Source organism: Castor canadensis, chromosome 16, assembly GCF_047511655.1.
Source record: "Castor canadensis chromosome 16, mCasCan1.hap1v2, whole genome shotgun sequence".
Taxonomy (NCBI): Eukaryota; Metazoa; Chordata; class Mammalia; order Rodentia; family Castoridae; genus Castor; species Castor canadensis.
In genome coordinates this window covers 16,362,177-16,917,636 of record NC_133401.1, presented here as the reverse complement: position 1 = coordinate 16,917,636, position 555,460 = coordinate 16,362,177, and the positions used below count along the sequence as shown (strand labels likewise).

General features: G+C 51.2%; 29 protein-coding genes, 1 long non-coding RNA gene, 2 other non-coding genes and 1 pseudogene across 71 annotated transcripts; 21 read left to right on the top strand and 12 right to left on the bottom strand.

Annotated features, from left to right (window-relative positions):
- The first annotated feature begins 31,586 nt into the window (after window positions 1–31,586).
- On the top strand, window positions 31,587–35,903 carry Pglyrp1 (peptidoglycan recognition protein 1). The gene is made up of 3 exons (XM_020160905.2): window positions 31,587–32,124; window positions 35,010–35,131; window positions 35,622–35,903. The coding sequence occupies exons 1-3, from the start codon at window positions 31,859–31,861 to the stop codon at window positions 35,798–35,800; spliced, it is 567 nt and encodes a 188-aa protein (XP_020016494.1). The 5' UTR covers window positions 31,587–31,858; the 3' UTR covers window positions 35,801–35,903.
- Window positions 35,904–36,398: 495 nt separating this feature from the next.
- Window positions 36,399–60,191, bottom strand: Ccdc61 (coiled-coil domain containing 61). Of its 7 annotated transcripts, none has more exons than XM_074057690.1 (15): window positions 55,482–59,763; window positions 53,375–53,481; window positions 52,450–52,608; window positions 52,117–52,199; window positions 49,082–49,239; window positions 47,767–47,940; window positions 39,274–39,484; window positions 39,099–39,181; window positions 38,396–38,565; window positions 38,224–38,299; window positions 37,804–37,943; window positions 37,642–37,720; window positions 37,343–37,403; window positions 36,843–36,915; window positions 36,399–36,706 (listed from the first exon to the last, which is right to left on the bottom strand). In XM_074057690.1, exons 3-15 carry the CDS (start codon window positions 52,595–52,597, stop codon window positions 36,609–36,611), a joined length of 1,554 nt encoding a protein of 517 aa, XP_073913791.1. In that variant the 5' UTR covers window positions 52,598–52,608; window positions 53,375–53,481; window positions 55,482–59,763; the 3' UTR covers window positions 36,399–36,608. The 7 variants fall into 7 exon arrangements, with proteins under 7 accessions (XP_073913791.1, XP_073913792.1, XP_073913789.1 ...); XM_074057691.1 differs by lacking the exon at window positions 53,375–53,481 and adding an exon at window positions 52,729–52,757; XM_074057688.1 differs by lacking the exons at window positions 53,375–53,481; window positions 55,482–59,763 and adding an exon at window positions 60,058–60,191.
- Window positions 60,192–78,036: 17,845 nt separating this feature from the next.
- Nova2 (NOVA alternative splicing regulator 2) lies at window positions 78,037–104,608 on the top strand. Its single transcript, XM_020169505.2, has 4 exons — window positions 78,037–78,219; window positions 88,484–88,627; window positions 93,748–93,914; window positions 103,174–104,608. Exons 1-4 carry the CDS (start codon window positions 78,135–78,137, stop codon window positions 104,254–104,256), a joined length of 1,479 nt encoding a protein of 492 aa, XP_020025094.2. The 5' UTR covers window positions 78,037–78,134; the 3' UTR covers window positions 104,257–104,608.
- A 25,399-nt stretch (window positions 104,609–130,007) lies between these two features.
- Nanos2 (nanos C2HC-type zinc finger 2) lies at window positions 130,008–130,415 on the top strand. Its single transcript, XM_020169503.1, has one exon. It carries the CDS (start codon window positions 130,008–130,010, stop codon window positions 130,413–130,415), a length of 408 nt encoding a protein of 135 aa, XP_020025092.1.
- A 4,660-nt stretch (window positions 130,416–135,075) lies between these two features.
- Mypop (Myb related transcription factor, partner of profilin) lies at window positions 135,076–143,753 on the top strand. The gene is made up of 3 exons (XM_020169507.2): window positions 135,076–135,178; window positions 135,679–136,437; window positions 142,513–143,753. Exons 2-3 carry the CDS (start codon window positions 135,954–135,956, stop codon window positions 143,172–143,174), a joined length of 1,146 nt encoding a protein of 381 aa, XP_020025096.1. The 5' UTR covers window positions 135,076–135,178; window positions 135,679–135,953; the 3' UTR covers window positions 143,175–143,753.
- Window positions 143,754–147,892: 4,139 nt separating this feature from the next.
- On the top strand, window positions 147,893–150,415 carry Irf2bp1 (interferon regulatory factor 2 binding protein 1). The gene has a single exon (XM_020169508.2). It carries the CDS (start codon window positions 148,266–148,268, stop codon window positions 150,018–150,020), a length of 1,755 nt encoding a protein of 584 aa, XP_020025097.1. The 5' UTR covers window positions 147,893–148,265; the 3' UTR covers window positions 150,021–150,415.
- A 7,987-nt stretch (window positions 150,416–158,402) lies between these two features.
- On the bottom strand, window positions 158,403–167,598 carry Foxa3 (forkhead box A3). Of its 2 annotated transcripts, none has more exons than XM_074057656.1 (2): window positions 167,462–167,598; window positions 158,403–160,055 (listed from the first exon to the last, which is right to left on the bottom strand). In XM_074057656.1, exon 2 carries the CDS (start codon window positions 160,023–160,025, stop codon window positions 159,075–159,077), a length of 951 nt encoding a protein of 316 aa, XP_073913757.1. In that variant the 5' UTR covers window positions 160,026–160,055; window positions 167,462–167,598; the 3' UTR covers window positions 158,403–159,074. The 2 variants fall into 2 exon arrangements, with proteins under 2 accessions (XP_073913757.1, XP_020025098.1); XM_020169509.2 differs by lacking the exon at window positions 167,462–167,598 and adding an exon at window positions 166,750–166,975.
- A 37-nt stretch (window positions 167,599–167,635) lies between these two features.
- Sympk (symplekin scaffold protein) lies at window positions 167,636–199,024 on the top strand. Its single transcript, XM_020169504.2, has 27 exons — window positions 167,636–167,848; window positions 170,880–171,003; window positions 171,118–171,183; window positions 172,540–172,593; window positions 172,686–172,759; window positions 174,818–174,944; window positions 175,952–176,201; window positions 177,636–177,806; window positions 178,908–179,147; window positions 183,566–183,720; window positions 184,152–184,302; window positions 185,652–185,856; window positions 186,203–186,353; window positions 187,215–187,450; window positions 188,457–188,538; window positions 188,717–188,830; window positions 189,692–189,839; window positions 190,535–190,695; window positions 192,120–192,228; window positions 192,459–192,559; window positions 193,039–193,129; window positions 193,763–193,864; window positions 196,836–197,023; window positions 197,732–197,908; window positions 198,084–198,179; window positions 198,381–198,701; window positions 198,814–199,024. Exons 1-27 carry the CDS (start codon window positions 167,637–167,639, stop codon window positions 198,946–198,948), a joined length of 4,041 nt encoding a protein of 1,346 aa, XP_020025093.2. The 5' UTR covers window position 167,636; the 3' UTR covers window positions 198,949–199,024.
- On the top strand, window positions 198,993–213,718 carry Rsph6a (radial spoke head 6 homolog A). The gene is made up of 6 exons (XM_074057657.1): window positions 198,993–199,750; window positions 202,281–202,518; window positions 207,903–208,667; window positions 210,007–210,151; window positions 210,844–210,961; window positions 213,354–213,718. Exons 1-6 carry the CDS (start codon window positions 199,194–199,196, stop codon window positions 213,589–213,591), a joined length of 2,061 nt encoding a protein of 686 aa, XP_073913758.1. The 5' UTR covers window positions 198,993–199,193; the 3' UTR covers window positions 213,592–213,718.
- Window positions 213,719–215,257: 1,539 nt separating this feature from the next.
- Dmwd (DM1 locus, WD repeat containing) lies at window positions 215,258–221,784 on the top strand. Of its 3 annotated transcripts, none has more exons than XM_074057650.1 (5): window positions 215,258–215,735; window positions 216,886–217,068; window positions 218,869–220,114; window positions 220,938–221,012; window positions 221,271–221,784. In XM_074057650.1, exons 1-5 carry the CDS (start codon window positions 215,301–215,303, stop codon window positions 221,378–221,380), a joined length of 2,049 nt encoding a protein of 682 aa, XP_073913751.1. In that variant the 5' UTR covers window positions 215,258–215,300; the 3' UTR covers window positions 221,381–221,784. The 3 variants fall into 3 exon arrangements, with proteins under 3 accessions (XP_073913751.1, XP_020028532.1, XP_020028533.1); XM_020172943.2 differs by having other exon boundaries at window positions 215,259–215,735; window positions 218,869–220,122; XM_020172944.2 differs by lacking the exon at window positions 220,938–221,012 and having other exon boundaries at window positions 215,259–215,735; window positions 218,869–220,122.
- A 151-nt stretch (window positions 221,785–221,935) lies between these two features.
- On the top strand, window positions 221,936–232,047 carry Dmpk (DM1 protein kinase). 8 transcript variants are annotated; one of them, XM_074057652.1, is made up of 15 exons: window positions 221,936–223,198; window positions 225,241–225,332; window positions 225,534–225,617; window positions 225,718–225,813; window positions 226,277–226,425; window positions 226,640–226,733; window positions 226,891–227,097; window positions 227,207–227,455; window positions 227,966–228,051; window positions 229,266–229,380; window positions 229,981–230,156; window positions 230,233–230,330; window positions 230,461–230,507; window positions 230,737–230,826; window positions 231,811–232,047. In XM_074057652.1, the coding sequence occupies exons 1-15, from the start codon at window positions 223,039–223,041 to the stop codon at window positions 232,030–232,032; spliced, it is 1,965 nt and encodes a 654-aa protein (XP_073913753.1). In that variant the 5' UTR covers window positions 221,936–223,038; the 3' UTR covers window positions 232,033–232,047. The 8 variants fall into 8 exon arrangements, with proteins under 8 accessions (XP_073913753.1, XP_073913752.1, XP_020028536.1 ...); XM_074057651.1 differs by having other exon boundaries at window positions 227,207–227,470; XM_020172947.2 differs by having other exon boundaries at window positions 230,741–230,826; window positions 231,100–231,939.
- A 118-nt stretch (window positions 232,048–232,165) lies between these two features.
- On the top strand, window positions 232,166–236,711 carry Six5 (SIX homeobox 5). The gene is made up of 3 exons (XM_020172942.2): window positions 232,166–233,606; window positions 234,422–235,224; window positions 235,447–236,711. The coding sequence occupies exons 1-3, from the start codon at window positions 232,804–232,806 to the stop codon at window positions 236,049–236,051; spliced, it is 2,211 nt and encodes a 736-aa protein (XP_020028531.1). The 5' UTR covers window positions 232,166–232,803; the 3' UTR covers window positions 236,052–236,711.
- Window positions 236,712–237,340: 629 nt separating this feature from the next.
- Meiosin (meiosis initiator) lies at window positions 237,341–260,107 on the bottom strand. The gene is made up of 15 exons (XM_020172912.1): window positions 260,063–260,107; window positions 258,659–258,808; window positions 251,412–251,519; window positions 246,170–246,281; window positions 244,307–244,441; window positions 243,272–243,512; window positions 242,951–242,960; window positions 242,100–242,194; window positions 241,293–241,390; window positions 240,659–240,814; window positions 240,231–240,304; window positions 239,322–239,486; window positions 239,000–239,244; window positions 238,090–238,179; window positions 237,341–237,506 (listed from the first exon to the last, which is right to left on the bottom strand). The coding sequence occupies exons 1-15, from the start codon at window positions 260,105–260,107 to the stop codon at window positions 237,341–237,343; spliced, it is 1,890 nt and encodes a 629-aa protein (XP_020028501.1).
- On the bottom strand, window positions 252,056–252,219 carry LOC141418412 (U1 spliceosomal RNA). The gene has a single exon (XR_012443046.1). It is a non-coding gene; the product is annotated as a U1 spliceosomal RNA (small nuclear RNA).
- Window positions 260,108–260,134: 27 nt separating the features above from the next.
- On the top strand, window positions 260,135–280,221 carry Fbxo46 (F-box protein 46). 2 transcript variants are annotated; one of them, XM_020172950.2, is made up of 2 exons: window positions 260,135–260,223; window positions 274,748–280,221. In XM_020172950.2, the coding sequence occupies exon 2, from the start codon at window positions 274,836–274,838 to the stop codon at window positions 276,645–276,647; it is 1,812 nt and encodes a 603-aa protein (XP_020028539.1). In that variant the 5' UTR covers window positions 260,135–260,223; window positions 274,748–274,835; the 3' UTR covers window positions 276,648–280,221. The 2 variants fall into 2 exon arrangements, with proteins under 2 accessions (XP_020028539.1, XP_073913750.1); XM_074057649.1 differs by lacking the exon at window positions 260,135–260,223 and adding an exon at window positions 271,458–271,522.
- A 348-nt stretch (window positions 280,222–280,569) lies between these two features.
- On the bottom strand, window positions 280,570–290,411 carry Qpctl (glutaminyl-peptide cyclotransferase like). The gene is made up of 7 exons (XM_020172951.2): window positions 290,054–290,411; window positions 289,478–289,621; window positions 288,486–288,767; window positions 285,983–286,135; window positions 285,785–285,884; window positions 284,743–284,859; window positions 280,570–283,361 (listed from the first exon to the last, which is right to left on the bottom strand). Exons 1-7 carry the CDS (start codon window positions 290,261–290,263, stop codon window positions 283,216–283,218), a joined length of 1,152 nt encoding a protein of 383 aa, XP_020028540.1. The 5' UTR covers window positions 290,264–290,411; the 3' UTR covers window positions 280,570–283,215.
- A 509-nt stretch (window positions 290,412–290,920) lies between these two features.
- Window positions 290,921–296,544, top strand: Snrpd2 (small nuclear ribonucleoprotein D2 polypeptide). The gene is made up of 3 exons (XM_020172952.2): window positions 290,921–291,028; window positions 292,743–292,922; window positions 296,275–296,544. Coding segments are annotated over exons 1-3 (357 nt in total). The 5' UTR covers window positions 290,921–291,026; the 3' UTR covers window positions 296,450–296,544.
- Window positions 296,545–299,439: 2,895 nt separating this feature from the next.
- On the bottom strand, window positions 299,440–308,446 carry Gipr (gastric inhibitory polypeptide receptor). Its single transcript, XM_020172924.2, has 13 exons — window positions 308,264–308,446; window positions 307,736–307,835; window positions 307,207–307,314; window positions 306,326–306,429; window positions 305,493–305,596; window positions 304,992–305,136; window positions 304,173–304,332; window positions 303,904–303,964; window positions 303,577–303,646; window positions 303,364–303,452; window positions 303,145–303,283; window positions 300,893–300,934; window positions 299,440–300,818 (listed from the first exon to the last, which is right to left on the bottom strand). Exons 1-13 carry the CDS (start codon window positions 308,336–308,338, stop codon window positions 300,612–300,614), a joined length of 1,404 nt encoding a protein of 467 aa, XP_020028513.1. The 5' UTR covers window positions 308,339–308,446; the 3' UTR covers window positions 299,440–300,611.
- An 8,185-nt stretch (window positions 308,447–316,631) lies between these two features.
- Window positions 316,632–343,545, top strand: Eml2 (EMAP like 2). The gene is given in 23 exon segments (XM_020172926.2): window positions 316,632–316,843; window positions 316,846–316,968; window positions 319,486–319,704; window positions 319,792–319,915; window positions 320,115–320,219; window positions 322,019–322,047; window positions 322,531–322,660; window positions 324,117–324,266; window positions 324,928–324,997; window positions 325,077–325,187; window positions 326,994–327,089; window positions 327,783–327,917; window positions 328,975–329,074; window positions 331,945–332,099; window positions 332,234–332,359; window positions 334,939–335,070; window positions 338,645–338,712; window positions 338,953–339,041; window positions 339,302–339,399; window positions 339,936–340,023; window positions 340,437–340,532; window positions 341,413–341,543; window positions 343,137–343,545. Coding segments are annotated over 23 exon segments (2,547 nt in total). The 5' UTR covers window positions 316,632–316,797; the 3' UTR covers window positions 343,263–343,545.
- A 7,429-nt stretch (window positions 343,546–350,974) lies between these two features.
- Window positions 350,975–362,286, top strand: Gpr4 (G protein-coupled receptor 4). The gene is made up of 2 exons (XM_074057647.1): window positions 350,975–351,096; window positions 358,444–362,286. Exon 2 carries the CDS (start codon window positions 359,186–359,188, stop codon window positions 360,272–360,274), a length of 1,089 nt encoding a protein of 362 aa, XP_073913748.1. The 5' UTR covers window positions 350,975–351,096; window positions 358,444–359,185; the 3' UTR covers window positions 360,275–362,286.
- A 1,934-nt stretch (window positions 362,287–364,220) lies between these two features.
- Window positions 364,221–409,132, top strand: Opa3 (outer mitochondrial membrane lipid metabolism regulator OPA3). 2 transcript variants are annotated; one of them, XM_074057648.1, is made up of 2 exons: window positions 364,221–365,787; window positions 407,154–409,132. In XM_074057648.1, the coding sequence occupies exons 1-2, from the start codon at window positions 365,646–365,648 to the stop codon at window positions 407,576–407,578; spliced, it is 567 nt and encodes a 188-aa protein (XP_073913749.1). In that variant the 5' UTR covers window positions 364,221–365,645; the 3' UTR covers window positions 407,579–409,132. The 2 variants fall into 2 exon arrangements, with proteins under 2 accessions (XP_073913749.1, XP_020028542.2); XM_020172953.2 differs by lacking the exon at window positions 407,154–409,132 and adding an exon at window positions 390,488–393,347 and having other exon boundaries at window positions 364,272–365,787.
- Window positions 409,034–421,971, bottom strand: Vasp (vasodilator stimulated phosphoprotein). 2 transcript variants are annotated; one of them, XM_020172959.2, is made up of 13 exons: window positions 421,632–421,971; window positions 414,470–414,641; window positions 414,222–414,387; window positions 413,492–413,582; window positions 412,794–412,843; window positions 412,434–412,675; window positions 412,204–412,307; window positions 411,476–411,527; window positions 411,274–411,307; window positions 411,015–411,060; window positions 410,770–410,860; window positions 409,974–410,031; window positions 409,034–409,860 (listed from the first exon to the last, which is right to left on the bottom strand). In XM_020172959.2, the coding sequence occupies exons 1-13, from the start codon at window positions 421,634–421,636 to the stop codon at window positions 409,823–409,825; spliced, it is 1,149 nt and encodes a 382-aa protein (XP_020028548.2). In that variant the 5' UTR covers window positions 421,637–421,971; the 3' UTR covers window positions 409,034–409,822. The 2 variants fall into 2 exon arrangements, with proteins under 2 accessions (XP_020028548.2, XP_020028547.2); XM_020172958.2 differs by having other exon boundaries at window positions 412,204–412,310; window positions 421,632–421,970.
- A 2,462-nt stretch (window positions 421,972–424,433) lies between these two features.
- On the bottom strand, window positions 424,434–428,729 carry Ppm1n (protein phosphatase, Mg2+/Mn2+ dependent 1N (putative)). Its single transcript, XM_020172957.2, has 5 exons — window positions 427,803–428,729; window positions 426,929–427,046; window positions 426,748–426,853; window positions 426,602–426,662; window positions 424,434–425,049 (listed from the first exon to the last, which is right to left on the bottom strand). Exons 1-5 carry the CDS (start codon window positions 428,727–428,729, stop codon window positions 424,981–424,983), a joined length of 1,281 nt encoding a protein of 426 aa, XP_020028546.2. The 3' UTR covers window positions 424,434–424,980.
- Window positions 428,730–429,955: 1,226 nt separating this feature from the next.
- Window positions 429,956–439,681, top strand: Rtn2 (reticulon 2). Of its 2 annotated transcripts, XM_020172954.2 has the most exons (10): window positions 429,956–430,125; window positions 432,253–432,297; window positions 432,400–432,864; window positions 432,962–433,216; window positions 436,179–436,386; window positions 436,809–436,947; window positions 437,065–437,134; window positions 437,260–437,306; window positions 438,865–438,923; window positions 439,173–439,681. In XM_020172954.2, exons 1-10 carry the CDS (start codon window positions 430,092–430,094, stop codon window positions 439,252–439,254), a joined length of 1,404 nt encoding a protein of 467 aa, XP_020028543.1. In that variant the 5' UTR covers window positions 429,956–430,091; the 3' UTR covers window positions 439,255–439,681. The 2 variants fall into 2 exon arrangements, with proteins under 2 accessions (XP_020028543.1, XP_020028544.1); XM_020172955.2 differs by lacking the exons at window positions 429,956–430,125; window positions 432,253–432,297; window positions 432,400–432,864; window positions 432,962–433,216 and adding an exon at window positions 433,875–434,022.
- A 3,313-nt stretch (window positions 439,682–442,994) lies between these two features.
- Trnastop-uca (transfer RNA opal suppressor (anticodon UCA)) lies at window positions 442,995–443,081 on the top strand. The gene has a single exon. It is a non-coding gene; the product is annotated as a tRNA-Sec (tRNA).
- A 1,773-nt stretch (window positions 443,082–444,854) lies between these two features.
- Window positions 444,855–452,174, bottom strand: Fosb (FosB proto-oncogene, AP-1 transcription factor subunit). 2 transcript variants are annotated; one of them, XM_020172937.2, is made up of 5 exons: window positions 451,506–452,174; window positions 449,307–449,627; window positions 448,978–449,085; window positions 447,876–448,037; window positions 447,600–447,735 (listed from the first exon to the last, which is right to left on the bottom strand). In XM_020172937.2, exons 1-5 carry the CDS (start codon window positions 451,629–451,631, stop codon window positions 447,733–447,735), a joined length of 720 nt encoding a protein of 239 aa, XP_020028526.1. In that variant the 5' UTR covers window positions 451,632–452,174; the 3' UTR covers window positions 447,600–447,732. The 2 variants fall into 2 exon arrangements, with proteins under 2 accessions (XP_020028523.1, XP_020028526.1); XM_020172934.2 differs by having other exon boundaries at window positions 444,855–448,037.
- Window positions 452,175–460,448: 8,274 nt separating this feature from the next.
- On the top strand, window positions 460,449–462,826 carry LOC141417991 (uncharacterized). Its single transcript, XR_012442607.1, has 3 exons — window positions 460,449–460,498; window positions 461,627–461,708; window positions 461,871–462,826. It is a non-coding gene; the product is annotated as an uncharacterized lncRNA (long non-coding RNA).
- Window positions 462,827–482,661: 19,835 nt separating this feature from the next.
- Window positions 482,662–496,167, top strand: Ercc1 (ERCC excision repair 1, endonuclease non-catalytic subunit). Of its 2 annotated transcripts, none has more exons than XM_020172930.2 (10): window positions 482,662–482,803; window positions 483,253–483,364; window positions 484,341–484,556; window positions 489,180–489,283; window positions 490,072–490,171; window positions 491,287–491,363; window positions 494,123–494,222; window positions 495,235–495,306; window positions 495,473–495,541; window positions 496,064–496,167. In XM_020172930.2, the coding sequence occupies exons 2-10, from the start codon at window positions 483,260–483,262 to the stop codon at window positions 496,115–496,117; spliced, it is 897 nt and encodes a 298-aa protein (XP_020028519.1). In that variant the 5' UTR covers window positions 482,662–482,803; window positions 483,253–483,259; the 3' UTR covers window positions 496,118–496,167. The 2 variants fall into 2 exon arrangements, with proteins under 2 accessions (XP_020028519.1, XP_073913736.1); XM_074057635.1 differs by lacking the exon at window positions 482,662–482,803 and adding an exon at window positions 482,814–482,947.
- Window positions 496,008–498,266, bottom strand: Polr1g (RNA polymerase I subunit G). The gene is made up of 3 exons (XM_020172929.2): window positions 498,174–498,266; window positions 497,723–497,864; window positions 496,008–497,571 (listed from the first exon to the last, which is right to left on the bottom strand). Exons 1-3 carry the CDS (start codon window positions 498,193–498,195, stop codon window positions 496,548–496,550), a joined length of 1,188 nt encoding a protein of 395 aa, XP_020028518.1. The 5' UTR covers window positions 498,196–498,266; the 3' UTR covers window positions 496,008–496,547.
- Window positions 498,267–498,520: 254 nt separating this feature from the next.
- On the top strand, window positions 498,521–516,230 carry Ppp1r13l (protein phosphatase 1 regulatory subunit 13 like). 9 transcript variants are annotated; one of them, XM_074057624.1, is made up of 14 exons: window positions 500,133–504,296; window positions 505,114–505,200; window positions 505,399–505,475; window positions 505,556–505,698; window positions 506,521–507,031; window positions 507,129–507,227; window positions 507,309–507,415; window positions 507,745–508,195; window positions 509,109–509,569; window positions 514,030–514,161; window positions 514,256–514,389; window positions 514,469–514,635; window positions 515,160–515,359; window positions 515,790–516,230. In XM_074057624.1, the coding sequence occupies exons 3-14, from the start codon at window positions 505,421–505,423 to the stop codon at window positions 515,826–515,828; spliced, it is 2,499 nt and encodes an 832-aa protein (XP_073913725.1). In that variant the 5' UTR covers window positions 500,133–504,296; window positions 505,114–505,200; window positions 505,399–505,420; the 3' UTR covers window positions 515,829–516,230. The 9 variants fall into 9 exon arrangements, with proteins under 9 accessions (XP_073913726.1, XP_073913727.1, XP_020028520.2 ...); XM_074057623.1 differs by having other exon boundaries at window positions 505,059–505,200; XM_074057625.1 differs by lacking the exons at window positions 500,133–504,296; window positions 505,114–505,200 and adding an exon at window positions 498,521–498,599.
- Window positions 516,231–522,802: 6,572 nt separating this feature from the next.
- On the bottom strand, window positions 522,803–524,981 carry LOC109692394 (UPF0669 protein C6orf120 homolog; annotated as a pseudogene).
- Window positions 524,982–525,385: 404 nt separating this feature from the next.
- Ercc2 (ERCC excision repair 2, TFIIH core complex helicase subunit) lies at window positions 525,386–540,985 on the top strand. 4 transcript variants are annotated; one of them, XM_020172960.2, is made up of 23 exons: window positions 525,386–525,523; window positions 525,779–525,878; window positions 527,902–527,979; window positions 528,056–528,118; window positions 528,247–528,360; window positions 530,489–530,605; window positions 530,688–530,804; window positions 531,070–531,193; window positions 531,286–531,382; window positions 531,468–531,601; window positions 531,675–531,843; window positions 533,124–533,242; window positions 535,303–535,372; window positions 535,461–535,530; window positions 535,612–535,713; window positions 536,642–536,705; window positions 537,121–537,242; window positions 538,325–538,417; window positions 538,518–538,590; window positions 538,762–538,832; window positions 538,952–539,095; window positions 539,192–539,335; window positions 539,655–540,985. In XM_020172960.2, exons 1-23 carry the CDS (start codon window positions 525,519–525,521, stop codon window positions 539,745–539,747), a joined length of 2,283 nt encoding a protein of 760 aa, XP_020028549.1. In that variant the 5' UTR covers window positions 525,386–525,518; the 3' UTR covers window positions 539,748–540,985. The 4 variants fall into 4 exon arrangements, with proteins under 4 accessions (XP_020028549.1, XP_073913709.1, XP_073913711.1 ...); XM_074057608.1 differs by lacking the exon at window positions 538,952–539,095 and having other exon boundaries at window positions 539,123–539,335; XM_074057610.1 differs by lacking the exons at window positions 536,642–536,705; window positions 537,121–537,242; window positions 538,325–538,417; ... (3 more) ...; window positions 539,192–539,335; window positions 539,655–540,985 and adding an exon at window positions 536,485–536,627.
- Klc3 (kinesin light chain 3) lies at window positions 539,899–548,468 on the bottom strand. Of its 7 annotated transcripts, XM_074057612.1 has the most exons (13): window positions 548,165–548,272; window positions 544,249–544,514; window positions 543,624–543,854; window positions 542,736–542,805; window positions 542,235–542,454; window positions 541,801–541,888; window positions 541,622–541,723; window positions 541,095–541,268; window positions 540,637–540,727; window positions 540,523–540,563; window positions 540,333–540,439; window positions 540,142–540,208; window positions 539,899–540,034 (listed from the first exon to the last, which is right to left on the bottom strand). In XM_074057612.1, the coding sequence occupies exons 1-13, from the start codon at window positions 548,211–548,213 to the stop codon at window positions 539,963–539,965; spliced, it is 1,578 nt and encodes a 525-aa protein (XP_073913713.1). In that variant the 5' UTR covers window positions 548,214–548,272; the 3' UTR covers window positions 539,899–539,962. The 7 variants fall into 7 exon arrangements, with proteins under 7 accessions (XP_073913713.1, XP_073913714.1, XP_073913715.1 ...); XM_074057613.1 differs by lacking the exon at window positions 548,165–548,272 and adding an exon at window positions 548,371–548,468 and having other exon boundaries at window positions 540,016–540,208; XM_074057614.1 differs by lacking the exon at window positions 548,165–548,272 and adding an exon at window positions 548,360–548,467 and having other exon boundaries at window positions 540,016–540,208.
- Window positions 548,469–555,460: the final 6,992 nt, after the last annotated feature.

Genomic DNA, 555,460 nt, shown 5'->3' with positions numbered 1-555,460 from the left:
TTAGGGGAGGGGTTGTAAACTGTGCTGTTTTTTGAAGAGAAACGCTTCAGCTTTAGGTATTGATCTTACACCTTCCTGCCTTCCTAATTTCTCTGATCAGTTGCAGGAACTGGTCAGAAGCTTTAGGAAGATGGCTCCCCTCTTGTTCCCTGGTGACCTCACACATCTCCCCATGAGCCACATAGGCAAGGATTAATGGGGGCTGACCCACATCTGCTCTTCCTCCCAGAATAGCAGAGCCTGGAAGGTTCCTGAGGAGCTGTCACAAGGTCATTGTCATTGGCTTCCCTACCTTGCAGAGAGGCTGTCACAGAGTCTCCCCTTGACGTTCTGCATTGCATAGTGGTGAAGTCTGAGGCTTTCTATAGGGCTCCTTAGGTGAGAGCTGCAGGTTGTAATCCTACTTAGCTACCAGGTGGCATTCTTTACTCAGCAACAGTGTCCTGTCACTCTTGTTGTGTCACTGGACCTCTTTTGGGTCAGTATTACCCTGTGCAAGGGTCATGGGAGCTGGCACCTGTGGCTCACCTTGCTTTTGCTGTCTATGGGGAGTTATAATCTGTCTGAATTTATAAAAGGTTTGCTGGGTTTTTACTGGCAGAATCTATCAGCCTTGCCTGTGTTGACAGTGAGTGCCATGAGATTTTCCGCAGACGTTTTAATTACACAGGGCTGAATTCTTCTTGTGTTCACCCCGATGACTGCTTGTCATGGTTAGTTCTGTTCACCTGGGGATTTCTCTCTGAAGTGGCATGACCATCTGGGGTGCCAGCTCAGAGTAATGACTGAGGCATGAACCAATTAACTTAGGACACACCAAAGTAGTTCTCACAGGTCTGTTTCCCAGCAGCTGTTCTGTGTGCGTGAGGCTCCAAGTAGGACTCCTGCTAGGGTGCAGGGGCAGGAGAAGACGTAATGAGAACCCAACACCAAGATTGACACCCCCACACAGACACATATGCAGAATGAAGAAAGGGTGGCACCTACATCCATCCATCACACCACTCTTACCAAAGGATGGCACAATCAACTGAAGGAAAAAGGGTGGAGGAGAGGTCTCTCCTCCCAACCGTACACTTCTGCATTACCAAAATGCTTCTTTCTACCTTATTCTTCCACCCACCACCAACCAAAGTTTTCCCGGTGACCCAGAGAATAATCCAAGAGAAACCACAGGACACTCTCTAATAATACCCATTTGTCATCTTGTCACACTAATAATAGTGGTGGTGACAAAACAACAGTGGTAAAGGGTATAGATGGAGCATTCTTTGGACAAGAAATCCTGAAAACCATCAAAAGTGCTGGCTTTCCCTCTGTCCTGAGTTCCAAAGGACTAAACCTTTGTGTGGCTAATCCTTTTCATTCTCCCTAGCAGTTTCTGAAGCCACTGCTGTTCTCCTAGATCGTGCTGTAACTTCATATTTTCCCTCAAATAACTCTAAAGATGAGAGTACAGAGAACTCTTGAACCTTCCATGGTCCGGAGCTTGGAGAGCCTGGAAACAGCTGGTTTGGTGAGGGATTTCCATGCAGTTGAGGGAGATCCAAGGAATCTCTGCCAGCTGGGGTTCCCCAATGACAGGGTTCAAAGGAAGGCGCTGACCAGTCACAACTTTGGAAGGTCCCTGGGAAAGTTTTGGGGTGTCTGACAGATCTAGAGGCATGCTGTTAAAATTAATTGACATGTGGCTTTTTTTCCTCCTTCCCTTAGCTACGACTTCATGCTCCACCCTTCTGCTCACACTGCTGCCTCTGTCATAACACAAAATGACAAGGACACTCCCCGGTCCCCCGCCACCAGGGTGGTACAATAACCCCTGTAAAAGCCACAGCCCAAGGTCCCAGACACAGCTCTGCTGCTGCTCTGCCCCCCACTTTTCTGCAGCCTGATCAGAACCATGGTGCCCGGAGTCACAGGTAAGGAGAGCCCAGCCCCAAGGTGACCCCAAGTGTTACTGCATCCCTGCTGTCCATCTGAATCTTGAACTTGACTCTCTCCTCTACAGTTCAAGCTTCCCTCCTCAAAACCACCTCCCCCTCACCTCTGCCTGCATTGTCATCCCGCCCCACCTGCAAATTCCAGAAGCTTCCCTCTTCCCAGAGCCCTCCTGCTTTTCCTCACCTGCCAGCCCAGACCCCAGGTCTTGTCCCCAGACTTAGTCTCAAAATCCACTCTGGGCCATTAGCAGCAATAAAAGCTCAGTGACACCATCCTGTCTCCCATGACTGTGATCAGACTGTGCTTCCTCTGTGTCCTTCTCACCCCTCTGCCTCTCAGCTGCCATCTCCATTTTTGCCCTTCTAGGCTCAGACTCAGAAGGAACCACAGGTGAGAACAGGTTCAGTGAGGAAAGAGGAGGTAGCTCTGTGGGGCGGGGGAGTCTTTGGAGCCCACCCAGCTCTGATTCTTCCCAAATACTGGCCACTGCTGTGCCATTCAGTGCCTAGGTGTGGAGACCAGATCTACAACCCCTTGGAGCAGTGCTGTGACAATGACACCATCCTGCCCCTCTGTGGGACTTGGCCCTGAGGCCCCCACAGTGTCTTCTGGCCCTGCTTCCAGCACTGCTGCCTGGAATTGGGGATTTCCCAGAATCAGACAGTGGTGAGGTTAAAGGTCCCAGGCATGAAGCCCAACTGTGTGTACTCCCCCATCTCCAGGTAAGAGTCCAATTCCAGTCCAGGTGGGGGAGGGGGGTCCCCTTCCCAGATGTGCAGTCTCTGCTGAGTCCTCACCTTCTCATCTCTGGGTAACCAGGAGACTCCTTTTCTCATGTCTCTGTTTGTTCTCTCTCTCTCTCTCTCTCTCTCTCTCTCTCTCTCTCTGCAGGAACACCACCCAACCAGCCCTGAGTCAGAGCCCTGAGTCAGATTCAGCTAGACCATCCTGGAGAGCAGAGTCAAAAATCAGCCCAGAATATATGATGTTTTATAATTAGTCATACTGAGGTGGGTTAGGTTTTTATTTGGGATGTGTGGGGGTGTTGGTTAGTTTTTTGAGATGGAGTCTGACTATGTTACCCAAGGTAGCCTTGAACTTGCAATCCTCCTCCTCCTCCTGCTTCCTCAATAGCTGGGATTACAGGTATGTGCCTGTAATTTGATAGAGTGGTTTGGTCAGAAAATCACATCCTTGCTTTAGGGATGCCTAAAAACTGGACCCCATACTATTTACTTCATTTCTGTATCTTTAGTTACAAAAACGTCACTGTAAAATTACATTGTGCTCCAATAGCTCAGAAAATAAAAGCAAAAAATCAACAAATGGGATTGTATCAAAAAAGCTTCTGCATAGCAAAACAAATAATACTGAAGAGCCAACCTACAGAATGTAAGAAAATCTTTGCCAAATATTCACCCAACAAGGGATTCAGATGCAGAATATATAAAGAACTGTAGGGGCCGGGAGCAGTGGTATATGCTGTAACCCCCAGGAGGCTGCCTCCTGAAGATAGTGGTTTGAATCTAGCCTGGGCAAAAGTTAGTGAGGCCCTACCTCAAAAGAATACAAGCCAGGGGTAAAGAATACAAGCCAGGGGTACGTAGCTCAGTGTTAGAGTACTTGCCTCACATGCACAAGGCCCTGCGTTTAATTCCCTGCACCATAATAAATAAATAAGTATATTTACAAATAAATGGGAGCATGGCGTAAATGGTAGAGCACTTAGAAGACCATGGCCCTGGGCTAAACAAAACAACAAGCCAAGTATAGTAGTACATGACTATAATCCCAGCTACTTGGGAGGCAGAGGAGGTATGAAGATCAAAGTTTGAGGCCAACCAGAGCAAAAGATATAACAAGATCCTATCTCAAAAAAATATCACAAGCCAGAGGTACAGAGCTCAGTGGTAGAGGGCTTGTCTGGCATGCACAAGACCCTGAATTCAATCCTTCCACCACAATTAATTATTAATTAAATTTATTTATTTATAAAGCTTATAAATAAATAAATTTTTGGACTGGAGGCATCCCTGAACTCAATCTCCAGTACTGCAAATAATAATAATAATAAATAAACAAATAAAATTACCTTCCTTGTTAGTAACTGGTTCACCCAAACACTTCATAGGAAACCTGACAAGAGTTGCGGTTGCAGAGGGAGCTGGAGCTGTCCGCCGGCACATGGTCCTGTTTCTCCAGTATTACCTCCACGCTGGGGGAGATCGGGTCCACGAGCTGCAGAAGTTCGACCCCACAGGACAGCAGACCTGCTCAGCCCACCCCACCCCATTCTTTGCAGAGGACAAGGACTCAGGGCACTGCAGCACCGTCAAGAAGCCATGCAGGGTGTTCATGACCACATGCTCTGAGGCCCCCCTCCCCTCTGATTTCATGTCAGCTCCCCACCCCCAAGTGAGGAGGAACACCACCAGTGCCCCCAGGGGACCCCATCACCACCTTCCACCTCCTTTACAGCATCCCCTTTCAGGGAGAAAGTTTGACTGTTTTTTTTTGTTTGGGGTTTTTTTTTTTTTTTTTTTTGAGTGTGTGTTTGCAGTACTGGAGTTTGAACTCAGAGCCTACACCTTGAGCCACTCCACCAACCCTTTTTTGTAAAGGGTTTTTTCAAGATAGGGTCTCACGAACTATTTACCCAGGCTGGCTTCAAGCCCTGATCCTTCTGATCTCTGCCTCCTGAGTAGCTAGGGTTACAAGTGTGAGCCCCCAGCACCACTTATGTTTTTTATGTTTTGAATTAATGTCGGGTTATTAAGTATAAAATAATTTGAAGAGCTTAAGAAAAAGATAACAGTGTCAAACCAGATGCCAGGGGCTCAAACCTGTAATCCTAGCTGCTTGGGAGTCTGAGATCAGGAAGATCATAGTTTGAGGCCAGCCCAAGCAAATACTTTGTCACACCCCATGTCCAAAATAACCAGAGCAAAATGAACTAAGGTGTGGCTCAAGTGGTAGAGCACCTGTGTTGCAAGCACAAAGCTCTGAATTCAAATCCCAGTCCCACTAAAAAAAAAATCCAACTCTGGTTATCTTTAATTTTAATTTCCATTGCTAACCTGGAACATCTGGTTTGCAGTTTTACAGCAGCTCCAACCAAAGAGTCTAAGCTCACTAAAGACTGTTAATAATTTTCTGATATGCTTTATTGCAGGGTCCATGTGTGTTTTAAATCAACCTTACTGAAGCATGGTTTAAGTATAAAAATACACCCTTTTGAGAGAGCAATGGGGGTTAAATCAGATCAAGTACATTTTATGCACGTATAAAAGCAGCACGATGAAGCCCCTTTGTAAAATTAATATATTTTAATAAAAAGAAAATAGATGAGACAAATAAAAAGCTGAGTTGCTAAGTTAAAAAAAAAAATATATATATATATATAATAAGACATAGCCCTGTGTGTTTGAACGGGTGCCAATAAACTTTATCTATCACCATAATGAAGATAAAGAATTTTGGGGGGCAGTACAGGGTTTGAACTCAAGGTCTCACACTTGCTAGACAGGTGCTCTACCACTTGAGCCACTCCGCTAGTCCTTTTTGTGTTGGTTATCTTGAGATAGGGTCTCACTTTATGCCCCAGTCAGCCTGGACCTCAATCCTCTTATTTACGTATTCCACATAGTTGGGATGACAGGTGTGCACCACCGCACCCAGCAACTGGTTAAAATGGAATCACATGAACTTTTTGCCCAGGCTGACCTGGAGCTGTGATCCTCCAGATCTTCACCTCCCAAGTAGCTAGGATTACACAAGTGAGCCACTGTGCCCTTACTCCTGGGAACTCTGAAAAGTTCCCTTATATTTCATCATAGTCAATCACCTCTCTCACTCCAGACTCCAGACAAACACACGTTTTCTTTTTTTTTTTTTTCCAGTACAGAGGTTTGAATTCAGGACCTCATGCTTGCTAGGCAGGTGCTTAACCACTTGAGCCACTCGGCCAGCACCAAACAAGTTTTTTCTATTTCTCACTATAGATTAGCAGAGTATTGACATAACAACAGACACACTAACCAACAGAACAAGGTAAACCCCAGAAACAAACCTAAGTATTTATAGTTCATTGATTTTTGACAAAGGTGCCAAGAACCCACAGGTGAAAGGAAAGTCTTTTTCAACAAATGGTACTGACAAAACTAGATATCCACATGCAGAAGAATGAAATTGCATCCTTAGCTCACACCATCTAATCAAAATCAACTCACAGTGGATAAAAGATTACATAACAGACCAGAAACTGTACAGCAACCAGGAGAATACTCAGAGGACAACTTCACAGAAGTAGTCTGGACAATGATTTGTCAGCTAGTCCTCCAGAAGTACAGGTCCGAAAGCAAAACAGACAAGTGGGATTGCATTGTGTTAAAGAGATTCTGCAGAGCAAAGTAAACAGAACAAAGAGACGCCCAGATTTGAAGAAAATATTTCAAAACCATTAGAATAGATAGATAGACAGACAGACAGACAGATAGATGTAAATATTTGTCAGATTGGCTTACAGAATCAGAGGTTGGATAGTCCCACGCTGCAGAGCAAGAGAACTTGCTACCTGCTCAGTACAAGATGCTGGAGGCCTCAAGGCACAGTGGCTCACACCTGTAATCCTAGCTACTCTGGAGGCAGTGATGAAAGGATTGAGATTAGAAGCTAACCCCAGCAAAAAGTTCACAAGACCCTATCTCAACCAATAAAAGCTGGGCACAGTGGCACATGTCTGTCATCCCAGCTGTGCAGAAGTGTAAATAGGATTGCAGCTCAGGCTGGCCAATAGGAGGACTGCAGCTCAGCTGGCCTGGGCTTAAACACAGGCCCTGTTTGAAAAATAAGCAAAGCAAAACGGGCTGGGGGCGTGGCTCACAAGGTACAGTGCCTGCCTAGCAACACAGGCCCAGACCAGACAAGAAGGAGAAGCTGGGAGCCTCAGAAGACAAAGAGGGCTAATGGTGCAGCCCTGGTCCAACCCCAGTCCGAGGCTGAAGGTCTGAAGTCCCCTGCAGCGTCACTGGCATGAGTTCACTCTGGCTGAAGAAGCCAGAGTCTGGTGTCCACAGACCCATCTGCTCAAGAAGAATCAAGCATGCACACACTGGGAGGCTCCCTTCGTTTTCCACCTACTGGATGGTGCCACCTACATTCAGGGTCTTTCCTCCTCAGTTGCTGTCTTATGTGCCAATCGTCTCTGGGAATGGCCTCACAGACGCACCTAGAAGTATGCTTTACTAATCTCCTGTTTCTCAATTCAATCAAGTTGGTAAATTGGGTTGTTTATTTTATTGTTGCATTTTAAAGTTCCATGTATATACATATTATAACCACAGTTGGTTTCTCTTCTCTAATTTTCTTCGTTCTACCTTAATTCTTTGTATATTTTTGAATAGTCTTTTTTTTTTTTTGGTGGGACTGTGGTTTGAACTCGGGGCTTCACACTTGCAAAGCAGGTGCTCTACTACTTGAGGCACACCTCCAGTCCATTTTGCTCTGGTTATCTTGGAGATGGGGTCTTGAGAACTATTTGCCCTGGCTTGATCTCTGCCTCCTGAGCAGCTAGGATAATAGGAGTGAGCCACCACACACAGATGTTATCATGTTTTTGATACAGTCTTGCTGCCTGAGCAGGAGGACACAAATTCCTAGGTGTGTGCATGAGGGGAGGGTATGAAAGGTATCCAGGTCTCTCTTCTGGAAAGACTCTGCCCTGGAAAATCTTTGTTTTTAAAACAAATTTGCATTTCTACATCCTTGGGGCTGTGATGAGTGGAGTGACCTTGAAGATTCCTAAAAGCATCTTCAGAACATTGATGCTAGAGTCTGCGCCCTCGCCCTCCTTGGCGCATTAAAGCACCTTTAAATGCACTTTCAGGCTAAATGCAAGTTTTCCAAATATTTCTGCTCTGTTCCTTTGTGCTCCCAATTTTCACTGCAAAATTGATTAAAAGCAGCCAGTTAATACCCATGCTTTGCTAACTTGAAAATTCCTAGTCCATCACCTTTAAGCTCAGTCTCCTACAAAGTCTCAAGGCACGGACAAAATCCAGTCCATGCCTTTTCCATGGTGTAGCAAGAGTAGCCTCTAGGCCACCTGACAACAGAGCCTTCGTTTCCATTTGAAATCTCAGCATAGTATTTACTGCCTACTTTCAATAAACTTTCTGGTCTTCTGAACCCTCATCAGAATTGCCTATTTACAACATTCTAAAATTTTTTTCTACATCATTCCTCCCAACTTCCAAATTCCTCCTACAAACCGATACCAAAGGCTCTTCCACATCACTAGGTGTATAACAATGGCAAAGCCTGCCCACTTCTCAGCACCAGTTATCACTGGTGGGTAAAGGCTAGAGAGGGTTCATGGAGAGAGAGAGAGCAGATAGAGAGCTCTACCCAGTGCTTCAGGTTCTTGTCGCTATCAGAGAAAGAACTCAGAGGTGAGACAAAGGAATTGAGGTGAAGTTTTAATACAAAGCAGAAGTACACACTCGAGAGAGTGTGGACTTCTCAAGAGAGAATTGCCCTTTGCAGCCTCTTCTGGGTGGGCTTCATACTAAATCTGAGAATGTGGAACAAAGTTACATAGATTACTTTTAACATGAAACACGTTATTTCATTGCCATGTCAGGATGCAGTTTATACAGGTTAGACAAGATGTCTGTAGTTCAGCTGGTCTTCTTACAACACAAAGTCCAGTTTGACGGTTATTGATTCCATGTCTAGAACTGCATGGTTACTAGGTTGTAAGTTCATGTTTTTTACATTCCTTCTTGTTTTTCCTTCAGTTATTCCCTTTGACCCCTTCCTGCTACCTAGTCAGCCCCTATCCCATCATCACAGCACTGCTCCAACAAGTTGTAGTACAAATTGAGGATCCCTTATTCAAATTCTTGGAACCAGAAGTGTTTTAGACTTCAGAGGTTTTTTTGTAGGGGGTGGATTTTGAAATATTTGCATATAAATATTGAGATTTGTGGGGAAAAGCTACTAGAAGTGTTATAGCAGGAGAGTGACATTATCTTACTTACATTTTTAAAGAATCACTGTGACTGATGATACTGAATTCTGTTTGGCATCCCCACTGGTGTGAAATAGGACATCTGGGGGTGATATTGATGCACAGACAACATGAAGGAATTTTCAGCTGTTAAGCATTCTTGGGTCCACTCTGAGAATAAAAGTACAGGTGGACACCAGCAGCACAGGTTAGAAATATTTTATTTGTAGAGAAGAGAAGAGAAAGGCTACATGGAGGCAGGCAGTGGGACCAGGAAACCGGTGGTCCCTTGGGTCAGATTAGAAATTAGGTTTTATAGCCTTTTTGTATGTCCAAGGGAGGAGATGTCTCTCAAGTGCAAACAGAAGTTTTCTGGGAAGAAGAACTGTCTCCTTGGCCAATTATCACCTTTTGGGACCTCCTACAGTCCCTCCTTCAATTTCCCCCTCTCAAAGGTCACCCTAACTGCTGTTAGGGATAAGGACAGCGGCAGTCTATTCACTAACTGATTCCTGCTGACAGGGGGTAATGAAGAGCCTGCAGCATCAGGGCTGATCACAAGAGAGGAGGGAACCGCATTTTCATCTCCATCAGGAGCATCTGTAGTTTGATGGATTCTAGGCGAGAGAAACAAACTTGACAAGAAGGTTTAAAATGCAAGGCCCAAACACAAGCAAGAGAATAATGGCAACTGTAGGCCCCAAAAAGGGTAGGAACCAAGCCCTGGAGGGAAGCCAGGATTTTATTTGTTCCCATACCTGAGTAGAAACCTGAGTTTCAAGAGATTGCTCCCAGAGCCACTTAGCCTGTTGGAAAATGTAATCTGCACGTCCTCTACAATGCCCGAAGTGTTTATGTATGTGCAACAGGAAGTATTGGCGATGGCACGTACCCCCCTTGTTTGGCCAAAAGAAAATCTAGGGCCAGGCAGTGGTCCATGACCATAGAGGCAAGGGACGACAAAGACCTTTGCATGTCCTTAATGGCAAGGCCTACCTGGTCTGAAGTGTCCTCTGCTACTTTGGTTAGGTTTTTTTGCAGTTACATGATTGTAACTGCAAAGATCCAGCAAGGGCTGCAATCAATGCTATTATCCCTAAAACTATTAGAGTAACCTCCCTTTTAAGTTTAAATTTACCTGTAGGTCATGTGGGGTGTAAAATGTCAAGGCTGGTTTAGGATAAGTTTTTTGCTTCAGGCACTAGGAGACTAACTGCAGTGACTGCCATGCTGTCCATCCCTTGGCTATCTAACCTCATTTTTTACTTAAGTGGCCCACTGGCTGGGGAGTGAGGCCCCGGGGCTGAATCACCCCCCCAAGGCCAGGCATATAATTGAAACTTTTCATAGACATATAATTGAAACTTGTCTTGTACTGGGAGACCCAGGGCGGGAGCTGTCATAAGAGCCTTCTTTAACCTGTGGAATGCATTTTCTGACTTGTCATCCCATTCAATAAAGGGCTGGGGATCCTTCTGTGCTTCCTTAAGGATTTGATATAAGGTCCTGGCTGGGTCTGCATATCCCAGTATCCAAATTCTACAATATCCTGTCACCTCCAGAAAGGCCCTCAATTGTTTTAGAGTCTCACATAGAGGAAACATCAGGATCAGACAGATTCTATCTTATCCTAGAGCCCTCATTTCTTTCTGCAAGACAAGACCTAAATATGTAACACTAGACTGACATAATTGGGCTTTTTCTTTAGAGATTTTATAACCTCTATCTGCTAAGAAGTTTAGTAAGGACTCAGTGGCTCATGAAATGACAGGCTCATTTGGTCCACAGAGCAGGAGGTCATCTACATATTGTAGCAGAGTAGCTTGTGGATATTGCCACTCTGCCAGGTCTTGGGTTAGAGCTAACCCAAACAGATGTGGGCTGTCTCTGAATCCCTGGGGGAGGACAGTCCAGGTGACCTGTCCAGACTTTCATGTGGGATCCTCAAAGGCAAAGATAGGTTGACTTTTAGGATGTAAGGAAATGAAAAAGAAGGTGTCCTTTAAATCCAGGACAGAGTAGTAAGCGGTACCTGGAGGTATTTGGGCTAAAAGCGTACAGAGATTTGGAACTTCAGGGTGGAGAGCCACTACTGCTTCATTGATCAGGCAGAGATCCTCATCTAGCCTCCATTTGTTAGGTCCCTTCTTGACACTGAGAATAGGAGTGTTATATGGGCTGGAGCATTCTGTTAGCAGTTCCTGTCTCTTTAAGTCTTTGATTATGGGAATTAGCTCCTCCTTAACTTCTGGTCTTCAAGGATATTTGTTTTTGATGGGGAAACCAAGAGGGGTCCTTGAGGTAAATTAGGACTGGGACCACTGTCCATGCCTGTCCCATGGTATGTCCATCCGTCCACACTTAGAGTCTACTTGTTCCTCTATTAAGGGCAAGCAAAAGTACTCTCCTGAGTGTAAAAGGAGCTGTACCCCCAACTTAGATAGAAGGTCTCGCCCTAGCAGAGGAGCAGGGGTTTCTGGGACAATTAAAAAGGAGTGACAGAAGTGGAAATCTCCCCAGGAGCAGGCTAAAGTTTGAGTGAAATAACGCTCTAGAGGCTGGCCTGATATGCCCCAAACAGTAATTTTCTTGGAGGACCTGGGTCCAGGAGAGAAAGGAATAGCTGAGATGCTGGCTCCAGTATCAATAAAGGAGGCTGACCTGTGCTTTTCAATAGTAAGTATCTCCCAGGGCTCCTCCCATTTTATGGTGGTCATAGGAGCCTAGATGGGAGGCCCCAGGACCCATCATTGAGCGGAGGCTCTGGCCTTGGTTCCCCTGGGAACCCGGGACAGTGTGCCTTCCAATGATTTCCCCAACAAATGGGGCAGGGTCCCAGAGATGGCTTCCTCTAGGGGCACTCACTCCTAAAATGGCCAGTTTGTCCACATTGAAAACATGTCCTCGAGTTTGGATTCTGCCCCAGAGGAACCTCTCTGAGTGCTGCGATCAGAGCCTCCTGCCACTTGCCTATTCTCTTTTCCCTCTCCAGGTCCTTCTTTTCTTTTTCTAAGTCCCTATTATAGTATATGCTGTCTTCAGCCACCAGTTTTTGAAGGTTCCTATGGATATCTGGGGATGACTGTGTTAGAAATTTATCTTTTAGGATGATCTCCTCCTCCTGTGACTCCAATACAATGTTGATATGCTTTTATAAAGCATCCTTAAGTCTCTGTAGGAAAGCTACTGGGGTTTCTAAGAGTCCTTGCTCTACAGCCATGACTTGGGAGTATTTAAGGGGCTTTATCTTGGCTCTCCTTAGACCTTCAAGGATGCAGTGGATGAAGTGGTTACGGGTCCATTCATCCTTGTTATTTTCAGGGTCCCACTTAGGATCATATCTAGGTATTGCCTGATCTCCTGTGGGAATTGGAAATCAGGATTCCCTTTCAAGTATCCAGTGTCTCCTCCTCCCGTAAGGGCCTAGTCTGAGGCAGGCCTGTAGGGCCACATTGTCTAAATGATAATCATCCCTGGCTGCAGCTGCCTGATCTAATACTCGCTGTTTCTCCAGGGAAGTGAGGGTCTGAGGTAACAATAGCATTACATCTTTCCACCTCAGTTCAAAGTTTCGGCTGACTTCTCTGAATGTCTGGATGTACTGATCTGGGTTTTCTGTGTAATTTCCTAAATCTTTTTTTATTTCTTTAAGTTCACTTAATCTAAAAGGAATGTGAGCCCTATCCCTTCCAGGAATTAATGGAGGGGGTAGAACCCTGTGGGATGATGTCAGGGGTGCGAGGTAGCTGGGTAAGGGGGCTAGAGGGGGAGCTGATGGGCATCACCCACTCTCCTCAGGGTGGGATATATCCTCTGTGGCTCCTTGGAGATTTGATTTTTGTCACAGGGAGGCCCCCTTTGATGTTGTTGGGGGCCCTGGGGTATTAGATGGTTTTTTGGTTCTGGCTCCTCAAGGGGGGTTGGGAGCTTTTTGTAAAGGATCACCATGGTTTGGGTGTCTAGCCTGCATTTGCTCAGCCATTTTTGGTGGTCTCTTAGGGAAAAGAAAAGTTGAATATACAGGATTTCAGTCCACTTTCCCTCCTTTTTACAGAACATATCTAATTGAAGAATGGTAATATAATTAATGCTCCCTCCTTCTGGCCATTTTTCCCCATCTCCCGGAGGATACTGTGGCCAGGCCTGGGTGCAGTAAAACTTGAGTCACTTTCATTGAAGACTTTCTGGATCAAGGTCTTTCCAATGTTTCAGTAAGCAGGCAAGGGGGGGATCCTCCCGGGACACTGGAAGCTTGCTTCCCCATTTAAAATGGGGAGAAAGGGAAAATTGATCATCTTAAGAGGGGTTTTATCCTTTTATCTAGGCATCCCAAGGTGAGGACATCCTCTGTGTGAGAGAGGACATCCCTCTCTCCCTTGCTCTCTTGCCACTAAGGTCACAGGGAAGACACATAGGTACATTCGGCTGTACCCACCCCTCCAGAGTGACCCTGATCAATTTTTTTATCTGTTTGTTTTGATTTGTCTCTTTACCTTATGACCCAGTTACCTGGCTCTCCTCTACCAGCTGAAGGCATATAATTTAAAAATAACTCTACCAAAGTAACCAAGAGGTCTTGCATGGCCAGAGGGAGGACCCCTGTGGAGGTGTGGATGGGGACTCCTGATGAGGTAGACTTTTGTCCCCCTACATATCCTGTGAGGCATATATATTTTCTATGGAAAGAGAGGGAACATCCGAAGGCATTGTTTTTGTTGCAGTAAGGGATAAAAACGGAGAAGACCATTGAGGTCTCTATCCCTTTAACTCTCCCCCTCACCCAGGGCAAATTATGGAACCTGCTTAACCAGATGAGCCCAAGCTAGACACTAGCAGTTTCTGACTGTCATTGGGGATGTAGGGATCTCTCCCAGACTCGGCTGAAGAAGGAAGCCCACTGCTGTCTAGGATGAAGGGGGAGGCCACTCATACTGATCTAAAAGGAAAGAGGAAGAAGAAGCTGCAGATTGGGGGAAAGAGAGTTTCCAGGCTTGATGCATGAGGGATTATTGGTCACCACTGCTGTCTAGGTCCATCCTGCCAGAGGCAAGACTGGAGCACTAGAAGCGAGGGGTGACCTCCACTCTCAGACCACAAGAACTGTGAAGGAAGTGTAGAGATCTGACTGTCTTTGTGCTGCAGACAGGGCTGTAGGGGTCTGATATTTAGCCACCTTTGGAGCCTCAGAGCAGATCAGGGAGTTGCATCTCCAGCCTTCAGGTGACACTGGGGAGTGCCCTGGCCAGAAACACTTATAGCTTGAAGAGGAACCTTCCTTTCCACTGAATGTTTTCAGACCTCCTCCTAAGCGGGTCAGATCTTGAAAGGGAGAGTCTAAGGATGGAGGGAGCTGAGAGTTGAGAGGAAAACCATTTAGCTCCACCCACATAGCATTGTCAGTCTGGTATAAGCCCCCAGCTGGCCCCAATTTCTCAGGTTGCCTGCCTTACAGCTAGCTGTAGAGGGCTCGGAGCTTTTTCCCAGGTTCCTGAGGGAGAAACACTCCTTAATCACAGAGAGAGAGAGAGAGAAAGAGAAAGTCAGCCCAGGAGATTCACTGTAGCTAAGCCATGGGGCTGGGGGGGGGGGGTTCTCCTGGAGGACAGACTCCATCGGAGTGCTGGACAATCATTGCCACTTCCTAGGCAGTCTCCTCCAGTTTGGCATAACCTGTACTGACCTCAGATGAAGAAGTAGCCCATCACAGGTCACTAAATATGATACACAAATGACATGCAGAAATTTCCAGCTGTTGAGCGTTCTTGGGTCCACTCTGAGAATGAAAGCAGAGGCAGATTCTAGCAGCAGAGGTCAGAAAGATTTTATTTGTAGAGAAGAGAAGAGAAAGGCTGCATGGGGGCATGCAGAGGGACCGGGAAACTGGTGGTCCCTTGGGTCAAATTGAAAATAGGGTTTTATAGCTTTTTTGTATGCCCAAGGGAGGAGATGTCTCTCAGGTGCAAACAGAAGTTTCCTGGGAAGGAGAAGTGTTTCCTTGGCCAATTCTCACCTTTTGGGACATCATGCAGTCCCTCCTTCGGTATGGTCTTTGCTCAGGTTTGTTTGTAATATAAACCAGAAAGAGAAACACAGTTGTCCTTTTAAATTACTTGAGCAACAAACTACTATCAATAACTTTTTTTTGTCTTTTGTCAAATCAAATTGTTTTATTTTTATTTAAAAAGAAAAATTACCGTGGTGGGACTCCTTGTGTTTGGGTGAAGAAGGTGAAGGGTTCCTAAGAGATGTGTTAACTCCCACCATTATGGATGCCCTGTCAGAGTCCTATTCACTTCCACTTTTGCTTTTCCCTGACCATTCATCCCTCCATCTAGATAACTTCTCCCGAGTCAGCTTCCACCTCTGCACAGAAGTCTCATCAGAATCCTGGCCCAATGTCCCCAAGTGAAGTCCACCAAACCTGTGCTCAAGGGAAAAAAAGTAAAAGAGCAAAAACAAGAGAAAAGGGTAAAGGAACCCAACACAATGTTGTTTACCTCCTTATCTTCCCATTCTAAGGTATTTTGCTTACTCAAAAGTCATGAAGATGACTTTTAAACATTCTTTTAGAGGCATCACAGTTTTAGCTTTTGTATCAGATCTGTCCACTTGCTGGGCACTGGTGGCTCATGCCTGTAATCCCAGCTACTCATGAGGCAGAGATCAGGAGGATTGTGGTTCGAAGCCAGCCCAGGCAAATAGTTCCTGAGATCCTATCTCAAATATACTTAACACAAAAAGGGCTGGTGGAGTGACTCAAAGTGTAGGCCCTGAGTTCAAGCCCCAGTACAGAAAAAAAAAAAAAGATCTGTCCACTTCAAATTAATTTTTGATCTAGTGTGAGATTATGTTCTATGCTAAAAGAAAAATCAAGACAAATATGACATCACAAAAAAACAAAGGAAATGGAAAACTGTGAAACCAACCATGTGTATGTATTCTCTTAGACTCACAGATGTGACAGAGAAGCACTTCCCAAGGTACTTTGACAAGAAAATACCTGAAGAACAACAGGGGAAACAGACTGCAGACTCTGGGACAGAGGACTCAGCTGAAAGTCCTGATTTTCCTCAAGACTTAGTCTTCCTGCCAGGGCTCAAAGCCAAAGTCACTCGGGTTGGTCAGTTCTTCCTGGTCCTTACTAGACCCACCACACTCCCACACAGGCACTGTCCATGTTTAGGACCCAGGGGACTCCAGCCAACATTCCCTGGTATGAGGGGACATTGCAGAGCTACCCAAACAACAACCTTCTCAGTGGGTAAAAAAAACATTACCTTTGCAGCTGCAAAGCTGCTATTTTTAAGATCTATTCACGGGGGTTTTGTAGAGCTGGGGATTGGACCAAGGCCCCGTGCATGCTAAGCATGCACGCTAACCCTTGGCTATACCTCCAGCCACTAATAACTGAAAAAAATCTTGCATGTATTTGTAAATTCATCAGTAAACATACATAATTAAATTTTGAGATTTTTGTTCAACAAAGACAAAAACCTGGCAGTACTGGGGGTTGAACTCAGGGCCTGGTGATTGGTAGGCAGGAACTTTACCACTTGCACCAGGCCTCCAGCCCTTTTGCTTTAGGTTATTTTCAGATAGGCTCTCACTTTTTTTCTGAGACTGCAATTGTGATCCTTCTACTCATGACTTCTGTGTAGCTATTACAGGCACAAACCACCATGCCCAGCTTAATGGCTGATATGGGGTCTCACTAACTTTTTGCCCAGGCTGGCCTTAAACCATGATCCTCCTGATCTCCACTCCCAAGTAGCTGGAATTACAGGAGTGAACCACTGTGCCCACCCCAAAGATATATTCTTTACAGAAAAAAAAATTCAAAGCTCCCAAGACCAAAAACTTAAAATATATAAAGAAAACAGAATTCTTTAAAAGGCTCGAAAGATAGATTTTTGGATGGTACACTTCTGGGCAAATATATATATAATTTCCTTGTTTCTACTTATTTCTCGTAGCCAATTTAAAACCAGTGATTTTCTTTAATTACCACAGTTTTCAAATATTTGCCTTTATTTCTAATTCATGCATGTAGGAAGAACATTGGACATCTTTTGTTTTGTGAGGAGAGTTTTCTGGCAGTACTGGGGGTTGAACTCAGGGCTTTACACTTGCTAGTCAGGCACTCTATCACTTGAGCCACTCCCCCAGTCATTTTTGTATGGGTGTTTTTGAGATAGTGTTTCACTTTACGCCCAGGCTAGCCTGGACCATGATCTTCCTATTTGTGCTTCCCCAAGTAGCTGAGATCACAGGCACCCACCACTGTGCCCAGACATTGATTGAGATGGGGTCTCCTGAACTGTTTGCCCGGGTTGGTCTTGAACATTGATCCTCCCAATCTTTTCCTTCCAAGGATTACAGATTTGAGCCATTGCACCCATCTGGAAGGGGGGAGAAAGGATTGCCAAGAAAGACTATCTACAACTTGTTGCCTGATTCTATGTGATTAATACTTGATTGAAACCACCTTATAAATTTATTTATCATAGCTTTCTTTGTAACTATTAGAACCAGTTAGAAAGATGTACTTTGAATGATGTCAAACCATGCATGGACAGAAAAACAGAAGCAATTGTGTTCCTCATTGAGTGGCTGGAAGACTCAACCTTGGCTCAGAGAACAGAATCCAGGGAGGCAGAGGAGGAGGAGAGGCAACCTCTGGACACTCAAATGAGACAAAGGAGACTGGAGGAGATGGAAGAAAAGGGCAAGTAAACAAACAAGCATATTCCTCAGGTAGATGTAGGGGAAGACACCAAGACTTGCATGGAAATTCTTATGGAGCCACTGGTCCAGGACAGGAAATAGCACAAGCTTCAGAAATTGGCTTGTCTCGTTGGCTCCCGGTGGCTTGGAGGACACGAGTGGACTGATGAGGTCCACTCATGTACAACGGGCTATGTGCAGTCCTCTCAGTCAGCCTTCCCCTCCATGATGCATGCAAACCTGTTACAGCTAAAAACCTTCCTTCAGTTCCTGCTCTCCACTCTTGCAGGGCTTTGCAAAGAGAACTATCTCCAGCCTCCCCAATGCTATTCATTCAAATGTAGCTGCCAAAAATTAACACATAAAGAGACTGGAGCCCAGCACCAGTGGCTCCTACCTGTAATCTAGCTACTTGGGAGGCTGAGATGGGGAGGATCACAGTTCAAGGCCAGCCCAGGCAAATACTGAGCCCCCCAGCTCCATCTGCAAAATAACCAAAGCAAAATGGACTGGAGGTATGGCTCATGCAGCAAAGTGCCTGCTTTGCAAGTGAAAAGCCCTGAGTTCAGAAGTTCAAATCCCAGTCTCACAAAAAAAAAAAAAAAAAAGAATCCAGGGTAGGGCATGTTAGCCTCACACACTGAGTACTTCAAGATGAGGGTGGAGTAAAACTGATGAAGAGAGGCAGTGTGAGGCCTGGAAAGTAGTGCTCAGCACACTGGTTTTCTTGCCACAGACGCACTCAACCACTGTCCTGTTTTGGTTTCATTTGTTCATCAAATATTTACTGAGTCTCTGTGTTGTTCCAATCACTGGGCTAGTCTATAATCACACGCTGGGGATCATCTGTCCCAGAATTCACAATCACATGAGCTACAGATATTATGAAAATGAAAAACAGTATAAATCATTTAATCTAAAACACAGAAGTTACACTCAGAATTGAACAATGTGCAACAAGAGGTTATTACAGCAGGCCTCTGATGAAACCATCCTCCTCCTCCTCCTTCCTCTTCCTTCAGCACAGCAGAATTGATTTCGTAAACCAGAAACACAGGCTCTCTCTTACAGGAAGAAAATTTCCTTCTATTTCGTTGTCTGTAAGACTTTTTTCTTTGTCCTGCATGGAGGCTGAATTTTGTGCAATGTCTTGTTTTTGCCATTAGGACAATTGCATGGCTGACTTCACACTTGGGTGTTAACACAGATGGATTTTTTTAATCTATTTTTGTACCTGAAATAAGCTCCAATTGTTCATGATGATTTATATCTTTTATAAATCAAGGAAGAGGAACTGTTCATATTAAGGATTCTTAAATTGATTGAATGTTTTGCTTATGACTATTTTCCTTGGAATGTCCACTTTAACTGTTGGAATCAAGGTTATGCTGGTCTCATACAACAAAAAAAAAAAGAAGTATTTTCTCTTTATTTACACTTCTTTATTAAAGATTATTGCAATTTTTTCCTTCCTTAAATATTTATTCAGATCATTTACGAAGCCAACCAGGGCTGGAGCTTTGTGGGAATGTCTTCAATAATGAACTTGAACCAGGCACCAGTGGCTCATGCCTGTCGTCCTATTTGGGAGGCAGAGTTCAGAAGGACCCAGGTTCAAGGCCCACCCAGGCAAATAGTTCCCAAGACCCCATCTCTAAAATAACCAGAGTAAAATGAACTGGAGGTGTGGCTCAAGTGGTAGAGCTCCTGCTTTGCAAGTGAGAAGCCCTGAGCTCAAACCCCAGTCCCACCAAAAAAGTAATGAACTTAAATTCTTTAATGTGTATCAGATTATTCAGTTTTTATTTTGTTGTCAACTCTGCTAATTTTTATTTATTAAGGAGTTTGGCCATTTTTCCCATACTGCCAAATTTGCTGTTATTTGTTATTAATGATATTTTAATGTCTATATTATCAAAATATCATCCCCATTTTCATCCTAATATCATATTTCATATTTTTCTCTTTTTCTCTCATTATTCTTGCTGTGGATTTAGTCATTTTTTTCAAAGATGCAACTTTAAGCTTTGCTCGTTTTTCTATTTTATTTTTTATTTCACTGACTTTTTGTGCTTTTCTTCATTTTCGTTCCTGCTACTTCTGTTAGTGTGGTGGGCAGGCTGCTAAAATTATTTCCAGTGATCTTCTCCCTCTGGATCCATGTCCTTATGACACTGTATGTCTTTGATTATGGCCTGGATCCAGTGACTTGCTCCTAATCTGTAGAATATGGCAAAGTTGAGGCTACATTACAAAACACTGTGGCTCCCATCTTCTTGGGATTTCTCTCTGGATCTTCCTACATCCCTGCTCTTATAGAATGGCTGCTTATGAGGACCTAAGACTGGCACTGGCCATAATCAGTGAGAAACTGAGGCCCCATACCTTTGAAGAGCTGAATTCTGCCCCCAACCACAAGAGTGCACTTGAACGTGGATCTTCCCCAGTTGAGCCTTTGGATTGAAACACCACCCTGGTCGACACCTTGACCGCTGGCCTTGAATCTCTGCTGAAATGCAAGTGATGGCGGCTAACTCTTTTGCCATAGCAAACTCACAATAATGGCCTCTGCTTTTCCTATGTGATTCATCTTCATTTGTTTCCACAAAGATGATTGATGGAAGCAGGCATGGTGGCTCACACCTATAATTCTAGCTACATAGGAGGCAGAGATCAGGAGGATCAAGGATCAAGGCAAAAAAAAGTTAGCAAGACCCCATCTCAATGAACAAACCAGGCAGTGATCTCAGCTATGCATGGGGCATTGGGTAAGTGGACCACAGTCTGAAGATGGCCCAGACAAAAAGCATGAGACCCTATCTGAAAAATGACCTAAAGCCAAAAGGGCACCTGCCTAGCAACTAGCTAAAGGCCCTGAGCAATGCCAAAAAAAAAGATATCAGTGGCTCCCTTTATTAGAGTGGTCTGGGTGCTTTTTGAAAATACAGATTCCTGGGTGTCTGACAGACCTACAGTCAGAATTTCTGGGGTTGGAACCTAGGAATCTGCATTTTCTCCATGGTCCTCGAGGTTCTGATGCTCACTGATGCTGAGGATTAATGGCCTGGAGTGTTTGCTGATATTTTTCTGTGGTTTTTGTATCACAGTTGTGTTCTGTGTATGAAACTCTGAACTACAACTGCTGGTATGCTTCAGAGGTCCTCGTGCTACACAGGAGCAAATGAAACCTCATGACCTTCCCCACCTCAGTCCTCACCCAGACCTCCTGAGCTGGGAAAGACCCTGACCTCCAACCTGGTGTGTGAGCCAAAAATCACAGGCTCTCTCTCTCTTGCTCGCTCTCTCGCTCTCTCTTTTATTTTTTTTGCAGTACCAAGGCTTTAAGTTGGCCTACACCTTGAGCCACTCCACCAGCCCTTTTTGTGTTAGGTATTTTCGAGGTAGAGTCTCCTGAACTCTTTGGCTGGGCTGGCTTTAAACCGTGATTCTCCTGATCTCTGTCTCCTGAGTAGCTAGGATTGCAGGTGTGAGCCACCAGCACCCTGTTTACAGTCTCTCTCTTACAGGTAGGAAAATATTAAAATATTGGATAAAGTCCACAATGTCAGGAAAGGTAGATAAAAGCTGTAACAAAACAACCAAAACATATAAATGGCAAAAAATAAAATGTGACAAACCACTGCAATGCTGAGGCAGCAATTCTAGGTCAAGGCCAGGAATGTGATCAGTGTGTCCCCTCACACTTGGCTACACAGTCACACAGGGACACAGCCAACCCTGGAATCCCCTGGTAATGTTGGATCTGGGGACCCAGTTTAAGGATAGTTGGGCTGTCCTGACTTGGTGTGACCCTGTCCTGTGTTTGCAGCCCACTCTGCGGGAAGAAAGAACACAAACACAGCTGCTCTCTGTGGCCCCTGAGCAGGTTCAGGTGATTCAAGAAGGAACCAGGCAAAGGGATACAGGAGCAAAGCCAGTCACCAAGGAAAAGGCCTTGGGTTTTTCCTATAGAGCCCCAATCCCCAGTCCTAAGGTGTGGCTCCATAGAAAGCTTGCAATGTCCCCACCTCCGCCCTGCTCAGATGTGCAGAAGCTACCTTGACAAACAGCTTCCGTGCTCGGCCTACCTGGCAGGGGCTGCAACTCCCTGTCCTCAGAAATGAGGGTTCTCCATGGATCCCAACCATCGGCACACATTCCACCAAATATTTAATGTGGAAAGGCATACTGGGAAGGGGACATCAGCAAAAACCTTGCAGTATAAGGACCAGGCATGTAGCTCAGCGTATTGCCCTGGATTCAATCCCCAGCACTGCAAAAACAAGATTTAAAAACTTGGAGTATAATTTGCCTTCAAATTATCAAACACAGATTTTGAGATTAGAAGCATTTGGAAAGTAAATGAATGCTAAATGCCTTATCAATGTCGATGGGTCTGGGGGCCAGAGTAAGAAAGAAACATTGCCCCCCGTTCTGGATAGGAAAATATCAGAGTGGTCGCCAAATTTTTCAACATTTTATTTTTGAAAGGCAAAGAGAAATAGAAACTGACATATATACAGCTCCCAAACTACCCAAATTTAGTGAAACAAAGAATTAAAAGAGTAAACTGGGCTGGTGGAGTGGCTCAAGCAGTAAGACTGCCTGCCTAGCAAGCTTGAGGCCCTTAGTTCAAATCCCAGTGAATTCCACAGAAATAGGAAAATTAATGATTTAACAATAAATATAAGTGGACATTTATTAAGTTATGTGTTTCTATTACATAATATTTAGTTATATGGTTTTTTATTTACTTGACATCTCAAGTACGAATCAGGCCAGCACCATCAATTATGGTAAATTTCAATTAAAACAGGCCTTCTAAGAAAGACTTCTTAGTAGTACTGAGTAATACTCCAGCATAAACTGTTTAAAACAAAAACACCTAAAATATTCATTTTCAACAGAATTGAAAGTGAAATAATGGGTAGAGTAAAATTCAGACAGTACAAATAAATATAACAAACAAAATCCAAAGATTGCTGATGTGTGGCAACACAGAATTAAAAACCATAGTTCTAAGAGCTGGGCATGATGAGTCATGCCTGTAATCTCAGCTACTCAGAAGGAGTTGACTATAGGACCTTGGTTTGAGGACAGCCTGGGCAAAAACGTGAGATCCTACCTGAAAAATAACTAAATCCAAAAACAAGAAAAAGGGACTGGGTGTGGCTCAAGTGGCAGAGCACGTGACTAGCAAGGACAAGGTCCAATACTGCCAAAAAAATAGTCATACAAATATGCAAATAGTCAGAGTAGAAAATATTTCTACCTTAGTTGCCTACTGCATTATTGATTAAAATATGAATATTTTTAAATAGTTCTGCAGAGCTAGTCTATGTGGGTAGTTTGTAATTACACCCATTCTCAACCGTCTACACTCAGGAGCAGGACGCTAGCAGGCGCTCTACCACTTAGCCACCTCGCCAGCCTTCCAAGCGCATTTCTTTAACTCCAGAAGAGCAATGACCTGATGACAATTTGCATTTGGTTAGCACAAAATCCACAGTTCTCAGCAAAACTGCTCTTACGAATAACAAAATAAATAGATAAAACCATAGTCGTCATAGAGAACTAAAAAGCAGGTACATATTGACAAAATTAGTGACCACAGACACCAAGAACTCAGTACCGAAGATGGGACAGACATATCTCTTAACCTTTAATAATCACGTAATTATCATGTGTAGGGAAAGTTGGCCCTGGGAGACACACATCATCCCCACTTAGAGACAAGAAAACTGAGTCGTGGAGAGGCCAGAAGGTGTTTACTAAACCTCATCCTCAAAAGTGGAAACTGTGAACTTGAGCCTTTTGTCTCCATGTTGCTGTTGACCACCATGTCCTCTGCACACTGTGACAATTTACCACAAACCCAGTGGATGAAAACAACAGAAATGGGTTCACACTTCTAAAGGCCAGCGGTACAAGATCAAGGCAGGGCCACGCTCCCTCTGGAGGGTCTCTGGGAGGAAAGGTTCCCTTGCCCCTTCCACCTGCTGGTGGCTGCTAGCATTCCTTGGCTGTGGCTGCATCGCACCAGCCCAACTCCCTCTTCACCTGGCTTTCTCCTCTCACCTGTGGTCAAATATTCTTCTGCCTCCCTCTTATGTGAACATGTGGGCTTACCTAGGTAATCTAGGGTCACTTCCTCATCTCAGAACCCTTCACACAACCATACCTGAAAACCCTTTTAGGGATTTGTTTTATTGTTCTTGCTTTGGCACTCACAGGTTCAAAGGATTGGGGTGTGGTTGTCTTCTGGAGCACCATTTTTCAGCCCATCACAATCATTATATTATATTGCCTTTCAAAGATACAAATAAACGCAATAGTTCTAGTCAATTGGGATGTAAAAACAAAAAATAGGAAAATTCAAGCAGGAGTGGTAGTACACTCCTGTAATCCCAGCACTTGGGAGACTGAGACAGGAGGATTGCAAGATTGAGGGCAGTTTGGGCTCTCTTTTCAAGAGAGAAAGAGAAAGAAAGGGAAAGAAGGGATAAGGGTGGTACATAGGGAGGGAATAAGGAAAGAGAAGGAAAAAAGAGAGAAGAATTTGGTAAGATGGTTGGTGTAAGGCTAGTCCCAGTGATCCAGCATGACTCTCACAGACTTGATCTCTTTCTGCGTCTTCTAGAAAGAGCATTGACCACATTAATTTTGGCTTCCTTATGGTGAAAACTGACTTTCAGAGCTCCCATGGTTCTGGGTTTCTTCTTCCTCACACCCCCTCCTCTCTGCTCCAAACGACAGCCGTCAGGATCATTCCCTGGGAAAGGCAGGCCCTCAGATGCTGGACAGAAAGCCCAAGAATGAGAACAGAGGTAGTGCCCTCTGGCTGCCAACTGTAGAACTGCAGGGGGATGCGGCATCTTCCCCAGAGCCAAAACCAAGCCCAAGGTCAAAGCTGATGGATGCTGATGGGATCAGGTGGCTGGCAGGGCACCACCAAGTTCATTGCGTAAAATAGAGCATATTTGTTTTTTAAAAATAGTTATTATGTTCACACCTGTAATCCCAGCATTCAGGAGGTTGAGGCATGAGGATTGAGAGTTTGAGGTCAGACTGGGCTAGTAGGACCTTGTCTCAAAATACCAAAATTAATTCATTAATTAAAATACCTGGGCCAGTGGCTCACACCTGTAACCCTAGCTACTTGAGAGGCTGAGGAATTTTAAAGAATACTGCTTGCAGGGGAGGCTGGGATTATCTGTGAACAGAGATTGCCTGAGGTGCCCAAGTAAGGGGAAAAGACAGCCAGAGCAAGTGCCTGGATAGGGGTAGGGGGAGAGGTAAGAAGGCAGTCCCCTCCCTCAATAAAGAGACAAACTTGCTATTTATCATGGAGGAAAAAGACCTGACGGATGGTGCCCAGGTGATTCAACAAAGGGTACCCCCTGCCCAAACTCCCCCAGAGTGGGAAGTAACCCATTCTGAGTGGGTGCTCCCCAGGGGTCTGTATGCATGTGGTCTGCTGTTTTGCCCATATCTTTCTCTTTTGTCTTTTTGAAGGCATTCAGATGTGGAGGGTAGGTCATATTTTGTTCAGAAGTGCTAGCTTGATGTATGATTGTTAATTCTTTAGCCATCCATCTATAGTCTTATCCAGGAACCCACAAATGAGGGGCAGGCTGATGCTCGCAACAGCCCTGTGAAGGAGGAGCGGTCAGGTCCATTTTGCAGATGGAGTAGCTGAGAGTGGATGGATGGATCGATGTGTATGAGTCATGTGTGCGTCCTCACAGCTCCGTGCTAGAGTGGGGATATGACAGTGAGCGAGAGGGGGAGACAGCAGCCCATTCTTATCTTTGAACAGGGTAATTTTATGTCTGGGACCATTTAGGGCAGTCCTCTGTGTGCCTACTAGACTAGCACAGTCATTAATGGCACCCTCCTTCACTTGTTGCTTGAACGATGAATTACACAGTAACCTTACTTACAGACTTCATTGTATCTAGGAAAGACAGAGCTTAACTAAGGAATTACACGGGTAAATGTAAAACCACAGTTGTAAAACAAAGGTTATTGGACTTGGGTCACATGCTAAGGGGAGAGCACATACAGGAGGAATAGGGATAGGAAACCCAAAACTTGAAAGTGTTTGATGTCCCCGTCCCCACTGTAGAGAAGCTAACACAATAACCTTAAAGCAACAGAGGTCACTATGGGAAGGTGACTGGGAAGTAGTGAAGAGGTCAGGCAGAGATGAATCAATTCGGGTTGTAATACACTTGTGCATGGAAGCAATGCTAGGAATCTCTGTATAGCTGTCCTTAGCTCAACTAGCAAAAATGCTATGTCTCTCTTATTATTGCTTATGTCTACTCTTCAACGAAATTAGACAAGAGGGCAGAACAGGTTCTTCCTGGAAGCGAAGGGGGTGGAGGGGAGGGGGCGGGGGACAGAGGAGAGAAATGACCCAAACAATGTATGCACATATGAATAAATGAATAAATAAACCTAAATAAATAAGTAAATAAAATAAAACCACAATTGTGAGCAATATGAAGGACAGGAAATGGTAGAGGGGAACAAGAGGGACTTTTCCTGGTCTGAGCTATCAGAAAGAAATGTCACCCAAGGAGGTAACATGGAAGGAACCACAGTGACAATTAGGGTGACGGTCAAAGGAAATGAATCAAGATAACACCTTGCATTTTCAGCTTGTTGTTGTTCCACCACCATTTAATTTCACTTCTGTCTTTATTTTGTTGTTTTGTTTGTTTATTTTGGAAACAGGGTCTCACTATGTATACCCCAGGCTGGCCTTGAACTCATCATCCTCCTGCCTCTGTCTCCTGAGTGCTGGGATTACAGATATGCACAACCATGCCCACCCATGCCAACCAGGTCCTTTAAAACCAGTGTTCTCCTAGGAATGTCACATGAAATCATTTCAGTGACCAAGTGTCTGTACTATATTTTATGGAGCAATTTCACCTAAGTCCCCTCATGAGACTGTTCCCTTATTTGCAGTTGGAAGGTTATTGTCATTATATTAACATTTGATGCTTCTGATTAAAACACATACTGGTCAGGTGCCAGTGGCTCACACCTATAATCCTCGCTACTCAGGAAGCAGAGATCAGGAAGATCATTCAAAACCAGCCCAGGCAAATAGTTCAGGAGATCCTATACCAAAAAAAACCATCACAAAAAAGGGTTGGCAGAGTGACTCAAGTGGTAGAGCGCCTGCCTAGCAAGTGTGAGGCCCTGAGTTCAAACCCCAGTGCCACCAAAAAAAAAAGTACTGCTGTTCTTTTTTCACCTGTTTGTATTTGTTTTGTTTTTTTGTTTGTTTTGGGTTTTGTTGAGACAGGGTCTCACTATGTTGGTCAGATTGGCCTTGAACTTGCTGTGTAGCCCAGGCTGGCCTCAAAGTCATGATCCTCCCGTATCAGCTTCCCAAGTGCTGATAGTGGTGTGCACCACCACACGCAGCGCTACTTATATCACTGTGGGCACAACAAAAAACAAATGGGTTTGCTAACTGCCAGAGAATCCGAGTTTTCACAATCACTGAATTAATTATAATACATTAAAAAAAGGCAGCTGATGAGTTAAGTATTTTACTCCGCTTTTTGGGTTGTTTTTTGGTTTTGCAGTACTGGAGTTTAAACTCAAGGCTTTACACTTGCTAGGCAGACACTCTATCACTTAAGCCACTCTGTCAATCCCAAGTTCAACATTTTAAAATTCGATTTTCTAAAACATATATGGAGAAAGTTTAATTTTCCTCCTACCAAAAAAAATATATATATATACCCAAGTAGAGCCAGGTATGGTGGTACATGCCTGTAATCCCAGTACTTGGGAAGGCTACATAGAGAGAACTTCTCAAGAACAAAAAAATATATATACAAGTAATATAGTCTCAGAATTAAAGCAATACAACAATTATCCACTGATGCTGAAATAAATGCCCACAAGGCAGTTCTCCTTTTAGGCTGAAAAGACATGAAGGAAATAAAACTCTAGCAAGAGAAATCTTCATCTCACCTAGCTCACATGTGTATTAGCTCATACTTGTGAGGAATCTGATGTGCAAATATTCCTGTGTTTCTACAAAACGCTAGCTCGGTGTTTTGTAATCTTAAGGGTAAGGCACAAAAAGTTCTGGCCTCGCAAGCTTCCTCTGTGTGCAACTTGTACAGAGTTCAAGGGCAAGAAGGTTAGCGTGACTGGGCAGCTCAGACATGGCTGGGAGAAGCGTGGTCCATGCTGTCACCTGGGGTGAGGAGCTTGCAGTTCAATCTAAGGGTTATGAGATTCCTTGAGCGAATGTGACTCAGCTGGGTACAGTGGCTCACATCTATAAACCTAGCTACTCGGGAGGCTGAGATCAGGAGGATCACAGTTCAAGGCCAGCCCAGCGACATGTTTGGGAGACCCCAGGTCAACCCTCAGCTAGCTGGGTGTGGTGGTACACACCTGTCATCATCCCAAGCTATGACAGGAAGTATAAAACAGAAGGATGGTAGACCAGGCAAAAAGCAAGATGCTATCTCAACAATAACCAGAGCAAGCTGGGCACCAAGTGGCTCACGCCTATAATCCTAGCTACTTGGGAAGCTGAGATTGGGAGGATCACAGTTGAGGCCAGCCGGGGCAAACAGTTCTTAGGACCCCATCTCCAAAACAAGCAGAGCAAAATGGACTGGAGGTGTAGCTCAAGCAGTAGAGTGCTTACCTAGCTAGCACAAAGGCCTCAGATCAAACCTAAGTACTGGGGAGACAGAGAGAGAGAGGAGGGGGAGAGGGAAGGAGGGAGGGAATATGTGACTTTGGCCCAACAGGGCCAGAGTGCATGCTGGGAGATCACTAAGGAGCAGGGAGCAAAATCCAGGTGGGAATCCTGGAGACTGGGCCGGGGTGGAGCAGTGGCAACAGCAGCATAACAAGTGGGGTGGGTTGCACACTCATTCAGTTGTCCAGTAGTACGGGCATGGGTGCTGGACATTGCTCCCGGCATTGAGCCTAAGGAGAGAGGGAGAACAGGTTTGTCAAGGAAGGTGCTCCAATTTACGGCCTTTGTAACAGGTAGATGCAGGTACCATCGCCTTGGACAGGGACTCCTGAAAGACGGCTGACTTGAAGGAGAAAACCAGGAGGTGCTTACAGGACGACCAAGTGGGGTGTTAAGTAGGCAGGTGGAGATACAGACTCAAAACTCAGCAGAGAGCTCCGGGCTAGACATAGAAATCTGGGAATCAGCTGTATTTTGGTGGGAGCTGCATTTTGATGTGAATAAGCTCAGCTGGCAGAAGTATAGTATGACAGTCCAGGAGGACAAAAGGAGTCTGAAAGAAAGGGAACAAAAAGACCAGCCAGAGAAGCAGAAGGAAAACCAAGTTAGTGTCAGGTTAGGGAAATTAAGAGTGATCATTTCAAGAAAAAAGAAGCAGTCAAGTGTGTCAAAGCCTGCCCAGTTACCCGAGGTCATCCTGCCATGGGGTGGAAGGACTGAAATGTAAAACCAGGTCTCACTATGTAATAAATGGCACTGGAGCTAATGGCTAGTCAACTGGAAACAAAGGGAAACCCCTACCTTACACCATATGCAATTGTGAATTCAAGGTGAGGTAACTGTCTAAAAGTAAAACACAAAATGTTATCTTTTTAAATAGAAAAAGGGTTATAAACTTGACATTTAAAAAAACAAAGAAAGCAAATCTCTAAAGTTACATGGAGACAGCACTTGTTTTGTTTTGAGATCTGGAGGGTTTGGGAGGTCATTTTGAAAGTACTGGGGTTTGAACTCAGAACCCTGCACTTGCTAGGCAAGGTGCTCTACCACTTGAGCCCCACCTCCAGCCTTCTTTATTTTATGTTATTTTTCAGATAGTTCCTTGATTTTTGCTCAGGCCAGGCTCTAACAGCCATCCTCCCCACCCATGCCTCTCAGGTAGCTGGGATTACAGCCACCACACCTGACTTGTCTATTAAGATGGGAGCCTCACTAGTTTTTTGTCTAGTCTGATCTTGAACCTCGGTCCTCCTGAGTATCTGGGATTACAGGAGACATCACTTTATACCCACAAATTTAAGAAGTGACAACAGCCACATCTGGGAATGAGGCGGCTTCAACACATTGTTAACGGAAATATAAATTGTTAACAGCCTTTAGGGAAAAACAGCATAGAAATATTTATTAAATATGTATACTTTTTAACACAATGTACTTTTAAATGCTCCAGTGACCAGTTGTGGTGGTGTACACCTGTATTCCCTGTAATCCCAGCAGGACGGAGAGTTCAAGGTCAGCATAGGCATTAAAAAAAAAAAGAGCCAGGCCTATAATCCTAGCTACTCACTATGCAGAGGTTGGGAGGATTGAGTTTCAATGCCAACCCACACAAAAAGTTCTTGAGACCGCCATCTCAACCAAAATCCAGGTATGGTGGTGCACACCTTTCACCCCAGGTGTGTGAGAGGCATAAATAGGAGGATCAGAGTCCAGACCGGCCAGGGCATAAACTGGAAAAATAGCTACAGCAAAAGGGGTGTGGGCATGGCTCAAGCGTTAGAGCACCTGCCTAGAAAGCACAAGGCTCTGAGTTCAAATCCCAGTACTGCCCCCCCTAAAAAAAGGAAAAAGAAAGAATAAATGCTCCGATCTTCCAGTGTGCAGGGATGTATGTCTGGGAACATTTTATGCTGCATGGAGGAAAAAAACTGGAAAGTCTTCAAGGAAAAAAAAAAAAACAGCATGTCCACAATGCTAAACCTGTACCTTGAAATACTGTGCAACTATTAAGAAGAATTTGGGCCAGGCACCAGTGGCTCACACCTGTAATCCCAGCTACTCAGGAGGCAGAGATCAGGAGGATTTGGGTTCGAAGCCAGCCAGGGAAAATAGTTCACAAGATCCTATCTCGAAAAAACCCATCACAAAAAAAGGGCTGGTGGAGTGGCTCAAGCTGTAGGCCCAGAATTCAACCCCACTACTGCAATAATAATAATAATAATAATAATAATAACTTGTAACTGGAGCTCATTGTGAACTCTGGGCAATTTCTCTAAAGTGCCTAGAGTTTCCTGGTGTGTCCTCTCGTGATTGCAGAAGTGTGAGCATAATTTACATGGCTATGGCAGGAGGAAAGCTAGAACACCTGTCACCCAGTTCTCACTGGTGACTTTGGATGGACAAAGACAGGAGAGAGGATTAACATTCTGTAGCAATTCCACTGGGGACAGCTAGCATGTGTTACTTTTGAAACTTTTTAAAGACACACTAGAGGGGAAGAAGAAAAGGAAGCCCACCGTCTGCCCTAAAATCCCCATGTGGTCTAGGAAGGTGTGGGAAAGATAGACTGGGGAGGACAGAAGCCCCAGGAAAGTCCCCTGTCCCAGGACTCCGAGGAGCTGCAAGGGACTGTTGCCAGGACACAATTTCCTGTCTCCAGAATGGAACTGTGAGTGGCTCCAAGACAAAGCAGCTGCAGACCACCAAGGGCTGACCTGAGTGCAAGTCCCACAGACTGGAACCTGCTGCTATGTGCCAGTCACCTAAGCACCCTACACTGGCCCACCCTATGAGCTGGGAACCTTCTGCTATCATCCCCACATTGCAGGTGGGAAAACTGAGGCACAGAAAGACTGTCACCAGCGGGGGTTCACACACTAGAAAGGCCAGAAACAGGCTCGTTCTGAACCCGGGCTCTGGACACCAGGCTCTACCACTTGTCATTTCTCTCGGGCTTTCCAACACTGGCCTCTTTGGTTTGCTGCAAGGGTTAAATGCCGTCAGTCTTAGACCTGGGAAAGGGGAAAGCTTTGTTACCTTAGCCCCTGCAGGAAGGAGGAAATGTGTCAATCTCCAACACCACCCCCTGCAAGTTCCTGGTAGGTTACCCAATGTCCCTCTGACAGGTGACACAAAGCGGGGCAGTGATCCAGGCCCTGGGCCTTCCAGAAAATGCAGGGCGACGCGCCCCAGCGCTGGGGCGCCCTCTTGCTGAGCCGGCTTCACCTCCCCAGCTGACCCAGACCCTAGCGGTGACCACACCGCCCTCGGTTGCGGCCCCGCCGAGGAGGAAGCTGGATCTGGGGTCCCGTGTGACCGGCCCAGGAAGTCCGAGCGGGAGGTGAAGCAAGCCCTTCCCTGCCACCTGGCCCCAGCAGATAAAGGCGGCCCAGCCCGGAGCGGGATCGTAGCCAACTCTGCGCGCCCTGCCTACCATGACCGGCCCCCGCGCTGCGTTGATCGCCTGCACCCTGCTCGCCCTCCTTGGGCTCGGAGCCTGCTGCAGCTTCATCGTGCCCCGCAATGAGTGGGGGGCCCTGGCGTCCAAGTGCGCCGAGCGCCTGCAACACCCCCTGCAGTATGTGGTGATATCGCACACCGCGGGCAGCACCTGCGACAGCCCCTCCTCGTGCCAGCAGCAGGCCCGGAACGTGCAGCACTATCACGTGCGCACAAAGGACTGGTGCGACGTGGCTTACAAGTGAGTGCCAAGGGGGACGCAAGCCCGGACTGGGGGTGGGGGGAGTGGAGTTCAAGGGGCCCCGGAGCAAGATAGGGTTCCTGTCTCCCCCCTCCCACCCACCCTGCACCTCCCACCTCCCGCCCCCTACCCTCACCCCACACCCCCAGCCCCGCCAGCGCTACAGATGGAACCCAGGCAAGCGCTCCACCACTGGTCTACATCCCCAGCCCTGCGTTCCCGTTCTAGTCCCAGGCTGACCCCATGGGCAGCTGAAGGTGGGACGGGGTCTGCCCAGGGTCATTACCCTCTGCTTCACACACACACAGACACACACCAAGGTGTCCCCTACACCTCTGTAAAGGCACTCTTCATAAAGGCTGGTGCCTTTGTTGAAAGCAGGAAACCAGGACAATTAAGCTGGGGGCCAGGTCTAGTGTCAGCCTGGGACTTTGGGGTCTGAGACCCAGGGCAGGTCAGGGTGCACCCCAGGGGAGGCAGGTCCTCTCTGCTCAGCTTCCTCCTCTCAAAAGCAATGAGACTGTGGCCACCTGGTGCACGCAAAGCACTAGGATACTGCCTAGTAGGTCACAGGGGCCCAAATCCATGGGCTGTCACCATTAGGCACAGACCGTGTGCCCCCAGCATGCAGGATACTAGAACGGGGACACAATGGGGACAGTGTGACTTGAACCCTGTGTGGTTTAAAGCCCAGCAGGGAGAACCAGGCAAGAAACCAGGGGGGTTCAGATGGTACCAGATGCCGTGGATAAAGGAATGAGTGGTTAAGGGTGGCCTCCAGTGAGGGAAGGCCTCCCTGAGGCAGTGGCTTTGAGGTGGCTCTGGGAGAGGGCTGAGGGAAGCTAAAGTGAAGGGTGGCAGCAAATGCCATGAGGCCAAGTGAGCAGGCAGACCAGTGGCTGGACGTAACAGGCAAGGGTGGGTTACAGGCTGGGCCCACACAGCTCCGGGGAGACGGAACAGTTGAGCCCTACAGGTCGCCAGGCATCCAGAGCGTACCGGAAATGCAGGTTCCCAGGCCCCGCCCCTAGACTGCCCAAGCAACGCCCAGCAGTCTAGAAGCCTCCAGGGTCTCCCCAGCCCTTCCTGCTCAAGAACTTATCAAAGGCTCCAACCTCAGGGCTGGAGGTGCGGCTCAAGCTGTGTGTGCCTGCCTACCAAGCACAAAGCCCCGAGTTCAAATGTCAGTATAGCCAAACGAAGAAAAAAGGCTCCGACTTCAAGATTCTGCTTCCAAGGCTCCAGTGCGCCCATCCTAACCATTCCCATGGAGTCAGGAAGACCCAGCCTGGCATGCAGCCTCTGCTCTGAGTGGCCTTATAAAGCTGGGCATGGTGGTACACACCTATAATCCCAGCACTCAGGAGGCTGAGGCAGGAGGATCTTGAGTTCAAGACCAGCCTGCAGACCTTGTCTCAAAAAAAAGATAAAAAGGGCTGGCAGTGTGGCTCAAGTACTAGCAAGAGCAAAGCCTTAACTTCATCCCCCATTACTGCAAAAAAAAAGAAAAACTAATTAAAAGCCAAGCACACTCCTGTAATACCAGCTAAACAGGAGGTACAGATTGAGAGGACAGAGGTTTGAAGCCAGCCTGGGCAAAAATTTAATGAGATCCCCATCTCAACCAATAAAAAGCTGGGCACAGTGGAGAGTGCCTGTCAGAAAGCATGAACAGGAGAATCATGATCCAGCAGGCTCAGGCATAAATACAAAATCCTATCTCAAAAATAACCAAGACAAAAAAGGGATGGGGTGTGGCTGAAGTGGTAGAGTGCCTACCTAGCAAGCACAAGGCCCTGAGTTCAAATTCTAGTGCTACAAAAAAAGTAAAAAGAAAAAAAGTGGCCTTGTGGAAAAAAGTAGACTGATACCTGCATCTCAAGATTTTAGGATCCAGCGTCTAATGCTTTGAATGCCCCTTTGTCATATCACTGAGCCTGTCTCCTCACCTGTAAATGGGGCTACCTGGGGATGGTGCTTGAGGCTTAAATTAGACACATCCAGAGAGCCCAGCTGTGGGCCAAGTGCCGAGTGCGGCAAGAACATCACCACCCAGTCCTGGTGGCCAGCATTGCTAGGTTATTGCCAGTCTCCTTGGGGGCAGATCCTGTGAGCTAGCCTCCCAAGTGGCAGACCCAGGCCTGGGATTTGGGAAGTCCAGCATTCTGGGTGTCATGAGTGACCCTGGGAGCCCAGGGCTGAGCCTGAGGCAACTGCAGCTCCAAGGAGCTGACTTTCTAGTTAATTCCAGGGTGTCCATTCAGGCACACTCAGCCAAGACGTGCTGAATGAGTGAATTTGATGGATTTGCAGCCAGGATGGGAAACCCCCAAGAGAGACAGATGTAACCCCAACCCTTGACCCCAATCCTATCACTAGCATGGACCCTGAGGGACAGGGGTCTCTGGGGTCATGATCTTGTGTGAATCACGTGGCTTTCTAAGTCTGTTCCTCGGCTTAGCATGGGGAAGACAGCAATACGTACCTAGAGGGTTGTTGCAGCCAAGCAAATTCAATCAACATTCCAAGGAGGCAAGAGAAAGCAAGGAGTAAGACCACAGAGGTGGGAGTCCTGGAGATGGGTGAAAACCCAAGCTCTGCCCAACTGCTGTGTGACCTTGGACAGGTGACTCCACCTCTCTGATTCTATGTAACATGGAGGTGATAGTGGCTCACCCAGATGCTATGAAGATGAAAAAAGCTACACACAGAGCTGTGTGGGGGAAAATTTATACATGACCAGTCACTGTTACTAAGGAAAATGAGGTGATGACAAGGAAGGTGCTGAGGACATTACAAGTGCTATGGGGGTGGAGAGAGGGGGAGGAAGCCTCCTCTTCCAGGAAGCCCTCCTTCACTCATTGAGCCCCTATCCTCCCACACAGCTTCCTGATTGGAGAAGATGGGCTGGTGTACGAGGGCCGGGGCTGGAACATCAAGGGAGCCCACACAGGTCCCACCTGGAACCCCATATCTATTGGTGTCACCTTCATGGGCAACTACATGGGTGAGTGACTACAGGAGGCTGGCATGGGCTGGGGTGTGTGGCAGGGTGGTGGTGGTTGAGAAGTTCTGTCTCCTACAAGCTGGTGTAAAGGAAGGCATGTCCTGTGCCCCACTTCCTCTTTGGAAGTGATTTATACAAAACTCCTTAGGCCGGACCATGGCACCCCGAAAGGGCTTAACAGAGGCTGGCTGTCGGCATAGGCAGGACACCAAGGTCAGGGCACAGAGGAGACACAAGCTATAATCGTCACAACAGGTGACACTCGCTGAGGGCTTCCTCTGTGCCAGGCACCACTCTGTGGGCTTTATATAAGTAACCATTTTACCCTTGCACAGCCCTGTGGGTAGGTGCCATTACTGTCCCCTTTCATGGATGAGGAAACTGAGGCACCAAGCAGCTAAGACCAACTTGGAAGGCCCAGTTTACCCACCACCTCCCTTTGCCTCTGCCTAAGGAGGCCCCAACCTAACTCCTGCCCCTGCCCCTGCAGAGCGGGTGCCCCCACAAAGGGCCATTCGAGCACTCCAGAATCTGCTGGAGTGTGGGGTGACTAACAGATTCCTGAGACCTGACTACGAGATCAAAGGACATCGGGACGTGCAGCAGACACTGTCTCCTGGTGACCAGCTCTACAGACTCATCCAGCTTCTACCACACTACAGAGCATAAGGCATTGTTTGTCCTCCTGTGCTGTCCCCACCATGGCCAGAAACCTCACTGCCCCCTCCAACCTGCTGTCACCTCCTCCAATAAAGATGCAATTCCAACTGTGTTCCTGAGAATGTCTGGCCACATGCCCCCTCCTTCTCCCTCCCACAAGACCCCAGCCAGCCCCCATCCTCCCAAAGCTCTGTCCTCACTGCTGCTCAGAACCCAGAGGCCCCGACCCTGAACCAAGACCCCGGAGATCCCAGCTCGGCAGCAACATCACAGCTCAGAACCCAGAGGTCTCAGGTCAGAGCCCAGGAATCAGCACACAGCAGGCTCAGATGTCACCAACAGCAGCTCAGGGCTCCTCCCAGGCAGGGACCATGCTGCAAGAATCCCTTCCCCACCACACAGCCAAAGCCATCCTGCAGAATCTCTGCTTGGACTCCTTGGGAAACGGGCTGTCACTGCCACCCCAAGGGCTCCCCTTGTAACGCAGGGTTTTCCTGAGCCTAAACCCCCATCACAGATGCCAAAACACCCCCAGGCCCCAATTATATGCCCCATCCTCCTCATTTCTCTCCACTGTACCCCCACCCTGCAGTCATAAGCTAAGGGGTCCCAAGGACAAACATGTTTATTTACAAATGCACATACCCTCCCTCCCAGCATGCACTGCGTGGAAGAGGGCAGGGTCAGGGCCTCACAGGCCTGAGACCCCAGGAGCACCTGGAGAGGCAGGGCTTGGGGAGGTTGGAAGGACCCCGGCCCTGTCCCACACCATAACCCACTGGAGGGTGGGGTGAGGGGCAGAACCACCTCTCCATGGTCATGACCGCGTGTCCAGTCGGTTCATGTATTCCTGCAAGGCCTTCAGGCGGGCGTCTATTTCGGCCATGTCAGCCGCTTGGTGGTCGGAGCTGTACTCTGTGAGAGCAGGCATGGGTGTAGGCGGCTATGAAGGGCCTGAAGCCACAGGGAGCCCCAGGCGGATGTGCTACCCTCATCATCCCAGAGGGTTTGGGGTGACTGGGAAGGGGTAGATGTGGGGTCCCAGGCTCACCTTTGATGGGGACCCAGCCGCCTGAGTTGGCCAGGCGTCTTTGATGATTGCTGCGTTCCCGAGGGGTGGACTTCTGGTGATGGAAGAGGCAGAAAAAGGGGGTCAGGTGCCTGTTCTCTGTCCCTGCCCCCAAATCTCAATGGAACTTCTGAACCCAGGGACCTCAGGGAAAATAAGGGCTGACACCTACTGATACACATTTTATCAAAATAACATCCTTGTGTCACCACAAGAACCCTCTAAGGGAACACTGCTATCAACCCCTCAACTGGTACAGAATAAGTACTTCCAGTCACACAGGGGTGGAAGGACTAGGTTTGAAGTCCTGGCAATCTGAGGCCAAACCTTAAAGAGCATCCTGTATCTCCCACTGTTCCCCTTCAATCCCACTGTCCCAAAACAGCCTGTTTCCAGAGAAACCTCTGCAACCGGGTTTCCAGAAGGTGGCTTCCATTGGCTTAATGCTACCCCTTCCTCCAAAGTCTAGGAAACACACTCACCATATTGGACCCACTCCAGGGTGTGGGACTGAGTGCCTTCCCACGGCCGCGGCAGCGAAGGCTAAGAAAAGAGCATAATCAAGGGCCAGTGGGGGAGCTGAAGATGTGGCTCAAGTGTTAGAGCGCCTGCCTAGCAAGCTTGAGGCCCTGAAGTCAAACCCCAATAACTCTTTAAAAAAAAAAAAACAGGCCAATGGAGAAGTGGGGACCCCACCATCATGGCTTCTATTCCCCATTATCCAGTTTTCCGTCTCCCCAGAACTGTTTGGAGGTGGTCCTTCCCCCATTCCAAGTTTTACCCTCTGGAGAGCGACTCAGAGAAATCCTCAAACTCGCTGCAGGAGCTGGCAGACGAGCAGCGGCTGCGGAAACTGTCCACTAGAGGGAGACCGAGGGTGTGGGCCTCTGGCTCGCCAGGCCCGCTCCGCCCGCCGCCCGCCGCCCGGCTCCAGGCCAGTTACCCGAGGAGCTGCGGTTCCGAGAGCGGTTAGCTGCGTCCCCTCGGCCAGTCACGGCGGCGGGAGGCCGGGCCTGGCGAGACCATGCGGTGGACGGCCCATCACCGCTTCCCCCACTGCCCAGTCGGTTCCGCTGCTGCTGCCTGGAAAACGGGAAAGGAAATGCCCCCTGAGCGCCCTACTAAGGGCAGGGCGTCGCCACGCCCCAGGAGTCACAGCCAGGGGACCCACCTGAGGTCTCGAGGCCTAGGAGGGAAAAGCACACGGGAACACAGACCAGGTGGGGTTGGCACAAAGCAAGCAGCGCAAGTGAGGGGTCTGGGAGCAGTGCAGTCAGGTGAGAAATGGACCAGGTAGCAAGAGATGGCGACATGGGAGGCACCCGCCAAGTACCCGGCAGGGACCAAAAAAAATGGCACTAACTTCATCCTGATCTCTCTCTGCTTCTTCTCCTTGGCCTTCACAAAGGCCGTGGGGTCGAATCGCGGCGCGCGACCACCTGAGACAGTGGGAGGCGGGGGGGGGGGTCAACCCCGAGCCTGCACAGCGCGAGTTCGTCCCACCCCCAAGGCCGGGAAGGACCGGGCCGGCACACCTGTGGGTGAGGGCGAGGGGCGGGCGGGCCGGCCGCGACCCCGGGCCCCGCGACCGCTCTCCCGGGATGAGGAACGGGCGGCACCCCGGCCACGAGACGTGGAGCGCTCCCGGGACAACGAAGTCCGGTCTTCCCGGGCCGGGGGCGGCACCACGGGCGGAGTCCGTCTCCTGAGAGCACAGGACCTGTGGTCAGCTTCCCGCCGCCCAGGATCCCAATCTTTGTCCCGGACGCACCTTCTCTGAACCCTCAGGCCCATCCCCCATCAACTCCTAAAACTTCCCGCCCACGAATACCCTCCCCATGCTCTGCTCCTTCCAAGAACACAGACACCCCCACCAAAGCCCCGTCTACCACTTCCCTATATCCTAACACCCCTTCTCCCACAACGCCCTGGAAGCCTCTCCCAAGTTTTCGCCACCCACCCCAATAAACTCCCGCAGACATAGCCTTTATCCTGCAGGCCCCGCCCCTTTCCCAGTCCCGGCCTAATTCTCCACAGGCCCCGCCCACCACCTCCCACTGGTATTCGGAACCCCTCCCTGTACCACGTGCGCTCACTAGGCCCCTCCTTCCCGTCCGGACCCGCCCACCCCCCAGGCTCCGCCCACCCTTATCCTACCAGGACCTAGAGCCCCCCAGGCCCCGCCCACCGGCTCCTAGACCCTCCAAGGCCCCGCCCAGCCCTGGCCACACCCCTTACCCCCTTCTGTACGCGGCCAACTCGCTGTTGAGCGTCTTCAGCCGGGCTCGCAGGCTGCGCTCCGACGCCTTCACCTCCTCTAGCTGCGCGGCGGGAAAGGGCAAAAGCGTTCAGACAGGCCGAGGTCCGCGCCCCGCGGGCGGCTCCCACCGGCCGCCCCGCTCCGCCCCCTCACCTCCTTGGTCAGGCGGCGACAGTCTTGGCCGCGGCGGCCCAGCGTCCTGTGTCCGAGGCCGCGCTCCTGCCGCAGCTCCAGCTCCAGGCCCCGCACCAGCCCGCGCAGCGCCTCGGCCTCCTGGCGCGCCGCCCGCCCGGCCAGTGCCTCTTCTCGGGATCGGTCCAGCTGGGCCTCTAACTCGCGCTTCTCGGACACCAGGCGCGACACCCTACGGCGGGGGAGGGTACAGGAGGAGGCTGGAGGAGGGCAGAGGGGGGGAGAGGGGTGCCACCATCCCCACTCCCCCAAGGGGAACGGGCGTGCCCTATACCTCCCCCCACGTGGGGGAACGGCCCCATCACTCCCATACTCCACGGAGGAGTCAAGTCCTACCATATGCCCATTCTCCGTGATCCATCCCACCTGGGGGACAAGCCCCGCCCACTACACACACCCCACACACCCCCTCCCCCCCCCCCCCCCCCCCCGCCAACGCTCTAACTGAAAGATTTCATCAGTGTGCAAAGCCTGACCCTAAGGTCCTGGCTTCCTTAAGTGTCCCAGCCAGGTCTGTCTTCCACTCACCAGGGGACTCAACAGGGTACTATTGGATGCAAATCCCATCAGGTCCCTACCTAAACACTTATTTGAGAAAATGCCAGATACACAAGGCTCTTCATTGCAGCTCTGTCTTTTGGTTTTGTTTGGTTTATTTGGGACAGGGTCACACCTATGTAGCCCAGGGTGGCTCTGAACTCATGATCCTCCTGCCTGTTTCCTAAGTACTGGGATTACAAGTGTATACCACCATGCCCAGGTACAGCTCTGTTTACATACCAGAAGAGTAAAAATAACCAGTGTCCACCAACAGAACTAGCTGAATTCTGTGGCACTTCCACTCCTCTCACTTAGTGGAGTACCACACAAAAGTGAAAATGAATGAGGAATGACCATGATACAATTTAAAACAGTACAGAGCAATATGTTTACCAAGCCAAATGTCATAAAAGAGAAGGGAATTAAAAATGATATATGTTCCTATTTTCAAAAAATATGCAATGGATAAATCAAAATCCTAAACATGGGAGAGGAAGGAGCACAGGAGGGAGTAAAAATAGAAATTGAACCTCTCTCCATGTACCCTGCTTTTCAGCTGACTCTGCAAAATATTTTATACAGAGATGATGCGAATTGCCCAGGCTGGCCTCCGACTCCTGGGCTCAAGTGATCCTCCTGCCTCAGCTTCCCAAGCAGATCAGATGCCGCCAAAGCCACCCAAAGCTTTAAAAGAAAGCAGGTGCAAAGAGACCTAACTGTATCAAAGCTGGCGTACTGAAGAATTATGTGAGGTGACTAACACACATTACTTTAGCAAGCAGGATCTAGTCTAAGGTCCAAAAGAGCCACAAAGAAATCTTAAACTTTATTCAGACTCTCATTAATAATTAATATCCCTTTTGTTTAGGACAAAGCAAATATATAATTACATTATCATCTCTGGAAACGAAGAGTTTCAGTATGAGAAAAGATAGAATTGTAAAATCAAGGAGGTTAGACAAGCTCAGACACTATTTTCCTTTTTCGAAAAATGTGCTTAATTCCTGGTTCTTTCCATAAAAATGTCCTAAACAAAATGTCAACATAATGACAATGAGCACCCTTAATGACCAGAACACGGTCCCTAAATACTATCTCCTAACAGAAGGTGGAAGAGGCAAGAAACAGGTTCTCCCAAGAGTCTCTACTGGTGTGTTCATCTCAGCCCAGGGCAAGTGATTTCAGACATCTGGCCTCCAAAACTGGGAGACAATACATTTCTGGATCTGGGGGGAGAGGTTGTTTGTTTGTTTGGGGGTCTTTTGCTTGTTTTTTTGTGGTGTAATTGGGGTTTGAACTGTGGTCTTCAAGCTTGCAAAGCAAGCACTCTACGGCTTGAGCCATAGAGCTCCAGTCCATTTTGCTCTGGTTATTTTGGTGATGAGTCCAGGCTGGCCTCGAATCTTGATCCTTCTGATCTCAGTTTCCCAAACAGCTAGGATTACAGATAGGAGACACTGCACCAGGCTCACTTGCATGGTGCTTTGTTACAGCAGCCATACAAAACCAATCCAAGATCAATTACATTAAAATTCACAAGCTCATAATGATATTAAAAATAAAACTCACTCATCTCCATAAACGGTGAAAGGGAACCAGCTCATTACTCTGACAAAAGTTAAATAAATGAAAGAATTCAGCATTAATCATCATGCCTTTCCCATAGAGAATAAAGTACCCCAAGGAGACCACATTCTCAATGACAGAATATTGTTCTTCACTGAAAAGTTCCAGCTAACAAAAGCAGAAAGAGTCATAAAATTGGATCACTATTTACCAACCCCTAGTGAAACATCAGTCCAGCCAAAGATCATGAACAGCTGTTAAAACTGTATGTTAGGGCTGGAGGTGTGGCTCAAGTGGCAGAGCACCTGCCTAGCAAGCGTGAGGCTCTGAGTTCAAACCCCAGTACTGCACAAAGAAAAACAAACAGAAACTAGGCATTAATTCACTTATTTGAACTCTGCCTAAAATTCAAATCAATTCAAAAGGTGAAAAACATTCACATGATCATGTTTTTCTCAAAACATTGAATTTACCCTTTGGAATTAAGAAAATGAGAAGTCCGGTAGTGGTGGCTCACACCTGTAATTCTAGCTACTCAGGAGGCAGACATCAGTAGGACCTCTTAGAAACCAGCTCCAGACAAATAGTTTGAGAGACCCTATCTTGAAAATACCCAACACAAAAAAGGGCTGGCAGAGTGACTCAAGTGCTAGAGGCCTGCCTAGCAAGCATGAGGCCCTGAGTTCAAACCCCAGAACCACCAAAGAAAAAACCAAACAAAAAAGAAACAGGCCAGGTGTAGTGGCTCATTCCTATAATCCCAGCTACTCAAGACATGAAGATCAGGAGAATCATGACTGGAAGCCATGATCCTGAGCAAAATGTCTGTGAGACTCCATCTCAACCTATAGCTGGGCACTGTGGTGGGCACCTGTCATCCCAGCTACGCAGGAAGCATAAATAGGAGGATCACAGTGCAGGCCAGCCTGGGCAAAAAGTTGAGACCCTATCCCAAAAATAACTAAGGCAAAAGGGCTGGGGGCTTGGCTCATTTGCTAGGCTTAGCCTGCCTAGCAAATGTGAAAAGAGATGAAGGCAGGAGAATCAACAAGTTTGAGGACAGCCTAAGGTACATCAGTTCTCAAATAAATAAAAGAACAAGAAAAGGAGACCACCTATCACTACTTTCTCTCAACCTTGTACTGGAGGTCCCAGCCAGTGCAATACAGCAAGAAAAATAAAGAAAAGGTAAGGATTAAAAAAAAATGAAACAGTCATTTGCAAATTATAAACATTAAAAATCAAAGAGGAGGGCTGGGGGCATGGCTCCAGTGGTAAAGCACCTGCCTCGCAAGCATGAGGCCCTGAGTTCAAACCCCCAGGACTGCAGAAACATCAAAGAGGATCTACTAAACAGAAAATCAATACATAAATATTGGTTATACAAATAACATATCTATTTGAAGAAACCATGAGCAAAAGCCTACAAAGACAGGGGGGAATATCTAACAAAAAGCATGACAGAAATTATTGAGTCATTAAATAAAACCCAAATAAGCGGAGAAATATTCTGCTTTATATGCAGGAATACTGTTTAAGAAAATGCCAGCTGTCCCAAAATTGTTCTATTAAAAAATTATTATAAATTACATAAAAAGAACCTCTGTTCATCAAAAGACGCAATGAAATGGCCAGCTACAGTGTGGAAGTTGGTTTCTGAAACATGTGAAATCAACAGCAGGTTCATACCCAGACCATAGAAAGAAGCCCTGGAAGTCAGTAAAAAGAACCAGCAGAAAAATGGACAAGATAGGTGAACAGGAAACTTACAAAAGAGGAAATCCAAATGACTACTGAATATATGAAAAGTACTAACCCCATACACGAAAGTAAAACCACAAGGAGATGTCACAAAATGTCACAACTGTGGGGTGTTGGTGGCTCATGCATGCCATCCTAGCTACTTGGGAGGCAGAGATCAGGGGGATTGTGGTTTGAGGCCAGCCTGGACAAATAGTTTGCAAGACCCTACCTTGGATAAAAACCAACACAAAAAAGGCCTGGTGGAGTGGCTCAAGTGGTAGAGCACCTGCTTAGCAAGCAAGAGGCCCTGAGTTCAAACCCCAGTGCCACCCAAAAAATAAATAAAACAACACGACTCTTGGGTAGGGGTCAGGAATCCTTGTGCCCGGAGATTCTAACATAAAACTGTCTGGGGCAACAACCTGGACATCAGGATTTCTCAAAGCTCACTGGGTGATTCAAAAGTGTGGCCAGCTAGATATGGTGGCTCATGGCTGTAATCCCAGCTACTAGGCTTTTCTTTTTTTCCTTCAGCACTAGGGATGGAGCACACAGCCTTGCACATGCTAAGCAAGTACTTTATCACTGAGCCCCACCCCCAGTCCTAACCCCAGTTACTAGGGAGGCAGAGACCAGTTTGAGGCCAACACCGGTAAAAAGTTATCAAGACCCCATCTCAATTAATAAGCCAAGCATGGTGGTAGTCTCCTGTTATCCCAGCTATGCAGGAGGCTATAGGTAGGAGAATCTCAGTCTGAGACCAGCCTGGGCAAAAACACAAGACCCTATCTGAAAAATATATAAAGCAAAAAAGGCTAGGGCATGGCTCAGGTGTACAGTGCCGGCCTAGCAAGTACCAGGCTCCTAAGTTCAAATCCCAGTGCGCTAAAAAAAGAAAGAAATGCAGACAATGCAACCCAGCACATTCGGGACAGGCTAATGGCAACTTTATCAGAGAAGGGATCCTGATCCTGATGGTTCTGGGCATGATGGTGGTCACCACTAATCCCAGCACTTGGGAGGCAAAGGCAGGAGGGTGGAGAGTTCAAGGCCAGCCTGGGCTACATAACAAGATTCTATCGCAGAAAAAGCTGAAGGAAGCACTGCCCACCCAACAATCACTGCAGCACCAAGGCAGGTGTCTGGCCACAACTTGAATTCAGATCTGATTAGGCCGTGCTGCTTACTTCACCAGAAGTGCAGGGAACAGAGGAAGGTATGAACCACTGCCATGATAAAAATCAGCAAAGTTCCAAGTAGGGGACACTGGACAAAGAACGTGCTTTGTTCCACAAAAAAGTAAATTGCATGAAAGGGGCGGGGCTGTAAATCAAGAGCTGTTAAAAGACACACGACCAGACTGCAGGACGCAGCTGTGCCTGGACACTAGCTCAAAGGCATCTGTGAGACAAGTTGAACATCGCACACACTGGGAATCACATGAAATTCTGGGATGGCGGTTAACTGTACGGAATGAGGTAACAGCATGTGGGGGGAGTGGGTTGTTTGTTTTTTCACTGGGGAAGGATGACCCTAGCCTTCACAAGCTAGGTAGAGCTACATACAGGGTCTCACTATGTAGCCCACATTGGCCTAGAACTCAAGACCTCCTACCTCAGCATTCCGAGTACTGGGATTACAGGCATGCAGTATCCCACCTGGCACCTATTTGGGTTTTTTTTTTTGGTTTTTGGTTTTGTTGTTTGTTTTTTGCAGTACTGGGGGTTGAATTCAGGGCCTCAAGCTTGCTACCACTTAAGCCACTCCTCCAAACCTTTTTTGTGTTAGTTATTTTTGAGACAGGATCTTGCTTTATGCCTGCTGGGCCTGGACTGCAGCTCTCCTATGGGGACTTCTCCAGCTACCTCTGTGCCATCTCTGGTTGAGAGGAGATCCAAACTATCTGCACAGGCTAGCCTCAATCTGTGCTCCTCCCGATCTCCACCTCTCAACTGAGATTACAGGCTTGAGCCATTGTGCCCGCTCTTTTTTTTTTTTTTAATGTCCTTATATGTTAAGGATATACAGTGGAGGATTTATGGAGGAGATATGACATCTGGGGTTTACTTCCCAGGGAAAAATGGAGGGAGTGATTAAACAAGAGGGACTGGAGGAGTGACTCTAATGGAAGACTGCCTACCTAGCAAGTGTCAGGCTCTGAGTTCAAACATCTGTACCAAAAAAAAAAAAAAATCAAGCTGGGCAAAATACAGGTAACTAAAGCTGGGGACAGACACATACCCATTCATTAAACTACTGTCTACCCTGTGTGCGCTTGGGGGCCTCTCCTCATAAAACCTTCTAAGACTGCACCCCAGCTCCCCAAGGAGCTTCCCATAGGCCTATGCCCCTGCCTTATTCCTTCTCCTCACCTCCCAACCCCACAGGCTGTCCTTTACCAATGCAGTTCTTTCTTCCGTAATGTTCTCCCCTCCTGCTCCCAGCTGGAAGGACTACACTCCTGGAAGGGAGCCTAAGCCGGCCTGCTGTGCATGCTCAACTCCCCCTGTACATTCCTTCCCAGCTTATCCTCTGTGGAGCTGGCTTCTATCTGCCACCATCGGCTTTCTGTCTGGACTACCACCCTCTGGGGAAGTGTGCTGTGTAGAAATGGCTCTGTGGCCAGGCTGTGTGCAGTTTGACCCTATCCCACCAATTACAAGCTGGGTGACCCCCCAGCAGCTCCATGGCATGTCTGGACCTCCCTCTTCTCATCTGTGAACAGGACAATAATAACTCCTATAGGAGTGTAGAGTGGTAGGAATCCATGAAGAAAATCTGGCATAGATAAGTGCTCCATAAACATCGACTAATGCCAGGAAGTATGTGGACTGAGTGCCAGACAGACAGACAGATGGATAGATAGATGGGTGGATGGATGCATAATGGATGGGTGGATGGATGGATAATGGATGGGTGGATGGATGGATGGGTGGATGATGGATGGATAGATAGGTGGATGGACAGATGGATGGATGGATGGATGAATCTCAGAGTCTTCCCAAATTCCATAGTCCAGGATGGGAGGAAGATAGTAAGAGAAGATAACAAGACAACAAGTCAGGTGAGGATGGGTGAGAAGAGCAGATCACGCCACCTTGTGGCCATTCTGGGAAGGGCGTGTGCACACATGCACACCCTAACCCACCAGGCAGAGGGCAGATCCAGGGGATCAACTAAGGTGAAGCTTGTCCTGCTTCCCACCCTGGCCTCCCATTGTGGCTTTCCCCCACCTCTGCCCAGCACAGCACAGCTGCCCCGCAAGCATCCATTCCTGGGAGGAAAAGGCTGAGGAGACCCAGAGGGCCCAGCACTGGCTGCCCGGATCTAAGGTCTAGCCTGGCAGTATTATTCAGTGTGTGACTTGAGGAAAGACCCCTAGCTTCTCTGGGCATCTCAAACGGGGATAACAGCAGTGCCTACCTCATAGGACAGCAGTGAGGACAACATGAACTCACCCGAAAAGCACTGAGTAGGGTCCTGGCACACAGTTAAATATTCAATAAACATTAGCTGTGGTGGTTACTGTGGTGGTTATTATTATCGTTATTAAAAATACCACTAGCCCGGCCAGGTACAGTGGCTCACACCTGTAATCCTAGCTACTTGGGAGCCAGAGATTGGGAGGATCGTAGTTCCAAGCCAGCTCAGGCAAAAAGTTCACAAGAACCATCTCAACCAATAAAAGCTGGACTTGGCAGCACCTGTCTGTCATCCCAGCGTGGGAAGCATAAATGCAGGATCACGATCCAGGACAGCGCAAGCATAAACATGAGACCCTATGTGAAAAATAACTAAAGCAATAAGACTGGTCATCGCTCAAGGGGTAGAGCGCTTGCTTGGCAAGTGCAAGTTGGTACTGAGAGTGCTCCCCAGGTGGAGACAGAGTTCTGATTCAGCTCACCCTCTGCTGGTGTCAGTAAGTGCAATAAATGTGCCAGAAGCCTTTTCTTCCTTTACTTGGTCAGCCTCCCACCTAACACGTGGATTTTGCACATGCTGTTCCTCTGCCCAACTCCTTCTCCTGATCCACCTGGAGATCGATCAGTCCCTGCTACACCCTTCTCCACCTGTTCCAATGACATGCTCAGCCAACTATGTGATGACCATCCATCTGCGCCAGACCAGGCACTACATGGGGGCAGGGAGGACACAGCACAAAGGAGGTACATGGTGAAGGCGGGTCCAACCCAATACAGCTCAACCTGCCATCTTGTACCTAGGCTCTGCCCTTGGCCAACAGCACCAGGCAGGGTGACTTGAGACCCGCTCTGGTTTGCCCAGCCTCCTCCACTCTGAGTCTTCACTGTCCATACACAGAGATGTCTCCCTCACTGGCCTGGGAATCTGTCGGGCAGGGCCAGGGCTGTCACCACTGTCAGTCACCTGTGTCCCCAGGCAACCCAAGGGCTCAGAACCACACTGCAAATGAGGGACAGCCCACAGTCGTCCCTATGGTAGAGATGATCCCTGAAGTGCACGATAGGCTGTGCTTCCACACCGCCCAGATGCCGCCCTTCCCATTCACTTCCTCCCCACACTCCAACCCCGCCCCTCCCAGACAACTGCCCCTCCCCCAACTCCTGCTCCTCCCCCCAGACTCACTGCTCCCGCAGGTGCCAGATCTCAGTCTCCCGCGTGTTCCGAGCATCCCGAGCGTCCTGGCCGCCACTGAGCCCTCGAAGGCGGCCCAGCTCCTCCTTCAGTGAGCGGATGATGCCCTGCAGGACCACAGGGTCCGGCTTACCCTGGTACGGGAGGGGCAGCGGGTAGTGAATCCTGAGGAGGGGGATCAGAACCACGGCATCTCAGAGTCCAAGAATCTCCCCAAGGGTAATACCACATTCTGAGCCGAAGACAAGGAAAATTCCCAGCCCCCAAACCTCTCTTCAACCACAGCTCCAGCCCACCCTTGCCCTCACACACTCTACACCGGCCATTCGCTCCACAAGCCTCATGTGCAGATTCTGAGGTCACAGGGATAGCCGTCCTGGCGCAGTGTGGAGTAACATCCTTGTCACACAGGCTGCTCTGGTACGGCCTGCATGAAGCAAGGTCTAAGGGCTGGTGGAGCGGCCCTGGCAGTAGAGCACTGCCTAGCAAGTGTGAGGCCCTGAGTTCAAACCCCAGTGCCGCCAAAAAAAAAATCCAGACTCCACAGTGGGAGATTCTGGTTGGCCTGATCCAGGTCACCCCTTGGCTAGACAAAGAGGGGGTGCCTTATGCAATGTCCCACCAATATCAGATTTCTGCTCATAGCACTTACATCGTTCACCTTTGAAATGCCTCACCAGATGCAATTCACAAAAGATTGGTAACTTCCCAGGAGTACAAAAGGGGCAGACACTGTCCCCAGCTACTCAAGAGCCATTTCCAACTCCCTCTCCCTTGCTGCCTCCCACTAGGCAGGTCAGAAAGCCAGATGCTCATTTTCCCAGAATCTTCTTCAAGTAACCACTTTTGGCCAGATACTTTGGGCAATCTATTCAGTCTTCTGAGAACATTTTTGTTTTCCTGAGAAAAACTAGCAGACGCAGATTCAATTAGCAAACACAGCCCTGTGTGGGCTTGTTCCTGCTTTGAAATAGGTGCAATACCTGGATATCCAGCAGCTATTTTGTGACCATGAGGAGATAAACATGAAGTTGAACAGCAAACATGTAATTCACAACAAAGGAAAGAAAAATAAAACAAAACCAGAAAGAGCCTGAGTGCCTCATGGGAATGCTGAATAGCAGCCACCTACTTAAGACGTCTAGTTAGTTGATAAACTATTATTTGTTTAGCACTGGTGATAGTTGTTCTGCTACTGTGGCCAAACACTAAATGATATAAACCCAACACCACAGATCGCAAAGGCAAGGCTTCTGCAATCCCTTGGCACCCTGAGTCTCAGAGGCTCCGCCCCCACCCCGCCCACCTGTCAAACTCCACGGAGTAGATGAGGATCAGGTAGCGCTTGGAGTTGAGCTGGGATGACCTGGGGGCCACAGTGCCTGGGCGACCCCCTAATTTGCGATTCCGCAGGGACTCTAGGTCTGTGTAGGTCAGCAGGTCCAGGGTGACTGACTCACTGCTCTGTTGGGAGAGGAGGGAAGGAGCTGCCAAGGACTCACATGGCCACACCCGGAGCACACAGTCCACACACGAGCCCCACCCTGCCTGGGCTCAGAGCTGCTGGGCTTTTTTGCAGTAAGGTTGGTGATGGCCCTGTCCCAGTGATGAGTACACTGGGAAGAACCTAAATGCTCAGCCCTTGGGACAGCTTAAGCCTGTGACTCTCCAAATACTGTCTGCAGACCCTTGCAAGTCCCCAAGACCCTCCTGGGGATCTGTGAGGTCAAAATGATTTTCTTAACAACAAGGAAACATCATGTAACCTTTCCATGTGTTGGCAGCAACCCTAAGGTGCAAAAGTAGGGTTTGTAAAACTGCTGCCCCTAGGGGAGGATAAAGGAGAGGGTAGAGAAGGCGAATATGGTCCCTGTACTTTGTATATGGGCACGAAAACAGAACAATGGAACCTGCCAGAACTGTCCTAAGGAGGGAGGAAAGGGGATGAAGATGAATGACGGAGAGGAGAATCTAATTAAGATACATTGTAAGCACATATGCAAATGTCAGAATGAAACCTCCCATACTAAAACTAACATTTGCTAATGTAAGTGTTATGTTTTGAGTTTTTTTTTTTTGGGGGGGGGGGAGGGTTGCAGTACTGGGGTTTGAACTCAGGGCCTAAGCCCTGACCCACTCTTTTTTTGTGATGGGTTTTTTCAGATAGGGTTTCAAAAACTATTTGCCCGGGCTGGCTTTGAACTTTGATCCTCCTGATATCTGCCTCCTGAGTAGCTCAGATTACAGGTGTGAGCCACCAGCGCCCAACAATAAAAGTATTTAGAAAAAAAAAAGTACCTTCTGCCCATCAAGCTAGTGGGTACCACATGGTACCAGCAGTCACTGCACTCTGACGGACTGCCATGGGTTTCAGGGGGGACTCAGAGGAGGAAATAAATCAATGAACAAATAAACAGGAAAGTGAAATTTAGGAAGGTTGCGGGGCAGAAGGGTTGTTTTGGTTTTGGTTTTACACAGCTGAGGACAGACTCCAGGACACAAGCACTCTACCACTGAGCCACACCTCCAGTCCTTTTGCTTTCATTTTGTTTGTTTGGTTTTTTTGAGACAGGGTCTCCTTATGTAGGCCAGGCTGGCCTCAAACTCTTGGTCCTCCTGCCCCAGCCTCCACAGTACTGGGATTACAAGTGTGAGCCACCACACCTGGCTCTTAGGAATTTTCTTGATGACGGAATGAAAACTACCCTTGAGAACACATTACTACTCTGCACGAGAAAATGGGAAACACCCACAAAGTACTTGGACTATACAGCAACGTGGACAGTGAGCTCAGTAAAAGCACTTGTGCATTTTTGCTATGAGCTAAATTAGCCACTTTTTCCTGGAGTGCTATCTCTACTTGAAAGAAGGACTGACAAGACAAAACTATGCTTCTTCAGCCCTGGGTATTTGAGGGGCATTTTCTCCAAAATGAACAAATTGAAGCCAGGTATGGTGGCACATGCCTGTAATCCCAGCGCCTGGGAGGCTGAGACATGAGGATCTCAAGTTCCAGGCCAGCCTGGGCCACATAGAGACCCTGTCTCAAAAAAATAGAAGACAGTGAGCCTTTTTCTTCAAGAAAAACAGTCATAGGATTTGTTGTCAGTGATAAAACTCAAGCTCTCCACTTGATTTAGAACTTTGTGCTTGATGGCTTCTCCATGTTCAAAGACTATCATGGTGACATCAGCAGGGCTGCTAGAACATGTCATTTCCTGCAGGCATAGGTGGTGATCAGGTGGATCTCATTTTTAGGCCAGCCCAAACAAAAAGTTCAAGAGACCCCCATCTCAATCAATAAAAAGGTGGATATAGTAGTGCATGCCTGTCATCCCAGCTACATAGGAAGCCTAAAAAGTAGGATTGCAGTCCATGTGGGCCCAGGCATAAGAGGAACACCATATTCAAAAAACAACTAAAGCAAAAAGGACTGGAGGTGTGGCTCAAATGGTAGCATGCCTACCTAGCAAGTATTAGACCCTGAGTTTAAACCTCACTGCCACTAAAAAGGAAAAAAAAAAAAGTCACTCCCTGATATAATGAAGTGGACCAACATTTGGAAGGTCTGTACAACTCAGTGAAGCAGTATTTTCCAAATGACCAATGCTGGGATTACAGGAATGAACCACCATACCCAGCTTTGTTGTTGTTGTCACTGTTGCTTTTGAGACATGGTCTTACTATGAAGTCCAGGCTGGACTCAAACTCACGATCCTCCTGCTTTGGCCTCCTGAGTGCTGGGATCACAGGCAAGGACAGAGATTTTGTCTCTTTGGTTGACTGCTATATCCCCAGTGCCTACAACAGTGCCTGGCACACTGCAGATGCTCAGCAAATGAAACGATGGCTATCCTCACTGAGGCAACCAAAGTCTTACAAAATATTGTGGATACTTTAACATCAAGTTGCAGAAGACCTTGTAATTATATGTAATTACAGATCTGTGGGAAGAGAAGGGGAAGGAAAGAGAAGGGAGAAGGGAGGAGAAAAGGATGTGGGGGGGTGGGAAAAAGAACGAGGGAGGGGGGAGAGGGGAAGAGGGAGAGAGAGAGAGAAATGAAGAAATGGTTGGAGCAATTTACACCAAAATGTTAACAAGAGTATTAGAAGTGGAATTATTTGGACTTTCTTCCTTACATTTCTCTGTGATCTGAGTTTTCTACCTGAGAATTAACTATCATTAGCCTCAGGATAAACCATTCACATTTGAAAAGGAGGAGAAAGCCTTGGCCCTTTAGTGGAAGAGAAGGCAGAGAGGGCCCTGCATACACCACGCCGGTACCTACCCCCAGGATCTGGAGGACAGAACCTCCCCTGGCCCTCAACCCTGGTCCCTACCTGGGTGAGAGCGGACTCCAGCATGTTACAGAAGATGTTGAACTGTTTGAAGTTCCCTGTCTTGTGAGTCAAGTCTTCAATGACTGGGTAGGAAGAAAAGTCCCCCTGAAGTCTGACCATTTGCACAGCCCACAGACAAGGCATCCAAGGTCTCCAGTTCTCCCCAGCTCCGGGGCCTCTGGCCTGAGGACTAAGGCCTATACCCCCTCCCCACCTTGCAGAGCTTCTGGTCAGACAGAAGAAGCAAAGGACAGGACTATGGTTGGCCTGATCTCCCAGAGGAAGCGGATCCAGGGGGAGGAGAGGTGATCCCACCCCAAGCGGCCCACTCACAGGTGGCATCAAACTCGCCCCGCCACTGGTCAGCCGTCATCCGGTCCTCCACCTCCAGCTCCAGCACCTGCCCAGAAACCACCACTCGTACAGCATGCTCCACACCCCGGAAGATGTAGTCCACCTGCAGGCCGGCTGGCTGGTCCATGGCCAGGGTCGCTGGAGAGGGGGATGAGACAGAGACCCAGAGGGGCTGAGAGCCCAGGTTCTTGAGTGAAGAGACCAGGATGCATACCCCGGATCCATCAGTTGCCAGCTGGGGCACCCTGGGAAAATTACTTCAGTGCTCTGTGCCTCGGTTTCCTCATCTAGAAAATGAGTATAATAATGGCACCAACTCACAAGAGCTGTCATAAAGATTAAATTGGACAATATACATAAAAACTCTAAGAACTGCTGGGCATGGCACTGCATGTCTGTAATCCCAGAACTCAGGAGGCTAAGAAAGGAGAATCATGAGTTTGAAGACAGCCTGGTCTACATGGCAAGACCCTGTCTCAAAAAAACAAAAAGCAAACAAACAAAAACTCTAAGAACTGTGTCCTATACATTAATACATGCAATGCATTCTGGCTAATAGAAATACAGTTATCCACAAGAAAATCATGATTAATACTATTGATATATTGTTCATTCATTCATTCAGCAAACATTTGTGAAGTAAAATCAAGCTGGAAAGGGGGGACAGGAAGTACTGGGGTCGGGCAGGTCAGCAGGCCTGTCCAAGTGATATGTGAGCAGCAAAGTGAATTTGGTGAAGGAGCAAGACCGGCTCTCTGAAGGAAGAACCCTAAATCCAGGAACAGCCAGTGCTATATATTACCTATGATACACTAAACTCTTTTACACTGAATTAATAATTGACCTCACTAATTAGTCCCTGTAAGAAGAAACACATTCTCTCAGGCAACAGACCACTACTCACATTATTTCTATGAAGAGCTAGGGGGAGGGACAAGCCTCTGCCCTCCATCCAGGACTCCAGAGGGTGGATCCAGGCCCCCGGGCTGCCTGAGTTCCTACCCAGTTCTTCTGCAGGCACATGGGCAAGTTATTTAACCTCTCCATGAACTAGAACCCCTAGCTACAAATCAGGTGTCATCCCAGGTGCTAGAGAGGTGATAAGAAACCAGATTACATCCCCAGCATACAGTTATCTCCTAGCATACCAATGGAGAAACTAAGGCTCAGCAATAAAAGAACTATACCCTGAGTCCCACAGCTGCTCCAATGACAGAGCCACCAACCCGGACCATGGGGACCCCTCCAATGCTTGGTCTTCTCCTCTTCCCACCACCTGTAGTCCTCATCCAGGAAGTTCTTCCTGGAGTCTAACACCAGAAAACACCTTATGAGTCAGGAAAAATGAGCCCTGAAACTCTAGGTCAGTGATTTCCACACTGGGGTTTGAACTCAGGGCCTCACACTTGCTAGGCAGATGCTTTACCACTTGAGTCACTTCACCAGCCCTTTTTTATGACAGGTTTTTTCGAGATAGGGTATCTCAAATTATTTGTATGGGCTGGCTTTGAACCGTCGTGGTCCTCCTGATCTCTGCCTCCTAAGTAGCTGGGATTACAGGCGTGAGCCCCTGGCGTCAGGCCAGGTGGGTGATTTTTACCCTTTGTTAGTCCCTGAGCCTTTGAATAGCTAATGTGAAGTTTTTGGACCCTTCCCTCAAAGGCATACGCCCACAAGTTTTTGCAAATAATTTCAGGGGCTGGCAGATTACCACCTACCAGGGCGGTCCACAGATCCTTCCTCAGAGACCCAAGGACAGAGTCTGAGCCCACATGTCCTGAGAGGCACCTCTTTGTCTCTGGACCCGAGTTCTTAACTTTATTTGGCAGAAGGGTCTCTGATGATTTTTAGAGGGCTTTATGAAATCCAGGACACCTTCCCCAACAAAACTCACTCTAGAAATGGCGCTTTCATTTTCTGGGAGTTCTGAGGTCTGGGTTTTTATCTCAGATCTCACTACAAACAAATCACGTTTCAACGGGCACCCCTGGCTCCCTGGCCCCCAGCATGGAGCTTGGCAGCGCTGGCCCCACCCCACGGGTCCTAGACCCCACCCACAGACCCCGCCCCTCAGGCTTGGCAAGCCAATCAGCAGCCGTGCCGTCCCGGTTGCCAAGGCACTGGAGGTTGCTAAGGCGTCGGAGGTACCTCGAAGTCCTAAGAAATGGTGCAGAATCACCACCCCCATCCAGGAGGAAGGGGGCACCTCACTCCATCCCTACTGACACCCTGGCCCTCCTCTTCCCCACCCCACCACGTAAAGCCCCCCCATCTCGCTCTGCCACAACAGAGCACCGTTCCGCAGGTCCTTAGCTGCCATGGGCCACCTCAATCCCAAATATTCAGAATCCAAATAATCTGCCTGAACTCAACTCTCCCCTTATACACATCTCCCTTCTCTCTGCCCAACCCCTCTTGGAGGCTTGTCCTTAAGTGTCCCTTAGCTACTGATGGGATAAATGCCACCGTCCTGCAACCTCCAACCTCCCAGACCCCTGACTCCTACGTGAAAACTCGATTCTGGCTCCCCTTTCCCTCCCCTCTGCAGAGCCCCCTCATTCCCTCCCTATTCTCTGCCCCTTGTGCAGCTCCTCAGAAACCAGCCCCTTCCCACAAAGTCCACTACCTCCCTCCTGCTCTCTCATAGTGGAGGGTGGGGAACAGCGCACTTCTCCCTACACCAGCCTCCCATGTTCTCCTAGGGCTCCTGCATTTTATTCCTGAATTCTGGGCCCCATTATTCAGCCAGGATTCTGCCCTTATATCTGCCCCAGGTTCTCTTCCACACATCCCACTTTCAGCCTGTATTTCATCACCCCCTATTTCACCTGGATTCCTCCCAAGTTGTATATAAAGCCCCGTCCTCATCCACACACATTTTCCACCTCTCTTCCCTTCAGAGAACCCTCCTGGACTAGACACACCTCGCCGCAATTTCTGGGATTCCCGCCCCCCCCGCCCCGGCCCTGAGTCTCCTCTTCCCCCACCCCATTCCGACCCAGTCCCTCTACCTGTACAGTCCATCCTCGCTCAGTGACCAGTGGTCCATTCTGGTAAATGACTTCATTCCAGATCGTCTTCTCCCCCTCAGCCTTGTGACCCCGCATCCCAGCTGCGCCTTCAAGGCCCCACCTTGCCAGCCTGTGACATCACTACCCCAACCCTGGCGGGGGCACCTCAGCACACTCTTCTGCCCCATAAGCCTGACCCCAGTCTGGGACCTTATGACATCAAGACTGCTCTCATGCACACTCAACTTCTGCCCAGCCTCCTCCCTGTCATCCTTCATGCAGGGGACTCCAGCTCTTTGCCAGTGTTACATCACCGCCACTGGCTCCTCCTCCCACACTGCACTCGGGATACCAAGCGGATTTCACAGCCTTCACTGAAGAACCCTCCACACTAGGCTCTCCAGAGACAAACCCACACCACCACCACCCACACCCAACAAGGGCAAATCACCACCCCAGAGTGGTGGTGGACCACCCCACAGTCTCCCCCCTCCCTGCCCACCCTCTGCAACCCCTACCTCCACCTCATATTCTAGCCCAGGGGTGGCCTAGCTGGGCACTCCAGGTGCAAGGCTCTCCACCCTGCATCCACACAAATGGCCTGGCCTGGTTGTCCCCTTTCATCCCCACTCTGGGCTCACATTCCCACCACCTGGGCAGACCTGGTTCTCACCTTCTCCTCTGCACTCCCCCAGAATAATCACCCCAGCTTCCACTGACACCACAGGAATATATACACGTTTTGTTTTGTTTTGAGGATCCAGGGCCTCCTGAATGCTAAGCAAGGGCTCTACCACTTGAGCCACACCCCAGCAGTTTTGTTTTGCTTTGTTTTGTTGGGGGAGAAGGGGGGGACATTGTGTTGGGTTTTGGTTAGTTTTGGTTTGGCTTGGTTTGGGCTTTTTTAGCCAGGGTCTCATTACATAGCCCTGGCTGGCCTCAAACTATGTAGACCAGGTTGGCCTTGAACTCTGGATCCTCCTCCTGAGTAGCTAGCATTAGAGGACTGCAACCAGCTGAAACAAAAGTTCTTAGCAAACATGAGGAGGCCAGTTCAGTAAAAAGTTAGGGAGACCCCATCTTGATCAGTAAGCTGAGGGCTGAGATGTACGGGAGGCACAGGAGGAGCCAAGTCTGGGCAATAACGCCCAAGACCATTCCTGAAAAATAACTAAAGCAAAAGGGGCTGGGGGCGTGTTTTAGGAGGGAGAGCACCTGCCTGGCAAGCATGAGGCCCTGCGTTCTAACCCCAGTACTGCCAAAAAAAAAAGGTCTTTAGGATACCCCACAATCCAGACTTTCATAGTGCACACCCAGGGTATCCAGCTCCCTTTCCCTCTGTCCTTCATACACTTTCTGCCTCCGACAGGGACCAAGCTGACTTACCCACCCAGTGACTCACAATTCTGCTCTGAAGGTGTCATGACTGTCCCCAAGTTTACAGAGGATGAAACTGAGACCTACCTCAGACTCCTGGGTTCAGCTCTCAGTTCCCCCACCCATCCCCAGTGCAACTTTGGGTAAGGTACTTGCCATCCCTGGGCCTTTCCCCAACAGCAAAGTGGAGATAGTAAGAGTCCCTATCTCATGAGGCTGTGGTGAAGAATGAGTCAGTTAACAAATACAAGGTGCCTCCAACAGTGCCGGGCACTTCCTGTCACCACCCCTGTAGTTTGTTGATTAGGTAATAGACCAGAGGCCCAAGGAAGCAGAGCCATTTTGATCATTGTTGAGATTTTGGGGGGAAAGGGAGGTTTTGTTTGTTAGGGCGAGGGGGCAATGCTAGGGACTGAAAACCACAGCCTCGAGCTTACTAGACAAGGGCTCTACCACTTACACCATGCCCAGTCCTTTTGGTTTGGGCTTTGGTTTCGGTTTTTGAGGCAGGGTCTTACTATATTAGTCCAGGACAGCCTGGAACTAGTGATCCTCCTACATTAGCCTTCCAAGTGCTGGGATTACAAGCATATACCACCATACACAGCCCCTATTTTGATCATTCTTGAATCCTCACTACCCTGGCCTGGTACAGATCAGGGACTACTTGTCAACTTAATGGGAGACACCAAGGAACAGGGTCATAGGCAATGAGGAAACAGCCAAGGTCTTCCCTCAGCATTAAGTCTCAGCTCCAAGGCCCTCTCCTGCAGGAAGTCCTCCCTGGCTCCCAGGGGTTATCCTGGTCCAGTCTCCCAGGACTGCCCAGCAGAGGATCTGGCAGCATAGCCAAGTTCCTCTCCTACAGGGTGAGCTCTGAGCCAGCCTAACAGTGCTTCTCAGAGTGAGGCTCACAAAACATCAGCAGCATTACATGTGTTTATGAAAATACAGGTTCCTGCTGGGCATGGTGGTAAATATCTTTAATCCCAGCTACTTGGGAGACTGAGGCAAAAGGATCAAGAGGTGAAGGCCAGCCAGGCACCAGTGGCTCACGCCTATAATCCTAGCTACTCAGGAGGCATAGATGAGGAGGTCCGTGGTTTGAAGCCAGTCCAGGGTAAGAGTTCTTGAGACCCTATCTCCAAAATACCCAACACAAAAAAGGGCTGGCGGAGTGGCTCATATGGTATAGCACCTCTCTAGCAAGCGTGAGACCCTGAGTTCAAACCCCAGTTCCACAAAAAAACAACAAAAAAGTAAATAAATAGAGGCCAGCCTCGGTAAAGGTAGTGAGAACCTATCTCTATCTCAGAAACAAAATACAAACAAAAGGGCTGAAGGCATGGCTCAAGTGTTGTGCACAAGCTGAAACCCAGCTTCAATCCTCAGTACTGCAAAAAGAAAAAGGAAACACAAGTTTCTGCCCTTGAGCACCAAAATCGTCCTAGTTTATTACCCCACCAAACCCCAGCACTGCATGGGCTACCCTCCAAGCTCACCATCCCTGCGCCTACCACAGGGAGAACAAGGCAGGGTCATAATGAGGGCATAGTAGAAGTTGTTTCCACACCTATATGCCATTCCACATCTGCATGGAGTCAGACACCCTAGTGGGCAGGGCTGAGGCAGCAGAAGATATGAACAAATAATCTTTGTCAGGTAGTGGTAAGTGGTTCAAAGAAAAATAAAGTCAGGTGAGGGGCCAGGTAGTGACAGCAGCTGTTCTCCGTGACATCACCATCTGAACAGACCTGAAGAAGCAGTCATGAAGATGTCTAGGGGAATGTGACGCAGACAGAGGAGACAGCGGAGTCAAAGGCCCTGAGGTAGCAATGTACTTGCTATGTCCAAAGGATATGGCCGAGGTCAGTGTGAGCAAGGGACTGGGGAGGGTTGAGGTGGGGTCAAGCAGAGGGAGGAGGAAGCTGGATTGCAAGTACTGTCCGGACTTTTGCTGAGTGAGATGGGAGCCAGGACAAGGTCTTACAGAGGAACATGATCAAACTTTTGTTTCAGTGGGTGTCAAGGGCAGAGGCAGAGCAACAGCCAGGTAAGAGCAGACACAAGGGGGTGGAGAGATCTAGTAACAAAGACCCTCATTCATATATGTGGGTGAGAAAGGAAAAGCAATGGATAACTCTAAGGTGTATGACCTGAGTACTGAAAGGAAGGGCCTGCCATCGGTTGGGTTTGAAAGCTGAAAACACAAGATTGTTTTAGGACAAGTTTAAGTCTAAATGCCAGTTGGACTTCCAAGTAAAGAGTGGGTCACTGAATATGAGTCTGGAGTTCAGGACAGAGATCTGACTATACAAAGGCAATTGGGAGTTACCACTGGGTAAAAAAGGTGAGGCTACCAGGTGAATGGTACAGGGATGAAATCATTCCACTGGTGATGAAACTAAGGTACAGAAAGGTTAACAATTTGCTCAAAACCTGCGTGGCAGGGTCTCACTATATAACCGAGGCTGGTCTAGAACTCACAATGCTCCTGCCTCAGACTTCCAACTGCTGGGATTATATGCTTGCACCAAATGCCCAACCAGAGCCCACACTCTTAACCAACAGCAGGGTTTGTTAGAAAGTTTAAGAGTTAATTCTGGGGCTGGAGGTGTAGTCAGCAGTACAGTCTGGTGAGAGTAAGGCTCTGGGTTCCACCCCCAGAAAGGCAAAAAGGGGATTCGTTTAAAACACGTGCTAGGTGCCTGCACACAGAAAACGCTGCATATATGGCACATGCCTTCACATCTCATCCTAGCACATCGTCATCCCTGGAGAGCTCCACCCCACACACACACCCCGCTTCAATATTGCTTCTTCACACGCCTCCCCACCCAAATCCAAGTTCAGAACCCATAGCAGGGACCTCCGCCCTTCCATTCTACGCTATAATAATGCTCTGCCTTATAACCTACCATTAAGTCGCAAATCAGCACCTCGGTAGTCTGCCACGTGCTATCTCCTACATTACAATTTCCCCATTAAAGAACCTCCTAGAAACAGACACCCCCGACTCACATGCTAACCTCTGCCCCACACCCCCTCATTCAAGCGCCTATCCGTGTAAAACGGCACCTCCTTCCCATTTCCACACTGCGGGAACAGCTGCCCGCCATAGCCCACTCTCCCCCAAAAGCCCCCTCCCCCGAGGACCGCGGCCCCGGCCCGCGCACCCGCCGCTCCCGCCGCCTCTCACCTTCTCCGCAAACACCCCTCCTCGCGAGCGGTTCAACTGCCGAAGCGCCAGCCCCGCCCCAGGATCCGGCCTTCTCACTCCTGATTGGCCTTGGCTTACCCGCAACCAAGTTTCTATTAGTCAAAGAACACGCCCGTCTCTCTATCCCGCCCCATAAAAGACCCCGCCCCCCAAAGCTTGCAATTGGCCAATTTGGAAGAGGCGTTCCTGGATGGCTTTTGGGAGCCCCTCCATCGTCTGTCTCCCTTCCAATCACTATTAGCTAGTACTGCTGCCAGTCATTTAAAAAGGTTGCTGCCCTAAATAGGGCGGTGGAGCATCACGGAAGTACCTCTTGGCTCCGCCCATCACCCACTGTTATTGGATAGGCCACGCCCACTTTGAGGGGCGGGGCTGGAGGACAGATCTTGGCCGCTGGTCCGGAAGCTGCGGGGATGTTCCCAGCTATAAAGACCCGTAGAGATTTTTTTTTTTGGCTCTCAGTGCCTTCCAAGCCTGAACTAAGCACTTTGCAGGCCTTTGTTTATTTAAAGTAATCATTATTATGGCTTCTATTTAACCACTAAAGAAAGAGGCCCTGAGAGGCATAGCCACTACGCCGGATCACACAGCTGGTGGAGGATCCTCATTTGGAGCCAATGAGTCATCTATCAATAGGGTGGGGTCCAGTTTATGGAATGGAGGGGACGGGCCCTCTTTAAAAACAATACACAATCACAAACACAAAATTCACTTAGAATCTGAAATAACAAATTACATACTTGAAAGAGCTGACAAATACCACAAACGTTGCAAAATCCCAAATGATAACGTAATGTTTTTATTAATCTGCTGCCTGACACACCTCTTGAGATATGTTTCCTACTTTGGGGGCTGCGTACTCACTTTGTAATATCCTTATCTACAGAGAAGAGAGAAAATTATCTTGCCTCTATCTGGGTCGATGGAACTTTATATTTTGGGGGGTTCATTATAATTTAGAAAAAGTCTCAGCTTCTCAAGTCATATTGATGACATCATCTGAGTTTTTTGGAAAACTTTCATAACGTTTTATTCATATGTTATCTCTACATTGTGGAAAATCTCGATCATTTCAATTCTCGACTCAATTACCTTATACGCGTGCTTCTAGAGTGGGCCTCTAAAGGACACATTCATGCCACACTAGACTATGGCTTGCACCTAGCAAGTTACTGGAATGTTCCTGGAAGCCATTCCTACACCAGCAGTTAGGTAGTTTCCGTATATCTAGAAGTGTCTGTGAACCACATAAAAAATATCCCTCCAGCCCCAATCTAAATCCCATAAATGTCTACTCCAACATTACCAGTGGCAACGGGATATGCAACAAAGGGGAAGTATTACTGGGAAAAGACTGTGGCCTTAACCAATTGCTTTTTTGAGACAGAGCTTCTAACTCTCAATCTTCCTGTCAGCTTCCTGAGTGCTGCGATTACGGGCATGCATCACCACACCTAGCTCCAATTACATTTTAGATATCTTCCTTTGCAGATTTTACAAGCACATCACACTGGGGCATAGTGGCTCATGCCTGTAATTCCAGCTATTCAGGAGATTGGGAGGATTGTAGTTTGAGGCCACTTTAGGCAAGAAAAATTATCAAGGCCCCATTTCAACAAAGCAGTTAGGCATAGTGACCCACGTCTGTAATCCAAGCTATGCAGGAGCTATACATAGAGGACAGAGGTCCAAGGCCCAAGGCAAAAGACCCTATGTGAAAAATAGCTAAAGCCAAACAGTCTGGGGCATGGCTCAAGTGGTGGAGCATCTGCCTAGCAAGTGCAAGTTGCTGAGTTCAAAGCACCAGTAGTGTCAAGAGAAGGAGGAGAAGAGAGAGAGAAAGAAAGAGGGAGAGAGAGAGAACATTAAACTATAAGAATAGAACATATTGGCAGGGTATCTCTTAGGGCTTTGGGATGGGCAGGAAAAATGAGGGGTCCTGAACTTTACTATAAGTCAATCTTGAACACCAGTCCTCATGTATTTACTGTCTGCTGTATACCAGAAGCCAGTGCAGTACTGAAGCACAACAGCCAGCCCCAACATTGCTCCCAGCTGTGAGACCTTTTTCTCTAGGTATGAGTTTTCCCATCTCTAAACTGAGTATTGCTAAAAAGCTATCATTTAGGTTTGGTTTTTTTTGTGTGTGTGTGGGACTGGGGTTTGAACTTGGGGTCCTACACCTTGAGTCACTCCACCAGCCCTTTTTTGTGATGGGTTTTTTTTGAGATAGGGTCTCCCAAACTATTTGCCCAGGCTGGCTTTGAACTGGGATCCTCCTGATCTCTGCCTCCTGATTAGCTAGGATTACAGGTGTGTGCCACCCATACCTGGGTCATTATGGTTGTTAAGAGTCCAAGATAGAAAGTTCACAAGGTAGCCTAGTTTATAACATGGGCTTTGCTCTCAGAGAAATGAAAATTAGGATGTTGAGTCTTCCTCTCACCAGCCATGGGACTTCCCACAAGTCTTGCCTCCTCTGTGAACTTCACTTTCTTCATCTGTAAATACAGTCAGGCCAGGCATGGTGGTTCACACGGTAGACAAAGGTAGGAAGATCATAGTCTGAGGCAAGCCCAGTTAAAAGCTTGAGATCCTATCTGAAAAATAAAATAAAACAGAAAGGGCTGGAGCATGGTAGAGCACCTGCTTAGTGAGTGCAAGGCTTTGAGTTCAAACCCCAGTACTGTCAAACAAACAAAATAATAGAGTTCAATTTATTTGTTCAGCAAGTATTTATCAAACACCTGCTATTTTCTTTTTTTTTTTTTTTGCACTATGGGACTTGAACTCAGGACTTATACCTTGAGCCATTCCACCAGCCTTTTTTGTGATAGGTTTTTTTTTTCAAGATAGGGTCTCGCAAACTATTTGCTCAGGCTGGCTTCTGAGTAACTAGGATTACTGGCATGAGCCACAGGCATCTGGCTGTACCTGCTATTGTCCAGGCACTTTTTCTGGGTGCCAGAGGTAGGTGCTCTGTGAACAGCAAAAATTCCATACCCTACTGGAAGGGAAACAAATAATAACTTATCAATGAACAAATAGAAGGTGGTAAGTAATACAAAGAAAATAAAGCAGGATGGTCACAGAAGATGTCTCTAAGAAGTCAGCTTAGAGCAGAGACCTGAAGGAAGGGAATGATCCAAGCTGGTGGAGACAGTAAGAGCTCTGCAAGAAAAGGAAAGAATACATGCAAAGGTCCCATGGTGGAGCATGCCTGATGCAGTTGAAGAACAGCAAGGTCAATATTGAGTGAGAAGGACTTGGTGGAAGACGATGTCTGGTAGAGAGCCGTAGCCCACATCGTGGAGGGCCATCGTGAGGTCTTTTGCTTTTACTCTCAGTGAAGTGGGAGCCATTGAATATAATTTTACACACGTCTTCAGCAACCTTGAATGGTGACCTTATTAAGAATAGACTGTGGAAAACAGTCTGCCACTTCCTCAAAAAGTTAAACATAAGCCAGGCACAGCATCACACCTGTAATCCTAGCTATTCCTGAGGTAGAGATCAGGAGTTTCCAGGTTCTAGACCAGCCTGGGCAAAAAGTTCTAGAGACTCTATTTTAACCACTAAAAAGCTGGGTGTGGTGACGCTTACCTGTCATCCTAGCTACTCAGGAAGCCTGAGTAGGAGGATCTCAGGCCAGGCTGGCCTGAGCAAAAAGTGAGACCCTATCCATAAAATAAATAACTAAAGCAAAAGGGGCTGATAGAGTGACTTGAATGGTGGATCATCTGCCTAGCAAGCATGAGGCCCTGAGTTCAAACCCCAGTACTACCACCAAAAAAAAAAAGTTAAACCTAGAATGACCACATAACCTACAATTCCAAATCTGTCTACACCCAAGAAAATTGAAAACAGGTGTGCAAATACTTATACATGAATATTCATAACAGCGTTATTTATAGTAGCCAAAATATGTAAACAAGCCAAATGCCTATCAACCAATGAACATATAAACAAATGTGGTATATCCATACAGTGGAATATTATTCGGACACAAAAAGGACTGAAGTACTAATACATGTCATAGCATGAACCTTGAAACTAGCACCACCTAGTCTATGATTTAATTTATATGAAATGTGCAGCGTAGGCAAGTCCACAGGGGTCAGTGGTGTCAAGTGCTAGGAGGGAGAGGCAGACAGGGACTTACTGTTTAATGAGTATGGGGTCTCCTGTGGGAGTGATAAAATGCCTTAGAATGAGATCAAGGTGATGACTGAACAACACTGTGGCTTTTGTGGGGTGGCAGCAGTGGAAGTGGTGGATGAGAAATGGTAGAATCTGTGTATGTTCTGACAGAGTTCACTGGTGGATTGGGTGTTGGCAGGGAGAAAAGGAGGGGAATCAAAACCGATTCAGAGTTTTATCTGAGAAGCAACTGCCAAGATGAGCACAGTGATGGGACGGGGGGAGGACAGGGACCTGCAGTTTGCCTTTGGACTTGTGGAGGAAACTAATACACTTCCAAGTGGAGACATGGAAGGAAAAGAGAATAGGTGAAGGGAGGGAGGGAGGAAGGGAAAGACAGAGAGAGAGAAAAATGGTGATTAGATGAATGAATGGATAGATGGATAAGATAGATAAATAGACAGATTGATAGATGATAGACAGGCAATAGATAGATAAATAGATTGATAGACAGGTAGACAGGTAGGGTAGAATATGCACAGATTGTATTGATGGTAGATATAGATGAATATTGATGTCCAGATTAGATGAATGCACAGATGGTTGAATTAGATAGACAGATGATAGAAAGATTAGATGGATAGATAGACAGATATGGACAGACGGACAAGTGCACAGATGGATGAATGGATAGAAAGATTGATTGGTTGACTGATTGATTTGAGAATCCATCACTGTGGAGCAAACAAAGACAGAAAGAAGGACACAGGCCAAGGCCTGAGCCCCGAACCTTCCAATGTCAAAAGACCCCAGAGATGCAGAAGAATAGCGGAGAAAATGGCACAACCACTGTGCTCAGAGGAACAGCCACTGAGCTCGGAGGGGAATCACAAGGGTGAGGTGTCCCAGAAGTCAAGGGAGAAAAGAAACCAAGGAGGAGGGCATGACATCAGGAGATGGGAGAGCTTGAGCAACCTGGGTCAGATCACTGTCTATAGCTGATTTGGCCGAGGGACAGAATCAAAGCCTGGTTGGAATGGCTATCATTATGGAAGAGAAATGATTCATGGACACCTTTTTGGAGGATTTTAGTGTAAGCGTAAGGAGGCAGGTTGTATTTGAACTTGTTTTTATGCTAATGAAAATGATGGGGGAGGGTGATGGTACAGGAGAGACCTGGAGACTTGCTTGACTGATGTCCCTGGGCTGGCGACAGAAAATGGGATCTAGTGTACAAGTTGAGAAGCATGACTAAGACTGTCCCCAGTCAGCAAGGCAAGGAGACAGGAGGTCACAGGTGCAGGTGGGAAGGCAGATGTGTTGGGAACCTGGAAAGTTCTTTGCTCTGGGACCTGGAAGCAGGGTCAAGGGTGACAGGGAATGGGGAGAGGGTGGAGAGGGAGTCAAATGACTAGGGCTGAGGTGAGTGATGGATGGTAAAACCACTGTAATGTGGGTTTCTCTCCAACCATGGGAGTGGATAGAAAGTTTGGCAAGAATTTTGCACCATACAGAGACCTGCTGTTTGGGACCCACACAAATCCTGAGGACAGGACATAGTACCTACAAGTGCTGGAAGGAGGCAATTCTGATCATGAGAAGCTCTTAGAACCTTGTACAGTGGCACACACTTGTATCCCCAGCACTTAGGAGGCTCAGGCAGAAGGAGCATGAGTTCAAGATCAGCCTGTTCTACATAGAGAGACCCTATTTCTAAAAACCAAGGGGTAGGTTATGGCTTAGTGGTAGAGGGCTTGCTCAGCATGCACAAGGCCTTGAGTTCCACCTCCAGTACTGAAAAAAAACAAAATGAGAGAGTGACAAACTTAGTATAAGAACACCAGGTTTTGGAAGAGTATATGGAAGAGTGGGTCAGTCATTCAACATTGATGGTAGGAAACAGGACAGGTGCATCCTTTTTGGACAACAATTTAGCAATTCTTTTAGCAATTAAATAAAAGTTCAATCCCAGGACAGGGAAGGGAGGGAGGGAAGGAAGGAGGAAGAAAGGAAGGAAGGAAGGAAGGAAGGAAGGAAGGAAGGAAGGAAGGAAGGAAGGAAGGGAAGGAAGGGAGAAAGAAAGAGAGAGAGGGAGGGAGGGAGGAAGAGACACCATCTCTTTTTGTCTTTTCTTTTTTGGTGCTGGGATCGAACCCAGGACCTCTTGCATGCTAGGCAATCGCTGTACCACTGAACTACATCCCAGCCCGAGAGAGAGAAATCAAATACATAGATACCCAATTATCCTACTCAGCAACAAGCCCATAACTGAGGCATACACAAGGCTATGCACTAAGATGCAGTTTAGGTAGTGAGGAGTTGAAAGGACTCCATTATTAGAGCTGAAGAACTGGAATGTGGAATGCATAATGAAATACTACACAGCAGTGCAAAAGAGGGGAAAGCTAGCTGTGTATGGTGGTGCACACCTGTAATCCCAGCACTTGGAAGGCTGAAGCAGGAGGATCTCCTGTTCAAGGCCAGCCTGGGCTACATAGCAAGACCCTGTCTCAAAAAAAAAGCGGAGAAGGTTAACATCAACGCAGAGCTCAGCTAATACCTGATAGTACATACTTTAAGATTCCAGGTTACAAGCAACCCATTGGGGACCCCCTCCCTACTCCCTATTTCACTTGGGAGCTTTGTCCTTTCTCTTAACAAACTTCTTTCTATACCCACCCCCCAAAAAAGATTCCAGCTTGCAGTTGGGAGTGGTGGCACACATCTGTAACTCCAGCACTCAGAAGGCAGGAGAATAGAGAATCGGGTGCCAGCCTTAGGTACATAGCAAGACCCTATTTCAATAAACTAAAGAATAAATAAATGAATGAATAATAGATTTCAGCTTGCAATGAAGTTATGAAAGGGACTAGTATAGAAAACTTCTATTTTACAAATGGAAAGACTGAAGCCCAGAGAAGTTAAGTAACTTGTCTAAAGTCACTGAGCTGCTAAACAGTAAAGCTAGGAGTTGAATCTAGGTAACCTAGAAGAAAGACTCTGGCTCGCATCTTGAGCTAGAAAAAAGCATAACCACATAGAGAGCTCTCCACCAGCTTAAAAAGGAAGTTAAATGAAGTTTGGAGCTCAGCAACTTTTTTTTTTTTTTGGGTGGGGAGGGTTTTTTACAAATTTAACACACATACAACAAAACCAAGATAACACGAGGAACTTAATAAAAGAATAGAAGAAAGATTGGAAGGGCAAAGCTCAGCACACTAGAGTGGGTGCCTACCTGGAATGGGGGTAGCAGATGAAAGGGAGGAATTGCTAAAATTAAATTCAACTGAAGATGATGGAATAGATTTCGCACTGAAATGCTTGCATAGATTTGCCACTGGCGGTTCCTAGCCAGGGAAGCATTGAGATTCCAAAGGAGAAAGATAGAAGGGTGAGGGAGGAGCCTGGATAGAGGGGGAGGAGCTTGGGCTGAGAAGGTGGAGCCTGGGCTGAGAGAGTGGAGCCTGCTGAAAGGGGTTGGAGACTGGGATGGGGAGGAGCCTGACCGAGGGGGTGGGGCCTGAACTGAGGGGCAGGGCGCAAAAGAAAGGAAAGCAGCCTGCCAGCCAGGATCAAAACCCAACTCTGCTACAGTTCCACTTGTGATTGAGCCTGTGTGCCTTAGTTTCCCCATTTGTATTTTTTTTTAAGTCATACTGTGGAAAGATGCGCGAAAATGTCCTTCTAGGGCTGACGGAGTGGCTCAAGTGGTAGAGAGCCTGCCTAACACGTCTGAGGCCCTGGGTTCAAACTCCAGTACCGCCAAAAAAAAAAAAAAAAAAAGACATGTAAGATGAGAAGTCATGATCCAGTCATAAATGTGTGAAAGAGTATTTAAAGCTAGTGAGTGGCTCAAGCTGTAAGAGCACCTATCTAGCAAGCGTGAAACCCTGAGCTCAAATACCAGTGACAAAAAATTAAAATATTAAAAGAAGTATGCTGGCTCGTGGAAATGTCCTTCTGACACAACCCCAAGGCAAAATATAGAGACTATATAGACCATGAAAGATTCCTGAGGATTGGGGGCGTGGCCCACGTGGCAGACTGCTTGCCTAGCATGGGAGGCCCTGGGCTCCATCCCAGCACCTCGGTGGGGGGGGGCGGGGGGGAGGTAGTTTTTCTCCTACCTCTTAGAAAAAATATATGCAAGATACACAACTTCTTGCAAAGAAATACCTGTTCTCCCATGTTCATGAAGCACTGTTCACCATGGTCAAGATACGGAATCAGCAAATGAATGGATACCGAAAATATGATACTCATGCGCAATGGAATACTATTTAGTCATTCCCCCACTCCGCCCCAGTACTGGGATTTGAACTCAGGACTTTACACTTGCAAGGTAAGAGCTCTACCAATTGAGCTACACCCCCAGCCCTCTATTCAGTAATTTTAAAAAGAATGAAGTTCTGTCTTTTGAGGCAACATGGATGGAATGGCAAAACGTTATAACTGAAATGAATGAGACAAATACCACATGTTGTCACTCTGAAAGGAAGCTAAAAAATGATCTTGAAAAGGGAAGAGTGAAACAGTGACTAGTAGAGGCTGACAGAGCGGGAGTTGGAAGATAATGAGAGGTCAGATGACAGGTACCAAAATACAGTTACATAGAAGGAATAAGTTTTGGTGTTCCCCAGCACAGTGAGGTGACTCCAGTTTGCAACAAACTATTGCATATTTTATGAAAAACTAGAAGATAAGAGTTCAAGGGCTCCAAACACAAGGAAATCACCACCCAGGCATGGCGGTGCAAGCCAATAATTACAGCTTCTCAGGAGACCAAGGCAGGACGATCATGAGTTTGAGCCAGCCTGGGCTCACGAAATAAAAAATAAAAAGGGCTGGGGATGTAGCTTAGTGGTACAGCACTTGCAAAGCATACTCAAGGCCTTGGGTTTGATCCTCTAGTACCACAAAAAATAATTTTTACCAAACACGCTAAAAGCCGCACCCCTGGGTGAGGTGGCTCATGTCTGTAATCCTAGCTACTGGGGATGCAGAGATCAGGAGGATCAAGGGTGGAAGCCAGCCCAGGGAAATAGTAAGGAAGACCCCATCTCTGAAATAGCCAGTGCAAGATGGACCAGCGGTGTGGCTCAAGTGATACAGCATCTGCTTTGCAAGTGTGAAGCTCTGAGTTCAAGGAAGAAAAGGAGGAAGGGAGGGAGGGAGGGAAGGAAGGGAGAGAAAGAGAGAGAAAAGAAAAAAAGAGAGAGAAGGAAGGAAGGAAGGAAAGAGGGAAGGAAAGAAAGAAGGATCTGGCTCCGTGGTAGAGCGCTTGCCTGGCACATGAGAGGCCCTGGTCTTACAGAAACTCCAGAACTTTTGAATACAACACAGCATATGGCCTGACTGCCCTTTGAGAGGTGACTTTGGTGTTTGGAAAAGGTGGGTGAGGGCGGGAGCGGGGAGCAGAGGAGGAAGGCCATGAGGTCCAGTGCTGATGCGCACAGTGAGAACTTGGAACTGTAGGTCCAGCCGGAAGCACTTGCTGATGGATTGGCTCTGGGTGTGAGGAGAAAAGTGATGTCAAGGGCAACGCTAAGATTTCTGGCCTGAGCAACTGTTTGGAACTTATCCCAGAGGCAATAGGGAGTCATGGGAAGACGAGGCTGGGGTGGGGGTGGGGACTCCATCAGATGCCAAAATCACTAAGGTGGCAGCCAGCGCCTGAGTAACACAGGCCTGATGGGGATGGATTCTAGGCCTGGCTAGGCCCCATTTCCCTGTGGGCTTCTGGGCAAGACAAAACCGTCTTCCGACCTCAATTTTCCTACCCTACAAAGAGGCCATTAGGAGCGAAAGAGCCCTGAAGGTCCTCTGTGCTCTGAGACATTTTTATTCCATGTTTCTGTGACTCCACTATCCCCAGGACTACTTGGGAAGATTGGTGTTCAAGACCAGCCTGCACAAAAAAGTTTGTGAGACCCTATCTCAACCAGTGGCTGGCCATTATGAAGTACAACTGTCACCCCTGCGACTCAGGGAAGCAAAATAAGGAGGATCACTGTCCAGACCGATCCTGACATAAAGTGAGACCTTCTCTCAAAAATAACCAATGCAAGCCAGGCATCGGGGGCTCACACCTGTAATCCTAACTACTCAAGACGCAGAGATCAAGAAGATCAAGGTTCAAAGCCAGCCCAAATAGTTCACGAGACCGTATCTTGAAAAACGTGTCACAAAAAAATTAAAGTTAAAAAAGTGGGGAGCTGGTAGAGTAGCTCCAAGTGTAGGCACTGAGTTCAAACCCCAGTACTGCCAAAAAAAAAAAAAATTGCAGCACAAAGCACTGAGTTTAAACCCCAGTTCCACTAAAAATAGATAGACAGACAGATAGATAGATAAACATAACCAATGCAAAAAAAGACCAAGAGTGGCTCTAGTGGTGGAAAGCTTGCCTGGCAACTGCAAGGCCCTGAGTTCAACCCCCAGTACAGCCAAGATGGACCCTCCTCTCCTCACCTCCTCCCAAAAGTCCATATTTGCACCCCTGGATAGGACACAGAAGTGCTAGTGGCAAGTGGGGCTTTTGTTTGCTTGTTTTTTTGTTTGTTTTGAAGTACTTGGGATTAAACCCCGGGCCTCCTGCTTGCTAGGCAAGCACTCTACCACTTAAGCTGCACAGCCAGTCCTTTTGTTTTTCATTTGTCCTCTCACTTTTTCCTGGGTGAACCTTGGACCATGCTCCTCCAACCTCTGCCTCCCAATTAGCTGGGATTACAGGAGCTCACCACCAAGCCTGGCACAACAGGTAGTATTTATGGAGCACACTCTCTGTGCCAATGGTCATCCCCACTCAGTCACACTAAGACCAACCAGAAGACTTGAGAGGTGGGTGCTCTCTGACCACCTTCGCTTTGCAAATGGGAAAACTAAGGCTCTGAAGAGGTGAGATGCCCAAAGTCACCAGGGAAAACCGAGCCTCCCAAATATCTCCTCCTCTGCAGGGCTACCTGTGACATTCACCCAGCCTCCAGCATCTCTCACTTGGGTGGTCCAAGTCACCTCCTCACTGCGCTCTTTACTTCTGTCACTGTCCTCTGACACTGTTCTTTAACCAAGTCAGTGTGCATCCTTCCTCTGTTAAGACTGTCCCATTGTTCCCACTTAACTCAGAGTTCAACCTAAGTCCTTATATTGGCTCTCAAGGGCCTGACATTCTGTCCGCTGCCTAACAGTCTGACCTCACTCCACACATTCTCCCCCTCCCCCACTCTTCTCCAACTCTCCTGGGCTCCTTGCTTTTCTTCCAACACAAGTCAGGCATGCTCCTGCCTCAGGGCCTTTGCACCTGCTCTTCCCTCTACCTGGTACACAATTCCCTCCAGAGATCCATGTGGCTCACTCCCTCACTTTCTTCAGATTTCTGGTCAGACCTCAACCCCTCAGTGAGACCTTTCCTATCATCCTACTTACATTACAGCCACCCCTAACTTCCATTCCCTCCCTTCCTCATCCTCCCCTGATGTGCCTTTCTCCATAGCATCATCTAACATACTACATATATGGCTGGGTTTTTTTTTTCTTTTTCTTTCTTTCTTTTTCCGGTACTGGAGTTTGAACTCAGGGCCTCTGGTTTGCTAGAAAGGCACATTACCACTTGAACCACACCCCCAGACCTTTTTACTTTAGTTTATGTTTCAGATAGGGTCTTGAACTAACTTTGCCAAGGGCTGTCCTCTGACTAAAATCATCTTGCCACAACCTCTGGAGTAGCTGTGATTATAGCTATGAACTACCACATCGAGCTTGTTATTTGAGATAAGATCTCACTAACTTTTTTTGCCCCAGGCTGGCCTTGAACCATGATCCTACTCTGTTGAGTAGCTGGGATTATAGACATGTACCACAATGCCTGGCTCTCTATGTCTTACTCCCTGGAATGGGAGCTCAGGAGGTGAGGTCAGGAATTCGTGTGGTTTGTTCACTGCTGTATTCCTGGTGCCTAGAACAGTGCCTGACACATACTAAGTACTTAGTAAATATTTGCCAAGTGGTCGAATATCCGTGCTTAGTGTTAATGCTTGGTACTTCTATGTTTGGTTTTGTTATACAATACACTGAGCTAACTGCTTTGTGTGTTGGCTTCTTTTGTTGTGGTGGTGGTTTTGAGACAGGGTCATGCATATATGTAGCCCAAACTGGCATCGAAATTGTGATCCTCCTGGCTCTGCCTTCAGAGTGTTGGGATTAAAGTTGTGTACCACTACACCTGGCTTTGTGTGTTGGCTTCTGGTCATATCTGTTCATCTTCCATACCCTTTATGGGATCTAGGCAAAAATGCCCTCCTGCCTGGAGTATTCTCTGCTGCATCCCAGCCCCCAGTCTGACTCTTTCTCCTCCACTGCCCCTCTGACGCCCAGGTCATTCCCTACCTAAAATCCTCCAGTGACCCTTCGACTGCACACCAGGAGTTTTCATGTACTGGTCACAACTGGTTAGTGAACTGTGACAGCCACCAGCATTTTCCCATAAGAAGAGAAAAGATGGGCGTTTGGGCACATAGTGTAGTCATAGACTAAGGTGGTTTTGTGAAATTCTTATCTCAGTTTTCTCTTTTTTTACTCTTATTTTTTATTTATTTATTTTAAGTGGTACTGGAGTTTTGAACTCAGGGCTTCATGCTTGCCAGGCAGGCACTGACACATGCCTGAGCTGTGTCTCCAGTCCCTGTTACTCTGGTTATCTTTGAGATAGGATCTCACTTTTGTCCCAGGCAAACCTGGACTGTGATCCTTCTATTTAGGCTTCCCACAGTTGCTGGGATAACAGGCATGAACTACTGCACCCAGTAACTGATTGAGATAGGGTCTCTCTGACTTTTTGCCCAGGCTGGCCTAAAACTGCAATCCCCCTGATCTGACTCCTGAGTAGCTAGGATTATAGGTGTGAGCCACTGTGCCTGGCTTTGTCTTCATTTTATATACATTGCATCATGATAGAACTGCAATTCCTACTGTGAGTCCAAAAAGTTTGCAAAACCATGCACCACACAGTGCTGCCTTTCCCCAGTCCCATGGACTGAGTGGATGGATGATATTAATATCAGCAGACTTAGCTGTTTGCTCAGACCTGAGCCAAGTGCTTTGACTTGCTTGGGCTGGTGGAAATCCTCACCATAACCAGAGCATGGCTATGATTCCCATTTGACAGATGGTAACACTGAGGCTCAGACAGCCCACATCTGACGTCACCGAATAAGGAAGGAGAGGAACAGGGCTTGAGCTTCTGCCAGCCTTTCTTCTGAGCCTGCTTAAGTCAAACCTTCCTGTTCCCAGTAGATCCTGCCCCCCCATCCTCTCTCCTCTTCCCTCCCTCCGTCTCTCTCTTTCCCTTTCTCTCTCTCTCTCTCAGCAGCCCCTTTTCACAGCTCCCCCCAGAGCTGCCTCAAAGATCCTCCCAACACTCTAGCCAGCAGTAACATCTGAACTTTCATTTTGTAGATGAGAAAACTAAGAACTTTCATCCCAAAAAACAAAAGCTAGAAAGCATTTCCAAGGAAACACCTACCACCTTTTGCCACACTCCCCTCTCTAAAAAGCAGGACAGAGAAATGGCAAAGGCTGTGTCTCTGACTGCCTGTGTTCAAATCCCATCCTTTAAAAGTTTGTGGTAGCATGACCCCAGGCAACCTCTCTGGGCCTCAGTTTCCTTTTTCTGCAAAATGAAGATAGTAATAGCAACTGACCCAAGGCCAGGCTTAAGGCTAAAATAAATTTAAAAGAGTGCCAGTGGCTCATGCCTGTAATCGTAGCTACTCAGGAAGCAGAGATCAGGAAGATCAAGGTTCAAAGGCATCCTGGGCTAATAGTTCCGTGAGACCCTATCCCAAAAAAAAAAAAAAATTCACAAAAAAGGGCTGGAGAAGTGGCTCAAGGTGCAGACCCTGAATTCGAGTCCCAGTACCACCAAAAAGGAAATAAATAATTAAAATAAAATAAAATAAGTTAGAAAATAAGTTAGAGTACATGCAACATTCTTTTTTCTTTCCTCTCTCCCTCTCTCTCTCCCCCTCCCTCTCTTGGCGGTATTGGGGTTTGAAGTCTGGACCTCACTTGCTAGATAGTCTTTTACCAATTGAGCCCCGTCCCCTGCCCTATTTTGCTTTAGTTATTTTTTTGAATACAGTCTTGCATTTTGCCTGTGGCTAGCCTCAGACCTCCATCCTCCTACCTATGCCTCCCTGGCAGCTGAGATCACGGAAGCAGACCACCACCTCCAGCTTATTGGTGAGATGGGGGAAGGGTCTCCCTAACTTTTTGCTTAGGCTGGCTTCAAGCCATGATCCTCCCTATCTCTGCCTCCTGAGTGGCTGGGATTACATATAATGTTTTTAGAGCAGAGGCCACACCCCTCGGTGGGGAAATCTTCCCAGCAGCCCTACACAATTGGACTATTTGACAACTTTGTCACAAAGAAGTCTTTTGCCTTAGTTCACACAGCTAGAAAGTGGGAAGGTTTGCCAAGCACCAGTGGCTCACGCCTGCAATCCTAGCTACTTGGGAGGCTGAGATCGAGTGGATCTCATTTAGAGGCCAGTCCAAGGAAATAAAGTTCAAAAGACTCTATCTCCAATATAATCAGAGGACAATGGACTGGAGGTGTGGCTCAAGAGGTAGGGTGCCTGCTATGCAAGTGCAACACCCAGAGTTAAAACCCAGGTTCTATTGAGGAAAAAAAAGGAGAAGGGAGGGGGAGGAGAGGGGAGGAGAGGAGAGGAAGTGGGAAGGTCAGAATCTGGCTTAGATCTGCACACTAATACCTCTTAAAAGGCCACATTCAGTGGCCTTTTAAGAGGTATTAGTGTGAACAGCAACACCTTCCAAATTAAGGAGTGTGAGGCTCAGAGAGGGTAAGAAATGCCCAGATCACACAGCATGCAAGTGGCAGAGATAAAATTCAAACCCAGACTTGTGTGTCCAGGTTCAGTTCAGGCTGACCTCCGTTCCCATGAGCCCCTCCACACAGAACTGACAAGAGAGGAGGAAAAGATGGGGGGGGGTGCTGCCCTGCTTTAGCTTGGTCCAGGTCTCTTGGTGGCCCTGGCCCAGGCCCCTGCCCAGCCTAGGTTGACCACTCCCGTGAAAGTTCTGGGGGTGGGGACACTGGGATGGCACGAGTGATGGGAGAGGGTGCAGCCCCCTCTGCCTGCCTAAGATTGGGGCCCTGAAATCCCCCAGGATTTGGTGCTTGGAAAGCTGACGTTGGGTTGCTATGGTGATGGGTTTGGGGCGGTTGCCATGGCAGCAGAACTAGCCTTGGTTTAAAAATATCTAAGAGGAGGTTTGTGTTTGTGTGTGAGTGTGAGTGCGTGACCGACCGTGCTGTTGTGTGCGTCCAAACCAGAGCATTTGGGAGGGAGGGCTGGGTAGATCTGGGGCTTTGGGCAAATGCTTGGGGGTGGGGGTCTGAGCAGCACACAGAACTCCATGTGTGCTGTATGTGACACTAAGTGGCCCGTGAGTTCCTATCATTGTGTGGGCTAGACTATGCATGCCCTGTTGTCTCAATGTGTGTGATACCCAATTTATGTGCGAGGTGTAATCAAGGCTGGTTGTCGATTATACAACTCACGGCACTAACATGTATGTCTTATGTAATGTGGGCTTTGAGCACGTATGTCTAATTTCTCTGGGCATGTGGAGCCACGAGTGGAATTGTTTGTTCTAATATGGGCACCTGAGGTATATGTGGATATTATATGTGGCTATCTTGATGTGTTTGTGGGAGGCTGTGTTGTGGGTTTGGCCATCAAGACTGAAATTGCTTTATAAGTATACACACACTTATGCAAATGCACACACGAGTGCACAGTGGCTAGCCACTGTAAGTCTTCATGTGACAACACACCTGTGTGAAACAGTGTTGAGTCCTTGCATCTGTGTATCCTCAGCAGGCCTGGGTGACTCTCTGGATGGGTGGGGAGCTTCATGTCCAACTCACAGATGTCAGATCCACAGATGTCAGAACATGTACCTGTGTGGTTGTGAGTCTATGTGACTCAAGGAACCTAAGGTATAGATCTCAGCCTGACCTCAGTATCTCCCTGCATCCCTCTCGCCTCTTCTCTGTCTCCATGACGACCAGCTCCTCAGCTCCCTCCAGGAAGATGGAGGGGGAGGATCCAGACTGCAGTGGACCACAACCCCCTCCCTTCCCCCTTGGCTCCAGGGACAATGAGGGGGGAGGGGACAGATGGGCGGCAACCCCATCCACCCCAGGCCATCTGCTTCCCCCCTTATCCTTGGGACCTGAGAGCATAGCAAAGGAGGGGCAGATGGGGTGGGGTACATACCAAAGCACAGAACCCCCCCCAACTGCCACAGTTACCCCTACCGAGTTCCCCTCTGGCCAAGCTAGAAAGGAAGGAATCCCAGAGATGAGGAACCCAGGGAGAAGGATGTGCATAAACCAGAGAACACAAAACGTTACCAGTGATCAATTTCAAGGAAGAGCTCCCCACTTTCCAATGACTTCCGGCGCTGAAATTAGTCTTGTCCTCTGTTCAAATCCCAGCTGTTCCTCTGTCTAGCTGTGTGCCCTTGGACAAGCCACACTCGACATTCCCCCAACTCCCACTTTGTCGCCTGAAAAATCAGAACTTCTTAATGAATGGTAGTAATTACTCTACAAAGGGCCTGGGCCGTTTTGCTCCCTATTGTATCCTAGCGTCCAGGATAGTACCTGGCACTGAGCAGTACTGCTGATGGAACCGAGAGTCACTGGTGTGACAGCCCGGTGCTCCTGTTTTAACTCAGATGCTCACTGAATTCAGTCCCCTGAGAGCCTGGGGGCAACCCTGTGTTCCCTCTTCGTAGGGTAGAGATGGAAGAGCTGAAGGGAGACTTCCCTGCAGTCAGTTAGAAGTCACCGAGGACACGCAGGTCGCTGAGCCTCAGTTTCCTCATCTGTGAAATGGAGCACTTCACGGACTTATTTTCTCTAGGATTAAACGCGGTAAGGACTGTGAAGCGCTTACTGGCACACAGTCAGCGCTCAAGAAACGCTCATTAAAGATGGGGAAGACGTGGAGGAGCCCAGGTCCTTATGATGCTACCCGGCCGGGAGTCAAGTCGCTCTTGCCAACTCCGGGAGGGGCGTGGCCAATCCAAAGGGACGTGGTCCAGCCTTCAAAGGCGGACCAATGGGGGCGCCGAAGGGCGTGGCCATGGCCAGCATGGGCGTGACCTTGCGCGGGTGGGAGGGGCCAGGCCGCTGTGGGAGCCTCCGGGAAGAAGATGCTCGGGCCAGCAGCCACCGCCAGCCCTATCGCCGCTGCCGCCCGCGCCCGCTGCCCCCCGGGCCCACACTAGCGGCCGCCTCCGCCCCCCCCACCTCCGGCCCCCCAACCCGTCCCGAGCAGGGCCTGGGGGGGGCTCGGCCCTCCGCCCTAGGGAGTGAAGAAGGGTGGGGGGGAGTCCCGTTCCCCCCCCACCCCCCCCCCCGCCAACCCACCCAAGTGGCGCGGCCAGTCCCCGGCCTCCCTGGTCTTGAGAGAGACCCCACCCCTTAGTTCTGTCCGGGCTCTGTCCGAGACCCTCCTCTGCCCTCCCATCCTGCTCACATCCGTTCTCCAGACTCTGTCAGCCCCCCAGCACCAGCTCCCTCCCTCCCTCCCTCTCCGGGGTTCCCCCTCCCCCATCCCTCCGCCGCCCCCTCCCCCTCCCACATCCCCTTCCCTCCCCCTCCCTCGTCCCCCGTCCCCCGCCCCCCCCCCACCATGAGGATGATGGCCGCCGGCGCGGTGCACGGCCTCTTCACGGCCTCCGCGGCCCCGCAGCCGCCGCCGCCCCCGCCGCCGCCGCCGCAACCCCAGCCTCCCCAGCAGCCATCGCCGCCGCCACAGCAGCCGCCGCCGCCGCCGCCGCAGCCGCCGCAGCAGCAGCAGCCGCCGCCCCAGGCCCCCCCCATGGAGCCCGAGGCCCCGGATTCCCGCAAGAGGCCCCTCGAGACGCCCCCCGAGGTGGTCTGCACCAAGCGCAGCAACACGGGAGGTGAGAAGGGGCCGCGGCCCCGCGAGGGCAGCGGGCGGGGGGGGGCCTCGCTTCTCTCCATCCTTCCCCCCACACTGCCACCCGTGGCAGGTGCAAGGGCCCTGGGGAGGGGAGGGGCGTCCCTCCCCAAAGCGGAGGACAGAGCGGGGAGTTGGGGAGGGGGCCGGACCCCTTCCTCCTCTCGCCGCGGCCCGGGGCTGGGAGCTTTGTCTGCGATCAGAGGGGCTGGGGGGGAGGGGGTGGTAAGTGTCCTTGGTGGGGGGGCTGTGCGCAGGATGGAGGGGCGTGGGTACCTCCGGGCGGGTGTCTGTGTGTCCTTGAGGGGTGTGTGATGTGACCCTTTCGGGGCAGGGGTGTTCCCTGGCTTGCGTGTCCTCGCGGCGGGGGGAGGGGAAGGAGTACAGGCGGCCTGTGGACCTGGAGCTTCCCCACCCTGCCTCCCTGGGGATGTCCTGAGCAAGGGTTATCCCGGAGGGAGGCATGTGTGGACCATGGGCGGGATTGTGCGGGAGGACTGGCTGGGTGGGTGTGTTGGGTGACATGGAGGAAAGGGTGGGTGTGTAAAGCTGTGTGGGAGGGTGGGAGGCTAAGACAGGTGTGTGTGTGTGTGTGTGTGTGTGTGTGTGTGTGTGTCCATGTGGGCCCTGTAAGGCCTGAATATGTGACATTAGGGACTGTGAATATGCCAGGATAGAGTGTATGTGTGTGCGTGTGTGTGTGTGTGTGTGTGTGTGTGTGAAAGGACTTCATGTTGAGACCCTCAAGGGGGGATGTGTGACAAGGAGCAGTGTATTTGTCAAGGGGGCTGTGGCAGTGACAGTGTGACACATGACTGAGAGGGTGTGTGTGACAGGCAAAGGGGTGTGTGGGGGATACCGAATGGGCTGGCTCTGTGGATAGGGGATAAGGGTCCCAAGTGTGTGACACAGGCGTGTGCAGGGCAGGGTGGGACCAGGAGAAGCTGGTGAGGGGATGTGACAAGAAAAGGGTGTGGGTGTGACTCCAGAGAGACTGTGACTGGGTGTGACACATGGAGGTGTGCAACAGTGACATCATAGCAGGGGTGTGTAACAGTCAGGATGTGGGTGTACAAGGGAGAGCCTGGGGCTTGGAGGCAAAAAGCACAAGGGTGTGTAACAAGGGAAGGATGGGTCCTCAAGTGACCGGGGACGTGTGCGTATGACTCCTTGGGGAGGAAGATGTGTGACACCCAAATTGTGAATATGTGTAACAAGGGGAGGTGTGCGTGAAAATGTCTGGGTGTGGGAGACCAACAATTTGAGAATGCATCTGTATGTGCACCACAAGGGAGAGTGTGTGTGTGTGTGTGTGTGGTGGGTGGGTGAGGTGACTGAATGATACCACAGAGGTGTGTGCATGTGTGACTCGAGGAGCTCTCACTGTGTGTGTGTGACCCGGGAAGGTGTGAGTATCAGAGAATCTAAGCCAAGCTGGGACTCTAGGTGTATGCCTCACTGTTAGAGGAAAAGGAAGGGCTCATAAGGGTCCTCAGAAGTCAGCCCTCTCCCTCCTTGGAAAGAGGGAGACCCCAGAACAGACAAGCCACTCCCCACGGTCACCTTGGCACAAATATCTGCTTCCTCTGGCCTTTTCCTCCGGATGGGAGAGGGATGGCCTCTAACAGAATGCACCCTTTCCTCTCTGGCAAGGTAGTGGTTGGGTGGGGGTTTGCCATGCACTCCCAGGGGATGAACACAAGCCCTGTGCCGGGCCCCCTCACCTTCAGCCAGGTGGGACAGGAATCACAGTCCCCCTGGAAGCCTGTGAGAGTGTCCAGCAGAAATGGGAGGAAAGGGGAGTAGAGGGAGGGGTGGGAGGGAGTTTCCTGTCCTTCTTCCTGCTCCCCCACCCCCAGCACACACATGAAATGTCCCCGCCGACTTCCTTCCCTCCTTCCTGTCCCACTGCCATTCCTTGTGCTGGAGAGGACCAGGGATCCAGGAGCCCAGCCTGGCTGTACACCACTCCTCCAGGGGATGTTAGGAGAGTCCTCCCCTTATCTTAAAGGGGCTGAGATGCCCCAAATCTGGTCTGCTCAGCAACACAACATAACAATGAGCTGTTATTGGTGCTAATGACTGTCACCTCCACTTACTTGTCACCTACTAAGCCTCAGGCTCTGAGACACTCAATAGAACTCTCCAGGGAGTTGGTTTGAGCTGCTGCTTTTACAGATGAGCAAAACTGAGGCTCAGTGAAATGAAATCATTTGCCCAAGGTCACATAGGTCCTAAGTGATGGGGTCAGGGTTTACCTGCCCCTGTGCTGCCTGGTTCCACAGCACATGGAGGTCACCACTGTGCTGTCCTGCCTCCCTCCACAGTGGCAAAACTAGGACGAGCCTTTAGGGACCATCTCCGCCAGACTTTGCTCTACCCCCTCTCCAAGGTACCCTTGGGGAAACTGAGGCCAGAAGATGAAAAGGAACAGTCCTCCATTGATAGGCTTTATTCAGAAGCAGGGCAGGGCGAGAGTCCTGGACTTTGATCTCAAAGTTAATGGCATCTTTTCATAATGGATCTTTGTGGTTCTGACTATGGGGTGCTGGGTCGACTTCTTCCCTTTTCTGAACTTCAGTGTCCCCATCTGCAAAATGGGGACATAACAACTGCAATGACAGTGTAATGATAGCAACAGATATCAATGCCTTACATGCAGTTTTATAACAAAAATAAATACAATAATGACTAACATTTATGGTGCCACAATTTGCTAGGGAGTATTATGAAAACTGTTCACCATGGATCATTTAATTCTTATAACAATTCTATTACGTTAGCCATCTTACAAATGAAAAACTGAGGCACAGAGAGGTTAAGTAACTTGCCCAAGTTCAGCCAGCTAAGAGGCATAGCATGGGTCTGCACTATGGTGAACCCTGTGTTCAGGGAAGGAAACTGAGGCTCAAAGGGGTGAGGGGCTCCTCTAGGGTATAACTAGTAGTGGCAGACTGGACAGAGGTGGCTGTCCCTCTTGCTTGCTCCAGGGGACAGATGGGATGAATAGAGGAGGTGGTGGCTGTAGATCCCATTGGGAGGAAGAAGGAACACTTATGACAGAGGACTTGAGTGAAGAGGTTGGCAGGAAACCCCAATCAGAGAATTATCAGAGAAATAAAAGTCCCCTATCTGGTGGGACAGTACTACATAGTGTCCCCTGCAATTCAGATCATACTGTGTTTTTGGGGGGGTTTTGTTTTTTTGTTTTTGTTTTTTTTAATGTTTTAGTTGTCTTTCAAGATAGGGTCTCACGCTTTTTGCCCAGGGCTGACCTCAGACTTCAGTCTTCCCACTTACGCTTCCTGTGTAGCTGGGATTACAGGCATCACCTCAACACCCAGCAAGATCATAACTCCTAAACCACAACTAAAATGGTCCCCATAATCCTAACTATATTCCTACTTCTTTTGTCCACCCCCCCAAATGCAGAAAAAAGTAAAGTTAAAACTCACCCTATATAGACCTACACATATCTCCCACCTCAAGCAGTTTACAGCAGCCAGGTCTTACTCCTAATGTACCTTACTCCTTAACACAAAGACAGTGTCACCAGGGCAAGAGACCTGGAATGAAAACCTTTCCAGGTTCACAACTCATCATGGTCTCAGGCTGTTGGTCTGAGATCCTCAGACAAGTTATTTCACTGCTCTGAGCCTCAGTCTCCCTGTCTGGAAAATGGGACAGTTAAGATTTACTTCTCTGGGTGGTGAATGCATTCATCATTGATGGTAAATGCTCCATAAACAGTAGCTATTGTCATTATTCTTACCTATGACATCCAGTGAAGAATCATCCCAAGAACACTATACCCCCCATCCATGTTCCCCACACTCTCACAGTGACGATACCAGACTCATGTTCCAGCCTCCTCATCCCTCCATGGAACACAATGATTCTGTCACTCCCACCCCCAAGTAAGAACAGGTATGTTGAAGACAACACCCCACCTTTGGTTCCTTCCAGACATACTACCACCAAAAATAACCCTTTGGGATTGGACTTTGATCACATGATAAAGCGAGAGCACACAAGGGAGGGGTGAGGATAGGTAAGACACCTAAAAAACTAGCTAGCATTTGTTGCCCTCAACGCAGAGAAACTAAAGCAGATACCTTAAAAGCAACTGAGGCCAATAGGAGAAGGGGACCAGGAACTAGAGAAAAGGTTAGATCAAAAAGAATTAACCTAGAAGGTAACACCCACGCACAGGAAATTAATGTGAGTCAACTCCCTATATAGCTATCCTTATCTCAACTAGCAAAAACCTGGGTCCTTCCTATTATTGCTTATACTCTCTCTACAACAAAATTAGAGATAAGGGCAAAATAGTTTCTGCCGGATAGCGAGGGGTAAGGGGGGAGAAATGACCCAGGCATTGTATGAATAAATGAAATATGAATTAAAAAAACATTAAAAAAATAATAATAACCCCTTGGGGGTGGGCATGGTGGTTCATATCCTTCTTTACCCTACTCGGAAGAGTAAAGTAGGATAATCACAGTGGGAGGCAAACCAGGGCAAAAGCAAGAGAGTCTATCTGAAAAACAAACTAAAAGTAAAAAGGGCTGGGGGGCGTGGCTTAAGTGGTAGAGCACCTGCTTAGCAAGTCTAAGACCCTGAGTTCAAACCCCAGTACCACCCCCGAAAAAAGGCATTCTATGACTTGCGCTTCTTCAGCTCTACTTTTGTCATTAGTGATCCCCACAGATCCAAGCCACCTTACAGGATCAACACTGATAAAATAAAATTAGCCACTCCTTACTACACCCACAATCTCTTAGCTAACCAAACATTGTTTATGGACAGGGAAGAATACTGGTTGATTTTTTTTTTAAAGCATCCTGAGGGAGGTGGGTGGAGGCCGGGGACTCAGTGACTTCCCAAAGTGGAAATGTTTGAAGTTGCATCCCTGAAGAGACAGGTTCATTTCACCTTCCATTTGTCAGTCACTGTCATTGGGTGGCAAGAGCTGCCCAGACCCCTTGGAAAAAGCTGGGAGTGGGTGGTGTGAGCTCTGGCATCTAGATCCAGCCTTGGTAGAAAAAACTTTCTACTGGATGAAAAAGTTCAAAGTTGGTTGTTCAAGCCCTGTGAGAGCAGGTCATGCCTTGGGGTTCTGAGTTCAGCTGAGGTCAAGTCTCTGCCCTTGGAGGAAGGCTAAGAAATAGAGCCCTGGCTTCTCTCTGGGGGAGGTGGGAAACGCCTCAAACAGGAAGGATGTGAGGAAGATTCTGGAAAGGACCAGAAGCAGTCCACAATGGACACTCCACTGATGTCCACACATGGAGATTCCTGGGACCTAATAGTTCTGAGTTTCTTTTTTAATCTTTCTTCTGTTTTTTTTTTTAATTTATTTTTATTTATTTTTGGCAGTACTGGGGTTTGAACTCAGGACCTCACACTTGCTAGCAGGCATTCTACCACTTGAGCCACACTCCCAGCCCTTTTTGCTTTAGTTATTTTCAGATAGGATGTCAAGTGTTTGTTGGATTTGTACCTCAGTTCTCCTACTATACCTCTTTTGTAGCTGGGTTGACAGGTGACCACCAACAACAAAGAATAAGGTGCCTGCCTTGTTCTTTGAGATGGGGGTCTTGCTAACTTTTTGCCTGACTGGTCTCAAATTGTGACCCTCCTGGTCTCTGCCTCCCAAGTAGCTGGAATTAACAGTTGCAAGCCACTGAGCTGTCCTAAGAGTTCTGGGTTTCTACAGGCAGAAGGTCTCAGCCTATCACTCTCCACAGTAGCCTCCGGTGAGGAGGAAACTCCAAAAGACATACTGCCACTAGTCAGGTGTGTTGAGGTAGTCCATGAACAAAACATTTATTTCTTCTTGGCCATTGTAAGTTTATGTTCATGTATTTTAGGGAGAGAAAACATAACCAGCATTTCAAACTCCAGTTATTAGCAATGTTTTTTAAAACTTCCTTTCTAAATAGATAAATTTAGAGCTGGCAGAGTGGCTTAAGTGGTCAAGCACCTGCCTGGAAAGCGTGAGGTCCTGAGTTCAAATCCCAGTACTGCCTAAAAATAAATAGATGTATTTATAGCTTAAAAGGAATTGAAAGGAAGGACTGGCAGGAGGACTCACAGTGAGGAAAGGAAGAGGGAGAGGAGAAAGAAAGAGGACAGAAGAGCAAAGTCCAAGAAGGCAGCAGGGGAAAGAAGGATGATAAAGAGATACCTGGGCAGGAGACAGGATTTCCCCTGTATCAGTGAGAGGACGTTCCTCCTTCAAGTAGCAAGGAACAGCTTGGGACAACACCTTAGGGGGTGAGTGGTGATGAAGTGGTGTCTCCCTCTTTTTCTCCTACCTCTCAACAAAAGCCCCAAGCCCACCAGGTATGGTGGTACAGTCCTGTAATGCCAGCACTTGGAGGCTGAGGCAGGAGGATCTCAAGTTCAAGACCAGCCTGGGGTACATAGTGAGACCCTGTCTCAAAATTGTAATAATGTAATTAATGATGATGATGATGATAGCTGCCGTTTTTCAAGTATTCTGTGTGCCCTGGAGCATCCTACATTTCATAACAACGCTAAAAGGTTTGTGTTACTGTGTCTCCCATTTTACTGAGGCCCAAAGAGGTGAGACCACTTTCCCCATGCCATATAACCCATTGGTAACAAAATTCACACTTCATCAGGGTTGGTTGGGGCATTCCTAGAGAAACTTTCAGCTAAAGCTTGAGGGAATACAGGAGAGGAGGCAGAGGATGGGGCAAGGGTGTCCCCAGTTTTCAGAGAAGATAAATATCTTCTCCCCTCAATAGGAAAGCTGGGGCCAGTTGAGGTACCTCACATCTATAATCCCAGCTACTCAGGAGACAGAGATCAGGATCATTTTGGCCTACCTGGGCAAAATTATCAAGACACTATCTGAAAACAAAAGAGCTGGCAGAGTGGCTCAAGTGGCAGAAGCACCTGCCTCGCAAGCGCAAGGTGCTGAGTGCAATACTGCCAAAAAATAGAAAATGAAAAAAAAGAGGGGAAGCTGGAGAGTGAAGTTGAAGGAGAATGAGGTAGAGTCTTAAGGATTAGTGAGAATTCCCTCCCCACCTTTCTGAGCCTTCCAGAGAAAAGGAGCTCATCTCTCGAACAAGTTTAGGGGTGAAGGCAAAAGGGACCCCCCCTCTGTGAGCCCAGCAAAGAAAGTGAATGCAGGGGTTTGGGATGACGGATGACAGATGATGGATGGGAAGGTAACCTGGGGGTTAATTACCTAATAGGCTTAATGATCTGATTAGGCGTTGTTAAGAGGATTGCTTTAGGCTCAGGGAAACCCCTTTATTCTAGACCCCTCCCCATTCCTGCAAGGCCACACCAGCCTGTTCCCAAACTCCCAACCTAAACATAATCAAGGAACCTAAAACCTTCAATCTTTTTTTGAGGGGGGATATTGGGGATGAAACCCAGGACCTTGCGTTATGCTAGGCAAGTGCTCCACCTTTGAACCACATCTGCGGTCTTTTTCTAATTTTCATTTTGAGACAGCATCTCACTATGTAGCCCAGGCTGACCTTGAACTTGCAGTCTCATCCTTGTGTGCTGGGATTATAGGTGTGCACCACCACACCTGGGTGAACTTCATTCTGAAGAACCATGGTTTGAGGTGGGCAGGACTCCCAGTGCCCACCCCACCCTGGAGTGATTCTGCTTTTTGCAGTGCTGGGGGTAAAACCTAGGGTCTGGAGCATGCTAGCAAGTGCTGTGCCACTTAACCATGCCCAGTCCCTAAAGGACTCTTATTTACTCTGGATGTGGGGTTTCATATGAGACAGGGAAAATGGATTTCCTTTGCTTAAAAAGTTGAAAAACCATTGAGAGGTTTAAAACCTGCAGTACTAAAAGCAGAATGCCCAGTGTTTACGGCAGAATTACTCTGAGCTTATATGCTTCCTAAGCCCCTGTGATGTAAGGGTGAGTTCTGTTGACTTGGCCCACAGAGAACCTCTGTGACAGTTTACTGTGAAGACGTGAAACGAGGGGTGGGGTCTGTCCCATCCTCAGGGTTTCAGGTCAGCCTCCAAAAAGAAGAAACATTTGAGTAGGATCCTAAATGACAAGGGGTGACAGGCAGAGAGAATGTGCAAAGGTCCTGAGGTGACAGGGAAAGAGGAACAAAATAAATAGTGAGTCTAGTGCCCACAGAGGAAGACAACGTGCTGACTGACATTGAAAAATTAAACAAGGCCAAGTCACAGAGAGTCTTCTACTGAGAAGGATCCGGAATTTCACCCTGGGAGCACTCAGGGGTCACAGTTTGGTGAGAGGGTAGGAGAGGTTAGGAACTTGCCTTAAGGCTACGTCAAAAAGTGCTTGGCACATGACTGAGAACATTGGTCTATAAGAAAGGATTGCCAAAGTGGACATAGTGGTGCATGTCTGTAATCCCAGCTACTTGGGAGTTGAAGCCAAGAGGACTGAGTTTAAGACCAGCCCAGGAAAAAAGCTAGTGAGACCCTATCTCAAAAATAAAATCAAGCCAAAAAGGGCTGGTAGCATAGCTCAAGTGGTAGAGTACTTGCAAGCATGAGGCCCTGGGTTCAGTCCCCAGACGGAGGGAAGGAGGAAAGGAAGGAAAAGAATTACCAAGAACCTACAAACCACCATTGGCACCATATCTAGATCTTTGAGGCTGACCTTGAACTGTTGGTCCTCAGCTACTGGCAGAAGGTGTTACAAAAGGGCGAGCCAACCCAGAATCGAATTGAATTTGAATCTCAGCCCAACACCGATCATGATGCCCTCATTCTCCAGGCTCCTCTGTGCCTCAGTTTCCTCTTGTATAAAAATGGAGTTCATTTAGCACTGCTCGTCATTTGGCTTATGGCATCAGACCAGTATCAGTTGCGTCCTGCCTGGACCATGGCAGTTACCTCTGTCTCGGGACACACAGCTCTTTCACCCTTGCTTCTCACAGCCTGCACCCCTCACAGGCATGATGTGAATACTCTTTTGGGCAGTACTGGGATTCAAACTCAGGGCTTTGTACTTGCTAGTCATGAACCCTCTCACTTGAGCCACACCTCCAGCCCTTTTTACCCTGATTATTTTTGCTTTCTGCTGTCACTGGAATGAGAGGCTTGTTCCACCCCACCCAGCTTTTTTTTCCCTTTGAGATGAGGTCTTGCAAACTTTTTTTGCCCAGGCTGGCCTGGAACCGTTATCCTTCTGATCTTCGGCCTCCTGCATAACTTGGGATGACAGGTGCACCGTACCATGCACAGCTGTTGGTTGAGATGGGTTTCCTGAACTTTTTGCCCAGGCTGGCCTGGAACCTTGATCCTCCCAAGTAGCTAGGATTACAGATGTGAGCCAATGGTGCCTGGTTTACAGGAATATTCTTAAGTTAGAGCCTATCTCACTTGGAATAAGAGCCAAAGGTGGTCCCCCACAAGCCTCCGCACACACATACACACACACCAGACCCTCTGCTCTCTCTCTCCTCCCACTAAGCCATCCCTCAATCAGTCTCAGACACGCTGGCCTCCTTGCTCTACCTTGAGCAACCCCTACCTCGAGCAACCCCTACCTCAGGGCCTTTGCACTAGTTCTATCCCTCCTCTATACTGTGGTTATATGGTTCAGAACATGAACTCTGGAGCCAGGGATTTCTTCACCTTTTTTACCTCCTCTGTAGAGTGTGTTTTTAAATAGTATCTCACTCAAAGGACCAGTGTGAAAATAAAAAGGACTGATGTTTGTGAAGTACTTGGAACAGAGATGAACGCATATTAGATGCTGTAGACAAATGATGAATAACGATGTGTGCTTTGATGGTTATGAATTAAGGTTGTCACATTGTTTAGAAAGGTTTTCCTGGCTTCTGGGTCTGACATAGCAGCCCTCTGCACAGACCTGTCCTCTTTTCCTGCCTCTTGTTGTTCTGTTAGTATGTACTCCCATCTGACAAGAAATATACCCTGTCTCCCCCCCTCTAGAAGAATGTGGCTGTACAGGCTGAATCACCAGAATTCTTCCAGTCTTATTTATCTCACTTGCCCACAAGATCCGGGGGGGTTTTATTGTTTTGACGGGTGCCAAGAGCATAGCAGGTGTTCAGTTGCTGTTTGTTGAGTGAATGAATGAGTGAATTTGTATTTTCTTTGTACTGTCTTGCTCACTGCTATTTTTGTGGTCATTGCTCTGGCGGGTCATTATGTTTTTCTCTGCCCGCACCATGCTGGAGCCTCCCTGGAGGTCCTCCCCCTTCACTGACATCCCTTCGTCCTGTGTGCCTGCAGAGGAAGGCGAATACTTTCTGAAGGTGCTCATACCCAGCTACGCGGCGGGCTCCATCATCGGAAAAGGTGGCCAGACCATAGTGCAACTGCAGAAAGAGACGGGAGCCACGATCAAGCTGTCCAAGTCCAAAGACTTCTACCCTGGTGAGCTTCCCTCCTCCTTCCCTCCTTCCTTTCCTTGCATCCGGGTCTCGGATGAGGAGGAAGGGGCTGCCCTTAGAGGCACTGAGAGTAGTGGGGGGCCTCCCCTCCCCCTAAGGAGACAGAGTTGCCCCAGCCCAAGGGGCCTGGCCTGAGCAGATGGGGGTGGGGGCAGGGCCAGACAATGGGCCTGCTGCATATTCATGGATCATTTGCATGGTGCTGGCAGATGTGTCCCTTCCCACACACCTGCCCTCTCTGGTCAGTTGGAGAAGCCACAGTGGGGAGGCAGGTGTCAGGGTGTCCCTCGGGGCTTGGGAGCCAGCCAGCCATGTTACACATATCCCCCCCAACTCTTTCCATTTGGATTCTGTCACCTCATCTTGCCCTGTCTCATGATGGTTTGCTCTGTCTCTGGGTCATTCTTTTTTGTTGGTTTTTTGGGTTTTTGCAGTACTGGGGATGGAATCCAGAGCCTCTTGTTTAACTGCTGTGCCACTTGAGCCACTTCCCCAGCCCTTTTGTTTGTGTTTCGTTTTGAGATAGGGTCTCACTAACCTTGCCTGGACTGACCTCAAACTCTAGATACTCTTACCTCTGCCTCCTGAGTAGCTGGGATTACAGGGATGTACCAGCATGCCTGGCTTTTGGGTCATTCTTAATGTATCTCTTCCCCCTTCTGTTTCTGTAGTCTCTATTCCCCTCCACTTCTCTCTGCTTCTTCCTGCCCTCTTTCTGCTGCTACCTCTCAGGTTCTGCCTGGATATCCTCATCCTGTCTGTGCTTCTGTGTGCCCTCCCTTCCTCTGTCCCTCCTTTCCCTATTCTCCTATCGCCTGCTCTTTTCATTTTTTCCCACCCGTCAGAATCTCACCTTTTTCTTTCTCTCCCTCTATAAACTCTGTTCAGTCATCCACTCAGACTGAGCAGCAGCTCTCAGTGTGGTCATGTTCTGCCAGCCTTGCCCCTCATTTGCATGAAGGCCCTCCCTTCATGCTCCTCTCTTTCTCCTAAGTCTCCACTCTATCCTGGCCTTTTTTTTTTTTTTAACACCCTCCAAACCCAGCCCCTTCTCTGCTTCTCCCCAGGCTCCTTCTCTCCCCCCAACCATTCATTTTTAAAGCTCCTCTACTCTCTCTAAGCCCCCTGGATCTCTCTCACCCCTCCATAACTCCTTCCCAAGACCAATGGCTGAGGCTCAACATCTAGGAATCCAGGGATGACCCTGTGATAGTGTCTTTAGTCCCAAGCTGCTTCTGGTTCATTCTTAATCCTCTTGAAATTTTTTAGGTCAAACACCACAGATAGAGTGCAGGGGCAGTACTCTCTCTCTCTCTCTCTCCCCCTCCCTCTCTCTCTCTCTTTTTCTCTCTCTCCCTCTCTCTCTCTCCCCTGCCCTCCCTCCTTCCTTTCTTCCCTCCCTCTCTCTTTCCCTCCCTCCCGCCTTCCCTCCTTCCATCCCTCCTTCTCCCCCTCCCTCTCTCCCTCATTCCCTTCTCTCCCCACCTCCCATCTCACTAAGCAGCTTTGGCAAAGAGTTTAGAGAAAAATCCAGTGACCCACGCACACCGCCTCCTTTTCTCTCCCGCCCTGGCCCTGTTTTCCCTGCACCCCTCCAGCCCAGAAAATGTGGATGAGACCTCTGCTTGGGACATTCATCTGAGGACACTTGGTTTCTTGCCTCTGGATCACATTCTGTGCCATGAGATATGTCATCCCTCTCAGCCCAATGACACACCCCACAGGCCAGGCTGTTTGCAAATCCAGAAGATAGGACAGTTTTGGGTTCTCCTAGACCAGACAGTGTTCAGACAGGCACGTGAGCCAGTGTCTCTTCCCAGCCCCAGTTCCTGAATGGAACTTCCAGATCATACAGCAGGTGTCGACTCCTGGCTCAAAGACACAGATCACAGCTCCTTACTTCCTGCAGGTTTGTGGGACTCACGGGAACCCTGGACACAGGTGCCCATGCATGAGACAAGAGCATGTTCCTCCTACTTTCATTCATTCAATCAATACTCTCTGAATGCCTCCTCTGTGCCAGCCCTGGGCTGGACAGAGATGAGGACACAGCAGTAACTAGAGTGTCTCAGGCTTGTTTTCTTGAATCTCACAGCCTGGTCAGGGAGATAGAACCCACATCAATGGCCAGGGCTGGATCAGGGAAGTCAAAGGATGGTGGGAACCCAGACAGGACATGTGGTCCCAGCCCAGGGTGGTCAGGAATGGCTGCCTCCAGAAACCTGACCTATAAGTGAGAAGAGTCTAGGAAAGGGGCAAGGGAGTGCTCTCCAGAAAGAAGCAGTTTGTTAGTCAGTGTGACTGAGGCATAAAAAAACAGTGAGTAGCCAGGCATGGTGGTGCTTGCCTGTAATCCCAGCTAATTGGGAGGCGGAGGAAGGATGATCTGAGGTCCAGACAAAAGTTTAAGACCTGTCTGAAAAGCAAACTATGGGCTGGAGGTGTGGCTCGCGTGGTAGAGCACCTGCTTTGCAAGCACAAGGCCGAGTTCAAACCCCAGTACTGAAAAAGACAGTAAAAACAAACTAAAAGGGAAGGACTGGGGTCTTGGCTCAAGTGGTAGAGCACCTGCCTAGCTAGCTTGAAGCCCTGAGTTCAGATCCTCCAGCACAAAATAACCCCTGTAGTCGTATATGCCCCCCAACACACACATAGAGATAATCACTCCATGGACCCCAAATTTAGCCCAGAGCAGTATAAGAACTAAAAGCACAGACTCTTCTAGCTAGGTGTAGTGGCTCAGGCCTGTAATCTTAGCTACCCAGGAAGCAGGGAAATCAGGAGGATCAAGGTCCAAGAACTGCTCCCACAAAAAGTTATCAAGACCCTGAGGTCTGAGACCAACCTGAAGTAGAAGCAAAACTCTACCCAGAAAATGAACGAAAGCAAAAAAGGGTTGGGGGCCTGCCTTGCACGTGCAAGGCCCTGAGTTCAAACCCTAGTACTGCAAAAAAAAAAAAAAAGTGTACAGACTAAAATCAGAGAACTGGGCTCAAAACCCTGATTATCCTCTACTGACTGAGTGAACTAGAACAAAGCCAGAACCTTCTGTGCCTCTGTGAGCAGAAAATCAGCGAGACCAAGAGTACCCGCCTCACATGTTAAGTGAACAGATACTTACCAAGGGCTCAGAATGGTGCATGGTGCTGAGTCTTACATAATCACCAGCTGTTATTATGGGATACTTTTCAGGGTTTAACTGGGTCCCCTTGCAGAGCTCCTGTGAGCCCCAGGTTAGGAACTACAAGGAGGTGAACAATCAAAGATTTCCTGGGTCCCTGCAGAGATGGGGAACCCAGTCACTTCAGCCAGGCTCTCCCTGGGGCTTCCCCCTCCCCCCAAACTCCTCCCCGACCCACACCCTTTCCTATTTACACCCAGACAGAGGCAGCCTGCGCAGCTGACTCACCCTTGGCTCAGACCAAGCCATTGTTCAGAGGTGGGGGGGTGGTAAAAGTGAGGATAGTGCCCCAAAGGGGGTGGGGGCTGTCAGCTACTCAAGTGAGCCACAGACAGTGACACCCAGACAAATGAAGGCTGACATGAGAGAGGGGTCAGCATGGTAGCACCAGCACAGTGCCCTTAAATGCTTGCAGGACAATGACACTTACCACCAAGTGACCCAGACACACAGGCATGGAGCCTGGCACACATTCAAGTCCTTTTGCAGATTCAGGTAGCTGACTGGGTCCTGCAGACAAAGTCCCTTCCAAGGAGAGAGACACACGTCCCACACTGAACACACTCAAGTCATTCACAGTAGAGTTGTCTTTGTCTCAAAGTCACACATGCACCTCCATCCAAACATTCTTGCACACTGACCCCTGAGTCTGTCTCTTTCCTGTGTCACACACGCCAATTGTGTCTGTCTCCTATACATACATACTTCATACCATTCACCCAAATGGCCTGTGACTACTCAGAGATGTGTGACATCTCTTTCATTTGCTTACACATACACAGACACACACCACTAGTGAATAGTACAGAGTCATCCTTCAGCCTCTTTGCTGCTTCGTGAGACTCTTTTGTTTCTTTCAAACTCACACACACTCAGCTCAGGCTGACAAATAGCCTTCATAAGCCCAATCATCACAGTGACACTAGCATCTTCCCCACACACAGGGTGCCCCAAAATCTCATTACCGGAAACCACTGTGTCACTTAGATGTTTCTTTTGCAATCTATCCTGCTCTTTTATACACAAACACAGATTAAAGTAATCTAGCCAGTCCTGGCCAAGTACACACACACATACCAGGCAGCCTCACAAGCACACACGTGGGTTACAGTGTCACACAGGGCTTCTGTCCCACACACATATATCCCAACCCCACTGGGCTTCATTCTCCCCTGTGCCCCAATTCCAAGGCACACATGCAGAAGTGAGGAGGATGCTCCCAGCCTCCAAGAGTTGCCTTTGACCCTTCCTGATCTCCCCTGTCCACACCCTGCCCTCCCCCACCTCTCAGCCCTCCATCTGGTGGGTCCAGGCAGGCACTTGGACTCCCTTCTGCCTTCCCCATCCCCCAACCCTTCCCCATCCTCTCCAAAAGCCCAGAGGCCAGCGCTGCAGGCTTTCAGGGGTTGCCATGGTAACCAAGCCTCGTCCCTCATCCCCCTGGGGGTGGGCTAAGGACCAGGCCAGCCAGACCGATAAGGGGACTCCAGTTACTGTGGCAACCATTTCAGGCCTGAGCAGCTCAGCCTCTAGAAGAAGGAGGGTGGTGAGTGAATGGTTGCCAAGACAACCGGGGGGGAACCCATAAGAACTGAGAAGAGGCAGCTGAGCCCTGTCTCCCTTACCCAGGGCTGCTGTGGGCATCGCAGAACACTTAAGCATCATTCTTCTGTTCCCGGGTTGTTTTAGGGGAGGGAGATTAGTGCAGATTATAAAACAGAGATTCCATTCATTCATTCCCCCAGTTACCCATCATGGCCTGGGAACCCATAGCAATTTACCTAGACTCGCTGTGTGGCCAAGAATCAGCCAGGTCCCCTCCCTGGACCTCAGTTGTCCCCTTCCATTAAATGGGGCCTATCTCTCAGGACTGCCCCCATTCCTGTCTGATGAGTGTGCCCTCTCTCTCCCTTGCTCAACAGGAACCACAGAGCGGGTATGCCTAGTACAGGGCACAGCAGAGGCCTTGAATGCTGTGCACAGCTTTATTGCCGAGAAGGTCCGAGAAATCCCTCAAGCGATGACCAAGCCTGAGGTGGTCAACATCCTTCAACCCCAAACCACGATGAACCCCGACAGAGCCAAGCAGGTCAGCTGGGCCAGAGAGTGTGTTGCTGTTGGTGAGGTCTCCCAGATGCCTGCATGGGGATTCAAGGAGGCAAAAAGTTCATCTAATACCTGCTGGTGGTTAATTTTATTATTAGGAAGTCAGCCCTAATAGTCTAGAAAGGACTCCAGAACCCCTGGAGTGGGCTTGAATCAGAGGGACTGTCTGGGCCCAGACTCTCCCACTCATCCACCCTTCCTGAGATTCTCCATATCCTCCTCTCCCTTCCACCTCATCCCATTGTCTTTCTGAACAACTTGCCTCCCACTTCCTGTCCTCACCGGAAGTGACCTCAAAATGTTTCGAAGTGCTCTCTTGTCCTCCTTCCCCCTAATTACCGTTATGGGGGTAGAGATGACGTTTCATCAGTGAGAGAGGGGGCAGGTCCCAATCCTACTCAACCCTCTCTAGGAAGGGATGGAAGAGGGAAGGTAGCGCCTCTCGGTTGCCTTAGTTACCCGGAAGCGGTGGAGTAGGGGCGTGGCGGGGGAGGACCAATCGTTTCCCCAGGCCTCTCCGATTGCCATGACGACGGCGCGCGGGACAGGTGGGCTCTAGGCAACATCCCTGGTTTCGCGGTCCTGACTGTAGGAGTGAGGGGGAAAGGGAGCGCGGAAACGACGGCGCTCGAACCCCGTCTTCTCGGAACTCCGCACTCCGGGGTATGTGCGCCTCGGATGCCAAGGTGGACAGAAGCCCGGCGCTGGCAAGGGAGGTCGCTGGGTGCGGGTTCGTGAATGTCTACCTGGAAGCAAGTGCAGAGAGAGGGCCTCGGTACAAAGAATCTGAGATTCTTAGGTGCTGGCGTTGCCTTGAGGTGGGGCAGACCTTGAACTTGAGTTCCTCCAAGCCTGTGGGAACAAGGTGCGCGGAGAGCCGGGTGGATCTCCCTCCCCAAAAAAGGCTGCGGGCTCTAGGCGAGGAGTGAGGCCGCTGTCCTTGGTGCTGAAGCGGCTCGGCTCCCTCAGCCCGCCAAGGCCCCTCCTGAATCCCGGCTCAGGAGCAGGGCACAGTTTACTAACTAGGTCATTGCCTCCGCCTTGGTTGTGGCCACAAGGGATTCAGGGTTCATCCAGAGTTTGTGGATGTTGCAGGGAAAGTGGAGTCAGAACCATCTGTGCCTGAGCCTTCCACCTGCCTTCCCCTAATCCACTGGAACTGTGCCACAGCGGAGTCGAAAGGTTACAGAACCAGGATTGATCCTCTGCCTTATTATTTGAGGGCTTCAAAGAATGGTGGAGGTCACTGCTAAAGGCTCAGGCTCTGGACACAGGTGTTGAATTGAATCCTACTCTATTCTCACTTCCCACCCATGTCTTTGAAGAAGAGACTTGATCTATGGTGCCTACTTAAGGACAGTATTTGACGTTCATTGATGTTTGAAAAATATTTATCATAACCAGGCGCAGTGGTGAATGCCTGTAATCCCAGCCACTCAGGAGGCAGAGATTCGAGGCCAGCTCTGACAAAAAGTTAATGAGACTCCATCTCAACACATAATCCAGGAGTGGTGGTGTATGCCTGCCATTCCAGCTACAGAGGAGGTGAAAAATAGGAAGATTGAGGTCTGAGGCTGGAGTGTTAGCTGTTGTTATTATGGGATTTGTAAATCAGGAAACAGGGCTATTCCTTTTCTGACTTGCACTTGCTGTGGTATGCAGGGTCCCCTTCCTTTCTCAGGCTTCAGTTTCTTTTTCCTTACAGTGTAGCAGCAGGGTCAAAACAGGGATTATAAATTGGAATGCTCCCCAAGCTTCAGAAAGGGGACATAGTTAGCCTGTGGCCCTCTGAAGTGGGCCGCAACAACTCAGACCCACCCACTTCTTACCCTTTGGGAACATGGCAAACTGTTTCCATATCTTCCAGGCTTTTCCAAAGAAATCAGAAATCTTTTTATAAATCAACTGATTTAAAAGACTGGTTTGAGCTGGGTGCCAGTGGCTCACACCTGTAATCCTAACCACTCAGGAGGCAGAGATCAGGAGGATCACGGTTTGAAGCCAGCTTAGGCAAATAGTTCAAGAGACCCTATCTCGAAAACCTCACCACAAAAAAGGGCTGGTGGAGTTGTTCAAGTGTAGAGTGCCTGTGTGGCAAGTGTGAGGACCTGAGCTCAAATCCCAGTGTCACCAAAAGAACCACTATGAAAATTAAAGAAAAGATGGCTGTAGGCTGGCTATGGCCTGAGGGCCATCAATTTACTACCTCTGGGCTGAACCAGTAGTTCTCAGCTCTGGCTGGAATCTGAGTCACCTGGGTACCTTAACATTCATATTCCTGGGCCCCAGCCCAGAGCAACTAAATCAGAATTTCTAGGGATAAGGCTTGGGCATCTGAGCATAGAGTCTGGCCTGGAATCAATCCTGACTCTTCTTTCCGTTGCCTGTATCACTTTGCACAATTACTTCACCTCTCTGTGTCTCCATTTCCCAGTTTAGAAAATGTGGTGAGAATAATAGTGCCTAGCTTAGAGGTTTGTTGTGATGACTAAGTGAATCACCATAATAAACTTTTTGGAAAAGTTCCTGGCAAGCAATAAGCCCTGTTAGCTGCTGATGCTGGAGTAGTTGTGATGTTGCAAGTCACTGGGCAGGTAGTCTGTGAGTTCCTCCTGCCTCTTTGTTGTCGTTGTTTTGTTTTGTTTGGTAGTACTGGGGTTTGAACTGAGGGCTTAGGCAGGTACCCAACCACTTGAGCCACAAGTGGTTTTCGCTTTAATTATTTTTCAGATAAGGTACTTTTCTGCCTCCTATGTAGCTGGGATGACAAGTGTGTGCCACCATACTCAGCTTTTTTGTTGAGGTGGAGTCTCAACGACTTTTTGCCCAAGCTACTCTCAAACCATGATCTTCCTGATCTCTGCTTCCCAAGTAGCTAGAATTACAAGCGTGAATACCACACCCAGCTAAAATGCCTATAACTCTGTGGCCCTGTAGTTCCAAGATTCCAAGAATATTGTCATTGTTATTCTGAGATTTTTATTGTTCTTAAAATTCTGGGATTCCAGGATTCTGTGAGTCTGCACCTGCAGGTCTAAGATGCTATGGTGCTACAATTCAGGGTCTATCGTGAAGACACCTGTCATTTTCTTAGGGCTTCCCTTGTGCCAGCCACTAGGCAGTCACTTCATAGCCACTGAAATCTTCCAAATAATTACAAAGGCAAGGCTGAGGGTGTGGCTCAAGCAGTAAAGCACCTGCTTAGTAAACATGAGGCCCTGAGTTCAAATCCCAGTACTGGCCCCAAAAAAGAAATTTATACAGGGCAAGTGTGGTTGGTTGTGTTATTAATGGACATGAGGAAATTGAGGCACATAGTTGGAAGCATTTGTCAAATAAATAGCAAAGTAGGATTTGGAGCTTGCTCTGCTGAGACAGCAGGAGCCCTGCTGCCACAGTGAACTGAGTGGCTGCCTTGTAGCAGGACGCCCGGGTCTCACTGAAAGCTTGCAAAACAGAATGGATCATAAATGATATGCCCATTTTACAGGTGTGGAAAAAGTATCTCTGAAAAGTAAAGGGACTTCCTAAGCCATACACATAAAACAGGTCTAAACTCACAAGATTTTTTTTTAAATTAAATTGACTTTTAACTTGTCTTAAAAACAAAAATTGTGTCAGATGCTGGTGACTCACACTTGTAATCGTAGCTATGCAGGAGTCAGAGATCAGGAGAATCAAGGTTCAAAGCCAGCCTGGGCAAATAGTTCGAGAGACCCTATCTTGAAAATACCCATCAGGAAAAAAGGGCTGGTGGAGTGTCTGAAAGTGTAGGCCCTGAGTTCAAACCCCAGTACTGAAAAAAAATTGTGCCTGTCATTGGGGTGCCATGTCATGTCTTGTATATGACATATGTAACTGTGTTGTATTTGAATCGGGTGAAAAATGTTCAAAACATTCAAAGTCCTTTCTTCTAGCTTTTTGAAATATACAGAACAGAATGGTTACACACCCGTAAAATATTTTCAGTTTCATTGAGGTATCAATTCATCAATTTAAAATGTACAGCTCAGTGGCTTTTGTTATAGTTGCAGAATTGCTCAGTCATTACCACAGTTAATTTTAGGACATTTCCATCACTTCCAAAAGATGTTTTTTGAGCCAGGATCTCAGTATGTAGCCTCAGTCCCCCTGCCTCAGTCCCCCTGCCTCAGTCCCCCTGCCTCAGTCCCCCTGCCTCAGCCTCCCAAGTGCTGGGACCATGCCTGGCTTCCAAAAGAAGTTGTTTTGTTTTGTGTTTGTGTTTGTGTTTGGTTTTGGTACCTACGGATTAAACTCAGGGCCTTTCACTCTACAGCTTGAGCCATACTCCCAGTCCTTTTGCTTTTAATTTATTTCTCAGGGATGGTCTGGAATTAGCTTTGCCCAGGCTGGGCCCAAACTGTGATCCTCCTACCTCCACCTCCTTAGTAGCTGGAATTATAGGAGAGCACTACCATGGCTGACCTCCAAAAGAAATCTTGATCCTCTTAACTCCCACCCCTCAAAACCTCTCCCCTGCCCCAGCTAACTCCCTCTTCATCACTAAGTCACCACTAATCACTTTCTGTGTCTATAGATTTGCCTATTCTGGACATTCATATTAATGGAATCACAATAGATATGGTCAACCATCACCACCATCTAATTCCAGAACATTCCCCAAAAGTAACCCCATTCCAGTTGGCAGTCACCCCCAAACCCTTTCTCTCCTCCCCTGGCAACCATTAATCTATGGTTTTTCTCTGTGGATTTGCATACTGTAGATATTCATGTAAAGGGAATCATACGTGGTTTCCTTCACTTAGCATGATGTTTCCTAGGTTCATCCATGTTGTAGCATGTTGTAGCATGAGCTGCATCACTACTTTGTTTATTTAAACTTAACCTCAACTAATACTTCATTGAATGGATACACTGCACATTTGATTTATCCCATGAGACTTTTTTAGGTTTTGTTTGTTTTGTTTTAATTTTGTTTTTGGCGGTAGTGGGGATTAAACCCAGAACTTCAACACTTGCTGGGTAGGCGCTCTACCACTTGAGTCACTCCACCAACCCTTTTTGCTTTTGTTTTTATTTTTTGTTTTTGTTTTTGTTTTTTGAGATAGTGTCTCACTGCCTGCCTGGCCTGGATCTTGATACTCCTATTTGTGCTGCCTTACTAGCTAGGATGACAGGTGGGTGCCACCACTCCCAACCATTGGTTCAGATGGGGTCTCTCAAACTTTTTGTCTTGGGCTGACAGAGTAGCTCAAGTGGTAGGAGTGCCTTCCTAGCAAGCGTAAGGCTCTGAATTCAAACCCTAGTGCCACAAAAAAAAAAATTTGCCTGAGCTGGCCTCAAACCACATTGCCTTGGGAGGGATTTTTGCCTCCATAAAATGTTTAAAAATGCAGGAGAAATAAAATGATTAGTTACAAAATAAGATTAATTTTAATATGTAAATACTCAGCTGGGACCACAGTAGAAGAACTAATGAAATAAGTCAGGCATGGTGAAGCACAACTGTAATCCCAGCAACATGGGAGATGGAGATGGGAGGATCTCACTCTGAGACTGGCCCCAGGCAAAAGCCCAAAACCCTATCTGAAAAATAAACTAAAAAACAAACAAACAAAAAAAAAAAAACAGGGGTTGGGGGGAAGGCTGAGAGTGTGACTCAAGTAGTAGAATACTCACCTGGCAAGCAGGAGGCCCTGAGTTCAACTCCCCCCTCAAAAAAGAATAACAACATAGTCATTGGTCCCACCTAAACACAGCTGAGTGACACAGCTGCAAATGCCAAGCAAGCCGAATGTGGTATTGGAGATCTGAATGATACAAGTGGCATTCCTGTTTGTGTCAAGGTTTTTTTGTTTAGTTTGCAATGCTGGGGTTTGAACTCAGAGCCTACACCTTGAGTCACTTCACCAGCCCTTTTTTTAGTGATGTGTTTTTCCGAGATAAGGTCTCATGAACTGTTTGCCCAGGTTGACTTCAAACCACGATCCTCCTGATCTCTGCCTCCTGAGTCACTCCACCTCCTGAGTGGCACTGACCCACCACTGCCCGGCTCGTGTCAAGGTTTTTAAAATGATGAGCCACTGCTGGCAAAGTTCAGAACAAAACAAAGTTCAGTCTTCCCATGTGCCAGACATCAGCAGTCACTTTATAGTCACTGCAATCTTCCCAATAATTTTACAGGCCAAGTGTGACTTTGCTAATGATGGACCAGAGGAAACTGAGGCACAGAAAGGTGAAAGCATTTTCTTAAGGTCACACAGGTACTGAATAGTCTGGGGTGTGGCTCAAGTGGTCAAGCACCTGCCTAGCAAGTGCAAGGCCCTCAGTTCAAAACCCTAGTACCACCCCCAAAAAAATAGCAAACTAGGATTTGGACATTTTCTGGAAGGTAGTTGAATTCCTGGAAATTCTGTAACTCTTTAAATAGTGAGAAAAAAAAAAACTTGAGCCAGGCATGGTGGCCCACACCTGTAATCCCAGCACTCAGAGGCTGGTACAGGAGGACCATGAGTTCAAGCCAGCCTGGGCAAAAAAGTTTGTGAGACCCCATCTCAACAACAACAAGAAAGTTGGATGTGGTAGCACATGTCTGCCATCACAGCTAACAGTGGGAAACATAAATAGGAGGATTGCTGTCCAGGCAGAGCTGGACAAAAAGCAAGACCCTATCTCTAAAATAACCAGAGCAAAAAGGGCTGGTGGAGTGGCTCGAGTGGTATAGCACCGCCTTAGCAAGTGCACGGTCCTGAGTTCAAACCCCAATTCTGTCAAAGAAAAAAGCAGTCATACATACTGAGCATGGCTGTGCTACTCAGGAGGCTGAGGCAGGAGGATCTTAAGTTCAAGGCCAGCCTGGGCCACATAGCAAGACGTAGTCTCAAAAAAAAAAAGTAGTGATACAAAACCTGGGATAGTTCCTCCTTGTGAGGAAATGACTTTCCATTGTGGGGCAAAGACACCATAGGCTTTCCTACTGAATGTCTGCATCTGCCCTCTCCCCCACCCCAGTCCCCCTACAAACTCACAAATCCCTGCCACCCTCTGGCTTATAAGTGGAGAATCCACAGGTCTAAGAAGATGTAGGAAGGATTTTTAGAAGGTGGAATTTATATGTATATATTTATATGTATACAGTTATACGTGTTGGAGAGAGCTGGGGATGTAGCTCAGTGGTAGAGCACTTGGCTAGCATATGTGAGGCCCAAGAAATGCCCTTGGAGATGTGAAAAGGGATTTTGGTCTTAAAATAGTCCCCCAAAATTAAGATCCCCCAGATATGCAGCTGTTTGGACAGACAGTTGGCTGAAGGATGGGCTGCTCTTCAGCTGAAAAGGGAACAACTATCTTTTGTTTGTTCTTGTGGTCAAGCTTTGCACTTGCAAAGCAGGCACTCTACACTTGAGCCATACCTCCAGTCCATTTTCCTCTGCTTATTTTGGAGATGGGTCTTGTGAACTATTTCCCCAAGCTGGCCCCTCTAGGCGCCAGACTAGGAAACCACTATCTTTAAATGAGAGGTTTTCCTCTTCTAACTCATGGCCTTTTTATTGGGGGCAGGGGAAAGGAGCAATACTAGAGTTTGAATTCAGGGCTTTGAGCTTGCTAAGCAAGCACCTCAGCTGGGTGCTGGTGGCTCACACCTATAATCCTAGCTACTCACGAAGGAGAGGTCTCAGTTCTAAGCCAGCCTAGGAAAATAGTTCATGAGTCCCTATCTCAATAACACTCAGTACCAACAAAGGTCTGGTAGAGTGATTCTTAAGTGGTAAGGTGCCTAGCAAGTATGAGGCTCTGAGTTCAAACCCCAGGGCTGCCAAAAAAAAAAAAGTAAGAAATCAGATAAGACAACTGAGTAGTGTTCTAGTTAGTACCACAGCCTGGATGGTTTAAATAACAAAAATTTACTTTCTTGCCAAGGTCATGGTGTGAACAGGGTTGGCTTCTTGAGGCTTCTCTGGTGTGTGGATGCTCTTCTTTTCCCCTGTGTCTTCACACAGTCTCTCCTCTGTGTGTATATGTGCTAGTCTTCTTAGGACACCGATCACAGTGGATAAGGGTCCACCCTTACAGTCTCATTTTTAACTTAATCACCTCTTTAAAAACTCTGTTTCCAAACACAGTCATATTCTGAGGTACCAGGGGCAAGAATTTTGACATAAGAATTTGAGGGGGAGCTGTTCAGGAGGCTGAGACAGAAAGATCAGGAGTTGGAGGCCAGGCTGAGGTACATACATGGTAAGACCCTATCAAAAAAAAAAAAGAGAGAGAAGAAGGAGGAGGAGGAAGAGCAGGAGAGCTAGGCATGATGGTTCCCAGCTGTAATCCCAGCTACTCAAGAGACAGGGATAGTGGGATCTTGGTCCAACGCCAGCCTGGGCAAAAGAGAGAGATCCAGTTGGGCTCTGGGGCTCATGCGTGTAATTCTAGCCACTCAGGAGGCAGAGATCAGGAGGATCAAGGTTCCAAGCCAGCCCAGGCAAGTAGTTTGAGAGCCCCTATCTTGGAAATACCCAACACAAAAGCAGAGCTGATGAAGTAGGACAAATGGTAGAGCACCTGCCTAGAGAGTGTGAGGCCCTGAGTTCAATCCCCCGTATTGCCAAGAGATAGACAAGGAGGCATGGCTTATTTGGGAGGCCCTGAGTTCAAACACCAGTACTGCCAAAAAAGAGAGAGAAAGGGAGAAAGAAAAGAAAGAAGGGGATACAATTCAACCCATGAGAACAACAGTGATATTGATCTTAGAGACCGTGTCATACAATGGAGAGCACAGTGAATCCAGGAGCCAAGAGGCTGGACATCAGCTCCTTCACTATCTGGGTGACCTTGGGACAAGTCCCTTCACCTCTTAGGCCTCAAGTGGTTCCTCTGCTAAGTGACACTTGAAGCCTTGGGGACTGGGGGTAGAAAGAGTACTTAACAGCAGAAGTATCAGCTAGGAGCAGGAGCTGTGCAAACCCCCACTGAGCCAACCCTTGAGCCAACCCTTAAACCTTTTAAGTGCCAGGTACAGAGGAGGTATTGGGGTCCCAGAGATGTAGAACAGGGTGGCTGAGGGACTGCCCAGGGAGCCTGAAGACCAACTCACCAACCATTGTGGAAATATTAGCAACCAGTGAGAGCACCCTGGTGCATATCAAGAGGACCTGCTGGGCCTAACCTTGACCGTTGGTGGGGGAGGGTGGTTGGAAAGAACCGGGAATGGCTTGAGACATGCAAACCCTGCCTCTCTCTCTGTCTCTCTCCTTGCCATGCAGGCCAAGTTGATCGTCCCCAACAGCACGGCAGGCCTGATCATCGGCAAGGGTGGCGCGACGGTGAAAGCCGTGATGGAGCAATCGGGCGCGTGGGTGCAGCTGTCGCAGAAGCCGGAGGGCATCAACCTGCAGGAGCGCGTGGTGACGGTCAGCGGCGAGCCCGAGCAGGTGCACAAGGCCGTGAGTGCCATCGTGCAGAAGGTACAGGAAGACCCCCAGAGCAGCAGCTGTCTCAACATCAGCTACGCCAACGTGGCTGGTCCCGTGGCCAACTCCAACCCCACCGGCTCGCCGTATGCCAGCCCAGCTGACGTGCTGCCCGCCGCCGCCGCCGCCTCGGCAGCCGCCGCCTCGGGCCTGCTGGGCCCCGCCGGGCTGGCGGGCGTGGGCGCCTTTCCCGCAGCCCTGCCTGCCTTCTCGGGCACCGATCTGCTGGCCATCAGCACGGCGCTCAACACGCTGGCCAGTTACGGCTACAACACCAACTCCCTGGGCCTGGGCCTCAACTCGGCCGCAGCCTCTGGCGTCCTGGCCGCGGTGGCCGCAGGTGCCAACCCCGCCGCCGCCGCCGCCGCCAACCTCCTGGCATCCTACGCGGGCGAGGCAGGGGCCGGGCCAGCCGGAGGGGCCGCCCCGCCGCCCCCGCCGCCCCCTGGAGCCCTGGGGTCCTTTGCATTGGCCGCCGCCGCCAATGGCTACCTCGGGGCCGGGGCAGGTGGCGGGGCCGGGGGAGGGGGCGGCCCGCTGGTGGCTGCTGCTGCAGCAGCCGGGGCGGCCGGGGGCTTCCTGACGGCGGAGAAGCTGGCGGCCGAGAGTGCCAAGGAGCTGGTGGAGATTGCGGTGCCTGAGAACCTGGTGGGAGCCATCCTGGGCAAAGGGGGCAAGACGTTGGTGGAGTACCAGGAGCTGACAGGCGCCCGCATCCAAATCTCCAAGAAGGGCGAGTTCCTGCCAGGCACGCGGAACCGGCGGGTCACCATCACGGGCAGCCCCGCGGCCACGCAAGCCGCTCAATACCTCATCAGCCAGCGGGTCACCTACGAGCAGGGGGTGAGGGCCTCGAATCCCCAGAAAGTGGGATGAGGCCTGCGTGTGTGTTCCCCACCCCTCTCCCTTCTCCCTCCCCTCCTCCTCCTCCTCCCCTCTCCCTCTGGCCTCCCCCAGCTCCTGACCTCAGCTTGGTGAAATCCTGCTCTAATCAGGATCGCGCTGGGGTAGGCCTGACTGCACCTTCCCCTAGTAGTCGTAGGCAGGATTGAGCGATGGTTGGGGAAGGGGCTCAGAAGCCCCCTCCCCCGCCCTGAACTGACCCCCTCTTCCCTCCCTGTGCTTGACTGGGCCTGACCCTCCTCTACCAGGGCCCAGGTCTGTGTGATATCTGTATATATTGCATTTTGTTGATTTTAATAGAAAACAAAGCGTTATTTTCTCTTTCTTTCCCTCCTTTTTTTTTAATTTTTTTTCTCTTTTTTTGTTTTCCCTCCCGGGTAAGGATTTTTCTCCCTTTATAAGTTTTTGTTCTCACATGGGAGGAGGGGAGGGAGCCTCTGGGTTACCTGGAATGAGGGGCCACCCCTAAACACAAAGCCCTGCCTCTCTGCTTTGACATCCCAGGGAAAGTGATGGGAGCAGAGCTAGCCCAGGAGTCTGAGCCCACATGGGGCGTTTGGAACAGGGACCCAGAATTCCTCAGCTCTTCTACCCCAACTGAGAGGCCCCTCCTGAGTGGAATTTTCACTCTTTTGTTGTCAGGTCAAATGAGGAAAGAGAGTCCTGCTGGGAATGAGGCCAGCTCTGGGATTGGGATGGTTCTGTGAACAGGACTCTTGAGAGAGGCTGGAGCACTCTGTGGCACCTCTGTGGCTTTTCCTAGAATAGTGGGAATGAGGGTCTCTGTTGTGATACATTACTGAATCAAGTACTTTCTAGGGTGCTTCTGGGCATTCCTTATGCGATCACAGGAAGCACTTCCCCAGAGGTCACTTCCTGTAATAATGAGAGACAAGCACTTCCTATGAATGCTTCCTTGAAGATCACTTAGTGAGATCAGGGGGGCATGTACTTCCTGTGGAGTCTGAGGTCACTTCCTGTGATGTTATTGGGATGAAGCATGCACTTCCTGTATTGGACAGTGGCCAGTCTGGACCCTCCTTCTCTACCCACATTCCTCTTTAGGGGTGTTGGCCTGGGGTTTTCCTAGGAAAAGAATAAGGGGTGGAACTTGGATCCAATTTGAAGGATTCTAAGGAAAACTTCCCAAGACTGTGAAGGTCATCTCCATTCAAACACACCAATTATGTGAACTCACTCTAGCAGGCAGGGGTGGGAGATGGAGCTGGTGAAAACCATTGTTAAAAAACCCCATTCCCACCCCCGCCTTTTGTGTGCATGCCTGTGTCTACGTGGCTTTGTTTCGTTGGTTTTGACGAGCCTAATGTTGGTTGGCTCTGTCAGGCCAGGGTGACCTGGTATAGAGTTCCGTGTGCCACAGTTGGATCTCTTGGGCTGGAATGCTTCTGTGATCCCATGGATTAGATTGACTTGGTGGCTTCCGGCAAGCTGGCATACTTTGGTGGTTTCTGATAGATCAGAATGTTGTAATGTGCTCACCTTGGACTCTGAAAATCTATTCTTATGGAGTCTGACAAGCCAGGCAGCCTTGAGAGTTGTTTTGAGAGTGGCTTGCTCAGTACTGTGGCTGTGGTCAGCTCGAAGGGCTGTTAGTGAACCAAGATGTCATGGCCTGATGACCTTATAGACTAGGATAGCTGAGACCCACCTCCATCCCCTTCATCTTCCCCTTTCCCTTGGAAACCACCTCCACATTCTCCAGCCCAAAGCAGGGCCCTTAGTGCCCTGGTTCATCATCAGCATCTCTGGGGGAGGGACACCCCGTGCCTACCCTCTCCCCCAACTGTCCCACTCCTAGGTCTTCCGGACCCTTCTCCATGGCTTTAGGGAAATCTGGCCTCCTTGTCTCTCTCCCATAAAGAAAAGGAGAGAAGAAAAGCCGCAGAGACAATTCGTACCCCTAAAGCCTAGGAGGCCCCTTCCCCTCGCTAGAGAGCCACCCCAAAATCAAAATGTGAAACTCCCTAGAAAGCAATATCCGCCCAGGTACCTTGCACTGAACTTTCCACTTGGCCCTTCCACCCAGCGGGAGCTGTAGCTTGGGCACCGGGGTGACTTTTTCCATGTCCTTGTCACCCCTATCTCCCACCTCCTGTCGCTGCTGCCCCCCACCTATAATCTCCAGACTGAGCCCAGATGGAGATCTGAGTGCCAAAACAATTCTTGATTTAACTTTGTACATATCTTCTACAGTAGGGGCTGTTGGGGTTGGAGGTGGAGGTGGAGGTGGCTTGGTGGGCCATTGCTCCTCCCCCCCCACACACCTCTTTTAAGACCTTACAGTATTTCATAATATCTCCTTCTGCATGTGGGTATTCCAGTCTCTAGCTGGAGTATCTCCTTACCGCTCCCCTCAGACCTGGAGAGGAAGGAGCTAGGGAAAGGAGAAGAAAGGCCTGGGAGCTGGGAGGTGGGACATAAAAAGCTCATTTGCATATCATTTGCATTCTTCTCTTGGCAGCCCAGCTTTCTGTAAGGTCATTTATCAGAGTCTGGGTCCCTATCAGTTGGGTCCAGTCCTCCTCTCACACAGACATGGCTCTGGAGGCTGGGCCTCCTAGATAGTGTTCCCTCGGGTGTCTGTGTGACAAACCCCTCCCTATTCACCCGCTACCCCCACAAGGTAGTGGCTAGCTCAGTGTGCTAGTTCACTCACTGTGTTGATGAGTGGGGAGCCACACACCTTTCCTCTTTTACCCTAGGAAACTCACTCTACCATTGTGTCCCTACCCCCCATCTCTCGAAAGTCCCTTCTGCAATCTGACCTCAATCTTTTGTGCTGCAGTTTGTCCAGAGGGGACACAGATGTGGGGGCAGGGATGGGGATGACTGAAAATACCTATCACCTCTCTTTTTTCTCCTCTCTTTCCCTTGTTAGCCAATCAGATCTCAGAGACTGAGAGGCTTCCTTGCACCCTGCTCTTCAGCACCCAGTAGGTGCTTAATAAGTGTTTGCTGCATTGAATTGTCTCCCTCTTCCTTCTCATCTGCCTCCTCCATGCTTCCTCTCTTTCTTTCTCTGGCTCCCTATGGCTTTCTGGGTTTTTATCTCCCTGTGGCTCCCATTGTTCTCTGTCCTGTCTCTTTGTCTGTGTCTGTCTTCTTCCTCTCAACTCTCTCTCCCCCATTTCCCCATTAAAAAAAAAAATGCCAAACTTCCTTGGAACTGAGCCGCTCTAGGGGGAGAGGACCTTGGATAGAGGGGGAGGAAAGGGGAGAACCTCTCTTTGAGGGCACCCTCCTAAGAGACATTGAAAAAGTCTGTGGACATTGAGCTAAACTGGGTCCCCTTTCCTCATCCCTCTCACCCTTTTTCTTAGAATCTTTTTAAGAAAAGAAAAAAAAAGACAGAAAAAAAAACTCCTTTTCGGCTAACGCCTACCTTTTTGGATCCCTCTGCCCAAAATTCCACCAGCCGGGAAGAACCCCATTTGCCTCTTTCTGGGCAAATCTGTACAAACTGTGGGCGGGGGGAGACAATCTTGGCCCTTCTCCTGGTGGCCCAAGGGAGAGGTACCAACTGGATGTGGGAAAAGGAACTCAAAGCACTTATGAGAACAAGGGGTTCAATGTGCCAAATTCACCTCCTTCACCCCCTGTCTCAGGGGGCTCTGAGCCAACCTGCCCAGCCATCTTCTGCCCTGTCCCAGCCATCTCTACCTGGGCAAGGGGGCTTCATTGCAATAATTAGTGGGGCAGGTATCAGAAAGCAACTGGTTTTGCCATCTTTATCTGCCCTGACACCTGCCCTGAACTTGAAGGTGGGACTTAGGTGTATCCCAGTGGAACTTAGCAAGTGTTGACTTATAGATGGTGGGGGGGGACTATACTTGGAACATTAAGGTACCACTTTTCTCTGAGTGGTATTCTTCTACACTCTTGACCACCAAATCCTTCAGAATCCTTTTGTTCTGTGTTTCCCGCCTATTCCTGCATCCCCCACCATCCTTCTTACTTTGTTTCTGATTGGTTGCCAACTATTTGGAAAATGGAAGTCCCCTGCAAAGATCACTGCTGTTTAAAAAGCAGAATTAGAGGTCGCGATAGACCGAGGGTTAGCAAAAGTATTAACAAGAGTGGCGATGGATGGCAATCTAGGCGTCCAGGCTGCTTGCTGATCGGTGCGCACCTACCTGTCGCGACAGCCTTGCAGGCCTTCACGGTGCTTTGCGCACCTGCCCCGCACAGTCGGTCCTGAAGCGCGGCCGGCTGTTGCGAAAGCCCGAACTGGATGTCACGATTGGGAGAGTGGGATCGCGATACCCAAATTGGGGCACGGAGGGCGGAGGACCCCGGTTTACGCTCTGGTGGAGTCTGGACACCCTGCCCTACTATCGTGATCCCTCCCCGCCGCATTCGGCGGTCTCGATGCCTTGGGTGGAGGGGGCTTCTCTCCACCGCGCCGCTGCCAGTGCGTTCGGTCCGTTGGTCCCATGCCCTCGGCCAGAGGCAGGGTGGCAGGGAGGAACATGGGGAAAGTGTCTGTCGAGGGTGGTGGTGGTGGCTTTTTACCATTTCTCAGCCAGTCCAGGACACTCTTGTCTCCCAGAAATAATGTGGGGAGACTGCCTAACCTCCCTTCTCACCCTCTTTCCCAACCCTCCCCACCCCCAAAACCACCAACCTCTCATCTTCTAAGTGACTCCATCACCACCGGCCACCGGAACCTGCGGCCTCATTGCTCCAGCCCGCCCCACTCGACCGTCAGACTCGCTCATCGAACTCTTTTTTGATTAACCCTTTCTGTGTTCATCCCACGGAAAACTGTGTGTCCGGCAGGCGGGGAGGGGGGAGGCTAGAGGCAGTTGCTACTTTTCCTCCATCTCCTCCCACCGCCCATGCCTCCCACCCGCACCCCATCCCATGCCCCACTCCCACCCCTTACCCCTAGGGTCCACCCTGCCCTAGGGGTGGAAATCTCGAAATACCTTTGCGGTTGGCTTTGTCCCTTTAAAAGGCGGGTCCAGGGACGTGACCTCTCTCCAGTGGAGCGGTCACTCTGGCCCCACTCCTCCCTGTGTCCCACCGCCACCACACTCCCCACGCCTTCATTGTAAATAGTCACTTTTGTACTGGGTTTGAGCCAGGGGACGTGGGGAGTCATTTTTTTTTCTTTGTGTTGGCATCTCAGGCCACTGGAGGCATGGCCCGCATCCGGTTCAATTTGGGAGAATCCCAAGGTGTGTTCCCCTAACCTGCCCCCCCAGTGCTAAGGATTTCAAAGTATCAGTATTACTTGTAGAAGGATGGGTGCACATATCCCCGGACCGGGAGCTAGGAGAGGTAGGTGTGGAAGGGAGCCGTCTCACAAGGACGGCTCTGTGTTCCCATCTATGAAACGCGTTCATCCGCCCAGCTCCCGGAGGGGCCTCGGGGTTGCAATGCTGGAGGCAGAGTTTGATTCTCTTCACACTTCCTCTGTCAGAGACAGAACAGGGTAGAAAAAGAATAGGCGGGGGGAGCTGTCTTTGGAAAACTGCTAAATCCTCCTTAAGATCTGAAGCGAGTCTCTCCCCGGGCGGTTCTCACTCCTGGAAAATGGGGGCCTAGGGGACCTCTTAGGTCCCTTGGTTCTTCCCAGTCCTTAGTATAAAGGCCCAAGCTCGGCTGACCCCTGCCCGCATTCCCTTTCTTGGAATGTGGCCGTGCCTCCAGTGCCTCCATTCGACCTCCCTTCTAACTGATCCCTTCCATCTTCTGCGACCAGCGCCGCCGCCCACTTTCCTCCCCGCCACCTCCAGAAGCTCTTGGCTGGGGCCACCGCCCTCTCCTCCCCTTCCCCCCATTGCCATGCCTGGGCCACGCCCACCCCACCCACCTACCCACCCACCCACCCCCAGTGTCCGTTGTGTGACCTAGTGCACCATGTATTAGCCTCCATGGACCCCGCCCCCACCACACCCCCTTCCCCCACCCCTTCTCCCTCGGCGACTTCACCTTTTTTTGCCGCGATAAACGCCATCTCAGCATCTGTGTCTAATGTTGTCTTTTTTGCTTGACATCACACACTCCTCCTTAACCCATCCCCTTCCCTCTCCCTCCCTGCACCTCCACCCTCATCCTCCAATTCTTTCCCCCCTTTCCCTCAGGGCTCTGGGTACTTAGGGGAGGAGGGAGGGGGGACCTCTGAGGATGGGGAGGAGGGGAAGGGTTGGATTGTTCTCGGTGGACTAGGTAAGCATCCAGAGCAAATGTGGCTGAAGGGAGCAAGGTTTAGCTTCCGGGTCTCGATGTCCAACCGGGGTGCCCACCCGCACACATTTAGAACCCTAATCGCACAGCTCCACAGCGCATGCCCACACAGGGCCCTTCAAACCCACAGGTGCAAACAGATGAGGATAGCCCCAAGTCCAGGTGCTGGATTCAGTGCTGCCATGTTACCCAGAGACTTTGTGCCTCTGAGTCTCCATCTATTTTAGAATTTTTGAAAAAAAAAAAGTTATTTCTGCATCCCATGGTTTATGCTTGGATTGGATACATCATCACTTAAAAAAAAAAAAACATTTTGGAACACTAATACGCGTAAGGCACTGTTCTAGGTGCCGCAGGGAGAAAGCAATGGACAAAACAGACCCAAAGATCTGCCCACCCCAAGCACACATTCTGCAAAAATCTGTAAATTTCCATAGCACAGACCCCTGGCACGTGGAACAACCAGATTCAATGGTTGCAAACCATCGACGAGCGACTATCAGCCAATGGACAGGTCTGGCAAACACATACCCTGTCATAATCTCTGAATAGTGTTTTGTGTGTGTGTGTCACCAGCATTTAAACATCAGGAAACTTCTGAGAATGTAGTTTGGAGATACTCTGGAGAAATCTGATGTGATGTCCTTGTTTGTGATCGCCAGGGTGTCCATGGGCAGCTCATATCATCAGGAAGCCTTAGCCCCTTCCCGACATGCACTGCTCCCTGAGTGTTATAGGCCTGGCTCATGGATGGATAGGAGTTTGCAGTCCCTGAGTAATGCTTATACTAATAGCCTTACATTTTGGAGCTGTCCAAGGTGAGGACATGTGAAGAAGGAGAAAGTTTGAGATGGAGACGAGAGAGATTGGTGAAGGCTGAATGAGGTGTGCCAGATGCTCTGATTCTAATGTGACCCAGGGCATCTCGCATCTCCTCTCTTGAACTCAAACTCCACATCTGGAAAACACCCTACAAAGTTGTACTTTCCTTCTGGAATAGTCCATAGAGTCCACATGTAAATCACCCCCATTGGCTCCTGACACAGGATGTGCTGAACACATAGGGGTCAACCAGACACCTCTCCAGTTGAAGAATACCAGTAAGATGACTGTGGCGTAGGACAGAAGACAAGGAAGGGGGAGGACTGAAGCTTGGATAAAGTAAGAGAGAAAGCAATGGGGTGGAGAAAAGAGAAAGTGTGGGAATGAGTACCCACCTGCTTGGGGAGTGTTCGTTTATTCATTCAGCAGACATATCTTGAGTGCTCAATGTGTTCTAGGGCCTAGGGATATGAACATGAGAAATCGCAGTTCTGATGCTTAATAGCCCACGAGGCATTTACCCTCAATATAGTAAGTCCTCTAATGTCTGCCATCCTGCCAGCCACAGGCACCTGTGACCCTGGCTTGTGACTTTCAAGTATTGCCTGGTCGAGGTTGGGGGCATGGTTCAAGTGGTAGGAGCACTTGCCTAGCAAGTGAAAGGCCCTGGGTTCAAATTCCAGTAATGCCAAAAAAAAAAAGGTTCAAGTATTGCTTGACATTCAGAAATATTGCCAAGCCAGACTATTTCAATAAAGTAGAGAGGTTTTCCACCAGGAAGCTGGGAACTTGGAAGGGATGTGGGAGGAGGACTTTGATTAGTTTCTGTTGTGCTGTGTGACTTTGGGAAACTGTCTTGACCTTTCTGGCCCAGGAGATAGAAAGGAAAAGTGAGGTCAGGATGAAAGGGAGTAATGGGGGGATCCCTTTCTCCCTCAAAGCCTTCAAACCTCCTCTGGGTAGAAGCAGGAGTGATGGAGACAGATACAGGGGTGAGGGAGAAGTGAGATGAAGAAAGAAGATAGAGAAGTTGCCTGCAGGCAAGATGGGGAGCTGGGATGGGGGAAGAAGGAGCCCAAGTGAGGGCAGGAGGTGGGGGAGTGTCAGGTGGCTCTGGCACATCTAAGGTCATAAAGAGACTGGAGAATAGAGGAGGTGGAGACAGACTAAAGAGAGGAACAAGCACAGAGGGGAAGTGGCAAAGAAGAACAAACAGGAAAGTGATAGAGACAAGGTTGCCAGATTAGCAAATAACAAGAAGGTATGATGGGGCAGGCTCTGTAGCTCAGTCCTGTAATCCTAGCTTCTAGGGAAGCAAAGATTAGGATGATCAAGGTTTCATACCAGCTTGGGTGTGGAGGAAGTTCAAGAGACCACCCCCCCACCCCCGTTTCAACCAATAAAAGCTAGGCACGATGTTGTGCACCCATCATCCCAGCTAAGTGAGAAGAATAAATAGGATCCTGGTCCAGGAAGGCCTGGGCATAAATTTGAGACCCTATTTGAAAAAAAATCACTAAAGCTAAAAGGGCTGGGGGTATGGCTCAAGTGCTAGAGCACTTGCCTGGCAAGTGTAAGGCCCTGAGTTCAAACCTCAGTACAGCCAAAAGAAAAAGATGCTGAGTCTTCTCATCCCTCCCAAGGTGTCATGGTCCTTAGGGGTAAATGATAGTGTCCCAACCCATTCAGGAAGGATGAAGCTTGGGGCTGCGACTCAGGTGTTGGGGAAAAGACATTCTGCTAGAACGCTCCATCAGCAGGTGACCTTGGTGACTCTGGCAAGTCAGGAAACCTCTCCACAGTCCCCTCTACTTCCCCTCTACTCTCTTCCAATGGGTCTTCCAACACCCACACTCCACTCCAGTATTGTGGGGAGCTGTGTCATTCCTTCTGGCCCCCTGCCCTTGACTCTGCATCTCACCATCTCTGCCTCAGTTTACCTTCTGTATTTCTCTGGTGTCTCATCATTGCTTTTAACCCTTGCATCTCTGTCCCATTGTATCTCTACAGGGTTCTCTCTCCCTGTCCCTTCCGGGGCTAGGGTCCCTTGTGTGTCTCTCTCAAACAGCTTCCCGGTCTCTGCCTGTGTCTGCATTTCCTTCTCCCTGTCTGTGTACCTATCATGGCTCAGTGGCTGCAAACAGCATCCACTCCGGACACTGTAAGCAGAATGGGACACAGAGATTCTAAGAAGAAGCAGATTCTAGGCTAAGCCTCCAAGGCGCTCCCAACCCAACGCCCAGAAATGGCCACCCAGGACAACTGCTGCTCCCCCTGCACCCCCAGGAAGCTTGCCGCTGGCTCTGCACTGCACAGCGGCTGCCTCCCTCCGTGAGCACCCTGGTTAGAAATTCAAGCTTCGCGCGGAGTCATCTGATTGGTGGAACCGCCCAGTACAAGGAACTCTGGGAAATGTAGTTTTAGCCTTCTAACCGCCCCAGTCACAGGAAGAGTCCCCTAGGAGAATGGAAGGGATAATGAGGGGACCACACTTTCTCCCCATTATTCCTCGCGCCCTCTTTATCTGTCCGTCTCTGTTTCTATGTGCGTAAGAACACGTCTTTTTCCCTTCGTTTTGAGTTTTTCCATCTCTGTGGTCACTGGATGTATGACCAATGTTCATCTTCATAGTCCCCTGCCTCACCCTCCTTCTCACCCCCAGTTCCAGCTCCACTACTGAAGTTTCAGCTCCCTCTTGATCTGCACCCAATTGTCAGCTCTAAGGGGGAAGTGAAAGATTGGAGCCCCAGCTTCACCAGAGAAAAGGTCAGAAAGAGGACTGTCCTCTGGTTCTTGCAGGGGATGGGTGAACCAGAAGAGTCCAGTGAGCTCCTGGCCAGAGCTGGAGTGGCCACATGGGTAAATTAGGATTTGGGTTTGGGACAGAGTACGGCTCTCAGTAGGCCGAATGGAAGTGACCACTCAGTCTGGCCACCTGGACTTCCTTCCCTTTTCACTGTTCATTCTTTTACTCAGTGACCTTAGACCTGCAGGAAGTACACAGGCATCCAAAAATATTTATTAAGCACCTGCTCTCTTCTAGACCCTAGGGGTGCATCAGAGACAGAAAAAAGAAAAACAGATTTCCCTGTCCTGGGGAGCTTAAACTCTACTGGGGAGAATAAACAATGAAATAAATGAGTAAATTACGTAGTACAGTAGATTAATACATATTATGAAGAAAAATGAGGCAGAGGGGAGAACAGAATTCTCAAAGAGAGGACATTGAAATTTGCAATAAAGTGGACAGGAAAGATGTCAATGAAAATGTAACATGTGAGTAAGGACTTCAGGAAGGGTGGGAATGAGATGTGGTTATCTGGGAGAAAGAGCATTCCAAGTAGCAAAAACAGCATGTGCAAAGGTCCAGGGGTGGGTGCAATACAGAGGGGGCAAGGGTGACTGACGGAGGGGAATACAGGAAGAAATGAAGCCAGAGAGGGGACGAAGGGGGCCAGGTTATTTAAAGCCTTGGGGTCCAATATAGAACTTTGAATTTTATTCTGAAAAGAGCCATAGGAAGGTTCTGAGAAGAGGGATGTGAGCTGACTCAAATTTAAAGAGACCCCTCTGGCCATTGTGTGCGGAAATAGAGGGGAATACACCAGGAACCAGTGAGAAGGTGACTGTGGTATTCCAGGTACAAGACAACAGTGGCTAGACCAGAGGAGGGCTGTGGAGGTAGAGAGGAAAGCTCAGATTCTGACAGTGCGCATAGCACTGACAGTATTTGCTCACAGGCTGGAAATAAGGAGTGAAAGAGAAGAGGCATGACTCAAGTCCATTAGAACCCTTAGGACTGGATTTTGGTTCTGATTGAATTAGAAATTAAGGATCAGTAGCAATCATTATGGGAATTTGGCATGGGGTTGAAGATTGAGTTAAGATTTACGTTTAAAAAGATTCAGGCAGGCACAATGGTACACACTTGTAATGCCAGCTACTCGGGAGGCAGAGGGAGGGGAATCAAGGTTCAACATCACCTAAGCTAAAAGGCAAGAGGCTATCTGAAAAATACACTAAAGCAAAAGGACTGAGGGAGTGACTCAGCACTTGCAATTATGAGGCCCTGAATTCAATCCCAGTACCACCAAAAAAAGGAAAAAGATAAAAGGACCATGGTAAAGTTAACAATTAGCCTTGATGTTTGGGTTATGGCTATGGTTAAGGTTAAGTATGGGATCAGGTACATAAAGATAGGCACTGAGGTTGGGGATGTAGCTCAGTGGTAGAACACTTGTCTAGCATGTACAAGGCCCCAGGCTCCAACCCCAGCACCACAAAAGGAAAGATTAGGCATCAGGTGAAGACCATGGTTATAGCTACAAGCAAATGAAAACCAGGATTGTAGCTAAGACCAGGGCTGGATTTGGATCTAAGACTGGATGGAGATTACAATGGAAGGTCAGGGTGAATCTCTGCCTCTCGGCCAGGTGAGGCTTAGACTTGGGATATAACTGTGTCATAGTCACCAGACTGAGAGTTAATAGTGAAGGGCAGGATCAGTCTGTAATCCCAGCTACTCGGGAGGCAGAGATCAGGAGGATCACGGTTAGAAGCCAGCCCAGCCAAGACCCTATCTTGAAAAAAAACACTTCACAAAAAAGGGCTGGTGGAGTGGCTCAAGGTGAAGGTCCTGAGTTCAAACCCTAATATTGCAAAAAAAAAAAAAATTAAAATGTTGACCTTGTCTTTCAGCTGAGCGTGGGGTGGGTTAAGGCTGAGGTTTAGTTAGGACTAACGTAGGCTGGAGATGGATGTGAGTGGAAGGTTTGGGTACTTTAGTGTTGACATTTTTGTCAACCTTCTGAATGGGAATGAAGCTTGGGGTAGCCTTAGGTAAGAGGAGTTACTGTAACAAATGAGCCCTGACTCATGCCTGTAATCCTAGCTACTTGGGAGGCTGAGACTGGGAGGATTGAGGCTTGAGGCCAACCCATCTCCAAAATAACTAGAGCAAAATGGACTGGAGGGGTGGTTCAAGCAGGAGAGCACTTGCTTTGCAAGTGTGAAGCCCTGAGTTCAAACTTCATTCCCACCAAAAATCAGTAAATAAATAAGCCCTGACATCTCCATGGCAGCAATAGACAAGTGCCTGCCAAACAATGGTACTGCATGAGTCTACGGCAGTTGACCATGGGTTCACTGCACCATGTAGTACCTTTCCTAACACCCTCCTGTCAGCCCAAAAGTGACACATGCCACCTTCCATGAGCAATCACTAGTCACATAGTCACATGGGCTTTACTAGCAATGCAAAAAGTGGCTTTGGGATGGGAAGAGTGGCTGTAAGCCCTGGAGTCAATGGGCAGAGATAAGGGTTGACATTCTTTAGCCCTGGGGCTAGGGGACTGAGAAGGGACCATGGCCCAAAATCCAGACACATGGAAGGGAGAAACTGAGAAGCAGAGGAACTCAGAGATGGAGAGAAATGGACACAGACCAGAGAGAATGAGGGTAGAACTCAGAAAAAGAGACAGGAGAAAAGACCTCAAGAGAGATGGAGACAAAAACTCAGACAGAAAGGGGACGAGGACCAAGAGAAATAGAGAGAGGGGAATATGGAGACCAAGAAAGGAAATCAAAGACCAAGAAGAGGACTGGGGGCATGGCTCAAGTGACAGAGCACTTGCCTAGCAAGTACAAGGCTCTGAGTTCAAAACTCCAGTACCACCAAAAAATACCAATAAATAAACAAGACTAAGGGGTGTAAGTAGATGTCCCGAGAGAGACAGAGACAGAAAGAGAGAGAGACCAGGGGGAAAACTACAAGGGGAGGGGGGAATCGCGTGGGGTGAGAAAGAGATAGATACCAAGGGGTGGGGAGACAAACACTCATACTCAGAAGAATGGAGGACAGAGACCCAGAGAGAACAAGAAAAAAAATCTAAAAATAGAGGTATCTGGGGAAGAGCTGCTGAGGGTCCCTCTTCCCTCGCACCTGGGCCACCCTTGCCCCCTCTATGGTCTCTTGGGAAGCTTCACTCCCTCCCTGAGAGGTAACTCTTTTTTTTAAATATTTCAATAGATGAAGAGTCACTTTTTCTCTCTTTACTTTTTTTTTATGTTTTGTATACTAAACACAAGAGAGGGACCTATCCAATTCCAACAACCTACCCTATTTTTCCCCCCACAGTATTGGGGTTTCAACTCAGGGCCTCATGCTTGCTAGGCAGGTGCTCTACTACTTGAGCCACTCTGCCAGCCCATCCTACTCTTCTTAAACACACAGGCACACAAACCCTCACCCTCTCCTCTCGTTACAGATCCCAAGAGCTGGGTAGGACTTTGAAGGTGAAAATAGCAAGGTAGCCTGTGGCAGGGGAATCCCCACATCACCCCAAAGCCATTTCTCTCCTGAGCCCTGGAGAAACTTTGGAAAGAGATCACTGCTGGGTGTGTTGGTGTCCAGCTACTCAGGAGGCAGAGGCAGGAGTCTGGGCGAGCCAGGGCAAAATTAGCGAACCCCTGTCTCATAAACAAAATACATACAAAAAGGATTGGAGGCACGGCTTATGGGGTAGATCACTTGCCTAGCAAGTGAGGGGGACCTGGGCTCCAACTCCAATATCACAAAAATTAATCAATAATTCAATCACTCAATCACTAATAAAGGGGATGGGGTGAGCAGAATTTCTGGGTCATGTGACCCTTGTAGCTTCTGCCTAGCCGCCCCAACCCCCAAACCTGCAGATTTATGTGACCTTAGGGCAAGATGTACCCCAACCATCACTCACCCATGACAAGCTCTTTAGGCTGTCTACAGTATAGTGAGTGCTCAAGATCCAGGTGGGCAGGGGCGGGGCCAGACCTTGGCTGGGGGCGGACGGGCGTGCCACGCCCAAGGAGGGGGCGTGGCGCTCCCTGGAGCAGAACCCAGCCCACCTGGAATTGACAGGGAGACGTGGCTCAATGTCCTGGGATTGGAGGGCTGAGGAGGGGCGTGGCCACATGGCTGTGGGCGTGGCTAAGGAACCCAGGCCTTCAGGAGAGGAAGACCCTCTTTAGATCTGGGATTGGAGGAGAGCCGGGCTGGGGGCGTGGCTGAGCAGGTCCCAGAGAGGATACAAAGGGGTCCTGGATAAGAAAGATGCAGAAAATACCCTGGTGACTCTTCCAGGCACTCAGGATGGCGCACACAGCATCAAGCTGGTGGAATCTCACACAGCTCACACTGCGGAATGACACCGCAAATCAAGCAGATGGCCCTTAAAGAGTCCCCAACCATATGCTGGACTTTATGCCTGGGACCATCTCCTCAAATCCTCACAGCTCCCTACGAGATAGGAACTGTGATCATCTCCATTTTACAGACAAGGAGAGGAAGCACAGAGACGCTAAATAACTTCCCCAAGGTCACACAGCTTGTGAGACACAGCTATGGGTTGAAGCATGCAAACTCCATCCCGAACATTTGCTCTGAGTTTTTCAAGATTCAAACACTCCCGGGGACTCCCAAGAGCAGACAAAAACTAATAGTAACAAACACCGCGCACAGGAAGACACACAACCTGGCTGAACGATCCTTTCCCAAACCTGCCTTGTGACCCAGTCCACCACTGGCTCCAAAGTCTGGGTCCCCACCTGAGCCAACACTGAGAGTCGCTGCTTGCCTACCTCTCCTAACAGAAATAGGGGTCAAAGAACTGACCAGAAATTCTGACCAGTGGGAAAACAGAATGGTTTTTAGGGAGTCCTTGACCAGTGACACTGAATTAACTTGGTCAAAGTCCTGGCCTTGTGGCTAGGAACAGGTTTGTCACCCTGCCTTTGTCACTATCCCTGTGTGAGCATGAAAAAAGCAATTTTCTCTGGTGCTGTTTTCCCATCTGTTCAATGGGGATCTTTTCTGGGTTATGAAGAGTGGGTTATGAATTTATAAAGCACTCAGAACCAAGCCTGGCCGGGCTCAGTAGCTTCCACCTGTAATCCTCGCTACCTAGGAGGCTGAGGTCAAAAGGATACCAGTTTGAAGCCAGCTCAGGCAAGTAGTTTGTGAGACCCCTCCCTATCTCCAAAAATAACCAGAGTGAAATGGACTGGGTGTGGCTCAAGCCATAGAGCACCTGCTTTGTAAGCATGAAGCACTGAGTTCAAACCTCAGTACTCCAAAAAAAGAACAAAGCCTGGCACAGAGGCACCCTGTAAGTGCTAATTATTATTTCTAGGTATACGTCCATTCACCTGCCTAAGGAGCATGGACCAAACCCAACAGTCTGAAGTTGAACATCAGAATTGTGTGTTAGCCGGGCGCTAGTGCTCACACCTGTAACCCTAGCTTCTCAGGAAGCAGAAATCAGGAGGTTCAAGGTTTGAAGCCAGCCCAGGCAAATAGTTTGCAAGACTATCCCCAAAAAAAAATCACAAAAAGGGCTAGCGGAGTGGCTCAAGGTGTAGGCCCTGAATTCAAATCCCAGTACCACCAAAAAAATATATTGCATGTGTTCACATACAGCTTTTAACAAATTTCCTCTATGGGTCCCCAAGTAATGAAAAAAAAAAAACCAGACAAAGACATAAATATACAGCAAGGGTAAGGGATTTCCATCATGTCATCCTCTCTTACAACCTCCCTCCACCCATTCTTCCCACCCCACCAGCGACTCCCTGTGTAAAATCCACTCTAGCCTGGGTCGTGGCTCAAGCCTGTAATCCGAACTACCCTGGAGGCAGAGAGCAGGGAGTCCTGTTTCGAGGACAGTCCCCGGAGAACGTTATGAAGAAACCCATCTCAACCAATAAAAGCTGAACACAGGGGTGCGCGTCTGTCATCCCAGCCAGACAAGTGCAGATAGGAGAACCATGGTCCAAGCCAGCCTGGCAGGAAACACAGGACCCTATTTGGAAAATGACTAAGGCAGAAGGGGATGTGGCCGGGGGGGGGGGGGGGCTGGCTCAAGAGGTAGAGTGCCTGCCTAGTAAGCACAAGGCCCTGAGTTCAAATCTTTTGGTCTGCAAAGTCCCATGACCCTCACCACAAGCAAAGCCTGGTTTGGCCTCACCAGCCCTCTCTCTGCTTATCAACCACAAGTTCTGTTTTGCTTCAGGGACCTTTTATGTTTGTTTTCTCCTCCTTTCCCTCTGGACACCCCATATCACACAGGGGTTCCCTCAACATCTGTCCTCCATTAGTCATTCGCCACACTTTATCCTGCCCACAGACTTTCACATGTGCCCTATTCGAGTCTTGCACTTCCACTTAAATTTACTGAGCGTGTGTGCCAGGTGCTGTTCTAAGCCCAGGGCATTCCCTGCCCTCAGGGAGCATTACAGTTTGGACTTTGCAACCATTCCCTTATTTTCTGATTTCCTTTTCCTTAGTCTCCAGACCCTCACTGAAATGTTTGTAATGGGAGAGCATTCTGCTCCTTCCTTCTAAATGCAGGCACTTTTAAAATTGTAAAACTGTACCTTAAACACAGGGCTGGCAGAAGACACTTGTTGAGATTGAGATGCTGACCACACATGTCCCCCCGCTTGCACAAAATGCACAAAATCTAACCATGAGGAAATAAATACCAGAGGGGTCAGTCTAAACGAAACTAGATCACATTCAGGTGCTGGTGGCCCACGAGATCTGTTCAAGACCAGGCAAATAGTTCTCAAGACCCCATCTCCAAAATAACCAGAGCAAAATGGCTAGCGGTAGTGCCTGCTTTGCAAGTGTGAAACCCTGAGTTCAAACCCCAGTCCCATCTAAAAACAAAAAAGACAAGGGAATGATTGAGAAAATTTGAATTTGAGCTGTACGTCATTAACAGTTAAATAGTTAATAGTTAATAGTTAAATACATTGACTGAATTGAGTCAGGCATGGTGGTGCATGCCTGTAACCCCAGCACTAGGGAAGCTCAGGCAAGAAGAACAAAAGTTCTAAGCCAGCCTGAGACTCTGCTTCCACATATATGCACATATTTGTGGTTTAAATATATATAAATAGTTCAGTGAATCCTCATGTACCTATCAGTCAACTTCCATTATAAAAATATATGTATATTATATATAAATAAGTGATAACTAACAGTATATATACTGAAGGATAAGGGACCACTGAACTATGTTTCAGAGTACTTGGACTGAAGTAACAAAGCATGGACTGGTTTGCTTAAGTACAAAGATTTACTACTTTTTCATACTTCTGGAGGCTAGGAGTCCAAGGTCAAGGCACTGAACATGGTCTGGGTGAGGGCGCTCTTCTTGGTTAGCCAGGGATCCCTTCTCTGCAAATCTTCCTGTGGCCTTTCTTTTTGTTCTTGGGGCAGGGGGTAGGCAGGGAGAGAGCTCTGTGGTGTCTCTATTACAAGGACACCCATCCCATGGGATTAGGATCTACCCTAATGATGCCATTTGACTCTAATTACCTCACCAAAGTCCCCATCTCCCAAAACCATCACCTCTGTCAGTCCATAGCAGTGAATGTTTAGCCAGGCACAGTGGCACACAATTGTAATCCCATCACTCAGGAGGCTGAGGCAGCAGGACCATGGCTTTGAGTCCAGCCTGGGCTACATAATGAGACCCTGTCTTAAAAAAAGTGTGGCTAGGTGCTAGTGCTCACGCCTGTAATCCTAGCTACTCAGGAGGCAGAGATCAGGAGGACCACGGTTCAAATCCAACCTGAGCAAATGGTTTGTGAGACCCTATCTTGAAAAAACCATCACAAAAAATTGGGCTGGTGGAGTGGTTCAAGGTGAAGGCCCCAGCACTGCCAAAAAAAAAAAGGCCTTGTTGAGAGCTGGACAGGTGCAGTAAAATAGACACTGATGCCATGACCTCTCCCACTTGCATGTCTTGGGAACAGGCACTGTCAGAGCTTCCTGCCAGTCAGCTCCCTGCTGGGTTGCTTGGGTTTCTGACTTGTAGGCTACCCACACATAGGACCTGGCTTCAGGTCACATCTGTGACAGCAAGGGGAAGGAGAAGGGCTAGATCCTCACAGAGATGGGTTCCCCAGGGGAACCACTCCTTTTAATTTTCTAGTCTCCCTCTGCCTGTCCTGGGATTTTCTCCTCATCACCCTGCATTCCACCTACTAAAATGCTTCCCTCAGCCAGGTGTTAATGGCTCACACCTGTAATCCTACCTACATGCGAGACTGAGATCAGGTGGATCAAGGTTCAAGGCCAGCTTGGGCAAGTGGTTCTCAAAAATAACCAAAGCAAAATGAACTGGAGGTGTAGCTCAAGTAGTAGATTGTCTGTTTTGCAAGTTCAGAGCCCTGAGTTCAAATCCTAGTCCTGCTCAGGCACCAGTGGCTCAAGCCTGGAATTCTAGCTATTCAGGAGACAGAGCTCAGAAGAATTGCAGTTCGAGGCCAGCCAGGGGAAACAGTTTGAGACAACCTATCTTAACAATACCCCACACAAAGCAGGGCTGGCAGAATGGCTCAAGTAATAGAGCATCTGCCTAGCATGAGGCTCTGAGTTCAAATCCCCAGTATCACCAAAAACAAAACAAGACCAAAAAAAACTCCTGAGAAAGAAGAAGACGACGAGGAGGGGGAGGAGGAGGAGGAGGAGGAGAAGGAAGAGGAGGAGGAGGAGAAAAAAAGAAGAAGAAGAAAGGGAGGGAGGAAGGAAGGAAGAGAAAATGTGGTATACATACACCACAGTGTTATTCAGACATAAAGAATGAAATTCTAACATTTGAAGAAAATGGATGGACCTGGAAATCATGTTAAGTGAAATAAGCCAGAATGAGAGAGACAAATATTCCAGGTTTTCTCATTTGTGGAAGCTGGACCTAAAAAAGAAAAAAGTGAATGACACAAGTATAAAACAGGGGGACATCGGGGAAGGAAGCCAGCAGTTGAGGGAGAAGGCAAAAGGAAAGGGTGAAGGGAAGGTGAGTATCATGGAAGTATTTTGTATGCATGTGTGAAAAAAGAAAAATAAAACCTGTTCGAGTTGTTTTTAAAAGGGTCGAGAGAGATAAGAAAGAGTAACAGGGGATGAACTTGATCAAAGTACATTTTATGGCTGGTGGGGTGGCTCAAGTGGTAGAGCCTAGCAAGGGTAAGGCCCTGAGTTCAAATCCCATACCACCAAAAAACAAAAACAAAAAAGCCTAGTACCAAGGCTCACGCCTATAATCTTAACAACTCAGGAGGCAGACATCAGGAGGTTCTTGGTTCAAAGCCAGCCTGGGCAATTATTTTGGGAGACCATATTTCAAAATAAAACCATCACAAGAAAGGACTGGTGGAGTGGCTCAACGTGTAGGTCCTAAATTCAAATTCCAGTACTACAAAAAAAAAAACAGTACATTTTATGCATGTACAGAAATACCACAATGAAACCCCTTTGTACAATTAACATATTCTAACAAAAACTGCACAGAACTAAATACACAAACACACACTTGAGTAAAAATAAGTATAAAATATGAACAAGGTCACTGAGTTGTGCTGATGTATATATTTTGGCCACTGTATGGAACTACAAACTTTTTTACCCAGGCTGGTTTCAACCCTGCATCCTCACAGGATCCAGGTTTACAGGCATGAGCCACTGTGCCCTAGCAGGATCTATGGTATTTCTTATGACTGCCAGTGACTGCTGAATTCTTTTTAAATCACAAGCTTACTTAAAAGAAAGCACTGTTGAGGATAAGAGGCATAGTTCAAGTGGTAAGGCAAGTGTCTAGCAAACTTGAGGCCCTGAGTTCAAACCAGATCCACCCCCGAAAACAAAGAAAGCACTGAGGAAAGCTGGGTGTGGCGGTGTATATGCCTGTAATCCCAGCTACTCTGGATGTGGAGGCAGGAGGATTGCAAGTATGAGACCCAAAAACAAACCAAAAAACAAACAAACAAAATCAAAGGGACTGGGGCCGTGCCTGCCCGCCCTGGCTCTGTGTGTGTGCGTGTGTGCGTGTGTGTGTGTGTGTGTGTGAATGGTAAGACAAATGATAAATGCCTGAAAAGTTTGCAGTGCAAACAGTATACAAAAGGTGCTTGTGCCCTCAGGTGTGTGCTTGGAAGTAAGTGACTCAATTTCAGTACTGTGGCCTCCAGGAAGTGGAAAGACAAACCCACACTAAGCCAGGACCCCCAGGCACTTTCCCCTGAGTGAGCAAACCATATCTAAACCTGCCCTTGCCTCAACTCCAGGTCCACAGCCTCAACACTGAGCCCAAGGAAGGGAAAAATGTCCCTGAGACGCTGTGGCCTCAGAATGACCCAGGAACACGTGGTACCCTGGGAGAGACAACTGGGTGAGTCAAGGAGCAGCAGGCCAGAACCAAGCTGGAGGATGCTGTAACTGAAGTGTGGCTGGGGAAGCTGGCCAAAGCCAACAGAGACTCAGCACCAATTCGGGCTTAGGGAAAATTCCACAGCTAAATGCAAAGGTCAACCATCATCTGGCCAAGATAATCAGGTCACAAGGAAACAGGACACCACCAAGAACCAGAAAAACAGAACAGGTGTTCTGGAATGATAGGACACGGGTTTTAACACAGTTCTGCCTCCTGTGTTGAAATACAGACGCTACCTGAACAGGTCCACTGAGAAAAGGAAACTAGGAAGAATGGCATTACTTTTGTTTTTTGGTTTTGGTGGGACTGGGGTTTGAATTCAGGGCTTCATGCTTGCCAAGTAGGAACTCTACGGCTTAAGCCACACCTCCAGTCCATTTTGCTCTGGATATTTGAAGATGGAGGTCTCTCAAACTATTTGCCTGGGCTGACTTTGAACCTTGAGCCTCCCAATCCCAACCTCCCAAGTAGCTAGGATTACAGGCATGAGCCATCAGCACCCAGCTGACACTGGGAGTTACGTTGGGTTTTGTGGTGATAGGTCTCAAACCCAGGTCATCCACAAACTATGCCAGTGCCCTACCACTGGGCTGAACCTGCAGCCTGACATTATTTTGTGTGTGTGTGTGTGTGTGTGTGTGTGTGTGTGTGTGTGTGTGTGTGGTACTGGGGCTTGAATTTAGGGCCTTCACCTTGAGCCACTCCACCAACCCTTTTTTTGTGTGTGTTAGGTATTTTCGAGATAGGGTCTCATAAGCTATTTGCCCAGGATGGCTTCGAACCTCGATCCCCCTGATCTCTGCCTCCTGAGTAGTGGGGTCAATAACTTTGCCTGAGCTGGTGTGGAACTCTAGATCCTCCTACCTCTGCCTCCTGAGTAGCTGGAATTAGAGAAGTGCACCACCACACCTGGCCTTACCTCAACACTTTTAAAGTGCACACTGTTACAGAATATATTTTGTAGGATGCCCCCGATTTGAGTTTGTCCAAGGCTTTCTTGTGATTAGACTGGAGCTATGGATTTGGAAGAAAATACCAAGACAAGGTGCCATTTTCATATCAAGGGTAGATGGTGTTGACGTTTCATCACTGAACATATAACCCTCTTTTTTTTTTTCCAGTTCTGGGTTTTGAACTCAGGGCCTTAGCCTTTTTAAGCAGACGTTTTACCACTTGAGCCACTCTGCCAGTCCTTTTTCGTGTTGGATATATTTTTGAGATAGGGTCTCCCTTTTTTGGGGGAGGGGCACCTTTGGATGGCCTCAAACCTCAATCCTCCTAATGTCTGCCTCCTGAGTAGCTAGGATTACAGATATGAAGCACTGGTGCCAGGTTTGAACATGTAAAACTGGATTGCTTGGTTGAGATAGACTCTGCCAGGTCTGTTCCCTCGAAAGTTACCTTTTTTTCCTTTCCACACACAAATAGTTAGTCCTTGAGAGAGAGAGAGAGAATTAAAAATGTTAGAGAAAATGAAAGAAAGAAAGAAAAACTCTAGGCCCGGAGATGTGGCTCAGTAACAGAGAACTTGCCTAGAATGTGGGAAGCCCTGAGTTCTATCATGGCACCAAAATTATATACCAGACTCATGAAAAGCTGCATTGTAATCACAGCCCAAATTCCCATACACCTCCTCCTCTCCAGGTTCTCCATCTCCACCTTGGTCCATTTCATTTTGCTCTGTCTAGGAGATATGGATGGCTGCAGTAAAACAGATGAGACTACAGTAAAAAAGATGAGACTGGAGTGCTGGAGGAGTGGTTCAAGTGGTAGAGCACCTGCCTAGCAAGTGTGAGGCCCTGAGTTCAAACTCCAGTACTGCCAAAAAAAAATAGATGAGGCTGGAGAAGTTGAAACACTCTTTACCCTGGCCTCATGGAGCTCTTAGTCTTGTGGAGGAAGCCAGAGACAACCCAGAGTGTGCAGACTGACCTAGTCTGGAAGCCACAGAGGGCTTCCTGGAGGAGGGGACATCTGAGCTGAAGTATGAAGTGGGAGCTAGTAGGCTGGAATGTGCTTCATGAAAGGGCAGTGCATGGGAAAACCCAGAAAAAAAGGAAGCTCAGATATGACCATTGTCCTCTCTTGCTTACAAACCTTCCTTGGCTCCCAAGGAAGTGCCTGTACTCAGCACCTACTCCAGTCTTTGTTTTGTTTTTGTTTTTTTTTTTTGTGGTGGTGGTGTCGGGGGCCTGGGGTTTGAACTCAGGGCCTCTTGCTAGGCAAGCCCTCTGCCACTTGTGTCATATCCACAGTCTTTTTTGGTTTTGGCTATTTTTCCGATGGGATCTCACATTTTTGCCAGGTCAGGTCTGGACTGTGATCCTCCTACTTACAACTCCCACATAGCTGGGATGACAGGCAGTGCCATACACCTGGTCTATTGACAGAGATGGGGTCTCAATAACTTTTTGTCCCCACTTGCCTCAAACCTCAATCCTCTCTGCCTCCTGAGCAGCTGAAATTACAGGTATGAGCCACCTCACTAAGCCATAGTCCAAAGTCTTTAGCTTAACATTTGTTCATTCACTTGCACATTTGTCCAACGTTGACCTTCTGTAAGTCCTCTGAGGGGGGAGGCGGGACGGACACAGGTAGACAACAGGCTAGAGAGGGACGTCATTTGCTCAAAGCCACATGGCAAGAAGGGGCAGAACCAAGATTGGACCAGGCCTGACATGAGGCCTGCAGTGGCCACATTCCCAACCAGGAGGTCACATATCACCTGTTTTTTCTCTTCTCTCCTGCCGCCTGCCTCATTCTCTGTTCCCTCCATGTCCCTCCTCTGGCTGAAGACATGGCTTTGACACGGATGAGATATGTCACATCTCTGAGACTGAATATTTTTGCTCTGTAAAAAGGGACTATAACCAGATTACTTGGCAAGCACGCAAACACAGACAGTGACAAGGACCAACTCCTCATTGGCCCTGGGGGGGTCTCTTTCCCCTGTCTTGGTCTGGGCATCATGAATGTCCCTGTCTCTGTGAGATCTCCCTACCAAGTGTCTCTCCCTGTTCTTAGGATTTCTCACCCTTGCCCCTCTGCCCCTCTCTGAAGCCCCCCACCCCATGCCTGTTTTCTAGGATCAGGTGGAGAAGGAAACTCACCAGTAAACAGCGGGTCAGCAGAGTGGGCGTGGCCGGGCGGGGGCGGGGGCGGGGGCTCTGACCAGTAAACACCCAGGCTGGTGAGTTTCTGGTCAGTATCACCTGGGGCTTTGGCTCTATGGCGACCACCCCAAGGAACAGCGCTTATCTGAAGAGGTGGGTCCTTCAACAACTCATCCCAAAAACAGCGGAGGAGGAGGAAGGGTAGCTAGGGCCAAATAACAAGACACTTAAAAGAATTAGGAGAAATAAATAAATAAATAATCAAGAGGAAAAAGAAAAAAATAGAATCTGGGATTCTTCAATCAACAGGTGCAATTTTTAAAGGCAAAAAATTCTAGGAATCTGGAAACACCATGCCACTGTCCCCCATGTCCCACCCCTCTCCACTCTCCGTAAGTCATTGTTACAGCAGCAGTGATCGTGACTCAAGCCAGGCTGTTCCCCCACACACCCCTTTTCGGTGAGTGGCACTGCCTTGACTGTATACTAAGCACTTGACACAGAGACCTCATGCCCACCGTAGTTCCCCCACTTCCAGGAGCAGCCTAGGGTCCGGTTGTCCTTTGAGAATGTCCATGGATAGACATCTGGTACCCCATTCAAGCCTGTGCCTGCACCTGGCAAGTGTCCCAGGCTCAGTTCTTTCCTTAAACCACTTACACTTGGCCCACAGCAGGCTCACATGGGACAGGAGGATGTCTGGGTTTGGACAGCAGCCCTGTTTGCACTCCAGCCCACCACCGACTATCCATGTGGCTTTGACAAGCCCTTCAGCCCCTCCCTCCTTTTGCTTACCTGTACAATGGGACTTTTCAGGTTGCTTGATTTTTGTCAGTGTTGGAACTCGAACCCAGGACCTTGCTCATACCACAACTGCAGTCTCTGCTCTGGGGCAGGTGCTTACATCATCCTCAAATGACAGATGGGGAAACTAAGGCTGGGAGAAGCTAAGTTAGCAGTCCATGGCTAACGTTAGCAGCCACGTTTGAACCTGGAGCTGTTCGCTGAGCACTTCCCCACAATACTGTCCCCTCCACAAGCTGTCGGTGGGTTTGTGCTCAACTCACTGCCAAGGTCCCCTGCCACTACTAACATTGATTTCCAGTCTCTGGAGTCAAACCACTTTGCCATTTCCCTGCTGTGTGACCTTGAGTACATTCTTTGGCCTCTCTGAGCCTCTTATCCTCCTCTGTAAAATAGAAACGATTGTACCCACCTCCTAGAGTGATTACAAGGTTCAGAGAGCTCATGTTGATAAAGGACTGGAAACCAGGGCCGGCAGAGTGACTCAAGTGGTAGAGCACCTGCCAAGTAAGTGTGAGGCCCCAAGTTCAAACCTCAGTACCACCAAAAAAATAAAAATAAATAAAGGACTGGAAACTGTAGTATGTACACAATAAATATTTATCCAATAGGTGACTCTTCCTGGTGCTAAGAATATGACTAAGTGATGGAATGCACACTTAGCAGTGGCTTAGTCCCCAGCACACGTGTGAATGTGCACACACAGATACACACAAATGCAGCTCTTTTTTAGGACATGAAACACTACTTGAGAGACTGAGATTGGGAGGATCAAGGTTGGAGACCAGCATGGGCAAATAGTTCGAGAGACCCCATTTGCAAAATAACCAGAGCAAAATGGACTGGCGGTGTGTCTCAAGCAGTAGTGAGTGGGCCTGCTTTGCAAGTGTGAAGCCCTAAGTTCAAGCCCAAGTTCCACTGGGGGGAAAATAAATATATATATATAGCTCAAGGAGGACTTGCTTTGGCATCCCACAGAGACAGTTCTGCCACAAGCATGCTGTGTGGCATCTGTTACTCGTGTACAATAATGGGACCGTAACTGTTCCCTCTTGCCATTGTTGCAAGGATTAAGTCAGATCGTGCAGGTAGCTGGCACAGCATCTGCTTTACATCTTAACATGAGCTTTTCTGAAGTTTAGGCATGACTCCAAAGTACACAGACAGAGCAACCCCTCTCACCTTGGGGAAAGGGAGGATTTGGGGTGGGGGTGGGGCATTTACAGCCATGAACCTAAACTGAACAGAAGGGAAACTGAGGCTCAGGGAGTAAAGGGTCTTTCCAGAGGGCACAGAGCACCTTGGAGGCAGGGTGACCATGGAAATGACCACCTTCTCCATCTCTGTGGGAGATAGGGGTCATGGGCTGGGGGTGGGCCCTTTAAATCCTAAGCTCCACCTTTGCTTAGAAAGGTGTATGGGGAGTATAAAAAGGGGGTGCAGCTCCTCTATGCTCCACAAAACACCTGCTACTCCTGCCCACTGATCCCCCACCCCCAGTCTCTCTCCCGTGCCCATGGAGCTGCCACCCTTTGACATGTGGAAGGACTACTTCAACCTGAGTCAGGTGGTGCTGGCGCTGATCCAGAGTCGAAGCCAAAGGCTGGAGGTCATGGAGATGGAGGAGCCCAGACCCTTGCCCCAGCTGAGGCAGGATCAAGGGCCGGGGGCCACGGGGGGCCTGACCACCCTTTGCAACTTCTGCAAACACAATGGGGAGTCCCGCCATGTCTACTCCTCACACCAGCTGAAGACCCCAGAGGGTGTGGTGTTGTGTCCCATCCTGAGACACTATGTGTGTCCCCTGTGTGGGGCCACGGGGGACCAGGCCCACACCCTCAAGTACTGTCCATTGAATGGCAGCCAGCAGTCTTTGTACCGTCGAAGTGGACGCAATTCGGCTGGCCGCAAGGTCAAACGCTGAGGACCAAGAGGTGTCCACCACCCACCCTCACCTTTACCCTTCCCCTTCATTCACCCAGTTCTTTGGGATCTGTGGTCCCCAGCACTCCATCCTGGTTGGATCCTGAAACACTATAATGACTGCGGGCAGCCAGGCCAGCCTGTCCTCGGGGATTCTCAGAGCAGCGAGAGTCCTGCGGAGTGGACCACACACCCCTGTGGCTCCCTCTGGGCCACCGTTCATAGAACTTCAGCCCTTCTGGGAATTGCTGGTGACACGAGCCATGCTACTTCCACTTTCTCAGCTGCTGGACTACATCTTTGGGGATGCGTGCTGTGCCAGGCCAGCCCTCAGAATTTAGAGACTGTGAACAAGACTGTCCTGCACGCCCCCACACCCAAGAACTTGAACGTGGGACATTGACCTGTGACCATCCTTCTCCACATTCTTCAATACCTGCAGATCCCTGCTTTCAGCATGGGCCACATGGGTTCATTCCTCCCTGTCCAGTCCATCAGAAGCTGGGGGACAAGCGGGGACCACATTGGAGGGGTGCCATGGCTTCAGGGAGAGCCTCCGGGTGAGCTGACCCCGTTCACTACTCCTAGTGTTTTTCATGTTGTTCATTCCATTTTGCTCTTCCCACCCCCAAATCACTGATGGGTCTTCCCCCAGTGAGGGCTGTGTCCTTGTGCCACCACCACCTCCCCAATCATGATAGCCTGCTGTTTTTTTGACCCTGACAGTTAAATCAAGGAAGTTCTCCCAAAAAGAGGGTCTCAAGTGCCAGACTGGAATGGCAACTGCTTAGATTTTATTTTAGGGACAAAAGCCCTGGTTGGATTTTAAGTTGTTTGGTTTTGAGGCTCGGGACTGAGCCCAGGTTTTGATCTGACAAATAAAGAGCCTTGAGTTGTCTTTGAAATCGTGTCTGTTTTGGTCTTTTCGCCTGGCCCACCTCTTACCACCTCTTTCTGGGGGAGGGTGCCCAGAAGCTGTTTTTGCCCCCAAATTCTGGGAAGTGGGAAGCTGTGTAGGATAGGGACCAGGGTTCCTCTCTACATGAACCCCTATACTCCTCCAACACAAGTCAACTGGCTTCCAAGTTCCTCCTTAGCCTCTACTGTGACCCCAGATTTGATTTTCATGTCCTGTCTGGATTCACTTCTGCCCTAAGAGACTGTGAGATTCTAAGATTGATCTTTTGTTTGATTGGTTTTTTTTGTTTATATTTTTTCGTGGTGCAGGGATTTAGACTCAGGGCCTCGTGTTTGCTAGACAGGCACTCTACCACTTGAGACATGTCACGAGATAAGAGTCTCCAGAACTACATGCCCAGGCTGGCTTCAAACCTCGATCCACCTGATCTCTAACTCTTGAGTAGCTAGGATTACAGGTGCGAGCCACTGATGCCCAGCTCTTTTGGTAGTTCTTAAACTTTGGGCTCCCAGACCCCATTGGAGAGGTGTTGAAAAATATGGTTCATCCCTGGAAAGTCCACACATACACAATATGGTGCATGTATAAGGCTTTCTTTTATCTGATGGTGCCACAAATACTTATTGGTGCACCAGAGAAACAGGGATGAACAAAATAGATCTCTTCCCTCCTGGAGTGACATTCTAGTGGCGGGGGCACTGATATCAGCCAATCAGTATGTAATTAGCTGGCGTAGTTATGCGTGTGTGTAATCTTAGCACTTAGAGGGCAGTGACAGGAGAATCATAAGGTCAAGGCCAGCCTAAAACAATCTAGAGCCTTTCTCAAAAGACTAAGGGCTGGCCAGGTGTCAGTGGCTCACGCCTGTAACCCTAGCTACTCAGGAGGCATAGATCAGAAGATCTCAGTTTGAAGCCAGCCTGGGCAAATAGTTAGAGAGACCCTATCTTTTTTTTTTTTTCTGAGATGACATTCATGTACCACCATGCTCAGCTTTTTTATTTGTTGAGATGGGGGTCTCAGTCATCTTTTTGCCCTGGCTGGCCTCCAACCTGGATCCTCCCCATTTCCACCTCTTGAATAGGTAGGATTACAGGAGTGAGCCACTGTGCCAAAGTGCCAGAGTCAGTGGATATTTTGAATCTGCCTTTTTTTTTTCTCCTCTTTGGTGCTAGTTTGAATCCATGGCCTTGCCATATTAGACAAGGGCTCTACCACTGAGCTACAATCCCCAGCATTTTTAATCTGTTTTACTCAAGAGACCCTATCTTGAAAAAACCCATCACAAAAAAAAAGGACTGGTGGAGTGGCTCAAGGTGTAGGCCCTGAGTTCAAACCCCAATACAAAAAAAGGAAGGCAGGCAGGAAGGAAGGAAAAGTGAGAGGAGATACTGAGGACATAAAGTGGCTGGGGACATCCAAGGTGAAGCCTCCAGGAGGCTGCTGGACCCTTGGATCAGATGCTCAGAGGCAAGGGCTGGACACAGACAAATCAGGTCAACAAGTTTCTTTTTTTTTTTTTTTTCAGTACTGGGGATTAAACTCAGGGTCTTAAGCATGCTAGGCAAGTGCTCTAACACTTTAGCTACACTCCCAGCCATTCTGTTTGTATTTTAATTTTGAGACAGCCTCCAGCCCAGGCTGGTCTTGAACTTTTTTTTTTTGTATTAGTGGGATTTGAACTCACAGTTTCAAACCATAGGAGATAGTTCCCAGGCAGACTGTACTTGGGCAGGTACAGGAGATAACAACCAATTTTCCTGATGCCCCTTTGCTCCACCCATGCACTTGCAAAGCAGGTGATTGAAACACTTCCAGTTCAATTTGCTCTGGTTATTTTGGAGATGGGGTCTCCAGAAGTATTTGTCCAGACTGGCTTGGAACTTCCATCCTCCTGATCTCTGCCTCCTGAATAGCTAGGATTACAGACATAAACCACCGGCACCCAGTGAAAACAGGTTTTCTTTGCTGGGCTGGATTTCAAACATTTATACTTGCTTAACTAATGGGCGAACATGAACTCTTGATCCTCTTTGTGCCCTGTCCATCTTTATTTCCAGAAGCTCATTCCTTCAGGTTCTTCAGGCCAAAAACATTGCAGTCATCAACACCTTCCTTTCTCTTACGTCCCACATCCAATTCCTCATCCCAGCCCACCACCAACTTTCCCCTGAACCATTACAGGCCCTCATCAGTGCGCACCCTGGCTTCCACCTTTGCTCCTTCAAGTCTGTCCCTCACCCCGAATCACTAAAGCCAAAGTTAAAGCCAAAGCTAGATCACACTTTTCTGTACTCAGGCTCTCACAGGGCTGTCACCTCACCCAGAATAATCAGGTACAATCAAGCTCCCTTCACTTGGGGCCCATTGTCCCCATCAGTGTCCCCAGAATACAGCAGGCACAAACAATGTCATCTCTGGCTGCACATGCTTCCTCACCTCCTTCAGTTTGAATGTCACCTTTTCAGGGAGGCCTCTGCTAGTGATCTGATTTTAAAATTACAGGAGTTGGGGGTGTAGCTCAGTGGTGGAGTGCCTGCCTAGCCCTGGTTTTGATCTTGGGTACAGTGAAAAAAACAAAAAGAAGACAACGCCCCGCCCCCAATGACGTACACCCCCAAACACCTCCATTTTCAACCCCTCTTTTAGGGGAGGCTACTGGGATTTGAACGCAGGGTCTTACTCCTGTTCTGCCACTTGAGCCCCCAGTCCTCTCAACCCTCTTTTCCTACTTCCATTTTCTTTGTAACACCATCTTCACACCTATACTTCTTATCTTATTTTAAAAGTAAGTTCACTGCAGGTGGGGAGTTTTGTCTTTTATGTTCATTACACCTGGAACTGTATGGACGTTCATAAGTATTTGTTGACTAGATGAATGAAGCCCTACTTGACAATGACCTTGAGCCCTCCTGCAGGTTGCTAAGAAACAAATTTCTCAGCAGACTTAACTCCATTATCCTGCCATTCAGTTCATCTAACCTGCGTTCTAGATTCCTTCCTGCTCCAGGCTTTTGCTTAAAATGAGAAGAGGCCAGGATCACATTCCATACTCGCTAAGAAACTCCTCCCTCTAAACTCCCTCTCCGAGCCATGACGTAAAGATGTGGACGGAGGACCTCCAGGAAGTGATGGGGACGTTCATGCGTTGCTATGGTTACTGCATCTGTCCGGGGTGGAATATCCCTAGGGTGCCCCGCCTCAGCCCTTAGGAGGTAGTTCCCAGGCGGACCCGTACTTGGGCGGGTACAGGAGCTGGAAACCTTGTTTCCTAATGCCCCTTCGCTCCGCCCACGCAGTCGTCATGGAGACGAAGCGCTTTCCAACTCCAGCGCTGCCTCCTTCCCCCTTCTCCAACAAGAAAGACTTTTGCGTGGAGGGCAGAGTAGACTGGAAGGCTTCCCGGAAGGCGGAGACGCCGCTCGGTCCTAGCGCTGCCTCCAGCATCTCTTCCTCTTTGGCTGGGACCTAGTCTTAGGTACCACAGCCGGCAGAAAGCGAGAAGTGCGCACGCTCACGGCAGAGTCTTGCGCATGCGCAGTTGTGACGCCCGCTGGCTCGGGAAATGAGCGCAGCGCTAACTTTGCGGCTGCGCAGCTGCGGCCTGCTGGTAAAACCCGGCGGGGGTGCAATTCTGCGCTTGCGCCTTGGTGGAAAGGTGGGAATGCAACCCAGGCTGTCTGGGCGTCGGGAGCCCACAGGAGCCAGGTGCGCATGCGTCTTGGCTCTTGGGCGGCCGGAGGCGGGGCCCAGAGAGGGGAGGGAGCAGGCGGGGCTGGGGGAGGGAAGAGGCCGCAGAAGCCCGAGCCCTGACCCACCGACAGGCGGGGGCTGCGGCGGCGCCGGTGAGTGACCTGCGGCCCAACTCGGTCCCCCTCCTCCTCGACCCTCACTCTTACTGCAGTCCCAAATACCCTCCGCTGTCCCCTTCCTGTCTCGGGTGCCCGTTATCTCCAGGGCAATCCCTAATTCCTGGCAGTCTCAGCGCCCCCACGATCGCTGCAGACCCTAATCCCCAATATTTTATAGTACCAGCCTATGTCACTTACCCTGGAGCCCCCATCTCATTGCTATTCCTGGACATCCCCCTTTCTCAGGGCCCTTTCTCATATTCATTTTAAGAGACGCCCCTTTGCCCTCCGAACCCCCAGAGCCCCGCTCTGCTCTGGATGCCCCCTTCTTGCTGCATCGCCCCTTCAACAGCTCCTTTCCCCCATGTTTCTTCGACCCCCGAGACACCCCCATTCTCCTTCCCTTCCCGATTCCCCTGTGCCCCCATTCTCCTCTAACTCCTGCAGACACCTCCTCTCTTGCCACTTTTCCTTATTTCCCTCCATTCCTCCAGACCCTCCCCCAATTTCCATCAACTCGGAGAGGCACTTTGCGCCGCAAGAAGCACAAGATGAGTACGCAGCCGGTGTCAGCAATTAGTAGGCACCTCTGAATACCTCCCCAGCAGCCCGGCGCCCCCGCCCCCAGCCCTGCCCGAGGGGACGGAGGAACAGCCCGTGCCGGGGCGACACGGGGACACCGAGCCCCCGCCAGCGCTATACACCCTCTGCCCGCAGCGCCGGCGCCCCCCATGCGGCAGGAGGCCGGTCGGCGGCGTCGGGGGGCGCCATGGCCTCGGCGGCCGGGGCGGCGGGCGAAGCGGAGGAGACCACCCGGCTGCGCAAACCGCGCTTCTCCTTCGAAGAGAATCAGATCCTGATCCGCGAGGTGCGCGCCCACTACCCGCAGCTCTATGGCGCGCAGAGCCGTCGGGTGAGCGTGGCCGAGCGGCGGCGCGTGTGGGATGGCATCGCCGCCAAGATCAACGGCATCACCAGCTGGAAGCGCACCGGCCAGGAGGTGCAGAAGCGCTGGAACGACTTCAAGCGCCGCACCAAGGAGAAGCTGGCCCGCGTGCCGCACTCCACGCAGGGCGCAGGGCCCGCCGCCGAGGACGCCTTCTCCGCAGAAGAAGAGACCATCTTCGCCATCCTGGGGCCAGGTGTGACAGGGCCAGGGGCAGGTGCCGGGGCTGAGGAGCCCCCTTCCTCACAGCCGCCTGCCCCAACCGCCTGTGCCCAACGCTATGTGTTGTCCGAGGACCGACGGACAGGTGAGTTCCTTCATCCTGCCCTCAAGGAATACTGTGCATGGTTCAAATCCTTTAGTAGCTCATCAGATCCTCAATACAACGCCGGGAGGTGGGCGCTTATATTCCCATTTCACAGCTGTGGAAGTTAAGATCGGAAAAATGAAATGACTTGTTTCAGGTCTCACAGCTTAGCGAGTGTCAGAGTCAGTTCTTTGCACAGGCAAGATTTCATTCAGTGCAGTGTAGGTAGTAGCCTGGCGCCTACTGTAATCCTAGCTGTTTGGGAAACTGAGATCGGGAGGGTCTAGGTTCGAGGCCAGCCTGGGTAAATAGTTCAAGCGACATCGCCACCCCAGAGCTACAAAATAACCAGAGCAAAATGGACTGGAGGTGTGGCTCAGACTGTGGAGTGCCTGCTTTGCAAGTGTGAAGCCCTAAGTTCAAACCCCAGTCCCACAAAAAAAAAAAAAAAAAATGCAGTGTAGGGTAGAGCTGCAGGGAGGCTGCCTGGGCGCCAATCACAACTTTGCCCCTTAACTGTCCCTGTAAGTTACTGCATGTCACTCTCTGCATCTGTAAAACGGAGATAAAAATAGTCTCCACCTACAAGGATTGCTGTGAAGTCTAAGTGAGTTGATACAGCATCTCCTGCGCTCATGGTTCTTGAAAACATCAGCAATGCTGGGAGCTATTTTACTATTTTATAGATCAGAGTCTTGGAGAGATGGGGTAAATTTCTCATCTCAAGGTCACACCTCAAGTAGAGGAAGTATGGAGAGCTGGCTGCAGAGACTTCCTTCCTGCTTAGCTTAACTCTTGATTATCATCATTTCCTTTAAGGCTGTTCCCTAAATACCTGCCCTGTACTGGGACAATCTAGTCGGGGAGACAAGGAGGACTCAGCGAAAGACCTAGAATGGGGGGGAGCCCAAAGAAGGACCCTAACCCAGCCAGGCAGATGGAGGAGGACTTCCTGGGGAAGAGAGTATCCGAGCTGACATACAAAGAGTAAGAATGAAGTAGAGGTGGGAAAGGCATCCTGGCAGAAGGAACAGCATGTCGAATAGCATGGAGGCAGGGGTTGGAGCAGAAAGGTTGGACAAGTGTTCTGAGAAGAGTCCAGAGGCACTGGCAGAAGCCAGCCCATGCTGAGGCCTGGGCCGAGGGGAAGACTTTGTAAGTGCTATGGGGGCCACCAAAGGGTTTTTTAGAAAGGGAGGTATGTGGATATGCCCCAAGGTAAGTTCAAAATCATATGATTCAGAGAGGCTCATCCCCTACCCAAGGTCACACAGCAAGTAAATGAAAGAGTGAGGGGCAACTGGAGGAGTGGCTCAAGTGGTAAGAGCACCCTGAGTATAAACCCCAGTGCCGCAAAAAAAAAAAAAGGGGACTTGACCACAAGGGGAAGTCCGTGTAACAACAAGTAGTATTGACTATTGACTGAGAGTTTGTGGGTAGGCCAGAATTAGATTACATGTGACTTGTAAGTGAAGGTCAAGTTGTTGGACTGCATCTTGAGGTTATTCAGAAGTCATGAAGGTGTCAAGCAGGAGAAAGACACAATCACTTTGGATACTTTTTTGGCAGGACTCAAATTTGAACTCAGAGCTTTGCACTTGCAAAGCAGGTACTTTATCATTTGAGTCACACTTCCAGTGCAATCTTTGCTTTATTATTATTTGCAGCACTAGGGTTTGAACTCAGGGCTTCATGTTTGCAAGGCAGGCACTCCTACTGCTTGAGCCCCTCTGCCAGCCCACAATACTTGTTCTTATCTTGAATTAAACCTCAGTGTTTCTGTCTGTGAAATGGCCACACTGAACCAGAGTAATGATGACAAGCTTATATTTTCTGAAATGTGCAACCATATTTAACCATATTGTTAAATATTCAATTAATACTTGTCAAGAACCTCTTTCAAGGCAAGTTGCTGTCGTAGGTGCTGGGAATACTGTAGAGAAATAGATAAATCCCCTTGTCCTGTAGAACTGATATTGTACTTGGGGATAACAGACCACAAAAAAGTAGTCTCCAGTGTAGATCATACATAAAAAAAGCACATTAAGAGGGTCATGAGTGATGTGAAGGTGGCTTAATGGTCAGAGTAGTCAAGGAGAGGGCTTTTCTGAGAAGGTGAAATCAAGCAGAGACCTGAATGGAGAGATTGAGCCTAGTGGAGTTCTGGGAAGTGGCATGTGCAAAGGCCCTGAGGCAGGACCTGTTTAGAGTATCCTTAACTAGACTCTCATACAACTTACAAAAGGGGAACTGGACTGATTAAAGAGGAAAAGTGGCCCGGGCCACCCTAACACACCTTTGTTGACACTGGAAAAAGAGCTAAGGACCCTTTATCTCTGATACAGGATTTGGAAGAAAATAATGACCTTTAGAGTTCACTATGTGCCCAGCAACGTCCTAACTGCTCTACCTGTTGTAACTCAGTGAATTCTCATGGTGGACCTCAGGGAGACGTTCTGTTATTGGGTCATTTGGTTCCATGCTCTCATTTCCTTATTTACAGGTGGAGAAACTGAGGCCTCAAATAAATAGTAGTGGCTTTTCCCTGACTCCTGTGAGGCCCATGGGTGCAAAGGCTGGGCCACTTTCCCTTGCTTTTTATCAAGAGTCAAATTTCTCAATAGCTGTAATTATCAGACTCTGAGATTCCACACATCCACCCCTACCCAGGCTCATACCCCCTGCCCAAAGAGTGGTTAAAACCAAGGCTCACCTGGGCGCTAGTGGCCCACACCTGTAATCCTAGCTACTTGGGAGGCTGAGATTGGGAGGATCCTGGTTTGTGGCCAGCCAGAGCAAATAGTTCCTGCTTTGCCAGCATGAAGCCCTGAGTTCAAACTTCAATCCCACAAAAAAGAAAAAAAAAAGTGGCTCAGTACTGCGAGTGTAGTTCAGTGGCAGAGCGCTTGCCTAGCATGTGCAAGGATGAGTTCTATCCCTAGCATTGCCAAAAAAAAAAAAAAAAGTAAATAAATAAAAGTAAAAACTGCTCTGAAGCCACACTGGCTTCAAATCTCGCCTTCTAGGAAGGGGACCTGGGGTGGGGTGTGGCCCAAACAATGTATAAACATGTGAGTAAATGTAAAAATGATTAAAAAATAAACAAAACTCCCTTCTACTGTCTTATCAGTTCAGAGCCTCAATGCTCCTCATCTATAGAATGGGGTGACAATAATGGCTGGGAGGACTCAGGAGGGTTCAGTAGCTGTCTGCTCCACTATCTGCTTCCCCTGGCAGGCTGGTCTGGGAGGCTGGACCCACCAGCATGGCAGACAGGAGGTGAGTGGCTGTTTGAGGGGAAGTACAGGACAATCTGATTGACCAAGGAGGAGAGGCAGGGAGGAACACTGGAGCTGGCCTAGGGGCAGTGTGAGGGGGTGTGACCTAGTAGAAAGGACACCATGTGTGCTGGACCCTAGTTGGGGAAGAAGGACAGAAAGTGGAGACAGAGGCCAGAACTGAGGCGTTGTAGCTGTGGGAAGGGGCTGGACTCTCCCTGTGCTGCCAGGGAGCTATGGGATGGCCACTATAAGGGCCTGGCAATGCTGACTCTCTGAAGGCCTGTTCTCAATGAAGAAAAAGGTTTTAGCTGGGCATAGTGGTGCACCCTTGTAATCTCAGCTACTCTGGAGGTGGAGTCAGAGTCTAGCCGAGGTACAGTTAGTGAGACCCTATCTCAAAAACAAAATACAAACAAAAGGGTTCAAGTAGTAGAGCATTTGTGGACCTTGGATGAGGCCTAAGGTATCATCCTCAGTATCCCTTCCCCTCCCACCCCCAAAAAAGAGAAAGTTTTGTGCTAGGTGCTAGGTAAACGGCCATGAAGCCTGATCTGATGGAGCTGACCTAGGAGGAGGAGACAGAAAACAATGCTAGTGGGCCGTGAGAAATTACTTAGAGAAAAGGAAAGAGCTTCCAGCTACTTTACACCACAGCCAAGAAAGGTCCTCCCCAGGAGGCAAGAAGAGGCAGCATTTGAGCCTGAAGACCAGGGAGAGGTGTGAGGGAGGAAGCCAGGCAAGGTGTCTGGGGAAAGTTCTTCTCAGGCTAAGGAATCAGCAAGTACAAAGGCCCAGAGGCTGGAGCATTTGAGGGCCAGCAAGATGGCAGAAGCTGGTGAGCCAGGAGAGGGGGTGGGAAGGGTGTAAGATCAAGGAAGCAATGGGAGCAGGTTTTACAGAGCCCTGCCTGGGGGCCTCAAGCACTTTTCTTTTGCCCTGAGGGAGATGGGACCCCTTTTTCTTTGAGCAGAGGACAATGTGTGGTTTTCTTTTCTTTTTTTTGGGGTGAGGGGGTTTGAACTCAGGGCCTACACCTTGAGCCACACCATCAACCCTTCCTTGTGATGGGTTTTTTGGACATAGGGTCTCTGGAACTATTTGTCTGGGGCTGGCTTCGAACCAAAATCCTCCCTGATCTCTGCCTCCTGAGTAGCTAGCATTACAGGCGTGAGCCACTGGCACCAGGCTGTGATTTGCATTTTTGAAAACTGCTGTACTGAGATACAGTTCCACTGCGCCCATTAAAAGTACACAGTTCTGTGGCTTTTAGTGCACCCTCAGGGGCCTGAGAGTACTGTCTATTTCAGAACACCCTCATCGTTCCAAAAGAAAGCCAGCACTTCTAAGCCACCTTGTTCATCTCCTCCCAGACCTAAGGCAACCACCAATCTACTTTCTGTCTCTGTAGACTGACCTAGACCGGACACTTCATGTACATTGAATCACGCAAGGCAAGGTCCTTAGTGACTACCTGTTCCCCTGGAGCCTGGCTGTATTTTAGGTGGATCTCAGGCCAGGGGAAGAGACTGGGGACAGGAGAGCAGGGAGCCGAGGGAGAAGGTGACTGCAGGTGTCCAGGTGGAAGATAAGGGGACATGGAGGCAGAGAGAAGAGGCTATGTGTTGGATTTAATTGGAAAGCAGAGCCACCTGGATGATGTCTTCAGAAAGAAAAAGATGAGTGAAGGTATAGCTCCCACATCTGGATGGATGGCTGGACCTGCCGTCCACTGAGGCCAGGTGACTGAGAAAGGAGAGGTGGGGTGGATCAAGCTCTAGCTGGGCAAGGTGGCTCATACTTGTAATCCTAGCTACCCAGGAGGCAGAGATCAGGAGGGCCCAGGTTTGAGGCCAGGCCAGGCAAGGGAAAAAGTTAGCAAGACCTCATCTCAACCAACAAAAGAACTGGCATGCTGGCACATTCCTAACATCCCAGCTCCATGGGAAGCATAGATGGAAAGATCATGGTGTACCTGGGTATACAAGTGAAACCCTATCCTCTTAGAAAAAAAAGGAAACAAAAAAGGGATGGGGGCGTGGCTCAAGCCATGAGCGAGCCTGCCTCACAAGTTGAAGGCCCTGTGGTCAACTTCTACTACTGCCAAAAAACCAAAGCTCTGAGCACATAAGTTTAAAGCCCAGGCTGGAACTCAGGGCAGGGAGAGGTTCAGGCGGCCTTGGAGCCTGGGTGCCTCCTAGTAGACTGCTCAAGTCCATGAGTTTGAATGATGAGGTCCCAGGTAAAAGAGACCAAGTGAACTGGGACATTTCTGCTGTCCTGGTTGGAGAGAGCCTTCATAAGTGCTCCCAACACTCCAACCACCCTCCTCTCTCCAGGGACCCTAGGCCTCCCCCAGGGGCCCAGCAGTACTGCCTTAGAGGTGAGGGCAAGTGTCCATAGCTTTGTGAAACCTTGGCTCTCACTCTGAGTGAGATCTGCTTCCTAGCTCAGCAGGGAACTTCCGAGGATCCTCTTTCCATTAAAGCTGGCAGTAAGCCACCAGGTTAAATGTATCTGCTCTCTCCTCTGCGTACAGAGACTGACCTGATGGGAGCTTCTGTTCCAAGACGTAATGTGACATAAGTTTTAAAAGGATGACCTTGGGGCTAGAGAAGGGGGAGGTGAAGAAGAGAAGTGCAAAGGAGAAAGAAAGAGTTGTTGGAAGCCCAGTGTGGCGGCACAGGTCTATAATCCCATCTACTCTAGAGAATCGGGAATTGTAGGGAGATGCTGTCTCAAATTTTAAAAAAGGCACTGTGAGGTCATTCATACCTTACCTCATCTCTCTCTACAGATAAACCAGCCCTCAGCAAGAGAGACTCCAGCAGCCCAGAGCCCTGGGCCCGGCACTCCTGCAATGCCCAGGAAGGGGGCTACCTGCGGTCCAAGGAGCGTGAGTCCCCGCCCCCTCCAGCCCTGCAGACGGTCCAGCTGCCCCGCCTGGCCTTGTCTCCACCACCCTCTGCCCCGCCACCCCCATCGCTGGCCCAGGTGGCACCCTCATCCCCCAGCCCCCCGCCCCTGCCTCCTCGGCCTCCGCCCATACGCTTGGCCCCAGAGCCCTCCCTGGACTTCCTGCGGGCCCAGCAGGAGACTGCCAATGCCATCCGGGAGCTGGCTGGCACCCTTCGGCAGGGACTGGCCAAGCTGAGTGAGGCCCTCAGCGCCCTGCTACCCCTTCTGCCACCGCCCCCTCCCCCGCCCCCACCTCCCCCGGGGCCCATCCTGCCCCCAACTGCCCCCAAGGTGGAGGTCATCCCAGAGCCTGTGTCCGTGGTGGCTACTGTCGTGGATGGGGCCGTGGTGGCAGCCAGGGGGGTGATCATCAGCCCTAGGAGTGAGGAAGGGGCGCCTCAGCCACCCCCAACCCCACTCCCTCCCCATGACTCCCCCCCACACAAGAGGAGAAAAGGTTTCCCCACGCGGAAGAGGCGGGGCCGGTGGAAATCTCCGTGAAATGCACTAGTGTCCGCGCTCCTGCCTGCACCCCTCTCCCAGCTTGGCGCAGTCGAGGGGGGCATGCTCCTTGCCCATCCCAGCTGCACCCCACCCCTGCTCCAGGGGAGTGAGCACGCTCCCTGTGCTAGTTAGTGCCTGATTCTCTGCGGAAGCAACCTGATGGGTCTCCCCAGCCCCTTTCTCTGGTACAGTGCTGTCTGCCTGGCTGCCTCCCTGAACCCTGAATTCTAAGCCATGGATTTTATGTTGTTAATGTCGCCCTTTGCGGGGTGGGGAGGGGACCTCTCGGGTCTGCACATCCCCCTTCCCCTAACAATTCCTGTTCGTGACTTGAAGAGAATTGACCCATGGGGGTCACCCCACCTCCCCAACGTAGACTTTGGAGGGGGTGGAGGCCACTAGACAAATCAGATATGGATGACAGAGGATATAGCCCAGGAAGAGAGGGGGGGAGTTCTGACTGGGGAGGTAGGGGGTGGTTCCTCGCCTCCCCTTGATGTCTCTGACCTCTGAAGCTCAACTCCCTCCGTTCTCAGTGGTGACAAGATATCAATAAACTTATTTTTCATACAATTACTTGAGGATTTGTCTGAGACAGGCCTGGGAGTCGGGCATCTACCGCTGCCCCACCCGGTCCATGGGCAGGCCACACCCTCCTGAGGATGGAGGCTGCTGGATGGTTGTCCAGCCTTTTTTTTTGCTTTTCCTCAAAGCTATCTATTTAGCCTTTAGCTCAGGTGTGGTGTGGACTTCTGTAATGCCAGCACTTGGGAGGCTGAGACAGGAGGATCTCAAGGCCAGCCTGGGCTATGTAAGGAAACCCAGATCCTATCTCAAAAAAAGAAAAAACCTTTAATTCCTGTCTTCAGATGAAGCCTTTCTCCTCATCATTGTTTGGATACCAGTCTAAATGTCAGCCCCCTCCAGGAGAATGCCTGGATCCCCTCCTCAGGGCTGGGATGGCTCTGCCTCTTAGATTCTCTTTTCCGGTGTCCTGTGGTGTCTTTTATCTGTTGAAGGCATGTGTCCCCCGGAATTTCAGGAAGGCAGGAACTGATTCTCTTGCACTCCCACACTTCCTGCAAGGCCTGGTAGGAAAGTATGAAATAACTAGACCTGGTGCTGCTCTAGCCAACTGTGTGTGTGCACGCCTCTGGGCCTCCATTATCCTCATCTGTAAAATGGACATAAAGGTTTGGGGATCTTTACTTTCTATAATTGGATTTAGTCATCCTTCAAATATTCATTCATTTTGCAAATACCATCTCAGGAAAGATTTTCCTGACACAGTCCGCCCCTCCCCCCAAACACACACACACACACACACACACACACACACACACACACACACAGCAGTTAAATATGTCTGCCTCCACCACCAGACTGAGCTTTGTGACAGCAAGGCCCGAGCCCTTCTCAGTCACCACTGTGTTCCAGCACTACTCAGCACAGAAGAGGGTTGAATTTTCTTTTTTGGTGGGACTGGGTTTGAACTCAAGAGTTTCCAGCTTGCAAAGCAGGTTTCTACCACTGAGCCAAACTTCCAGTCCACTTTGCTCAGCTTATATTAGAGGTAGGCTCTTGCAAACTGTTTGCCCAAGCTGGCCTTTAAACTTCCATCCTCACTGATCTCAGCCTCTCCAGTAGCTAGCACTGCAGGCCGGAGTCAGCACCCAGCAGCGAATGGTGAATGTTTTAAGTAATGCAGTTTCAAAACACAAACAAGGGCTGAAGGTGTGGCTCAAATAGAAGAGTGCCTGCCTAGCCAAGCTTAAGGCCCTGATTTCAAAACCCCAGTACTGAAGAAAAAGAAGAAGAGAAAACACACTTTAGGGGTCTTCAGAGTATAGGAACTTGCCTGAGGCCACAGTCTGATCATAGGTCACACAGTTCTACACAAAGCTTCAATCTGGCCAGAACTCAGCTTTAGGTGATGTAGACATTTTTTTTTTTTTGGTGGGGAGGCAGTACTGGGGTTTGAACTCAGGGCTTCATGCTTGCTAGACAGGATCTCTCACTTGAGCCACTCCGCCAATCCAACATAAGCCTTTTTATAGTTCTATAGTTGTAACTTTTTTGTTCTGGTGGTAAGTACTAGAATTGAACTCCTTATGAGGCTGTCTGCACCACTTGAGCCATACCTCCAGCCCTTTTTTCCTTCAGTTATTTTTTTGGATATGCTCTAATGTTTTTGCCAGGGTGGACTGGACTGAAATCCTCCTATTTACGCTTCTGGAGTACTGGGATGACTGGCGTCCACCAGTATGCCCAGCTGTTGGTTGAGGTGGAGTCTTGCTAACTTTTTGCTGGGGCTGGCTCAATCCTCCATCTTCCCAATCTCTGCCTCCAGAGTAGTTATTTCAGCTACTCTGAGAGTGCACCCCCACTCCTGGTTGAACTGATTCTTTTTTTGAAATGTAGAACATGATTCTGTCCACTTCATCAGAGCTGAGCCAATGCTGGCAACATGCCCTTGAGCCTCCACAAGGAAGGTTTTGTTTTTTTTGGCAGCACTGGGGTTTGAACTCAGGGCCTCACACTTGCTAGGCAGGCGCTCGCTCTTATTGCTTGAGCCACTCCACCAACCCCAGAAGGAAGATTTCTAAATGAGCAAAATGACTGGATTTTTTTTTTTCTCACTAGATTCAATCACATTTCCAAAACTTCAGATTTAATCAGTATTCATGTAAAAGGTCTTGTGTTGTAAAGATAGAGCCATAGATAAAAGCAGCCAACGTCTATACCTGTAATCCCAGCTCTTTGAGAGACTACAATCAGAAGAATCATGGTTCAAAGCCAGCCCAGGAAATAGCTCCTGAGAGCCCATCTTCAAAATAACCAGAGCAAGATGGACTGGAGGTGTGACTTGAGCAGTAGAGCACCTGCTTTGCAAGCTCTAAGCCCTGAGTTCAAATTCATGTTTGACAAAAAAAAAAGTTTTACCTGCAGTAAAAAAAAAAATTTTTACTGCAGCTTGGATGGCTGACCCAAATACAAGGATAGCTGCCGAAAGGTCATCAGGACTCCCAAGAAGTTTTCAGGAACAAGAATAATAAACTTTCACTGTAGTTTTTAAAAAAAGACAGGAGTTGTGTTTCACACCTGTAATCCCAGCATTCTGGAGGCTGAGGCAGGAGGATCTCGAGTTTGAGGCCAGCCTGAGCTACATAACAAAACTTTGTCTTAATAAACAACAAAAATTAAGGGGTGGGAGTGTGGCTCAGTGGTAGAGACAAATCTGGGCATGAGGTCCTGGATTTGATCCCCAACACCAAAAGAAAAAAAAAAAAAAGGTAGCTGTACACGAATACCGTAATTACGAACATAATATTCCCAAGGATCAGGCAAAATTTTTTTTTCTTTTTTAACAAGAAAGAAAACTGACCCAATGTGGTGTACATCTTTATAATCCCAGCATCCGGAGGCTATGGCAGGAGAATAAAAAGTTCCAGGCCAGCCTGGACTACATAGAGAAACCCTGTCTCAAAAAAAATAAAAGTAGAAAAGTGTTGTTAATACAGGTGGCAGGAAAATTCTGAAACTGACACAACTTTAGACAGTAGAAAATCAGCGCTGTTGTGGCTGCAACGGATGGGAGGAGGCAGGCGGCCTCCTTATGTTGAAAACCACAAAGGAATGCAAACTGGCCAAATATTTTTGACAGCATAACACAGAGCCCGGCCCAGAGAGCAGAGAGGGGCTGATGGGGGTTTGAACCCAAAGCCTGACTGGGCCCACCAGGTAGTAAGCACCCAAGGTTGGGGAAAATGGTCTGGTGTTTGCCTTCCCGGAGCAACCGCCTCTCGCCATCTTTTAGTTCCCCTTCTCGGCCCAAACTGAGCAATAGATACTAAGGGTCCCCAAAACCCAGCGTTCGCAACGCAGAAAGTTGGCGGGGGGAGGGTCAGAGGGAAAGGGGAAACCCCCCCCAATCCCCCGCCGACCAACCTTCCAGACGGCGGAAGTGCGTCAGCTCGTCCGTCCCCCAGAGCATTTTGGGAATTGTAGTTCAACGGGGGGAGGTGCGGAGACGCCGACGGTGTAACCCTTTGGAGACCAAAGCGCGCGAACAGAGTTGGATCAGAGTTTGGAGACAGCCCGGTTACTCCACTCCTTTAGCAGATGAAGAAACTGAGGTAGGGGCTTGGCTGTCTTCCTCCAGCTGTGACAATCCCAGAAGCTAGTATCTAGGGGGTTGAGGGAGGAGGGCTGAGGGGAGGATAGAGTGCCAAGTAGACACCCACACCCACATACACACCCCTCAGTTGCCTTCTGCCTACTGCCATCCAATCAGGACGCCGCAGGAGCTGCTGTTGCCTTCCTTATGCATCATGGGCCCTCCTTTGATGGGCGGGGAAACTGAGGCTCAGAGAGGGCCAGACTTTTACCTAAAGCTACACAGCCAAGAAGAGCAAAAATCGCAAACTCCCTAACCCTGTCTGTTCCTGAATCCGCAGTTAGTTGATCATTCGTATCACATCCCGACTCCCAACTCTGTGCCGGAGCTGCTAGGAGCGCACGGAACTATCCTCCGGGTGGTTAGACCTAGTGAAGCTTGTGCTGGTTTTGGAAAGGCGGCGAGCACCCTCTGCTGCCCGCCGTCCCCTTTAAGGGCCGGCCCCGGCGGGACTACATTTCCCAGAAGGCTTTGCCAGCGCGTTATGTAACTTTCCCTGCGAAGCGGCCTCTGGGGCAGAAGGAGGTGGAGGCGGCGACGGCCGTTGCAGCGGCGGCGGCGGCGGCGGCGGGAGCGGCGGGAGCCCGGGGCGGCGACGGCGCTCGCGGCCCATCTCAGGGCCGGAGCGGTGCTCCTCGGCTTGTACCTGGAATCCGGCGGGGACGTCGACGTGCCTCTGTTTTCCTTTCCTGGGAGGCGGGAGTGAGCAAAAAAAAAAAAAAAAAAAAAAGGCTTTAGGGCCCAGGGGGCGGGGAAGGGGGGCCGGGCCTGGATCCGGCTGGGAGGCCGATCCCGAGGCCGGAGACTGTGGCTCGCGCCGTCCCGGGGACGCGGATCGAACGTCGGCGGCCCCGACCGAACGTCGGCGGCGGGTGTGAGGCAGGGGCCTGGCGGGGCGCGCGCGGGGGGTCATGGCGTCTGTGCAGGCGTCCCGCCGCCAGTGGTGCTACCTGTGCGACCTGCCCAAGATGCCGTGGGCTATGGTGTGGGATTTCAGCGAGGCCGTGTGCCGAGGCTGCGTGAATTTCGAGGGCGCGGACCGTATCGAGTTGCTCATCGACGCTGCCCGCCAGCTCAAACGCAGCCACGTGCTTCCCGAGGGTCGCTCGCCCGGGCCCCCGGCCCTCAAGCACCCGACCACCAAGGACCTGGCCGCGGCGGGCGCACAGGGGTCGCAACTGCCTCCTCCGCAGGCCCAGCCCCAGCCGTCGGGGACCAGTGGTGGCGTCTCGGGCCCGGACCGCTATGACAGAGCCACATCGTCGGGCCGCCTCCCTCTGCCCTCTCCCGCCCTGGAGTACACGCTGGGGTCCCGCCTGGCCAATGGGCTGGGCCGCGAGGAGGCCGTGGCGGAAGGGGCGCGCAGGGCCTTGCTTGGCTCCATGCCCAGCTTGATGCCCCCCGGGCTGCTGGCAGCTGCGGTGTCTGGCCTGGGAGGCCGAGCCCTGACGCTGGCACCCGGCTTGAGTCCTGCCCGTCCACTTTTCGGCTCCGATTTCGAGAAAGAGAAGCAGCAGAGGAATGCAGACTGTCTGGCAGAACTGAACGAGGCCATGCGGGGCCGGGCAGAGGAGTGGCATGGGCGTCCCAAGGCTGTGCGGGAACAGCTATTGGCATTGTCTGCCTGTGCCCCCTTCAATGTCCGCTTCAAGAAAGATCACGGGCTGGTGGGGCGGGTGTTCGCTTTCGATGCTACTGCGCGTCCTCCAGGCTACGAGTTCGAGTTGAAGCTTTTCACCGAATACCCCTGTGGTTCTGGCAATGTGTACGCGGGGGTCCTGGCTGTAGCTCGCCAGATGTTTCATGATGCGCTGCGGGAACCCGGCAAAGCCCTGGCCTCGTCCGGCTTCAAGTACCTCGAATACGAAAGGCGCCACGGTTCGGGCGAATGGCGTCAGTTGGGCGAGTTACTCACCGATGGAGTCCGCAGCTTCCGCGAGCCTGCACCTGCAGAAGCTCTGCCCCAGCAGTACCCAGAGCCGACCCCTGCCGCCCTGTGCGGCCCACCGCCTCGAGCCCCGTCCCGGAACCTGGCGCCCACACCGCGCCGTCGCAAGGCTTCCCCTGAGCCCGAAGGCGAGGCGGCTGGGAAGATGACCACAGAGGAGCAGCAGCAGCGGCACTGGGTGGCACCCGGCGGCCCGTACTCCACTGAGACCCCCGGAGTGCCCTCACCCATTGCCGCCCTGAAGAATGTGGCCGAGGCCCTGGGCCACTCACCCAAAGACCCTGGTGGGGGTGGAGGCTCTGTGCGTGCTGGAGGTGCCAGCCCCGCAGCTTCCTCCACCACACAGCCTCCAACCCAGCATCGCCTGGTGGCCCGCAATGGTGAGGCAGAAGTCAGCCCCACCGCGGGGGCAGAGGCTGTCAGCGGGGGTGGTAGCGGCACAGGGGCCACCCCCGGGGCCCCCCTGTGCTGTACCCTGTGCCGGGAGCGGCTGGAAGACACCCACTTCGTCCAGTGCCCCTCGGTGCCCGGACACAAGTTCTGCTTCCCCTGCTCCCGGGAGTTCATCAAGGCGCAGGGCCCGGCGGGAGAGGTGTACTGCCCCAGCGGAGACAAGTGTCCGCTGGTGGGCTCCTCCGTCCCCTGGGCCTTCATGCAGGGCGAGATTGCCACCATCCTTGCTGGAGACATCAAGGTCAAGAAAGAACGGGACCCCTAAGGCCACCATTGCCACCAGGCTACTGCCTTTTGTCCTTTTGCCCCCCCTCCAACAGTTGCAGATAAATTATTCCCTCCCCAACCCACCCCAGTGCCACCCCCACCTGTGTACATACCCCTTCCTCCACCCAGATGGGTTCCCTGGGGTAGATGCATTGTGGGTGGGGGGAGAAAGCTTGTGGCTCCTGTCAGAGGGGGTGCTTGGGGTTCCCAGGCCCCTCCAATTTCCCTCTCCCCTCCTTGGCTTGGCTTTGCTGCTGCTTGTAGTTGGGGGAGAGGTGCCCCCCTCCTCCTTGAGAGAACCTCCTGAGAACTCGCTCTTTATAAACGAAGCAAAAGCATTTTATTGCCCTCTTCCACCCTTTTCCTTCAATAAATCGAAAGATGGGTTTTTTCCTTCTTGGTCCCTTACTTGTGTGAGATGTTGCGCCCCCTGTGGGACTGAAACGATCCTGCAAGCGAGAGGACTTTGCGTTGTAACCTGCAGGTGGCGCCCTTCACCCACGCGGGGCCGCTAGCGGGTCTTCACAGCTGCTGCCCTCTCCGTGGTAACCACCGACCCGTTTTCCAGATGGCAGAGCTGAGGCTGAGCGAGGGGAAGGCTCTCGCATGGGAACCCCCAGACAAGTTCGGGAATAGGTTACCCTCTGTAGCTGGCCTGTCTTCTAGGTCATCTCCCCAAAATGTGGAGGACTCGGTGCCCACCACGGGAAGGGCAAGAGGCAGAGGGAGGCTTCCTAGAAGGACCGGGTAGTTAGAGAATTAAGAGCTATACCGCCACAGGGACTGCCTGTGGACTAATAGGATGTACCCCTGGCTCTTTAAGCTTCAGGTGATTGGTACGGAACTGGGCTCCTGACGCTCATCTCGGGGACAAGCCCCAGCGGCGGCCACCCTAGAACACGGAGACGAGCGGGATAAAAGGCACCCACCCCCCGCGGCTGCCTCTGATGTGCGCGGCCTTGTCCAGCACCTGTCCCGATGACTGATCATTAACCAGGACTTCCTGCTCGCTGGCGTCACGGGGCGGGGCCTGCGCCGGCCGCGGCAAAGCAGGGGTTAAAGGGAGGGGGCGGCCCCAGGATCTCAGCCCCGACCTCCCCGCGACCCTGAAGTGCAGATTACGGGAAGGGGGAATGCTGAGCCAACAGGGCCAGAGGATGGGTGACCAGAAAGGTGGAGAATGATTGTGTCCTATCCCAGGACAGCTCGTGGATAGTTGAGACCCAAGGGTGGCCCAGATCTCCGGAGCCCAGGTGTTTCACCACCTACATCTGCAGAACCTTAATATTCTGGTCCAGGCTCTTGGATACCCAGGTGTCCCACCCGCACCTGCAGACCCGCATGTCCTAACTTCCAAGTGTTAGGAGTTCTCAGGTTTTGGACTGAGGGGTCCCATCCCCCCACCTGTCGGCTCTCAGGTGCTCTGCCACCCCTGGCACTGCCAGCCTGGGTTCTGGGCAGAGCTGGGAAAAACACCCCTGATTAAATATCCCAAGCGATAAGACTAGGCAGGGGAAATGCTAGATGGCCCTCCTCACCTCCCTGGCAAGTCTGTGGCCTTCCTGACCCAGCTCTGCAGACCCAAATGTCCTGTATCTCCCCCTCCCCCAAATCCTCAGGGCTGGAGGCCTCACACCTGGTCCCTATGCTGCAGTGGGGGCTCAAGAGCTGTGGAGGACACCTGGTCCTTTAAGAGCAGCTGGTAGGTGGGTGGGGGGCAGGGGAGTCACCCCCAGCCTGGCCAGTGTGTATTCTAGATAGAAGCCAGGTTAACCATTAACAGAGCATAAGGCCTAACCTGTGTGGGTGTGGGGGGCTGGATCAGTCCCCCTTCCCCCAGTGCTGGGGTGGGGACAGGGTGGAGGGATTCTGGGTGACTTGGGAATCAGTGAGTAGGGAAAGGGGAGATGCAGGGACCTGGGGGTATGGGGAAAGCAACAGAGGTGGGGAGGGGAGAGATGCAATTCCTTGAAAGAGACAGGGAGGCCCCAGGAGAGACTGGTTGAGTGGACAGCCTGTAAGCTGAGGGAGCCAAGATAGAGGGAAGGACAGATGCTCAGAAAAGTGGACCCCATGGAGAAATGTCCAGAGAGGTAGAGAGAGACAGATACATGGATGCGATGCCTGGAATCCCAGCTACTTGGGAGGCTGAGGTTGGGAGGATTGAAGTTCGAGGCCAGCCTGAGCAAATAGTTCTCAAGACCCCATCTCCAAAATAACCAGAGCAAAATGGTCTGGCGGCGTGGCTCAAGCGGGAGAGCGCCTGTTTGCCTGGCGTGTGTGCTCTCTGTGTTCCATCTCTACCATCAAAAATAATAAAATACAAGAGCACACAGGAGAGATAAATGAGGCAAAGGCTCAGGTTGGAACTAAGACTGAAGGCGTCCTTGAACTTGAAAGTTTCCTGAGGGAGGGAAAGTACGGGAGCTCCAGGTAGAAGGGCAAGACTAGGTCTGTTCTGGTCACTTGATCCTCAATGATCAGAACAGGGCCTGGCTCACTTTTCCTCCTCCTGTAGGTTTCAGCTCAGCTAATACCTTTAGGAAGCTTTCCTCCAGGAAGCCCTCCCTGACTGCCAAGCCTCTATAAGATGCCATTGATGGACTCCCATATTCCTCCTGGATTCCCCCCACACACACACACACACTAGCCCATCTCAATCCGGATCACTCTCTGGCAACTGTGAGCCTCCTAAGGGCCAGGGCTGTCTTGGTCATCACTGTGTCTCCGGTATCATCACCCAGTACAGGACTGGTTTAAGAGATGCATTGATTAATGGGCCCCTTTTCTCCCTCAACAAACGTTTATTCAACATCTTCTTTGTGACAAGCCCAGGGGTAGGTGCTATGGGTGGAATACAAGCCCCTACTCTCATAGAAAACACCCTAAAAATATGACAACTGTGACACAGTGAGTCTTAAGATAATTAAAAACAGGCAAGAGGAATGGAGACTGATAGAGGTGGTTATTTTAGAGAGGAACCTAGCAAAGGGCTAGGGGGGCGGTGACTTTAAAAACTGAAGGAGGTAAGAAGCTGAGTGGATAGCACACGCAAAGGCCCTGAGGTAGGAACCAACTCCCAGGAGCAGCCAGGTGGTTGGAGCAGCTGCTGCACAGGGGAGAATTATAGAAAATGAGGTCAGAGTTACAGGAAGTATGTATTCAAGACCATTAAACTGAAGCCACATGCTTTGGCTCACTCCTGTAATCCTAGCCACCCAGGAGGCAGAGATCAGGACGATCGAGGTTTGAAGCCAGCCAGGGCAAATAGTTCTCAAGCCCCTTCCTTGAAAAAAACCATCACAAAAAAGGGCTGGAGTGGCTCAAGTGTAGAGCGCCTGCCTAGCAAGTGTGATGCCCTGAGTTCAAACCCCAGTACTGCCAAACAAACAAAAAAAACCCAAAGGCATGAGGGAGCTTCAGGGGGCTGTGGGCTATGATAAGGACTTGGACTTTGTTTTAATGGGAACAGGTGGAAGTTTTCAAATAGTGACTGAAGGAGCAAATGAGAAAAATGGCCAAAAAAAAAAAAGAAACTAGCCAGGGGTCCAGAGAGGAACAACAGTGTATGCATGAGTGAATGAGACCCAGAGTGATAAAGATTCATCTAGATGGATGGACGAACTCACAGAACCCCAGGGAGAGGCCAGCTAAGGACCTGGGTACACTCAGGGACAGCAGATGTAGACAGACAGACAGACAGGAGCCCAGTGGAGAAGTCCCATTTCTTCCAGAACCCTTGCCACCCGGAAGGCTTCCCGGGAGCTGGACCCCCTCCCTCTGCCCCCCTGCCCGCCTCACCATGGCGTGCCCACTCACACCTCGGGCAGAGGAAGCTGGCAGGCCTCACAGGAACCTTTGTGTGCGGGGGGAGTGGAGGCGGGCAGGCGGCAGGGACGAAGGGAGAGGAGTGGCGGGCAGGCGGGCAGCAGCTATACAAAGGCTCCAGTGTCTGTTCCTCCTGCCCCCGTATGGGTATAAATAATATGTACATATACCTTTATATATATCCCAGCGGGCTGGGCAGGAGGCTGGGGGCGCACACTCCCCTGAGGGCCTGGCACGGCCGATTCTGCCCCTGCGGGGGTCAGGGGACTCAGCCACTCACAGAGATGGATGGACAGAGAGACACTTACAAGGTATGAAAGGGACAGAGCCTGGCCCAAAGAGCCCAGAATTGGAAAGTGGCACACGGAGTAGCTGATTCCAGTGACACATCAGAGAATGGAACTTCACTGAAGAAAGAAAAAGGAAGGGACAGTGACAAAATAGTCATTTCAGGGAAAGACAGAAGCACAGACAAACCCAGGTGACAGGAAGTAGGACAGAAAGGAACAGAGAGAGGTCAAGAGCCACCCAAAAAGAGAGAAGATGACAGACACCAGGGTGCAGGGTGGTCAGGTCTCCAGCTAGGGGCACTGTCTGTGGGCTGCGGTCCAGCCCCACAGAGACAGGCTGAGGGGCAGGGAGCAGAGGTGAGGGAGGTGCCCTCTTGTTCCGGATTTTGTTTTCCTGGGGCAGGCATTGCTAACAGGCGCCAGGCCTGGCCCATGGCAGTGAGGGTGCGATGGGCTGGGCCCAGTCCTGGCACCAGTGGGCCCGACACGCCCACCCGTGGCCTGGGTGGTGAGTAGCACACACCGTGACACCTAGTACATGGTGACACATACTGAAACAGACACAGAGTGACAGATATGGGCAGACCCACAGTGACAGGTCCAGTGACAGAGTCACACTGTAACACACAGTGACAGAAACACATGACACCACTAGTGATACCCACAGAAAGTATGTGGACAGGTAAATGTGACATCAGAGACATGGTGACAAAATGTACAGTGACAGACAGGCAGAAGACAGTGACAGAAGAGACACACATACACTTGTACACATTAACACTAACAGAGACACAAGCACACACACATTGTGGTCCTGAATAGTGAAGACACACCAGGGAGTGACGCAGAAGCCCACACCACAGTGACACCCTGTGACAAACACGACCCAGACCCACACCTATGCCCTGCAAACTGCCCAGAGGTGCTGGCTTCTGTGAGTGTCTCCCATTCCTCCCACACACAGCAGGTTGTGGCAGGAAGTTGGGGAGCCCTCCAGAACAGCAGGGGGTGAGGGGCTCTGACTGTGTCTGACTTAGCACCCAGTCACCAGCTGTGTGACCTTGGGCAAGTCATTCCACCTCTGTGTGCCTCAGTTTCACCAACTGAAGTGAAGAGGTTGAATCAATCAGTCCTGAAGGATGTTCACACACCAGTGAGCTCAAGTGGTTTTTGATTATATATCGATCTTAAAAATCAAATAAATATATTTCTATTATTACAAAATTTATTTTTTGGTGGTACTGGGGAATTGAACTTGGGGCCTTGTATGTGGCTGTACCACTTGAGTCACGCCCTCATTTTAATTATATATACGTGTATATATGTGTATATCCACTTATATAATGATATATATTATTTTATTATATTATTGTAGAATATAAACGTATACACACACATATAGAGAGAGAGGGGCATTTTCTTGTTATGTAGCCCAGGCTGTCTTTTTTTTGCAGTACTGGGGTTTGAACTCAGGACCTACACCTTGAGTCACTCCACCATCACTTTCACTTTTTTGTGATGGGTTTTTTTCAAGATAAGGTCCCAAGAACTATTTGCCCGGTCTGGCTTCAAACTGTGATCCTCCTGATCTCTGCCTCCCGAGTGGCTAGGATTAAAGCCAGGAGCCTCCTGCACCCAGCTTCAGGCTGTCCTTGAACTCTATCCTCCTGCCTCAGCGTCCCCAGTGCTGAGACTACAGGCATGTACCACCACACCTGGTAGTTATTATTATATACGGCCTTCCAGGGCCAGCAGCCCTGTACCCACAGCAGGGACACACCCTGGTCTCAGTTTCCCATTCAAAGGGTATGGCTATGTCACCCCAGGCCTCCCTGTGTCCCCACAGCTACCCCTCCCATCCCTGATCCCTGGCAACCTCACATCTGTCCATGTGTCCCACGTCTGTCCAACCCTGGTACTTTTCCACGCTGGACACTAGCCGGCTGTCCCTGGGGTGGGGGGTCACACCTGCCCACGCCGGGCCGAGCTGGTGGCCACCAGACACCCTGAAGGATGGCCCCACCCTCCCCTAAGGACCCTACAACAACACCCCGCCCCTCCGGCCACCTGAGGTCCCCACTGGGGCGGCCTGAGGCCCGAGCCTGGGGACAGGAAGCCCCAGGCCTGGCGGCCCTGAAAGCCTCTTTCAGCCTGGGCCTCCTCCTGCCGCCACCGACTCCTGCAGAATAATATTTGGGCTGTTGGCCGGGGGGCGGGGGCCAGATCCGGAGGCCGCCAGGGAGAAGCCAGAAACCGCAGGGCTTCCTGCCTCGGGCCGCCGACTCCACTCCGAGACCCCCAGGCCCGAGGGAGGGGGCGGGTGCTGGGGGAGACTGAGGGCCTTTCTCTCGGCCCAGTTGTTTTTTCCAGGAACCGGGAGGAATTCCCCGGCCTGCCCAGGACAGCCAGGCTGGTGGGACGGCCAGCAAGGCAGGGGGCGGGGGTGACACGCAGCAGCCCGCAAGGCGGGCACAAGGACAGAAATAGAGGGCCTGGCCAGTGAGGTGGCAGGTAGAGGCAGAAACTCAGGGAGCTGGGAGAGGCTGGGAGAGGCTGAGAGAGGCAGGGAGGCCAGAGAAGAGGGACCAGAGATCTAGGTAAAGAGTGCAGGGGACAGACCCCAAGCAAGGAAGAGTCAGAGACCAGAGAGATGGAGACAAAGCTTAGAAAGAAGGAGAGACAGAGAGAGACCATACAAGAGACTGTGAAGAAATTACACAAACATTTCAGAGAAACCAAGAAACAGAAAAAAGGCACAGAGGGTGACAGACAGAATGACACAGAAAGAGGTAACATTAAGAAAAAAGGAGAGAGCAGGGCATGGTAGTACAATCCTGTAATCTCAGCACTTGGGAGGTAGAGACAGGATTGAGAGTTCCAGGCCAGCAGCTTGGCCTACATAGTGGGACCCTGTCTCAAGAAAAAAAAAAAAGGGAGCTGGGAGCTGGTGGCTCACACCTGTAATCTTAGCTACTTGGGAGGCTGAAATAGGGAGGATCCAGGTTCAAGAGACCCCCATCTCCAAAATAACCACAGCAAAATAGACTGGAGGTGTGGCTCAATCGGTAGAGTGCCTGCTTTTCAAGTGTGAAGCCCCAAATTCAAACCCCAGTTTTACCCTTCCCTCCCAAAAAATTACAAGTTTGAGACCGATTCAGGATACATAGGGAGACTATCTCAAACAAGAAGCCTCCCAAGCAGCTTGGATTGCAGGCTCGAAGCCCTGGGACCCAGTTCCTACTTTTGTCATGAACCTTCAACATGACACTATGGATTAGTCATTTGGCCCATTTGATTAAAGGTAAAACAGGCTTGGAGAGGTGAAAAGAGGTTACACACACACAGTGTTTTCCTTTTTTTCTTTTTTTGCGGTACTGGGGTTTGAATTTAGGGCCTCATGCTTGCTAGGTAGGTGCTCTAGCACTTGAGACACAACACTATCCCTTCCACCACCACCATTTAGATGAAAACAGGGTCTTACTGTGTAGCCCAGGCTGACCTTGAACTCACTATACTCTTAACTCAGCCTCCTGAGTGCTGGGATTACAGGTGTGCAAAACCACACCTGCCTCCATGCTTTCTCTTAAAGACATAAGATGACTCCCAGAGATGCACATAAAATGCACAATGACAGGCAGACTTCCAACACGGTTGTCATCACACACACACAGACAGACACACCCTTGGAGGCAGTGGGCAGTACATGATAGGCAGGTGCTCTACCACTTGAGCCACTCTACCAGCCCTTTTTTTTTTTTTTTTGTGAAGGGTTTTTTGAGATAGGGTCTCAAGAACTTTTTGCTGGAGCCGGTTTTGAACCACGATCCTCCTGATCTTGGCCTCCTGAGTAGCTAAGATGACAGGAGTGAGCCACCGGCACCTGGCTTTGATAAACTCTTAACACACACACACACACACACACACACACCATCTCTACTCCTCCAATTAACTCATTTATTCTTTTTCTGCCTCTCCACCTTAGCCCCTAAAACTCTAGCCTCAAAGCTAGAGGTGTATGTCTGCAAAGTGGGGGTTGGGAGATGGCCTTGGTCACCACAGAGCCACCTCCCCCTGCTGCCCTGGCTGCACCACTGCGGGGGCTGCTATCTATGAACAAACTGTCCTTGGGGTCAGGGACAGCAAAGAGCCAAAGGTCAGGTCGATGCCTCCCCCAGCCCTTCCCCCAGAGGCAGCCAACTCTTGGGGGCAGGAGGGAGAGGGGACAGCTCACAGAGGGCCCGGCAAGGAAAAGACACATCCAGTAAGAGGTGGAAACGGTGCTTTTAATGTTCAAACACAGCCAGGATTCCGCACCCCAGGTAAGTTAACGTCAGTAGAAATCCCCACACCCTGAACTGCAATTCCTCGTTTCTCCTGGAGCTGGGTGGGGGATGGACTGCAGAGAAAACCAGAGGGTCTTCTCACCTCGACCCCTCACCCACCCCCCACCAAAGACATGGCCACAACATGGCCAACACAGAGCTATGGTGCACAGTGGCACACCAATCATGTCACACCACCATACAATGGCCAAAAAAGATGTCAGGTAGGATGGTGGACAACTTGGCACCTATTGTGCCAAGAAGTCCACCAAGAAAAGAAGTGATCATAGCACTCCGTGGGTCAAAGATGTCATTCAAGGGTCAATCAAGAAGACGCCCAGAACAGGACCCAAAGAGCCAATCAAGATGTCAGCCCAGATGGCAATTAACAAAGCCCCCAGTGAATCAAACAACAGCATCAATCAATGGTACCCCTTGGGCCCACCAAGATGCCCATGGTGGATCTCACAGCACCCAATGGGTCCTCACAGTAAGAGAGCACCCAAGATGTTGCCCGATGGCTGTCAGTGTCATTGAAAGGATCAGGTCCCAAGAGTCTGACGGTGTGAGCCACAGCCAAAACCCACCACCACGTTCCCACTCACTCCCCTGCTAGGATGCATTGAGCACCGAGCGGGAATAGAGGCCCTGGTAGTACACCCCAGCCTCCCCACTGTCAGCCCCATAGCCCCCAAACCCCACGTCCAGTTTGGGAGGTGCTGGTGTCTGTTCTGACATCAGATTGTTGATGGAGAAAGGGTGGTTGAAGTTGTAGGGCGCATCCAGCTTCAATTCCCCAGGAATCTCCAGGCCCGTGAAATAGGGTGTAGAGGAAGTGGGGGAGCCACAGTCCAGCGCCCCAACCTCTTCTCCACCCTGGGCCTCTGGCTCAGGGGGTGGAGGCTGGGGCTGGAGCGGTGATGTGACCGTGGCAACAGAGGTGGTGGTTGAGGTGACCAATCCTGTGCTGTTCCTAGCAGCAGAGGCCTCACTGTTCCCCTTCTTCACTTTGTCCTCCAGCTTGAAGCGCTTCTGGCGACGAAGGTAGCAGCCATTCTCAAACATGTTCCCAGAGCTGGGGTGCAGAGCCCAGTAGGAACCCTTGCCTGGCTTGTCTGGGGAACGTGCCACCTTGACAAAACAGTCATTGAAGGACAGCGAGTGGCGGATGGAGTTTTGCCAGCGCTGCTGGTTCTCCCGGTAATAAGGGAAGAGGTCCATGATCCACTGGTAAATCTCACTCAAGGTCAGCATCTTGCCTGGTGCCTGCTGGATGGCCATGGTGATGAGAGAGATATAAGAATACGGTGGCTTGGCATGGGCCAGGGGCCGCCTGTACCCCTTGGCCATCTCCTTCCCATGCAGTCCCGGCCCTGGACCCCCAAACCCTGAGCTGCTGCCTCCACCGCTGCTGGGACCCAGGCCTGGGAAGGTAGGCCCCAGGGGTGCAGCTGGGGCTGGGGGCGCCAGGGGTCCTGAGGGCAGTGGTGACGCAGGGAGCCCCCCAGGAGAGTAGGGAGAGCCCAGAGGGTTCAAGGTCATGTAGGAGTTGAGAGGGGCCATGGTTGGCACTGGGGTTACTGGAGAGTAGACCTGAAAAGAGAGCAAGGGAGAGAGAAGGATTAGTGGGTGACCACTGTGTGGGTCAACCAGGGATCACAGGCCCATACAGTATGTCTGTCTTGCCTCCTCTCCGAATCCCTTCCATCATTACAAATCTCCTTTCTCGTTTTTGTTTTGCTGTACTAGGGTTTCAACTCAGGGCCTCATGCTTGCTAGACAGGCGCTCTACCATCTGAGCAACTCTGCCAGCTCTTTTTTGTGGTGGGTTTTTTGAGATAGGGTCTCCCAAACTATTTGCCTGCTCTGGCTTCAAACCGCAATCCTCCTGATCTCACCCTCCTGAGTAGCTAGGATTACAGGTATGAGCCACCAGCACCTGGCCTTGTTTTGTTTTTCAGACAGGGCCTCATTATGTAAGCCAGGCTGGTCTGGAACTTGTGATTCTCCTGCCTCAGCCTCCTGAGTTCTGGGATTACAGGCATGCCCCATCACACTAGGCAGTATGAGCTATGTATACCTCGCCCTGCTCACCGTTACCTCTCTCTCAGAAGACAGCTGTCTCTCAAAATCTATTGCACCTCCCTGCAAGACCCACTCTGTGCTGCACCCTCCCACTTCCCCATGCTCCCATACACTCAAGGGCGTTCTTGAAAGTATTTCTTAAAGTGATCTGGAACACCCTGGAGACTCCTTGAAGCCTTTTTGGATTAAAACCTTTTTCAGGTGGGCATGGTGGGGCATGCCTATGATCCCATGAGTTCAAGACCAGCTTAGGCTACTCAGTGAGACTCTGTCGAAAAAAAATTTTTTTTCAAAATCATACTAAGATAACATTAGCCTTGTTTGCTCTCATAAATGGAGTGGAGTTTTCCAGAAGCTTCCTGGCATGTTATATTGCAACAGACCAAAGGTGGAAGCAGCTATGAGACTCTAGCTGTCTGGTGTCCAGTCAGACTCGACTTGCAAAAATGGAAACATGGCCACTCTTCTCACTAAATTCTGGGTTTTTTTTTGTTTTTGTTTTTGAGATAGGGTCTCACTATGTAGCCCAGGCTGACCTCAAATTCATTCATGATCTTCCTGCCTCAGCCTCCAAAACTAAATTTTTGAAATATAATTATTTTAATAAAAACACACTAGTTGCCAGGCACTGGTGGCTCATGTCTGTAATCCCAGCTACTTGGGATCCAGAGATTGGGAGGATCTTGGTTTGAGGCAGCCTGGGTTAACAGTTCATGAGATCCCATCTCCAAAATAACCAGAGCAAAAATGGACTGGAGGTGTGGCTCAAGTAGCAGAGTGCCTGTGAAGCCCTGAGTTCAAACCCCAGTCCCACCAAAAACAGACAACAAACAAAAACGATGCTAGTTATACTACAAATAATTTTTTACATTCAAGTATTTTTTAAATTCTACTTTTTTTTTGTGGTACTGGGACTTGAATTCAGGACCTTCACCTTGAGCCACTCCACCAGCCTTTTTTTGTGAAGGGTTTTTCAAGATGGGGGGTCTCTCGGAACTATTTGTCTGGGCTGGCTTTGAACTGTGATCCTCCAGATCTCTGCCTCCTGAGAAGCTAGGATGACAGGTATGAGCCACCAGTGCCTCACAAGTTTTACTTCTGAATGCAATAAATGTCAGTAGACATCAAGCCACACCCATAGAAACTGGGATCTTCAATAATTTTTAATAACGTAAAAGAGGTCCTGAGACCAAAAAATAACTGAGAAGTCGATTTTTTTTTTTTTCAGACAGGGTGTTACTATGATCAGTTGAGAAACTGACTTACCTAATAAACTCACTTTGTAAGTAGTTAATACAGATCTCTAATAATCTCTAATCACCATGTGCAGCTGTCTAGCAATCTTTTAGGTTATAAAATCATTGTTTTGTGGTTTGGGTTGTTTTTGTGGATTTGGGATTTTTTTTTTTTTTTTGGTAGTATGGGGTTTGAACTCAGGGCCTCTGACTTGTTAGGCAGGCGCTTTATCACCTGAGCCACACCCCCGGCCCTTGTTTTTCTTTTTTTATTGAGACTGGGTCTTGCTATGTTTCCCAGGCTGGCCTTGAACTCGTGCGATCAGGCAATCCTCCTGCCTCAGCCCCATGAGTAGCTGGGACTGTAGCACATATTAGGGTGCCCAGTTTAAAAATTGCTGTTTTTACACTTGCTCTTAGCCAAAAGGCCAGGAAGCAACAACAACAACAAAAAAATCTGTTTTTGCCAGGTGCCAGTGGCTCACACCTGTAATCCTAGCTTCTCAGAAGGCAGAGATCAGGAGGCAGAGATCAGAAGGATTGTGGTTGGAGGCCAGCCCCTGCAAATAGTTCATGAGACCTTATCTCAAAAAATACCCAACACACACACACACACACACACACACACACACACACACACACACTCAAAGCTGGCAGAGTGGCTCAAGTGGTAGAGCACCTGCCTAGCAAGTATGAGGCCCTGAGTCAAAACTCCAGTACTGCCCCTCCCAAAAACATGAAAAAGAAAAACATCAGCTTTTATAAATCAAAAAATGTGATCAGAAATCACACCTCTAATCCCAGCTACTCAGGAGGCAGAGACTGGGAGGACAGCAATTTGAGGTCAGCCCCAGGGAAGTTAGAGAGACCCCATCTCAACAAAAAAGAGCTGGCATGGATGCATGCATCTGTGATCCTAGCTACACAGGAGGTGTAAGTATGAAGATTAGGTCCAGGCCAGCCTGGGCAAAAAACTTGAGATCCTACCTAAAAAATAACTACGGCAAAAAGGGCTGGGGGTGTGGCTCATGTGTAGAGAACCTGACTAGCGAGTGTGAGGCCCTGGGTTCAAACCACAGTTCGGCCAAAAAAAAAAAAGTTCATATGGGAAAAAAGTGGACTCGATAAAGCATGAAGACATTGTTGTGCTCTCAAAATCACTTTCTTGTACATTCTCCATCCATTCTCCACCTATTTATAAGCCACGTACTCTGCGTCAGGTTTATTACCATTATTACTGATTTTTTTCTTTTCTGTGGTACTGGGGTTTGAACTCAGGGCCTTCACTTTGAGCCACTCCACCAGCCCTGTTTTTGTGAAGGGTTTTTTCGAGATAGGGTCTCAGGAACTATTTGCCTAGGCTGGCTTTGAACCACGATCCTCCTGACCTCTGCTTCTTAAGTAGCTAGGATTACAGGCGTGAGCCCCCAGTGCCTGGCACTACTGCTTATTATTCTTTGTAAGACCCCGGGGATGGAACCCAGGCCCTCGTGCATGCTAGGCAAGTGCTCTACTGCCGAGTCACACCCAAGCCTGGGAGGTGCTCTTATGAGCCCATTTTACAGTCGAGCAAACTGAAGACCCAGAGAGGTTTTCCGGGATTCTAAATCCTGGAAATGGAGCTCTAGATCCCTGTCCCGGATCATGCTATAAAAGCGGTGCCCAAGACAAGCTCTCCTCATGGCGCTCACAGTCTAGGGGGGAAGAATATGGAGGAGAACATACAGCACCGTCTTCCCGCCTCTCTTGCTCAGTCCTCCATCCGGCTCTGCCTGCCCTCCCCCCTCCCCCAGCTGGGGTCTCAGCACTGGGGATGCCTTGGCTGTGGGTCAGGGAATGCCCTCTTGGTCTCTGCCCCTCTAAGTGTCTGCTGGTCCCAAGGCCCAGAAAGAAAAGCAACCTGCCAGGGACGCTTAGGGAACCGGGGACAGGTGGCAACTAACCCCAGATCTGACTTGTACCACACAGGAAAACACTTGAGTTCCTTCACCGGCCTCTACACGTTGTCTTTCTGTCTTTCCTCCTAGAATCTATGTTGGCCGTTTGTCTCTGTCCATCTGTCCCTGTCACAGTGCCTCTGTACTCCTCCCCTTCCAGGTCTTACCTCCCCACCTTTCTACCCCCTTCTCCCTCATGGTCTTTCTCTCGTTCTCCTCACCCAGCTCCTTCCTTTTTCCTTCCCCCAGTCTCGGTAGCACCCCACCCCCCTTCTCCCCCTCCCCTCCTCCACCCCCTCCCCTGCAGCGCATCTATTTAGCTCCCTTCCCTCAGCATCTCCATCTCTGCATAGTTTCACATTGAACTTGGAGCCACATTTGTACCCAGTCTTCTCCCTGGTTGGCTGTTTCTGCCTCTCCCCAGAATAAAGAGAAGACAGGGAAAGTGACAGACTCAGGGGGAGCCACAGAGTTTCTAAATCCCTCTGCACCCACCCCACTCCTGCAACACAAGCAGCTCTCTGGGACCCCAGGGCTCTCCTTTTCTGTCTCCCCACCCACCCGGAAGTCCTCCTTGAGGTCTGACCTCAAACACTCCAGCTGTTCTAATCCACCCTAGGTTTTCCCACGCCCCATGGCTGGGATGAACCCCTGGTATCCGGGTCTGAACCGGATCTCCCCCCATAGGGCGGGGCTGAGATTGGGGGGGAAGCCCTCAGGGGACCTGCACCCCCACCCAGGAGGCTGGAATTTCTCAGCTTTTATTTCCTTATTGTCTCTGGAGAAGGGTGTGACAGGGAGCAGAGGGAGGCTGTGAGAAGCCAGAGCCAACTTTCTGGTCTCAGATCCAACCTGAGGACCCCAGCACTCTTCAGGGCTTCAGCGTTCCCAGCTCTAAAATAGGGGAGCAGCCAGGTGCCAGTGGCTCACGCCTGTAATCCCAGCTACTCAGGAGGCAGAAATCAGGAGGATTGGAGTTCGAAGCCAGCCCAGGTAGATGGGTCACAGAGACCCTATCTCAAAAAAAAAAAAAAAACCAAAACCCACAAAAAGGCCTGGCAGAGTGGCTCAAGCACTAGAGTGCCTGTCTAGCAAGTGTGAGGCCCTGAGTTCAAACTCCAGTGCCACCAAAAAAACAATAAAATAGGGGAGCAAGTGGACCAGTTGATTTGGAGGAACCTGGGTCAGTGGGAGCAGCTCCGATTGATCACAACCCAAGTTCCCTCCAGGGAGGCAGTCACAGGGTGTCAACACACCCTAGCAGAAGCATTTGGTGCACAAGAAGTGGTTTGGTTCTCAGGTGCTGGTGCAGTACAAGTGTTTATCTCACCATTGTTCTGACACAAGAAGGAGAGGCGGGCTCACCTGATTGGAAGGCTAGGGAGAGGGAAACCCTCAGACAGTAACTGCAAACCACTTCCAACCCTCTCTCCAAAACATACCCTTTCAGAGTGGATCATCATAGGTGATCTGACAGTTTCCACACAAATTGTCCCTAAACTCTGTTCACACTGTACCCAAAACATTGACTCTTCCCATCTAGACCCCCACAATTTTCTTAAGATGTGTCTCAGAAACAATGATTTGTAGTTGGTCCCCTTAAATCCTGTGCTCAGTCTCTGAGCTCTCCAGGGGTCCAGTTGGTATCCCCCACTAGCTGGGAGTCTCCACTTCCCACCCTGGTCTTTGCATTCCCCCCTTCCCTCCAACACTTCACCTCCTCCTCTCCAACACTCTTAATTCCTTCCCCAGTTGGGCTGTGCCCCTACCCCAGACTCTCCAGGGCACCTTGCCACCCCTGCCCTCAGCACACGCCTGTAATCCCAGTAGGCAGAGGCAGGAAGATAGCAAGTTCCAGGTCAGCCTGCGCTACATAGTGAGATCCTGTCTCAAAAAAACAAAAAAGAACAAAACAAAAACCCAGGACCCCTGCTCCACTCTGACACCCAATCATCAGATCATGATTCTTTGCAGTGCCCTGGCATTCCAGCCTCACACCCCCATCTCAAAACCACAGTCCCCTTCCAGGTTAGGAATCCAAGAATCTAAACCCCCTCCCAAGCCCACCTCCCCAACATCACACTGATTACAGAGTGAATGAGCAAAGGGGTTCTAGAAGCAAGAAGAGAGGGAGTTAGATCTGGGGAAGGACTTTCTGTCCCGGAGGTGAAGGAATTAGGATTTGTCCTGTGCCTGGCCCCTCACTGGGAGAAGCCTTGTCTGAGGTGAGGCTGGATCAGGATTTTAGCAATGGCTGTCGGTTGCTGGATGGGGGAGTGAGGAGGTACACAAGCGGAAACCCTCCAGCCTATGACTTGGGGAGTCTCTCCCTGCTGAGGGTCCCAGTAGGGATGAGGGTAAAAGATCAACTCCATCCATAAAAACTGATGCTCACATCTCTTGCTTCCAGGTCCCCAAGGCTGACACCATCTGGGTGGCCATATATCTAAGCCACCTGTTATCTCAGCCTCCCCAAAGAAAATCCATCTCTTACCCCTTCACCGCCACTTCCGAACTTATCTTAAGTCTTCAGTTGATCCTTAATCCTGAACCCCAATTTTGATTTCCACCCCAGGCAAACCCCCATCTTTACCATTGTGCTCTGGCCCTAACTCAGACCTCCCTTAATGACGACCCCCTCCCCCTTCTCTCAGTCCCTATCTTCCCTCTCCACTCTGAACCCTATTTCCTGAAATCTTCACGTTCTGTCCCCTGCCTGCCCTGTTGCTCTGATTGTTACCTTCCCGCTTGTTCATTTTAATCCCTCAGATTTTAGGGTTCCAACACTCTGGTCCTTACCTTTAAGGTATGACCTGACCCTTGCTTAAATTTTCCTTCCCTGTAAGCCATCGCTTCCCAAGCCTTGTCCCTGGTCCCTGACTCCCACACCTGGTCGCCCTGTCCCCAGTTCCCCAGCTAGATGCCTTGGCTCCTATTTGAACCCATAGCTCGATCCCTCCCCCCATATAAACTCACAGCCCAATACCTGCCCCCCACTTCCCGCTCCCCCATCCCCGAGGCCACACACACCTCGCCCGCCTCCGGGTAGTAGCTCCATTCGGCCAGGTCATGGGCCTCCATCTTCACCGAGCCCAGCATCCCCCGGGCCTGCGCCCCCACCCGCCCCGGCTCCGGCCCTCGCCCCGGGGGAACCGAGGGCTTGCTTGAATCTCTTGGCGGGCACGGCGCGAGTTCCGACCCGCGCCCGCCCGTCCGTCCGTCCGTCCCGCCGCCCGGGGTCCCGCTGTCCCAGGCACCTCGGGAGGCGGCCACGCTTTATAGCCGGGACACCCCCGCCCTCGCCCGCCCCGGGCTCCCCGCCCGCCTCCCCGAGGGCGGCGCGCTCGGACTGGGGCGCCCCCTGCGGGATCGCGAGGGACCTGGATAAAAAGTGACGGGCTGTAGGGGACAGACATTAGGGAAACGAAGACCCCCACCGAGGGCAGAACTCGAGGGTCCTTCTGCCACAGAGATTTCATCGTCTCCACCTGGGAGGGCAAAAAGCCAAAGCCCAACATGTCTGCCGCGAAGAAGATTGGTTCAGAATGGTATGGACACAGAGGGGTGCCTAGAGGTCACTATAAGGACCGATCAGAGACGCTTAAAACCACATTCTCTTTAGACGGACACGAAGACCAGAGGCTTACGACGGCTGAAAATGCTTCAGACTGTGTTTAGGGTCAGGAGCAGAGGTGGGAAGGCTCAAGGCCTCTGCTTAGATCATTCTAGGACAACAGATCACCTGCAAGATCCAGGAGCTTCACCCACGGCACTTTCCGCGCTGACGCTAGCGAGCCGTCCAGGGACTCCGGACCTAGGTGAACTACATTTCCCAGGAGTCTCTCTTCCCACTTCCGCTCGGTGCCTCTAACGAGGACTACATTTCACAGAAGACGTGGCGCTAGAAAAATCCGGAAATGGAGGCAACCTCGGCGGCGGCCTGGGGAAGGCGGAAGGCCGCCAGCGAGGCACGCGATAGGGGAGGGCAGCGGTGGGGACTCCATTTCCCGGCTGTCCTAGGATCACAGCGCGTGCGCAGTGTCACGGCGGCAGGCGAAAGATGGCGGTGGCGGCGTCTGCGAAGAGGCGCTGCTGAGGGGGCGCGAGGGGGACGGAGGCCAGAGTCGCGGTGAGCGGGAGATGGCGTGAGGACGCGGGGCTAAGGGAGGAGGGGCCTAAACAGGCCGAGGCACGAGCTGGGGGAGTGCCGGAGTGAGGAGGGGGAGCCGCGGTTTCGGGGTTCCGGTTTGTTCCCCTGCTCAGGTCCCTTCCTTGGCTCCCTAGTTCCCTCGGGGTAAAGTTCCAACGTGGCCCCGCTGGCGCGTCGGCCCCGAAGGCCTCGCCTGTCCTCATCCTGCGTCTTTGCTAGAACTCTACTTAGCACAGCTGCACAGGCCTTTCGGTTCCCAAAACTCGCCATGCGCCTTCCCGCTTCAGGGGTTTTGCACAGGCTGGCCCCAGCCCGCAATGCCCTGTTACCCATTCGGCCTGGCTAACTCCCCATTCATCCTTCGGGTCTCGGCATCGACGTCACTTCCTCTGCAAATCCTTCTTTCCCGCCCTCCATCCCGAAATCCGCCTGCTAAATGCTCTCATAGGTCCCGGTGCCTTTCCTTCTTATCACGTGTGATCTGATTTGTTATTAGAGCTTTATTGGTGTGCTATGATTATATCTGTGACATGAGCTCCATGTCGCACTGGGTATGTGTCTTCACTATTACTGTGTTCCCAGCTTGGCACTCATCACACTGGAAATGCCCAGTTAGAAGTTCGTTGAATGAATGAAAAACACTCCTAGGGCCACACTTTGGGGGTAACAAGGGAGTGATCATTCTCCCAGGTGGGAATGAGGCAGTCCACTCCTCCACTACGCTGGGAAGGAGGGGAAACTGATATTTTTCCTAATAGCAAAAGACTTCCTGGGCTGGGGGCGTGGCTCAAGTCATGGAGCACAAGACCCTGAGTTTAAATCCCGGTACTGCCAAAAAAAAAAAAAAAAAGGTAATACATAAACATATGTCAGTAAAAGCATCATTAAAAAAAAAAAAGACTTCAAATATCTCCAGTATTCTTTGCAGGAAGACTGGCTGAAAACCTAGAATACACTCACATAAAAAGAAAGGAGCACAGCACTGGTGGCTCACGCCTGTAATCCTAGCTACCAGAGAGGCAGAAATTAGGAGGATCGTGGTTTGAAGCCAGCCCTGGCAAACAATTGGAGAGACCCTATCTGGAAAATACCCATCACAAAAAGGTGGCACACACACACACACACACACACACACCCTGTTGTTTTTCCAAGTATCCTAGAGCCAAAGGGCAGAAATACTGAGCCCAGTGATTAGGGAGTCCCAGAGAAATCGCTTGCTGCCCTCTGGTCATTCTGTGTGTTCATCACAGATGTTGCATGTGTCGGCTGACAAGGACATCCCTGAGATCTGCCGAACTGTTTCTACTGTTTGCTTCCTTTTCTGCTTTTCAGTTTACCCTTTCAGGTTTTTTCTTTTTCAACATATACATGTGATGTCTTTTTTTTTTTTGGTGGTACTGGAGATTGAGCCCAGGCCGTGCCCATGCTAGGCAAGTGCTCTGCCATTTGTATTTTTGTTTTCGAGACAGAGTCTTGCTCAAGATCCTCTTGCCTCCACCCTCCTGAGATTACAGGTGTGAACCCCCGGGCTGGCAGAGTGCTCAAGTGGTAGAGTGCCTGCCTAGCAAGTGTAAGGCCCAGAGTTCAAACCCCGGGCCCACCCAAAACAAAAACAAACAGATAAAAGGGATGCTCCACCATGCCTGGCTCATACTTCTTTCTTTTCTTAAAAGGGAGTATACATGGGGCTGGTGGAGTGCCTCAAATGGTACAGAGCCTGCCTAGCAAATGTGGAGCCCTGAGTTCAAACCCCCGTGCTGCAAAAAAAAAAAAAAAGAATTTGATATAGATGTACATAGTAGACATTGTCTTCCACTCTGCTGGTTTTTATGTAATATATTCATTTTCTGTTATGTGTACAGATCTTCCTCATTCCTTTTTGCTGTTGTTTTTTGAGATGGTCTTGCTATGGATCCCATGCTGGTCTGTAACTTGAGGTCTTCCTGCCTCAGTCTCCCAAGTTCTGGTATTACAGGCATGCACAGCCATGCCTGGCTCCTCTCATTCCTTTAACAGCTGCATACGTTTTGTTGTAGTTTTTGTTTGTTTGTATTTGGCGGCACTTGGTTTGAACTAAGGCCTCACACTTGCTAAGCAGGCAGTCTTACCACTTGAACCACTCCGACAGCCCTGTTTTGAGACGGCGTTTTTTGAGATAATGTCTTGAGAACTATTTGCCCAGGCTGGCTTCAAACCTCGATCCTCCTGATCTCTGCCTTCTGAGTAGCTAGGATTACAGGAATGAGCTACAGGGTGCCTGGGGCTCTTGTTGCATTTTTGTGAGATAAGGTCTCACTATGTAGCCTAGACTGGCCTTGAACTCAGGATCCTTCTGCCTCAGCCTCTTGAGTACTGTATCTGCAGTTGTGCACCACTATGCCCTGCTACGTAGTCTTTTATTATATGGATGTGTCATAGTTTTTCCACCATTCTCCCTGGTTTGCTTCTGATGTTTGCTAATTAAGAATAATGCTGCAATTAAAGGCCTTCTGCACAAATCCCTTCTTAATTTTGCTGGTGTGACTTTATGATAGATGCATAGAAGTCTGCCTCCCTCCCTTTTCAAAAGTTCCATGATATTCCAGAGAACGTCTGAGATGTGATGTATTGCAACAGGCTTTTTCTGACAGAGTAAGCATCTGCTCTGTGCAGGGCCTGGTGACTGTAGTTCCTCTGCTCTTTTAGAACATTTGCTCTGGTGTCTTGTTCAGGGTCCAACCCAGCTGGATAGACAGGAAGCCCAGAGGCCAGTGAGGTGGCCTCTGTATGTCCTTTTGATCATTGCTCAGCAGGCGTTTGTGGTCAGCCTGCTGTATATGAAGGACTGGAGGTGAGGCTGAGGGTTCTGCCTTTGCCCTGGGACTGTCTTCTGCATCAGATGTGGACATAAGCCAGGGAGAGGGGCAGAGACACCCCGGCTGGGAAGGACGGCTGAGTTCTTTGTGGGTATTGAGGTGGCAGTCCACCCTACCCACCCATAAGTGGGATACTGATCCCCCTTCTTTTTCAGGGGGATCCTTATGGCAGCCATGGCAAGCAGCAGTGGGGACAGTGTCACCCGCCGGAGCGTGGCATCACAGTTTTTCACACAAGAGGAAGGGCCAGGCATCGATGGCATGACCACCTCAGAGAGGGTGAGCGTGGTGAGGAGGGCTGGGAGTGGGGAAGTAGCAGAAACCTGAGAGAGCTGTGGGGGACAATCATGGCTGGCGAGGCTCACTCCATCACTTGGTCTCCTCTCTTTCCAGGTGGTGGATCTCCTGAACCAGGCAGCACTGATCACCAATGACTCAAAGATCACAGTGCTCAAACAGGTGAGGGCAGGGGCATCCTGGGCTAAGAGTACAGGCACCCACACTTTGCACAAGTGTGTACTTCCAAGGGAGCTCAGTGCCATATAGCTGTGCTTGTTCAGTCCTCCCCAGAACTCCATGAGGGGGAACCCCCAACTCTCTGCACCAGGAAGTAAGCCTTAGGATTTAGAGTGAGCCCAAGGCCACTTTGCGAGCAGCCGGCTGAATTCTGGATTCTGACTCTCCAGCCTCTGCCCTCATCTTTGCACGTCCTCTGCCAGGGTCCAGTCGGGTGAGGAAGACATGCCTGCCACCAGACAGTGATGACCCAGAGTGGCATGACTGGCAGGGAGAAATCCAGAGGGCTGTAGGAGCCCAGAGGGGCTCCTGATCTTGTTTCAGGATGGGTCGGGGAGATCAAGGAGGCTTTCTGGAGGAGGGGACATCTGAGCCAAGCCATAGGGAGTGAGGGAAAAGGAGGCATACCAAGCAAAAGGCAGAAGATCTCAAGTAGAGGGCACAGAAGCGCACAAAGGCAGAGAGAGGGTGAGGAGTTGGGAGCTGGGGGTTCACAACAAGAGGCAGTCGGAGTTCAGAGTTCAAAGACTGGGGATCAGGCTGCCTAGGTGAGAGTCCAGTTCTTTTTGTGTGTGTGTTTGTGTGTGTGTGTGTGTGTGTGTGTGTGTGTGTGTGTGTGTGTGAGAGAGAGAGAGAGAGAGAGAGAGAGAGAGAGAGAGAGATACAAACTCTCTACTGCTTGAACCTTGCTCTTGGTGAAAACTCCAGTTCTGCTACTTGCTCATTGTGTGGCACTGGGGAGCTAACTCCACTTCTGCAGTAGGGTGTGTGCTGACAGCACGGTTGTGAAGACTATCTACAACCTACATCTGGAGGTGTAGCCATGACAGCTTACAGGAGGATGTCTGTGGGGAGGTCTCACTCCACAGAGCCTGCAGGTACAAGGGCCTCAGGTACAGATGGGTCTCACTATTGTGAGGCACTTTCTGAATGGGGCAGTGTGAAGTAGGAGAATCAGTGGACAGGTGAAAGGAGGCCAAAGCTCAGGAAGGTAGGAGCTGCGAGCATTCCCTCCTCTTCCTGTGTACCACTGCCTCGCAGGACCGCACCTTGTGGGTCTCACTGAAGCCCCACATCAGCCTGCAAATTGATGTTTCCGTTCTCATTTAACAGAATAGCCAATTGAGGCTCAGAGAGGAATCTAGTACCCAGGACCAAGGTAGGGAATGGCAGAGCCAGGAAGTGAGCGGAGTCTCTGCTGTCCAGCCCCATGCTCTTTTCCACTGAGCTCCGGTCTGCATTAGTTGGCTCCTGATTTGGTATGTTTTTTCCCCCTCCTCACCCCAATTCTCCTTCCAGGTCCAGGAGCTGATCATCAACAAAGACCCCACACTCCTGGACAATTTCCTAGATGTGAGTGTCCAGCAGAGCAGAGAAGGGCCTGGGTGTAGGGATAAAGGCATGATCCTGGTGTGGCCTGACTGCTTTCTCTCTGACACTGGCAGGAGATCATCGCTTTCCAAGCAGACAAGTCCATCGAAGTGCGAAAGTTTGTCATCGGCTTCATCGAGGAGGCATGGTATGGGTTGGTACTGGGAGCCCCTGGGAGCCACCCCCATGGCATTAGCCTCTTTCATGCACACCTGCTCCCCAGGAAGTACCTAACAAGATCGAAACCCTGGGGTATCTGGGATTCCTTGACTTCTCCACACTTCACCTCTACTTCATCAGGAGGGACTGTCAGCCCTATTTCAGGATATGTACAGCGGCTGACCAGCCACTTCCACACCACCATTCCCTTTTGCCCGAATGGCCTTACTGGCTTCCTCTCTGGCTCCCGCTCAGCTCTTTTTTTTTTTTTTTGTGGGACTGGGGTTTGAACTCAACTTTGCACTTGCAGAGCATTTTCCCTTACATGAAATTCTTATAATATTAGTTGTCTTTTCAGTTTTATTTATTTTTGGCAGCACTGCAGTTTGAACTTGGCTTTGTGCTTGCAAAGTGGGCACTCCCCACCACTTGAACCACTCTTCTAGTCCATTTTGCATTGGTTATTTTGGAGATGGGGTCTCTTGACCTGTTTGCCTCAAATTGTGATCCTCCTGATCTCCACACCATGTAGCTAGGATTTAAGCTGTGAGTCTCTGGTGCCTGGCTCCTACTTTGTTATTGACCTTCACCGTGACCCTATGGATTAATCATTTGACCCTCTTTTTTTTTTTTTTTTTTCCTTCAGTACTGGAGTTTGAATTCGCGGCCTGTACCTTGAGGAGCTGCTCCATTAGCCATTTTTGTGATGGGTTTTTTCAAGATAAGGTTTTGCAAACTGTTTGTCCAGCTGGCTCGAACTGTGATCCTTTTGTAACAAGGATTACAGGCACGAGCCACTGGTGCCCAGATCATTTGAGCCTTTGAGTTGAAGATAAAACTAAGGCCTGGAGATGTGAAAAGAGGTTACACGAGCTAGGATTTTATCCTATGACTATGATGCCAGGGCTCCAATCGCCATCCTCCCCACTTTACTAGGAAAATTTGTGATAAATTTTCTGAGTTCACAAAATATCCATTTGTTTAGTAAATCTGTACTATGAGCTGCTATGTTTTAGGCATTTGTGTCCAGCTGAAGGGATATAGCAGTAAATAAAAATAGATACTGACCAGGTATGGTGGCATGGTGGCAGGAGGATCAAAGCCAGCCTGGGCTAAGTTAGTGACATCCTGTCTCAAAAACAAACAAAAAATATAAATGAAAGTGCTGGGACTGTGGGTCAAGTGGTGGCACTTGCCTAGCAATATGTGGCTGATGTGATTCAATTTAATTCCAGATTGTAATACATGCTGTGAAAATCCTATTTTCATGCTAAACTTTAGTGGTTGGCCTTAAATTTCTTTATTCATTGACCAAACATTTCTTGGAGACCGTTTCATTCTTTTTTTTTGGTAATACTGGGGTTTTAACTCAGAGCTTCACACTTGCTAGTCAGGTGCTCTTACTATTTGAGCCACTCCACCAACCTTTTTTTGTGATGGGTTTTTTTCGAGATAGGGTCGTGAACTATTTGCCTGAAGCTGCCTTTGAACCTCAATCCTCCTGAGTAGCTAGGATTACAGAGTGAGCCGCCTGCACCCGGCTGGAAACCATTTCACCCTTCCTTGCTGGTATTCAGCATTAGGAAAGGGTCCCCACTTTCAGAGCCCTCAGACCTAAGTAAACAAAACTGGTGGCTACTTGTGACAAAGTGGTTTCAAGTGGCATTTATGGTCACAGTCATGTCTGTTGACTGCTTCCTACATGTCAGTTCTAAGAACTCATGCAGTTTGTACAACCCAGGTACTGTTACTATTATTCTAAATAAGGTGAAGTCAGTGGCCCAAATTCATTGGCACTATTGCTGCTTAGGTGAATAGCGCAGCCCTGACAGGGCAAAGGAATGGGGGTCCCCATACCGGACCAGAGCTATCCATGTTTCCCAGCTTCCAGATATGCTGGCAAACAAGACAGTTGCATTTCCTGCTGCCACTTCCATTCCGGTTCTCTGAGACATGGGTCCTGAGATCCCCTTTCCACCTGGACCCCAGGTTCCCACCACTAGCCCTAAAGGCACCTTGACCTTGCCTTTTCTCCTCTATCTCCCAGCAAGCGAGACATTGAGTTGCTGCTGAAACTGATTGCCAACCTCAACATGCTCCTGAGGGATGAGAATGTGAACGTGGTGAAGAAGGCCATCCTCACCATGACCCAGCTCTACAAGGTGGCCCTGCAGGTGAGGGCTCCTTTCACCCAGGCTTTCCATAAGCGCAGGGCTCCCTGCAGACTCGTCTGTGCAGGGAGGATCAGGGCATGCTGTTTGTGGCAAGATGTGCTGTTGATCATGGGAACAGACAACAAGGGGGTTTACTGCCTCCACTCATTGACTCAACAAATATTCCCCAAGTATCTCCTCTGTGCCCAGCCTGATGCTGTGATGCCAGGAATACAGCCCTGGCCAGGATGCACTGGATCCTGCCTTCATGGTGCTCAGGTGCTGGCAGTGCAGTGAACCACAAGAAGGTGGCACAGTGGCTCACACCTGTAATCCTAGCTACTGGAGAAGCAGAGATCAGGAGGGTCACTGTTTGAGGTCAGCCTGGGCAAAAAGTTCATGAGACCCCCATCTCAATCAATAAAAGCTGGGTATGGCGGTAAGCACCTGTTATCCCAGCTACAGAGAGGCTTAGTAAATAGGAGGGAGAATCACCACCCAGGCCAGCCTTGGCATAAATACAAGACCCTATCTGAAAAATAACCAAAGCAAAAAAGGACTTGTTATGGCTCAAGTGGTAGAGTGCCTGACTAGCAAGCACAAGGCTGTGGGTTCAACCCCAGTACTACCAAAAAAAAAAAAAAAGAAAGAAAGAAAAGGATTGATTATGGCCTGTGGTATAACAAGGACGCACGATAGTGTAGTGTTCGCTGGTAGTGAAATGAACAAAGCCATTTCATCACCAGCATCTTGTGAGGTCAGCGTCGTGAGCTTTGTCTTAAGATTTGGAACTTTATCACTGGGTTTTCAATGTTTGTGAGCCCCATCGATGGAGGGCCAGACCTGTCAGCTTGGGTCCTGTTCTAGCATTACTCAGCGCTGAGCTGGGGGCATAACTGGAACTCAGCTAACTGTTAACCACATGACTGTCCTCATCGTCATTGTGGGTCTCCATGGTGGTAGAGGTGCTAGTGATTGATGTGCTGGTCTCTACCTCTTTGTCTCTTTCATCCCCGGTCCTCTGGCAGTGGATGGTGAAGTCACGGGTCATCAATGATCTCCAGGAGGCCTGCTGGGACATGGTATCAGCCATGGCTGGGGACATCATCCTGCTGTTGGACTCTGACAATGATGGGATCCGCACACATGCCATCAAGTTTGTAGAGGGTCTCATTGTCACCCTGTCACCCCGCATGGCTGACTCAGAGATACCCCGGCGGCAGGAGCACGACATCAGCCTGGACCGCATCCCTCGTGACCACCCCTATATCCAGTATAGTGAGTGCTGCTCATCACCTGCCAGGATCTGTTGGGTGGTTTTGTGTGCACTGTGCCACATCCCTCATCCCTCCCTTTTGCATTTCCTGGTAAGGTATAGAGCAGAGGTTAAAAGCCTTGGTACTTTATTATTATTATCGTTACTAATTTGGTAGTACTAGGGTTTGAACTCAGGGCCTCACGCTTGCTAATCAGGTGCTCTACCACTTGAGCCATTCCTCCAGCCTTTTTTTGTTAAGGGTTTTTCAAAATAGGGTCTCATGAACTATTTGCCCAGGACTGGCTTCAAAACTGATCCTCCTGATCTCTGCCTCCCAAGTAGCATTTGTGTGCTTTTTTTGCTTACAAAAACAAGACTTTGCTTTGTATTTTCAGCTGAAAATCATTAGAATGTAGTGGCTTGTGTCTGAATCTCAGTTCTCACCATTGGGCAAGTGATACTTCTTTCTCTGAGCCTGTTTCCTCATTGCAAAATCAGGGATCGTTCTTATGTTGCCTACTTTAGGGTGTAGGTATGAACATTTGTTGAAATAATATGGCTGGCATTGTATAGCTTTTTTTTTGTTTGTTTATTTGTTTGAGACAGGGTCTCACTATGTAGCCCATGCTAGCCTTGAACTCAAGACCCTCCTACCTCAGCCTCCTGAGTGCTGCTGAGATTATAAGAATGAACTGCCACACCTGACAGTTTTACCTGTTGTTATGTATCATTTAACAACCTCTTTTAAGCAATGTTAGTGACATCTTTTATTATTGAAGTCATGTTCAGTTGCTACACAGTATTCTGTAGCAGAGTAATACCACTTTCTTTTTGGTTGCTGTTAGTGTGAAGTTTTGGGGGGATTATTTTGTTTATTTTGTTTTGTTTTAAGACAGGGTTTAGTTATATAGGCTAGCCTTACCTCAAACTTGCTATGTTACCCAGGATGGCCTTAAACTTGTAACCCTCCTGCTTCAGTCTCCCTAGTGCTAGGATTACAGATGTGTACCACCATGCCAGCTAGATCATGTTCTGTTAAACATTCTGTGTTGATAATCAGAATAATTAAGTTGTATTTTATTTACTGTTTCAAATATTTACAGAATATTTGACCATGAGGTCTGGATCAAGGACAATGGTGTTACAAGTGGCACTGAGTTCTCTGTTGATATGTGTGTATGTGTGTTTTTGTATTCAAAGTTTGGCATCAGCATAGTTTATAATGTCAGTAACTTTTGCTATTAGAAGCCTATGCTTTGAATGTCCTCAGAATTTAATTTTAATGCTCATTAATGGTTTCATAGGACTCATCAAATACTAAATTTTCTGTTTTCCAGTCATTCACAAATGCCTGATTGCCAGGGCCCCGCCTTCCTTTAAGCCAGAAAAGCTGCTCTCTGCATAGGCCTGAGAGAAAGGACCCCACTGATTGGTTCCCTCTCCTCCCTCTTTAGATGTGCTGTGGGAAGAAGGCAAGGCGGCCTTGGAGCAGCTGCTCAAGTTCATGGTGCACCCTGCCATCTCCTCCATCAACCTGACCACGGCGCTGGGCTCCCTTGCCAATATTGCCCGCCAGAGACCTATGTTCATGTCTGAGGTGATCCAGGCCTACGAAACACTGCACGGTAGGTTGAGCCCTTCCCTGCCCTTCTCCACTGGCTGGGCGGCCCTCCCTTGAGGAAGTGTGAGCTTGGTATTGCTTCCCTGGTCATCAGTCCAGTAGCTGTGGGTACAGGGAAGGTTTCTCTTTATCAGATGAGAGTCTTTGGTGTGTAACAGAAACCTGCTTCGAAGCTAGATTTAGTATTGAAGTGTATGTGATACCTAGGAAGTACTTTCAAATATTCCAGAGGCTGGTAATAACTTTTGTGCTTGGACGAAAACCGGAAAGTCTAGGCTGAGGCAGATTGTGTGCCAGTCATAGATCAGTCACTCTCCATCTCTTGGCTCTTAGTTTGCTATGTTGGCTTCATTCATTCTCTGACTCTTTTGTTGAGGCAGCAAAGATGGCCCCCCACAGCTCGCTTCCATTCCATCTACTTAGCAACTCCAGGAGAAAAGAGAGTGTCCCCTTCCCCATCATTCCAGCAAAAGTCCAAGGGCTGATGCTCATTGTTTCTGATTGGCTGAGCAGTGATTGTAGGCCTATCTCTGAACCAATCACAGTGGCCAGGGGAATGCAGTGTTCTCACTGACCCCCCATCTCAATGCACATTTGGACAGAGGATGGAGACAGAGTGGTTCCCTCAAAGGGGAATGGAAGTGGTGTTGACAGAGGAATAGGTGGTAGACACTGGGCAGACAAAATTACAGGCATCTTCCTTTGCTCTGGAGCAGGGGCAGCTGGCTCATCAAGGTGACCACCAGGCACTGGAGAGTTTTCTGGTGGCAGGGAGACAGCATGAGCTGTGGCAGCACTTCTATAGGCAGTTTGTGGAGAAGGTAGCAGTTACAGGTCATCCCCAGGGAAACATTTGGAATCCAGACCAGAGAAGGAGGGGCCTGAGACTGTGCTTAGTAAGGTGGAGGTTGAGGTTTTCTCTGTTTAAGAGACTAACACTGTGGAGGCCTCTCCAGGGTTTTAAACCTCAGCTTGAAAAAGGGTCCAGGAAATTCCCTAGGACATGACTGCAAGACTGCTGCCCAAGTTTGGTGCTGGGAATGGAGACTAGCAGGACCCCCAGAGATCTGTCCACAGTACAGAGCTCCTGCCTCTTTCCTCACAGCCAACCTACCCCCAACACTGGCCAAATCTCAGGTGAGCAGCGTGCGCAAGAACCTCAAGCTGCACCTGTTGAGTGTACTCAAGCACCCCGCCTCCTTGGAGTTCCAGGCTCAGATCACCACCCTGCTGGTGGACCTGGGCACGCCTCAAGCTGAAATTGCCCGCAACATGCCCAGTGGCAAGGATGCCCGCAAGCGGCCCCGAGATGACTCGGATTCCACACTTAAGAAGATGAAGCTAGGTGAGCTGAGTCTGGGCCTGGCAGATGGAGACATGGGGACTGACCCTGTTTAAAATATCAAACTGCTTATGTTAAACTGTATGCTTAGTGTGCATTAAGTCTATATTATAAATTATGTAACGTGACCTAATAAGTAATGCAAAATAGAATTACTAAGATATACAACACATTTAAGAAATAATTAGGCTGGCAGAGTGGCTCAAGCGGTAGAGTGCATGCCTAGCAAGTGAGAGACCCTGAGTTCAAACCCCAGTACTGCCAAAAAAAAAAAAAAAGATGAAAATAAGAAATAGGAATTTATTTAAATTTAACAGAGAAGAATGACAGGAACATAGTCTCTGTCTTGCCTCTCTCTCCAGAAGTGACCATTCCCCAAGTGTGAACACTCCTGTGTTTTCTTCCAGAAGAGCTTTACATGTAGAGAGCTCTCTTTTCCTTTTTTTTATGTATAAATGGATTTTCTTCATGAAGTAATTTTTTTAACCTTTAACCTTTTCTTTCTTTTTTTGGTAGCACTGGGGTTTGAACTCAGGCCTCACACTTGCTAGGCAGGTGCTCTACCAGTTGTGCCACTCCAGCCCATGAAGTAATTTTTTAACAGTTGAATTATTTATCAGTAGTGTCAACTATTGCAACCTACTTTAACACCAAAATAATTTAAGATATCAACCATGTTTGCTTATCAAAGACTTTCATATTGAAAAGTAAGAAATTTTGGTGTCAGGAGTGAGGAGAGAATCGAGCTACTGATAGTCCGTAATTAAGCACACCTAGCAGATTGTTCTGTGCTCCATTCATTTTCATTTTCGAGCTCTTCCTGTATCTGCATGTGCAAACCTTCAACCTTTTCAGTGGTGACCAAGTAGTCTTTAGCGTACCAGGACACGTTCACAGTCCCTTCTGCTGGATTACCCACTGCTGTAATGCAAGAGTGTGTGCAGCTATTACCCCAACTCCTAGTGGTGGGATTGCTGAGATGAAGTGCATTCAAAGTTACTCTTGGCCCGCCAGTTCTATTTTTCTGTTCCTTTAAAGTTTTTGTTTTAAAGTAATTTTAAACTTTTTTTTTTTTTTTTTTTTTTTGCTGTTATTTTGAGACAGTTTTTTTGTTTAGGTGGGACTGGGGTTTGAACTCAGGGCTTCATGATTGTAAATCAGGCACTCTGCTGCTTGAGCCACACCTCCAGTGCATTTTGCTCTGGTTATTTTGGAGATGAGGTCTTGAAAACTATTTGCCCAGGCTGGTCTCAAACTATAAGCTTCCTGATCTTAGCCTCCTTAGTAGGTAGGATTATGGGTGTGAACCACTGGCACCTGCCTCCTTGAGACAGACTTTTGTTATATAGACCACGCTGGCCTTGAACCTGTAGTCTTCCTACCTCAGCCTTCTGAGCTCTGGGAGATAACTTTGAGCTTTCAGAAACTTACAGAAGTAGGACTGGAAGCTCCTGTGTACTCTTCACAGGGCATGGATCACACAGTGCGCTTGCTTGGCATGGCCCTTCTCATCTTCTGCTCCAGTGTTCAGTCTGCCTCTGTGTCTCATAATGTAGGCACTGTGGCGATCCAGACACTAGTTTGGTGGCGTGTCCCTCAGTTTGGGTTTGTGTGCTCTTACCCTTGATTGGATTCAGGCTGTGCACTCCTGGCAGGAATGCCAAAGAAGTGAGGCCCAGCCTCCTCAGAACATGGGGTCCAGAGGCTGGTTGCAGTTTGTCCTGTTAGTCAAGATGTTAACTTTGCTCACTTGTTTAAGGTGGTATTCACCAGGTTTCTCTAGGCAAAGTGCCAGTTTTTTTTGAGCCAGGTGTGGAGGTACACACTGGCCATCCAAGCACCTGGGAGGCTGAGGCAGGAGGATCTTGAGTTTGAGGCCAGTCTGGGCTACCTGGTGAGCCCCGGTCTCAAAGAGAGGGGATGGGAGGAGGAAGGGAGAGAAGCTGGCATTTTCCTTCTGTAGATGATACTTTTTTTTTTTTTTTGGTGGGGGGGGGTGGGGATACTTGAAACTATGTTAGATGCCTGTTCCTTTTCAGACCTTCACCCAGTAGTTTGAACATCAAAGTGATTACTGCCTGAATCTATGATGACTGTACTCTATATAAAAAGACTTTCTTTCTACTTTTATTCTTTGTCATTCTGCTGTTAAGAAAAAACTTTACAGTCAGGCACTGGGGGCTCACGCCTGTAATCCTAGCTGCTCAGGAGGCAGAAATCAGGAGGATTGCAGTTTGAAGCCAACCCAGGCAAAAAGTTCTCAAGACCGTATCTCGAAAAAACCCATCACAAAAAAGGACTGGTGGAGGGGCTCAAGGTGAAGACCCTGAGTTCAAGCCCAGTACCACATGCTGCTCTGTATGCATGTCATTTATGTCCTTGCTCAGATTGCCTCATCCTCAGCCATCTGGCTTCTGTCTCCTTTTAGTGTGTCCCATAAGATTTTGTTTTGCTTTTGGTTTTTTTTGAGCATTTTTACTTTCTAGTATAATAAGATGTTCTAGATGTATATCTCATATTCCTTTCCTTAGCCCTGGAAGCAGTCATTCCTTTTTAGAGTCCTGGCTTCTTTTCTTTTTTTATTTTTCTGTACTGAGGGTTACACCCAAGGCCTTGTGCATGCTAGGCAAGTACTCTGCTACTTAGTTGCCTCCCTCACTTTTATTTTTTTAATTAGGATATATTCATTGTACAGTGCAGATTCATTGTGACAGTTCTGAGTAGGCCCCCAGGTCTGCTCCCTGCCCTCACCCTTGGTATTTGTTGATACTGGGGTTTAAACTCAGGACCTTGTGCTTGCTAGGTAGGCACTCTAACACTTGAGCCACTCCCCTAGTACCCTTGGTTTTTTTTTGAGATAGGATTTTTCTATGTAATTTAGCTGGCTTTGAACTCACTTTATAACCCAAGCTGTTTGTGAACTTGCCTGGACAATCTGTAAACCCACAGGCTATAAACCATGTTCTCAATTTGGATTTGCATCCTCGCCTGTGCCGAAGTCAGGCTAAGTATCTTTTTTATGTTTACTGGCCTTTGATGTTTCTGCAATGTGCCATTCGTAGTTCGTGCTCATTTTTGTTGTTGTTTTTTGTTTTTGAGACAGGGTTTCTCTGTGTAGTCAGGCTGCCCTGGAACTCTCAATCCTCCTGCCTTAACCTCCGTAGTGCTGGGATTCATAGGTGTGTACCACCAGACCTGGCTTGGTTGTGCTCATTTTTCTACTGGGTTGTTCAGTGTTTTATAGTTAAATTGTAAATTCCCCTTGCTAGTGCAGGGTAACAGCTCTTTGTTGTACATGTGAGAAACTTTTTTAAGTGGACTATACAGTACTTCATCACATTTTGACATCATTTGCATCATCACCCCATTGACTAGTCCAGCTTTTTCACTTTTGCAAATCTAACTTCAAGGAACATTTTTGTATGTACAGCCTTTTCTCTTTGATTCAGCTTATTAATTTTTTTCCTTTGGGCTAGAACCATTGTACTGTGTTCAGCCAGCCTGTACTGGCGGGGATTCTATGTTACTTCTCTGTAGAATGAGTGTCGCAGGGAACTCCCTGTGTATTTCACCTCCAAGGTGAGCAAGCTTTGGGGTACCACTTTCTGGGTACCCAGGGTGGAATTGCTGGGTCACAGATTTTTGACCTGTGGGCTGGAGGCATAACTCAAGGAGTGGAGTTCCTGCCTGGCAAGCTGAAGCCTGGGGTTCAAATCCCAGTATCATAAATAAATAGATAGATAGATAGATAAATTTGACCTGTTATCAAATTGCCATTTTAGAAGTCTGTGCATTTACATTTCCGCATAGTATATTCCTACTAAGAACTGCTACTACTAACTTTTTGCTTTCTGTCGATCAATCATATAGACAAAAAGTATAATCTAATTAGGTTCTGAGGGGTTTTGTTTTCTGTATTTCCTTGGTCCCTAGCAAAGTTGAGCATTATTTCAAAGACAGGTTTATAAACCTAAGGCTCTGTGACTTTGTCAGTTAACCTTTTCATTAATAATATTGTATTCAGGTAGAGCTCTTACTTAGCATGTACAAGGCCCTGAGTTCCATCTCCAGTACTACAAAAAAAAAAGGCGGGTGGGGGTCGGAAGTACAGTTCAAGTTGTAGGGCAAGGGCAAGGCCCTGAGTTCAAATTCCAGTATCACAAAAAAGAAATTGTATTCTTGGGACTTAATGCAATCAGTTAGTGGGATTTGGCTTATTCCTATGAAGAAAACTAACCCAGAAAGATGCAAGTGAGTGCCTTATGGTGTTTTGACAGCAGAGGTGGCACTGCAGCCTTGATCCTCATCCACTGTGGAGTTCCTTTAACTGAGCCTGGTTGGAGACGGGCCACCTGGGCTTCCTGGGAAGGGGATCTGCGGCTGTCTCTAGAACCAGCAGCTCATTTTCTTCCCTATCCCAGAGCCCAACCTGGGGGAAGATGATGAAGACAAGGACTTGGAGCCTGGTCCATCCGGGACCTCAAAGGCTTCAGCCCAGATCTCAGGCCAGTCGGACACAGACATCACAGCTGAGTTCCTGCAGCCTCTGCTGACGCCCGACAATGTGGCCAATCTGGTGAGGATGGTGGGCTGTCCCCCAGGTGGGAGGAAGAATCTCCTTGTCCTTTGCCCTCCCTCCACTCCAACCTGGCCCACCGCCTCCCCACATGGTGTCAGCGTAGAAGGTCCTCTTACCTTCCTGGACCTCTCTTCATCCTTACTCCTTCAGGAGGTCACTTTCACCTCCCAGTGGCTAGTGGCCCCTCTTTAAGGCATCCAAACACGTCCCTCCCCCCTCAGGGTCCTCATCTTGGAGTTGAAGCAGGTAATTGAATGTTTGTAGAGTGGTGCAGGATCAGGTTTCTTATTCCTCAGGAGGCTAAGTGCCATGAGAGCACATCCAGGTTGGCTTCAGTCAATGCAGCTTCCCCAGGGCTGGTCTGGGTATGGGCCAGCACCTGCTGAGCTAAGGTTAAGGAGAGGCTCCTGTCCCTGACCCACTGGCAGGTCCTCATCAGCATGGTGTACCTACCTGAGGCCATGCCTGCCTCCTTTCAAGCCATCTACACCCCAGTGGAGTCAGCAGGTACTGAAGCCCAGATTAAGCACCTGGCTCGGCTCATGGCCACACAGATGACAGCTGCAGGACTTGGCCCAGGTGAGTGTCACGTGGGGCTGATGTAGGCTGGGTGTGGCATTGGGTTCTGCTTCCTGGAAAGGGTACCTCCTCAAGGTCTGGAGATGAAGAGCACATGCTCTAGCTCTTCATCTAATCTGTAAATTAAACTGGGAACCAGTGGCTCATGCCTGTAATCCTAGCTACTCATGAGGCAGATATCAGAAGGATCATGGTTCAGTGCCAGCCCAGGCAAATAGTTCTCTAGACCCTATCTCAAAAATACCCAACATAAAAAAATAGGACTGGCCAAGTGACTCAATCAGTAGAGTGCCTGCCTAGCAAGCATGAGGTCCTGAGTTCAAACCCCAATGCCACCAAAAAAAATAATAAACACAGGCCTCACAGTTAGGATGAGTGCTCAGTATCTTAGGCCCTGGGCTTTAAAATCAGGCTTGGGTTTAAGTTCTATTGAATCAGACAGTGTCATCTACTTAATAGCTGTGTGGCTTTCATCAGATCACTTAACCCCTCTGAGCCTCAGAATTTTTCTCTATTTCAACAGTACTTTTGAAGTATAAGTTACGTACAGTGAAGTGCATAACTCTAATGTATACACCTGAATGAATTTCACAGAGGTGAAGTTCCAGTGTAGCCACCACCCAGATGAAGAAAGAGTCCGTTTCCACCACTCCATGAGGCTCCATGAGTCACCATTCAGGGCAGCTCACCTCCAGAGATACCCAATTCTCTGATTTCTGCCTCTCTAGATGTCTGCCTCTTTTTTTTTTTTTTTGAGACATGGTCTCCCTATGTAGCCCAGGCTGGCCTTGAACTTGAGATCCTCCTGCCTCAGCCTCCTAAATGCTGGGACCACAGACTAGCCACCATGGCCGGCTTGCTTCTTGAACTTGACACAGGTGGAATTACCAAGAGTCTGGCTTCTTTTGCACACCATAGTTTTTGTGATTGATCCCTCCTGTCACGTGAGCTGGTTTTTTTTTTTTTTATTGCTTATTAGTGTCCCCTTAAAGAAATACACCACCATGTTTCCCGTTTTGCTATCGTGAGTAAAATTGCCATGAGCAGTGTTGTGCACACATGGCAGGAGTGGAGTTGTTAGGTCCGGGGTTAGGGTGTGATTCCTGCTGTCATGTTATTGAAGTGTCTTTGCCACTGCTGCCTCTCAGTGATGAAAAGCATCTCTGTTTGCACCTCGGTCATTATGTTGCAAAGTGAGGATGAAGAGCAGCCAGTGGTGGAAGGGACTGTGCAGGTTCAGACAGGAGTCTGTGCACATGAGTCTTGGAGTGCAGCCAGGCTGCAGTAGGGCCTGGGATGGGGCAGTGAGCTAACGCACTGGTGCCCACCCATGGCTGCCTCCCTTTCAGGTGTGGAGCAGACCAAGCAATGCAAGGAGGAGCCCAAGGAGGAGAAGGTGGTGAAGCCAGAGAGTGTCCTGATCAAGCGGCGCCTGTCAGCCCAGGGCCAGGCCATCTCTGTGGTAGGCTCTCTGAGCTCCATGTCCCCGCTGGAGGAGGAGGTACCCCAGGCGAAGAGGAGACCAGAGCCCATCATCCCTGTCACGCAGCCCCGGTGAGTCCCCTTCTGGGTGCAGGGATAGGGTAGGAGCCCTGCCTTGAGTCTGATTCTCAGGCATATGCATGTGTTTGAGGTAAACTGGCAGAAAGTCTGAACCAGGTTCTCTCAGGCTCAAGTCAGTGCCATAACCACTAAGCGTTTGTGGCCAAACATGGTGGCCTCACCTCTCTATTCCTGACCCCTCACCCTGCTGGGCCTCGGAGTCATGGGGAATTTGGAGACAGCATTAGGGGCAGAGTTCTCTGTGTGGCCTGCCTAGTCTGAGGTGGAAGGGCACCAGACAGGCTGGGCTGCAGAAGGGTTGCTGAGTCACTTGCCCTGTCTCTGCTCTCCCATCTAGGCTGGCAGGTGCTGGTGGGCGCAAGAAGATCTTCCGTCTGAGTGACGTGCTGAAGCCCCTGACAGATGCCCAGGTGGAAGCTATGAAGCTGGGCGCTGTGAAGCGGATCCTGCGGGCTGAGAAGGCTGTGGCCTGCAGCGGGGCGGCCCAGGTGCGCCCTGTTCCTGCCTTCCTGCCCGCCCCTCTCCTTGAGTGCTTGCCACCTCTTACTCCAGCAAGAGTCCCCAGCAAGACATGCCCTTGACTGCAGCCTGCAGCTCTGCCACTCACTGCCACCTTCTAGCCTCACATCTGTCCTCCATCAAATGGAGAAAGGAGCAGGCGGCTCTTGTCTGGGGACAAGGAGGGTAAAGCTGCACATGTGGTCTTCATCACCGTGGGCTGGGGCACATGAGGGCTGCTCCCACATCCTGGTTTTTTGGTTTTTTTTTTTTTTTTTTTTTTTTTTTTTTTTTTTTTGTAGTACTGGGGTTTGAACTCAGAGACTACACCTTGAAGCCAGCCCTTTTTTGTGAAGGGTTTTTTCAAGATAAGTTCTCACGAACTGCCTGGGCTGGCTTCAAACCATTGTCCTCCCAAGTAGCTAGGATTACAGGCATGAACCACTGGTGACCAACCCACATCCTGGTTCTGAATGAGCCAGTAGTGTATGAACATGCACTCTGTTAAAACTACTTCCAGGCAGCACAGATATAGCAGTCTTCCTTGACTATCTCCTGCACACCCTGTCCCTTCCCCAGAGGTGGCTGTGCACAAATTATGGGGATTGCCAAGGTCCTTGCCTGGGCTCTTCTGGAAACTCAGTGTTTGTTAGGTGACGATTGATGTTTTATTTCTTCTCTTTTCCTCCACCACCCTGCTGCTGACAGAAAACTCTTTGGCCTGCCTTCCTCACTTTTATACCCTGTCTACACTTGGGGTCCTTAGGCCAGTGGAAGGAGCAGCAGAGGGTGATTGTGGAGTGCCATGTTTGCACACCCCACAGTGATATGCTTGCTGGCCCTCCCACCAGGTGCGTATCAAGATCCTGGCCAGCCTGGTGACACAGTTTGACTCAGGCCTCAAGGCTGAAGTCTTGTCCTTTATCCTGGAGGATGTGCGGGCCCGCCTGGACCTGGCCTTCGCCTGGCTCTACCAGGAGTACAACGCCTATCTGGCAGCTGGTGCTGCGGGCACCCTGGACAAATATGAAGCCTGCCTCATCCGCCTGCTCTCTGGCCTTCAGGAGAGACCAGACCAGAAGGATGGGTAAGAGGTTCCCCTGGGCCTTCCTTTCCCTACTGTGTCCTGCTTCCCTTGCCCTCCCTACCACCACCTGAGTGAGTTCTCCTTGTACCTGTCTCTTTCCCCTCCAGAAGCATGCAGAGGCCGGTTTTGAGATCAGGCACTGGGCTAGTCTCCCTGGGCTGTTCTCAGCCCTGCTACTTGCTCTGAGTAGCCTCTCACTTCCACCCTCTGGGCCTCTGTGTTCCATCTGTAACACCAGTTCTTCTCCCTGAGTTTATGTTGTAGTTTCCTCCCTGTTCTTGACATTCTTGGCCTCTAGCTTATCCATTTGTCTTCTACATGGCAGCTCTGGTGACACTTTTTAATGTGAATCCTGTCTGATAACTGCTCCTGGGATAAAATACAGCCTCCTTCCTATGACCTATGAAGTCTTCTGAGACCCAACCGCTCCCAACCTCTTTACCCACATTTTCTGTCCCTCATCCCCTAAATTTTAGCCACATTAGTCTTCTGCCTCTTCCTTGAACATGCCAAATTCAGGGCCTTGACACCTACTATTCTGTCTGCCTCTGCTTTGCATGGCCAGCTGGCTCCTTCTCGTCTTACCATCAGCATTGACTCGAACTTTACCTCAGAGTTGGCCTTTTGTGGCTCCCTCATCAAAGTACCAACCCCTTTCTCCACCCCCATTGTTCCTTCCCTTTGCTGTGTAAAATGAGTGGCTCAGGCAGATAGCACCTGCCTAGAAAAAGTGAGGCCCTAAGTTCAAAACCCAGTACTGCCGGAAAAAAAAAGACTTGGTGTGTTAACACTTAGATGCATGAAGTGAGGAATCCCTGCCAGACAAAAGGGAAAGACTGAGCTTCCTAGAGGGGAAGTGGAAAGTCTCTGCCCACAGCAACCAGCCAGCAGCTTTGAGCCCGGGCCTGTTCACATCCAAAGCTCAGAAACCAGGGTAAACAAGCTGTCTCTGTGCTTGGGCCACTGGGGCCTCTCTGTAGCCATGTCCTGTGCCTCCCTCTGCCAGGATCTTCACCAAGGTGGTGCTGGAAGCCCCACTCATCACTGAGAGTGCCCTGGAGGTGATTCGCAAGTACTGCGAGGATGAGGTGAGCCCACTGGCTGTGGGGCAGGGGACAGGGCCCTGCCTTTGTGCAGCTTGAGGGCATTCTGCCTAGACCTGGTAGCAGCAGTGGCATGAGTAGCCCAGCCCCTGGGATCTGATCTGAGGGAGGGAAGAGAGGCACAGCAGTAGGCTGAGTTCTGGCTCCCTCCCTCTTGTCGCAGAGCCGCACCTACCTGGGCATGTCCACTCTTAGAGACTTGATCTTCAAGCGCCCGTCCCGCCAGTTCCAGTACCTGCACGTCCTCCTAGACCTCAGCTCCCATGAGAAGGACAAGGTGATTCTGCGCCTCACACCAGGCTCCACTCAGTCAGCAGTTTGCACAGGCCTCATCTGTCCTAGCCAGCCTCTTTCCTGCCCCTGAGCCGTTCCTGTCTTAGAAGCCAGAGGTGCCATGCCTGGCTCTTACTGTTGTGTACACACTTGACCTCATTCAAAGGCAGGCCCTTTCTCACTCTTCTTCCACCTGTGTTGGTGAACTTGAGCTCCTCTCAAGGTTGGAGCCTGGGCACCAAGCAGCAGAGAACCTGGTGTGACCACCAGACAGTGAAGACATAGTACAATCAGAGCAGTGGGCAGCAGTGGGAGCCTGCACCATTGGGTCAGGGTGGGTAGGGAAGGTAGGTCAAGGAAGCATCCTGGAGGAGGGGACACGTGGACTGAGCCCTGAACTGTGAGTAGGTTGGTGTGCTCTAGATGGCACAGATGTGCACATGCTGTGGTTGGCAGGAGCTCTTGACCCACCCCCAGTAAAGCCTTTTCCAGATTCTTGTCCTGGTGGCACATTTGTTCCTTCATCAGACCTTCATTGTGCACCTCTGGCCTTGGCCCTAAGGCCAAGACCAGACCTTGTTCTCATGGCTCCTAGCAGGTGGTATCTTAATAGGATTTAGCCAGTGACAGACACCTAACATGCTAGGTTTCAAAGCCAGGGTGACTTGGCAAAGAGCATCACTGTTGAGAAACCAGGAAATGCTTCTTCTGCTTGAGGGGAGTGAGCCAGACAAGGAGCTGCCAGAGGACACAGGTCACCACTGGGCTGGGCCATCTGCAAGCTGGGCTCATTTCACATTAGTGCTGCTCAGAGTACTGGTGGCCCCACACCAGCCACACCTCTGCATCCTGCCCACTCCCTCAGGTGCGCTCCCAGGCCCTACTGTTCATTAAGCGTATGTACGAGAAGGAGCAGCTGCGAGAATATGTGGAGAAATTTGCCCTCAACTACCTGCAGCTCTTGGTCCATCCCAACCCACCATCCGTGCTGTTTGGAGCCGACAAGGACACAGGTTTGCTGCAGGTTCATCAGATGCATGTCGAGCCCTGCCCAGCCTGCTAGGAGGACACTGGACAGCAGTGATGGGTCACTGCAGCCAGGGGGCTGCAGGGCGGGGAGAATGGAGGACAAGGCAAGCAGCCGATGGCAGGCTTCAGGAAGGACCACCTCAGGCCAGGTCCCTCAGCAAAGCCCCAGGTCCTGCAAAGTTACAGGTGGGGAAACCTGGGCCCCAAGTACATGGACCCTTAAATGAACAAGGCCCAGCCTGGGTGCTGGGCAGCATGCCCAGGTGAGCATGAGGCCCAGGGATGAGACGATGTGAGAATTGGCGGTGATCCCAGCAAAAGAGACACCAGTGAAGACCTAGCAGTGAGGGCCCTCAGGGACTGTAGGTTGTGGCTAGCATAGGGTGGCAGAGGCAGTGGCCAGATGAAGCAGGTGGATGAGCTGCCCCATATGGCACCTAGCAGATGCAAGATGAGGAGCTGGGCACTTATCCTGAGGCCACAGGGAAGTCATGGCAGGACATGGAGAGGGACAGGATCAGAACCGCACTTTAGTCTTGAGGCTGGAGGTGGTCCTGGCTTCTTCTCTGCTGGTCCCCCTCTCCCCACTGACCTGCTCCCTGAGAAGGGACAGCCACTGGAGAAGGGGGTGTTGGGAAGGGAATGTGAGCCAATCTGATGTGCAGCCCTGTCCTGTCAGAGGTGGCGGCCCCCTGGACCGAGGAGACGGTGAAACAGTGTCTGTACCTCTACCTGGCTCTCCTGCCTCAGAACCACAAGTTAATCCACGAGCTGGCGGCCGTGTACACCGAGGCTATCGCTGACATCAAGCGGACGGTTTTGAGGGTCATTGAACAGCCGGTGAGGGCCCTGAGCCCACCAGACTCTGCTGACCCCTGTGCAGGCTGAATCCTTAACTCCAGCTCTTCCCTGAGTGTTTCATTAGTGGGTGCTAAGCACACAGGGCTGTCGCCCATGGCACAGCTCTAGTTTGTGGGTGGTGCTCATGTTGTCCATCAGCTCATGAGAAGAAACAGGGTGGCCCCGCAGCCAAGAGCCTGGAGCCAAACAGACCTGGGATCACATTCTGCCTCTTCCTTCCTCACAGTGACCCTGAGCCCTTCAGTAAAAGTGGGAGGTGCAATTCAGTCCCCCCAGGCAATTACAAGAAGTCTGTGAACACATGCATATCAACATCTGAGCCATTGTCACTGATGAGCTGGCTTCCCCTGTGCTGTTAATGGCAACCTTTGCCTGTCTACATAAAAACAAATCTTGGGCTGGTGGAGTGGCTCAAGTGGTAGAGTGCCTACCTAACAATCACGAGGCCCAGAGTTCAAACCTCAGTACCACCAAAAAAATATATATATATCTTGTGGGCCAGAGGCATGGCTCAAGCAGTAGAGTGCAAAGCCCTGAGTTCAGACTGCAACACACACACACACACACACACACACACTCTCTCTCTCTCTCTCTCTCTCTCTCTCTCTCTCTCTCTTTCCACAGCCACAAGGCAACTCGTGAGAGGCAACCTGCTGGCCAGCCAGCACCTGCAGCTCAGAGTGGCTGCCCTCAGTTCGCAGCTGAGTTTGAAATAGTTTAAATCTCATCTGTGCCTTGACTTCTTTTTTTAATGGAAAATTTCCCATAGAAACGGAGAAGGGTTGGGGGTATGGCTTGGTGGTACAGTGCTAGCCTAGAATGTCCCAGGCCCTTTGTTCAATACCCAGCACCATCAAAAAAAATAATAAGTTTGCTTGTAATCCCAGCACTTGGGAAGCTGAGACAGGAGGACTGAGTTCCCGGTCAGCCTGGGCTATGTAACAAAACTTTGTCTCAAAACACTCGAAAGGAGGGAGAATGGTATGTTTAGCCCCACATACCTGCCTCCCAGATGCCTGTAAAGTGGGGATAATGGAAGTATTTGTCTCCCAAAGCCATAGCTAACTGAACCTGCCTGGGACAATGGTATTTATAGGGGAGGTGACCAGGAGCTGGGAAAGCTCTCGCAAGTAGTGGAAACACAAGTTGGATATTAAAAGTCAGCTAGATTTGAGACCTGGGGGTTGGGGTGGGGTGGGATGGGGTGGGGCTGGCCTGTTAGGGAGGAGGACACATAGAAAGGCCAAGATGGGTGTTGGAGCACAGCCCATCTGAGACTGGGGGAAAGAGACCTGTACCCTCCTACCTTCCCTAGCTGCCCTGCCTTCCCCCTTAGTCCCAGCATCCACTCAGCCACTCCAACTCTCAATCCTGGCTTGGGTCCTCCCCATGTTTGTCTCTAGATCCGAGGTATGGGCATGAATTCGCCTGAGCTGCTCCTGCTGGTGGAAAACTGCCCCAAGGGGGCAGAGACCCTGGTCACCCGCTGTCTGCACAGCCTCACAGATAAAGGTGCCCTGGACCTCGCTTTTCCCCTTGCCTCCCTCCAGGCCTTCCCCACCCCTTGCTCCTGGCCCTGGAGGTCAGAACTACCATCCTTGGCTCAGTTTCTGTCTACAGCAGGGTGGTGCCTGCTGCATATCAGAATCCAGGGGCCCATCTTCCCCGCTTCTCCCTCTGGGTGCTCCCATTCATCATCCCCCTGCCACCCCAACTCTGACTTACTGCTTATCCTCCCTCAGTGCCACCCTCCCCAGAGTTGGTGAAGCGGGTCCGTGACCTGTACCACAAGCGTCTGCCTGATGTCCGCTTCCTCATCCCCGTGCTCAATGGGCTGGAGAAGGTACAGAGCTGGCCACTGGGTGCAAGGACGGGAAGGGGGGGGAAGGGGCAGGGCACCCGGGAGCCAGAGAGGAGGTAGAGCAGAACTTGCCTGTGGTCAGAAGTCTCAGAACTCTTGGATGCGAGGCACCCTTGAACAGCACTTAGGAGCATCCCGGGCCTGCTTCACTACGCTCCTTAGAGGCCTCACTTTGCTTACCCATCAGATGGGGATCCTGCCCCATGCATGTGGACAATTGTCCTGAAGCATGCATGGAGTGGAGGGTACACCACTGTCACCAACACGTGGGAAGCACCCCCTCAGGTGCTCCATCCAGGGTGGGTCGTACGCCTAATGATCTGTGGGACCTTGAGCCAAGCTCACTTCTTCCTGAAGGGGGATTTGGGTGGTGAGGGAGGGAGTGTCTGAGCGACAGGTGGGAGCTTGGTGCAAAGGGTAGTGGTGTGCATCCAATCCCCCACCCCAACTTCTCCTGGTAGAAAGAGGTGATCCAGGCCCTGCCCAAACTCATCAAACTCAACCCCATCGTGGTGAAGGAGGTCTTCAACCGGCTGCTGGGCACCCAGCATGGTAGGTCAATTCCCTTCATACTGGGCAGGAGAGGTGGGGGACCAGAAAGGCTGTGGTGTCCCCTTAGACACACAGAATATGTCTCCTGTGTGCTGGAACATCTAGGCCAGGGACTCCGGTTCTGCCACAAACTCTAACCTGAAACCCTCAAGGTGTGGGCTAGGAGCATTTTGTCTGACATGGTCAAAAAGAAACAAAAATAAAACATTCAAGAAAGAAAAATTAGCAAGTAACATAGAATGGATTCCTTGCCCCCCTTCCCTGTGGCCATAGCTAAGGAGAGAGAGTGGTGCAGGGTGTGTGTTCACAGCACCTGATAGTCTGCTTCTTCCCATCCTCTACACACACTCTCTCTGTCTCTCTTTTGGTTAAGTCCACTGCCATGCCCCAGGAGTGCGTTCAGGGTGCGCAGCCCAAGGCGGGGAGAGAGCCACCTTATAACCAGGGAGGACAGAGCAGGCGACAAGCTCAGGCAGCTTCATGCAGTCTTCCTCTGCTCCAGCCTTCTGTCCCCCAGTCCCTGTAAAGCAAGGACACCCTGGCTCCATCCACTGCCTCCCCAATCTAGATAGCTCGGACACATCTTTTAGGCCTCCTTACTGCCCACCCCTCCCCCTTTGCCACCCACTGCAGGTGAAGGCAACTCGGCCTTGTCCCCCCTGAACCCTGGAGAGCTCCTGATTGCGCTACACAACATTGACTCAGTGAAGTGCGACATGAAATCCATCATCAAAGGTGAGGCCCCCTCCCCTACCCCCCCAGAGGTTGGCCCCTCTCAACTGGGGTCAGAGCCTCAGTCTTTCCCATGGCTCCATTGTAATCTGCAACATGGAAGACTGCCACCTGCAGCCCTGCCTTCTTCCCAGGTCCTACCCCAGCTCCATGTAAGGCACTCGTGCATTGGCACCCGCTGGTCCTGGGGAATGAGGGCACCCCCTCCTACCCTAACCCCCGTGAGCAGGTCAGAGGCCTGGGGCACCTGCTGTCATGAGTAGGTGCCAGCCTGAGTTGAGGCAGAAGAGTGCACCTCTGTTTGAGTGTTTGGTGGGTCTCTGGCCAGCTCTCCACGAGCCCCCAGGCATTCACTCTGAGCCAGGCTCTCACTGTGTGCCCATGGGCTGCTGCTGATCCAGTCACGATACCTGGTGAGCTTGTTGCGGACAGGAGCCGGAGTTCCAGATGGGCTAAGTAAGTTGCTCAGGGCCACACAGGAGCCGAGCGGTGTAACGGCGCGCAGAACCTGAGATAAAGAGGACCTGAGTTGAGAAAGGTGCCTGCTGCGCACAGATCTCCAACACCTCCCCTGACAAGGCCACAGCCCTTAGCCCTCCCCAGAGGTTTCTGGGCTAGGAGGTGGAGGCCCTGCCTGTTATCCTCTGCTCCAAAGACCACTGTCCTTTGATTCCTCTTCTTATCTGGGTGAGGGCTTCCTCTCTGCCACCTTGGGATTCCTTGGTCCGTGTTGTCACTTACGTTGCTTCAGTAGCTTCCTTCCTAGCTTTGTCAGCAAGTTCTCAGATCAGAAGAGGAGTTGTGAAGCTGTGACTGAGGAAGCCCAAGTCCTCTAAGGGAAGAGCAGGGGGAGAAGAGGGTCTCCAAGGTCACGGTCCAGGACTGTGGTCTTTAGACTCCCTGACCCCTCCCCTTTTCTTGGTGGTGGTTCTGGGGATTGAACCCAGGGTCTCCAGCATGCTAGACAAGCGCTCCACCCCTGAGCCACACCCCCAGGGCTTTTGTTTGTATTTTGTTTTTGAGACAGGGTCTTGCTAACTTTGTCTGGGCTGGCTTTTTCTAATTATTTGAGGGAGGGAAGTTGCTGATAACAGTATCCCCTTAACAGCCATTCCTGGACCTAGAATAGAAACCCTGGCTTGCCCAGTTCTGTGGTGTAATGCAGAAAAACAGGAGAGGGAAGACACCTTGCTGGCAATCACACAGGTGGCCAGTGCTTAGGGCTCTGAGCCAACCTGACTTTTTCCATTGCACTGAGGCCTGCACACATCCCCCATTCTTGCTGGACCCCAACACTGCCGTGGCTGTCCATCTGCAGCTCCTATTGGGCTTATCCAGAGCAGGTTCCCTTGCTAGGCACCCATGTGTCCTGGATGCACTGTACACCTCAGGGGGAGAAGTCCCACCCTTCCCCGGGTACCCCTGGAAACCCAGCATCCCCTGCCATTCATTCCCACAAACCACCCTCTTCTGTAATGCCCTGCCCCAAGTGATCTGTTGGAGCAGTTAAGAAAACTCCTTGAAGCTAAGCATGGTAGGACACATCTGTAATCCTAGCACTTGGGAGGCTGAGGCAGGAGGATCATGAACTTGACACCAGGTTGGACAACATAGTGAGACTGTCAAAAAAAGATACAAAACCTCACCACTAGCCTCACAGAGGGAGACAGTCATTCCTGGGCAGTAGGGACTCAAGGGCAGAGCAGGGCTATGACAGCCAGAGGGGCCACCTGACCCAGCCTGGCTGTAGAATAAGAGGCCTGGACAAGGGACCACCTGCTGAGAGAAGGGTGAGTAGGGGGAGGTGACAGCTGACAGGAGTCCATCTAGAGCCCCAGGGCTGTACCAGCCATCCTCAAAGTGCTGAACCAGCCTGGTGGACCCTACGGGTATTTGGCCTTGACCTCTTGCCATTCTCTAGGAAGAAGAAGGTGAGATTTGAGCTTTTATAATCGCCCTTGGTTGCTGTATGGAGAGGAGATTAAAGACTGAGAAGAGGCCTAGAGGAAATTAGCTGGGGTGGGGGCACACTAGGGGGAGGAAAGGGCTGGAGCCTATAGGCAGCTGGACAACAGGACTTCGGCCAGGAAGCGTCAGTGCTTAGGTTCTAGCAGGTTCTCACTCTATCCTTCAGCCTCCTCCGTCTGTCTTCCTGCAGTGCCACCCTCCTCCCTCTTTGGGCCCCCCTGTTCCTTATAGGACCACCCCCATTCTCTGCTAGCCTCTCAAGAATTGGGGTTTTCTCTTCTGGCTCAATAAAGACTTCCTGCTTGACAGACTCAATGGCCAGTGGTGTTTGGGGATGAAGGGTTTCAGAGGTAGCTCCTGGGCTCTCCCTGTTAGCACAGTTGACCAGGCACTGCCACCTGCTCCTGGGGACACAGACCCCAAGGTTTGCCCTTAGGGGCACTTGTGTTTTGCCAGCCCTGTGCACTCTGCTGGCGCTGGGTACTGAGCTGGGGGAGGGGGTTTATCATATGCCCAGGCCTGCCTCCTCTTGTCTCTCTTCCCTGTTACTTTACTGAGTATCCCTGTGTCACCACACACACACATGGTGTCCCTTGGCACCAGTACAGACCTGCCTGTCCTCAACTAGCCTTCTGGTGGAGTACTACCTGTGTCCCTTCTGGGGGAGCCTCCCCTTCCCAGCAGGCTTCCTGCCACCCTGTCAAGCCAGAGTGGGCCCTAGCGCATCTTTCCTGCCTTAGCCTCCCCAGGACTGTCCTCAGAGAAGGGGCCAACATCCGCCGTGGGCCCAGCATGGGGCATCCAGGAATTGGACATGCCTTCTTCCCTGAACATGCCGCAGGCCTCCCAAGGCTGGACCACAGTGTGCCCTCATAAGAGGCCTTTGACTAGGGACGGGAAGCCTTCTCACTGGCCTGCACAGGGCTGAGGGTTTCAGAATGGTGGTGGGGCTCCTCCCGTGGGCAACCGGGCAAAGAGGACAGGCCAACTCTCCGCCTCCTCACAGCCACCAACCTGTGCTTTGCGGAGCGGAACGTGTACACGTCGGAGGTGCTGGCCGTGGTGATGCAGCAGCTCATGGAGCAGAGCCCCCTGCCCATGCTGCTCATGAGGACCGTCATCCAGTCCCTGACCATGTACCCCCGCCTGGGGGGCTTCGTCATGAACATCCTGGCCCGCCTCATCATGAAGCAGGTAACCCGTCCCTGGCCATCCGGCCTCTGCGCCTCCTCCCCAAGGGAGCCTAGCATGGTGCCAGCTCCTCTGGGCCCCTGCCCTTCCTCCAGCCAAGAAAGCAGAGTGCAGGGGCCTCTGAGCCGGATGACTACAGGGTGGTGAGTGAGGGTAGCTGGGTAGCAGGAGGGGTGTCGGGGCGGCACGCCAGCAAAGGTATGGCTGCCCCTTCCCCTCGCTACTATGCACCAAAGGAGTTCTACCATGCTTTTTGTTTCAAGAGCATAGAAATTAGGGCTTTTAGAAATACATGACTCAACAAAAAGCAAGTCCTACCTGCAGGCAGCAGACTGGATTCGGCACACAGGCTTGCCTGGAGTCAGATCTGGGTTCAAATGCTGCTTCTGCTCCTGTGACCCTGCTCAGGTCCTTACCCTGTGGCCTGTTTAGCAGGCTAATGTTGCCCTCTTGAGGCCGCGTGTGGACCACGAGATGCTGCTCACCTACCATTGGGCCTGGCCTGCCCCAAGGAGAGCTGCAGGGAAAGGGGGTGCTGTTCCCCAAGTCCTCGGGTTCCAGCTGCTTAGACAGGGAAGGGTGGACTGTATTGTAGGTCCGTGGGTTCCTCCAGTCCCAGGGTGGGATGTGGGTCCCAGTCTTGGCCAGATCTTTCTTCCAGTGCCCACTGCCCCCTGCGAAAGCTCTCTTGTGCCCCTACCCCCGGTGCAGGTGTGGAAGTATCCCAAGGTGTGGGAGGGCTTCATCAAGTGCTGCCAGCGCACCAAGCCCCAGAGCTTCCAGGTCATCCTGCAGCTGCCGCCCCAGCAGCTGGGCGCCGTCTTTGACAAGTGCCCGGAACTCCGGGAGCCCCTGCTGGCCCACGTGCGCTCCTTCACCCCCCACCAGGTACCCAGGGTGTGGGGCTGCCAGCGCCAAGGGCAGGATGGGGAGTGGGCAGAGGGGAGCCCGAACTGCCACAGAAGGCCTGGAACTCCGGAGGGTCAAAGTCCCGGCGTCTGGGATGACCCAGAGAGGTCTCCAGGCCGGAGCTTTCCACAGCGCCCCCTCCTCTCTTCACCAGCAAGCACATATCCCCAACTCCATCATGACCATCTTGGAGGCCAGCGGCAAGCAGGAGCCAGAGGCCAAGGAGGCGCCTGCAGGGCCCCTGGAAGAGGTGAGGGCCATGCAGCCGCCCACCTCCATTCCCGCCCTGCCCACCCTGGGAGGCGCGGCTACCTGAGCCGCCTGGCCCCAAGCCTGGGGCAGGAAGCAGGGCGGGGGGCAGCCGCCTTTCCCACTGTGTCCACAGTGAAAAGGGGCTGAGCTGGGCGCCCTCCTTCTCCCCTTCCTGAGCTGCGCGCCCCTCCCGTCCCAGGACGACCTGGAGCCCCTGGCTCTGGCCCCTGCTCCGGCCCCCCGGCCCCCGCAGGACCTCATGGGCATGAGGCTGGCCCAGGAGAAGGCCTTGAAGCGGCAGCTGGAGGAGGAGCAGAAGCTGAAGCCGGCGGGCGTGGGTGCGGCCGCCGCCTCCTCGTGCCCCGCGCGGCCCGGGCCTCCCCCGGCCGAGGAGGCCATGGATTTCCGGGAGGAGGGGCCGGAGTGCGAGACCCCGGCCATCTTCATCAGCATGGACGACGACTCGGGGCTCACCGAGGCCGCGCTCCTGGACTCTAGTCTTGAGGGGCCCCTCCCTAAGGTAGGGGTGACAGCCCGAGCTGTGAAGAGAGGGAGGATGGGGTGGGGGAGGGGCGCGAGGTGGCCGGAGGCCCCCTCCTGACCTGCCGCCCCCTGCCACTTCCCGCCACCAGGAGGCAGCAGTGGGCGCGCCCGCCGCGAAGGAGGAGCGGAGCCCGCAGACCCTCGGCCCCGCGGGGGACGACGCCAAGACACCCAGCCCCGCGGCCGAGGAGGCGGGGGAGCCCGAGGCCAGGGGCAACAGCTGACGGGGCTGGGGGGCGGGGGGACGGGCCGGAGCAGCAGGGCTTTGCCTTGAAACTAATAAAGGAGGTGGGCTCCGGACACGGGTGCCAAGTCGTCTCTGCCGCGTGCTGGGCGGGCATGCGCCCCGCCTCTGCCGACGTCGCCCCCGCGTCCCGCGCCCCCGGTAACCGCCGGCCAGCGGCTGCCAGGTGTGTGGCCTACCTGCCTGCAAGCCTTTCTCCTACAAGTCCGCGCCCCCTTCCAAAGCATGGGGGAGCGGCCCCCCAACCCCGAGCACTCCGACCGGAGGACTTCGCAGACCTCCCGGCAGCCCCCGGCGGTGGTCCCCCGGGAGGCGCAGCAGGTCCCGTACCAGCAGCAGGACTGGTACCTGGCCGGCCCGCCCCAGGCCCTGCCCACGTACTACCCGGCTGAGGTGGGTGGCGTGGCCTACCCGGCCATGAACATGGGCTTTCCCGCCGAGTTCCAGAGCCAGTCCTACCCAGATGAGAGAAGGTTCCATGGTGGCGAGGTCCACGCCGACCTAATGCCACAGGACCACAGCAACCTCTTCCAGACACTGGAGTCCACCTACCAAGACCCTGGGGCCAACGTCCTGGGCCAGGTCAGCATGTACCAGGGAGAAGACCAGCAGCTCAACCCAAATACTCGGCACGGGCCCCACCTGAGGGACGCCCTGACCCTCCAGTACTCGCACTCAGAGCCCTTCAGCAGGGAGGCGCCCGAGCCCGAGGCGCGGGAGCTGGCGGTGCAGAACGCCAAGGCCTACCTGCTGCAGACCAGCGTCAATTGCGACCTCAGCCTGTGAGAGGGGCCGGGAGGGGGGGGGGGGCTTGTGTCACCAGAGTGGCTCCTCACAGGGACGTGTTAGTTGCTCTGGGAGTTAGAGAAGTAACACCTTTAGCTAGTATTGGCTCACCAGACATTGCACTGGCACTGCGTACCAAGGTCTACTCACAGCTGGGATTAGCATGGCTTCCTGGCGCTACTTTACACAGAAGGAGACTGAACCAGAGAGGTCAGAGCACTTATCCAAGGTTGCACAGCTAGGATGCAGCAGGACCAGAACAAAACTTCATTCCAGAGCGAATGGTTTGGCTCCTGAAGTCACGTTCAGTTTTTGTCGGTTTGGGTTGGTTGGTTGTTCAAGACAGCATATCCCAGGCTGACCTTAACTCAGAATCCTCCTATTAGCCTCCCAAGCACTGAGATTACAGGTGTGCACCACCACACTTGGGTAGACCCTATTCTTGCTCACTAAATCCTGTCTGAGGAAGGCACTTGCCGAAGTAGCTGCAGCCCCAATCTACATCTTAGACTCTAAAGCTCACATTGCAGAGAAGGGACAATAAACATTCAAAATAACAAGGTGGGAGATAATAACTAAAGCAAGCTGCTGGAGTGGCTCAAGTGGTAGAGCACCTGCCTAGCAAGCATGGGGCCCTGAGTTCAATCCCCAGTACCAACAAAAAACAAACTCTTAAGCACTTAGTACAGGAGGAAGTCGATCAATACTCCATTCCTGGGGATCACCGGTTTCCGGGTCCCCCTGCATTCTCCAATATGCAGTCTTTCTCTTCTCTTTTCTCCAACTAAATTCTCTGCAAATAAAATCTTTCCAACCTCTGCAAAAAAAAAAAAAAAAAAAAAAAACTCCATTCCTTCTTCCTCCGTCCATTGTGAGAGGAGGGTAATTCTTGTCTTTACTTGCCTGTTTCACTCACTCATTCACTCACTGATCTACTTGGGCACGGGGCACAGGGAAGACCAAAATCCCCTGTTCTTGGAGCTCACGGGGCGGGGGAAATGGCCAGGTGATAGTAAGGCCTAAAAAGTTAGATGTGTGTTGATCAGGGACCTGAAGGAGGTGGGGGAGGGCACTTTCCAGATAACTGGCAGAAAAGTCCAGGGACAAGGCACAGCAAATAACTCGGAGGCTTGCTGTGTTCAGAAGGTATGAGGAAATGTGGTCTGCAGACTCTACCCCTCCCACACTCAGAACCTGCTATGGCTCCCTACTCCCCTCAGGAGGAAGCTCGGGAAGAGATACTGCTCACCTGGGCCTTGAAGGCCCCTTGCACGCTCCAAAAGTTTATTTCTAATTACTATCTGCTCCTACCTCAGAACCTACAACCCAGGCAAAGTTAACCTGTTGGTGTTCCACCAACAAATCTTGGGTCTTTGGAGCTTCAAGGTGTCTTCCTAAAAAGCCCTGACTAGTCACCTTTTCTTTTTGACGACACTGGGACTTGAGCTCATGCTTCCTAGGCAGGTGTTCTACTGCATGAACTGCTCCACCAGCAAATTTTTAGTTTTGAAGTTTGCTTTTTTTGGCAGTACTGGGGCTTGAACTCAGGGCTTCACACTTGCTAGTTAGGCACTCTACTGCTTGAGCCACACTTCCAGCCCACTCTCACTTTTTCTTCCCAATTCAGTGAGGGTCCTCCACCACACTCAAGACTGCTCACAAGCCAGGTGCTGAAGGCTCACACCTGCAATCCTAGCTACTTGGGAGGCTGAGCTTGGGAGGATCACGGTTTGAGGCCAACCTAGGCAAATAGTTCCTCAGATTCCCCCCTCCCCAAATCTCCAAAATAGCCAGAGCAAAATGGACTGGAGGAGTGGCTCAAGCGGTAGAGCACCTGCTTTGCAAGTGTGAAGCCCTGAATTCAAAACCCAGTCCCATCAAAAGCAGTTTCTACACAGCAGAAGTTTACACATACTTGGAAATCAGACCCACCTGGTGTCAAATGCTGACTGTGCCACTATAGTGTGGCCTGTTGATTCCTCACGTGTAGAGAAAGGAAGGTAATGTGAAGATTCAACATTTCTCTCAAGCGCCCAGCTTGGTGTCTGACTTAGGTGGATGGAAGCCATTATGATGCCTGTTATCACCCTGGCCTCTGCTTCTCAAACTCCTCTCTCTCGGTCCACTCCAGTCACACGGAGCCTTCTCTGTACTCCTCCAACTTGCTAGGCACACCCCCATTCCCATGCAAACCACAACAGTTTTGCTTCTTTCTAATCTTTTTCTTCCTCATGTCTTATTGCATTGGCCGTGACCTCAAGAATAGCTAAGTACAAGTGGTTAAAGCAGGGGTTCTTGTTTGAGGCCAGCCTGGACTACATAGCAAGACCCTGTCTCAGAAAAAAAACAAAAATTGCCACCCCATACCTGACATAATATATATACTCTGCCTATTGGATTGGACAGGGATATTGTCTGTTCCCTCCTGTGTCCCCAGCACCAGGCACAGGGCCAGGCACACAGCAACAGGCTCATTGAACTGAATAAGTGATGTCCCCCACCTCCTTGCTCCTCTGTGGGAGGCAGGTATGAGCACCTGGTGAACCTACTGACCAAGATCCTGAACCAACGGCCTGACGACCCTCTGGCCATCCTGGAGTTTCTGAACCGCACCACGCAGTGGGAGTGGTTCCACCCCAAGCTGGACACGCTGCGGGACGACCCTGAGATGCAGGCCACATACGAGATGGCGGAGAAGCAGAAGGTGCTGTTCCTCCGTGGTGGCGGCAGCGGAGAGGGCGAACAGGAGATGGAGGAGGAGGTGGTGAGTGGGAACTTGGGGAGAGGCGCACCCCGGGATCGGTGGGGTCCCGGGCTTACCCCGTGGCCGGTGCTGAGGCCAGGAACAGAAACCACCTCCACAGAGGGGGCCCCGAACACCAAAGCTTGGTCTTTCTCCAGCCGCACTGGGTCGCAGGGGGCAGAGGAAAGACGGCCACCTGGAGATGGAGGCTGGTCCCTTCCATAGTCCCTTACCGCACACCCTTCCCTGCAGAAAATCGCTGCCCTGCAGGTGTTCTCCTGTCCCTCAGTCAACTCTCAATCAACCGCTCCTTCTCCCCCGGCCTCAGTTTCCCTGTTTACAAATTGAAGTCTGCTAAGAACTCTTATCCCCCACCCACACACGGACATTCTGCCATCCTCACAGTGCTTACGTCCACGTTTCAGAACTGGATGATGCTTACAATTTGAGTGAAATGTTCTTTGATTTTTTTTTTTTTGAGGACTCTGATTATAATAATCTGATACCTCCAAGCTCCCCTGCCAAGAGCTTTTATATTTTTTGTTCATATTTTATTAATTTATTTCTGCAGTACTTGGGTTTGAATTTAGGGCCTACAGCTTGAGCCATTTCACCAACCCCTTTATTTACTTATTTTTTAACTTTTGTTTTTTTCGTGGCACTGGGGTTTGGACTCAGGGCCTCACACTTGTTAAACAGGTGCCCTTACCGCTTGAGCCACTCTGCCAATATAAGCAGCACATTTTTGTCAAGGGTCTTTTCGAGCTAGGGTCTCACGGACTATTAGCCCGGGCCGGCCTTCAAACCGCAGTCTCCTGTCCTCCGCCTCCTGAAGAGCCTCGCTCGCTCGCTAGGCCGGCGCTCCACGTGGGCCACTCCACCAGCCCTGGCTTTAAAGCCAATTCCCTGACGGCTCCACTTTAGAACGCTTGACCCTTAGGGCCCCGCCCCTTAGAGCTCCACAGAGCCGGAGGCTCCGCCTCCTTAGGCTGCCACTGGGGGAGAGGCTCCGCCCCCTTACGCGTCAGTCAGGGGAAGCTCCGCCCCCTCATAACGTCATTCCCCTCGAGGCCCCCATTGATATTTAATGCCTGGGAGGCTCCGCCCCTTAAGAACGTAGCCAGGGGAGACCCGCCCTCCTGGAACTCGAAGATGGAGTTCTTGGTTTGGCGTCTGTAGAGGGCAAGATTGTAGAAGAGATAAATCCATGATTTACCCGGACGCGGGTGGCACACGCCTGTAATCCCAACTACTCAGGAGGCAGAGATCAGGAAGATCGCGATTCAAAGCCAGCCCAGGCAAATAGTTCATGAGACCCCATCTCGAAAAAACCCATCACAAAAAAGGGCTGGTGGAGTGGCTCAAGGTATAGTTCAAACCCCAGGGGAAAAAAAAAAATTCTGCTTTTTCCTTATGCCTCTTCTGCCTTCATCAGGCCAAGAACTCTTGACACTTCATGTCAGAAAAATGGCTGCAGCTGTGCCAGACATCATATCCCCACACCAGTGCTTCAAAACAGGAGAGATATTTACATCATGTCTCCCCTCTTTTTTTTTTGTTTTGGATGTACTGGGGTTTGAGTTCAAGGCCTAGTGAGTGTTAGACAGGCACTCTGCCATTTGAGCCATGCCCCTAACCCTTTTTTGCTTTAGCTGTTTTTTTCAGATAAGGTCTCCAGTTTTTCCTTGCCCTGGCCTCAGATTACCATCTTCCTGCATAGCTGGGATCACAGGTGTTTACCACCATGCCCGACTTTTTTGTTGAGTTGGGGATCTTGGTAACTTTTTGCCCAGTCTGCCCTCAAATAGCAATCCTCCCCATCTCTTGAGTCACTGGGTTTATAGGAGCGAACCACTGTGCCCAGCCAGTCTCCAACTTTTGAAAAAGTAAGGGGAGGAGTGGGGGTGGAACTCAGTGGTAGAGCACTTAACCTGGCATGCACAAGGTGCTGGGTTCCATCCCCAGCCCTGCAAATAATAAAAATTAAAAATCAGGAGAGCAAAAGTTTCTAGAAGTCCTTCATAAAACTTCCACTTGCATTTCATTGTCTAATTGGGCCACGTGGTCACCACTAGCTGCAAAGGAGACCAGAAAAGTGACAAGGCAGAAGATGGAGTAGAGGGCTGGGGGTTGAGCTGACTCAGCAGGACCCCAGCTAGTCCAAGGGTGGGGATGTGACTGGCCTCCAGCACAGCTTCAAATCAGGAGGCCCAGTGCCCATCTGAGCCTCTCCTCTGCTGCCTCCTGTGTGGAACCTCCTGAATTAACTTCTTAGAAAGTTCATCCACTTGCCACTAGGAACTCCTTTCTCCTTGATCACAGGTAGGGGTTTCCTTCTGCAGAAACCCAGCGGGAGAAAGAGGAAGAATGACTCTGGTCACAGAAGTCAAGAGGTGTTGCAGAGGAGGAGCTGTGAATGTGGCCTCTGGGGTCAAATTCAGCCATACCAGGCAATTTCTGGGCAGGGGGAGGCCAGCTGTGCTTTCATACCATCTGGCCATAGAAAGTAGAGTCTGATCACTGCACCAGTGGTTCACACCTCTAATCCTAGCTCCCTGGGAGGCTGAAGCCAGGAGGATTGAGGTTCAAAGTCAGCTGGGCAAGTAGTTTCAGAGACTCATCTCCAAAATAACCAGAGCAAAAAGAACTGGAGGTGTGGCTCAAACAATAGAGCCCCTGCTTTCCAAGTACAAAGCCCTGAGTTCAAACCCCAGTCCCACCAAAAAAAAGAAGTCTAGTCTGTCATTTTGCATAGCTGTCTACTCTTGCTCTAATCAGTGGTGGCCAGAAGGACAGGGTGACATTGCCATCCTTCAAACGTGGCATGATGATATGCCATTGCCATGTGGATGGGAAATTTCCAGAAAGAAGGTGATGGCCATGGGCCAGACACACGCCCTCAAGGCTCCCATCTTCAGTCCCTCGTTTTCCCTCCCGGCTGCAGGAGGGCAAGTCTTAGACTTTTGACTCTGCTGCTGAGTCGCTGATGTCAATACCAGTTAGACAAACAGGCTTTTGCATCATGCTCAAAACGCTTAAGGAGGCACACACCTGTAATCCTGACACTTGGGAGGCTGAGGCAGGAGGATTGAGAGTTCCTGCTCAGCCTATGCGACATAACTATTTTTAGGTTAACTTGGGCTACCTAGCAAGACTGTCTCAAAAAATAAGTAAATAAACCGGGCGCCAGTGGCTCATACCTGTAATCCTAGTTACCCAAGAGAGATCAGGAGGATCGTGGTTCGAATCCAGCCTGGGCAAATAATTCACGAGACCCCACTTCTAAAGAGCCCACCGCAATAAAGTGCTGGCGGTGTGGTTCAAGGTGTAGGCCCTGAGTTCAAACCCCAGAACCACACACACACACAAAAAAAGAAAAAAGGTAAGACCAGGTACAGTGGTGCACACCTGTCATCCTAGCTAGGCAAGAGGAGAGGGCAGGAGGATCAAGGTCTGAGGCCGACCCTGGGCAACATCACAGACCCTATCTGAAAAATAAAACTAAAGCAAAAAGAGCTGGGAGTGTGGCTCAAGTCTAGTAGGGCACCTGCCTAGCAAACACGAGGTTCTGAGCTCAAACCCCAATACTGGAAAAAAAAAAAGAAATAAATTTTTTAAAAGAGGAAGGGAAAGATGGGTCCAGACATGCACACAGGATGATGCCATGTGAGATGCAGGTGGAAGTAAGAGTGATCCTTGGACAAGCCAAGGAACATCAGAGATGGCCAGCCACCCACTAGAAGCTGGGAGGTCAGGGACGGAGTCTCTCACAGCCCTCAGAAAGAACTAACCGTGTAAACACCTTGACCTTGGAATTTTGGAGTTTTTTTTTTTTTTTGGCTGTATTGGGGCTTGAACTCAGAGTCTTCACTTTGAGCCACTCCACCAGCCCTATTTTCTAGGATCGAAGCTAGCCCAGGCAAATAGTTCCGTGAGACCCTATCTCAAAAAAAACCCATCACGAAAAAGGGCTGGTGGAGTGGATCAAGGTGCAGGCCCTGAATTCAAACCCCAGTACTACAATAAATAAATAATAAATAAATGCCCAACACAAAACAGGGCTGACAGAGTAGTTCAAGTGGTAGAGCATCTGCCTAACAGGCATGAAGCCCTGAGTTCAAACCCCCCTGCCCCCCAAAAAAACAAAAATTGCCGGATTGGAGGTATGGCTCAGCAGTAGAGTGCCTGCTTTGCAAGTATCAAGCCCTGAGTTAAAATTCCAATCCCACAAAAAAAAAAGAAAGAAAAGAAAAATTGCCAGTGACTCAAATGATCAGATAAAGGACCTAAAAAAAAAAACCTACTGTGTTCACCTTGAAGCTGTCTGGTTTTTCTTTTAGCCCAGGCTGGCCTTCCTGAGGATCACTGTATTTTCCAAACATTCATGCCCACATCCCTTAAATAAAAGACCTTCCCCCCCCACACCCCCGCCCAATGTGCAAGGCCTGCGGGGGTTGGGGGGGGAGTGAGTACAGTTCTCCTGGTTTAGGTCATGGTGTCCCTAGCCTGGCCAGGTTGCCAAGGACAGCTCATACTTATCTCCTGAGAAGGACCTTGTCTACTTTGTCCTACGTCAGTGCTTAGCCTGGGGCTGGCACCCATTGTGTCTTTTTAGGGGAAGGTCTCAAATGATGTAGCCAGGCTGGCCTTCAAGTCACGATTCTCCTGCTTCAGCCTCCCGAGTAGCTGAACTTACACGTACTCCACCATGCCCAGCTTCCACTAGGTTTAATATAGGTTCTGGGATGACTGAAAAGTGTTGGGGACAGCTTTTGTGGCCATATGGATGTACAGGCGACATGATTTCCCATAGACAAGTACATTGCCTGGTGACCTGCACAGGCCCTGTCCCATCCCCTCAGATATTCACATTTCATGTCTGGGGCCCAAACCTCACTGGATTCCAGTCTTAGGCCTCAATTTGTTCTCACACCACCCTTCAATATCACTGATTCTTCTGTTCAAGACTTGTGTCTTCCCTTAATTTTCTGTGTGACTTGGAGAATGTTAGGAGTGCATTTGGCTACAAGTAACAGACACCGATGACTAAAAATGTCTTCTTTGTTCCACAGAACAAGGCCAGAGTAGGTAAGGCAACTCAGCAATGCCACATGGGGGTACTAAACAGTTTCTACCTTTATGCCCCATCACCTTTAGGGTGTAGGCTTTTGTCTTCCATGCATCGTTGCCTCATGTGCCTCATGGTTCCAAGACAGCTGCTGTAGGTACAGGCTTCAAATCCTCATTTCCAGCAGGAATCTCTCTCTTCTCTTCTCTCTCTTCTCTCTCTCTCTCTCTCTCTCTCTCTCTCTCTCTCTCTCTCTCTCTCTCTCTCTCTCTCTCTCATGAGCAGCTGAGGTCTCTTGAGTCTAGAAGGCATCATGCAGCGTTCTTTCCTTCCGCAGACTGACAGCCCGGTGCCCAACATCATGGAGACGGCCTTCTACTTCGAGCAGGCAGGCGTGGGGCTGAGCACGGACGAGAGTTTTCGCATCTTCCTGGCCCTGAAGCAGCTGGTGGAGCAGCAGCCCATCCACTCGTGCCGCTTCTGGGGCAAAATCTTGGGACTGAGCCGCAGCTACCTGGTGGCCGAGGTGGAGTTCCGGGAGGGCGAGGAGGAGGGGGAGGAGGAGGAGGTGGAGGAGCTGCTGGAGGGTGGCGAGGTCCTGGAGACTCATGGCGAGGAGGAGGGCGAGGAGGACGAGGAGAAGGAGGTGGACACGGTGCCCAAGCCGCAGTGGAAGCCGCCACCCGTCATCCCCAAGGAGGAGAGCCGCACGGGCACCAACAAGTACCTGTACTTCGTGTGCAACGAGCCAGGCCGCCCGTGGACGCGCCTGCCGCACGTGACGCCCGCGCAGATCGTGCAGGCGCGCAAGATCAAGAAGTTCTTCACCGGCTTCCTGGACTCGCCGGTCGTCAGCTACCCGCCCTTCCCCGGCAACGAGGGCAACTACCTGCGCGCGCAGATCGCGCGCATCTCGGCCGCCACGCACATCAGCCCGCTCGGGTTCTACCAGTTCGGAGAGGAGGAGGGCGACGAGGAGGAGGAGGGCGGCGCCGGGCGCGACTCCTTCGAGGAGAACCCCGACTTTGAGGGCATCCCCGTGCTCGAGCTGGTCGACTCCATGGCCAACTGGGTGCACCACACGCAGCATATCCTGCCGCAGGTGAGGAGGACCAGGGGCTCGCTCAGGGTGACCCCCGAGAGAAGATCAGGCTGGTACACTTTGCTAGGTGGTGTGCTCTTTTATATGTATCTATCCATCCGTCCACCAATCCGCTGGTCCATTCATCCACCCACCCACCCACCCATTCATCCACTCATCCGTCCACCAACTCATTCATCCATCCATCCATCCATCCACCCATCCACCCACTCATCCATCCACCCATCCACTCATCCATCCACCCACTCATTCATCCATCCATCCATCCATTCACTCACCCACCCATCCATCCATTCACTCATCCACCCATCCATTTATCCATCCATCCATCCATTCCCCCATCTATCCACCCACTCACTCATCCATTCATCATCCATCCATCCATCCACCCATCCATCCATCCACCCATCCATCCACTCATTCATCCATCCATCCATCCACCCACCCATCCACTCATCCATCCATCCACCCATCCACTCATCCATCCACCCACCCATCTATCCATCCATCTATCCACCCATCCACCCATCCATCCATCTATCCATTCACTCATCCACCAAGCCACTCATCCATCCATCCATCCACCCATCCACCAACCCACTCATCCATCCATCCATCCATCCACTCAGCCCCCACCCCTTCACACTTGTAGGCAGGGGCTCTATCACTTGAATCACTCCGCCAGCCCTTTTTTTGTGGGTTTTTTGTTTTGTTTTGTTTTGTTTTGTTTTTGTACTGGAACTTGAACTTACGGTTTACACCTTAAGCCACTAAACCTGCAGCTCTTTTTGTGAAGGGTTCCCCCCTCTTCAGTACCAGGCCTTGAACTCAGGACCTTTAGCCACTACACCAGCCCCTTTTTTCTGTTAGGTATTTTTGAGATAGGGTCTCCCGAACTATTTGCCCTGACTTTGAACCATGATCCTCCTAATCTCTGCCTTCTGAGTAGCTGGGATTACAGTTGCAACACACTGGCGCCCCACTGATTCACGTTTCATAGCTGCTTGCCAAGCAGGCGCTCTACTACTTGAGCCGTGCCTCCAGTCTAGGCCTAAACTGTCAAAGTCTCTCTTCCCAAAGATGTGTCCCCAGAACCCAGGGCAGGACCTGCACCTAGGAGGTGTTCATATGACGTATGAGATGGATAGGGCCACAGTCGGTGAGAGCCAGGCACTCCCCCCCACAGGCTCTGGGCTCATTCCCCTCCACCCACTGACTTGTGTACCCTACCTAAGGAGAGGGCCTCAGCATGCTCCAGCATCCTGCCTGGCCCTTTACCTCCTTCCATGCAGGCGTGGCTCTGTACCCAGGATGTTACCTGGCACTGTCTCACCTCTAGGGCCGCTGCACGTGGGTGAACCCTTTGCAGAAGTCGGAGGAGGAGGAGGAGCTGGGGGAGGAGGAAGAGAAGGGAGATGAGGGGCTGGAGGAGGTGGAGCAAGAGGTTGGGCCCCCCCTACTGACACCACTCTCGGAAGACGCAGGTAGGGGTCCTCTGCATGTGTGCATCGCTAGCCTGGGAAGGGGTGAGCGGAAAGGGACCAGAGGCAGACCCCAGGGGCCATTTCTGCATTCCATTCTCCAAGCCTCAGTGACTCTGTCATCTATAAAGTCATGATACTGGCTCCCTCTGGAGGGCTCTGGGATCTCATCCACATTTGGAAAGGAATCCAGTACCTGGCAGTGACTCTGATCTTGGGGACTCGGTCCTTGGAGTCCCATGTGGGCTTGGGGAGCCCCTCCAGGGCAGGCAGGACTTGAGCTGGAATCTGGGTAAATGGATCAGAATTCCCCAAGGTCGAGGCACCTGGAAGGAAGGGGAAGAGGTGGGAGGAGCAAGGGAGTGGATGAACCCCCTATGTGAACCCAGATTCTCGGAGCCCAGGGCCTGAGCCCTGCCCTCAGCATCCTGGGCCAAACCAGTGGCCGACTCGGGAGGGGAATCCTGACAGTCACCTGGCCATGCCTCACCACCGCCACTGTTGCAGGCTGGAGGCTCAGACAGGTGAAGTGGCATCCTGAGGCCACACCGGGGGAGAGAGGCCTGGAGCTAGATTTCAAACACTGAAGCACATGCTATCAGTTGTCACAGTTCCCTTCATGCCCACTGGTCCTTTGGCTTGGTTCCCTCCAGAGGACCTCTGACCTCACTGCCCCCTCCGCCTTCCCATTGCAGAAATCATGCACATGTCACCCTGGACCACCCGCCTGTCCTGCAGCCTGTGCCCGCAGTACTCCGTGGCTGTGCTGCGCTCCAACCTCTGGCCAGGAGCCTATGCTTTTGCCACTGGCAAGTAGGTCTTGTCCCTGTCCCTCTGCGCAGGAAACCCCTTTAGGACAGATGTCTTAAGAGCCCCACTGGGTGGGGGGGAGTAGAGTACAGATTGGGAGGAGCCCATCAGGAGACCTCCCAGGACTGACCCTCTTATTCAGCACCCAGGGGTTCCACTGGGGCTAAAATAAAATAAGAAATCTCAGTCCAGAGCAGGGCTCAGGGTGCAGTGATACACCTCTGTAATTCCAGCATTCTGGACCTGGAGTCAGGAGGATTGAGAGTTCAAAGCCAGCCTAGGCTACAGCTAGAGACCCTTGCCAGATCGAGGGGCTGAGCCCCTTGGATGAAAGAATGGAGGATCAAGAGGGGAAGGGATTGGACCAGGGTCACACAGCACTTGTGACATGCAAACCTGGGTCTCCCTCCTGCTGATCACAGAGGTGGGAGTCTCATCTCTGGGGTCCTCCCCTCCTCCCCTAGGCCCCTGGACAGTTCTTCCCATTGGAAGGGTTTTCTCCCCATAGGGCAGAAATCTTCCCCACCAGAATACCCTACTAGTTGTTCCCAAAAGATTGACAAGGGCTGGAGGTGTGGCTCAAGCAGTAAAGACCCTGCCTTGCAAGTGGGAAGCCCTGAGTTCAAACCCCAGTACCACCCTCCAAAAAACACATCAACAAAAACAAAAAATTGATAAGCTGAAGTCACCTATGCATCCCCTGCCCCAGCTGTCCTTGGGCTCAGCCCCTCAGTGCCCTGTGTAGTACGTGGGGGTACGCTACCATTTCTGTCCAGCAGGTGGTGCACAGCTTTCCCTTTTCCTCTCCATGCCAAGCTTGTGGCTTTGGGTGCTGGGTTCACAGTTCTCCTGGAATATCTTGGAATCCTAGTGCTTTAATCACATTCCCCACAATTATTATTTTCTTCTCTAGAAGCTGGGGAGAGGCACACTTGCTTTTGTCAACCCCAACTTACCAATACCCTCCTGAAGGCCAAAGATCCAAACTTGGAACTCCACCAGCCTATCCATCCTTCTGCCCAACTATCTGCCCCGCCCACCCCCAGCCTTCTATTCACCCAGCCTGTCATTCTTTTTTTGGCCCCTTTATAAAATCTTCTCCTCCTCCTCCTCCTCCTCCTCCTCCTCCTCCTTCTTCCTTTCTTCTTCTTCTTCTTCTTCTTTTTACTGGGGATAGAACCCAGGACCTTGCACATGCTAGGCAATCACTCTACCACTGAGCCACACTCAGCGCTTTTCTTTTTCTTGTTCTTTCATTTTTTCTAGACAGGGTCTTGCTAAATTACCCAGGCTGGCCTGGAACTCACTAACATGTACACTATTTCATTTCATTTCATTTCATTTGGTGGTACTGGCATTTAAACTCAGGGCTGTGCACTTGGTAAGCAAGCACTCTACCACTTGAGCCACGCCTTCAACCCCAAACCCTTTCCATGTCCAATATAAATAACATATGAGCCACACATGTCGTTTAAAATAGTCTAGCAAGCCCATTCAATAAGTAAAAATAGGCAGGCAAAATTAACTTTAATCTTTATCCCAAATATCTAAAATGTTAGAATTACAGCACAAAGTCAATAATGTAAAACTTGTTAACAAGCTATTTTCCGTTCTTTATTCCATAGCAAGTCTTTGGAATCTGGGGTGTATTTTCCATGTGCAGCACATCTCAATTTAGCATCAATTCTGATGCTAAAATTTCATCAGAAATACTTGACCTTAACAGGGTATAGTGGTTTGCGCCCATAATCCCAGCACGGTAGGCTGAGGCATGAGGATCAAGAGTTAGAGGCCAGGACTGGGGATGTAGCTCAGTGGTTGAGTGTTGCTCACCAGGCATGAAGCCCTGGGTTTGATCCCCAGAACCATGGAAGGAAGGAATGAAGGAAGGAAGGAGAGAGAGAGGCCAGCCTGGACTACATAGTGAGTCTGGCTACATAGCCTGTATCAAAAACAACTTTGAAAAAGGGCTGGTGGAGTAGCTGAACTGGTAGAACGCCTACCTACCTAGCAATTGTGAGGCCCTGAGTTCAAACTTCATAACTGCCAAAAAAAAAAAAATCAATTACCTGGGTGCCAGTGGCTCTTGCCTGTAATCCCAGATACTCAGGTGCACAAAATAGATGTATCTTTTTCTCTTTTTTTGGTGGCACTGGGGTTTGAACTCAAGGCCTCAAGCTTGGTAGGCAGGTGCTCTACCTAAAGGATTTGGGCCACTCTGCCAAATCCTTTTTTGTGATGGGTTTTTTTGGAGACAGGGTCTCTTGAATTATTTGCCTGAACTGTGACCCTCCTGATGTCTACCTCCCAAGTAGCTAGGATTATAGGCATGAGCCATGGCACCTGGCAGTCTCACCCTTAAAGAGAGTATCCTGGTGTCTCTCTGCCCCTGCAGGAAGTTTGAGAACCTCTACATTGGCTGGGGCCACAAGTACAGCCCTGAGAACTTCAACCCGGCTCTGCCAGCCCCCGTTCAGCACGAGTACCCCAGTGGGCCTGAAATCATGGAATCCAGTGATCCCACAGTGGAGGAGGAGCAGGCCCTGAAGGCTGCCCAGGAGCAGGCCCTGGCAGCTGCGGAGGAAGAGGAGGAGGATGAGGAAGAAGAGGAGGATGAGGACCTGGATGACTGAGGCTCTCTGGCCCTCTTTCCCTAGCAGGCCAGCAGGCATTTCCCCTTATGCATTGTTAGTTACATATCACATTTTCCCTGTTGGTTGGCTTCCCGATCCTGGAAGGCTGCTCCAAGTAAAATTTGTCCATGGCATTGCAGTATTGCAAATGAACGATTCTTTCTTTTTTTGGTACTGGGACTTGAACTCAGAGCCTACACCTTGAGCCACTCCACCAGCCCTTTTTTGTGAAGGATGTTTTCAAGATAGGGTCTCTTGAGTTATTTGCCTTGGGCTGGCTTCAAACTTCCATCCTCTGATATCTGCCTCCTGAGTAGCTAGGATTATAGACGTGAGCCACAGACACTCAGCAGATCAAATTATTTTTTGAGATAAGAGTCTCACTATTAAACCAGGCTCCCCTCTACCTTGACCTCTGATTGCTGGGATTACAGTTGTGTGCCAACTGGTACAGGTCAAGAAAGGAATGGGGAAGGGAACGCCAGTATAAGAAACGTGCAAAGAGCTAAGGGCAGAGAGTATGACCTGATGTGGTGCGTAGTTTCTCAAACCTCACTTTAGGTGGCATGTAGTGTGAGGGGTTAGTGGTGAGAGATGGGATGACAGGGGTGACGGGCAAGATCATACAGGATGTAACATTACCCTGAGAGCACCAAAGTGGTCTTGAACAGGAGAAGACCCTGGTCATATTCATGCTTTAGATGGGCCCCTGTAGGGCTAGGGTCCTGGCTCAAGTGGTAGAGCACCTGCCTAGCAAGCTTGAGGCCCAGAGTTCAAACCCCAGTGCCAGCCAGGCACCGGTGTCTCACACCAGTAATCCTAACAACTAAGGCGGCTGAGATTGGGAGGATCACAAATAGTTCTCCAGATCCCATCTCCAAAGTAACCAGCGCAAAATGGAGTGGAGGTGTGGCTCAAGCGGTAGAGTGCCTGAAGCATGATGCCCTGAGTTCAAACCCCTCCCCCATCAAAAAAAAGGGTGGTTGGATGAGAGGCCTGAATTCAAACCCAAACTGTGCAAGACAGAGAGAGAGAGAGAGAAAACTAAACCTCAGTTTACATATATTTTAGAGCAAGGCGTCATGACACATTCTGCTAGCCCAGGCAAAGGGAGACCCTCTCTCAAAAACAAAATACAAACAAAAGTGTTCAATGGTAGAAAGCTTGAGTGAAGCCCTGGGTTTAACCCTCGTACCTGAAAAACAAAAAAACAGGGTTCGAAATGCTGTGTTCGGTGGGGACTTCACGCTGTCATTGGGAAACACTGAGGTCAGGGAGGTGTACTGTTGAGCACTGTTGAGAAGACACACTGATCATTTCGGGTCACCTGTGACGTCAGGGGAAGGCTCTGACAAGGCCTTCTTTTGAGGGTCTCTCCGTTGCTAGGCAAACCGTTCCCAGGGTACGGTTGTTAGGGACCAGAGCTTTCCAGTTGGCCACACCCCTTTCCTTGCGGGCACCGCCCCCGTAGCCAACCACAGTTGGTGCTGGGGCGGAGGCCGCGCCCACTTTTTCGCCCCACCCACAACCCCAGGCCCGTTACCCAAGCAACGGTCAGGGGTTCGTCCCGCCTCCGGATCCGGCTGCCAGTCGAAGAGGCGTCGTCAGGGCGACGACCCTACCTCTTCCGGCGCGGGCCTGCGGCTTCCGGCTGGGGGCCCGGCTGCGGGCGGCGGTCCGGCAGCGGCGGGGCCCGGGGGGCGCCCAAGATGGCAGCGGGCGGCGCGGAGGGCGGCTCGGGCCCCGGCGCTGCCATGGGGGACTGCGCGGAGATCAAATCTCAGTTCCGCACCCGTGAGGGCTTCTACAAGCTGCTCCCCGGCGACGGCGCCGCTCGCAGATCGGGTCCGGTTTCCGCCCAGACCCCGGCGCCGCCCCAGCCTCCGCAGCCCCCGCCCGGCCCGGCCTCCGCCTCCGGCGCCGCGGGCCCCGCATCGTCCCCGCCGCCTGCAGGCCCTGGGCCCGGGCCCGCGCTGCCCGCCGTGCGCCTCAGCCTCGTGCGCCTCGGGGAACCCGACGGCGCTGGGTCCGGGGAACCGCCTGCCACGCCCGCGGGGCTGGGCGCGGGTGGAGACCGCGTCTGCTTCAACTTGGGCCGCGAGCTTTATTTCTATCCGGGCTGCTGTCGCCGCGGGAGCCAGCGGGTGAGTGGCCCGCATCGTGGGGCCTGGGTGCTGAGAGTTTTGGGTGAGGGGTCCCTAAGAAGTGATGAGTCCCCAAATTAACATGGGGCCGCGAGAAAGGCGTCGGAGATGTGATGGACAACCGAGGGGAACGAGATTCTCGGAGATAGTGCAGGATTCTGAAAGGTGATAGGGCCGTCCCTCCCCGCGTGGGGGTTCTGGGGTGGTGCGTATTGTGATATGATGGGGTATCTGAGATGATGTGGGGTTCCCTGGCTTTAGGGTGGCAGGTGTTCTGCAGGTGATGGGGAATCGTGAAGTGACACAGGCCTAGAGGAGATGGATCAACTTAGAAGTATTGCAGCTTGGAGATGTTGGGGGTGAGGGATGTCTTGAGATTTAGAGGCCCTGAAGTGAGGGGGACTCTGGAAGTGATGAGGGTCTTAGATGTAACAGATGAATGAGATCTTAGAGAAAATTGAGGTCTGGAGGTAATGAGGGGCCTGCAAGAAGTGAGGGTGATAGAAGTTCCAGGTGATGGGAGCCTCCTGGGAGGGGAAATCCTAGGGCAAATTTGATGGGCAGCTCTAAAGTGATGTAGGTGTCAGAGGGGTGAAACCCTGAGTGACAGGGATGCCGAGAGCTCAGAGGTGAAGCATGTACCTAAACTGTTGAGTACATTCAGTTGTCCCAATGACATTGCTGAGGTTAATGGGTATCTGAACTGTGATGGAGGTCTTGAGGTTTAAGGACCTCAAATTGAAGGGATATTGGTCACCCTCTGGGGTGGGTGACCCTGAAGACTGGGACCTTGGAATATTGTGGTGAGTCCCAGTGAAGTTGCCTAGGTTATGAGGGCTAGAGGGACTGGGAAAGAATCCAAGCTCAGGGACAATGGGGACCCTGAACCCTGATGATGTGGACAAGGGTGGGAGGGTCCAGTGTTGGAAAGACACAGTGGGGGTGGGGGGTGCCTGCAGTATGCTTCTTCCCCATGTGTGTCTGATTTGAGTCCTCTTCCTGTCTATGGTCACCTCTCCTTCCCCACCCGTTACCCACTTCCCCTGGGGATTTAACCCTGCTTCCTCTTAGCGGTCTTCCCCAACCTCAACTCCCTTTTCCTTCCGCTCTGTGGTCTAAACCCTTAACATCTTTTCTCCCACTGCTCAAGTCCATTGACCTCAACAAGCCCATCGACAAACGCATCTACAAGGGCACCCAGCCCACCTGCCATGACTTCAACCAGTTCACTGCCGCCACAGAGACCATCTCCCTGCTAGTAGGCTTCTCAGCCGGCCAAGTGCAATACTTGGACCTCATCAAGAAGGACACCAGCAAGCTGTTCAATGAGGAGGTGATTGCAGCCCCAACTCCTTCCTTCCCTGCTCACCCACATGCTGTCTGACACCAGGCCACAGCTGCCTGGGAGCAGCAGGGGCCTGAGAGGGGCAGGGTGAGGAAGAGAGGTGACAGCAGCAGCTAGTTATGCCAGATGCTCTCCCTGTGCCCAAGCTCTGTGCTAAATGAACACTTTGTTTCCCTAAGTTTTTACCAACCAATGGGTAAGAAACTGTGGTGCCCATTTTGCAGAGTAGAGGACTGAGGCTGGTTACCGGTTGGGATTTTTTTGCTGCCCATGTTCTTCAAATACTGGGCTGGTTTGGATTCCAGTCCCCGCTGCATCCTTTACTTACTGTGTGACTTTGGGGCAGTGATTATTCTCAGAGCCTCAGTTTTCCTCCTCTATGAAATGGGATTCTATTTCTTTCTTTTTTTTTTGTGGCGGTACTGGGGTTTGAACTCAGAGCCTCATGCTTGCTAGGCAGGTGCTCCACCGCTTGAGCCACTCCTCCAGCCCCGAAATGGGATTCTTATTTCTCCCTCACTGGACTGTTGTAAAAATCTTGGAGACTGCTCAGTGTAGGCCAACTTGGCTCACAAGGCAAGGCCAGCAAATGACCTTATCCTTGGGCAGGGACTGCTCTATCTCCTTGTCTCTAGTCCAGAGGAGGCATTCTATGAATGTCCTCAGAATGAGCGAATGGCTGAAGGGAGCAAGTGGAGCAGTGAATGGATTGAAGGCATGAGCTCATCCGTTCACGACACAGCGGCTGAGCATCCGTCCTGTGCCAGGCATTGTTCTGGGTCCATCTCAGTGAGCAGAAGGATGCCGCACGGCCAGTAGGCTGGGGAGACAGACATATGGACGTTAAGTATCCTATATGTGGCAGTGATTGAGGGGAGGGTGATAGGTGAGTTCCTACAGATAACAGGAGGGCCTAGCTCATGTCATCCTCACGGCCATGGAAGCCCGGGGAGCATCCTCTTGCAGCTGGGTTCGACTGAGCGGTAGAACAGAACTGATTGGATCGCTGATGGTTTTCTTAGTCCTGCGACTACAGGAGGCTGCTTGGACCCTGGGGAAGAAGTTTGTTCATGGAATATAGTGGCTGCCTGGGGACTGGAGGGCTTTGTTCTCTGGTTGAGAAGGGCTTAGATTGTCCTGGGCAGGACAGTGCCAGGGACTGGCTTGTATTTAACCTCATCTCTGATGACTACAGAGGAGGTGGTCCTGGCCCTGGGCCAGGTCGGAGGCACTGTGGACTGACCAGGTGGGCAAGAGGGTTCTGAATAAGTTTGCACGTGGAAGGTCAAGTCCACAGGAGTTGTTGGGTTAACTTGAGCTGTGAGGAAAGAGGAGCAAAGATACCTGAAGGTTTTGACCTAAGCAGATGGCAAGACAGGGCTGTCGTTCATTTGTCCAGGGAATGTCTTTAAGGATGTGCATTGCTCCGTGCACTGGGATAGAACAGCGAGCCAGGTGGACCAGCATCCTTCCTTGGGGGACCCACATTCTGTGAATAAATTTCTTACCATACGCCTGACATAGTGAAGATGGGAAAGTGGTAGATAGAGGACAGCTATCTGGCAGTCCTTTGCCAAAGATGGGACATTGAGACTTCATGGAGTCCCTGTGGCCACCTCCTAGGTGGCTTTTCTTCCCTTGTGTTCCTGTGACCTGCTATCACCTGTCTCCCTTGCTCTGGGAGCTGCTCTTGGGCAGGACTTGTGTTGGAAGGTGCTGGGGGTCCAGATGGAGTGAGGTCTGCCCAGGGGCAGTCACCTTCTCCCAACCCCTTTCTTCCTTTTACAGCGGCTGATCGACAAGACCAAGGTGACGTATCTGAAGTGGCTGCCTGAGTCAGAGAGCCTGTTCCTGGCTTCTCATGCCAGTGGCCACCTGTACCTTTACAACGTCAGCCACCCCTGCGCCTCGGCCCCGCCCCAGTACAGCCTCCTGAAGCAGGGCGAGGGCTTCGCCGTCTACACTGCCAAGAGCAAGGCACCCCGCAACCCACTGGCCAAGTGGGCTGTGGGCGAGGGCCCCCTCAACGAGTTTGCCTTTTCACCCGATGGCCGGCACCTGGCTTGTGTCAGCCAGGACGGCTGCCTGCGTGTCTTCCACTTCGATTCCATGCTTCTGCGGGGGCTCATGAAGAGCTACTTTGGGGGTCTGCTGTGTGTATGCTGGAGCCCCGATGGGCGCTACGTGGTGACAGGAGGCGAGGACGACCTGGTCACCGTGTGGTCCTTCACTGAGGGCCGTGTGGTGGCTCGAGGCCATGGCCACAAGTCATGGGTCAATGCTGTGGCCTTTGACCCCTACACCACACGGGCAGAGGAGGCCACATCGGCCACTGGTGGTGGGGATCGGAGTGGCGAGGAGGAGCTCCCTGAGGCCCCTGGCACAAGCTCAGGTGGAGGAGCCCCGCTCTCCCCACTGCCCAAGGCTGGCTCCATCACCTACCGCTTTGGCTCAGCCGGCCAGGACACACAGTTCTGCCTGTGGGACCTCACTGAAGACGTGCTTAGCCCGCACCCGCCCCTGGCCCGCACCCGCACCCTCCCAGGCACACCGGGAGCCACACCGCCAGCCACCGGCAGTTCCCGGGCTGGTGAGCCAGGCCTGGGCCCTCTGCCCCGTTCCCTGTCTCGCTCCAACAGCCTGCCGCACCCAGCTGGCGGTGGCAAGGCTGGTGGCCCAGGCACAGCCACAGAGCCAGGCACGCCGTTTAGTATTGGCCGCTTTGCCACGCTCACACTGCAGGAGCGGCGGGACCGGGGGACGGAGAAGGAGCACAAGCGCTACCACAGCCTGGGCAACATCAGCCGCGGTGGCAGTGGTGGCGACAAGCCCAGCGGCCCGGCGCCTCGCAGCCGCCTGGACCCCGCCAAAGTACTGGGCACTGCGCTGTGCCCGCGCATCCACGAGGTGCCGCTGCTGGAGCCCCTGGTGTGCAAGAAGATCGCACAGGAGCGGCTGACGGTCCTGCTGTTCCTGGAGGACTGTATCATCACTGCCTGCCAGGAGGGCCTCATCTGCACCTGGGCCCGGCCCGGTAGGGCGGTGAGTCCCCACCTGGAGCAGGGAAGGGCCACCGCGCAGACAAAGCTGTCTGAACGCCTGCCTCCTAGCACTCTGGGAGCAGTTGGCAGAGGGAAGTGCATGCAGGAGACAGCTGGGGGTGGCGGGGCCCTCTGCCAGGCATTTGAATGGTGTCTGATAGGCCCGTGAGCCTGATTTTGGTGTTTGTCTCGGCTTTTCTGTTTGGGCTGTACTGGGGTTTAAATTCAGGGCCACCTGCAGCGGTGCTTGTCACTGGAAGCAGAACTTATTTCTGTGGAAAATCTGGGCTTTTACATGGTGAAACTTTTTAGTATACTTTGGGCCAACACTCTAGAGGCAAGATTTTGCCAGGGGGCCTGGCTTCCTGCCTGGCTCTTGTACTCTTGGGATCTGAGCCTGCTGCAGAAGGCTTGGGTGGAAATCAGAGCCAGGTCCCAGGCCTGTGTTTCTGTTCCCTGTCAGGCCGGCTCTGACCTACTCACACCTCTTAGGACAGAGTGCCTTTCGGGTGGGCTGGAGTGGGTGCGTTCTCCTCCCAGTTGGCTGTGGGGTTCAGGAGGTGACAGGTGAAACAGAGGCCTGCCACCTCGTTTGGAGCTGGCATGGGGAGTCTCAGCTAACCCACGGAGCCTTAGCATTTGGGTTCAGCGTCCGGGATAGCAGATCTAAGGGCCACAGCTCCGTTCTTGGATCCTTGGTTTGGTGGTTAGAGTCCTGGACCCCTAGAACTCAGAGCAGTTTCAGAGCCTCAGATGCAAGGATGCTGGGGTTTGGGGAGGGTGACTGAGTCCTGAAAAACCCCTCTATCTCCCTAGTTCACAGACCAGGAGGCCGAGGCCCAGGCAGGGGAAGGAAGTTGGCCCAGGTCACCCAGCAAGTCAGTGGTAGAGGTAGGACTGTCCCCAAGTTCTTTCCCTTCCAGCATCTCAGGACTACCCCCAAGTAGAAGGGGACCCCAGTCCCCTCCTCTCTGCCTTCTCCTCTATTGTCAGCTCTGCCCAGGACCACCTGAGGACTTGAAGCTGGCTGTTTGGAGCCAGGGCAGCAGCCTCAGGGCTGGGGTGGGCTGAGATGCCAGGGTCTGTGGGTGTTTGGCAGAAGCCCCTGGTGGTGTCTAACCCACCTGTCTTCCCTCTCATCTTCCCTAGGGCATCTCCTCCCAACCAGGCAACTCCCCAAGTGGCACAGTGGTGTGAAGCTGTGGATGTCGGGGTCCCCACCCCATGCCCCCAGCCTCTTCCATGACCCTCCCCGCTGACCTCATGGATCAACATATTAACAAGACTAACCATGCCGGAAGGACTACTCCAAGCCCCCGCCCTGCACAAATGTGGGGGTCCCCAAGACTGACCCAGATAATGGGGGATGTAGCGGCCTGTGTGGCCTCTTTGTTGTCCCCACCCACTGCCAAGTAAAATGACCCCTTCCTCTGAAATACCAGTGTTAACCCACAGTCCCATCCCCAGCATGTGACTGGTCACTCCTGGGAGGATCCCTGCCTCCAAGAGCCCCAGCTCTGCAGTGGAGGGGCCACCCCCCTTCCCGGCTGCACCTTCCTCCCCTTGCTATTGTCTGTGCTTGAAGAGTGTTAAGTTATGGAAGCCTCCAGGGCCTTCCTTGTCCCCCTGGACCTTTTATTTATACTAAAGTTCCCTGTTTGCACAGTGGCTCTGTTCCCTTGGAGGGGGGAGTGTTGGAAGTGTTGGTGCTTGGCTGCACGCCTAGGATCTGCGCTTTAACCCAGTGGCCAGGCCACATCCCCCATCAGCCGGGTAGGGAGGGAAGGGGAGGACCCAAGGGCACAAGGCACCAGGCCACCAGCCCTGAGCAGGGCCTCTCTTCAGCATCCTGGGCTGACTGGCAGGAGTTATGAAAGTTGTTCCAAAGAATCCCACCTACCCTACCCTGCCCTGCTTCTGGCCCAGTGGCCCAGGAGTCCATGTGAGCTGCCTTTGGGACAGGTCATTGCCATTAGTTCCTCAGCCTGGTCCAGGGTCTGGTGCCAGCTAGGAGAACTGTCCCCCTGGAAAGAAGCTAAGATCCCTCCTGGCTGCTCTCCGGAGCCTCAGGGAGTGGTGTCTTCCCGCTCCCCCTTCACCCCCCGAAATGTTTCTGTTTCTAATCCCAGCCTGGGCAGGAATGTGGCTGCCCGGCCTGTGGCCAAGGAGCTATTTTGGGGTCTCCTTTGCTTGGGAGGGCCTGGCTCTACCACTTGCCTATCCCAGGCTTTGGCCAACAGGTCACCCCTGGTCTTGGCTTCTGAGAGTGTCCTCTTCCAGTCCTCTTACCACCCCTTCCTCACCTCCTGCCAGAGAAGAAGTCGGTGTAACCCAGAGGTCCTGGGGCTAAATTTAACCATCCCAAAGTTGGAATCCATTGCTGAGTCACCGGAGAAGCTGCCCTGGCCTCCCACCCCGCCCAGGAGGGTGTCAGCCCCTTTTTCCGCCCTCACCCCAGCTCTGGGGCTTGGTGGGGAGCAAGGGGGATAGTCACTGGGTCATTCTGTGCCTCCATTGGCCCCCTCTGGGCAATGGGAGGGCTTGTCTTGACGCCTCACATCTGTGACTCCATGCTTCACCTTTTTATGGGGGGCAGTGCTGGAGTTGAGGTTTTTTGCCCAGCTCCTGCTGTTTAGTGCTGAAAGTTTCTAGGGAGCCCTGAGAAGAGGGAGTTGGGGTGTTGGTTCATGAGGGGTTAAAGCTGGGAGGCGGGAGTGGGGCTGGACCAAGGGGTGGGGAGAAGAGGAGGAGGCCTCAGCTAGGCCAGGGAGAAGTGGCCAGGGAGGCACAGGGGACAGCCAGGGACAGGCAGACATGGGGCCAGGGCTTCGGGGCCTGGGCAGGGTTGGCCAGGCCCCGTGACAGGAGGACCCCCAAGCCCCGGCCCGGGGAGGGGCCATGGTGCTGCCTGGCCGACATGTCAGCCGAGGTGCGGCTGAGGCAGCTCCAGCAGCTGGTACTGGACCCCGGCTTCCTGGGACTGGAGCCCCTGCTCGACCTTCTCCTGGGCGTCCACCAGGAGCTGGGCGCCTCCGACCTGGCCCAGGACAAGTATGTGACCGGCTTCCTGCAGTGGGGTGAGTTCCACCTGCATGGGCCCTGGCAGGGGTAGTTGGGAGTCAGGATGTACAGCAAAGATTTCCCGTAAGGGGCCCGGAGCCTGGACCTGGGTCCCTGGGCAACATGCCTTACCCTGTCCCCCCTAGGGGGGCAGAATAAGGTCAGCAGAGGCCATGGTGGCCATGACTCAGTTGTAGCAGGCTGGGCTGGGCACAGCTGCCTGTAGTCTCTCTGCATCCCCTGCCCAAGACCTAGGGGCAGACATATTAGCAGCTCCCTCTTCTAGGACCCTCCTCCCAAAATGGGTCCTGTGGCCCTCCACCCTGGCTTCCCAGATCGCAGGGCAGGCAGGGAGGGACAGCATGGGCAGCTGCCAGGGGTGCAGCTGACTGGCAGGTGTTTGGCGCCAGCCTCTCCAGCTGACCTGACAGGTGTCCAGGCTTTGGGAGGGTGTGGTGACTCATGTGGGCCTGGGGAGAACCAGCTCAACAGACAGGCACCATCTGGAACCCTCTCTGTCCCCCAGATTGAGGAGGAACAACAGGTTCTGGGTGTGCCCACTCTACGGTCTGTGCCACCACCCCACGCCCTAATGTCTTGGTCCCCCAAGCCTGCTCTGGCCAGCCTGTGGTTCCCTGGCAGCCCTCTACCTACTTTGTTGGTCCCAATTCAGGGCCCCCAACCCTTCAGGTGTTCCTCAAAACCCTTGTCCTAAGGTCTTTCCAGGCCCTGACAAACACTTGAATGTCAGCTTCCTGCCCTGTATGCCCCCACCCAGCACCTGGCTTGACTCAGGCTCACTCGTTACTTCAGTCCCTCCACATGCCTGGCCCTCAGGGTCTTGCTCTTTATCCTTGTCCTGTGTGTATCCCTGCCTCAGTAACTATTTCTGGTCTCCACCTTCCCCAGCTTCCTCCTGTCCTGTGTCCTTTTTCTGACCCAGACCCTTCCTCTCCTATTTCACTGATGGGACTATGGAGGCCAAAGGCCAGGCCATGGCATCTTGACCTTTCTCCCTGCCCCCCCAGTCCTCACTGACGCTCCCACCCCCCTTTTGTGGAGGATGGACCGACCGGGGCTGACAGGGTAAACTGAGACCTGAGGTGGGGGCAGGGGTCTGGCTCTCCTGGAAAGAGCAGTCCTTTTGTGGCCTGGGTTGCATCCCAGGGCCCCTCCCCTGCCAGGCCTTGGGGCGGGGGAGGGGGCCTGGGTTCCTGTTGCCTTAAAAGGGCTCAATGTCTTGGCTCTCTCCTCCCTCCCCCATCCTTGGCTCAGGCTGGTTCTTCCTTGTCGGCCCACTCTCCCAGAGCCCCTCTCCCCCCTTCATAACTCACTCCATCTCCTTCTCCCCTGCCCATACCTATCTCTCCTCCATCCTGCCTCCAAAGTCCCAGCTTCTTGTCCCAAGAGGCCTAGCCTCCTTCTCCCCACTGTCCCTGAGTCTCCAGCGTCCACCCCCCTACTACTCTGTTGAGTGATGCTAGCTGTGGGACCTTGGCCTCTGGAGCTCTGATTGCCACCTGCAAGAAAGCCCTCCTCCTGCCTCCCTGGGGGGTCCAAGACCCTACTTTAAAGATGCTCAGGCTGTGTCCACACTGGTCATGACACCCTCCTGTTCCTTCTCCCAGTCCCACATTGAACCACCTGCATCTCAGGACAGAGGTGCTGGGCACAGCTACAGTTCTGAACACAGCCCAAGACACCAAATGAGAACTTGGAGGGTGGGGACTTGCCGACACCTTAACCAGATACCTTAACCATTGTCTGTCGTGGGGGTGGAGGCCTGGGGCTTGGATGGGGGTCTTCCCCTGTTCCTCAGGGTCTCAGGCTGTACAGGCATTTCTTAGCCTATCCTGACCCAGTGCTGTCCCCAAAACTTCTTCCATGGGAGAGCAGTTTGGGGTTCCCCCAAAAGGTAACGACGATTATGTGGGAGAGTCCTCGGGAGGAGAGGGCCCTAAAGCCTGGTTGAAGGAGAGAGGACTGAGGGACCAACCGTCACCCCTAATATCCGTCCCTGTGACCCTCCTTGGTTTTTTCTCTCTCCCATCACCTCCAGCGGATCCCATTGCAGCAAGGCTTAAGGAGGTCCGGCTGCAGAGGGATGACTTTGAGATTCTGAAGGTGATCGGGCGTGGGGCTTTTAGCGAGGTGAGTACTGAGTGGCGGAACTCCGCTTTATTTGGAGTGGGCGGGGTATCGGGGCTTGGGGCGGGGCCTTAGAAATTGATGAATGAGCGGGAACCTAAGATTGGGCTGGAATGGGGGCGGGGCCGAGGCTGGGTGGAGTCCTGCCCGGGCACCGTTTGTTTTTCCCCGACACCTCGCTACTGTCGCTGCTCCGGCCTTTAGGTAGCAGTGGTGAAGATGAAGCAGACGGGCCAGGTGTATGCCATGAAGATTATGAATAAGTGGGACATGTTGAAGAGAGGCGAGGTGAGGGCCGAGGCTGTGGGGCGGGGTTGAGGATCTACCCACCCTCCCCGCCTTCAGCTCCTTTGCTCCTCCCGCGGGGGTGCCGCCCGCCTGCCCGCAGGTGTCGTGCTTCCGGGAAGAGAGGGATGTGTTGGTGAATGGGGACCGGCGCTGGATCACGCAGCTGCACTTCGCCTTCCAGGACGAGAACTACCTGGTGAGCTTCGGGAGGACAGGGCCCCTCCCGCTCCTCAGTTAAGGAGGCTGAAGTACGAAGGGAGAGGAAGTGGAAGCGTCTCGGTAGCGGGGCTTTCCTTACCTGGGAAGGGAGCCAAGCCCTTACTGCTCTTTTCTGGCCTGCACCTGGGGTCTGTTGTGTGGCAGTGCCTCTGTTGGAGAGGCTCTCCGTGGGGGACCCTGGCCGGACAGTATCCGGGATCTGTCCCCTGGGCCTTGGAAGTCTCTCAGTTCTCCTTTTCCCTGAACGACCAGTGACATCTTGCAAGAGATTTCTTTCTTTTTTGGGGGGCGAAAGGGGTTGGCGTCTCTCATTTGGCCTCGAAGATCTTTGGGACTCTGGCGGGTATGGGACTGTGGCGTCTCTGGGAGTTTTTGCCCCTGATGATAGGGAATCAGCGCTTAGGGGGGCTACTGACCTCCCATGACACGCCCCCTCCCAGTACCTGGTCATGGAGTACTACGTGGGCGGGGACCTGCTGACGCTGCTAAGCAAGTTCGGGGAGCGGATCCCGGCGGAGATGGCGCGTTTCTACCTGGCCGAAATTGTCATGGCCATCGACTCAGTGCACCGGCTGGGCTATGTGCACAGGTGGGCATGGCAGGGCCGAGGAGTGCCGGAGAGGGACAGCAGAGCTTGTATGGGAAGGGCACCAGAGGGTCGGGGGTGGAGAGGAGCCTTGTTGGCTGGGGCTCACTGAGGGCGGGCCTGGGGGTGGAGCCGTCCAGAGGGCGGAGCCTGGCAGCGGAGGCCGGGAGGTTTCTTCATTTCTTCCCTTTCCTCCTTTCCCCTCCCCTCCGTACAGGGACATAAAGCCAGACAACATCTTGCTGGACCGCTGCGGCCACATCCGCCTGGCTGACTTTGGCTCCTGCCTCAAGCTGCGGGCTGATGGAACCGTGAGGAAGAGGGGACAGAGGGGGGCAACTCTGCCTGCCAGTGAGGGGTGGGGGCGGGGCTGGATTCTGCCAAGGAGGCCACCCGGCCTAAGGAGGTACTGTGGTTCAGGGTGAGGCAGATAGGGATGGACTAAGCATTCAGGTCCTGTGGACGCAGGTGCGATCGCTGGTGGCCGTGGGCACCCCAGACTACTTGTCTCCTGAGATCCTGCAGGCTGTGGGCGGTGGACCTGGGACTGGCAGCTATGGGCCCGAGTGCGACTGGTGGGCGCTGGGCGTGTTCGCCTACGAAATGTTCTATGGGCAGACGCCCTTCTACGCCGACTCCACGGCCGAGACCTACGGCAAGATCGTCCACTACAAGGTGAGCGAGGGCCGGGCACACCCCCCCTCCACTCCCCCGCCACCACCCCTCTCCCCCTGTCCTCCGCGCATGCGCCCAGGCCGGCATCTCTTCCCCTCCCTGCGAGCAGGAGCACCTGTCTCTGCCACTGGCCGACACAGGGGTCCCTGAGGAGGCTCGAGACCTCATCCAGCGGCTGCTGTGTCCTGCGGAGGTTCGGCTAGGCCGGGATGGAGCGAACGACTTCCGGAAGCATCCTTTCTTCTTTGGCCTTGACTGGGAGGGTCTCCGTGACAGCCTACCGCCCTTTACGCCAGACTTCGAGGGTGCCACTGACACTTGCAACTTCGACGTGGTGGAGGATGGGCTCACTGCCATGGTGAGCGGGGGCGGGGTACGTACCTGCTGCCTCTGCTCGGCTCAGGCAACGTCCTCCTGCCCCTCCTTAAAATCAGGGCGATGATCTCCTGGAGTCCTGAATCCCCCACCGCCCTCCAGAACCTGCCATGGGCCCACTCGGTGGTGATAAAACACTGGTAACCTGGGCTTACAGTCTAGTCCCCAACAAGGCCCCAGAGTGACAGGGTTGAGATGGCAGAATGCAGGGGTACTGGCTCTTGACTGGGCATATAAGGTGCTGGAGGGCTTCCTGGAGGAGTGATGAGAGGACAGTTGTCTCTTGCTCAGCGGTAAACAAGCCATCCTGGGGTGTGTGTGCAGCCCTGCCCTGATCCACCCAGAGTCTAGGAGGGCTGTGATTATAGCGTGGCAAGCACCCTGAGCAGAAGCACAGGACACAGGAAAGATGGAGAGGTCATTTTAGATCATCCCCAAACTGGGGTGAGGGGTTAGCCTTGGCAACTGCTGCTCACTCCTGCATCTCTTGTAGGAGACACTGTCAGACATGCAGGAAGGCATGCCACTGGGGGTCCACCTGCCTTTTGTGGGTTACTCCTACTCCTGCACGGCCCTCAGGTAAGTGCGTGCCTGCGCCGCTGTAAGACTCCAGCAGCTACCGTGCCTGGCTCGTTGTTTTTCAGGATCAGTCTTGGGACCAAAAGCTCTTAGGAACCTATAGGTACTTTAATTTAGATTTAGGTTCAGTTGTACTTCAGAGCCCTTGGCCCAGCTTTCCAGAATCTTACTTGAGACTTTCCCACTTCTACTCACAATTCTGGGACTTCAGAATGTTAGAAAGCAGCTTAGAGTTTTACAAGGAATTGGAACAGAAAGTAGACTCATCAAACCACTTACGTAACAATAGAGCCTTTTAAAAACTAATTGTAGGGATGGCCGAGTGCCTCAAGTGGGGGAGTCCCTGCCTGGCAAACCTGAGGCCCTTTCAAACCCCAGTATGTTCAAGCAAACAAGCAAAAATCAGTTATTCAAATAAGACAGTGCTTCTCCCAAAGAAACTGGAAAACACCAGTCAGGGAAAGGACGCTGGTACCTGGGCCTACCATCCAGCCATCTGTGGCTCACACAGGTTCCTCCTAGTGTGCAAACACCTCATCGGTAGTGAGGGGGGGGTGCTTGGCCTCTTCACTGTTCCCAGCAGGTCAGCAGCCTACCCTGTCCTCGGTTGTAGCTGTGCTAGTGGGAAGCTAGCAGGGTGGTCTCGGAGCATGTCCATGATAAACAGCTGCTTGAGGCATAGTTCCCTGGAGGGACTGGTTGGAAGGGACCCCAGTTACTGCAATTTTACATCCTTGGATGTGGGCGCTATGAGGGTTATCTGGAGTCAGTCTCGTGATCCCACACCCAGTGGATCACACCTCTAGACGAGCCCAAAGCTGGGCAGCATGGATCTCTCTCTCTCTCTGTCTCTCTCTCTTTCTCTCATCCGGTCCTTGTTCTCTGGCCCTATGGAGAGGGGCATGAAGGGCTGGGGACATAGCTCAAGTGGTAGAGCGCCTGCCTAGCAAGCTTGAGGCCCTGAGTTCAAACCCCAGTATCAAAAAAGAAAAAAGAGGAGTGTTCAAAGGTGACATGTTGAAGGAGAAAAGGGATAGACCCTAGAATTTGGTGTCTGGACCCCAAGTTCCCACAGGTTTAGAAAGGTAAAAAGGACAGTTCCCCTGCCCTTCCCTGAAGCATGGGGTCTTCCAGGTGCTGCCCCTATCCATAGGCTAGGGAGACCCCCAATTGGCAGCCTCTCCAATGGTTCTGGCTCTCTCCCCCTTTCTCAGGGACAGTGAGGTCCCAGACCCCACACCCATGGAACTGGAGGCCCAACACTTACCTGAACCACATGTGCAAGTGGCCAGCATGGAGGAGCCCACAGTGTCCCCACTGGAGGAAACAGTGAGTAGATGGAGGAGGCAGGTGGGGGGGAACAGAGGGGACAGTCTAGGCTTCACTAAACCCTCTGGGAGCTTACAGCACTGGGGGCAGACAAGCCCCAGGGACCAGGCTGCCACTTCAGTCAAGAGATGGTCCCTGTGAGGAAATTAGAGCAAGGCACTAACTGTGTGTGTGACCAGGGGGCTGTGAGGAGTCTGGGGCCAGTTCCAGGTAGGAGGAAGAGTCACCAAAGAGAGAAGAGTGCCCTGTGGTCAGCAGGGAGAGCCTGCTCAAGGGCACAGCAGAACCCTGAGGTGGGGTTCTGGTTTCTTAAAGGTAGCAGAAGGGTGCAATGGGTGCCTTGTTACAAGGGGGCACAGTGACCAGCCAGAAGCAAACCAGGGGAGGCCTTCTAGTAAAGCAGTCCTTGTCCTGAGCACTGACCAGGGAGCTGGAGAGGCTTGAAGGTGGGGAAAGACACGGTCAGGTTGAGTTATTTTACAAATAGCTCTGAGGTTCCTGTGCGCCCCTAAGGGACCTGACTTTAAAGCCAGGAGACTCAAAGCCCTGCGGTTCCCAGAGTCACAGGCAGCCTGAGTCCCCTCCACCCCCCTCCCCAAGGCTGAAGTGGGCGATCCAGATCCAGCGGATCCGAATCCGGGGGCAGTCCGAGTGGCGGAGGTGACAGAGGTGACACTGCGGGAGCTCCAGGAGGCCCTGGAGGAGGAGGTGCTCACGCGGCAGAGCCTGAGCCAGGAGCTGGAGGCCATCCGCACGGCCAACCAGAACTTCACCAGGTCGGGGTTGCTCCGGGCCACCTCCTGCGGTCCTGTCGCCAGGTCCGGTGGGCTCACCCTCCCCATCTCTTCACAGCCAACTGCAGGAGGCGGAGGCCCGGAACCGAGACCTGGAGGCACGTGTCCGGCAGCTGCAGGAGCGGATGGAGTCGCTGCAGGCTCAGGGAGCGGCAGGCGAGTCCCTCACTGCCCCCTTCCCGGAGGAGGTGGCCGCTGGGGCGTGCGGACACCTGGGGGAGGGCCCAGCTGGGGCACGCCGCGCCACCGCCCTCCACGCGCCATAGCCTCTCTCTTCTCCTTCCAGCTGTCACGGGGGTCCCCAGTCCCCGGGCCGCGGATCCACCTTCCCATGTAAGACCCCTCTCTTTCCCCTGCCTCGGGCCTGCTACTCCCGCTTTAGGGCTCACCCAACTTCTTTGGGATTCTAGAAGGCAGAGCCCTCCGTTCAGTTCAGCCCCACATCTGCAAGCTCTGTCACCAGATCCTTTAGGGGGGATTCCCAGATTCCCTCCCTGCTGCCTCTCGCCCCCACCGCGGGCGGCCGGGCTCCGGTCGGGTCACCTCTCCCTTCTCTCTCCAGCTAGATGGCCCCCCGGCCGTGGCTCTGGGCCAGTGCCCGCTGGTGGGGCCAGGCCCCATGCACCGCCGCCACCTGCTGCTCCCTGCCAGGGTACGTCCCCCGCCCGCCGCCGCGCCCCCGCCTCGCTCCGCCCACGCGCCACCACTGCTTAGCTGCGCCTCTGCGGGCTCCGCCCACCGCGGGAGGGGGTGCTCGGGCAACCAATCAGCACAGGCTAGGCAGCAGCCAATGACGAGTTCCGTCGGGATTTCAGGCTTGCGAGCTGGCCAGCCGCAGCTGCCCGTCATGGGGGGGCACGGTCCGGCTGCGGACCCTCTGTCCGCATAGGCTGGGCGGGTGCTGATCCCGCCTTCTCGCCCGCAGGTCCCTAGGCCTGGCCTATCCGAGGCGCGTTGCCTGCTCCTGTTCGCCGCTGCTCTGGCTGGTGCCGCCGCCCTGGGCTACGCTGGGTTGGTGGCCGGCGCCGGGCATCTCGCTCCAATCTGGCATGCCCCGGGAGCCGCCTTCGCCCCCTGAACCCTAGTCCCAAGCTGTCCTCCACTTGGAACCCTTGGAGGGTTGGGCGACCCAGGCCCGGCCCCGAGCGCTTCCACCGCTCCCACCGCCCCCTGTGATCCGGGCCCGCCCCCTGGCGGCCGGGGAGGGAGAGGCCGGGTCCGCGGCAGTCGGCCGGGGCTCGAGGGGGCGGTGGCCAGGGTACGCTGTTGCGGCTGCGGCTGCGGCTGCTGCGGGGGAGTCGCCCGCTTCTTTCCTCTGTCCGACGAGGATGGGCACACTGCCGTCCTGACAAGGCGGCAGGCCAGGCGCGGCCATCCGATTTGCACCCTCCATGGCACCCCTCTCGCCACCGGCGCGCGCACCACGAGTGCTCCTCGTGCACGAGCCCCTGCTGTACGGGGACGTTCCGCGCCGCCTCCGCCAGCTCTGTCGGGAGCCTTTTGCTTTGCCGGGCCCCGCTTTTTCGGGGATTCCTGCCCCTCCCCCCTCGCGTGCGCTGCTGCCGGAGCCACAGTTGGCTTCGTCCGCCTCGGCGGTTTGGATATTTATTGACCTTGTCCCCCGACCCGCTGACAGGTTCCTGGACCCCAGCACCCTAATCCACGTTTTGGATGCACTGAGACTCGACATTCCTCGGTATTTATTGTCTGTCCCCACCTAGGACCCCACCCCCTGCCCTGGCAAATAAAAGACCCTCTCCTCCTCGCGCTGCCGTTCTGTACGCGTCGTGAGGGAGAAAGCTGCCCGGTGGGCCAATCGGGGCGAGTGAAGGTGGCCAATGGTGTGGCGGGGAGCTAGCGGGACGCAAAGTGGACAAATCAGAGCGAGGGTAGAAGGAGGACGAGGTGGGGGCGGGACTCAGACATCTGGCCAATAAGGGAAGGCAGGCGTGTCACCCGGAGGCACCGCCCTCTGCCCAGCTGTGGCCCAGCTGTGCTGCCCAAGCATCTAGCAGAAGGGGGCTGAGCTAATAGCCCGCGCGGCCATCCTCCTTGCACTGCGCCTGCGCAAGCCACGCGCATCCGCTCAAGAAAAGTTGCTGCAAACTTTCTATCCCGTTTCCCCCGCCCCTCCTCCCTGCCAGACCCGCCCCCCTGCGGAGCCGGGAATTCCGAGGGGTGGAGCGCGCGTCGAGATGGGGCGTGGGGGGCCTTCAGAGGACCCTGGAGACAGAGGCGCGCAGAAGCTCAGTCTTGGGGCGGAGGTGGTTTCGCGCCCTTAGCTCTCCTGGACGGCCCGTTACCTTCTCCGTTGTCCCGATGGGGAAACTGAGGCCCTGAGCCAGAGGCACACGCGGGAGGGTGGGGGGGGAAGCCAGAAAGCGCGGCCAGAGGCGGAGGGAAAACAAAGGGAGAATCACGGACAGACGGGGAGGGGAACGGACACACACGCAGGGACAGAGACCCGAGTGGAGAGCTGGGTCTGGCATTCCGGGTGGGGGGGTGGAGAAGAAGATCGGGAAGGGCGGAAGGTGGGGGGAGTCGGAGAAGGGGGACAGGCGGGGGAGGGGGCTGGGGGAAGCCCGAGGGAGGCGGAGAAGGAGGGAGGAACTTCCCAAAGTTGCAAAACATGGCTACCTTGCCTGCCGAGCCGAGCGCGGGGCTGGCGGCCGGGGGGGAGGCGGCGGCGGCTGCAGCCGAAGAGGAGGAGGAGGAAGCGCGCCAGCTCCTGCAGACTTTGCAGGCGGCCGAGGGTGAGGCAGCGGCGGCGGCGGCGGCCGGGGCCGGGGCGGGCGAAGCGGCGGCGGGAGCGGAGGACTCGGGGTCCCCAGGTGCCCCCGGATCGCCCCCCGAGGCCGCTGCCGAGCCGCCCACGGGCCTCCGCTTCTCGCCCGAGCAGGTGGCGTGTGTCTGCGAGGCGCTGCTCCAGGCGGGCCACGCCGGCCGCTTGAGCCGCTTCCTGGGCGCACTGCCCCCGGCCGAGCGCCTACGTGGCAGCGACCCGGTGCTGCGCGCGCGGGCCCTGGTGGCCTTCCAGCGGGGCGAGTACGCCGAGCTCTACCGGCTCCTCGAGAGCCGCCCCTTCCCCGCCGCCCACCACGCCTTCCTGCAGGACCTCTACCTGCGCGCGCGCTACCACGAGGCCGAGCGGGCCCGCGGCCGGGCGCTGGGCGCAGTGGACAAATACCGGCTACGCAAGAAGTTCCCGCTGCCCAAGACCATCTGGGACGGCGAGGAGACCGTGTACTGCTTCAAGGAGCGCTCCCGCGCCGCGCTCAAGGCCTGCTACCGCGGCAACCGCTACCCAACGCCGGACGAAAAGCGCCGCCTGGCCACGCTCACCGGCCTCTCGCTCACGCAGGTCAGCAACTGGTTCAAGAACCGGCGACAGCGTGACCGGACCGGGATCGGCGGCGGCGCGCCCTGCAAAAGGTGAGGGGAGCCGGGCTGCGCAAGTCCCGCTTTCCCGTCCTATTAGCCGCCCTCCTCCCTCCCCGGGCCATAGCTGGGGCCGACGCGCGGGGCAGCCGTGGAGCGGTGACCGAGCGCCGTTGATCGGGCACTCGTCGCCCCTCCCGCCCCCGGCATCGCTGTCCCGCAGGCGGAGGCTCCTTCATCCCGAACCCATCTGTGTTTGGGATACAGGAAGGGCGGGGGGTAGCCAGCGGGAAATGGGGGACCCTCGAGGGGCTGTAGAAAGGGCGAAGGGCCTTTGTCCACCCCACCCGGGCAGGGGCCGCTTTCAGGGGCCTTTTCCTGGCCGTTACTCTTCCCCACCCCCACGCCCCCTCCGGGCGCAAACAGCGTGGTCGGTCGCCTGTCTTTGTTGTGAAACGTGAACCCTCCCCGGCTCTGGTTTCCCTGTAACCCAAGCCCTTCCCCTCCCACCCCGTGCGGCCGCCCGGCCTCTCCAGCTTCCTTCTCTGACGCCCCTGGGGAAGGACACGGCGGCTGCCTCCTCTCTCCAGGCCACGCGCCTGCCGGCCCAGGGGACTTGGGGCAGTTTGGGTGCTCAGCTAGGGGTCAAGGCGGTGTGAAGGCAGAGCCTCTTTGGACCTTTGCTCCAGCTTCAGCCTCCCCGGAGTGGTGTCAGTCAACAACTGGGCTTCCAGAGAGAGGTCCTGGGGTGGTCTTACAACCACTCTCCACCAAAACTTGGGCTCCGAGGTGGGGAGGCAGAAGTCAGCCTCTGCTCCTGGGGGGACCCAGCCTTCAGATCCACACTTAACAACCCTTTCTCCCACCAGCGAGTCTGATGGGAACCCCACTACAGAGGACGAGTCCAGCCGGAGTCCAGAGAACCTGGAGAGGGGGGTGGCCCCTGTGGCAGCAGAGGCCCCCGCCCAGAGCTCCATATTCCTAGCGGGGGCCACCCCTCCTGCACCCGGAGCTACCTCCTCCTCCATCCTGGTGAATGGCAGCTTCTTGGCTGCCAGCAGTTCCCCAGCAGTGCTCCTCAATGGCAGCCCTGTCATCATCAATAGCCTGGCCCTGGGAGAGGCTTCCAGCCTGGGCCCCCTGCTGCTCACAGGGGGAGGGGGTGCCCCTCCACCACAGCCCAGTCCCCAGGGAGCCAGTGAGGCCAAGGCCTCCTTGGTCTTGGACCCTCAGACTGGGGAGGTTAGGCTGGAGGAGGCCCAACCTGAGGCCCCTGAGATGAAAGGGGCCCAGATGGCTGCTTCCGGACCGGCTGGTGAGGAGGTCCCAGGGCCCCTGCCCCAAGTGGTACCTGGCCCCCCACCAGCTGGCACCTTCCCTCTGCCCTCAGGATCGGTACCTGCTGTGGCTGCCCCCCAGGTAGTGCCACTCTCCCCGTCCCCTGGGTACCCCACGAGCCTGGGCCCCACCTCCCAGCTGTTGAACCTGCCCCAGGTGGTGCCCACCTCCCAGGTGGTGACTCTGCCTCAGGCTGTGGGGCCCCTACAGCTGTTGGCAGCTGGGCCAGGCAACCCCATGAAGGTGGCTGCTGCAGCCGGCCCTGCCAACGTTCACCTGATAAACTCCGGGGTGGGCGTGACTGCCCTACAGCTTCCCTCTGCCACCACCCCAGGTACCCCTTTCTGCCTCCTTAAGGCCTGGGTGGTGCTGGGGGAGGGGGCAGCTCATCCCCACTTATTCTGTGCTCTCTGGGCCAGGCCTCAGGCCCCAAGGCTCCAGCCACAGACTTGCTGCACCCTGTGGGGCTGAGCTCTGTCGTGTGCCCTCCACAGCTTTGCTCTCACTGCTCTTTTTTGCTGTCTGCTTCTGCTCTAACCCTCTCCTCTCCCCACAGGCAACTTCCTCCTGGCCAACCCTGTGTCTGGCAGCCCCATTGTCACAGGGGTGGCTGTGCAGCAGGGCAAGATCATCCTCACTGCCACTTTCCCCACCAGCATGCTGGTCTCCCAGGTCCTGCCTGCGGCCCCCAGCCTGGCCCTGCCTCTGAAACCAGAAACCACCGTCTCAGTGCCCGAAGGAGCCCTCCCAGTGGCCCCCAGCCCAGCCCTTCCGGAGCCCCATGCCCTAGGCACACTCCCTGTGCAGCCACCACCGCCTGCCCCTGTCACCACCTCCACAGCCAGCCTGCCCTTCTCCCCAGACTCTACTGGACTCCTGCCAAGTTTCCCAGCGCCCCCGCCCGAGGGTCTTATGCTGTCACCTGCAGCTGTGCCTATCTGGCCAGCAGGGCTGGAACTGAGCACAGGAGCAGAGGGGCTGCTAGACACGGAAAAGGGGTTGGGGGCACAGGCCCCCCACACCGTGCTGAGGCTGCCCGATCCTGAGGGGCTGCTCCTGGGGGCCACAGCTGGGGCTGAGGTTGATGAGGGGCTGGAAGCTGAGGCCAAGGTCCTGACCCAGCTGCAGTCGGTGCCTGTGGAAGAACCCTTGGAACTGTGACTGGCCCACCAGCCTCATCACCTTTCTGGACAATGGTGCTCAATGTACAGGGACAGGACCCAGAAGAGACACTTTCAGGAACAGTTGCTGCAGTCCCACACACTACACCCCTACAGCCCAGAGCCTCCCAAGTCCTGGGGGAGCTGGGAGGAACCTGGCTGTCCAGGGCACTGACCCTTCTCTAGATAGGAGGTCTCCTGTTACAGCCCTTTCCCTGTTCTACCTTGTCATATGCGGACTTGGGGGTCCTGACTCAGAGGTTTTACCCTCCTCTACCTGGTACTAGCTGCGAGTTGAAGACCCTGCCAAATGGCTGGATTTCCGAGCCCCAAGCCCTTGTTCTCCCTAACACTTAATAGTTCCACTGATACTCAGTATTCTCAGAGCTGCCTGGAACCAGAGGGTGGAGGACATAACCTTGGGCCCAGAGGCTGCCAGAGACTGGCAGGCCCTCTCTACCTTGGCCCTTCTTGCCAGAAGGCCTGCGGGGGGCGGGGTGGGGGGGGCTCCCCTTGTTCCCCTGGACTCCAGCCCCAGACCAAAGACTGCCTCATTCCTGGGGCAACCCTGACCCGTGTCTAGTTTGTACCCTAAATTTTTATTTTTCTAGGACATGTTACGCTTCCATTTCAATGAAAATAAAGTTAACAGATGACAGAACCAGTGGGTGTGGGTTACCTTATCAAACGACTGGCCCGAAGTAGAACTAGAGGACAGAAAGGCCAGCTTCCCGAGGGGAGAGGTCTGGAGTCAGGCCTCTGGGGCTGGAGAACGTGGGGACAAGGAGGTCTTTTAAACTACAGGTGCTGGGACTTCAGGGCCTCCTGATTTGGGCAGAAGGACCAGCCAGGGCGGAGGAAGCAGGAGAGCCTGCCCTGGACGCCTTTGCTGGTAACAAGGATTCTACTTGCTTTGTTTTGATTAAAACAATAAATAGTCTATAAATAGAATGGGGAGGAGGCTGAGGTGAGAATGAACAGGCATGAAACCATTTGATTCTGTGGCTGTGGGAAGAGGGGAGCCCGGCTCTAGAACTTCACCTACATTTCATCTGGGGCATTACCCACGCCTACCCCTCATTCATCTGGCTGTGAGAAGGGAAGACACACAGCCTCAGGAGTCAATAAATACACCTCTTCCCCAGTCCCCTGGGAGCTGGGCAGGGGACCAACAGCAGCAGTGGCTGAGGCCCAGGAGGGACAAGCTGCCATCCCTGAGTCCTGGCTTCAAACAGGCACTGCAGGAGTAGTGTGAGGGAGGACTGAGCGCCTGGGAGGAGCTGTCCCCCACTAGTGACGAGGGGTTCTCTGTAAGGCCGAGTCTGGGAAAGCACGGGTCTTCTCGGCCAGCAGCTGGTAGAAGGGCTTAGGGGTCTCCCAGTCCTCATCCTCACTGCTGGAGTTGTCCTGCTTCACCACACGGTTGTGCTGCCGGCTGAACCTGCGTGCCTTGATGCTGGGGGCAGACGGAGCCGGACCGCAGTTCCTCACTCTCCTCCCGCCACCTTTGTCCCCCCCATTCTCTGGCCCCAGCAATGACCAGGCCTGGGCTGTGGGAAGGTCAGAGATTTAGCCTTACTGGGCCAACCTTGGGCCTCCAAATCCTGATCTCTAGACAGGACTTGGCCACTGGCCCTTTGCACATACACATACGAGGGCTTCAGGGACCAGTCTGGAAATGGGCATGTGGGAGCTCCTTAGGTTGGTGGAGAAGGTAGGGTTTTGGGGGATGGAGGTGAAGAGGAGGGACAGAAGAGGCCAAGTGACAGGAAAATAAGACCATGCTCTGAGAAACTCCCATTTGGCAGAAAAGGCAAAAGAAACCTAGGGCCACAGGATCCAATTCCCTAGTGAAGCTATTTTCCCTTCAAAGTGGTACTTCTCTGCCTTTGTCACCCCCAAGTCTTTCATAAAAATTTGTCACAAATCCCTCAGCCCAGGAAACTCCCAACTCGTTTGCTACACCATGGAGTTCTGAGCATGCAGGAGGGTTGATTAGGGTCAGGACCCACTCCCCCATTCCATACAGGGCTTCTCACCAGTATGGTCTCCGCTCCTGAGGGGTCATCACCCGCCACAGTTGGGCCAGCTCTTTGGTGGCAGCAGTGGACGCAGTTCCAGGACAGGCTCTGGGACAGGGAGGAGAAAGGAAAGGTCAGGAGAGGCCCACAGGGTACCCTGGCTTGAGCAGAGGCCAATGGGATGGCCACATGAGGATCCCTGGCCCTCTTGGAGCTCTGCTGTGCCATGTGAGGTCTTGGGTTTCCTATCCTGCTGGTGGCAAGTGTCTGTTACACTCCATGGATCAAAAGTCAAAGGATGCATCAACTGGTCATTCCCAAAGGAGCACATGATGCTCCAAGAGAATATAAGGGACCTGAGGCCACCACACCTCAGATCCTTCACCTGGATCTTCTTGGGAGGAAACACTTCTCCATGGTGGCATGGGGACCTCCCTGGACCATAGCTTCAGACTGACAGTGACTGGTTCTGGCTGGCACCTGATCTACCAAAGTGAACCCCAAGAATGTTTACTTGAAAGCTCAGAGAGGAGGCTGCTAGAGTGACAGGTGGGACTGAGCATGGACCTCCTGGGGATGACCAGTCCCCAACACCACCCAGCGTGCTGGAGAATGAAGCCAGCCCAGAAGAGAACACCTGAGAAGGAGACAAAGATTCCAGGCAGATGGTTTCCAGCCCAGCACCAACTGTACCTGAAGGCAAGCAACACCAGCCCCTTTCTTTAAGGCTGTCTAAGCTGGTCAGTGTCCTTTTTTCTCAAGCCTGAAGTCTGAGTGGGTTCTGCTGCACACAGAGAACTGCAGCTGGGTGGGGCAGTGGGTTCCAGGAAGGGGCAAATGAGTCTCACAACAGTGAGAGGCCACATGGTCTGGGGGTGCAGAGAGTAACAGCAGAGCCCTACCCAGGGCACCAAGGCCCCCCACCCACCGAATATACTGCTTCCGGTTCATCCTGCAGAACATGATGAAGCCATTGACACACTTCTTCTTCACCTGGGCAGGGCAGGGGACTTTCTTGCTCTCCTTGGGCTTCGGGGGAACCCTGGTAGCCCGGATATTCTTGGCCTTCCTCCCTGCTGTGGACAGGGTTGAGGCCTGCCTGGTGGGGGTCCAGGTATAGTCATTGTCGCCATCACTGGAAGACTGCAAGCCTTTGGGGTTGGCCTGTGTGTCCTTAGCAGGAGAGAAAGAGATGAGCTACAGCAGGAGACACCTTTCCCTATATCCCCTGCCAGGGCTGACACTCTTACCTCTTCCTGAGTCCAAAGGGACTCTGTATCAGTGTCCTCAGAGCTGGGGCTGGATAGTGCCTTGCTGTTCTCACTCAGAGAGAGGTAGCAGTGGTCCAGTGAGACAGAGGACTGGCCTAGGGTGTAGGAGTCAGGGGGCTCTTCAGGGGCCTGGGAGGGTGCATCCTGGACCATGGTGAGGAAGAAAGGTAGTTGGGGTATGGAGTCATCCCCCCACACTCACTGATCTTTTAAAACATACATGAGCATTCAGAATAGCTCAGATTAAAGATACCCTCCCTCATCTCTACACCAGCTGGGACATTTGAGACAATGTGGTACAATTTGGATTCATGTCAATTTGAAGTCCCCGCAGGGGTAAAGTCTCTTCAGCCCCTCAGTTTACCAGCCACTAGGTGCTGTGATGATGTGGCAATCATCTACGTGGTCATTCCCAGGCCTTGCAGGCTGGACAGGCACCTCATGGAGTGCCTGATGCTCGTGAAAGCTCCACTAATGGCCTCTTTTTCTGCCGCCAATTCAGAGGCTCACAAAGGCAACACTGGGGGAAGAATCAGTCAGTTGGGCCTGGAGCTGGAGCTGTCTCTGTCACAAAGTGGCCTCTGCAAGTGAGGTCAGCCCAGGATTGGGAAGGAGGGCAGCCCTGGTTTTGGTCTCTAGTCTAGCTGAGGATTCTTGGGGTCCCTCTTCTGGTTTCAGGTTCCTGTCTACAAAATGAGGCCACAAGACCTCCTCCTTCATAGAGTAATTGTTAACTTAGGCAGGTCTTTCATAGGCCTCTGGTGGCCCACAGTGAGTTCAAAGGGTGACCATGAATCTGGGAAGGATGAGGAGGAGCAGGAATGGATGGACAGACAGGTGGAGGGGGCTGCTGAGGAAGTCAGGCAGTGAAGGGTAGGCAGAGCCTACCTTCTCTTGGGGAGCCTCAGGCGTGCAAGCAGAAGGTGGAGACTCGGGCTGTAAGAATGCTTCTTCAAAGAGACCTGGGAAGGGACAGAGTGCCAACTAGAGAAAAATGTTTCTCTCGCAGCCATGCCTCAGCCCACTGTCCCCAAAAGCTGGAGTCCCCTTCTCTGGCTTCTTTGGGGTCTTCTATGTCATGTCCAAGTTCTGCTCACAGGTCAGCTTCCTGAGATAGAGCACATGGCTCCTTGCTTGAGCCTTCCCCTTGTCACACGGCCTGTGACTGCCACTGCACTGGGCAGGTTCTCGAGGCAGGGTCTGGGCAGGTTCACCTCTGGGAATCCAGCAGGCCCTGCACAGGCCTGAGTACATGGCAGTTGGGCACCCCATGTTTTGTGAACAAATTAAGCACCCCTCGTGCCCTGGCAGCTCACCTTTGGTCAGATAGTAGCGGTCATCCTTCAAGGTCTGCTCAGGCAGTATTTTGCTTGGGGAGCTGAAAAGGGAAGGGCTGAGTCCTAAGACATCGCTCAGGTGGCCTGTCTCATGCCAGGTATTGATCTGGGGAGGCCCCAAGGCCAGTGGGCTCCCTGAGAAGGAAACACAGGGCTTAGAGATGTGTTCAGAGACTGCCTCCCTCCCACAAGGTAGCAGCTGGCTTTGAGGTGATGGTGCCAGACATAGGGGAAAGGTAACGTCCATTTCTTGTTCGGAGTTCTTGGTAGAGGAAATTAAGAAGCACAGTTGCCTGGCATTACATCAGGGATGGCAAAAAATAAAAAATCATAATATGCCAGATGGAACAGACGGATTGTAGCTACCTGTTACAGAGCTCTGTGTTAAGAAAGATCCTGAGGTAGTGCCTGGGCTCAAGGGAAAAAGTGATGGTTGATTAGCAGTGTCTGCTAGGGCAACAAGTGGCAGAGTAACAGCAAGCACAGTGTGTTTGCCATCCCTGTGGTTAGCAGATCCCCAAGCTCATTCCTGCTTTCCTCCTGCCATAGAAATCCTCAGAAGGAGGGTATGAGAAGGCACCCAGCCTACAAGAGGAGACACAGTTTCAGTCACCAGGGGGGCTGTCCTCTGAGGTCCAGGCAGGAAGCCAAGGATCGGCATCTGAAGCTTCCTTGTTCTCCTCGCTGGAATCGTAGGAGACCAGCTTCTGCCTGCAAGAGGTGGAATCGAGAGGCAGACACAGAGCCCCAGGCTGGGCACGGCTGTGTCACCCCTTTGGGTGTCTCATGTAGTCCCAGTGAACTTCATCAGCTGAGGTTCTGACCCCCAAGGAGCTTTGAGTGTTGTGGAGAGGTAGGAGGCAGATGCTGGCAGCAGAGAGGTGCTGCTCTAGAGGGGTTGGGGAGAACATGGCTGCAGGCTGGGCGGCTTCCCCTTTGGACCAGGGGAGTGATTCTCCAAAAAGAGGGACCAGAGTGATAAGCTCAGAGGGGACTAGGGAATGGCTTGTGTGGAGCTTGGGGGATATTTCATGTAAAGGTAAGATTTGTGGGTGAGGCTAGAGAAAGGCCTGACACCGTAAGGCGGGGCCACAGACTAACTCCAAGGCCAAGTAAGATATTTTGAGCACCAGGCAGGGTGTCAAGCTACAACTGATTTGGTCAAGGTCTGTGTGCTAGAAAAGCCACTCAGCCAAATGAGACTGGGTAGAAGGGGGAGATGGAAGGCCAGGGAGACCAGTGAGGAGGCTGCAGCTAGGTTCATAAGCTCACAACAATTAGCAGAAAGCCAGGCCCTGCGCGTGACTTGGGGGGCAGGAGGGCACCATCAAGGATGTAAACCCACTTCATTTGTCACAATCCCTCAACTGCAGACCAAACACGTCAGTCCTAACCACTAGCACCCCTGGGGTTCTCTTACCTTGGATAGAGACGGATCTTATTGAGGAAATAAATCCTTTCAATTGCTCTCTGGGCCTCCAAGTCAGGCTCAGGCTCATCGTCCTGGGCACCATCCTCAACACGGAATCCTGGGGGGCAAACCAGGATGAGTACCCCTGTGGATCTGGCCAGTGTCCAGGGCTCCCAGACACCAGGGACAGAGAGAAGTCAACTTCAGTCACCAAGCTTCCTACTCTCCCATTCTAGCCAAAACCATAGGCTGCAGGGCCTCTATGTGAGGCTGGGGTGCTCAAATCACACCCAGGTTTCTTAACATCTACGTCCCCTCAGAAACTGTAATGAAAATCAAATCCTTAAGCTGGAGACTAACAATGACAATGACTTATAATAACAAGTACAGAGTGCTTACTGTGATTTTTAGCCCTTATTCTCCTACTCAGTCACCCTTTACTGAGGGGCACCACTGTTATACCTGTAGGTAAACTGAATCATTGCCATATGGACTAACTTGTCCAAAGTCACATCGTTAGCAGGAATCTCTGTGCTATGTGAAGCCCCTCCCAAGCCCCAGACTAGTCAGGGGCCTCTTTAGGGGCTCACAGCGTCCTAGACAAACCCAGGAAGTCTGGGTCACTCTGGGACTGTCACCATCTGGGAATGTGGGTGACTCCTTCACTGGACTGTAAACTTGACCACTGATGCGTCACGAGCACCTGCATGGGGACTGGCCTGGCCTGGAGGAGGTCCTCAAGGAATGGAGGTAAATGAAAAAACAGCAGCCAGCTGCCTTGAGGTCTCGAATCCAGTGTGAGCCAGCCTTGAATTCAGGGCCTCCCTTCCCTTCCAGCTCTCTGCCACGCATCACCACACCTGCTCCCAGCTGGTGCCATGACAGAGGCATCACAAGAGACAGTCCAGCTGATTTGCTGAGGCCTGGTGAGGTGGCCCTTATCCTATCCCCTCAGTTCAGTGGGGTTAATGAGGGTGACCCCAATCTTGTCCTCTCTTATACCCACAACAGAGCTTGACACAAAAAAGAAAGCTGGCAGAAGACTACAAGTCCTGTAAAGTGAGAGGCACTGTTAATCCCGCTCGCTGTTGTGTCCCCAATGGCAAGGATTATATGGGACACAGAAGTTGCTAAAAAATAGCAGCCATGTGAAAAAGTAAATTCAAGATGAGGAAAGACACCAACTTTCAATGTCATAGGGGATGATGTCCTCCGCCATATCCAGCAGTGTCAGCTGGGATCTTCCTTCTTCTCCATCACCTTGAGATGAGGATGATGCAGGCTTGGAGGGGTTGAGGCATCTTGGAGGGGTGATGGATCTCCCCATGATTCCTTCTTTCTGGTCTGGGAATGTGGTCACCAATTTCTCAGACTTATCCAAGGCCAGAGAGCGACGAGGCTTCTGGGCCCGGGCCTGGTGTTCTGATAGAGCAGAGAGATAGGTGTCAGAAGGTACTGGGGTAGAGGGGAGCTCACCTGACTGTCTCCAGAACGTGGCTCAGGTAGGGGCCTCCTTTGCTCTGGGCTGGCCTGACCTGGTCACTCACCAGCCCTCCGAGTTATGCCCAGATCCTCAAGCAAAGGTCACTTATCCCCACCCCCATCCATACACCTCCAAACTCAAAAACAAAAATACTATGCAAGGTTGGTGTGGTGTCTGATGTTCCACCCAAACCAACAACACAGACTTTTTTGGGTGTGAGGCACAAACACAGGAATTTTTTTTAAAGCATCCCAGGTGCAACCAGGGCTGGAAACCACTAACTAGGTCCAACTCCCATTTCACAGGCATGGAAACATTCCATGTGTTTCCATGCCTCAAAGGAGAATGGAAGTGAGGTAGTGAGACTAGGGCTGGACCCAGGACTCCTGCCACCACCCACAGGTGGATCTTCCCACTACCCTGCATTCCCCACAGCCATGGTCCAGAGTTGAGGGCTGAGCACAGGATGATAAATAGTAAGAGCATCGTCCATCCCTTGGGCCTGGTCAGTGCCTCTCACATAAGCACTGCCTGACTTATGTCTGCATAGGCTTTTCTGTAACCTGGAGACACCCTTGCCGGGTACCTTCCCTGAGGAGGAAGTAGAGGCACAGAGGACAGTGGCCCACCCCAGTCCTCAGAGCCCTCCCAGAAGGAGCTGACAGTTGTAAAGCCCAGAATCCTGCTCCCATTTGACCCTGCTTCCCATGTGGCCACTGCTGACAGCCTATACCTGATGCTCGGGTAGACTTCTTCTTCCGAGGTTTCTGGCAGGCACCCCAAAGATAAGAATTCTGAGAACATGGGGAGCCAGAGGGGGTGGAGTGTTTCTGCCTTGTTGGATTGGCAGATGGGTCCTGACCCAGCCCTGGTGGGATGAAGGAGACAGGTCAGAGTCCCTGCCCTGGTTGTGATCCAACATATTTTCCTGCCTTCCACACAATGCTTCCTAGCCCCAGGGTGCAGTGGGTCCCTAGGTGGACTCAATAGTGAAACTGAGGTCTTAAGAGGAGATGGGCAGGTGTACAGCCAGGAGGTAGAAGTATCAGGCATTAACTCAGGTTTCCCCAAGGCTACTGTGGGCCTCAACCAAAAAGATGAACACAGTGGGTGAGGGGAGAGGGGCCCCAAATAATGTGTACTCATGTAAGTAAATGTAAAAAGAAAAAAAAAGAAGATGAACAGTCTCAGCCAGGTGCTGGTGGCTCACACCTGTAATCCTGGTTACTTGGGAGGCTGACATCAGGAGGATCATGGTTCAAGGCCAGATGGTTGAGACCCCAAAATAATCAGAGTAAAATGGACTGGAGGTGTGGCTCAGGTGGTAGAGCTCCTGCTTTGCAAGTATGAAACCCTGAGTTCAAACCCCCAGTTTCATCAAAAAAATTAAAAAATGAGGAGCTGGGTGCAGGTGGCTCACACCTGTAATCCTAGCTACTCAGGAGGCAGAGATCAGGAGGATCATGGTTTGAAGCCAGCCCAGACAAATATCTCAAAATATCCTATCTCAAAAAGCCCTTCACAATAAAGGGCTGGTGGAGTGGCTCAAGGTGTAGGCCTTGAGATCAAACCCCAGCACTGAAAAAAAAAAAAAAAAAGATGAACAGACACCACCTTCCAGATCTGTTCCTCCCGAAACCTTCCTCAAGGGTGATGCCACCCGCCTCATGGGGGTGCCCTGAGCCTCTACCCCTGACCTCTCAAGCCTTCATATTAACATCTCCCAAATTTGCCCACTTCTGGCCACAACCAGCTATGGTGTTAGATTGGGCCTCATTGAGATCATAACTAGAAGTATTTTCTCCCTGATTACAGTTTCTCCCTTTATAACTTGTCCTGGACACTAGGTGTCAGGGACCTAATTCTAAAACAAAACCACCAAGTCTGATCTTGACTTTCCCTGACTTAAGTTCTTCAGTAATTTTTAATCTTTTTCATCTCCTTCCATAGCCATGTGTGGGAAACCCTTCAGGACCTCATCCCAGCCCATGCCGAACTCCCTAGCCTCTTCTTCTGTCAACCTGTCTGTGTATTTTACACCCGGGTAACAACTGCAGCACAGGGCACATCTAGTACAGCTCTGGGTGGCCACAGTCTCCAAGTAGAGCTGCATTTCTTCCTGTGCATCAACCCATTTAATCTCAAGACAAACAGAAGTGATCCTATCAGTCCTGTTTTGCAGATGACAGAACAGAGCCCAGAAAGCGGAAGGTCACAACGATGAGCCCAAGTTAGGAACTGGCTCAGGACATCGTACATATCATCTTGGTGTTACACAGTCCCTCCCATCTCGCTCCCTGCTTGCCTGTCCCCAAATGTTCCACACGTGTCTTCTCATGCCTGTGTGCTGGTGCTCATAATGTTCAAATAATGTTCCTCAGGCTGGCAGGGTTCCCCTTCTCACACTGATCTCGAAGCCTCAGCTCCAAAGTCCCCTTCTCAAAGCTTCCACAGTATCTTCGACACCTCTCTGACATTGTCCCCTCCCCCTAGGCTGTGATGTGGGCACCAAGAAGGGGGAGATGGTTACTCCGTGTCCCCTACAGCCAGGAAAACACTTGGCCACCAGGAAATATCATCTGAACTGCTTGCTTACCTCCAAGTCCACCTTCCCCATCGCAAATGTGGCACTTGAGCAAGGCCCTGGCGACATCGATGTTTCTCTGGAGGTAGTGAATGTAGTGCAGGACGTACAGCAGAATCTCCTTCTAAAGAAAGGCAAGGCACAAGAGCCAGGGCTCAGGTCAGCTCGAGGCTGCAGGGGAACCCAGGACCCCACCACCTCAGTTGGCAGAGCTGTTCCTGTCCTGTGGTTGAGCCCTCGCCTTGGCCCAGTGAGACAGGGGTTACAGCTGAGGAAACTGAGGCTTACAGTGCAGACAGGGAGGTGGGAATCTGAATCCAGGTTTTCCCGGTCTTGTATACCAGCATGAATGCTCAGTTTTGTTCATACTGTATTCCCCATCTGCAAGGCCCTCCTCTTCTCCCTGCAAACTCCCTCATCGGTCTCCTCTTCCTCCTCCTCTGAGCCTTCATTCAGCCGCTCAGCCTTCTCATCTATCAGTGTGTCGGCTTTTTTTTTTTTTTTTTTTTTTTTTTTGTGGTACTGTGGTTTGAACTCAGGGCCTTGCAGTAACCTTACCATGTGAGACATGCCACAGCCCCCTCCTCAGCACTCTTGTAACACTGGGCCTGTTTCCACTGAGGCACTTGCCACACTGTTTTATAATTATCTGTTGACGTGTTGTTCTCTCCCATTGACCCTGAACTATTTGACTGTGAGAATGTAGCTAGTTGACTTCTGTACCCAAGCACACAGAATGGAGAAATGGCTCCAGCCAGGGACTGGCGTGGGAATGGGTTTCCCCATAGCACCCAGCCACCACATGCCTCCTGAGCTGCAGTTGGATACGCAAAGCTAAAAAAGGTCCACTTCGGGGTAAATACACATGCTTTGTTTGCCTTCACACAGCTTATAGTTTGGTGAGGGCAACAGACAAACCATTCAAAATTATTGACTGTGTAATAAGCATTATGAATAAAAGAATATAACAAGGAATTCCAAAATTAGTGTGTGTGTGTGGAAAGGCTTCTCTGAGGAAGCAGGTAGAAGGAGTTAATATGGCAAAAAGGTGGGGGAAGGCTGGGTGTGGTGGAACACCTCTGTAATCCCAGGACTCGGGAGGTAGAGGCAGGAGGGTAGAGAGTTTCAGGCTGGTCTGCATAGCAAGAGCTTGCTTCAAAAACAAACACCACCACCACCACCAACAACAACAACAAAAAAAGGTGAGGGAAGAACATCAGTGTGCTTTTAATCAGACTGGATCCACAGAATGAAAATAAAACAGCAATAATCTTCCAAATCCCAAGTCAGGAAACAGTGTCTCATGAAGACATTTATGTGAAACAGCTCCATAAAATACAGCACAAACAGACAGACGGTCACTGAAATGTGTATGACCCACAGAAGGAAGCTATAACCTAATTATTTAAGAAATACTTGTGACATACTCAAGAGAACAATAATTTTAAAGGACCTAGCTGGCATGCCTGCCTATAACACCAATTCAGGAGGCAGACACAGAAGGGACAAAAGGATCTCCAGGGTTTTTTGGGGCTTTTTTTTCTGAACTGGGGTTTGAACTCAGGGCCTTACATCTTCAGCCACTCCACCAGCCATTTTTTGTGATTTTTTTTTTTTTTTTGAGATAGGGTCTCTCAAACTATTAGCCTGAGCCAGCTTCAAACTTTGATCCTCCTGATCTCTGCCTCCTGAGTAGCTAGGATTACAGGTGTGTAAACCACCAGCGCTGGCTAGGATCTCCAGTTTGAGGCCAGACTGGGCTATATATCGAGACCTTGTCTAAAAAAAAAAAACAAAAAAACCCCATAAAAACACAGATCCAATCTGCCACTTACTTGCTGTGTATAAAATGCAGGTTTTTTTGGTTTTTTTTTTTTAACCTCTTCAAATGTTGATTTTGTTATCTGAGCAATGGGAACAAGTATATATCATTTAGGCTCAGAGGATTATTATTAGGACTAAATAAATTTGTGTGTGCGAATTCGCCCAGCAGAATCTGATAGGTCAGTTGCCTAATGAATATTCACTCAGTCAATAACTGAATTAGGCTGGGCACAGTAAGTCACTCTTGTAATCCCAGCTACTTGGGAGACAGAGATCATGAGATTCAAGATTCAAAGCCAGCCTGACAAAAAGTTAGAGAAACCCCATCTCAATCATCTTGTGTGATTCCAGCTACACAGGCGGCCATTTATAGAAGGACCAAGGTCTGAGGCCAGCTCCAGGACAAAATGCAAGACCCTATCCAAAAAATAAATAAACAAGGGCTAGATGTGTGTCTCAAGTAACTGAGTGCCTGCCTAGCATGTTTGAAGCCCTGGGTTCCATCCCTACGACCGCAAGTTAAAAAAAAAAACAAAAACACTGATTGAATGAGATCACCTTCACAGGGTCTCGAGGGATTACATGAGGAAGTGATCCCTGATCGTGGGTTTTTCAAGAACAGATACCATTTGTTTTTTCAGCTTAAAATCTCTAATGTCAGGCTTGGCACATGATTAGCAATCACTAAGATGAAGTTTTTGTAACTGTGAAATGTAAAGGTTTTGTGCAGAAGGCAACTGGGCACTGTCCCTGATTGCTGGACACTGTAGTAGCTGACACTGCAGGAACATGAACTTGATGGCTACACCTGAGGTTCAAGTTTCAGAGACTTTTTTTCTTTTTTGGTGGAACTGGGGTTTGAACTCAGGGCTTCCTACTTGCAAAGCAGGCGCTCTACTGCTTGAGCCACACCTCCAGTCCTTTTTGCTCTAGTTATTTTGGACATGGAGTTTTGAGAACTATTTTCCTAAGCTGGTCTCAAACCTTGACCCTCCAGATCTCAGCCTCCCAAGTAGCTAGGATTACAGGCATGAGCCACAGAGGCCTGGTTCCCAGAGACCTTCTGAAAGTAAGATGGACAGGGATTTCATTTAGTCATTCAACAAACACCTAGTGAGCACTGAGTGACAGAGTGGTTGAAAGCACAGGCCTTTGGATTGAGATACACCTCTTTCTTCCTGTATCTCCTCTCTCCCTCCCCCTCTCCTTATCTCTCTCTCTGCCATGGCCCAACTGGGCACTTTAATCTCCTTAAACCAAACAGTGAGCCTACCCTACATCTCTCACAACTCTCACTAAATAAGAGTGTATCAGACGCTGGGTACGGGTGGCTCACGCCTGTAATCCTAGCTACTCAGGAAGCAGAGATCAGGAGGATCACGGTTCAAAGTCAGCCCCGGCAAATAGTTCAGGAGACCCTACATCAAAAAACACATCACAAAAAAGGGCTGGTGGAGTGGCTCAAGTGGTAAGAGTGCCTGTCTACCAAGCATGAGGCCCTAAATTCAAACTCCAGTATCACACACACACAAAAAAGAGTATCAAGATGGAGATGGGGCTCAAATGGTAGAGTGCCTGCCTAGCAAGCACAAGGATCTGAATTCAAACACTAGGACTTAGGACTGCCAGAAAACAAACAAACAAAAAAAGTAGGCTAAGACCCAGAGAGAATTCCAAGGGATGTGGTCATCTAATCACTTACGACATGTTGCCTGTCCCTTGGACAGACTGTCATTCCTTCAGGGCTGGGACCATGTCCTTATCATCTCTGGTTCCCCAAGAGCCTATTACAGCACCGATGCATACCAAATGTGCAAATGTCTGAGGACATAGGAAAAGAATTTCTCCAAGAGCCCATATCTAAACATGATAATATCATATCTTTGCAGATGGAATGATTACTCTGGGGTATCCAATGATCCCAAAAGAAACATCAGAATCTTTTTGGTTTTTTTTTGTTTTTTTTTGGTGGGACTGGGATTTGAAAGCAGAGCTTCACACTTGAAAAGCAGATGCTCTATGGCTTGAGTCATTCTTCCAGTCCATTTTGCTCTGGTTATTTTGGAGATGGGGGTATCCTAAACTATTTGCCCTGGCTGGCCTCAAACCTTGATCTTCTGATCTTAGCCTCATCTCAGCCTCCCAAGTACCTAGGATTACAGGAGTGAGTCACTGGGATCTGGATTGTAAGGATCTTTATAAGAGGGAGACAGGAGGGTCAAAGGCAGAGAATGCAAGATGGCAACAAGTGGTAGAAGAGGAGATCTGAAGATGTCATAGGCTGGTTTCCAATGTGCCACTGTGAGCCAACGGGCGTAGGCAGCCTCTAAAAGTTGGCAAAGGGAAAGGCCACGCATGCTCCCCAGGATCCTCTAACAGGAAGCAGCCCTGCCGATGCCTTAACTGTGGCTAGGGGGCCTGACTTGGAAAAAATATATATATATATATACTTTGGCAGCACAGGGGTTTGAACTCAGGACCTCAGGCTTGCTAGGCAGGCACTTTACCATGTGAACCACTCACCAGCCCTCTTTTGTGTGTGCATTGGGTATTTTTGAGACGGGTTCTCTCAAACTATTTGCCTAAGCTGGCTTTGAACCAAGATCCTCCTGATCTCTGCCTCCTAAGTAGCTAGGATTACAGGCGTGAGCCACCAGCACCCGGCTAGATCCCAAATTTCTTTGCCTCCCTTGTTGCAACCAAAACAGCTCTGGCATCCAACAACCTTTCTATAAAAGGCTGATGACTGAATGAGTAACTAAACAAACGAAAGGAAACAGGGCAAGAGTACATTCCTCCATGCCTCCATGCAAGATCTCTGAGTCGCACATGAAATTATTCCCACATGAGGGACCAAGGTGCTAGCTTGGCACTGGATCCGTTTATTGCGTAGCTAAACTAGAGAAACCTTACCTAGAATCTACCTCACTGATGTTCCCAAATGAGAGACCAGAAGAGGGAATTGACACTTATTCAGGGCATACTAAGTGTGGTGTATGTCATTGCCATTAAGTCATTTTGGTATCACAAAGCCTCTGGGTAGCAGGAGTTCTCTTTTGTTATTGTGTAGCAGAGGCTTGGACATGTTGAGAAGTCTAAGGAACTGCCTAGAATTCTGCAGCTGTGAAGCCAGAGGGCTCAAATCCAGGGTTTGACTCTATCTTTTGTGATACAGTTCACTGGTACAGCACTTGCCTAGCATGGGTAAGGCCCTGGGTTCCATCCCCAGCACCACAAAAAAGGAAGAAGAAAAGAATCCCTGGGCTTCTTGTCATGGGATCACACACCCATAAATACCCATTCAGAGAAGGCCACTCCCATTCCAATGCTGTCCCTGAGAGGGCTTGTCTAGATTTCCCAGGCTAGGTCCCCACTTACTACTCTGTGGAGCCCTGCCACCCCAGCCCACCCCCTCCTTCAGTCCCTGAACCTTAGTAAGCTTCTTCATTCCACTCTTCAGGGACACAGGGAGCAGCAATGCCAGGTCATGTAGTTTGCTCGTGTGGTTTTTCTTCTCATTCCTGTTTGGGGACAACAGCTGATTTGGGTTAAGACATCCAAAATTGAATTTGGCATCTGACCCCCAAACCTCCTGTCTCAGTGTCCCCAAGTCAGGGCTATCCTCACAGATCTCCCAGCTTCCCATTTATGCTCTCTACTAAAGGCATAGTGAGCGTTTTGAAACACAAATCTGGCCACATCACTTCCTTGCTTCAAATCCCTCATCATCACTGTAATTCCAGCTACTCAGGAGGCAGAGACCAGGAGAACTGATGTTCGAGGCCATGCTGGGCAAAAAGTTAGCAAGATGCAGTCTCAGCAAAATAAGCAGGGCACAGTGACACATGCCTGTCATCCCAGCTAGGCTGGAGGTGTAGATAAGAAGATTGTGGTCTGGGGACATGTGAGACTATCTGAAAAATAACTAAAGCAAGAGCTGGCAGAGTGGTTCAAGTGGAGAGTATCTGCCTAGCAAGCCCTGAGTTCAAATCCCAATACTGCCAAACCAAAGAAAAAAACAAAACAGAGAAACCTCCTTGTCATTTTTTTATTTCTTATTTCTTTTTTTTTCCCCAGGGGAAAGCATGAACGCAGTCCCCCACTACCACAAATTATGCAGTTGAGTTTGCCATATTTGGGGAAATCGCAGGGGTCAGCACTTTCGGAGTGCAATGGATAAGCCTCGCCTTGGGAAAACCACCTTCGTGATCATGGTATCTCCCCTGCCAGGTAAGTATTCCTTGTCACTTAAAAAAAAAAAAATTTGACGGGACTGGGGTTTGAACTCAGGGCTTTGAGCCATACCTCCAGTCCATTTTGCTCTGGTTATTTTGGAGATATGTCCTCACAAACTATTTGCCCAGGCTGGCCTTGAACCATGACCTTCCTGATCTCTGCTTCCCAAGTAGCTAGGATTACAAGCATGGGCCACTGGCACCTGGCAGTCACCACATTTTATGGATCAAATTTATTCCTGGTCTGGCCTGGCCTAGCTGACCACTCTGATCCTGCCCTTTGGCTCCCTCACATCAGATGGCCCTCATTCCACAAGGTAGGTGAGGCACTGTTGCTAAGCTCCCAGTTCCTGTGCTCACACACATCTGTGACCCATGCGCCAGTTGGGTGGGGGGCACCAATGTATTTCTAGCACCTAGCACAGGGTCTGCACATTGCAGGAACTCACTGTGTATTTTCTAGATGAATGAATAAATAAGGGCATGAAAAGAGATGACTGAGAAGCAGCTGCAGAACTTCCAGAGCCTAATTCCTGAATTTATGATTCATCTTCTACTCACATACACATACAACCTCTACCCCTCTCTCTTAACAGATGGAGACACAAAGATACTGGAGTCCCTCTCCCAATGACTGCTGCTGCTTGAGGGTTCCTTTGGGGCTTCCCGAACACCTCCATCAACACCTGTCCTTGTCATACCTTCCTCATAGCCCATTTCAGTTGCTACCTCCTTTCCTTCCTCCTCCACTTTGTGTCACCTGTGCTAAGGCCATGCCAAAAACACTCCCTCAAATACAGATCTATGTTTAGCTCCAATTCACTCACATCCTGCAGTGACATCTCCTCTGCCAGGACCTGTGCTGGACACCATGGAGAGGAAGAGGGCTTATGCAGCAACCTCCTTCAAGGGGATGGGAGGCACTGTGGAAGACACGCCCATCTTCCTAACCAAGGTCCAATTTCCTAAAAGAATCTTTCTGGGCTGGGGGATGTGGCTCAGTGGTAGAGCATTACCAAACATGCAGAAGGCCCTGGGTTCCATCCCCAACACTGCAAAAAACAAACAAAAAAAAAGAATCTTTCCCACTCAGCAATGTATTGAGCACCTGCTATGTGCCAGGAACTCTGATAGACGAAAAAGATAAAAGTATAAAGAACAAATACAGCCCCTTCATCTGGAGCTGACAGTAGAGTCATGGATAAAGTCATTAATCAAACTCTCACACAAACCTGTGGCATCACACAGGCTGGAGAAAAATACAGTCTGGTTGAGGCTGAGACTTGGCAAGTGCTCTACTATTTGAGCCACACCCCGTTTTTTGTGTGTTTTTTTTTTTTTTTCAGATAGGATCTTCAGCTAACTTTGCCTGGGGCAGACCTCAAACCCTGATCCTCCTACTTCCATCTCCTGAGTCCTTGGGATTACAGAGTTTCACTACCTGGCTAGGGACTCTGTTCTCGGAAAATTGGTGCTTCCCTGTATGAAGCCCTGGGTTCAATCTCCAGCACCACCAAAAAATTTAATTAGATCTCTAAAGTCCTATATGGCCTTGATATTTATTTTTTGCCTACTGCCTTCCTTCTGTCCTAGAGGGGCCCTTGGAAGCCCTGGGGAGAAATAACACAGGAAGCAAGAAAGAAAAGGCTTCCATGTCTATTCAAGTTTAAGGTGTTATTTGGCTATGTCAAAGAGGGTTTCACATCAACTATAAAATCCCAGTAGAACTTTCTGGGCAAACAGAAGCTCTATATGAAAGAGTCAGGAAAAAAATCAACAGAGTGACTAAGAATCTCAAAATCTTGACACCCCCTCCCACAGGTGGTAGTTTCTGAAAAGATACAACAAGACTCTGCTCTCAGAGGCCTCTGGACCGAGGTGCTCCCTTCCAAGGTGCCTATTTTTCCTGGATGCTTCTGGCTTTTGCTAATTTCTTTCCTCACAGTCTCTATAATTTCACCCACTAAATTCCAGCTCTGCCTTCTGAATTTACAGGAAGCAAGTCAACTTTAGTCACATGGGTCCCTGTTCTGTCCATCTAAACTGCCAAGTTTATTTCCTTCTTAGGGCTTTTACTAGTCCTTCTGCCTGGAATGTTCTTTTGCCCTGATTTTTGCATGGCTGTTTTTTTTCTTTACCTTTCATTTAGCTTGAATGTAAACTCCTCAGAGAGGGCCTTTTGTGACCACACAATCTAAATAAGCATATTATTTGACTTATCTATTAATTGTAGTAAGCAAATGCATTAATTGCAGTAAGAAGTCTAGGGCCTGTGATATTTTTAGGGGTTCATGAAAATGCTTTAATTTCTTTTAGTAGAAGTAACTGGAAGAAAAAAATGAATACAACCAAACCTATCATTTATAATGTTTGTCATTTATTTATATTAATGCTATCATCTTTTTAATAGAGGAAGGGGACCAAGAAAGGAAAATTACCTAGAGTTTATGAGAGTTATAAATGCAACCCTGGCTGTATCCCTCACTCCTAGAGTAATGCCTGACATTTAGTATGTACTCAACAAAAAAATTGTTAAGTAGCTGTGCATGGTGATACATGCCTAAAATATCACTTACTCAAGAACATGGGTTTAGGAAGCTTGCAGTCTATGGCTAGACTAGACAAAAGTGTGAGACTGTGAAAAATAAACTAAAAGCAAAAGGACTTCGGGTGTGGCTCAAATGATACAAACTCAAGGCCCTGGCCTTAATCCCCAGTACAACAGCCCCCCACCACCGAAAAAAAAAGTTAAGCAGTAACTATTACTTTTATCTTATAGTGGCTTCTCAGATTTTTGAAGTAGTAAATGACTCTAACCTCTGAATTTCTTCTTCTCTGAGCTTATTAGTCTAAACACACTCTAGTTACTGTATTACTGTATTTTATAGGAGCTAGGAGCCTTAGAAAAGCCAGTCCAACTTCTCGTATTAGGTATGGAAAAACCAAATCCAAGTGCCTAATTTGCTTTAATATGTGCAGGAATTTAACAGTTAAGAAAGCTGAATGTATTGGTACATGCCTATAATCCCAGTACTTAGGAGGTTGAGGCAGGAGAATCAAAAGTTCAAGCACAACCTAAGCTACATAGTAAGACCCTGTTTCAAACAAACCAACAGCTGGGAATGTTGCTCGTGGTAAAGCACTTGCTTAGCATGTGCAAGGCCACAGGTTCTGTCCCAGCACTACACACACACACACACACAAAAGTTTAATACTGTTTGAATAGGGTGTGGTAATGCATATCCATAATCCCAGCCCTCAAGAGGCTAAAACGGGAGGATCTCCAGTTCAAGGTCAATCTGGGCTGCATAGTAAGATCCTGTTTTAAAACAAACAGACACAAAAGTAAGAGCTGTCTCAAAGTGGGACAAAGCAGGACACAATCCCAGAAGGTAGCATAATGGTTGGTTATAAAATCCAGCTTTTAAAGCAAACCAGGGTTCAAATCCTAGCTCTGCCACTTGCTCTGTGTCCTTGGGAAAGTGCTTTCTTTCATCTTTCTGAGCCCATTTTCCTCTCATTCATAAAATGGAAGTGGTTAGGAAAGAACTGATCTTGTCTGGAAAATGTTTAGCACAGTATGTGGCATATAGAGTGTTATGAAATGTTAGTTTAAGAGAGGGTACACAGTCATTTGTCAGAACGATTTAAGGGTAAGGGATTGTTAGAGAATGGGGTAGGGTATTAAACTAGAGTCATCTAGTTGATAATTACTGTTTTTGTTTAACCAGTATCCAATCCACCCCTCATAACAGTATCCTTATTGTCCTTTGGGCAAGTACTCCTCCACTCTCTCTCTCTTTCATTTTTTGGTGAGGGGACTGTACTGGGACTTGAACTCAGGGCCTTGCACTTGAGCCACACCTGCAGCCTTTTTCCACCACTTAGTGGATGTGGTTCAAAGAGCTTTGACCCCATCTTTCTCCTTTCAGGAGGGAGCACAGAAGAGTCAACAAGATTGGCTCACGGTTGGGGTTATTATCAAAGGTTTAGCCCATCAGAGTGAATCAATCTGGAAAAGAGGCTCTCTCTTGTTGTGGTTGTCAAACTGGCAGGATATGGACTTGAGCTGCTGGGAGCCATCTTGCCCTCTGAAAGGGATAGCCTGACACAGACCATAGTAGAGCTAAAAGAGGCAGATTCTTGATAACATCATTTAACTCCCCTCCCTGGAAGCAACCAAGCCTGACATCCCAGAATTTTTTGTTTAAATGATCCAACAAATCCCCTTTTATGCATAAACCGGTTTTAGAAAGGTTTCTGTTAATTATAACTAAGAGTCTTTATTAATATAAAGACCCTACGCCTAGAAAGGGGAAAACGATTGATTTGGGGGTCTCTGGGATTCCAGGAGGAATGAGCCACAGGATAGATGTTCTTCATTTTCTTCATGGTGCTCGTTCTGAGCTCATTACCTAAGTAGAGAACCTGAACAAAGTAGATGCTTAATTTTGGAGTTAATAAATGAGTGGAATTTGATCAAAGCACATGTGTGAAAATATCACAATGAAACTCCTTTGTACAATTAATATACACTACTAAAATTCTTTTAAAAAATAAATGAATGAAGATGGCTAGAAAGTCATTAGAGGAAGACAGTAGGGGACAATATGAACCCTGGCTGTTTTTTCTTTATGTAGACTTTGGATAGAGGGATAAATCTCATTCAATCCTCAATCTACTGTATAAATTTCCCTCTGTGATATTCCTAGGGTGATAGAGCACTTGCCTAGCATGCATGAGGCCTAGGGTTCTATCCCCAGCACCCAAAACAAGAACATTTCTAGCATCTGGTTAAGTGCTTCATGAGTAAATGAATACATGCATGAATAAAAGAAAGGAAGAGTATTTAAGAAATTCAGAATAGGGTCTGGAGCCATAACTCAGTGGTAAAGTCTTGGTTAGCATACAAAAGGCCCTGTGTTCAATCCTCAACACTATTAAAAAAATAAAATAAAATCCCTAACAAAAAAACCACCCTCAGATCGTTAAGACCTGTAAGCACCTTTGAGGAGGTGATAGTGCCAATCACCTCAGAGTTCTCTGAGGTAGGACATGACAAGAATGTTTTCACCTACTGCCTTGTGGGGTTGTTGTAAGGGTTATCAGATACTATACAATCAAAGGGATAGGCAAATTATCCCTTTCCGTAGCAAATGGAAAATGCTCAGTAAACATTATTATTATTATTATTGGTAGTGGAGATTGAACCAGGGTTTCGCACTTGTTAGGCAGTGTTCTACCACTTGAGTCACTCTCTAGTCCAGAGTGGCTGGAGCTGTAAGGGAGCTGGAGGAAGCTATTACCTGTCACTGTGACCCAAGGAACTGTCTCTGGGCTGTTCAGGAGAAAGCAAGTGTCTGCTGTAAGCCAACATCTGCAAAGAGGAAAGAGAATTATCAGTGAGCGCTCATGGGCTACACGATGGGCACCCTTCGTTCTCTATATGATGCTTCTCTTTCACCGAGATCCTATATAGTTCCCACTCCCTACAATCTCTGGCTCAGAGACCTAAATTAAAACCCTAAAACTCTCAACAGAAGTCCATGAATCCCAAGTTGTAAATTTAGACGAAATCAAGGTCTGAACCTTAAAATTAAAGCCAGTAAATTCCCCAACTTTGACTTCAGAACTTAGACCTTAATAGTGAGATGTCAGACCCTGAAATGGAGACTCAGGCCTGAAAACTGCTTTATGACCTTTAGACTGACATGAACATGCTTAAAACTGGCTTTATTTTTAATTTTTGGCTGTAGTGAGGCTTGAACCCACGGCATGCTAAGCAAGAGCTCTACCACTTGAGCAATGCTCCCAGCCCTAAAACTGAGTTTAAATCTCAAAATGAGGACCTAGAGCTTCAAAAGGAGTCACTTGCCCAAGCCTACAAACCCTAATCTCTAATACTGATACCCTAGAACTCCCAAATGCCAACTTCTGATCCTCACGTAGGAACTCAATCCTAACATCAAGCCACAAACCTTAACACTGAAAACCCAAATCCTAAAGTATGAAATCCAGGCTCCTCCAAAGCACACCTCACTCCCCCAAATTTATCTCAGATCCTCCAATAGGATCTCTAGACTCTAAAATTGTCACCTCAGCTCCTCAAATTGGGACCTCAACCCTACAACTGAGATCCCAGACCCTAAAATCAAAGCCCTCTACTTGATGGGGGAACTCCAGGCCCTACAGCTTAATTCTCTGTGACTCCAGAACCCAACCTTAAACCCCTTATTCTCCATTGAGAGTTGAAGCTCGAGACCTATCCTGAGGCTCTAATTCTCCCAAATCAGAACCCAGGCCCCCCCCCAACAAAACTCCAAACCCTCAAACTAAGACTTCCAGATCCCCCCAGAGCTCCCAGAGGGAGGCCAGCAGCCATAAAGTGCCACTCTGGGGACCTCAGGTTCCCCTCAGGCCAGCCCCCCTTGGCCTCCAGCACCCGCCTCGAGCCGTGCAAAATGGTGTGAGGCCCAACTTCTGGTTTCGCGCCAGCTCCACACTTGGGAGTCCGATGGGACAGCTTCTCGCGCGGGTCCCCACCCCCCGCCCCGGGTGGGCAGTGTGCGCGCGCGGGCGACACCTTGGCAGCCTAGCACCAGAGCGCCAAGTGGCTGTGGCTGAGCATCAGAGCTTCACAGGCTAGGCCACGCCCCCTGCCAGTTCCCGCCAACACGTGCGGGGAGCGACCCCGGGAAGCGTCAAAAGGGCAGGCAGGTGGCCATGCGCACGCGCACCGGGCGGACGGGCCCTGTCCTGCAGCAGCACGACCTCAGCCTTGCACCTGCTGACCAGACCTTCGTCCGCCGCGGCGCGCGCCAAGGTGCCGGCCAATCAGCACTCACTAAGCTACCCGCCTTTTTGAAGGCCACGCCCCTAGCCTTTGCCTTGCCTCCTGACTATTCCCACTGTCTAGGGACCTTGGGTCCTAACCAGGAGGCGGGGGTCTCCCCAAATGCCAACTCGCGGGAGGAGAGAGATCTCGAGACTCCCCCTTCTGGCTCTGCTCTGCCCCGTTTCCACTTTTCCCTATCTAATCAGTGCTTACTGTGTGCCAAGCATTAGGTTAGATGATGGAAACCTTGCAAAGCTTCCTTGAATTGAACCTTAGGAGTAGTTCCTTCCTAGAAGATGCAAGTTCCTTGACATGTAGGCAAAATGTACAGTTTAGAAAACTCATTCGTCATGGTCCAGGGGGAGGACAGACTTGAAAAATGTATTTTAAAAGGGGAGGTGATCTAGCTATTTAGTTTAGAGTAGAGTCCTTGGGGTCCAATATCTTTCGGTTTAAATCACTTTCCTTGTGTTCGTATGGACAAGGAGCTTAACTGTTTTTCTGCCTTCACTTTCATAAATTTTGAGGCGATAATTCTTGCTAAGGTTGTCTGCAGAGTGTCTGATCAAAAAGTTAGCGTGCAATCCGTATGTATACTGTTCTGGGTGATTGAACAAGGTACACATGGATTCCTACTCTTATGGAGCTCCTATTCTAACTATGATGCGGACTAGCTCCTGGTGCATGCACTTTTGATGTTATTTTCTCATTTGTAAATTTGAAAATGTTGTTAGGTAAAAGTATGGAGGGCAGAAATGGATCGGAAAATGTTTGGGAAAGCACAAAGGCACTGTCAATTATTGTGCCAATCAGCAAAAATAAATGAATAAACTTGCTCTTCCTCAACTCTCCACACCTCACCAACGCCCCTTTGCAATTTCCTTTCTAAGAGTACGGGAATATGGGGGAGACTGTACTACATCTCCCAATCGGCCTTGCGAGGGCGAACTTTCTGCGCCTGCGCCAAGAAGTTCCCCAGAGGAGTTTTAGCTCCATTGCTTTGCTTCCTACCCCGCCTCCAAGCTGCCGTGTTGCATACTGGGAGGTGTAGTCCATAGTCGCCTGGACTCAAATTCCCAGCGGGCTTCGGGGCGAGAACCCGGAAGGGGAGGTTGGAGAGGTGCGAGTGGGGGAAACCCGCGTAGCTGAGGGAGCTGCAGCGCCAGGAGACGGTGAGAGCCCAGCGGGGTCCGGGGACGCTTGAGAGTATTGGGCATGGGTTCAGGACGGGAAGAGAGGGAGTAGGATGGATCTAAAGAAGGGGCTGGGCGCAGGGAGATGGTTTGGGGGAGGGGAATGGGAGTCCGAGGGAGTAGAAGAATGGGGGCTGGGGAGGGGTCTTGGAGGTGGGGAGGGAGTCGAGCTTTGGGATTGATTGTAAAGGGGCTCAGAGACAGGGAAAGGGGCTCTGAGTTGGAGACGGGGCTGGTCGACCACGCAGAGACCCTGAAGCGGGGAATTTGGAGGGAGGTTAGCCTGGGGAGGACGTGCGAAGGCATGGGGGTCAGGGCTAGATGAGTGAAGGGGTCAAGTGCCTCCAAGGGTTAGGCCATCCGTGGATGCGATGGGTTGGGTTCTCTGGATCCAAGTCGGGGCAGGAAGGCAAGTTGAGGAGGTGGGAGGCAGAAATCAATGAGTGTAGGTCAGGCTTTAGGACTGGGTGGAGGGGAACGGGAGGTTAGGGACTTGATCCTTTGCCTAATCCAGCCAGGGACTTCCGATAATCTGGACAGTCACAGAACTCTAGGGTAAAAAGGGGCCATGAATTCAACCCTTTGCACCCTCACAACCCCAGTGGCATTTGAAAGAGTGTAGTGGTTTTTCTCTGTGGGAGTCCAGCGTTCACATCCCTTTTTCTATCCCTCCTTTGTGACCTGGTCAAGGCTCCTCTCCGTAAGCCTCAATGCCTTTATCTGTATCGGGAGTAACGAGCATGCCACAGAGAGATTTTAGGGAGGCTCCCTAAAATCGTTACTGTTGGTGGGATAGTAACTCACAGACTCAGAGATGTTGGTGGGAAGTTCCCCATGCCAGGAATGTAACTGGGTTACTTTGAGCTGCTGATGTGTTCCCTCTTTTTCAGTCCAAAGCCAGGCACTGATCCGGGCATACCCCAGCCCAGAAGGGTGAAGGGCTTCCCCATAGTCTGTGACAGCTAACACTTAACTGCTTTGCAGAATGCCTGGCCCTCTACTTAGCTGTTTGTTCGTATTAACTCACTGGATTCAGACAACATGTCTGAAGTGTAGGCACTCCATTTTACAGAAAGGACTCGGAGGCACAGAGAAGTTCAGCCACTTTCCTGAAGTCAGCCAGCATTCATTCAGTGATAGACTTGGGATTCCACAACCCAGGCAGCCTGGTTCAGATCTGCCTCTGCCATGGTAATCCAGTTGCCTCTCTTTATACTGAGTAGGGTCAGAGACCAAAGCAGCCTTCAGGTAGAATTTCAGTTCTGCCATATACTTGCTGTGGACCGTGGGCAAGTCTTTTGGACTCTCTTTACTTACCAAGTGGAATCAGTAACCATACATAGGGAGGTTAGAGGATCCAGGGAAATAATTCCTGGAAAATGCTTAAAATAAGTACTCCATCCACGTGTGCGGTTTTCTGAACATGAATAGGAACACAGACCCAATAGGAAAGGGACCTGGAGTCCCTTTCCTGAACTATTTGCCTGGAATGGCCTTGAACTAAATCCTCCCGATCTCAGCCTCCCAAGTAGCTAGGATTATAGGCATGAGCCACCAGGCTGATTCTTTTTATTTATTTTTTTATTAAAAAAAATTTTTTTTGGTGGGACTGGGGTTTGAACTCAGGGCTTCACACTTGCAAAGCAGGCCTTCTACCACTTGAACCACTCCTCCAGTCCATTTGCTCTGGTTAATTTGGAGATGGGGGTCTTGAAAACTGTTTGCCAGGGCTGGCCTCAAACTGTGATCTCCCTGTCTCAGCCACCCAACAAGCTAGGATTATAGGTGTGAGCCATGGCCATGGCTGCAAGTTGCCCCTATATTTTGGTCTTTCTGCTTCTTATTCCCTATTTCTGAGTCCTAGGGAGGGTGCTCAGAAACTCAATCCCTGTCCCAATTCCCATTCCTCTCCCTAGCCAGATATAAATAATTTACTTGCCTCACTTGGCCTAATTCCAGGTATTCTGGTGAATGAGAGATATTTCTAACAACTGAGTAAGAAATATTGTTGTTTTTCCCCCTTTAACTTTTTGGTCATTGGGGCAGCACTGGGCAGTTTAGCAACTTTGTAATTTACCTTAGAACAGTTTGGTTCATTTGCTCCAAGCCTTCTAGAGTTTATATATTCAGTGACTGATAATAAAGCTGGTTGAAAGTCCTGGCATCAGGCCCAGGCTGTGTGTCCTTGCCCTTGCGTTCCCACTCTGGGCCTCAGTTTTCTCATATATAAAATGGGAGCACACCCAACCCGTGAGATTATCCTAAGAAACTGATAAGGTGGTGTATATTAGGCTGTGTATATTAAGCTCTGCAGAAGAGTGAGGTCCCTCTGTGATCTTGTTCTTTCAAGAAAAATGTTTTGCTTGGTGTGGTATAATCCCAGCTTCTCAGGAGGCAGAAGCTGGAGGATTTCTGTCAAGGCCAGCCTGGGCAAAAATCTTGAGACCCTATGCAAAAACACCAGACTAAAAGCAAAAAAAAAAAAAAAAAACTGAGGGCGTGGCTCAAACCTTGCAGGTTTGCCTAGCAAGCTTGGGGCCTTGAGTTCAATTCCAAGTATCGCCAAAAAAGAAAAGACAAGACAAATGTTTTGATTACCAGCTTTGGAACCAGGATGCCTGCACTTGAATCCTTCGACCATATTTCACCAGCTGCATGACCTTAACCTTTATGGACCTCAGTTTCCTGTTCTGGAAAATGGACATTCACTCCTTAATTTGTCCACAGTGTTGCTGGAGCTCCACAGTGTGCTAGGGCCAGGACATGCCCCTGCCCTGGGAGTGTTTGGCATAACAGTGGTGCAGTTTTTTGGTATTGCTGGTGGCCTTGTGCATATTTTTCAGGTTTGCATTTTGCTGTTCCCAACTCATTTTCAGCCTCTTTTGCCAGCTTTGCCTGCTCAGGTGTTTTTGTAGGTCTTTAACAATCTGTCTGCAGCTGTCATTGAATTATCTGAAAACCTGTTGGTTTGGGAGATGGTTGCCATTGTCTCACTTGTTTCTGTTGCCGTTTCACATCTGGGTGAACTGACAGTTTTTTCTTTGCCTTCATTTATTTATCTTAGAAAAATTCATCTGCTTTCCAAGTTACTTTGCCTTTCTTTTTCTTTTTCTTTCTGTACTGGGGTTTGAACTCGGAGCCTCAAGCTTGCTAGGCAGGCACTCTACCACTTGAGCCCTGTTTCATATTGGGTATTTTCAAGATAGGGTCTGTTTGCCTGGGGCAGGCTTCGAACCAGATCCTCCTGGTCTCTGCATGGAACAGGTGTGATTTCTGCTAGGATTACAGGTATGAGCCTGTAATCTAGGATTACAGGTGTGAACCATTGGCGTCCAGCTTTTTTTGTTTGTTTGTTTGAGCTCAGATTTTCGCACTTGCAAAGCAGGCACTCTACCACTTGAGCCATACCTCCAGTCCATTTTGCTCTGGTTATTTTGTTTGTTTGTTTGCTTGTTTGTTTTTTTCTTGCTGTGGTTATTTTGGAGATGGAGTCTCATGAACTATTTGCCTGGGCTGGCCTTGATCTGCGATCCTCCTGATCTCTCCCTACTGAGTAGCTAGGATTACAGGTGAGCCACCAGTGCCCAGCTGCTATTTTTGCCATTTTTAATAGCATATTTCTAGCTGCTGTGGTAAGCCTTCTTACTCATAAACACACAGGTTTTCTAAAAGCCTTGCCTCATGGCACTTGCTTGGCGTTTCTGTCACTGACTCCTTGATGGCTTAGAGTCATAAGCCACCCCCCACCCCTCCTCACCTGCTGTGTTTGTTTCCCATAGCACCTGCCACCTGGAAGCTTGCTATGTATGCATTCATTTTCCTTTTCTCCAATTACTATGTCAGCCCCGTGAGAACAGGGATTTCTGACTCCTGTTCCCTGTGCATCCCTGATACCTGGAACCATGCCTAGCCAAAGTAGGAACTGGTGAAGATCTGTTCAGTTAGGCCAGGGCCCAACAGTGACAAAGCAGTGCCAAAGTTGTGAGCCACTCCTTTGAAATGAAAGGAGCACTTTCATTTCAGAATATGAAATGAAGATGGAAGAAGTCATTGGTCCCATCAGTGATTAAAAACCCTTCAACAGCCAGGGTCCTGTAATTGTAGCTGCTCAGGAGTCAGAGATTAGGAGGATCAAGGTTCAAAGACAGCCCAGGCAAATAGTTCAGGAGACCCTATCTCAAAATAACCCATCACAAAAATAGGGCTGGTGGAGTGGCTCAAGATGTAGGCTCTGAGTTCAAACCCAAGTATGGCCTTGATTTTTATTCATTATCCCAGCACCTGAATAGAAAGCCAGGTTGATTTCAGTAAATCCTGTCAACCCATCTCAAGGGAGAGGGGTACTATATTGTTTCTATTATATTTTATTTATTTGTGTGTGTGGTACTGGCATTTGAACTCCGGCCCTCACACATACTAAGCAAATGCTCTACCTCTTGAGCTACACTTTTGTCCTTTTGCTTTTAATTTGTTTTTCAAGTAGTATCTTGTACTCGCCTTACCTGTGTGGGCCTTGAATTCTTGATCCTCCTGCCTCTTACCTCATGAGTAGCTGAGATTATAGGCATATGCTACCACACCCGGCCTTATTTTATTTTATTTTTACCAGTGCTGGGATGGAACCCTGGGTCTCACTCAGGCTGGGCAGGTGCTCTGCCCCTGAGCCATATCCCCAGTCCCATTATCTCTATTTTACAATGGAGGAAACTGAGGCATGGAGGGTTACACTGTTTGCCTGGGAACATACACCCTGAAGCAGGGAAAGCTGGGACCCAGCAGGCCTAGCCCATGGTTCTGCCTGCTTCCCTGCTCTCTAGATCCTGGGTTTGGAAGATTCCTACCCTTGGGAGCCGTTAGTCAGCAAAGACAAGTTCAGAGGGAGAAAGGCCAGCAGACCTTGAGGCCAAAGAGCCAGGGGAGAGGGATGGATGAGTAGGATTGTAGGCCAGGGGGCGGGGGAATGTGTGGGACAGAGAGAACTGGACCAGGATCCAGCCCTGGAGTCTGGCCACCAGATCCCATGACTGGCAAGAGAGCCTACTCTGTGCTCTGCCCTGCACTAGGTGTGACACAGGATGGGGGCAAGGGTCACCTGATGCATGCACGGTAGGGTCATTCTGTTTCATTTCTTTCATTCTTTGTTTGGCTTATTGTGTTGAGTCTTTCCCATCACCACCACTGTTTTGTGTGTGTGTATGTGTGTGAGTACTGGTGTTTGAACCCCGGGCCTTGAGCGTGCTAGGCAGGTGCTGTATTGCTTGAGCCATGCCCCTAGGCTCCCAACCCAACTTCTTGGGTTGGATGCTTGGCTTGGTGGTTTTCAGCTTTCTTCCATTCTTTGTACATGTGTGGAAACCCCTCTTCCCAGAGCTGAGGCACCTCTGGCCTGCTGCGATCTCCCCCTTGCCTCTCTTTTGAACAATGTTATTTTCTCAACCTGTTATCTTATTTTTTTCTTGGTTTAGTGAAGCAAGGCCCCAGCTACTTCCTGAGAAAGTAAATATATATAGTTTGTGACACAGGGTCTGGTTTTATAACCTAGGCTGCCCTGGAGCTCGTGATCATTCTGCCTCAGGCTACTGGGATTACAGGCCTGCACTGCCATGCCTGGCTAAATGTATGTGTGTATGGTTTTTGTTTTTTTTTTTTTAAAGAACTTACACCTCTTTTTTGCTGTTGTTGTTTCCAGGACTGGAGTTTGAACTCAGGGTCTACACCTTGAGCCAGCCCGTTTTTGTGATGGGGTTGTTTTCGAGATAGGGTCTCATGAACTATTTGCCTGGGCTGGCTTCAAACTTCAATCCTCCTGGTCTCTGCCTCCTGAGTTTGTAGCTAGGGTTACAGACGTGAGCTCAGCTTTTGTTTGTCCATTTGTTTTTTGGCGATGGTGTTTGAACACACTCCCAGCTCTTTGTTGCTTTCTGTTATTTTTACAGTAGAGTCTTGCAGTTTCGCCTGGGGCCAGCCTCAGACCACGATCCTCCTACCTATGCCTCTGGCACAAATGAGATGACAGGACAACCCCACCACACCCAGCTTGTTTGTTGAGATGGGATCTGGCTAAGTTTCTGCTTGGGTTGGCCTTGAATTGATATCTTACTGATCTTGGCCTCCCCAGTAACTGGGATTATAGGCATGAGCCACCATTCCCTGCCATGGAAGGGTTTTAAACATGGTCAGGTTTGTGTTTGGAAAGATCCCTCTGGCTACCATGGAAAGGACAAAGCAGCAGAGCTAAACCAGCTCCTCAAGCAGAGTTCAAAGGCTGGAACAGCTGTGCCTCTGAAGAGGTCCCAACCCTCCCCAAACTTACTGGCTGGAGGGGAGAGATACCCTCACCCCACCTAGCTCATGGCCATTCAGCAGTGACAGCTGACAGGTGTTGCAAGAGGAAGACTCACGGGGAAGAGATCAATGTAGCCTCAAAGGTACTATGGCAGCTCCCATGGGGAGTGGTATCTAGCCTCGGTCCTGGGGACAGGATTTCTGCAGAAAGTGGACAGCAAGCTGCTAGTTCATTTATTCATTCAAACAAGTGGGTGTTGCACAACTACGATGTATTGGTGCATTGCTTCTTGAATGCTCATTTCACGTGAGTGCCCTGGAGACTTTGTTGAAGTGCATATTTGATTTAGTAGCCCTGTAATAGTGCCCGAGAGCCTGCATTTTTTTTTTTTTCCTGCAGTACTGGGGCTGGAACTGAGTGCCTTGCACCTGCTAGGCAAGCGCTCAACCACTCATGTCATGCTCTCAGTCCTTTCTGCTTTAATTGTTTTTCAAATTGGGTTTCTTTTTTTACCTTGGACCAAGACCCTCCTCCTACCTGTACCTCCCTTGTATCTGGAATTATTATGTTTGCCACCACACCTGGCTTCTTATTTGAGATGGGGTCTTGCTGACTTTTTTGCCCAGACTCACCTCAAACCAAGATTCCCCCGTCTCCACCTCCCAAGTAGCTAGGATTACAGGCACCGGCCTCTGTGCCTGTCCCTGAGAGCCTGCATTTCTTACAGATTCCCAGTGGATGGCACATGGCAAACCAAGCACTGGGCACTGTGCCAGGCTGGGGAAAGAACAGACAAAAATGTCAGAGCTGGAAGAGTGCTCATTTTAGTGAGGGGAGACAGTGTCAATTCCATAAACAAAGTTTATCCTACCGTACCTAGTAGTAAGTACCATGGAGAGAAATTAGTCTGGGGAGGGAAGTGAGCAGGTGTGGGTCTGTTGGGTGGAGGTCCTACAGTTTTAGGTCAAAGTTGGTCTCACAGGTGATTGATGAGAAAAGCTGAAGGAGGTAAGGGGTGCCCAGGGGATGGCTGGGGAAGAGCGTTTTAGGCAGGCGACAGTGAGTGCAGAGGCCAGAGGAAGAGTCCATGTCCAGGGCTCAAGGTTTAATGAATGTGGCAGCCCTATCTTTATCAGGATGGTGATTGTACCGGAGTTTATGCCTGACACTCTGGATTCATTTGAACTTTTCCACAAAGCTGTAAACAAGGGCTATTCCTTAGCCATTCTTTTTGTTGGTGTTTGTGGAACTGGGATTTGAACTCAAGGCCTCTCGCTTTTTAGGCAAGAGCTCTACTACTTGAGCCATTGCCCCCAGATAGCATTTCATTGTGTAACCCTGGCTGGCCACAAGTTCTTGGTCCCCCTGCCCAGCCTCTTGAGTGCTGAGGTTGCAGGTGTTTACCACCACACTCAGCTTCCTTAGCTCTACTATATCTCAGTTTCCTAGTCTTTGATATGACATTAAAAATAGTGAGAAGAGCAGGCTCCAGAGGCCATGCCTGTAACCCAGCTACTCAGAAGGCAGAGATCAGGATCACATTTTGAAGCTAGCCCGGGCAAATAGTTCATGAGACCCTATCTCGGAAAAACCCGTAACAAAAAAGGACTGGTAGAGTGGCTCAAGGTGAAGCCTTGAGTTCAAGCCCCAGTACCACAAAAAAAGAAAAAAAAAAATAGAAGGACCAAGCACCAGTGGCTCACTCCTGTAATCCTAGTTACTTGGGAAACTGGGATTAGGAGGACCGAGGTTAGAGGCCACCCCAGGCAAATAGTTCCTGAGGCTCCCATCTCCAAAATGACCAGAGCCAAATGGACTAGAGTTATGGCTCAAGCGGTGATGTGCCTGCTTTGTAAGTGTAAAACCCTGACTTCAAATCCTAGTCCCACCAAAAAAATAAAATAAATAGAAGATGTGAGGATTAAGTTAGCTAATATTTGTTAAGTGCTGAGAGCAAAGCTTGGCACTTGGTAAGTGCTCTGATATTAATTGCTGTTGTGGTTTACATATTCATGTTGCTTCTGATTGTTTCTTTGGATGTCTTTCCCTTTTCCCATGAGCTATTTCTGGTGAGCTCAGTGTCACCTGTGTGTCCCCGGTGTCCAAGCCAGGGCCAGCACAGAAGAGAACCTCAGGGAATGTCAGAAGTTTTTGCAAATGGGCTGAGTACACTAGGTGGATTCTTTGATTGTCAAGGGCATCCAATCAGGATGCAGATTGTGTGGCTCAGATCCTATTTATTCTCAAACACTCTTGTAAGAGATCTGTTAAAGCTTCCCACTAAAACAATGCATTTGCCTAACTTTGTGTGTATGTGTGTGTGTGTGTGTGTGTGTGTGTGTGTGTGTGTGTGTGTGTGTGGCACTGGGGTTTGAATTTAGGGCTTTGCACTTGCTAGGCAGGTGTTCTACCACCTGAGCCACTCCATCAGCCCTTTTTTGTGTTGGTTATTTTCAAGATAGGGACTTATGAACTATCTGCCCAGGCTGGCTTCAAACCACTATGCTCCTGATCTTTGCCTTCTGAGTAGCTAGAATTATAGGTGTGAGCCACTGGCACCTGGCTTGCCTAACTTTTTTAGGGAGGTTGGGCTGGGGTAGGAATGTGGTTTGGACTCAGGGTTTCCTCCTTATAAAACAGGTGCTCTACCACTTGAACCATACCTCCAGTCCATTTTCCTCTGGTTATTTTGGAGATGGGGGTCTTTTGAACTATTTGCCCATGCTAGCCTTGAGCTGCGATCCTCCTGATCTCAGCTTCCCAAGTAGCTAGTATTATAGACATAAGCCACCAGAGCCACGCTTTGCCTAACTCCTTTCTTGTTATTTTATAGGCTTGTGGGTGTTTTCTACTTTGTATATTTTAAGGCCACAGTATTAGGATCGTGTATACTAAAAACTTTTATGTAAAGAGGATCAAAGTGTTTTGTCACTGTTTTTGCCCCTAATACTACCTTTGACTTTGTCCAGGTTTGTTGTTATTTTGTTTTGTTTTGTCTTTTCGATACTGGGAGTTGAACTCAGGGCCTTCACCTTGAGCCACTCCACCAGCCCTTTTTTTATGAAGGGTTTTTTGAGATAGGATTTCATGGAACTATTTGCCCAGGCTGGCTTCGACCTCGATCCTCCTGATCTCTGTCTCCTGAGTGGCTAGAATTACATGTGTGAGCCACCAGCACCTGGCCATACTTTGTTGTTAATGGTTTTTTTTGTTTGTTTTGAAGATAGTCTTGCCTTGTAGTCCAGGCTGGAATCAAACTCTTGATCCTCCTGCCTCAGTCTCCCGAGTGCTAGGAATCCAGGTGTGTGCCACCACACCTGGCTCTATTATTATTTTTTAATGGTCATATCAGTCCTCTCTTGGTTCTTATTTGTTTGGTCAGTCTTTTTCCATCTTATTTTCCTCTTTCTGGCTCATGATGTTTTCTAATGAATGGGTCTGTGATACCTGACCTAGAGTTTTCCTCACTGGGCTTAGTGTGTGAGGAGTTAGAAAGTCCTGTCCCGGACCCTACCTCCTGCCATGCCTTATCCAGCAGGAGAGACAGGTCCGTGGCACACAGTGCTCCAGAGTGGCAGAGCTGGGAGGAAAGGACACAGAAGTCATCCCTCTAGGCATGTACCTGGTTTTTAGGAAGGAAGCCCAGGGAGTGCCTCTCTCTATATGTACATTTGCACAAAGCCTGAATGAAACACAAAATGGAGCCATGTGGGGGTCAAGGGAGATGATACAGAGGGAGAGGCAAGTGCAGGTCGGTAAGGGAAGGGCTGATGACTTCTAGAAACACCAAGGAGGGTTGTGTGGGCTCCAGGGGTGGAGCTCCAACCAGCCTGGGGTACCTGCTTCCTGGAGGCAGGGATGCTGACCAGAGACCCCTGTGACACAGAGTGGCTCAGCGGCGCTGGAATGAGAGTCGGTTTCTTCATATTCCTCCTCACAACAGTTCTCTGTGACCTTGGATTGGTCAAGCTCCCTGCCCTGCCTCAGTTTCTTCATCCATACATAACAGTGCAGAGGAGGAAAACGCCTACTGAGAACCTGGGCTCTTTCCAGAGAGCACTAGGGATCCGTGGCAGGTTCTGAGCATGATAGGGACCTGGGCAGATTTATGCTTCAACAAGACTTGTGGCTGTCATGTGCAGGGATAGCTGAAGGCAGGCACAGCTGGGGCAGGGTGGTGGGGGGACAGGAGACACTGGACAGGGACTTGCACTAGAGTCACGTTTGGGTCTCTTGAGTCCACTTGGCATAGAAAAGATGTAGACCAGAGATAATGTAAGTCATATGTGCAATTTTATTTAGTACTTAAAAATCATTATTGAGTTATTTCCTATTTTTCTGTACTGAGTGTAAGTCAGGTTTGGGGGCTAAGCCTTGAAAGGGCCACAAGCTTAGACTGTGCCACGGGCACCTGTGGCACAGGGTTCTGCCTATTTGTTTTTAAAGGTGAGGTGATTCTGGCGTCCAGTTTCCCCATTGGGAAACTTCGTCTCCCACACCTCGCAACCAAGGCTGCAGATTTAGCTCTCTCTGCATGCTTTCTTCTTACCCGGAGTTCTCAATTCCCGTGTCCGCCTTTCCTTTAAATCTCCAATGTCAATCAGGACTTCTTTTTAGAGGGAACGTCGTGTAATTAACCCTCCCCTTAAGCGCCATGGCTTCTGTTTGCGCCTGACTCCTCCTTTTAGCTGGACGTTGGGAATTGGTCCACGCTCCCTTACTTCTGGCTGTTTCTATCCCACCACTCCCTCCCCTCACCTCTCGCCTACTCCTCCCTATTTCGAAGTTGGGCCCCTTCGCCAAGGCCTTCCTTATATGGACACGGCTCCGAACGGCGGCCGTTCATTGGCTGAGCGCGTCACGCGCGCGTCTGTCAACAAAGGGGCGGAGGGAAGTTAGGCCGGAGGTGAGGCGCGAGGGGGCGGGCCCGCTGTCCGATGCGCGCACGCGCGTGTCCCGCCACCTCCCGGTCGCCTGGGGGAGGTGCTGCGGGTGAGGTGCTTTGGGGGCGTGTCTAGACTTCAGGGGTCACCTGAGGGGTGGAAGAGTCCGTTGAGGGGGCGGTTACAAGATCTGGGGCTTTCCTTTACGTTCGAGTGATATTGGGAGCTTGGGAAAGTTGCGGGGGTGTATTTAGGGGACACTTTGGGGTTCCCTTGATCTTAAGGGGCGCCTTGCGGTTTGGGTTCTTTTGCAATGTGGAAGGTTCCGCTGTGTTTTAGGAGTCTCTGTGGTTTGAGGCGTTTGATGGGTGTAGGATTAAAAGTACTCATTCCTGGGCTTGGAATGTCTGGGCTTGTCTGCTTCCTCTCTTACTCAGTACAGGGCGACAATAGGGAATAACTCAGCAATGACTTTTAAGTATTGATTATCTGGGATTCAGCTGGCAGCACGAGCTCCGGGGACCACCTGCTTCCCATGGACTGGGAGCCGAGCATTTGTTAGAACAGCGCACAAGGGAGCTCACTTCTCTGAAGCCCATGTCTGCGATTGGAACATTTGTGAGGTTTCTTAGGAGGGCTCTTTGGCTTTGAGAAATATTTCTTTGGTTTGGAATTGGGTTTAAAAGGTAGGGAGCTTTGTGTTTTATTGAGTTCTCTTGTGGTTAGGGAGCCTTCTGTGGAATTAAAGGGAGATGGAAGTGTTTGGAGTGAGTATAGATGTTAGGAGACAGATAAATGTGAAGTTAAACTATTGCTTTGTGTGTTGGGATCTGTGAGAGGTTCTTGGAGATTGGACCTTTCTGTCCTGGAGAGGGGTACTTTTAGATTTGGGGTCTTTATATAGGACTTGAGGGAAGGGTGTTGAGATTCTGGAGATAAGAGTAGGGGGAGAGGGGACTGTGCAGAGAGGTGATGATTTTAAGATTGTCACTAAGTTCAATATGACCACTTTCCACTTATGGTAAGTAGTATATGCCTAGTCTCAAATCTTTCCCTGCTCCATCTCCTCCTAAAACATTGTAAAAAGAAAATAACCCTCCAGCTGGGTGTGATGGCTCATACCTGTAATCCCAGCTATTTTGAAGGCAGAGACAGGAGGATCATGGTTCAAGGCTAGCCCAAACAAAAATGTTATGGAGACCTTATCTCAAAGAACAAACTGGGAGTGGTAGTTCGCATCTGTGATCCCAGTTATGTGGAAGGCATAAGTAAGAGAATTGCAGTCTAGTCCTGCTCAGGCAAAAAAGCATCTGAAAATAAAGCAAAAAAGCAGTCTAGTCCTGCTCAGGCAAAAAAGCATCTGAAAATAAAGCAAAAAAGCTTATGTGGTAGAGCACTTGCTAGGGAATGCCCTGAGTTCAAACCCCAGTATCACCAAAAAAGATTTAGACTCTTTTTGCCTCTGATGTCTTGTGTCTGGGTTTGGGGGCTGTCTGAATTGTGAATGGGTGTGCAGGACCATGAAGTGAATGGGATATCCAGAAATGCCTGGGCTTAGAGGAGACAGTCTACACCGCAAGAGTCAGCAAGCTTTTCCCATAAGGACCAGGTAATGAATGTATCATACAGTCTTTGCTGCAGGCTGCTGTTGTGGCATCAAAGCGGCTATAGTGTGCGGTTCCATAAAACTATTTACAAACACAGGCTGTGAGCTGGGTTTGGCCCTTGGTCCATAGTGTGCTGACCTTGCTGGTCTATAGGCATGTGGAGAGTGTGAAATTTGAAGGATTCTTTTCTTCTCTCTCTCTCTTTTGGGGGGCTCTACTGGCCCAGGGTCTCACCATGCTAGGACAGTGCTCCACCACTTGGGCCATGCTTCTCTCTCCTTCCTTCCCTCATTCTCCCTCCCTTCCCATCCTCTTCCTTCCCTTTCCCTTCCTTAAATACCTCCCTTCCTCTCCTCCCTTCTGCTTCAGCCTCCCAAAGTGCTGGGATTACAATCCTCCCCTTCCCTTCCTCCTCTGCCCTTTCCTCCCTCCATTCCCTCCTGGCTCAGCCTTCCCAAATCCTGGGATTACAGATGTGCACCACCACACCCTGCTGGAGGGTTATTTTCTTTTTTCAATGCCTGGAAGGGGTAAACCAAGGGAGAGAGGCCTATATTGGACTCATTACCAAAATTGCCTCCAGATTAGGTCATGCACATAAAGTCATTGCAAAACAAAATACTCCTTAAGAGAGCCCTGTGCTGGAGTCCAGAAACCAAGTGTGAGAGGCTGGTTTGCTCTGGATGCTCTGTGCCCTTAATTCTGAAACCCTCCTCTCCCCTGAGCCCCAGTCTACTCATGATCAATTTGAAAAGGGAGTTATCCCAGGTCTGTGGCTGCACTGCAGGGAGGTGCCTGCACAGCCTTTGCATGGGTGTCCGTTTTTCTAAGGTTGTATGGCTTTAAGAGAGGCTCAGAGAGCCCTGTGACCTGAGAAAAGTAAAGAGCAAGTCTGTTTTCTTTCATTTTTCTTTGGAGACATTCTCCCCATGTAGCCCAGGCTGACCTTGAACTTGTGTGCTCCTGCTTTTCCTTCCCAAGTGCTGAGATTATAGGTGTGCACTGCCAAGCCTAAGAGTTTCTTAAGGGCCTGTTCTGGGGTCTGGCTTCAGATTTTCTTCCCCACCCAGCCCACCTCACTCCTCCCTCTATGGGCTCAAGCATCCATAGCTATGGACAGGTCTGGGAAGTCCTGTCTTTTCAGGAACTGGTTACTGGGTGAGCAAAGAGGAAAAGGAAGGAGCTTGTCTGTGGACTGGCACTTTCACTCAAGTGTAAAGGTCATGGCAGCAGGAGGCAGTTGGGCAGTGGTGGAGAAAGTGGGAGGTCAGAGCAAGCTGTCAGCTCTGTTGCACTCTGTTTGAAGAGCATTCTGCTCTGCAGTGCTGTCTGCTTAACCTGAGTGGTGGTGTGGGACTAGTTTTTTGGGTTTTTAAATTTCTTTTGCCTTTCCTTTGGGGAGGAAACCCAGGGTCTTGTGCTTGCTAGGCAAGTGTTCTACCACTGAGCCACACCCCCAGCCCTTTTTTGTATGTTTAGTTGGTTGTAGGGTTCCTTGGTTTGTTTTGGAGATGAGGTCTCACTAACTTTGCCCAGGCTGGTGTCAAATTCTCAATGCTCCTCCTTCTGTCTCTTGAGTGACTGGGATTATGGGTGTACACTGTTACGCCTGGCTGGTAATAGAGTTCTTGATGATGTAATTAGATCTGAAGTTGAGGTCGGGTAGGTCCAGGGAGGGAAAGCTCTGTATTCTCTCAGCAATTCAACTTTCTCTTCCCTGTCTCCAGGTGGCATGTGGAGCTCCCTACTACCATACTGGTCCTGAGATACGGTGACTCCCTGCTTCTTTGCCATTCCCCCCCCACCACCACCAGAATGGACCGGAGTGGCCTCCTGCCCTTCCAGCTCTGGTGCCCCAGGCCCTTTGGCACTTACTCCCAGAACCAGCCACGCCCACCTTCTGCAGGCCTCAAGTCATCAGCCTGCCCTGAGCCCAGCAGCGGGACTGAGCCCGATCACGGTCCTGCTCACTCAGAGAACACACCACCCACCTTGGGCTCAGAGGCCCCTGCCTCCCAGCATGGCCCGCTCCTCTCGGCAGCAGCTGCTGGCGACGAGGGTCGAGTCCTGCTGGACACGTGGTATGTTATCAAGCCTGGGAATACGAAGGAGAAGGTGGCCTTCTTTGTGGCCCACCAATGTGGTGGAGGCAGCCGGGCCAGTTCCATGAAGGTCAAGGGGCACTGGGGCAGTGACAGCTCCAAGGCTAAGCGGAGGAGGCGCTGTCTTGAGCCCACCAAGGCTCCTCCAGACCCAGGGGGCCAAGATGGACTACCGGCTGCTGAGGGGGGCCCCAGCTCAGCCGGGGAGGACGTGGACCTGCTCTCTGTGGCTGAGATGGTGGCCCTGGTAGAGCAGAGGGCTGCCCTGGCTCTGCAGAGTTACCCACGCCCCACCACCCCAGCGCCTGTGGTCTTTGTGTCAGCTGAGCAGGGTGGACCGGCCAAGGGGCTGGGGTCTGAGAGGCGCTCCGGTGGTGGTGACTGCAGCCGTGTGGCTGAGGCAGTGGCCCACTTTGAGGCTCAGCGAGACAACACCCCGACCAAAGGCCTCCGCAAGGAGGAACGGCCAGGTCCAGGCCCTGGGGAGGTACGCATTGCCTTCCGCATCTCCAATGGCCGGGAACCTCGCACTTCGGACAGCAGCCTGCCCAGTGGGGCAGGGGGTCGGCCCAGTTGTGCCTACCCTGGTAGCCCAGGTCCTGGAGCTCGAGCCAAGGACAAGATCACATGTGACTTATACCAGCTCATCAGCCCCTCCAGGGATGCCCTCCCCAGCAATGTGGAGTTCCTGCTGGCTAGGGCCGACGAAGCCAGTGAGGGGGAGACCCCAGCTCCTGCCAGGCTGGAGGACACTCCCCCAGCCCCCCCTCCACCCCCAGCTCGGGACTGCGGTGCATCGGGCTTCCATGTGGATGTGGTGGTGACTGGCGTGGTGGACGAGTGCATCTTTTTTGGCAAGGATGGCACCAAGAATGTGAAGGAAGAGACCGTGTGCCTCACGGTCAGCCCTGAGGAGCCACCCCCACCTGGCCAGCTCTTTTTCCTCCAGTCCCGGGGGCCAGATGGGCCCCCCGAGCCACCCCCAGCCGACACACCAACCACGGTGCCAGGCACGGACGATGCTGAGGGGACCTCGGACACCTCCCTGTGCCGCCTTTACCGGCATGTGTCCCACGACTTCCTAGAGATCCGCTTCAAGATCCAGCGGTTGCTGGAGCCGCGACAGTACATGCTGTTGCTGCCGGAGCACGTGCTGGTGAAGATCTTCAGCTTCCTGCCCACCAGGGCCCTGGCAGCCCTGAAGTGCACCTGCCACCACTTCAAGGGCATCATTGAGGCGTTTGGTGTGCGCGCCACAGACTCTCGCTGGAGCCGGGATCCGCTGTACCGTGACGACCCTTGCAAGCAGTGCCGCAAGAGATATGAGAAGGGCGATGTGTCACTCTGCCGCTGGCACCCCAAGCCCTACCACCATGACCTGCCTTACGGACGCTCCTACTGGATGTGCTGCCGCCGAGCTGATCGCGAAACGCCTGGCTGTCGCCTGGGCCTGCATGACAACAATTGGGTGCTGCCCTGCAATGGGGTGGGTGGGGGCCGCACTGGTCGCGAGGAGGGGAGGTGAAGCCTGGAGAGGGGAGGGGGGATGTCCAGTATGCCCACCCCTCCCCTCTCCCCCAGGAGCTGGGGGCTGGAACTGGGCCCCCAGCCCACAGCCCCAGTCCAGGCAGTGTGGATCCTCCACCAGAACTGAGACCAGCTTCAGGGGTGCCCCAAGAAAACATTAGTTGACCCCTGTTGGTTTTCTACTTTTAAGAGCCAGGGCATGGACCCTCAAGTAGGGTGTTTTTTGTTTTTATTGTCAGCATCTCAATTTCTTCTCCATTCAGCCCAACACAACTCCCTGCCACTCTACACCCCAGGAACCCACCAGCAGGGAACAGACGGCAGCTAACTTTGGTACCACCCAAGGCTTCTCCCTAGGCTGGCCCTCTTCCCGTGCCTCACCTAGTTCTCTATCTGCAGGAGCTGTATGCTCCTAAGAGACCGCAGCAGCCAAGGTTGGTACCTCACCACACCACACCAGAGCTCCCCCATCTTTGGGAGGGGATCACAAGTCAAATTTGGCACTTTTTCATAGCAGCCAGCCCTTTCTAGATGTTTTCCCCATTAAAGAAATAAAAATCTGTTTTTTCCGTAACCTCAAACTACTAGTCTCTCCCTTTCCCCTGTAAGGGAAGAGGGAAAAAAAAAAACAAAGCTTCAAATCTAGAAACACTGGCCTTCTCATAATTTAAGCTGTTGCGACCCACTCCTCCCCCAACAATGCTGTGAAGCCCTTTGCGCTTTTGACAGTGGGGGGCCGGAGGCAGGGACTATGGGTCTGGATTCCTAGGTGGATTTTCTTCCCACTCTGGATACGTGTTGAGGCTCTGGGGGGACCTCTTTACCCCCAGCCACATGTTTCCTTAGAATCTTTTGGTCAACTGTGACCTCTACCTTCAGGAGTTGGCCTGGGGTATTTTTGTTTGTCCTGTTTGGGGTTTTTTTGGTTTTGTTTTGATTTTTTCATTGTGGTTCTGGAAGCTTCTAGCACGTGTCATCTGACCAATTTTGAATTGGTCCTTTCTATAAAATCAATATTTATAAGGCTGGACCCAGACTGCTCTGTGTGTTGTTAAGGGAGGAGGTTGGGGAGGGAAGAGAGCCATGGTTCTGGGCACAGTAGGATGGAAAAGGAAAGGAGGACCCTTGGCCAAGTCCCTAAGCCTGGGCTTATCTTGGACTTTTCTCACCTGTGTTGGTTTGGATTTTAGAATCTCAAAATAGTAGTAATTTGAAGGTCATTTTTACTTCATTAAAAAGATTCTAGGGTTGGGCAAGTATGGTGGCCCTCAGGTCAGCAGGAGTGCAGGTGCCCTGTAGCTCACCATTCTGTCCTGCTTTGGCTGTGGCCCTTGGCCTTGTGGTCTGAGATGACAGCTGGAACCCCTGCCCCTTTCCTTCCAAAGGTGCCACACATACTTTCGTACACTCCTCACTGCTCAGAACTTTGCCATACACAACGGCTGCAAGGGAGATTGGGAAATGTAGTCTTTTAACTGGGTAGAGTAGCTACCAGAACTAAAGATCTGGCCAGGCGCCAGCTACTAAGAAAGGCTGAGATCAGGAGGATCAGGATTCAAGGTCAGCCACGACAAGTAGTTCTTGAGACACCCCCCCCATACACACCCCTAATCTCCAAAATAACCAAAGCAAAATGGACTGGAGGTGTGACTCAAGCAGTAGAGTGCCTGCTTGCAAGTGCAAAACCCTGAGTTCAAATTCCAGTCCCACAAAAAACATCTGTAGGATGGGGGTGTAGCTCAAGTGGTGGCACACCAAGGCTTGAGTTCAAACTCCAAGACCCCCAAAACCCCAAAAACCCCTGTAAAGTTTTAAAATATGTAATTATTTTATGAAATATAAGGGGAAGATAAGACATCTTTTCAATTTTAAGTATAAAGAGAGAGAAAAGTCAATACTGAGAAGAAGCTAGCAGTCTCTGATAAGATACCATAGTAAGGAGTGGCTCAGTGGTACAGCGCCTGCCTAGCAAATGTGAGGCCCTGAGTTCAAGTCCTAGAACTCCCAAAAGATGCATCAGAAAGCCAATAAAATACAATAAAAAAGGGCCCACTGAGCCAGAAATTTACAGGAAAGGTACATGAACCCTGGAGCCCCTTTCCCTCTTAGGGCTTTTGCTGATGGACAAACTTGAGTTCCCTACTTGGCAGGGTTTTTTTTGTTTGTTTGTTTTTTCAGTACTGGGGCTTGAACTGAGAGCCTACACCTTGAGCCATTCCACCAGCCCTTTTTCGTGATGGGTCTTTTCGAGATAGGGTCTCTACAACTATTTGCCTGGGCTGGCTTCAAACCATGATCCTCCTGATCTCTGCCTCCCGAGTAGCCAGGATCACAGGTGTGAGCCACTGGCTCCCAGCTCCTACTTGGCAGACTTTGAGACAAGCCTGCCTGAGATGGAGAACCTCAGAGGAGCTAACAGGAGTGCAGATCCCACAGAACTGCAGGTTCAGGTAAGAATAATCCAGAACACTGGAGAGATGTCTGAAATGCAGAGGGGCGCACAAGGCCAAATGGAAGGCTGGGCATGGTGGTATGTGCCTGTAATCCCAGGCTCTTGGGAGGCAGAAGTAAGAGGATCATGAGGTCTTTGTGGTCAACCCAGGCAAAAGTTAGGGAGACCCTGTCTTAAAAAACACACCAGCAGGGTATCTACACATTAGCCACTATCTGAGAAACAAACTAAAAAAGCAATAGGAACGGGGGTCTGGCTCAAGTGCTAGAGGGCTCACCTAGCAAGTGCGAGGCCCTGAGTTCAAACCCCAGTTCTGACCTGGGAGTTTGTGGCTGCAGATGGTACAGGTTTACAGCCAGGTTAACAAAACCTGTTTGAGCCACTGTACTTGAGAGGTCTGGCAAGAACAGTGGAAGTAACTGTCATCACAATCTCCCAAATAATTCTTTACAGAATGAGCAATAAACAGACAGGTGTAGAAATACAGCAATATGAGCAAGAATCAGCAGAAACAACCTCTCAAAACTAAAGGCTTCAGATCATAACATAGGATCTTAAACCATGCTTAATTTTTATTGTTTTTTTGGTGGGATTGGGGTTTGAACTCAGGGCTTCGCACTTGCAAAGCTGGTGCTCTTACCATTTGAGCCACGCCTCCAGTCCATTTGGCTCCGGTTATTATGGAGATGGAGTCTTGAGAACTGTTTGCCCAGGCTGGCCTCAAACCACAACCCTCCTGATCTCATCCCAGTTAGCTAGGCTTACAGGTATGAGCCACCGGTGCCCAGCTAACTGTGTTTAAAATTTTAAGAGGAGTTTGGAAATATCAGCAGGGGAATCTGCTTAGCAGATTGGAAAGGAAAAAGCTCACAGATAACGTTTAGAAATGAAAAATACAGCCAGGCACTAGTGGCTCACACCTGTAATCCTAGCTACTCAGGAGGCAGAGATCAGGAGGATCACAGTTCGAAACCAGCCCCCCAAAACAGTTTGCAAGACCCTGTCTTAAAAAAAAAAAAGCATCACAACCAGGCACCAGTGACTCATGTCTGTAATCTTAGCTACTCAGGAGGCAGAGATCAGGAGGATTGCAGTTCAAAGCCAGCCTGGGCAAATAGTTCACGTGACCCTATCTCAAAATATACTTCACAAAATAGGGCTGGTGGAGTGGGTCAAGGTAAAGGCCCTGAGTTCAAACCCCAGTACCACAAAAAAAAAAAAGTTGAGTATTCCTTACCTGAAAGGTTTGGGGCCAGAAGTATTCAGATTTATTCATTCTGTTTTGGACTATACTGGGGTTTGAATTTGGGGTTCTATCACTTAAGCCATGTCCTGCCTCTGGCCCTTTTTGCTTCAGTTTGTTTTTCAGATAAGTTCTCAAACTTTTTCCCAGATGGGCCTCAGACAGCTCCTCCTACCTCTGCCTCCTGAGGAGCTGGGATTGTAGGCACGCACTACTATGACTGGCTGGTTTTGTTTTGTTTTAATGTTGGAATACGTACATTTAGACAGTGAGACAGCTCCGGGATGGGACTAAGTTAAAAACAACTCATTTATGTTTCATATTCATCTTGTACACATTGTCTGAAATTTTTTTCCGTGGTGCTGGGGATTGAACTTGGGGCCTCGCATATGCTAGGTAAGTGCTCTATCACTGAGCTACACCCCCAGCCCCCACAGGTAGTTTTGGTTAAAAAAACCTGTGTTTTAACTGTGACTCATCCCATGAAGTCAGGTGTGGAATTTTCCACCTGTGGTATCATGTCAGTGCTCAAAAAGCTTAGAGTTTTGGAAAAATTTTTTGTAGTACTGGAATTTGAACTTAGGGCCTTGCAGGCACTCTACCACTTGAGCCACTCCCTCAGCCCCAACAAGTGTCCTTATGAATACACTGATGGTCCTTTGGTTGGTTCAGTGAAGCTGTGGGCCCAAGTCTGAAATATGAGTGGAAACTGGGGAAATGTCACCTTCATCTGTAAAATGGGCCGAACAGTCCTTACCCAGGATTCAAGCCAAAAATGTGCCTAAAGCCATTAAAAGGCCACAGGCTACTTTTTTATTAAAATATTCTCCAAGGGTGGGGAGCACAGCTGTGAGTGAGACTGGGCTCTCCAAACATCTGGGTCACAATTTTCTCTCACTACCTCACCTGCAAAATAAGACCTGAAATGATAGCTACCTCAGACTTTGGGGAGTAACCTATGGTACCTGTACACAGGTCCCCAGTAATTGTCAGCAACTGGAAGAAACTGAACTGAGGACCTTCTGATCATCCTCTGTCATGTGACATCATGAGGTTCAGCCCTGGAGTTTCCAGGAGTCTTCTGCAGCCTTGAGTTGGCTCAGAAGGCCAGTGTTCATCAGGATTTAATAATGCTCCATCCTGGGATAAACCCAGGGCCTTGCACCTGCACAGCAGGTGCCCTACCACTGAGCTGCACCTCCAGCCTGATCCCTGTCTTCTAGGGTTTTTTCTGAGTTGTCTGCTAAGTAACTATGCAGGCACCAAGCTGTGTCTTTAAGGACTGTGTGTCCCAAACTCAGCTGGTGAAGATTCCCACAAGTGTTCCTAGGCCCTTCCTGGAATCCTGCTTCAGTTGGTCTGGGGCTGGACTTGGGAGTCTGTTTTGTTTTTAAAAAAACTCCTAAGAGTCAGGCATGGTGGTACACACCTGTAATCCCAGCACTCAAGGATTAAGCAGGAGGCTCATGAGTTGGAGGCCAGCCTGGGCTACATGGTGAGACCCTGTTTCAAAAAATAAGCTCCCCAGCTGAGTCTGATGATTAGGTGGGCGTGGGAACTAACTCTCACCTCACACTGCTGTGTGGACCCACGGCTAAAAGGAAAGGATGGAAGCCAAGTAATCGCAGCTACTTAGAGGTAGAGGCAGGAGGAAGAATTTGAAATTACAAAAAAAAAAAAAATTTTTAAAAAGGGCTGGCAGAGAGGCTCAAGTGGTAGAGCGCCTGCCTAGCAAGTGTGAGGCCTTGAATTCAAACCCCAGTATTGCCAAAAAAAAGTTTGAAGTCAGCACAGGCAAAGGTAGCAGTGAGATTCTGTCTCAAAAATAAGTTCAAACCCCAGTACTGCAAAAACTTAAATGTAAAAAACAAAACCCAGGTCCTGTCATCCTAATTACTTGAGAAACTGAGATCAGGACTGCCGTTCAAGGCCAGCCTGGGCAAATAGTTCCAGACCTCATCTCCAAGATAACCAGAGCTAAATGGACTGGAGCTCCAAGCATAAAGCACTGAGTTCAAACCCCCAGTTTCACACACACAAAAAAAGCTGAGATGTAGCTCACTAGCAGAGCAGTAGCATTTACCAGGCCCCTGGGTTCCACACCCAGCACTGCACCAAAAAGGAAGGGATGGTTTGATGTCACCACTTTGCAATGAACCTAAGTCTGCTGACACTTTTCTACCATAAATAGCCTCAAATAGGCCAAACCCAGTGTTTCCCGAAGTATCTTCTGAGGTCCCCTAGTTCTATGAGGTGCCTCCCAATAAGGGGTTCCGTGGTGAAAGGCATTGAGTACCATTCTCTGCCTTACTCTGGAAACGTCACATTGTGCAATGATATTTAATATTTCACACCGCTACTTTAACCTCTGATTCCCTTAAAACACTGGTGACTTGCCCACAGGATCAGGCCGAACCTGACCTTCCATCTCCTTTGTCCCCAATGCTGAGCCCCTCTGCTGTGGGCCCCACCCGGGAGTCAGGTCTGGATGTGTGTGGAGCTGAGACTGCCATTCTGCAGGAGAACGCACTGCAGGGTGGGGTGATGCTGATCCACGTACCAGACCCTTGCTGGTTGACTAAAAATACAGCATGTGGCCCCTGGAAACGGCTAGACCAGGTGTTTACCTCAGAGCAGGGGCCGAGCTCTATTCTTCAGCTGTCACCCCTCAGTGGTCCCTTCTGTGTCCTTGAGGGCAGTTTGAGATAGTCACCAACCGTGGCATATGAAGGGGCTAAAAGGTATAGGAAAGGATGAGCCAGCGCACCTGAGATAGGGCCTGCTGTGCTTCCTGCACTGGCTCCAGGTGTTCTTGGCATGTCCCCTGCTGTCCCCTTCAGAGTAAGGTCCTCGAGGGCACTGGCCTACAGGCTAGAGCCCTAGGTACTCAGCCAGGAACACAGCAAGGATTCGGCTTAGGTTGTGCACAGTGGGAGGGTGGAGATTGGCCTCTGTATCCCAAGGCGTGTGCCAGACAGTAGGGAATGGCGTGGCGATGAGGTGGAGCACAGGGACCCCTGGAGGAGATGAGGGAAGAGGACACTCTGTCATGCCTGACATGGCCTACTGCTCACCTAGAGCAGGGGCACCCTTATCTCACCTCACCCCACAGAAGATACTCTGTTCTGGTATGTTCGGAGCTCTAAACAATGATTCTAAGGGTATATGTTATTTTTTAAAAAATATAGTCTGGGAGTTTGGCTCAAGTGGTGCCCTACCACTTGAGGGCACCTGCCTAGCAAACTCAAGGCCCTGAGTTCAAAACCCAGTACCACCAAAAAAAAAAAAAAAAGTTCCTTTTATATAACAAATTAACCTCAAAACTCAGCAGAGCCGGCACTAGTGCCTCACGCCTGCAATCCTAGCTTCTCAGGAGGCAGAGATCAGAAGGATCAGTTTGAAGCCAGCTCAGGCAAATAGTTTACAAGACCCTATCTCAAGGTGTAGGCCCCAGTACCGCAAAAGAAAACAGAAAAAACCCTCAACGGATTGTTGAGAGACTGGCAAATAGAAAAAGAACCTTAGACAGGCAAGGATGTCAGGCAACAGGTTTGCGAGACCCCCATCTCAACCAATAAGTAAGTGTGATGACATATGCCTGTCATCCCAAGCTATTGGGGGCCTGAGATTGGGAGGATTAAGGTTCCAGGACAACCCAGGGGAAAAAAGTTTGCAAGACCCCATCTCAACAGAAAAAAGCTGGATGTGGTAGCATGTGTAAAATAGGAGGATGGAGATCCAGACTGGCCTGGGCAAAAAGCAAGACCCCATCTCTAAAATAATCAGAGCAAAAATAACTGGAGGTGTGGCTCAAGGGGTAGAGCAGCTGCCTCACAATTGTGAATCCCTGATTTCAAATCCCAGTACTAGCAAAAAACGAGGTCCTTAAGCCTCCTTACCAGGTGTCCATTAACTGTACACTTTCTTTTAATAGCACTCATGTTTTACATTGTATTCGTTATGTTCCAGGCCTAGTCTAAGATCACACACACACAATCATTTTATCCTTACAGTAAACTTTAATTTCTTCAGTACCAGGGATTGAACCCTTGCTATATAGCCCACACTAGCCTCAAACTCACTATATAGACCAGTCTGGCCTCAAACTCAAAACCTTCCTGCCTCAGTCTCCCAAGTGCTGGGATTACAGCCATGTACCACCAGGCCTGGCTTAATAGCTAACATGTCTTGAATGCTTGCTATATTCTGGGCAAAAAATCTTTACACATATCGTACAGTCAGTCAGTGCACTTAATACTCTGAGATACCTCCATTTTACAGATGTGGAAATCAAAGCACAGCCACTAGTCCCAGTCCTGGGATGGGGCCTGGGCCAGGTCCTGGTTGTGGGGTGTTCCTTGGACCCTTATCCCACCCCTCCCTGCATTCTGCAAGTACCTCTGCGGAGGAAGGGGATGTGGTCGTCTTCCACAGAGCCAGGGGGCTCCCCAGGCTGGAAGTATGTCACCTCCTGTGGGTGGGACTGCAGGAGGTTCAGCCGATGCAGGCGCTTCTCTGCAGACAGCAGGGTTAGAGAGCAAGGGTTAATCCTCAGCAGTCTGTCGCAAATCCAATCCCAGAGGAGCAAGGGTTCCAAAGACAGAGTGTTCCTTGCCCAGCACAAATGAACGTGTTTCTCCTTATTGTGGGATTACTGTGTTCCTGGTTTCCTTCAATCCCAGGAGATAGACACCTCTGCATTTTAGTTTTGGATTTTGGAGACAGGGTCTCACTATGTAGCCCAAGCTGGCCGTGAACTGAAAATCCTCCTGACACTGCTTCCCAAGTGCTAGAACTATAGGCATGTGCCATCAAGCTCAGCGTTGGTGTTTTGTTTGCTGTTGGTTTTTGAGACAGGGTCTCTCTATGTAGACCCAGACTTGCAATCCTCCTGCCTTGGCCTCCCAGGTGCTGGAATTACAGGGTTTTGACACTATGCCTGGCTCATAGATGACCTTAATAGCATTATCGTCATGCCCATTTTACAAATAGGACATTGAGACTCAGAAAAACCAAGCCTCTTTTCTTTTTTTCTTTGCAGTACTGGGTTTTGAACTCAAAGTCTACACCTTGAACCACTCCACCAGCCCTTTTCTGTGATGGGTTTTTTTCAAGATAGGGTCCTGCCTGGGCTGGCTTTGAACCTCAGTCCTCCTGATCTCTGCCTCCTGAGTAGCAAGGATTACAGGCATGAGCCACCAGCACCTAGTGAATCGAAGCCTCTTGCTTAAGGCAGACCCAGGATTTGAAACTAGCACTGTCTCATGCTCGAGACCCTATTTTATAATCACCACATCTGACCTCTGCGGGATGTTTGTGTGTCTTCCCTGCTTCCTTAGAGACCAGGGAGATGAGGAATGAGCCCTCAGAGGACAGAAGCTTGTCCCACTGCCCTCCCTCCTGCATCCCAGGCTGGTACCCACCTCCACCACCTTCTTACCAATGTTCCTCAGCCGATGGAACCAGCGGATTGTTCTGGGGAAGTGACTGTAGAAGGTGGGACTGGGAGCTCCAAGAAGATCAAGAAGCACAAAGAGCTCCTAGGGAGAAATGCCAGGAGTGGAGAGGCCACGGGATCCTGCCAACACTGTGCCACCTTCCCCTCCCTCACCAGAACCCAGTGGGACCCCAGTCTTACGATAGCTTGGATCCTAGTGGGACCAGGACTGTGTGGCGTGGATGCCATAAGCTGGGCCAGATGCCGGGACCCATAAAGGGAGTCCTTGGGCCCCCACTCCTTCAGTGCCTCTTCCCCATCCAAGAAGAGCAGCTGCAGGGTCACAGGGGCTGCCTGTGGGAGCAGGGGGCCGGGGCCAGCTCAGTACTAGCCCTCAGCACCAACCCACCCCTGTCCCCCACCCACCTGCACAGCGGGATAGGACAAACTAGGTGTTCTCGCTCATACAATGTGGTGCCTATAGCACAGACAGAGCCAGACTGCCTGGGTTCAAATCCACACCCAGCTGCTTCATAGCCAGACAGGTAGGGGTAAGCCGTGTGTGTGTCTGTGTGTCTGTGTGTGTGTGTCTGTGTGTGTGTGTGTCTGTGTGTGTGTGTCTGTGTGTGTGTGTGTGTCTGTGTGTGTGTGTGTGTGTCTGTGTGTGTGTCTGTGTGTGTCTGTGTGTGTCTGTGTGTGTGTCTGTGTGTCTGTGTCTGTGTGTCTGTGTGTGTGTCTGTGTCTGTGTGTGTGTCTGTGTGTGTCTGTGTGTGTGTGTGTGTGTGTCTGTGTCTGTGGGGGGGGGTACTGAACTCAGAGCCTTGCATTTGCTAAGCAGGCGCTCTACCACTTGAACCACACCCCTAGCCCTTTTTTGCTTTAGTTGTTTTTCAGGTAGGGTATTGTATTTTTGCCCTAGGCAGCCTCATAACCCTGCTCTTCCTACCTATTCCTCCTGACCAGCTGGAACTAAATACTCATGCCACCATGCCTGGCTTATTTGTGGAGAAGGAGGTTTGGGGGGGGGTCTCACTAAATTTTTGTCCAGGCTGGCCTCAAACCTCAACCCTCCTGGTCTCCACATTCTGAGTAGCTTGGGTTGTAAACGTGAACCACTACACCTGTTTTGTTTTGTGTGACAGGGTCTTCCTAGATAGTTCAGGCTGGCATTGAACTCAAGATCCTTCTGCCTCAGCCTCCTGAGAGCTACAGGCATATGCTACCAAGTCTAGTTACTTTTTTGTTTATTCGTTTTGTGATACTGGGGTTTAAACACAGGCCTTCTTGCTTGCAAAGGAGGTGCCCTACCGCTTGAGCCACACGTCCAGTCCATTTTGCTGTAGTTACCTGGGGATAGGATCTCACAAAGTATTTGCCCAGGGTTGTCTCCAACTGCAATCCTCCTGATCTCAGCCTCCCAAGTAACTAGGATTACAGGCATGGGCCACCAAGTTGGTCTAGTTACTAAATTCTTGAAGCATCAAATTCCTCATCTATTAAATGGGGTTAATCATAGCTCCAATCCATAGGGTAGGATTTGAATCCAGGCCTTACCACAGCACCTGGCAAGACAGATTGGCTCTGATTATTAACCCTTCAAGCTCAATTTGGCAAATGAGGCTGACCCACAAATGAATGCCATACAGTGAAATGCAGTTAGGACAGATGCTTCCAAGAGCTAAAGGGTCCTAAGAAAGCACAGAAAAGGGACTGGCAAATGATCTGGCCAAAGAAGGGTGCTGGGCCTGTTTGAAGGGATGTTTGCTTCGAGGATAAGTAGATGGAGTTGGCCCAGCAACAGTGTAGCAGAGGGAAGAGTGTCCCCAGTCAAGGGGACAACATCAACCAAAGCTGGGGCCAGGGAACAAGCCAAAGACATCTGAGAGACTACAAAGGTTACTAAGGCCCCAAAAGTTTGAGTTACTGGGGAGCCATGGAAGGTGTTTGAGAAGGGGAGAAGCATGGTGAGATTTGTGTTTCCATTCATTGATTTACCCCAGAAACTTTTACTGATATCCCTACACAATATTCTCACCCAAGGATGTAGCAAGAAACAAAAGACAAATTCCTGTCTTCGAGGAATTTAGTTTAGTTAGGAAGATAGTCAAACAAGTCAACAGAAAGCAGCATAAAACAAGGACAGTGACGGGAGCTAGTTTAGGGTGGCTGGGAAGCCTTTTTGAAAGGATGACATTGGAGTGACAGCTGCATGAAAGGCAAGAGTCAGCAAGGAAGGGGAAAAAGCTTATCTGAGAAAAGCAACTTTCTAGGCTGGCGTGGTGGTGTGTGCCTGTAATCCCAGCTATTCAGGAGGTAGGAAGATTGAGGTCTAAGACTGACTGGGGAAAGAGCACGAGACCCTATCTGAGAAACAAACTAAAAGCCAAAGGGCTGGTGATTCAAAGTGATTCAAGTGGTAAAGTGTAAGTGAGAGGTCTTGAGTTCAATTCTCAGTATCACAAAAAAAACAAAAAATTCTAGGCAAAGCAAACAGCAAGTGCAAATGTCCTGAGGTGGGTGTGAACCCTGTGGATTTAAGGGACACAGGAGGAGGTGGGTGTGGGAGTGGGGAGCGGGTGAGGAGAAGAGACTTAGATGAGTTCCAAGACACACCTCATGTAGAAAGATCCCTGTGGCTCAGTGTGAAATGTAAGTTGGAAGACAAAGATGGCAAAGGCAAGGGAGGGTGGGGGCTTGTCCTCACCTGCTGCTTCGCCCTGCTCAGCATCAGATCAAGGGCCTGAGCCAGCTCCAGTAGCAAGGCACAGGGCACAGCTGAATCCGTGGCCCCCACAAAGGGGGCTGACCCAGGAGGGAAGAGCTTCGAGTCATAATGGCAGGCGAGTGTAAGGTGATGGGCAGCCCCGGGATCAAGAGTGGCCACCACATTTCCAAAGTCCAGTGGCCCCAGGGGCGTCGAGGCTGTGAAGGGATCTAGTTCCACGTGCCAGCCTGCTGTCAGGGCTCGTAGTGTGGCCTCCAGGAACTAGTGGCAAGAGAGAGGTGGGAGGGTGGACAGGGACTGGGGAGGAGGTGGGGAGAAGGGCCGTATGACCTGAGCCATACAGAACAGTCAGATTGACTCGAAAACCCCACATTGGTTTTAAGTCATTCCCTCGACATAATTTCTGCTGTGTACCTACTACTGGATGCCAGATGTTGGGGTTACCCTTCCTCTTGATGTCAACAAGACTAATCATGACTTAATCTTAAATAGCTCTCACTATGTGCCAAGATCTATTCTAGAACCTTCAAGGGTAAGGAATGCCAATGAATGACCCCATTTTGCAGGGGAATAGTCTGAGGCAAGGTGGAACTGGAACACACGATCTACTAAACAGCAATATAAAAATGTTACACCTCCAGCTTGGGTCTAAACCCCAGGTCTACCATTTATTAGCTATAGGATTCAGACAAAGTATATAACCTGCCTGGGCCTCAGTTTCCCCATCTGCATAACAAAGATCGTAGTGGTTCTCACCTCTAGGGGCTGTTTGTTGCTTGTATCTAGCACATAGTAAGATTGATTTTTTTTTTTTTTTTTTTGGGCGGGGAGGCTGGCGCAATACAGCCTGTGACTTTGAAGTCTGATTAAACCCAATGGGGCCCCAGTTCTGCCTCTTGACACAGGGTGTCTCTTTCCCATTTCCTGGCAGGCTGACAGGGTCAAGGGTTGGGGGTAGGGGATCCCTTTACCTTTCTGACTTGAAGATTGCCAGGGCTACCGGGCGTTCGCACAATCAGCAGGGGACGCAGAAAATTTCCCCAAAGACGCTGCGGGTCCAGCTGCCCCACCACCCTCCGCAGCCTGGCTTCAGGAAGGCTTCCAACCACTGGGATCTTGGGAGGGAGATGAGATGGGAAAAGAAGAATGAGAGCAACCCTGCCCCGCTCAGTTCCCACCCTAGCCGGGGCATTGTGGCCCCCAAGGTGCCCCGGTTCCGCTTGGCAATGCGCGGCCTCCAGCATTGGAGACTTTTAGGATAAATCCCAGTCTCAGGAAAAGTCCCTCCAAACCCATCCAGTCCAGCCTACCGCAGTCCCTGATGGGGAGCCCGATGAGAGGAAGGGGCCGTAGAGCCCAAATCTCCCGATCTTTTTACTCTTATGCGGAAGCTAGTATTAATAAAGACAAGACCGAAGCCTTATGCCATGGTTAAGGGGCATTCGCCAAGTGACGGAGAAAGGAGGTGGCACCTGCGACTTGGGCCACGTCAACCCGAGACTCTAGGGGAGGGGCAGTGGGGAATGAGGGTCCCCGCCCGGCCTTACCCGTGCCTCCCGGCCCCGCGACAGCTCCTCATTTCCTCGATGCCAGCCTAGACAGATGAGGTACAGCGCGGAGCCCACGGCCAGCGCCAGCAGCAGCAGGGGCACCAGCTGCGCGCGCGGCAGCAGGCGGCGCTTAGGTGGAGAAGGTGGCTCTAAAAGGCCATGTTCCCCGAGCCGGAGCCGGGGCCGCCCGCGGCCCCCGGAACGCATGGCAGCGTTGCCCCGAAACCGCTGGGGGACCGCGGAGAGAGTTTAGGCCCAGCCAAGTTCCACCCCCAGCGAGCACTGAAACCAATGGGAACTCGCATCCTGAGAACACGCCTCCCTGCTTCCCTGGGGTTTTGGGGTTGGTTCCCCTGAGAGTTGCACAAACCCAAATGGGAGCGCGAAAAGAATAGGGTCCGCCTCCGCCGAAGAGAGAAAGCCAATGAGCAGCAGCTGAACGTGGAAAACATTGGATCTCCCGCGCTCAGATCCACGCCCTTCCTGGATAGAAGCGCGGGATTGGTAGGAAAGATTAATAGACATGTCCAGAAACCACTCATGAAGGAGAAGGGGCGGGCCCATCGCTGAAGCGAAGAGCGGATTGGCTTTGCCGAGGCCGCGCCCCCCTGAAGGCAGGGCTGGCGGGTATTTGGAAATGGTGTGTCGTTCCCTTCTTTTAACTTATATTGTTCTACAACCAAATAATTTGAGTAGGACTCCCCTTTTTTCCTCTTCATTGTCGTGAATATCTGCCCGGTATGGTGCTGAGCAGCCTCGAACCACACCACTCGAGGCTTTTAGCTCATCATTGCACAGCAGGCGGGGATCGTTATGGCAACAGGCCACGCCCCCACTCGACGGTCGGGTTTGTGCAGGCGCCATCGGAAGTGAGTTGCAGGAAGCGGAAGTCCCGCCCTCTCTCTCTCGCTCCTCAGAGGTAGAAGCAACGCGGAGGAGACGGGAGTGACCTGCTATCGCAGCTGCCACCATGTGAGGCCGGGCTGGGCTTTTTCAGCGGGAGTGAGGTTGAGGGTGGAAATTTGGCCAGTTAACGGTGTAAGGGGGTGAGAGGAGGCAGAGATCTGAGGGGGAAAGTGGCGTTCTTTTCTCCTGATGAGTTTGAGAACGGGCATGGGGCCTTTCACCATGAGAGGGGACAGGGGACAGCTTTATCACATACGGCTTGGTGCTCTCCCGTACACTTAGTCTTGTTGATATTGAAATGAATTTTCAACATTCATTTTGAATGGTGGATAAAGATTCCGGGAGCGGGAAGTGCGGGCTATTAGCAATAAGGATTTAATGTAACGAACTTACCAGGATAATACCAGTTGCAGACGGGTGACTTTGAGACCTAATTCCCGACTTGAACGGTAATGACTGCAATGATTTTGCGTGTTTATAAATTCACCAAATAATTACATTGAATACTCATATTCATATGTGCTTTTGGGCACGTGGGATACATCAGTAATCTGTGTCCCCAAGAAAAAAAAATTCCTGCTAGGTCTTAAGAGGGGAAGAGAGGTAGGTAGGCCATGGACACAGTAATAAACGAGTATATGGTGTGTTGGGTGATCTGGGTTAGGAATGAAGAGTTGAATAGGTTTTAAAAAATTGGAAATGACAGTATCTTCGTAACTAGCACAGGACACTTGAGAAGACAGCGTTTGAGCAAGGACCTGAAGAAAGGGAGAGAGAGAACCACACAGATACCTAGGAGTGCCAGGTGGAGGGAGCAGCAAACTAGTGGCCTTAAGATGAAAGTTTGTTTTCTATAGTCAAAGACCACCCAGGAGGTCACTGTGGCCTTGGAAAAGTAACAGAGAGGACAGATGCAGGGCATAGCAAAAATTTTGAGTTATCGTTTTAAACTTAGATGGGAGGTTTTTTTTTTGAAAAGGGTCTCACTATGTAGCCCAGGCTGGCCTGGAACCTGCAGTCCTGTTGCCTCAGCCTCTCAAATTTTGGGATTGCAGGCAAGCCCTCCATGCCTGGCTCTTTGGGAGGATTTTGAAGATTAGCATATGGTTTAGATTTTACCTCTTCCCTACCCCCCCCCCCAAGGTCTCCCACATGCTAGGCAAGCACTTTACCACTGAGCTACATGCCTACTCTCTGGGTTTAGGTTTCAGTGCAAACCCTAGAACTGCTCTGTGGAGAACAGAATGCCAGGGAACATGAGTTGGAGGCAGAAGACCAATAAAACTTCAAGAAGGCTGGACATAGTGACACATACCTGTAATCACAGCAATGAGGAGTGTCACAGGTTAGAGGCCAGTCTATGCTACATGGCAAGATCTGATCTCAAAAAAAGACTCCAGGAGAGAGATGATAGGGGTTTAGGCCATGGAAGAAAGTGTCTGGATTCTGGATATATTTGAGAGGCAGATAGGAGTGGTGATAGGTTTGATGTAGGATGTGAGAGAAAGACAAAAACCCAGTGGACATCAGAGTTTTTCCAAAGAACTGGAAGGATGGAGTTGCCATCGACAGAGCTGGGAAATACTGTGTAGAATGGGTTGGAGTGCTCCGGTGATCTGGAGGTCACCCTGGGGCAGGCAAAGTTGGAAATGTCTACTGGACATCCAAGTGATGCCAAGAGAAGGCTGAGCAGAGGGTGGGTGTTTGGGAGCAAGGCCATGATCACCCACACTCCTAGCCTAAGCCCCTCTCACCTATGGGATCCTACTTGCTTATTCAGGAGCCTCCTCAACAAGCCCAAGAGTGAGATGACCCCAGAGGAGCTGCAGAAGCGAGAGGAAGAGGAATTTAACACAGGTCCACTCTCTGTGCTCACACAGTCGGTCAAGAACAACACCCAGGTACTCATCAACTGCCGCAACAACAAGAAACTCCTGGGCCGAGTGAAGGCCTTTGACAGGTGAGCACCTGGGTCATGGAGGCCATGGCTCCAGGACTGGAGAAGCAGCCCTATCTCCAGTCTGAGGAACCTGAAGGAAAGGGGTTTTTGGAAGCCTGGGGGAGGGGAGAATCTTAAAATCAGAGTTGGGGCTCTCTCCTTGCCTGCCAGCTGTGCTGTGCACTGCTCAGAGGCATGATGCACCTGGGAGCCAGCCTGCCTGGGTTCATGTCCCAATCTGACTTTTTCTTGTCTGTACAGTGGTGGTAATATGGTGGTCACAGAGATTCTGTGACTTAATATGTGTAACGTGCCTAGCCCGGCATCTGGCACACAGACCATTGTTACTGTGGTGCTGTGGCCTCACTTGCTAGCCAGGTGCTCTGCCACTGATCCACACCTCCAGTCCTTGTGTTTGTCTTTTGTTTTTAAGACAGGCCCTTGCCTTAACCTCCTGAGTGCTGCCATTATAGGCATGTACCACCTCACCTGGCTAACACAGAACACTGCCAGTCCGTTTTCATAGTTACTACATAACCAAAGTGTATTAATGGTTTTTTCCCTATTAGGACTGGGGTTTGAACTCAGGACTTCATGCTTACAAAGCAAAATTTAAGCAGATTTAAGCTCTGCTGCTTAAATCAAACCTCTAGTCTGTTTTGCTGTGGTTATTTGGGAGATGGGGGTCTTTGAATTAATTGCCTTGACTGTCCTCTATTCTCAATCCTCCTGATCTCGGGCTCCCAGCTAGCTAGGACTACAGGTGTGAGCCACCAGTGCCCAGCTTTAGTATTTATGTAATAAATACTCTATTTTTGAACACTTGGGCCTTTAGTTTTTTTCTTTTTAATTTTAAATTTTATATCTTTGAATTATACATTAATAATATGAGGGGGTTTGTTGTGGTTATTCCATATGTACATACAGTGTATCTTGAACAAGTTCACAGGTACTGTTTTAGACACAGCAGTGACTAAAACAAACTGGGTCCCTGTGTTCAGGGAGCTTGTGCCGTGAGTAGGGAAGCTGACAGCAAGCATGTGAACTCCATTAAGTGATGTAGGTTCTGAGAAGAAAAAAATCAGACTAGTTAGGCTTATTGTGGTGGTTCACACCTGTAATCCCAGCACTCAGAAAGAAGAGACCGGGGAGTGCGGAAGAGCGTGTTGTATCAGGTGGGTTATGAGAGGCCCTATATGAAGAAGCAACATGAGGAGTACTGAGTAAAATGAAGGACCAAGCCGTCGTCTTTGTGTTCTAGCCAGAGAGACCAACAGTGATTTTTTTTTTTCCTTTCTGGGCCTCAGTTTCCTCATCTGAAAAATGGACATCATAATAATACTACCTTACTGAAAATTGGCTAGGAAAAGCACTTGCCTCAGACTTTAATGCCTGATAAATGTTTAATAAGCCTGTAACTTACAACCTTTAATTAGTTAGCACTTGGGATGTGCTTTCCTCATACCAGTGTTCAGTCAGGTAGGTCCAGTCCAAGAACAGCAGAAGTGCTGAGCACGAGTGATAGACCTGGACTCAAATCCAGGCCACTTCACTTCACTTCACTTCACTTCACTGTGCCTCAGATGCCTGCCCCTAGAAGCTAGAGGTTACAGTGTTTACATAATGGTGATTATGTTACTGTTGGGCTTCTGTTTGATTTTTGATTTTGAGTTATTTTGGGGGGGCAGCATCTCAACTATAACCCAGGCTGGCCTGTAACTTCCAGTCCTCCTGCCTCAGCCTCCAAGGGCTGGTATTATAGGTGTGTTATTGTTTTAAAGTTGAGCCTTTTCCTTTTTCCCTAGCTTCTGCCTCCCATCAGCTTCCCATCCCTCCATGCTACATTTGACTCACACAGGCATTCAAGGGATTCTTTGTGGTGTTGAGCTTACAAATGTGCAATGACACCCTAATATCATAAACTTTTAAAAATAGAACCTTCCGTTTGTTCTTCTGTATCTTGTTTATCACATGTATCAGTGTCTGAGAACATCACTGCAGGTGGGCTAACACATTTTTTTGGGGGGAAGAAGAATCAGTTACTGCAGATGGAACCTAGCACCTCAGGTATACTAGGCTCTACCACATGAGTCACTACCCCCAGCCTCCCCTGAATATTTATTTACCTAATTGCTTATGTTACTTCTTTGAGGGGCAATGTACACAGGTTTAAAACATAAGAAAAGGCACCAGTGAAAAGCAAGTCTCAACTAGGCAGCAGTAGCTCACGCTGGTAATCCTAGCTACTTGGGAGACTGAGATCAGGAGGATCAAGGTTTGAGGCCAGCCCAGGCAAATAGCTTATAACCAGAGCAAAATGGACTGGAGGCGTGGCTCAAGTGCTTGCCTTGCAAGTGTGAAGCCTTGAAAGTCACTGTTAATGAAGCACCACACAAATTCAGACTGTGGCTATTTTATACTGTTTGTTTGCTTTTTGTGGTGCTGGGGATGGAACCCAGGGCTTTGCACATGCTAGCCAAGCACTCTGTCATGGAGCTACACCCCCACCAGGATCTTGGCATAACTTGGGAATGTCTCCATATTGGTGTGGTAGTTTATTTAACTTTTTTCCTGAATTGGTAATATGTTCACATGACTCCCAAAACGGAAATAATAATCTAACACAAAGATTTTCAGGCCCATCCCCAATTTGCCTGGGCCATCACGGTCTTAAGAATCTTCTAGGGATGCCCATTGTATAAGTGAGCAGGTGGTACATGAGCTCTTCTCCCCTTCCCTATTCTTGGTGGGGGACCCATATACAATCCTGGACCATGTGCATGCTGGGCAAGTGCTGTCACAGAGCCTCACCCCAACTGGCTTCACAGCAACAGCATCTGACAGCATACAGACCCTTTACTTGTTTTTTGTTCTCCCCTGACTACAATGCCTTCCCCTAACAGCAGGGGTGTCTGTTGTGTTTAAAGCAATGTGTGTAGTTTGTATTCCATGAACATTTTTTTATCATGCACATGTCAGGTACATAATCTCAGGCCTCAGCATCCCAGAGTCTCTGGTGCATCTCTGCTGCTGCCTCCAAGAGTGCTTAGAGTTAATGACACAAATGGGACCCTGCTGTTTGCCTTTACTCTGTCTTAGGCTCTGTTCTACATGCTTTACAGAAATGCTGTGTCCCTTGAATTAATCTTGCAGCAGCCCTCTAAGAAAGGTACCCTGATTGTTTCCATTTTAGAGGAGGAAACTGAGGCATGGGGGTGGGGCTGTCCTTTGTACAAGCATTAGCCTAAGAATATGCATAGATAGCACTGGGCGCCCCTTCTCCACAGTGTGCTCCCTGCTCTGCAGGGCAGAGAAGGGGTGCTCAGAAGGCTTGTCCCTAACTTGTGCTCCCTTCCACCTGCTCCCCCACCAGGCATTGCAACATGGTGCTAGAGAATGTGAAGGAGATGTGGACAGAGGTCCCCAAAAGCGGCAAGGGGAAGAAGAAGTCCAAGCCAGTCAACAAGGACCGTTACATCTCTAAGATGTTCCTACGCGGGGACTCGGTCATTGTGGTCCTGAGGAACCCGCTCATCGCCGGCAAGTAGGCGCTCCTTCCGGCTGTCAGAGCTTTCTTCCCCCATGACAAGATCTGCCCTTTGTAATGGGAATAATAAACTCCTGTGTTTTTAAAAAAAAAAAAAAACTGTAGTGGCATTTGTCTGTTCCTGGGGCCTTGGGAATGGAGCAGACGAGGTGGGGGGATAATTGGTGTGGGGCTGAGAGCTGTGACCAGGGCCTCTGGCAGGTGAAGAGACACATCACGCCACCCAGGCGTCACTTCTCCAGCCATGGAGCGGACAGGTAGATAGGAATAACCTTAACTAGTTGGCCTTGCTCAAAATTCCCGTCAAGGGTTGGGGGAGTGGCTCAAGTGATAGAGCACCTGCTTTGTGATTGTGAAGCCCTGAGTTCAAACTCCAGTCCCACCAAAAAAAAAAAAGTTTTTCTTGCAGTCTTTTTTCCATTTGGTCCATCAGAAGACATCCCAGCGTGCCTCTGTTCCTAGCCCTGTGTTGCAGTGCTGGGGACATACCCATGCCCAAGAGTCCCCAACCCACCCTCACAGACCAGACAGGGGGTAGAGACACCCTTACAGCAGTCATTGCCCAGATAGTGACTGTGGCCACACTGTTAGGGTGCCTCCACACCAGTCAGATGCCCTCCTACAAGTCTGAGGTTCACACTGTGATGTATACCTACATTTTCCAGAAAGGCAGAGAGAGGTGATACCCCTTCCTGGAGGCATCAGCCAGGAAGTGAAGCTGTGATTCAAACCCACCTTGTTCTTGACCTGTGGCTTTAACCTTGGGCTCTGCTCCCCCTTATATTGTACCCTAATTCCCCCGAGAAGAATTTTCTGACAGACTTTGAAGATAGGGGGAGGAAAAGGAGACAGAACCTGTTTAGAGGGATTAAGGAAGATAACTTGTCTTGCTCTACTGTGTACATGGAGTATGTTTTCCAGCCATGTTTCTGTTCTGCCTCTGCCTGTGTCCCTCTGTCCCTGTTCTCCAGAGAGGACCAAATGCCACAAGGGTGAAGGACTTCACAGACCTGAGGTCAGGATTAAATGAGAAGTTCAGCTGTACTCTGTGTATGTGTGTTAATGGAGATTGAACCCAGGGCCTCAAGCACGCTAGGCAAGCCCTCTACCACTTCAAGAAAGCCCCCCAACCCTTTTGTTTGTATTTTGGTTCCCCCACTCCCCCCGGTAGAATTGGGGTTTGAATTTAGGGCTTCATAATTGCAAGGCAGGCATTCTTCCGCTTGTGTGGAAGACCTCCAGTCCTGTATTTTATTTTATTTATTTTTGCAGTACTGGGGTTTGAACTCAGAGCCTACACCTTGAGCCACTCCACCAACCCTTTTTTGTGATGGGTTTTTTCAAGATAGGATCTTGTGAACTATTTGCCCAGATTGGCTTTGAACCTCGATCCTCCTGATTTCTGCATTCTGAGTAACTAGGATACAGGCATGAGCCACCAGCACCTGGCTGTATTTTATTTTTTGAGACCGGATCTTGCTATATAACCCAGACTGGCCTTGAACTCCAAATACTCCTGCCTCCACTTCCCATAGCGGCAATTATAGGTGTGCACTACCATGCCCGGGCTCAGCTGCACTTTTGAGCTGTACAAGGCACAGCCTGAGTTAGCCTGTAAGGCCCCTGTGGCACAGCTGGTGACCTGGAGCAGAGAGGCCTAGCATGCAAGGTCAGTAAAGATGTGCATTATGGTGTTCCTTGCAACCCTCCTTGGGTGAATACTAGCACTGTATCATTTTACAGGTAACAGTTGAGGCCAAGTGACTTGCTCGGGGTCACTCAGCTAGAAAACAGTGAAGCTGCATCCAGCCCAGGCACCTAGGCCCAGGATCAGTCTGCACTGTCATCAAGCAGGTGGAGCTACAGCACCCAAATCCACACAGTGAGGGCAGTGGTGCTCCTCTGGTTGTCATCTCATGACTCCAAGAAATGAGAATTGCTTTGCCTGCCTTGCAGATGGGCACCAGAAACCAGTCCTGCTTGGCATCAGACTGACTTCATCTCAACCCATCCTGCTGGCCAGATGCTTTTTTTTCGTCTTTTTTTTTTTTGGTGGTTTTGTTTTGAGACAGAGTTTCACTGTGTAGTCCAGACTGGTCTCAAATTCATGATCCTCCTACCTCAGTCTTCTGAGTGCTGGGATGACAGGTGGATGACAGAAGGCCCGGTTCAAATGCTTTCTACTCCATCTTCTCCTTCAGGGCTGAAAGTCAAAGCAGAGGTTGCAGGACTAGTGTTGGCCATGCATCAGGCAGTGTCTAGGACCACCTTAATGAACTCTCAGGCAACCCTAACATGCAAGTACCATTGTGCCCATTTTTCAGTAGTGCAAACTGGTACAGAGAACTTAAAATTGGGTGTGGTGGTACACATCTATAATCCCAGCACTCAGGAGGCTGAGGCAGGAGGATCATGAATTTGAGGCCAGCCTGTGGTACATAGACCCTGGCTCCTGGCTCCAAAAAAAAAAAAAAAAAAGAGCAGAGGCGCTCAAGTGGTAGAGTATCTACCTAGCAGCAAGCCTAGCAAGAGTGAGGCCTGGAGTTCAAACCCCAGTGCCACGAAACAAAAGCAGCCCAATGAAAATACAAACTAAGACTGTTTTCCCGCTTTGCTTTTTCTATACTGCCTTTCTAAGGAAGCAGCTCCACTGGCAGAGTGTGAGGCCCTGACTTCAAATCCTACTCCTGCCAAAAAAAGGACCAAGGAAGCAGCTCTCAAAAACTGTGACGCGCACACACACATCTAAAATTTTGATTTGTATGTGTCTTGATTTTATTTATTTTTTGGCAGTACTGGGGTTTGAACTCTGGGCCTCAGGCTTGCTAGGCAGGCGCTCTACCACTGGAGCCTCTCTGCAGCCTGCATATGTCTTGAATAGTTCAGTATCAGGAAATAGCATGTCATGTTCCCAATAGGGAGGAAAGTGGTGGCATATTGTCCATGCTTTCTTGTGGCAACACATGAGCAATGCCTCTACAGACCCCCACCTGGCCACACGGCCCACTTCACTCATTTCCCCCTAAGGCCTGGCCTACCACAGAAGGAAAGAAAATCAACTGTTTCTCATGCTTTATTTAGCAGGGTCTTACCCTAAGTCCCCCCACACCACCAGAGCCCAAATTGGGGGAGGGGGAGGTGTTGTCCATCAGGGCCACAAGCTTGAAAAGGCTCTGAGTTCAGCTGGGGGTCACATCTGTCTAGAGAGCTGGGGACTCCAGGAAAGATACAGCATCCAGGCACTAACAGTGACTTCAGAATGTGTGCAAGTGGTTTAGTCGATGAGGCTGTTGGCTTCCCCCCTAGTTCTCCATCTTGTTATGCTCCAGGGCCTCTCACATTCTGGGTCCTGCTGTCATTTCCTCCAGCCCCTCCAGCCCCCTCCTTGGGTCTCCCACAGGCCTTGCCAGCCTACCACATCCAAATTGCTAGTTCTCCCTGCCTGAACCCCATTTCCCCATCATTCTCCTCCATCCCAAGCCTTGGGCCCTTCCTTGGTTTTTCCTCACGACTTTGCTACCTTTGAAACAGCTCCAGAGTCCAACTGCTTCCCACCCCTCTGAGGCCTCCATCCTGGTCCCACACCATCATCTGCAATCTGTAGTCCCCACCTCACTAGGCTCCCATCTCCCATCCCTCCCCCTGATAATCTGTTCCCCTACAGGGAAGACAAAGGGATTACTTAAAACACAGCCCAGGAGACACAAGAAGCTCCTGCTAAAATCTCAGTGCATCTGGAGTGAAGTCCCAACTCCTGCACCCCTGCCCACTTCTCTTTCCCTTTCCCAGGCTGTAACTTGTCCCTTTCCATCTACGTGGGCTCCTCTCTGTTCTCAAGCCACAGTCAAGGGCCTTTCTGTCCCAGGACCTTTGCACATGCTGTTCCTTCTGTCTGGAACCTTGTCCTCCAACTCTCAAAATTATCTCTTTCACCTCTTTCAAGTCATGGCTTAAAATGTCACCTCCCAGCACAGTCCTTGGGTCCCTTCTAAACTCCTTAACTGGGTGTTCAAGGTCAGCTTCCTCACTTGTGATCTCCACAAAGGCAGGGACCTCGTCTTCTGTTTCCTTCTCCCCCATTTCCCCAGCGTCCCCCACCAGGGCTGGCACACAGTAGGCACTCAATAAATACGTGTTCAGTAAAGACGCGGGATTCCCGTTACCTAGCAGTAACTTTCCAAGACCCGGCTGCCCTCACCCCCACGCCCTGGCAGCGCCCCCGAGGTCAGGGCGCAGCCGATGGGGACCTCGCCGGGGACACAGCTCGGGGGCCCGGCTCGGGAGGCGTGCTCCGGGGGCTGGCGCGACTCCTCGCTGAGGCTGCGGCGCAGGCGGCGGTGGTGCCAGCCGCGGCGGATCTCCGACTGCACCTGCAAGGCAGGGGCTCAGCGGCGGCGCCGTTCCCCGCGCGGCCGCCAGGGGGCGCGGGCGGGCCTCTCCCTACCTCCTTGTTGACGAAGCAGTAGAGGACGCTGACCAGGAAGCCCTGGGGCCAGAAAGGGGGATGTGCAGTCAGATCGCGGGTGGGAACAGCATCATGACCGCCCCTTCATGAGCTCCAACCCTTGCCAAGCCCCAACGTCTCCATCAGGGTCCTAGACGACACTGGGTCACCTGCTCACTGGCTCCCAGCTCCCCTGCTGCCGTAACCAGTAGGGTGGCACCAGGGGCCTAAGGACAGAGGACCTGGAGGCAGGTGGCCTGGGTATGGAAACGCTTCCCTACCTCTCACCCTTTGGGCAAGCTGCTTAACCCCTCTGTGCCTCAGTTTCTCCATCTGGATTGTTATATATTTATTCACTTTTTTTTTGCTTTTTTTTTTTTTTGGCCATACTGGGGTTTGAACTCAGGATCTCCTACTTGCTAGGCAGGTGCTGTACCACTTGAGCCACTTTGCCAGCCCTTGTTCATCTGGAAAATGAACTATCCAGGGGTTGATGTAAAAATTGGAGTGTTTTTAAAATGAAAGAAGCTGTAGTGCCTGGCATATAATATAAACCTTTTCCTAAGACTTATCACTCATTATTATCTACCCTTCATATAAATATATTATAGTTAATGTTTCTATAAATGTATACATGTTCTATATATGTAAATTTAAATAAATATAAAATGGAGCCAGGCCCAGTAACAGTGCATGCCTGTAATCCCAGCACTCAGGAGGCTGAGGCAAGAAGATCATGAATTCCAGGCCAGCCTGGGCTACATATACCCTGTCACATCAATCAATCAATCAATTGATAAATAGGGAATTAGGGTGTAGCTCAGTGAAAGAGGCCTTGGTTCAATTCCCAGCACAGAAATAAAAAAAAGATGAAAGAAAGAAAGAAAAGGAAGGAAGGAAGAAAGAAAGAGAAAGGGAGGGGGTGGGGGTAGGGAGGAGAAATGACCCAAACATTGTATGCACATATGAATAAAAGATATTTTTTAAAAAGAAAGAGAAAGAGGGAGGGAGGAAGGAAGGAAGAAGGAAAGAAAGAAGTTTTCTACTTTATAACTCATAAGTTGATAAATTTTAAAACCAATTATGAATATGTGCTATTATTAAGGTATTACTTATCTCAGCCAAAACATGGTGGTGAACACTTATAATCCCAGCTCTCAGGAGGCTGAGGCAGGAGGATCACAAGTTGGAGGCCAACCTGGGCTATGTAAGGATGACCCTGTCTCAAAAAAAAAAAAGGTATTACTTAATTTTTCCACAATCCTGTTAAAATCTAACTCAACACATGTCCCTCTTCTTCCAGGAGAGGAAAACCCAAATTGAGGTTTGCCTCTGGGATTTGGCCTGTGAGACCCCTCATGTCTCTGTCCTCATCTCCCTCTCCCCATCTCTGAGTCCTAAGCTTCAAGCACCCTGGCCTCTACTCTCCTGCCTCAGGGGTCCTGCACCTAGTGTTTCTGCTTCTAGAACATTCCCCCAAATATCTGCCTGACTGTCCCTTACCCTTCTCCATGCCTCTGTTCCAATGTATCCTTCTCAGGGAGGCCTTCCCTGACGCCCTGTCTAGAATAAGTAACCCCATCATTCCTTGGATAGTCTTCATCTCTCTTTCCTTGCCCTATCCCCATGCACATCTACCCACCTAACATTCTGTCCATTTTACTTATATATAGTGTGTTTGGTGTGTGTCTCTCCCACTAGAGAGTAGGAACCATTTCGTTCTTGGCCATATCTCCATGATAACCCTGGAAGAGAGCTTAGTACATGTAAGTGCACCATAATTTTTTTTTTTTTTGCTGAAGTTAATGAAAGAACAGCCTTGTGAGGTGAGATTGGTATTGTCCCCACTGTAGAGATGAGAAGACTGAGGCCCAGTGAGGTGAAGCAAGGGGACTAGAGTAAGGCAAGCAAGGGCAACATCTGCCTTGGGTTTTGGAATGAGTACCTCCTTAAATTCTACACCTAGGCATCTCACTTGCCTTACCCTAGACATTCTCTCCCCGCCCCTCCCCCATCCCAGTGACGGCTACACAGCTGGGAACTGCTTCAACTTGAATTTGGCCCCAAAGTCCTTGCTTCTCACTAGGAGGCAGTAATGCTGGGACCACCAGGTCGCCTGCCTGGGTCCCTGCTGCTTCCCCCAGCCCAGGACAGCCTTAGCTCAGTATTTAGTGTACCCATTAATGAATGGCTGCGCCAGGGGATGACCGTGCCCCTTGGGGAAGAGGACCCCAGGCACCCTGCCTGAGCACCTGGAAGGAACGTAGGAAGATCTCAAAGCCAAGCTTAGTAAAGCGCAGCGCGCCCTGTGCCTGTTCCTCGGTCACTGGAGCAAACACCACCTCATGGACGCCCAACAGGGGCACCAGCGTCAGTGTGGAGCGAGCCAGCCTGGGGACAAAAGCGACAGTGGTCCCTAGGCCTCCCATCTCTCGCTGGCCCCCTCCACTCTGGCCCGCGCCGGCCCTCACCTCAGTCGGTAATCGGGGCAGCGCATCTGCCGAGTCCTCAGCTTGGACACAAGGATGCCAAGAATGCGCATAAAAATGAGGAAATTAATCTGCGAGAAGAAAGAGGCTGAGCCAGACGCCACCCCATTCTGGGGAGGGGGCAGGAGGTGGCGCCCCACATCCCAGAACGGGAAATCCCTGAGCACAGCCTGCCAGATGAGGGACTGGCCATACCAAGATGGTTATTAGGATGGGGGTGCGTATGATCCACCAAATGGCCTTGACATCATTGCGCTCCCAGCACCTGGGGGAGTCAGGGTAGAACTGAGACAGAAAAATCCTAGACACACCCGGACCCCGCAGGTTCACCCGCCAGACCACGCCCATCTTAGGCTCCACCCACATTACTTTAAAGCTCCGCCCATTGCTTTAAGGCCCCACCCCGTGCCCGTCCCAACTTTTCAGTACTTTAGACTCCGCCCACATCACCATGTTTCCACCTCCCACGTCCCTCAAAGCTCCGCCCACCTCCCAGGTCCCGCCCCAGCCCCTGCAACTCACTGTGTGTTCTCGTACAGGTACCTGACGATCACCCAGGGAATGACGAAGAGCGCGGGGGCCCCTGTGCAGACCCCGACCCCCGCCCCCCACCCCGCCGCAGCTGTCAGCGCGCGCACGGGCCCCGCCAGGCCCAAGTCCCGCGGAATTCTTCTGCCGGGGTGGGGAGGCAGAAGCCTGGAGAGGGGAGGAGACCCCCCTGAGGTAGACCAGCTGGGCAATCGGGAGCCGAGGCGCGCTGGGATGGGCGGGGAGACGGAGTCGGGGCTCACCCCAGCCGAGGAGCAGGTAGCAATGGAAGTGACCGTCCTCCGAGCCTCCCACGAGCACCAGCAGACGGTGCAGGTACACGCCCTCCACCAGCAGCCACGTGTAGTTGGCACCCACGCAGTACTGGGTCACGATCTGAGCGGTGCGACAGGCGGCTAGGGCCTAGGGAGCAGTCAGACAAGGGCAGTGGGAGTCTGGACGACCGAGAAGTCCCCAAATCTTTCCACACCGGGGCACTCTTCCACCCCCATCTCTTGTCAACCACTCTGGTTTGTTCCTCTCAACCCTTTTTTTCCCTATACGACCCCTTTAACAGATGGCATCTTTCATTTTATCATCACCGTCCCCTGCAGACCCCTGGAATATGGCCTCTGGCACCTTAGCTCCTAAGAACTGAACTCTCTGCCTGTTTATGGACTTGCGGACTCTCCCACCCCATATCGTAATAATTGGTATGGCCCAACTTACCTCCCTCGCCTCCCGCTTCTAGTCCCCCTCCTCCCAGTAACAAATTGGTACCTTCCAAATCAGTTTCTCCCCTCCATCAGCCTCACCTATGGTGGGCGGAGTCTCTCGTTGGTGGAAAATCCCAATGAAGGGTGAGATAATGATGGAGAGGGAATGGAAAATTCCAGTAAGGGGGCAAACGCGTGGGAGAGGTCAATGAGGAGGCTGAATTGTCCTTCTCCACATGTAATTTGGAGGGGTCCAGAGAGAAACCGTTGATGTGTTGGAGGTTGGAAACGCACGGAACCTTCCTGGTCCCTCCAGAAGAGGATGACTCTCGTTTGGAGGAACAGAAGGATAAGGATGGTACGCACCTGGTTCCATGGTGTGCGTGTCTGCTCCCCAGGGTAGGGGCCTGGTGCAGAGAGCAGGCGGTCTCGCGTGAGGATGGCTGCCGCCCGCAGCATGAAGGAAGTGAAGAGGTTCATGTGGATATAATTACGGGTGCAGCGCAGCCGCCTGGGGGATTTGGAAGGCTGTCGAGGGACCTCTGAAGAGCTGGCCTTAGACACACAGAGCCCCTTTAGCCACCCGCCAGCCCTTCCCATAGAGCCACAGGGGATTTGAACTCTGGGCTTTGCACTTGCAGAGCAGGTACTCTACTGCTTAAGCCACACCTCCAGTCTGGTTATTTTGGAGAATGGTTTCGTGATCTACTTCTCTGAGCCGGCCTCGAACCACTATCCTCCCAATCCCTGCCTCCCAAGTAGCTAGGATTACTGGCGTGAGCCACCAGGGACTGGCTTTGATACCCCATCTTCCTGAGCAAACAGGCAAATGCTTTTGCCACCGTCACTCATTGCTGGAGGTCCCACCTGAAGAAACTCAAGATGAGCAGCGCTAGCAGCAGTGTGGCAAGGGACAGGGAGTAGCCAATGGTGTACACGACCTGCAGCCACTCCAAGATCAGCCTCTGATCCTGGTGGGGGACAAGGAAGACAAGGGAACAAGAGGTGGCTTTTCCAAGACACCCTCCCCAATTTTACTACGGGGGAAATTTCTCCTTTCCTCTTTGTTCCTGCTCAGCACCCCAATATATATATATATATATATATTTTTAATGCTTCCTACTTTTGAGTGAGGCTGGGAATGTTACCAGCCAATCCAAGCATTCTGACAGTTTTGGGAGGGTATGTGACCCAAGCCAGGTCAGTGATAGTTTTAGGAAATGATGCTGCAGTTATTGGTTTTTTATTTTATTTTGTTTTGGTGGGACTGGGGTTTGAACTCAGGGAATCCCACTTGCAAAGCAAGTGCTCTATGATGCTGGAGTTACTGTAAAAGAAGCCTGGTCTTCTTATGGTGTTGTTTGGTTGGTAGGATGTGAGTCAAGTGCTAATGAGGGCCTTCTTTTCTACCCCACAGAAAAGATGAAACCAGCACAGAGAAAAACAGGCTTGATATGGTGAGAGATTCCCTACACACACATCATTTGAGCCCCTAGATCTTGCTGGATGTGAAGCTGCTTTCTTACACTGTGCTATTTAATTACAGAAGCCAATACATTTTTCCTTTTCTCCTAGAAGCAAGTCTGACTAGGGTGTCTATTACTTACAACCCAGAGTCCTAAACAGCATAGGGGGTTTCAGGTTTGGCTGGAGGCTGCTGCCTCCATCAGTCCACAGCTGAATCCTTCACCTCTCCTTACCTGAAAGGCCCCATTCTTCTCTGGATTCTCACACTGAGTATGGTCTCTCCAAGGTCCCCACTGGCCATCACTGCCACACTGCCGGAGAACGAAGCCTGAAGCCACTGTGGGAGAAAAAGGGAAGCGATTAGAGGCACCGGGAAAAAGAGATATGAACACACACTGTGTAGTGAGAATGACAGTGAGAGAAAGGGGGAGAAAAACAGATGTCAAAGTGATTACAATGACATTTACACATATCAATTTAATATTTGTAATGAAAGTGGTACCATCATTACTCTATTTTACAGGTAGGGAAATTGAGGCATACAGAAATCAAATAAACTACCTGAAGTTATACCTAGTTAGACCAAGATGTCCCAAAATGGACAGATTCAGAAAGAAAGCTGGGACATGGCACCTCTCTGTAGTCATAGCACTCAGGAGACTGAGGCAGGCTGGTGAAGTAGCCCAAGTGGTAAAGCACCTGCCTAGCAAGCATGAGGGCCTGAGTTCAAACCCCAGTCCCACACACAAGAAAAAGAATTCTTAGGAGGCTGAGTGGTAAGAAGATCTCCAGTTCTACGACAGTCTGGATAATATAGGGAGACACTGTGTAATCAAAAAAAAGAGGACTGGGGGTAGCTCAAGTGGTACGCTCAAGTCCCTGAGTTTAAACCCAAGTACCACCAAAAAAGAAAGAAAGAAAACAAAAGGGAGGGAGGAAGGCAGGAAGGAAAGAGAAAAAATTTTAAAACTTCCTGGTTCTTAGAGAGATAAGGAGACACGGTAGGGGTACTATATGAGAGAGCCAGGTTAGACAGACATAAAGTGACATCTGGCCTCACAGAAAGGGGCAGAGGACAGAAAGGATTAGGAGGGGATGTAGATGACTGCCTCACCATGGTGGTGCCAGGGCAGGTACCAGGGGCAGGACGCACGTGCGGTGGCGTTGGGTGCAGTGGAGTCCCAGCAGACGTACATGTCGAAGGACCCATTACAGGCGAGGCCTGAGGGGTAAGCAGGGGCCCAGGTGCAGAGTGAAACCACTGGGCATAGGGTCCACCTCTGCTCTGCCTGCGGCACTACAGCCCCTGCTGTAGCCCCGCCCACTTTGGGCGAGTCCAGTCCTTACACTGCCACAAGCTCCTCCTATCAGTCCTCAAGGCTCCACCCATCCTCAGAGCTCCACCTACCAAGAAAGTCCTCACCAATAAGAGGGCCTTCTCAAAGCCCCTCCCCTTCAGTGCAAGCCCAACTCAAGCTTCTTCCCAGGACTCTCCTTATCACAGTCCCACCACGCTCAGACCCAGGCCCCTCCCACCGAGGCCAAGCCCCACCCAGCCCCTGTCAATCCCAGATTTCGCCTCTTCTGGCCCCGCCCTACGTCCCGCCCATTACCCTTGGGTCCGCCCCAAGCCCACTCCTCACCTGAGGGAGGCTCCGCGGCCTCCAAAGTCTCCAGGCACTCCTGGCGGTATCGCTCCCAGCGCTCATACAGCGCCCGCGTCGTCTGTCCCTCTGAGCCTGTCTACGAGAAGAGAGAAGGGAGGACCCCCCAGGCCGACCCCCGCTCCCAGGCACCAGGCAGCTCGTTCGACTGGGAGAGACTTGGAGGGGCTGTCCCGTTTTGCCCGAGAGTCCTTGGGTGACCTAGAAACCTCTTTGGAATTTTAGAGGTGACAAGTGCCTAGAAAGCCGCCTAGGGATTTATTTGCTAGGGGACACTTTAGGAAAATTGAAACTTGCAGTATCTGTTAAGGCTGAACCTTATCAGGAGAATTTGCAGCGGCGACGGGGCGGGGCGGGGGGAAGGGGAGACTGGAAACCATCAAAACGAGTCTGAGCAAGAGGGCGGGGGCAACCTTGAAACTCTCTTTAAGGTGGGGGAAGACTTGAAACTGTCCCCAGACCTCCCTCCAAGCTGTGGACTGCTTGCTGTGTCTCCTTGGTCCTCACCTCCGCCCTCCGGAGTGGCAGTCCCCATAGGGAGAGCAGCAGCAGCAGCCGCAAGGGAGGAGAGTTTGGCCTCATAAGGGCGGCGAAGGGTCTGTCCACACAGGGCAGTGGGGCTGGAGGGTCCCAGGGCAGAGTCAGCACCTCTGCCCTCCGCCCTCGGCCTCTAACCCCTGGGCCCACCTGTCTCATACAGGTGGACTCCGAGGTGCACCCCATCCTCCCCGCCCCGGCTCCATGCCTGAGGAATTGGGGCGGGGCAGAGGCGTGGTGCGTGGGCGGGACTTCGGATGGAGGGTGGGGCCTAGATCCCATAAGTGACTTCTCTGCCGCCCCCAACTGTTGCTGGGGCAGCGGCAGTGGATGGGAGGGGTGTTTGCTGAGGGGGCGGTTGCCCTAGAGCTGCGCTACGCAGAAGCGTTAGTGTTACCCACAGTCTAGACCTAGAAACTCCTGGGCACCTGGGGACCTCCTTGGAGAGGAAGGAGTAGAAACGGTCAGCCAAGCCTGGAGGGGAGCTTGAAACGCATTATCTTGAGTTCTCAGTCTCCCAACCCAAAGGGTTTTCAAATTGCAGATTAGGAGCCCGACCTTATAAAATTTTCCCCGCTTTGGATAGGTAAAGTCCACAGGGATAACCCTGCTCCAGCATCCAAATACTTAAGAGACCAGAAAGGTGTTATACCGTGGGTATAACAGCGACCCAGAGGCCTGAAAATTCTTTTACCCCCAACCCCCACCCATCCCCATCCCCATCGAAAGGCGGAAATAAGAGGGGTCTCAGAACCCCAGAATGACAGAAACGGAGTTTGAGACAAGTGAGACAAAAATATAGACTCAGAGACAACCACACACAGCAAGGGACAAGAGACCAAAGAACAGAGACGAAAATTTGGACCAGGAGACAAAGAGGAGATAGAGACGTGGGAAAGACAGAGGATGGGAGGACAAGAACTAGATGTGTATAAATAAGTAAAGCAATCTACAGGCTGAACAGAGAGTGAGAGACATTAAGACAGAGACACCGAGAGACAGAGACGAAGATAAAGACTGGGTAGTGGCAGAAAGAGACAAAGGCACAGGCTAAGAAACAGAGACAGCATGAGCCAGGGCTGCTGGAGGGTAGGGGGGCTGCTGAGCAGAGTCTTGAGGGAGAAATGGGGGCAGGGGGAGTTGGCTGTGATCGGGGAGCCCTCACCTGTCCCCAGTCCTGCTCTTGGTCACTTGCTCCTGCCGCCCCTGTTCCGGTTGCCTCTTCTGTCTCGCCTGAGCTCTGGAAGAGGTGACAGGCGCTGGCAGCCTGGGGTGGTGGGAGGGGGCGGGGCCAGGGCGGAAGGGAGAACAGGAAGGGGGAGCACTGGGGCAGAGAGTGGGAAAGGGGGGTAGTGGTATGTAAATATCACAGTCACAGCCCCCTGGTTACAGAGCACACCATTCCATCCAGCTGCTTACACATGGAGCCAGAGTCACACAATCCTATAGCTGAGCCACAGAGAGGCACAGTCACAGAATCTCACACACTGTTACTCACAGAGTCACGTTTTCATTCACAATTTACGATCCCCAACCACACCCAGAGAGCCACAGGGTGACAGTCATTCACAGTAACAGTCACATGCTGAGGCTATGAACTTGTCACACACACAGAAGCACAACTACTGTGTGCTACAGTCCCAGTAAGATTGTCAACAACACACACCTTCACACACACAAGGTCATATGAGACACATGGTCTTCCCCCACTGGCTTGTGTGGCCCAGGAGGACATCTCTATTACCACGGTGTCCCCAGCATTGCCCAGAGCAGAGTTGCAAGGAATAATTGTCAAAGAAATACATGGACACAGGTGTGTGTTTCCTCACACTCACCAACTAACACAGTGTCCGACAACAGCACCCACTAGCACTCTCACAGTCACACACTTCACATACACACAGCATCCACAGTCACATCCTGCCCCTCTCTTGTCACCAAGGCACAAGCTGTTGATTTCATTCACAGTCACACCCGGCAGAATGGCCACACAGACACAACTCTCCCACATTCACAAGTCACACGCACTCCTCCATGTGTCACACCTGGGATCCCACCATCCCTCAGTCACACACATGACACACTCTCATATGCTGTGATCCCACAGTCTCACACCCTCTCATGGTCACAGTAACCACTGATCCACACACATTGTTACAATCTCCACTTCCAGGCTCTTCCTTTGCCCTTTCTACAGATGTGGGGAACATCTGTACATGGCTGGGAGAAGACTTAAAATCCAGTCCCAGCCCTTGGCGCCTTCTTTCCCTGCTTAATATACACCACTCGGGTGATATTAATCACGCTGTTAGCATTTCATGACCACATGCTCCCCTAGGGCCCAGAAGTGGGACAGAGGCCACTCTGCCCATTTTGCAGAGGAGAAACTGAGGCTTAGAGCCTTAGCAGGGGCAGGGAGTAAGAGGTGGTGTGAGGTTCACACCAGAGGCTAGAAGAAGAGAAGTCTGGGGGGTGGGGGGGGGTCCTCCCAGCTTGGTCTCCAGGGACCTCCCTGCTCTCTTCCCCACATTCCTGGCGCCCTCTGGGTCCTGGGAAAGACTCTGTCCCTGGGGTGGAGAAGCAAAGGGGTCTGAGATTGCCCGGCACCTCGGAGGAGAGGCTGGGGCTGAGAGGAAGTCTCCTAAGTTCCAAGAGGGTCCCAGGGTCACTCCACTGGGAAGGGGGAGGAAGGAGGCTGGAGATGGGGAGGAGGAACTGAGGTGGTGTGAGAGACAGGAAAAGAAGCTGAGACACAGAAAGATCGGGAAGGGGAGAAAGACAGATGAGGACAGGAAGTGAGAGGAGAGAGGAGAGAGCAAGAGAGAGAGAGAGAGAGAGAGAGAGAGAGACAGAGGCAGACACACACACGCACACACACTGGGGTGAGCCTGAATGATGCAGAACACAGGGTGTGTGTGTGTGTGTGTGTGTGTGTGTGTGTGTGTGTGTGTGTGTGTGTGTGTGTAGGACCAGAGGGGGATGCAGGTTCCTGCCCAGCCCAGCCATCCTGGGTCTCCATAGTCTCCCAGGGTCTGGGGAGGGGGCAGCAGGGCCACAGGGTGGCCACACAAGCTCTCTCTAGCACCATGATTTTGACTTCAAGAGGCAGAGAAGCAGCCCCATGCCTTCCTGGCTACCCGGCCCCTCCCTAGCCCAGGGGATCAAGCTCCCCATGCGCTCAACCCTCTCCATGGTCCTTGGCTCTTCCTGTCTCTAAATTTAGCATCCTCTTTCTCTCCAGCCCCCGGCATCTCTACTCCTTGTCTCTCTTCCTCCCCCATCCCTCTCTGTCACGTATCTCTCTCACTCCATCTTCTCTTTCCCTGTCTCTTCAGTCCAACTCTTTTGTTTCTTCTTTGTTCTAACCCCATGCTCACTTGGTCAATTTGTCTTTTTCTCTGGTCTGCCAGGCTCTTTTCCTTATGTCCTGTCTCATCCTGCCTCTCTGATCTTCTCTCTGAGTATCTGTTTCTCTCTCTCTCCATCTTCCCTGATCATGGCTCTCCTGTCTCTTGCCTTCAGCCCCCAGCAGTGACCAGGGTAAGAAAGAAGTTGGAAGGCCTATGTCTCCCCCCCAGGGGGCTGTGTGACCAAGCAGAGCCTTGGGGGGAGCGGGCAGGGGCCTGGGGTGCTGCCAGATGGTGCAGGAGAAATGAGGCAGAGAGAGATGGGAAGAAGGGACGCCCCATGGGAACTGAGGCTAGAAAGAGGAGCAGAGATGCCCCCCTCCCCAAGATTCAGGACTGAAAAGAGATAAGACCTGAAAGACACAGACCCAGAGAGCAAGACAGATAGAGATAGCAGCACAGAGACAGAGGGCCACAGAGGCAGAGAGATGGACATAGAGACCCAAAGAGAGAGGAGACACAGCCAGGAAGATGCAGAGACAAACACACAAAAAAATATGGAGATCAAAAGAGACATGCAACCCAGAGAGAGACAAAGACCTGGAAAGACAGAAACACAGAACTGGGGACCCAGAGAGAGAGAGAGGGTGAGAGACAGAGAAAGAGACCTGAGACAGGACACCTCACAAAGACCCAGAAATGAGAAGGTACCCAGAGAGAAAAAAAAGACAGAGATAAAGAGATGACCCACAGATAGACACAGAAGGACTTGAAGCAATGGGACAAGGGTCAACACTCAAAGACACAACTGGACATGAACCTTCTTCCCCGCCTGGGGGGTGTTGGTCTCCATAGCAACCTCCCCAGATCCTGAGGGCAAATATTGTCCTGGCCAGAAGGCAGCAGGGCTATGTTGACATAATTCTCTAGCTGGGTGGGGTGGGGGCTCCAGGGGCCCAGAGGCCAGGATGGGGGTAGAAGATCAGAGGGTCTCTGTTGGGGCTCTACAGACAGCCTTAGCCCCCCTGTACCTCCCAATGCCGCTCAACACCAACCCCACCCCCTCAGCCGCTGACAAACTAGAAGGGGGTCCCTGACTGCCCCCTGGTGGCGGCGGAAGCCCCTTTCCTGGCATGAAAGACTGCAGGCTGGCGCTGGGGGCGGGGCTCCGTGGCAGAGCACTTGCCCAGACACTAGGCCCTGAGTTCCATCCCCAGCACTGAAAAAAAAAGTGTATATATAGATATATAGATATAGTGTATATAATTGTTATTATTATTAAAGTCCTAAACACAACGGGCTTGACTAGAGATTTTCCTCCAGGTTTCTCAAATCTGGTCGCATCTACCCCGCCCCCAAAGGAGGCCTTTTTTTTTTTTTCTGATGGGACTGGGCTTTGCACTTGCAAAGCAGGTGCTCTCCCTCTTGAGTCACACCTTCAGGTCATTTTACTCTGGTTATTTTGGAGATGGGATCTCTCGAACTATTTTTCCCCGTACTGATCTCAAACCCTGATCTTCCCATTCCCAGCCTTTCTAAGTAGCTAGGATTACAGGATGAGCACACCTCGCATGGCTAGATCTTGCTAAAGCACAAACTTGCTCCTTTCCCTTCCCTGCTGAGAATCTGCTGTGGCTCCCCCAGTGCCCTCAGGAGAAAGCTTGGGCTGCTCTCTCTAGCTTTCAAGGCCTTTACTGAGCTTTCCAGCCTCATCTCCCAGCGTTTCTAACCCAAAACTCTTCCTACCATCCCCCCAGCCTTTGTCCTAGCAGCTTTCTCTGCCTGGATTGCCTGCCTTTTTTTTTTTTTGTGGCACTGGGGCTTGAACTCAGGGCCTCATGCTTGCTAGGCAGGGGCTCTACCACTTCAGACACTCTGCCAACCCTTTGGGGAATTTTTCTTTCTTTTTTCTTTTTTTTTGCTGTACTGGGGTTTGAATTTAGGGCCTTCACCTTGAGCCACTCCACCAGCCCTTTTCCATGAAGGGTTTTTTCAAGATAGGGTCTCAAGAACTGTTTGTCTGTGCTGGCTTTGAACCTCAGTCCTCCTAATCTCTGCCTCCTGAGTAGCTAGTGTGATTCACAGGTGTGAACCACAGGCACCCAGGTGGGATTTTTTTTTTTTTTTTTTTAGAATTTCACGAACTATTTGCCCAGGCTGGCCTCAAACCTCAAACTCCATCCTCCAGCTCTCTGCCTCCTAAGCACCTAGGATTACAGGCTTGAGCCACCCACCTGGCTCCATTTTTTTTATCAAGTCTTTCAAAGGCTGTCTCCAAATTAGTCATCACCTAACACTTCTCTCCTACATTGGCCCGAGAGCCTTTGTGAGGGCAGAACTTGGGCTGTCTCAGTCACTGCTGTGTTCCCAACAGTAGGCAGGGGAAAAAAAAACAGACTGTGAGCTCTGCCTACCCCACCCCCTCTCACAGCACAGGACCCCCTCCCATTTTTGTTCTTCCTGGCCCTTGACATCTCCCTGCGAAAGCACTTGTAATAAAATGAGCTCCATTAACTGTACCAAAGCCACAGTGCTGAACTCTTCACAAGCATGAGCTCATTCAACGTGTTCTTCTCCCCTGGGAAGTGGGCACTCAGATAACGCCAGGCCACTGAACCAAGGTAACTTTGTTCACATGGACCCTGACAGTGCCTGGCCTCTGCATTTGAGGACAAGCACTAGTGTGACTTACCTTTGTATGCTGTCTCCTCTGCCCCCTGCATCCCACCACCCTAAAGTCTTTTTGGTCCCAGCTTTACTCCCCTCTCTCACCACATGGAGCCCCAGGAGCAGAACTCGCCTGGGCTCCCCCAGTCCTCTGGGACACCTCAGTAATGGGGCATCAGCTCTTAATACAATACAACTGCTTCTGTTTTGTAGGAAGCAATCTGACTTCTATAGTCCGAGCTCATGGAGCTGGTGAGTGAAAGAAGCTGGAGTCTGGGAGGCAGGAAACCTGAGTTTCTGGGAGGTTTTTCTTATTTGTTTGGCAGTACTGAAGTTTGAACTCAGGACCTCGCACTTACTAGGCAGACACTCTACCACTTCAACCACTCTGCCAACTTCTTTTTGTGTTGGGTATTTTCCAGATAGGGTCCCTTGAGCCTCCTGAGCTCTGCCTCCCAAGTAGCTAGGTTTATAGTCATGAGCCACTGGCACCTAGCTTCTATTTTGTTTCTATCGGTAAAACAGCTGGCTGTAAATCATAGAATAAAAATGGCCCATGTCTGTTTGGGTCACCCGTGTGAATCTATGATTCATCTCTATGCCTCACATAGTAGATGACAAATCAATACAGGTTGCTTACTTTGCTACACACCATACTAGTGTGTACTGTATATCTGTGGCCTCAGTGCGGCTCATGGAAGATACAGTAACAACCTGCAAACTTTTCCCAAGCCTTCAAAGCCCAGAACATCTGAAAAGGCCATCACCTCCTTAACCTCACTCATACCCTCCCATGTCTTCTCTCTCAACAGCTCTGCCTCACACCAGCCTTTTTGTTGCCCCAGGAATATACCAAACTCAAACCTACCCTGGGACCTTTGTACTTGCTGTTTCTTCTGCCTGGACAGCGTTCCCTATCAGCTCTAGGCAAAAATAGCTTTCTTTTTGTCATTGGTGTCTCAGTTCAAATGTCACTTCTCAGAGAGAATGTCCCTGGCTCCACGGGTTGTAAATGAACCTCACCCACCCATCCTTACCATTTTCATAGTGATTATCAGGACTGGAAATGATTTTACCAGCTCTGGGCTTGTTTCTTCATGTGTGAAATGAAGAGGAAAGTAAGACTTGGGGTGAGCATAATTGAGTGCTTGGCACAAAGGAAGTGCTCAGTAAATGTTAGCTATTATTATTTATTTTATGTATGGTGGTTTATCTCATCCATTAAACCGCAAGATCTATAAGGCTGAGGTTTACTTGGTCATTCTTGGTCACCCCAGAAATTTCAGCACCTAGGGCAGAGCTTGGCGCGTAGTATGCTCTCAGTCAACATTTTCCGATGGATGAAAGAGGTAGATGCGCTTATGAACTCTCACTTCCCAGATGCAGAAAGTGAGGGAGTCGGCATTCAAGCTCAGCTCAGTCTGGTTCCAAAGTTTCCACTTTTCTGCTTTTGTGGTCAGAGGCAAAGATCGGAAAGAGATCTTTGCCTCCCTTCCCCTACCCAAACAAGGTCTGGGACATCATGACGTATCGACCCTCAATAGTGACTTGGAGAAGGCGATCCCGTATTCTTTAAATCCATCCTCGGGTTTTCCACCCTCCTCTTTCCCCCCCAACGTCCGAGCCAGCTCCTACTGACACCGCCAGCTGGTCCAGGCTTCACAACTGGGCCTATATCAAAACCTGGACTGGATAAAGCGGTTGTGGGAGACTGCGGCTCTAGGGGCGGAACTAAGAGCCTGTGGCTGCGGAGGAGTCAGGGGAAGGGCAGGTTAGGGAGGAGCTAAGAAACTTGGGAGGAGGGTTCTAAAATCCGAGGGCGGAGCTAACCCTGTACTAAAGTGTGGGCAAGGTCCCTGAGCTGAGTATTCAAATCCATCAGTTCAGGGGGCGGTACTAATTGCTCTGGGGGGCGGGAATAGAACTTGGACTCCTACAAGATTCTGTGGGCGGAGCTAAGAGTCCTGAGGGTGGGTCTACAGCTAATAAACAAGGACCCAGCTAGAAAGAGTTCCAGGGCGGGGCTAGTGGATACCTGGGTGGATTTGAAATTCTAATGTCAGGCCCTGGTCATTCGAGAGGGCTTCTGGGAAATTCCATAAAAGATTGAGGAGATGATTTTTGGGGATGGGGCAGTGTCTTCTTCCACCCCATCCTCCTCCCAGAGGTAGGGGCTACGCTTCAGGCTAAAAAGCAGGGAAGGCCCTGCACCCCTCCGATATGTCTGCATTCCTATTGGTGGAAGAACCTGCGCGACAGGCTCTCATTGGCTCCAACAAGGTGAGGAAGGGGTCTAGAGAGAATACATTCCGTTTGTGGGCGTGACCAGACAGTACCGAGGGGGACCCGGACGCAGCCAATCCTGGCCTGAAGATTGTGTTGGAGGGACTGGCAGAGGGTGTCCCGACCCCTCTCTCTGCGCATCCTGGGGGATGACCCCGGTGCCAGGCTCGGCGCCGGCCGCCTGATGCTGGGTGGGCCGAGCTGGGGATGCTGGAACGAAGGGCGTTGCTATGGCAACGGGAGGCAGGGCCTGGGGGGGGGACCGGGCCCGGGCTGGGGCAGGGGGGGCCGGCGGTGGCTGTGGCGGGGCGATGGCGGAGCGCGGCCCGGCTTTCTGCGGTCTCTACGACACATCTTCGCTGCTGCAGTACTGCAACGGTGAGACCCCCCCTCCTCAGTTCTGACTCTGGCCCCGCCCAGGGCTGAACCTATCTCCTCCGACCCCAACCTTCTTCTTCCCCTCCCTGCTGAAGACCCTCCCCACTTCTCCCCCATCAGCGCGATCCTAACCTCAAAGCAAGGTCTCCATCCCCAAATCATGGACCCTGGACCACCACCCACTTAGATCTTCCCTACTCACTAGGTGGCTAGACAGATGGACAGAAGGGGACAGATTCCCAAGGAACCTGTGGGCGGAAGGAGGGAAGGCCTAGGGGTCTACTGGACCTGGAATTCTGCTCTCACCCTTCCTGCTCAAGCCTCTGGTACCCTCCCCTTGTCTCCGTAGCAGAGGGACAGACAGATTAGAGGGGTTTGAGGGTGGGATTTGGTGTTGAGTTGAGGGCAGGCTGTGGGACCTGGTAAAAAACCAGAGGGCTTTTCTTCCAGTGAGCCACCCCCAAATCCTCACCTCTCCCACCCATTAAGCCCCCTCCCTTCTCCCTAGACAAATAGATATGAAACCTGAAGGGCCATTGTGGGTGTCAGGCCTGGATAAGCTGGGGTAGATGGGAAGGGAGACTGGAGGAAAAGTGGGAAGTGGGGGCTGGCCTCTGAGCAAAAGAGCTGAGTTCAAAGGCAATGGTCAGAGGAGCAGAGGACTTGAATGGGGGGAGCATGGGGCAGTTCAAAGTCTCAGAATGAAGCTGACTTTTCAGGGTGGGGCAGAAGTGTCAAGGTGAAAGTACCTCCAATTCACTCAGAAGGAAGGACCCATCGCCTGTTTGGAGGTCACTCCCCTGGATACACACCCTTCAGCCAGGAACCACTGGATTTGGCAGATGACCCAAAATGGTCATTTTATCTTCCTCTGCCTCTAAGAGGCAGATGACAGTTCCTGAGCCTGGGCCAAGTACAGGTTCTGCCTCTGAAAGACTGTGTGTCCATGTACGAGGAAGCTTCTTGGCTGCGATCCTGTTCCTCCCTCTCTCAAGAAAAATGCATAGACTACCACAACTACTAGGGTTGGTGGAGAATTAGGTATCATGAAATAATAGTTAATTATATTCTGGATTTATTGAGCACATACTATGCGTTGAGAAACGCGCTAGGTATTTTGCATGGGCTTTGCCTAGGCACATAAACTTACAATAACAGGTATTTTTTTGCAGTATTATTAATGGTAGGTAGGAAGGGGCTCAGCATAAGGAGGTGATTAGGTCCCCTTCTCCCTCCCCCAGCTCTGTGACCCTTGGTGCATCTCCGCACACTCCCTCCAACCTTGCCCCTCCATAGTTTCCTCCTTTGCAACACGCGATGCCAATAGAGACTCTGAAGTTTCCCCCTTAGGGGATCCAAGTCTTGACATCTCTCTCCCCCGGACCTCCGGAGGCCCCCACCTTCCTCTGCAGTTCCAGGCACTGGACCTGCGAAGCCCTGGGTGGGGGGGGCAGGGCAGCGAGGCCCGGAAGGCGATTGGGCCGCGGAGGGAGGGGGCAGGGACAAGCGGCTGCACTGCGGTGCCCAGCGGACAGGCGGGGCGACCTAGGGACGCGGGATGGCAAGTGCGACCTCCAAGCCCCGTCTCTGTTTATGCGACCATCTTTACGTCCACCGGGCTGGGAGCCAGGGCCTCCTCGACTGTGAGGGACAGCGATGAGTCTGGGTATGAATGATGTGGGACGGAAGGAGGGGAGGGGGGCCACCTAAGTTCCCCCACTTCAGGGAAAATGGGCGGGGTAAGTGGGCAGTTAGGGAGACACGTAGGATGTACTAATGAGTTGAAGAAGAGGGAGGGAGCCAAATCTGAGGTGTGGGGTACAGGAGGACAAGCGAAGAGAAACTCCAGATGGGGAGGCGAGGTTGAGTGTCACCTGCATGTTACGTGGGTCTCCCGAATCCACTATGTACTGCCTGCAACCCCCAAGTCGGCCGCCAGGGGTCGCGAAAGCTCTGTCCTTGTGGCTGCCTGGAGGGGCAAATCCCTTGGTGAGGAGGGGAGGGGAGGAGAGGGGAGGGGAGGGGAGGAAGGAGGCACGACCTTTGGGCCTGGAGTCTTAGAAACATTGAGGGGAGGATTTAGTACCCGTAATCGAATATTGATATCAGTCAGCGAATGGGGGATCCATTCTAGAACGTTGGTGTCACTGAAAGTGGGCTGATGTCATCCTTATAATGTTGATGTCACTCATAGATTTTTAGCATCTTAGTCACAGAATCTTAAAAATGGAGTGAGGCTCCTGGATTGGTAGAATCTTCAAGAGAGGTAGGGACTTCCCCAAGGTCACAAGGCCAGGGAGCAAGTGGCAGAGAGAGGAGTTGGGGAAGGGCGGGCGAGCGGTGATTTCCTTCCCCCCGCGGAGCCCTCTTCCTTGGCCCATCTCCAAGCATCTCGGCCCCAGGTTGCAGGACAGGGAGCGTGGCTGGCCACTGCTTAGATCTGGAAGGCAGAAGGGACACCTCCGGCGTTAGAGGTCCTGGGTGGCCCCCCGCAGCCCGCACTCCCCCGCCTTCTAGATGACAATTTGTCGGGCACCAGCGGCATGGAGGTGGACGACCGCGTGTCGGCGCTGGAGCAGCGGCTGCAGTTGCAGGAAGACGAGCTGGCGGTCCTAAAGGCGGCGCTGGCGGACGCACTGCGTCGCCTGCGGGCATGCGAAGAACAGGGCGCGGCGCTGCGCGCGAGGGGCACCCCCAAGGGCCGGGCGCCCCCGCGTCTAGGGACCACCGCTTCGGGTATCCTGGTTAGGCTGGAGGAGTGAGATGGGGGAGGTCCCGGGGCTGGGACCTCGCACTCACCATCTCTGTCCCCATCCGCTCCAGTGTGTCAGCTCTTAAAAGGCCTTCCCACCAGGACGCCCCTAAATGGCTCGGGACCCCCGCGGCGTGTGGGCGGCTATGCCACGTCCCCATCTTCCCCTAAGAAAGAGGCGACCTCCGGGCGCAGGTAAGGCACGGAAAGAAACCGGAGTCTCAGCCTCCTCCGAGACCTTGAAGAAGATCCCGGAGGCTGTTCGTATGGAGGGCGGGGTGATGGTGGGGAGTGGGCGGGTGGGGGGACACTCAGGTGCCCGAGCTCCAGCAGCCGAGGGTGTAAGGGAGGACTGGCAGGCTTTGCTCCCAGCACTCTGCTCTCTCTTTCGCAGTGGCCGACGCTATTTGTCACCAGAGCGCCTTGCCTCCGTGCGTCGCGAGGATCCCCGCAGCCGCACCACATCCTCCAGCAGCAATTGTAGCGCCAAAAAGGAAGGGTAGGTGTTGGGGCAGGGCTTACAACCCCAGACAGGCAGGGGAAGAGATGGGGAATTTAGAGTCATGCCCCTGGCCACATGATCATAACCTACATTGGGGTGCGCTGGTTCAGAATACGAGGGGTGGCCTGGTCAAATATAGGAGTCCTGGAGGGCGGAGCCAATGTTGGGGGCGTGGCCTTATAGAGGAACTGGAACCCACAAAGCATGGATGGTCAAGGTCTAACTGGGTGAACCAGACAGGAAGTCAGGGAGAAGGCAGACTCGTGGGTGTGACTATTAAAGGTAAAACAGAGTCCCCATTGAGTGTCAGGGTGGAGTCAGGGCCCAAGCCTCAGAGTTTCTGCAGGGAATGGAAGAATCAGAGATAGGGGTGTGGTTCGGCTTTGAGGGTGTGGCCAAAGGGTAGGGCCTGGGCAGAATCAGAGCCCGGGCTGAGATTAGGTAGGGGACTTGTCAGATTTCAGGAGCCCTGCACAGAGTGGAATCAGGAGACTCTTGCCCAGGTGAAAATGGGCGTGGCTGGGCTAGATGGGCGTGGTTCAACATCGAGAGGCGGAGCCAATTTGGAGGCCTTGAAAGGACTCAACACTGGCACTGGGCACGTGAAAGAAGTGGTCAGAGGAGAGCGGAAGTGGGGTGGGGAGGGAGACTGAGCAAGGGACCAAGTCAATTTGGGGGCACATCAGGAGAAGGAAGTGGGTGTGATCAGATTTCTGGGCATGGTCAACTCTCTGGAGGCGGGGTCATCGGGAGATTTGGGCGGAGTCAAAGTCTAAGGGTGGAGTCACGGTGCAGGTGGGCGTGGTCAGGTCTTGGGACACTAGGCTAGGGCAGGACCAGGGTCCAAATCCGCACGTTTCCATCTATTGAAATGATAGCATGTGTCAGGCACTACTCCAGGCTTACTGCACTCACCGATTTCATCCTTGCAGCCACCCCGGGAGGTGGTGATTATCCAGATTTTTTAAAATGAGGAAACCGGGGCAGATTGGACAACTTGTGTCCACACTGCTTACAAAGAGGCAAAATTGGGTCTGAACTCCGGCAAGCGCGCTCCTGAGTCTGTGTTCTCAATCATTTTTAACCCCCCTCACTCCCCCTCACCCAAAAAGAGCCTGGTATCAGGACTCCAGAGCCCGGGATGTGGGACCCAGTGGCACCGCGGAGGGCGGGGCAGGGCGCGGCGGCGCGGGCGCCTCCCAGGGCCGGAAGCGGCGGAGCTGGTCCCGGCTCCTCCCCCGGCCCCGAAGCTCCGCCAACCGCCGCCATGAGTAGCTTTGGAGCTGGGTGAGACCCTCTCGCAGACCCCCTCCCACCTCCCCACTCTCCCGGGGCCTGAATCCCAGGCCACCCCGATTCCCAGGGACCCAGGTCCGAGAGCCTCACCCCTTTCCGCCGGCAGAGGGAATTTGGAGACACGCCCCTTCCCTTGAACTTGGGCTGCTTCTCTTGCTGCTTTAAGTTTGGGGGGGGTTGGGAGTGGGGAGCGCTGGGAGCACCGTGCAGATTAGGAGGGAGGGGTGACGCCCCTCTTCCAGGATCGCGGCCCTGCTACTTCGTGCTGTGTGATCTTTGGCGATCACTGCTTCTCTGGGCCTGTGTCTTAGGCTCTGCTAGTCTTACCGAGCAAAGCACACGGCCTGCAGAGACGCAGCGCTCTGCTCCTTATTCGCCTCCAAAAGTTTCCCGACAGAGACCTCGGCGCAGCGGTGGGGTGGGGGAGCACTTCTGTCCCCGTGCTGACTTGTTGGCTAAGGCACTTTTTTCTTTCTTTTTTCTGCATCTTCTCCTGGCAGCAAAACCAAAGAAGTTATCTTCAGCATGGGTGAGTGGGGAGGGTGGGAGGGACTTCCATGGAGGCTTGCTGGGGTGACCTGCCAGATCTGGAAGTCAGGAGTCCTAGCTACTGGGCCTTTACTCTTTGGCCTCAGTTTCTCCACCTGTTCAAAAAAAAAAAAAGTGAAGCTATTCAGGAGGATCACGGTTCAAAGCCAGCCTGAGCAAATAGTTCATGAGACCCAATCTCAAAAAAAAAAAAATTACAAAAAAATGATTGGCGGATTGGCTGAAGATGTAGGCTCTAAGTTCAAACCCCAGTACCGAAAAAAAAAAGTGAAACTGGATGTGGTGTTGCACTTCTGTAATCCCAGCACTCAGGAAGCTGAGGCAGTTGAATTGCAAGTTTGAGGTCAGCTGGGGCTACACATGAAGACCCTGTCTCAAAAAATATAAACAAATGAAGTTCAAGAGGGATGGGAATGGGACTGGGGGCTGGTGTGGCACCTGACCTCTGGGGGTGTCTTGGCAGAGGAGGGCTCTGTGAAAATGTTCCTGAGAGGTCGTCCTGTGCCTATGTTGATCCCGGATGAACTGGCACCCACCTACAGCCTGGATACGCGCTCTGAGCTACCTTCTTGTCGGTTCAAACTGGACTGGGTGTATCCTTTGGCTTTGATCCTTGCATCCCCCATCCTCTGTGCTCTGGCCCCAGAGGTCCTGGTTGAAGGACTTCAGCAGGAGGAAGGGACTCAGGACTGGACTGAAACTGGGGCTTCCCAGGCCTCTGTGGCCAAGGGCAAGGAACACCGTGGCTCAGGGGAGTGCAGACATAGAGTGCAGGATAGGCAGCATGAGCTTTTACCATTCACTGCTGTCATGAGTTTTTGCAAAGTGTTTTTCAGGTGTCTGAGTCACTTCTACCTTTGGGCCATATCCATGGAACTCAGCTCCTAAAATGGGGGAGGGAGATGAGAACCCAGAAACCACAGAGCAAATGAACAAGATTGTTTCTGTTAGGATAAGTGCTGGGACTACCACAACCTGAGGTTGTGGTACTCTGGGGCAGTACCTGGGTTTCTGAACACTGAGAAACCAGAAGGAACTAAAAGGAGACCATTCTGGTGCAGCCTGGTGATGTACACCTGTAATCCCAGCTACTTGGGAGGCAGAGGTAGGAGGATTGAGATCTGAAGCCAGTCTAGAGCAGATCTGAGGCAAAGACCCTGATACTGGGCTCTTTCCAAAATGCCCATCAGCTTGGAGTCCACGCTCCAGGAATTCAGGCCCTGTCTTCCTTGCTCTAGGTTTTGCTAGTCTCTCTGGGATTGTCCAACAGGCTGGGGAAATGGCTCAGCCTTCTGTAAGCCCAGAGCCTTCTGTAGGCAGCTGGAAATATCCAGGGCAATCGGGGCGATTATCCTGCCGGTTAGGGCTTGTTCGGCAGCCATGAGAGTTGGTTGAGACTGCAGAAGCTGGTGCAGACCTCAGCTCCCCCATCTTTGCGGTAACTGCCAGGCACAGTGGTTTCCATGGAACAGGATACATGTACTTTTTTTTTTTCTTGGCAGTACTGGGGATTGCTAGGCAAAGCACTCTACCACTTGAGCCATGCTCCCAGCCCTCTTCTGTCTTTATGAGAGACAGAAGTGGGAGTGGTGGTGCATGCCTGTAATCCCAGCTACTCAGGAGGCAGAGAGAGGAGGATCAAGGTCCAAGGCCTACCTGGGAAAAAGTTCCAGACCCTATCTGAAAAAAGTAAAAGTAAAAAACACTGGAATCGTGGCTCAACTGGTAGAACACTTGCCTAGCAAGTGCAAGGCCCTGAGTTCAAACCCCTGAACCTCAAATAAAGATCCTTCCTATCACCATATTTAGGGTCCATGCAGATCACGTAGGATAATCGAATCCTGAGACTTTAATTACATCACACAAGGTCACAAGTACAGGTTGGGGTAGGTGGTTTAAGACGTGGACTTACTTTTTGAGGGCACCAGAGTTCACCTCACTACGGGGATGAGAGCAGAGACAAATAACCTCATTTCATGGCCATGTTGAGTCGTGGACAGCCAGGCACAGTGTAAAACAGGCTCCTTAACTGGCCCCGGGTGTCCCCAGCTATGGCTACCGTGGCCGTGATTGCCGGGCCAACCTTTATCTGCTACCCACTGGAGAGGTAGTGTACTTTGTGGCCTCTGTGGCTGTGCTGTACAGTGTGGAGGAGCAGAGGCAGCGACACTACCTGGGACACAACGATGACATCAAATGGTGAGGCCTAGCAGGGACAGGGGGTGGGACAGCCATGACACTGGGGCAGAAGTTGAGCCACTGTGACTGGTGGGCATCTTTTTACAAGGCTGCCCCATCTGCAAGACCACCATATGCTTCTCGGCAGGAGTCAGTAGAAAAATATGAATAGATTATCAGTATTTCAGATATTGCTAATTTCACTCAATGCCTACAGTTTCTGCTTCTTTTGAAAAGCCTGAACTGGAGCCAGGCATGGTGGTGCATGCCTTTAATCCCAGCACTTGGGAAGCTGAGGCAGGAGGATCCAGAGTTCCAGGCCAGCCTGAACTATATAGCAAAACCCTGTCTCAAAAAAAAAAAAAAAAAGAAAAGAAAAGAAAAGGGAAAAAGAAAAACATTAACAGGCCTCAGGACAATCACACCATGGGTTGGAGGCGGCCCCTTTAGATCTGTGGGTCACCATGGTCACTATTTTGTGCAGGCCAGAGCCCTGAGGACATTGGGGTTAGAGATGCCGGCCTGCTGGGTCTCCCCTCTTGCTTTCAAAAGACTAAACCAACCAGTCCGTGATGGAAATAACCAGGCATTGAGACAATAACCTACAGCAGGAGGGGTCCTGGGTCCCTGGGAGCCCTTCCCCTCCCGCTGAGCCCTGTCCATCTGTCCCCTGTCTCCTCAGCCTGGCTGTCCACCCGGATATGGTCACCATCGCCACGGGGCAAGTGGCCGGCACCACAAAGGAGGGAAAGGTGATGCAGGAGAGGGGGCCAGCAGAAAAGTGGGCAGGACAGGAGCTGAGCACTAGGTAACGTCCTCTCTTTCCTGCAGCCCCTGCCGCCCCATGTGCGCATCTGGGACTCAGTTTCCCTCTCCACCTTACACGTGCTGGGCCTGGGGGTGTTTGACCGAGCCGTGTGCTGTGTGGGCTTCTCTAAGTCGGTAAGTCCCTGGCACAGCCTGACCCATCGCCTCTTTTTGGGAGTAGCCAGAGGCACCTTTCTACGGAATCCTGGGGCTGGAGGCCACGCCCCTCGTGACGTCACCGAGGTGACCACGCCCCTGGCCCGGTCCAAGCCCTGGGGCTCCCCTGAATCCCTGTAATCGCTCAGGCCTGCTTGGTTTTCCATTATGAGGGACACTGGGTAGCCCGATTTGTCCCCAAAAAGCTCAGCGTTCCCTTGAGGATCAGTTGACACCTGTTGCAGTGTTTCTCACACTCCTGCCCTCTCTGGAAACATCTGGCGCCATGGTCTGTCTAGACCCGGATAAACACAGAAATCACGAGTAAGCCTTTAGGTATTTATGGAGTAATTTAACATTGGCACAACACTCCAGCGTGTGATGGATGGCATTTAAAAAAAATCATATTTTACATTTTTATCGTACTGCAGTGGATTGGAGAGCAAACACAACCTGTCCTCCCACACATAGTTTAAAAAACCCTGGAGTAGAGCCACACAGGTTTTCTGATGCTTACCTAAGGAGTTAACAGAGTTTCCAAGAAAATGCTGTATTGTTGTCATAGTGTGTGTGGCTGGGGAAGACAACCCTGCTCAATCAAAGTAAATCTGTATCTAATGAAAGTTATTTAAAAAAAATCATCAGACCTTTAGAAATGGTTGGATTTCATGTATATAAAAAAAAGTTGAGCTGGGCACCAGTGGCTCACACCTATAATCCTAGCTACTCAGGAGGCAGAGATCAGGAGGATCGCAGTTTGAAGCCAGCCCAAGCATATAGTTCTGTAAGAGCCTACCTCAAAAAAAACCTTTCATATAAATGGGCTGGTGGAGTGGCTGAAGGTGAAGGCCCTGAGTTCAATCCCAAGTACCACAAAAAAAAAAAAAAAAGATCGAGTGTGGTGATGCACAACTGTAATCTCAGCACTGGGGGCTAAGGCAAGAGGATGGTGAACTTTGGGCCAATCTGAGTTACATAGTGAGAACCTGTCTCAGCTGGGCTCCAGAGGTTCACGCCGTAATCTAATCCTAGCTGAGGAGACAGAGATCAAGAGGATCGCAGTTCAAAGCCAGCCTGGGCAAATTGTTCTTGAGACCCTATCTTGAAACAACCCATCACAAAAAAAGTGGGGGGGGGGGCTGTGGAGTGGCTCAAGTGGTAGAACACCTGCTTAGCAAGAGTGAGGCCCTGAGTTCTAACCCCAGTATCCCCCCCCCCCCGCAAAAGTCATTCTGTGTGAAAATTCAGAGTAGAGGTTGTCAGCAAGGATTCCTGCAGCAGAATGTGAAGTAAAAGAATTTCTTAGACATGAATCATTTCACAAGGCAAATTATCAAAACCTGAGAAGGGAATGGGCTGGGGCATTTTGTGAGTGCTTGCCTGGCATGCACCAGGCCCTGGGTTCCATCCCCAGCACCACACACACAAAAAGGCTGGGCACAGCCTCATACCTGTAATGCTAGCTACTTGGGAAGCTAAGATCAGGGGGACTGTGGTTCAAGGCCAGCCTGGACAAACAGTTAGGAGACCCCCATCTCCAAAATAACCAGAGCAAAATGTACTGGTGGTAGAGCACCTGCTTTGCAAGTGCAAAGCCTTGAGTTCAAAATCTTCCCAAAAAGATTTTACGGTCCCTAAATTGGGTGTGTGGAAGGCTGGATTTTAATATGCTTCATGTGACAGAACATTGGAGGTCTTAAAACAGGCCTGCATGTCGAATGCTGCAGTGAGAGTGGGTGAGAGAAAATGGATCCTGACTCACCTTCCCTCTGTCTTCTTCTGCAGAATGGGGGCAACCTGCTGTGTGCAGTGGACGAATCCAACGATCACATACTGTCTGTGTGGGACTGGGCCAAAGAGACCAAGGTGGTGGACTGCAAGGTGGGGTGAACCACTCTTATCCTCTGCCCCTGACAGATGTGGGACATGTTGAATACTGTGGTTGTCTCTAAGTCCTGTTTTGCCATTTGCTGGCTGTGTGACGTTGTATAAGTGACTTACCCTCTCTGAGTCTCAGTTGCTTCACTGTAAAATGGGGTTAGTGGTAACATTCTCCTTACAGGGTCTTAGAGAGAAAGTTAGAGGACAGTGTGGGTGGACCAGGCCCAAAAGAAGGGTCAGTATGAGCCCAGCATGCTGGTATACAACTATAATCCCAGCACTTGGGAAGTAGAGGCAGAAGGATCAAGAGTTCAAGCCTAGCCTGGCACCGGTGGCTCATGCCTGCAATCCTTTCTACTTGGGAGGTTGAGATCGGGAGAATTGTGGTTCAAGGCCAACCCTGACATGTGCAGTGGGGCCAGGGAACTAATGGGCCTTACCTCCCAGGACACTGGAGAATAATATGTTAGTGAACATAAAGTGCTTAGCACGGTGTGTAGTGCACAGTAGGGACTCAGAGTGTCTGCTGTTAGGCTGGTGATGCCAGCCAAGATGCTCTACTCTGCTCCTACCTTAGTTTACCATATAGGAAAGGTACAACCTGCTCAACCGTATAGGGCATCTTATGTGGGGTGGGTATGGTAACCTTGGTGGCTTTGAGGCCCTCATTCAGAATCTCCCCTCCCTCCGAAGTGCTCCAATGAGGCTGTGTTGGTGGCCACCTTCCACCCCACAGACCCCACGCTGCTTATCACCTGCGGGAAATCCCACATCTACTTCTGGAGCCTGGAGGGGGCCAGCCTGAGCAAGCGGCAGGGCCTCTTCGAGGTGAGTGCCTGGGGCTTGGGGATGCACTGGTCCTGAGAGATGCAGGCAGGGACACCAGGCCCAGATATGGAGACCACCCAGAGGGCCTCAGACACTGGGTGTACAGGATGCTGAGCTGTTGCCTGCTGGGCCTCAGTTTCCTTGTCCATACTGTGGGGACTCTGAAGTGTGAGAATTCAGTGGGATAAAGAAGGCATCATCAAGGTCTGTGCATTGTGGTACATGCCTATAATCTCAGCTACTTGGGAGGTGGAAATAGGAGGCTAGAGGTTCAAAAGCCAGTCTGGGCAAAAAGGCTACTGAGACCCTATCTCAAAAAACAAGTTGGGTATAGAATAACACAGTTGTAAGCACAGCTACTCAGGAGGTGGAGGTAGGAGGATCATGGTTGAGGCCTGCCCCTATCTGAAAAAGAAACTAAAGCAAAAAGGATGGGGGCATGGCTCAAGTGGAACAGCTCCTGCTTAGCAAGCATCAGACCGTGCGTTCAAACCCAGGTACCACCAAAAAAAAAAAAAAACCAAAACCACAGCAGCTCCCAGCAGATACTAAATGCAGAATGAATGCAGCCTGCAGTCACTGACAAGGGTGACCACAGAGGCCACAGGCTAACTGGCTGAGAGAGACAGAAACTGAACATGAAGTGGAGGCCCCAGAGGGGAGATAAGGGGGCCTCTGAGAGGGCTCTCTGCCTTTGCTTGCTCAGAAGGGAGCACCGAGAGCACCAGGCATAGATGGAGGTGCAGAAGAGAGGACAAAAGTGGGAGATGGAGGGAAAGGGACTTAGGGAGACAGAAAGATGCCCAGAAAGGGAGCGAGAGGGCAGAGCGAGGCACAGCAAGCAGGAGAGAAGTTGACAACCAGAGAGAAGTAGGAAGAAAGTCCCAGGTGGTCAGAAACTCCAATGGGAGGCAGGTGGAGATGGGACACTTCACACAGGGCCTCAGACCCCAAAGAGCAAAGGGGTCCCCTGAACCTTGACCCTGGATGCAGGTGACCCCTGGGAGGCCACCCTGCTCAGTGACACTAGATGCCTTTCCCTCTTTCTCCACCTTAGAAACATGAGAAACCAAAGTATGTGCTGTGTGTGACCTTTTTGGAGGGTGGCGACGTGGTCACCGGAGACTCCGGGGGAAACCTCTATGTCTGGGGCAAAGGTTAGTATCACCCCACCTGTTTGTCCCCAACCCAGTCTTCCCAAACACCTTAGCTGTGCCCCCTTTCCTTAACCATGATGTGTGGAGTGAGTGGTACAATAGGTGACTCCTTACCTGTCCAGTTCCTACGCCCTCATCCAGAATCAGCTCAAATATCCCCTTCCCTAGAGTTCTTACTGACTCCCCAGCCCTGTCCTCACAATCCATGTGAGGGGTCAAGTGAAGTATAAATGAATGGGCTAACTCATGGAACGTGGATGCATATGTGGATCGGTAGATGGGTGTATGGATGGGTGAGTGGATGGATGGTGGATAGGTAGATTGATGAGTGGATGGAAAGATGGATGAGTGGATTGATGGATGGATGGATGGATTGGTGGGTGGGTGGGTGGATGGATGGATGGATGGATGGGTGGGTGGATGGATGGGTGGGTGGGTGGGTGGATGGTTGATGAGTAGATGGATGGGTGGATGGATAGATGAATGGGTGGATGGATAGATGGATGGATGAATGAATGGGTGGGTGGGTGGGTGGATGGATGCTTTATCTCATCCTGTGGATTAATGGACGAGTGAATAATGACATGAATGAATGAAGGGGTCATCCCACTCAATGAATGGAAGACTGGGTAAATGAATATGCCCTTTTCCTTAATGCATGTGATTAGGTGAATGAAAAATTATATAAATGAGTGGTTGTCACTATAATGACTATGATAATGAGTGAATAGATCTTGTTCCAGGCAATGCATCTATAAAGTGGTACAGAATGAATGAATGAGTGAATGAATGGTTGTTTTAGCCAATGGATCACTGCGTTGTTAAGAATAGATTGTTCCAGCTGGGTGCCAGTGGTTCACGCCTGTAATCCTGGCTACTTAGGAGGCAGAGATCAGAAGGATCATGGTTTGAAGCCAGCCTGGGCAAACAGTTCCTGAGACCCTATCTCGAAAAACAAACATCACAAAATGGGCTGGAGGAGTGGCTCACGGTGTAGGCCCTGAGTTCAAGCCCCAGTAACGCAAAAATTAAAACCAAAACTAAAACTAAAAACAATAGATTGTTCTAAGAAGTGGTCGATGATTGAATGAATTGATTGTTTTAGCCAACAGATGAAAAATGGTTGTTCCAACCAATAGATGACCTTATCAATAAATTAGTGGAGAGCTGGCGGTGTAGCTCAGTGGTAGAGCATGTGCTAAGAGTGTGCCAGACCTGGGTTCTGAAAAAAAATAAATTAAAACTCTAGGACTGGAGGACTGGCTTAAGTGGTAGAGCGCTTACTCAGCAAGCCTGGGGCCCTGAGTTGAAACCCCAGTACTGCCAAAAAATAAGAGAACAGGAAAAAAGAGCCCAGCCTACTTGGAGGAAGTAGAACAGCATCTGAGGGTGGTAGAATGAGGAAACTGGAGAGAGTTTTATCCTTCCTCTCCCCTCAGCCTCTCCCTGGCCTCACGGCTTCCAGTCTTGCCCCCTCCAGCTCAGAAGCAAATGTAAATGTGACCCTGTCCCTCTCCTTCCATTACTCCCAGGTTCCTGGGGACAAGGGATACAAGGGATAAGGAAGAGGGCAGGCCCTGCCTTCTCCATCTTGATGCTTTTGCCATTGTTTGTACACTTAGACCAGATTTCTTTCTTTTTTTTGGTGGGGGGGAAGTGGAAGTACTGGGGATTGAACCGAGGGCCTTGTGTTTGCTAGGCAAGTGCTCTACCACTTGAGCTATGCTCTAGCCCTTGTATTTGTATTTTGTTGTTGAGACAGGGTCTCACTATGTACCCTAGGCTGTTTTCAAACTCATAATCCTCCTACCTCAGCCTCCAGGGTGCTGGGATTACAGGAGTGTACCACCACTCTCTGCTACATCAGATTTCTTTTAGTTCTCTAAACAGTTTCTGCTCTTATTCTCTACCTTCATAAGGGAAAGTTGTTTCCTCCACCTGAAATGTGGACTTCTACTCAACTTCAGATCTTTGCTCAGCCATCCCCTCCTCCAGGAAGCCCTCCCTGACCTACCAGGCTAGGTGCCTTCTCTGTAGAATCTCACAGTCTCCTCGGTGTCCCTTTCCCAGTCCCAACCACTGTGGCTGTCACTGACTGAGTGTGCCATTGAACTGTAAGCCCTATAAGAGTGTGACCTGAGGTTGTCTCGGTCACCACTGTGTCCCTAATATGAGACTGGGGCACAGTGTAAATGCTAGTTAAATGGTTGTTGATTAAATTTGTTAATGGATGAATGACTGGATGGGTGGATTGACAGATGGTGGACAGGTGGGTAAATAGGTAGATGGATAGGAAAATTGGTAGAAACAGGTAGATGTTTGGATGGAGTTGGATGAAAGAGAAAGTAAGTGAATGGATGAGAGATGGATGGATGGAGGGATGGATGGAAGGAAGGGTGAATGGATGGATTGATGGTTCAGTAGATAAGTGGATGAGGGTGGATGGATGGATGGATGGAGGGAGGGATGGGGCAGATGGGTGGATGGATGGATGGGTGGATGGGTGGATGGATGGATGGGTGGATGGATGGATGGACGGGTGGGCAGGTGGATGGATGGGTGGATGCTGGGCAGATGGATGGATGGATGGATGGATGGGCGGATGGATGGGTGGGTGGATGGATGAACAGACAGTGGCCAGGTGAGTGGATGAAGGCCTGGGTATGTGTGGGTGGGGTGGGGTGAATGAATCAAAGGGTGGTTGGGCAGATGTTAGTCCAATGGTTTAGTGACTGGTTGATCGGGCTCTTGAGTCCCTGGGTGGAGAGTAGGTGGGTTGTGGGTGGAAGGGCAGATGCAAAGATTGAAAGGTGAGTGAATGGATGGACATTGGCCTCTCCATGCTAACCCCCGCCCGTGGCCACCTGCAGGTGGAAACCGCATCACCCAGGCGGTGCTGGGTGCCCATGACGGTGGCGTGTTTGCCCTCTGCGCCCTGCGGGGTGGGACGCTGGTGTCTGGAGGAGGCCGTGACCGACGGGTGGTCCTCTGGGGTTTTGACTACAGCAAGCTGCAGGAGGTGGAGGTAAGGAGGTGAGGGGCTCCAAGGAGGATGGAGAGGGCCTCACCCCATCAGAGCTCCTAAACCTAGACCTCCCACCCCCAGTCCGCATGTCATTCCCACCCTTGATCTGTGTGTCCTACATTCATCTGCCCTAGGTCCCTGAGGACTTTGGCCCCGTGCGCACTGTGGCAGAGGGCCGGGGAGACACGCTGTATGTGGGGACCACCCGCAACTCCATCCTGCAGGGGTCAGTGCACACGGGTTTCTCACTGCTCATTCAGGTGAGCGCTGTCTTGCCACCCTCACCCTCTGCTGCTATTTCTCCGCTTTTCTGCCCTGTACTACTCAATCATCCAGTCTTTTTTCTTTATCCTGGTACTGAGATTGAACCCAGGGACTCCCACTCTAGCCCTTGAGCCACACCCCTAGCCCTTTTGTTTGTATTTTGTTTTAAGACTTGTTCTCACTAAGGAGGAACTCTTGATCCTCCTGCCTCTGCCTCCTGACAAGCTGGAATTACAGGTGTGCACCTCTACAGCCACCCCTCCACTCTTCCCATTCTCCTCACATCCTTGCCCCTCCCTTCCCCTGTTCTCTAACAAATGCCACTTCTATTTCCTTTACCTGCTCCCACCTTAGTTCCTCACCCTGCCCTTGTTCAGGACCCCCCAGAACTCCCCATGATCCAGCAGTCAGTGGGTCGCCAGGATGACCCCACAACCAGACTACCTCCTCCCCTTCTTCTCTTCTTGTTGTGGGGGTGGCATCCTTCCATCTTGTTGGTAAGTGCCCAGGCAGACTGTCCTACTGTCATACAGGTCACACACCTCCAAGGCCAAGGATGTGGGAAGGCCTCCTGGGATGGATCTAATTTCTTTTTTTGTATGTGGAACTGGGATTTGAACTCAGGGTTTTGCACTTGCAAAGCAGGTGTTCTACTGCTTGAGCCACACCTCCAGCCCATTTTGCTTTGGTTATTTTAAAGATGGGGTCTCACAAGGTGTTTGCCTTGACTAGCCTCAAACCACAATCCTCCTGATCTCAGCCTCCCAAGTAGCTTGGATTACAGACAGGTGTGAGCCACCAGCACGTGGCACAAATCAAGTATTATTATTTTTTTTTGGTGGAACTGGGATTTGAACTCAGGGCCTGGTGCTTGCTAGGCAGGCCTCTACCACTTGAACCACCCCCTTCAGCCCTTTGCTTTTAGTTCGTTTTTCAGATAGGGTCTTACACTTTTGCCTTGGCCTACCTTGGACTGTGATCCTCCTAACTTCACCTTCTCAGCTGATTTCTTCTTGTAGTTCAAACACCCACTCGTCCGTCTCTAGCTTGCCACAGTCCCACCACCATCCAATTAAAACCCACTTAGCGAGATGCCATGAAGCATGACGGTTAGAAGCACATATTCTCGAGTATGACTGCCTGGATTGGAATCAGAGCCCTGTCACTCATTAGCTGTGTGATATTTGGCAAGTGAGTCACCTCCCTGTGTCTGAGAAATGGAAGAGTAACAGAAACAATGGCATAAGGCTTGAGAAGGATTCCATGAATCACGTCATACCGTCATTGAGACTGGTGCCCAACAGAATAGGTGCTCACAGAGTCTTGTCCAAAATTACTCCTCTTCCAGTGGTTCCCTGCCTTCACCTGCTCCCTGCCTTTTCCCTCTGATGTGCAGCTGAAATCCATCCTGCTGCATCTGTTCTCCTCTGACCCTGGTTTCCATAAGAAAATGAAGGCATTCAAGGGCTAGTGAGATTTTTCTAGGTGCCCTGAAGACAGAAGGAAACTTAAAGCCCTCTTATATTACTAAAACATGTTAACAGCCTAAATATATTATGGTAACTATATGAATATTAATCATAAGGATAGCAGCTATTGTCATTCTATGATTATTGGTAATTATAGATTAATAACATACTGATAATTTTCTGTGATTAATAATAATAATAGGGACCAAGCATGAAGGTGCATGCCTGTAATCCCAACTACTCAGAAGGAAATGGCAGTAGGATTGCATGGGCAAAGTTAGTGAGACTCTATCTGAAAAATCAAAAGCCAAGCAAAGGGCCAGGGTCTTAGTGCAAGTGTAGAGCGCTTGACTAGCAGGTGCAACGCCCTGGGTTCAATCCCAAGGCAATTATGATATAATGATATAATAATGGCTGGAGTTCAGTGACAGAGTGCTTGCCTACTAAGATCCTGAGTTTGATCCCCAGCACCGCAAAATAAATAAATAAATAAATAATAGCTAGCCACTTCCATTTTTAGAATGCCTTCTTTGAGCTAGCCCTTGTGTGTGGCACTTTCTAACCATGATTTGAGGGACACTGGCAGGCTGCAAGGCACATGCGTTGTTTGGTCCGATTTTAAAGAAAGCAACAGAGGCTTCAAGGAGAAGCCTGGGTGACTGGTTAGCCACAGTCAGTAAGAGAGTTGAGGGCCAATCTTCCAGGCTAAGTGCTCTCCATGAGATGCTGGGCTCATCTGACTCCAGGGCTGACCCCAGGAGGACTTCCCAGATCCCAGGAGCTGTGCACCTGGGAGATGTGTGGCCAAAGTGGATGTGGTCTGTCTGGTTCATGAGCTCAAGTTCTGAGCCACAACACTCCCCTGCTTCTCACCGTGCTGAGGAAAGTAGAGGCCCAAGAGGCAAAATCAGATTTGCCTTGAGTCACATACCGGAGCAGGAGTCAGCTCATCACGGGAGAGAGAATATTTGAGCAAAGGTCTTGCCTGAGTCACCTTGGGCAGGGTGGATGACTAGGGCTACTTCACTGCTACTTTCTGGTATGAGGGGTGGATGGGAAAGGGCCAGGATCACAGGCTTCATTCTGCTATCTTCCCTTTCCAACAGGGCCATGTGGAAGAGCTGTGGGGCCTGGCTGCACACCCCAGCCGGGCACAGTTTGTGACCTGTGGGCAGGATAAACTGGTGCATCTGTGGAGTTCAGAGTCCCACCAGCCCTTGTGGAGCAGGGTCATTGAGGTAAGAGGACAGAGGAGTGAACACATTTGTTCTCCCAGTATTCCTTTTCTTCATGCTTCAGGGCTCAGTACATCAGCTGGGAACCACACAAGGTATTTTAAGCAGAAGGGTATCCAATACAGGGATTTACAAATGCCACTGGACAGGCTGGAGAAGCAGGTTGAGTTTTGGGGAGATTTTTGTTTGTTTGTTTGTTTGTTTTGTGGGACTGGGGTTTGAACTCAGAGTTTTACACTTGCAAAGCAGGAATTCTACCACTTGAAGCATACCTTCAGTCCATTTTGCTCTGATTATTTTGGAGACAGGGGTCTTGTGAACTATTTGCTCAACTGGCCGTGAGCCACAATCCTCTGAACGTCAGCTTCCCAAGTAGCCAGGATTACAGGTGTGAGCCAATGGCACCCACCCTCTTTAGTGGCTTTTCAAGGGTTAGTTGCACATGTGGCTAGAAGCTACTATACTGAAAGAGCCAGGAAAGAGTATCTCCTTTGGCGTGAAGGTTCCAGTGGACTGTCTTGTTTTAGAGCTCTGAAAGATGGCTAGACTGGCACTGGCCAGACACAGACACTCTGTGCCCTTGCCTTTGAATTGTGCACAAGGCCGATGATTGCACCTGGGGTGTTAGTATAGCAGACCCCATTGCTTTCACAACTCAACTGGTAGGAGAAGCAGACCTCTGCCTTCTGCATTCCAGAGTCTACCAAAATGCAAGGATGGTTAGACCCAAATCACAGCATACCTCTAGCTGCTAAGGATTTTCTGAAGTGTAGTTTTTTTAGTTCCTCTGCTTATGTAGAGTGGGAAGGTGGTTGGTCCCTATATCCCCCACAGAGTTCTTTGAGGCTTTTCTTCTGGAATTCTTCCATGGTGACCTCTGACCTTGGAACACTTTATATACCCTTTGAACTTCTGTGGATTGAGGATAATGTATTCCTAGTAATTATGAAGGGGGTGTAATTTTTTGGGGGGTTTTTTTGGGTTTTTTTTTTGGCAGTACTGGGGATTGAACTCAGGGCCTCACACTTGCTAGGCAAGTACTTTGCCCCTTAAGCCACACCCCTAATCCTTTTGCTTTTAGTTTGTTTTTGAGATAGGGTGTCTAGCTAACTTTTTCCTGACTGGGCCTTGTCCTACAATCCTCCTATCTCCTACGTCTTCCTCCCTAGGGCTGGGGACATGGCTGAAGTGACAGAGCACTTTCCTAACAAATTCAAGGCTCTGAATTCAAACCCCACTACTACCAAAGGAAAAAAAAAAATTATCCCAGCCACTCAAGTAGCACGACTACCCACCAAAATCTGCAGTTTGTTTTGTTTTTTCATGCTGGGGATGGAACCCAGAGCCTGGTGCATGCTAGGCAGGTGCTCTACCACTGAGCTACATCTCCAGCCCCAAATCTGCAGTTTTAAACAAGCTCCCTCAGACTATTCAATTCAGGTGGTCTGTGGACCATGGCTGGAGAAAGTAGTTTAGCACTTTACCTGCATAATCCTCGCCCCCACACTGGGGATAGAACCAGGGCCTCTCGAAAGCTAAACACCTGCTGTACCACTGAGCTACATACCTGGCCCTCACCATTGTCTTCACTCCTCCCCCAAAGTCTTCAAGGTAGTAGGGATGATGGATTTCCCTCTTGCGAAGGCAGAATAACAGTCGGGAGTGTGGCTCAAGTGGTAGAGTGCTGCCTAGTAAGTGCAAGGTCCTGAGAAGGGAGGAAGGGAGGGAGGGAGGAAAGGAGGAAGGGAGGGAGGGAGGGAAGAAGAAAGAAGGAAGGGGGAGGGAGGGAGGAAGAAAGGAAGGAACAGGAAGGAGGGAGGGAGGGAGGAGGAAGGAGGGAGGGAGGGAGAAAGGAAGAAGGGAGGGAGGGAGGAAGAAAGGAAGGAAGGGGGAGGGAGGGAGGGAGAAGGGGGAGGAAGGGAGGAGGAAGGAGGGAGGCAGGGAGAAAGGAAGGAAGGAGGGAGGGAGGGAGGAAAGGAGGAAGAGAGGAAGGAAGGGAGGAGGGAGGGAGGAAGGAAGGAAGGAAGAGAGGAGGGAAGGAAGGAGGGAGGAAAGGAGGGAGGAAGGAAGGAAGGAAGGAAGGAAGGAGAAATAACACAACAGGACAGTATAGTTACATGCATAGCTGACCTTGGCCAGGACTTACCATGGGCCACTTACCTGCACACTTACCATTGTGAAGACTTCACAGCTTGTGCATGACAGTCCTGTTGTTCATGATCTCCATTTGCGAGATGAAACGATCAAAACTTGAACAGGTCAAGTTATTTGATGTCACGTAGCTGGGAAGTGTCAGTTATGCTTTGAACCTAGGTCTGACTTCATAGTGCTTTACTGCCTGTAAAGGAATCAAATGTCCCTCAAATAAAATTAAAAATTATAATATCCAGTGCTGATGAAGACATGGAGGAACAGACAGTCAGACCCAACCGATAATAACTGGAAATTTTTTTTTTTTTTTTGAGACAGGATCTTGCTGTGTAATCCAGGCTGGTCTTGAACTCATGATTTTCCTGCCTTTTATCTCTTGCATGCTGGTATTACAGGCATGTACCACCACTCCCAGCACTTGAAGATATACATATATATTTTTTCACATGTTGGTGCTCTGTCACTTGAGCTACAACCCCAGCCTTTTTTAAAAATTTTGGGTTTTTTAGCATGTTTATTTGATCTAGCAAAAGCTAGATTTTATTGAAGCAGAAATGATTATAAAGCAATAGTATACCCGTAAAGGCAACTGAGGGTGGGCAGCTAAACCAAGCAGTCAAGTTCCTAATTTATTTTTGGCAGCAGTGGGATTTGAACTCAGGGCCTCATGGTTGGTAGGCAGTTGTTCTACCCCTTGAGCCATGCTCCCAGTCCTAAATTTTGTTTTTGAGATAGGGTCTCAAAAACTACCTTTGCTCACAGTGCTGGTGGCTGTATAATCCTAGCTACTAGGCAGAGATCAGGAGGATCACAGTTCAAAGCCAGCCTGGGCAAATAGTTCATGAGACCCTATCAAGAAGACCCTTCACAAAAAAGGGCTGGAGACATGGCTCAAGTGGTAGAGCGCCTGCCTAGAAATTTTGAGACCCTGAGTTCAAACCAAAGTATTGCAAAATAAGTAAGTGTCAACTACTTTTGCCCGGGCTGGCCTCAAACCGCAATCCTCCTATCTCCACTTCCTGTGTAGCTGGGATTACAGGTGTGTACCACCAAACCCAGCACTTGTATATATTTTCATGGAAGACATATGGACAATTATAAAATCAAAAGTGTTAAAAAATACACAAATACATCCTTTGTCCCGATTGGCCCACTTCTAGGAACTGCCCTAAGGAAGTTATTTTTGATGAATAAAGAGCTGTGGGAATTTAGAACCATACTTAGAAACGGCAGTGAAGGGAGTATTTTCCATGAGGCCCATATGCTCAAGGAAGGGGTCGTGGGTACCAGTAGCTCAGGTCTGTAATCCCGGTTCCAGTTTAGGACAGCGTCTCATGCTGTGCTGACAGCTGGCTCTGGAGCAGGGGAATGACCGGATGGGTGCAGGACCCCAGCTCTCAGCCCTCCATCTTTTCTCCCTTCTTAGGACCCTGCCCACTCGGCCGGCTTCCACCCCAGTGGCTCTGTGCTCGCGGTGGGCACAGTGACGGGCAGGTAAAGCTAATGGGGGCGTTTGGGGTTTCTCTGAACCTTGGGCGAACCTTACCTTCTCCCCCAAAGCCAAGAGGTTAATTAGGTTATCGGGCCTTAATGGCTCAACTTTCCTTTGGGGGTCACCTCTCCCACATCTCTGTGGGCTCTCTCACCCCTCCCTCCTTCAGACCACCTCTAGGTTGCTGCCCCTCCTTGCCCGGTCAGCTCACTCTCTCTCTCCTCCACTTCACCTTCTTAAAGATGGCTGCTGCTGGACACAGAGACCCACGACCTGGTGGCTATCCACACCGATGGCAATGAGCAGATCTCAGTGGTCAGCTTCTCTCCAGGTAGGCGCAGGGCTTGGGACCCTGGAGAAGCAGGGCCTGGGGACCAAGACTCAAGAGCAACAGACAGGGGGCGGAGGGCATAGAGCTGGTGCAGCACGGCCTGGGAGGGATTGTAGTTGGGTTGGAGCCTGGGGGGGGTTGCTGAAGAGGGGGTGAAGTCTGGGAGAGGAAGGGGCGGAGTCTGGGAGAGGAGGGGTGGAGCCTGGGAGAGGAGGGGGTGGAGCCTGGGTGCCTCCTCATAGCCCCTCCCCCTCCCCCAGACGGGGCATACCTGGCCGTGGGCTCCCACGACAACTTGGTGTACGTGTACACGGTGGACCAGGGCGGCCGCAAGGTCAGCCGCCTGGGCAAGTGCTCGGTGAGTGGGCCGTGGTCCCCAGCCCGCGCTGCCACCCAGAGGGTGCAGAATTAACCAATTTTCTACCTCAAGGGAGCACAGCTTCAGCACTCAACTGACTGCCCCACCACGTCAAGGCGTCTCAGTCCGCCCCCTTATTCCTTTCCTGTGTTTAAGCCCCGCCCCTCCATGTAGCCCCGCCCCTCACGTTCTAAACCTGCCCCTTTGTAGCCCCGCCTCCACACCCAAAACTCATGTCTGTGTAGCCCCGCCTCCTGCATTTAAGGCCCGCCCCCTGTGTCTGGCTCCGCCCACGTGTTCTAAATTGCCATCCTGTTCTAAGTGCATTGTGTCTGCCCCGCCCATCACAGTCTGGCCCCACCCACAGTAGTCTGGCCCCGCCCCCACACTCCAAAGGTCTGTGTATCCTTTCTCTAGCCCCCTGTGTTCTCACCCTCCTCTGTATTTTGCCTTCTACCCTTCCTGATCTAATACTGTCCCCTTCTCCTTGGTTCTGCCCTCGCCTGCTCTAACTCTGCCCCTTCCGTCCTCCCCAGGGCCATTCCAGTTTTATCACCCACCTGGATTGGGCCCAGGACAGCAGCTGCTTTGTCACCAACTCCGGAGACTACGAGATTCTGTACTGTGAGTCCTCTGAGACCCATCCTCAGCCTCATTTGCATGCAATTTACAGAGACTTCCCAGAGTTCTCTGTGAGGGAGGCAGGAACCTTTCTCCCCCAGCTCAGTGTTCACGAGGTGTTCTGATTTGGAACTAAGGAGCTCTGGAGCTCTGGCTTGTGACTCCCTCCTGATGAGATCATTTTTAGCCAATTCTTCCCCTTTCTGGCAGGATGGAAGGGGGGCAAGTTTCTATGGCGATGCCCCTGCTTAGGCTTTGGGGTGTCTGGACCCAGAATCAAGCCCTCAGGCGCTCCAGGGAGGTGGAATTAGCACTGGCTTCCTCTACCTTGGACCTTGGGTGCCTGTGCATGGGAAATGGATGAATGTGGCTGGAGTTCTGAAAACCCTGAACACTTCCCCGATTTTCTTCCCCAGGGGACCCTGCCACCTGTAAGCAAATCACTAATGCAGATGCCATGAGGAATGTGGAGTGGGCCACTGCTACTTGTGTCCTGGGGTTTGGTGTGTTTGGTAAGTTCTAGAATGAGGGAGGTCCCACTGAAGACTGGAGTTTGAAGCAACATTCAAGGGTGATGGTTTGCACAGTTTCTTATTGCTTATTTCCAGGGTGGGGAACTCACCCCCTTTACTGTGTGGGGCAGTGAGATGATCACAAGAAGGTCCCCTCGAGCTGTCATGAAGTGAGACCAAATGGGTGATGGCACATGGCCTGGAGGGACTCCACACTTCCAGTGCTCCATCCAGGCCTGGATGCAGTCACTCCACACTACCTTTGTGCTGAGACAGTGCTGGGACAAGGCAGTGACCATGACAGCTCCAGCCTTCCTTTCCCAGAGCTCAAAGTCCCCTTGTGGGACACAGACTTGGTCCTAAACTGTGATAGCCCAGAGTGGGTAGGGCTGGGACAGGGAAAGTGGGTAGGTGTACCATCTGGCCTGGTCTGGGAGGAAGTAGGGAGGGCTTCCTGGAGGAAGAGACAGCTGACATGGAGGATAAAGAGGAACTTCCCAGGGTGGTGATGGAGAGCAGTCTCTAGGCAAGGAAAGGGAACAGCATATGCAGAAGCCCAGAGGTGTCATTGAACTTGGCATTTGGAGAAATGCAAGAAGGCAGAATGGCTGTCACTGGGAAGAGCAGTCCCAGTGAAGGATGAGGCTGTAGCAGTAGCTGGCCAGCAGAGCCTGTAGGATGACAGGCCTTCTGAGACCATTGGGAAGCGATGGGAGGGTTGTGAACAATCGGATCGGCCTCTTTAAAAGGTCATTCTGAGTCCTTTGGTTGATAGAGACAGGGTAGGTGGGAAGGCAAGGATGCAGGGAGCCAGGGCCTGCTCTCCTTGGGTCCCCAGCCCCAGCTGATATCTTGCCACTCCTCCCTACCTTGCCTGCAGGGATCTGGTCAGAGGGGGCAGATGGTACCGACATTAACGCCGTGGCCCGTTCCCACAACGGGAAGCTGCTGGTTTCCGCTGATGACTTTGGCAAAGTTCACCTATTTAGTTACCCTTGCTGTCAGCCTCGAGTAAGTGCCTCTTTGGGGACCTGGGAGACAGGGGGTAGCACTGGGAGCAAGATTCAAACAGCTCTGGTCCAGCCCCACTCCTTGGCATTGGTTTACACACACAGACAGACAGACAGACACAGCGAATTTGATCCCAAGGACCATTCTTCACTTTTCTCTTCCTCCCCCCTTTCCTCCCTCTCTCCCTCTTCTTTCCTCCCTCACTTCCTCCTTTCCCTCCCTCTCTCCCTCCCCCTCCTTTGTCTCTCTCTCTCTTTCTTGTGCCGAGGCTCAAACCCAGGACATTGTGCTTCCTAGCTACATCCCCGGCCTTGATTTTTTTGCGGCACACTCATACTATGTAGCCCAAGCTGGCTCTGAGCTCTCAATCCTCCTGCCCTCAGCCTCCAAGTCCTGAGATTATAGGCATGCAACACCACACCTGGCCCTCAATGAACTTCAGGCTGAAGATGTGGCTTTTTAAGGTTCAGAACATCTGCAGTTCTGAGATGGGTGCATGATAACAAATATTGGATGTGCACCTACTATGTGCTGGGGAAAGGAATACGTCAGTGAATTAGACAAACAAGGTCACTGCCCTCATGAAGCTCACATTCTAAGGGATGTGCTGGTTTCAAGGCTTTGAGATTTCCAGCACCCAAGAATGTCTGCAGTTCTAGGACAAGGGCCAGAGGCCAAATTTGCAGGGGCAAACAGCAGATGGTGAGGGTGATTGCCGACTGCCTGAGGTTGGGGGAGCCTCTCCTTACACCCCACATTTAATGGGAAGCAGGTCTATGGAGCCAAGTCTTTTTTTTTTTTTTTTTTAAGAGAGGTCAGAAATCAGGATTTGATTTGATTTGATTTTTTTATTTTGAGACAGCGTCTCATTATGTAGCCCAGGCTGGCCTTGAACTCTTGTTCCTCCTGAGTGCTAGGATTACAGGCCTGAACTACCATGGCTAGCTGAGAAATCAGAATTTTAATATGAAGTCCCTCAGTTTTTAAATTTTATTTTCTTTTATTTACAGTACTGGGGATTGGACCCAGGGCCTTGCACTGACTAGTACTGTACTACTTGAACCATACACCTAACCCTTTTTACCCTGGGCTGGCCTAGACCATATCCTACTTACACCTCCCTCCTAGCTGGGATGACAAACACCACCCTGCCTGGCTGGTTGGTTGAGATGAGGTCTTGCTAACTTTTTGCTTGGGCCTTTAACTGCGGTCCTCCTGATCTCTGCCTCTCAAGTATCTAGGATTACAGGCTTGAGCCACTGCACCTAGCTGTTTTTGTGGGGGTTTTTTGTTTTGTTTTGTTTTTTGAGACAGGGTCTTGATATGTTGCTCAGGATGGCCTGAAATTTACTTATACAGCCCAAGCAGTCCTTGAATTTGAGATCTTCCTGCCTCAGCCTCCTGAGTGCTGGGATTACAGGTGTGCCTCACCACTCCCAGATTTTAAACTTGGAGGAAATAGTTCAGTTTCACAATTGGTTTTTAAAGGAAGGATTTAAACCAAACAAAGGGGGGGGGGGGTCAGGACGAAAAGACCTCAGAGTGACATTGCCTCCTTTGATCTTGTTTTCACCTACTTCTAACCTTATACAGGCTCTCAGCCACAAATATGGTGGACACAGCAGCCATGTGACGAATGTGGCCTTCTTGTGGGATGACAGCATGGCCCTGACCACGGGCGGCAAGGACACCAGCATCCTACAATGGAGGGTGGTCTGAAGCAGGGGGTCCTGGGGACATGGGGCCAGGGTAGAGTCAGGTGGCAGGGCTGGAATTCTATTTTCGGGAGATGTCTATTGCTAAGTAGAGTAATATATACCCAGAGTACGTCTATAGCAGAGGGGATTATGGGGGTGGGAGGGCGAATGGATAAACAGAAGTCTCTATTTATCGGGGTGGGAAAAGGAGTCACAATACTTGGGGGGAGCCATTGGTTTTTGGTTTGAAGTGTTTTTTAAGTTTATTCTTTTATATCATCCAAAAATAAAGACACATGCACTGAGCTGTTGAATCAGGGTCCGTATGTGTGCATTTGGTGTGTGCAAAGATTGTAGTGACTGTGTGTGTGTGCGTGTGTGTGTGCGCGCGTGCGCGTGTGTGTGCGCGCGTGCGCGTGTGTGTGCTGTGCGTGTGCGCGTGTGTGTGCGCGTGCGCGTGTGTGGGTGTGCGTGCGTGTGGGTGTGCGCGCGTGTGTGTGCGTGCGTGTGCGTGTGGCAGTGTTTGTGATGAGGCACTGTTATACTTAGGTCTGTATTGGATGCAAGTGACAGAAATTATCTTGCTCCACCTTGGGCCAAAAGAGAACATGGTTGGCCCACATAACCAAACAAGCAGGGGCAAGTGTCCCTGCCCCTTGATTTCAAAGACCTCAAGTCAGTTTTTTCCTCTCTGCCCTCATTATTTGCTCAAAAAACATGGCACCCAGTTGCCTCAAAGTGCATTGGGCTCCAAGCGCAACAATTCCAAGGAAGGGCTGTAATTGGTCCATCTGTATATCAATCAACTTGGCATAAACCACGGTCTACTATGATTGGCTAGACTTTGGTGATGAACCAGCCCTGGGCCAATAACAGCCGAGGAGGTGGGATTATGTAAAAGACTGTATAAGACCCACGGCATTGCAACAGGACAAATTGTTTTCAGAGACGTGCACTGATGACAGTAGGTGCCTGGAAGATAGGGTATTAGGGTTAGGAGTTCGTGAAACAGAAACCTGGCTGAATCCAGCATAAATGAAGGAAAAGATCCTGCTGACCTCTGCCTCCCAAGTAGGTAGGATTAGAAGCATGAGCCACCAAGGGCCCAACCCATTTTTTGGATTTTTTAACTTTTTTAAATTTTTATTTATTTATTTATTGGCATACTGGGATTTGAACTCAAGACATGATACTTGCTAGGCAGGTAAAAAAAGCCCTTTTTGCTTTTGTTATTTTTCAGGTAAGGGCTCACATTTTCGCCCAGACTACAATCCTACTTACACCAGCCCGGTAGCTAGGATTACAGTTTGACAGCACCACACTGGGCTTACTGACTGAGATGCGGATCTTGCTAACTTTTTGCCCAGCCTGGCTTGGAATCGAAATCCTCCCAATCCCCACCTGCCGAGTAGATGAGTAGTGAGGTACTCTGCCCATCCGTGTTTGTATTTTAAATCAGAAGTTAGCAAACTTTTGCAAACAGACAGCTAGTTACTATTTTTGCTTTGCAAGCCACCTGGGTCATGATGGGAAATCAACCACAGGCTGAAAGCACAGATGAGCTGGGCTCTGTCCAGGAAACGCTATTTATAGATACAGAAATTAAAATTTCTCATAATTTTCATGTCATGAAATACTAGTGTTTTGATTTCTTTTGACCCATTGAAAATATAAAACATATTCTTACCTTATGAGCTATACAAAACCAGGCAGCAAGGGCTGGGGGCATGGCTCAAATAGAGCACCCACCTAGCAAGCTCAAGGCCCTGGGTTCAAGTCCCAGTACTGGAGGTGGGGAGAACAGGTAACAGATAGGAACTAGCCCTCAATGGTTGTTTGCCCGTATTTGCTTTAAATAGATGGAAGCAAGCTGGGCGCTGGTGGCTCTAGACTGTAATCCTAGCTACTTGGGAGGCCAGAATGGTAGGATCAAAGTTCAAAGCCAGCCCTGGGCAAATAGTTCCCTAGACACTATTTCAAAAATACCCAACATAAAACAGGGCTGGAGGTGTGGCTCAAGTGGCAGAGCACCTGCCTAGCAAGCATGAGGCCCTGAGTGCAAACTCCAGGATCACCAAAAAAACAAAAAGATGGAAGCATACAATGTGATCTCTTTGGAGTCCACCTTCCTTCCTTGAGTGATTTTCCTAAGTTCTTAGAGCCTCACTTTACCCCATGTACAAGATGGGGTTAAGAGCACATGCCCTCTGGGTCCTGGTGGCTCACACCTGTAATCAGCACTCCCTGGGAGGCTGGGATCAGGAGGGTCGACGTTCCAGGTCAGCTCAGGCAAACAGCTGGCCAGACCCCATCTCCAAAAATAACCAGAGCAAAATGAACTGGAAGTGTGGCTCAAGCGGTAGAGCTCCTGCTTTGCAAAGCCTGAAGCCCTAAGTTCAAACCCCAGTCCCGCCTAAAAAACCAAAACCAAAACCTGGGCCGGTTAAATAGATGCATTTAGGACAGAAGTTTAAAAACGTTATCATCTGCACAAATAGCTTGCCAGGTCACGTGTTGAGGTCAAAGCCTGAGGAAGTCAGGCTCTCAGCACATGCCAGACTCTGGTTGGATCAGCTTCCAACATGTGGCCACTGTTGAGCCAATCACGAACGCTAGAAAATGGGGTCTTCTGATTGGTCAGTTGTGGGTCACGTGCCTGCCGTTTTGCCGGGGCGGGGCTAGCACCACGTGTCTGGGACTTTCAGTACTCTTCTGAACCTCTGAGCACTAGCAGAGGAAAAAGGCGGGAACAGATGGTTGGGATTTCCAGCCACCTCAGCATATTTCTGTCACTGGTGATGACACCCCCAAGTTCAAAGTCAACAATGTCTCTGGGAGTGTAAAGATTCCTATTCCCCTTATATATTGTGCTGGAACTAATTCCAAAACTTAGTGCAATAAAAGTGCCACTCATGGTTCTGTGTTTATGCACTCGCCACTACACTGAGGGACATTCTGGCTGTCTCCAGGAAGAGCCCACGGTGCCAGCAAGTCTGAAGGATGACTGCTTTCAGACTTATTTTTTCTTCCAGTACTGGGGATCGAACAGAGGGCTTTCCGAAGGCGCTGTGGTTCTTGAATCCTCAGTCTCCAGCCCCCTCTCCCCTTTTTTGTTTTGTTTGCATTTTGATTTTAAAGTAGAGCTCGCTAACTTTGCCCAGACTAGCCTAGAGCTCAACTCCTCCTGTTTCTGCTTCCCAAGCAGCTGGGATTTCAGGCACGAGCTTCCATGTCTGTCTTTGGCAGACTTCTTTATTGATGGAGGAAGTCAGTCTTTGTTCTATTAAGGCCTTCAGCTGGTTCTATGAGGCCGACTCACATGATGGAGGCTTCATTCAACTGATGGAAATGCTAAGCTCCTCCAAAAAACACCCTTTCAGAAACATCCAGAAGATTGTTCAGCCACATCTCTGGATTCTGTGGCCCGGCCAAGTTGACACATAAAACTAACCATTACAAATGGTTTCACAAGGGGCTGGTGGTGTAGCTCGGTGACGCCAGGTCACAGGAAGGAAGAGAGGGAGAGTGGGAGGGAGGGAGAACATTTCCAAAGTGTCCTGAAATCCAGCTACTCAAGAGACAAACATAGAAGAATCACAGTTTCAGGTCAGCCCCAGCAAAAGTTATCAAGACCTTATTTCAAAAGCAAGCCTGTCTGTTTTACAGGCTCACACCTGCAATCCCAGCTACTCAGGAGGCAGAGATCAGAAGGATCGAGGTTTGAAGCCAGCATGGGCAAATATTTCCCCAAGACCCTATCTTGAAAAAACCCTTTGCAAAAAAACGGCTGGCAGAGTGACTCTAGGTGTAGGCCCTGAGTTCAAGCCCCGGTACCATTAAAAAAAAAAAAAGCAAGCCAGACATGGTGGTGCACACCTGTAATCCCAGCTACTCAGGAGGTAGTCAGGATCTTGTTCAAGGCTGGCCTGGGGAAAAGCGCTAGATCCTATCTGAAAAAACAAACTAAAGCAAAAGGGCTGAGGTTGTGGCTCAAGTGACAGAGCACCTGCCTAGCAAGTGGGAGCCCTGAGTTCAAGCCCAGAACTGCCAAAAACTAAACAATTATAAAAGTATGAACTGTCCTGAAGTCCTGTACTACTCCAAATGCATTCCCACATCAGGAAGAGAACTGTGTGTATTGGGGTACTGGGACTGAACTCAGGGCCTACACGTTGAGCCACTCCACCAGCTCTTTTTTGTGATGGATTTTTTAAGATAGGGTCTTGTGAATTATTTGCTTGGGTTGGCTTCGAACTGTGATCCTCCTGATCTCTGTTCTCCTGAGTAGCTGGGATTATAGGCATGAGCCACTAGTGCCTGGCACCTTCTCCTTTTTTTATGTGAAGCCCTGAGCAACAGTCTTTCCCTGCTCTCCTGCTTAGCAGTTCTCTGAAGGAACTCGACCAGGGCTAGTAGAATGTGTATGCTGTCTGTCGCAACTCCCTGTCACAGTTTCTAATGCAGAGAGGGTCTGGATCTTAGCCTGAGATTCTGCACCCCCAAATCTGCATTCCCAGGCCACACAGAAGCTGCCAGGACACACTTGGGAGCGACTGCTCTAACTGAAACATAATAAAGCAGTAAACACATAATACATAAGAGTTTTAGCCAGGTGTGGTGGTGTCTGCCTATAATCCCAGCTACCTGGGAGGCAGAGTCAGGAGGATCAAGAGTTCAAGGCCAGCCTGGGCAAAGTTAGGGAGACTCAGCTAGGATTACAGGCATGAGCCTCCAACACCCAACTCTAGATGGCTTATTTTTGCCCAAGGCTGGCTTCGAACCAGGATCCTCTTGATCTCTGCTTCCAGAGTAGCTAGGATTACAGGCATGAGCCACCAGCACCTAGCTCATCTAGGGAATTTCTATTCAGCCAGCCTGACCAGCAACTCCCCTAGGTTTTTAGAGACTGGTTTTCTGCTGCTCTTGGGTCAAATTCTTCTTTCCCACAGTCCAAATTCTGGCAAAGTGTCCCTTACATTGGGGCACTCTGGGCTCTGCCGCCCTCTGGTGTCCGGACTCAGACCTGCATAGAAAACTATACCTTGGAAATTCTGCCATTAAAGTGTTAGTGACCCCCGTGTCCCCCAGGGGCACTCTGACTGCACACCCACCCTGTGCTGGGATGTAGGAGACTTCCCTGTTCGTGGGCTCCATCTGCTTGTGACCCTTGCCCTCCAGCCTCCCAGTGGATTCTGCAGATCACAAGCGCCCCAGGAAATCCTAGGGTGGGTGGAGAGAGATGGTGCCTGTTCTCTCTGCCCCCTTTCTGCACCCTGCAGGCCCGGCAGTAGTAGTGATTCCCCAATCAAAGTTACAGCTCCTCTCCAGACACTAGCTGTCCTTGGGGTCGGGGACACTCTCTCTTCCTGCCTGCCCATCCCTCTAAGGACTTTTCCTCCAAAATGCTCCAAGTTAAACTCTTTAAGTGGTATATATTTCCTGCCAGGACACAGAAGGAATGGCAGCATAAACTTAGGGGAGCCCAAGGAAGAGGTGGACCCTAAACCCACTAATGGACATTCAGAATTGCTCTTTGACCCATAGGCTTCCAGGAGGGGTGTGGGGGGCTGGTCTTACCAGTTATGGTGACACTTGCTTTGGAGCTGTCATTAACTGTCCCCATGTTGCAGATATCCTCCAGTCTTTGGTTAACCCTCTCGCTTTCTGAATTCAATTCCTGAAAGGTGTGCCAGGCATGGTGACTCACACCTGTAATCCAGGATACTGATGCTGAGGTAGGAGAAGGATCTCGGTTGGAGGCAAGTCCAGCAAAAATGTAAGACCCTTGCTGAAAGCAAAAAGGGCTTGGAGCGTGAGTCAGGTGGTACATAGAGCACCTGCCTCTCAAGGGCGAGGCATTGAGTTCAAGCCCCAGTACCACCACCATCAAAAAAAAAAAAAAAAAAAGCCCTGAAAGAAGGAAAAATGTATTATAATACGGTTTTAAATAGGTGAAGGCACCTGCCTGTGGCCAGCTCCCGTTTCTGTTTGTTTTAACTATATGACTTCATTGACAGGATGTTCTAGAAGGAGTAAAATTAATCTCCAGAGCAAAAGTTGCCTCTGGGATGAATAGGGCGTGTTGCCTGCAAAGGGCCTAGAAACTATGTTCTGGGGTGATGGAAGCATTCTGTATTGATTTGAGTGTTCAGTTACATGGGTGTGCCCATTTGTAGGGGATCAGTGCACTCTTCCAGTAAAGAGCATTATTCTTATTTTAATTAAAAAATTAGGAGTGGGTGTGGTGGCTCACTTCTGTAATCCCAGCTACTCAGGAAACAAGAGTAGGAAGATTGCAAGTTGGAGGTCTACCTGGGGCAGAAATTAAAGACCCTATGTGAAAAATAACCTAAAGTAAAGAGGGCTGGTGGCATGGCTCAAGTGGTAGAGTGTCTGCCTAGCGAACGAGAGGCCCTGAGTTCAAACCCCAGTACTTCCCCAAAAAAAGTTAGGGAGCCAAGCACTCGGAGACTGAGGCAGGAGGATCTCAAGTTCAAAGCTAGCCTGGGCTACATGGTAAGACCCTGTCTCAAAATAAATAAATAAATAAATAATTAGGGAGTTAGAGGAGTGGCTCAAGTGGTAGAGTTGTCTAGCAAGCATGAAGCCCTGAGTTCCAACCCCAGTGACCCCCCCAAAAAAATTAGGGGGCTGAGGGTGGAGCTCAGTGGCGGCGTGCCTGTGTAGCATGCATGATGCCCTGGATCTGACTCCAGCATCACACAAAGATACAATAATAATTGATAATAATAACAGAAATGGCTGGCGTTCTGAAACCCCAGGGTTGCTAATGAATTCCCGTGACTGATTTGTGAAGGATGTGATTTGGGGGGCTACCATTCATTTATTCACCGCGAACAACGGTGGGTATCTCACGCCATCCTGCACCCAGCCCACCTACACCAGTAAACAAGGCAGACACAAAATGACACTCCTCCAGGGTGAGGTAGATGACTGGGGCGGGGGAATTGCAATGCATAGATGGTGACAGTGTTATGGGGAGGAATAAAACAGAGGGACAGAATGGGTGGCGTTGGGCAGCAGAGCAGTATCTGTTCTTGAGACAGGGTCATACTATGAGTTCAGGCTGGTCTCCAACTCACCATCCTCCTGCCTCAGCCCCTTGAGTGCTGGGATTACAGGCCTGCACCACCATGCTCCACTCAGAATGGCATCTTTTACAGATCTGAAAGCATTGACTTCGAGAAATGACAACCCCATAAGAAAAGGACCATGTGTGACTGCTTTGGTAGTGGGGGAAACTGAGGCAGAAAAAGAGAGAGAGAGAGAGAGAGATATCACTAGCTTCAGGTGTGGCTGGAACTGTCAGCCCAAGGGCTGCCTCCAGGGGTGGCCTTAACCTTGGGGACAGAGACTTAACAGAGGACTTTCTTCGTTCCCCTGGGGATGTGGAGCAAGCAGATGTTAATGGCCTGAAGTTAGTGACTGAGGGCTGGGGTCTCCAGGGAGGAGATGACAGCCCATGGAGGGCGGTGGGAGGTCAGTGGGGGAGCTCCTCCCCAGAGCTGATGGCTTGATAAAGCTGGAGGTACGTGGCTGACAGAGGGTGACAATTAGGGTCATGCGGTAGGGGTCTTGGCTGGGGACTTCAAAGAGTCCCCCACCCCCTCCTGGAGTGGGGTGACGATTTAATGGGGTCAAAGGGAACGGCAGGGGAGGGGTTAACGGGGGCGGGCCCGGCCGGGGCGGGGCCTGGGGGAGTCGCCGCTGTCCTGTCCCGCGGGGCGCCCGCCGGGTCCCCGCGCCGCCGCGGAGCCCCGACCGCCCGACCGGTGCCAGCGAGCAGAGAGCGAGCGAGCAAGCGAGGCCGCCGTCCGCCCCGTCTAGCCCTGCAGGTAGGCGCCGTCCCTCCCGCTCCCCGTCCCCGCTCGGCTGCCTCAGTCTCCCCCGCCGGCCTGGGCTGCCCCGGGTCCTGGCCCAGACGTCTGCAGCTCCCGCCTGTCACCGGGGTCTCTGTGACCGGGGTCCCCTCTCCCTGGGTGTGTCTCTGCTCCTGGGTCTCAGGATGTCTCTGTGTGTTTTTTCATCTCTGCCTGTCCCCTCTGTCTCCCCATACCCTCTCTCTCTGTCCCTGTCTGGGTCCCCCTGGCTGTCTCATGGAACCCTCAGTCTCTGTGGGTCTCTCTCTCTCTCTCTCTCTCTCTCTCTCTCTCTCTCTCTCTCCTGCTCTGTCTCTGTCTTTCTCTCCTGCTCTGTCTCTGTCTCTCTCTCCTGCTCTGTCTCTCTCCTTCTCTCTCCTGTTCTGTCTCTCTCTCTCCTGTTGTCTCTGTCTCTCTTTCTCTCTCCTCTGTCTGTCTCTCTCTCTCCTGTTCTGTCTCTGTCTCTCTCTCTTTCTCTCTTCTGCTCTGTCTCTCTCTCTTCTGTTCTGTCTCTGTCTCTGTCTCTCTCTCTCCTGCTCTGTCTCTGTCTCTGTCTCTCTCTCTCCTGCTCTGTCTCTGTCTCTGTCTGTCGCTATCTCACACCCCGTTGTGGCACCTTTTTTCAGTCACATCTTCAACCCCTTCCAATCCTAAGACATCTCAGAACTACCCTCTGGGCTGGGATGCTGATTGGGCCTGGGAGTGGGGGTGGGGGGACAGCAGAATTGTGACCTGGGACAAGCAGACACTAAGTAACACTGTGACCCCAGCTCCCCCTTCACAGTCACCCTGCTGCTCCTGAGGTCACACCCACCCCACCCTCCAATTTCAGGAATTCCTGGCTGGGGGGAGGACTTCCTCCTTTACTTCCTCCCTTCCAGGATTTGGCTGGGTGACTATTAACTCCTTCCTGCCATTGCCTCACTCCCCCACCCTTGAACTGGACACCCCCCCCAAAACAAATCAGGCTGACAGACAGCTCTAGAATTTTGGAAGTGTTGATCTCGCAGGCACATAAGTGCACACACCCACTCGGATGATATGCATTGGGGGATTTTGGGGGGTATACAGATGGAGAAGATTGGGGCTATCCCCTAGCACCTCCTCTAGATCCCCCGCACTAGTCCCACTTCTCTGGAATCTACCAAGAAAAGACTCCCCGCAGCTTAGTCTCTGTGGATGAACTTGACTTCAGGTTTGGGGTGAGGGTGTTGAGGAGTTCTTTTCTGCGAGGCGACCTCAATACAACAGGATGAAAGATGAACAGAGGGGACTCCCAGAACTCTGGGAATCACACCACCTTGAATGTTAACGTATTTGAAAGGAAAGACCCAGATCAGAAGAACCTTCCAAGGGGAAGGCTAGGAATTTGAGATCCTTTGGATCACAGGTTTTCAGGATAATTCCTGCCCTCCAATCCAAGTAGGTTAGTGACAAAATCTTCAAAGTGTGGCAAGTTCACAGCTGAGGGTACTTGAGGGCTTTGGAGAGCCATCTAGGCCAAATGCCTTCCCCATTTTACAGTTGGGGAAACTGAGGCCCAAGAGCAGAAATCTTCACAGTAAATCAGTGCCAGGCTGTTGGGGGTTGAGACCCTTGTCTGATTGAAGCCCAAATTGGGAAATCTGGCTTCCTTTGCCCAAATCCAGGGAGCTGGCTTCTTTCACTACCTCTAAGTCGGATTAATTTGGGGAGCCAGGAAGGATGCCAGGGTGAGTAGAATGGCTAAAGGCCAGAAGGAAGAGTTTTAGGAGCAAAGAAGAGAGAATATTTCTTACAGCACGCTGTGTGGGGGGCAGAGGGGCCAGCAGGGGTTGGGGTGGAGAGGGTAGAACTTTAGAGAGGGGTAAGAAAGAGAGGAGGGAGGGGGGATTGGAATTAGCCCCATCTCTGTCTCTTGACCCTCCCCACGAAGCCCACTGTTCCCTCTGGGGCAGGGCCTATAATTTGGCTCGTGTCTAGACAAATAATAACTCAGCTGGTGTGAACTGGGGGCATGCAACGAGAGCGCTGAGCCGGCGGGGGGAGGAGGCAGCCTGGGTTCTTGTGGTCCCCCAGATGGTGAGAATTTGGGAGCCAGGTAGAGGTGGCAATGAGCTCCCCCACCTCCCCAATCTTCAGTACCTTAGAATTCTGCAGTCTTAGAATTCACGCTGCCAGAATGTTAAAAAAGAGAGTCGACGAGAGGGGAAAAAAAAGGAAGTAGAGCTCACCAATTTAGACTGGTCCATTTTGGTAAAAATGTTCATGTTTGCTGGGTGAAGATAAAAATCGCCGAGGGTTTAATAATAGATGATGAAAGTCATAGAATGCTTTTGTAAAAAAAAAAAAATCATAGCGTGTTCTAACAATAGAACTTTAGAATCTTGGAATGTGAGACTCCTAGAATATTGGAAAACTTAGAAGGGAGCGCGCCTGCAAAGCCGCGGTGTAATAATAATAGAACGAGTTCTCGAATGGTTCAGAACATGAAACTCAGAACTCGGCTGGCTGCGGCAGCTGAGGATTTGCTAACTGTTGGACTCTAGAACAACAAAGATGTCCATCTGAGGATTCTAGGATCCCTGATGGGTGGTGGGGTGTGTCTATATGTGTGTGGGTGGGTGAAGGGGGGTGGAGATAGACTCTTTTGATAGAAACGGGGAAACTGAGGCCCAGCCGGGCATCAGGGTGGCCTGACTGCCCCCTGGTTTCCGCCAGCTGCCAGAACACCAGGTGGGGAGCGAGGCTTGGTGATCACATTTCATTTCTAATGAGCAGAACAGAGCTGGCCCCGGTCCCCTGGGGCCGCTAGGGGAGGAGGAAGCAGGAACCCATAGAGGAGGGAAAGTGGGGGGGGCAGCCTGGTGACTTCAGGGACAAGGCTGGTAAGTGAGCTGAGGGGTGAGGGAAAATGAGGGGCAGCATTACTCCTTCTTGTCCTCGTAATGCTCCATATTCTGAGAGTTGCTGGATTTGCGGGTAGCTGGCAGCTAGCCTGGCATCAAACCTGCAGGGGAGGCTGGGGGGGACCAAGCTGGTCTTTCTTATCCCCTCCCCCCAAATCGAACCACCACGCTTGGGCTTATCTGTCCTGCTGCTCTGGAAGGGGACAGCAGGGATCCATGTGGGGGTCATGGGGAGCTAGGAGCTAGAGGGAGCTTTTTGTGCCCTGTGAACCCCAACAAAGGCTAAGAAGCTCTCAATTAAGGAGGGTTATCACCCTGGGACCGGGCAGGTGAGGGCCACCCTAGATACTGCGGCCACTTGTTGGTTTTTTTTCTAATGACAAGAAGCTCCCTATCTTCCAGCATATTTTCAAAAGGGTCTGAGACCCCCAGAAAGATGGGTGAAAATGGCTGGAGCACAGGGAATGAAGAGAAAAACATTCAGGAGAGGGGAACTCCTTCAAGAGCCAGAGGTGATCTGCTCCGTCCCATCCTGTGACTCAGGCAACTGCCTTGCTGCTCTGTGCCTCAGTTACCCCATCTGTACCAGGAAGGGGTCAAAATAGCTTTGGACCCTATTGTCACATAGACTGCTGGTGTTTTGGAATTCTAGAAGGCTCTGTGCTGTTGGGGGTAAATGGTAGGCAGATGTCAGGCTTGGAAGAAGGGAAGGTTGTCTGTCAGAGTGTACCTGCAGTCCCTGCTCCAGGCCCAGCGCCCACCAGACACAGGTGGGCTGAAGCCAGACTGGTTCCCGGGGAGGAAATTAGCAATGAGAAGTCTGCTTCCTCTGGCTGCCAGAAATAAACCTCCTGTCTGTGTACCCGATCCAATCTCAGCAGGACCCTGGGGTTGAGGGGAGCCATAGGCGGCTCACAGATCTTGTGGCGCCTCCAACCATGATGAAACTTTTCATTTATCATCTCAGTCCTAATTGTTCAAATCTTGCACATTTTCATTTATCATCTCAGTCCTAATTGTTCAAATCTTGCACATTTTCATTTATCATCTCAGTCCTAATTGTTCAAATCTTGCACATTTTATAAACAATATCACCTTCTACCCAAGGATTTCCCTATCTGTGATGTCATTAGGATAAAAGTTGCCCCCCTTTGCAGAAGGGAAAACTGAGGCTCCTGAAAGAAAAACAATTATCTCAATGTTATAGGTGGGGGACATGGAGAATCAGAGATGGGGGTGGGGGCAAGCGGCAGAGATAGAGGGACAGGAGGACAGAGAGAGGAGGAGAAAGGAGAGAGGAGGAGGAGGGAGGTGTCTCACTGGACTTGATTGTGGCAGTCCTCTTTACACTGAGGAAGGGTGCCACAGATCTAGCCAGGTACAAGCCCCACCCATCCAATCTCCATAGGACCCAGAAGCCTCTGGGAGTCAGGATTGGGGACAGCAGCTGTCCTAGGACCCCTGAGGGGGCAGGAAGTATCAGGCAGAACTCAACCCTGACCTTTCTTTTTTTCCTTTTTTCTTTTTTGGTGGGACTGGGGTTTGAACTCAGGGATTCCCTCTTGCAAAGCTTGAGCCACACCTCCAGTTCATTTTGCTCTGGTTATTTTGGAGATGGGTGTCTCGAGAACCATTTGCTCCAGCTGGTCTCCAACCTCAATCCTCCTGATCTCAGCCTTCTAAATAGCCAGGTTTACAGGCGTCAGCCCTGACCTTTCCAAGTCAATTATAAAGCCTAGAGGATGGTTCCTGCCCTTTTCATGCCCTGCTGCCACCTCTTTCCCTGGGCCTCTGCTGGACTTGTCTGATCCTGGGGTGCAGCCTCACAGGGAGTGGGACACATGGTGGGAAGTGGGCAGACCAGAGCAGTGTTCCTACTGGCGGCTTCTGGATGCTTCTGGAATGAGTTCTGTGCACTGTCACTTACTTATTGAGCAAGTACTGTACGCTGGGCTGGTCCCCATACTACCAAAAGGACAGTCAGCAAGACACACAAAGTCCTTGCTGTCCTGGAACATCTATTCTAGATAAATAGACAGAAACCAACCAGGCACAAGGTAATGCAAGGACAGGGTCCTAGGGGTGGTGGGGACTGGTGAAGAGGGACCCACGGAAGGGGTGAAGAGGTGGGAGGTAGCTGGAGGGAGTACAGACCAGGCAGAGGGGAGAATGGATTTTTAATTTTTTTTTTTTTGGTGGCACTGGGTCTCACACTTGCCAGGAGGTGCTCTACCACTTGAACCACTCCCCCAGCCGAAGGGTTTGTGTGTGTGTGTGTGTTTCGAACTTGGGGTCTAGTACTTGCTCATACTTGCACTATTTTTTACATAGGAAGTCCTATTTTGTGCAGGGCTGGCCTTGATCTTCAATCCTCCTATTTATGCCTCCTGTGTAGCTGGGATGACAGGTGCACACCACCATGCCCAACTCTTGGTTGAGTTGGGGGTCTCTCAAACTTTTTGTCCAGGATGGCCTCAAACCACTATTCTTCCATCTCTGCCTCCTGAGTAGTGCTGGTGGCTCACACCTTAATCCTAGCTACTCAGGAGGCAAACATCAGGAGGATCTCAATTTGAAGTCGGCAGGGCAAATAGCTCTGAGAGACCCTATCTTGAAAAAACCGATCACAAAAAAAAGGGCTGGTGGAGTGGCTCAAGGTGAAGGCCCTGAGTTTAAACCCCAGTACAGGGTCAGGAATTTGGATTTTTCCGGCAAGTCCGTTTTGGAAGTCAGTAGAGAATTTCAGTAGAGAAATAACAAGAGACGATTTCTGTGCTAGAAAGATCTTTGTGGCTGCTACGCAGAACGCAAGGCGAAGGGAGATGGAGTGTCTTCAGGAAAGCAGTGGTGGTGTCCTGTAAGCATCTGAGTGAGTGATGATGGAGGCCCAGGGCTGGCAGGGCTTCCAGAAAACCATGTCTGGATCCAGAGTTCATCTGGAGGTGGAGAGGGAGAACATTCTCACGGAAAGAGGCTGAGGCATCAGGGAAGTTCCCAGAGACCTGCTGTGTGACTTTGGGCTCATCCCTTGCCCTCTGTGGGCCTCAGTTTCCCTTGTCTGTCCAATAGACTCAACCAGTGGTTTTCAAAGTACATCTGGGGGATTCTTGGGAGGTGGCCTCTCTATCTCTACCTCATGTCATTCAGAGCACAGAACAGTTTGTCCTCTTGCTGTTGTAGATTGGGTTTCTGGTGAAGGTCTGGTTTTGGAAAGAAAAAGGGTTTCACCAGGTGTGGTGGCTCACACCTATAATCCCAGCTACTTGGGAGGCAGAGACAGGAGGACTGTGGTTTGTAGCCAACAGGAGCAAAACCTTAGTGGGACTGTATCTGAAAGAAAAAGTTGTGTGTGGTAGAACACTCTGTAATCTCAGCTATATGGGAGGTAGGAGAATCGAGGTCCAGGCCAGTTTGGGCAAAAGCATTAATCCCAGCTACTCAGGAGATGGAGATAAGAAGATCACAGTTTGAGGCCAGCCCAGGCAAGAAGTTACAGAGACCCCATATCAAAGAATAGGCTGGACATGGTGGCATAAAGCTGTAATCCTAGCTACATGGAAGGTGGAGGTAGGAGGATTGTAGTCTGAGGGTATCCTGGGCAAAAAAGTGCAAGACCCTGTCTGAAAAATAACTAAAGCAAAAAGGGCTATAGGCGTGGCTCAATGGGTAGAGTGCTTGAAAGACTCAGAGTTCAAACCCTAGTACTGCCAAAAAAGATTAGGGTACTCTGATACTATACCCCATAAGTATGTATAATTTTGTGCTAATTAAAAATAAAACTGGGGAGGGAGGGAGAGAGAAAGAGGAAGAAGGAGATGGAGGGATGACCTGGTTAGGGGTGGGAGAATGGTCCTAACTCTAATTCCATCTTTCCCTTGCTGTGCATCCTTGGGAGGGGGTGACCCAGACTCCCCCTCTCTGGGCCCTTTCTCCTGCCTATGAAGTGATAGGGTTAGACCACCTCAGTACTTCCCGAAGGACGTTATGGTACTTGTGTCCATTCTAGTCTCCAGGAGAAAGTTCTAAAATTTCCGTTGGGCCAGGCGTGGTAGAGTCTGTAATCCCTGCTACTTGGGAGGCAGAGGCAGGAGGATGGCAAGTTCAAGGCCAGCCTGGACAAAGTTAACCACACCCTGTCTCAAAAACCAAATAAAAATAAAAGGACTGGGGGTGTGGCTCAAGTGGCAGAGCGCTTGCCTAGCATAGGCAAGGCCCTGGGTTCCATCCCCAGTACCACAGAAATAAATAAATAAGATTTGTGTTTCGTCTTTAACATCTATTTAGGAAAAAAAAAAAAAAGATACCTGGTCCCTCAGCCTGTGTTCTCACAGATCTGTTGTTTCAGGTGGGTCACTGCCCTGCATCAGGGAAGGGTGTGAGGAGAGAAGGGTGGGGAGGGCCTCGCCTGTCTCACCTCTGTCCTCTCTCCACACAGGCCCAGTTTTGAACGGGGTTGTGAGCTGGAACCACTTCATCCCAGCCCCTCAGACTCTGAGAGGACCAAACCTGAGTCCCTCCCCTGCACCCTTCCAATTGCCCCTTCCTCCTCCATTCCCCCTCGGGTGGATGCCTCTCTTCCTCACCTCCATCCAGTCTCCCAGCAGCCCTTCCCCTGTCTATCCCCACAGGACACCTCCTTCTCCATCATCTCCTGCTGGGGTCCTGGTGAATACCACCACTCCTGCCTTCATTGCCTCACCTTCCCAGCTCTCCATCTGTCCTACCTCCCTGCTGTGTATTGCCCTGCCTTCTAGAACATTCCATCCCACCAATACTTCAACATTGGCCACAATTATTTCCCAGATTCTATATAAACATCACCCTATTAATCACATCCACCAACGACTTCATCTGTCCCATAAACACTCCCCTCCCCCAATCTTTCTGACACCGCATCCTCTCTTATTTATGTCCTGATTCTCCAAACACCCCTTTGCTACACCTCCTAATCCCCCTGTCCCCAAATCTCCCTCTTGTCCTACCTGTGTCCCTCCTCTCCCCACTCCCTCTCAAGCCCCTCCACCCTTTCCCTGCTGGGCCCACCCCACGGTTCCTCTCAACCTCATCTCCTGCCATGTTACCCTGAGCCTCCGAGGAGGGGGCTCAGGGGGCCCGATGGCCTCCCGCCCCCCGTGGCCCCGCAGCCCCCGTGGGCCAGGGGAAGCACTGTGCCCAGGATGGGCAACCGCACGTGGGAGGGCTGCCACGTGGACTCGCGGGTGGACCACCTGTTCCCACCGTTCCTCTACATCTTCGTCATCGGATTGGGGCTGCCCACCAACTGCCTGGCCCTGTGGGCGGCCTACCGCCAGGTGCGCCAGCGCAACGAGCTGGGGGTCTACCTGATGAACTTGAGCATCGCCGACCTGCTGTACATCTGCACGCTGCCGCTGTGGGTGGACTACTTCCTGCACCATGATAACTGGATCCACGGACCTGGCTCCTGCAAGCTGTTCGGCTTCGTCTTCTACACCAACATCTACATCAGCATCGCCTTTCTCTGCTGCATCTCCGTGGACCGCTACCTGGCCGTGGCGCATCCGCTGCGCTTTGCGCGCCTGCGCCGTGTCAAGACGGCCGTGGCCGTGAGCTCCGTGGTCTGGGCCACCGAGCTGGGCGCTAACTCGGCTCCTCTTTTCCACGATGAGCTCTTCCGCGATCGCTACAACCACACCTTCTGCTTTGAGAAGTTTCCCATGGAGGGCTGGGTGGCCTGGATGAACCTGTACCGGGTCTTTGTGGGGTTCCTCTTTCCCTGGGCGCTGATGCTGCTGTCCTACCGGGGCATCCTGCGCGCCGTGCGGTGCAGTGTGTCCACCGAGCGCCAGGAGAAGGCCAAGATCAAGCGGCTGGCCCTGAGTCTCATCGCCATCGTGCTGGTCTGCTTTGCGCCCTACCACGTGCTCCTGCTGTCGCGCAGCGCTGTCTACCTGGGTCGCCCCTGGGACTGTGGCTTTGAGGAACGCGTCTTCTCCGCCTACCATAGCTCGTTGGCCTTCACCAGTCTCAACTGTGTGGCTGACCCCATCCTGTACTGTCTGGTCAACGAGGGCGCCCGCAGCGACGTGGCCAAGGCCTTGCATAACCTCCGGCGCTTCCTGGCCAGCAACAAGCCCCAGGAGATGGCCAATGCCTCGCTCACCCTGGACACCCCGCTCACCTCCAAGAAGAGCAGCGTGGCTAAAGCCTTGGCGGCCGGGTGGGTGGCGGCCCCGCCCCCCCAGGGGGACCAGGTGCAGCTGAAGACGCTGCTGCCCGCCCAGTGAAAGTGGCTGGTGCGAGGGCTCCCCGTCTTGGAGGCCCGCCCCCTTGGCTGGTGTGTGCAAATTACATGTAAATAAGGCTGTGTTAATACTCCTAAGAATACAAGGAAAGAAAAGAGGTTGGTGTGGCGCCATTCAAAGGGGTCCTTCTCCACCACGACCCGCTAACAACTCACTTTTTTAAAAAAGAAAAAAAATTTTTTTGGCAGTACTGAGGTTCTAACTCAGGGCTTTGCACTTGGGAGGCAAGTGCTTCACTGTTTGAGCCATGCCCCCCAGCCCTTTTTTGATCTGGGTATTTTGGAGACAGGGTCTTGCTTTTTTGCCCAGGTCAACTTGGACTTTAATCCTCCCATTTTTCCTTCCCATTGTCGCTGGGATAACAGGAACCTACCACCACACTCTGCTTTTATTTTTTTTGTGGCACCGGGGTTTGAACTCAGGGCTTCATGCTTGCTGCTTAGCTAGGCAGGTGCTCTACAACTTAAGCCAGTCTGCCACTTTTTTTGTTTGTGTTGGATATTTTGGGGATAGGGTCTCGCAAACTGGCCCAAGCTGGCTTCAAATCACCATCTTCCTGATCTCTGTCTCCTGAATAGCTAGGATTACAGGCGTGAGCCACTGGTGCCCAGCCAGCTTTTTTTCTTTTGAGATGGGACCTTGAGAACTTTTTGTCCAGGCTGGCCTTGAACCACTATCCTCCTGATCTCAGTCTCCTAAATAAGGTGTGAGCCGTCACTGCCCACCTTATTTTTGGTTCTTTGAGACTGTCTCACTTTGTTGCCCATGCTGGCCTCAATTACTCTCTCTCTCTCTCTCTCTCTCTCTCTATCTATCTCTATCTCTCCCTCTCTCTCTTTACAGTGCTGGGATTTGAAATCAGAGCCTTACACTTGTTCAGATGTTCTATCACTTGAGCCATACCCCAGCCCAGGCCTCCAACTCTCCATCCTCCTGCTTCAGCCTCCCAAGGGATGAGATGACAGGTGTGTACTACCATGCTTAGCTCTAACAATTCACTTTAACTGTTCCCATCCTTATGCTGGGCAGTTAGTGACACAGTAGTGACTGTGTTCTCATGAGTTCCCAGACCCTGACACAATTTGGGGGTCATGGAGGGCTTCCTGGAAGGAGGGGAATGAGAAAGTTAAGTCAAACGTTTGGTTTCCAAAAGATAAAGACAAAAAGAGAAAGTTGCTGGGTACTGGTGATTCATGCCTGTAATCATCAAGGTTACAAAGCCAGCCTGGCAAAAAATACCCAACATAAAAAAGGGCTGGTGGAATGGCTCAAGTAGTAGAGTGCCTGCCCAGCAAGTGTGAGGCCCTGGGTTCAAGCCCCAATACCACCAGATTGAGAGAGACAGAGAGAGAGACAGAGAGAGAGAGAGAGAGAGAGAGAGAGAGAGAAGAAAGGATATTTTCCAACAAGTTAATAAGAGTCTTCAAGTCAATGGGAAGGTGGGAAGAGAAAGTCACTGAGTGTAGAGAGTCATCCTGTATGCCCCTGGTCATGTGGGAGAGAGAGTACAAGACAGGGCAATTCTAAGATTGCTGATAAACAGCATTCTGCAAGTCAGGACAGAGGATGAGGAGGGTCAGGATAAACAAGTTAAAAAAAATGCAAGGCATGATGGTTTCTGTACTCCAAGTTATTGGGGAAGCTGAAATAAAAAGATCACTGGAGGCTGTGAATTTGAGACCAAATTGGCAGATATAGTAAAACCCTATCTTGAAAACCAACAAAAATGAAGCAGGGTGCTAGTTGCTCACACCTGTAATCCCAGCTGCTCAGGAAGCAGAGATCAGGAAGATCAGGTTCAAAGCCAAATAGTTCGTGAGACCCTATCTCGAAAAAGCCTTCACACAAAAAGTGCTGGTGGAGTGGCTCAAGGTGAAGGCCCTGAGTTCAAATCCCAGTACCGAAAAAAAAGAAATAAAACCAACAACAATTAAATAAATATTATGTGTGGAATTACCAAATGGAAAGGAGAAAATAAAGACATTTGAGGGACAGGGAGTGACCTGGAATCACTTTACACAAAGAGGACAGGGAAGAAAGTGCTCACTGAGGTGGTTTAGGAGCAAACACCTGAAGGAGCTGAGGAGGTCAGCCCTGTGACTTGTGTGGAGACTATCCAGGAGGAGGGCATAGCAAGTGCAAAGGGCTTGGGATGAGACTGGACAGGGGACACAGGCAGATGATTTGGGGCCACGTAAGTCTCTGTGAGGACTTTGCCTTTTATTCTGAGATAACAGGAGCTGTGAGGGGCCTCTCAGCAGAGGACTGATGGGATTTAACTTCAGCGTTAACAGGATCCCAGCGGCTGCTGAGTGAACAGAATGTGGGAGGTGAAGTGAGGAGGTGAGTTCAAATGTCTAGGCAGGAGAAGTTGGTGCTGGACTGGGGTGCAGGTAGTGGAGTGAGCAAGGAACAGCAGTCAGCTTCAGGATTTTAAATGTTATTTATTTTTTTCTGGTACTGGGGTTTGAACTCAGGGTCTATACCTTGAGCCACTCCACCAGCCATTTTTTGTGAATATTTTTTCGAGATAGGGTCTCGTGAACTATTTGCCTGGACTGGCTTCGAACTGTGATCCTCCTGATCTCTGCCTCCTGAGTAGCTAGGATTATAGGCATGAGCTACTGGCGCCCGGCTTTCAGGATTTATTTTGAAGAAAGACCTCATTGGGGCCTGTGGGATTGTGTAACATGAGCCCCTCACCCATTCTGGGAAAAGGGTACCCAGGGGGCCTGAGCGGAAGGGCCTCTGGGAATGAGCCAAGGCCTCATTCAATGCAGTCACTAGAGAGGCCAGGTCACGGGTCCAAGGTCTCACGGTTGGTGAGTCAGTGCCAGCGCCACTCTGGGCTCCCTCTCTGCTCCTCAGCTCTGTGTCTATTCCCACGCCCCAGGCCTCAGGGGTCAGTAGGAATGGTGGCTGTTCTATAACCAGGCAGCAGAGTGCAAGGAAGCACCTAGTTTTGGGGGGAGTTCTTTTTGTGGTATTTGTGGTACTGGGAATTGAACCCAGAGCCTTGGGCATGCAAGGCAAGCACCCTACCACTGGAGCCTTGTCCCCAGCTCTTGTTTTTGGGATAGAGTCTCATGATCGTCTTGTCTCTGCCTCCCAAGTAACAGGGATTACAGGCAGGCTCCACCTGTGATGCCTGGGATCTGGGAGGTCACCCCACTTGTCCCACCACAATAAGGCTTCTGTTGAATGCAGGACCAGGTGGAACCCTGGACGCTAACCCCTCCCAAAGGTGTTCATTCCCATTCATTTAATAAAAATTTCTTTAAAGCCAGGTACAGTGGCTAACACCTATAATCCCAGCTACTCAGGAGGCAGAGATAGGAGTTTGAGGCCAGTTTGAAGCCAGCCTGGGCAAAGTTAGAGAACCTGTCTCAATAACAAAATACACACAAAAGGGCTGAGGGTTAAGTTTCAAGCGGTAGAGTGCCTGCCTAACATGTGCGAGGCCCTGAGTTAAATTTCCACTAAATGAAAAACATTTTATGTTACTGTATGCCGGGCACAGTTCTAAGAGTTAAGGAATACTGGGTTATTCAGAAAAGAGTCATGCATGAGTTTACGAGCTTCTATCATGGGGATCCTCAGCCCTCTTGCAGGTTCTTGACCCCCAGGGTAAAAGCCCCAGAGATGAGAAGAAAACCCTAGGCAGTGACTGAAGAAATCCCAGCCTCAGCCCACTCGGTTACCTCTGGAGATTTGGGCAAGTCCTTCCCTTCCTCTGGTCTCAGTTGACCAGCCTGTAAAATGGGAAGAGGGTAAGGGACCTTAAGTAAGCTGGGGCTTCCTCATACCTTCAGTCCAGATGGAACTCTGGGAAGGTTTGTTTTTATGGACTCTTGCATTTTTTTGGTAATTTTGGCAATTTTAGCTGGGTTGACACACGCCAGCACCATCTTTTATTATTATTATTATTATTATTATTATTATTGTTTTGTTTTTGTTTTTTGAGACAGGGTCTCACCATGTAGCTCAGGCTGGCCTGGAACTTGCGATCTGTCTGCCTCAGTCTCCAGAGTGCTGGGATTACAGGTGGGTACCTCCATGCCCAGTTACCATCTTTACAGAGGACCTCTGATATCCTGCAGGTCCCTTGGTGCTGGGGGCTTAACCAAGGACTTTTGGGGAGTTGGTGGGTGAAGAAAACCCGGGGTCCCCTGACTCTGTTCCAAGTGTGTCCTTCCATCTACCACTCCTCTGCCTTCCCATCCCTCTGCCTTGCTTTCAATCTCTCATCTACCCACCAGCTCTCCCACCATCCAGGAATTTCTCTCAACCCCATTCTGACTTTGTTTATATGACTTTGCTCCCCGCTGAGGAAGGGAGGACAGTCTGGGACATGTCCTTAAATTTCTTCCTGCACCAGCTCCCTGGGGACCGTCACCCTCTAAAGCAGGAAGTAGGCTGCTTGAGAATGGGTTTTATTAGCCAGGACTCCAGGCTCTCAACTTCTGCAGGCTGAGGACACTTGTGTCGGCCCCGGCCTGTCTCTGGGCCTCAGACTCTGTTGATCACTTGAAAAATGGCTGGATTCGGCTCCCTGCTTCTGGAGGTGAAGTGCATGCCCCGGACAGCGCTGGGCAACCGGACAGCGCTGGGCAACGGCAACGCTCACGGCATAGAGCAAGAAGGGCTGATGACTGAGTGCTGTGACTGACACCCTTCCCAGCACTTAACACAATCACTGTTGCGACCACACTCAAGATGCATACACAGGCTGGGGTGTAGCTTGGTGGGCACAGGCCCATTCCTAGCACCGCAAAAAATAAATAAAATTCACACCCACATACAAAGCTCACAACAACCTAATAAGGCAAGTACTATTAATTAGTGTTTCCTAAACAGGAATACGGATGTCCAGAGAGGTTGAGACACTTGTCCAAGATCACACAGCGAGTAAATGTGGAGTTGGAATCCCAAGATCTGTAAGTGACTACATAGCCAATCTCTTCTCTTTTTCCCAGTGAAAGCTCTCAACTACGGAAGAAGGTCTGGGACTCATTAGACCTAATTAGGACTAATTAAGAGCCTCCTTTGGGCGGGGAAGTAGACTCTGGGCTTGACATCACGCAGGAGCGTGGTGACGTCACGCTCCCGCAGCAACCGTTTAACGGCACCGCCCACTGCCCGCCTCGCTTCCGCCGCATATTTGCATATTCAGCGAAGAGGCGTCGACACACCAGCGTGATGCAGTGACGTCGAGTGCGCCCCTGCAGTTACTCTCGAGCGGGTGCACGCACGTACGTAAGCACGCACGGCCCACAAGCGGGCGGGGGAGTAGTGAGGTCGGAGGCGCCCCGCCCAGTCAGTAAGGTTGCGCGTGCTCCGTACGACAGCCAAGATGGTAGTGGGCGCGTTCCCGATGGCGAAGCTGTTGTACTTGGGCATCCGGCAGGTCAGCAAGCCGCTTGCCAACCGCATTAAGGACGCTGCTCGCCGGAGCGAGTTCTTCAAGACCTATATCTGCCTTCCGCCGGCTCAGCGTGAGTGACCCCGCGTCCCTCCAACCTTTCCATTCTCCAACCCGTCTCAGGTGGTTGCTTAGGGGATGGACTTTTGTCCGTGACCAATCACAGCCCGAACCGGCTAAGGACTATAGCCAATAGGCAGGGTCCCTGGGAGAGAGAGGCATGTGGGTAACCTAATAGCGAGGACGGGCGTGGGGTAAGGGGCGGGGCAGGGGCTCTCCACGCGATTTGTGAATGCCAGCCAATAGGGGAAGAGAGTTTGTGGAGACTGACGTCCAGATGAGCCAATAGTGTGGGAAATGGGAGAAATTCAGGCAGGGCTTTCCAGGACTGAGACGAGCCAGAGGCGGGACTGAGGAGAAACCCACTGGGGTACTTTGCCAAGCCATCCTTGGGTAGTTTTACTCCCAAAACTTCATCCCTTTCCTCAGTTTCCCTCCTGCCCTGGGAAGTAGGAGGTGCTTGTATGTCCCGCGTTTAGAACTCGCGTGTTCCCTAGTATCACTCGCGGCCGTAGTCGTGGGATCTAGCAAAAGGGGGATTTATACCAGAGTGGACATTCACCCTATATCTACTTTCTCATTCCTATACCATGCATTCATTGGGTACACCGACTGTGCAGGCCTTTTGCGGGGCCACTGGGATCAGAATACATCCTGATCCGTCGGTGTCATCCCAGAGTGGTCAGGGCGGTGGCAGCCCTGGAGTTCAGACCCACCGGCGTGGAGTCAGGAAAGCTGCCGAGGGGATCGCATCGTGAGCGCTCAAACTATGAGCTGCTTTAAAAAGATTATCTGTGTGCTGTAGGCCTGGGGTGCAACTTGCTGGGGTGGCTCCATTTCCCTTGTGTATGCCAGGCCCTGTGTTTGTGAAACAGCAAGGTCCAAGCCAGTCCCAGTGTGTTCCCTCAAGGAGTGAGGACAGACCTGTCCCGGAGCAGTGACAACCTAGGTGGGATTGGGGAGCCCACTGGACACTTGTCCTGGCATGGAGTTCAGGGAGAGGGACCACTTTTCTCCCTTAAACATTTTTTTTAGGGTGGGGGAATTGAACTCAGGGTTTCTGGCCTGCTGGTAAGGCACTCTTATCACTTGAGCCACTCCACCAGCCCGCCCTTAGGCAAACTTTTTTTTTTTTTTTTTAAGCACTGGGGTTTGAACTCAGGGCCTCCATCTTGAGCCACCAGCCCTATTTTTGGGATACGTTTTTTTTGAGATAGGGTCTCGTGGACTATTTGCCTGGGCTGGCTTTGAATCGCGATCCTCCTGATCTCTGCCTCCTGAGTAGCTAGGATTACAGGTGTAAGCCATCAGCCCTCCCTTAAACTTTTATAGTTCGAGGATTCTAGAACCTTTGGTGTTTCCTGGGGTCTCAGCCAGGGCTGCAGATGGGAAAGTATTGACTTTTGTAATAACAAAAGCACTTTCATATCAGATCTTTTGACCCTTATAGCTGCTTTGTCACTGTGTCAGAAAGGGGGGTGATTCCCTCAAGTTTACAGAAGGAAAAACTGAGGTCCTGAGGGCCAGAGTGCATTGATGTGGTCACCCAGGCTGTACCAGAGGTGGCACTTGGACTCTGGACTCCCAGGCTTGTCTGTTTCCTACCACTGCCTTTCTTCTAAGCACTGAGACATGGAGCATTGTGGTTTTAGAAAATGACTTTTGGAATCAAACTGGCTGGATTCAGCCCCTCCCTTCTCAGGCTGGTAACTTTGTGCAGGTCACTTAACTCCTCTGAGCCTCAGTGCCCATTTCTGTACATGGGCATTAAATAATCGCCACATTTCTTGGGCACTTGTACCAGGCTGTGTACTTCCTAGCGCTTAGGCTATGGAATCCTCACAAATTATTATTAGGTACATGCTGTTATTCTCATTTTATATACTTTGCTTTTTTTTTTCCAGTGCTGGGGATGCTCAGGGCGTTTGTCCATGCTAGGCAAGCACTGTACCTCTGAGCCACACCCCCAGCCCTACTCCGCATTTATGCTATGAATAATACTGTCATTGTGAGGATTGTGTGGATGTAAAGTGGTAAGTGAGTATCTAAAATATGAAGCATATTAGGTAGCAGTAATTGCTCTGGAAAAAAATGAAGGATGTAGAAAGAGGGATATTTGGAATAAGGTTGGAAGTTGAGATAGGAAAGGAGGGAAGGAGCAAGTCGGAACCTAGAGGAAGAACGTCCCAGCTTGAAGGATCTATACACGCAAAAGCCTGAGGTAGGAGTGTGCCTAGCGCATTTACAAAGGAACGTGATGGTGATGGGGAGTGGGGTTGTGGGGGCAGTTCCTGCAGGGCCTTTGGGCCATTGCACATGCTTTCGCTGTACTCTGAGTGGGACAGGACTCACTGGAGGGTTCTGTGCACACAAGGGACTGGATCTGAGTTTTATATACATTTTGTGTGTGTGTGTGTGTGTGTGTGTGTGTGTGTTGCTAGGATTTGAACTCAGGGCCTGCACCTTGAGCCATTCCACCTGCCCTTTTTTATTTTATTTTATTTTATTTTTCATTTTATTATTCATATGTGCATACAAGGCTTGGGTCATTTCTCCCCCCTGCCCCCACCCCCTCCCTTACCACCCACTCCGCCCCCTCTCTCTCTCCCCCACCCCCTCAATACCCAGCAGAAACTATTTTGCCCTTATTTTTAATTTTGTTGTAGAGAGAGTATAAGCAATAATAGGAAGGAACAAGGGTTTTTGCTGGTTGAGATAAGGATAGCTATACAGGGCATTGGCTCACATTGATTTCCTGTGCGTGGGTGTTACCTTCTAGGTTAATTCTTTTTGATCTAACCTTTTCTCTAGTTCCTGGTCCCCTTTTCCTATTGGCCTCAGTTGCTTTTAAGGTATCTGCTTTAGTTTCTCTGCGTTAAGGGCAACAAAAGCTAGCTAGTTTTTTAGGTGTCTTACCTATCCTCACCCCTCCCTTGTGTGCTTTCGCTTTTATCATGTGCTCAAAGTCCAATCCCATTGTTGTGTTTGCCCTTGATCTAATGTCCACATATGAGGGAGAACATACAATTTCTGGTCTTTTGGGCCAGGCTAACCTCACTCAGAATGATGTTCTCCAATTCCATCCATTTACCAGAGAATGATACCATTTTGTTCTTCTTCACGGCTGCATAAAATTCCATTGTGTATAGATACCACATTTTCTTAATCCATTTGTCAGTAGTGGGGCATCTTGGCTGTTTCCATAACTTGGCTATTGTGAATAGTGCCTCAATAAACATGGGTGCCACCTGCCCTTTTTTATGATGGATTTTTTTTTTCAAGGTAATTGGTTGAGTGCAATTTACCCATGCTGGCTTTTAACCTGGATCTTCCTGATCGTTGCCTCCTGAGTAGCTAGGACTACAGGCGTGAGCCACTGGCACATAGCTTCGGCCATATATTTTTTTAATTAAAAAAAATGTTCAGTGTGGCATACAGGATCAAACCCAGGGCATTGTGCATTCTCTGTACCACTGTGATAGAGCCCAGCGTGACGCATATTAGGCAGGGATGAGTGTTGAGGCAGCTCTCACTATATAGCCCAGAATACTTGGGACTTGTGATCCTCCTGCCTCAGCCTCCCATGTGCTTGGATCAGAGGCGGGCACCACTGTGTCTGGCTCTGGGTTATATTTTAGTAGATCCTTTTGTTGATACTAGGGTGAGGGTGGATGCTGGGAGGAGGATGTTAGTCCAGGTAAGAGTTGAGGGGGATGGGGAGGAGGATCAGGTTCTAGAGATAGTGTTACACTAACTTATTTTTTTAAATTGTAAACCCTCAGAAAAGTTCATAGTGTCGTCATTCCTTATGTTCCTCAACCACCCACTTCACCCGTTGTTCATCTTCAGCCAAGTTGCTATTTTTGGTCTTAGAGATGTGTTTCTGTGTATGCACACACATTCTCCCCCCGTCAACTATTTGAAAAGAAGTCAAGGAGGTAACACTTCACTCCTGATATTTCTGCTGTCACCTCCTAAGAACAAAGACATTCTCCTATGTGACACAGCACCAACATCACACCTAAGAAATATAACATTTGCAGTACTGCGGTTTGAACTCAGGGCCTCATGCTTACTAGGCAGGCCCTCTACCACTTGAGCCACTCCTCCTGAGAAATGCAGCATAGATACCAATAATTTTTTTCCTTTATTTGGCCACACTGGGATTGAACCGGGGCTTTATGGTTGCTAGGCAAGCACTCCACCACTTGAACCATGCCCCCAGCCCCTAATGTCCTTTTCAGCAGTTTGTTATTATTTTTAATCCAGTGTCAAACGTACTATATTTGATTATCATGCCTTTTTGGCATCCTGTAATCTACAACAGGGCTCGACAATCCAGCCTGTTGCCTGTGTTTATAAATAAAGTTTTGTGGTAACACAGCCGTGTGCATTTGTACGTATTCTGACTGCAGAATTGAACTTGTATGGTCCACACTGAGGTAAAGGAGCTTCCAAAAGAGGTGACTGAGCCTGTGAAGGCTACAGACACGCAAAGACAGTAATGTAAAATGGATCTGGGGCTGGGGGTGTAATGTGCGTGCTTAGCACATTCACGGCCCTGGGTTCCATCCTTAGCACCAAAAGAAAGCCCCCAAGAAAGATCTGCTATGGGTGGCATCACGTGAAGGAAAAGTGCTACCCGGTGGACCTGAAGGTTTGCATGTCCTCTCCCTAGAGACCGGGGGAGATGCTGACGGCCTGGGAGGAGAGAGGGATGGTGGAACAAAGTGGGACAGGGAGCAGGTGATGGTGGCCTGGCTGGACCGGATGTAAGATTCTGGCCAGTCTCTTCCTCCTCGGGGTGTTGAACCCCGATGGGTAGGAATTCTAGGAGCGAGTTCTTGACAATTGGGCTGTCCTTGCAGGACCTTCTTGAATCGGGTGGAGGAGATGCAGGGAAAAGCTGAGCAGGCAGCAGAGCCAGGCGTCACACTGCAAGATGCTGTCTCCTGGTTGCCACCCATGTCGTCTAAAACATTTGCCCTCTGGCTCTTTACCATTGTCTGGCACTGCTCTAGAACAGTTCCTTTGTCTTTTCTAGTCTTTCATGACATTCGCTTTGGGAGTCAGTTGTCTGTTAGTGTGTCCCTCGGTCTGGAGTTTTCCAGGTGCTTCCCTGATTGGGTTCGAGGTGGGCAGCTCCAGTAGGAGCCCCACAAAGGAGATGGGGTGTGTGAGGCCTTCCCTCCCTGGGTCCATGGACCTGTCTGTTCCGCCATTCGTGATGGTCACTTGGATCCCTTGGCTAGCTGTTACCATCCTTTTCCTCTTAGTAGTGAATCAGCAGCCTATGTGCTTGGGAGGTAGAGCCCCCGTCGGGCCTGGGAAGAGAAAGGGCAGAGTGGAGGCAGGCAGTTGGACGGAAAGGACGAGGCACTCAGTTTGGGACAGGGACAGGTCAAGTTTTAGATGGTACTAAATATTGGAGTGCACCGGCTCAAGATTCCTAGCTTGGCACCCAGTGGCTCATGCTTATAACCCTAGCTACTTGGGAGGCAGAGATCAGGAGGATCACAGTTTGAGGCCAGTCTGCACAAAAAGCCAGACTTTACCTCAAAAATACCCATCACGCTTTTTTTTTTTTTATGCTGATAGCTCTCCCTTAATCATGGTTAACATTCCTAAAACCCACCAAACTTTCTATAAAAAATGTGGCAAAGCCGGGCACCAGTGACTGACGCTTGTAATCCTAGCTACTCAGGAGGCAGAGGTCAGGAGGATTGTGGTTCGAAGCCAGCCCAGGCAAATAGTTTAGGAGACCCTATCTCAGAAAAAACCAACACAAAAAGGGCTGGAGTGGCTTAATGTGTAGGCCATGAGTTCAAATCCCAGTACTGAAGGAAAAAAAAAACATTGTGGCAAGCACCAACCTCATAGGTGACACAGGACAAGAAGGGCAAGTGTTTTCTTTATGCCCAGGACAAATGGTGTTATAACAGGAAGCAGAGTGGCTGACGTGGGCGGACTTAAGCTGATTTTCCAGAAAAGGCTAGAACTACGAAGAAAATTGTGCTGAGGCTCAGTGTGTCACCACAAGGTCACATCTAAGAGAATGCTGGCCACTAAGAAATGCAAACTCTGGGAACTGGGAGGGGACAAGAGGGAAAGGGACAAGTCATCCAGTCCAAAGCTCCATCGTTTGTTTTGTTATGAGACAGTAAAATCATGAGGTTACTTTTAAACAAACGAACACATGAAAATGCCCCACACACGCTCACAAAAGGACTGGCAGAGTGGCGAGCTTGAGGCCCTGAGTTCAAACCCCAGTACTGCCAAAAAATTTACATAAGTAATTATATCCGTATTGTCTTTACACCACTAATTGACTTTTCTGTGCCCTCTCCGGCAGTGCAGTAGTGGGGTTGGAGTTCGACTGACCAACACCCCAGTGTCTGCCTGTGGCCAAGGTCCTGTGACTCAGCTGGACAGGCTGATAGTCTCCTGGAGCCATAGCTGAGGCCGACAGAGCTGAGAAAGGCAATGGATGCAAGAGGCAGAGGTGCCGATGATGCCTGTGCTCCTGCACTGGGCGGCAGAGACCTTTCTCTCTGATTGATTGAGTTTTGCCTCCTGAATGCTAGGCAAGTGCACTACCCTGGAGCCATACCCCCAGCTCTAACGGAGATTTTTGTTTTGTTTTGGTGGGACCTAGGGTTTGAACTCAGGGCTTCATGCTTGCCAGGCAGGCACTGAATCACTTGAGCTACCTCACAACCCTTCTTGCTCTGGTTATTTTGTACATAGGGTCTTGCTTTTTGCCCAGCCTGGCCTGGACTGAGATCCTTCTCTACTCTATGCTTCCCATTGTTGCTGAGATGACAGGCATGCATCACCACGCCCAGCTTTTCTCCATTGAGATGAGGTCTCACGAAATTTTTTTTTGCCAGGACTGACCTGGAACTTTCATCCTCCTAGTCTCAGCCTCCCAAGTAGCTAGGATTATGGGTGTAAGCCACTGACACCAGGCTCACAAAAACCTTTTTAAACCAAGAACCTGGCAGAGATGTTAGCGAGGTTGGGCTGGTGATGCTAGCTAGACAGGTGGCAGTGTTAATGCAAACCTCACTTTTGGTGCATCTGTGGAAGCTGCAGGATGTCTCTGGACAATAGAAAATTCCAGCTCTTTTCTGCTTGTTCCTTTGGAATATACAGGTCGTTTTTCTAGTTTACCATATGTCTTGGGCTCAATAGTGATCAAAGATGTCCACTTTATTAACCACCTTCTCATTACTACAACAAAATCCCTGATGCAGGCTAGCTATAAAGAAGAGAAGTTTATTTAGGTCACAGTTTTGGAAGTTTTAGGGCAGTGTTTGCATTAACTCAGCTCCAGTGACAGCCTTCTTTCTGGCAGAGTGCCTACAGGCATCCCATGGCAAAGGTACATGTGCCTACATCTATGTGTCTGGTCTCTGTTCCTTTCCTTATAAAGCCACCAGGATTCCGTCGTGGGGACTCCACCGTAGTGATCTATGACCCAAAGGCTCCACCTCTCAGCACCATGGTCTGATTAAGTTCCTATGGTCTTTAGTGCCATTAACATATGACTTTGGAGTTAAAGTCCTTCCTGAATTCAGGGGACAAACCGTATTCAAACCATAGCATCACCCTGTCAAACCTGTTGCCATACGTGGCAAGGGTGACTTTGTGGGTGTGATTAGATCAAGGATTTAGAGGATGGGAGATGATCCTGAATTATCCAGGTGGGCCCAGTAATCACAGGGTCCTTTGGGTCTAGAATGTCCCCCCAAAACCCCTGTATTAAAGGCTTGGTCCCCAGGGTGATAGTATTGGGAGGTGGTAGAGCTTTTAGGATGTGGAGCCATGTGGGAGGTCCTTGGGTTATGGGAGTGTGCTGCCAGAGGGGTCATGAGACCCCCTGGCCCATCCTCTCTTCCTTTTGTTTCCCATCTGACAATGTTCGGCCTTGCCATGGGCCCAAAGTAATGGGACCCATCACTCATGGACTAAACCTCCAAAAGTGTGAGCCCAAGCAAACCTTTTCTCTTTATAAGTGGATTCTCTCAGGCATTTCGTTACAGTGACAAAAAGATGACTGACAAAGAGGGAGGCAGGAAAGCGAGTGATTGGAAGATTCTGCCTTGCCATGCAGGAAGATGGAAGAAAGGGGGTGGAAGCCAAGGATGGGGGTGTCTCTAGAAGCCAGAAAAGACAAGGAAACGGATTTCCCCTGAGACTTCAGAAAGAACACACCCTGTCATCCCCTTTGAATTTAGCCTAGTGAGATCCATTTGAGACTTTTTTCTTTTCTCTGCTGGGATGGAACCCAGGTCCTTGTGTGTGCTAGGTGCACGCTCTACCACTGAGCCCCCACCCCAGTCCCCCATGTTGGATTTGTGACCTGCAGGAGAGAGTAAGTGTGCGTTGCTGAGGCCTCCGTGTGTATGGTAACTTGTTACTGCGACAGTAGGAAGCCCGTACCCCAGTCACCTGTCCATGTTGCCAAGGGAACTTTTTACAAGGGCTTGGCTCTGTGGTCCTTCATAGGAATTTAGGCCATGGGGTGGGTTTCACCTTTCGTGTGCTCTGTGCTGGTCTGACCCAAAGCTTAGAAGCTCAAGACAGTGACCCTTTTGTTTCCTGTCCCAGCTTTCTGGCTTGGCTGGGCTCTGCATGGCAGCTCCCCTGCTGGGCTTGCTCTGTGGTCGGTGGTCTGGGTCTGTCGTAAGGGACGTCAGGATGGAGGGGCTGGAGGCCACAGGACGCTCAATTGGGGCTCTGGGGCCACTGCTTTTCTCCCTCCTTCCCTGTCAGGGAAGGCTTGGGGCCTTCAGTTCTGAAGTTCTCATATCAGGGCCCTGGGGTCTTCAAAGCCAGATTTCCATGCAGAGGAAGTGGAAACTGCTGGCTACTAAGGACCAGGCCTAGAGTTGCCTGGTCCTCTCACCACACTTGTCAGTCAGGGAAGATGGGGTGGGCAGTGTACCTGGTAGGACACAGGGATCACCATTGACTGGTACCATCTACAGCAAAGTAGGGGTCGCAACACCACCACTTACTAGCTGTGTGACAGCACAAAACAGCTTGACCTCTCTGAGCCCCCTGTTCTGTATTTACAAGTGAGGGTAGTCATGGCACTCACCTCCCAGACTCCTGTGCACACACAGCCAGGCAGTGGGTCTGAGGCCTGGCTTAGAGTACATGGGTCTACTTGTTAGTACTGGCAGGGAGGACACAAGGCCTCTTCTGTGGGCATTGCTGCCCAGAGGCTGAAAGGCTGAAACTGCTTCCTGCTAAAGACTTCCTGCCCTCACATCCCTACTCTGCTATTTACTGGTATGTGTCACTGCCTTTCTATACTTCTGTCCTTGGTATCATTCCAATGCACGAGTATCCTTAGCACGATGGGTGTTTCCCTGTGCTAGGGCTGGAGCCCAGGGCCTCACATGTGCTAGGCAACTATTCTACCACTGAGCTGCACCCCCAGTCTCAAGCTGGACATATTCTCCTCTGAGAATTTGTGGCCACTGAGTGTCCCTTGACACTCAGTTCAGAGCCTGAATTCTATTCTTTGTAAGGCAGAACAACTATAGGAAACATTCCTATTCTCTCTTTATTTATTTATTTAGGCAGCGCTAGGAATTGAACCCAGGGCCTTGTCCATACTAGGCAAGTGCTCTACCACTGAGCTACATCCTCAGCCTGAATTGTACTCTCTGGAAGGCTCTGGAGGTAGCAGGCTCAGAAAGAATCCAGGTCTGTTAGGCTCCAAAGTGCCTGATGAGGGAAACACCAACCGTTCCTGAGAAGGGCTCTCCGGTTCTCTTGTCCTGGCCTTGGAGAATGCCTGTGAATTCACGATGAAAGTTACGTTCTGAATGCACATGGTGGTCCACGCTTGTAATCCCAGGACCTGGGAGGCTGAGGCAGGAGAATCACAAGCTTGAGGTCAGCCTGGGTAACATAGTGAGGCCTTGTCTCAAAAAAAAGCCAAAACATAGGAAGAAAAGAGGAAGAGAAGAAGGGAGTGAGGGAGGAAAAGAGGAAGCATAGAAAGCATACAAAGAAGCGGCACCATGAGCTAGAGTCAGCAGAAACAACACAGAAGGTCAGTGTGCAAACATTGCAACTCACAGAATTATCAGATGAAGATCTAAAACACCTATATTTATACATTAAAAAGATAAAAGATGGCCAGGCACTGGTGGCTCACACCTGTAATCCTAGGCAGAGATCAGGAGGATCGTAGTTCGAAGCCAGCCCAGGCAAATAGTGAGACCCTATCTTGAAAAACCCTTCACAAAAATAAAGCTAGTGGAGTGGCTCAAGGTGAAGGCCCTGAGTTCAAGCTCCAGTATGGCACAAAGAAGAAAAAAAAAGGGCTAAAAGAGATAGATACTAAAATACAAAGTTAAAAATTGCCAGGAAGTTGGAAGAAGAAGCAAATAGTACTTGTAGATGTGGCAAGGACAGCAGTTGATGGTCAGGGCCCAGTGGAAAGGCCAGGTGGGGTTAGCTTGGTGCTAAGCTGGGGCTGAGCCTTAGCTTCACATGTGCGAGACCCCAGCTTCCATACCTAACACACGTGACAGAGGCTCAACACTGGACGGAGCACACGTGCTGGGAACGGGGGGCGCCAACCTGGAGGGGAATGTGACTTTGTGGGTGCACCCCCAAGACTCCCAGAGTGCCGACCTGGAGAAGGGCTGCACATTTTATTTTTAAGTCTCCAGAGTGGGCAGTCATGTGCCAGGGTTTGAAAGTCACTTCCCCCAAGTCTATTTATAGCCTGCAGAGTGTCACATCAGTTCTGGTATATGACGGCCAGGGTGCTGCTGGTGACCTGCAAACATCTTTATTTTGCTCCCCTATTAAGGAGACATTTTGGATATTCTCTCCTGAGTTCTATACTTGTGTGTGAGTAAACACATGTAATTACTTGTCAGTCATTCATAGTGCTGACAGTACAGGCTTTATTACGAGCATTAAAAAGATAAAGAAAATCTAGAAGGGATGGCTCAAGTTCAAAAGAAAAGAAAGAAAGAGAGAAAAAAGAAAAGTTAGAAGGGATGACATTAACAATAATTTAAAAAATAAAAATTTGGCCAGGTGTTAGTGGCTCACGACTATAGTCCTAGTTACTCAGGAAGCTGAGATTGGGAGGATCACAGTCTGAGGCCACCCCAGGCAAACCGTGCATGAGACCCCCATCTCCAAAATCATTAGAGCGAAGTGGACTGGAGGTGTGGCTCAAACTGTAGAGCATCTGCTTTGCGAGCTTGAAGTCCTGAGTTCAAACAACAGTTCCACCAAAAAAAATTAATTTTATTTATTCATGCTCCCTTCCCCAAATGTTTTTGCTCATAGGAAAAATATTCCTATAGAGACATTGTTAAATGAGTTTGGAAAATGGAAAATTGGTATAATAACAACCCCTATACCTGTTGAAGATGGGAGAAGTAGCTGGAGGCATGGCTCAAGCAGAAAAGCATCTGCCTAGCAAAGGCAAAGTCCTGAGTTCAAAACCAGGTACTGCCACACACAAAAAAATTGATGTCGAGGAGGTTCTGCTCATTTTTCTATCCTGCCAGTCATTATGCCTAGGCATTTGTTGGAATTTGCTCTTGAGTTCATTTGCTCCTTGGTTGGAGATGTCTGAGTTAGTCTTTTTTTAAGAAGTCCCCTGTGGGCTAGGCACGATGTGCCACACCTGTAATCCCAGCTATTTGGGAGGCAGAGATGGGGAGGCCAGCCCAGGCAAAAGTTAGTGAGATCCCATCTCAGTCAATAAACTGTGCGTGGTTGTGGAGCGATCCCAACTACTCAGGAGACCTGAGTAGGAACAGGCTGGCCAGGGCAAACAGTCGGGATCCTATCTGAAAAATAACTAAAGCAAAAAGGGCTAGGGGGTGTGGCTCATGTGGTAGAGCGCCTGCTTAGGAAGCGTGAGGTCCTAAGTTCAAATCCTAGTAGACCAAATTAAAAAAGAAAAAGCCCTCTGTGGTTGGGTGGTCTGCAATCCCAGATAGTCAGGAGGCTCTGGCAGGAGGATTGTGAATTCAAGGCCAAGCTTGGCTAGGGAGACCCTGTCTCAAAAAGAAGCCCTCTGTGTTTGTGGATGGATTTGCCTGGGCTGCAAGCAGTACTCTGTCTGGACAGAAGAGGGCGCCCATGCCAACCCATCAGCAACTGCATCCCGCACTCCTGGTGGCTCTTGGCCGCTGAGAGGCACCAAAGGTCCTTGTACAGTTGACCCTCCATGTGTTTGTACTCATCTGTAGTTCATTCAATGCCAGCCAGTAAATCTTAACCAAACCCCAAGGCAGGTCCGTGGTCGGATTGCTTCTCAACCTTTTAGCTACGTTGTTGGCTTCACAGTGAGCCTTGAAGAAGTACCTCGGTGTTAGGCTTGGTGGCTCAGTGGTGGCATCTGGGACCTGGGCACTTTTTCTGTTTCTGCCATTTTGTATTCAGGCATTTCTCCTCATGGTCTCAAAAGAGCTGCTGGAGCTCTAAGCACGGTGTCTGTATACTTCAGAGGGACGAAGATTGTGCATGGGGTAAAGGGGCAGGTGAGTGACACTTCTCAAGGTGAAAATCCTTTTCCACAGCCCCGGGATGTGCCCCTTGCTGCCCAGTTACCAGACCCAAGCCCTGCTGCTTGTAGCGAAGGGGAGATCAGCATGGCGGGTACTGGCTTCTACATGCTTCTGTTGGCAGAGGCGATGGAGCTGATGAGAAACGAATAATATCGTATAACACCGCACTAGGGCGGTGTTTTGTTTGTTATTTTGTTTTGTTTTTTTGCAGTGTTGGGGTTTGAGCTCAGGGCCTAACACTTGCTAGGCAGGCACTCTACACTTGAGCTACTCTGCCAGCCCTTTTTTATATTGGGTTTTTTTGAGATAGGGTTTCATGAACTATTTGCCCAGGTTGGCTTTGAACTGGGATCCTCCTGATCTCCACCTCCTGAGTAGCTAGGATTACAGGCGTGAGCCACCGGCGCCTGGCTTTTTCTTTACTTTTCTCTTCTTTTGGTGGTACTGGAGCTTCAACTTTACCCCTTGAGCCACACCTGAAGACAATGCTGGGGTTTTCTTTCTTTCTTTTCAGTACTGAGTATAGAACCCAGGGCCCTGTGAAGGCTAGTCATGTGCCCTGTTACTAAGCTACTACCCAGCCCTTGGGGTTTTGACACTGTATAGCCTAAGCTGGCCTTGAACTCTGTCCTACTGCCCCTGCCTCCCTCATGCTGGGCATACAGGCATGCACAACCACACCCGGCTAAGGCTGTTGCAGGTCTTCATGTGTGTTCATTTGCTCTCACTGTACCCGAGTAGGTTCCATCATCACCACTGCCTTTGGAGTGAATGGACTAGAGGGGTGTTCAGTCACTCATCCAAGGGCTCTCAGATGTTCATGGTGGAGCTAGGATTCCAAGCCAGGAGCTCCAGGACTCCACTCCAGCCCAGTCCCTCAGGAAGCCATGCAGAATCTCCCACCCAATGTCTTCGGTTATCCTGATGAGACAACATCCCCACAAGCCAAGGCTTAAAATGTCCGTTTTGCAATAAAGGAACTGGAAGTGCTGAGCTCTGAATCTTGCCTGAGGCCACAAAGCAAAGAAGTAACAGAGTCAGGACTTGAACCCAGGACCACCACCTCCAGAACACACTAAGGTCTTAGCCTCTCAGTTAGCTGTTTTCTAACTCTGTGTACTAAGTCAAACTGGTCTTTCTAGGTCTGGGTGGAGAGAGTAGAGATGGGGCTTGTTCTCTGGGGTGTGATGTGCTGCGGTTTTTTAGGAGCTCGTATCCATCACTCACTCAACACATGTGTAATTAGTGTCTGCTGTGTGCTAGGCAGGAACTGTCCTAGGAGGAATGATGCCAGTCAGCAAAGCAGACAGAACTCCCTGCCCTGGGTCAGTCACATAGGAGGGTGCTGGTACCGGAGCACAGGGAGCTCCTTCCTCCCGGGGCTTCCTGCGGGGGACCTGGCTCCCACCCCCATGCCTCAAGCAGTCCCGGGGTGGCTGGGGGGTGGAGTACTCCTAAAGCCCTTGGGCCGAAAGGTGCCTGGCAGGCAGAAGCAGTTGGTGACAGGTGCCCTTTGTGTCACTCCCATCTTGGGATGGACGCAGATACGGACGGATTGGCCACATTTGCTGGAGGAAGCTGCTGCCCTGCAGTGAAGCCACCACAATTCCGTTCACACTGTGGTGCCCGTAGGGCAAGTTTGTGGCTGCTATTCTGAGACAGGGTCTGTTATGTAGCCCAGGCTGGCCTTGAACTCATGACCCTCTTGCCTCTGCCTCCTGAGCGCCGCAGTTGTAGGCATGCACCACCATGCCCAGCTTCAGGGCCAGCTTTAAACTGAATGGAACACATCCCGGGAAGGGCACACAGGGCATGGGCTGGCTGGAAGCTGTGTTTTCCACGATGGTAACTCATCAACTGCAGTATGCCACCTGTTGCCTCCACAAATGATCTCAAGCCTCTCGTTAGGGAGTTGACAGATCATCTTAGCGTTACCAGAGAGGAAATACGCCAGAGAGAAAAGCAAGGCACCACAGGATAGGAAGTCAAGTCCCCCCGGCCCCAGCTCCTCCACTGACATTCAGTCAGTAATGTTTGACTTTCTGGATGCGTATTCTTTATTGAGGTACAGTGTCTGTACAATGCAAAGAATAGATCTACAGTGCACAGGAGCAGGCATGGTGGTGCGTACCTGTAATTCCAGTACTCTGGGGGCACAGGAAGGAGGATGGGGAGTTCCAGGCCAGCCTGGGAACCATAGCAAGTTCAATGCTAACTTGAGCTACATAGTGAGACCCTATATAAAAAAAACCAAACAAACAAGCCAGGCACCAGTGGCTCACACCTGTAATCCTAGCCATTTGGGCAGTGGAGATTAGGAGGATAACGGTTTGAGACCAGCCCAGGCAAAAATTAGCAAGACCCTATCTCAACCAATAGCCGGGTGTGGTGGTGCACGCCTGTCATCCCACCTCCTACAGGAAGTATAAAATAAGAGGCTCACAGTCCAGGCCAGCCTGAGCAAAAATCAAGAACCTATCTCTAAAATAACCAGAGCAAAAGGGCTGGAGGTGTGGCTCAAGTGGTGGAATTTGCCTAGCAAGTGCAAAACCCTAAGTTCAAACCACAGTGCTGCCACAAATTTTTTTTTTTTTTTAAAAAGAGGAAACGACAGAGTTTTCCCATGTGGTTCCAGCTGCTCCACGCCAACAAGCTGTCAGATGGCAAGAGCGGAGGGCGGGCTTCATCCCAGGGTAATGTCCTTTAACTGTGCTTGGGGTGTCTAGTTCAGAGCTGGTCTCGTGGGTAGATGGTTACCTAGCTACTTCCCAATTACCCGGGGTTTTTGTTTGTTTGTTTTGGGTTTTGGCGGTACTGGGGTTTGAACTCAGGGCTTTGCACTTGCCAGGCAGGTGCTCTACCACTCAAGCCACTCCACCAGCACTCCAGCTGTCCTGTTTGATCCTGTCACTCAAGCCTGGAGACAGAGGGTCTGGGTGGCCTTCCTCATGATCATTTTTAGGCGTTCTTCCTGACGTGGGATAAGAAAAAGCAGACACTTTGTGTTCCCGGACCTGATCTCTCCTGGCACCCAGTAGCTCATTGAACATCTAAAGGAGAAGAAAGCGATGAAACTGGTACGGGCCTGATCATTCTGGAACAGTTGATTCAGTTTCTTGCCCTTCTAGTCATTTGCAGCCTCGGTTCTTTGTTCTGTCTCAGCTCCTGAGCCTGGCTTTGTTTTTCATATATTTTCTAATGTCCTCGTCACCTTATCCTGTCTTGCCTCCGTCCCCTAGCATAGGCAACCATGTTATCTTGTGTATTTTCCAGAAACTGAAAACAAACCAAATGATGCATTTCAAGCAAATTCTGGTATATACTGCTCCCCTCCCCTCCTTTTCCATGGTCAGGAGCAGAAAGCACAGCCACCTGACTCCATTTCATGGGATTAGTCCCAGGGAGGACTCTCCATGACACTGAAGCCAGCTTCCTTACTCCTTAGTCACCTGCTGATGGAAATCTGGGGCTTTGGGAGATCGACTGGAAGTGACTGGTCTGCTTCCACTAGGGATTTCCTGGGTTTTGTTTGTTTGGCGGCACTGCGCTTTGAGCTCAGGCCTGGAGCTTACTAGGCAGGTGCTCTCCCACTTGAGCCACTCCACCAGCCCTTTATTTTGATGGGTTTTTGTGAGATACTCTCTCAAGAACTGTGTGCCTAGGCTGGCTTCAAACCACGATCCTCCTGATTTCTTCCTCCTGAGTAGCTGAGATTACAGGCGTAGCTACCAGTTCCTAGCTGACCTTGGCCCTTTGATGAGTACTGGTCAGTTATATTGTAGAGCCTCCGTGAACTTGAGCTTCCCTGAGGTGTTCTCGTGCTTGGGAAGAGATTCTGCATCTTTGGCAGGAATACCAGAGAAATGATAGAGGACACCATACCGGGGACTCTTGCTGTCAGTAGGCCTTGTGACTGGGAATGTTGACCTTGGTCAGTTGGCTGGGGTGGTACCTGCTGGATCTGCCTGCTGTAAAGTTCCTGTCTTTCTCTTTGTAATTAATGACTGTTTGGGGAAGACCCTTGAGACTGTATAATTGGCTCGTTTTGCCCAATAGTTACAGTATTCATCCATAGATCTTGTGCGCCACAGTTATTGTGGTGTTTTATACATTTAATTTTGCAGTGCTAGGGATCAAAGCAGGGCTTTGTGTGGGCTGTACCCCCAGCTGCTCTTTCTTCATGTTTTCTTTGTGGTGTTGTTTGGTTTGGGTCTGGTTTTTCTAGACAGTGTCTAGCTATGTAGCCCAGGCTGGCCTTGAACTTGGGACCCTCTTGCTGCCTCCCGAGTGCTGGGATTACAGCAGTGCCTGACCATGTCCAGCTCCCTGGGTTTTGTAATAGTTGTTCTGGTGACAGAACTGGGTCTACCAAGGAAGTAGAGGTTAGAGCTGTGTCCAGGCAGGGCCCTTCCTTAAGCCATGGCCTGGACATGCACAGGAGAAAAGAGGAGCCTTTGGGGATGGCTGCCAGGTCCCAGCCCAGTGCTTTTGTGTCCTCTTTACCCCATCCCGATGAGCACTTTCTGTGTGGAGACTGGGTGGTTCCAGCCTGAGCCGAAGGGTAAGATGAATAGTGGCTCCCCTAGGGAGAGCTACAGACAGCCATGCTGGATCCCGGGACCCTGAGGGGAGAGGTTAATGTTGAACCATTTTGTAAAGAAGGGAACTGTTCAAGAGAGGGAGCATTGTGGGGACTCCCCACCCTTTGCTGAGCCCCCACAGGTTCTGCTGCATGAGGGGCCCCCAGCAGTGCTTCCTGCCACCATCCTGGCCTCACCAAGGGACTCAGAGACAGACCTAGTGACTCCTGGGTCCCATTGAGCCCTTTCCTAACCTACCCCTGTTTTGCCTCACTTCCTGAAGAGATGGCCAGCTGTGTTGAAGCTGCCTGCTGTATTGGGGGCACTTTCCCCAGCCAGCCATGGGAAGCCCTCTCATTTCTGAGGTGCGCTGCATCCTCGGGAAGGAAAAAAGGCATTTTCTCAGAAGTTTTTTTTTTTCCCTTTGGCAGTACCAGGGGCTGAAGTCAGGCCCTCCAGGTTGCTAAGCATGGACTGTACCACTTGAGCCACTCCCAGAGCCCCTTTGCTTTTAATGGTTTTTAGATAGGTTCCCCTGCTAACTTTGTTCTGTATGGCCTCTGATCCACCTACCTCTACCTCCCAAGTAGCTGGGATTATAGGTGTGTACCACCTTACCTGGCCCTGCTCAACATTTTATTATGAAGAATTCAAACAAGCTGTGTGCCGGTGGCTCATGCCTATAATTCAGGAGACAGAGATCAGGAGGATCAAGGTTCGAAGTCAGCCCAGGCAAACTAGTTCAAGAAATCCTATCTCAAAAAAAACCCCAGAAAAGGACTGGTGGAGTGGCTCAAGGTGTAGGCCCTGAGTTCAAACCCCAGTACTGCCAAAAACAAAACAAAACAAAACAAAAAGCAAACACAGTAGTGAAAACATTTTATTTGAACACTTGAGTGCCTACTATGTGTGTTCTCCCACACTATATCTGCCTTATGCAGTTCTGACCATTGGTCCATCCCTCCATCCACCCACCTGTCTTATTTTTATCACATTGTAGAAGTAAACTAGGCAGAAAGCAATTTATTCAGTACAGCACCAGGGCCTACACAGTCACCAGAAAGGCCGCAGGAACTGGCTTTCAGCTGGGCCTCAGGGCTGACACCACAGAACCCACCCCGAGAAGGCCACTGCCTCCTAGTTGTCCACTCGGACCATCGACTAAATGCCATTTGTGGGCCGAGAAGCCATGGCAACCACGAAGTTGGTGACAGGACCCTTGGAAAAATCCCCATGTCCCCACCCACTCTCACCAGGAGAACCCGCTGGAGTAGGAATTGGGGGCCTGGTTGGGCTGGCTTTATGCTGCAGAGCTGGGGGCAGGAAGGATCTCTTAGATCCGTGTCACAGGACAAGGCCAGGTGTGGTGTTACTTTGTGTGCCCACGCTGGGAACCATCTTCTTTGGGTGGTTGGGTCTTTACCTACTCAGCTGTGAACATGACTGTGGGTGTCCTCTCTCGGGCCTGTGACCTCTGAGGTGCTAGGAGACCAAAGGCATGGCCTGTGACTCAGGAGGACAGCAGTACAGTACAGGAGAAGACATTACGAGAGGCTCTGTATCATTTGAGGGTGCTTCAGAGCTGGTGGTCCCTTACTAAGAAAAGGAAAGGTATGTCTGCTACGAGACAGACCCTCAGGAAGAGCTGCAGACGTCAGGTCAGGGGTCATCTTCCTGCACCTTCATCTTTCCCCACCCACACCTGAAGCTCCTGCAAAGCCCAGAAATACGAGGTGAATGCACGCAGGCCATCCCGTGAGAACGGGGCTGCGTAACTTAGGTTCTTGGGAACAAGGGGCCACTGGTCCTCAAAGCACAAGACTTCAGGCAGGGGCGCATCGGAGCCAGGGGACCATGCCCTCCCAAGGCCTAGACCTTCTTCTGGTTGTCCGTCCGTCACCAAGTCCTATACCCTGACTTGGTGCTGTCCTTGGGGATGACATGGAAGTCACGTGTTGGGTGCACAGCAGCTCTGGAAGCTGCCATGGGAGGGGTACCCCAGCGCGCAGCAGATCCACTCATCCTCCTCGGGGTTCAGAGCCATGCCGCCATTCTCCAAACCTCCCCTAGGATCACCTGCAGGTAGCCTGGGGGCACCTTGGGGACCCCTCGTATATAAAGGCTGTATAGTTCAGCCTTTATCTCCTTGCTGGGGGCTGCTCCTTGTCCCTGAGACACCGACACCATCCTTCACCTCACACCCACTCATCTTCCTCCCTGGCTGCCTTAGTCCTGTTTCATTCTCTTATTTTTATTCTCTCTGGCTTTGTTGAGCTATAGCTGATGAGTGATAAACTGCGCATCAGGTCAGGAGTTCAATTGTGTAATTTTTTTCCATGCTGGGGGTGCTTGGACATGCTAGGCAGGCACTTCATCACTGAGCCCCACCCCAGCCCTGTGAAGTATCCTTGTGACCCTTGTCGTCTGGGTCACCACCTCCCCACGCCCCCCACCCCAGGCCTCTGCTGATCCTCTGGGGATAAGTTTGCATTTTCTAGAATTCTGTACAAATGGACTTACACAGTGTATATATATATATATATATATATATATATATATATATATATATGTTCTTACATATATGTAGTTATTTATATTTAAATATTTGCTTTACAGAAATACTGGTCATGATACACCAAATTGACTTTGCAGCTGGCAGTCACAGACCTCGTATTTTAAAAGATGAGTTCTCCTTATGTCTCCCCTCACAAGATCCCAGCCATCCCACCACCTCAGCTCCGTGCTCACTCTGGGATTCTTGCTGCAGGGGAAGTGTGGGAAGCATGGGATGTCTGCGGGGTTGACAGTGGGTGCTGGGTATGGGTCCTGGTTTAGGAACTGTGTTGGGGAATCCCGATGAGAACCCTGGTCCTCCAGTTGGACGGGTCCCAGAGCCTCGTTACCCTGGCTGCTGGCAGAGCCGCTGTCCGCACGGGTTCCTGGCTGGCACATACCCACTGTGCCTCAGCAAAGCTTCCTGCACGTTCCACTGTAGCTACTTCCTAGATACCCCAGGAGCCTGGCAACCCTGCGCAGATTTGCCAAAGTGACCTGGCCACTTGGCCACAAAACCTGTGGGTCACTAAGTCAGGTCATATGCCACTTACACTCCAGTGATGGCTAATCTTGATTATCAACTTGATTGGATTGAGAGGCACCTAGGAGAATACTAAGGTGCACCTTTGGGTGTCCTGAGGGTGTTTCCAGAGAGGATTAACTGAGGGAGAAGACCTGCTGAATGTGGGTGCCACCATCCCATAGGCTGGGGGCCCCTGGAGTAAAAGGGGACTGGAGGTGTGGCTCAGCCTTAGAGAGCCGGCCAAGCGAGGCCTTGAAAGTGCCAAGCCCTGATCCACCCCTAGTACCATGGAAATAAAGAGGGGGGGCGGTGGGAGAAAACCTGCTGTGATGTGGGCTGCTCAGCTCTGCCTTGTCCTCCCCACCAGAATAAACCAAAACTCCGCAAGCAGTAGGCCAAAATAAATCCTACCTTCCTCATTTTAAGATTTTCTTTCTTTCTTTTTTTTCTCCCTTGGGTGGGAGGGGCAGTACTGGGGTTGAACTCAGGACTCCGTGTTTGCTAGGCAGTTGCTCTACCACTTGAGCCACGCCCCAGCCCCTTAGTTGGCACAGTGACGAGAAAAGTAACCGCTCCTCTGGCCCCACATAATCCATGACCCTTTCATGTGTCCCTCCAGTCCTGTGTCTCTGCCCCTCAGGGCACCCACAGATGACTGAGTGCAGAGTGAGTCCCTGGCCTGGAGACTGAAGGAAGCTCCCTCTGAAATGGAGCAGGCACAGGCGACAGGACACTTCCTCCCGTGGCTGAATCTTTCCCCAAATTCCTAGAATTGGAACTTTGAGTCCAAAGAGATGCAATTAGTATTTTGTATGTTTAAAAATAGAAGAATCCATATTCATTGTAGGCAGAATTTAAAAATACAGATAAGAAAAAATAGTGAGCCTCCCCCCCCCAACAAATAAGCTGGTGTGGTGGCACCTATTATCCCAGCTGTGAAAGAGGCCATAGGTCGGATTTCAGTCTGAGGCTAGCCCTAGCTAAAATGCCAGATCCTATCTGAAAAATCACTGAAGCAAAAATGGACCGGGGACTGGGCGCCGGTGGTTCACTCCTGTACTCCTAGCTACTCGGGAGGCAGAGATCAGGAGGATCATGGTTGGAAGCCAGCCCGGGCAAATAGTTCGAGAGACCCTATTTTGAAAAACCCTTCACAAAAATAGGGCTGGTGGAGTGAATCAAGGTGTAGGCCCTGAGTTCAAACCCTAGTACCACAAAAAAAAAAGGGCTGTGACTGTGGTTCAAACGGTAGAACGCCTGCCTAACAAATACAAGGTCCTGAGTTCAAACCCTAGTACCGCCAAAAAACAAAAACAACAGAAAACACCTTACGCAGAGTCATTACAAGAAAGGGAAATTGCCAGGTGCCATTGGCTCACACCTGTAATCCCATTACAAAAAAAAGAGGGCTGGTGGAGTGGCTGAAGGTGTACACCCTAAATTCAAACCCCAGTATCATACCAAAAAAAAAAAGAAAGGAAAATTTTAGAAAAAATGGATTCCAACATCCTACACAAAAGTATTAGCAAATAATATCTAGCAAAATATAGGGTAATATATCATGACCCAGTGGCTTTATTCCAAGTGGATTTTATTCTGAGACGTGGAGGTTGGTTTGGCATTTGAAGGTGGAGCAGTGTGGTTCAGCAGAGGAGCTGTATAAAGGAGAAAAGCCACATACCACAGGAAAACCAGTTGATGAAGTTTACAGCCTGCCCATGAAAAAAAGCAGGGAGACTGGAAAAGAAAGGAAACTGGTTATTGACTAATGACATGACTGTACACATAAACAAAAGAATACAAAAACAAGCTAATAAAATTAAATGATTTTAGCAAAGTTACTGGATATAATATCAATGTATAGAAATTAATTGTATTTATATATGCCACCAGCAGAGAATTAGTAAGTAAATTTTAAAATATTATTCACAGTACCATTGAAACACCTCAATCACAGGCGTGATGGTGCACACTTGTAATCCCAGCTACTGAGGAAGCAGAGGCAGGAGGATCATGAGTTTGAGGTCAGCTTGCACAAAGTTAGCAAGACCCTGTCTCAAAAACAAACAAACAAAAAGAAAGGGCTGGAGACACAACTCAACTGCTAGAGTGCTTGCCTAGCATGTTCAAGGCCATGGTACAATCCTCAGTACCACAAAAAAAAAACCTTCAATATCTAAGGATAAATTTGATTTAAAAAAAAATCTGTAAAAATGCTACCCTGAAAACCACTAAATACTGCTGAGAGAAACTAAAGAACTCCCATATAAATGGTGAGGCATTACCCTATTCATGGATTGGAAAACTCAGTGGAATTATTAATCCTGAGCTGGACGTGGTGATACATGCCTGTAATCTCAGCAACTGTGTGCCTGAAACAGGAGGATGTCAAGACTAGGGCTGCATATCAAGACCCAGTCTCAAAAAGCAAAAAACTGATGGCCAGGCATGGTGGTACACAGTTAAAATCCCAGCTATTTAGGAGGCAGAGGTTCTGAGGCTGACCCTGCAACAAATCATGAGACACTATCTGAAAAATCACTGAAGCAAAAAGGGTTGGGGGCGTGGCTCACATGGTAGAGCACCTGCCTACCAAGGGCAGGCACTGAGCTCAAACCCCAGACATATCAAAATATCTGCAGTTGACATTGACACCAGATATGGTGGTACACGCCTGTATTCCCAGCATTCTGGAGACTGAGACATGAGGATCAAGAGTTCAAGGCTACCCTGGATTACTTACTGAATTCCAGGCTAATGTGAACTTCAGAGCAAGACCCTCTCAAAAAGTAAAAAGAAAAAAGAAAGTCAGGTGGGTGTCGATGGTTCAAGCCTATAATCCTAACTACTGAGGAGGCAGAGATCAGGAGGATTGAGGTTCAAAGGCAGCCCAGACAAACAGTTTGAGAGACCCTATCTTGAAAAACCCCATCACAAAAAAGGGCTGGTGGAGTGGCTCAAGTGGTAGAGTACCTGCCTAGCCGTATATGAGGCCCTGAGTTCAAACCTCAGTGCTGCCAAAAAAAAAGGTAGGAGAGGGGTTTGGGCTGGTACATTTAATCGTAAGTCCTATCACACTGTTTACCTATCCCCTCCAATTGAGGGGTTCCCTAAAAAGGAAATTCACAAAGCAGAATGCCATCAAAGATTTATTTAGCAAAGCGGAAGGAAGCAGGGAGAACTAGAAAGGGAAAGGGGAGCACCCCTGACCCTCATGAGATGAGAGCGGAGTCTGTACATGACGGCCATTGTCCTCTGCGCTGGAGGATTCCAGCTTGAACTTTTACTAGCATACATGGTCACCTGTCACCTGTCAGTCATCTCGCCGAGTGCCTATTTTTGCAGTTTACACATGGATAACGGACCTACGGCGGATTTGTTATTACCTAAACATGGAGATATTGGTGTAACATTTTTGGCATTCCTTTCTGGTCTAAGTATTGACAGGCCTTCCATCGTGGGCTCACTGCTCATTCAAGGAGACTGCAGTTGTTAGAAGAGGGAAGACGATGAAAGGAACATAGGGGTCCACAGTCAAGTCCTTGCATCACTGCCAGCTTTCCTTTCTGGTGTCTTGATTTCAGAATCTGGCAGGTGGCCCATCCCATGTGTGCAGGCTAGATCTGCTCAGCCCAAGTCCCCAAGCTGGGTCTGCACTGACACACTGAGGCACCCTCCCAGGGGTGCCTGCAGAAGCCAGCACAGTTAACTTAAACATTCCTGTGCTACACGTTTTCATGAAAGCCTGGCGCGGTGGTGCATGTCTGTAGTCCCAGCTACTGAGGAGGCAGAGGCAGGAGGATCGCTTGAGACCAGTTTAGGCAGCCATAACAGGACCGATGTCAGTAATAATAATAATATAAAAAGAAGTGCATCTCCAAAGAAGCTGGCCAGGCCTCAGCCCTGTTGTCTCCTGTACCCTTGGTTGAATAATTACAACGGAGCAAGTGAGGGTCATGTCAGTTCCACATTGGCTGAAATGGCACCTCAGGTGCCGAGAATCTTGCTGGTGAAGGCCAGCTGGACAGGGAAGGAGTTGTTTTTTTCTATTGCACCTCTCCACCCTGAGCTCCAAAACTCACACCCCCTTCACGGCTGGTGAAACCCAGGTCTGGAGCCAGCACACTTGCAGACGCACTCGGCGCCCACTCCCACACTCAGCTCTGCCTCCCTGGGAGTCAGGAGGTCCCCGCCGCCCCCGCCCCAACTCTGCATTTAGAGAAAATAAGGAAGGAGCCGGTCTCTTGGGAAGAGGGTGGGTTGACAGTGCCAGCGGAGGAGGACATCCCGACTGGCCTGCGCGGTGACTTGGGAGGAGGGAGCTAAGGGCTTGGCCTTGAACCTTTTTGCACACCTGGCGTTCCCCGCGGCCTCCCATCGGAGGACCTCCCCGTGCAGGGGGGCTTCTCCTGACCCGGTGGGGCCGGGCGCGGGTAGAAAGCGACCCCCCCAGGCCGCTTGGGAGTGCGCTGACCCCTCTCTCCCCCGCAGTGTACCACTGGGTGGAGATGCGGACCAAGATGCGCATCATGGGCTTCCGTGGCACCGCCATCAAGCCGCTGAACGAGGAGGCGGCCGCCGAGCTGGGCGCCGAGCTGCTGGGCGAGGCCACCATCTTCATCGTGGGCGGAGGCTGCCTGGTGCTGGAGTACTGGCGCCACCAGACGCAGCAGCGCCACAAGGAGGAGGAGCAGCGCGCCGCCTGGGACGCGCTGCAGGACGAGGTGGGCCGCCTGGCGCTGGCGCTCGAGGCGCTGCAGGCGCAGGCGACCCCGCAGCAGGGCGCCCTGGACGAGCTGCGCGCCGAGCTGCGGGACCTGCGCGCCCGGCTCGCCGCCTGCCCGGCGGCGCCTTCGTCCAAGAACTAGGAGGCGGCCATGTGTGCCCCAGCGTGGCCTTCTCCCCGAAACACCCCTCCTGCCGTGGCCCAGCGGAAGCCACTGGGATCTGGGATGTTGATGCAACCTGGCATTAGGTCACCCCTTACTGACAAGTCCATGGCTGCCTGCCTCTGGGACCACCCAGCCGGTGGAGCGATCGGACAGAGCCCCTCCAGCTCGTAACTTGGCGTCACCATCCCCAGCGCTCACCCCCCACCTCAAACCCGCCGACCTACAAGGTCTTGGTCAGCAGGCCTCGCCACCCTCTTCTGGCAAAAGCAAAAGTGGAACCTGGGCTTGAGCCAATCGAATGCGTGCAGCCCAGGTACTTGATCAGTTACCTGTGCCTTTCCCGTGGCCCAGCCAGCGGAGGAACGCCCCCTTCCTTCTGGCCGTCGGTACAGGCCACGGTGAGGAACCGTGCCTCGCGGTGGCTTTTTTCTCCCCCTCGCCTCAGATCCGCTGCAGCTGGCATCTCCTGCAGTTGATCACCGAGTCATGTCATTTCCCCTGAGACTGTCCCCGGCTGTGCAGGGGCACCTCTGGCAATGTCCCCAGACCGCTATCATGGTGGAAATTTGATTCCCCCAGGGGCGAATCCAGTCCCATTTCTCTGGGCTGGGTGGCTCATGAATTCCCACTTTCTCCAGGGGCCTCTTTAGTGGCATTTCTCAGGGCCCGCTGGCCCATGGATTAGGTCGCACACCCATTTCCCATGTCCCTCCATCTGTGTATTCTGGCTCTGGGGGACTCCCAGGTGTGGCAGGACCCTCCTGCCTCTGCAGCCCCGAGGCCCTGCGTTGCAGGGGACAAAGCCTGTTGGTCTTCGCTTCATTAATTCCTAGGGCAGCGGTCGCCATCACACGTTGCTGTGAAGGAGTGTGATTGTTCACACAGCTGCAATGAGTTCCCGCACAGTTCTGAAGGTCGGAGTCCACCTTTCAGCTTCTGGTGATTCCAGGCGTCCACCTTCATGTGGCCTTCTGTATCCTACAGGGACAGCTGTTCACTGAATGTAGGGCCCACCCTAAATCCAGGATGATCTGAGGATCCTTCACATAATTACAACTGCAAAGAATCTTTTTTTAAAATAGGGACACACCACCATGTTCCAGAGGTTAGGACGGGGACGTGTCTTTTGGGGAGCCACCATTCAGCCCATTACACCTCCCCACCCCAAGAGTATGCAGGGACCCTGCCCTTCCCCTCCTGGCCTGGAGGAGCAGCCCAGTGACCTCCTTCACTTCCGGGCTCACTCTCCAGGCCCAGCACAGAAGCTGGGGAGGCATGTGGCCTAGCAGGCTGCCTTTTGGCTGTGTGGGGTGAGGGTGGCATCTGAAGGACAACCACAAACGTGGACCTCCACAGTGTGTCTCCAGCTCATTAAAGTTAAGACATCTGGGAGGGCCCTGGAGGGAAGGGAGCTCTTTCCCACGTTGGGAAACTGAGGCCCAGGGGAGGCAAAGGAACTTGGCCAAGGTACCACAACCCAGAGGGACAGCTAGGACAGCTGCCAGGGTGGTGAAGTGGGAGGGTTTGGGGGAAAGAGAAGGAGAGGGCCCAGATGGCCTGGCTGCAGATAGAAGAGGAAAGTGAGGGGAAGGAAGGTCGCTGCCTGGAGGCCCTGCGTCGGAAGTGGGGACTGCATCCCCTGAGGTCTCCGCCTGTTGTGAACAGGGAGGTTCATTCCACTCGGGTCATTTCCATGGGGTGGAGGCAGAAGGGCCAGGACTCCCCCGACCCTACATCCCTTCCCAAGGAGTGAAGATGACCTGGACTCAACCTCCCCAAGTAGAAAAGCAAGAAGCTGGGCTTCCTTCCTTCCGGAAGAAGGGGAGAAGCTGGGGTAGACGGAGCTGAGGGGGCATCCTGAGGGAGGGACCTTAAAATTGACAGTGGCCTAAGTAGGTGAAACCGTGGAGGAAGAAGGCAAGGGACAGATACTGCCACATGTCCCCACAGTGAAAGAGGGACAGCCAGGGAGAGGCTCAATGCCTGGTCTCCATGGTTACCCCTGCTGTGTTACTCTGGCACTGACGTGGCTGGGACCCATCTCCGTACACAAGTCATTGCCACAGCAGGTCAAGTGCACTGAGCTCTGGCTAGGTCAGTCATTGTCACAGTAGCCCAAGCTCACTGCTCTGGGTCGGGACTGGCACTGTGCAAGTGCCACAACATCGTCTTCTCTGATTGGTAAGGAACAGGCACAGAAAGGGAAGTCACCTGGTGCAGGTCACACAGGCAGGGAACAGGCAGCCTAGGTCTGAGCTCTTGGATCCTGGGGGAGCGTTCAAATGCGGCTGCGTGTCCCCACAGGTGGCCTGTCGTTGACTGGTGTGTCACCCCATGGGAGTTGCGGCAGGAAGTGTACAGAAGCCAGCGAGCGGCTTGTCGCTCTGGTTTCCTGCCAGCTACAGCAATGTATATTTTGGGATGTGGGGAGAGGGCTTAGAATAAATTCATAAATGAAACCTGTTGTCCAAGCTGATAAATTCATTTTTTTCATATTTAAGAAGTCCACGGTAACCTTAGAGAAAGTGTCCATCTATTCTGTCACTGGAGAAAGTTGCGCTGAGTTGCCTGCTGTGCCCCACCCCGTTCTGTGCCCAGCTAGAGTCACAGCTATGACAGGGACAGCCCCAACCCACCCTCATGGCACTCACAGCAAAATGGGGGGCAGTTGCACCCGTAGTTCTTTGGGAAGAAGGGGCTGGGCTGAACCCAGCCTCCTCCCCTCCTGAGTGACTGAAGACCTCAGGGTGTGAACAACAGAAAGTCATTCATTTCCGCTCACAGAACCTCAAACCGTGCCCTCAGCTCTGCCCCTCCCATGTCCTGGCAGGCACTGTTGTTCCTGTGTTGGTTTCTTTGTCAGGTTTGAAGAGCCACCAGGAGGAAGTGGATTTCACAGGAGCTCCAGCCACCCCTGGACCGGCCACAGGGGAGCGCCATGGACAAGCGGAGAGAAGCCAGTCCAGAGGACAGAGTGGACTTCATCTGTTGGAGACACCCACTGAGCAATTACTGTGTGCTGGCCTCATGCCAGCAGCTGCGATCAGCCAGGAACAAGTGACTGTGACGTTCTAGTGCAGGAACAACCCTGGGTTGATGGAGAGCAAGTGGTCAGGAAGGAGAGGAAAATTGAGACGCTCCCTGAAGGCAGCTGCAGGGAAAAAGAAAAGTGATTTTCCTGTAACAACAAAAGGTTCTGAGCTAGGCATGGTGGTGCATTCCTGTAATCCCAGCTACCCTGAGGGTGGAGGTAGGATTTCAAATTTGAGACAGCTGGCCAGGACAAAGTTAGTAAGAACCTGTCTAAAAACCAAAACACAAACTAAAGCGCTGGAGGTATGACTCCATCCAGTATAGAGCACTTGCCTCGTATATGCAAGGCCTTGGGTTTAATGGAAAAAAAAAAAAAAAAGGTCTGGCTATCAGAATAGGGCAGGGGTAGCCCATGTCTTTATAAGTAAAGATTTATTGAAACAGCTGTGCTTGCTCATATTTTGCATTTTCTATGGATGCTTTTGTACCACAGAAGTAGAGTTTCATATTCACAACTCAAAGTCGAAAATAGCCGTCTGGCTGTCCTCCAGGTAGTTCAGTTTCCCTCACTGCCCACTAGAGCTCCCAAGCCTCCGTCACAATCTACATCCCAGTCTACGGCAGTAGCCACAATAAGGAGCTGGTGGGTCATGCCTGTCTTCCTAGTTACTTGGAAGGCAGAAATCGGGAGGATCAAGGTTCAAAGCCAGCCCAAGGAAATAATTCTCAAGAGACCCCATCTCCAAAATAACCGGAGCAAAATGGAGTGGAGGTGTGGTTCAAGTTGTAGAGCGCCTGCTTTGCAAGTGCGAAGCCCTGAGTTCAAACCCCAGTCCCACCAAAAAAAAAGGGGGTTTATGTAATCCCTCATAAACATATTCATAAAATAATTCACAGTCCCCCCACTTATGTATTAAAATGTATAATTCATGCGTGGGATGACATAGTATATAATGAAATGTATGTATCTTATAGAATATTTAACACGGTATTGTATATCGTACGTGTGTGTATATCTGCATATCATTGGAACAAAAATTGCACAAACTAATGACCCTTGAAGTGCAGGACGATATTTCCTGTTTTGTTTTTTTCTGTTCTGGGGCTTGAACTCAGGGCCTTCACCTTGAGCCACTCCACCAGCCCTTTTTAGTGATGGGTTTTTTGAGATGGGGTCTCACGAACTATTTGCCTGGGCTGGCTTTGAACAGCAATACTCTGAGCTCAGCCTCCTGAGTACCTAGGATTACAGGCGTGAGCCATGGCACCTGGCTGATATTTCATTTTATTGTATTCCATTTCATGAAGAAAAGTGTGTGCATTTTGTGTATATACATTATTGTAAACATAGAATTTGGGCTGCGCACAGTGCCCAGAGCTGTAGTCTGAGCAACCCTGGAGACTTAGGCAGGAGGATCACTTTGAGCCCAGGAGTTCAAGGCCAGTCTGGGCAACAAAACAAATATTATAGAAAAAAAGAAGGGCTGGAGACGTGGCTCAATTGGTAGAGTGCCTGCTTTGCAAGCTCAAAGCCCTGAGCTCAAACCCCAGTCCCACAAAAAAAAAAAAAAAAACCCCACAAAAACAAGACACCATAACCAGAACCAGTGCCTCACGCCTGTGATCCTAGTTACTCAGGAGGTAGAGATCAGGGGGATCATGGTTCAAAGCCAGCCCAGGCAAATAGTTTGGTCAGACCCTATCTCAAAAAAAAAAACAACACAAAAAGGGCTGGTGGGGTGGCTTAAGGTGTAGGCCCTGAGTTCAAACCCCAGTACTGAAAAAAAAAAAAAGAACCCCATAAAACTCACTGTATGTGGACCAGTAGCTAGCAAGTGAAAAGCCCTCACTTCAAACCCCAGTTCCGCCAAAAAACCCCAGAAAATTCACTGTAGGTGTTGCATACGTGTGGACTATCAGAATGGAATATGTGTTAATACCACGCATTATGTCTCATAAATCTTATTAGAATAAGAAGTGTTCACTAAGCAGCAATTGCCTTTGCCATGCCCAATGTTCTATTATTTTCTATGTTATTCTATTTCACAAAGAAAGACCATTGCATGCTGGGGCCTCAGCCACAGTGGAGACTTTACCCAGGGTTAGGCAGGAGCCTCTGGGGCTGGTCAGGGGAGAGAGATGAGATCTGACTTTGCTCACTTTGTTCGCTTTTGGTTTGGTGAGACACGGTCTCACTGTGCAGCCCAGGCCGGCCTCCAACTCGGGATCTTCCTGCCTTCACCTCCCAAGAGCGAGCTTAAAAAATAATAACAAAAATTAAAATCTTAAAGTGCCTCAAAATGACAGAACTGCTATACAACTGTCTGTGCCTGCTATACAACTTTAAGATTTTTCTCTTTCCTTCCAGACACTGGAGGCTCATACTTGTAATCCTAGCTACTTGGGAGGCTGAGTTTGGGAGGATTGAAGTTTGAGGCCAGCAAAATGAATTTGAGATGTGGCTCAAGCCGTACAGCGCTTCTTTTGCCAGTACTGAGGCCCTGACTTCAAACCTCAGTCACTCCAAGGAAAAAATATTTTTTCTTTTTCATCTTTTTTCCCCACCCATCACTGCATGGTCACTTAAGATTTTTCAAATCAGAGTGGCGCACGGTGGCGGCACGTGCATTTCCTGGTTCTTTATAGGTTGAGCGTCTTTTCAGCCTTTCTTTGGATATTCGTCTTGGTTTTTTTTTTTTGAGCAATACCAGGGTTTGAACTCAGGGCCTTGCGCTTGGCAGTCGCTCTACCACTTGAGCCACTCCCCCAGCCTCTGTCTCTTCACTGACCCTTTAATACCTGGTTCTGGTCTTTTCTGTCTGGCTGAAGTTTTTCATTTAAAGCAATCTGATCTCTGAGTCTCTGTTCCTTTCAGGCATTTGTTTTCTCGGTCCTCACTTAACAAGGGCTTATACCTTCAACTCGCCCTTCTCAGGTTGTTCAGGTCTTCACAGTGTTTAAGTCATTCACTGAGGGTAGTGGGTTTTAGAGGCAGGGTGTCTCCATGCAGCCTAGGCTGGCCTGGAACTTGCTAGCCTCCCGCCTCAGCTTCCCAAGTGCTGGGATTACTGACGTGCACCACCATGCCCTGTTGATTTTCAAGAGTCTGAGGTTGGGATGGCTGTATTTAATTTCCAAATGCTTGGGGCGCCATCTCAGTGTGTGGAAGGCCCCTCCTTCCCTCCTCGCGGAGGGAAGTCAGCAGTATTATCTGTTCCCTGGAGGACACCCTCCTTCATCCTGGTCAGCCATCAGTTCCCTCCTGTGCCGAGACCACAGCAGTTTTTGTCCACCGTTTACTTATTTGCATTCCTGGTGATTGAACTCAGGGCCTCCACTTGAGCTATGTTCCCAGCTATTTTGTTTTTACTTAAGTTTCAGATAGGGTCTCCTGCTTCTGCCTGGACCAGCCTGGGACCGAGATCTACTTGCCACTGCCAGGATTACAGGCACTCCCCACCATACCCACCGAATGGCATGGATTTTCCCAGCTTCTCATGGTTTTCTGTGAGATGGCGTGACAGACATGTCACAAGAGGAATCTTAAGTTTACTACTTCCTGTCTCACTGACAGGAAGTTTATTTTTCCCAGATTGTCAGAGCCCTGTCTCCTCTACAATTTTTCATATTGAATGATTCATCTTCCTCCTCCCCCTGCTCCTCTTTCTTCTTCATGCTAGGGGATTGAACCCAGGGTCTCTCACAGACACAAACTAGAGATAAAAGGGAGAAGGGGCTATGCTCCCAAGTGACAGCCCTGGAACCTGCAGCACAACAGCAGAAGCGCATGGTAGGATGGGGATCAGGTTCCCCCCGGCCACCCCTCCCCCCCCACCCCCCACCCCCGCCTGGGGCTATGGATGTGAACTTTGTATGAAGCCCACTGAAATGTGAGGGGGGAAAGACAGAAGGCAATTGCATCCGGATCATTTCCTTGTTTCCCTGACATTATTTTCCAATTATGTCAAGGACAGCAGGCTCTCTGCAGAAAACCTGGCAAACAATGAAGAACAGAAAATGGCACAAAACAGACATCTATAACCCCACAAGCCACTAGCCAGAGAGGGTGAGGGTTAGCTGGGCTTGTTTGTTTGGTTTTGGTGGTGCTGGGGTTTGAACTCAAGGCCTCACGCTTGCTATGCAGGTGCTCTACCACTTAAGCCACTCCACCAGCCCCTATTATGTCTTTTTTTTTTTTTTTTTTGCAGTACCAGGGTTTGAACTTGGGCCCTACACCTTGAACCACTCCTCCAGCCCTGTTTTGTGATGGGTTTTTCAAGATAGGGTCTTGTGAACTATTTGCCGGGTCTGGCTTCGAACTGCAATCCTCCTGATCTCTGCCTCCTGAGTAGCTAGGATTACAGGTGTGAGCCACCAGCGCCTGGCAGTATTAACTTTAGCTTTTAGTTGAGCTGCAGACCCTAAGTGTGTGTGTGTGTTGTGTGTGTGTGGAGAGAGAGAGAGAGAGAGAGAGAGAGAGAGAGAGAGAGAGAGAGAGAGAATTATGCATTGGAATACCAAAAGACAAAATCACAGCCCATTTAATCACAGATCACATTGTCACATTGTCCTTAACTGAATGAATGGGGTAGTCACCACCCTATGAAACAGAATGAGAGCTTCCACTGGGCAGTGCTTCTGCAGGCTGGGGACAACAGCAGGAAGAAGGTGGTTGTGAAACCTCAGGTTACCTCACGCTGCCTTCCGGTGGGGCTGAAGCAGAGGGATCCTGACACTGACTCAGGTAGTCTGGAATTCCTGTTTTCCAGAAAAACTGGTCAGATTGGCTTTCTACCTGCCTACCTCCTTGTTAAAAAGCCTTGCTTTGAGGATGTGGCATTTGGCATAAGCGACTACATTTTGGTAGTCTCCTGTCATTTTATTTAACAGTACAGATGTGTTCATAGATGTGCACATGTGTGCACAGTGACATTACCCCACAAAGTGTCTTGTATCCATCATTACTTTTTTTCATTTTTTTTTTCTATGCTTGTTGTACTGGGGTTTGAACTCAAGGCTTCACGCTTGCTAGGCAGGTGTTCTACCACTTGAGCCACTCTGCCAGTCCTTATTTTAGGGTGTTCGGTACTTTCAAAATAGGGTCTCAAGAGCTCTTTGCCCAGGACTGGCTTCAAATCTTGATCTTCCTGATCTCAGCCTCCTGAGTAGCTCGGATTATAGGTGTGAGCCACTGGCACCCTGCAGGTGTTTTAGTTGTTTCTCAGGTAGTATTTTTTGCTTTGTTTTGTTTTTTTGAGGTACTGGGGTTTGAACTAAGGGCCTCACAGTTGCTAGGCAGGTGCTGTACCACTTGAGCCTCTCTGCCGGCCCAATTTGCGTTAGGTATTTTCGAGATAGGGTCTCAGGAACTATTTCCCGGGGCTGGCCTCCAACCACGATCCTCCTGACCTCTGCCTCCTGATTAGGATTACAGGCGTGAGCCACCTGCACCTGGCTTTAGGTAGGGTTTATGCCCAGGCCAGGCATAGGTCCTCCCCACTATGCCTACACTTCCCACATAGCTGAGATCACAGACACTTACCACCACACCCAGCTTATCCTTTGAGATGGGGTGCTGCTAACTTTTTGCCTGAGCTGGCCTCAAACTTGGATCCTCTGATCTCTGCCTTCTGAGTAGTTGAATTATAAAATGTGAGCCACCCACCCCTGCCCTTATCCATCTTTGAGCATGATTGTGTGTAGAGATAAGAAGCTACCTTGTTCCCCCACCCCCTAGCAATTAGCACACGGAGAGCTCTGTAACCACAGGAGGCCTCAGAGACTTGGGGAGGAGGGGCAGCAAGACCTGTTGGTTCAGATTCTTCTGGGCCTCTCTGTGCAACATGCCTCCCTCCGGGGCAGGGGACAGGACCCTTCCAGGGTGAAGAGGGTCCTATGACCTACTATGCCCAAAGGCAGGTCAGACAGTTTCTGTGCAGCCAGCTAGAGGGGGAGGAAGATGAGTTCCTACGACCCGCCTCAGGGAAGAGGATTTGGACTTTTTATGGCCTGCCTTTGGGATGGAGTTACAACCCAGGTACTATGGTTGAAATTCGCTACGCTTATATCTCATCCTATCACAGTAACTCACATGGAGCCCTGGAGGGGCAATTGTCACCCTTGGTGGGGTGAAGGTCCACTTCTAAAGCATTCTCCGGGAAGCAGCAGCTGAAGCACTGGGATGGGAGGGGGAGGTGGTTCTAACACAAAGGCACGATGTGTGCAAAGGCCCTGTGACCACAGGATGTGGCCAGAGTAGCTGGGGAGGGGCAGGAATGGGACAAGATGAGACTGGGGAGATGAGATAGGCCCTGGGGAGCTCTGCGAAGATTTCCTGTTTGTTTTTTTTTTAAACTATTTTTCTCTAGCCAGAGTCGCGCTGGGGGATGGTCCCTACAGTTTACAGTCTCTGAATTTTTGGAGCTGTGGAGATGATGATGACCTTCCCTCCCCCAGGTGTGGCAGCTCCCCTAGGGCCACCTGTCACAGAGCTGCCACCTGTCCTTTCTCCCTCCTGCACCTGGCAGGGCCACCAGAGCTCAGCCTGAACCTGGCTGGCAGGGTTGGAGACTTCTGCCCGCCTCCCTTTCCAACCTCCCTTACAGTCATCAGCGTGTTTGCTTTGAAAATAGCTTCACTGAGATATGACACTTAAACAATTCACCCATTGGAAGCATACAGGCGGTGGTTTTTAGTGTATTTTCAGAATTGTGCAATGACCTCAACTGAAATGGGCAATTAAAAGAATCTGCAAACAGCTGGGCGTGGCACCGCATACCTGTAATACCAGCGCTCATGAGGCAGAGATTGGGAGGATCTTGGTTGGAGGCCAACCCAGGGCAAAAATGCCAGACCCAGTCTCAAAAAATAACTAAACCAGGGGGCCAGCCTAGCCAGAGTGAGGCCCTGACTTCAACCCCTGGTACCACAAAAAAACAAAAGTCAAACAAACAAAAAACCCCAGCCAAGCCACTTGTGGCTCAAGTGGTAGAGTGCCTCAGCACAAGGTCCTGAGTTCAAACTCCAATGCTAACAAAAAAAATAAAAAATAAAAATGCCGGTGCCGGTGGCTCACACCTGTAATCCTAGCTACTTACCAGGCAGAGATCAAGTGAATTGAGATTTGAAGCCAGCATGGGCAAATAGTTCTAGAGACCCTATCTCAAAAAACCCTTCACCAAAAAGGGCTGGTGGAGTGGCTCAAAGTGTAGGCCCTGAGTTTAAGCCCCAGTACCACAAAAAAAAAAAAAATTAAAAGAAAAAACATTTTTTTTGAACGCTACAAGCTACAAAGACTATAAGGCTATAAAGAAAATTAAATTATCCAGGTCACTGAATACAAGGTCAGTGTTCCAAAATCAATTTATTCCTATCTTCAGTACCTTCAAGACATAAGCAGGAGACGACATTTTTAAATAATACCACCAAAATGGTATAAAAAATATCTAACATCAAACCCTAGTATCACTAAAAAAAAAGATCAAATCAACTAGCACATAGTTAAAAGCTGCACGGCACATAGGTAGGACTTACTCCCAGTGCACTGCAAAACACTGCTGGCATAATTAAAAAGACATAAAAAGAGGGATCACAGATTGTATTGGGAGGAGAAAACTTGCACTATGCCAACTTAACTCTCAATGGTGGTTGGATGTAAGGAGGCCTCAAATTAAGTGACCATCCCAGACTCAAGGAGAAATGACAAGATTCATCACAAAAGCAGGCCAGGAAGACTGCACTGCAAGTCAAGATTTATGTACTAACCTAACAGCGAGAAGGCGGGATTCATGGCTCCCTGGGAAGGCTCATGGTTCTGTCGGTTTTGTTTTGGCTCTGTTTTTCTTTCTTTTTTTATGTTTTTTTGGTGGGGTAGTGCTGGACTTTGAACTCAGGGCCTCACACTTCCTAGGCAGGAGCTCTACCACTTGAACCACTCTGCCAGCCCTGTTTTGTGTTGAGTATTTTTTTTTCTTTTTTATTTATTTTTTCAGTACTGGAGCTTGATCTCAGGGCCTACACCTCAAACCACTCCACCAGTCCTTTTTTGAGATGATTTTTTCAAGATAGGGTCTCAGGAGCTATTTGCCCAGGCTGGCTTCAAACCAATATCCTCCTGATCTCTGCCTCCTGAGTAGCTAGGATGACAGGCATGAGCCACCAGCACCTGGCTGGTTCTGTTTTCCCAGTGCTAATGGGAATAGAAGTCTGTCTTCATCCTGAAATTCTCCTACTTTATTTTTGTTATTGTTACGCTGGGGTACATTGTGACAGTTATAAAAGTTCTTATAATATATCATAGTTGAATTCACCCCCTCCATCATTCTACTTTATCTTCCCTTCCCCATTCCTGGAACAGTTTCAACATGTCTCATTTTTCCATTTTCATACATGAGTACATAATATTCCACCATATCCACCCCCCTACACCCTTTCCTTATGTTCTCCCCCTCCCATTGGTGCCAACCCCCAGGCAGGACCTGTTTTGCTTGCCTGTTCTCTGTTTTGGAAAAAAAAGAAAACACACACATCTTTTTTTATACAAGGAGTTTCTTTTTGACATTTTCATGTACTTATGTATTACAACCCAAATTGGTTCATCCCCTCTATTTTTCTCTTCTGCACCTTTGATCCCTTCTTACGGTGATTTCAACAGGTTTAAAAATTCTCTACTCATCCTTGTACAGAAAGTACATCAACCATATTCACCTTCTTACCTCTCTCTTTTACCCTCCTCTTCTCGTATGTGACCTCCCCCAGCATGACCTGTTTTTATAACAGTGCTTGTCTTTGTGTTGGGTCTGTATTCCACATGTGAGGGAACACATGTGGCCTTTGGCTTTCTGAACCTGGCTCGTATGTGTGTGCGTGTGTGTGTCCATGTGCAGATTTACAAACCGATTCAGAAATTCACAGTCAGCTTGCCTGAAGGCTGGGGCAGAGGAGCACTGCATGCCTTTTCGTGGTGGCACTAGTGCCTTCTTTCAGGGAGAGGCAAGGAGCCTGACCAGGGCCCAGCCTTTCATCTTGACCCTGACAAGAAGTCAAGCCAGGAGGGCCCCTCCCAGAGGACCCTGGAGTGACTTCACACACTTCATTTGCGCTTTGCACTCAACTACCAGAAGCTCTGTCTGGCACACCCAGGGCGTGGGCTTTCCAGTGAAAACTGGCTGTTCCTAGGAGTCCTGGTCACCAAGTGTGTGCTTGTCTTTTAGAAATTATTAAGTGTCAGGAATAGTGCTTTACATCTGTAATCCCAGCACTTGGCAGGCTGAGACAAGAGGATTGTGAATCACAGGCCAGACTGGGCTAGGTAGTGAGAACCAGTCAAAAGAAAAAAGAAAAAAAAGAAAAAGCAAGGGAGGGAGGAAAGAAGAAAGAAAACAAGAGAAAATACATACAGATTCAAAGATCAGGGTCCCCAAGACCACCATCAGGTTCAAGGATTTCTAGATGGACTCATCTCAGTCTGTTACGTTCACGGTTGAGGTTTATTACAAGGACAGGATACAGATGAAAATCAACCATGGAGGCTGGGATCAAGGTTCAAGGCCAGCTTGGGCACAGAGTTGACGAGACCCCATCTCTAAAATTACCAGAGCAAAATGGACTGGAGGCCTGGCGCCAGGGCTCACGTCTGTAATCCTAGCTACTCAGGATGCAGAGATCAGGAGGATTGAGGTTCAAAGCCAGCCAGGGTAAATAGTGCTTGAGACCCAATCTCAAAAAAACACTTCACAAAAAGGGGGGGGGGGCTTGTGGAGTAGCTCAAGATGTAGTCCCCAAGTTCAAACCCCAGTACCCCCCCACCAAAAAAAATAATGAACTAGAGTCAATAGAGTGCCTGCCTAGCAAGCATGAAGCCCTGATGTCATATAATCCTAGTACTGTTCAAAAAAAGAAAGAAAGAAACTAAAATCAGCCCAGGAAAGAGTTGTGAAAGTCCAACTTGTCCAGGAAAGCACTGGCTTTTTCTGTGGTCCCCTCCAGGTGGAAGTGCCACCAGCAATGCTGACTTCTCCCAAAGACAGTAAGTGATGAAATGCACAAGGTCTGCCATCCTGGGCCTGGGTGGGCCAGGGTTTTGGATCAGGATCAAACACAGGCGAGGCTGACCAGCAGAAGCCAGGCTGATTTGGCCCAAATGCCCCCACCATAAAAATCACAGCATAAACTACTTGGTGTGGCTGAAAGTGCCAGCCAAACAAAGATCGTGTAATCAGGCTGGACATTCCAGGGATTTAAGATTACCAACCAGGAGCCAGGGCAAAGGCCAGTCCTGTATGTGGCAAAGGTTAATTATGGACTGAATATAAAAGAATTCCCAGAACTAAAGAGAGTGTAAAGTATGGGAAAGAATGAAACTCATTCGTCTGCCCCTCTTGGGCATGACAACACCCCTCTGCCCTTATAGGTGATGGAAACAGACCTCCAAACTACAGAGGACTGTGAATTTTGAACCAGTCATTCTGGGCCTAGAAACTGTCGTCTACTCTAACATGAAGGTAGAAAGAAATATACAAGGATTCAAATATGCAAGGATTCAAAATATATACCAAACACCCTTTCTCCAAAGGGTACCTAGGGATTTACTCCAGCAAAACCAAAATGGAATCCAACAAAGGAGGAAGAGAAGTGTGACAGACAGGCCTAAGCAGCCCAGGAAGCACCAGGGGGTCCATGACTGATGGTTTAATAAACTGAATATAGCAAAATGTTGATTGATCTGGTTCCCATGGTGAGTCAGGGATTTGGGGTCATATTGTCACAGTTTGACAAACAGCAGTCTGGGAAAACCTAAATGTTTTGTTCAATGAAATCCTTGTTGAAATAGGAGAAAACAAGAACTTTTCCTGTCTCAAATCAGTGTTGAGAGAACTATTTAATGTTACCTAACTGGTTTAGTGGATGAAATTGTATCTTCATTATGGATCTTCACTGTGGATCCACAGCGATTACTATTCATGTACTCTCAATATTACACACGCTCTTTATTTTCACACTCAGACTCTACCTATGGACAAAGCACCGAAGACTTATTATAACTCCAGAAACACATGGTGATAATGTAAAAATAATAACATAGCAGACAGGGCTGGGGACAATGTGGCTTCTGAGGTAGCGCATATGTCTAGCATGCATCAGGCCCTGGTCTGTCCCCAGCACCACAAAAAATAAAATAATAATAATAATAATAAAGCCAGTTGTGGGTGACTCACATCTGTAATCCTAGCTACTTTGGGAGGCTGGGATTGGGAGGATCAGGGTTCAAGGCCATCTCAAGCAAACACTTTGAGAGACTCCATCTCCAAAATAACCAGAGCAAAATGGACTGCAGGTGTGGCTTAAGTGTTAGAGTGCCTGCTTTGCAAGTGGGAAGCCCTGAGTTCAAATCCCAGTCCTACCAATAAATAAACAAATATTTAAAAAAGTATAGAAGGAATACATGGAAGTAGGGGAAGACAGTGGGGGAAGGAAGGGATGTTAATACACTTTGAGGTGCAGGTGTGGGGAAACCAAGGCAGCAGACAGTACTTAGAATTATAAATTCACAATTAATAAAATAAAAATCATGCCAGGCACCGGTGGCTCACGCCTGTAATCCTAGGTATTCAGGAGGCAGAGATCTGAAGGATTGCAGTTTGAAGTCAGCCAGGAAAATCATTCCGTGAGACCCTACCTCAAAGAAACCCTTCACAAAAAAGGGCTGGTGAAGTGGCTCAAGGTGAAGGCTCTGAGTTCAAACCCCAGTACAGAAAAAAAAAATTGCATGTAACACTTGGAGTGGGGAGGGAACATAGAGTGTGTGATAAATTCCATACAGGTCATAAGGAAGGAGGAGCAATGGAAAATCCAGTCACAATATATGTATTTTTTTAATCTATTTACTTTTTTTTCTTTTTCTTTTTGGCAGTACTGGGGTTTGAACTCAGGGTCTCACACTTGCTAGGCAGGCGCTATATCACTTGAGCCACTCCACCAACCCTTTTTCGTGATGGGTTTTTGAGATAGGGTCTCAAAAACCTGGGCTGGCTTTGAACCGCCATCCTCCTGATCTCTGCCTCCTGAGTAGCTAGAATTACAGGCATGAGTCACCAACGCTGGACTTCACAGTGTTTTTATTTATTTTTAAAGCAGCTGATGTAGTTCAAACAGCACAGGGCAGATTCCGTGGCAAGTGTCACCCTTTGGCTGCATGGCTCTGTGGGTTACAATGGCATTTAAGAATGTGTAAAACAGTGATGACAGCTGGAGGTTCAAGCACAGAGCGGGGTGGGGAGAGCCAGGGTGACAGAGAGAGAGAGAGAGAGAGAGAGAGAGAGAGAGATCAAGAAACAGGCTCGCTCTATATATCCTAGGCTGTTCTTGAACTCACAAACTCACAAGCTTCCTGCTTCAGCCTCCCTAGTGCTGGGATTACAGGCATGCACCACCACTCAGAGCTGCATAATATCTTTTTATTTGCCATAACATATTCAGAAAAGATCCAAAGTGGCAAACCTGTCTGGACTGGGAGTGCGGTGGAGATGGGAAGGTGCACTTCGGGCTTTCGGCGCACCCGCGCCTGTGCACTCTGTTCCCCGCACGGGCCTTGTTTGCTATTTATCTAACTAAAAGGAAGAAAAGGTAGTTGTTGGAAAAGCTCAGCCTGGCTGCTGTGGGGTGTGGAGGGGGAAACAAAACGTTTTGAAAATTCGCGGGCTAAGGCTGCGGAGGGGGCTTGCTGAACCCAATCCACCCGTGCGTGCCGGGGAGGATCGTCCATCCTGGTGGGAGCCAGAATCAGGGCAGCCCGCGGACAAGTCGCGATCGTAGTCGCGTGGAGAAGCGATTGGGTCGCGAAAGTTTGCCCTATCGCAGTGCCGCCGAAACCTTGAACTCAGCCCAGAGCGCCCGCAAAGCCCCCAGGTCCACCCTGCTGTCACCTGCACCTGCTGGGGAGGGCCTGGCTGCGTATGGGTGAGTGTGAGATTACGAGCTTTTGCACTGGCGGGGAACCTGGTGCTCTGGGACGTCCTTGTGTCCCCCGTTCCCTGGGAGTGGCCCCCAGTCTGAGGACCCCCCTGCGGATCGCTGGGCGTTCAGGATGTGGAGCTTGGCGCTTGTCGCCAAGACGCGGCTATCCTGGCTGCGGCGCGTGTCCGGGTGGCTTCAGCTGGGACCTCGAGGCGTGCCTGGCCGGGGCTTGCAGGGGACTCCCCTGTAACCCCTGCTGACCCCTCTCTCCCCCGCAGTGTATCACTGGGCGGAGATGCGGGCCAAGATGAGCATCATGGGCTTCAAAGCGGAAGCCGTGAAGCCGCTGAACGAGGCGGCTGCCGCCGAGCTGGGCGCCGAGCTGCTGGGCGAGGCCATCGTCTTCGCCACCGCGGGCAGCTGCCTGCTGCTGGAGTACTGGCGCCAACAGTCGCAGCGACGCCGCAAGGAGACCCAGCGGCGCACGTCCTGGGACTCGATGCGGGACGAGGTGGGCAACCTGGCGCAGGGGATCGAGGAGCTGGAGGAGCAGGTGCAGGCCGCGGCGCCGCGGAGCGTCCTGGAGGAGCTGCGGGCCGAGCTGCGCGGGGCGCGCGCCGAGCTGCGGGAGCTGCGCGCCCAGCTGCAGGAGGTGCGCGCCGAGATCTGCGCCTCCCGGCAGCCGCAGGAGCCCCAGGAGTAGAGGCCTCAGGACCCTGGCCTTGGCCGTGACTGCTGTCTGGGCTGCGAGGTGGCCTACTTTACACTGTCCCACCCTGAACCCGCCTAGCTGGCACCACCTGGTCTCTGGGGAGAGGGATCCTAGGCTGCGGGTGATGTCACCCAACCCGGTATCCCCTACTAACCCAGTGGTACCTTCTGAGGAGGGTCTGTCCCCCCCAGTGGTGGAACAGGGACCCTCCCCGCCCCCGACCCAGCTGGCACATCTGTGTAGGGGATCCAACTACCCCCCAGGTGGGACAGCAGGACCAAACAAAGCTGCACTTAGGTCACCTGCCATCTTGCCACTTACACGCCCACCTACCCGAGCAGCGGACCCCCCTCCCCACCCCGACATTCATCCACTGCAGGGACCCCCCCCCTTCATTGGTACAGACCAATGTGAAGGCGACACGGGCATTGCAAGAACCTTCCCAGGTCACCTTCCATCTACCTCACTCTTTAGGGGGTGGACCATGCGCGGCATTAGCCCCACTGAGTCACCTGTCGCTCCTGGGGTGAACCCTCACAGCCAAGCCTCCCTCCCCTTAGCCTAAGGCACAACCCGCTGGCACGCTGGGCGGCCTCTTCCTGGGCAGAGGGGCCTTTCCCACTTGTTCCAGCAGGATGTGCTCCTGAGAAGAGGGGAAGGTGGCCCTCACCAGAGCTTTCAGTGAACCCCGTTTGCCTGTCCCAGGTCCTGGACCTCCTCCGGTCCTTTCCTACAGTGCCCCTGCTGTCCTCTGCAGCAGTTTCTAAGGACCCAGCTGTCCCTTAATGTGGGAGTCACTGACTTCTCATCTTCTGTTCAAATCACCTACTCAGCGCCCTCAGGGATCCCCCCACTCCTGGCTTTGGTCTGGTCCTTCATGCAAAGGCCTCCTACCCTGGGGTCCCCCTACCTCCGAATGGGACATTACACCCAAGTCTACAGGCCCCACCCCATCCTCGCCCCACCAACCCATTGAGTCACTTAAAGGGGGTGGCAACTGAGCTCTGGGGATTTCCAAATTCTATTTTTTTTAGACTGTAAATGTTTTATAATTAAAGAAGTTCTGGAGTAAAGGACGTGTCTGGGAACAAGTGTGTACCCGGCACCAGCATCACTAAAATCAGTAAAGAAGCTGGGAGTTCTGGTTGCAGTGAAGAGGGGCAGTCATCGTATGAGCCCTTTCTCAACTGGGGAAACTGAGGCTCAGAGTACACCCAGGGACTTGCCCAAGGCTACACAGCCTTCTCAGGGTGGGATGGAGGAAAGAAGCAGCCTGGCAAGGAGCCCGGGGAGGGGGCAAGAGGGGAAAGTGTAGCATTTGGGGTATGGGAAGCAGGGCCAGGAGGGTAAGACAGACCCCAGGGAGGGAACCCAGCCTGGCCACGGACTCTTAGGGTGGAGCACCCCATTCTCACGAGCAGCCCCTCAAGTCACTCCACAGCTCTCGGCATTTATAAAAACCGCAGGTTTATTCAGCGAGGGCCCATTTTCAAGAAGCCAAAGTGGAGGTGAGAGGGAGGCTTCTTGGTCCCCCTCACATAGTCTCCTCAGGGGACAAAAATGGCCTGGACCCTGAGACCTGCTCAAATAAAAAAAATCAAAAAACTGAGGTTCCAAAAAGTTACAGCATCTTAATTCCTCATAGAAAAGGGGAAGGAGCCAAAAGGAATGGGTGCCTGGGGGTGGGGACGCACCCCCACCCCAGTAGGATATCCCCTTTAAATAGCTGCCCCAAATGGGGCAAGCCTGGGGTTAGAGCATTAAAAAATTCCCATACCCCATTTTATCAAAATCAAAGAGGAAAAAAAAAATTTCCCTTTCCCCCCAAAAAACCCAAATATATATATATTTTTCTTAAAAAAACCAAAAATTCGAAGGCATTAAGCGTTAAAGTGAATCTAGAATAAGGGAATGTGAAATTCCCTCCTTCCTTCCCCCTTACTGTGGGGTTACTTGGTACATCCCCAGCAGAGGAACCAGCCCCAAGGGGATGGCAGAGAGGAAGGACCAAAGGGAGCAAAGGGTGGGGGCTCCCCAGCCAATCAGCAGCCAGTATGGGTGTGGACATGGTGCCGAGGAAGCCACACCCCCTTGGAATTTTCCAAGTGGGATGGGGAGGGGGAAAGATGCATTCCTGTGCAGTCTCTAGCAATTCCATGTCAAGTAGAGGCAGGGAAAGCAGGGTGACAGGCGGGGTGTGTGGAAAGGAGAAATGGGTCTTCTGGGTCCCTGTGGTCAGGGGGAACCCCGCTTCCTCAGCTCCTGGACAAAGGCTGGAAGGAAACAAAGAGTCAGAGGTCAAGGCCTGTCCCTTCCCCCTTCCTTTCCAAATGGGCTCTTTGTCTCCAAGATAAAGAAATTTTCAAGCAAAACAAAAGCACCTTACCTTCAATTATTTCCTCTTTCATTTTCTGCAATTCCTTCCTCACCTCTTCTAAAAGCTCCTGAAAATAAGAACCAATCAAGAGGGGGACCTGGAGGTGCAGGAACAATTTCTTCTTCCCTATTTTATGTTTTTGCAGGGACAGGGACAAAACAAGGGGACTTCTATATGGGCAGCCAGTGCTCTACCACTAAACTAACCCACCTTACCCCCATCTCCTCCTCCCTTTTTTCTTCTTTTTTGGCGGTACTAGGATTTGAACTCAGGACCTCCTGCTTGCTTGGCAGGTGCTCTACCACTTTAGCCATACCCCCATCCCCTTCCTCAATTTCTTACTGACTGAAAAGCCAGAGGAAGCAGGCTCAAGACCCATCCCCCTCAACCCCTGACACAGCTACCAAGGTCACACAATGATGATGGGTTCTATAGAATTTCCAGAACCTTGGAGCCAGAAGCAAAGTACTGGAGAACATCCAGTACCAGCCTTGGCAAATGCATTCTAGCCTTCTGCCAATTCCAATTGGTGATGGATGGCTGGAGCCACTGGGCTGCAAAGGATTCCAGGCACTCAGCAGAACAAGAGTGGGGAAAAGAATCGTAACATCTGTCACAGGCACTGGAAATGAGAGTGCAGTGCATCTTCACCCTTGACTCCATCCAAACTTCCCATTTCTCAGATTGGAACACTGAGGTTCCCAAGTCTTCTCTAGAACCACTCAGCAGTGGTGGCAGGCCCTGGACCTGGATCTGCACTTGTCCCTGGCCTCTTTCCAGCTCCCAGTCCCTTCCCCCAAGCTACCTGCTTCACCCTCTCCAGGTCTGACTCATCACTGGAACTGGGTGTTGAGGGGTGGGCCTCAGAGGTAGTCACCGAAGACGACGACTTCATCCTGGAAGAGTTGGTGTGGTTGAGAAGTGAGGTTAGAGAAAGGATCTGCCTCCATGATTTCCCATTCCAGGGCTCACATAAACATAAGTTCCTCCCTATACATCAGGCAAACCCAGCTATTTTGGGAGGGTGGATCCCCAATAGTAATGGCCCACCTTGGCAAGGTTGTGCTGTTCTTCTCCCAGGGTCTCCGCACAGGTTCTAGGGGACAGGCAACAAATCAGAAAGATCAGGGACAAGAACTGCCCCCGGTTCTGTCTTTTATCTTCAATCTCAACAGCTCCTGTGCAAAGAACCATCTCAGGACACTACAATCCCCAGTATTATTTTCACAGATTCTCCATAAGGGTGTTTTGTAAGTGAGAACAGGGCATCCTGGGACTTGCAGTTTCAGTGCTTAGACTGGTGTCTTACCACTCTGGACAGGGATTCTGTGCTCTGGCTCCTCCTGTGGGTGGGAAATAAAACTGTCATGAGCCAGCCTTGCCACACGCCTCTGTTCATTTCCTCTTCCAAGTCCAAAGCCCACCTGGCCCTGTAGCATCACCCACTTCCAATGTCCCTACCCCAGTCTGACACCTTAAGGCATACAGAACAAGAAGAGCCAGTAACTTACATTGGCAGATTCATCCTTGGCAGGTTTCTCCCCAACCTGTGTAGCTTTCCTTCTGCAGAACGGAAAAGCAAGGACACCTCAGTCCTCCCACCTCAGTCCTCCCATAGTCACTCAACAATCCGCCTTCACATTGTTCTAGAGATATGGCTTCTAGGGTGTAGAGTTCTGGACCAGAATGCTAGTTTTCCAATTCAAAGAGAAGCCCAGTGCACAGTGGTACACACCTGTAGTTCCAGCATTTCAGAGGCTGAGGCAGGGGGATCTCAGGTTCCAGGTCAGACTGGGATACCTATTGAAATCCTGCCTCAAAAAACCAAGGGCTGCAGAGGTAGTCCTGTGGAAGAGCTCTTGCCTAGCATGTGCAAAGCCCTGGGTCTGACCTCCGGCAGTGAAAAACAAAACAAAACTTCAAGAAGATGGTAAATAGAGATTGTGCTTCTAGAATTAGATGGGCAGAATTCTAGAATTCTGCCACCTGGGAAGCATAGAATTCTAAGTGTGGAGGGCTTCTATCTTCAAGTGCTGAGATTCTAAGAGCCTGGCTTTGATCTCTGAAGGTCCTAGGGCTCTGGGTTAGAACATTCTACAGACTACCAGCCACCTCAGGAGACTACATTCTGCATCACATCCCAATCCTGGCTATTACAGAGGACTTGCCCCCAAAAATACACACAGGGCGGGAATGAGAGCCTGCTCCCTCCAGGCGATGGAGGCGGGCTCGGGCTCACCTGCGGGCCAGCATGGCACTCATCTCTTCCATGAATCCTCCTCCGCCTCCTCCGCCCCGAGTGCTCTCAGCTTTGGGGACTGAGGGTCCCCCTGAGGCCTCCTCCTGCTGGAGAAATTAGAGGGGGACTTGAAAGAAGGGTGGGCCTCCTGACCGCTCAGCCTGCTTATGGCGCCTCCAGGCAAGGGCCCCAATCACCCCACACCCCGCACCCCCTCCCTGGCCCCTCACCTTGCTCACTTTCCTGAGTTTGGCTCCAGCGATGGCTGCGGCCAGGCCGGGGGCCCCAGACCCCCCACCACTGGGGCCCTGTGCTGAAGGGAGAGGGGGTGCAGGGGGCGGGCCTCCCCCAGCTCCATGCCCTGCAGCTGAGACCCCTGAAGGGGGCAGACCTGGGGGTGGGGGGGGACCGGGAGGAGGGGGAGGTCCTGGAGGTGGAGGTGGCCCCCCAGCTGGGGGAGCAGGTGGGCCTCCTGAAACAAACAGAGAAGGGGGGTTGCTGAGAGAGGGAGAGAAGTGTTATCTTTGTCAGCTGCCCACCCATTCCTCCCTGGAGGGAGGTGCCCACTCCTGAAGTCCTTTGGGCCTCACCTGCATTAGAGACACGACGCTCCATGTGCTCAGGCTGGCTGGGCTGCTGCCTGCGGGGGGCAAGGCGGCTGTTCTCAGGACCCCAAGCATGGCTTCCTCTCTCAGAGGTCTCCAGTGAGGCTGGCCTCTAATCCCCACCCAAGCCTGCCTTCCTGGGATCCCAAGAAAGGAGTGTAGGGAGGACAGGGGACAGGCAGGGACAGTGTGAGCCCAGGATGCAAACATTCTGAGTCAACTCTCAAGAACACCTGAGAGGTCATTCTCCTAATAAATGTCACTCTCAGTTTCACTCCCCCCAAAAAAAAAAACAACTTTAAAGCCTGTAATCCTACTACTTAGGAGGTAGGAGGCAGGAGGCAGAGATCAGGAGGACTGTGGTTCCAAGCCAGCCCCAGGTAAATAGTTCCCAAGAGTCTATTTGGAAAAACCCATCACAAAACGCAGGGCTTGGCAGAATGGTTCAAGGTGCAGGCCCTGAGTCCAAACTCTACCCCTACTGAAAAAAAAAACCAAAGAAACCCAAAACCACCGGAGTTTGCCCAAGGCTCTCCTCCACATCTAGATCCAGGACCCCAGCAATCTGGCAGACCAGGAGAGGGAGGTTGAAAGCGCTTCACCTCTAGTCCCCTGGGAGCTGAAACATTCTAGAAACTGAAAGCCTGAGGGGTTCTGAACTCCAGGAGTAAAAAGCTGCTCACCTTTTCTGCTCCACTTCCTCTGGGGAGGGACCGTTGGGGGCGTTCGGGGCAGTCCAGGCTGGTGGTGCTGGAGCTGCAGGAAGTGCACCTCCTGCAAGGCCCGAGGAGAAGGGGCGGTGAGTGGGCTCACTGGAGCCCTGTGACACTTTCCCTAGGCTACCAGGCAGCCCCCAGGCCCTCACTTCCTCTTGGAGGCCCTGATATCCCGCCCAGGCGGTGGCACCATGGGAAGAGCTAGGGTTAGCTTCCCTCAGCTGAGGGGCCATGAGATGGCCACTGTTATGACACCCAGAGGCCAGGTGGGAAGCCAGGGGCTGTGCAGGTTGGAATGTACAGGAACAGTGTGTGTCCCTGCTGGCCCGGCACCCGAAAGGCAAAGGGCCCCTCCTCAGGTCCGTGCCCCAGGCCCTTGGGCCCCTCAGACCCGTGCCAGCTACTGCATTTTTCTGCATTCCCACAGATCTTGATCTGTGTGGTGGTCACAGGGACTGTGCACATGCACAAGTCATGGGGCATACTGTCCCCTTAGGAACCATGGGTTTTGTACACTGGGCACACACAGACACGTAGGAGCCCGTGAACTCTTCTTAGGAATTTTCCGTGCTAGCAACCAATTAGCTCTGTTTTAAAGATGAGTAAACTGAGGCTGGGGGTGGGGGGGCATGGCAGCAACCTCAGGCCCCTCAGCACCATGCTGGGGTCTCGTCTGCCTGCCCGCTGCACATCTAACCTTCCAAGGCCTCTAGGGCACTGGCCATGCCCGTGGCGAACTGTGCTGCATCTTCCTTGCTACCGAAGTTGAGGCCCCAGACCTGGCGGGCATCGCGCCACTGGTGGAAGTTGGGGGTAGCCTGGTTGTACTTGACGCCCCGCACGATGGCACAGTTGATAACCACCTGGAGGGAGGGGCAGAGTGGGTGAGAGGCTGCAGGTGCAGGCGGGGCCGGGGCACGCAGGGATGGGGGAGGGCGCCCACACCTGCTGGTCCGGCTGCATCTTGCGGCCCACAACCCGGAAGGAGTTGGCTGTGGGGTTGTGGTAGATCTGGACTCGGCTGAAGGTCTGGGGACCCGTGCCAGCAGGAAGCCATCGCTTATTACCATCATCATAAAGCATCACAGTGGCCCGGCTGGAACACACGACTGTCTCACTGCGGAGAAGGGAGAACAAGGAGAGGGGCCAGTCACCTTCTCCATCTGGTGTCCCGGGAGATTCCAAGGGACAGTGACAGAGCTGGAGGAATAGGAGAGACACAGGAAGGCAGACAGGTGTAAGGCATCCTCCAGGGGAGCCAGGCACACACAGAAAGGAGAGGAGAGAGACACAGGTGGGACATAAGGCAGACAGATGGGGAAAGAGACAGAGGGGAGCAACCAGGAAGAGACAGACAGAGGTAGGGAGAGAGGTTAGAAAGGAAAAGTCAGACTGACAAAAGGGAGAGGGACAAGCTGGGAGTGGTGGAGCATGCCTGTAATCTCAGCTACTTGGCAGGTGGAAGGAGGCAGAAGGATCATGATTTGAGGCCACCCCAGGGAAAAGTGTGAAACTGTCTGAAAAAGTAAAAGTAAAAAAGCTGGAGGAGTAGCTCAAGTGGTTAGATCGCCTGCTTAGCAAGTGTGAGGCCCTGAGTTTCAACCCTAGTACCAAGGGGGAGGGAAGGGAGGGGTAAAGAGAGAGAGACAGGGAGAGATAGGCAGGTGGTGCAGAAGAGACAGACACAGAAAGAGATAAAGACGGAGAAAGACAGAACAGACGATACACCCGGAGAAGATGCGGTTAGGCACACAGGAAGGAGCCCCGAGCTGCCTGGCCTCAGTTTCCCCATCTCTACTATCTTGCATGGACACCTCCAGGCCCCACTCCCCATTCAAGTCAGAGGAGGAAGCTGAAGCTCAGAGACGGAAAGAGCAGGGACAGTCCTGGCTGTTGCTCCCCAGGTCGCTCCTGCTGGCCACCCCATCCGGGTCCCAGGGCAAGGAACAGCCACTGGGCACTCAGTGCTCTGGGTAAGGTCCATGTCAGGTGGGGCTGACGAGGAAGACACAGCCGTCTCTCAGACAGTCCTGACGCCATCCCTGCAGGGCACACAGTCCAGTGCCGGAGGCAGACCTGTCCCTAGACAGTGATGACTCAGCGCTAGGACAAAGGAGCCCAGGTCTGGGGATGCCCAGAAGGAACACCTGCCCAGAATCCAGAATCTGACATCACAGATCTGGGTTCAAATCTCTGCAGCGCCCCCTCCTCAAGAGCTCATCTTCCTCACCAGCCAAAGGGGGAAATGACAGTCCCCACGACCCAAGGGGCACTGGAAGTGCCTGGCACAACGCCTGGTGTGTACTGGGCGCTCAGTCACAGGTCGGCACGGTCTCATGGGCACCTGAACGGACACCACGGGGACCCCGGATGGCTACATCATCCCTCAGGATATTCTGGAAGTTTCGGCCCCTTCACCCCCATGAGGGAGCTCAGCTCCCAGACAGGAAGTGACTTGGCCAAGGTCATGCAGACACGGGAAGTGGGGGAAGTGCTGGTCTCTGCCCTGCCCCCACCGGGCTTTTTCCTGAAAAGAAGAAGTTGGGAGGTTTCCGGGGACAGACTTACACCCACAATGGTTCTGTCCCCAGGGGGGCTGGGGGCTGGAGCATGACGCCATGCAGTGAGAGTCAGGGCAGGGAAAGCCCCTTGGCGGGTCCACTTGCAGGTCCCTGGGTAGGGGACAGGGCCCAGCACCCCAACTTTGCATAATCGCGGCCCCTCCTCTCCCCAGCCCCTTCAGCTGGGCCAGGAGTCAGGCTCCCTGCTCCTGCTGCTGCTCCACTGCAGTCAGTGCAGAGAGGCTGAGTGACCTGCCCCACGTCACACGGCTATGAAGCGGGGAGTGAGGTGCTGTGTCCAGGCCGCCTGGCTCCAGGGTCCTCGGTCTTAGCCACGGGGACTGCGTGGGTCCTACCCAAACACCAGGTGCCATTTCCAGACAAGCACAGCCTCAAGGGCTGTTTTTGGCTCCAGCACCCCTGGCAAAGCAGGGTTAAAGCCACAACACACCTGCCACCCACACCCAGGGCAGATGCTGGCCAGGCGCCCAGGGCTGTCGCAGCCCCACCCTTACTGTACTTTGCCCTTCCAGGTGGCCCTGATGGGCTCTGCTGAGACTCTGGCCTGGATGGAGGGGCTGGGTGGTGGCTGGGTGACCCCAGGCCTTAATGATCCCATTACAGCAGAAGGGTGGGGGGCATGCCTCCTCTTCTCCCCTTAGCTTGCATCTCCCTTCCATACTGTTCCTTCAGCATGCCAGACACATTCTTACCTCAGGCCGTGTGTCCATTCTGCTTCTAGCCTGGATACTCAGCTCCTGAGCTCTCTGCCTAGATGTCACCTCTTCCAAGAAGCCCTCCGTGACTACCTCATGTGATCCCTGCCTAAGAATCTGTTTACCCTCAGATTCTTCTACCTAAGCATCTGGTTCATAATGCCAGATGGCAGGGGTTTTGTCCCTTTTGTCACAGCTGTGTCTCCAGAACCTAGAATGCTGCTTAGAACTTAACAGGTACTCCACAGTTTTTAAAACTTAACAATGACAGGTGACATCTGAAGGTTAGCATGTGTCCTGGACACTGTTCCAAGCACAGGGATCTAATTTCTATCCCACAAACTTTACAAACTCATTGAGCTAGACTCTGATCTCACCCTTCTGACAGACGAGGAGTTACAGGCACAGAGAGGGATAGACACTTGCTGCACATCACACAGCAAGCAAACGGGAGGCGGGGGCAGATTTAACCCATGTTCTCCACATAGCTGAGAAAACAGCTGAGTTGTGATTTTTTAAAGTCAAGGTATGAAGTCGTGTGGCTCAGAGGTTTAAAAAACACAAGTTGAGGAGGGTTAAATATATCTGCACACAGAATGGTGATAAATAGAGAGACTTCTCAGAAGACTAACTGTGGCTGATTCTGGGGGGTGAGGGAGGGGGAAAGAGGCATTTTACATCCTTCACCCTAAACCCAGACCTTGTGCATGTTAGGCAAACACTTTACCACTCTGGCTATGTCTCAGGCTGGCCTCATATTCCTCCAGCCTCAGATACCCAAGTGCTGGGATTACAGGCAGGAACAACGACACCTGGCCCTTCTTTTTCTTTTTTTAAATCATGAGCTAAAAACACCTGTAAAAGCCTAATTCGTTACTTAAGTTAAAAAACAAACAAACAAACAAACCTATATCCTAGGCAAAAGACAGAATAGGAAAATTTCACAGCCAGGAAGTATGTGTGGGGTGAGACTGAGTGTATTAGTCTCCTGGGGTCTCACACCCTCCACCTGATAGAGAACACCTGCATCCCCAGCCAGCCCAGGACTCACCCCTCCCAACAAGTCACTGCCTTGCTGCGTACTCTGCCTCTCGGAGGCTGTTTCCAGTCTTGGAAAATGTAACTCACTGGGTTTGTTGCATGGATGAAGAGAGAGAAAATGGGGACTGGGGGAGTGGCTCAAGTGGTAGAGCACCCATCTACCAAGCACAAGCACAAGGCCCTGAGTTCAAATCCTAGTGCAGCACTAGAGGGGGTGGGAAGGGGATGGACACAGAGTTCTACACTCAAGACGGCCATGGCAGTGGGCGAACATTCCACACATGGGAGCTGAGAGGCCTAGGAGGCGGGAGGGAGCGCCCTGTAACCAGAGGTAATCAGCCAGTTCACGTAAACCTACCAGACTCAAGACTTGCCCTTCCCAACTGCTCCCCACCCCCACGACTTACCCCACAGCTGCCTTACACCATAAGCCTCGTGACACAACACACCTTCCTCAACAACAAATAGTGTTGTGTGAGGCAACCCTGGGCAGGGGATAGTCCAGGCTCCATGGGCCTTGTGTGGTCTCACTCTGGTCCCTCTCCCCGGGAGCCTCAGTTTCCCACAAGTGAGTAGGAAGGTAAAAATCTCCCTCCTGGGTTTCTTCTTGATTACCTAAATTATGCTTTTTTATTTTTTAAACAGTAGAAGCATGTTATTTATGTGCTTCTAGTTTTTAGCCAAGTGCTGGTGGCTCACACCTGTAATCCTAGCTACTCAGGAGGCAGAGATCAGGAGGATCGAGGTTCGAAGCCAGCCAGGGCAAATAGTGCCTGAGACCCTATCTCAAAAAAACCCATCACAAAAATAGGGCTGGTGGAGTGGCTCAAGGTGAAGGCCCTGAGTTCAAGCACTGGTACCAAAAAAAAAAATATATATATATATTTATAATTATTATTACTTTTAATCTTTTTCTTTTTTTTTATGGGAGTGGGGTTTGAACTCAGGGTCTCACTCCTCCTAGCGCTCTATCACTTGAACCATGCCTCCAGCCTTTTTTGCTTTAGTTGTTTTTCAAATAGGGTCTCATTTTTTTAGCCCAGGGCTGAGCCTCTGATGGAGATCCTCCTACTTCCACCTCACCAGCTGGATTATAGGAGTGAGTGAAAGTTGGGCCTTTTCTTTAATAGCATAATAGTCCTTGGTTCAAATTCAGACTTAAGTCAATCCTAAACTGATTTTAACACAATTTTCTTAACTGCCTCAGTTCTGCTGTCTGTAAACTGGGGACACAAGGTTGTAACAGTATCTTAGAATTGTGGTGGGGATTAAATGGAAGCAGACACCTAGTACAGCATCTGGCACAAAAGGAGATGTTTGACTTAATGGTCTCACTGTTTTTTAAGAAATCAAGAAGGGATGATAATTACTATTACTGTAGGAAGAAAAAATGGACCCACATTCCTGAGTTCTTTCTGCAGAAGCAATTCTCAGACCTCTGACCCCTTTCCCTGCCTTCCCAGACACCCAGTTCCCGGATACAGCAGACACTCAGCAAATATTTGTCAAACTAGGAGAAAAAGAAGCGGATCTTGTAATTTTCCGTCTTCAACTCCTCTCTTCCAATTGCCCCCAGGACTATCCCCAAGCTAAACCAGCCAGAAAGAGCAGATCCCAGGCCCGTCTCCTCCTCCAACATTGCCCAAGAATTTGAGAGTTTGAGTCAGGCCTTTCTCTCTTTAAGCCTCAGTTTCCCCAGCTGGGAATGGGTGGTTCTGAACCCCAGCTGTCCTTGGAGAAGGGGCACAGCCCAGGATGTTGGGTAAGAAAGACTCCCTCTGTTTTTTGCTTTTGTGGCGGTACTGGGTTTTGAACTTGGGGCCTCACTACCTGAGCCACTCAGCCAGCCTTGTTTTGCGTTGGGTACTTTCAAGATGGGGAGAGAGACCCCCTCTGAAGGTGGGCAAAACTTTGGGGAGGGCTAGGGCTTGGCTCAACCTCTGCCCCTCCCCCCCCCCCCCCCGGGAGGAGGGAGGTTTGGCCCTGGCCACAGCAAGAGGGGGCCCTGCGGGCGGGCAGGAGGCCGGCCCAGACTCTGCTCTGCCCTTTTACGGTCTCACAGAGTGAGGCAGCACTAACTCGGACATCCGCCATACGCCTTCCACCGGGCCTGGGACCGGAAACGGGTGTGGGGGAGGGGCGGGGCCGGGGGCGGTGGGAGAGAAGAGTCCCCGGGGATGGGGGTGAAGGAAGAGAGCCTGGCTCCTGGGATGGGGGTGTAACTTAGGGGTAGAGCGCTGGCCAGCATGTGCGAGGCCCTGGGTTCCAATTTCCCCCCTCCCCCGCAAAAAAAAAGTAGTAGAGGACGGGCTCCTGCAAACTGTCCCCTCTCTGGGGAAAACTAGGCAGGAAGTCTTGAGGGTGTCTATGGTGTCCCCTGGCTGCAAGTCGTCCAACACTCCCTTTCAGATCAAAAGGAACAGGCGGGAGAAGCATTTGCTTGATGGTCCTAAAAGGAATGCCACCCCGATGTCAGAGAGCAGGGGCGTGGGGACCGTGCAGGGAGTGGCGCGCGCGGACACCCGGGGGTTAATCCCAGCCATTTCCCCCCGCCCTCACCGGGGCCTCTGTCAGGCTGGGGGCTTTGGGGCAGGAAGTCCCAGAGAGAGTGGAGGAAGGGAGATAGTATTGTCAGGCTCTGGCCCCAAGAGAGATGACAGGAGGTCAGGGGAGGGGAAACTGGGGGGTCCCACTCGGCCCCGGCCCCGCCCTCAGGTGAGTCCAGGAGTTTGAGGGTGGCAGGGGTAAGACAAAATCCCTGGGTCTCTTGGTCCCCTCACCCCCAAGATTAAATTTCTGGGAAGAGAGCTGGAACTATCTGGTAAGCCTGGGTCCCCAGGGAGAAGACTGTGACCTTGAAGCCTTCCAGCGCCCCCTCCTCCAATCCCACGGCTCCGATGGCTGGGGAAGGGGGGGCCTGAGCTGGGAAGGGCGTCGCGACGGGGATAGCAGCTGGCCCACGGTGCTGCTGGCCCGCCCCCCATACCAGCTGTCTCGACAGGTGAGTCAGGAAGACAAAGGCCCCCCTCCCCCAGCTGCCGCGCCCCCTCCTTCCCCAGGGCTGCGCAGGTGGGGACAGGGGCCGCCCTCCTGGCCCGGGGCCGGGGCGCCGCCCTCAGCTCCGAGCGCTCGCTCAGTCCTAGGCACTGTCGCGTGTGCAGGGCGACGGGGTTTGTGGGGGGGAGTCCCAACCAGACCCTCTAGGCTGCGATCCGTGGAGTTCCTCACAACAGCCTCCTCTGTAGGACCTGAATGTCCCCCAAATTTATGGGATCAAGAAGACTCCCCAAAGTTAGAGTGCGGTCCACAATCGGGGAGACTTTTTCCAGCGCCACGTAAACCGGGACCCTGCGACTTAGGGTCTGTGTCCCAGGGTTTCTTCCACGTTCCCAGAGACTCCCAAACCGGCCCCCCACAATCCCCCCCAGGACCTCGATTTGAGGTTTGGGGTAAGTGTGAGCCCTGGTTTAATCCTAACATCCTGGCACAGAGGTTCTGCCAACTTGGAGGTTCCTCTGAAAAAGTCTTCAAAATCTGGGAGTCCTCAGAGCGTCCCCCCAAATCTGAGGGTTCTCGGGAGAACCTCACCGGCACCGCCCCGGAGCCTTGGGAATCAGGGAGAAGTGATGAATATTTAAAGAGTTCCTTCAAGGGGCTTCGGCCCCAAACTGAGACTCCCAAAGGTCGGTCCCCAAATTCCAGCCCGGAGCGAGCTGGGGGGGAGGGGGACAAAGGCGGGGCGGGGAGCCTGCGCCTGGCGGGGAAGGGTCCGGAGGGTTCGGGGCTCACCTCATGGCTGCTGGGCGGTCGGGCGGCGCGCCCGCGGGTGGGTGTTCCCGGGGCGCCCCTGGCTGGAGGTTCAGGGGTTCGAGGCTGCCTCAGGATCTGCTCAGTCTCCCCCAGGGTCCCGCCCCATAGAGTCCGGCTTCCTGGGGTGAACGTGGAGCGGGCCGGGGCGGGTCCTCGGACGCCTCTTCCCTCGGCTAGTTGGATGGGGGGTCCGTGTGCAGAAAGGGGGTGCGGCGTCCCCTCCCCGGCGCGCCCCCTCGGCCGGCGGCGGCGACGTTACTCTTACTACTGTACTTCTCTTCGCTACATTTCGTTCCAAAATTCCACTCCCCGCACCCACAATGCCCCGCGCCTTAAAGGGGCAGCTGACGCCTCCCGGCTGGGGGGTGGGGGGGGTGAGGGGCGCTTAAAAGGGCAACGCGGAAGCCCCGACTTCCGCAATCTCCCTTTCTCCAAAGTAATTGCAATAGTGGGTTGCACCCTGGGCCCCAGCCCCAAATTAGGGGGAGCAAGCCTACTGGAGGAGAAAGGATCCTTTCCTGATCTCTAGTTGTCTCCACTTTAAGAATTCTCACGGGGATCTCAGTTGGGGACATCATTTCTCTCGTGCACCTCTCTCGGTGGACCTCTCCATTTCCCAATACTCTGCTCAATTTCGGGGTGCGAAGACCCCCCCTGGTTAAGCAAGGGGTCTCAACTATCCTCCCTGAAATTCCACCTTTAGGCGCCCCACCCCCCTCTTCCCATCTGTCTTTTCTCAGCCAATTTATGAGGGGTTACTAAGGGGTGAGCCCCCTCCGCCGCACAGGACAGGGCAGGCGGGCCAGGGCCCCTGCCCCCTGCCGGCCTGGGAAGGTGAGAAGGAAGTGGGCCAAGGGGGCGCGGCCGGCCGCTGACTCACGGCCGCAGGGTCGGAGGTGGGGTGGGGGCGGGGTGACGGTGGAAATTGGCGGAGAGTGAGGGGTGGGGGCTACGACGTCGGGTTTCGGTGTGAATGAAGCCTCCGCCCCCTCCCCACGCATGCCCCATTATGATTAGTCTCGCCCACGAAGGAGAGAACCGAGACAAGGGGACTCTCCCTGGGGACCCCCTCCCCCCCACGTGGCCTCTGCGTGGAGCCCAGACACCTTCCAAGGCTTCAGCAGCGGGTCCCGCAGGCCCCTCCCCAAGTGACGTCACGGGCCGGCCACGCCCCTCCCGTAGAGCGACACCTGGCCTGGGTGAAGTCCCCCAGCCCTGGGGAAGTCGTCACTTGCCGTTTTACAAATGGGTAAACTGAGGCCTAGAAGGATCGAATGGATCTAGTCAGAGCTCCCAGAACCATGAAGTCAAGGTATGGCTATAAAACCAGCAATTCGGGGTCCAGCCAAATGGATCAACATCCAAAGGCAGTCTTTTCCTGGCTACTGTCCTGTCCTCCACCTGCGGAACAGCTCATTCTTCCAGGGAGGGCTATGACTTAATTCTGCTCTAAAGAACCGAGTAATCCTCTCCCTTCTCCACCCCCTCAGGGAGACCTTGAACCCTGATCTACCTGAGTTATAATTGTGTCTCCTCAGATTCTGAGTGCTTAGGGGACTGAGGTAGATTTGAGCCATTTCTGGGCTTCATTCAACCCAGCCAGGCCCAGAACAGCTCAGAAAACATTTATCCAACTGAAGAAGAACCTCAGTTCCTCCTGATGTTAGCCAAGTCCTTTTTCCTCCGGATTTCTGTTTTCCCATCTGTGGGATGGAAGGGGGGACTTTCTGGTGCCACATGCAGGAGTCCAGGAACTTTTCTATAAAAGTTCAAATAGGAAATACTTTTGTGGAATTTTTTTTTCCAGTACTAGGGTTTGAACTCAGGGCCTTATGCTTGCTAGGCAGGTCATCTACCACTGGAGCCACGCCAACAGACAAAATAGTAGGAATATAGATATAGATCTGTTTTGGGTTTTTTTGGTGGGGGTGGGCTTTGAACTCACGGCTTCATGCCCACACCTCGTCCATTTTGCTCTGCTTATTTTGGAGACAGGGTCTCATGAAATATTTGCCTGGGTGGGCCTCCAGCCAAGATCCTCCTGATCTCAGCCTCCCAAATAGCTAGGCTTGCAGCATCTGCCTTTTTTTTCTTTCATGATGCTTGGGTTCAAACTCAGGCCCCCTGCAAGTAGGCAAGCATTCTACCACTGAGCTACACACCCAGCCCATAACAACCCTTTAAATGTGTAAGCAGCATCCCAGGCTGTAGAAAATAGGTATCAAACTCATGCATGTGTACCCAGGAGCTTGATCAAGGATCTTTATGGCAGCAGTGATGTCAGAAATTGGAGCTTAAATGTCCATTGAGAAAACAGAGGAATACGCAAGGCCACCACTGAAAAAAGAAAGAAGATAGTGAAAACTCTGCACATCCCTTGTCTGAAATGTTGAACAGCAGCTAAAAAGAATGTGGTGTGTTGCCCAACGTGATAGCAGATGCCTGTAATCCCAGCCCTCTAGAAGCTGAGGCAGGAGGATTTTAAGTTTGAGGCCAGCCTTGGCTACATAGTGGAGACCCTGTCTCTAAAATAATTAAATACCTTTTTTAAGATACACAACATGGCTCCCTTAGTCATTTCCTTATCATGTCCTCCTGTTTAATTGACTTCCTGATAACTTGTCACTGCCTTGTTTGCTATTTCAAACAAGAGGTTTGACTCTGGGTGGATTGGCCCAAGTTCACAGCTGTGAGTGGGGCCTGGTACCCTGCAGGTACACTCTACATATTTGTTAAGTAAGCAAATAACTTTTTTATTTAAGAAAATGTATCTGGAATTACTTATGTAATTAAAATTTAATAATCGGAACTCTCCTGTATGCCCCCTCAAAAACCAATGAAACCAGGCCTGGTAGGGCAGTATTGGGGTTTGAACTCAGGACCTCACCCTTGCCAAGCAGGCACTCTTACCAGTTGAGCCATTCCTCCCAACACTCAGGAGGCAGAGACAGGAGGATCCTGAGTTGAGGCCAGCCTGGGCTAGATAGGGAGACATTGTCTCAAATAAACAAAAACATGAAAAATTAAAAGTAGGAAGGAAAAGTCTGCCGAACTGGGTGATCTGTCAAGATCTGTTCAGCTCCAAATATTTTGAGAACATTTGGTTTTTCATTGTTTTTTTCTGGTCTGAAATAGTGGTGGAATTTCCCCTACTCTCTCATAAGACTTTTCTGTTAGGGGAAGTAGGAGAGGGGAAATATGAATTGTGGGGTTCCTCTATCCCCTTGACTTCCGTCTGTTCGTCCACATAGCTAGGGAAGGGATACTTTTCTTCCTCAGTTCTCCTGGGGTCCCAGTTGAACAAATGGTCCCCAAAGGAAGACAGCTGTCAGATCTCCAAGTTCAAGGCAGAGTTTGAATGGGTGCTGATGGGCTTCCCAGCCCCATCCTGCCTTTTCTGTAAGATAAAATGTGGGAGAGCGTGAATAGCAATCCCTTCCTGTGCCTACTCCTTATCTTCTAGAAATACCACTCTCTTTCTCTCTGAGCCACACCCACAGCACTTTTTTTTTTGTTTGTTTTTCATTTGGCAGCACTGGGGCTTGAACTCAGGGCTTCACCCATGCCAAGCAGGCACTCTACCAGCTGAGCCACTCCACCAGTCCTTTTTGTGTTGGGTATTTCAAGAGAACTATTTGCCTGGGGCTGGCTTCGAACTAAGATCTTCTTGATCTCAGCCTCCCAAATAGCTAGGATTACGGGTGTTTTTGTTTTTGAGATAGCGTCTCACTACCTTTGCCTGAGCTGGCCTCAAGTTCACGATCCTGCCTCAGCCTCCTGAGTTGCTGAGATTGTAGTCATGTACCACCTGGCTAGCCCTGTTGTCTTCCTCCCTCCCTCCCTCCCTCCCTCTTTTCTTTCTCTCTGTTTTCTTTCCTTCCTTCCTTCCTTCCTTTCAACTTGGAGTATGAACTCGGGGCTCTGGGCTTGCAAAGTAGGCTCTCTACTGCTTGAGCCACACCTCCAGTCCACTTTGTTCTGGTTATTTTAGAGATGAGGTCTCTCAAACTGTTTGCCCAGGCTGGCCTCCAACTGAGACCCTCTCTATCTCAGCCTCCCAAGTAGCTAGGGTTATAGGCATAAGCCATCAATGCCTAACTTAGTTCTTTTTTCTTTTCTTTCTTTTTTTTTTTTCTTATTATTATTGTACTGGGGTACATTGTGACATTTACAAAAGTTCTTACAATCTATCATAGTTGAATTAACCTCCTCCATCATTCTCCTTATTCCCATTCCCCTCTATCTCTTATTTCTTTTTCTGTTTTTGGGGGTGGGTGTTCTTTTTTCTTTTGGGAGCCCACCACACCCCATGTCTCAGTCCATCAGATTTGGGTGGAGTGGACTCCATACTCAAAAGACTAAGGTGGAGCACGTGACCCCTACTGGGCCAATCAGCATGTGGCTGGTTAAGCAAGTGACCCAGTGTGGCCAATGAGGACCAACCCTGCGACCAGCTGCAACTTAGTGGGAAATTTGGCGAGCTCCCTCCACTGGGGACGGCAGGGAGACCTGATCTTGAACTTTCTGCAGTTCTCCTGAGGAGATTCCACACGGAATGAAGCCAGTTCCGAGAAAATAAAATGAAGATCGTTCCTAATGACATCTGTGTGACAACTGGATGTCACCCTGAACTCAATTCCATGGCTCAGGAAACTCCCTGCTCTCAGAATTTTGTCAGAATTGAGTTTCTGACACTGACCTCTGAGTCCTAGCAGATACCTCCTTCAGCTGCCGTGCAAAGGCACTGGAATCTGACCCCAACTTAGTCCACCCCCAGCCCCAACCCCCGCCTAGCACAGTGCTTCAGAGCCGGGAGTATTCATAGTATTCATAGATCTGGAAGTTCCCTGTCCTCATCAGCTTCAAATTCCCCATCCAGGCGTGGGGATGTGGCTCAAGTGGTAGAGCTCTTGGGGAAAAAAAAAAGAGAGAGAAAAAGAGGTTCTTACCTCCTGGCGCTCTTCTGAGGCCTGGCAAAGCTGGAAATAAGCTTCAGCAATGACTGCGGCCCTGGAGAGCAGAATTAAGCCCCCACGATGAGACCCTCTTCCTACCATCCTCCTTCAGTCCCTCAGCCCACTCCACCCGAGCTCACTTGCAGTACAGCCCTCCTCCAGGAGGTAAATCCGGGATGTCCTCGGAGACCAGAGTCCTGAAAACGGTGTTTAGGCTGGGGGGCTCCTGAGCAGAGACATACAGCTCTGAAAAGGAGGTCAGCGGTATGGGAGAACCCCTGCTTCATTGCCCCTCCCGCTGGGTGTTGGGTGCGTGCTCACCAGCGACTTTGTGGCTGAGGACTGCATCTAGTGCTATCTCCCTCCTGATCGCCTCCTCACAAGCTCTGGGAGCCCCTGGGAAGCAGACCACGATACAGGTCATGTTGTCCAGGCTGCCCTAGAGTGGAAAAGAGGGAGCCTGGTGGGACAGAGTTGAAAGCGCCAGCACGGGGCTCCATGCCTTTAAAAGCACGGCGTCCCAACAATCTCGGTGTTCTAGTTCTCTCACCAGTCTGGTTATGCTCATTTCTCCCACTTGTCACCCATACGGCAGTCTAAACCAAGCCTTCTCCCGCTTGGACCCATTTCCAGGCCACGCCCTTTAAAAGAGGGTCATTTCCTTTACCTGAAGTACCGTCTACTCTGATGTCTAGCTATTCTTAGATAACTGAGGCCTGCCCTCTGTCCTAGCCCCGCCCTATTCCTAAAGGTCACGCCCCTAAGCCCCTCACACTACTACTTAAACCCTCTTTTGTTTTTTTTCGGTGGGGCTGGTGTTTGAACTCAAGAGATTCGCAGGCGTTCTATCCCTTGAGCCACACCTCCAGTCCATTCTGCTGTGCTTATTTTTGGAGATGGGGGGGCTCTCAGAACTATTTGCCTGGGCGGGCCTCGAATTGCTATGCTCCCGACCTCAGCCATCCAAGTAGCTAGGATTACAGGAGAGAGTCACAGGAGCCCAGCCTCAGTGGGCCTTAAAGCATGTCTCCTGTTCAGCGCGCTCCAAGTTTTGGCCACGCCCATGTCAGCACACCACGCCCCCTAGTGCATCCACCCCCCTTGCCTCTCCATCAAAGCCCCTCCTCCCCCAAACGCTGAGGTGCTTCCCCTCTGATGCTCCAGTCTCAACAATCCCATGTGCCGCCTCCAGGACCTTGCACAGACACGTGTCCAATAGCTGTGCGCAGAGAAGCTCAGGGGTCATGCCCAAGCGAAGGCGCGAAGCCACCAGCCCCGCCAGGGCAGCACCAGACATCGTGTCCCACACGCCATCAGAGGCCAAGAGCATGAACTCGTCCTCAGCCTGGCGTGCCAGTGCAGCCACCTCAGGTTCCGCAGAAACGAGCTGCAGCTCGGGGGGCCTCCCCCGAGCCTCCTTGAAGGCAAAGTCGCCCAGTGCTCGCGACACCGCCAGAGAGCCTTCGACGCGCCGGCGGCGGATGGTTCCGCCCGCGTCATAGATGCGCTCACGTTCCCGGGGCCGGAGGGGCCGGTGGTCCTCTGTGCTGAAGGCCACGGCGCCGGCGCGTCTCAGCACCGCGCGGGAATCCCCGCAGTGCGCCAGGTACAGAAAGCTCGGGGAGACGAGCAAGGTCAAGGCGGTGGAACCGCCAGGTTCGCCGCGGGGCCAGAGCGCGCGCAGGCGCTCATCGGCGTTCAGGAAGGCTCGGCGCAGCGCCTCGCGCACCCCCTCGGGCTCCAGGGGCGCAGAGCCCAGCTCCTCGAACACGTGGCCTGGCAGGTAGCGCGCGCCGAAGCGGGCAGCTCGCGCCCCGCCGTGGCCGTCGAGGACCGCGAAGAAAGCCCAGCCGGGAGGGAGTCCAGGTAACGACAGCCAAGCGCAGTGTGCATCCTCCATGCGCGTACGCCAGCCCTGCGCTGCGCTCGCTCCGAAGCGCAGGCCCCACGACGCTGCCGCACCCCCGTGTGGCTGCTGAGAGCATCGCGGCGCAGCTAGTAGAGACTGAGGCCCCTCGGGGACCCTGCGCCCCTCCTCCTCCTCCTTCTCTTCCTTCTTCGCCTCTTCTTCCTTACGAGCGGGCCGAAGGAGACACTCCAGCAGGCGGACAAGGGCCGCCATCCTTCCGGCCTGGGATCAAGAAGGCCGCACCCTTTGCGTCTACCTCTCCCCCTTTCCGTTAATCTCTCCGCTGTGAGGTTTTAAACCAAGTAAATCTCTTTCCTGTCCCTTGACCTGCTCTCAAGCAGGGTAACCAGCAGGAATTGCATTCTTGGATCTTCTTTTTCCTGCACTTTCAAAAAGGGTTTTAGGATCTGGGTCCAACAAAAAAAATTATAGCAGTAAACTGTTACCAGGCACTTCCCATGTGAACCTTACTATTATGCATTACCATTACCTATTTACAGAACAGGAAACTGAGTCATCGAAAAAGTAAGTACAGAGGTATTAGCTCTAGAATCCGTTCCCAACCTACCCCTTAGGCTTCGAGTCCTAGCCCTGCTTAACCCAAGCTCCGCACACCTTAAGTGATCAGCTGTCAGCCTCAAAACCTTTGAATACAGCACTTTAGCGACTGGGCCCTGCCCAGTTGCTTTCTCTTGTTGGTCCCGCCCATCCATTAAAGCCCACAATCTAAGATCCTTGCAGTGTTCACAGTCCTGACGTCTCTCGCTCACTTCAGTTCCCCAAATCTTAACTAGTCCAAGCTGTCCTCTCCCCAGGTTATGACCACCTTCTGGACCTCGCCCCCTCCCTGTCTGGTTCTTTACTATTCCTAGGCCACGCCTCTGCTCCGACCCCGCCCATTATTTGAATAATTCTACTTTGGCCCTAAGTCCCACCCATACCTGAGCTCCCTCTCATCAAAAGTTTCTGAGCGCTTTCTTTCCGCCCCCTTTCCCATTCATTCTACGAATCTAGGCTTGGACCCTATCACAGAGCACCAGATTCGACCCCCTCCTCAGTGTCACCCCTAGATCTGCCCCGACCCACTCTGAGATCCACGTCCCCATCCTCTCTGCCCAGCCTTCATTTTCTCTCCAGCCCCTCACCCTATCCTAGGCTCTACCCCACTTGCTCCTTAGGCTGCGCCCCCATTCGTTCAAACCCCGCCCTTTACTTTAAGCCCAGTCCTCTATCCTGGCTCCGCCCCTCTAGTAAAAGGCCACGCCCTCCCGCGCTCCTAGGTGCTTTCCCGCCCCCTCTCACATCCCCGGGTTCCGCCCCGCGGCTCCCCTGGCCCCGCCCCAGCCCGTGCTGCAGTGCCTTCCCCACCGAGCCCCGCCCGCCCGCGCCGAGCCGAGCAGAGGGCGGCGGCGGCGGCGGCGGCGGCGGTGGTGGCTGCTGGAGCAGCCGGGGAGGAGGAGGCGACGAGGATGGCGGCGGCGTCGTGGGTGCGGCGGAGATGAGCACCCGCGGCCCCGGGCCCAGGGCGGCGCGGCCGGAGTGGGCGGGGGTCCTGATGCAGGCCCGAGGGGGGCCATGGGGCAGGTCCTGCCGGTCTTCGCCCACTGCAGTGAGTAAAGGGAGATCGGGCCTGCTGTGGGGCCCAGTGGCCCGAGTGGGGTCCTCCCTGGCATCCCCTCGGAGCCGGGCCGCAGGAGAGCGGCGATGCGGGGAGGAGGCGAAGGAGACAAAGGAAGCTCTCCCCTCCCCCCGCGCTGTGGCGGCAACAGGGGCAGCTTGACCCGGAGGACCCGAGTGAGGCCCGACGGAGTGCGGGGCCTGAGGTCGCTGGCGAGGGGGTGCACGGGGCGCTGCGATGTGTCGCCCCGCCCAGCCTGGGAATGAGGAGGTGTAGGTGTACCGGGAGCTGTCCCCGGCCTTGGTGCTGGCCGCAGCTGGCGGGGAGAGGGTTGAATGGAAGGTTAGAGCCAAGATGGAGAAGAGGGGTCCCACTCCCCATCACCCGTCTTCGCACCCCATCCTTGTCTTCTGCAGTTCTCCAACCCTCTGTCCCCGGAAAACAGCCATCCCTGGGTTGGTGCCAGGACTTCTGGGTCTTTAACGGGCTCTTCCACTCAGTAGCGGTAACCCTGGGGAAGACACACTTCAGGCCTCTGGTTCCTCAGCTGAGGAAACGCGGTGGGGTCTCCGGTGTCCGGTTTCAATTTGCGGACAGTATGAAGGACCTCTGGGTGCAGAGCCCCAAGCTACCTCTGAGGGGCTGGATTCCATTTAAGGATGTCTCACCCCAGGGTTCAGCAGTCCGTGTTTACCATCCTCTGTCCCACAGAGTGGTTCCCACACCTGGGCATGGCACCACAGCAGATCCAGCCACTTGATGTCTTTTTTTGGCGGTACTGGGTTTTGAACTCAGGGCTTTTCACTTGCTAGGCAGGAACTATACCATATAAGCCATGCCTCCAGTCCCTACCCACCCCCCCACACACACTTGCTTGTCTTGAGTGTAGATGTCCATATTCTAAACATTTTCGATTTCAACATTTTAGAGTCTCACCCAGCATTCTAAGATTAGGCTTGTCCTTCCTTTATTTGCATTTTCCTTTTTTGTTATTTTTTTTGTTGTTGTTTTCTGTCGGTACTGGGGTTTGAACTTAGGGCCTCATGCTTGTTAGTGGCTCGACCACTTGAGCCAGTCCATCAGCCCTTGTCCTTACTTTAGATTACAAAGGGAGCCCCTGCAGGTCTGTTGCCCAACTCCCAACTCTCTTATCCTAATTTTTCACCCTTCTCCCCCCACCATCCCTCCACTCCAGTCATCCTTCATACCTCTCTGTTTCTCAGGTGTGCTAAACCTAGCGCCTGCCCCAGGGACTTTGCACTAGCTTTGCCCTCTGCCTGGAAGACTCTTTCCCAGATATCTGCACTTCATTCAAATCTTTACTCAACTATTACCTTTATCAGACACGTCTGCTTCACCCCCCTCTGTCAAAGAGGGTCTGGTCAGACCTTCCAGATCTCTGAGCCCAGGGTTCCGGCATTCTGTGTTTACCACGTCCCCTCTCTTGCCTTACCCTGTTTCATTATTCTCACATTATCAGCACCCAATGTCATAAATTAACTTGTTTATTCTGTCTCTTCCATAGGGTATGAACTCTATAAGGGTGGGGATTTTCGTCCATTTTGTTCATAGATGTATACCTGAGGGCTAAAACAGTACCTGGCGCATAGTAGGTGCTTAGTAAATGATTGTTGAATGAATGAATGAATTGAAGCCACCCAGGACCCCTACAGACTCTTAAGATTAAGATTCCTGGAGCTAGCCAGGCACTGGTGGCTCACACCTGTCATCCTAGCTACTTAGAAGGCTGAGATCAAGAGCATGGTGGTTGGAAGCCAGCCTGGGGGGAAATTGTTCCTGAGACCCCTTCTCCCAAATAACCAGAGGAAAATGGACTGGAGATGTTTATCTACTCAAGCAGTAGAGTGCCTGCTCTGCAAAGTAGAAAGCCCTGAGTTCAAGCCTTGAGTTCAAATCCCAGTCCCACACAGACAAAAAAACTATTTCTGGGTATAACTTCTAAGACTCTAAGCTAATGTCAGAGTATGCAGAATATCCTGAAGGTCCTGTGATTCAAATATTCTAACATTCCTAATTCGGACCATCCAAGATTCCAGAACTGGCAGACTTCTATGATTTGTAAGCTTCTAAAAGTCTTTGATTCTTTCCCGCTCACAGAAGAAGCCCCATCTACAGCCTCTTCTACCCCTGATTCCACAGAAGGTAAGTCGAGGATTGGGGAGAGGGTGGGATTTGAGGGGGTCCACCACCGAGCAATTGAGGTTCTGCTCAGAGAAGCCCACCACCCTCCTTGGTCCGCTGCAGGAGGGAACGACGACTCGGATTTTCGGGAGCTGCACACAGCCCGGGAATTCTCGGAGGACGAGGAGGACGAGGAGGAGACCACGTCCCAGGACTGGGGCACCCCTCGAGAGCTGACTTTCTCCTACATCGCCTTCGACGGCGTTGTGGGCTCCGGGGGACGCAGGGACTCAGCTGCCCGTCGCCCTCGGCCCCAAGGCCGCTCCGTCTCAGAACCGCGAGACCTGCCCCCACAGCCCGGCCTGGGCGACAGCTTGGAAAGCATCCCCAGCCTAAGCCAGTCCCCAGAGCCAGGACGTCATGGTGACCCCGACACCGCCCCCCAGGCTGAGCGCTCCCTGGAGGACCTGAGGCTCCGGCTGGACCAGCTGGGCTGGGCGGGATCCGGAGAGGACTCAGCCACTAGTAGTTCCACCCCCCTGGAAGACGAAGAACCTGAAGGATTGGAGGTTGGAGAGGCTGGGGAAGGTGAGCCAGTGCTGGCATGTAAGCCACAGGAGTGGGTGGTCTTCCCTTGGGCACCTCCCGGGAGAAAGCTCATGGCCTTCTGTCTCTACTATTTCAGAACCAGACTTACAACTACGACTTGCTCAGTTGTCACCGCCCCAGGTCTTGACTCCTCAGCCCAGCCCCGGCTCTGGGACCCCCCAGTCCCATACCCCGTCCCCACCTGCATCCCGAGATTCGAACTCTGCGCCTGATGAGCCCTCACTGGCCAGGGAGGGAGAGCAGTGGGGGCCCGTGGAGTGCGAGCCAATCACAGGACAGTGCCTCAATTACACAGACCAATCAGAGTTCACACTGGAGCCACACCTTCTAGGTAAGCAGCACAGATGTGCGCAGGTGCTTGCTGGCAAAGGGGGGGGGGCAGTTGAAATTTAAAAGGCAAAGGAAAAGTGGAAAATGAAGGGAGGAACTGTTATTGGCTATACATTATAAGCCCCGCCCATCAAAAAAGTAACTGAAATTACCATTGGCTCTTTCTATATAATTCTCCGCCCACCGGGAGAAGTTAGCCCTCCCTCAGGTATTAGGATTGGCTGATTGATGAAAAATAGTCCTCCCTCTTGTGAAGTGCTCTCTCCTGCAAGTTGACTGTGGACAGGGCAAATCTGAAAAAAAAAATAAGGCTCTCTCCTGAATGTGGCCATGGGACTTTTACAAGTCTATGCCTTTTAAGAACTATACACAAGCCGGGCATCGTGGTTCATTTCCGTAGTCCCAGCACTATGGAGGCTGAGTCAGGAGGATAGAGAGTTCCAAGCCAGCCCTGGCTACACAGTGAGATCCTGTCTCGAAACAAAACAAAACCCGCAAAAAGAACAAAAAAAATTCTATACTCTTCCCTGGCCACATCTATTAAGCAGTTATAAATAGGCCCAGCCTTACTTTAAGATATGGTCTGCCTCCAGGAACCACCATGATTGGTTATAGACATCACTGGTATTGGTTGTTTACAAAGAGTTCCAATTTTGGAATTGTCCCCACCTCTATGGACAGCCATTGGTTGGGTACAAAGGGGCCCCGCCCCTCTACTCCCTCTCTCCGGGTGCCACTGAACTGGGCAAAATCCCTCCGAAGCAACGTTGTCTGCAGCCTCTCACTTAGCCAAGATGGGGAGTAAAGGTAGGCATGCCGGGCGTCCTGGGTGGGGGATGGGGACAGTGGAAAGGGGTCCAGGGTCTCCCTATCTCCCTCCAATCTGGGGCATGATTTCTATTGGTTAGGGATTCCCCAGAGCTGCAGCCTAGGCTTGGGGGTTTGGGGGTTATCTAGGGAGGTCGTGGAGGGAATATGGGGTCCCTTCTCCTCCATGCCAAGGATTTGGGACCCAGGAGCAAGGAGCCCCCCTCCCCCAGTCTCAGGCCCAGGCGGTGCTGTCACTCAGGGGCTGGACAAGCCAGCACAGCTGCAGGGAGGCCCCCTCCCCCCCAGCGTTCCTAAACTTAGCCCCGCCTCAGCGACCCAGCCCCTCCCCCACCCGCTGGCTTGGCTTGGGGAGCCGGCCCTGGAGGGCTCTGTGTTGGAGAGGGAGGAGGGACATAAGTGGGACATGTGAATAGGGAAGATGTAGAAGTGAGGCGGACAGACTCTGAAGGGGGCCAGCCGGTGGCTTGGGTTAGATTGTAGTAAGAGTGGGAGGATTGATGGAGGGTCTGAAAGGAGATAGAAGGCTACTGAGCTCACTGTTGGGGCTCAAATGGGAGTGGGTTCTTGGGGGGAAGGCAGTGGCTGTCGAAGTTTGGATGGATAGATGAAACAGAAACTGGCAGTCACTGACTGGCCAAGCATTGGGTTTGGCTTGGAAGGTCATTTTGGGTTTTAAATTTTTTTGTTGTTTTTGGTGGTACTGGGTTTTGAACTCAGGGCCTCCTGCTTACTAAGCAGGTGCTCTACCACCTGAGCCACTCCTGCAGCACAAATGAGATTTCTTTCTTTCTTTTTTTTTTTTCTGTAGCACTGGGGTTTGAACTTGGCCTCATTTACTAGGCAAGCACTCTTCCTGCTTGAGCCACTCCACCGGCCCTTGGGAGTCATTTTGGGTACTTTAATGCTTTAAAAGGAGCATAGTGTTATTAACTTGTCTAGAAATTTTTTTTAAATGCATTGGTAAAAACATCTATCTACTTGGGAGGCTGAAATCAGGAGGATCGTGGTTCAAGGCCACCCCTGTAAAATGATTCATAAGACCCCATCTCCAAAATAACCAGAGCACAATGGACTGGAGAGGTGGCTCAAGAGGTAGAGCACCTGCTTTGCAAATGTGAAGTCCTGAGTTCAAACCCCAGTCCCACCAAAAAACAACATTAAAAGACAACAAGGAATTATCACTCTGTACTGTCAGCTTGGAAAAAAAATTTAAAAAGAACAGCAACACTACTGGGCATGGTATTGGGGAAAGATAACTATTGGCTTTGTGCTTGCTAGTAAGCAATCTGACAAAATTTATGGCATTAAAAAAAATACACTACTACTCCAGCCAGTGATTCCACCCCTGGGATTTTATCTCAGAAATAGAAGCTACAGGAGGTAAGAATATCTGTTGCTTGTCACAATATTTTTTTGTGGGGTGGGGGGGGGAGTTAGGAAACAAAGTGAATGATTCAGCAGTAAGGATGGGGTTGAATAAAATGAACTATGTCACAGCCACAGTGGGGGATAGCATGTAGCACTTAAGAAGAGTGAATTAAGGCCAACTGAAGTAGAGCACACCTTTAATCCCAACATCAGGAGGTGGAGGTAGGAGAATCCTGGCTGAGGTCAGCCAGGCAAAGAAACTCTATCTGAGAAACAAACTAAAAGCAAAAGGACTGGGGGAGTGGCTCAAGTGGCAGAGTGCTTGTTTATAAATGCCTAGCAAGCTGGAGTCCCTGAGTTTAATCCCCAGTACTCCAGTGGGGAGGAGGAGAAAGAGAGAGAAAGAGAAATGAATGAAGAACTATTCCAGTTCACTAGGAGAAAAGTAGAGCAAGATATGCATGTATATAAACCGAGCACTAGTGGCTCACGCCTGTAATCTTAGCTACTTGGGAGTCTGAGAACGGGAGGATCGCGGTTAGAGGCCAGGCAAGAGTCTATCTCTAACCACAGCAAAATGAACTGGAGATGTGACACGTGGTAGGGTGCCTGCTTTGCAAGCTGGAAGCCCTGAGTTCTAATGCTGGGGGTTGGGGAGAAGGGAAGGTAAACATGGGGGAGAAAAGAGGACATGAAAAAGATAGGAATGAGGTGAGGGCTCGGGCTGTCAAGAGGTCAGTCTGATGCTCCCCCCCCACACACAGTGGCGGACCTGCTGTACTGGAAGGACACAAGGACGTCCGGAGTGGTCTTCACTGGCCTCATGGCCTCCCTCCTCTGCCTCCTGCACTTCAGCATCGTGTCCGTGGCCGCACACGTGGCTCTCTCGCTGCTCTGCGGCACCATCGCACTCAGGGTTTACCGCAAAGTGTTGCAGGCAGTGCACCGGGGCGATGGAGCCAACCCCTTCCAGTGAGACCCCTGGTCCCACCCCTAACTCCTGTCACTCCCCAGCCCTGCCCCTCGATCATGACCCCTGACCTCATGAGGGACTGTGTCCCAACCCTGTACCTGAATGTCCTCATCCTTTTTTGCTTTTTTTTTGGCAGTATTGAGGGCTGAACTTGGCCTCCCTTAAGCCCCACCCCTACTCCTCATCCTTCCTAAAATGAACCTTGACTTAAGCCAGGTTCTGACCCCAACTCTAATCTCTAATTCTAACTTCCATCCCTTAATCCCTGATCCCTTTTCCTGACCCTGACCTTGAACCCAGCCTTCCACAGGTGGTTCCTCTGACTTGTCCTCAACACCCATTTCTTGCCCTTGTGTTAGCTACCTCCCCAAGCTAAGCTCCATCCACCCACTGAATCGTCCACACCCCTTTGTCCCATCAGGGCCTACCTGGATGTGGACCTGACCCTGACCCGGGAGCAGACAGAACGTTTATCCCAGCAGATCGCCTCCCATGTGGCCTCTACGGCCACACAGCTGCGACATTTCTTCCTGGTAGAAGACCTCGTGGATTCCCTCAAGGTGCCCTGAAGCCCCCACCCCCTTCTGGGTTCCCAATTTTCACCTCTGTGCTCCTCGAAGTGTGGGGGGGAGGTCCAGAACCTGGAGTCCCCCACTGACCCTGACCTTCACCCCCAGCTGGCCCTCCTCTTCTACATCCTGACCTTTGTGGGTGCCGTCTTCAATGGCTTGACTCTTCTCATTCTGGGTGAGCTGGGAAGGTTGTGGCAGGCGAAGTGGGGAGGTGGGTTTTGGGGCTTGGTGCAGACAGGACCACTCCATATGGAGCTCTTGGTTTCCTGGGAGATCCTGACCCCATCTCTGTTCCCACAGGAGTGATTGCTTTGTTCACTGTCCCTCTTCTGTACCGGCAGCACCAGGTAGGTGTGGCAAGCCCTCCTTGGCCAGTACCCAGTCCAACATGGGTGGTCTCACTACCCCTCCTCTGAAACCAGGGTCCCTTCTACAGATGTCGAAGGTAGACCCCAGGTGTTCTGGCTTATGCCTCTCCTCAGAAGTCAAGTGGAACTAATTTGTGTCAATAGCCAGAGGTGTATTTGGATTGGTGTTCCCTGGTAGAGCCACGATTGGAGGGATGGATCCCAACCCATGCCAGGCGGACTGAGACTCATCCTGATTCTTATTTATTTGTGGTACTGGGAATTGAAGCCAGGGCCTCGTGCATGCTAGGCAAACATCAAACCACTGAGCTACACCCCCTGCTCCATCCTGATTCTGGATCAGAGAGAGACAGCCTGACTGATGTCTTCTGACAGAGCCTCAGGCTCAACACCCACTCATCACAGTCAGAAACAGACAGACAGACTAATGGAGGTCTTCACTCCCTCAAAACAGCCAGGGACTGACTCTCATGTCTGTCAAAACTGGGGGTGACTGTTGCCCAGAACACTGACCTGCTGACATCTCCAGGACCAATGGATATCCGTTGTGCAGAGATAGGAAGAGGGATTACCACTCCCTTCTCTGCCCAGAAATGTCCTGCCAGAAAGATGGACCTAACTAACACCCTTGCAGGCCTAAATCATGAAGATTCACAAAGCCAACGAACACTGTTAATTAAACTAGTTTTTTGTTTCGTTTTGTTTGGTACTGGGAATTGAACTGAGGGCCTGGAGATTACTAGGGAAGAACTTGAACCCCCCCCCACACACACACACCTTTTCTTGTATGTTGCCAACTTTCAAGGCTGGCCTTGAATTTGAGATTCTCCTGCCTCAGTTTGCCAAGTAGCTGGCACTACAGGTATGTACCACCATGCCCAACTTATGAATTGAGATGGGGGGGCAGGTCTCACTAATGTTTTTGCCTTGACCCACCATCCTTCAGATCTCTGCATACTGTAGCTGAGATTGTGACCATGAGACACTGTGCCTGGCTTCAACTAATATTTTAATCAAACCACTGAGGGACTTGCTACCTTCTGTTCTCACCCACGCTCCCCCCAATCACCCCACGCCACACACACACAAGTTCACTCAAAGACAAGCCATGAGCTGGAGAGGCAGGAGAAGGCAGGTTCAAAGCCAGCCTGGCAAATTGTTCGAGAGACCCTATCTTGAAAAAACCCAACACAAAAAAAGGACTGGTGGAGTGGCGCAAGTGGTAGAGTGCCTGCCAAGCATGAGGCCTTGAGTTCAAACCCAGGTACCACCCCCTAAAAAAAGATAACTCATGATGCCCAGGACGCAGTGGATGCCAGGTTATTTGTGGTCTAGCTGACATTGCTCCCATCACAGAGCATGGCCCAGCCAGTGGCCCTCTGACTTAATTAAACTCTAACTTTCAAGGGATGTTATTAGATTAGAATTGAAGGTGGGCTGGAGTGCTGGGATACACCCCAAGCTTCCGATTTGGAGGTTCAGGCTGGGGAGGGCAGCAGCCGCCTTCCAATTTCTTCTTTCCCTCCTCTGTCCCCAGGCCCAGATCGACCAGTATGTGGGATTGGTTACCAACCAGTTGAGCCACATCAAAGCTAAGTAAGGACTCGAGGTGGAAGTGGATGGGACCGGGAGGGGGAACTCGGGAACTGTTCTCTCCTATACTCTCTGTCCCAAATCTCCCAGGCTGAATGTCCCCCTCCCAGAGCATGGTGAGCAGGCCATTAGGTGGAGGACAGGGGCTGGCCTTGGGCACTCAGCTAGTTCCCCTATCCATCTTGCCACTAAGTCTCCCAAACCTCTTCCATGTCTTGCTACACCTCGTGACCCCAAGCGTTTCTCCCTCAGAATCCGAGCTAAGATCCCAGGGACCGGAGCCCTTGCCTCAACAGCAGCTGCAGTCTCCGGATGCAAAGCCAAAGCCGAATGAGAGGGGTGTCTCTGCCTGTGGGACGCCTACCGCCCACCCCCTGCAGCCCTCTTCCGCCCTCCATCTCCGGTCCATCCCCTCCATCTGCACCCTCTCCCCTAGCCCCGAGCCTATTCCTGGTGGGAGTCGGGATCACTCCCACCAGGGAACCTGCGCAAAGTGTCTAAGCGGCCAGGACTACATTTCCCAAGAGGCTCTGCTCTAGGAGTCCAGGAAAAGCGAGGCACCTTGGCCGCGGGGCCTACTGGGACTTGTAGTTGGCTAGACGGGGCGCCACCCTGCACTTCCGAGACCGGCCGCTGGAGGCACCATAAGGGGCTGGTGTCTCCCGGACGCCACCAGCCCTAACGCCGGGGCTTTGCATGGGGCCCAGGCGAGGCCTGAGCTTGGATTTACACTGTAATAAAGACTCTTGTGGAAAACCCAAGGCTTCCTGTGCTTCCACCTTCCTGTACTGAAAAGCATTTAAGTGGCACTCCGGAAGAACCTTCCCCATGTCTGCGGAAGAAGCCCCCATGCCTGTGCTCACAGGCTAAGAGGATCCCACCCTGCCATCAGCACATCATCGCAGACCCACGCCCACGGGTCCAGTGAGCTGGGAGATTCCCTCACCCTCAAATAGATCCAAACCTGTTCCTCATCCTACCTGATTTCCAACTAAGGGATATCCCCACTGCCCATGTTGTCACTAGGCCAGGCACCCAGGTATGACCTCACCTAATCAGGAAGCTCCATCTGTGCTACTCCCCAACGGTCTCATTACTCACTTCTCCAGGTCCCAATTGCCTAGGGACGACCGAGGACGGTGCCTCATGGCTTCTCTGGACCTCAGATGTCAGATTTGAACCCGGAGTTACACACAGGAGACTGAATTCCAAGGCTCCAGGATCCTGGGTTTGAATCCCAGCTCTGTTACCTATTGGTTTTGTCACCTTAAGCAGGTGACTTCACGTCTTCATTTGGTCTCCTCAAATGGAAACTCACCCCTTTATGTTATACCTACTTGTAAAGCCCAGGTCTTTAAAGTGGTTAAAAAAAAAAAAAAGCTAGGGTTGGGGATGTAGCTGAGTGACAGACCATTTACTTAGCATTTGCAAGGCTCTGTGTTCCAACCTCAGCACCACACATAAGTACATATATAAAATAGAACAAATGACTTTTTTTTTCTTAAACTCAGGGCCTACACCTTGAGCCACTTCACCAGCCCTTTTTTGAGATAGGGTCTCTTGAAGTATGAGCTGGCTTTGAACTGCAGTCGTTCTGATTTCTGCCTTCTGAGTAGCCAGGATTACAGGCGTGAGACACCCACGCCAGCAGAATGAATGTCTTGTATAAAGAAATGTTAAGGGACTGGCGGAGTGGCTCAAATGGTAGAGCGCTTGCCTAGCAAGCTTGTAGACCCTGAGTTCAAACCCCAGGGCTGCTAAAAAAAAAAAAGTTACTTCCCCATCTTGAGAGGAAGCCAGTATTGCTTGCCAGAGATAGGAGATTTGCAGTAAAGACACATGCAAAAATATTAAGATTTAAAACATTGCTCTTTGCAGCACCCCAAACCATCTCACTTGCCCCTAGGGACGTGTCATTGTAGGACACAGATAATGATATTCCAAGTAGAAGTTACAGCCACAGAATTTGCATAAAGCAGACGTCTAGTGGCAGTATCGAATTAAAACAAAGCAGGCTTAGGGGAACAGTCTTGAATCTGGGTTTGCCAAAGAGGGGCAATATTTCAAATTTGCAAATTAAAAAAGATAGCAAATTCTCTCTTTCTCTCTCTCTCTCTGTCTCTTTTCTTATACAGGGTCTCACTATGTAGCTTAGGCTGGCCTGCAACTCTATGTAGTCTAGGCTGGCCTCAAATTCCTGATCTTTCTGCCTTTGCCTCCTGAGTGCTGGGATTACAGGTGTGCACCATCACACCTGACTAAAATAGCAAAACTTTTTAAAGATGCTTTCATTCACACTTTTCATATCACAAAGTGTTCATTCATCTTTATGGACAGGTTGGATTATGGATCCAGGAATGACAAGACCAAGCAGGAATGACCAAGCAGGTCTAAAGGCAAAAAAATGAGTTAAAGACAGAAGTGCTTTTTATTGAGCTCCTCCCAGTGGCCTGACTCAACACTCTTTCATCCATCCTACAAGCATTTACTGGACATCTATGGAGTCAAACTCCCTTAGGCACTGGAATACAGTAATGAAAAGAAACAAAGCCCATAGTTTCAGGCAGCTGATAGTCAGTGAGACAAGACAGACAATATGCAAACAGACCTAGAATATGGTGAGTGACAAGAAAAGCCCAGCAGGGGCAGGGACAGAATCACAGCACTTGCTGCCGAGGCAGGCATCACTGGGTGCTGAAATTTGAGCAGAGGCCACAGTGAAGGGAGTGAGTAGAAGGATAATATTGTAAAGAAGTCACTGACTTAGGTCCTGAAAGGGTCAGGTTTTAAAAACAAGGTTTTTTGTTTTGTTTTTGTTTTTTTGTGGTACTGGGGTTTGAACTCAAGGCCTCATGCTTGCTGGGTAGGTACTCTACCACTTGAGCCTCTCCACCAGCCTAAAAACAAGTTTTTAGGAGGTACTGAAGTTTGAACTCATGGCCTTGCACTTACTAGGCAGGTGCTCTACCTCTTGGGTCACACTACCAGCCCTTTTTGTTTTATTTTTCAGATAGGGTCTTCCACTTTAGCCTTGGGAAGGCCTCTGAAAGAGATCCTCCTACCTCTACCTCCCAAGTTGCTGGGATTGCACCCGTGCACCACCACACCCAGCCGGACCCGTTACTTAATTTTTATTTTATTTTATTTTGCGGTACTGGGACTTAAACTCAGGGCCTACGCCTTGAGCCACTCCACCAGTCCTTTTTTGTGATGATTTTTTTTTTTAGAGATAGGGTCTCCAGAACTATTTCTCCAGGCTGACTTTGAAACACGATCCTCCTGATCTCTGCCTTCTGAGTAGCTAGGATTACAGGTGTGAGCCACCGGCGCCCGGCTTGGACCTGTTTTTTTATGATGACATAATTAGTATAAACAATAAGGCCTGATTCCCCCAGGAGAATGGGCTGTGGGAACCAGGATATGGAACTATTTATTTCTGAGCCTCAGTTTCCCTGTCCATAACAGGAAGGTGTGCAAATCTGATGTTCTCTAGTGCCTAAACTCAGTGGGGCAGGATGGCCTCCATCCTCACCCCTCAGTTTAGTGCCTGGGACTCTACACACTCAACAAACATTTCAGTGAACATAGGGCTCCGCGGATCCCCACAGTTCCACAAAAGAACGGTAGGTGGCGCACCAGTCCCATATCCGCCTTGCCCATAGCCTCTGGGACCGGGTGAAATCAAACCCTACCAGAAACTCACTTACTCCTCTGCTGAAAAATTCGGATTCTTCCAGGAAGGCGTCTCTGAATGACTAATTACGTGTCTCTTCCCTTAAAAAAAAAAACTTTTCATTTTGATAAGTGGGAAGTCTACTGTAATAGTTGATCAGGACTCTGGGCGCAGATTCCCAGAAGGCATAGCGCTATGTAAATGAGAAAGTTTCTAGAATGAGGATGATTCATGCCATATATACAGAAAAAAACTTTGAAAGAACCTTTTCATGATAAAGAGTGAAGAATGTTTATAAAGGGTGAAATCCAACTGGGCTACAGCGGCTCATACAAATCACCATTAGTGAGAAAGATTGAAGTTTGAGGACTTTATATAGCTGGTTGGGAAGACAGTTTCTTGCCCGAATGAACCTCAGTGGTCTGGGGTGCAGGCTTCAAACCTGTAGCTGTTTAGCGACAGAGTGGTTCAATTCCACCTTTCGGGCGGGAGTATCTATCCCATTTTTCTTCCCACATGGAGAAAAAGTCGTCCGTACTGTTTTTGGATATTTCCAGTTTGGAAAATTGTCTCCCTTCCCTGGCTTATTCACTCCGCCAAGTGCTCACTCGTGTTTAATCATGTCTGCATTTCATTAGTTAAATATTTGCTCATTTGTTCATTTTTTTATTCGCTCATTCAGCAAGCGTTTGTGGAGGGGCTTTTAGAGGCCAGCCCTGTACATGGTGGCGCTAGAGACACAGTGACAATGACACCTTAGTCCTGGCCTCAGGAGGCAACCTGTGGGGGGGGGGGAGGAAGGGAGGAGAAACCAGCATTTAAAAATCACGTGATTTTACCTCTAATGAATGACTAGAAAGACAATAACTGCAGACAAGAAAAGAATAGAACACCTGAAGCCATCTATCCCTGTGCAGTGGAGCAAACCTGCAATCCCAGCTCCATGGGAGGCGTAACTGTAGGATTGCAATCTGAGGCCCACCCTAGGCATAAACATGAGACCCTACCTGAAAAATAGCTAAAAGCAAAAGGGCTGGAGGCGTGGTGGAGCGCCTGCCTAGCAAGCGAGGCCGGGAGTTCAAACCCCACTTTAAAAAAAGCCAAAAATATATGAGGCCATGTGACAAGGGCAGCAGACCTGCACTGTGGCACAGACCGGAAGGATGAGAGGGTTAGCCCATGGAAGGAGGAAATAGTCCTGGTCAGAGTCATGCACACACTCACTGACTCCTCTCAACGGCCCCATTCTGCAGGTGAGAAAACTGAGGCTCAGGAAGATGAAATCCTTTCTCGAAGGTGACCCTCCAGCTCCAGAGCCCTCCTGGCACCTGGCCTATGCTATTTACTTTTGCCCCGATTTCCCCTTTCCAAACTAGCTACTCACCCAGGCCCTTCTGTTCCTGCCTGCCCAAAGAGCCTTCCTCTGCTCTCTTTTCTGGTCCCTGCCCTGTCCCCCTGCCCACCTCACACCCTCTTCCTCCTTCCCAGTCTGCTCCTCCCCTTCAGCCACCTTCAGTCTGGAGGCCAGAGGAGTCCTCCTAACACACAAACCCATCCCTGCCTCTCTCATGCTCAAAACCCCCGTATGGCAACCTAGTGCCTGAAAGAAAATTCTAAGACTCATAGGCCTGGGGGTGTGGTTCAAGCCGTGGGTCACTTGCCTAACATGCATGGAGCTCTGGGTTCAACCCCCAGCACCGACAAAAAATTCCTTAGCCTGGAAATTTACCCTCTGGGACTTAGCTCAATTGTTTCCTCCTCCAGGAAGCCTCTCTTGCCCCGCATCCAGGCTGAGTGTTCCCTCAGTCCCGTGGGCGCCCCAAGCCCTGTCAGCTTTGCACTGCTGCTTACTGGGGGCAGATCTGTATCCCCCACCCGGTTTTGAGCCCTCCTCGGGCAGGGCCTGGTGCCCAACCTTGCTCAGCAAGGGCTTGACACACAACACAGTTTTTAAGGTAATTTAGAAACCAATTCCTCCATGACAACTGCTGGCTTTTGCTAGTTGCTTAGACCTTCAAAGGACCTCTGGATCATCATGGATTCCCAGGTGTGTGCTGCTGGGCAAATAAAGAAAGCTTGGGTCTGCCATGGGCTCCACTATGTCTTTGAAAGACAAAAATGGAAATATTTTTGTTGAGTCAATCCTGAGTCAGCCTCGATATGTTCCCAACCCCCAAAGAAGTGATCACACGAGGCTGAAGATGTAGCTCAGTGGTTCAGTGTTTGCCTAGCATGCAGGAGGCTCTGGGTTCCGTTCCCAGGAAAAAAAAAAAAACTTGCCTTCAGTATAAGAGAACCAAAGCCTGGTGCCAGTGGCTCACACCTGTAATCCTAGTTTCTCAGGAGGCAGAGACCAGGAGGATCATGGTTCAAAGCCAGACCAGGCAAATAGTTCAAGTGACCCTATCTTGAAAAAACCCATCACAAAAAAGGGCCAGTGTAGGCCCTGAGTTCAAACCCCAGTTTCTCAAAAAGAAGCCCAAAATTTGTAGTTTATAGAACTCTGGTGGGTTTCAGAAGTTGGTGGCACGAGTATTTTGCCTGGTTGCATTTTTAAGTCAGGGCCTGGCTGTGCAAAGTTTTAAAACATCTTTTAGGTAAGGTTTTTTGTTTTTTTTTTTTAACCCACTTAACTTTTGCTCAAACTATTGGGCATCCAAAGTCCAGGATAAATTCCTCCCTCATCAGGAAACCTCCCAGATCCATCAGCACATCCAACATCTCACAGGTAACATCCTGTCCCTGACTTTCCAGTAGGAGGCACAACCTGTGTGCATGGGAAGTTCTTCTGAGTGTCTAGCCTCCGTCCCTCCTGCTGTAGGCTGGTTCTCATGTGTGTGTATTCTCTGAGTAATCTCACCTCACTCTCTCTTGCCGAGATGGGTCATGGGTGCTGAGAGAAAATAGACACTTGGGCCTGGTGGATGCGTTTTAAAGAGCTTTTTATTGGCGACAGTGCAAAACCAAGGGGAGAGGGGGGCAGCCCAGTGCCAGCCTGCCCCAGCCAGCCACCCCCAAGTCAAGTGCAAAATACAAAAAAAAAATCACAAATACAGCATGGGGGGGGTGGTTGGGGATTCAATAAATTGTGGTTGAACACCTCACACGCGCACACAGAATTCTCAAAGATACAACTTGTAAAAGTACCATCCCTCACCTCAGCCTTACTCTCAGAAATAAGATCACATTGATCCTAAGGAATCCAGAGTCGCAAGACAGACAGAGGATCAGGGACAGTCAGAAAAGAGACAAGTGGGAATACCCAAAGGAGAACGATCAGAGAAAAGACTTAGGGACCGACACTCAGGGACATAGCCAGAGGGACTCAGAAAACAGAGAAAAGATAGCCAGAGACAAGACAGCCAGACAGACTGACTCAAGGTCTCCAGAAGCAATTTCAAACTCCACAGCTGGCTTTGAGAGGCAGAGGCGCTCACCCACGCACATGCGCACACACACACACATATAATATATTTATCTATACATAATAGTTATAAGTGCCTTTCGGAAACCAGGAAAGGGATAAATAGCTATGAGAGGGTTAGGGTTGGGGCTGGAGACACAGGACCTGGCGTGGAATGTCGTCCATGCAGCAAGGTGGGGGGCATCGGGTGTCCCCCTATATTAAAAAATAGAACTCTGCCTCGTGATGGAATTGCCACGAGGTGAAGCACGAGGAAAGGTGGGGAGGGAGAACCAGAACCAAAACTGGGGTCTGGGGCCATGGAGGGATGGGATGGTGATTGCTCAGCCCCTCCAAGTGTGCCAGTCCAAGCACAATGTGGGGGCTCGGGGCCAAAGCCTCAGCCCTGAAAGCTTCTCCAGAAAAATGCCTGAGCCCCCCCCTTTTCTGGAAAGGATGGGGGGCGCCCAGAGCAGGGAGAAGTTGGCGTCCTAGGCTGGGGAAAGTGGAGGGCCTGAGAAGGGAGGCCACGCGGGTGGGTCACTGTCACCTCTTTGAGTCTAACTCATTGTCCAGGGGAGGAAGGAGGCGGATCGGGGGCGGGGGGCCGAGGGAAGGCTTTGGGGAGTTGGGTCGATCCCACCCGGCGCACCCCACAATCCGGCCGCTCATTCACAGTATAAAGCGCTCCAGCAGGAGGGCGTCGCAGCGCCCCCTGCTGTCTGAAACCAGAAAGGCCCAACGAGGACGGCCAGGGGCGGCTGGGGGAAGGTGGGGGACAGGGAGTAACACTGCAATCAGAAAGGGGGTGAGCTGAGTTTGCGGGGTCCTTAGCAGGCGAGAAAATCCAATCCAAGCCAGTTTTTCCGGGAGTGTGTGTGTGAGAGGGGAATGGCTGGACAGTCAAGGAAAGAAAGTTCAAGTTCACATTTGAGATAAATCTGAGAGGGGGAAGCCCATTCTCAGGGGGGACTTCCTTCTATTCGGTGGGGGGTGGGGGGGCTCAATTGTGGCCAGAGCAGGCTCTAACCTCACGGAAATATGAGATAAATAAGCTAAGGTCGGGAGAATGGGCGGGGGGAGCAGGGTCTGATCACCCCCTCCCCGAGGGTGGGTGGGGGAAAGAAGAGCACGGTTGGCATTTCCTTGTTGGGCCTCTCTGGGGGAGACTCCAGCCCACCTCCAGCCCACCCCACGCCCAACCCCTTCCCCTCCAGCCTCACGAAGGACACCAAAGGTGGGCGTCAACCTCCCCTCCCCCCCCACACACCCATTCCCCAAAGTTGGGTTGAAGTGAGCGGACCAACAGATATTTGAGGGGGTGTCCATCCCCGACCCAGCCCCTATTCCCCAAAGTCACCAGCTCTCCGGCGTTGCCGGGGGCACAGAAACAAGAGACGACACAAAACTAAAGGTCCTCCTGTCTGATGGCAGTGGTGGCAGAGGAGGGGGTCAGCCAGAGGTGTCAGGGAGGTCACACACCCTCTTGTCTCTTCCCCTCTCCTCCTCCTCCTCCTCCTCCTCGGTCCAAATCTCTCTCCCTTGTGTGTGTTTGGTTTTTTGTCTAAAGAGTTCACAGAGCAAGAAGGGAGGGCGAGTTCAGGGGGTCGGAAGGCTGGTCACTGCCGCTGGTGCGTTGGGCGCCGGCGAACGCGGAGACCTCCGGGCAGGTGAGGACAAACGAGGAAGTGTACGAAGGGTTAACAACGGGGAAAGGGTCGCCGAGGACTGGGACTTCACTGTGTGTAAAGAGAGAAGCCGTCAGGTTGGGGGGTGCGTCTTGGCTGGTCTGGAAGGGCAGGGGCGGTGGTGGCGGGGGCGGCAGCAGCCAGCTGAAACCATCTTCCTTAGCGGATGCTGACCCTGGCAAATCTCTCACCTCCACCAGCGGGCCAGGTCCCGGCCCGGGCCCCTCTTCATACGGGATCTTGCAGCCCGGTTTGTGGGCCACCAGCACAAACTCCAGACGTTCCTTCTCCTTTTGGAGTTCGGCGATCTCCGACTCCAGCTCTGCTTTCTCTTCCTCCAGCTGATCTGTCTCCTGAAGGCCCGGCAGGCCAGGTCATAGGAGAGACAGAGAGGAAGACAGGACAGTCAGTGACCAGAGAAGGTGGCTCATGGCTCCCCAAGACAAGAGCCCAGGGAGCTGGACACAGCTCCAGCAAGCCCTGAGGTGCAGTCTTGGTATGCTTTGGGACTTAAGATCAGGTCTTCTAGGAGCCTCAGTTTCCCTGTCTGTCCAATGAATGTTTGGGAAGAGGTCAAGTGCGCATATGGATGTCTAAGGTGTGCAGGAAGCCTGCTGGGGGTTTGTTGAGTGAGTGAATGATTGTTATATGTTTTAATATTTTCTCTATTGCTATCAGCCTTCACTCTCTACCATCCAGGGAAGAGACCCAGTAGGAAGGTAGAGAACTTTCCAGCCTTCCTAGAGAGGTAGCCAGGGACCCTGCAGGTGGACAGCAGGAAACTCTCAGGCTGAGTCTGGGAGGAGAAATGAGTGGCTTTTGGTGGAAGCAACCAGTCCAAGTTCTAGAGAACGGTGGGTGGCTGGTGCAGGAGACTGGGAAGTGACATAGGATAAAATAATCTAATCTCCGGAATACTGAAGGTGGGAGCCCTTGGGTGATTAGAGAGATGGAGAAACTGAGGCAGAAATGGGTTTGCCCAAAACCAGTTGGGGAAAATGACTGGACCACCCCTCCACCAAAGGACCCCACTTGTCCCGACAGGATCAATGACATCCAGGAGAGTAATGTGTGGGGTTCATAAGTCAAAGGGGAGAGAGAGGGGCCAGGAGTAGAAATAAGCACGGAGGGGTCTGTGTGTGTGTGCTCAGATCCACTCCATGTGGTCACACTTCCCCTAGTTCCACATATCCTGGTTCTCATCCCAGGATAAGGCTACAGCTGGAGCCAAGGGACAGAGAACAGAGACAGCCCCTGAGCACACTTTCACCCCACCCCAGGGCCTGTCCTTACCGCCTGGAGACGGTCAGTTAGCTCCCTCCGACGGTTCCTGCATTTGGCTGCCGCCAGCTTGTTCCGTTCCCGGCGAACCCTTCGCTTCTCCTCTTCCTCTGGGGTAAGCTGAGTCAGGGAGACAGAAGGCCATAAGGTTTGGGGACACAGCATGCAACCTTGTCATCTTCCAGAACCCCCAGAAGCCAAAACAGGCCCCTCTATGTCCTCACTGACTGTAGCAAGAATAGGGCCTTAGTGATCCCCTCCCCACTAGTGACAAAGTTCTGCTCTCTTGTCCCCTCCCCCCCACACCTGCCCCAGGCCAACTTCTGTTGCTGGATACTCACCGTCTCTTCTCGGGGTCTCCTGGGCCGGGCTCGGGCCGGGCGAGAAGGCCCAGGTCCACTGCTGGTTCCACTGGTAGAAGGCCCACCACTGGCGCTAGCTCCTACACTGCTGTAACCACTCATGCCAGGCGTGGAGTAGCTGGTTCCAGGAATGTCATAGGGATCGACGGCCGGGGGCTGGGAAGCCAGTGGCTGCCCCTGGGACTGGGCCATGGAAGAGATGAGGGTGGGTTGCACAAGCCACTGGAGGTCCTGGCTGGTTGTGATCGCGGTGACCGTGGGCACGAAAGAACCGGGCATTTCCCCGACACCGGCGCACTCCTACGGGGTGACACACACACACAGGCGTAGACACACAAACAAAGACACCAACACACACATACCCAACGCACATAACACACACCGAGCCCGTGAGTGAGCACAGGGCGAGCGGGTGTGGATGTGTGTGTCACAGGCAAAAAGCCACAACACCCACCCTTCCACTACACCGTGACGCAGTGCTTAATGAGAGGATTTCTGCTCAACTGGCTTCTACCTCCTCCTTCTTCCTCGGGGAAAGGTTGCACGGTTCCAGCGGGTGGTGAATCACACCCCGGGTTGGTGACTCTTAGGTGTGGGGGGGTGGGGAGTAGGCTGGACACAGCCTGGTGACAGAACTCCCGGGATGGAGCCACAGCCACACACACAGCCACACACCCCACCCCCACCCCAGAGGCAAGGGGAGGGAGAGGGAGAGGCCTTAGACCAAGCCTTCCTCTCCACTCACACACATCCACACACCCCTCTGCGCCAAGTCTCGTGCAGGGACAAGAATCCCAGTTATAGGGAGTTGGGGGACGGGCCTAGGAGTTCAGAACATTTCAAGTAACTGTCTCTTGGCAGTGAGACTGACAAACTGACAGGTTAAGGTGGACAGACAGGTAGAGAAAAGTAACGACCTGACTCCCTTACTCTGTCGCGGAGGGGTAATGATGTAAGGAACTGAGCCCCCCAAGCCGAAGCATCCCTTATCGCCCCCCACCCTCCAGTGGAGTCCTGGAACTGCTCTGCTGGTTTAACTACTCTCCCGGGGGCGTGGCGAGGGAAGGGCTGGCTCGTCGACCAATCAGCGCCCTGGGAACTCAGAGGGGGCGGAGCTCCTGGAGACCACCTGAAAGTTCCCCTTTCAGCTAGCGATTCTAGTCCTGTCTTCCGAGACACCGGAGGGACCCGGCGTCCAGAGCGGATGGAGTGTATCTGTGTGACAGGAGAAGAGGGTGACAGCCACCACATCTCCCGCAGAAACGCCAGCACACAAACAGACACCTCCTACTTCTGAGATCCGAGGGACCAGGTCCCCGCAAGGTCCTCGCAGACCCATCGGGAGAGAGAATAGGTCTTGTCGCGATAGGAATCCCCTCTCTCTCTCTGCCTCTAGAGGCCCATAAAAAGAGACCCAAGCACCGAGGAACCACGGGTTCCGGGGACAACAAGGGGGAAGGCAACTGCGCCCTACAAATAGGAAGGGAAAGTTGATTGGCCAATGCTCACGCCGCGGCGGCCAATCGGAACGCCGGGCTGCCCCCTCCCTTAGCAACGTGGCCCCGGCGTTCCAAAATAGAACGCTCCCGGGACGTCAGGGGCGGGGCGGACGAAGGGGGCGCCGCGCGCTGTGCGTGCCCCGCGTCAGACGGAGGATTCCAGCGCGTCAGCCGTTACGCACGGGTCCCCCGTTACGTCTCCGCGCAGGAGGCGGAGGCAGCGTGGCCAGGGTTCGAGACTCTTTCCCGCTGAGTGGAGCGGGACCGGGCGCCAGACTCCGCTCTCCAGTAGAAGAGCAAAAAGAAGGAAGCTACTGGAAGCTTCCCCGGGATTTTCTCCACCTGCCTTACTGCTCTAGCTTCAGGTTGGGGACCTGAGCCGGGGACAGTCCCAGAGCCGGCTGAAAGTTCTCAGCCTGCCACCGCATACACGTTGCACTGAGCAGCGCTCCCCGCCCCCCAACCCCGCGCCCCAAAGCTTGTCCGCTGTGTTCCCTTCCCGCATTCCGTGCATAGGGAATTTTTGGCAGTTTGCAAAGTGCACTGTGGGCTTAGTCTCTCCCCGATCTTGGGTTTTGGCGCGGCTTTATGTGAGAGGTGGCGGTTGCTCACTCCTCCCTAGATTTAAAAATAAATAAATAAGACCTACACAACAGCACTTCTACTATCTAGAACTTACCTGGGAGGAGGCGGCGGTGGGTGGACTGCCGAAGGAGTCCACCGAAGACAGATACTGAGACTCGGCGGAGGGTGAAGAGCTGCACCGAGAGCCGGAGTCGTAGTCTCCGGGAAAAGCCTGAAACATTTCCCTGGGCACAGGGGGGGCCCTGTGACCACGCTGAGGTCGCCGGGAAGCCAAGGCTATGGCCGGGTGGGGATAAGATGCGAGTCCGGAGTGAGCCGAGCGCTTCCCCCAAGTGCGCTGTCCGGGGAAGCTCAGGGAGGGTGCAGCGTCCCGCTCCAACAATGGCAAAGTTTCTGTGTGGTCCCTCTGCAGTGCCCAGGCCCCGACAGGATACTGCTGTACCTCCTGGAAGTCCAGGCTCCGTAGGATTCGAGTGAGGGGGATCGCTCCCCCAAAGGCAGAAAAGCGCTGTCCCACCGTACAGAATTCGCTTCGGGTGCGGTCTCCTCCACGCGTCCGGCGGATCCCACGGGGGGAGGGGAGTAATAAAGAAGACGAAAAAAGTAAGTCGATCCTCCAAAGTAAAAGCGAAGACTATCTAGAAGGATTCTTCCAAAAAACTTTCTCTCCGGAAAAAAAACAATTTCACGGCCTCCAAGAAGAAGAATCACAGTAATCAAGTCCCCAAGTCCCGGTTCCGCGTATCCCAGCCGTGGCGGTAGCTCTCAGTCTTATGAATGAAGCCCAGAGCCGCCAGCCTGTATTTATATGCCCGGGACCCGCCTCCCTGCTTGCGTCACCCACACGGCGCTCAAGAAACTTCCAAAATTCTCCGTCTATACTAAGCCAATTCCGGATCGGCCCATCTAGAGGTCTTCTCTAGATTCGATCTGGTCACCTGTGTGACCCTCATGCCCTCTGGGGTCTTGGGGGCTTCGTTCCGGCCCCCTCTGCGGGAGGGGATCCCGGCCCCGCCTCCCCGGAGTTCCTGTGACGCAATTAGCCATATAAGGAGTTCGGCTGCCGCGACCGTGTGTTTGTTTGGTATCCTAGCAATGACGTCAGAGGGAATCCCTCGCTCGCTTGCGCGCGCACCCCAAACACCAACCCGCCCGCGCCTGCGCAGTTTGGCGCCGTTCGGAGGGTTGTGGGGGGGGCGCTGGTTATTAACCGGCGCCTAAAGTCTGGGGAAGGCTGGTGCTGACCCGCAATGGACAAGGCCCCCATCATCGGGAGCCTCTTTACTCCTGGCGCCCCCACCAGCCCCAATCCCCCGCTGGGGCAGCGCCCCCACTGGAAAGAAGAGTAAATTTTCAAAATCAGATACCCTGCCGTAGGCGTGGAAACTGAGTCCGGAGCGCAGTTGGAGCGGAGGTAATGATCTGGGCGAAAGTAGAGGTGGGGCTGGAGTCCCGAGGCTCAGCCCAACTTCTACCTTGACTCGCTGAGCGTGGACAATGTTTTCCCTCTCAGAGTCTCAACTTCAGTTTTACCAGGTGACCCAAAGATGTGCATTTTGGCCCGATGTCCCGCCCCCCCAACCCCCGTCCCCCATATGGGAGGGGGTGGGGAATGAAACAGGGACGAGGCCCCCCGGCTGGTGATGTTGATAGTCTCTCCTTTATAATTTTACCTGGAGACACCATGTGTGTAACTAATAATAATAATAATAAGTGTTACTATTATTAGTGGAATGGGCTTAGCACTCCGCAAATATCAGCTCGCAGTGTATCAGCAACATGTACTTCTTAAGAACAACTTTGGAAGAGTAAGGGAGAACTTTTTTTCATTTCACAAATTAGGAAAATGATACTCCAAGAGGTTAAATAACCCCTTCACAATCTCACTGCAAGGAATTTGAATCCAGAATTTGCTACTTTATTTTAATTTTTTTTCTTTTGAGACGGGTCTCACTGTGTTCTCAGGCTGGTCTTGAACTCCTGGGTTCTAGCAACTCTGCTATCTCAGCCTCCCGACTAACTGGGAGGACAGGTGAATACCATAGTGGGGCCAGGCTTAGAGCTCCTGCCCTTTCCACTTCCTTCCTGACTTCTGCCATCTGCCTGGCTGGGTGAAACACCCTGGAAAGCTGTGTCTAGGATGGTATAAATGATAACATTATCATAAGAGCTTCCATTTGTGGGGTACTTAGAAAACACACCACAGCTGCTCAGGGTGTCCTGTTGTAACCTAGCCTGTGGGGGTAAGGTTGCTTACTTGAGGCAGCCCAGCTAACAGAGTCAGGGTTCAAGACTCTAACCCAAGCTGAACGTGGTGGTACACATCTGTAATCCCAGCACACAGGAGGCTGAGTCAGAAGGATCTTGAGTTCAAGGCTAGCCTGGGTTTCAGATCTCAGAAAAATTGTAAATGCTGGTGCTGATGCCTCACACCTGGAATCCTACCTACCTGGTAGGCTGAGATCAGGAGGATGGAGGTTCAAGACCAGAAAATAGTTCTGGAGACCTCATCTCCAAAAATAACCAGAGCAAAATGGACTGGGGTGTGACTCAAGCAGTAGAGTGCCTGCTCTGCAAGCACAAAGCCCCAAGTTCAAACCCCAGTCCCACCAAAAAAGTCTAACTCAGGTATTTCTTTTCTCTGATGGGTTTTTATCCAAGATAGGGTCTCTGAACTATTTGCCCAGTTGGCTTCAAACTTCGATCCTCCTGCTGTCTGCCTCCTGAGTAGCTGGGATTACAGGTGTGATCACCAGTACCCAGCTAACTCAGGTATTTCTGATGCCACAACCTCCAATTCTTAAGCACCCACTGGGGAGGGTGCTGCTAGCTACTGCACAAGTCTCAAAGAACCCAGAACTCACCCCCCCTGCCCCCGCAGGGCACAGCCCTGACTAGGAGGGAGAAGCACTTTGGATCTCACAGACAGGGGCAGGGCCTGGCTGAAGGTCACACAGCAGGTTTGAGGCAGAAGAGGAGGAGAAGGATTAGGCAGATCCTAATTGTCAGGAGAGTCTGGATTCTCTGCCCCCCATAGTGAGGAGGGAGTAGGGGGCTATAGAATCCTAGGGGGACAGGAAGGCAGGGCAGTGAAGGACAGTTGAAATTTCCAGACAAAAACCCAGCCTCAAATCACCCTCTACCTGGTTCCCCCACGCCCCCTCTGTCTGCCCCAGTCAGAGGGAGGGACAGGGACAGAAGGATGACACAGCAGCCACCAGCAGGCTGTGACTGGGCATAGACATCAGACAGGGAGGGACCCCTGTATATCCTGACCATCAAAGCCCTTCATCTCGTCTGTGGATTAAAGGAAGCACATAGACACCCACCCTGGCTGGTCAAAGGCTTTCACACCCAACATAGGTGGCGGGGCCATCCACAAAGCCACCATCATATACACTCACAGGCCCACAAGGTCACACTGGGCACTCAGACATCTGTCCACAGCAGCAATGCACATGGCCACCCAGAAGGAGCTGCACAGACACACCCCCGTGTGACATGCCACCACTGTACACAACACACAATCACATACACAGGAGATGGTTCAGGAGTAGAGTCAAACAGGGACGGACCCCATACATACAGGAACTGCTAGATCTGCTACAGATCACATGGACATGTATGTTCAAGCACATACAATGCCTACAACGCCCCAAATTCAAGACATCGTCAGACACACGCACATACACCCACACTCAGGCGTGCAGGAGTACTCACACATACATCTCAACAAGAAAAAGAGCAAATTCTTCCCCAGTGGTTTATGTTAACTCAGAACTCTCCTAAAAGGTAGGAGCGATCATTATTTACAGGTGAAGAAATGGAAGCTCAGACAGGTGCAGTCACTCACCCAGAGTCACACAGCAAGTACGCTGGCAGAGTTGGGCTAAGCATGCAGGGATTGGGGTCTCACACTGCTTTGCACTGTTACATGAGTTTATGTACAACAGTATATTCACAGGCAGAAGGTGAATTTACAGACACTGAGCAAATATCCCTGCCTCCGTCAGACCCTGCTCTGTCCACTTTGTAGCTGGATAAGCCTAAGCTACTGAAGTCCGGAGACTCAGTTTCCCCACCTGGGAATGAAGGACAACAATGGCACCCAGTTTATGGTGTTGGTGGGGGATTTCATGACATTCCTGGTGCTTGTTTGGTTATTGACCATCCTGACCTTATAAAGTCCTTCTGTCCATCCCTTGGCCAAACCCCCGTTACTCCGTTTCCCAATCGGCAGAGTAAGAAGATTGAAAGACAGTAATCTCTGAAATTCAAAAATAAAAACTGTGCCCCCTGATAACCCCAGCTCTTGGGAGAAGGCAGAGTTTGAGGCCAGCCTGGGCTACAAAGTGAGACCCTGTCTCAAATAATAACAATGACGATGTTGATAATGGTGATGAGACAGGGTGCCAGTGCTCACGTCTGTAATCCCAGCTACTCAGGAGGCAGAGATCAAGAGGATCAAGGTTTGGAGCCAGTCCTGGGAAATAGTTCTCAAGACGCTATCTTGAAAAAAACCAACACAAGCCGGGCGCCCGTGGCTCACGCCTGTAATCCCAGTTACTCAGGAGGCAGAGATCAGGAGGATCGCGGTTCGAAGTCAGCTCGGGCAAATAGTTCGGGAGACCCTATCTCAAAAAACCCATCACAAAAAAAGAAGGCTGGCGCAATGGTTCAAAGTGTAGGTCTTGAGTTCAAACTCCAGTACTGCAAAAAAAAAAAATTACCCAACACAAAAACAGGGCTGACTGAGTGGCTGAAGTGGTAGATGACCCGCCTAGCAAGCTTGAGGCCCTGAGTTCAAACCCCAGTACTGCCAAAATAATAATGATGATGATGATGATGATGATAGCCAGATGCTGGTGGCTCATGCCTGTAATCCCAGCTACTCAACAGCCCCTGGGCCCTGCCCTAGCTTTGGCATCAAGGACCCCTAGACAGGAGATGAGAGGGTGCCCAGAGGTATGCATGTGCAGGCAAGTTCTACTGCAGGCCCGTGACCTCTGTGTCCCACGCCCACACTAATGTGGAAACCTGCCTCCCACAGACGCCCAGCATTGAGCAGTTGGTGACACTGGGTGGCTGGGTGGCTCCCCATGAGCAATCCTGGAGGCCTCCTGGAACGGGATGTCTAAGGGTTTTAGGAAAGCAGAATGATGTGACCTGTGGCCTGCTTTCTGTCCCTATGTCCTATCTTTCCTTTCTTCAGGCCTGTGTGCATGCCCTGCTCTCTCCCTGGGGTGCTCTGCCCTGGCTTCTGGGCTCCTTTCTTCGGCTGCTTTTTCCAGGAGGCCACCCTGATCCCATGCTGGGTCAGGCTCCCCTCTGCCTATCTGGGTTCACCTGGGGATAGGTCTGTCTCCCCCACCAGGCTGAGCTGAGGCTGTCTGGGTCACTGCTATGTCCCCAGCATAGTGCAGGGAATTCAATAAACACTTAATAAATGTTTACCTAGTAAATGAGTCTTCAACATTCATTTATTCATTCATAAACTCTGACACTGAGCTGGATGCTGGTGGCTCATGCCTATAATCCCAGCTACTCAGGAGGCAAAGATCAGGAGGATCGAGATTTGAAGCCAGCCCAGGGCAAATAGTTTCTGAGACCCTATCTTGAAAAAACCCAACACAAAACAGGGCTGCTGGAGTGGCTCAAGTGATAGAGGGCCTACCTAGCAAGTGTGAGACCTTGAGTTCAAACCCCAGCACCGCCAAAAAAACAAAAGTGAAATCCAAACAAGAGGACTGGGACATGGCTTAAATGTTAGTAGGCCTGCATGCATGAGGCCCTACAGAATTACGGCCAGGCATGGTGTCTCATGCCTGTAATCTCAGCATTCAGAGGCTAAGGCAGGAGGATTGAGAGCTTAAGGCTAGACTGGGCTCCATAGTGAGATCCAGTCTCAAAAACACAAAACAAAAAAAACGTGGGGATAATTGTCATCCCGTAGCTGGACACTGTTGGTTCACATTTGTAACCCTAGCTACTCAGGAGGCAGAGATCAGGAGGATCTCAGTTTGAAGCAAGTGCAGGCAAATAGTTTGTGAGACCCTATCTCGAAAAACCCATCACAAAAAAGGGCTGGTGGAGTGGTTCAAGGTGAAGGCCCTGAGTTCAAACCCCAGTCCCATCAAAAAAAAAATCTAGAACAAGTGCAAGTAATCAATAATTTTATGACCTAATCAAATATGATTGATGACCATAGTTGTGGCCTGGGGGGAATTGCCGTCTGCAGGCTTGTGGGGAGGGCACTGGTAGCCCCAGGGTGGCATGAGGCAGGGACTCCCAGGCTGGCTTGCTGTGTGCGCACATTCAGTGTGTGCATGAGTGTGTGTGTGTGCTGTGTGTGTGCTCATTGTCTAATGACTTCACTGTTCTCTGACCCACTGCCTTGCAACTTCACCATTCTCTGCGCAAACACTCAGACCCCATCTCACCTCATCCCCTGGCAGGTCACCCAGCCCCTGCCCACAAGCCACAGCCTCCCGTCACACCCACTTGCACTTCCTCCTCTGGCGGGGGAGGGGGGGTGCTCCCAACCATTCCACTCCCCCAACTTTCTCTTCCTGCACCTTGGCCTCTGTAGCTGGGTGGCCACTGGCTGCGGCCACCCCGTCCCTGACTCAGGTCCCTGCCCCCTCACTGACCCAGAAGGGGCCTGCATGCCCCCGCAGCTAGACGGCCACGGGGGAGGGGGGGTGTCCTGGGGGTCACCGCCGGCCACGTGCCCGCACCCAGGGTGGTGGAATTCCGTCTGTGATTCAGTCAGCTTGTCTAGGCCACCAGGGGTGCCCTGGCCTGGTGATGTCAGCGGCCAGGTATGTGGCCCGGTTTCTCCGAGGTGACTCAGGCGGCCAGCTACCCTCTTCCTTCAGCAGACACTCTGGGCGACTGTCCAGGACTGGCGGCTTCCCAGCCTGACGCTCCCTTGCAGTCCCCCTCCACGCCCTCTGGGGCCCAGAGCTGCAGGAAGAGCAGGGTTGGGGACAGGCAGGAGAAGAGTATTGAGGCAGGATGCCAGGCCAGCCTGAGGAGCCACCATGCCTTCCCCACCTGATCTAGGACCAGAAGGTTGTAGACAACATACATTCGTTCATTCACTCATTCAGCATTCAATCATTTTGTTTCTGTGTTTTTGGCAGTACTAGAATTTGAACTCAGCACCTCAGTACTCAGCTTGCTAGACAGTTCCTCTGTCCCCTGAGCATTGGTTATTTTTGAGACAGGGTCTCATTTTATGCCCAGGTCAGCCTGGACTGTGATCCTCCTATTTGTGCTTCCATCTTAGCTGGGATGACAGGCACACACCACCATTCCCAATTTTTTATTGGTTGAGATGGGGTCTCTTGAACTACTTTTTTGGGCTGGCCTTGAATAGCAGTCCTCCTGATCTCCACCTCCCAAGTAGCTAGGATTACAGGCATGAGCCAGGACACCTGGCCCAGCATTCAAACATTTAATCAGCACCTCAACCCTCCTCCTTATAAAGCCTTATTTTTTATGTGGTTTTTACTTCCTCCCCATTTCCACCAGACTCAAGGTGGTTTCTGTTCCTCCACCAAGCTCTCCAAACACCTCCAGTTTCTTACAACCCTCTTCCCCCAACCATCCTGGGAGGAAGTCCTTTCTGGAGTCTGCCCTGCAGTCAGCCTGCTTTGGTATGTGGTCTTTCCTCCCTCTTGGAGTTTCCACATCCCCCATCCCATCGAGTGATCTGAACCTCCAGTTCCACCTCCCAAAACTCCACATCTCATCTGCCTTCCCACAGCATGCATTTTCCAGTATTGCTCACTGGTGGACACTGAGTGTTCACTGGGTCGACTTTTAGGCATAGCTTCTTTGGGACACAGCCACACCTGGAGGAATTCTGTGATTTGCCCACTTCACAGGAAGAAAATTGAGGCTCAGATTTTGGGAACCCCCCACCCCCAATTTGGCACCACACAGCAAAAGCCAGATTCTGACATATACATACATTAATACTGTTGGTAACCAAAAGTGGCATTTTATTAATGTCATGCAGCCCAACACAGTGCCAGCACCCCTCCTGAGCTCTGTCCCCTAAAGTTACAGACAGCCGCCTCCAGAAGCCAGACCACTCACACAGATGTGTGCACTCAACGTGAACATAAGAGTAGTTGATTTACTTATTCAGCATGTAATTACCAGCACCTACTGTGTGTGGGGCAGTGCTGGGGACCCAGCATGATCATGACAGTCCTGGCTGGGCCCAGCCCTCTTGTGGCTCACAGTGCAGTGGGGGAGACAATTAACAAACAAATGCATCATTAGAAATTGTGATCAACCAGGCTCAGTAGTGCACACCTGTAATCCTAGCTACTCAGGAAACTGAGATTGTGAGGATGGTGGTTTGAGGCCAGCCCAGGCAAAAAGTTTTGGAGAACCCATCTTTGCTAATGGTTGGGTGCTGTTGTATATGCCTGTCATCCCCAGCTACTCCAGGAAATGCAAATAGGAAAATTATGGTCCAGGCCAGCATGGGCATAAAACAAGACCCTATCTCAGAAATAACCAATGCAAGGGCTGGTGGGATGGCTCAAGTGGTAGAGCAATGGCCTACCAAGTGCAAGGTCCTGAGTTCAATCCTCAGTAACACTCACACACAGAAGATACCAGCAGACTTACACAGAGATCAGAAATGCACAGGTAGAAATAAAACCACACATATGAACAGATACTTACGCATTCACTGTTTCACGCAGATAACAACACACAGAGACTCACAACCACACACACACACACAAATACACCACTACTCAAGAGGGGGTTGAAGCCTGTACACCCATGTACACAAACCACTGGCTGAGCGGGAGCCCTGGAGAGCATGCTGTCACAAAAAATGCCAGCCGTGCATATTGTCCCCAGCACTCACTCTGCTACTGTCACATCCACTCACACTGTCACACACCCAACCTCTCTCTGCTGGGAGATTCGCTGCAGCCCTGGTCACATGAAGCTGATGCATGCGGGGCGCTGGGGTGTGTGTCAGGGTGAGTTACTAGAACCTCCCAGCTGTGGACAGCTTCCCAGATGGACACAGGATGAAGGACAGCTGGCTGCCTGGTTGGTGGAAGGGGCCTGGGACAGACAGGCAAGAGACTGAGGGACCAGGGGAGGATGGCAGGAGCGCTTGGGCTGTGGCTCTGAGTGCGTCTGTCACCAGACTGGGGTTGGGACCCCAATCGCAGCAGTGCACCCAGAAACCCTGGAGTGCGAGGCCAAAGCTGAGGCTGGAGAAGGTCTCTTTTTTGGTTGGTATTGTTTGGGGGGATGACACAATCGGGACGGGGGAGGCGCTGGACAGACAGACAGACATGTCAGGGAGGAGGGGGCGCAGACGGACAGATACCCAAACGAAGGCGGTCTCGGGGCAGACGGGAGGAGCAGGCGACAAGCAGACGGCGGCTGTCTAAAGGGAAACCTGCAATTTGGGGACCCGGATCTCCCCCGCTCCCACCACCGCAGCCTCCCCCCGCCCCGGGTTCCCTGTCGGCCCGTCTGTCCGCCCGGGCCGGTCCTGGCTGTGCTCTGTGCTGCCGCGCCGCCTGGCCGGGGACAAACAACACTCGCGTCGCTAGGCGACAGCGTTCCACAGTCCGTCGCGTCACCGCGTCGGCGGCCGGGGGATGAGGGGAGCGCGCGGAGACGGCTGCGACGGCTGCGGCGCTGCGGTTTGTTGACGTTGCCAGGCAACCGCCGCCGCGCTGCCCAGCAACGCCGGCCGACTGTTCGCTTTCTTAAAGGCGCAGGAGCACTTTATTTCAGCTGACCTGGGTTGCGCTGGGAGACCCAGGCGTTTCGGGAGGGAAGAGGGGTCCTTCCAGGCCTCGTGAAATTTGAAGTCTGCGTTAGGCACTTCGAGGTAGAGAAAGAGCACGAGGTGAGAGTTGTTGATATTTCGTTAGGTTCTTGGTTTTTTTTTTTTTTTTTTTTTAGTGGTACTGGAGTTTGAACTCAGGGCTTCAGGCTTGCTAGGCGGGCTCCCTAGCACCTGAGCCACTCCCCCTGCCCTTCAGTAGAGTTCTGGAGATGTTGGCGTGATGTTGATCGCACGTGTGCACAAGCGCACTTGTGGGAGGAACATAGGGGAGCAGGTGGCTAAGACACAAGGCTAGAGAAACCTGGGTTCAAATACCCACTCTGTCACTTTGTTCTGTGACTTCCTCTGAACCTCTTTCTTTCCTCAAAAAGGACTGATGACATCACCCTCTCCAGAATTGTGACCGTATGAAATTCTGTAAAGCACTAAACGCTCTGTACATAACAGCCTTAGGTAATTATGTTTCTTTTTTTTTTAATAACTGGGTGTCTGTCCTTACCTCATTGGATTTGGGAATAAGAGAGGTGTTTGTTAAGTACATACTACAACACTGTGCAATCAATACATAGGGGGTGTTGGATATTAGTGAGTTTTTATTATTTTCTCTATTTGAAGACGTACATGATGACAGACTGGCTTGGAGCCCTGTTCCTGCTGAATCCTGGCTGTGTGACCTCAGGCAAATACCTTGCCCTCTCTGACCTTCTACTTGTTCCTCAGTGAAAGCCGTGATCCCTCAATTTTACAGAGTCACTTCCGGGTAGCGGTCCTGGGTGGGGTGTCCCCCTCATTGGGCATGTCAGGTCAGTGCCCCATGTCTGTGGTGTGACTCATGGTACTGCGTTATGTAAAACTTCTACATTCTACACAAAGGGCGGGTTATATAAACGTGTCTCATGTGCATCCTACAGAGCAGGACTGGGGAGGGGACCTGGTTTGGAAGCCTGAGATTGCCAAACTGTGGCATGGGCCACGTGTAACACCATCTCACTCAAAAGAACACACATCTCTCCTGGAGGGGGGTCTTCTGTACCCCTGTTTAGAATCTGTCTTTCTCAGTCTCTGTTTTTTTTTTTTTTTGGTGGGACTGAGGTTTGAACTCAGGTCTTCCAGCTTGTAAAGCAGGAGCTCTACCATTTGAACCACACCTCCAGTCCACTTCGCTCTGGTTATTTTGGAGATGAGGTCTTACAAACTGTTTATCTGGGCTGGCCTTGAAACTCTATCCTCCTGATCTCAGCCTCCCAAGTAGCTAGGATTATAGATGTAAGCCTAAGAGTCAGTCTCCGAGTCTATCTCTCTCTGTACCTCTCTGACCTCTATCTCTCTGTCACCATCTCTGTGTGTCTCTGGCACTCTTTGCCTCTGTTTCCCTGAGCACCTTCCTGGGTTTTTTGTCTCTTTCCCCAACTCTCTTTTATTATTTAATTTAATTCTCCACCAACTTGTTCCCAAAGGGGTTCTAAGGTGGACCAGAGCAGCACTGAGCTTTTCACTGCTGACTGCTGTGTGACATCGGGTGAACCACTCTGTTCTGTGGGCCTTCGTTTTTCCCTTTCTGCAAAATTAAATGGAGCAACTAGAGAAGAGGGCAATGGTTCCCATGGCCAGAGGGGCATTTAAAAGTGGGTTTCTCCAGTACTACCCAACGAGCTGTGGGTCAGAGCCTCAGAGAAAGTTCTTTCTGGGTAGTTCTGAGCAGAAATCGGGGGTCTGCACACGTGTCCACAGAGCCAGGTTCTGAAGCCACATAACTGGTGATGTTATTTGGAGATACAGATAGCCAACAACAGTCTTGTGCCTCAGGTAGAGAATCCTGAGTGGAGAGAGAGAGAGAGAGTTGGGGTGAGGCAGGGTCAGAGACAAAGATCAGAGATAGAATATGGACATAAAAAGATAGAAAGAGACAGAGATAAAAATTTTGTGTTTTCTGCACACGGCCCCAAAAAGCACCTTCAACGCCACATCTCTGTGCGCATGCGCGATTGTGTTTGGCAGGTTCCTGCAGGCACCTCGGGGGTGTGCCGGGTCCGGGGTTGTGATGGGGTGTGGGTGTGGGAGGCAGAGGCTGGGCGGTGGTTCTGGGTGCACCCCATAGCATGTGCCTGCCTGTCTATAAGCCAGTGTCCCGGGCAGGCACAGGTGACTCTCTGACAACTCCAGCACTGGTCAGGTAGCATTCTCCCCCATTGGGCTCTGATGACACTGTGCTGGGTGTGGCTGTGATGAGAGCATGGTCCCAGAACAACATGAAGGAGCATAGAGCTGGGTGTAGCTCCAGGCACTGAGGATGTTGTGTCTGGGTGTGTGGACTTGGGAGCAAGTGTCCTGCGGCAATTTGAATGACCTTTGGGGCCTCAGTTTCTGCATCTGTAAAATGGATTCCATAATGACTTCAATGATTATGGGGATCCAACATAACAGTAACTGCTGCCATCTACTGAAGCCTTGCTGGGAATGTACTTGTCAGGGAATTCTGCAGCTTGAAGTTCAAACACCTCCAGACACTACTCCCTGCCACCTCCTAGGCCAAGTCACTGTCCCTTTCCTCTGCGTCACTGCTGTCTTCTCCTTACTGACCACCTTGCCCTCATGCTTGTCCCCTGAAGCCAATTCCCCACATATAGCCACAGGGACACGGTTAAAATCAGTCAGCTGACCCAGCACCGGGGGCAAGGGGGAGCTCATGTCTGTCATCGTAGCTCCTCAGGAGGTGGAAATCAGTAGGATCGAGGTTCGAAGCCAGCCCTGAGCAAATAGTTCGCAAGACCCTATCTCTAAAAAAAGAATCACAAAAATAGGGCTAGTGAAGTGGCTTAAGGTGTAGGCCCTGAGCTAAAAACCCAGCACTGCAAAAATAAATAAATAAAAGTCAGCAGGCTGTGGTGGCATGAGCCTGTGATCCCAGCATTCCAGAGGCTGAGGGAGGTTGAAGGGTTGTGAGTTCGAGGCCAGCCTGAGCTACATTTCAAGACTGTCTCAAAAGAAAAAAAATAAAATAAAAATCAGCCCATGTCCCTCTTTTACTCAAAACTCCCCCGGGTCTCTCGACTCAGTAAAAGTCATGTTTTGCATGATGGTCCCATTGTCTCTGACCTTGTCTTCTGCCAGTCCCCTCCCCTTGTTCTGTCTGCCACACTGGCCTCCTCTCTGTTCTTTCAACAGATCACATATGTCCCCACCTTAAGGCCTTTCCTCCTGCTGTTCCCTCTGATCAAGATGTTCTTAGCACCCAGTGCTGGTGTTCACATCTATAATCCCAGCTACTCAGGAGGTAGAGATCAGGAGGATTGTGGTTCAAAGGCAGCTCCGCAAATAGTTCAGAAGACCCTATCTCAAAAATACCCAACATGAAAAGGGCTCAAGTGGTAGAGTGCCTGCCTAGGAAGTGTGAAGCTCTGAGTTCAAACCCCAGTACTGGTAAGTATGTTCTTAGTCCAGATGACTTCTTGCCTGCCTTGTAAGGCTGTCCTCAAAGTGAGATCTTACTGCTCTTTGCCTCTGAGTAGCTGAGATTACAGGCTGTACCCGGCCCTCTAGCATTTTCTAACTTTCCAAAGTATCACAGTATTTGCTGGCTTATGTTTATTTACTGTGTATTTATTTATTGGTCAACCCCCTCTCTCTCCCAAGCAGTAAGCTCCAGGGAGACAGAGATCTTGTCACCTTCACGTCTTTGTGCCCACAGCACTAACAGAGCCTGGCATATATTAGCTGCCCAGAAAGGACAGACTGAATGAATGAGTGAAGAGTGGTACGAGCCATCCATGGTGCCTAGGTCTGCGAATTCCCTAAGTCGTCACAACAGCCTTATTTGCTAAGCGCTGCGTATTAAGGTCCCCAATTTTACAGATATGAAACTGAGAGTCAGAGAGGGGAAGTCCCAGAAACAGGATGCAAAGGACCTGAATATCAGACAGAGATTATCTGGCCATAGGGGGGCGTCCCTGCGGGTCTAGGGGTTGCCTACATTGACTTGCACTTTCTCTGTGTTTATTTCTGAGTCCTTGGTTCCATGGTTAGCGTCCCCTACAGCTCCCTGTGATGAAATCTGCACGCATGTCTCCAAGTTTCTTGCTCCGGAGCCCTGATCGCTCCTTTTTCGAGTTGCCTGGTCTCGGGGTTCGCGTCTTTGAGCGCGCCAGGCCTCTGGAGACCAAGGTCGGGGTTCCCTGCGCCCGGGGTTTGTAGTCCGGGCTGGGCCGCCTAGTGTCTGTCCTGTCCCGGAGCGGCCAGGCTGGCCGAGCGCCATCCCGGGGCGGGGCGGGGCCTGTTGCCTGGAAACCAATGTTTTGCCGCGGCAAACTGGGTCTCTGGGCCACTGCAGGGAGCGCGGCCTGGGAACCCGCGCGGGGCGTGGGATCGCGGCGCCCGGGGAGCAGGGAGGGGACCCTGCGAGGGGCTGTGCTGGTACGAGGGGATGGGGGACGGGATTTGGGGGCCGAGGTGGGGCTAGCGGGGCAGTTTCAGGGAGATGGGGAGAGGTGGGGACTGAGAGGCTGGGATTAGGGGACCAGATTATTTGGGGTCAGTTTGAGGGAAGCGGGGGTGCAGTTTGGGAAGATCGAAAGGTATTAGGGGAGGTTGAAGGGGGAAGGGAGAGGATCGGGGGGACCAGCAGGACAGAGGGGTAGTTTGGGGGAGTCAGAAGAGAGATCCAGGGAAGGGCCAGGGAAAATTAGTTTAGGAGGTGCGGGAATTTCAAGCGCTGGTGTAAACGCAGGGAGTTTGGGGGGACTTAAGAAATCCGAGTGTGTGGCTGTAGAGGACAGATACCGCAGGGTCTGGAAAACATCTGAACTGTGGGGTACAAGGAGCGAGGGTAGAGTTTGGGGGAGACAAGAATCCCTAAGAAGGAGGCCGGAAAAGGGGGTGAATCAGAAAGGGTGCCCTGGCCACTTCCAGGTTCCTGGCGGGAGGGGCGCTCCCCACCCATTGTCCCCAGCCCAGCCAGGACGTCCGGCGACGTCCCTCAGGAGGCCACAACGGTTATGTAACCAGACCAGACCCGCGGGCTCCCGGGGAGGGCCCGGAGCGGGGACCCGAGGGTTCCTCTCCGCCCCATCCTGCGGCCAGGAGCCGGGGACCTGGCCCCAGCGGGTCGTGACGTCACGAGTGGGCGGGGCCCGCCGGGACAGAAGCTCCCTTTCTTGCTCCCGCGCCTCCCAAAGGACAAGCTAGGTCCTGACCTGAGACCCGGTGGGGACACGTGTGCTGAGAGATGCCACCTAGTTGAGGCAGCCCCATGGCCATGGCCAAGAGGGTAAACTGAGTCCCAGAGATGGTGATGGCGACACACTAGTCAGCAAAACAGGAGTTCCCAGATCCTAGAAGCCCCTAAGTTGACCCTCTCCCAAACTGACTGTGGCTGACCCCAGTCGCACCTCCTTGAAGCTTAGCATCCTTCTCCAGATCCCTGGGCTGGAAAAAGTGGGACCTCCCACCCAGCCCTCTGGGGGACCCTTCCCTAGGACAGAGCACAGAGCAGGCCTATCAATGCCTGCATCCCTGGTCTCTGCACCACCGCAGCGACCTTCCTGTCCCCATGGCCTGTCATTTCCTCCCAACCTCATCCCCCCCACAGGGCATGACTAGAGATGCAAGTGGTTACAGGCAGTTGGCGAATCATTCCGGCGTCATAACAGTCGGCTGTGCTGTCAACGAGGTGTGTCCCTGAGATGTCATCAAAGTAGCCTCATTCTCCTTCCAGAAACACCTCTGGGGCCTGCGGGCCTGATGAGGGACCACTGTCTACTGTTTGGTGTCTCAGCCTCCCAAAGGGGAATGAGCCACTTCCACGAAGGCCTCCAACAGAAGAAGCATGTGAATAGTGCCTTCCTGGCCACTCGCTCCTCCTCCAGGCAGCCTTCCTTGAGTTCTCCCCCCTACAAACACACACCTTGCCTCTCAGATCATACCTACTTCCAGGCCGCCAGTGTTGAAAGCCTTCAGAGCCTGCTCCTAAAAAAGGGCCATCCGTGAGCTTCTCCAAGCTCCAGGCTCCCCCTTTCAAAAGCAGGTGTAGCACTGGTGCCTGGCCCCCCACCCTAGATGTGAGACCAGCAAGCTCACTCCTGTGATGGATGATGTATAGGCGGGGACACTGGGAAGGCCAAGACACACAAGACAGAGAACACTTGAGAATTTAGGATCAGAGGGAGGAGGGAGTTTGATTTTTTACTTTTATTATTTGTGGTACTATTGGGGATTGAACCCAGGCCCTTCCTAACACTTGAACCACCCCCCAGCCCATTTATTTTGTTTTTGAGACAGGCACGACATTGCCTGGGCAGGCCTCAAACTCATTCTCTTGTCTCTGACTCTGGAGTAGCTAAGATTACACATGAGTACCACCACACCCAGATGAAATGATTCTTTTTTTTTTGGCAGGACTGAGGTTTGAACTCAGGACTTCACAGTTGCTAGACAGACACTCTTATCACTTCAGCCACTCCACCAGCTCTTTTTTTTTGTGTGTGTGACAGATTTTATTAAGATAGGGTCTTAGGAATTATTTGCCTGGGGCTGGCTTCCAACTGCAATGCTCCTGATCTCTGCCTTCTGAGTAGCTGGGATTACAGGTGTGAGCACCAGCACCTGGCTAAACTGTGCTTTTTCAAGATATATCCTTTTTTATTTTCCAAATATTTAAAATGAAATACACATTCATTATAAATAAATGATAATGTTGGGAGCATGGCTCAAGTGGTAGGGTACCTGCTTAGCAAGTGTGAGGCCCTGATTTCAAACCCATGACAGCAAAAAAAAAAAAAGTTAAAAATTTAACATAAACCCGATGCCTGCAGCTCATGCCTGTAATCCCAGCTACTCAGGAGGCAGAGATCAGGAGGATCGTGGTTCGAAGTCAGCCAGGGCAAATAGTTTGAGAGACCCTGTCTTGAAAAACTTTCACAAAAAAAGGGTGGGGGGGCTGGTGCAGTGGCTGGAGGTGAAGGCCCTGAGTTCAAGCCCCAGTACTGCACACACACAAAAACGTTTAAGGTAATGACTGTACTAATTACCATCCAAACTAAACATCAACTATATGAATATGTATAAATGTATCAGTCAAAAGAGTAAGTGACTAAAATTAGAGATGTAAAAGGAGCCATTTGGAGACTGGTCCTATCTGGGTGTCTTCCACCCACATCTCAGGGAAGATCCCACCACCCACTCTCCACTTGGGTGGGGATCTGGACCTCATTCCAGGGTGCATTTTCCCCTCCCCCCCACACACACCCCGTTTCTCTTTCAGCCACCAAGTCCGGTCCTTCCTGTCCTGTCAGTCTCTCAAAACTGCTCTTTGGGCTGTGTCATGACTCAGTGATACAGGGCTTGCATGAGACCCTGGGGTTGATCCCCAGCACTGAAAAAAGTATAATCTGGTCCCTTTTCCTACTCCCCTCCTCTCCTCACACTCCCCACAGAAGGGCTCAGGCCCTTCTGCTCCCCCTCCCTTCCTCAGTCTACCTTCAAAAGCAGCCAAAACTCTTACTAAAGCATAAACCTGCCTCTGTCCCTCCCCTGTTCAGCACCTGCCATGGCACCCCAGTGCCCAAGGTGAGAAGTCTAGGCTTCTATGGCCCACCAAAGCCCTGTGTGACCCCCATACTTGCTGACTTCTGCAGTCTCTTAATTCCTTGATCCTAACTCACCTTAAATGATGCTCCAACCCTGTCCCTTAGCTTGGTGGTTTTGTCCCTGCCTTCCTGACAGCATAAGTACTACCTGGCTAGAGTTTGGTGCCCTCCAGGAACAGGGACCTTATCGTCACTTCAGGCTACTGTTCTGCCTAAGTTTTCACTGAACTATATAGACTGGCTAGTATATGGGGGTCAGGCAGGGTCTTCCTCTGTCCTGTGATATTTCATAGACTAGACATTAGTGTTGCCTTTCAACTTCTAGAAAATGCAGATCCTTGAGGTCCCGGCTGATTCTTGGAACAGGACTGAGAGAGCCACAGGACATCAGAATGAAAAGGAGTCTTGGAGGGGTCCTAGTGGTGGTTGGTGGTGGTGGTGGACTGGGTAGGATCTTATTAGTCCCCACAGCCTGGAGCTCTGGGATCTGGAGCATTGCTCACTAACTTACAAAGGAAGGCAAGAATCACAGAGGCCCCAAAACCTTGGTGACAAAAGAGCTGCTTGTCACCAGCCTGAGCCCTGTGACTCTGGTCACAGGATGAGTCTTGAGTTTGCCCCCAGAGGCCGACCTGAGCCGTACAGTCAGAACTCAGGCCAGCCCCATGGTTTTCTCACTTCCTGTGACCCTGACCCCAAAAGACGCTAGGTTTGGGGACAGGGATTGGGTAGCAGATTCCAGAGCGCACGAGGTTGATGACAATCGGGGGTCTGGGGGTTGGGAGAACAGGGACAGGAGCGGGGCAGTTTTGGGGGGCTGGGGATGGATACCAGTTGGGGACACAGTTGGGAAGCAGGGGGTGGGAATGGAAATTAGGATGGAGGGGGAGGGGACTACTATCTGGGGTGAAGATGGGGGGACAGGAGCCAGGAAGGACAGACGCGGGGACGGCGTGGGGGCGCAGGGGACACGGTGGCTCGCTGCCTCCCCTTCCGCTCCCCGGAAGCGCTGAGTCGTCCTCTGCCTTATCTAGGGGCCGCTATTTCGGGCTCCGCTCGGAGCGCGGCAACTATTTTTAGCCGTACTCGGGTAAAAATGGACGCGGCCCCGCGCGGGTTCCCGAGGCCGTGCGCGCCCCCCACGCCGTGCGCGCGCCTGAGTCACCGCCGCAAGCCCCGCGCCGCGCGGGCACGCGCGCAGAACTTTCCAGGAGCCTCCGGAGGCCTCGGCCCGGCCAACCGCAGGCGCGCTCCGCCCCCTGGTGGCTTTCGCAGGGATGGCAGGAGGGAGCTGGGCATCCCGAGGCCCGGCGCACACCCACGCTCACATAAAAGGAAACTTGGGGAAACTGAGGCCTGCAGAAACTGGGTTGGAGTCTTGCAGGATGAATTAACTACAAAGAACCATCATTGAACTTCAGGTCGGACACCTCCCTTAATGGGGGAACTCAGAAAACTTGGCACTCAATGTGAGATTAATTTTTTTTTTAATTTTGTTTGCAGTACTGGGGCTTGAACTCAGGGCCTACACCTTGAGCCACTCCTCCAGCCCTTTATTTGTGATGGTCTCGTGAACTATATGCCCGGGCTGACTTTGAACTTCGATCCTTCTGTTCTGCCTCCTGCGTAGCTAGGATTACAGGTCTGAGCCACCTGTGCCCATTTTTTTTTTCCCCCAGTGCTGGGGATGGAACCAGGATCTCCTGCTTTCTAGGTAAGTGCTCTACCACTGAACTACATTCCCAGCTCTGTATTTTTTTCTGTTTTTCCTTTTGACAGCTCAGACTATTCTTAAACTCTCAGTCCTCCTGCCTCTGCCTCCCTAAAGCTGGGATTACAGACGGACACCACCACAACCCAGCCTCAGCATATATTTGTCAAGGCCCTGTTATGTGCCAGGCATCGTGCTAGGACACAGGATTCAGCAGTGAAGAAAATCAAGATCCCTTCCCTCACGGGGCTTATGTTTTAGTGGGAGGGGGACACGACACGGACAGAGAGATAAACAACAACAACGATCTCTCACTGTAAAGTTAATGACAGGATGACATTTAAAGAAAGGGAAAATTGGGGCAGGGTGGTGCATAGCTGTAATCCTAGCATTCAAGAGGATGAGGCAAGTGGATCACAAGTTCAAGGCTGGCTTGGGCTACATAGCAGACCCCGGATGAGAAGGTCCATATTCCTCTGGCTTCATTCAGTCACCTCCACCCATTGCATCCATCTGGAGACAGAAGCCTGGAGAGGGACCAGCGGGCCCAAACTTGCAGAATGTAGACAGCGTGAGCTTCCAGTTTGGTGCTCTCCTGTGTCCGGGAGCTCATGACCTCCCAGCGCGTAGACACCACTCATCATTAGCAGTCGCAATATTGATGACTATTTCTAAAATACCAGCTGCTATATATGCAGCATCGACTCAGCACCAAGCAGTTTGCTAAATCCTCCTAGGCGTTATTTCACGCATGCGCAGCCGAACCCTGGACTGGAGGTACTGTTTGTTCCCATATCCCATTCACACATGAGAGAAGATGTTTGCCCATCTCTGCCTCCTCCCAGCCACATGGGCATCACAGCTTTGCCAGCTTTCTGCCAACGACTCCCAGCTTGCTCCTGGGGAAAATTTTCCCATGCTCCACTTAACTTCACCAGGTCTCTTTCTCCTCCCTTTCTAGGGAAGGACACGTGACCCAAGCCCACCAATCAGAGCATAGTCCTTTTTTTCCAGGGAAAGCACGTGACACAGGGCAACCAATCAGAGCATTGTGTTCCAGGAAGGACACGTGACACAGGCTCACCAATCAGAGCATTTTGCTCTCTTTCCAAAGATTGATACCTGACCTAGACTCACCAATCAGAGCATTCCTCTGTCCTCTGACAGCAGCCATGGGTTCGGAGGTGGACAAGTAGCCCAATTGAGACTAGTATATGATGGGCTGAGTATTTACTAGCATCATTAGGCAGGAGACCTATCTGGACTCTGGATAAGCGGATGGGTGTGAATTTAGAGCTATTCAAGCCACCTTTGGTATCTCAAAGAGAGTTGGCTTGAGGGGGAAAAAAAATCACAGAAGCCAGGCATACTAGAGCACAGGTGTAATCCCAACACTGGAGAGGTGGCGGCAGAAGGGTTGTGACTCCAGGCCAGTCTGGTGTACATGGCAAGACCCTGTCTCCAAAAAGGAAAAAAGAAAATCACAGGGAAGAATGGATAGCGACATCATAGCTGAGCTCCTGTATCAAGCTTGACTGAAGCTGATCTTACCACCTGATCTTTTTATTTATTTTGCTGATGGGCCAATATTTTCCTAAATCAGCTTTTACCCAAAGCTAAGAGATATATGATGAATTCACTGTCCTCCAAGCGCACCAGGAACTGGTCTCACACTCCTGTCTGCCTCTGGTCCTTAGGAATGGGTCACTGTACATCACCCTCGGCGACCCTGTGGGCTGAGTGGGACTCTTCGTGCCTCATATATGTGTGTGTCCATGCCCTGTGCATAGACTTGAACAAGAACCTGAACTCAGAGGCCACTTTCCCCAGTCACTGCTGGCTGGTGGGAGCATCTTAGGTCACCGATCTATAGCAAAGCACTGTGGTTCTACAGAAATGTCTTGCTCCCACTTCAAGTGGCTAGAAGTCTCCCTGACAGGGCGACTCCCTGTCCGTTGAGGACAGGTTGCAGACTACCCTTGTTTTGGTCCTGCTGAAGCCCAGGCTAGAGAATGGCCCCAAAGCAAGCACCAGAATTCCCACAAAGAAGTGCTCCAACCCATCCTGAGATGGGACTGGTTGGAATCCCAAAGAAAGAAATGCTAAAGATGTCAGTTATGGTCAGCACGCCTGTAATCACAGTTGCTTGGGAGGTGGAAACAGGAGAATCTCAAGTTCAAGTCCAGCACCAGCAACATTATCAAGACCCTGTCTCAAAAACAAAAGGGCTGGGGCTGGGCGCCAGTGCTCATGCCTGTAATCCTAACTACTCAGGAAGCAGAGATCAGGAGGATACTGGTTCAAAGCCAGTCTGGACAAATAGTTCATGAGACCCTATCTCAAAATAACTAACATAAAAAATGCTGGTGGAGTGGCTCAAGGTGTAGGCCCTGACAAAACAAAAAAGGGCTGGGGGCATGGCTCAAGTGCTAGTGCATTTGCCTATCATGCATTTGACCCTGGGGCCAATTAAGAAACAAACCAAAAGAAAAGTGTGTTTGTTTTAGTGATACTGGGGTTTTGAACTCAGGACTTCAGGCTTGGTAGGAAGGCGACCAACCACTTGAGCCACTCCACCAAACCCTTTTTGCTTCAGTTAATTAACTGAATAGGGTCAAATAGGGTCTCCTGCTTTTGCCCAGGATGGCCTTGAACCTTGATCCTGCTGCCTCTGCCTCCCAAGTAGCAGGGATGACAGGTGTACCCTACCAAGACAGCTTCCAGATCCCATTTATAGGGACCCTGCCCTGGTCCCCACGGTCCCCTCCCAGTAGCTTCACACTGAGCTTTCAGATTCCAGTGTATGAATGTGAGGACCAGACATTCAGTCCATGGCAGTGAATTTGTCCTTCTGCACCATCTATCTGCTCCAATGCTCAGCCTCGCCATGCTCCTGCACCTGTGTCGGTCCATCTCTTAGACACCTCCACTGGATGTCACAGAGAGTCACGCTGGACTCAATGCTCTGGTCACGCCAGTCCCCAACGCAGGCACTGTCCTTCTGATACACCTGGACTACAGGCCTGAAGCCCTCTCCTCTCTTGACCTGTACCTATTCTGCATTCTGTCTTTTATTTATTGATTTTAATTTAGTTTTTTTGGCAGCACTGGAGTTTGAACTCAGGGCCTCACACTTGCTAGGCAGGTGCTTGCTCTACCAATTAAGCCATTCACCAGCCCTTATTTATTTATTTATTTTTTGTGATGGTTTTTTTCCAAGATAGGGTCTCTCCAACTATTTGCCTGGGCTAGCCTCAAACCTTGATCCTCCAGATCTCTGCCTCCTGAGTAGCTAGGATTACAGGCGTGAACCACTGGTGCCCGGCTCGTTGTTTTGCTTTTTGAGTCAAGTTGTCTCTAGGTAGCCTAGGCTGGCCTCAAATTCTCAATCCTGCTTCTGCCTCCCAAGCTTTGGAATCACAGGTGTGTTCCATTTTACCCACTCGTGCTCTTTCTCCCTCTCCAGTACTGGCATCTTCACACGACCCACTGAATTGGCTCAAGAAGCAATCAGAAATAACTCTGGTATTTATTGGTTTACCCCCTACTGCTGTAAGCACTGCACACGTATACAGTCTCATCACCACACTGTATGAGAGACAGCACAATTACATCCAATCCTCTTTTGTTTTTTTGGATAAGGAAATTGAGACACAAAGAGGTTAAGCAATTTGCTTGAGGCCACAGGGCAATTAAGGTACAGGTCCAGAATTGCCCGCCTAAAGTTTGGCAGGTCCTTACTGGTCTGTATACTTGTATTTCTTTGATGCTCAGTGGAGAGAGAAGTCTTGTGACAGCACTTATAAATTTAGTGATCAAAGCCCGGTGCCGCTAGGTCAGGCCTGCAATCCTACCTACTCAGGAGGCAGAGATCAGGAGGGTCACAGTTGGAAGCCAGCCTTGGGGAAACAGTTCATGAGACCCTATCTCAAAAAACCCTTCACAATAAAGGGCTGGTGGAGTGGCTTAAGGTGAAGACCCTGAGTTCAAACCCCGTACTGCACACAAAACAGGACTGGTGGAGGCTCATACGGTTCAGTACCTGCCTAGCAAGCATGAGGCCCTGAGGCCCTAAGTTCAAGCCCCAGTGTCACCAAAAAAAAGAAAAAGACCTGACAAAGAAAAGTGGCTGGTGGCTCAAATGGTAGAGTACTTACCTAGAAATCTCAAGGTCCTGAGTTCAATCCCCAGTACTGCTAATCCCCAGTACTGACCCAAGGGGTCAGTCACTCCACTTGTGACATGGATTGTTTCAGAACATCACATCACACATGAGGACTCATGAGTGATGGTCAGGCCCAGCTCAGGTCAAGAACAAGAACTATTTTCCTGGGGCTGGCTTTGAACCTTGATCCTCCTGATCTCTGCCTCCTGAGTAGCTAGGATTACAGTTGTGAGCCACCCATGCCTGCCTAAGTTTTTTTTCTGAGATGGGGTCTCCTACTTTCCTACTTTTGCCAGAGCTGGCCTGGAACCAGGATCCTCCTACCTCTGCCTCCTGAGCTGCTGGTATTACAGCAAAGTGTGCACCACTTTGCTGGGCTTTTTTTTTTTTTTTTGCTGTAGTTGTTTTTCAGAGGAAGTCTTGAGATTTTGCCCAAGCCACTCTGGACTGAGATACTCTTATTTATGCTTCCTGAGTTTCTGGGATGATAGGCATGTGTCACCACACCTAGTTGTTGGTTAAAATGGGGTCCCTCAAACTTTTTGCCCCATGGCCTTGACCCATGATCCTCCCAAACCCCACCTTCTAAGTAGCTAGGATTATAGGCATGAGCCACTACACCTGGCCCTGTCACTCTTGATCCTCTTGCCTCAGTCTCCCGAGTACTGAGATTATAGATGTGCACCAGCCTGTCCAGTTTTCACAAGTGAACTTTGAACATTCTAGTAGCTACAATAAAAAATAATGCCAGGTTTTTCCAGCCTGGGCTACATAGCAAGACACTGCCCTGTCTTTTTTTCTTTGGATAGTTTTTGGATAGGTTCTTGCCTGGGGCCTGTCTGGGACTGAGATCCTCCTACCTATGCCTCCAGCATACTTGGGATTACAGGTGTGCACCCCCACCCTCGCTTGTTGGTTGAGTGGGGGTCTCGCTAACTTTTTGTCCAGATTGGCCTCGAACCTTGATTTCTCTCAACCCCTGCCTTGTCCAGTAGCTGGGATTACAGGCATGAGTTACCTTGCCTGTCTTGAGCAATCATTTTATTTATTTATTTTTTGCAGTACTGTGATTTGAACTCAGGGCCTACACCTTGAGCCATTCCACCAAGCCCTTTTTTTGTGATGGGTATTTTCGAGATAGGGTCTCTTGGAACTATTTGCCCAGGCTGGCTTCGAACCAGTATCCTTCTGATCTCTGCCTCCTGAGTAGCTGGGATTATAGGCGTGAACCACCGGCGACTGATGTCAGCCATATTTCAAGGGCTCAGGAGCCACAGGTGGCTAGTGGCTGTCATATCTGACAGCAGAGCTGTGACAATGTCTGATTAAGTGTGGGACACTGTGCCTGTAGAGGAGGTCCAGCAGAGGGTGGAAACCACAGTCTCTGACAGACTGCTCAGGTTCAAATTAGATCTGAATCAGGGCACTGTGGTGCACACCTGTAATCCCAGCACTGGGTAGGCCTGGGCAGGAAGATGGAGAGTTCTAGGCCAGCTTGGACTACACAGCAAGACCCTACCTCAGGAAACAAACTGCTGGATGTTTATTGTGTTTTCTTTTATGTCAGACCTTGGACAAGAGCCTAAATTCTCTGAGCTTCAGTCTCCCCCTCTATAAAATGAAAATGATGAGAGAAAGTCATGGCGTGTAGTAACTAAGACTCTATTGTGCGTGCTAGTTCACATAAAGCTAGCAGTCATTGAACAAGCTATAAGACAAGAAAAATAAATGAGATGAAAAGATTGGAAGGTAAATGTAAAACTGCAATTTGGGGTCAACTCCCTGTATAGCTATCCTTATCTCAACTAGCAAAAACCCTTGTTCCTTTCTATTATGGCTTATACTCTCTCTACAACAAAATTAGAAATAAGGGCAAAATAGTTTCTGCTGTGTATTGAGGGGGTTGTGGGGAGAAGGAGGGGGCGGAGTGGGTGGTAAGGGAGGGGGTGGGGGCAGGGGGGAGAAATGACCCAAGCCTTGTATGCACATATAAATAAAAAAAAAAGAATGAAAAAAAGCCCCTGCAATTTGGGTTTATTATTAGTTTTTTTTGGTGGACTGGGGTTTGAACTCAGGGCTTTGCATACAACAAAGTAGGCACTCTACTGTTTGAGCCACACTTCCAGTCCATTTATTATTTTTTTTTTTGGTGGTACTAGGGTTTGAACTCAAGGCCTACACCTTAAGCCACTTTTTTGTGCTAAGTATTTTTGAGATAGGGTCTCTTGAACTATTTCCCTGGGGCTGGCTTTGAACCTAGATCCTCCTGATTTCTGCCTCCCAAGTAGCTAGGATCACAGGCGTGAGCCACCTGTGCCTTGCAGTGCTTCTGTTTTTTTTTAGCTAATATGAATTATGCAAAGGAAGGGCTTCATTATGATATTTGTATACATGTCTATAAGGTACTTTGACCATAGTCCCCTTTTTCCCCCTTTCTTAACTCTTCTCCCCTTCCCCATCCATGTCTCTAAGAGTCCCTCCCCCTTATACTCTCATGTCCTTTTCTTTTTCCCCAGATTCCAAATATGAGAGAGAACATTTGCTATTTGTCTTTCTCAGTCTGGCTTGTTTCACTTAATAAGATTGTCTCCAATTTCATCCATTTCCTGCAAGAGACATCACACACACACACATCCTCTAAAGGGCATCTAGGCTGATTCGGCTCAGTGATTCCTAAACGCTTTGGTCACAGGTCCTCTTATGAGTTTCAGGATGACTGAGAACCTTAAAGAGTGTTTTGGGTTTTCTTGGTACTGGAGTTTGAACTTAGGGCCTTGGATGTGAACTCTTCAACCACACCCTCAGCCCTTTTATCCTTTACTAATTTTTCAGATAGGGTCTCACTTTTTGCCTTGCATACCTATACCTCAAACCTCCTACCCAGTCCTCCCACATAGCTCAGAAAACAGGCATCCTCTACCACATCTGGCTTGTTGGTTGAGATGGGGTCTTGCTAACTTTTTATTTGGGCTGAACTTGAAATGGGATTGTCCAGATCTCTGCCTCCCAAGGAGCTGGGATTATAGACCTATGCCAGTGTGCCTGGTTCCCTAAGGAGTTTTTGTTGATATTATCTATAAATATTTACTCTATTTAGATAATAAAACTGACAAATTTAAGTAATATGTACTGATTCGCTTAAAACTAATAAATTTCATGTTACCGTAATTGTGCATTTCAATGAAAATAACCATATTTTCCAAAAATTGGTGAGAAAGTGGGTGTTGGTTTGTGTTATATTTTGGGGGGCACTGGTCTCAGAATGCTAAGCCCCCACTCCACCCCTGAGCCACACCTCCGGCTCCCAGGGGAGTTAGTCCCAATTTTGGCAAATCACCATCTGTTGGGTTCAAGTGAGCTTCTGCCTTGGGTCTGCTGGGATTTCCTGGGGACAGTGCTCTGGGCTCGGGAGGGATGGAGGCCTGAAGAAAGGCAGGTAAATGTCCCTGCATGGCGGTGATGCTGGATGCCCATTACTGCGAAGTCCTTAAAAAGTATGGGAGGGCCGGATATGAGCGGCTCAGGAGGCAGAGATCAGGAGGATCGGGGTTCAAAACCAGCCCGGGGAAATAGTTCATGAGACCCTATCTTGAAAAACCCTTCGCAAAAAAGGGCTGGTGGAGTGGCTTAAGGTGTAGGCCTTGAGTTCAAACCCCAGTACCAAAAAGAAAAGAAAAAGAAAAAGGGTGGGAGAAAACCTTCCGACCCCACTTTGAGAATCACCCCTCCCCCACTCTAACATTGGCTACCTGGGGCCAGGTGACCTAGTTGTTAAGAGACCTGAGTGCTCAGTTGTTCACCCCAGACTTTGTGAGCTGGGACCTCTTCTCTTCCACATGGAATGTTGTTTGTTTGTGTTTGTGGGTTTTTTAGTGGGACTGGGGTTTGAACTCAGTGCTTGGCGCTTGCAAAGTAGTCACTCTACTGCTCGAACCACACCTCTAGTCCATTTTGCTCTGATTATTTTGGAGATGGGGGCTAGAGAACTATCTGTACAAGGTAGACTCGAACTTCGATCCTTCTGATCTCAGGTAGCTAGGATTACAGGTGTGAGCCTCTGCACCTGGGATGCTGATATTTTTATGTATTTAGAGCACATCTCTTGTAGGAGTGCAGTGAGGCATGGGTGCCTGGCACAGGAGCAAGAAAAAAGCATCTGCTGACATAATTTTGAGAAGCTCATGTGATTTTTCTGATCATGCAATTGTTGGGGGGATAGGATGGGGAATTGGGGATGGAACCCAGGCCCTCAGCCCTCCGGTAGAATATTTCACCCGAGGCCTGGCGGGTGCTGTGCTTGCTGGGGACCCGGTGATGATAAATCCTGGGGCTCCCAGGTCAGGGGTCACGGAGTTTTTATTAGTGAGGACTGGCCTTTAGCAAGGTCAAGGTGTGTGTTGGGTTCTCAAGGCTGAGAGGGTAAAGGCATTCCAGGAATTGTGAACAGCGGGCAAAGTCAAGGCCAGGGAGGACACAGACGTACTCTGCCATGGGCACTGTCCAGGATCATCACGTCCATTCCTCCGCCTCTAAAACCTCTCATTTCTGTTGCTGGTGAGAAACAGCTGTGCACATCTGGTCCCAAACACTCTTTTTCTGTAAAACGTTCCTCCATTCTGGACTGGATGCTGGAAGTCCTACTGGCGATCCAACCTCCGTCTCTCCTGCTGCAGAAAGTCTCGTCTTCTTTGTTGCAAATGCATCCGCGGTCCGGTTAGTGGCGTCTGGGGATGTCCCAGCAGCGGAGCGGCCAGCGAGGACTTGGGGTCTGGTCCAGGCGCCTCCACTGCCCCCTTCCCCGGGGAGCCCGCGCTCAGGGCCGGGTGAGTCAGCCCCCGGCGGCTCCGCGTCATCCCGGCCGCTCGGCTCCGCGCTATTTCGGGCTCCGGGCGCTATAAATAGAGGATGGCGGAGCCGAGCCGAGCCGCCCCCCTGTGCCCGGGCTCCCTGCGTCCCCGGCCCGCCGCGATGGCCGGCCGCGCGTCACCGCGGCTAAGTTTAGAGGCGGGTGGGGACACTGGCCTGGTCACTGCGCCCCCACGGCCATTGCCCCGATCAGAACCCCAACTCTTTTTCTTTTGGAGGGGGTTGTGCAAAGGGGACCTAAGTTGGACCACCTTGGGGAACCCGAGTGTGGACAGCGCGAGGATTCGAACCCGCAGCCCACGAGCAGGCTCGAAGGTTCGAGGCCCAAGTGGAGCGCGGAGACCGAACTTGGAAATGATGAGGAACCGAGGACGTTTTCCGCCCTCCGCTAAAGCAAGCCGACTCTGTCACATCCTCCGCGCGCGGCGGGGACCCCGGCCGGGGCGGGGACCGAGGCGCGGGTCCTTTCTGTCCCCAGGGTTCTTGTTTTTGGGGACCCGGGCGCCCCATGTGCCCAGGCTTCTCCCGGGGTGCCGGCGCCCCCTAGCGGAAGATGCAGGACTTGCAGGTTCAGGGCTGGAGATTCTATTCCTCCCACCTGGAGAAACTGAGTCACGCCCTTCTACCCAACTTGGCCTAGCTGACATGGCCTCCGCCCCTGGGCTCGGAGACGCATTTCCCCGGTCCTTCTCCACGTCGCTGGGGCCTGCGTTTCCCCATCTGTCAAATGAGCTAATGATGCTTAGGCAAGGAGGGGGTCTTAGCCCAGGGTAAGGCGGGTCCTGGCCGGGACTCTGTCCCCAGTGCCTAGTGCAGTGGCTGGCACATAAGTGCGCAGATATCCCATCCTGGGATGCACTGTGGTCTTACTGAATTCTCGCAATCTCAGCCATGGCAGATGAGGAAACTGAGGCTCACAGGGGTGAAGTTGCTTGTCTTAGGGCTGGGCTTCTGTCCTTTGTTCATTCACACAATGCACGGCTCAGTAGCTCCCTCTGGTCCTGGGGAGGCCGCACAGGGCTACTTTTATTTATTTATTTATGTTTGGGTGGGACTAGAGTTTGAACTCAGGGCTTCGTGCTTGCAAAGCAGGTATTCTATTGCTTGAGCCACTCCTCCGGTCGAGTTAGCTCTGGGTATTTTGGAGATGGGGTTTCTAGAAGTATTTGCCTGTGTTGGATTCGAACCTCGATCCTCTCAAGTTTAGTCTCCCAAGTAGCTAGGATTACAGGCATGAGTCATAGCTGCCTTGCCTTGGCTACTTATTCGACAACCCCCAGTATACCCTCTACTGTGTACCAATTATAGGTCAAATATCCTCATACATATTAACTTATTTCATTCCCTCAGCAAGTGTCCTGTTCTACCCATTTTAGAGATAGACAAACTGACAAGCTGAGAAGTGAGTTGCTCTTTCAAGAGCACTTTTCTCCTAACCTACTGAAGAGACTGGAAGGAGAATCTTCAGGGTCAGAGGCTTCTCAGAGGTGTCCCAGAAGTTAGGAGTTCCTAACTTTGTTTTTTGTTTTTTCAGCACTGGGGCAGGCACTCAACCCCCTGAGCCACTCTGCCAGCCCAAGTTTCTAACTTTGTAAGAAAAACAATAATCTCAGCAGAGTCTGATGTAGGACAATTAGGAGTTTGAGAACAATCTGGGCTACACAGGGAGATCCTGTCTCAAAAAAAGATGGGTTGGTGGAGTGGCTCAACTGGTAGAGCACCTGCCTAGCAAGCATGAAGCTTACCAAGTTCTGGTACCTGAAGAAAAAAAAGAGAAGGTACTCCAACAGGAAGTAAAAAAAGGAAAATCGTGGGCTTGGCACAGTGACTCACGTCTGTAGTCCCAGCTACTTGGGAGGTGGAGATAGGAGAATGTTAGCTGGAGGCTGGCCCTGGCAAAAGCAGGAGACCCCATCTGAAAAATAAACTGAACCCAAAAAAAGGGAATGGGGGCGTAGCTTAGGTGGTAGAGCACCTTCCTAGTAAGTGTGAGACCCTGAGTTTAAATCACAGTACCGCCAAAAAAAATGTATATATTATATACACACACATATATATAAAACCTTGAACTACATATATATAAACCTGCAGTAAATATATATATATACATATATATATGTAAAACGTGTAAATATTATATATGGCTGGTCTCTTAATACACCAATAGCAAAAGTCACGGATTCGATTAACAAATACTTGCAAATAAGCACTAAGAACCTCAAAACAAAGTGAAAATATCAAGTACAAACCAGGAAGGGAACATTTGTAATATGTGGACTGACTGAACAATGACAATGGGAATCCAAAAAGTGCTCCTAGAAATTCATGCCAATAAAAAAGGCTCATATCCCGCTCATGTTTTATTTGAAAAGAATGTTTAATTGCATTGCCCATTTGTAAAGAAATGGACAAAGGAAATGAGCAAGCCACTCACTGCACACAAACTATGTCAGGCCATTAAACTCACAAAAAGACGTTCAATTTCCTTTAGTAAGCAGAGAGCTGTAAGTCAGAACAGTGTGATTCCATCGCTTCAGGAAATGACTAATCCTGTCATCAGCCAGGTCTGGTCTCCGGTGTCCCCTCCTCCAGGAAGCCCCTCGTGACTCCCAGGTTGGGCCAGGCGCTCCCTCCACCCGGGGCCACCGCCTGCTGGAGTGTCCCCTTCCAGCCCTGCCCACTCTGGGTGTCATTGTTTGGAAATCTGTCTGTCTTTCCTCTCCCACGACTGTAAACCCCCGGATGCCCACGCATGGCTGTCCTTGGTCACTACTGTGTCACTAGCAGCGTCCCGCACAGCGCGGGAAAGCCACAGAAGCTTGTAGGGAATGAATGAGCGAATGGGGACACAGGACAAGTACTCCAAAAAGCGGGGACCTAATTTGATCTCCCGCCGTGTCTTTCCCACTGAGCCCTAAGGGGGCCCCGAACACAGGAAGCGCCTCGATGGGGCTCTGGAATTGCACCGTTTGGCACTGGAGAGCCTCCGGCCGGTACTCCCAGCCTCTCTCCGCAGCCAACCTCCACGGTCCTCCAGGATCATAGAGAACAAGGAAGGAGGGCTCCTCTCTATGCGCTATCCTCGACTGGGGAGCAGCGAGGCGGGTCGAGGGCTAGAGCGGCCGGAAGTGTGAGAGCGAGGGGCCGCGCTGGGCGCGCTGGTGGTGGGCCGTCTCGAATCCCCGTGGTATTTTTTTTTTCCTTCGGGCGGGGAAGTGAGTAGTAGGTGAGTCCTGGCGGTGCTGGGACCCCCGATGTAGGACGGAGAGGGGCGGGAGGTGGAGACGGTGCATGGTGATTGGCAGCCGCAGTAGCCAATCACTGCAGTGACTGAGAAACAACCAAGATGAGGGGAAGGGAGGGCATCCAGGTGCGAGCCCTGGGGCCTGGCCAACGGCTGTCTGGGACCGTGGGGGCGGAGTGAATAGAACGCGAGACCTAGGAGGGGCGGAGCTAACTGGGGCGTGGACCACTAAGGGGCGGGGTCAGCCCAGGGGGCGTGACCATGGGGCATGCTGTTCAGAGCTTTGGGCGCTGGGTGGTGGGGGCTTGACTCCATGGAACTCGGGATTTTTGGGGCGCAGGGGATTCCTGGGAATAGGGGTACCTGCTGGGAGAATGGGAATGCATTCACCAATGCCTCACTACCTCCTACCACCCCATCTTCCCTCCTAGGCCCCTGATGGACCCTGAGAAAGGCGAAGAGGGGGTACCACAGCCTGCAGGGCCCCCCACGAGGAAGAAATTCATCATCCCGCTGGACGAAGATGAGGTCCCTCCTGCGGGGGTAGGACGAGAAGATGGGGGACCATTGGGTGGCGCTGGATGGGGGGAGACCGTTGGAAGGAAGGAGAGCCGGAAGAGGCCTTGTGGGCATTTTGTGGGCTAGAATTGAGGCCTGGGTCACCTTGGGAAATCAGCCCTTTGTCCGTACAAGCCTCAGTTTCCCCGTCTGTAAAATGTCATGGCACGGTGGTTGTAAGAAAGAGCAAACTGGCAGCTAGGGGCAGCCCCACAGTTTTATATGGCCAGTGCTCTGGTTTTTCAATACTGGATTCTGTGGCTGACACTTAAGAAATGGACGGGCACTGGGGGTTCATGCCTGTTATCATACATATTTGGGAGGCTGAGGTCAGGAGGATCACAGTTCAAAGCCAACCCAGGCTATGTGCTATGTAGTAAAAGAAAGGGGACAAAGGTCATGGGATATGATGAGGAGCCACCTTACTTAGGAAGGTCAAGGGAGCACCTTTCTGAGGAGGTGACATCTGGCAGAGACATAAAATTGGTGAGGGAGCAGGAGATGTCATGAGGACATTAGGGGGCATGGAAGTAACTGGTACAAAGGCCCTGTGGTCAGAGAGGGCCTGACAAATTTGAGGGCCATGAGAAGGCCAATGGAGCTGGAGCAGAGAACACAAAGGGGCCGTAGTAGAAGGCAGGGGGCAGGGGATGGATCTAGATGGTGACAACTTTGGCTTTTACTCTGAGGTAGGAGCAATCCTGGTGAGGTGGGGCATTCTGACTAAGTGGAGAACAGGCAGAGAGCTGGTGAGAAGGTGACTCTAGTGGTCCAAGGGACAGACAAAGATGACTAGGACCAGGATTGAGGCAGAGGAGGGGAGATGTGGCTGGATTCAGACTTGTGTTCCCAGTCCTTGGGGCTTTGCTTCTGAAAGGCACATGGGGAGGAGGGGCAGGGCTCTGAGGGGTTCACGTGCTCCCTGCCTGGGACCCCTACAACTCTCCCTTTCTCCTCACAGGCCAAGCCCCTATTCAGATCCACACGGAACCCACCGACCATGGCAACCTCTGCCCAGGCAGCCCCTCAGACCTATGCTGAGTATGCCGTCTCCCTGCCTTCAGGAGAGGCCGGGACCACTCGTCCTGCCAGCTCAGAACCCCTGGCAGGAGAGACCCTCAGCCAGGCCTTGAAACCAGGTGCAAAATCCAACAGTATCATTGTGAGCCCCCGGCAGGTGAGGAGGGAGAGATGGGGCTTTGGGGTCTTTGGGGGAGGCCCTGGTATAAAGATTACACTGTGGGCAGTAGAAGGAGGTATGAATTCTACCCACTTTCTTCTCAGAGTGCCATTCATTCATTCCTTCATCCGGCAATTACATGTGGGTTTGAGGGTGGTCCAATTCTTCTTGCTGTAGCTCTGATTATAGTTGTGCAGCTCTGTTTCTGTCCCCAACAAAAAAATCTATTGAACAAGGTCAGGTATGGTAGCTCATGTCTATAATCCTAGCTAAGCAGGAGGCAGAGGTTGGAAGATCTCAGTTTGAGTCCAGCCCAGGGCAAAAGTATAGGAGCCTATCTGAAAAACAGTCTAAAAGCAAAAGGGCTAGAGATGTGGCTCAAGTGATAGAGAGCTTGCCTAGCAAGCTCAAGGCTCTGGGTTCGATGCTAGTACCACAGAGAAACAAATCCACCTGTGGAATGCACACAGGCTTGAGTGTGAATCCCTGCTGTGCCGTGCAGTGGCTGTGTGATCGTGGGCAAGTGACTGAACCCATCTGTGTGTTTAAACAGGGATCTGTTTGTGTGCTTAGACCACAGGCACATTCAGACAGTACCAGATACTGTTCTGGGCTCTGGGGAGAGAGTGATGGAAAGGAAACTAGCAATGTCACTGCCACAGATGGAACCAGCATTGTAGGCAGGGACAGTGGCATTGTATGAAGGTCATATAGGACGCAGGCTTGTGAGAAGATGCTCAATACTGTCAGCCACACAGCAGTGCACATCAGAACCCCAGTGGGCCGGGCATGGGGGAGCACACCTATAATCCCAGCTACTTCGGAAGCAGAGGTAGGAGGATCATGAGTTCCAGACCACTCAAGGCAAACTTTCTGAGATGCCATCTCACAAACAAAATACAGTTGGGCTTGGTGGCTCACAGCCATAATCCTAGCTAATCAGGAGGTAGAGAATATTTCAGTTCATGGCCAGCAAAATAGTTTGTGAGACCCTATCTCAAAAAATCCCAACACAAAAAATGGCTGGTGGAGCAGCTCAAGTGGTAGAGCACCTGACTAGCAAGTGTGAGGCCCTCAGTTCAAATCCCAGTACTGCTGCAAAAAAATTTTTAAAAATTAATTCCCACATCTTGCACAAAAAATTAAACAATGTAATGTAAGTATTCATATTGTAAAAAGTGGAAGTCGTGAGTACTATAGTATAATATAACAGGCCAAGCTGTCTTTGAACTTTTTTTTTTAAAAGCTTGTTTTTTTTGGGGGGTGGGGTTTGAACTCTGGGCCTTCACCTTGAGCCACTTCACCAGCCCTTTTTGGTGATGGGTTTTTCAAGATACAGTCTCAGGAACTATTTCCCCAGGCTGGCTTTGAACCGTGATCCTCCTGATCTCTGCCTCCTGAGTAGCTAGGATGACTGGTGTGAGCCACCAGTGCCTGGTTCGTCCTCAAACTTTCAAACTCCTGGGTGTAAGCAGTCCTCCTGCCTCACCCTTCTCAGAGGCTGGGATTATAGGCATGAAACACCATGCCTGGCTCTTTACCTGTTTTTCAGAATGCGTCATCATTGCACACGCCAGCACTCTGCGAGGGTTCCAGTCTTGTATCTCCTTAGCATTTGTCGCTGGCTTTTCACTTTAGATATTCTGGTGGCCATGAACAAAATAATCCTTTCAAAATTAAATTTGGTCGTTGAAACTATTCTAAGAATGGGGGATGGGATAAAGGAGAGTGATGGAGGGGGTGAATTTAGCTAAGATATAATGTAAGCACTTTTGCAAATGTCACAATGTACCCCCAGTGCAACAATAATATAAGAATAAAAATTTTTTAAATTAACTTTGGTGAGTTGCAGGTGTGGCTAAGTAAGTCACATCAGCCCCTATCCCCACCACCACCCCTCGCCAAAAAAAAATTAAACTTTTATCTTAGGAAGAAAAAAGAAAAAAAGAAGACAGAAAAAAAAGAAAAAGAAAAAAAATAAATAAAAACAAAAGTTAGATCCTGCCCTTCCTTTAATCAGTAACCTTCCATGGCTCCCAGGTACCTCAGGCCAGATGTCCCAGGGCCTTATGGGACTCGACCCCCAAACCCTCTTGCTTCTCCAGCTCCTCTGAGCACCCCAGCTATGACAGCACGTTCCACCTTGGATTAGAACCCAGTTCTTCCTCACTTAGAAGTTGCATGTTCATCTTGACATTAATTTTGAAGGATATGAAAAACCTGTGTTTTCCCTTCTACTGTCGCTTACCACTCAACATGTCACTTCAGACACCAGGTATTCTGCAGACCCCAGTCCAGTGCCCTGTAATCTACTCAGTTTTGTCCCTGCTACTGGGAAATAGCATCAGAGCCCACAGGTGGGCTCAGTCCCCAAACCTGCTCCCTACCTGCCCTGGCTTATGGATGGGGGTTCCATGACCCCCGCCTCAGGTTCAGTTAATTTACCAGAGTAGCTCACAGAGCACAGGGAACTCAGAGAAACACTTTCGTTTACTGGTTTGTTTTTATTTTATTTTTTTATATCTTGGCGGTGCCAGGGCCTCATACCTGCTAGGCAAGTGCTCTGCTACCTGAGTGACACCCCAGCCCTGTTCACTGGTTTATTTATTTACTTATTTTCTTTGGTGGGACTAGGGTTTCAACTCAGAGCCTTTCACTTGCAAAGCAGGTGTTCTATCACTTGAGCCACTCCTCCAGTCCATTTTGCTTTGGTTATTTTGGAGATGGTTACCCCATCATGGCCTCCAACCTCGATCTTCCTGATCTCAGCCTCCCAAGTAGCTAGGATTACAGGTGTGATCTGCCAGGTGTGCAGCCTCACTGGTTTATTAATAAGGACTATAATAAGTGAGGCAGAGGAGGGGACACAGATGTGCAGGTGCAGAGGGCAGGGTGCATGGGAAGAGGCGTGGCACTTCCGGCGCCTTCTGGGCCACGGCCTCCAGGATCCTCCACGTGTCTGCTTGTGGCGAAGCTCTCTGAACTCTGTCCTTTAGCCAAGTTTATGGAGGCCTCATTACATAGGCACGGTTGATGACTTCATGGCCATTGGTGATGACTCAGCGTTGAGCCCAGTTGTCCCCAGAGATGGGGGAAGGGGCTGAAAGTCCCCATCTTCTAATACAGTGGTTCGTTCTCTTGGGTACCAGGCACCCGCATTGAGAGGCCACTCAGGAGCCCTCAAGAGTCACCTCATAATCCAACTGGTGGAGTGGCTCGAGTGGGAAAGCACTTGCCTAGTAAGTGTGAGGTCTTGAGTTCAAATCCCAGTACTGAAAAAAGAATAACAGTCAAGGCAAAAGGGAAATTAAAAAAAGAAGTCACCTCATAGCTGAATGAGGTGGCTCACGCCTGTAATCCTGGCTGCTCAGGAGGCAGGGATTGAAAGCAAAAAGAGCTGCGGGTGTGGCTCAAGTGGTACAGCACCTGTCTGGCAAGTGCAAGAACCTGAGTTCAAATTCCAGTGCCAAAAAAAAACCAGCTCCTGTCCCAGGGAATTCCAAAGGCCTTAGGAAGCCTGTGTCAGATGGTATCTGTCGCTCAGGAAATTCTGAAGGTTCTTGGGAGCTGCGTCAGGAATTGGGATCAAAGACCAAATGTCAGAACAAAAGGTTCTCCTGGTGTTCTGTTTACCAGGGTTTCAGAGAGTTTTTAGTTGTTGTTTTGTTTTGTATTTTGAGACAGGGTCTCACTATCTCACTATGTAGCCCAGGCTGGCCTCAAACCGGTGATTCTCCTGCCTCAGCCTCCCAAGGGGTGGGATTACAGGTATGAACCGCCAGGCTGGGTGAGATCTGTGTTTTGAATAGAGGGAGAGACTGAATATATATGTCTTACTGTATTACGGTATTGTAATATTTGTAGATCTTGGTCCGTCTTGGTCACTGCTTTATCCCCAGCACTCAGACACACAGTAGGTCCTTAATGCAGGTTCACTGATTAGAGCTTGACTTGCCCAAAGACTTTTTTTTTTTTGCCCCAAAATTTTAAGTTTTAGGTTATAGAGTATATTCTGGATAGAGCACAACCCAGGGAATTGGGAGAGAATGGCCTTTGAGCAGGGCCAGCCTGAAGAGGATCACAAGCCACCAGTGGGCTTCCTCCTGAGGGTACTGGGGAACCATAGCAGGTCTTAGAGCAGGGATGGGGCAGGTTTGTTCTTAAGAAGATTCCTCTGGCTGTCATCTGCAGGGTGGGCAAGGGGCAGCATATTGGCAGCCTGGGCCATGGTGAGGCAGTTTAAAAGGAGACATCTGTGAGGGATATTAGTGTCACTTGAGATGCTAGGGAGAGAAGGGTGCAGGTCAAGCATGGGTCTCTAGCCAGGATGATGTTGAGGTTAGCTTGGATACAGTCTGTGTGGGGGGCGGGATACATCAGATCACAGGAACAAGTGATTCAGGCTGGAGGTGAGCAGGGATGGGGGGGCAGCTAGGTGAGAGCATCTGGAACATTCCAGAGGAGGAGCAGGTATAGGCAGAGGAGAGATGCTGGAAAAGACCCAGGCACTGGGGGAGAGGTGGAGGGCAGGGGGTGGTGGGGAGAGGTAGGGGGGAGCCAGGGCCTCCCCATGGTCCCAGGCTCATTCCCGTGACTGATCCTGCTCGCTTCTGTCCCCAGAGGGGCAACCCAGTGCTGAAGTTCGTGCGCAATGTACCCTGGGAATTTGGCGATGTGATCCCTGACTACGTGCTGGGCCAAAGCACCTGTGCCCTCTTCCTCAGGTGAGCGCTCGGGGAGGGCGCCAGGGGCCCGCAGGCCTTCCGCCACTCTAGACCTCTCCACGGGAGGCCTCTGGGCTGAGTCTCATGGGTTCTGGGCAAGGTGCCACTCTGGGTTGGAGGATGGGACCCTGGTCTGGAGGTACCCAGAGCACCAAGAGTTGGGCCTGGACCCATGGGTCTGAGGGAGGAGATGGGGTCACCAGTGTCCCTGACATTGCTGAGCATCAAGAACAATAGGAAGTGTCTAATCTCACTCTAGCTCTGTACCTCGGGGGTGTCTGCAGTCAGGCCAGAGGAAGTGACACTTCCAGGTCCCCAGTCCCCTGGTGACACAGCCTATCCCCCTTTGTTTTCTTTGCTTTTTTGGTATTGGGGTTTGAACTCAGGGCCTCACGCTTGCTAGGAAAGGGTCCTACCATGTGAGCCGCTCTGCAGCCCCCATGTTCCTTTCTGCCAGCATCCACTGGGGCCAAAGGAACAGAGGGCTGGGGCTGGTTCCCGCCATTCACTGACCCCCTGTGGTCCACCCGCTCTAGTACCCCGGCTCCTGCTCCCCTGAGGCCCAAGCCTCTACCCTCCTCAGTGAGGAAGCGGGGTGTCCACCATGCTGGAGCAGCAGGCAGCCCCTGCTGCCCCCCTTGATCTTGGGCAAGTTGCTTAACCTTTCTGGGCCTCCGGTAAGGCTGTAGGTCTCAGACACATGACTAGTTGCAGTAAGGATACAGAAGGGCTTTTGGGGTCTCCAGGACATGAAGACCCCTATTCACCAACTCCCCTACCTCCACCAGCCTCCGCTACCACAACCTCCACCCCGATTACATCCACCAGCGGCTGCAGAGCCTGGGGAAGAACTTTGCGCTGCGCGTCCTGTTGGTGCAGGTGGACGTGGTAAGCAGCTCGCGCCTCAGCTGGCCTCGTCATTCCCATCTGTGAAATGGGTAGTGTGGAGCCTCACGGTCATGAAGTGGACCACTGAACCTCTTCCAGGAAGAGATCCTTTACCAGTCACCAGTGGCTCACGCCTGTGATCCTAGCTACTTGGGAGGCTGAGATCGGGAGGATCGTGGTTCAAGGCTAGCCCAGGCAAATAGTTTGTGAGACCCTATCTTGAAGATAACCAGAGCTAAATGGACTGGAGGTGTGGCTCAAGTGGTAGAGCACCTGCTTTGCAAGTGTGAGGCCCTGAGTTCAAACCCCAGTCCCTCCAAAAAAAATCAAAATGTCCCTGCCAGATCCAAGCCGCCTTCTCTCCTATCTGGGTCCCTGTCCCTGCCTCCTTACTGGTCTCATCACCTCCAGTGTTGTTCCTTCCAAAAATGTCTCCAAGAGCATAGATCTGATGTCACCTTCCCCTGCTCAAAATGCTTCCATGACTCCCTAGCACCCCAGGAGTAAATTCTCCTTCTCTCCATGACCCATGAAGCTGTTTTACTCGGCATCCTCAGCATTCCAGGGTCATCTCTAAGTTTTCTTTTCTTCCTTTTGTTCTTTTTGGAGACAGGGTCCTGTAATGCAGCCAAGGGTGGTTGGAACTCATGAACCTCCTGCCTCTGCCCTCTGAGTGCTGGGACTACAGGCATGCCCCACTATGCCTGGACTGCCTTTCAGTCACTGTCCTCCATCCCATATGGAGTAATGTGCAGTTCCTCACACCCTTCCCCTGCTATGCATTGCGTGTGCTGTTCTCTAGGTCTGGGATTTCCTGTTCTGCCATCCTTTGCTTCCTTCTCTCCTCATCCTCCTCTAGGAAGTCCTCTCTGATCCCCCCAGGCAGGCCAAGGCTCACCCATCCCAGTCCTGACCCCTCTAGGTCATCACAGTATGGGGATGGGCCAGGCTGTGTGCACAGGAGGACAGAGCCAGGGCTGTCTTAGTCACTGTCAGGTCCTGGCAGTGCCCACCACAGGCTGGGCACCCAGTAGGAGCTGACTGAAAGGCTCCTGGCACCCTGTTACCGTGTTTTCAGTCTTCCTCTGATTCTGATTAATTTTCATCCCTTCCAGAAAGATCCTCAGCAGGCCCTCAAGGAGCTGGCTAAGATGTGCATCCTGGCTGACTGCACACTGGTCCTCGCCTGGAGGTGAGATCACCACCCATCCCCTTACCCTCCCTGCTCATTCTTCCCTTCTCCATCTGTGAGCTTCCGTGTGAATCTGGCCCAGGCTCTGTCCCTCCATGGCCTCAGTGTCCTCATCTGAAAAATGGGCTTTTCATAGCTTTCTTTTTTTTTTTTTTGGTGGGACCAGGATTTAAACTCAGGGCTTCATGCTTGCAAAGCGGGAGCTCTACCACTTAAGCCACACCTCCAGTCCACTTTGTTGTGGTTATTTTGGGGATGGGGTCTCCCAAACTGTTTACCTAGACTAGCCTCAAACCATGATCCTCTCGATCTCAGCCTCTCAAGTAGCCAGGATTACAGGTGTGTGTCACCTGTGCCCAGCTTCATACCCTTCTTGTAGGGTTGGAGGCACAAAAGCATGTGACAAATCACGTTCTTAGGACTGTGCTATTCCTGAATTAGACATCAAAGCTGACTGAAGAATTAATCCCACACGAGGCTTCTTTTTTTCCTTTGGTGGCACTGGGGTTTGAACTTAGGTGTCACACTTGCTAGGCAGGCACTCTACTGCTTGAGCCACGCCCCAACCCAATCTCTAGGCTTCTAAAGACCACTGAAGTTAACTGTCCATTTGGGAAGACAAAAAAAGCCATTACTTCTTCACCCTATAAACAGAATTCAACTCTGATGAATTAATAGCCTTAACCCTAAAAACAAAGCAAGACAAGCCAAGTGTAGTGACTCACAACTGTAATCCTAGCTACTTTGGGTGCAGAGATTGGCAGGATCTTGGTTTGAGGCCAGTCCAGGCAAAAAGTTTGAGAGAGCCCATCTCAATCAATAAAAGCTGGGTGTTGTGTGGCACACCTGTCATTCCAGCTGCACAGGAAGACTAGACAGGAGGATCTCTGTCCAGGCCTGCCCGGGCATAACTGTGAGACCCTATATGAAAACAGCTAAAGTAAAAAGGGATATGGACATAGCTCAAGTGGTCAGGCATCTGCCTACCAAGTGCAACGAGTTCAAACCCCAGAACTACCAGAAAAAGTGTCTTAAGAAATCCTATAGGATATTTTTTATAATCCTGGAGTATGAAAAATCTTCCAAAGTGAGACAAAAACCCCAGAAGCCAAAAAGGAAAAGTTTGGATGAACCAATAAACTTAAAAAAAAAAAAATTTAAACTTGTGAAGCCAAGTGGTGGTTCATGGCTATAATCCCAGCAGTCGGAGGGTGCTGAAGCAGGAGGACCACAGATGAAAGCCAACCTGGGCTGAATAGTGAGACCCTGTCTCAAACAAAGAAACAAAAAATAACACCAAAAAAACACCAAAAAATTAAACTTCTAAGTGCTAACAGGTACCATAAATAAAGTTCAAAGACAAGTGACAAACTAAGAAATACTTGCTATCTATCTATCTACCTATCTACCTACCTATCTATCTATCTATCTATCTATAGCCGGGGGCACCGGTGGCTCACACCTGTAATCACAGCTACTCAGAAGGCAGAGATCAGGAGAATTGTGGTTGGAAGCCAGCCCTGGGCAAATAGTTCAAGACCCTATCTTGAAAAAAAAAAAAATCACAAAAAAGAGCTAGTGGAGTGGCTCAAGGTATAGGCCCTGAGTTCAAAGCTCCAGTACCACAAAAAAAAAAAAAAAAATTTAAGGATCACTGGAGTCCAGAAGTCTCAGGCCAACTGGAAAATCATTTAAAGATGACATCTCAAAAACAAACAGGGCAGGGAATAGTGGCTCACATCTGTAATCCTAGCTACTTGAGGCTGAGATCAGGAGGATCATGGTTCGAGGCTAGCCCTGGCAAATACTTCATGAGACCCCCCATCTCCAAAATAACCAGAGCAAAATGGACTGGAGGCATGGCTCAAGTAATTGAACACCTGCTTAGCAAGCACAAGGCCCTGAGTTCAAACCCCAGTCCCACCAAAAAAACAAACAAGACCACTTTTAGCAGCCCCATTTTTCTGGAGGTGGGAAGATGACCGTTTCTGGAGGTCATCTTACTGTAAGTTTTCCTCCCTCTCAAATGCAGCCCCTGGGCTGGGTGTGTAGCTCAGTGATAGAGCACTTACCTAGCATGCACAAAGTCCTGGGTTCAAATCTCCAGCACAACAAAGAAATGCAGCACTAACATTTGTTGCCCTCCCTTTCAAAATAGCTAGCTTTTTGAAAAAAAAATCTTTCCTCCTTTATTTATTTACTTGGTGGACTTGGGGTTTGAACTCCGGTGCTTGTGCTTGGTAGGTAGGTGCTCTACCAATTGAGCCACTCCCCCGGCCACAGCTAGCATTACTTAACAGGCTTCTATGAATTCAACTCTGATCACTGACAGAACACTGACCCATTTAATCCTCACAGCTCTCCCACCACCTGCTTTGCAGATGAGGAACCAGGCCCACCAAGATGCAGTCACTAGCCTAGTGTCTCCCAGGCAGAAAGTAGGGCCTGACCCCAAGCGATCAAGCCCCCAAGATCTAGCCCTAAACCAGAAAAGGAATGTCAGGGTGGTGTGGTGGCACACGCCCATAATCCCAGCATTGGGGAGGCTGAGGCAGGAGGATCAAGGATTCAAGGCCAGCCTAAACTACACAGCAAGATCCTGTTTCGAAGAAAAAAGTGTCAAGAAGTGGAGTGGAGGGCTGGGAATGTTCATGTTTCTCTAAGTTGGAGTTTGGAGTTGAGTCTGGATGAACTAAAATCTAGAACATGCTAGATCTGTCACCTAACTAGCCACTGTCCTGTCACCCCTGTCACCCCAGCCCCGAGGAAGCCGGGCGGTACCTGGAGACCTACAAGGCCTATGAGCAAAAGCCGGCTGACCTCCTGATGGAGAAGCTGGAGCAGGACTTCCTGTCCAGGGTGAGGCCACAACCCTCCCTCCTGTCCTCCTACCCGTAGGACTTGTTGGGACACTTTTGCTTCTTTTTTTTTTTCTCCCATTTTCTCTTGGGACACTTTTATTATAGTTTTTAAGCTTAAGGCTATTAATTCATCAGGGCTTCATTCTGTATGGTGTGAGAAAGGGATATCTTTTTCCCCCAAACATGAGTCACTTTATTTTTTGCAGTACTGGGGTTTGAACTCAGGGCCACCCACGCTTGCTAGGCAAGTGCTCTACCATTTGAGCAAAGCTCACCCTGCCCTTTCCACCTACTGGCAGCTGATAGGTCTCCTAAGTGCAAACCTGACCCTGCCCTCCAGGCTCCAATCTTTCCCGGGGCTCCCCAGTGCTCTCAGGGAAGTCCAGCCTCTCCCCATGTGTACGATGGCCTGTGCTTATCCTGAGCCTACCCAACCCCTCTGAGCATTGACCATTTTATTTCCACTGCCTCTGTCCATCTGTCACCTTCCAGCTGTGGTGCCCCCTCCTCCGGGAAGACTTCTCTGATCCCCAGGTCAGGTGAAATATCCCTTGTGGACTTTCCCATTCTAGCTTTGTCCATGTTGGTCATCACTGTCTAGAATTATCTGTCTCCCCAATGGACTGTGGTCATACGGGGACAGGACTGGGACTGTCTTGTGTTCCCGGCACTGTTCAGCACTCAGAGCGTTTACTGTATGACTTGCCGACCCTGGGCTCGAATGAAGGACCCTGCCATTATAGATGCCCTGGGAGTTCTCCTGTGGGGTGACACAGCAGAAGACCCACTAGACAGTCAGGGCCTCATGTCTACAGTAGCATCACCTCCAAGGAAGGTTCTGGAACCCCATCTCCTGAGGGAGGCAGTGAAGTCACTCATTCCACGCCACACAGCCAGGAACCAGCAGGGCTAGGACTTGACCCTAAGCAGCCAGCAATGGTCCGGTGCTGCCTTCCTGGGCTGTTACTGGTCCTTCTCTTCTGAACACATCCTTTCTCCTCCTGTTCCAGGCCACTGAGTGTCTGACCACGGTGAAGTCAGTCAACAAAACGGACAGCCAGACCCTCCTGGCTACTTTTGGAGTAAGGACGCCATGCCCTATCCTGTCCTGCCTGGCATTTCTTCCTCATGTTTTCTAAGCCCCCCACAGCTCCCACCCCCTTGCAGGAACACCTTAGGTCCCTCCCTGGCTGGGAAAAGGGGAGTTTCACGCACACCTTCCCTGACCCCTGCTTCCTCTTCCTTCAGTCTCTGGAACAGCTCATGGGCGCATCTCGGGAAGACCTGGCCTTGTGTCCCGGCCTGGGCCCCCAGAAGGTAAGAGCTCTGGGTGAAGAGTGGGCCCCAAGTCAGCAGGGGCTCCCACCCCTAAGTTTTAAGGCTTTGGAAATCCACTTACGTGTCTCTTTCTCTCTGTTTGTAGTACCGGGGACTTGAACCCAGGGCTTCCCGAATGCTAGCCGAGGCTCTTACCAATAAGCCAAGCCCCCAATTTTGTCTTAATTTTTTTTGAGACAGGATCACACTAACTTTGACCAGACCGGCTTCAAATTCACAATTCTCTTGCCTCTGCCTCCTGGGTGGCTGGGATTAGAGGCGGGTACTGGCACACCTGGCTTACATTTCCCTCTCTTTCTTACACATGGAGAAACAGGCCCAAGAGGACAGGGGCAGCCCAACCTCAGAGGAGCAGGCTAGGGTGGAGTCACACTGGCTACATCTCGCTCCCAGACCACAGTGCCTCTCCAAGCTGGGAGAGAAAAAGCCAAAAAGCCACTACAGATTTAGTAAACAAAGGGCTGCTTTAATGACAACACTTCATTTCTCTCCTCGCCCCAGGCCCGCAGGCTCTTTGATGTCCTACATGAGCCCTTCCTGAAAGTGCCCCGGTGACCTTGGCTGTTGAAGAGACCCTGGTGTCATAATAAAGCATTTTCCAGGTGCGGGCTCCTGCTAAGTGTGCTTATGGGGAGGTTGCTGGCTGGAGAGGGGTTTGCCTCTGCGCTCGCCTTCTGATGGCCAACTCAGGCTTTTTGAGTGCCTCAGTTTCCCCAGAGAGGCTACACAAGATCCTGCTGTGGCTTCTTCTCCAGATCTAGAAGTAGCTTTAGGGTCTTCTGGGGCACCATCTCTGAACTCACTTTTCTGACCCCCTTTCTCTTCTTGGTGGATCCTGGAGCTGCCCTGGCCTCAGGCTGCAGTCTCTCTTGGTGGGTCTGGCATCTCAGTCCTGGGTTGTCATTTTGTGCCTCTCTCCTTGGAGGATGCTAGAGTCCCTAAAGTTCAAGGTCACTTGGCAGCTCAGGCTCCACTGCTGCTGGCCTCACATCTGCCACTTTTCTTTCTTTTTCTTCTTCTTCCTGGGGGACAGAGTGGCCTCAGCTAGAGGCTCCACTTCATCCAGGAATCCAGTCTCCACTTCTACCCCACCGAGTGCTGGCAGCCCCATCTCTGGCTCCATTGCCTCAGTTCCCAGCTCCATCATCACACTTTCCTTCTTTTTTTTCTTTACCTTCTTTATGGGGGACAGAGGGGTGGCTTCCTCCTGTGTTTCCACCTTCACCTGCGGCTCACAGTCAACTATGGTTCCCTCCACTGGCCCTGTCACTTCGGCCCTCTTCTGCCTCTTTCTCTTCTTGGTGGGTGACAGGACTGTCTCTTCAGGAGGCTGGGTTTTAACAAGTTCTGCCTCCAATGGGTTTTCTCCTTGCTCCTGCACCCCCACTTCTGACTGTATGATTTCTGCCCCTTTGGTCTTCTTCTTCTTCTTTGTGGGGGACTGGACCAGGGCTCCCACAGGCTCCATCACCTCAGCCACAGGCTCCAACACCTCGGGTTCATCCACCTGCTGCTTTTTCTTTTTCTTCTTCTTCCTCTCCACATCCATTTCTGGGGCCCTCCAGGCTGTGTCCATCTCCGGGATCCCATGCCCATTCACTGTCTCCTGAGTGCCTGAGGCCTCTGCCACCTGCCTCTTCTTTCTCTTCTTCTTTGAGGTGGGTGACTTGAGTGCCAAGGATGAACCAGGCCCGGTGACAGGTGGACTGCCTCCAAAGGCACAGAACCGAGGCCTCAGGCCAGGGGGGATCTGGGGTGGGGAACTTGCTGGAATGGGCTGTAGAGGGGACCCTTGCAGGGATTCTTGGGGACCCTCAATGATCCTTAGGCTGCCGTGGGGGGCTGGAGCACAGGTGAGTCCACCTCCTGCCACTATGGAGGGAGCTAGCAAGGTGGCTTCTCCAGCCTGGGGGACGCTGCTGCTGAGGACCTGGTAGCGGTGCCGCTTGCCATCTACCTTCCCCTTCACAATCCTGGCGCCAGAGAGAGGCACACGCTGCCCGTCGAGGCTGAAAGGAGAAAGAGGGAGGGCAGAAACTTGGTCAGACCCTTTTAGGGGTACAGGAGCTAAAAGCAGCATTTTGGGGTTGTGCAGAACTGTCCCCCTAAAATTCTCCCCAGTTGAGCCTCAGAGGGACAAGTAGCAATGGGACCACTCACCAGGCTGGGGCAAAGTCTGCAGGGGCCTGGATAAGCCACAGCTCCGTATCTGGACCGGTCAGCGCCTCCAACGACAAACGAGGGGACTCCGAGGCTGGGGGCATCGCAGTGAAGTTGGGGGGACAAGAGAACCGAGAGGGACCTGGGGGAAAAGGCGAAAACAGGGTCTGTCGACACATCCAATCCTGCAGGGCGCCTATCGGTCCGTTGGGCCCGTACCCTGGTGTCGCATCTACCCACCCGTTCTCAAGAGGCGTCCCCATCTCCACCCGAGGGGTCCCTTCTCTTCACCGGTTGCCCCCTATCCAAACTCCCGCCCCGCGGTGGGGAGACACACTCTCTCTTCCCGCCCCCACTCTGGGGATGCCCTTTCCCCAACCCCAGGCATTTTCTGGCCACCCGTTCTCCTCCCCCGGCCCTCCCTCGGCACCCCATCCCCGTGCCGGCTCACCCGGGGCCTGGATCCCCTCCATCCCGAGACCCCCCACAGCGCGCAGTCCCAGCAGCCAGACCAGCTCTGACCCGTTGCGGACCACGTGGACCCACGGGGGCAGGGCCTCATCCGGAAGCGCCCATGTGTCAAGGGACCGCAGGGGTGTTGCTTGGTGTCTGCTCACATTCCTGGCAGAACTGAGGGAAATTTCCAGATCTGCAGAGCAGGAAACCAAAGAACAAGGCTTTTATCAAAAAGTCTTCTCCAGAAAGAAACTGATTCACTTTTTTCTGAAATCAGAGCCTCTCCAGCTCTCGGCGGATCTCCCCCAGTCTCTCAGACATGATTTGTTCCAACACCGACTTAAAGGGGCAGTCACACTAATAGAACCTAACTCTTAAAGAGATAGGAAGACCGATTGGGCTGAAATTCTTGGAGAGGCAGGTAAGTATCGTCGCTGGCAGGGGTGTGCTCTCAGTGATAGAATCCCTTCTAGGGAACCCCGGGAACCCTGGAAGTTTAGGACTGAGTGGGAGAGGCCGGAAAATGGAAGAATGGGGGTATTCCCTCCAGAAGACTTTAAGTAGTAGTCAGGGGCGGGGCTCCTGAGCTCTGGGGGAGCGGGAAACACAGGGGGTGGGGCCTACAGGATCGGGGGCGGAGCCTTAGGCGCGGGAGCTAGACACGCGTGGAGCGATGCGGGATAAGGGGCGGGCCTTGCGGATCGAATGAAACTTGTAGATGCTCTCGAGGACAGAGCCTCGCGCGAGAGAAATATTTCCTATGGCTTTGAGGAAGCGTGGGGGTAGATCGCCCACTCCTCCCTGCCCCGAGGCGCGTGTAAACAGCGGCACGTGGACGAGGATTTGGGGGACGCGCCCACGCTCCTTCCCACCAGCACTGCACCCCGTGGGGCGGCGGGTGGAGCCGCGGGACGACGGCTAGACAGGGTGACCCGACTGCATTCCTGGCCGGTGTGTCAGCTCCTCTTCCCGCCCCCTCTGCTGAGATTTAGGATCCTACTCCAGAATTGGGGTTCCCGCCTTCTCCTGCGGCTTTCCAAAGCTAGGGGAGGGTTAAGGGGAAGTGCTCTCCTCGCCAGGGATCTCCAGACAGTTCCCCCCCGCGCGTGGGCGAGAGACTCCCGGGAGCCCCTCCTGCATGCTTGGAAACTACAATTCCCAGAGGACCCGAGGCGGGGAGGCGCCAGACGTCAGTCATAGGCGCTGCTGGGAACTGTAGTCCCGACTTCGGACTCTTGCCGGGAAATCTTTGCTACAGATGGAGATACTGAGGCTCAGGGACCAGAGGTTGCTAATGGTTTAGCGAGGTTGTCTTCTCGTCTTGGGGACCGAGTGTGTGAGTTTTCCTCAGCCTCCCATCTTCTACCCTTTTGGTGGCGTCCAAATCTTCTCTCAAGAAAAGGGAAGGCCAGGCGCTGGTAACTCAGGCTTTGTAATCCTTAGCTATTTGGGAGACTGAGATTGGGAGGATGGAGGTTTGAGGCCAGCCTGGGAAAATAGTTTTCCAAACCCCATTACCGAAAATAACCAGAGCAAATCGGACTGGAGGCGTTGTTCGAGTGGTAGAGCGCCTGATTTGCAAGTGCAAACCCATGAGTTCAAACCCCAGTCCTACCAAAAACAAAAACAAAAAAACGGGGGGCGGTGGTGGGGGAGGAGGGACAGTGATGGGAGAGACTCGGCTCTTTCCTGGATCTTGCTGGCCACGTCGCCTCGCCCTCAACTTCTGGGCCTCGCTCTTCCTGTCTGTGAAATGGACTGCGAGTGGCAGTCTCAGTGTCTCACTCTGCGTCCTGCCCCTCCGGGACTACAAATCCCAAGGTGCTCGAGGTGTCCCCGGCCCCCTTCCCCCTGCGGGACCCGCCTCCCTCCAGCCCGAGTCACGTCGTCTAACCTGTTCCCGGCTCCTGACCCGCCCCGTTCTCCGCTCCCGGCCGCTGGAGCCGGCGCGGGAGGAAGCCCCCCGGTGCCAGGATCTGCCCCGGACCCGTGAGTTCCACCCTCCTGGGCGCCAAGTGGCCCTGGAAGAGCCCGACACCGCGTCCCTGGGCGGACTGGGAGGGGACTCGGACGCCAGGTCCCAAGGCAAGATTTTGGGGTGCGCAGATGCCGGGGTCCCTGGACAGAGAGAACTCGGACGATTGATACTGGGAAAAAGGAAGGGGGGCTCGGGTGGCTGAGTTCTTGGAATAGAGGACTCGGATCCCTTGGTCCAGAGCAGACGGTGGAGCTGGGATTGCTGAGGTCCTTGTATTGGAGACTTTCAGAAGTCAGAGTCCCTGGGTAATAATATTGGGGTCTCAGATCCCTGAATCTTGGGCAAAATGGAGACTCGGACAGTGGGGCTCTGGAGTGGATGGTCATCTCTGCCGCCCTCCGGCTACCTTCTCCACTGAGCCTCCGGGACTCAGCAAAATTAAGAGTGCGACGGGGACAGTGGAACTTGGGTCTTAGAAATGGAGCAGGACCAGAACCCGAGGTCCCTCCAGAAGCTGGGTCCCGGCGCTTCCCCATTTTCCAGCTCTGGAGTGGGGGCAGGGGGTGAGAAAACCAGGGCATCTCTCCAACCTCCTCTGTGCGCCTGAGCGAACCCCAACATGTCATTAACCTGGGCGTCAGACCTGCCTAACCAGCGGAGGGACATCCGCCCCAGGGCGCCCCCTGGCGGAGGCGGGGGCCTCTTATTGCCCGTGGGGGTGGGAAATATGTGGGGTTTACAGAGGTCATTCTAGAACCCACGGCAGAATTCCAGAATTCAGGGCTGGTTCCCGGATGCACTTCTGCATTACACAAAGAGAAGGGGTAAACTGAGGCAGAGAGGTCACATAGGCAGCAGAATGGAGGGCCAGGATTTGAAATGCCTCTGCCTCTCTAGGATTCATATCCTCCCACGAGCTTTTCCAACTAACCTCCCTCCCACGGCTCCTTGCGCTGACCCTGAGGTCTGTCTGACCTAAGGTATTGTGGGAGATAAGGGAGGAATAGAGGCTAATTCTGGAGGTGTCTGTCTGTCCTTGAGGCTGGGGGAGGGCAGGGAGAGGCAGGCCCCTCCCTCCGTCTCTCTGTAGCATCTCTCCACCCCCATGCGTCATGGGGGGGATTAGCAAAGGAGGGGGGACAGGACGATCTGGTGCCAGAGGGGTGTTTGCTAATGCCTGGGCTTGAAGGGCAGTTGGTGACAGCCTGAATTGAAATTAAAAATAAGAACCGTGGCTGCCAACCCAGGCTCATGTCATGCCAGGCTGAGGTCTGGCAGGTGTGTGTGTGTGTTGGGGGAGGGATGGGTCCCAATGTCCAAAGAAGTCTCAGGTTCCCCCCAAAGGGGGGACCAATGACATCCATCTTTAATCTGGTTTGCTGGCCCAAGGGAAGGACTCCTCCCTACCGGTGGGGAAACTGAGGCTGGCCAGCAGACATCACTCACACCCTGGGCTTTGGCCGGTTTCTGGCTGAAATTTTCTAGTGTGCTCTCCCAAGTACACACAGGAACGTCTGGGGGAATTTAGGGTTCTGAGATCTGAGGACCTGGAAGCTGAGGCTCTGGGGGCATCAACATGTCAGGCTTTTACAATGTCATGAGGAGCTTAAAGGGCCCCTGTGAGGGACATTACTTTGAGTCTTGAACCCTTCCTTTGTGCCTGCCAGTGTTATCAAATGACAACCCATAATTAAGAAGCCAGATGTGTGAATTTTATTTCCTGTACCGCCCTGTACTAATCAGGGTACATAAATTAGGTCATCCAATCCTCAGACCCCTTTGAGGTTAACATTTTTTCTTTTTCTTGTTTATTTTTTTTTTTTGCGCGGTGCTGGGATTTGAACTCAGGGCCCACACCAGCCCTTTTTTGTGATGGGTTGTTTCGAGATAGGATCTCATGAACTATATACCCAGGCGGGCTTCGAACCTCTTCCTGAGTAGCTAGGAGGTCAAGGTAGTAATTCCCCTGTACACAGGAGAAACTAAACTAACGCAAGATTAGAGGCCCATCCCACAGACGTCCACAGAAGGAAAATCAAGTTCCAGAGAAGCGGGGGTGTCGCGTGACCCCACAAAGCTGGAGGATTGCAACCTGGGCGTTCTCAGTCTGGTCTTAGCTCTGACCGGGTTCTTAGGGAGGATAGTTCTGTAGGAAGCCCACGGGATCCTGAACCCCAAAGGATCTGGCTGGGGTGCAGAGGAAGCTGGGCAAGGACAGCTAGGGCTGGAGTGGAGAGGGGACCGCAGGGAAGAGGACCTGGAGGCGGAGGGCGGGAGCCTGGGAACAGAGGCCGGGCCGCGCCCCCCGCGCCCCGCCCTCCCCGCTCCCCTCCCCAGCCTCGGGAGCCGCACCTGCCCGGGCCCGCCGCGCATTCCCCAGGCCTGAGCTCAGCGCCCGGCCGGCCGGGCTGTCCCTGGCGCCCCCTAGCGGCCCCGATGTCCCCAGCCCCGGGACAGCCCCACCCCAGGGTAGGAATTTCCGTAGACCACGCCAACATGGAATCTGAGAACCATGGGCACTGGGAAGAACCGCTTACTGACGGAATGCTGGCTCTGGAGGCCGCGTAAAATTATTAGGTTTTACTTTTTTTTTTGTTGGTATTGAGGTTCGAACTCACGGCCCTGCGCTTGCTAAGCAGGCACTCCACCAATTGAGCCCCACTCATAGCCCTTTTTGCTTTATTTTTCAGATAGGATCTAGCATTTTGCCCAGGCTGGCCTGGACAGACATCCTCCTACCTATGACTCCCTTGTAGCTGGGATGACAGGCATGCACCACCAGGCCTGGCTTATTGATTGAGATGGGGTGTCACTACTTCCTCCCCAGTCCCCTCGCTAGCCTAAAATTTTGATCCCACTGATCTCCACCTCCCATCATTTTTACATCTTAACGGACAGATTCTTTTAGACTCTGGGAGATTCTAAGAGCTCAGGGGTTTTTGTTTGTTTGTTTGTTTCATTTTTTAGAAGACTGGGGTTTGAACTTAGGAAGGGCTTCACATTTGCAAAGCAGGAGCTCTACTGTTTGAGCCTCACCTCCAGTCCATTTTGCTCTGGTTATTTTGGAAATGGGAATCTTGCAAACTGTTTGTCCAGGGTGGCCTCAAACCTCAACCCTCCCAATCTCAGCCTCCCAAGTAGCTAAGATTATAGGTGTGAGCCATTAGCATCTGGTTAAGGCTCAGTTTTTATTCCTATAGTGTCTCTTTTCTTTCTTTTACTTTGTTTCTTTTTTGATTTTTAAGATAGGGTTTCACTGTGTAGCCCAGGCTGCCCTTGAACGCTCCCTCCTCCTGCCTCAGCCTCCCAAGTGCTGATATTACAGGCATGCTCCACCATGCCCTACCTCTACTTTTTTTGAGGTCTCAATTTTCAGATCTCTGAATTCCTCCTGAGCTTTACTTGTTAGGTAACTGAAGTATTGTGGTCAGAGTCTGCTTAATTGGGCTTTTTTTCCTGCTCTGAAATTCCAGAGCAGAATGAATGTGGGATAGACAGAAGGCTGAGAATTCTAGACTAACCAAAACAGAGAATTCTAGAATGGTCCAAAGACAAGAATCTTGGACTCAGAATTCCCTCCCAATAGACTGTCAGGTTGAGGATCTGTCTTGGTAGAACTCTGTGATCTCAAAGTCCTTACAAGTTCAAAATGAAGGCCTCTTAGAGCCTCAAGGGGCCTCTTGGAGTAGCAAATTTGCCTCCGTTCTGTGTGGGGACTCATTGTCCAAGGATGAACACTCCCAGTACACGCAAGTGAGCCACCAGCCCCAACAGGTTCTCTTCTTGTGGCTTCCTAGACAGGTCAGCACCAGCATGCCCCGCCCACTGCCCACGCCTGTGCCGCCAAAGCTGAGAAGTCAGTGCAGGGGAGGTGACACCTCTGGCGGGCGTGGCGGGCGTGGCGGCTACCATGGGAATGGGACTGGTGCTGGCTTGACCGGTTCCTGGTGGCCGAGCTGCCTCCCACTGGGCTGGTGACCATAGCTGCCTATCCGCCTCTTGGCCACCTCCCTGTTCCTCCTTCTGACAATGGGTCAGTGTGAGCCAGCTCTCTGGACTGGGGACACTGGGGAGAGAAAACTGAGCAGTCGCTGCCCTCTGGGACCCCTCCAGCCTGGTGGAGACAATGAAGAATAACAAGTGAGGTGTTTGTTTGTTTTGGTGATGTTGGGATTTGAACTCAGGGCTTCAGTTGTTTTTTTTTTTTTTGGCAAGCATTCTACCACTTGAGCCACGCCCCCAGCCCTTTTTGGCTTTTGTTTGTTTTTCAGATAGGGTCTCCTGATTTTGTCAGGGCTGGTCTTGGACTGCAATCCTCCTATCTCCACCTAACATGTAGCTGGGATTATAGCTAGTCATGGGTTACCTGCCCCCAGCTTGTTTTAAGATAGGGTCTCGGTAACTTTTTTCTCCTAGGCTGGCCTCAAACCACAATCCTCTCCCACTCCCAAGTGGCTGGGATTACAGGCATGCCCCTCCTGTGCTCAGCACAAGTTGACATCTTCAGCCTTACTTTCTTGCCTACTACAGTGGTTTTGATGGTGGATTGAGTGCATAGCACTTAACACAATTCTTGAAGGCAGCGGCCCTGCAATTAGTGGTTGTTGTTTTACTCCAGGTCATAGGAACGAGTTCCGATATAGAGTAGGTGACATAACTATTATGTTCATGCAGAAATTGATAGCTATTATTTTAGCTTTGTTCGCTGGCACATACTAATTGATCTATAGATATGAAGGAATTGCTTCACCTTATTACGGCTGAGATACAGAGATGGACAAGGAGTCGTGCAAAAAGACAGAATTGGCCAGAGATAGTGAATGAACTGGGCTTTTTTTTTTTTCTTTTTGTTTTTTTGGTGGGACTGGGGTTTGAACTCAGGGCTTCACTCTTGCAAAGCAGGTGCTCTACCTGTTGAGCCACTCCTCCAGTTCATTTTGTTCTGGTTATATTGGAGATGGAGGTCTCCAGAACTATTTGCCTGGGCTGGCCTCAAACCGCGAGTCTCCGGATTTCAGCCTCCCAAATAGCTGAGATTACAGGCGTGAGGCACCGGCGGGGGGGACTGGGGGGGCGGGGGGGCGGGGCATGGACGGGGCTTTTCCCAGCCCGGGAAGTGGAAGGGCAAAGGGTTTCTAGGAGGGGGGGGGAGGCCCTGCTGGCTGCCTTGCTCCTGGGGACCCCGCAAGCCCTGAGGGCGGGGTTTGCAGATCCCGGTCTGATCCCCATCCCCACCACTTAGGCGCCCCGCTGCGGCCGGCACCATGGACAGCGAGGCGTTCCAGAGCGCGCGGGACCTTCTGGACCTGAATTTCCAGTGTGAGCGGGGGCGGGGGCGGGGCTGGCGGGGGCGGGGCCTGCGGGGGGCGGGGTCCTGACCGTCGCTCCCGCCCGCCCAGCGCTGGCCATGAAACACATGGATCTGAAGCAGATGGAGCTGGACACGGCGGCGGCCAAGGTGGACGAACTGACCAAGCAGCTGGAGTCGCTGTGGTCAGACTCGCCAGCGCCTCCTGGCCCGCAGGCCGGAGTCTCCCCTAGGGTGAGCCTGATCCCACCCCATCCCCAAGGCCAGCTTCTCCCCACCAGACCAGAGAGGCTTGGATTTCAGGCAAGGCGCCCCACTATGTTTTTTTGTTTTTGTTTTTTGGCAGTATTGGATTTGAACTCAGGGTCCTGTACTCGCTGGGCAGGCACTCTACCACTTGAGCCATACTCCCAGCTATTTTTCAAATAGGGTCTTGCACTTTTGCCTCGGGGCAGCCTCAGACTGTGATCCTCCTGCCTCTGCCTACAGAGTAGCTAGGATTACAGATGTGGTCCGCCTCACCCAGCTTGTTTTTTGAGATAGGGTCTTGCTAACTTTGTTTTGTTTTGTTTTGTTTTGTTTTAAGAAAGAAATTGGGCTGACCTCAAACCACAGTCCTCCTTGCTCCACCTTCTGGCACAAAGGAGGTGATTGGGCTACCTCGGCTGGACTCAGGACTCTCCCTGTCACCTCACTTGGGCTCACTGTGCCTACATTTTCACTCTGGTCAGAGGTTCAACTCGTCTGGTTGACCTTCAGTTTTTGGTGGAGCTAGGGTTCGAACTCAGGGCTTCATACTTGCTAAGGCAAGCAGGCGCTCTACCACTTAACCACACCTCCAGCCCTTTTTGTAATGGGTGTTTTCGAGATAGTATCTGGTGAACTATTTGCCTGGGCTGGCCTTGAAGTGCAATCCTCCTGATCTCTGCCTCCTGAGTAGTTGAGATTACAGGCGTGAGCCACCGGCGCTCAGCCAACTGATGTGTTTTGATTTCCCCCACCGACCCCTCTACTAAATATCTCCTCTAACCCCTCAACGAACCGGCCTTCCCACAGATGTCTCGCTACAGCTCCAGTCCGGTCCCCGAGCCTTTTGGGAACCGAGGGTTCCCCCGGAAGGCAGCCACCGACAATGCAGACACCCCGTTCGGACGCTCCGAGAGTGCTCCGTCCCTGCACCCTTACAGTCCTATGTCCCCCAAGGCCCGGCCGTCGTCCCCGCGCACCCCGCTCTACCTGCAGCCGGACGCCTACGGCAGCCTGGACCGCGCGCCCTCGCCCCGGCCCCGCGCCTTCGAGGGCGCGGGCAGCACCCTTGGTCGTGCGCCCTCCCCGCGGCCGGGGTCAGGCCCACTCCGCCAGCAAGGTCCCCCCACGCCCTTCGACTTCCTGGGCCGGGCGGGATCCCCCCGAGGCAGCCCGTTAGCCGAGGGTCCCCAGGCCTTCTTCCCGGAGCGCGGACCTTCGCCGCGCCCGCCCGCCGCAGCCTATGACTCGCCGCAGGCCCTCGGGAGCCCGCTGCTGGGCGCGGGCGGCAGCGCCTTCGCTCCGCCTCTGCGCGCGCAAGGTGAACTTGACCTTGACCGTGAACTTGGGGCGCGTGGGGGAAGCGTGGGCGTCCGCGGCCAGTCTCCGCTCGCGTCCTCACCTGCAAATGCCCGCAGATGACCTGACCCTGCGTCGGCGGCCCCCGAAAGCCTGGAACGAGTCTGACCTGGACGTGGCGTACGAGAAGAAATCTTCGCAGACGGCTAGTTATGAACGTGAGTGATGGAGACGGCGGGAGTGGGGGTCCCGGGGGCGAAAGCGAACCCCCCTCCATCCTGATGATTTCCGCCTTTTAGGCCTGGATGCCTTCGCGCGGCCCGCCTCGCCTGGCCTGCAGCTGTTGCCATGGAGAGAGAGCAGCCTGGATGGGCTGGGGGCCACGGTCAAGGTGAACCAGGGCAAGGTGAGGGATGCCCCCCTCCTCTCTCTTCTCTCTCTCTCTCTCTCTCTCTTTTTTTTTTTTTTTTTTCCAGTACTGGGGTTTGAACTCAGGGCCTACACCTTGAGCCACTCCACCAGCCCTTTTTTGTGAAGGGTTTTTGGTTTGTTTGTTTCTTTTGAGATAGGGTCTCCCCAACTATTTGCCAGGACTGGCTTCCAACCGTGATCCTCTCAATCTCTGCCTCCTGAGAGCTGGGATTACAGGCGTGAGCCACCGACACCCGGCTTTCCCTTCTCCTTTTGCTCCCATCTGAGCCTCTCCTCCCCTCTTTCCTTCTCTCTCTTCCCCAGGACAACCTCACCAGTGCCACCCTGCCTCGCAATTACAAGGTGTCCCCGCTGGCCAGCGACAGGCGCTCCGATGTAGGCAGCTACCGCCGCTCGCTGGGCTCCTCAGGGCCCTCTGGCACCTTGCCCCGCAGCTGGCAGCCCGTCAGCCGCATCCCCATGCCCCCCGCAGCCCCGCAGCCCCGCAGCGCCCCGCGCCAGCGCCCCATTCCGCTCAGCATGATCTTCAAGCTGCAGAACGCCTTCTGGGAGCATGGGGCCAGCAGGGCCATGATCCCCGGGTCCCCCATCTTCTCCCGAGCACCCCCACCAAAGCTGCCTCCCCAGCCCCAGCCACCCCCACAACCCCAACCCCAGATGCCCCCCCAGCCCCAACCCCAGCCTCAGCCCCAGGCCCAGGCCCCAGCTCCAGCCCTGCAGCCCCCTCAACAGACTTGGCCCCCTGTGAACGAAGGTGAGTGGGGGCCCTACAGGGCAGGATGGAGGGAGGAGAAATGGCAGAGACTAGACCAGCTGGAAGAGCCAAGCCTCTTTCCAGGCACTGTCCCTGAGAGACCTAGGCTAGATGAGTTTGAATTTGCACAGAAGTCAGGGATGGGCAGTGGTTAAACATGGACCCTAGAGCCAGACTGCCTGGTTCCGTCCTGTGTGACTTTAGACAGGTCACTTAACCTCTCTGGGCCTCAATATCCTTGAATGTAATAATAAGTACCATATTTGGATATGGTACTAAAATCATGTGAAGTCTTTAAAATAGGCCCTAACTTATAGTAAGTCCTCAATGGCGGTCATATGAGTTGTAACTAATTATCAATAATTTTTTAGTGTGAGGTCAGTAGAGGCTTAAGTCTCCCTTGGCACACACTTACTGTGTGACTCAGGACAAATTACCTAACGTGTCTGAGCCTCTGTTTTTCCCATGTGTGAAGACATAGTAAGGATACATACCTGATAGGATTGTGACAGGGATTATGAGATGCTGGGTGAAGGATGGTTATTTCCACCTGATTTGAAGCACTGCTGAATGGGGAAAAACAGAAGCTGGTTATGTTTGTTCACTTCCGTAATCCCAGCAACTCAGGAAGCTGCAGCAGGAGGATCACAAGATCAAGGACAACCTGGGCTACATAGTGAGACGCTGTCTCAAAAAAAAAGACCTATCATGCATGTATAGTGCCAGGTACATCCTAAGTGCTCAGTAAATGGTTGGTGTCATAACATATATTATTACAGCCCAGGAAAAGTGTAGTTCAGAGAGGGCAAGGAGTTTCCCTGAGGTCACACAGCATCGTGGCTAGTTGCAGGTCCTGGCAATTGTAGGGAGTCTTGGGGAACTCCTCCTTTGATGGGGCTTTTGTTCCTGCTAGGCCTCCTCAAGCCCCCCACTGAGCTGGAGCCTGAGCCTGAGCTAGAGGGGCTGCTGACACCAGTGTTGGAGGCTGGGGATGCAGATGAAGGCACTGTGACTCGGCCCCTCAGCCCCACAAGGCTGCAGCCAGCGCTGCCACCAGAGGCCCAGTCGGTGCCCGAGCTAGAGGAAGTGGCAAGAGTGCTGGCAGAGATTCCTCGGCCCCTCAAACGCAGGGGCTCCATGGAGCAGAGCCCCGCCGTGGCCCTGCCCCCCACCCACAAGAAGCAGTACCAGCAGATCATCAGCCGCCTCTTTCACCGGCATGGTGGGCCAGGGCCTGGGGGCCCTGAGCCAGAGCTATCTACCATCACCGAGGGATCTGAGGCCAGGGCTGGACCTCCTGCTCCTGCCCCACCTGCTCCCATCCCCACCCCAGCCCCACCCCAGAGCAACCCACCAGAGCAGCCTCAGAGCACGGTAAGTAACAGAAGGAAGGTGGGGTGTGTTACATCTGGATCCGACTATCCCTAGTGAGCCGGGTGCCTGTGGCTACTTGGGAGGCTAAGGGTGGAAGGACTGAGGTTCGAGGCCAGTCTGGGCAAATAGTTTGCAAGACTCCCATCTCCAAAATAACCAGAGCAAAATGGGCTGGAGGTGTGGCTCAAGTGGTAGAGTGCCTGCTTTGCAAGTGCAAAGCCATGAGTTCAAATCCGAGTCCCACTAAAAAAAAAAAAAGAGCCCCAAAGTACATCGGATTAATGGTTGAGATGCAGTCAGGGCTGTGAGGCAGCTTAAGAGAGTCAGGACCCAGGATCTGTCTACCTGGGACTCTGCCATCCCTTGGGGCTAGTTACCCCCATGGTTCAAGATCAAACTCTCCTCAAGTCAGTTAGTGAAAAAGAGAAAATACTCTTTTATTTTTGGTGGTACTGAGTTTTGAACCCAGGGCCTCAGGCTTGCGAGGCTGGCACTCTATAGTTTGAGCCACACCTGCAGCTCAGCCCTTCCCTTTTCAGGCACAACTGGAATTACACATCACACTCTGCCCCATTCCATTGGCCAGGAACCCAGATGCAAGGGAGGCTGGGAAATGTCGTCTAATCTTGACAGCACTGTGTTCAGAACAAGGGAATAGAATGTATGTAGGGGATTCCAGGAGTCTTGTTCCCCTGGAGATGTTTTTGCCTCTTTGATATCCTTGCCTGCAACCTGCTCCCAGCATTCCTTCAGGAGCCTCAGTCTCATACCTGGAAGTACCTTCAGTCTTGGTGTGACACTTGGCCTCTCTGGGAATCTTGTCTCAGTCAAGTCTCTCTCATCCTGGCCACGAGTCTTTGGTGCCTACCTTTTCTAGAGATCTTGGTTTGGTTTTTGTTGTTGTCGTTGTTTGTTTTGAAGGCAGGGTAGGGTCTCCCTGCATAGCCCAGGCTGGTCTTGAACTCATGATACTCTGCCAGAGATCACAGGTGTATACCACCATGCCCAGCTCCCACTCTCTCCTCTTACAAAGAGCAAGTCTCTGAAGCCATGGGTGTTGTGGGTAAGTGTACCAACTTCAGCTCTCTGCTTGCCCAAGTTTGAATCCTGGCTCCACACTGTGCCATTTTGAGCAAGACACTTAGCGTCTCTGGGCCTCAGTTTCCTCTTCTGTCATATGAGAGTGAGAAAAATAGCAGCCATGTCCTAGGACTAAGGATATTAATAAAAAAGCACCTGGCCCATCAGCCTCCCATTAGTGTTAACGTTTGCCCACGGGGGAGGCTGCTGGTCTGGGCTCAGCCCTGCATCATGGCTGTACCACCCTGCGCTCAGTGTGTGTGGACATGCGAGGGACCGTTCCCAGAGAAGAGGGGCCCAGGCAGACACACTAAAATGCCTATTCCTGTGCCATCCTGAGATACAGAACCCTGAAATCAAGAGGGGAACAGTAGGGATGTGTGTGGTGTGGCTCAGTGGCAGAGCGCTTACTCAGAGTGCACCAAGCCCAGGGTTCCATCTCAAGAAAGAGAAAAGGGAAAACGTGTGTGGGGGTGATAACATCTTGAAAGGGGAGCACCGTTCTGTTTGTAGAATCACAAAGGCCTGGCCACAGAAAACCTTGAAATCATAGAATTCAGGGATTAATGCCTGGGGTGTGTGGTTCAAGTGGTAGAGCACTTGCCTACCACGTGTGAGGCTCTAGGTTCAACCTCCAGCACCACACACACACACACACACACACACACACACACACGCACACACACACACACGCACGCAATGTGTGTGTGTGTCAAGACAGTAAAATTTTAGAATTCTGTAATCCAGGAGGTTTAAAACACAGGATCTGAGCTGGGCATGGTGGTACAGGCCTGTAATCCCAGCACTGGAAAGGCTGAGGTAGGAAGATCCTGAGTTCCAGGCCAGTCTGGGCTACATAGCAAGATCCTGTCTCAAAAACAAGCAAAAAAGGTTTGTTTTTTTTTTAAGTAATAATAATGATTTTTTTTGGCAGTAGTGGGATTTGAACCCAGGGCTTTATGCTTATGAGGCAGGTGCTCTAATCATGACTCCAGCCCTGATTATTAATGATATTTGAAGTCACCAAAGCTGAAAATCAAAGACTCATAATTTAAATTCTAAAATCAGTTTAGTACTCTCGTTTTCTTATAATACAGAATAGCATTTTAAATTAACACTTTCCACCATTAGGATGAACAAACACTAAGGAAACTTGGGAGAGCCAGGCACAGTGGCTAATGCCTGTAATCCTAGCTATTTGGGAGGCTGACATAGGGAGGATTGAAGTTTGAGGCTAGCACAGACAAATAGTTCACAAGACCCCATCTCCAAATTAACTGCAGCAAAATGGGCTGGAGGTGTGGCTCAAGGGGTAGAGCACCTGCTTTGCAGGTGTGAAGCCCTGAGTTCAAATCCCAGTCCCACCAAAACTAACAAAACTTGAGAGAAATATAAATAAATAAATAGAACAAAAATTTTAGCAGGAATAGAGAAGCAGACATTTTGAAGTGTTTTCTTCCAGTCTTTTGAGATGAAATTGCAACAGTAGAATATTAATGTTCTCAATGATAGAATCTCAGGATGGAAGTCTTAGCCCCTCAGCAATTTAAAAGACCTCAAGTTAGCATTTGTATAACCACAGCAGATTGGAAACTGGAAATAATGGGACATTCTGTAGCTTTTGGGAATGTGTGAATTCTAGAACCTCTGGAGACAGCCAGGACAAGACTAACAAACACCACACACTCAGAATAAACAAATCTTACAGGAGGAAAATTAAAAAAAAAAAAAAAAAGCCTGAGGAGCCAGATGTGGTGGCATAAGTCTGTAATCCCAGCTATTCTGTGGGCAGAGGCAGGAGGATAGCAGTCCTCTGGAGGCTAGCCCGAGCAAATCAAGAGATCCCATCTGTGATCATAGCTACTATTCCAGCTCCAGGCAAATAGTTCTCTAGACCCCATCTTGAAAGAACCCATCACAAGTAAGGGCTGGAGGAGTGACTCAAGCGATAAGAGTGCCTGCCTAGGAAGAGTTGAGTTCAAACCCCTGGGCCGCCGAGAGAGAGAGAGAGAGAGAGAGAGAGAGAGAGAGAGAGAGAGAGAGAGATCCTATCTGTAAAAACAACTTAAAAGCAAAAGGACTGGAGATGGTCAGGTGATGGGGAGGATAGGGGTTTGTATGGGGGAAACAAGGAATACTATAAATCTCTGCACTCCAGGGCTGGTGGAATGGCTCAAGTGGTAGAGCAACTACTCAGGTAGGAGGCCCTGAGTTCAAACCCCAGTACTGCCAAATAAAACCCCACCCAAAACAAACAAAAAAGCCTCAGATTCCAAACATCGGGAATTAACACCTGGGAACATTTTATCTTACCTGCTTCTTACCATGTATTTACTTAACTTGTTTGCTTTTTTGGTTTTTGAAACATTGTCTCGCTATGTAGCCCTGACTGGCCTCCAAATTTAAACTGGCGATCATCCTGCCTCAGCCTCCAGGGTGCTGGGATGACACATGTATACCACCAAACCTGTCCCACAAATTTTTTTTTTTTGTGGGACTGGGGTTTGATCTCAGGACTTTGCACTTGCAAAACAGAAATCTGCTTGAATCACACCTCTATCCAGTCCATTTTGGTTTAGTTACTTTGGAGATGGGGGTACCACAAACTATTTGTGGATACTGGCCTTAAACTATGATCCTCCCAATCTCAGCCTTCTAAGTAGCTAGGATTACAGGTGTGACCATCAGTGCTAGGCTGGCCCAGTTTTTTTTTTCAGTATTGGGGTTTGAACTCAGGGGTCATCTTGAGCCACTCTACCAGTCCTTTTTTTGTGAAGTGTATTTTTGAGATAGGGTCTCGAGAACTATTTGCCTGGGCTGGCTTCCAATCATGGTCCTCCTGAGCTCTGCCTCCTAGTAACTAGAATTACAGGGGTGAGCCATTGGCACCCGGCTCTTTTTTTTATAAAAGAAATGTGACTTGAATAACTGGCTTCCCCAATCATCACCTTGAAGGCCTAGAATTACTTTGCCATCAAGCCTCTCAGCTTCCTCTAAGGTCTCAGGACTCAAGATTTCAAAGTCAGTCAGAGCGCGGTGGCTCACACCTGTAATCCTAGCTACTCAGGAGAGAGAGATCAGGAGGGTCATGGTTTGAGGCCTGGGCAAATAGTTCTCGAAATCCTGTCTGGAAAATACCTATCACAAAAAAGGGCCGGGGGGGAGTGGCTCAAGTGGTAAAGTACCTACCAGCAAGCTGAATTCAAACCCCAGTGCCGCACCCCCTCCCAAAAAAGATTTAAAAGCCACAGGATTCCCTGACTTGTAGAGAACCAATCTCGAGGAGAACCGAGCTCTGGACCTCTAGGCCTATGTTTACCTCTCCGAGTAATGGGTATGCAGAGCTGACAGTCCCTCCAAGTCCCCGTCCTGTCCTGCAGGAGATGCGCTCTGTGCTGCGGAAAGCCGGATCCCCGCGCAAGGCCCGGCGCGCGCGCCTCAACCCGCTGGTGCTGCTGCTGGACGCGGCGCTGACCGGGGAGCTGGACGTGGTGCAGCAGGCGGTGAAGGAGGTGAGGGTGGCTGAGCCGCACGTGGCGATGTAGGGCGAGCGGGTGACAGCCCAGCCACGGGGATGCTGAGTCTTGTCTTTCCTGGTCCTCCCAGATGAACGACCCTAGCCAGCCCAACGAGGAGGGCATCACCGCCCTGCACAACGCCATCTGTGGCGCCAACTATCCCATCGTGGACTTCCTCATCGCTGCGGGCGCCAATGTCAACTCCCCCGACAGCCACGGCTGGTGAGCCCTGATCCCCACGGGGCGGGCGCGCGCGGCCGTGGGCAGGGGCGTCCCTCTCACGCACCCGTCCCGCGCCTAGGACACCGCTGCACTGCGCGGCCTCCTGCAACGACACGGCCATCTGCACGGCGCTGGTGCAGCACGGCGCCGCAATCTTTGCCACCACGCTCAGCGATGGTGCCACTGCCATCGAGAAGTGCGACCCCTACCGCGAGGGCTACACCGACTGTGCCACCTACCTGGCAGGTGCGAGGCAGGGCGGGGACGCACACCTGGCCGGTGCGCGGGCGCGGGGTGGAGTGGCACGAGGAAGAGGGGGACATGGGGACTGTACCAGCCCCATGACGGGACCACAGAAGAGAGGGACATGGAATGGGTCGTCTGTAGGGGTGAGGACAGGACAGCATGGGGTGGGCGGGACAGTGCCACCTCTAGAGAGAAGGGAGACTTGGAGACTGTGCCGTGCCATTCAGATGGACACCTGGCGCTTTCTCACCTGTGGGGCGGGGAGTTGGAAGTTCCAAAAATGCCATCAAGCTGGCACAGGGCTAGGCAGGTGGGCTCTGCCACCTGTGGGACACCTGGCAGGTGAGCAGGCCGTGGTGCTGGTACGGGGCTTAGGAACCATTTCTCTTGTAGAGAGACACGAGGCTGTCCCAAGTCGCTCTAGGGACCGCGCTACATCACTGGGTTCCCAGGTGGGAGGGGCAAGGTCCGGTCCCTGTCCCTGTCCCCTGGCCGGGCTGTCACATCCCACCGTGCATTTTCAGACGTGGAGCAGAGCATGGGGCTGATGCACAGCGGGGCGGTGTACGCCCTCTGGGACTACAGCGCCGAGTTCGGGGACGAGCTGTCCTTCCGCGAGGGCGAGTCGGTCACGGTGCTGCGGAGGGACGGCCCGGAGGAGACCGACTGGTGGTGGGCAGCGCTGCATGGCCAGGAGGGCTACGTGCCGCGCAACTACTTCGGGGTGAGGCCTTAGGTGATGTCCCCTCCTGCCTGCAGCAGCTTGGAGCAGATGTCCCAGGAAAAAGAGGGAGGACGGGCTGGGGAAGTAGCTTGGTGGTGGAGCGCTTGCCTAGCACGTGCCAGACCCTGGGTTCCATCCCCAGCACGGACAAGGGGGAGGGGGGATGACAGTCAATTATTGAGTTAAGGGGCCAGAAGAGTCCATTATTGGTCGTGGGGAGGAGAGGAATAGCCCGCTGTGGTAATGGGGGAGGGGGCCGGTTACTGCCTTCCTGCTCCTGATTGGCTCGTGCTCAGTCCGCTGTTTCTATTGGCCGGGGGGCGTGGCTTCTGGCTGCTGGACGCAGTGGGCACTGGGGCTGGGGCTGGCATGCCGGTTGGGGTGCGGGGTGGGAGCTCCTGGTGTCTGTCTGAAGTTCGTCTTCCCTCAGCTCTTCCCCAGGGTGAAGCCTCAGAGGAACAAAGTCTAGCAGGACAGAAGGACATTTCCCAGGGAGACAAGAGCAAGCCGGGCTGCAGAGCTCCAGAGCTCCCTCCCCTGCACTTACTGCCCCTGGCCCCGCAGGGGTGCGGCCCTCACCAGGAGTTCTCTGCTCTCCCAGAAGCGCAGGGGAGAACTCCAGCCTTACGTTTAGGAACCTGCCTTAGCCATTGGAGGCCCAGGGGGCAAGGTTGGGAATCTTTGCGGGCAGGAGGCCTCCCTCCCCCTAATTTGCCAAATCTGATCCTGTCCAAAGTGCCTCTCTCACTTGCTCGGGTCAGGATCCCTTCCCCAACTCTCCCCAAATTAAGTGCCTTCATAAAGTGCTGACTTTATGTTTATAACAAATTGGGGACTTTTTCTTTATAAATAAAGGTAGTTTGCACAGAAATTGACTCCTCTCTCTCTTTTCGGTTCTGAAGTTTGAACTCAGGGCCTACACCTTGAGCCACTCCACCAGCCCTTTCTTGTGATGGGTTTTTTCAAGATAGAGTCTCTCAAACTATTTGCCCGGGAGCTTTCTAACTGGGATCTTCCTGATCTGATTCCTGAGTAGCTAGGATTACAGGCGTGAGCCACCAGCGCCAGGTGTATTACATTTTTGTCTCTGTAACAAAATATCTCAGGCAGGCTAACTTCATAAAAGAGATTTATTGAGCCGAGTGTGGTGGTACACATCTGAAATGCCTGCCCTTCAGAAGTTGAGCAGGGAAGAGCTAGAGTTGAAGGGCAGCCTGGGCTACATACTGACACCCTGTCCAAAAAACTTAAAAAAAAAAAAGTTTATTTATCTCACAGTTCTGGAGGCTGGAGGTTAAGTTCAAGCAGCATGACACTGGCTCTGGCAAGAGCCCATGGCTTGTGGTGCAAGTGTTGATGAGAGGAAGCGATTGCATGATGATAAAGAAGCAGGTGTCAGTGCTCACGCCTGTAATCCCAGCTACTCTGTAGGCAGAGATCAGGAGGATTGAAATTCAAAGCCAGCCTGGGCAAGATAGAGCCAGACTATCTCAGGGGGAAGGGGGGGTGGAGAACAACACAAAACAAGATTGGTGGAGTAAGCTTAAGTGGTAGAGCACTTGCCTAACAAGTGTAAAGCCTTGAGTTCAAACCCTGGTATTGCCAAAAAAAAACCAAAAAAACAAAAAAAAAACAAGAAGGAAAAAGAAAAACCACCTTAGCCCTTTCTGAGGGTCTCCCACTAAGCCCAACTTTTTTTTTTTCCTGGTACTGGGGCTTGAACTCAGGGCTTTCACCTTGAACCACTCCACCAGCCCAATTTTTTGTGATTTTTTTTTTTTTTTGAGATAGGGTCTCATGGTACTACTTCCCCAGGCTGGCTTTGAACCATGATCCTTCTGATCTCTGCCTCCTGAGTAGCTGGGATCACAGGTGTGAGCCACCTGCGCCCAGCATTAAGCCCAACTTCTTAAAGGTCCTACCTACTTCTACACTGCCACACTGGGGACCAAGCCTTCAACACATGAACCCTTGGGGAACAAACATACATAACGTATGTTCTATTGCCTGCAATTTTCAGACATGTAACCCTTTGCTGTGTCTGCAGGTTCTTACTCATGGTGTATTGTTCCCTTGTGTGTGTTGAAATAATGGCTCACCTTTAACAGGACATAATCTACTCGAAGTCCCTGTGGCCTTGTTAAGGGTGTGACTCTGCAGGGTGACTTTCCTGTATTTTTGCCTTACTTTCATCTTCAATTTCATAGATCTTTCCTGTGTTTTTCTTTTTGGCAGCACTGGGATTTGAACCCAGGTCTCACACATGTTATTTGGATATTTTTGACCACTCAGAAGCCCACAACTCTTTGGTATATAGTTTGTTGTTTTGGGCGGCACCACTCACACTTGCAAGGCAGGGACTTTTACCACTTGAGCCACTCCTCCAACTCCTATTTTTTTGTGTGTGATAGGCTTTTTTGCAATAGGGTCTAGCGACCAACTTACCTGGCTGGACCTTTGGTGTGTGAGGGTCTATGGCTCCAAGGAGCAGCAGGGGAAGGAAGCTAGGGATTGCTGGAGATGATCACTGTGCGGGCTGTACTGCGCTGCTTGGTTCATTTTCCCACAATGCCATTCAACCTCTGCTAAAGACAGGCAGCCTTTCCAGAGATCTAAGATTGTCACTTTATCACTTCAATTAAGCACATTCACTTTGACATTGTTTTGGGGCACTCTTTGCTTTTTGGGAGGCAAATCTTCATAAAATGAAGGGTGGGGAACACTCAGCACATCACGAATAATTTAAAAATAAATAGCAATAATGCAAGACCTAGCTGCGTGAGGTGTGTGTAGGAATTTCAAATTTTTGTTTTCCAAATTCCTTTCTTAGTTTACTTACCTTTTCTTTTTCTTTTTGAACTCAGGGCCTGGAGCTTGCTAGGCAGGCGCTGTACCACCTGAACCATGCCCTCAGCCCTTTTTTGTTTAGTAATTTTTTCTCATAGGGTCTCTGGCAAGGCCGAAGATCTGTATCATCCTCCCTACACCTCCCACAAAGCTAGGATCACAGACATGTGCCACCACCCCAGCTTGTTGATTGAAATGAGGTCTCACTAACTTTTTGCCTGGGCTGGCCTCCAACCGCAATCTTTCTGATCTCCACCTCCCAAGTAGCTGGGATTACAGGTGTGAGCCACTTTGCCAGGCTACTTATCTTTGTGACCTTACTTGGTCAAAACCACATGCAAGAAATTTACCTAGTGCTAACTTATTTGTACCTAGGTCTGATGGAGTGGCTCAAGTGGTACAGCTCCTGCCTAGCAAGCATGAGACCCTGAGTTCAAACCCCAGTGCTGGCAAAAAAAAATTTTTTAAAGAGAATAATGCTCTAAGCTCACGTGGCATTGGGGACAGGAGGAGTGGCTTGGGTGTCACACTCCTTGCTGCCATGTACAGTGCGCCTCTCCCTGTGCACCAGCTGTTTGCAAGGCTGCTGTCCTCTCCTCGCACAGGTAGCATGATCTCCCCTCCTGCTTTCCATCTTCCAAGAACGTGCTGGTATCCACCTGCTCCCTCTTTCTCTTTGTCAAGGTCAATGACATAGATTACTCTGCTCATGCCTTTGCAGCCATGTTAATGGCACGAAAGACGATCGATCTGTGTGGTCAAAGCCATCGTTTGTCACATGCTGGAGGCTTGGACCCAATGTGAATTGAGAAGTGGTGAAGCCAGACCGTGGTGGCTCACGCCTGTAATCCTAGCTACTTGGGAGGCTGAGATGGGAGGATTGAGATTTGAGGCCAGTCCTGGCAAATAGTTTGTGAGACCCTATTTCCAAAATAACGAGAGCAAAATGGACTGGAGTTGTGGCTTAAATGGCAGAACACCTGCTTTGCAAGTGTTAGTTCAAACCCCAGTCTCACCTCTCCCAACCCGAGAGAGAGAGAGAGAGAGAGAGAGAGAGAGAGAGAGAGAGAGAGACCTTTAAGAGCTGGGGTTTAGTGGGAAGTAATTAGGTTGTGGAGGCTCTGCCTTTGGAAGGGAACAGTGACTGTCTCCTGGTTGGGGGCAGGGGTTAGGTCTCTAGGGACTGATTAGTTACCATGGGAGTGTTTTTTTGTTTTGTTTGTTTTAAGATCAGGTTTTGCTATGTAGCGAGGCTAGACTTGAACTCTGGATCCTGCGTCAGCCTCCTGAGTGCTGGGATTATAAGCACACACCACCACACCTGGCGGAGGTGTGTTACTGTAAAGGGACCCACCCTTCCGCACATGCCCCTCCCTGCTCTCCCCTTACCCCACCAGGTGATGTGATCCGCCTTTGTTATGGAGCTTCTGAGTTCCCTGCCTGATGGAGCCAGCCAAGCTTGGAACTTTCAGCCTCCAAAACTATGAGCTAAATAAACCCCTTTCCTTCCTTATCACCCAGCCTCAAATACTTTGTTACAGCAAGACAAAACTGAGCAGGACAGTCAGCTTGCCTTTTTTTTTCTTTCTAAACATCGTTCTGAAATGTAGACCCGACCTGACCAGGTCTCCAGTCTTCTGAGGACATATCCATAAAAACCTTGAAATGATCTCTGCTGCTGGCAGGAGTTGTCATGTTTTTTGTGTCAATGAACCATCTTGCTGATTTGTTGGTAAAACCCATTCAGCATCCTGGCTCCAGGTCAGTGTGACGCAATCTTCTTCTTCTCCTGCTCCCTCTCCCTCTTCTTCATCTTCTTCTTTTCTTCTTCATCTTTGGTGGGTCTGGTCTTTGAACTCAGGGCTTTGCACTACCACTTGAGCCACACCTCCAGTCCATTTTGCTCTGGTTATTTTGGAGATGGGGTCTCACGAACTATTTGCCTGGATCTTCCAGATCTCAGCCTCTCAAGATTACAGGTGTGATTATGGGTGTGATTACAGGTGGGATTACAGATATGATTACAGGTGTGATTACAGATATGATTACAGGTGTGAGTCACTGGTACCTAAATTCAACAAGCTTCTGTAGTGAGTAATTTGCAATGTCAGCCAAACAAACTAGCAGGACATGACTGTCAGTATCCACAGTTCAGAAGGACTTCTTTGAATGCTTTTATTTTTGTTTTATATTTACTTTTCGTGGTACTAGGAGTTGAACTCAGGACCAAATACTAGGCAGGCAACTGTCATTTGAGCCATGCCCCCAGTCCTTTTGCTTTTAGGTTGTTTTTCAGATAGGATTTTGCCTGTTTTTGCCCATTCCAGCCTCACACCAGCCTCAGACCATGGTCCTCCTGAGTAGCTGGGATTACGGGCATACACCACCATGCCCAGCTTGCCAATGGTCATCAATATTATAGGAAAATTAAGGCAGGAAAGATTGGGAGTGGGCTCGTTTTCTGTGGGTTTACTGCTATAAATGACCACTAGCTACAAGTCTTAAAACAACACACACTTATTTTTTTGATAGTTCTGAAGGTCAGAAGTCTCTGCCAGGAGTTGCAGCCGGCTAAAACCAAAGCCTTGGCAAGGCTGTACTCCCCTGGAGAGTCCCTAGCCTTTTCCAGCAGGTTTTGGAGCCAAATTCTTTGCATTCCTTGGCTCACCAGTCAGCCCTCCACCTTCAAAGCTAGTCTTCCTCTGCATTTTGTTTATTTATTTTCAGTCTGCCGGGCATGTACGTGAGCCATGCCCCCAGCCCTTTTGTCTCCATTTTGTCTTTAAGATGGGGGTCTCCCTAATTTTTGCCCAGGCTGACCTGGAATTTGGAGCCTCTATGCCTCTGCTAGGATTACAGCTGTGAGGATCAAGGTTCAAGGGCAGCCCAGACAAATAGTTCTCAAAACCCCATTTTCAAAATAACCACACCAAAATGGACTGGAGGTGTGACTCAAGCAGTAGAGTGCCTGTTTTGCATATGCAAAGTCCTGAGTTCAAACCTCACTCCCCCCAAATAAAACCAAAAAAATACAAAAAATCAAAACATGAACAAAAGCCTCATTCTCATGGAGCTGACATTGAATAAGCAGCAGGCTGGGCAAGGTAGCACCCGCCTGTAATCCCAGCACTCAGGAGGCTAAGGCAGGGGAATCTCAAGGTCTGGGCCAGCCTGGGTTACATAGTGGGATCCTGTTTGAAAATACAAAACTAAAATAACAAAGCTCCCACGCATTGAGCACGTGAGACTTTGAGATTGGCTGTGAAGAAAAAAAGCAGGGCAGGGGCATAGAGGGTAGTGTGTTTGTGTGGGGTGGGGAGGTGCTGGGTTCAACTCATATGTGAGGGAAGGCCTCACTGAGAAGGTGATATTGGCACAAAGACTTACAGGAGGTGAGGGACATCAGGAAACTCCGCATTTCAAACCCAAGAAATAGCAGGTGCAAAGACCCTGGGGTAGGATGGGTCTGGAGTGTTTTGGAAACTGGAAGAAGGTCTTGCACAGAATGAATTGAGGGAGAAAGACAAAGCAGGTTGGTGCAGGGGGCAATAAGTAACAATAAGTAGTTACAGAGGGCTCTCTAGGCCATATCAATTATTTTTTAATTTTAATTTTTTTTTTGTGGCAGTACTGGGGTTTGAACTCAGGATCTTGCTCTAGCTAGGGAGGTGCTCTTTCATTTGAACAATGCCCCAGCCCTTTTTGCTTTTAGTTATTTTCAGACAGCATCTTGATTTTTACCCTAGGGTAAACTTAGACTGAGATCCTCCTACCTAATTGCTGGGTTAAAAGTTTAAGACACTAAGCTCGACTTGGTGAGATGGGGCCTTGCTAACTTTTTCCTGGGACTGGCCTCGATTGGGGATCCTCCTGATCTTTGCCTCCTGATTATAGCTGGGATTATAGTAGTGAGTCACCTTGCCCAACACCACAGGAAAGATTTTTGATTTGACTATGCCTGCACCTCCAGCTGGACCCACCTCTATTGTTCAAACTGACCTCAGAGCTCCACCCACACATCTTCCTTTCAGCACTTTCAGGCCTCAAGGTTTTCTCCCTAGATGGCCCTCCTGCTTCCTTGATCCGTTTTCATTGCCTGGTTAGGTCATTTTCATTCTCCCTGGCTCTACTCAAAACCCACTTCTTCCAGGAAGCCTTCCTGACCACTCATTAGCAGGCTTCAAGGTAGAAACCTTTTTAGTTTCCTTCACAGCATTGTCATATATATATATATATATATATATATATATATATATATATATATACACACTTATTTTTTTTTCTGCCAGCACTGGAGTTTGAACTCAGGGCCTTCACCTTGAGCCACTCCACCAGCCCTTTTTGTGATGGGTTTTGAGATAGGGTCTTACAAACTATTTGTCGGGGCTGGCTTCAAACCTTGATCCTCCTGATCTCTCCCTCTTGAGTAACTAGGATTACAGACACGGACCACTGACACCCAGTTCTCACACATTTATGAGAACAGGAACTGTGGCTGTCATGGTCACTTTTATGTTCCAAGTGTCTAGCACAGGGTCAGGAACACGGTAGATACTTCATCACTATCTGTCAAACAAATAAAAGCTAGCATTTATTTATTTGTTTTTGGTGTGATTGGGGTTTGAACTCAGGGCTCCACCCTTGCAAAGCAGGCGCTCTACCACTTGAGCCACATTTTGCTCTGGTTATTTTGGAGATGGGGACCTCATGTACTATTTTCTCAGATTGGCCTGGAAACTCCATCCTCCTGATCTCAGCCTCTTAAACAGCTAGGATTACAGGCGTGAGCCACTGGCGCCTGGCTAATGCTATTGAATGTTGCTTTGTGTTAAGCCTAGTTTTAACTGCTTCATGTGGGTTCATTTAAGATCACTTAACATTGTATTTAAATTGCATTTTTTGAGTACTGGGGCTTGAACTCAGGGCCTAGCACTTGCTATAGACAGGCGCTCTACTGCTTGAGCCACGCCTCCAGCCCAAGAGCCTTTACATTGTAGACACTCTCGCTGCTCCGACTTTGCAACGGAGAAGACAGAATCCCAGAGAAGTCAGGTAGTTTGATCAAGGTCACACAGTGGAGCCAGGATTTGGAGCAGGTGCTCTGGTTCCAAGCCCACACCTTAGCCACCAAACCACATTGCCTTTCCTTTACTACCTGATTACAACATTTATTTTTTTATTTTATTTTATTAAATCTGAAAGTTGATTTATTTCATTGTAAACTATTCTAATCCTTGAAACCAAGTGCAGGTAGAGAGATAGTTCATCTTCCCAAAGATTTTTATCTTAATGGTGCTTTGGCTTTCTTCCCAAATTCAGTAGAAATATTTAGTAATTTGAAAAATCTTATTCCTCCATGAGCCTGCAAAGTTACTATTATTGTTGCAAATCTTTCCTATCTGTGGTCTGTTTCTGTTCTACCTAAGTAGTACAACAAAGTTACTTAATAATAAGCATTGCTAATTCATAGGTAGTCCAGGATGATAAAATGGTAAATGACCTAAAAAGATTTGGTGTAGGTGGAACACAGTGTCTGCAAATACCTGCCTGGCAGGAAACCCTGTTTGGAGAGGAGGAGCCATGTAGGGGGTTGTAGGCCAGGACAAAGTCTGTGCTCAGGAAAATGTGTGTAATTATATTCTCACTTGATTCAGTGACTCTTAAAAACTTAACATGTGGAACTTCATTCAGGTAACTATCAGGTTACCAATTTTTGATCGGATCTGTAAGTGCACGAAAAGCTGTTTTTGATTTCCATAACCTAAGTTACTGCAATAATCTTTTGTCAGCTGATAACCTAACCAAAATGGAGTTCAAGCATTTTATTGAGCATATTCCTTTTCTAGGAGTTTTTATCTTTAAAGGAACACAGACACTGTGCCCAATGCTTTTCCTACTTGGGATAACTGAGGTAACAAGACTGTATGGCTTCGTTTGCGTCCGGGTCTGGCCTTTCGGTCGGGTCACCTTCAGAAGAGGATCTCCAGCACCAGCTTGAGGATGCTGATGAGGACGGTCCAGAGCACGGACTCCTCCTCCGGCGCCGGCCCCGAGCCGTCCGCGTTCTCCCCGGGGGCGGCCTGGCGCGGCGGCCGCGGCTCGGCCGTGCGGTCCTGGTCCACCTTCATCTCGAAGTCGCTGGTGTCGTGGGACGGGTGTCCGTAGATGCCGACGCCGACGGGGCGCCGGAAGTGCGCGGGGACGGCGACCACGTCGCGGCCGCAGGTGGCCGACTGCAGCTCGCGGTCGTCGAAGCTGGGGTGCAGGGTGCTGCCGGACACGCACAGGTCGGCGTCCCCGCGCAGGCTGTGCACGCTGAGCTAACCCCGCCCTCGTGGTTCAGCCGCAGGTAGCTGTAGTTGCCGGCCCCGATCTGGCCCTGGACTACGTGCAGGAGGAGCCACTGCTCGGGGACGTCGTCGTCTGCCAGGCCCAGCGCCAGGGTCACGGCCTGCGACGCCAGCAGCGCCAGCAGCGCCCGTCTCCAGGAGGCGGCGGTCCCGCGGGGCGCGGCCATCGCTCCTCAGCGCCGGGGCGTCCTCACGGGCAGTGCTGCGTGGGGAAGTACAGGCGACAGCTGGGCCACAGGAGCCCCGCCTCGTCCCGGCCACCCGGCGCGCTGCCTCCCCGCGCCACGCCACGCCACGCCGGCACGGCCGCTCGGGGGGCCCGGGGCGGACCAGGGGGAAGGGGGCAGGGCTGCCCTCCCCGAACTCACCGCCGTACCCCGCGGCCCGCCGCGCCCGCAGCACCCGGGCCCGGCACGGCCTCTTGCAGCGACCGGAAGAGAAACCTGATTACAACATTTATTTAGCACAGCCAGGCAAACAGTAGGCGCTCAATAAATGGGAGGAGCTATTTATAAATTGCTTATCCTAAGTCTGGACACAGCAGATATTTTATAAATGCTTGTTTGGTGCAGTGAAACCAGTGCATCCCCGATTTCCCTGTCATCCTTCTCTGGACTCCACTCAGACAACCTGGGCAGACACACAGGAAGCTCTAACGCTAATGAATTGCTCGATTCTCTCTACTCTCTTCTTGCCATGCTTGTTCTTAGTCCTCGGCGATCCTCAGCGATGCCTGTTGCACCGCTTCTCTCTCTGGAGCCCGCCCTTGCATCAAAGTGCGCACGCGCATATCCTGATTGGCTCCGCCCCCCGAAGTGACAGGCAAGGCTGGCCAATGGCGTCGCGATGGAGGTGGAGCAATCCCTCGAGGAGGCCGCCTACATCCCTACCCCTCATTGACTATTCATGAGGAAGGCGAGTGGACGCAGCTACACGCCGCCGCCGCCGCCGCCGCCGCCGCCATGAAGTGAGCAGGGGTCCGGGGATAGCGGCTCCCGAGCGGGCTTGGGGGTGGCGGGGGGAGGAGTCTTAGATGATGGGGGGACCGGTGGATGAGCCCAGGACCCCGACAGAGCGAAGGGAGGTTGGAGGGAGGGGCGGGGACGGGACGGCAGCGAGGAGACGCCGACGTCGAGGGGGGCCTTGGGGGACTTGGGGTGTTGGGCCCGCCGGCGGGGGCGGGTGGACGCTGGAGACCGGCTTCAGCTGACCCCGCCGCCAGGCTCAACGTGGACGGGCTGCTGGTCTACTTCCCGTACGACTACATCTATCCGGAGCAGTTCTCGTACATGCTGGAGCTCAAGCGCACGCTGGACGCCAAGGTGGGTGGGCGGGCGGGGGTCAAGGCCAAGGTCGCGGGGCATCTGCGCGGCTTTTTTTTTTTTTTTTTTTGGTGGGACGGGGATTTGAACTCAGGGCTTCGCCTTTGCAAAACAGGTGCTCTAAGCGCCTCCTCTAGAGCCACGCCTCCAGTCCATCATACTCTGGTTATTTTGGAGATTGGGGAGGTTGGGGGCGGTTCATGAACTGTTTGCCTGGGCTGGCCTCCAACTTTGATCCTCCCGAGCTCAGCCTCCCAAGTAGCCAGGATTACAGGCATGAGCCACGTACGCCTGGCTACATCTAGCCCTAGGGAATCCAGGACTCCTGAATTTCTTGTCCTCCAAAATAATAATGGTTAATAATGGCGACAGTTGACATTTATGGCAGACCGTGGTCGCCGATGCTTAGGAATAATTAGAATGTAGAGTCTGCAGCCTGTCATGGAGTTCCACTCCAAGGGCTGCCAGCCAGGCACCCTTAGGCTCATCATTAGCTTCCTTGTCTTTTTCATTTGTGTAAAATGGGACAGCGCTCACCCAGCATGTGGGAGGGGACCCTGGGTTCCATCCCCAGCACCACAGTAAGTACATAAGCTGGGATAGTGACAGTACCTACTTCATGCATGAGGAGGGTTTGCGACTTTGCTGATGAAAGGCAGCAGTTCTCAGTGGGGGTGTAACTGACACTGGGTTACTCCCGGTTGTGGCACCGGTGGAGGGGAGGGGCTGCTGGTCTCTGCTGCTACTGAACATCCCACAGGACACAGGACAGTCCCCAGAAGTGAGTAGAGCTGAGCTTGAGAAACCCTGATGTGACATAATACTATGACATAAAAGGGGGACTTTGTGGGGGGAGATGGGAGGGAGGGAGAGGGGAAGGGCAAGGAGATGGGGGGAATGTGATGGAAATACTGTGTAGTTATGAAAGAAAAAATAGCTTAGTGAGGAGGACTGCTCAAGCAGTAGAGTGCCTGCTTTGCAAGCATGAAGGCCTGCAAACCCCAGTCCTACCCGCCCCCAAAAAACAGCATAATGAAACCCACTAAAAACTTTAAAGGGAGGGGGGAGAAGGGAAGGGGACTAAGAAAGAGTAACATATAGAGGGGGTTAATTTGATCAGAGTATGTATGTGAATTGGATCATGTGTGTGTAAATATCACAGTGAAATCCCTTCATGAAGTTAACTTATGTAATACATCTTAAAAAAAAGATCAGCCCCATTGTGAGATGTTCAGAAACAGCACTAAGCATGGAGAACTGTGGCTGTTTTTGCTAAGTTAAAAGGTCACCGTATGTGAGGTACTGTGCCAGGTGCTTAACACATGATTTCTCAGTGCTCTTCCCACTTGTGCTGAAAGGGCTCATTGGGCCTGTTTTAGAGATGAGGTTACTGTGGCCCAGAGAGGTAAAAGTACTTGCTTAAAACTGCTCACGGTGGAGGTGGCAGAAACAGTGTTCAGGCGGGGTATGATGGTGCATGCCTGTAATCCCAGCTACTTAGGAGGTGGAAGCAGGAGAATCATAAGACCAGCCTGAACAAAATAAGCAAGATCTTGTCTCAAAAGCTGGGGGTGTGTCTTAAGTGGTAGCAAGCTTGAGGTCTTGGGTTCCATCCCCAGTACTAGGGGAAAAAAAAGAGAAAGAAAGAAAAGTGGGGTACGGGATTCACACCTACTGTCCCGAGGGCACAGACTTTTTTTTTTTTTTTTTTTTGCGGTACTGGGGCTTGAACTCAGCCTACACCTTGAGCCAGTCCACCAGCCCTTTTTGTGATGGGTTTTTCAAGATAGAGTCTTGCCAACTATTGGCCTAGGCTGGCTTCAAACCACAATCCTCCTGATCTCTGCTTGCTGAGTAGCTAGGATTACAGGCGTGAGCCACCAATGCCAGGCTAGGGCACAGACTTTTAGCTGCCACATTGTCCCACTGTTTCCAGATGGTGGCATTTGGGGGAGGGCCCTAGAGTTTGTGTTCCTGAGGTTTGAGAGACTGTGTTTTGTCCTTCCTGCCCACAATACCATAGGGTCATGGAGTCCTGGAGATGCCCTCAGGCACTGGAAAGACAGTGTCCTTGCTGGCCCTGATCATGGCATACCAGCGGGTGAGTGACCCCTGCACCCATGGGAAGGGGAGAGGGGAAGGGCTGAATGAGTGCTGAGTTCCCACATCATCAACAGGCATATCCACTGGAGGTGACCAAACTTATCTACTGCTCCAGGACAGTGCCAGAGATTGAGAAGGTGGGCTGGTGGATCCGTGCTCTGTCCCCTCCCCTCCCCAGGCCTGGTTGATCCCTGGTATTTGTCACTAGTTCTGGGGTGGGGAAGAGGCAAGGGCCTATTGGGCAGGGCTGGTATTTTTTGAGCAGGTTATTGAAGAGCTACGTAAACTGCTCAGCTTCTACGAGAAGCAGGAGGGTGAGAAGCTGCCGTTCTTGGGACTGGCCCTGAGCTCCCGTAAGAACCTGTGTATTCACCCTGAGGTGAGCACCATTCCTTCCCTTGCCCTACCTGGGCTTCAGGAGACGTCTATCCATCCTGTCACAAGTCCTAGATCCCCCCACTAGACCTCTTGGAGAGTCTGGGGGGGCCACACAAAGAATTCCCGTCTCACTTGTCAAAATCTGACACTTGGTTTATGGCCTGGGTGAGCACACCTCTTCTGGGGAGCCCTCCTACTCTCCCTCAGCCCAGGAGTGGTGAAATACCAGCTTCTAGAGTATGATAGGCTTGGCTTCTTACTTTTAACTTGTTAGCTGTGTGCTTTTGGACAGGTGATTTCTGCCAGCAGAGCCTTAATCTTCCCTTGTGTTTGAAAGGGGGATAACTAAGTACCTGCCTCAGAAGATTGATGAGATGATACAGTCACAGCCCTTAGTGTGTTCAGAGAGCTAAAGAATAAAAAAATTGTCAGGGGCCAGGCACTGGTAGCTCACGCCTCTAATCCTAGCTACTGAGGTTTGAAGCCAGCCTGGGCAAATAGTTCATGAGACCCTATCTTGAAAAAACCCATCATACACACACACACAAAATAGGACTGGTGGAGTGGCTCAAAGTATAGGCCCTGAGTTCAAGCTCCCAGTGCCAAAAGAAAAAAAAATTGGGTTTTTATATACACAAGAATATAGAACACAGGATTGAGGGTGTAACAGTGGTGGAGTGCTTGCCTAACTGCACAAGGCCCTGGGTTCAATCCCCAGCACCACAAAATAACTAAATAAATGAGTGAAAAAGCATGTATAATATAGAATCTTAGTTGTTGCTAAGTTGTATTACAAAGATACTGTGTTCCTGGGCATGGTGGCACATGCCTGTAATCCCAGCCCTTGAGAGATTGAGGAAGAGGATCACAACTTCAAGGAACTGGGTTATAGTGCCATCTTGTCTCAAATAAAAACAAAAACAAAAACCCCAAAACACTGCCAGGGACTGAGCTAAGTGCTTGCCATGTGACAGCTCATGGCATGTATTCTGTTACATTATTGTAGGGCTATCTGAGAAAGGTGGAGGAAGAGAAGGGTCTGCAGCCTGAGAGCCCTCCCTTCTGCGTAAGGAGCCCTGGGCTGGGATGGTGCCACACACCAGTGAGCCGCAGAGAGCAGGGCAGAGGTTGTGGGTGCTCAGCCTGGGGGATCAGAACCACCTCCCCCTTCTGTGTACTTTGGCATTTCGGAGAGTAAATTATACTTATCCTGCACACTGAAGCTTCTTCAAGGCTCAGGGTTTGGTTGATGTGTTTGTTCATATCTGTGTAGTTTGGCAGTGCTAAGAATGTCACCCGTGACTGCTGTACCACTGAGCCCTACCCCCGCCCAAGGGTCACTCTTTAAAAATACAAGTTGAGGGTTGAGTGTCTGCTTTGGAAGTGCGAGGCCCTGAGTTCAAACCCCAAAATAAAGTACAGGCTGAGCACCCAAAAGATCAAAAATGCTCCAAAATCTGAAACTCCAACCTTAAACCACACGTGGAGAATTCCATACCTGACCTCATGTCATGGGTCAAAGTCAGAATGCCAGCACACAGGAATGTGTGAAATCCAGGCTGTGAGACATGTTTACACTGTGTCCTGTCCCCGAGATATGTCATCACGTAGATGGAAATACTCCAAAATCCTAAAACATCTCAAACCAAAACTTTTTTTTTTGCAGTCCTGGGGTTTGAACTCAGCGCCTCATGCTTGCTAGGCAGGCACTCTCCCACTTGAGCCACTCCATCAGCCCTTTTTTTGTGTTGAGTATTTTCAAGATGGGATCTCTTGAACTGTTTTCCTCTGCTGGCTTCGAACCACGAGCCCCCTGATCTCTGCCCCCTGAGTAGGTAGGATTATAGGTGTGAGCCACTAGTGCCTTGCTCCCAAAATACTTCTGGTGCCAAGAACTTCAGATACGGTGTGCTTGAGCTATAATCGTTTTGAGTTCTGACTACATTGCCACTCTCACGTCTCTGCAGTAAGTTTCCAGGTGTCTTAACCAACAGTGAAACAGGTGAAGGTCAAGTTGTCCAAATGTCCCAGCTGGCCTCCCATCCCAGGCAGCTGTTGGTGCGGAGGCCCGAATTGGAGCTATTGAGCAGGTTACTGTGTCTGAAGCCAGGATGTTCCCACACCTCCAGGTGACGCCCCTGCGCTTTGGAAAGGATGTGGATGGGAAATGCCACAGCCTGACGGCCTCCTACGTGCGGGCGCAGTACCAGCGGGATGCCAGCCTGCCCCACTGCCGCTTCTATGAGGTGCCTGGGGCGTGGGCTGAGGGAGGCTGAGAGCTGGGAGTGGCCAGCCTCCCTGACCTGCTACCCTCTCACCTGGCCCCAGGAGTTCGATGTCCATGGGCGCCAGGTACCCCTTCCTGCTGGCATCTACAACCTGGATGACCTGAAGGCCGTGGGGCAGCGCCAGGGCTGGTGCCCATACTTCCTTGCCCGCTATTCGGTCAGGAGGCCAGTGGGGTGGGCAGAGGGCAGGTTGTCAGCCCATCTGTCTGTCTACTCGTGTGTAGCTCTGCCTGCAGCTCCCTGATGGCCAGTGCATCCCTGGGTTGTCTGTTGGTGTCTCTATCCATGTGCCTGTGTTAGTCTGTGCGCTCTCTGTCCATTTGCTTATGTCTCTTTCCACTGTCGCCTCTGTGGGCTTCTGAGGGTGGCAGGGCCCAGGGTGCTCACTGGAAGGGAAGCCAGGTAACCCATCACTCCCCCAGATCCTGCACGCCAACGTGGTGGTTTATAGCTACCACTACCTCCTGGACCCCAAGATCGCAGACCTGGTGTCTAAGGAGCTGGCCCGCAAGGCTGTTGTGGTCTTCGATGAGGCCCACAACATCGGTGAGCTGGCGGCCAAGGTGCAGAAGTGATGGCAATACCTGAGGCTACCACCCTGCCAGCCTGGCTGAGCCCAGCTCTCTCCCGTCCTTCAGATAACGTCTGCATCGACTCTATGAGTGTCAACCTCACCCGCCGGACCCTCGACCGCTGCCAGGGCAACCTGGACACCCTGCAGAAGACGGTGCTCAGGTGTGGAGTTAAGTGTGACTGGGAGCCCCTAGTACCCACCATGCTCCCTGCCCCTGGTGCCCACCCTCTTCCCTGTGTTCCCCAGGATCAAGGAGACAGATGAGCAGCGCCTGAGGGATGAATACCGGCGCCTAGTGGAGGGGCTGCGGGAGGCCAGCGCTGCGCGGGAGACTGATGCCCACCTGGCCAACCCCGTGCTCCCTGATGAGGTGCTGCAGGGTGAGCTGCTGCCCACTGCCACCTGCTCCCTGTTCCCCCCACCTTGTGCCCGCTGACCACGGTCTCCCTGCAGAGGCGGTGCCTGGCTCCATCCGCACGGCTGAGCACTTCCTGGGCTTCCTGCGGCGGCTGCTGGAGTACGTCAAGTGGCGGCTGCGCGTGCAGCACGTGGTGCAGGAGAGCCCACCCGCCTTCCTGAGCGGCCTGGCCCAGCGCGTGTGCATCCAGCGCAAGCCCCTCAGGTGCGGCTCACCTGCGGCGTGGTCACTGCTTCACCGGTGTTGGGGGACACTGGACACTGGTCACCTGGGCAGGTCCATGGTCCAGGGTAGAGCTGGTCCTGGTGGCTGTGTTGGTCAGGGCCTGGCAGGCAGCACAGGGATGTCTGAGGTCTGCCTGAAGAGGGTTTAATGGAGGACTGCGGATGGGCGCAGGACAGAGCAGCCCTCAGGCCATGGACAAACAGGGAGCGGGGTTGAGAGCCACCAGGTGGGGCCTGGAGAGACTCCAGGTGGAAGCTGAGACCACCACCCCCAAGACCTGGCAGGACAGGAACGGGGTTGGGGAGATGCCTGTGTCCTTCTGCTGGTGCCTCTTCCTACCCAGCACCACCCTCAGCCGGAGGGAGGGCCCTTCCCATGGTTCAGTCTGCATCTGGGTTTATCATTCTCCTGAGTGAGCAGGTCGGGGTAGGAGGAGGGGTTCCTTTGCTTGGCCTTTGCTGTACTTGGTCAGCCATTGGTCTCTGAACCTCAGTCTCCTCTGTGCCATGGGGTGGGGGTGAGCGTCTTTGCCTCTCGGCATTCTTTGGTGGTTGGAGGAGAAAGCGGTGAAACAGCCACCCACTCCAGAGCACCAGGGTCATGAACCCCATGTCCCTTACCTCAGTAGGGTCCCTGCTGCTCTGTTCCTGAGAAGGATAGCCCTGGGAGTGGCTTTTCTTATGTTCCCCCTACCCACCCACCCATGGGGACTTGTGAAGGCAGACACGGTCTCAGTGTTTTAGGGACACAGCAGTGACTGAGACAAGCAGGGCTGCCCACATGGGCCTGTGGCCCAGTGGAAGAGACAGGCTTCTCCCAGATTGTGGTGACCAGAGTTGGGGAAGTCCAATGGTGCCAGCCAGCCTGGGGGCAGAGGAGACAGGTTTCAAGTCTCCTCACAAAGCCAGGCCACCCCTGCCCTACAGCTGTCCCTGAGGGTGCCTAAGAGGCAGGGTAGGAGGCTCTGGTATGAACATGTGGTGTGCAGTGTTACTGCTGTGCCTGGAGCTCTGGGTTGGACTTGGGTCTCATTTTGATGAGATGTGTGAGGCATGTGTGACAAGTGACATGCTCTGAATGTGCCTTGTAGTGGTGGCTCTGTGTGATGTGTGTTTGTGCAATGCAGGAACATAGAAGTTTCTGGAACAGATCTAGCCCCCTGCCTCCCAATACCCACTACCTGGGGAGACATGTGACCAATAGCCCTGACAGCAGATGAGGGGACCCCAGTCCTGTTCTACCTCACCTCCTTTCCCTAGGTTCTGTGCCGAGCGCCTCCGCTCCCTCTTGCACACCTTGGAGATCGCTGACCTGGCTGACTTCTCCCCTCTCACCCTGCTTGCCAACTTTGCCACCCTTGTCAGCACCTATGCCAAGGGTGAGTTCGCTCTCCTGCCTCTGCCAACCCCCGGCAGCTGGACTGTGGATCCCATGAGCCTGGAGGGTTGTGGCAGGGGCTTGGGAGTTTGGGTTCAATTTTGAGAGCACTGGGGAGCAACAGGCAGCTCCTGAGTGAGTGAGCCATTTTCCAAGGCTCCCTCTGCCTCCAGAGTGGAGAAGGACCATGGTAGACAGTGGTGTGAGATGAGGCTGGGACATGCTGTGGGGTCACCGTAGGGCATGTGAGGGCACTGGGGAGCCATGGCAGGTTCTGAGCAAGGGAGGTCCTGGTCAGATGTGTGCTTGGGAAGAATCTTCGGCAGGGTCTGGAGATGGGAGATGGGGAGGGGATTGGGCAGGGGGCAGTCAGAGCTGTGGTTTGGAGAGATGTGGGAACAAGTGCCTGGATGAGAGGAACTGTGTGTGACTCTCAGGTTCCTGGCTGACAGGAGGGGGATGGTCCTCCGGAGCTTTCTCTGTCAGGGTTCCTCCCTTCTCAGCTTTAAACTGGCCGAGGCTGGGTCTGATCCCTAGGGATTATGCAGGTTATTCGCTGCCCACAAAACCAGGTCAGGTCTGACATCCTGAAGTGGCCAGCAGGACATGGGCTCTGTCACCCCTGCCTCAGCACTACTGAGCCTCCTGCTTGCTAGGCATGATCTGCCATTTAAGCTGTGACTCCAGTCCTTTTTGTTTTGTTATTTTCTTTTAGATGGGGCTCTTGCTAACTTTGCCAGGGACTGGCCTCCAACCAGGTTCCTCCCAATCTCAGCTTCCTGAGTAGCTGGGGTTATAGGTGTGAGAAACTACACCCAGCAAAAGCTTGCCTCAAACTTTTTTTTTTTGGGGGGTATGGGTACTGGGGATTGAATTTGGGGCCTCAAGCCTGCCATTTGGGCCACACCCCCAGCCCCTCTGCTTCTTTCCATGTCAGTCCCTGTCACACTGTCTTCCCCCTTGACCTGTATGCTTAGCACTGCCTTGCCGTCACTTATCTGGGACCTCTTTTCCATCCTCACTCCAGCCACGTCCTACATTAGGAATCTGAGCCAGGCCTCTCCTCTGGGCTCCTCTGTCCCAGCCCTGCTTCCAGTTTTCATTCTGGGGATATGTGTCTTCCCTGCTGGACTGTGGGCTCCTGTGAGCAAGGCTGAGGCTGTCTTGGTCACTGCTGTGTCCTCAGCAAAATGCTGGCCACAGAGGACTGGATGGGTTTTACTTAGTGAAATTGAATCTGAATTTCATTTGTTTTGGGCCAGGCCCAGCACTGTGGAAGCAATGGGCACCAAAGAAAGACTTCTGTCTTCCTTCACCTCCTGGAAATCGAATTCTAAGAGGGCAAAACCCTCAGCAAAGATGCAAACAAATAAACAAGGAAGCTGATTCCCAAGGTGCTAGTTACAAACAGTGCACCGTGTGGCAATTGGCAACAGCAGACAGCCGGGCTGCAGGGGCCTCTTTAGCAAGGTCTGCGGTGGCCTGTGGGCCGTTCTGGGACCTAGCCAGGCAATGGGAGGAGCAAGTGCAAAGGCCCTGGGGCAGTGAGCAGCAGCTCAGTGAAGGTCAGGCAGGAGGCCAATGAGCTGGAGGAGAGGAAGGTAGCATGCTGGGTGGGTCCACAGTAATTCTGGATCCTGGGAGCAGTAGGGACAGGACCTGGCTTGGAATTCCACCAGGTTCACTGGCTGCCATGCAGGGAGCAGGGTTGGGCCCAGGCTGGAGGGAACGGTGGCTGGATGGGAGGGATGCAGTTGAGTTGCAGGAGGGTTTTGAGGCTTGCTAATGGCTCAGACTGAAAAGTTGTGGAAAGGTTGTGGGACTAGGCTTGGGTGTTGAGGCCACAGTGCTGTCCACCCATGAACCCCGAGCCTTGATGGGGTCCTGCCATGTAGAGAAGTGTGCAGGCTGGGAGTGTTGGCTGGGTGTGTTTTGCATTCAGGCCTTGGGGCATGGGTGGCTGGTGTCCAGTCCCATTTACTCCTGGGCAGCAACAGATCCTGGAGGGCATGGTATGGTCATGACCACAGTGACACTCACTGGCCTTGGCCTGCCCCACAGGCTTTACCATCATCATCGAGCCCTTTGACGACAGAACCCCAACCATCGCCAACCCCATCCTGCACTTCAGGTGGGACCATGCCCCGACGTGGGTGGGAAGGACCTTGGGCTGGGCCCAGCCTGTGGCCGACTCTCACTGCCTTTGTTGCTGCTCACAGCTGTATGGATGCCTCCCTGGCCATCAAACCCGTGTTTGAGCGTTTCCAGTCTGTCATCATCACCTCTGGGGTGAGGACCCTTCCCCAGTCCCTCCATGGGGTCCTAGTCCCAGCCCAGCCCTGCTGAGGTTTTTCCTGCTGTCCCTTCCAGACACTGTCCCCGCTGGACATCTACCCCAAGATCCTGGACTTCCACCCTGTCACCATGGCAACCTTCACCATGACGCTAGCCAGGGTCTGCCTCTGCCCCATGGTGAGTGGGAGAGGCTTGGGCGAGGCAGCCTTCCTCTGCTGCTCAGGATTGGCCAGTCAGCTGAGCACTGGGTCTGAACTCAGACTAGGCAGGCTCCTCTCCCTGTGGCAGGGCTCCCTGAGTCTCTGTTTGCTCACTTGTGTGGGGGATTGCCTCTTCCTCCTTCCTGAGTGGAGACAGGACTTAGAGACACAGGTGTAAGGTGCCACGGAGCTCCGGGCTGCCACAGGTGGGTGCCAAGGCAGCTTTGCAACCGGGTGGCTCCGCCCACTTCCAAGTCCAGCTGGTCCTCTGCCTCAGTCCTCCCTCTGAAGCTGGGGACCAGATGTGTCTTGGAATTCAGAACTTTCCAGGCCTCAGGAAGAGGCAAGTGCTGAGTGGTGTGTGACTCCCAGACTGGGCAGCGCCCTTTGGCCAGGTCCTCCTGTTTCAGCAGCAGCAGGCTTCGTTCAGAGTCACCACAGAGATGAGGCCTCTGAGCAGATGCAGGGCAGGGCAAGACAGGTCTTGCTAATAAATGAGGAATTTGCATCAGACTTTTTAAAAAAAGGGTTTTCAGCATTTTTTGGTTTTTGGAATTGTCCTTCAGGGGTTGTAGACTGGGACTGCCCACCCACTGCTTGGTGGTTTTGTGGGGTGTGCACTGGTGGGTGGTGTGTTCTGGAACCAGCTGGCTTGAGGCTGGGGCTGGCTGGAGCAGGGACTGCTGTTCAGGAGCACTGACACTTCTGTTCCTTCTCAGCAGTTTACGTGCTGTGTGATCTTGGGCAGGTGACTGGCCTCTGAGCCCAGGCCGTTTTTCCATGAGATGGAAATAACGGAGCTAACGCTGTTGTCCATAAAAAGCTGTGACTTCAGAAGCAGGCGGTCGCACCACACGTGGAGCAGCGGCCACTGCTTCGCTCATTCCGCCTCCTGCTCACTGCAGATCATCGGGCGCGGTAACGACCAGGTGGCCATCAGCTCCAAATTCGAGACACGGGAAGACATCGGTAAGCTGCCCGTGGGGTTCTTTGTGGGTTCCAAGCAGGGCCATATGTCAGGTGGCAAGGTCACGCTACCGTAGCAGTTCCTCAAATCTTCGAGGCTTACACAGGGACTGCTTGCCCTGGAGCATGTCTGTTAGGGGTCAGAGCTTGGGAGCTCACCTCTGGGTAGTCACTGAGGCGACAGGACAGGAGGGAGCCTGTGACCATGGGGTTTGGGACTGCCTCCTAAGGGTCACCCCAAGTGACATGCCACTTTTGCACTCACTTTCTTGCTGTGGCAAGGCACAAGGCCAGGCCTAACTTTGGGGGTTGGGAGACTGGCCCTACAGAAGCTCAGTGGGGCTTCTGGGAACCCCCAGTTGAAGATGGAGTGGGAGGCGGCCCTGGGCCAGGGGAGGTCTGACTTCTGACTCCACAGCGGTGATCCGAAATTACGGCAACCTCCTGCTGGAGATGTCTGCCGTGGTTCCTGACGGCATCGTGGCCTTCTTCACCAGCTACCAGTACATGGAGAGCACCGTGGCCTCCTGGTACGAGCAGGTATGTGCCCCGCAGGTCCTCGTCTCCTCCTGCCACTCCTGTGTGCCAGCTTACTCCTTTCCCGTGGTGGCGTGGGGCAGTGTGTGGAGCAAATGGCATCCACCCGTGCCCTGCTGGGACCTATGCAGCCCACCTCAGAGGCCCCGCTCTTTTGGAGGTCACCCACGCTGAATCCCTTAGGACCTATAGCAGTGGCGTGGAGACCCGGGAGAGTAGGCGTGGCTTCAGCTGGGTGCTGTGCTGCTGTTAGGTGAAGGCTCTGGACTGGACTTGGACAGAGCCTCTGGGGTTCTCTGCAGCAGCTGCTCTGGGATGAATGAGGTCATGGGACATTCCAGAAGCAGGGCTCACCACAGCCAGGTGCTGGGTGATGGACAGGGTGGGGGCGTGCTAGACCTCCTGTCTGAACCGCTGGCCTAGCTCTTGGGGCTGGGTTAGAGTGGGCCCCTCACGGGTGCACTGAGAGAATTGGGCCAGTGCTGGCGGCAGGGGATGGCTTGCCCTTGCACCCTTGTGTCTTATTTAAGAAACCTCTGCCTGCCCCAGGGTCAGGAAAGTAGTCTCCTGTGCTTCCGTATGGGAGTCCTGAGATTTTACATCATGTCTGTGTCTGTGATGCACCCCACATTCCCCTTACGCATGGTTTAAGGGGAGTCCACTTGCTAACATACCATTTATGGGAAAGAGCTCGCTCTGAGCTGTATGGTGACCATGGGGGCAGGTTGTGTTTCTGTACCCTCTGTCTGTCCATGCTCCATCCCCCCACCCCAGTGTCTGTTCTTACGTCTATCACAGTGCCAGATGTGGACTCTCAGGGCAGCTCTGATTGGCCCTGCCTGGCTTACACTCAGCCCCTCCGCTAATCGGTGGCTAGGAGGTGTATCCTCATTGGCCATCCTGGTGATTGGCTTCCCACTTTGTTCTCCTAAATAAGGCTGAACAGCTCTGTCCCTTCCCCAAGTCCGGTGGGTGAGTTGAGGGTGAGGAGGGCTGGGTCCTGCACAGGAGACTGCATCAGGCCTGGGTTTAAGCAGGGTGGTTAGGCCCTGAGTCTCCCCTGACCCCCCTCATGTCCTCCCCAGGGAATCCTAGAAAACATCCAGAGGAACAAGTTGCTGTTCATTGAGACTCAGGATGGGGCCGAGACCAGTGTAGCCCTGGAGAAGTACCAGGAGGTGGGTGCCATGCACAGGCTGGGAGGTGCAGAGATGCCAGGGCCAGGGCTGGGGAGGCAGCTCAGGAGTGATGCTCCACCCCTCGGTCTCTCCTCCCCAGGCCTGTGAAAATGGTCGAGGGGCCATCCTGCTCTCTGTAGCCCGGGGCAAAGTATCTGAGGGGATCGACTTCGGTGAGTGACCTGGCTCTCCCTCCCTAGGACCCCCTCCATGCCTTGTCTGGACCCTTGGGATCACCTCTCACTGCCTGGGCTGCAGAGGGCCCTGCCCTGTCCTCCACTCCCCTGTGGTCCCCAGCATAGCCCTGGCATGCTTGTAACCCCCTTTTCCCCCACTGCCCCCAGTGCACCACTATGGGCGGGCCGTCATCATGTTTGGTGTCCCCTATGTCTACACACAGAGCCGCATTCTCAAGGTGAGCCGCAGGCCCAGACACAATGGTGCAGGGACGTGAGGGTCTCCCTTGGGCCTTCCTGGGTGCTGGGGAAGAGGCTGGATGGCCTCTGGGAAAGACCTCCATCCCCTTGCCTGCAGGCACGGCTGGAGTACCTGCGGGACCAGTTCCAGATCCGAGAGAATGACTTCCTCACCTTTGATGCCATGCGTCACGCAGCCCAGTGTGTGGGCCGGGCCATCAGGGGCAAGACAGACTACGGCCTCATGGTCTTCGCTGATAAGGTGTGGCGTCTCCCCTCCTCTTCGCAGGGGTGGCAGGCGGTCCAGGTTTCCCTGACCAGGGCCTCATGCCCTCTCTCCCTACCCTCCTGCTTGAAGCGGTTTGCCCGGGCGGACAAGCGAGGGAAGCTGCCCCGCTGGATCCAGGAGCACCTCACAGACGCCAACCTCAACCTGACTGTGGACGAGGGGGTCCAGGTCGCCAAGTACTTCCTGCGGCAGATGGCGCAGCCTTTTCACCGGGTGAGCTCATGGGGCCTTGTGCTCTCTCAGGCCTGGCCTGCCTGGGAGCTGGGGGAGACGACGGGCCACGCAGATGCGTAGGCCTGCTGTAGCTGGGCCACTGCTCAGCAGCCCAGGGGAAGCAGGGCAAAAGGACGTGGGGGCGGGGTGCCTCAGGAACACACCCTCTAGCCCAGACTCTGCCCTTGACCGCCACCTCCCTGGCCTGCTTTTGCTTACAAGGTGGGCACACTGCATTGTATGGCCATTTCCAAATGCAAACGTCCTATCCCTAGTGGCCTTTGAGTCTTAGCCAGTGCCACCTCCCTGTCCCCTGCAGGAGGACCAGCTGGGGCTGTCCCTGCTGAGCTTGGAGCAGCTGGAGTCGGAGGAGACTTTGCGGAGGATAGAGCAGATTGCTCAGCAGCTGTGAGCAGCAGCTATGGACCGTGAGGGGACACCAAGTCTTATGCCTTGGGTCCCTGCGGCTCGAGGCTTCAGATGGACACTTGTTGCCAATCTATAGCCTTTAATCAGAGTGGGGCAGCGGGAAGTCCGATCCACTAGTGACCCCCAGCAGGGAGGTGGGAGACCACCACCCATCTCCCCAACTTCCTGAGACGCTGTGGCCGCCGGGTCCAGTCTGCCTCACTGGGGGCTCAGGTCCTGGGTGCTGGTGCTGAGGGTCCGAGGGGCCTTGCTCAGGTGCCATTTAGGGAGCTGGGGATGGCACAGGGGCGTCTGCACCTCTGCTCCAGTTGCCCACAGCTTGTCCCTCTCTCTGAGTCCCCGTCCCCCCCCCAATCCTTGAGCCACATGTCCCTCACCTGAGTCCCAGCAGCAGCTCTGGCGCCGTCTGTGTTCAGCATGCTGAGTGACATGGCTCTCTTCATCCTGCAAAGGGGGCCAGAGCAGACACAAGTGAAGCCACAGATGCCCAGTTCCCACTCTAGGAAGGACTCCCTGGCTCAGGGTTTGGCTTGTGTCACAGGGAAGGTGGGGGAGGTCCAGTGCTCACCCCGCTGCCCCTGCCACGCCCTCGCCCCGGAGACGGGAGACCAGCTTCTCACTTCCTCGCTTGATGGACTCTCGGAGCTTGGAGAACGAGCTGCTCCGACGAAGGACCTGGGGAAGCCAGGGATGTGAGGGGGTCCCTCTATCCAGGCCTGGCCAGTCCCCGTCACAGGAGCCGAGCCCATCCTCCTCACCTGCTGCTCTGTGTCACCAGCTGTGCCTGCACTGGGGACTCCTGGAGGAACAGAGGGGGGACGTGGAAGAAGGGACACAAAGAAGCCCCAAGGGAGGGAGGGGATGGCGCTCACCAAGAGGGGCGGGCAGGTCCTCTCCACTCAGGATCTCCTTGTACAGTGCCTCGGCCTCCTCATACTTGTTCTGCTTCAGGTAGGCGGATGCCTGTGGGACAAAACAGTAGGGCTTCTCAGAATCCCCTGGCTGGACCACCAGACTAGGTGGCTGGCCATTGGGGGGCAGTGACTTCCTGTCTGTCAGTCTGCTGCTCCACCTCAACCTGTGACATAACCACTGTGCCTGTCTTCATGTGCGCAGTCACGGGTTCCTCCCTCATGGGGTGAAGTGCTGGGAAGGGGGCCACCTGCTTTGAACCCAATAAAGACCTGGTGCTGGCTCTGACCAGCCTGGCCCTCCAGCTTCCTCTGCTGCCTTGTGCCCTTGGTGTTTCCCGGTGCCTCTGTTCTCATTGCTGAGGGGTCCCTCGCCAGTCCCCACCACACACTGCCGTCACACCTGCCGGGTGCCTCACCAGGTTGTTTTTGGTCTTGGCCACGTTGGGGTCATGGGGCCCACCCAGGGCCTCGTAGATGCTCAGGGCCCGGGCGTAGTGCCGCTCCACGTCCTCAAACTTGCCCTGGTTCTGGCACAACAGGGCCAGGTTGTTGAGCTGCTTGGCCACATCCGGGTGGTCAGCGCCTAGGACCTGGGGGTCATTCATTCAGGGTTGGGCCACGTGATATCGCAGTCATAATGGGGTCACAAGCTAGGGATGTGAGAATCAAAAGTAGGGGGTGCTGGAGGGAGCAGACAGGTGCTGCACCCATGGACTGGGGACTAGTGAGGTCGGAGGTAATGGTGGCCCAGAACCCGTGGGGTGCAGGGCTGTACTGGTGGTCATTTCGGGTTGGGTGGGGAAAGGTGAACTGGGTAGAGGCCAGTGTCCAGAGTCAAGGTCAAACCCACAGCACCCAGAAGGCTATGGGGGCGCATGGTCACATGCAAGGGGCGTCAGAGGTCACAGGAACAAATGGCCACATGAGGGCCAGGTAGGGGAACCTTCTCTCGGATCTCCAGGGCGCGCTGGCACAGGGGCTCTGCCTCCCGGTAACGCCCGCGCTTCCCGTACAGGACGGCCAGGTTGTTGAGGGTGGCGGCCACCTGTGTGTGGGGGGTGGCACAGGTGAGCGGCGGCAGGTGCAGCCCCACAGACCCTCCTTCCCTGGGCCCCCACTCACTGCAGGGTGCTCTGGGCCCAGCGTCTGCTCCCGGATCTGTAGGGCGTCATGGAGGAGGTCTGTGGCCTCCTTGTACTTGTTCTGGTCCCTGGGGGGTGGCCACAGGGGTGCAGGAAGTTGGCCAACCCGGGGCCACAGGCTGAGCTAGGCCGGACGTGGGCATGACCAGGTCTCTGGCACTGGATGCCCACACTGCCAGATCCCTGGTCACCCCATGTCCCTTGCCCACTTGGACCTCCAGTGCCCATGCTGACTCCTTTCTTTGCTTGTGTCTCAGCCCCCTGGAGAGGTCTCTGAACCTCTGTCCGTCCCGCTCTTCCAGTTCTCTCCCATTCTGACCCCTGCCCACTGCTACCCAGGTGTTTCCTCCTGGCCGAGGGGTCACCAGGTCTTCCCACTGCACCCATCGGGTTCCCCGCCCTTCCGCGGCTCACCGGTACACCAGTGCCAGTATGTTGAGCATGGTGGCCACATCGGGGTGACAGTGCCCTGAACTCCGCTCCAGGTCCTCCAAGGCCTGGCGACACAGAGGCACAGCAACCTCGTAGCGGCCCTGGCCTGCGTACTGGATCACGAGGTTGTGCAGGGTCCGAAGGCGGGCGGGAATCTCATAGCCACCCTGCTGAGCCGCTGCTGTCCCTGCCGCCTCAGGACCTGAGGGAGGTGGCACCAGGTCACTGTGTGTGCCCGGAGATGTGCACCCCCAGCCGCCTCGATGCACAATGGGCCCACGTGACTTCTGACTGGGGTCACAGGCATCTTAACGGGCTGGCAGGATGTGCCCTGCCCGGGGGACTGGAACACCCACCCCATAGCCGCCTGCTTCACCCTCCTGTCCTGACCTCCCACCCCATGCCGCAAACCTCGGGGTGCAGCAGGTCTTCGCTCCCCCAGCTTCAGCCTGTTACCCAGTGTGACTGAGCCCCCACACACACCTTTCCTCTCTTCCTCCTCGCTGGGGAACAGGGAGGCCAGGCTGTCTCGGTGAGGGGGGGACTCCGGTCGCTGCAGGAGGATAGGACACTGGGGAGTCATGAGGCCTGGCGCTGGTCTCAGGCTGGGTCCTGGGTCACTTGGGGCTTTGGTTTTTTTTCTTGAGACAGGGTCTCACTATGCAGTCCAGGTTGGTCTGGAACTTACCATTCTCCTGCCTCAATGTCCAGCCCTCATCAGGGAACATTCTAGTCTACATTTGTCCTCAAAACTCAGGGTTTGTGCTGGGCGCAGGTGGCTCACATCTGTAACCCTAGCTACCCAGCAGACAGAGATCAAGAGGATCGAGGTTCAAAGCCAGCATGGGCAAATAGTTTTCGAGACCCTATCAAAAAACCCATCACAAAAAAAACCCATCACAAAAAAGGGCTGGTGGAGTGGCTCAAGTGAAGGCTCTAAATTCAAACTCCAGTACCGCAAAAAAGCCAAAAACCAAAAAGTAAAAAACCCAGAGTTCTGCCCTGAGGTCAACACCAAAATCCCATTATGTGTAATTAACCTAGAAGACCAGCAGCTGGCTAGTGACCCCCCAACACACACACGCACACTCTCAGCTCAGGTGGCTGGCCTTCCTCACCACTAGGTTCTGAGTGTTGGGATTACAGGTGGTACCACCATGCCCAGCTCTACCTCAGTGTACAAAGGAGTTCACTAATTTTAGGGTTTCTTGGGGCTCTAGGAAGGATCTGGGGGCTTTGTAGTGCAGGACAAGGGGCTCCTTTGGAAGTTTCTGGTGGGTCTGGGAACTTGGGGGCTGTGCAGATGGTTGGGGGGCTGTGGGGTCCTAAGGAGGGCCTGGGGAACTTCAGGAGCCCTGGGGCCCCAGGTACCTGGCTATCCTCAGGCGGGTCATACTGACGAAGCTGGCCCAGGAACTGGAGGTGGCTCTTCTCCTCCTCCAGCTGGGCCACGGCCTCCTCGCTGGCCCGCAGCCGCCGCTGGGTCTCCTCGAGCTCCTCCCGCAGCCACACGTTCTCCTGCGCCAGCCTCCGGGCCTGTGCACGCAGCCGCTGCTTCTCAGCCTCCAGCACGCCCATGTGCGCCGACAGGGCCAGCAGCACCTGCCGGACAGCCCCCAACCCAGCCTGGACTTCAGAGCAGCCCACTCACCCTCATTCTATCTGGGATCCCCCAGATTCTGCTGACACCCCACTAGTGTGGCTCCAGGGATGCTTAGAGTCTCCCAGAGACCAAAACTACACTCAGGGATGCTTTGCATTCCATCTGTGTGACCCCGAGTTCTTGCCAGGACCCTCAGTTGCACTGAAAAACCCAATCTGGTTCAAGGATGCACCCCAGTGCTGCCTAGGGACCCCACCTCTGCCCTGAAGTTTCCTCACTCCACACCTGGGTCTCCTAAAGCCTCTCCCCAGCCCCAAACAACCCCCCATGTACCTGTCCCCCACATCCCTGGGCCTGCCCCCCAAGGCACGAGCCCCCTGAGGTTCCCCATACCTGGGCCTCACCCAGCCCCAGCTCGATGGCCTCCAGAGAGTGGTTCACCACTTGCTGCTTTTCTTCCAGCAACTCCACGCTGGCCGCGGGGCCCTGTCCAGCCAGGGTCTCCGCCAGGTGCCCGGCCAGGCTGTGGTGCTCAGCTCGCAGGGCCTCCAGCCCCTGCACCACCTGTCGCGTCTGCCGCACCAGCTCCTCGGGGTTCAGACGCCCTGGGCCCAGCCCCATGCTTCCTGGGGATGCCACCTGAACCGACATGGTTGCTCCTGGGGAAGGGCGGGGATAAAGGAGTCATTGTCAAGGCTATGCAAATGTGGCCTCAGCCTCCATGCTGTCCTGGCTAGCTGGACCTCCAACCTCTCCCCATCCCAGCCAGTCCTGCCTCTACCCCTGTCCAAGCCAGCCCTCACTGGAACATTCTAGTCTACCTTTGTCTGTTCTTTGAACCCAGGGCTCTGCCCTGAGGTCAATGCTAAAATCCTACTGTGTGTAACTAACCTAAAGGACCAACAGCTGGCTAGTGCCCCCACCACACTCAGTTCCCCAGGCTGGCCCTCACCACCCCAAGGTCCCTGGCCAGCCTGGCCCAGATCTCCCAGGCAGCCTTGCGCCCTGGGACCAGAGGTGCCTCCGCTGCTGGGTGTGGGGGGCGGGGCATGAGGAGGCGGCAGGATCCAGTGAGCTCATCTAGGGTGTTGTTGTTGGGAACCAGTCAGGCCACTGGGGGGGTGGGGGGAGGTGGCAGGAGGAGAGGGCCAGGGGCTGGGCACCAGAAGCAGAGCTGCTTCTAGGGTGGGGAGATGAGGAGGGGGCCCATGTGACAGCTCCTGGCTTTGACAGACCCTGAGGGAACAGGGACTCCACCCTTCACCACAGACAGGCTCAGCCAGCCCAGGCCCTGTTGGGACACACATGTGACAGGTGTGGTCCATGGATGTCACTGGCCATGTGACACTTGAGGGTCTGGAGCCTCACAATGGGTGGGGGGCCTGCAGGTGGGAATTTGTGTGGTTATATGTGGGTGACCAGGTCAGTCCTTTAGCTGCTTGTGACTCTGGGGTCCCCATTCCTTAGAAACACACCTGAGCGTGCACACACACACACACACACACACCCATTCCCTTTTTAAAAATACACATCAACATACACGCACACTCCCTTCTTTCCAGAAATATGACACAGCTTCTCTCAACACACGCACACACACATTCCCTCATTAGAAATACATCACACCTACCGGGCCAGGTGGCTCACGCCTGTAATCTTTAGCTACTTGGGAGGCTGAGATTGGAGGACTGAGGTTTGAGGCCACCCCGGGCAAATAGTTATCAAGACCCCCATCTCCAAAATAATCAGAGCAAAATGGAATGAGAGTGTGGCTCAAGTGGTAGAGCACCTGTCTGGCAAGCTCAAGACCCTGAGTTCAAACCCCAGTACTGCCAAAGGGGAAAAAAAAAAAAAAAAAGGAAAGAAAGAAAACCAAGACTGGGCACCAGTACCTCACACCTGTAATCCTAGCTACTCAGGAGGCAGAGACCAACATTGAGGTTCAAAGCCAGCTTGGGCAAATAGTTTGTTAGACCCTATATTGAAAATACCCATCACAAAAAAGGGCGGGTGGAGTGGGTCAAGGTGTAGGACCTGAGTTCAAATTCCAGTACTGCACAAAAAAAAAAAGGAAAGAAAAGTAAAAAGAAAAGTCAACACATGCAGAACTGTCTCGGCCCCCACCCCTCCCACCTGGAATAATACAACAGAATCCCAGGCTACTCACACACTTTCCTCCCACTCACTTGCATTCCCCAAGCAATTAACTCCCCATTACTTGCTGGACACTGCCCCAAACATACACTCCCCAGATTTGCTGTGGTCCCTCCATCTTCCCACTTCCTCTAACCCCCTCCACGGCCACACTGGGGCTCACAGAGCCACACACCATGCACACGGATACACAAAGCTGTTACTGGGCCTGAACTTGTACTCCCCTGTGCTGTTAGCAGCAGAACAGCTGTGGACACTGGGAGGGTACCCCATTTCTGCACATCCTGTCCGCGCCCTCACTCAGCCCTGGTGCTCACCACCACAAGCAGCCCCATGCCATGCCACCTGCACCTGCTGTCATATGCACTGTCCTCTACACACCACACGCCGATGGCCACCACTTGCTCTCTGTGCATGAAGCTGTATGTGTGTCTGTGTGTCCAGACGTTCACCTTATGGCGGGAATAGGTCCCGATGAACTTTTTCTTTTTGTTTTTTGAAACGGGGTTTCACTGTGTAGCCCAGGCTGCTCTTGAATTCTCTCCTCCTGCCTCAGCCTCCCCAGTGCTGAGATTACAGGCGTGTCGCATTAGGCTCAGCCTGATATGCCCATTGCAAGATGAAAATATCTCAATTGAAAACACATAGTTTTGGTTGTTTTTCGTCATGATCATAGGCCAGAAGCTTCAGAGAGGACCAGACTGCAGACCCCTAGCCTGGGAAAGATCAAAAGTCCAGGCTGGGTCACAGCTCAAGAGGTGGAGCGCTTGCCTAGCATGCACGAGGTCCTGGGATCAATCTCCACTACCACAAAAAAAAAAAAAAAAAGAAGAAGAAGAAACAGTGAAGGCATAAAAAAGTCAAAATTCCAAATGTGAAGACCAATTCCTACTGAATGTGTGCCATTTTTATGACATCACAAAGTGAGAAATTGTCAGTCATGAGTTGGGTACCACCTGTATATGAATCAATTTCTCTTCCTACAGGGTGTGTCTTTAAAACACACCAGACTTAGTTCCACATAAAAGGCTAAACACGCCACCATACAGATCTATCAAGAGCCATCCTGGTATGCTGGGTGCTGGTGGCTCATGCCTGTAATCCCAGTTACTCCTGAGGCAGAGAGCAGGAGGATCGCGGTTTGAACCTAGCCCCAGGCAAATAGTTTGAGACACCCAATCTCAAAAAATATCCAACACAAAAAAGAGCTGGCGGAGTGGCTCAAGTGGCAGAGGCCTGAGTTCAAACCCCAGTACCGCAAAAAAAAAAAAAAACCAGAGAGCCATCCTTGTGACTACAACCATTACTCACTCCTCTGTACTGCACACAGTGTAGACACAGCCTCACACACACCAAGCTAGGCCAAAGGTCTGCAGCAACAGTCCCAGCTCAACCCCGGTCATCCAGCACTGGGGCCACCACCTAGACACATACCAGCACCACATGCATACATGGATCACCCCACACTGGAGAATCCCAACCACACATCACCCCCATGTGCCCCTCCCAGAGCCGCACAGCAAGCTCCCCACTCCACAGACTGGAGTCCACAGCATCTGGGAGATCACGCCACACCCAAGTCCTCCACACGCACAGCACTCACCATCCCATGCAAAACCCAGGTTCCCGACACTGTCACACACAGCCCTACATCACACAAAGTGACACACACACCAAGTCACCTATCACTGACCCAGTTCCACACACTGCCCCCATCCTACAGCCAGGACAATGACAGCCACACAACACCCACACCTTAATCCTATAACCAACCACCTCCACTCCCGGCCCTACACACAGCCACCCGCACATCGGCCACAGCAGAAAGGAGACCGAAGTCACACGATCTCTTGGTCACACACACAAAGTTCTTTAAACAGCCAGACTGACAACAGGGAGTCACCCACACTTTTCATATCACAGAAAAGTGATACCACCAGAGTCCCCGCACCCCATCCCAGGGTCGCACCCGCAGCCTGACACCTCTGTCATGCATACCCGCGCGCGCAGCGCGTGCAGGCAAGAGGTCCCCATCACCGGGCACCCCCAAACCAGCCACCCCGCTGGCCGGGAGGGAGCCCCACACCCCACAGCCAGCTACGGCCGTCACCAGGGCCCCCTCCCCCAGGCCCCGCCCCGCCTCGCTTCCGTTTACCTGCGCACGCCCGGGGCTCCCCAAGGTGGGGGGGCCGCGCAGGGGACATCCGGGTCCCCAAGGCCCGTCCCTGTCGCCAGGCGAGGAGACCCCAGGTGCGCTAGATCCAGTCCTCGCCTGCGCCCCCCGCCCCTCCCGCCCCATCACCACGGCTCCAGGGGACCCCTGAACCCTCACCTCCCAGAAATCCCTCACCCGACGCCCACCTGGCGGGGGACCGTCCCGCCCCGCTCGGCCCCGCCGCGCACGCTGCGTTCCGCGGCTCCCGGCTGCTCCGCGCAGCGCCGCGTCTCCGCCAGGGCGGCTCCTCCGAGGGGCGGGGCCAAGGAAGCCCCGCCCACCGCAGGTGCGCCGACCACGCCCACCGCCATCGGGACGTGCGGCCCGCCCCACCCACCGAGCCCCGGCCTCCCTCCCGCGCACGTCGAGGCTGAGCTGGAGGCCAGAGGAGCGAGGCTGGGCTCGTGCAAACTTGGGTCTCAAAACCCACGACCTGCGATCAGAGCCGCGGCCACCGGGACTTGACCTTGCCCATGCTCCTCCTACTTAGTTTTCGTTCCACAAACCTCGTCCTTTGTCGGTGCTTTGCAAAGGCTGTCTCCTCCGGGAGGCCTTCCCTGATGGCCCCTTTTAAATGGCATCATCTCACCAAAACATTACTTCAATTTTCTTTTTCTTTTCTTTTCTTTTTTTTTTCTTTTGTAGTATTGGGGCTTGAACTCAGGGCCTACACCTTGAGCCACTCCACCAGCCCTTTTATGTGATTTTTTTTTTTCAAGACAGCGTCTTGAGGACTATTTGCCCAGGCTGGCTTTGAACCATGATCTTCCTGATCTCAGCCTGAGTCTCTAGGATTACAGGCATGAGCCACCAGCGCCTGGCTTATTTCATTTCTGTTTTGATTTAAATTCACTTTTTTTTTTTTTTTTGGATAGGACTGGGGTTTGAACTCAGGGCCTCACACTTGTAACACAGGCACTCTACCACTCGAGCCACACCTCCAGTCCATTTTGCTCTAGTTATTTTGGAGATGGCATCTCTGAACTACTGGCCCAGGCTAGCCTCAAACCTTGAGTCTCCTGGTCTCAGCCTCCCAAGTAGCTAGGATTACAGCGTGAGTCACCAGCACCTGACTCTGCCTGGGTCTCTTGAATGTAGGGATTACAAGCATACACCACCATGCGCAGCCTAAATTTTTTTTGGTGGCACTGGGGTTTGAACTCAGTACCTTACACTTGCTAGGCAGACACTACCGCGTGAGCCAATCCACAAGCCTTGTTTTGTGTTGGGGGTTTTTTGTTTGTTTTTTTTAGATAGGGTCTTGCAAACTATTTGCCTGGGCTGGCTTCAAACCGTCCTGATCTCTGCCCACTGAGTCGCTAGGATTACAGACGTGAGCCACAGGCGCCCGGCTCTGAAATTGCTTTGTATAGTGCACGAGATCACATTGTCATGTTACCTTGCTTGACATACGTTTCTTTACTGGTGAGGGAAAGTGATGGCCAAGAACTGGGCTCTGGGTTCGAATATGATTCCAGCACTTACTGGCTGTGAAAGCTTAGGAAAGTAACAGAACCTTTCAGTGCCTCAGTTTTCCAAATCCACAAAATGGGAACAGTCAAAGGCTAGGAGGATTGCAGTGGGCAGTACTTTTATCTATTGATTGTGTGATATTAGGTGATTGGTTCCTGTTTTCCTCCCACTGGATCCCAAAACTGGTGCCGCTGCACTATGGGATTCCACCAGCAGAGGGCGCTGCGGGTCCGTGGATCAGCCTCAGAATCCTGCACCGCTCTGCCCTCCCAGAACCGCAGCCAACCTGTCCTGGCTTGGCTCTCCTTCCTCTGAGCCCCAGTGCAGGTGCCTCCTCCCCCAGGAAGCCCTGGCACACCACCCCCACACGAAGGGTAGCCTTTTGGGTCCAGCATCCCAGCCCTGCCCACTCTGGGTCCTCACTGTCTCAACCTGGACTGTGAGCCTTGGCAGGACAGGGCCAAGGCAGGATGGTGACGTCCCCATTCTGTCCCCAGTATAACTCAGGGAAGGGCAAACAGAAGGCACTGTGGTGACAGGATGTTGACTGAATCATAGAAGGAAATCGAAACCTCATCTGGACATGGTTGTGTATGCCTGTAATCCCAACTCTCAGGAGGCTGGAGGATCATGAGTTCCAGGCTGGTCTGGGCTACATAGTGAGACCCTTAAAAAACAAACAAAAGAACCAGAAACTCAATTCTAGCTTTTCTAGAAATTTCTAGGACTGAAGGGAGCAGCTAAGTAACTCCCACTGTTTTGGCCTTGTGACACAGATGTTGGTTCTTGTTTTTTTTTTTTCTTTTTGTGGTACTGGGATTTGAACTCAGGGCCTACAGCTTGAGCCACTTCACCAGCTTTTTTTTGCTATGGGTTTTTTTCGAGATAGGGTCTCACGAACTAATTGCCCAGGATGGTTTTGAACCGTGATCCTCCTGATCTCTGCCTCCTGAGTAGCTAGGATGACAGCCGTGAGCCAGGTGCTAAACGTTGGTTCTGAATGGGATCACCACGCACCGTGAGACGATCCCAGGTGCAAGTCCAGCTGCCTGTGTGACCTCCCAGCTAGGAAGCAGCCTCTCTGGGCTTCAGGTTCCTGGTCTTAAAACCAGACTGCCTGGAGTAACCTACTTTTGTGAGTATTAACGAATGATCCCCCAAAGGCTGCCGGCAGAGTAGCACATCCTTCCACTATGTGTGGGGGAGGGAGGGTCAGGCAGATCTGGGTTCAGATCCTGACTTGGTCTTTTCCTTTCCATGTAACCTGGGGCAACAAGGAGCTCTTGCTGTTACCATGCCTGTAACACAGCGCCGGATTACTGCTGATCAAGATGAAAAGAAGTGTTAACTAAATGTTTCTTCAGGCTGGCCCTGTCCCAAGGGCTTTGCACAACCCAACCCTGGCTGGCACTGGTGAGGTCTTAGCCGGAACAGGCCCTGCGCCAAGCCCTGTATGAAAATTACCTCCCTTAATCCTCACAGGGGACTGGTTAACTCCGTCCTACAGGAGACATGGCACAGAGAGGCTGAGGGCCTTTTTAAATTTGTATTTTTACTATTATTCTTTTTTTGGTGGGACTGGAGTTTGAACTCAGGCGCTCTATCTCTTGAGCCACTCTTCTAGTCCATTTTGCTCTGGTTATTTTGGAAATGGGGTCCCTGTAACCATTTCCCTGGGCTGGCCTTGAACTATGATCCTCCTGATCTCAGCCTCCTGAGGAGCTAAGATTACAGGTGTGAGTCATTGGCACCCAGCTTTATTTATGGTTTTTGAGATGGGGTCTTGTTACGTAGCCCAGGCTGACCTGCAATTCATGGTCCTCATGCCTCAGCCTCTTCAATGCTGGGATTACAGGTATGCACCACCATGCCTGTCTTCTGTGAACATATTTTCTAACAGCTTGAAAAGGAATGGGGAGAACAAAAGATGTCTGATTCCCTTCCCAGAAGCACACACACAAACCAATTTCCACCATCTTCCCAGAGATAGTCTGTGGACATGTACTGAGTGTGGATATACCAGTGTGTACCCATTTAAGAAAACATGAGCTCAGAACCATGGCTCCTGCCTGTAATCCCAGCACTCAGAGGATAGAAATTGGGAGTATTGTGCTGCGAGACCCCATCTCAATCAACAAGCCTGTCATCCCAGCTACATTGGAGGCCATAGGTAAGAAGATCAGTGTCTGAAGCCAGCCTCCAGGCAAAAACATGAGACTCTACCTGAAAAATAACTAAGCCCAAAAGGGCTGGGAGTGTGGCTCAAGTGGTGGAGTGCTTGCCTTACAAGCATGAGGTCCTGAGTTCAAATCTCAGTACAGGCAAAAAAGAAAAGGAAATCAGATGAAAGAGCTCACCATGCGTGATTCTATTCTGTGAAGTCTAACGACAGGCAAAGTCGCTCTGTGGTCGTGAAAGCAGAGGAAGTTTTCTGGGGTGTAGAAATTGTTCTGTCCTGATCATTTTTTTTCCCTGATACTTCACTGAATATAAATTAGAACTCAACAAAAAAGTAAATTTAAGAAGAGAAACTGTAACATAAATAAATGTGACTATCCATACACTCCAAATAAAACATGTCCAATGTAAAAAAATAAATTTGAGCTGGGCATGGTGGTTCATGCCTGTAATCTCAACTCTGAGTGAAGCAAAGATTGGGAGGATCAAGGTTCAAAGCCAGCTTGGGCAGAAAAACATTAGTGAAACCCCATCTGAACAAACAAGCTTGGCATGGTGGGTCATTGTTGTAATCCCAGCTATGAGGGAGGTATAGGAGGTATAGGATCACACCCTGAGACCAGCTAGGCAAAAAAAGTTTAAGACCCTATCTGAAAAAAAAAAACGAAAACAAGAAGGGCTAGAGGCATGGCTCACGTGGCAAGCACAAGGCCCTGAGTTTTAATTCCAGTCCAACCAAAAAAAAAAAAAACCTGTGACAATAATATACTATAATATAAAAACAAATAAATTGAGATGCTGGCAAAGCAGCACCTGGAGGAAGATGCATAGCTGAATTGGAAGAAACCCGTTTATTGGAAGGACTGGGGTAGGGCAGGGAGGATTTATGAAAGACTCTATTTTATTCTTTCTCCACCCACATATGGACTTGGCCCTGTTCAGCTGATTTGGGTGATGCCTGGTCTTGTCTTCACAGAATCATAGTTTCAGAGATGGCCAGGATGGGGAAAAGGGCTGTGGGCATGGAGTGCGCCCCTTCAGAAGTCTCTCCATCAGTGCCTGATCTTAGACAGATAATCACAAAGACATCAAAGATGATCCCTCCTGGGCGCCAGTGAGTCACGCCTGCCATTCCAGCTACATGGGAAGTTGATCTCAGGAGGACTGAGGTTCTAGGTCAGCCTGGGTGAAAAAGTTTTCGAGAGCCCATCTCAATGTGAAAAATCTGGGCCTGGTGGTGCATGCCTGTCATTCCAGTGAGGCTGGGAGGCTTCAAATAGGAGGATTGAGGTTTGAGGCCAGCCTGGGCAAAAAATGAGGCCCCATCTTCAAAATAACCAGAGCAAAATGGACTGGAGGTGTGCCTCAAGTGGTGGAGTGCCTGCCTAGCAAGTGCAAAGCCCTGAGTTCAACCCCAGTCCACCAAAAAAAGAAAAAAAAAAGTAGGGGGAAGTTTAAGGATGTCCCCAATGGGAATATTTATTATCCCTAAGTTAACCATTTTGTTGGGTGCTAACCAGAGATCTTGGGGAATGAAACAAAAGGAACCTGTGCATCTATAAAATCGGATTGGTCATGTTTAAATTCGGATGCAATGGAAAATATTTTGGGATCTGGAACAAAATCTTTTTAAAAATGATGGAAACCTATGATAAATAGTAAGAGAAAGTTCTAGAAAGCTCAAGGAGGGGCCGGGTGTGGTGGGGTACCACTGTAATCTCAACACTTGGGAGGCTAAAGTAGGAGGATCACGAATTTCAGCCCAGCCTAGGCTACATAGTGAGTTCAAGGCAAGTGTGGACTACATAGATCCTGTCTCAAAACAAAACAAAACACAAACCAGGCACTGGTGGCTCACACCTGTAATCCTAGCTGCTCAGGATGCAGAGATCAGGAGGATCAGAGTTTGAGACCAGCCCAGACAAAAAGTTCACAAGACCTCATCTCCAGCAATAGCTGGGCATGGTGGCACACACCTGCCATCCCAGCTATGCAGGGAAGCACAAATAGGAGGATTGCAGTCCAGGCTGACCCCAGTATAAAGTAAGACCCTATTTCTAAATACCCAGTGTAAAAAGGGCTGGCAGAGTGGCTCAAGTGGTAGAGCGCCTGCCTAGCAAGAATGAGGCCCTGAGTTCAAACCCCAGTGCTGCCAAACCTCAAAAAAAAAAAAAATAAAATAAAGCTCTTTGTAAAAGAAATTCCCATGTGTAAGGGTACCTTGTGGATTGGCCTGGGCCTTGCTCTGAGTTCCTCCATGCTGTGCACAGCAGTGGGGTTTGGGCTGTACCTTATCCAGAGTGACTCCATTTTACCAGGCAGCGCTTTGCTCCATTCTGAGTGCAAACACTAAGACACAGGGATTCTGCATGCTGTTTGCAAAAGTAAACAACTACCATCTGTCCAGCATAGCTGTGACAGCCTGATGAATAATTTATTTATGCAAATAAAAAATACCACCTGGAACTTACCAAATTAAATTAGAGGCACATGTGATTGGTACCCAAATCACATCCGAGAAAACACTGTGAGCTTATCCAACACCTCAGCCCAATGGTGGTAGAGCCACCTCCTCTGGATCATATAAAGGGAGGGACACAGAAGCTCCCACAGACCTGTCATCAGGACACTTGCTGTATGCCACAAGATTGCCAACCGCTGACTCGCACCTGTCCCTGGACTGAGCTCAGTCAGCATGGTCCCCTTGCTTGACAAAGCCCACTTAAAACTGCAGTCTGGATTCTCACCTGACGTCTCTGTGCCTTGGCATTTCTGAATGTGAGCTGTTCGTTTTTGGTGGTGTTGTTGGCACCGGCATTTGAGCTCAGGGCTTCACACTTGCTGGGTAGGCACTCTACCAGTCCGTTGTTTTTTGAGACAGGGTCTCTCTGTGTTTCCCAGGCTGGCCTGGAACTCGTGATCTTCCTGTGTCAGCCTCCCAGTGCTAGGATTAGAGTTGTTAAATTAATTCCTGAAACCAGGCACCAGTAGCTCACACCTGTAATCCTAGCTACTAGGGGGCAGAGATCAGGAAGATCCCAGTTCAAAGGCAGCCTGGGCAAATAGTTCACAACCTATATCAAGAAAACCCCATCACAAAAAAGGGCTGGTGATGTGGCTCAAGGTGAAGGCCCTGAATTCAAACCCCAGTACTGAAAAAAAAATTAATCCTGATCTGACCATCTGCAGTGACTCCCTTTGTGTCTGCCTTTGCTCTTCAGTAAGGCCCCTTTCAACCTGTGGCTGCTTTATTCCTCTTTTAGCCATTCTGTGATCTACATATTGGTGTGTGAAATATAATGTATGAACTGAGTGTTATTAATATCAGCAATTAAAATTGAAATGTGATTTAAAAAGCACCTGTGATTGCCAGTGGTCATGAGTACTAAGTGAAAACAAGAGTACTCGGCAACTTTGTTATTCAGTAAATCCTGACATAAACGTGTCTGCCTAGGTTACTAACACAGCTCACTCATGACCACTGGTTACTGAGCAGAAGTCTAAGGTCTACGGGAGGCTGAGATAAGAAAACTGTGAGCTCGAGCCAGCCTGCACTGCTATATAATGAAGCCCCATCTCAAAAAA

Coding starts and splice junctions, on each gene's coding strand:
- Pglyrp1 (XM_020160905.2), top strand. CDS start 31,859: ATGACCGGCCCCCGCGCTGCGTTGATCGCCTGCACCCTGCTCGCCCTC. Junction 32,125..35,009: donor TGGTGCGACGTGGCTTACAA/GTGAGTGCCAAG, acceptor CCTCCCACACAG/CTTCCTGATTGGAGAAGATG. Junction 35,132..35,621: donor CTTCATGGGCAACTACATGG/GTGAGTGACTAC, acceptor CTGCCCCTGCAG/AGCGGGTGCCCCCACAAAGG.
- Foxa3 (XM_020169509.2), bottom strand. CDS start 166,818: ATGCTGGGCTCGGTGAAGATGGAGGCCCATGACCTGGCCGAATGGAGC. Junction 160,056..166,749: donor ACTACCCGGAGGCGGGCGAG/GTGTGTGTGGCC, acceptor CTCTCTTTTCAG/GTCTACTCTCCAGTAACCCC.
- Qpctl (XM_020172951.2), bottom strand. CDS start 290,263: ATGCGTTCCGGGGGCCGCGGGCGGCCCCGGCTCCGGCTCGGGGAACAT. Junction 286,136..288,485: donor TGAGCAGGGCGAAGCAGCAG/GTGAGGACAAGC, acceptor CTGCTCCCACAG/GCAGCCCCTGTGACCCTGCA. Junction 283,362..284,742: donor CATCCCCTTCCTCCGCAGAG/GTACTTGCAGAA, acceptor CATCTCCTCCAG/GGGTCCCTGTGCTCCACCTC.
- Dmwd (XM_074057650.1), top strand. CDS start 215,301: ATGGCAGCGGGCGGCGCGGAGGGCGGCTCGGGCCCCGGCGCTGCCATG. Junction 217,069..218,868: donor GCAAGCTGTTCAATGAGGAG/GTGATTGCAGCC, acceptor TTCCTTTTACAG/CGGCTGATCGACAAGACCAA. Junction 221,013..221,270: donor CCAGCAAGTCAGTGGTAGAG/GTAGGACTGTCC, acceptor CATCTTCCCTAG/GGCATCTCCTCCCAACCAGG.
- Irf2bp1 (XM_020169508.2), top strand. CDS start 148,266: ATGGCGTCTGTGCAGGCGTCCCGCCGCCAGTGGTGCTACCTGTGCGAC.
- Fbxo46 (XM_020172950.2), top strand. CDS start 274,836: ATGGACCGGAGTGGCCTCCTGCCCTTCCAGCTCTGGTGCCCCAGGCCC.
- Ercc1 (XM_020172930.2), top strand. CDS start 483,260: ATGGACCCTGAGAAAGGCGAAGAGGGGGTACCACAGCCTGCAGGGCCC. Junction 484,557..489,179: donor TCATTGTGAGCCCCCGGCAG/GTGAGGAGGGAG, acceptor TTCTGTCCCCAG/AGGGGCAACCCAGTGCTGAA. Junction 494,223..495,234: donor AGCAGGACTTCCTGTCCAGG/GTGAGGCCACAA, acceptor CTCCTGTTCCAG/GCCACTGAGTGTCTGACCAC.
- Fosb (XM_020172934.2), bottom strand. CDS start 451,631: ATGTTTCAGGCTTTTCCCGGAGACTACGACTCCGGCTCTCGGTGCAGC. Junction 449,628..451,505: donor CCACCGCCGCCTCCTCCCAG/GTAAGTTCTAGA, acceptor GTCACCCCGTAG/GAGTGCGCCGGTGTCGGGGA. Junction 448,038..448,977: donor TAACTGACCGTCTCCAGGCG/GTAAGGACAGGC, acceptor CCGGGCCTTCAG/GAGACAGATCAGCTGGAGGA.
- Six5 (XM_020172942.2), top strand. CDS start 232,804: ATGGCTACCTTGCCTGCCGAGCCGAGCGCGGGGCTGGCGGCCGGGGGG. Junction 233,607..234,421: donor GGCGGCGCGCCCTGCAAAAG/GTGAGGGGAGCC, acceptor TTCTCCCACCAG/CGAGTCTGATGGGAACCCCA. Junction 235,225..235,446: donor TCCCTCTGCCACCACCCCAG/GTACCCCTTTCT, acceptor CTCTCCCCACAG/GCAACTTCCTCCTGGCCAAC.
- Meiosin (XM_020172912.1), bottom strand. CDS start 260,107: ATGGACTACACCTCCCAGTATGCAACACGGCAGCTTGGAGGCGGG. Junction 241,391..242,099: donor AAGATCCGTCTCTATCCAAG/GTAAGAGAACCC, acceptor CACCTCTTGCAG/GCAGAAGCTGGTCTCCTACG. Junction 238,180..238,999: donor AACCGGAAGCAGTATATTCG/GTGGGTGGGGGG, acceptor TCCCTGTCCCAG/AGCCTGTCCTGGAACTGCGT.
- Rsph6a (XM_074057657.1), top strand. CDS start 199,194: ATGGGGGAGCGGCCCCCCAACCCCGAGCACTCCGACCGGAGGACTTCG. Junction 199,751..202,280: donor GTCAATTGCGACCTCAGCCT/GTGAGAGGGGCC, acceptor TGTGGGAGGCAG/GTATGAGCACCTGGTGAACC. Junction 210,962..213,353: donor TATGCTTTTGCCACTGGCAA/GTAGGTCTTGTC, acceptor CTGCCCCTGCAG/GAAGTTTGAGAACCTCTACA.
- Ppm1n (XM_020172957.2), bottom strand. CDS start 428,729: ATGGCGGCCCTTGTCCGCCTGCTGGAGTGTCTCCTTCGGCCCGCTCGT. Junction 427,047..427,802: donor TGGACACGTGTCTGTGCAAG/GTCCTGGAGGCG, acceptor TTTCCACTCTAG/GGCAGCCTGGACAACATGAC. Junction 425,050..426,601: donor CCTCAGAAGAGCGCCAGGAG/GTAAGAACCTCT, acceptor TTTATCTTACAG/AAAAGGCAGGATGGGGCTGG.
- Rtn2 (XM_020172954.2), top strand. CDS start 430,092: ATGGGGCAGGTCCTGCCGGTCTTCGCCCACTGCA. Junction 436,387..436,808: donor GATGGAGCCAACCCCTTCCA/GTGAGACCCCTG, acceptor TTGTCCCATCAG/GGCCTACCTGGATGTGGACC. Junction 437,307..438,864: donor TTCTGTACCGGCAGCACCAG/GTAGGTGTGGCA, acceptor CTCTGTCCCCAG/GCCCAGATCGACCAGTATGT.
- Mypop (XM_020169507.2), top strand. CDS start 135,954: ATGGCCTCGGCGGCCGGGGCGGCGGGCGAAGCGGAGGAGACCACCCGG. Junction 136,438..142,512: donor GTCCGAGGACCGACGGACAG/GTGAGTTCCTTC, acceptor CTCTCTCTACAG/ATAAACCAGCCCTCAGCAAG.
- Vasp (XM_020172958.2), bottom strand. Junction 413,583..414,221: donor TGCCCTAGAGGCCTTGGAAG/GTTAGATGTGCA, acceptor CGGGCCTTGCAG/GAGGTGCACTTCCTGCAGCT. Junction 411,061..411,273: donor CAGAATCCCTGTCCAGAGTG/GTAAGACACCAG, acceptor CCTGTCCCCTAG/AACCTGTGCGGAGACCCTGG.
- Ccdc61 (XM_074057687.1), bottom strand. Junction 37,944..38,223: donor CAGAGAGAGATCAGGATGAA/GTTAGTGCCATT, acceptor CCCGTTTTCCAG/GCAGCAGCAGCGGAACCGAC. Junction 36,707..36,842: donor CGGCTGGGTCCCCATCAAAG/GTGAGCCTGGGA, acceptor CTGCTCTCACAG/AGTACAGCTCCGACCACCAA.
- Polr1g (XM_020172929.2), bottom strand. CDS start 498,195: ATGGAGGGGATCCAGGCCCCGG. Junction 497,865..498,173: donor GGAGGGGATCCAGGCCCCGG/GTGAGCCGGCAC, acceptor CTTTTCCCCCAG/GTCCCTCTCGGTTCTCTTGT. Junction 497,572..497,722: donor GCAGACTTTGCCCCAGCCTG/GTGAGTGGTCCC, acceptor TTCTCCTTTCAG/CCTCGACGGGCAGCGTGTGC.
- Gpr4 (XM_074057647.1), top strand. CDS start 359,186: ATGGGCAACCGCACGTGGGAGGGCTGCCACGTGGACTCGCGGGTGGAC.
- Opa3 (XM_074057648.1), top strand. CDS start 365,646: ATGGTAGTGGGCGCGTTCCCGATGGCGAAGCTGTTGTACTTGGGCATC. Junction 365,788..407,153: donor CTGCCTTCCGCCGGCTCAGC/GTGAGTGACCCC, acceptor TCTCCCCCGCAG/TGTATCACTGGGCGGAGATG.
- Nanos2 (XM_020169503.1), top strand. CDS start 130,008: ATGGAGCTGCCACCCTTTGACATGTGGAAGGACTACTTCAACCTGAGT.
- Klc3 (XM_074057611.1), bottom strand. CDS start 548,213: ATGTCCCCTGCGCGGCCCCCCCACCTTGGGGAGCCCCGGGCGTGCGCA. Junction 541,269..541,621: donor CCCTGGAGATCCGAGAGAAG/GTTCCCCTACCT, acceptor AATGACCCCCAG/GTCCTAGGCGCTGACCACCC. Junction 540,564..540,636: donor GGACCTGCCCGCCCCTCTTG/GTGAGCGCCATC, acceptor CTGTTCCTCCAG/GAGTCCCCAGTGCAGGCACA.
- Ppp1r13l (XM_020172931.2), top strand. CDS start 499,932: ATGGACTGCGAGTGGCAGTCTCAGTGTCTCACTCTGCGTCCTGCCCCT. Junction 505,476..505,555: donor TCTGGACCTGAATTTCCAGT/GTGAGCGGGGGC, acceptor CCGCCCGCCCAG/CGCTGGCCATGAAACACATG. Junction 508,196..509,108: donor TTGGCCCCCTGTGAACGAAG/GTGAGTGGGGGC, acceptor TGTTCCTGCTAG/GCCTCCTCAAGCCCCCCACT.
- Sympk (XM_020169504.2), top strand. CDS start 167,637: ATGGAGGCAACCTCGGCGGCGGCCTGGGGAAGGCGGAAGGCCGCCAGC. Junction 174,945..175,951: donor TCTACAAGGTGGCCCTGCAG/GTGAGGGCTCCT, acceptor GTCCTCTGGCAG/TGGATGGTGAAGTCACGGGT. Junction 198,702..198,813: donor TTGAGGGGCCCCTCCCTAAG/GTAGGGGTGACA, acceptor TCCCGCCACCAG/GAGGCAGCAGTGGGCGCGCC.
- Gipr (XM_020172924.2), bottom strand. CDS start 308,338: ATGAGGCCAAACTCTCCTCCCTTGCGGCTGCTGCTGCTGCTCTCCCTA. Junction 307,836..308,263: donor TGCCACTCCGGAGGGCGGAG/GTGAGGACCAAG, acceptor CTCTTCTCGTAG/ACAGGCTCAGAGGGACAGAC. Junction 305,597..306,325: donor AGAAGAATGGGGCCTTTCAG/GTAAGGAGAGGT, acceptor GTCCCCCACCAG/GATCAGAGGCTGATCTTGGA.
- Snrpd2 (XM_020172952.2), top strand. Junction 292,923..296,274: donor CGAGTGAAGGCCTTTGACAG/GTGAGCACCTGG, acceptor CTCCCCCACCAG/GCATTGCAACATGGTGCTAG.
- Dmpk (XM_074057651.1), top strand. CDS start 223,039: ATGTCAGCCGAGGTGCGGCTGAGGCAGCTCCAGCAGCTGGTACTGGAC. Junction 225,333..225,533: donor GGCGTGGGGCTTTTAGCGAG/GTGAGTACTGAG, acceptor TCCGGCCTTTAG/GTAGCAGTGGTGAAGATGAA. Junction 228,052..229,265: donor TACTCCTGCACGGCCCTCAG/GTAAGTGCGTGC, acceptor CCCCTTTCTCAG/GGACAGTGAGGTCCCAGACC.
- Nova2 (XM_020169505.2), top strand. CDS start 78,135: ATGGAGCCCGAGGCCCCGGATTCCCGCAAGAGGCCCCTCGAGACGCCC. Junction 88,628..93,747: donor GTCCAAAGACTTCTACCCTG/GTGAGCTTCCCT, acceptor CTTGCTCAACAG/GAACCACAGAGCGGGTATGC. Junction 93,915..103,173: donor ACCCCGACAGAGCCAAGCAG/GTCAGCTGGGCC, acceptor CTTGCCATGCAG/GCCAAGTTGATCGTCCCCAA.
- Ercc2 (XM_020172960.2), top strand. Junction 525,879..527,901: donor AGCGCACGCTGGACGCCAAG/GTGGGTGGGCGG, acceptor ACAATACCATAG/GGTCATGGAGTCCTGGAGAT. Junction 530,606..530,687: donor CCCACTGCCGCTTCTATGAG/GTGCCTGGGGCG, acceptor ACCTGGCCCCAG/GAGTTCGATGTCCATGGGCG.